This window comes from Molossus molossus, unplaced genomic scaffold (assembly GCF_014108415.1).
Source record: "Molossus molossus isolate mMolMol1 unplaced genomic scaffold, mMolMol1.p scaffold_m16_p_4, whole genome shotgun sequence".
NCBI classification, from domain to species: Eukaryota; Metazoa; Chordata; class Mammalia; order Chiroptera; family Molossidae; genus Molossus; species Molossus molossus.
This window is the reverse complement of record NW_023425377.1, coordinates 109,933,667-110,510,382: the sequence shown is the minus strand read 5'-3', so window position 1 is coordinate 110,510,382 and position 576,716 is coordinate 109,933,667. Positions and strand designations below refer to the sequence as shown.

Below are 576,716 nucleotides of genomic sequence, written 5' to 3'. Positions count from 1 at the left end.
GCTATTTCTGGACTCAAAGGAAGAATTTGGATCTCGGGTCCGCGGTACGTAGTCATTGCCCATCCTGTCCAGAGGAGGCGCTGTGCCTGCACGCCATCCGTGGCTCACACAAAATACAAGATAAACAGTTTCTTTGGCTAGAATGATCTTGTGGATTTGGGAAAACGGCCATTTTAAAGTTAAAAATGATGTAGTATTAATCACGTTAGAGGACAAACACATTTATCCGAAGACCAGCTGTTTCCTGCTGTCATTTAAAATCTTCAGTCCCACGTGTTCTGCTACAGGAAGGAATCAAACTTCCTTTCCACTTCTGCTGAATGTGTCTTTTAAAATTTAATTTGGGATTAAATTAATTCAATATACATTATTAAACACACAGACCAATGTCCAGGGGTCTAGTAACAATATCATTGCTTGGTGGGACTTACCTGCAGCAAATGAACTGCATTCATGACCAATGTTCTTCAGACTTAAGAGATGTGAAGTTGAGAGATTTTATAGTTTTGCTGTAAGATCCCATGAAATTTTGTGCAAGAAAAAAAAAGTTAGAATGCTTTAGAATCTTCCAGTTTCAGGATTTAATTTATTCTGTGTATACTGGGAGGGAAAATCTTGACAACTAGAGACAGAGCCTGTTTTAGGGAAATAACTGACTCCGTGGACTATGCACTTGGGTGGAAGGTGCAGCCCAAGGGCTTGGGTAGCTGGAGACAAAGAAAGAAGTCATAGCTAAACTTCTCTACAGTAAACCCCTGGAAGTGGGGAAAACTGAGTAGACCCGGAATGTATGAAAGCAACTAGTGGAGCAATACAGTGATATATCTTAAAATCTTTCAAGTTGTTGAATATGCAGTGTTCAGCTTCATGAACTTTTCATCTCTGTGATGTAAACCCCACTTTCGCTGTCCCAAATGGTTAGTGAATTTTATGATATACGTAAATGCCTTGTGTGCATACAGAGCGTGTGTGCACATGTGTCCTGTGGAAACCAAGGGGCTGAGGCCTTTGTTTGGGTGAATGCGGTGCAGCATAGGGGCAGTGTGTGCCACATGGCAAGATAATCTATCAATTGGCCAGAAGTACAAATGAGAATGAAAATCCCTTGGGAATTCCCAGAAATGTGAGGGTGAACACTGGACTTTCACTGGAGAAATATGGGAGTTTGAACCATCTTAAAAGTCAAAGAGACTCATCTGACATCTGGATTATGTGTTAATAACTCATATTTCTTTTGAGGCGTATAGTTGTAGATAAGGCATAAGATGTAGACGCTGAAGTTGCTCAGCCCTGAGTAACAACTGGAGCCTTGAGCTGAATGTCTACAAGTTACCCAACTTTTTAATACTTTTTATAAGGTTGGAAGAAGAGGAAAAGCTTTTAGCAAGCTTTATCACCTGGATAAAATTGATTCTAAGTGCATTTCTTTGTATGCATCTTCACCATTTTGCTTCATTGACCATAGATCGCCCAATAATTACTGAACATCATATGCATAGGTATTTTCAGTTATGTTCTGAAGACAAAACTGTGGCGTATGCAATTGGTTCAATACTCAGCAGGGGCTGGGCCCAGCAGAACTGGCCAGGGCCTCCCACAGAGCTGTATTTAACAACTGGTTGATTAAGATAAATAGAATCTTTGATACTATACGAGCATGTTAGAAAATCCTTCTCTCGCCCTGGTCGGTTTGGTTCAGCGGTTAGAGCGTCAGCCTGCGGTCCTGAGAGACCCGGGTTCGGTTCCCGCTAAGGGCGCGTACCTCGGTTGCAGTTTGTCCCCGGCCCTGGTCGGTTGTGCGGGTGGCAGCCACTTGATGTGTCCCTTCACATCGATGTTTCTCTCTCTCTCTCTCTCTCTCTTCCTCTCTCTCCCTCCCACTCTACCTGAACAAAAAACGGAAAAAGGTCCTCGGGTGAGGATAAAAAAAAAAAAAAAAAAATCCTTCCCTAAAGGGTCACATTTGCCTACATATGGAATAATGCCATGAGCCAGAAAAGAACTTTCTGATTACATATGTAGGATTTACTTATGTTTATCGGGAAGGCCACTTTTTCTATCTTCATTCCCACTTTCAGAGAAGATGATTTGTTCTGTACAGGGTATAATCTCAGGAACATTTTTTTCTTTTTTTGCAAGAAGAGGACTAAATTCATTTCAGTTTAAATAGAATTTGAGCTCAGATGAAAGATTATCGGAATAACTCAGAGAACTGAGGATGGTTCTGAGGAACTATAGCAGTTTTGAAGACCTCAATGCCTGGAACCGAGAACTTGTACACTAAAAAGCATACTCTTCTGAATCTCATTTCTGCTTTCTGATGCATATTGGTTTTATTTTATTTTACTGTGGAGGAGAGGCTCTTTCTTTACGGTGGAAAACAGGGTTTTACTCAGTCCTGAGAACAAGAGGCTTCTCTCATCCAATGTTAAGTTATAAAACACTGGAGCAGGACTCTGATTGGCCAGCTTGAACCATGTTTCCAACCCTTGAATGAATTCCTGTGGCTGAATGTAATAAGTACCATGATTGGCTCAGGCTGGTCACAGGTCCATTCTGAAGATTAAGGAGACAGATTCTGTACCCTAAGAAAGAATATGATGAGGTTATTGTGCACCAGGTTATCCGTTTGTGTCATTACCACCTTTTCACTATCTGCCTAACCCTCACAGAGATCATTCAGAGGAAAAGGTCTGCCCAGGAATTCAACTTGGCCCAAAGAAAGAACTTTGAAAGTTTCTTCTGCATCTTATGTAACTAAAGTTGGCAATCAAGGTAGGTGGTTCTGTTGCTTGGTAAGGAAGGCTTTATTTCAGAAGCACAGGTGGGCCTCTGGGAATTGCCTGAAAGTAGGAGAAAAACCCACAAAACTTCTTGGCACAACCTTATAAAGTGCTATTTGTGTGTGTGTGTGCGGGGGGGGGGGGGGCTGGAGAATATAGGCAGATAACTTCACGTTTAGAAAGTTTATCTTTTTAAACATAGATTTAGAGAGTATTATCTCTGAAAGGTATTGACTCTACTAGAAAAGATACGTGGGATGTGTTTAGTCCAACAGCTGTCTCCCAGGAAAACTGTAAGAATGATGAGGATGCATAGTTTCACATGGGATTGGCATGGAAACTTCAAGAGAGATTGGGCTTGCAGGACAAAGCTCACCTTGGCTGTCTGCTAAGCCTCCCCATGAAAACAATGCCCTGCTATGGCTACTGTGTCCTTGAGTTATACAGGTGGAGGCCCAGGGACAAGACTGGGGTTCATACGGTGGTGGCAAGGATCTGCATTTGGAGGACTAAAGAACTAAGCCACTAAGCCATTTTATTTTTTTTTATTATTATTTTTTTTAATCCTCACCCGAGGACATTTTTCCATTTTTTGTTCAGGTAGAGTGGGAGGGAGAGAGAGGAACAGAGAGAGAGAAACATCGATGTGAAGGGACACATCGAGTGGTTGCCACCCGCACAACCGACCAGGGCCGGGGACAAACTGCAACCGAGGTACGTGCCCTTAGCGGGAACCGAACCCGGGTCTCTCAGGACCGCAGGCCGACGCTCTAACCACTGAGCCAAACCGGCCAGGGCAAGAACTAAGCCATTTTAGAAGGGGCAAGAGAAGCTAGACTTCAAGCAAGGGAGCAAAGTTAGAAACTAGGATGTTTCCACAAGCGATACCTATAAAGGACTTATAATAATTTTACCCTTTGGGCTGTGAGAATTGTCTTATTTGTAATTTAATTTTAGGTTTTCTCCTTCTATACAGGGGTTGGCAAAAGTGGGTGTACAGTTGTGAGTATGTGAGACACAGAGTTTATTCTTGTATTATTATTTATTAATTATTGTATTATTTTCCATACAGACAACTGTAAGCCTATTGTTGCCCCGCCCTGTACGATAAATCTCCCTGGTTTCCACCAACCCTTTAATTAAGTCTATTAGATACGCACACGCTCTGTGTAGGTGTGGTGGGAAATTAAAGAGAAGAGCACCAAAAGGAAGCATGATCTTATATCCTTCCACGGAGACCGTCATCACGTCATGAGAAAGGGAATCGAGATCATCCAGGTGGGAGCAGGACGGATTATCAGAGCAGAGCTGAGGGTGATGGAGAGGAGCAAGTGACTCAGAAGCAGCTGCAAAGAGGGTGACTCAGGAGCAAATGTGAGGCAAACATCCTTTTTCTGAAACATCTCAGAGGCAGGTGATCCTCAGGGGTTGAGAAATGGGAATGGTGTTGGGGGTGGGGGGAAGGAGCAGGGGAGGTAAACACTCATTTTATTCTCTGCTACTAGATTCCTTTCTCCTCCTTTTTCCTCCCCTCTCTTCCTCAACATTTTTTAAAAATATTTTTTCTTTATTGATTTTAGAGAGAGAGGAAGGGAGAGAAAGAGATAGAAACGTCGATGAGAGAGAACATTGATTGGCCGCCTCCTGCATGCCCCCCACTGAAAATTTGCCCACAACCTGGGCATGTGCCCTGACTGGGAATCAAATCGGAGACCTTTTGGTGCATGGGTTGATGCTCAACCACTGAGCCACTCCGGTCGGGCTCTTCCTCAACATTTATTAAATTAATTTCTCCTTCAAAGGTGACCCAAATATACTTTGCTTATATAAGTATTATAGAGCTCATTTTATTCTACCTTGTATTTTTATTAGTTAGTTACATGTTTGTTTGCCCCACTAGACAGTGACTGTGACCTGCTCACGGGGAAATACCTGAGATAGTGCTTTGCATCCTGTAGGTGTTTAATAAATGCTTTTAAATTGACTTGGAATGGTTACTTAGTTGATTTCCTTTTTAACAAGAGCCAACTAAGTTCCAGTCTAATCCTGTCTGCACCCTTCAATTGCCATATTATCTAGAATATTTTAATAACTTTCATCATTTTGAAATAATACTAAATTAAATTAGTTTCTTACTAAGCTTCTCAAGGACGCAAAATCACAAATCTTGCAGGTGTCATAAAATCAAAGGTACATATTGTTCTTCTGTAAAGGGAAACATTACAATGGAGTATTTGCTTTTTAAGACAATTCCTGCTGCTTTTACGATGATTTCAACTTCCACTTAGGAAGTTAGGCTGCTTTAGGAAGAGAGTCACTGTTGGGTGAAGGGGAGTCTAGTTTTCTTGGATTCCAACCAGAAGGGTCAGCTACTGAGTAATTGATAGTTTAATTTTTTCTGCTTGATAAATAATCTGCAACTCCAGCCTTTTCTTTATGAGTTTATTAATTTCTCGGCTTCATTGAGATATAATTGACATATAATAATGTGTGAGTTTACGGTATAATGTGGCTTGATATATGTATATATTGTGAAATGTTTACCACAGTAAGATTAGTTAACACATCCATCATCTCACATAGTTGCAATCTGTGTATATTGACAACTTTCAAGTATACAAAACAGTATTATTATTAATTATTATTATTTTTAATCCCCACCTGAGAATATTTTTACATTTATTTTCAGACAGAGTGGGAGGGGAGGGAGAGAGAGAGAGAGAAAGAGAGAGAGAGAGAGAGAGAGAGAGAGAGAGAGAGAGAGAGAGAAACATTGATGTGAGAGAGACACTGCTAAGCCAAACCAGCCAGGGCCAAAACAGTATTATTAACAATAGTAACCATGCTCTACATTTACATTCCCAGAACTTACTCATCTTATAACTGGAAATTTGTACCCTTTGGCCACCTTCCCACCCTGCCCCTCACCCCTACTCCAATCTATTCTGTTTTTGAATTTGGTTTTTTTAGATTTCACTTATAAGTGAGGTCATTCAGTATTAGTCTTTCTCTGTCTGACTTATTTTACATAGCATAATGCCCTCAAAGTTCATTCATGGTGTCACAATGACAAGATTTAATTCTTTTTTATGACTGAGTAATATTTCATTGTGTATAGATACCACATTTCCTTTATTTATTCATTCATTCATGGACACTTAGCTTGTTTTCATGCATTGGCTATTATAAATGATGCTGTCACGAACATGGGGGTACAGATACTCTTCAATAGAGTGATTTCTTTTCTTTCAGATATATACTGAGAAGCAGAATTGCTGAATCACATTAGTTCTATTTTTAATATTTTGAGGAACTGCCATATTGTTTTCCATAGTGGTTTCACCAATTTATATTTCTACCAACAATGTACAAGGGTTTCCTTCCCACTACATCTTCACCAGCACTTGTTATCTTTTATTTTATTTTATTTTTATCCTCACCTAAGGACATTCCTTTGCATTTATTTTCAGATAGAGTGGGATGGAGAGAGGGAGGAAGAGAGAGAGAGGGAAACATTGACATGAGAGAGACACATCGAGTGGCTGCCACCCACAGGACCCCAGCGGGGGCCGGGGACAAACTGCAACTGAAATACGTGCCCTTAGTGGGAATTGAACCCGGGTCTCTCTGGATCACAGGCCGACGCTCGCTGAGCCAAACTGGCCAGGGCGCTTTTGTCTTTTTGATAATAGAATCCTATAAGATGTGATGTGATTTCTCATTGTGGTTTTAATTTGCATTTTACTAATTGGTAGTGATGTTGAGAACCTTTTCATGTACCTGTTGGTCATTTGAATATCTATTTTAAGAAATGTCTATTAAGGTCCTTTGTCCATTTTTTATTTGGATTATTTGTTTTTTTGCTATTGGGTTATAGGAGTGTCTTATATATTTTGGATATTAACCCTGTATCAGATATGTGGTTATTTTCTCTCATGCTATAAGTTGCCTTTTTATTTTTTAGATGGTTTCTTTCTGTATGCAGTAGATCTTTTAGTTTGATATAGTACCTTTTTTTTTTTTGCTTTTGTTGCTGATACTTTTGGTGTCATATACAAAATCATTGCCAAAACCAATGTCAAGGAGCTTTTCCTGTGCATTTTCTTCTAGAAGTTTTGTGGTTTCCAATCTTACGTTGCAGCCTTTAATCCATTTTGTAACTCAACAATGAATGACTCTTTTCCTACAACAGACTAACTTCCTAAGTGGAAGTTGAAATCATCCTAAAAGCATCAGGAATTTTCCTAAAGAGCAAATGCCCCATTTTCAAATACTGCCCTCATTTAATTCACACGACTCCTGGTCCGAGGCCCTGCCACTTACAGTAGTTATCAAACATACATCCCTGGCATTGTACCTCCTATACTTCAGCATAATAGTATTCTGAAGTTTTATTATCTTAAAAATTTTTAACATTTTTATACAATAGTTCCAAGCTAAAAAAAAAAAAAGAAAAATCCATATTTCATTATCTCTGAAGCTCCTTTGGGCTCCAAAACATCACCTTTTTATTTCCTACAAAAAAGAAACATTACCATGCCGTGTATTAGTGGTACAGGGTTATGTGGACTTTGCACTGAAGTAGAGCTGTCGGAAGGGGTAGGACTCTCAAGAAAATTGTGAGATAAAAATAATTGAGAACTGTTGACTCATGCAGTATAACTTTAACTCTACATATTTTTGTTTTGTCATTCATCCCCATCCATATTTAGTTTCTAAATTGAATTTGCTTTTCATATTTAAAAATGCAATTAATTATTATATTACAAATTTTATTAGGATCAGAATTCAGTTGCTTTATTAAATATGAATATGAAATTTGAATATGGGTCTGTAGCATCTAGTATTAGAGAATTCACTATTTTTATTATGTTTCTTCATTTTAAACATAGAAGAGTACCTCCTCAAATCCTCACACATTGGTTAACTAAGCCATAAATTGTAGTGTCATCCTTCGGTGCTCTGATAATTCATCTAGTGCCGTCACTTTTACTCCTAATTGCGCCTCCCAATTCCTTTCTCTGGACTTCTCCCTCCTTTGGACTACCACAGTGGATTCCTACAGGTTTCTCCCTGTCTCTGTTCTAAGCCATTCTGTACCCTGCTACCAGAAAGACATTTTCTGAAACACAAACCTGATCGTGTAACTGTCTGACTCACAACTGTTCTAGTGGCTCCCCAGTGGCTTTAGGATATGGACCACATTTTATTTACTTTTATTGACATTTTCCACCTCATTCCTCATCATATCAAACCCTGTGCAGGTTTCCAGAAAAATGTCATGTGCTTGCTTACTTCTGGGCCTTTGTATATGCTGTTCCCTCTCACCTGGCTAACTCCTAGTGTACCCTTAGGTCTAACTTTTTAAAAAATGTTATTTATTGCCCTGGTCGGTTTGGCTCAGTGGTTAGAGCATTGGCCTGCAGTCTGGAGAGACACGGGTTTGGTTCCCGCTAAGGGCATGTACCTCAGTTGCAGTTTGTCCCCGGCCCTGGTTGGGTTGTGCGGGTGGCAGCCACTCGATGTGTCCCTTTCACATCGATGTTTCTCTCTCTTTCTTCCTCCCGCTCTCTCTATCTGAACAAAAAATGTCTTGGGTGAGGATAAAAAAAAAAGAGAAAAAATGTTGTTTATTGATTTTTTTAGAGAGAGAGGAAGGGAGAGGGAGATAGAAGCATCAATGTGAGAGACAAACATTGATCAGCTGCCCCCCCCCCCCATATGCCTCCTACTGGGGATTGACCTCACAACCCAGGCGTGTGCCCTGATGGGGAATTGAACCAGCAACCTCTCAGTGCATGGGATGAGGCTCAATCCACTGAGCCCCACTGCTGGGCTCCTCAGGTCTGACTTTTGCCACCAGTTTAATTGGAAACTTCAACCTGACTCCCCAGAAAAGGAGTTAGTGGCCCTGCCCGTGTGCTTTCCTAGCAATCTGTTCTTAAACCTATCTCAGCGTTGACTTCAGTCTTGCAATTAAGTTGATTTGGCTATCTCTGTAACGATTCTGTAGGGCCCGTGAAAATAGGGGTTGTGTCTTATTTGTTCAATCTTCAGTGCCTGGAAGTAGTCAGGCCAAAGACAGGCACTCAATAAATATTTCTTAGAGAAAGGATGGAAGGATGGAAAGTCCTCAACTTCGCCCTCATCTTTCTTAAGAAGAAGTGATAGGAATATTTATTTACTCTGATGTCAGCCTTTCCTGAGCCCACTGAGCAGCAAAGTGAACAATCCAGGGCCCTCTGACTAACAGAGATGATGGAAGCAATTGCTTGTCCCCACGGCAGGAGCCCATAAATAAGATGAATGAATCATGGTTATGTTCCTGGTATGGATGCCATGAAAATGGTCTCAGGACTCCTGGCAGCGCTCTCAAAATTAAGACAAATTTCAGTGTTGGCTGCTTGAAGTGTTTTCTGGCGCATGTGTTTCCCAGCACCATACCTGGCAGAAAGATAGTGTCATAAAATTGAACTTGATTGTGTTGGACAAGTAAGCTGTGCTTCTGGTAACTTCAGCACAAAAGCTGCATTTATAGTCTCATTCATTGAGGTCTGTCGTGGTGACTAAGGAAGACATATCTGAGACGGGTGTGAGGCCAGGGCAGGGTTAGGGCCTAAATTTGGCTGCTGAATACATGTCCATTGACCTTTTCAGCATCTGGCAAACGATTTTGACAACAGGTTTGATCTTTAAATTATGACTAGAGAAATTGTAGCAGAGTACAGGTTCCCACCCATTGTCCCAGTCCCTAATGAGACAACAATGATCTCTGCCTTTAAAAAATTACAGACTGTCCTTTGAATAGACAGACTCCACATGACAAATCATTTTTTAATTGCCAGAGCCTTCGCTTCAAAGGGGCTGTGTCGGTTAGGAATTGAATTCTGCTGTGAGTACAACAAAACAAAACAAAACGAAACAAACTGAATACATAGAGGCTTAAACAAAACGGGTTTTATTTTTCTCATGCGCTAAGTTCAGAGGTAGGACATTCAGAGCTGGCCCAGAATACTATTAGGACTGTTGTGGGTTGAATCGTGCCCCCCCACCCCCCCCAAAAAAAGATGTTGAAGTCCTAACCCCTAGTATCTCTGAATGCGCCCTTCTTTGGATACCGAGTCTTTACAAATGTAGTCAACTTAAAATGAGATCATTAGGATGGGCCCCGATGCAACATGGCTGTGTCCTAATAAGAAGAGGGAAATGTAGGTGGAGACACAGGAAGACAGCGGAGATCGGAGTAATTCAGCCACAAGCTAGGGGACACCTGGGGCTGCGAGAGCTGGAGGAGGCAAGGAAGGACCCTTCCCTAGAGGCTTCGGAGGAGGATAGTCCTGTGGACACCCTGACCTCAGCCTTCTAGCCTCCAGAACAGAGAGTGGGCTCCTGTTTTTCGAAGCCATTCCGCTGTGGATTGCTCTGTGGTAGCCCAGGAAGGCACGTACTTTTCCGTCCAGCGGTGCTCATGGCCTTGTTTGCCCCGATGGCTGCTCCGCCTCTAGGATGGTGTCCAAGTTCCAGGCACATAGAAGAGAAAGACCAGGGAATAAAAGATACCTGCCGCTTTGAAAGGGCTTTTCTGGAAGCCTCACTCAGCACCTTCTGCCACCGCCCATCATCACGCCGTTGGCGAGGGTCTCTCAAAATGCAGCATCTTAGCTGGACAGTGTGGCATACATTAAAGTCTGTGTGAGGAAGAAAGGAAAATGTATATTGAACGGACTCAAGTAGTGTTTAAAACAGTAATCCCTTGACTAAGTTAGAGTGTCATAAATGATTTTAGGATGGGGCAAAAATGAGAGATTCTCAATTCATAAGATTTCATGTGCTTCTCTCTTAAAAATTATAGATTTATAGAAAGCTAAAGTACACTTAAGGCTGTCCAATCAAACCCTCTAATTTCATCCGTGAAGAGTAGGTATCAGAGATGTATGAGCAGCATGGCCAGAGTTTACAAAGGTATTAGTAGCAGGGCCCTTGACTCTCATATAGGAACTTTTGCCGTTATACTTACTTGAACAACACAGCTGTGCGGGTCACCTTTAGAAGGTGAGATCCTAATACTTTTTTTTTTTACCAAGCTAAATGCTGATACCCTACTAAATGCATGAAAAACACTGACCCAAATAGCTAAGTGTGGCATCTCCTCACTTTGCTTTTTGTTTTATTTCCAAGCTTGAAGCAGAAAAGGAAGGTTTCAGTCCTAAAACATGGGGGCAGCAACTTAGATGATGGCCAATATTGGGTAAAACAAACAAACAAGAAACTCCCAATAGTTTTCATGTAAAATCAGTCTATTCAACTTTGTCTATTCCATGATTAGATTCCTACAACAAGAAATTAAAAATGTGAAAGTTCAGCCTGGCCGGTGTGGCTCTGTGGTTGAGTGTTGACCCATGCACCAAGAGGTCACCGGTTTGATTCCCACTCAGGGCACATGCCCGGGTTGTGGGCCAGGTCCCCAGTGCGGGGCATGCAGGAGGCGGCCAATCGTTCTCTCTCATCGATGTTTCTATCTCTCTTTCCCTCTCCCTTCCTCCCTCTCTAAAATCAATAAAGACAAAAAATAAATAAAAAACAAAAACGAAAACAAAAAACACATGAAAGTTCAGCTGAATTTAGACCCCCCAGAAGGGTGAGGAAAGGGATTTACTCGCACCTTTCCAAAAAAGCTGTTTGTTAAGTGCTAAAGTTTGGAGAGTGTCATGGAAGATATTTTGGATTAATGTATGTCCTTGAAATTGGTCTTTTGAGTGTTAGAAATTTAGAAGACTTTGCAATTAATGTATAAAAAGTGCACAGCAGAGTTAATAGAGTGATCTAAATGGCATGAGTTTTGTATAAAATGTAACATATTTATCATTCAGATAAGATATGATGTGTGCATTGCATTAATAAATGTTACTCCCAATATACACAGTGGTCATATAATGAAATCTGATCTGCTCACCAAGAGTACCAGGATATAAACCTATCATCAGTTAGGTAAGGAAAATAAGTCACCATTCTAAATCAGATGTTAATAGTAGTTTACAGTTCCTTGCAAAGTAAGCACTGTTTTAAACGAATCCAGTGAAACTTGCATGGAAAAATTTGCTTCATAATGATATGAGCTCTAATGCTCAGGGGTACTATTCTCTGAGTCATTCCCATTCTGGCTTATATTCTGCTGAATTAAGCATTGCCTCAGAACGAGGAGTCATGACACAACCTGAGGCCAGCAGGAGATTAGAATAGGGAGACTCAGGGAGAAAATAATTAGCAGTTTGTCTTGGGACTCACTTCAGTACAAGATGTTCCTTCCACACATCTGCCTGGGCAGTTTAACATGTTGTTTAATTGTATTTATTAATAGACAATACATTGCAGAGGTTTGATATTCAAAGATTCCGAAGAGGAGACAGGGAAGAATCTCCCCTATATCTGCTCCCAGCCACCCCTTTCTTTTTTTTATCCTCACCCGAGGACATTTTTTTTCCATTTTTTGTTCAGATAGAGTGGGAGGGAGAGAGAGAGAGAGACATCGACGTGAAAGGGACACATCAAGTGGCTGCCATCCCACATGACCAACCAGGGCCGGGGACAAACTGCAACCGAGGTACGTGCCCTTAGCGGGAACCGAACCTGGGTCTCTCAGGACCGCAGGCCGACGCTCTAACCGCTGAGCCAAACCGGCCAGGGCCTATTAATTTTTAATGTATTGTCTTTATATTGTATTGATATATTTGTGTATTTATCTACTTTTTATTACAAAATTTCTAACATGAATAAAAAGAAATAGAATAGCAAAATGAATAATAGTCATCCATTTATGGTCGTCTTTCATTCCTATACTAGATTATGATAAAGCAAATCCTAGACATCATATTTTAACTATAAATATTTTATCATGTATCTATCAAAAATAAGAATTTGTTTTTAAAAATTTAACTATATATCAATATCTTGTGCCACCAGCTTAACAATAATTCCTTAGTATTATAAAATGGCCAATCATCAAATGAATCAATGTTTACATTTCTCTGATTGTCTTAAATTTTTTTTTCTTTTTCACAGTTGGATCCAAACAGGGTATATACATTGCATTTGATTAATATATGTCTTAGGTATAGGTATAGGTATAGGTTCACTTTACTTTTTTTTTTTTTTTTACTTTGCAATGTATTTATTGAGGAAAGTGGATTTTTCTTGCTGTGGAATTTCTCACATTCTGGATTTAGCTGATTACATTTTTGCTAGGGAATTTTTAAAATTCCAAATATAAAGCAATCACCTGTTTTTTTTTAATTTATGAATTCAACTATTCAATACTTTTTATCTTGCCTAGATAAAAATAATTAATTGGTATCAATAAAAGGTGTAGAGAATTTGCCATTTGACACCAGCCAACATTTTGGAGTTTATCATTTCTTCTTTCCTTCCTTTTGCACCCTACGTCAATTCATCCAAATCCCGTTGGCCTTCCTTTCAAGATATATCCAGGATTCAAATACTTCTCACCACCTCCACTTCTACCATCCTGGCCCCAGCTCTCAACATCTCTCACCTGGACTATGACAATGGCTTCCAAATGCTTCTCCCTGCTTTTCTCTTTGTCCCCTTTAACTTTAGATCCAGAATGACCCTAATAAAAACCAAATCAGATCACATCATTCCTGTGTTCAGAACCCCCAAGTGACTTCTTTTTTACTTAGAGAAAAACTAAAATCTTTACAATGGCCTACAACTTCCTTAGTGATCTGCTCCCTACTTCTCTTTGACCTTATCCACCAATCACTCTCATCCTCTTTGTTTTCCTTAAACACAACAGCCATAATCCTAGCCCACTAGCCGGTTCCTGTGTCTGCAACACTCCCTCACCAGCTATCCGCATGGCTTACTCCTTCCTGGTCTTCAGCTCCTTAATTGTTGCCTTTTAGGTGAGGCCTCCCTGACAACCCTGTTTAAATATTCAACACCCTCCCCGCCAAATCCTGCATTCTTCATGCTTCTTGTCCTATTTTATTTTCTTCATAACACTTGACACCTATGAAAGTACCCGGTGACATATTTGTTTTTTGTCTTCCTCCGTTAGAATGTAATCTCCATGAGTGCAGAGATTTGTGTTTATTTTGTTCTTTGCTTATCCTTAGTGCCCAGAACAATGCTCAAGAAACGTTTGTTAAATAGATCATTTTCAAATACTCAGTGAAATCTTCCTACCCGTGTAATTACTCTGTCCATACTTATTCCTTAGGTAGAAGTAAAGTTGCTTTATTTATTGTGTGAAGTGGATAGTTGCTCTAGGAACAGGACCACTAAGGACCTGTTGTAGATGGTATCGTGTCCCTCAAAGTTCATATGTTGAAGTCCTAACCTCAGAATGTGAACTTATTTGGAAATAGGGTTGTTACAGAAGTAATTAGTTAAGACACAGTCATAGTGGAGTAGGGGGGAGGGTTCCTAACACTATTTGACTCATGTCCTTGTAGAAAAGGAATCTTTGGACATAGACACACATACAAGGAAAATGTCATGTCAAGATGAAGACTGAGATCTACAAGCCAAGGACTGCATGGAACAGAATCTTCTGCCAAAGGAACCAACACTGCTGACACTTTGATCTCAGACTTCTAGCCTTTATAGTTCTGAGAGGATACATTGTTGTTGTTTAACAGTTGTGGTACATTGTTATGGTAGCCCTGGGAAACTAATACAGGACCCATGCAACCATGGCATCTTTGTTTTTGTTTATAAGGGGTTTACACAATTGGTGTAGATTAAGTACTCAACAAGTATATGTTGAATGTGCAATGGAAAAATGTTATGAGTCAGCATCAAAGAGGGCAAGGAAGATGGGAAATAAAATCATCACCAGCTTTAATTCCCGCCAGGGCAGAAACCATGTCATTTAATATTCAGTTCCTAGCACAGAACCTACTCCTCAATACATATTTGTTGAACCGAACTGAGTATCAGGTAGAGCAAGTAGCTTTATGTCAAGCAGGAATCTTAGTGGGAGAGCTTGGGTGGGCTGCTGCTTTCGGTGCATTCATAAACTCAACCAGCTGCCTTATTTCACACTGTCGAGTCCCAGTGCTAAAAGGTCACCATTGTGACTTGAATTCACTTTATTTAGGTATATAGTATGTAATCTTTAAGATATATTTCTAGGACTATTAGTAGGTACAAATTTATTTTATCTTTAATCAGGTGGTTCAACATTCCTTCAAACTCAGATTTGTTATTCTGTTGTTAAATTACTATGTTGCATTTCTTAAAAAAAATCCACTTAAAGGCTCATATGAATACAAAACCATTCTTTCTTTAGAAGGTTGTTTGAAGCTACAGTGGGTATTCCTAATAGATTGCCTTTCTTGGTTGGTTATTTTACATCAGAGGAGAAAATAATGCTGTTGTTGTGGAGTAAAATATCATTTTAAATGTCGTTGCTATTAAATATCAAGGACATAGAAAACCAAAATAGTAGTGGCAAAGATATAGGATAAAAGTAATGGGATCCAATATGATATTGTTGAAATGTGCTTATTCATGTGAGTTCAGAATGAGTGTAATTGTCTGGACAACTCAGGCAAATATTTTCTCCACCTGGAATATTTTTAAAAAAGAAATCATGATTTTTTTAATGCCCCACATATCCAAATGTCTCTATTATCTATCTGTGGCTGACTGAAAAGGGCAAGTATTTCTTGCTGTGCTACTCTTTGAGAGGTGAGATCGGCTTCTCCTCCCCTTGATCCGCTGAGCAGAGTTGCTCTAGCAGGAGACAGGAAGCTTTGGTCTGGTCCTCTGAGTTGTCACAAAAGAAGTTTGACAGCCCTTAGGCTACCATACTATGAGGAGACCCAAGATAGCCATGTGGAGAGAATGTGGGGAGGGAGGGAGGGAGAGAGAGAGAGAGAGAGAGAGAGAGAGAGAGCCAGCTCCTTTTCCCATCTCTTCCAGCTCCCAGCTTTTTGAGACATTCCAGCCGAGGACCCAAACAATGTAGAGCAGAGGCAAGTGTCCCATTGGGTTCTGTCCAAATTCCTGACCCACAGAAGAGTAAGACAATCATAATAAATTGTTGTTTTAAGCCATTGATGTTTGGTATAGTTTGTTATGTATCAGTAGGTAACTGGAACATTGTCTTTCAAGTATAGGTATTTTCAGGTTATGTCTTATAACTTCCTAGGTGTTCTCTTTATGGCATTCAACAATACTTCCAGTCTTCAAAATTAGAATTTCTTCTTTAGTTATCTATATGCCTATCATATACTGATTAATTTCTGTCCACTCATTAATCAGCTGTTCAAACTATTGTGCCATCTACTTGAAGCAAAAGGTGCCAAAGCCTTGTTTTATGCACTTTCTTTGTCTTGTACAATTAGGCTCACTAAATTATTATTATTTTTAATTTGTGTCTCTGCTCATGGAGATTTTTTTTATATTTTTTATTTTCTTTATTTTTTATTTTTTTTCTTTATTGATCTTTAGAGAGAGGAAGGGAGAAGGAGAGAGATAGAAACATCGAGGAGAACATCGATTGGCCTCCTCCTGCATGCCCCCCAACTGAGGATTTGGCCCACAACCTGGGCATGTGCCCTGACCGGGAATCGAACTGGTGACCTCTTGGTGCATGGGTTGATGCTCAATCACTGAGTCACACCAGCTGGGCATGGAGATTTTCTTTAATTGACATTAGGAAAAAGTAGACTTCATGTTAAGACCAACAAAATGTTAAAGACATTGCTGGTGGCTTCCAAGAAATACAATATGTGTTTTTATAATTATGGGTAGTAACTGGACTTGCTAGCCTCCTTTTGTGCCTACCAGGAACTATACAATGTGCCTTGCAATTGTTTGGCACATTTACATTTACAGTAAATACTATTTATTACCACCCTTTCCTTTTTTTGCTGCTATGTGACATGGAAACCGAATGCCCGTTTCAGACCACAGTTTGTTGCACACCTATATTTTAAGCACAGAAAAAGCAACCGTTTTTGTTGCTATTAGTTAGAGAAATTAGAAGTGCAGTGTATTATTGCTAAGGGATTTGAAGGTTCCTCTAGCAATTTGCATTTAAAGGGCTCATAGAAGAAGCTTCCAGGGAAGACAATTCATTTTCCTTTTAAAAGACATGTATTTAGCACATGAAATCAAATTTACTTAAAAAAATTCACTCTCTACCCCCGGAATTATGTCAGACATATGGTAACAGTTGTTTAATTTGCCAACAAACTGGGTGTTTGTTTGCATTGAGTTTAAACAAATTACAAACATCCACAGGAACATGTGAAAACAACCATCCCTTTAGATGAAGTCAATTGTGCTTTGTGTGCTTAAGGGTCCCTTCTATTACATGGTTCTCTTACGCTTTGACAAAACAAAGGGGTGAGGAAATTCTGCACAAGGAAAATTGCTGTATTTCAACTTGAATAAAAGTGGAATGGTAGAAGAATACCCAGTTACTCCACGTCTCTCAAAATGGTTCAATGAATAGCTTCCTTATGCACATAGTCCTGTCTCCGGTGCGTTTTGTGGTCCTGATTTTCAGTTGCATGTATTTTCAATCACAAAACCACTGGAGGCTTCAGCGCAACCCACAACAGCGCATGCTCAAGAGGAAGTGTCAGGTTGGCATACGGCTAAGCTAAGAGGCAGGTATACGTCTTGGCAGCCTCCGTGAGCCTTTCTGTAGTGCGTGACTCAAACGTTGTCACGAGTCACTCCAAGATTCACACTCAAAAATGACTGGGAGACGTTTAGTGGGGATAAAAGGGGCTTAGTGCGAATGTCCACTGGTTCTTGAAGCTTTCCTCACATTTGGTTTTTGCTTTACAAGATCAACTCCATTGAGATGCCGGGGAGGGATGGTTGTAGACACTGCGTCAGGCCTCCAGGACAGAGACTAGCTTTTCACTCACTCCATCACCGATCTGCTAAAGGAAAACTTATGGAGTGTATTTCTTCCCATTTCTGAGATAAAACAATTGGCCCGAGTTCTTTTCTTTTAAATACCTCTTTGACCTGGAGAGAGACAATTCTCATCTACCTATGGGATTGCTCATCCTGTGGTGTGCATTTATATTAGTTCTCTGAAGCAAAGCATCTATAGCTGCAGAGCCATCTACAAAGCGACACAGAAAATCCGATTCACAGTGGGGACAGCTGATATAAATCACTTTTTTCCCCTCATCCTAAAGGCCCTTCATAAAACGGACAGCTTTTGCCAACCTCTCAAATAGTCTTTTAGCCACCACATGGGTTAGTCGCTGTCTCTGCGCCTTGACTGATGGCTTGGCAGCGGCTATGTGGGTGGCTTCAGAGTTGCATTGAGACCTTTTGTGTGTTTTTCTAGGCTGATGGGCTGTTTCAACTGCCTTGTCCCTATGGGTGGCATCTCAAATTTGACTGCCTCTGATGAACACATCTTTAGTCATCCGAGAGAAGCATTTAGTGAACATTCCTTGTGATATAAATACAAATTTGTCTTCTTTTCTCAGCATGGAAAATTTTCTGCCTCAGAAAACTGCAAAAGACTTGGAAGACTTAGATCGTGTCTCATTTTAAGGACTACGAAGCCAACAAAAACATCATCATCCTTACTGCCTTCAAGTCCCTAAAAGTTCTATGAATTAGAAAATAAAAGTAAAAAAGATGACAAGAAATGTATTTGCATCTTCGTGTTACTTGATCATGACTAAGCGCCTAGTTTATCACAGAATGCAGTAGATAATTCAGCCCTGTATGTCAAGAAATTATGTTCTAGGCACTGTGCTCAGTAATCTGTTGTCCAGAAATGGCTAAAATATGTGTTGCAGGTTCTCTAAAGAGCAGAAACTGAGACCGAGTTCAGAGGGCAAACATTTTTTGCTGGAGGGTGACCCCTGTGACAGAAATGGAAGAGGCAGGGCTTAGCAGAGATCATCAGAACGTGGGGAAGACCTGCCGGTGTCTCAGCCAGCGCAGCAGGACATTCCAGAGCAGACAACCCGTTGGAGGAGGCCCACGCCGTGTGCAAAGGGCTGGGCCCTTATTCAGTTATTGGCTGGGGCCACCCCAAGAAAAGTCTGACCTCTTTTACCATTTCCTGCCCAATTACTACCCAGTGTCTTCTCTGAGGAGAGCCTGTCAGCAGCTTGAATGTGGAGGTGAATTCTCCATCAGCTAGCAGGGGACTCTAGGTACCACCCTCCTCCCCGTCAGCAAGGTGGAAGGGAGCAGCACAGCCCCAGGTCCGCCACAGTCCCACCCTTGGGCTGCACACACTACTTCTCCATGGTGTTTGGAAACAGCTCCCCACAGGCTCTGGTGGACCTCACTTCCTGAGGGGAAACTTGGATAGAGGGAGGTTAGTGTGACAAAATAGAGCCCCCATCTCCGCATCGGTCTTGAGGCCACACAGGTTCTCATCATCTCCCTCCTCCACTCTCCACCCTCCATTCCCTTCACCCTCGGCTCCCTTCGATGTCGGTCTCGGCAATCTGTGCGAGGAGTCAGACTTCCTGCCTCTCTGGCCAGGCTTGTTGCATGTATCCATTCATGTGGGCGAAGAGTGCGGAGAAGTTCTCGTGTGCGGGGACCTGAGCAGCACACGTATTCCTCCTTGTCTTTATTGTGTACCAGGAAGCGTCTTTTCATGCTGTTCAGGGTCAGTTACTTCAGACAAGGTGGGAACTCTTCTTCTTGCTGGTTCCTGAAAACAAAGATTCCACCGTGCTCAGGGCCAGCTGCAGCCTGTACTTCAGCGAGACTCTTGCTGTGTCCCTGGTGAGCTCATGGCCGCTTTGGGATCAAGGCCTTCTCATCCTGCAGAGCCCAGAGTTGTGGAGACAAGAATTAACACATTACCCCAGTAAATCACTGGGCTGATAGAAAGTGGGGCCAATTCTACTTCTATCGCTTGGTTTCAGACTCAAGAGTTCTACCTGGTGGGAACACAGTGCCATAGAAAGTCTCTGGTTCAGTAAGGGTATGTGCCCTCGAAGATAGTGCTGTAGTCTCAAAACACATTGCATCTGAGCAGGTGCTTCAGCTGCTCCTTCAGCAGGCTGCTCAGTACCCTAATAAGCCGGCAGCCTCTGGGTAATGTGAGTGAAGCAGTATACGATGTGATGATTGGGGGTGGGTCATGGGCTCACTTTTTTGCTCCTCTATCATGAGAAGGGAGGTTCTCTAGTTGGATGTCATGTTATGTGGAACCCCAGATCTGTAGATCAGGCATCCTGTGAATCCCCACATAGTGGTGTTTCTCTGTGGGCACGAAACACAAACCCACATGAGAAGAGAGAAGAAACTGCTGGAATTTCCAAGGTGGGAGATTTCCAATGAAGTCAGCTTGCTACCAAGTGGCTACTTGGTGTCCTTGAGAAACATTACTACATCAGGGGCTTACTTAGCATTGGTCTCTGGTATGGCAGGTTGGACAGTAGACATTAGACATGATTGGACACTTAGCTAGACTGGCCTTGGTTAGTGGGAGTGTGTGCTGTTGGGCCCATGCATCACCCTGTTTCAGCTGCTCTGGCCCCTTTGTGTACGCATTTTGCCAGCACCGCAGTAGACACAGATAAAGACTAGTTAACATAAACCGGCCAACTTCTTCATCTGCTTGTTTATCTACATACTTCACATGCAATTTCATATACTTATGCCATTCCTTTACCCTAGAATTCCTCACTTTGAAGATTAAATTCCAAGCTTTCAATCTTTTTCCTTCTGGGTCTTCAGCAAGCCAGACAAGCCACTTTCTCCTCCCAGAGTCCATACGTATTCCATCGCAGGCTACTCCTTCTTTCACACAAAGAGAGATGACCAAGTGCGCCACTCCAGTAATAGTACACCCATGGAGAAGTGTTTACCTTTGCAATTACGTCTCAAGGTCACTCTTGAGTGGGATGTAACATGGCCGCCATACAACTTTTGGCTTGCGTACGCTGAACCAATTCATCTGTAAATCAAAGTTGAACATTTTCCTCCTCTTTCATTGATTATACAGGACTCCCCCTCTCTTCCCTGATACAACTAGAGCTATGATCTGGGGGTTAGATGCTGGTGAAACTGTGATGGTCAACATGGGGGTCTGGGCTCCCTGCTCATGCAGCAGGCTGTGCCCTCTGGCCCTGCTGATGCTGAAGCTTGGATGTGTATTTCCATTTTATGATGGATTGCTGCTGAGCTCTCATGACTTTACAGTTTGGCAGGTTCAATAGGCTCCAGCTCATGTTGCTTAGCCATTCCAGCTCTCTATAATGGCTCAGTAGCACTCTAAGGGCCATTTTTCAAAAGGTGTATATGCAATTCTCCATTGCAGATTCGGTGGTATTGTTTCAGAGCTCTGGAGTCTGCGCTGACATTCTCCCACTTAGGCTTGTCATAAACTCTACCCTACATCTCTTCTTCATCACTCTCTCCATCATCATGATGTTTGCCAGATCATATGGGCTGAGCAGCAGAGCACTGCATTCTGGACCTGCTGCAGAACCTTATCTTGCTCTTGATTGCCCTGAACTATGGTAGCATTCTGTGTCACCTTGTTAACAGAATAGAGCCGTGTTCCTAGGCGTGACATATGGTGCTCTGGAACTCAAAGATGCCTAGAAAGTGTTATACTTCCTTCTTCTCAGTAGGAGGTATTAGATACAGCAATTCAGTTCAGAGGGAGTAAATGGGTATTGAAAGCAGGGATGGATTGGCCTTTTGCTAACAAAAATGTTGTAAGCCTACCCAGTCCTGTGCTGTTGGGGCCATTTTCACCCAGAGGCGGAGCCTTCCTCAGCCTTGGCTCTGTTACATCTCGCTTTATTTTTACAAGCCTTGCCCTGTATTGCTAAAAGCTGGGAAACATTTTGAAGAAGGAAATCGCTAGACCTGGGCACAGGCGAATATAAGGAATATGAGAGAGTGAAGAGTCAAAAATAACTCTTGAGTTTTTAAGATTGGTGTTAACCAGTATCACTGAAAGGAAGGGAGGGAGGAAGGGTCCTGTGGTGGGGTTGCATAGTGCCCCCTCCCAAAATTTATATTCACCCAGAATCTCAGAATGTGACCGTTTGGAAAGAGAATCTCAAGATGAGATTATACTGGATTTAGAGTGGACCCTAAGTCCAATGACAGGTATCCTTATAAGGAGAGGGAAGACACACAGAGACACGCAGAGACAAAGGCCATGTAATGGTGGAAGAGGAGGTTGGAGTGATTCATCTACAAGCCAAAAAATGGCAATGTCCTTGGGTAATCAGTGGGAGATAGGGCAGAGAGATGGAACGTATTCTCCCCCAGAACCTTCGGAAGGAACCAGCCCTACCAACACCTTGTTTTCAGGGTTCAGAACTGAACTATGAGAGATAAATTACTATTGTTTTAAGCCACTAGGTTTGCAGTAGTTATGGCAACTGCAGGATTCTAATACAGATAGTTACCTATAGTGTATTAAGCGCTTACTTTGCTTACCCTAGTTGAAGTGTATGAAATTATCAATATTTGACTATTCGATCTAATAGACTACATAACTAACATTTAATTTTCTCTCATTCTCTCTCACACACAAAAAATACTTTTTTTTGTCAACCAATCACAGAAGTAGAAAACGACTGTAAATTGTCAGACTCTAAAGTCCATGTAATCTCCTTCTGGGCTTCTCACATTGTAAGGTGTTGAAAAATAACCTAAGGATCATATTAGAATGTAGACTATGATTCAGTACAACTGGGATAGGGCCTGAGATTTTACATTTCCAAGAAGCTCCCTGATTATGCCAACACTGCTCAGTCACACTTTGAGTATTGAGTATAAGCTTTCTGCCTTTCTTGACATGTTATCATTGATCATGTGCTTTCTTTGGGAGTAGTTATTATGAGTGCTAGTTATATCCAGGTGAAGTCACTGTGCAGATGGTTGAAAATAAGGGGCTGGGCTACTTTGGAGAAATGTGTGTTGGAGGCATAGACTTAAAAGTCATCGGCAAAGTGTAGATGGTGGAGTATGTGTCAATGAGCTCACTGAGAAACAATTTATCTATTAAAAATGTTTATTATTTATTTCTTTTTGATGGGTCTGATTAAAAATAAAAGAAAACCCTCAGTATTCTCTGCATAATGATTTAAAAATATTTTTATTCACAATGTGTATCCTCAAAGCAGCATTTTAAAATGTGTAAACTGGATAAGTTTAAATGCTACAAACTAATGTTGACGCAGGGTGAATTCAATGAACTGACCCATAAGCCTAATTAACATAATTTTTACAACTGAAAGTTTAAGTGGATGCTTTAGTAGTACAGTGATACCTCGGTTCTCGAACATAATTCGTTCCAGGAGGACGGTCAAAAACCAAATTGTTCGAGAACCGAAGCAATGAAACCCAATAGGAAATAATGGAAACTGGATTAATTCGTTCCAAGCCCCAGAAAATGCCTATTTACTGGCCTAATTTGTATATAATATGTAGAAAAACATAAGTCTCAACAAGAAATAAAAGTGCACAGTATGTCTAAGGGTTAAATTCAGTGTAAAGTGTGACTCTCTCCACAAAGCGTGACTCTCTCTCTGCACTCACACTGATGACGCGAGCAAGGCGCGCTGGGCCGAATGAACGCCATTCGGCTCAACTCGGCTCATCTCGGAAGTTCGAGTTCCAAATATTTGTTCGGATTCCGAGACAAAAGTTTCTCGAGTCTCCTGGTCGAATACCGATTTGGTCGAAAACCGAGGCGTTCGAGAACCGAGGTATCACTGTACTTCTTTCACAATAGGATTTGGTTTAATGGAGCAACTGAAGAAACTGGGAAAGGTTAAGGGTATACACATTTTCTATGGCCAAGAAGGTATCTGACCTCAACATTTTTCAGATCTCTGGGATGCCCAAAAGGTACAGTCGCAACACCCCATGCCAAGGAACAAGAAAGTGGAGGGGGAAAGGTGTCTTTAAATTTAAAAAAAAATCTTTTCTTGGGGATTTGCATAGAATTCTGGGATTAGCCTGTCTTATGAATCAGTAATGAAATTCACATTAGACTCAGATCTACTATAAAGGATTTCTTTATGCCATTTGCAATATTTCAAGAGCTAATTTGCAACATCTGCCTAAGTGAACAGAACTTACTTAAAAAGTAGAGAAGCAAAACCATGTGTCTGAAAAATTGCACACAAGTACTTGATAGATTAACTAAATCAAACCCAGATGGACATGTGAATCTGTAGAATCTCAGTAGTTTTCTTGCACACAATTTGAAAAAGCTACACTATTAAAGTCAAGTAGAATCTTCAAGGCCAAGGAATCCTATAATTGAATACATGATTAAGAAAATAATAGATGGTTTCCATTTCATTGGATAAGTACTTGCAGAGGCATTTCTTTTGAGTATCATGACTTACAGGTTCCAGAGGAACCTGGCCATAGTATCCTGACTGACTGACTTAGAATATTGTTACTGTAGCAAGATCTGAATTGTTCATTCGTGAGTAGTTTTTCTTTTATTTTTTATTTATTTTTTAAATTTTATTTTTGTTAGAGATGTTTCTCCTTTTTCACCCCATTGACACCCTCCTCCCCAACACCCCCCCCCCCGTCCCCAGCTTTGATGTCCATGTCCATTGGTTATGCATACATGCATATAAGTTCTGTGGTTTATCTCTTCCCACCCCCACCACCCCCTCTTCTGAGGGTTGTCAGTCTGTACCCTACTTCTATATTTCTGGGTCTACTGTATTCCTCAGACTGTTATATTCATTAAATTCCATATATAAGTGAGATCATGTGGTATTTGTCTTTTTCTGCTTGGCTTGTTTCACTTAGGATAATACTTTCCAGGTCCCTCCATGTCATCTCAAAGGATAAGAGATCTTTTTTTCTTACAGCTGCATAGTACTCCATTGGGTATATGTACCACTGCTTTTTTTATCCATTCGTCTACTGATGGACACTTGGGCTGTTTCCAGATCTTAGCTATTGTAAATAGTGCTGCTATGAACATGGGGGTACATATATTCTTCCTGATTGGTGTTTCAGGATTCTTAGGGTATATTCCTAGAAGTAAGATTACTGGGTCAAATGGAAGTTCAATTTTTAATTTTTTGAGGTAACACCATATTGTTTTTCATAGTGGCTGCACCAGTCTGCATTCCCACCAGCAGTGTACTAGAGTCCCCTTTTCTCCACACCCTGCCAACACTTGTTTGATGATTTGTTGATGGCAGCCATTCTGCCAGGTGTGAGGTGATACCTCATTGTTGTTTTAATTTGCATCTCTCTGATGATTAGTGATGTTGAGCATTTTTTCATATGTCTCTTGGCCATTTGTATGTCCTGTTTAGAGAGTTGTCTATTTAGCTCCTCTGCCCATTTTTTAAATTGGGTTTTTTGTCTTCCTTTTGTTGAGTTGTATGAGTACTCTATATATTTTGGAAATTAACCCCTTATCTGATGTATCTTTGGCAATGATGTTCTCCCATGCAGTGGGTTGCTTTTCCATTTTGATGATTGTTTCTTTTGCTGTGAAGAAGCTTTTTAGTTTGATGTAGTCCCATGTGTTCATTTTTTCCTTTGTTTCTGTTGCCATAGGTGATGTATCAGTGAAAATTCTGCTGCCTATGATGTCCGAAATTTTGATGCCTACATTTTCTTCTAGAATTTTTATGGATTCACAGGTCACATTTAAGTCTTTTATCCATTTTGAGTTTATTCTTGTGCATGGTGTAAGTTGATTGTCTAGTTTCATTTATTTGCATGTAGCTGTCCAATTTTCCCAACACCATTTATTAAAGAGGCTGTCTTTACTCCACTGTATGCTCTTGCCACCTTTGTCAAATATTAATTGAGCATATTGCCTTAGGTCCATTTCTGTGTTCTCTGTTCTGTTCCACTGGTCTATATGCCTGTTCTTGTGCCAGTACCAGGCTGTTTTGATTACAGTGGCTTCATAGTATAACCTGATATCCGGTATTGTGATCCCACTTACTTTGTCCTTCTTTTTCAAAATTGCTGTGGCTATTCGGGGACTTTTTTGGTTTCATATAAACTTTTGAAGTATTTGTTCTAGTTCTGTGAAATATGTCGTTGGTATTTTGATGGGGATTGCATTGAATCTAAAGATTGCTTTGGGTAATATGGACATTTAAATGATGTAAATTCTTCCAATCCATGAACAAGGTATGTGCTTTCACTTTTTTATATCTTCCTCTATTTCTTTTTTCAATGTCCTGTAGCTTTCTGCAAATAGGTCCTTTACTTCTTTGGTTAAGTTTATTCCTAGGTATCTTAATTTTTCTGCTGCGATGGTAAATGGGATTGTTTTTTCAGCTTCTCTTTCTGTGAGTTCAGCATTGGTGTATACGAATGCCGTCGATTTCTTGACGTTAATTTTGTATCCTGCTACTTTGCCAAAGGCATTTATTAAGTCTAGTAGATTTTTGATGAAGTCTTTAGGGTTTTCTAGGTATAATATCATGTCATCTGCAAATAATGACAGTTTCACTTTCTCCTTTTTAATTTGGATCCCTTTTATTTTTTCTTCATGTCTGACTGCTGTGGCTAAGACTTCCAGTACTATGTTAAATAAGAGTGGCGAAAGTGGACATCCCTGTCTTGTTCCTGTTCTTAAGGGAAGTGTTTTTAGTTTCTGTCCATTGAGTATGATGTTGGCTGTAGGTCTTTCATATATGGCCTTTATGATGTCGAGATATGATCCCTCTATTCCCACGTTGCTGAGCGTTTTTATCAGAAATGGATGCTGGATTTTGTCAAATGCTTTTTCAGCATCTATTGATATGATCATGTGTTTTTTATTCTTCATATTGTTTATGTGGTGTATCACATTTATTGATTTGCGAATATTGTACCAGCCTTGCATTCCTGGAATGAATCCCACTTGGTCATGGTGAATAATTTTTTTGATGTATTGCTGGATTCGATTTGCTAGTATTTTGTTCAGGATTTTGGCGTCTACGTTCATCAGGGATATTGGCCTGTAGTTTTCTTCCTCTGTAGTGTCTTTCTCTGGTTTTGGAATTAGAATTATGCTGGCCTCATAGAACAAGTTTGGAAGTCTTTCTTCTTCTTGAAGTTTTTGAAATAGTTTGAGGAGAATGGGTGTTAGGTCTTTTTTGAATGTTCGGTAATACTCCCCCGTGAAGCCATCTGGGCCTGGGCTTTTGTTTGCTGGAAGAGTCTTGATTACATCTTCAATTTCCTTAGTTGTTATTGGTCTGTTCAAGTTTTCTATCTCTTCCCAGTCCAATTTTGGGAGACTGTGTGTTTCTAGAATTTTGTCCATTTCGCTTAGATTGTCGAATTTGTTGCATATAATTGTTCACAGTAGTTGTTAATGATCTTTTGTGTTTCTGTGGTGTCAGTTGTTACTTCTCCTCTTTCATTTCTGATTTTGTGTGTTTGGATTCTCTCTCTTTGTTTCTTGGTGAGTCTAGCTAAGGGTCCATCAATCTTGTTTATCTTTTCAAACAAACAGCTCTTTGTTTCATTGATCGTTTTAAATTTTTTTTGGTCTCTATGTCATTTATTTCTGCTCTGATCTTTACTATTTCCTTCCTTCTACTTCCTCTGGGGTTTTCTCTTTGTTTGCTATTTAATTCTTTAAGTTGTGAGGTTAGACAATCACTTAGAAATTTTTCTTGTTTCTCGAGGTAGGCCTGTAGTGCTATCAACTTCCCTCTCAGAACTACTTTTGCTGCCTCCCATAGATTTTGTGTTGTTGTGTGTTCATTTTCATTGGTTTCCAGGAAATTTTAAATTTCTTCCTTGATTTCCTCGGTAACCCATTCATTGTTTAATAACATGCTATTTAGCCTCCATGTGTTGAAATGTCTTTGCATGTTCTTGTTGCAATTGATTTCTAGTTTCATGCCATTGTGATCTGAGAAGATGCTTGATATTATTTCAATGTTCTTGAACTTGTAGAGATTTAGTTTGTGTCCTATCATGTGGTCTATCTTTGAGAATGTCCCATGTGTACTTGAGAAGAATGTGAATTCTGTAGTTTTGGGGTGTAATTCTCTGTAGATATCTATTAAATCCATTTGGTCTAGTGCTTCATTTAGAGTCTCTGTTTTCTTGCGAATTTTTTGTCTAGAGTATCTATCCAGTGTTGTCAACGGGATGTTGAAGTCCCCTACTATGATTGTATTGCTGTCGATTTCTCCTTTGAAGTCCTCCAGAAAAATTTTAATATATTTTGGTGTTCCTATATTGGGTGCGTATATGTTTATCAAGGTTATATCTTCCTGTTGGATAGATCCTTTGAATATTATGTCGTGGCCTTCTTTGTCTCTAGTTATGGCCTTTATTTTTAAATCTATTTTATCAGATATGAGTATTGCTACCCCAGCTATTTTTTGCTTTTCGTTTGCTTGGAAAAAATTTTTCCATCCCTTCTCTTTCAACCTTGTGTGAGGCTCTTGTTGTGAGGCGGGTCTCTTGTAAACAACATATAGATGAGTCCAGCTTTCTTATCCAATCAGCTATTCTGTGTCTTTTTATGGGAGCATTCAATCCATTTACATTTAAGTTGATTATTGATATGTACTTATTTATTGCCATTTTTGTTTAGTTTGGTTCTATTTTTCTTCCTATTTCTTCTACTAATTACAGCAGTCCCTTTAACATTTCTTGCAGTGCTGGTTTGGTGCTAATGTATTCCCTTAGCCTTTTTTGTCTGGGAAGCTCTTTATTTGACCTTCTATTTTGAATGATAGCCTTGCTGGGTAGAGTAGTCTTGGATTCAGATCCTTGTTTTTCATGACCTTGATTACTCCATGCCATTCCCTTCTGGCCTTTAGTGTTTCTTGTGAGAAGTCAGCTGAGAGCCTTATGGGGTTTCCTTTGCAGGTAACCTGTTGCTTATCTCTTGCTGCTTTTAGGATTCTCTCTTTGTCTTTAATTTTTGGATTTTTAATAACTATGTGTCTTGGAGTGGGCCTGTTTGGGTTCTTCTTACTTGGGGCTCTCTGTGCTTCTTGAACTTGAATGCCTTCTTCTTTCACCAAATTAGGGAAGTTTTCTGTCACTATTTGTTTGAATACATTCTCTAACCCTTGCTCATTTTCTTCTTCTTCGGGGATGCCTATGATGCGAATGTTATTACGTTTCCAGTTGTCCCACAGTTCTCTTAAGCTGTTTTCCTGTTTTTTAATTGTTTTTATCTTTTGGTTTTCTGATTGATTGATTTTTTCTACCCTGTCTTCTAATTCACTGATCCAGTCCTCAGCTTCCTCTACTCTGTTCTTTAGACCTTCCAATGTGTTCTTTATTTCTGATATGTCACTCTCAATCTCTTCTTGGTAGTTTTTAATTTCCAATTGGTTTATTTTCAGCATCTCTATGTCCTTACTCATGCTGTTGAGCTTCCTCAAGATCTTGACTGTGAATTCTAGCTCTGTTAACTTGCCTAACTGCTCCACATTGATCTCATCTTTGGTGGAGGTCTCTTGTTCTTTCATTTGGCTTTTGTTTCTGTGTTTCACCATTTTGGCTATCACAGTGGGTTTTGGACTCTGTCACATTTTCCCTGTGGGTGTTGGTGTTCTGCTGTTTGTGGCTCCCTCTCCTGGGTTTAGATGAACAAGGGAGGACCCACGTTAAACACCACTGTCAAGTCTTACTTTCCTGGTTAAAGTTGCTAGCCCAGGAAAGGCACTATTATCCTCTAGTTTTTGCCTGGAGGCTAGCAGTCGAGGTTACTTGAAGAGTTTTGGGTTGTCAGTTGATTGAAAAACTCCCTCAGGTGCTCAGCGTAAGGGGATTTCCCAAAGGTGGGGCAGATGCTGGTTGTTAGTGAGCCCCAATTAGCACTTTAATGGCCCACAGGGTGGGGTTGAATCTCTGAGGGAGGGGCTGCTGCCTCTCCCCAGGGCCCTGGGAGGGAGTAAGACGACCACTGTCCTGCATGGCTGCAACTCTGCAAAAGCTCTGAGCGCCCTCCAAATCTCAAGTGTCCTCACACAGCTCCAGTCCAGTCTGCCCTCCCTCTGCTGGATCCCAAGGTGAGTGGCTGTGGCTGTTTTAGCCTCTGTCCTGGCTCTGCGCTGTGGGGCCTCCTGGGACTTTAACCTGAGGGCGCTGCTCCCAGCTAAGGCCGCTGCAGAGCTGCCGACTGTGGGCTCCCAGCCCCCCTCTCACGCCTTTGCAAGCCTACCAGGATCGAGTCAGTGTCCCTGGTTATATGGTCCTCACAAGCTGCTTTTCTGTTACCTTTTCCCGTCGATTTGTCTGTGTTATAGTTGTAATTCCAGTTTGGTCCTGGGAGACGGTCTGTGTAGCTTCTGTTCACTCTGCCGCCATTTTGGAATCCTCTGAGTAGTTTTTCTTAGTGACCTCATGCAAGTATCAAATATTTGAGACCTTTTTAGATCCTGAAATCCATTATCCACCCATTACTACTTGATAGATTTGTTTATAATCTTTAAGGAATATACATTTGTAGCCAAAGATATTTTTTATAGATGATATGTTATATTCTGTTCCATGAATAAGGAGGGAAAATAAATCTGGAGAACCAAGATGAGAATGATTTCTTCATAAAAACTTTAGGGGAACTCCTTCAAGGAGATTTAATCATTGAATTCAAAGAGATCTTGATAGTACCTAAGCAACACTTGGCAAACAGTGGGTTTCACTTTCCTCCTTCTTGGTGTGCTATATTGTAATTATTCAATGATTAAACAAATTATTGTAGAGAATTGTGATCTATTCAGTAAATATATTTGAATGTTTAAGCCTAATGATTCTATACATATAAGGAGAAGCAAGTTGCCCAGAATGAAATGAAGATATCCATTAAAGCCATCCAGGAAGTCATAAAACTAATGTTCTTCCTCTAAAGAGATGATATGTTACTATTTCTTTTTTTTCAACTAAAGTATGTTCTCCTATAATTTAAAAATTCCAATGAAGGAAAAAAGATCAAGAAAGTTCATAATGACTCTAGCAGTTGCATTCTGAAGAAATAGATTGAATTTTTCTAGATGATGGTAAATCTAGAAATTAGAATGATTTATTGACTACCCCAATTTCAAATACATTCCACAGTAAAGTTACAAGGACCATGCTAAGCATAGTCTCTTGATAAAACCTTTTTGATGATTGTTAGAAAAATTATTAAATTCTTAAAATTGAGTAAGCATAAAGCATTCTACACTAAGACATTTTCTTGGCTTTCGGTTACAACTGCATGAAAAATCAAATTAGTTTCCACTTTGGCTAAATACTTCACCATTTGTGGTTGGAGGATGCCAAACATTACTTTAGTTCTTTTCTTTTAGGGATTAAAAGATAAATTGACCCTCTGTGAATATACATGTTATACACAGTATGGTTTTATTTCAATTATTTTTTTATAAAGATTTCACATATTTATTACTGAACCAACATACTAGAGCATAAAATATTAACAGAGAAAAATCGTTATTCCAATAATTTCCCAATAAGGCACTCCCTGCTGTCTAGCTAGCAGTGAACTTTTTAGTGATATAGTAAGGTGCAGGCACCCTGCATACAGCATGAATATGTGAGCCATTTCACATGCACTTTTTTTATAGACCCAGCTTGGTTCTTCTCCAGTGTCTCCTCTTGGAGTTGTATGGGATTGTATTACCAGTTTTCATCCCAATCCACTGGGGAATAGACTGATTTTGCTTTTGTTTTGTTGTCAGGAATCTCTTGATCCTGACATCATATGAGAGGACATGGTAAAGAAGAGTCAACTGCACACACCAAAATGGCAGAAAAGAGGAGCCTTATTTTAATCTTTCAAGTTGACATGCTAAGTAAGGGGATCAAGAAAATGATCTAGACCCTAGGGTGAGTCTTCATTCCCTCTCTATTACGCCCACTCACTCCTCTACTTGGCTAATTTGAGTTGACCCTGTACATTTTGCATTCCATCTTGAATAGCAATCATATGCTTACATGTTTTTCCCTCACCAGAATATAAGTTCAGGATAAGAACCAGGTAGTGGCAGACGCAAAGCATTGCTCAGATCCCTGTTTAAGAAAAGACTCCCTGCAGTTAACTCCTTCAGGATCTAGATCAACATTCAAGTCCAAGTTGTCCTTTTCTTGGGGAAGCTTACCGTGAATGACTGAGCAAAGCAGAATGGCTGAGCTCATACTATCCTCTAGCACCCTGGTTTAAGACCACATAAAGAGGCGGCAGAAGAAACTTGGCCATCCACAAGACTCCTCACAGCTCCACTCCAGGGGTCCCTTTGGGCTGGCAGAGTTTTGTCACATCTGCACTGTGATCTGACACTTACCCTTCCTAATTTTGTGTCTATCCCCTTTCTTTTACAAGCGCTCTTTCCCATAAACCTTTCATTCCTTAACCAAGCTCTCATCTGTTTTCTAGGGAATTCAACCTGTAAATCATTGGTGTCAACAGTGGTCCAAGAAAGCAGGCTGTAAGGTGGCCCACCTGGCTGGTAATGAGGAACCAATACTGGTGTCAGTTAGTGTACAGACAGCTCTGGAACAAGGTGGCAGGCCACCTGGTAAAACGTTCATGGGTAGTGAGCCAGGATGTGTCAGCAGTGGGAAATGCAATGCTCAGTAACATGATTCGGGCATTTGAAATGTGTGTGTGTTTAGGGGATGAGAAATAGAATAACAATGGGATTGGGTGTTTTTTCCTAAATCGAAGTGAAACTACAGATTAATCATAAAAAGCGGAGGGCAATCAACAAATTGAAAACTCAGTGTAAAAGCCAGAGCACCTCTTTGCTAGCTTTCAGAGAAGCTCTCGCCTCATGAACGGGCTCACGGAGAGAGCTGAAGATCAAGTTTGGATGATGTTCTGACTGGGTAAACTTCAAAGATGGTTGGGAAACTCAACCACGCTAGTCACAACACTGGTCGGGCAAACCCGAGTGCCTGACACATACGATGAGGACATCGGGGTGATGGTCCTACAGATTTTGACTCTCCAGGTTGTTCTGAACCTGATGAAGTGCAGAAGTGGCTTGTTTTCCTCATTACGAGCCGGCACGTAAGCGTGTAGACTGAGTGTTGGAATGGCCTGATGGAGGGGCAGCGGAAAGGCCAACGCATAGGCAGTGCTCTGGCCCTATGTCTTTTCCTTCACGCTATCATTATATTTACACCACTTTCTTTGGATGAAATAATAACTTTTTATTTGACATGTTTTGACTGCAATATTGTTTTTTATAGAGCCAAGAAATGTAGTATTTTCTTTCATAATCTATTGGCGTTTTTTTCTTTCTTTCTGCAGTTACTACCTGACTACACACACACACACACACGCACGCACACACACACACACACACACACACACACCCTACTATGGCAAGTATGCACTGGAATGCTTGCCCTACTCATTCCCCATTTACCCGAGTAACAGTATACTGGGGGGAAGGGAATAGCCAGACATTGTGAGGTATTGTTGGACATAGGTTCCAAGTTTACATGGACATCCAGAGACACAAAGTATCATCATGGCCCCCTGGAAAACACACATGAGAGGAGGGCAGATGATAAATGAAGCTCTGGCCAAAGTCTGGCTTCCAGTAGGGTCCTCAGACCTACCAGGTGGTCATTTCTCTGGCCCCCCAGTATTTAATTAGGATTGACATTCTTGGCCGTTGGAGTAACTCCTCCATGGGGTCTTTGGCCTCATTCTCCTTCGAGCAGCTGCGAGTGCCCAGAACTAGTGGTCTTTCTTCATAGTAATCCCACTTTCAAACATTGGGCCCATACCCCAATTTTTCACTATTTTTTTTTTTTTATCCTCTGTGCTACTAAGTGCCTCCAAGTCCTTCGGAGCCTCTCAGAGCATTGGCTTGTTTTTAATCAGGTGCCCCTTTTGTAGGCACTTGAGGCCACAGCTAAGTCAGTAACCACTCTTTGATTTAATTTATGTCTTCTAAAAATTTATTTAACTCTTTCATCACCAGTATCACCCCTTGTGATGTTTTATCTGTATTTGTTCTATAACTTTAAAATCCACTTATTATCATTTTAACAGAGTCTTGGGAGAGAAAAGAAACTCTCCATCTACCATAACTAAGCATCTAGTCTTTTTTTTATGTAGAACAATTAATCTTGTCCTCAGCTTCACCAATTTAAATTTGTATTTTTACGCGTTATTCTATTGGATTGTTCTTGGAATCCACACCACTTAGAAGGCTGAGGTATTTGTAATTAAAACATAATTTTTAAAATTAAGAATTGATATAATTCTGTTGTATGTGTTCAATATGCATGTTAGTTTCCATCTAAAGTAAACATTTTAATTAAAAAATTTTTTCATTTACAAAAAATTAAGTTGGAGAGTGGAATTTAGTTGGAATATAAAGGCCTTCCTATTTTATTCAAACCTTGAAAAATGCATAATGAACAACCACTGACATTTATTGAGAGCTCACTATGTGCCAAACAGTGTGCTAAGTGCTTTATAGCCACTCTGAAGGAGGAGCTAATAGTAGCCCCATTTTACAGATGTGGAGGCAGAGGTTCAGGGAGATTATATAACTTGCCTAATGCTGCACAGCTAATAAATGATGGGGGTAGATTGGAAGGCAGATAGTTTGTCTCTGAAGCCAGTGATCTTAATTATCATGCTATGCTACATTCTAGGGAGGAACCTACATGTCCCCTGGTTGGAGAAACTTCATTGTATGACCCATAATCAGTCATCACATGTGTCATTGGCTGGTATTCTTCCTCCTCTAATAGTCTTCTGAGCTCCATGAGGGTATATACATATATATCTCAGTCTTTTTTCAAAATCACTGCAGTGTGCCCAGCTGGTGTGGCTCAGTGATTGAGCATCAACCCATGCATCAAGAGGTCACCAGTTTGATTCCCGGTCAGGGCATATGCCCAGGTTGTGGGTCAAACCCCCAGTGGAGGGCATGCAGGAGGTGGCCAATCAATGTTCTCTCTCATCTATGTTTCAAACTCTCTCCCCTCTCCCTTCTTCTCTCTCTCTAACAGTAAATAAAGAAAAAGAAATCACTGCTGTGTCATACCCACCACAGAATATGTGTTCACAAAAATGTGTGATAAATAAATATTGGCTACTGATTTCAAACTTTAGGAAGAAGAGCTATTTGAAGGAAAATGTAGTCTGTGGAAATGGGAAATAAAGGGACTTCTTAACTTTATTTTAGTACTTATGGGAAAAGGAGAGGAGAATTTTCTCTAAACTTGTGGAGAAATTTATTCTTAACTTATGATATTCTTAACTGGTACCTTTAAAAAAAATCATCAAAGTCTGGCTGAGTATCAAGAGAATCTTGCTATAACTAGCCATGAACTATGACCAAAAAGGACAGCTTTATATTTAAAAACTGAGGTGGTTGATGGGATGGGTAAGGAGGAGGAAATGGAGGGAAGTGGAGTTTACAGTTTTGTAAATTATACCTTGTGGGCAGGATCATGATGCCAATCTCAGCCAGAGGGCGAGTCAGCCAAGGGACCGTTACTCACACTTTTATAATTAAGGTTGCATTTTTGGTGTACTAAAAAGGCTGACATTTTGGCTTGTATTTCCTTATTAACAGTTATACCAAGAAGCAATTTATTCCAAAGGACAATTGCCAAGAGAGCCCCCCTCATGGGACTATAATGACCCAATTTTAAAGTTGAGGGAGAAAAACAAATAAGAAAAATCCAATTAAGAACTAAAAGCTTTTGAGAAGAGAGAAACCCAGAATTGAACATTGAGATACAAGACCTTCTACCTTTACCTTCACCATGAAGAATTATCTCTTTACCTGTCAATAGCAAAGTTTGGGGGCGACATCAAGAAATCCTCTCTGATCCTTTGACTGTTGGGCCCACAGCAAACTGTAAGATTGCCCTCTCCACAAACTTTTAAGAGTTAGTTATTTCTTAGGGAATGTGGAAATATACAGATTTTTCTGAGAGGTATGTTTCTGACCTGTAAAAGAAAAGCTGAGTAAGTGCTCTTCATTTGGTTATTGACTAAAAGAAGCTCAGTAGATGAATATATACAGGGATGGGCAAAAGTAGACTTACAGGGGCATTGTTACATTCTTTTGAGTTAATAAAGCTGTTGTATTAATCATAACCTGCATGTCTTTTTCCATATGAACAAGTGTAAAAGCTACTCTTGCCCACCCCTGTATAAATCAGTATCTTACCTTTTATCAACTACCCTGGCTTAATGGGGACCCTGGCTATTGATTGGTCAGTCTCTTGGAACTCTGGTAGCCTCTGATGAGTGGCAGTTAGGCCTGTAGAAAATCCTCTGTGAGTTCCTTGAAAGTAGGGCCTATGTGTTGCAACTGATCTGAGTCAATTTTGTCATACACAGTTCCTAGGTTATTTGTGGAAGATAACAGTAGCCACTGAGCAGTTGAGGTACATGAGAGTTAGTTACTCCTCAACCTTTTTTGAGAAAGCAATTCTCAAACCAAATTCTGCCACATATATAAACCTTTATTAACCACACATTGATTAGCAAGCAGGTCCAGGACTGTGCAGTTCTGTAAATGTAATGAGGCCCCAGCTTTCTGTCATCTTAAATGCCCTGAAATGTCCCTTGCCTGCCTAGAGGCTGACACTACCCTCCAGAGCAGGGATCTTTTACTTCTGGGTATTCATCAGGATACCAGAAATTCTCATAACCAATGGCTAGACCTCAGACTATTTAGGGATCAAGCTTTGAGCTCTGCGTCCAAGGGTGAAGGTTAAGCTTTGTTTGCTTCTTACACCCTATTCATGCCAGAGTGGAGAGAGTCTCTAAAATATTTATAACCCATGCACACATCATGAATACTTTTCATTTCATATCAGTGATGTCTGATATCTAACATTCAACATTCATCACGCCAGTCAACAGTGTTAAACACTAGAAGTTTGTTTCTGACATTCCGGATCCTGATTAGCAGAGGGTAGGTTGTTGATCTTGAGATACAGAAAACAGAATCGGCTGTAGTTGCCCCCTCTGGAATGTGGGCTGATCATCCCTGAGCTGATACGTTATTAAGACGCAACAGCTTAACCTAAGATTATTTCACATATGTTGCAGACTATTTTAATACTGTTGTTCAACAAACATAGCACCTGGCCTAGAAGGACCACTCAAAGTTTGCTGAATTGAATAGGATAGTTTGAAGACCTTGTAAATTGAAATATGGCTATGTCAAATGGTTTATTCATTCATAAGCAGTTAGGATTTTTTTTTTTAATCCTCACTGAGGACACTTTTCCATTGCTTTTTTGATGGAGTGGGAGAGAGAGAGAGAGAGAGAGATGCGAGAGATACACATCGATTGGTTGCCTCCTTGCCTCCTGCATGACCCCGACAGGGGCTGGCGATCAAACCTGCAACCAAGGCACATGCCCTGGACCAGGAACCAAACCTGCCACTCTTTGGTCTGCAGGCCAACGCCCTAACTGTTGAGCCAAACCAGCCAGGGCTGCAGTTAGGATTTTAAGATTTGATTATTGCAACTCATGGGTTTATTTTGATTTTCCAGTTCCCTTGAGGACACGCTAGAAACCCTTGGTTGGCTTCAGGCCCCTACCGGTACTTTATACAGTTTTTTCATGGTTTCATTGAGGAGGCCACAGGAAGCCATTCATTAACAGGATCTGTGAACAATGACTTTGAAGCAATGGTTTAAATTGTAAATTAGTGAGAATTGTCCATCTATATGTTTAATTGTTTATACAAGAGTGAGACTTCTTTATTGGGTGGGGGGCAGTATCTACACTGAGAAATAGCTCAAACCATCCCTACTTGACTGTCTTCCCCGAGTTGCTTTGGGAAGTCAGAGGTGGAAGCCATGAAGCTAATGAAAGTGCAACTTCCCGGTGGACTTCGGTGCTTGTCCTTTTCTGAACGATGCCAGGTGAACGAGTGAGCAGAGGCACTCAGACCTCCCACCCCAGCCTCAAGCTTGTCATAGATGTTACACGTGCAGCTCTCTGCAGTGACAAAGACGTGAGCCCGTTCTCTCTGCTGGCTCTGGAGGCCTGGCATGTAGTTCAGAGGAACGGAAGAGGGTAAAGTCACTTAGATATCCTTTTTATTTTTATTAAAAAAATTTTTTTCTTTATTGATTTAAGAGAGATCAGAAGTGAGAGGGAGAGATAGAAACATCGATGAGAGAGGACATTGATTGGCCGCCTCCTGCATGCCCCCCAATGGGGATTGGGTTCACAACCTGGGCATGTGCCCTGACCGGGAATCGAACCAGTGACTTCTTGATGCAGGGGTTGATGCTCAACCACTGAGCCACACCGGCCGGGCACTTAGATATCCTTTTTAAAACGACCTTCTTTGTTTAAAATTACTTTCAACAACTCACAAAGTCATAAATAGCAGTCAGCTGTGATTTCTGAACTCACCTGAGGTTGAAAACCTCACTCTTGGGATGGATGGTAACACCTTTTAAGCAGGCTGCTCGTGATGAGCATCGATTCCATTTGCTCCTCCTCACCCCGGAACACATCTTTTTCTTCCCACACCCTTGTCCCTGGAGAAAAATGTGTGACTGCACCTGTACTGATATGTATCAGTGTCCCCACTAACGAGTGTTTGGTTTGCCAGCTTGGAAAGTACCCGTGCGTTCGGCCCCATCACGGGAGAGAAAACATGCACTCCTACTCCTGGCCTTTGATTTCTGGCAGTCTGCGGCTCCCTGGGCTAGTGTATGTGCTTGCTCATTGTCTTTATTTTGCCAACAAAACACCCACAAGCTCAATGATATTTTCAAGCCCCTGTATCATATCCTGATGTCTATTTATATTGACATCCAGACATTTTAGTTTCACCACTGGCACAGAAATGACATTTTTTGTGCCTAATTATTACTGTGGCAATGTAATGCAATCTCTCTCCAGACAGAACTCCTCGCTGCCAGCCGCAGCTCCAAAATTTGCTTTATGAAGATTTTTCTGATGATTGTCGTTGGCTTCTAAGAAACCATTCATTTAATATTGTGTGGTTTCAGGAGTCTTGAAGAACAGGGGCCATCCATTCCTCTTCACGTGTTTTGTACCAGCCATCAGAAGATATTATTCATGGGAGCAACACGGGACATATATCCTTGGCACTGCTTATTGGTTTATTGTTGGATCATGTCTATTACCATAGAATGTAGAATAAAAGAATATTTATTTGCCTTTGGTCTTAGGAGGGAGGTCAGGATGTGGGTGGGGGAAACAAGCCCACTGAGCTACAATAGAGTAAAACCCCATGATCCACCCAAGATAATACAAATTTGCATATAATCCAGTTCAGTCTTAATTTCCAAATGCAAGCGGGTTGATGTTCTTATGTTCCGGGAAAGAGGCTGAGTCTATAGAGGGGAGCATGAAGTGTCATAGGGAAACGGAAATCCCAGCTGGAGAGCAGAAACCAGAGCATAGGTCTGCAGTATTCCACTGGGCCGGTCTTTCAGGTTAGAACACCTTTCCATTGGGCAGGAGATTCGTGGAGTTACTCTACTGTCCTGGAAGTCTCAGCCAGCATCAGGGCTCACTGATATTTGGCTAGTGGGGGGATGGGAGCAGGAAGGACTCCCACCAAGTGACTCCAAAATGCAACAGAGATCTATCTGGATGAATTTGGATCACACTAAGGATTCCCTAGGATAATTCCGGATGGGCAGGCCAAGTAATTTTTATTTTTTTAGTTTAAATACATTTCATTTTTAGATAACCTACAAAATATGTTGTTGTTGTTTTAAAAAACAAAACAAAACAATGCCACTGCTCCAAATAAATCAAGGGAAAAATAAATGAAGAGATCAAGATAGGATCAGTCCCCTGTGTCCTAGTCCTGGTGTGTGGATGACAAGCAGCAGCCAGTTGTGATGACAGGTGATAGATCCAAATTGCCAAATTTGTAAACATTTTTCTATTTCTAAACCACCCTTAGAGAAAATTATATATGGGGTCACACCCTCCTCACGGGAGTCCAGCAGAGCAACCGTGCCATGTGGATTCATGTTCTCACCAATGAAGAACTGGTAGTTTTCTGAAATTAGCAAGGCTGTGCTTGATTTGTTCCGAAGCCCCTGTCATAAAAGGCTTTACTCTTTCTTGTCTTTGTACTCCAAGTTTCCTTTTGATTGAGTTCATGTGATCTTTGATGTACTTCTTGTAGGCTTCTTTGTGAAGCTGGTATCCTGCAAATGACGGTTTAGGACAATAGCAACACCAGTGGTGACTGTGCTGGTGGTACCTTCGCCCTCCAGGCCTTTAGGGGAGGCATTTCCACCAATAAGTGAGTCATCAATGTTACCCTGTGTCCTACTGACCATCTTCCCCTCTACCTCCAGGCATAGCCCATTTGCAATCTCCCGGATCTTATAGATATTGGAGAATACCTCATCTTGGCTAATGAGTTCCTGGTAGATGATGATGATGATGGTTACCAGAAAGAGATGACAGTGATGCTGGCTTAGCAGGAGGCCAAAGCTCAAGGAAGTGAGGTGCAGCTGAGTGGTGCTCGGGGGGAGAGAGGAGCAGGCGGGGAGGGGGGGAAGCTAAGTAATTTTATTTACCTTGTAGTAATGCAACTAATAAAACTGCCCATGTCGCCCAGTCTATAGTACATCTTTTTGGATTCCCGTCTGTTATATTATGGTGGAATTCTATCATAATTCCCTACTTTCTATCAAAACAGGATTGAGGTTTTTTTTAGCATTATGGAACTAAGGTAAGTGTATCATGACATTAGCTCTTCAGCTCATATATTTTTATTCTCTACTCCTGAAATATATTCTATCAAATATGGTTATGATCATGGTTTGCAGGAAGCATTACTAAACAAAAGCAAAAACTAAGATTCAGATTTTACTAAGCAAAGGCAAAAACTAAGTTTCAGATTTTGCCAGTGGGATATATCAACATCGTGTGTGCGTGCCTGTGTGTGTGTTCATATATTTAAACATGCTGTCATTTTTATTGGTTGAAGGCAAAGACATAGGTGCTTTTAGCTTTGCACTTAATATACAGATATGAGAAGCCAACACATAGGCTGCCAGTGAAAAGTAAACCAACAAAGCATTGGGCATCTGTTGTGGGTACCCTAGACAGAAGTTGGCAGCTGTTTCACTGTATAATAAGTGTAGGGCAGAAAATGCAGTGAAATGGATCATTGTTGTTAGGGGAAGAAACAGTTAAGTGGTCTCCTCTCTTACATAGTACGGTGTGAATAGACTCTATTGTCCTGGTGGGCAGTATCACTTTGAAAAGGCTTTCCTTGTTCTTGGAAGAGTTACTTAAGTGACCTTATTGAGTCACTTAAGTGACCTTACTGAGTCACTTAAGTGTAGGGTGAGCTGGCCGTTATTCTGGGAGAGGAGTGTAACCAGAACTTTGTTTTAAATGTTTTAAATGTCATTAAAATGTTGTGAGGACATCACTGCAGAAAAAGGTGGGAACTTCTTGGCCAAGGACTCCTAGGGTCATGTTGCAGTCTGAGTAGTGACTGTGAACATGAACTGAAAGAGTTTGATCACTAAGAAATTTTTGGGATCGGGAATTTCAGGGAACGAGGGTCCCGTAACGGGGCAAGATGTACAGAACTGTTGTGAAGGACTTGACTTTGGTCAGTAGACGCTGCAGGTATAGAGGATACCGCCTCCAGAGAGCTCTAGCGCTGCGCTTCCAGGGCCTGGGCATCTCTTCATCTTCTTGGGGTCGTCCCAGAGGACTCAACACAAGTGTTCGGAGATACCTCTCACCCAAGATCACTCAGCCTTTAGCACACTGCCTCTCCGGAGCCAGAACTTATGAAACCTTAGCTCTATGAGCAATAGAGAGGTAAAAGGGTTCTAAGCAGACAGGTCTTGATAGCTTGATTGAAAGTCTTCTCCTGTGAGTAATGCTGAACCAGGGGGTCAAGGCCTCCAGGCTCCTTAGCTACTACAAAAATAAAGTACTTTCCCTAGCTCTGTCTTTGACTGTGACTCTCCAAGAGGAGCTTTCACCCAGAAGTCCAGGCCCATATGCCACAGACCTTGGTGTTACTTCAACTTGTCCCTCCTGCTCAAGTCACTCCTGTGCATCATGGACCTTTGAATGCTTCATGCAGAGGAAACATGGATCTCTGGACTTGCAGTTATCGTCATGAGAAAGCTCAGGTATGACATTCAGAGAATGGATGAAGACACATTCATGGTACTCTCTACTGGGCTGAGGGTCACCCCAAGTCCATGTAAGGAGCAGAAGTGGCATGCAGAAAAAGGTCATGGTGCTATGCAATTAAACGGACAGAGTAAGAGACTAAAGCATGCTGAGATACACACACGGTAGTGTATGCATATAGATGTATAGATACTACTCTGGTTACATAAATCTTAGGAAAGTAAGCAGTGAATGTCCAAATGAAATTAAGATTGAAATAAAGAAAAGGCCAAAGAATAATTTTTTTTTTAGGAAGGAGATCCAGAGCAGAGTAAAACAAGTTTAAGCCCATATAAGAAATATATGTCAATAGCAGAAAGAGATGCTGAGAACCGGCCGAATCTTCAGGGTTTCCCTGACTCAAACTTGGCTTTGTTTTTAGAAGAGATCAGTTTAAGTTAAGGTAATGGAAAGTCTATGACCTTTTCTTAACATTAGAGAATCAACCTCTACTCAGAAAATGGTGATTCCTTTCTCTATGATTCACCACCTAGAGGCCTCTGGTTTCCTGGAATTCTTTAAAAAATTCCAATTCTTTCAGAATACCTATCAAACACCACAATTTTGGATAATGTATTTTTCATTCAGAGTATGGAATTAATCCTCTCAGAATTAAAATGAAGCTGTTTGTCTTTTGGTGTCCCCTGGCCCAAATATTTGTGACTCAGATTATTTCAGAATTGCATAAAATGTAATTTAAAAAATGTAGTAATAAATTACATGAAAATGTGATGTTAATTTTATTTTATATGTTATTATTTTTCTTTTTATAAAGTCCTATGTATTATCATTGTTGTCATTGTTATAGCTGTAATCCATTCAATACATATTTATTAAATACCAAGTGCTGAACACTGTGCTATGAGTTAACCACTGATTGTCACCAAACAAGGTGTTTTTAAAAAATTTTTATTCAATTTTTTGAGGTGACATTGGTTAATAGAATTATACAGGTTTCAAGTGTACAATTCTATAACACATCATCTGTACATTGTATTGTGTGTTCACGACCCGCAGTCAAGTCTCCTGTCACCATTTATTCCCCCTTTACCCTCTTCAACATTCTCCACCCCCCTTTCGCTCTGGTAATCATCACACTGTGTCTATGAGCTCATTTTCCCCTTTACTTAATCCCTTCACCCTTTTCACCCAGCCCCACAACCCCCTTCCCCTCTGACAGCTGTCAGTCTTGAACGAGGTATGTCTAATTCTCACAGTATGGAAAAGTGAGGCTTATTCTTCCCATTTTATAGAAGGAAAAGAATTGAAGATCAGAGAGCTTAAGTTACATGCTCAAGTCAGACAGCCAATAAGAGACAAGCACTTTCTAATGATCTGTGTAATACTTTCTGCTAGACAGAACAAATCTTGACAACTTTCCTTTTTTTTCTTTCTGTTAACTTATCAACATTTTTAATTGTTACTCTATAGTGGTTCTCACTGCTGGTAACTGTTCTACTGGTTAATATATAATTTACTTCTATTCCTATTGTACCAATACCCAAGTACCTCACCATTTTTCTAACTCCAGGAAAGTTTCAGGGAAAGCAAACCCAACCTTCAGTGAGAGAACACGGGGTCGAGAACTGGGAAGGGTTGCTCAAGGGAGCCTGGGAAACGAAGAAATTTTAGAATCAGATCTTCCTAGTTAATATTCACTCTAATCTTGTAAATAAATTCAAATAGAATGTATCACTAGACTATCAGCTAGTTCTATCACCAAGTGCCATTCCAGAACATACTTTAAAGTAAAATATAATTTTAAACATGCCATTGTAAGTTACCAATAGATACACTTCATTTAGTGCGATCATCAAGACTTGATGGAACCAGGTGAACGTGTACAGCTCCTTGTAACTCACTGGTATGGTGTAAAAATAGACAAGGCAGTGTTTTTGTTTTGTGTTGTTTTCAAAGAGTGGAAACCTAGAACTCAGAAATACATCTACAAATGGGTTGAATTTTTTGTTGAGGCAGGAAAAATACTTGGTTGGCCAGAGGGTCAGACCTGTAGAATGTGTCATGATACGCAGAGGATCAGAATATGCCCAAAGTATACCATTTGGGCATAAAGATTGTTTTGAGCTGAAGGGAACTGAGAAGAAGCAGATAGAAGAAAAGTTCTCTGCCTTTCCCCTTTTTGCCTAAAAAAGCAGATCATAAATTTGTAAAGGTGTCTCCTACCCTTTTCTACCAGGAAAGACAGAAGTTAATTATCAGAGATAATTCTAGACTCTTATCAGCACTGAGATAGCACCAGAGGAATGTACATAACAAACTTTACTAGGGCAACAGTAAATTTACACTTGTGAGTATGTGAAACATAGAGTTTATTCTTTTATTATTGTTTATTAATTATTGCATTATTGTCCATACAAACTACCATAAACCTACTTTTGCTTTACCCCATTATTACCTTCCCACAGTTTGCCACCCTGTGGCAAATAATTTTCCTTTACCTTGTCCCTTATTTTAAAATGTATTGTTCTTTCATTAAGATGGTATATAAGCGTAAGTTCTAACCACCTCTTTGAGTTACTCATCGCTAAGTATTTTGTGTATATGCATGGATGCACATTAATAAACTTCTGTTTTTCTCTCGTAATCTGCCTTTTATTTGCCTCATTTACATGGCCCCAGGCAGGTACCTATGAAGCACAGGGAAACATTTTTCCTTTCCCAGGGCCATGAATATCATCTGGCATGTGTGTAAAATTAGAAAAAGGCATTGACTTCATTTTTTGGCTCTGTTTTTGGTCACAAGACTTGAATCTTGTTGGGATTCAAGTAAAAGCAATGAGGTAAGTATTGATAGTTGTTGGATCTGGAAGGATAGTCTTCCAGAACACATGATTATCAGCCCTCTTCCATAGTCAAGATGGATAACTCAGCAGGACATTCACATATTAACTTAAAATATTCCTCATGATATTCATGTTCAGGTCAAGCAATAAGTATAAGAAAGGTTTTCTTGCCTTGTGTTATTTATGAGATGTAAGACCCCATTTATTTTGGATTCCATCTTCCAAGTTATGTTTGGGTTGTTTTTACATATCTGATACAGACATTATGTTTCTCACTATTATCCTAATTTGTGATTCTATAGATCTAAGAGTTCTAAGCCAAAGAATACTAGTTAGTGACATTCAGTGTAGTTTGGCTGGGAACCAGATAAACTCATGGTGGGTGAGCTCATACAAACCTGACAAGAGCTGTGTGTTACTTATGTTTGCATTTCCAGCATTTCTCACAGGATCTATTATATAGCAGTCCTTCACCAATGCTGTTAAATATTAAAATATTGATGGCAGCAGTAGTATGGATGCCTTCCTTCTCTTAGAGAGGTGCTCTTGCTAACACCTTCCCGTTCAACCCACGCAGGCAAACACAGACCTCATCTGAAGGGTTATCCTGAGAGCTTCTCCTGGTTGCTGTGGGCATACCTGGTCTTGCTCAGCAAAACCCATGTTCTATTTGTAGAATCTGCTCACATTTTCCCTCTTTCTCCCTCCACCCTTTTCTTTTATTGATTGAAATGTTGAAAACTTGTTTAGATACTCAGGCCTCAGGCCCAGTAAGATTCTTTCCTGTGTGAAGTTTAACTTCACCCTTGAGTTTTGTCTGGGTGCTGTGTTAGGGGTTGGGGGACATTCAGCTTTGGACTCATGATGTAGGAGTCATCTTACCTCATTGTCTCAGAAATTCTTTCTGTGGAGAGTCAGAGTGTGCATTCTTCACCATTGTCTTTGAGGATTAAGTCAGGGGAAGGTGGGGGAGATTTAGATGTCTATTTTTTGTCTTGCTACCAAAGATAAGTCATTGAATACTTCTTGATGCATAATTGACTCACTGACCACCATTGAGCCAAGTAAGGAGCGTCTGCCATTTATTCCCAAGGGCCATTCCCTTTGGCTTTTGATACAAGGACTCTGCTTTGGGGCCAGCTTCGTGCCTTCTTTAGTTCTTTGCTTAAATGTTGTCTACTCAGTGAGGTCCTACTAGATTACATGGTTTAATGTCTCTATTGCCCCTCCCAGGAATCCCTGACCCTCATCTCTACTTTACTCCTCTCCATAATACTCATCATCATCTGAGCTGCTAGAAATGTAATTTACCTGCCTTCTTTACTGTTTCTCTTTCCATGGGACAATACAAATTCCATGAAGGCAGGGATTTGGGGTTTCTTGCTCCTCCCTGTAGTCACAGTGACTAAAACAGTGTCTGGTTCAACACTATCTGTGGAAGGAAGGAAGGGAAGGAAGAAAGTAGGTAGAGAGGAGGGGGGTGGGGAAAATGCAAAGGGTTCTGGAAAGGGAGTACAGGGCAGGGAGCTGATAGCCTCAGAGAGGCACTAATGGAAAAGAAAATTGTTTTCGGTCTTCTCTGAAAGTTTGAGTCTGTGCTTAAGAGAGATATTAATAGACATGTGGATAACAACCTAGGAGTTTTTAGGACAAACCAGACCTTAGAAACAGCCACAGAAACTGCTTTTATACATAAGTGCTCAAACACATGCTTCAATCTGTGCTTGACATGTATCTGTGCATTTGTGTCCTTTCCTAGATGTTTCTTCATGGAGAGGTAAGGAACACGCTATGTATTTATATACAGAACATGATGTTGATGAAGTCATGAGTGCAGGCTCAGTCCTCAGACCAATTATGTAGATCTTGTCTAATTGCCCAGAATGTACCCCTAAGTCCAGCTATTGCCTCAAAAATGATTTTAATTAACCACCAGCACAGTGGTGATGGGTCAGATGTGAGTGCAGGAATGTGCAGGATGGGTGCAATTCCATTACTGCTCTGGGAAAAGCAGCTCAAAATTCCTGACTCACTGCTGTTGGGTCAAGAGATCAGCCGATCTTTACCCGCAAGGGCTAGTACATCATGCCCAACTTTCTCTCCAGGTTGAGAACTGCAACTAGTTTTTCAAAACAGCCGCCTGAATGCAGAAGTCAATCCAGAATAAATGACAAACCTGGTCAACTTCTTTCCGATAAAGACAAAACTCTGGGATCTTTTCTTCTAAGCAGATCTTTTACTTGAGAAACAGATGAAAGCGCATGAAAATAAGATGCCAGTGAGATAGTCCCTTCTGCCTCAGGCACTGTTGGCTAAAAGTTAACAACCTTGGGATAGCCAGGGTTTGTTTTTTCCTATTAATATTACTCACTTAGTTCATAAACTTTTTTGATAATTTACTATTTATAAGATATAGGACTAGCCTTGTTCAATGTCACAAATGAATCAGAGATAGACATTGCCTTTAAGGATCTTCTGCACTTGTAGGAGAAATAAGACAATAATGTCTTGTCAACATCCTGTTGTTTAGCTATATTTACTATGTGATCAAAAGCAATTAGAACAATTATAAATGATTCTGTCTTTGCTTTCTCACTCAACATGCACAAATATGCTGCTAGTTCTTTGAACAAAGAAGAGCTGGGAGCATGCCCATGCAAACTACTGTAAGTTTCCCCAGTCGAGTCCTAACACCCCTATGCAACACCCTCCGAAGTCTAAATTCTTGCAGCGGTTGCACGGCAGTGAAAGCTGTGAGCTCACAACTGTCCCCGAAGAGCCGGAATGAGGCGTCGCGAGGAAGAATTCTAGCCCTAATCCCAATCTCGGTTTTCTCAGTTAAACGTAAAGTCGAACATACCTGATGTGAAGAACAGAAGTGGCTAGCTGTGCTGGAACAGGCTGGGTCTCTTGCAGAATATTTATCAGATTACCAGCTGGGAGAGTCAGTAGTAGGAGAGGAAAAGGTGGTGTTGATTTTATTTTTAAGAAGTTATTCTTTGCCCCAGCCGGCGTGGCTCGGTTTGGTTGGAGTGCCATCATGTGCACTAAAAAGGCTGTAGGTTTGATTCCCGGTCAGGGTCATACCCAGGTTGCAGGTTCCATCCTTGGCCTGGGAGGCAACCGATCGATGCTTCTCATATTGATGTTCCTCTCCTTCTCTAAATATCAATAAAAAACATACCCTAGGGTGAGCATTAAAAAAAAGTTCCTCTGGTATAAAGGCACACTGCTAAACAAGTAAAAGCAGATTCTTCATTGGGGCTCTCCTGATGGCTTCTGCAAGCATGGAAATGTCTGTCTATGCCCCTCACTTTAGGTCAATGCTTCCTCCAACCGCTCTGAACACTTACTGGTGATTTGAGAAATGGGGAGTGGCAGAGATTTCATGGGTCAGGACAACACACACACACACACACACAAACACGTGCACGTATACACACACGCACACACACAAGCATGTGCACGCATACACACACGCACACACACAAGCACGTGCACGCATACACACACACACACATGCACACACACAAGCACATGCACACATACACACACATACACACACACACACACAGAGTTCTTCAAGGTCTATAAAACTCAGCAGGAGCCCAGGCCCCCCGAGCCTGGTCATCCTGGTTGCAGAGCCCGCAGAAGGCAAGCCCGCAGCTCTCCGTCCCTGGGGAGACTCAGGAGGGGCATCAGCAAGTGTAGCCACCTCTCTCTCCATACTTTTCCATTCAGCGTTCACCGTCAGCCCTCTGGGCCTTTTCCTGGCGTGTGTTCTTCTGGGCCCAAATGGTCAGAGTATAGAGACAGCTCTATACCTCCGCTGTCCTAGAGAGCAGACTCCCTTGTCTTCATAACCTTAACATTTGCTCTTGATGTTGCCACTGTAGCTTAATACCCTAGGAGCTTTGGACATAGTTGTAATGTCTTTTGTTTAATTTAAATATTCACTGCTTGGCCTTTCAAGTGACCCAAAATTCTTGTTAAAAAAAAATTGATATTTGTGTCTTAGAAGAACAAATAAAGTGACCGTGAATGTGACTGGTGTGCTGGCATGTTTATAATCCCATAATTGATGATTGGTAAATTATTGCTCCATAATTGATGATTGGGAAAGTCACTGTGTGCCCTCCAGCTGAACCTGTTTAGTGAAAATAACCTCAGTAAATTGGAATACTCCCTGAACCAAGAAATTGTTGGGAGCCGGCTACGTGTCTGACAGAGTCCACAGAGCCTGGAGGTCTTGAGTCAGAAACTTGACCTTCCCCACAATCTCAAGGAATTACGCTTGCACTGTGTCTGTGCAGCTGGGGGCTAAGTGTGACCCACCTTGAAATGCCTGGGTGTTCCTGGGTGTGCCTGTTATCTGCAAGGCAAACTAATTCTATACAGCATTGTTGTAGCCCTGGGCATTGTATCAAGAAGATCCTATTTTCTTATATCATTAAACTTTTGCTGTAAGGTATAAAAGGCATGTAATAAAGCATATTGGGACTGGTTCCAGAGACTCTGTCACAGGGGTGTTCAGAATCAGACGCCGGCCAGCTAATAAATGGCTCTTATTTGAACTTCAATTCTCTATGGTCTTTCTTTGACTCTGTTGCGCCACAATATTGGGAAAAATAATAACAGACAGACGTCTTGCCAGATGAGTCAGCTTGGCAGACGACAGTGTTTAGATTTTTCTGAAGATAATAATCTTTCTTTTTGTATGTATATGTATGTGAATGTGTATGTATATGTGTTTGTGTATGTGTATATGTAAACCCTCCCAACTCTTTCCTCTTCAACCCAAGACACACACATCTAAATGTTTTCAAGTTCTTATAACTTGTTCAGTTCAACAGAATGTATTGTCAACAACTGGGGATACAAGACTAAGATGTGTTCATCTCTGTCACTCATCCTTTGGAGTTCATGCCTGGTCCTCCCAAGTTCATTAAACACCACCTAGTGTTTCCCACTTCCACGTGTCTGCACCCGTGGTTTCCCTCCGCTAGAACACCCTTCCTGCTCTGTGCGCCCCTGCACCTCTGTCCCTTTTGAAGAGCTCTGAAGGCAGGAAACAGCCTTTCTCCCCTTCCCCAGCGGTCGGCCATGTAGCCTTGTAGCACATACAACAGGCTGGCAAGTATGGCACAAGTGCTTTGCCACTGGCGTCTTGTACACCCAGGAAAGCCCACTGTGAAAACCACACACCACAGAGGCACACCCCCACCCCCACCCCAAGAGCTATAGTCTTCCTTGGCCAAACCCATTTTTCTCTGCTCTAAGGAGAAGAGGAAAGTACTCTTGTAATTCCCCACCAGCACAGTCCAAGCAACTAAGACACATTCAATAAAAATGTCTACTTAGTGCCCTGGCCAGTTTGGCTCAGCGGAGGAGCATCTGCCTGCGGTCCTGAGAGACCTGGGTACAGTTCCAGCTAAGGTCAAGTACCTTGGTTGCAGTTTGTCCCCGGCCCTGGTTGGTGGTGTGGGTGGCAGCCACTCGATGTGTCCCTTTCACGTCGATGTTTCTCTCTCTCTCTCTCTCTCTCTCTCCCTCCCTCCCTCCCATTCTAGCTGAACAAAAGAAAATGGAAAAATGTCCTCGGGTGAGGATAAAAAAAAATGTCTACTTAGCTCCACAAGGTCATTATCATCAACTTAGCTACTTTTGAGTGTTGGTATTTTATCTTATGCATATTCTGGTTGAGACACTGGTCAGGTGTGGAGGGCCAAGTCCATTTGGCTGAAAAGCTGGGTAAGTAAAGATGTGACCTCTGCTAAGACATGACATTCCTAAGAAATAATGCATATTATGTACAGTAGTCACCCTCTTATCTCTAGTTTTTGTAGCTTTGGTCAATCAGGTCCAAAAATATTAGATAGAAAATTCCAGAAATAAACAATTCATACGTTTTAAATTGCATACCATTCTGAATAGCGTCAAAAAATCTCACGCTATGTCCTGCCCAGGATGTGAATCATCTCTTGTCTAGCATATCCATATATCCGTGATGTGTACACCTCCCCCTGTTAGTCACATGGTAACATCTCAAATGACTGTCCTGGGATCACAGTGCTTGTGTTCAAGTCACCCTTGTTTTACACAATAATGCCAACATTCACACAACTTATATTCCAGTATAATGTCATAATTGTTCTATTTTATTACTAGTTATAGTTAACTTATAACTGTACATAATTTATTGATTAAACTTTATCTTAGGTATGTATGTATAGGAAAAGACAGTATATATAGAGTTTAGTACTATCTGCAGTTTCAGGCATCTACTGGGGGTCTTGTAATGTATCCCCCATGGATAAGAGGGGAGTACAATACAAATACTAATTTTTTTATTGTGGTAAAAACATAATATAAAATTTACCATCTTAATGATATCTAAGTACACAGTTAATGGTAGTAACTATATTCACATTGTTGTGCAACCAATGTCCAGAATGTTTTCGTCTTGCAAAACTGAAACTGTACCTATTAAACAACAACTCCCCTTTTCCTGGTCCTCCATCCCCTGGCAACCACCAGTCTCCTTTCTGTCTCTATGAATTTGACTACTCTAGACACCTCATATAGTAGAATCATACAGTATTTGTCTTTTTATTGCTGGCTTATTTCACTTAGCATAGTGTCTGTAGGGTTCATCCATGTAGTGGCATGTCCAAATTTCCTTGCTTTTTAAGGCTGAACATGACATTGTTCCATTGGATGTATATACCCCTTGTTTATTCATTTATCTGTCAGCGGACACTTGGGTCACTTCACCTCTTAACTATTATAAATAGTGTTGCTATGAACTTAGATGTGAAAATTGCTTTGAGACCCTGATTTTTCAGAAGTGAAATTGCTGAATCATATGACAATTCTATTTTTCATTTTTGAGGAACCACAATACTGTTTTTCATAGTGGCTGCATCATTTACATTCCTACCAACATTGCACAAGAGTTCCAGTTACTCCACATCCTCATCAACACTTGATCTTTTCTGTGTTTTTTTTAATAGTAGCCATTCTAATGGGTGTAAGATGATATATCATTGTGGTTTGGATTTGCATTTTCCTAATGACTAATGATATTGAGCATCTTTTTGTATACTTATTGGCCATTTGTATGTCATCTTTGGAGGAATGTCTACTCAAGCTTTTTGCCCATTAAAAAAATTGGATTAATCGTTTTTATATTGTTGGGTTTCAAGAGTTATTTATATATTCTGGATATTAACTCCTTATCATATATATAATTTACAAATATTTTCTTTATGTCAGATATTGACTTTTAATACAATTATAATAAGGGAATATCAGGGTATAGGATGTGTGTGTGTGTGTGTGTGTGTGTGTGTGTGTGTGTGTGTGACAACATGGATGGATCTTGAGAATATCATGCTAAGTGAAATAAGTCAGACAGAAAAAGTCAAGAACCATATAATTTCACTCAAATGTGGGATATAAAACTGAAAACAACAAATGAATAAATAAGACAAACAAACAAGAACTCATAAACACAGACAACAATATCAACAATATAGTGGTTACCAGCAGGACGGGTGGTGGGGGGAGGTAGTAAAGGATAAAGGGGGTCAAATATTTGGAGACAGAAGGAGATTTGACTTTGGGTGGTAACACACAATGTCATATACAGATGGTGTATTATTTTTTTTTTAAAGGTCTGGGATTCTAAATTTCCTGAATATCATTAAAAACAGATTTATTTCTTATACAAACAAGTCTGTTTCTGAATTTCCTAAAAACTATGGCACAATGAAATTAGGAGATTGGTTGTCAGGGTTTGGAAATTTTCAACATATGTAAAACACAGTCCACTTATCTTCATAAAGAGCATGGTTTTGCCTTGGCTGGTTTGGCTCAGTGGTTGGAGCCTCGGCCTGTGGACCAGAGAGTCCCAGGTTCGGTTCCTGCTAGGAGTACATACCAAAAAAATGAAGAAAAAAAAGGAGAGAGAGTATGGTTTTGCCTGATAAGAGAGAAGTGGTATATAAAATATGTAAGATAAACAAGCAGGTACAGATCCTGGGCAGGTGGCTACCTAATATAACAAAGGGTATGCAGAACCAACCATATAAATACTGTTATATAAAAATCAGGATTCTAGTCTGGAAACCTAAGGCAAGAGGGGCCCTAATGAACTTGCACAAAATCATGAAGAATAAGGACACGAGAACAGCAGCAACATAAACTGGTTCAACTTATAAATTGGATCAAGTAATTCATGCTTACAGATCACAGTAAGGTGAAGCAAGGATGTTTAGGGTATAGTGCCATTAAGACTGATAGAAAACACTAGGCTTCTGAATGACCGCTTTGTGGCTCCTAGGCAATTAATGACAGCAAAATATCATAGAAAAAAGAGACCACGCATTTATTTTATATTTCAAAATCTGAGCTCGTAAAACAAAACTTCACTTAAAAATCGAAACCTCAGAGCATGGCGAACTGGGCTCCTTCTGGATTCTCGATCGCCAGGCCCAGCACATACCCCCTGGCAAAGAATCCTGCCCAGAATACGCTGGACTTCAGCTGGAGGGTGAGTCTGGAGCCTCAGGCGACCCTGGCCGTGCAACAGGAAGATGGAAAGCTCAGGGTATTCTGACCCTGTTTGCCACTACCTAAGTCAACGGCAGGTGCCAGAGCAAACAGAGACATCAGATATTGATTTTGGAAACTTCTCCCAGAAAACTGACTGGGCCAAAGGGAGCTTAGCATTCTGGATATGAATGAGGAAGGCAGAAACCTGCCAGAGGACTGCGGACTGTCCGGCCAGCCAGCCAGCTGAGTCAGGGAGACTTGAGAAGGGAGACCTCCAAACTGGCAGGGCCAGGCCCGGCACACCTGGTGGACAGTGACTGAATCTCTGCTGAACAGAGTAAGGCACAAGAAGAAACTGACTTAAGAGTTCTGTTAATCTTCACACTGATTAAAAAAAAAAAAAAGCCAGTGTCAACAAATAAAAAGGAGTACCTTCCACAGGCTGTGCTGTGTGGGGGAATAAGGAAGTAGAAGCCACCTAACTTTCCATGGTGAAACATTCCTAGAAACACACATAAAAATAGATCATTATAGGGCAGACTGTACTTTCCTGTAGGAATGAGATTATAATTCGAGGTTGACTTCCTGATTCAGGGTATGACTAGCAATAAATTGTAAGGCAAAGCTTCATATATAAATGTGAATACTTTAAAAATAATAAGTGTGCTCCAAGTTCTTATAACATGGACTTTACATATTTATTATATAGAAGCCCAATGAACTATAAACTATCTATGAAGTACATAAAAGTACTACTTTATTTCAAATCTATATATTTAGCAAACTATGCTACCATAATGTAGATAACAATTGCCTGCATTTATTGAGCACTTACTAAATACTACCACATGCTTTACCTATCTTACGTTATTTAATCCTATGAGGGGACTGAGGCTTAAAATGGTAGTATCACTTGTTCAAATACAATTATTTAATAAGGGACTGAACTGGGATTTAAGCCCAGGGTGTCTAATTCTAGTGCTGGCATTCTAAAGAGAAATGTCACATGCTCAGAGGATGGGAGAGGGAAAATTGGAGAAAAATCTAGGTTTTGATGATGTTGTCAAGTTGCTGCATTAACCAATCTGGAGAATATTCCCAACCTCCGTACTTCTTATTACATGAGATAATTCAGTTCTTCATTGTTTAAGCCATTTCAGGCTGCGTTTTCTGTTATTTTCAGTCATAGCTACCTGATACCCTGTAAAAGAATTAATTCTGGCTCCAAAATATAGAGTTAGTGCTTTGCTTGGCGTGGCCTCAGGCCAGAGCCACAAAGCATTCGGTAATTCGGAATCTACAACGAGTAACACGGACTCACAGGACTTTTCAGAACACAAGGGGAAGAATGCGATTCCCCATTCGGTCAGGACAGCACCTTCCCCAGCGTTTATTTTCCATCGTTTTCTGACCGTCCCCGGCAACTTAAAGTTTGGGTAAAGGGAAGGAAGGAAAGGAGGGTAAACGTTTGCCCTACGTGTATTCCTCTGCGCTCTCTGTACCTGTCCTCTAAGCGTTCTTCTCCTCTAACTGCTAAATCTTACTTCCTTTTCGAGTCTTTTCAAGTCACATCTTGTTCAAGAAACTTGAGAGCCCTGCAGTTCATTCCACTTTGATCTGTAATTCCTCCGGAATCACAGTAACACATTTGCTAACCACCTGGAGACATCTCTTAGGTTATATATTCCATCTTGTTTACTTCTTAACTTCTGGAGTACATTCTAAACTTCCCTGAGATCAGAGACTCCACTGCATTCTTTTCTTATTGATTCTTCGAGAGAGAGAGAGAGAGATCGATTTGTTGTTCCACTTATTTATGCATTCATTGGTTGATTCTTGTATGTGCCCTGATTGGGGATTGAACCCACAACCTTGGTGTATTGAAATGATGCTCTGGACAACTGAGCTACCTGGCCAAGGCTCCAGTGCACTCGTTAGAAATTCTTATGGTGCCTACCTGCCTATGGCGGACATATGCAGTTGTCCATCTATAACTAGGTCTTCATATACTGATGTAAAAGATCAGTGAAAATATGGAGGGTAGAGAAAAGAGGAAAATCTAGGAATGTGTATAATCTTGATTTGGCCTATATTAGAATTTACAAAGTAAGGGTCTGAATGCAGTGTGTTTGGGATGCTTTAGGATCCCAAACACGATCATGGGATCTTCTCCATCATTCCTGCACCCGGATGGGGGGGTAGGGGGAGCGGAACTGATCCATAGACGTAGATTTGCTGGGCTTTCAGACTGAGCCCATGTTCTCCAGTTTTCTGCAGTCCCGTACACTCTGAGTCACGGCCTGCTTTGCTCAAATGTATTTTCAGCCTGGCCTGAGGAAGCACTGTGCTTCCAACTACTGCTCCTCAGGGTACAAAATAACAGCAAAAGCAGTTGGTACCACTGTAATTTTTGTCAAGAAATGTTCAAGCAGCTTCCAAATGGTGAATTCCTATAACAGAACACAAGGTCATTTCCAGGCACAGTAGCTTCTGCTGGCTGTTGCTCTAGCCCTAAAAAAATACCATTTATCCTATAGGCCTCTGCCAAATGCAGGACTGCTCCCTAGAGTAATATAAATTTATCTCCAAGGTTGTGGCTGTACATTCCATGTTTTCAGTCATCCCCACCAAAGCCTAGAAGGGGGAATGTCTCAATAGAAATGTGTTTAGTGCATCAGGGGACTCCTTTCTAAAATGTTTCCTTTGTGACCCAGATTTCCAGCTCAAACCACCATTTACCCAGGCTGCAGGAAGATGCTTTCGATTCAATCAGAAGTCTTGGGGTTGTTTCCTTCTATACAAAGGGAAAAAAAAAACTGATGGAAAACTATTTAATGAAAACACAGATCACGGTTCTTTCTGGACCATTGCTGATAGTGGTGCATGTCAAAACCAAGACAATCTCAGAGCAAAGAGATGTCCTTTTTTGATCTCTCATTTTTTCCTAATCTTTATCCTCTTTTGCTTTTCTCATGTTATAGTTTCTTTCAGCTCCTTTGAAAAACAGTCTCTGCTCCCTCCTCTTGTCCTTTGTTTTCTTAGCTGTATTACTCCCCACTGATGAGCCAGTGAAGAGATGTCCTAACAAGTAACATGCCCCTTGCTTAGTCTCTCCCCCAGCCAGGCATGGTTGGAAGAGCATATACATTTTCTGATGTTTCTTCAAAATACTGTGTCAGGACAATGCTTTCATTATCTTTCTTTATGAGCCGTCATCTTCTCCCAAATGACTTCAGTGGTGAGTGAGTCTTTGAGCCTCACTGTCTCCCTGTCTATCTGTGATATCCATTGTGTCTTTACTCTAGCTCACAACTTAGAACAGGCTGAACATTTCTGTCCCACAGCTTTGATTTGATTAACGAACAAACAGAAACAACAGACTAAATGGGCTCAAGGCTGGGTTGAAGGGCTTTTCCCACATCCTACCTCTCTGATTCCCAAAGGAGTGGGATCCCATCACTACTAATGTCTACAGCTGCCTGATCAGGATCCTGGCTGACCCTCCTCTCAAGCTACAAGAAATTACTGTTCTTCTGAAAGGTGTCCGTGTAAACTCCTAAATAACCGAACTTGACATCTGAATTCAAAAACAGCCATCACTTTCAAAAGAAACAATTGCTGCTTCCTGTCAGCAGCGACTCTTAGCTTGTGCTGGAATCATCTGGGGGTGCTTGGCACAATGCAAATTCCTGTGTCCCACCTGAGACCACTGAAACAGACTTGAAAAGTGATTCTCAGCAGCCATCCTGGAGTTCAAGGTCTCCGGGCTCATCCTCGGGGCCAGCACACGAGGCGAGTCCCCAGAGAGGAACGTGCTGTGCCCTGGATCTCAGGGAAACCGTTAAGGAAGTTCCAAGAATGGATTCTAGCTCATGCTGCTAACACCGTTGTCTTTTTAATCTTCTCTTTCTCACAGAGTTCTCTTGCCTCTATCAAGCCAACTGTTATTCTCCCTCCGGATAAAGAGAAATAGGACAGAACCACTTTCTGAAATCCGAGGAGAGCCAGGCTTATTTGTTCACTCTGACCACTGTCCTGCACCTGCCTCGTCAGGGGCCAGGTCAGTTATAACGTTGTCCATCTTCTGGCTCTGTCTCCAGTTTAGGCTACGTGCACAGATTACCCACACAGGGCACTCAAATTATCCTTTCAACTATACCTACAAATATATACCTACATATACACATATGTATATAAATCTTCCTGAAAATGGAAAGGCAACCCACTGTATGGGAGAGCATAATTGCCAATGATACATCAGATAAGGGGTTAATTTCCAATATATATAGAGTGCTCATACAGCTCAACAATAGGAAGACAAAGAACCCAATTAAAAAATGGGCAGAGGAACTAAATAGATACCTCTCCAAACAGGACATACAGATGGCCAAGAGACATATGAAGAAATGCTCAACATCACTAATCATCAGAGAGATGCCAATTAAAACAACAATGAGGTATCACCTCACACCTGTCACAATGGCCACCATCAACAAATCATCAAACAAGTGTTGGTGAGGGTGTGGAGAAAAGGGGACTCTAGTACACTGCTGGTGGGAATGCAGACTGGTGCAGCCACTATGGAAAACAATATGGTGTTACCTCAAAAAATTAAAAATTGAACTTCCATTTGACCCAGTGATCCCACTTCTAGGAATATACCCTAAGAAGCCTAAAACACCAATCAGAAAGAATATATGTACCCCCATGTTTGTAGCAGCACTATTTACAATAGCTAAGATCTGGAAACAGCCCAAGTGCCCCTCAGTAGACGAATGGATAAAAAAGTTGTAGTACATACACACAATGGAGTACTATGCAGCTGTAAGAAAGAAAGATCTCTTATCCTTTGAGATGACATGGAGGGACCTGGAAAGTATTATCCTAAGTGAAACAAGCCAAGCAGAGAAAGACAAATATCACATGATCTCACTTATTTGTGGAATATAATGAACATAACAGTCTGGGGAATTGAGTAGTCCCAGAGACATGGAAGTAGGGTGCAGACTGACAACCCTCAGAAGAGGGGGTGATGGGGGAGGGAAGAGATAAACCACAGAACTTACATGCATGTATGCATAACCGATGAACACGGACAACAAAGCTGGGTATTGGACAGGGGGTTGGGGAGGAAGGGGCCAATGGGGAAAAAAAGGAGAAACATCTGTAACAAAAATAAATTAATAATAATAAAAAAAAACTGCCTGAAAAGATAAAACAAACCCTCCTTTTTCTTGGCAGATGTAGGACCACCATGTAGCTCGTGTGTCATTTCCGTCCTTGACCTCTCTGTGATGTGGCCTGGTGGCCACCCTCAGACCTAAGGACATTGCTGCTGCTCCCCTCTCTCCTCCTTTCCACCCATGTAGATTGAAGAGGGTGGAGATGGGGGAGGAGGAAAGGGAATGAAGGAACACATGGAAAATGGCTGGGACAACTGCCTAACGGAAACGGAGCGACAGAGGAGCACAGTCGAAGAGCGTACAACTGGACCCTCAGATGCCACAAACAAACTGCCCCCACTTCTCCGCTCAGCCAAGGGCCAGCTGCTGCACTGAAGAGTTATTCCCTTAAAGAAGTGAGGCAGAAGGCTGGCCAGGATGGCAAGTAAAGTCTTCAAGCTTTAAAGTTAAACATACTTTTGTATTGAGTTTTATTTCTTAAAAGAGGCGTTGCTTGGCCTAATTTTAATGTGGTTTTTTTTTTTTTTTAATTGTTTGTTTAAGGGCAGTAAAATTCTTATCATTATCTTTAATTCTACTACTGCTATAGAACCAAAAACGACTCTCTCTTTCATTGTACACCACTCACTATCTCTTGCAAAGGGGAAGGAACAGGATTTTAAAGCGCAGAGATTTCACAACATTTAATGCTTCTGTAAAGTAGTGTTAAAACTGCCAAATGATGCATGAATAAAGAAACAGATTTCCATCTTCTTCCCACATCTCACGTTCATCGGGATTGTGTGCATGTGAGTGGAAGGGGGGGGCAGGGTGGGAAGGGAGAGCTGAAGGGCCAGGAGCTCTGAGGCTATAAATGCACAACGCAACCCACCGAAGGTCGAAGCCAACATTGAGAGCCACTGAACTCCAGGTTGAGGGGCAGATCTTGGAATGCTTGAAGTTTCTGTTTAGACATGCTTCTTTCCTCCTCTCTCTCCCTCCCCTTCATCCTAGCCAGCAATTAGATCCTTCAAACCATTTCCAGCTAGGAAAGTTCAAGAAATTCCACTAGCTCCTGGTTTGGAGCAGGTTAGAAAAAGCAGGAAAGAGAGAAGAAGAAGGGTCCTCTAGAATGCAGAGCTCTAGACCTGTGAAATAAAACCAAGAAATGTGGAATCATAACCCTTAGCTCTTCTTCAAAGGACACAGCAAACATGAACTGAATAAGCTTCGCTGCAGTGCTGTGGAGATATGTAAATATTGTCATCTTCATTTTCTGGAGGAGCCAAGAGCGAGGCCATGCACAACCTGCAGAGGCCACCCAGGAGATCTGGAAGGTGGTCTCCATGGGCTTCGCTGGGTCTGCCTTTTTCCTTGGTCACCTGGACATTACTGTTAGCTTAACGGTGTTAGGAATTCCCAGTTTAACAGCACTGACAGGCTCCCTAGTATATTGCTCACCATGTGGCAGAGGCAGAACTTGGCAGCGTATGAGGGAATTGGGGATGGGAAAGAGACAGGGGCCTGGGTTAGAATCCCAGCTCTCCCATTTGCTCTGGGACCTTGGCTAAGAGTGTTTCCTCATCAGTAACATGGTGAGTCATTACAACTGCCTTCCCTCTTAGCCATGAAAACCAGGGACTGTCCTTCCATATTTCAGCCGTCCCCAAAGTTTTTCAGGTCCCCACCTTCTCCATTCCCCTTTTTAATTTTTATTTTCATTTATTTTTCTTTATTGATTTGAGAGAGAGAGAAAAGGAAAGGGAGAGAGAGAGACGAGCATCAATGAAAGAGAAAATCAGTTGGCCACCTCCTGCATGCCCCCCACTGGGGATTTGGTCCACAACCCGGGCATGTGCCCTGACCGGGAATCGAACCAGCTCAGTCTCCCCAAGTTATATGATCATGGGTAAAATACTCACTTTCTCCTCAGTTTTCATTCCTTTATGTAAAGATACTAATAATACCTTTCTATATGTTGTAAGGCTTAAATGTATGTAAAAACATTCTACAAACTCTAAATATTATGAAATGTAAAATATTGTATTCTACTTCACAATAAGTTTTGGAAGTGAGCGATTTTAGAGGCAAAGAAACTGAGGCCCAACAAAGGCTGTGAGGGCAGAGCCTGGACTAGACCTCAGGGCACCTGTCCATCCTAGCCCAGCCTGCAGCCTGACTTTGTCTGTTACTCTGTGTTCTTAAGAAAGCAAAACGAGCCCAGCCAGTGTGGCTCAGTGGTTGAGCATCGACCCATGCACCAAGAGGTTTCCGGTTCGATTCCCAGTCAGGGTACATGCCCAGGTGTGGGCCAAATCCCCAGTGGAGGGCATGCAGGAGGTGGCCAATTGATGTTCTCTCTCATTGATGTTTCTATCTCTCTCTCCCTCTCCTTTCCTCTCTCTGTAAAAAAAGAAAAAAAGAAAAGAAAGCAAAACGAAGTGAAGCTGTCCCTAAGCAGGGTAATGGCACCACTCACTTCTGCAAGTTCTTCTCGAGTTGGCAGTGCCAGGAATGTGATGATAGAAACCTGAGAAGAACAAACACTTAATGGGGACCCTTGGAAATACCTGTCCTCTTGTCTCCCTGGATCTTCGTTTATTCCATCAATTACATCTTTCATCCTCTCTAAGTGACCTCAGTTCACTTCATTACTCATCCCGAAGAATGTTCTTACTGCCTTGGCTCCTAAAGATCAAGGGAAGCCCTGTCCGTGCTGAGGTTGGTCGGAGGGAAGGGCTAAGTGTGACCTGTCACCTGTCACTCTGTGGCTGGAACAGTCTCCAAGGGGCTGAGAGACTTAGGTGCAGCTTTGCACCTGCCCGACCTCCTTATCCCCAGGGCAGTCCGAGCCAAGTTGTGTTCAATGTGCCAAGGTCAGGAGCAGGACTGAATTCCCAAGGAGCAGGACAGGGGCCGTGAGACACAGCTCGATGTGTGTGACGCCCTCCTGAGCAGCTGCAACAAGGAACCGCTAAACGTGTACAGAACAGGAGTCACTTTCTAAAACAGACCCCGAGTCCACTTCGTGGAATCTCTAACTGGACCCACACTAGAGATGTCAGTCCCTTTTCCTAGTGCCGAGTCTGCCCGGGTGACGGCCCCAGCCAGTCTGCTTCAAGGCCTCGCAGATCCGAGGCCCAGCCAGGAGAGCCAGCCAAACCCGCTGGAAGCTGGCCCCGCCACAGACGCAGCCGGAGGTGGGATCACTGCTGCTGGAATGTTCTCTTTCTGAACGCCTGGAATGCAGTGGGGATAAGACGTCCCGGAGAAAAGGCAGGTCGCCCACAGCCTGGGTGAGCCCTAAACTGCAGTCATCGCTTTCATCGTCCTGGTGGCGACATTGTCACTGGAGATATGAGCAGTGGTGACATAGGAGACACTTACCGGTTGATGCTGCCAACAAAAAAATAAACAATCGACAACAACAGATAGATGGCTCTCTCGCTGAATGGCTGCAGCCCTCGCCGTTTATTTTGGTTTGCGGTATGTGTGGCATGGACAAGTGGAGCTCAGCAGGGAAGCATGGCATTTCGCTCTCGTCCCCGTGGGCCCAATTGATACACGGCGCTGTGTCAGGGGCAACCCAAACAATGCGGACAGACCAAATCCATAGAGTCGAAAGAGTGCAGTTGCTCCTTCCTCTAGGATCTCTGATGCAGACACCGCGCCTAGGAAAGATCTGAAGAAGAAAATATTTCAGAAGGCCGTTTCCACGGATGGGTAGACAGGTATGTGGTCAGTCAAGTTCGGAAATTTATTTTATCCCTGTAGTCAGCTGAAGTAATAACATGCTAAATCCTGTTCATTCTCCTCGAGTCTTGCTTCAATTTCTATTTTTACCTCACTAGTTTTACAAACTCACTTTGAATCTGTTTTAATTTTTTTTACATTAAAATCGAGTCATTGGCTCACATAGAACATTCACTAACACAGACCACGTATTTGGTTCTATATGAAAATAAAAAATACAATGTATCAAAATTTGTGAGATGCGGTGAAGACAATAATTAGAGGGAAATATATAGCATCCAATGCCTATGTAGGAAAAGAGATCTAAAAGCAATAGTCTGCGCTTCCAGCTTAAAACACTAAAGGAAGAAGAGCAAGTTAAGCCAGCAGAAGAAAAATAGTAAAAATTAAGGCAGGAATCAAATAATGAAAATAAAACAGGAAATCAATAGAGCAATAAAAAAGCTGGCTCTTTGAAAAGATTAACAAAATGAATAAGCTTCTAGCTAGGCTAAGGAAAAAAAAAGAGGACACAATTCATGAACATCAGAAATGAGAGAAGGACCATCACGGCGGATCCTGTGGACATTAAAATGATAATTAAGGAATATTATTAATAACTCCATGCTCAGAAATTGGATCACTTAGATGAAATGTACTAATTCCTTGAAAGACACCAACTATCAAAATCAACCCAGGGAGAAAGGGATCATCTGAAAAAGCCTATGTATTAGTCATGGTTCTTCAGAAAAACAGAACAAACAGGATGTGTGTATGTATAATTTACATAAATATGATTTATTATAAGGTAGCGGCATAGATCATTATGGAGGCTGAAAAGTCCAAAATCCGCAGGGTGGGCCAGCAGGCTGCGGACCCTGGAGAGCTGATGCCCCAGTTCTCGCCCCAGGCTGTCTGCTGTAGAACCAGGAAGTGCCAGTGTTGCAGCTGAGGTCTGAAGGCCACCTGCTGGAGAACTGTCCCTTGCTCAGGGGAGCCAGTCTTGTTGTTGTTGTTGTTGTTGTTGTTGTTGTTGTTGTTTATCCTCACCGGAGGACATTTTTCCATTCTTTGTTCAGATAGAGCGGGAGGGAGAGAGAGGAAGAGAGAGAGAGAAACATCGATGTGAAGGGACACATCGAGTGGCTGCCACCCGCACGACCAACCAGGCCGGGGACAAACTGCAACCGAGGTACATGCCCTTAGCGGGAACCGAACCCGGGTCTCTCTATACCGCAGGCCGACGCTCCAACCGCTGAGCCAAACTGGCCAGGGCGGGCCAGTCTTTTTGTTATAGACAGGCCTTCGACCTGATTGAATGAGGCCCACCCACATTGTGGAAGACAATCTGTTTTTCTCAAAGTCCACAGTTTGAAATGGTAATCTCATCTAGAAACACCAGAATAATGTCTGAATATCTGAGCACTACCATGGCCCAGCCAAACTGACACACAAAATTAACCATCACAGTCTAAATGCGGAAGAAATGGAAACGATAACCGATAATGTTGAAAAAAAGAAAGCACCAGCTCCAGACAGTTTTACTAGTTAATTCTACCAAACATTTAAGGAAGAATTCCCTACAATCATTTCCAGAAAATAGAAATGAAGGGAATACTTCTTAACTCATCCCAGGAAGCCAGCATTATCCTTATCAGATAAAGACATTACAAGAAGAAAAACGATATCTCTCATGAACACAGATGCAAACGTCCTCAATAAAATATTAGTAAATCACATCCAACAATGTATAAAGAGAGTTATACATCACAAACCACTGGGAGTTATGCCAGGTATACAAGGCTGGCTCAATATTTAAAAATAAACTAATTAAACTAATCTCATCAATAGGCTGAAGAAGAAAAGTCATATGCTCATATCAATTGATACAGAAAAAGCACCTGTCAACATCCAACATCCATTCAAGATAGAAACTCTCAGCAAACTAAGAATAGAGGGGATTTCCTCAAATTGATAAAGGATATCTACCAAAAAATTACAACTATTATCATACTTAATGATGAGAATCATATGATCTCACTCCAAGATCAGATCAAGATAAGAATGTCCTCTCTCCTATTCAACATCATACTAGATGTTCTATATAGTGCATTAACGCAAGAAGAGGAAGTGAAAGGAATGTAGATTGGGAAAGGAGAAATCAAACTGTTTGTCTGCAGATGACATGATTGTTTATGCAGAAAATCCCAAGGAAATGAAGAACAACAACAAAAATACTAGAGCTAATAAATAATTACAGCAAGTTTGCAGGATACCAGGTTAACATAGAAAAGTCAGTTGCTTTCTTACATACCAACAACAAAATTTAAAAAATTTTGAACTTAAAAATACATTACCATTGCCCTGGCTGGTTTGGCTCAGTGGTTAGAAGGTCAATCCACAGAACAGAGTCATGGGTTCAGTTTTGGTCAAGGGCACATACCTTGTTTGTGGTTCAGTCCCAGGCCCTGGTTGGAGCCCTGGTTGGGGTCGTGCGGCTGGCAACCAATTGATGTGTCTCTCTCAAATCGATGTTTCTATCTCTCTCCCCCTCCCTCATTTCCAAACTAAATAAAAAGTCAGTTGAAAAATATCCTCGGATGAGGATTTAAAAAAAAAATCAAACACATTACCATTTATATTAGTTCCCCTAAAATGCAATACTCAGATATAAATCTAACAAAAAAATAGCTCTAGAAACTATATGAGAAAAACTAAAAACTTTTATGACACAATTAAAGATCTAAATAAATGGCGAAAGATGCCATGTTCACTGATAGGAAGACTCAATATATTGTCAAGGTATCAGTTCTTCCCAACTTGATCTATAGATTAGATGCAATTCCAATGAAAATGACAGCGAAGTATTTTGTGGATATTGACAAACTGATTCTAAAGTTTGTATAGCAAACACAATATTGGGAAAGAAGAATAAAGTCAAGAACTGACATATTATCCAACTTTAAGACTTACTATATAGCTACAGTAATCAAGGAAACATGGTAAAGGCAAAAGAATGGACAAAATGGAGAACCCAGAAACACACACAAATATAGTCAACTAATCTTTGTCAAAGGAGTAAAGGCAGTTCAACGGAGAAAGGATAGTTTTTCAACAAATGGTGATAAAACAACTGAACATTCCTATTAAAAATAAATCTACACCCAGCAGGTGTGGCTCAGTGGTTGAGCATTGACCCAAGCACCAAGAGGTCGCCAGTTCGATTCCCAGTCAGGGCACATGCCCAGGTTGTGGGCCAGATCCCCGGGGGGGGGGGAGGGGCATGCAGGAAGCAGTCAGTCGATGTTCTCTCTCATCGATGTTTCTATCTCTCTCTCCTCCCTTCCTCTCTCTCTAAAAATCAATAAAGAAAAAAATTTTAAAAAATCTACATAGAGAACTTACACCTTTCCCAAAGATTAATTAAAATGCATCATAGACATAAATGTAAATTACAAAACTAGAACTTATGTACATATATAGTTTATATTGCACTACAACTGCTCCCATGTGAGCCAACAAACAGACACAGTGAATCTGTCATTTTGCCAATTCCATAAGTAGGCCTTCTTACCTCCCTATAAGTGAAGTTTTCGAACATCAACTGTGAGCCCAAAGAATGTCAGAGGATAGGGGGAACACAGACAGGTCAATGTGTTCTCCTGAATCAAAAGACAGGAATAATTAGGTTATTCTCATATTCCTTTATGCAGTCCCTGCATTTATTTCAGTAAGGCCTGGAAGAGTTAAATCGTCCTTTCATATCGTAGAAAACCCACCTAATTAGTGTTATTCTTTCATAAAAAAACTGAAGATCAGAAGCCAAAATATGTGAAGTGCTCTGATTTCACAAAAGGAAAGTATTAAATTATCACACTGGAGTTTTAATGTTTAGTTTTCTTTCTCTGAGAAATTGGATTGATCTTGCTTTCTCCCTAAGTTTCAGATCCATTAGCCTTGACCATAGGATGGGCACTCATAGGTATATTTATTACTATTTTTCCTTAAACATAGGGCAAGAATCTAAAGAAAGATTGGAGCTTCTAAAGTCTTTTGAGTTTGCTTGATTGTGGATGAGTTGAAATTGTAGCCCTAAAATCCAGTCTGGGACCTGAAAAAAAATTAGGGCAAATAAAAAATAATTCAGGTAGCAATTGAAATGATGCATTTTACTGCCTTTGACCATACTTTGAGTCAAACTGTCCGTGAGCATAACTGCTTTGTACCTTTAATGTGGGCTGAGTTGGTGGGAATTCTTATATACTAGTGAATTATTCATAGGAGTTTGGGTTATTTTAATATATTAGCAAACTTTACCTTCTTTTGAAGCAATGAAATGTTAATTAATACTTCACAATTATATTCTAATGTTTTGTCAAAGACCTTTCCAACGCTTTAAAAACATTCTGCACCTGGAATGTTCTTAAATGCAGTTCTCACAGCTGGCTTTATACACATAAGGACAAGGAAGCAGAAGGATCGGCCAGGGTCAGAGAGAGAGTGCGTAGCACTGAAACCAAGTCCTGGATCCACATCCGGGTGTCGCGTTACCAAACAGGGGGAGATAAAGATGGATACTCGATCCAGGCTGAGCTGGAAGGTGCCGTCCCCGTGATTGGGGAAGAAATTGAGTTTGCAAAAATGAAAGTAACATAAGAGGGAAGAAACAAGATAGAGGAAACTCAGTTTTCATCCTGCAGAGGTGAGAACACTTGGAGGGCATTTGAATGTGTTCTCTTAATGTCTTTAAGAAAACACCAATCTCAATAAGGACAGTAAAACCATTAAGAGGTAGATCTCTATTTGAGAAGTCAGTATGTAAAGAAAAGATAAATAAAAATTCTTATTTAACAACTGAAGATTTAGCTTTGTCAGACAGATTTCAGTTATGCCATTGGCTAGCTGTGCGATCGTGGGTAGATTTCTTAACCACTCTAAAACTCACGTGCTAAGAGGACCACATGTAGGGAAAGCGTTTATCGTCCTGCATGGCACATAGCACACATTCAATGAAAGGTAGCTGCTGCCTCTACTGCTGTTAGTATCATCCCCCTTTATTTCACCATGTCCCTACTTGCCTGTTTGTATTTTCATTCCTCACATTTTATTCAACTACATTATAATCCAGTGGAACAGTGGAGTCAGAAAACTGACACACTCAATTTTCAGATCAGAAGGTTCAATTCCCTCAAAACCTGGAGTTCATGTTTTCCATGATGTGGTTCTTATAAAAAAAGAAAAAATGGTTCACTGGAAATGACCTCATCCTTACTTTTCTGAAATGATGAAGCTTATCTGAACATCTAGTGTGACCTTTATCCCTTGACATGGATTAGTTTTTTAGTTTCTACAATTATCTTTTATCCTTTTTATCTCTCAGAGACAATAGGTATTCTTCTTCCTCCTCTAAAGTTACTTTTCCCCAGGATTCCATTATTCTTGAAAACATTACTCCCTCATTTTCCCTATTATTCTTTCTAATTACTGTAAAAACATCACAAGATGTCTTTAACATTTTTTTAAAAAAGTGATACATGCAAATATCCAAGTAGAAAAAGAGTAAAAAGTCACCCAAAATCCTACCACCTAGAATCGCTATTATTGACACATGTGACCACTACTTCAGATGACTTTCTATTTACGCATTGAAAAAACAACAAATAGAAATAATTCCTAGAAAATCAAGCTACTAAGTTTATTTTTATATTTATTATTTTTAAATGTTTTTATTGATTTTTAGAGAGAGAGGAAGGGAGAAGGAGAGAGAGATGGAAACATCGATGAGAGAGAAACATCAATCAGCTGCCTCCTGCACGCCCCCCACTGGGGATGGAGCCCTGACTGGTGGAACCAGTGACCTCTTAGTGATGGGTCATTGCTCAACCACTGAGCCATGCCTGCTAGGCTACTAAGCTTATTTTTACTTGATAACCATAGAAATAGAAAAATGAAGCTGAAGAAATTGAGGAACTTTAGCTAGATGTTTCCTAACCAACATAAATACTATTTAAAAACAAACAAACAAACAAACAAACAAACAAAAAACCCTCTACAATTTTGAAGGGGAAAGAAAGAGAAGTCTGAGACTTTTATTTCTAGTCCATTTGCAATAACAGGGACTTGATTTATCCTCTTGCCTTAACGAAGTGAAGAACTGAATGCAATCAATGCAACAATAGCTTCTAGGCATTGGACCACAGTAGTGCAGAGGAGTGATTTCTGAGACAAAGAAAACAAGTAAGGGAGGCCCTGTGAGTGTCCCATCTCACTTCCTAGAGGGTCCCCAGTTCTCAGAAACGGAGTGTGCATATGAACAGAGCCCAGTAGCTTCTCTGAGATGAGATGTCAGAGTTCATAGCATAGGGAGGCCAAGGTTTGTAGATCATGAGACAGAGTCCCAAAGGAGAGAAATCTTCAGCGTGAAAGACCTCTACCAGGAATTCCCTTGAATCTTTACCTAAGTACTGATCAACTCATGTGTTGAGGAAACTATCATGTCAGGGAAAGAGCTGATAGAAAAAGGAGCAGATAGAAAAATTCTTGAAGATCACACAGATTTGGGAGTAATTCATCTTCCCACCAGCCAGAGTGTAAAGACCTAACACTTGAGACAATCTGCTTGAGCTGTCCGAAGATTGCTGGCTCAGTAATGGGGCCAAGTTAGCTGGACCTCCAGGTGATTTGAAAATTTTTTTTCTGAAGGTCTGAAAATTTTTTGTTATATATGAATTGATTCAATATTGTATTTTATATGTAAAATTTGGTTCAGGTACTGTGTACCTTATATTCGTGTCTTCTATTTTAGGAAAATTGTTCTTTAAAAAAATTTTTTTCTTTATTGATTTTTAGAGAGAAAGGAAGGGAGAGGGAGAGAGAGAGAGAAACATCAATGAGAGAGAACATTGACTGGCCGCCTCTTGCATGCCCCGCACTGGGGATTGGGCTCACAACCTGGGCATGTGCCCTGACTGGGAATCGAACTGGTGACCTCATGATACATGGGTCGATGCTAAACCACTAAGTCACACCAGTCAGGGCAGGACACTTTTCTGTATTATATTGTGTAACATCTGTGTTTATCTGTAGATTCTCTACTTCAGGACATATCTTTGTTTTTTTTTTCATCCTTACCAGAGGACATTTTTATCTTCAGATAGAGCAGGAGGGAGAGAGGGAGTAAGAGAGAGAGAGAAACATTGATGTGAAAGAGACACTTCGAGTGGTTGCCACCCACACAGCCCCAATAGGAGCTGGTGACAAACTGCAACCAAGGTACGTGCCCTTAGCAGAAACCAAACCAGGGACTCTCTGGTCAGTGGGCCGGCGCTCTGACCACTGAGCCAAACCGGCCAGGGCAGGAGATATCTTTATAATGGATCATCTTTGCCTGTCTTCAATATCTATTATCTACTATATATAATTTTTTAATTCTTTAAAAATTTGTTGTGCCTCTGCATTCATAGAATTATCATAAATCTTTTCTGTATTTTAGCCATATCTATGCTATTTCTTTAAGTGACTAGTTTATTGATATTGAAATGGAGTTATTGTTTACTTCAGTTTTTTTCTTAACTCTTTAATCTCCACTTTCGATTTTTCTTGTGTTTATAATCTGGATCTTGTATTCTTGTTGTATTTATTCATGTTCTTACAAGGCGTTTCTCCATCACGAAATACCTGTGGAGAATTACTTTCTGTTTCATGTAGGTTATGTTCTTATGCAGACTGGTTATTCCTTCCTTCCTGTGGAATATCTGCAGGGTTGCGGTGCTGTTTATTTTTTTATTTTGTTTTGTTTTGTTTATCTTGTTTCTACATAAATTGGGGAGCTTTCCCCAGACCTCTTATTTATTCTGGTGGTGAGTTCTACTTTATTCTTTTTGTGCTTAACATGGGAATTGTTTGTCTTCCTTTAGCTTCCATCAAGCACACTTCAGAAAACTCAAGGGAAGGAAGGTCTATCATACTTAACCATATTTTCACTCTTCTTTCTTGTTTTTGTTTTAAGAACTTCTTTTAGAATAGGCCAGCTGGTGACAAATTTTCTTTTTCCTTCATCGAAGGATGTCTTGACTTTCCTTTATTCCTCGAGTATATTGTGTTAGACAAGGAATTCCGAATTGGTAGTTCTCTTCTTTCAGCAGCTAAAAAATGGATTTCACTACATGGTTTCTCATGAGAAATCTGTGGTCATTCAAACTGCTGTTCCCCTAGAGGTGAGGTATAGTGCCTTACTTGCTGATTTCAAGATTTTTTTTCTTTAGTTTTAGTTTACAGAAATCGGATTATAGTTTGTTTAAAAGATACTATTTATCATGTCCTTACAGTACCTGATCTACATGACCCGTCAACATACCTTTTTATGTATTAATTCATGTATTAGGCCTCACAGCACTCTGAGATCAATGCTATTGCTATTACCTCTTTACTACAGAACTAAAGATGTGCAGGTAGGATGTGGCACAACTATAATTTGAAGTCAGAGCTACACTATATTGCCTCTGTGCTGTGAGCAACCTGCCAATACCCAGTTTATGAAGAATTTTCTTAATTCAAATAATAACCACAAAGGAACCACATTGAACCTATGGAATAATACTTATTTTTTTATATTAATTTGTTTTTGTTACAGATGTTTCTCCTTTTTCCCCCATTGACACCCTCCTCCCCATCCCCCCCACCCCCTCCCCCTCCCCACCCCATCCCCAGCTTTGTTGTCTATGTCCATTGGTCATGCATACATGCATGTAAGTTCTGTGGTTTATCTCTCCCCCCCAACCCCCTCCTCTGAGGCTTGTCAGTCTGGACCCCACCTCTATGTCTCTGGGTCAGTCTTGTTCATCAGTTTGTTTGGGAATAATACTTTTAAAAAATGTTGAAGGAGTAGGAAAAACAAATGGCAAAAAAAAAAAAAAAAAAAAAAAGAATATACCCCAGAATGATTTTGCTATAAACCAGATGAAAATTATTACCAAATACATTGCCATAAATTAAAAACTTTTAATGAAGGAAATGCCTATATAAAACAAGAGCTTAAAGTAGACCTATAAGAATTTAGGAAGACAGAAGAAAAAAGAAAGATGAGTGGCATACCATAGTATAATCTTCTTATAAATAAGGGTCACCTTAGAATAAAGAGGAATAGTAACCACTAAAATCATGGGATATGGAGAAGATTGAGAAAGTTAAATAAAATTGATTAAAGAAAGATGATAAATGTGGAGATAAAAATTAAGATTAACCCTGGAGAAAATAAACAAATAATCGAACAGAAGCTGGCCTCGTTTAAAAAAAGTTCCCAGAAATAAAATAAGACATGAATCAAAAGACTGAAAAGTCATTTTGTACCTTAGGAAAAATCAACAGAGATGACCAATAACAATTACATCTTTGGTAAAGTCTCTAGCCCTCAAATCTAGAAAAAGAAATTTTGATTTCTAGGTTAAAGTATTGGATGGTATATTAGTTCAGGTTCTTCAAGAAACAGATGCCTGCCCTGGCCAGTTTGGCTCAGCGGTTGGAGCGTCGGCCTGCGGTCCAGAGAGACCCGGGTTCGGTTCCCACTAAGGGCACGTACTTCGGTTGCAGTTTGTCCCCGGCCCTGGTTGGTCGTGTGGGTGGCAGCCACTCGATTGTCCCTTTCACATCGATGTTTCTCTCTTTCTCTCTCTTCCTCTCTCTCCCTCCCACTCTATCTGTACAAAAATTGGAAAAATGTCCTCGGGTGAAGATAAAAAAATAAAAAAAAAGAAACAGATGCCAATACAGGATTCAATGTGCCAGAGATTTGCTGGGTGGGTTGGGGTACACCCGTGGGAGAAAAAGAGGAGGAAGCCAGAGGAGGTTGGATGAGCCCTCTGACCACCTGCAGTTATGATCCCTGTGAAGGAGGGAGTGAGGGAGGGGAAGAGAGTCTTAAGGAAGTCAGGCCTTAGACTGTAATGCACTTCTAAGAAAGTTTTGGCAAGACTGATGGGCGTCCTCCAGCCAACACTGTCTACTAGAGGAGCCTCTCATCTCCACGGAATGTGCGTGCCTCCGTATCACTGCCACACGCTGTCATTGACTGGGAGCAGCTAATGGGAAGCATGGCCCCTCAGACAGTATTGGTATTCAGAGCAGATCCGCTGGGGCCTTCAGTCAGTGGCACTCCCTGCAGTAGGACAGCTGAGATGTGCTTTTCCGTGGCTGCCACAGATGGAATTGCACCTTTATCTCCGCTTCCTCTCAAACTTCCCCAAAAGGATGGCAAGTTCTAAAAGGGCAAAACCCCACGGAAACAAAGAGAATGGGAGGAAAAGATGATTTATGTCAACCACGTTTTGGAACTGGAAAACCAGATGATAACTGACCTCGTGGACCAGAGAAAGCTGAAACGTGGCCCAGTATGTGTGTGAAGCTCATAGGAAACAAAGAATTGCTCTCGTGGAAACTCGGATGTTAAAGGCAACAGGTAGCCTTGAAGACAGAAGTGCAGGGTGGATTGAAAACAGGAAAAGTGATCATAAATGTTTAAAAAGAACAGTTAAATCCTTCTACCCATTCCTTATCCCAAATAGTCCCGAGACTCCCTCTTCTGAGCCTCAGCAGAGGCTGGAAATCACCTGCTGGAAACCTGAACCAGACAGACTGACCGACTGGACTTGGGGTCGTCAAGAATGCCCTGAGAGTCCATTTACTGAGAGGAGAGATGCGCCCTCCAACTTTTGATCCTCAGATCCCAGAATCCTAGCAACCACACTTACTCTTTGCCCACTCCCAACTCGCAACTGGGGAACTTCTTTCAGAGGAAAGTGACTTACCAGAGAAGAGACCCCCGAAGAAAGAACTAAGTCTCTTCTAAAATGACTCCCCAGTGAAGCTCACCAATTTCCCAGCCCCATCAGTGCACATCAGGTTCCAGTCCACTTCTCAGGGCCTTACTCTGAAATATGAACCAAACGCAAAAGATCATTACACACTTGAAAAAAATCTCTAGTATGTAACACAGAGAAGGAAACAAACCAAAACAACCGTGCAAATGAAAACGAAAGGAACAGAAGGAAACCTTCAGAGTTAGTAACTCAGAGAAATAAGAGAATACATTACGTCCCTGAAACAAGAACACATACATGTCTATATTTATGCAGGGACCATTCAGAGAACAACAAAGAACTCCTTCAAAGGGTCAGATAGCAGAAACGAACATTTCCAAAAGAAGAAATAAAAGAATATTGAAGAAAATTTTCTCAAAAGGGAAAAAAATAAAACATGGGAAAGAAAATTAATAGATTGTTAGGTGTTCACACCTAAATATTTAGATTTCCAGTAAATAAGGAAAGAGTAAATGGAAGAGAGGGAATTATTAAATGACAAATCTTTTTTTTCCCCATTAGTGAAGCACAAGGTTTTCCAGATTGAAAGGGCCCAGCACGTGCTGGCACACTACAGGGAAAATGACGTCTCCTGAGGCTGCAAATACCCAGAATGTCAGGGATACAGAAGTTTCCAAAGGTCCACAGAGAACATACTAATGCTTAAGGATCGAGTAGCACGACTTGACATTAGCACTAGAAGACAATGAAGACATTTCTTGACATTTTTGATGTAATTATTTTCTACTCAGAATTCCATATTCAGCCAAATGATACATTGTGAGGGTAAAATAAAGAGAGTTTGAGAATGCAAGGTCTGAACATGTTTCCTCCCGAGCATACCTTTTCAGAAGGCTAACCGGAGATGTGACCTGACAGCATGAGGACAAAATCAAGAAGCAAGAAACCGTGCAGGTAAAAAGGGCCCCAGACAGGAAAGAAACTCCCAGAATGGATGGGGAAGCCCTACACTGAGGGCCAAGCAGATCCTGGGATGCACACAGTCCAGGATGGAGCAGAAAGACACAAGAATATGGGAGAGACATCCTCGTGAAGGATATGAACTGTATAGGATACTTGATATGTTTAAATATATTTTAATGAAATTTGCAGTTCAGTAAAGGTATGGGACTACTACATAAAAAATTATACAGAAGGGAAACACATTGTAACTCCAGAAAATCAAACAGAAGAAAAGACCAAAAAAAAAAAAAAAAATGTTGTTCAAGAGAGAAAATATAATCATTGTAAACAATACAGCTCAGCTGTGAAAGTTACCTAGTCACAATATGACCCTGATTGACCCTGAATATCAACGGAACTCCAAATGGTGAGGAAGGGGAAAGGAGGGAAAGTGTACTGTTGTAGGTCATATGTACACACGGATGACGTGGGTTGGAGCTGGGTTGTAAAAGAGTTGAACCCTCCATATAATAAACCAGTGCATAATATCTACATCTGAAAAATTATGAAATGGAATCACTTTAAAACAGAGATGCATACAAAAAATTTTGAGAGGCTTGAAAGTTGCTGCCTCAGGGTAATGGGAATTGGGATTAGATGGGGCAGATAAAAATTAACATTTGAAAAAAGTGATGAGTTTGAGTATTTAGTCAAAATATATGTCACCCACAAAAAGAACCCAACAGATGACTTCAAACCTCTCTGAGTCAACATTTAGTACTAAAAGGAAGTAGAGTAGTGCTTACCAAATGTTTAAGAAAGAAACTGCTATCTAAAATTTTATTCCCAGTTAAACTGTCTTTCAAATATAAAAGCAACAGACAAATTTTCTCTTTAGTTTATTGGGGTGACATTGGTTGAGAAAATTATATAAGTTTCAAGCGCACAATTCTGTAATACATCATCTGTATATTGTATTACGTGCTCATCACCCAAAGTCTCCTTCCATTATTTGACCCCTAACCTCTTCAAGCTTCCCCCACCTCCTTCTCTTCTGATCACCACCATACTGTTGTCTGTGTCAGTGAAGAATTTTGTTTGTTTGTATGTTTTCTTTGTTCATTTGTTGGTTTCTGTTTTACATCTCAACACATATGAGTGAAATCATGATTTTTGCCCTTTTGCCAGACAAATATTTTTGAACATATAAAAACTCAAGGAATAAAGATCCCATGATTCACTTGAGGAGTTCGAACTTCAGCCCATCAAATGACAAATGAAAACACTACAGTAAACAGATTGAGAGAAAACACTCAATCCATCTAATTGGTAAAATGAAGGCAAACTGTGAGGATAAAGGTCCAGAGCAGACTGTAAATGTCATCAATCATGACAAAGTATCAATGAATTAACTAAAAAGATTGGAGGAAAGGGGGAGTTATGATGAAAGAGAAATATGCAGATGGCCCTCTCTTTTATGACCAGCAATAAAAAGATAAATCAAATAATTCATGTATAATTTTACTTCAAGGTGTAACAACAAACACTAAGAAAAATAACACAATCACTTTCTCCTTTGACCAAACTTGAATCAGGCTCCTCTTTCTGACTAGTTCCTGATCTTGACTACGACTGTGGCCCATTTAGTCCAGTTTCAGCAAGAATCCTGTTGGGTCAGTTTGGGGAAAATTTTGCACCCTGATATCTGATCAAATTCTTCATCCCCCATGCTTGGTATCTTATCACCTGGCCTACCTTCAGCAAGAATCCTGTTGAGTTGGTCAAGCAAGAATCCCCCTAACCTTAATCTTTCCTCCTAGTAATTTTCTGTACACTGACCCTTCACCCCGCTCCTTGGCTATCGATTCCTGTTTTGTCTTATATGCAGAGTTGAGCCTCAGTTCTCTCCCTACCTCAAACCCTATTGTAGTAGTCCCTCTGAATAAAGTCAGCCTTACTGTCCTTCACAAGTGTCATAAATCATTTTTTCTTTACCAGTCGGAGGTAAGGAAGGAGAAATAGGATATATGCTAATTTTGCCATTACTGCTAGTGGCTTCAAGCCAATTTTTTAAAAGTTGTCTAACAAACTGGCCTTAGAGCAAATTGACTTTCAGTGAATTGGTATAGTGAATTAGCTTTGGACAAATTGTCATTTAATGAATTGGCCAACTTCTGCTAGAGTAGGAAGCTAGTAAATATACGTGAAGAAATACAGAATTCAATAATATACATATATATAATTTAATTCTCTGTGTGTGTGTGTATAAATACATATATAAATTTTTACACAAAATTATAGTACATAAAGATAACCACTAAAACAAACACATAAACCTTCCAAATAATCAGAAATATCACACACATATACACACATAAGAATAGGAAATAATGAAAAACAAATTGTTTTCCTTTATTGATATTAGAGAGAGAGGAAGTGAGAGGGAGAGAGAGATAGAAACATGGATGAGAGAGAACATTGATTGACTGCCTCCCACATGCCCCCCACTGGGGATTGGGTCCACAACCTGGGCATGTGTCCTGACCAGGAATCCAACCAGTGACTTCTTAATGCATGGATCAACGCTCAGCCACTGAGCCACACAGGCCGAACAAAGACAATTTTTACTTACTTACTTACTTACTTAATTAATTAATTAATTTTTGTTACAGATGTTTCCCCCTGCCACTGATTCCCCCTTCCCCTCCCTCCCCACCCTGTCCCCAGCTTTGTTGTCCATGTCCATTGTTCATGCACACATGCATATAAGTTCTGTGGTTTCTCTTTCCCCCACCACCCCCTCTTCTGGGGATTGTCAGTCTGTACCCCACTTCCACATCTCTGGGACTACCCCATTCATCAAACTGCTATGTTCATTATATTCCTCAAATAAGTGAGATCATATGATACTTGTCTTTCTCTGTTTGGCTTGTTTCGCTTAGGATAATACTTTCCAGGTCCCTCCATGTTGTCTCAAAGGATAAGATATCTTTCTTTCTTACAGCTGCATAGTACTCCATTGTGTATATACACCACTGCTTTTTTATCCATTTGTCTACTGATAGACATTTGGGCTGTTTCCAGATCTTAGCTATTGTAAATAGTGCTGCTACGAACATGGGGGTACATATATCCTCTCTGATTGGTGTTTCAGGCTTCTTAGGGTATATTCCTAGAAGTGGGATCACTGGGTCAAATGGAAGTTCAATTTTTAATTTTTTGAGGTAACACCATATTGTTTTCCATAGTGGCTGCACCAGTCTGCATTCCCACCAGCAGTGTACCAGAGTCCCCTTTTCTCCACACCCTCGCCAACACTTGTTGTTTGATGATTTGTTGATGGCGGCCATTCTGACAGGTGTGAGGTGATACCTCATTGTTGTTTTAATTGGCATCTCTCTGATGATTAGTGATGTTGAACATTTCTTCATATGTCTCTTAGCCATTTGTATGTCCTGTTTGGAGAGGTGTCTTTTTAGTTCCTCTGCCCATTTTTTAATTGGGTTCTTTGTCTTCCTTTTGTTGAGTTGTATGAGCACTCTATATGTATTGGAAATTAACCCCTTATCTGATATATCATTGGCAATGATGCTCTCCCATACAGTGGGTTGCCTTTCCATTTTGATGATTGTATCTTTTGTTGTGCAGAAGCTTTTTAGTTTGATGTAGTCCCATGTGTTCATTTTCTCCTTTGTTTCTGTTGCCTTGGGTGATGTATCAGTGAAAATTCTGTTGTGTATGATGTATGAAATTTTGCTGCCTACAGTTTCTTCTAAGATTTTTATGGATTCATGAGTCACACTTAAGTCTTTTATCCATTTTGAGTTTATTCTTGTGTATGGTGTAAGTTGATGGTCTAGTTTCATTTTTTTTGCATGTAGCTGTCCAATTTTCCCAGCACCATTTATTAAAGAGGCTGCCTCTACTCCACTGTATGCTCTTGCCGCCTTTGTCAAATATGAATTGAGCATATTGTTTTGGGTCCATTTCTGGGTTCTCTGTTCTGTTCCACTGGTCTATGCCTGTTCTTGTGCCAGTACCAAGTTGTTTTGATTACAGTGGCTTTGTAGTCTAACCTGAAATCTGGAAATGTGATCCCTCCTACTTTGTTCTTCTTTTTAAAGATTGCTGTGGCTATTCAAGGTCTTTTTTGGTTCCATATGAACTTTTGAAGTATTTGTTTTAGTTATGTGAAGTATGTCTTTGGTATTTTGATGGGGATTGCAAAGTAATATGGACATTTTAATGATGTTAATTCTTCCAATCCATGAACAAGGTATGTGATTCCACTTTTTAATATATTCCTCTATTTCTTTTTTCAATGACCTGTAGTTTTCTGTGAATAGGTCCTTTATTGCTTTGGTTAAGTTTATTCCTAGGTATCTTTATTTTTTTTGCTGAGATGGTAAATGGGATTGTTTTTTTTAGTTTCTCTTTCTATGAGTTCATCATTGGTGTATAAGAATGCCATCAATTTCTTGACATTAATTTTGTATCCCGCTACTTTTCCAAATTCATTTATTAAGTCTAGTAAATTTTTTTTTTTTTATCCTCACCCGAGGACATTTTTCCATTTTTTGTTCAGATAGAGCGGGAGGGAGAGAGAGGAAGAGAGAGAGAGAGAGAAACATCGATGTGAAGGGACACATCGAGTGGCTGCTACCCGCACGACCAACCAGGGCCGGGGACAAACTGCAACCAAGGTACGTGCCCTTAGCGGGAACCGAACCCAGGTCTCTCTGTACCGCCGGCCGACGCTCCAACCGCTGAGCCAAACCAGCCAGGGCAAGTCTAGTAAATTTTTGATGGAGTCTTTGGGGTTTTCTACGTATAGTATCATGTCATCTGCGAATAATGACAGTTTCACTTCCTCCTTTCCCATTTTGATCCCTTTTATTTTTTCTTCCTGTCTGATTGCTGTGGCTAAGACTTCCAGTACTATGTTAAATAAGAGTGGCGAAAGTGGGCATCCTTGCCTTGTTCCTGTTCTAAAGGGAAATGCTTTTAATTTTTGCCCATTGAGTATGATGTTGGCTGTAGGTTTTTCATATATGGCCTTTATTATGTCAAGATATGATCCCTCTATCCCCAGATTGCTGAGCGTTTTTATCAGAAATGGGCTGGATTTTGTCTAATGCTTTTTCAGTGTCTATTGATATAATCATATGATTTTACCTTTCATTTTGTTTATATGGTGTATCACATTTATTGATTTGCGAATATTGTACCAGCCTTGCATCCCTGGGATGAATCCCACTTGGTCATGGTGAATAATTTTTTTGATGTATTGCCGGATTCGATTTGCTAGTATTTTGTTCAGGATTTTGGTGTTCATTAAATGTTCATTAGGAATATTGGTCTGTAGTTTTCTTTCTTTGTAGTGTCTTTTTCTGGTTTTGGAATTAGAATTATGCTGGCCTCATAAAACGAGTTTGGAAGCCTTCCTTCTTCTTGAAGTTTTTAAAATAGTTTGAGGAGAATGGGTATTAGTTCTTCTTTGAGTGTTTGGTAAAATTCCCCAGTGAAGCCCTCAGGGCCTGGGCTTTTGTTTGCTGGGAGAGTCTTGATTACATCTTCAATTTCTTTTGTTGTTATTGGTCTGTTCAAGTTTTCTATCTCTTCCCGGTTCAGTTTTGGGAGACTATGTGTTTCTAGAAATTCGTCCATTTCGCTTAGATTGTCACATTTGTTGCCGTGTAATTGTTCATAATATCTGTTAACAATCCTTTGTATTTCTGTGGTGTCAGTTATTATTTCTCCTCTTCCCTTTCTGATTTTGTGTATTTGGGTTCTCTCTCTGTTTCTTGGTGAGTCTAGCTAAGGGTCCATCAATCTTGTTTATCTTTTCATAGAACCAGCTCTTTGTTTCATTGATCCTTTGAATTGTTGTTTTGGTCTCCATGTCATTTATTTCTGCTCTGATCTTTACTATTTCCTTCCTTCTATTTGCTCTTGGGTTTTCTTTCTGTTTGCTTTCTAGTTCTTTAAGTTGTGAGGTTAGATAGTCAATTAGAAATTTTTCTTGCTTCTTGAGGTAGGCCTGTAGTGCTATGAACTTTCATCTCAGAACTACTTTTGCTGCATCCCACAGATTTTGTGTTGTTGTGTGTTCATTTTCATTGGTTTCCAGGAAGTTTTTAATCTCTTCCTTGATCTCCATGGTAACACATTCATTGTTCAATAGCATGGTATTTAGCCTCCATGTTTTTAAATGTCTTTGCATGTTCTTGTTGCGATTGATTTCTAGTTTCATGCCATTGTGATCTGAAAAGATGCTTGATATGATTTCAATCTTCTTGAACTTATAGAGATTTAGTTTGTGCCCTAACATGTGGTCTATCTTTGAGAATGCCTCATGTGCCCTTGAGAAAAATGTGAATTCTGTGGTTTTGGGGTGTAATTCTCTGTAGATATCTGTGAAATCCATTTGATCTAGAGCTTCATTTAGAGTCTGTGTTTCCTTGTTAATTTTTGTCTAGAAGATCTATTCAGTGATGTCAGCGAGGTGTTGAAGTCCCCTGCTATGATTGTATTGCTGTTGATGTCTCCTTTGAAGTCCTTCAAAAGATTTTTAATATATGTTGGTGCTCCTAAATTGGGTGAATATATGTTTACCAAGGTTATATCTTCCTGTTGGATAGATCCTTTGAATATTATGTAGTGGCCTTCTTTGTCTCTAGTTATGACCTTCATTTTGAAATCTATTTTATCAGATATGAGTATTGCTACACCAGCTTTTTTTGCTTTCTGTTTGCTTGAAAGATTTTTTCCATCCCTTCACTGTCAACATATGTGAGTCTTTTGTTGTGAGGTGGGTTTCTTATAAACAACATATAGATGAGTCATGCTTTCTTATGCAGCCAGCTACTCTGTGTCTTTTCATTGGAGCATTCAGTCCATTTAGCCTCCATTTAAGGTGATAATTGATATGTACTTATTTATTGCCATTTTTGTTTAATGTGGTTCTATTTTTCTTCCTATTTCTTCTACTAATTACAGCAGTCTTTATGCATATTTTGCAGTGCTGGTTTGGTGTTAATATATTCACTTAGCCTTTTTTTTTGGTCTGGAAAGCTCTTTATTTGACCTTCTATTATGAATGATAGCCTTGATAGATAGAGTAGTCTTGGATTCAGATCCTTGTTTTTCATGACCTTGATGACTTCATGCCACTCACTTCTGGCCTGTAGTGTTTCTGTTGAGAAGTCACCTGAGAGCCTTATGGGGTTTCCTTTGTAGGTAACCTGTTGCTTATCTCTTGCTGCTTTTAGGATTCTCTCTGTGTCTTTAATTTTTGGCATTTTAATTACTATGTGTCTTGGTGCGGGCCTGTTTGAGTTCTTCTTACTTGGGGCTCTCTGTGTTTCTTGAACTTGAATGCCTTCTTCCTTTACTATGTTAGGAAAGTTTTCTGTCACTATTTCTTCAAATATATTCTCTAACCCTTGCTCATTTTCTTCCTCTTTGGGGACTCCTATGATGCGAATGTTATTATGTTTCCAGTTGTCCCACAGTTCTCTTAAGCTGTCCTCCTGTTTTTTAATTGTTTTTTCCTTTTGGTTTTCTGATTGGTTGATTTTTTCTACCCTGTCTTATAATTCACTGATCTGGTCCTCAGCTTCCTCTACTCTGTTGGTTAGTCCTTCCAATGTGTTCTTAATTTGTGCTATGTCATTCTTCATTTCCCCTTGGTTGGTTTTCAATGATTCTACATCTTTACTCATGGTGCTGATGTCCTTACTCGTGCTGTTGAGCTTCCTCAAGATCATGGCTCTGAACTCTACTTCTGATAATTTGCATTAGCTGCATTTCATTGATGTCATCTTCGATAGAGTTCTCTTATTCTTTCATTTGGGATTTATTTCTTTTTTGCACCATTTTGGCTATCTCAGTGTGTTTTGGAGCCTGCCAAATTTTCCCTGTGGGTGTTGGTGTTCTGCTGTTTGTGGATCCTTCTGCTGGGTTTGGATGAACCTGGGTGGGCCCACGTTAAACACCACTTACTTAAGTCAAGTCTTACTTTCCTGGGTAGACTTGCAAGCCCAGGAAAGGTTCAGTTATCCTCTAGCTTTTTCCTGGTGGCTAGTAATCTCAGTTACTCAGTGCCTTGGAATGTAGCCCTGGTGTTCTGCATAAGAGGATTTCCAGAGGGTGGGATAGATGCTGGTTATAAATGAGCCTCAATTTGCATTCCTTTGCCTCACCTGAGAAAGGCTGAATCTCCGGGGGTGGGGGGTGGTGCGGCTGCTTTTCCCCACAGCTTGGGGAAGGAGCACACTGGCCACCATTTTTTGTGGCCACAACTCAGCAAAAACTCTGAGTGCCCTCCAAATCCCAGGTGTCCCCACAGAGTTCCAGCCCATTCTGCCCTCCCTCTGCCATAGCCCCCAGGTGAGTGGCTGTGGCTATTTTAGCATCTGTCCCTGCTCTCTGTGCTGTGAAGTGGGCTTGGTCTTTATTCCCCAAGGGTGCTGCTCACAGCTAAGACTGCTGCTGTCCGTGGGCTCCCAGCCCACCACCCTCTTGTGCCTCCACAGATCCTACCAGTGTCCCTGGTTATATGGTCCTGTCCTGCTGCTTTTCTGTTGATTTTTTCCTAGGATTTGTCTTTATTTTAGTTGTAATTCCTGTCTGGTCCTGGGAGATCCTCTGCGTAGCTTCTATTCACTCCGCCTCCATTTTTCACATTGTCTATGCCTATCTTGTGAGCATCTGGGTTGCACAGGCCTTCCTGGTTCCCCTGCACCCTGCAGGTCTGGTGGGTAACTGGATCACACAGTTGCTTTGGGGACCTGGCTCTATACCTATGTTATGGGCTGCTGGGTCGCACAGGCCTCTCTGGTGCGTCAGCACCCCGCAGGTCCCGTGGGTAACTGGATGGCACAGTCTATGCTGGGTCACGCAGGCCTCTCTGGTGCTTCAGCACCCCACAGGCCCCGTGGGTAAGTAGATCGCGCAGTCCCTGCTGGGTCGCACAGGCCTCTTTGGTGCCCCAGCACCCCGCAGGACCCACGGGCAGCTGGATTGCACCAGTTTCTCCTGAGCTCCCCTTCCCACTGCTCTAGTGTGTCTACTGGACCACACAGGCCTCTGTGGAGCCCCAGGTCCCTCTGCTGGTGGCTGGGGAGTGCTGTTGCCCCATGGGGCTCAACTCCTGCTCAGCTTTTGCTGTAGTTTTTGGGGATGGGTCTCAGCTGCTGGTCTGTGCTTCTGTTGCCTGGGGATGGATGTCTGCTCCCCAGCCTCTGTTGCTGGGGGTGTATCTCGACTCTGATCAGGCTGCTACTATGGGGGATGGTGCTGGGCTCTGAGCTGTCCAGAGCTTCCACCGCCGGCACCTTGGGAGCTCCACTACTGTGCACAGGTCTGTGTTGACACAGAGTGTCCACTGGTCCGATGGTGCCAGGTGTGCTGGTGGGCTCAGGTTGCTGGGCCCTAGCTGCTCCCACTGCCTCCTCCCAGGGAAGACCCGGGATCTTCCAAAATGTTGGGACCTCCCCGTGGGCAGGGAGAAGGCCCTGAACGGCCGCTCACAGCGGAAGCCGGCTGCTCCATCCATCTGCTCCGTGACTCCGCACTGCTCGGGTTTGGTTGTCCACCTTCACGTCCACTCACACTCTCTACACACTCGCTCACTCTCTCACACTCACCCTCCCTCTGGCCCTGCCGCCGCCATCTCCAAAAAAAATTTTTTAAGCAATGAAACAGGAAGCATAAAAAATGACAAAAGTAAACCCAAATATATCTGTCATAGCAGGAAGTACATAGAAATGGGCTAAAATCACTCATTTAAAAGAATATGATAGGATTATAAAACCAAAACTGCAACTGCACCCTGGTTACAAGGAATTATAAAGAAGAGTTTAACAGTTGTGGAACCAAGTTGCTTAGGTTTAATTCTATGTCATTTGGGGCAACTTACTTCGTTTCTCGGTGCCTCAGTTTCCTCCTTGATAAAAGGGGGTATTAATTAAAGTTAACTCTGAAGATTTAGCAAGTTAGTATATGGAAAGCACCTAGAATGGTGCCTGTCACAGTAGAAGCTCAATAAATATTGGGTCACTATTACAACCCGAGACTCATCTAAAACCAAACAATTTAAAAGGGTTAAAAATAAGAGGGTGGTCAGAGTCCTACTGATGAAATGCCAACACAAAGAAAACAGTGGTTTGGAACTTACTACCGGAAAAGATCAAAGTAAAGACAAATAAGGGTACATTATAATGATAATAAGTGCAACATTAATATTCACAAATAAAAAGTACAGAAATATAAAGAGAAATTGGAAAGAATCAACAGGGGTAGAACCACTAGGTCAGGATGGTTTCACTCAGGAATCCTACCAAATTTTAAAAATAGACAGTTCTAAGCCAGTTAAGCTGTTCCAGCGCAAGGGGAAAAAAAGTTTTTGAAACCAAAATAAATTCCAGATGAAGCAAAGATTAGTGCTCTAGAAGAAAAAAAGAAAAATTTTAAATTAATATCAAAGTATGGGAGCAGGGCAAAACCCAGTAGCCCTTAAACAAGAGTGATTATTTCAACTTCATAAATATATTATTATAATTTCTACATAGCAGTCTGGCCGGTGTGGCTCAGTGTGAGTGTTGACCCATGCATCAAGAGGTTACTGATCCAATTCCCGGTCAGGGCACATGCCCAGGTTGTGAGCCTGATCCCCAGTGGGGGGCATGCAGGAGGCGGCCAATCGATGTTCTCTCTCATCGATGTTTCTCTCTCTCCCGCTCCCTTCCTCTCTCTCTAAAATCAATAAAGAAAAAAAAAATTTTTGTTTAATTTTTACATAGCAAAAGTCAATAAAACAGGTGAAAAGATAAACAATTTATTGAGGGAAATATTTGCAATACTTATTCTAGATAAAGGAACCATTTCCTTACTATGTAAAGCACTTCTACAAGTCATAAAGAAAATGAAAATACATTTTTAAAAAAACTGACAGTTGTACAAAAGATTTGAATAGATAGTCACAGGGGAGGAAACACAATTGTTTGTTAACATATGAAATGATGCCTGACAATAGCTACCTTTGACCCAGAACTTCTGTATGTAAAAATGACATATTAACAAGAATATATTTATTCTATCACTGTTTTTAAAAATAAAAAATTAGAAATAACATAAATGTCAATCAATAGGGCCTATAATAAGCAGACTAATGCCCCTCACCCCCTACCCCGTAAGATGTCCACAGATCTAGGCATATCCCAAGCCCCAGAATCTTTGAATATGTTGCGAGGCAAAAAGGAATTCAGGTTGCAGATGGAATGAAGGTTGTTAATTAGCTGACCTTGAGATGGAGAGAATATCCGGGCTTATCCATGTGGCCCAGTGTCCTTGAAAGTCCTTGACAGCTCCTAGGAAGTGAGAGAGGTAATATAACTGATTTCCCTCTAAAGCCTCCAGAAAAGAACAGTCCTTATGCCACTTTGATTTCAGCCTAGTGAGACCTGTGTCAGACTTCTGACCTCTAGAACTGTACTATAAGTAACTCTGTTGTTTTCAGCCACTAAATGTGTGGCAACTTGTTACAGCAGCAATAGGAAACTAAAACCGGAGCGAATGAAAAGTCATGGCAAGCCACACAGTGGAACGGCATGCAGCCTGTACAGGAGGACGAGAACGTTCTGTATCATAGAACCACCTCTGGAATACAGAAGATACAGAAGTGAGAAATGGAACAGAACGTACAAGGAACTGGGAGGATTGGTTGCTTTCAAGCAGAGAGACCGGAGGTGGGGAACAGAGGTAGCAGCCAGGAAAACATTTTTCACTACATATCCTTTTGTAAGTTTAAAATATAGATTTTATTTAAAAATAAAAAAAATATGGTTTTATCAATGAAGCTGTCCTTGACTCCTCAGAAAGGGCCAGCCTTTTGTATGATATATCTGAAAACTTTCTGTATTCTCCTTTGTAACCAGACACTATTATAACCTTAACTTCATACTTTGTAACCACATGACATACTAAAACAAGTCATTGTTGGTCCCAGGTTTTCATTTAATATGTGTCTTACCCAGTACACCGTAAGTTCCACGAAGACAGGGACCAGTTTGCCTTTTAATAGTACCTAGGACAGTTTCTAGCACTTAATAGGACTTTAATAAATATTTACTGAATGAATGGATGAATTAATTCATACATGCAGTCAAGTAAAAGAGTAAGAAAGCTTATAATTTAATCAACCATAATTTCCAAAAATAAACATAATTCATTCTAAAATGTAAAATTAAAAAACAAAAGCATACAGTAAAGACTATTATTCAGATATGAATGTCCTTCTTATATTGAATTCTATTGAATCACAATTAAATCTAGTTCTCTAGCTTTTTTTATCCAGAGAAAAAAGTTTCAACTATTTTTCAACTCGTGGTGTTAAGATCCCTGGCCGGTGTTCACAGATTGAAGCCATTTAACACACGGTTTGCCTTTTTACAGCTGTCTGCAGTTTCAGCTGTCAGTTGAGAGGCCTGTAATTCACAGGCTTCCCTGTTCGCTCTCTCTGCCTCACTGTGTCCGTTTCTTACAGCTTCTGCTTCTCGCTACAGCTCTTAGCTTTCTTCTTCCCTTTCATGACCAGAACGTGGAAGCTGAGAGAGGGAGAGAGCACACTCTCCTGTAGGCCTTGCGACCCCGTGACTGCCTACAATCGGGAAAATTGTACCACAGTAATCATTGTTCAGAGAAACTGCTGTTTGGCCACCAACATCATTTTTTCCCTCCTGGGCATCCAGCGAGTCTCTGTTTCTCAGGCTCCTTTGCTGTTGGGTGGAGCCAGATAACCGAGTTCTGGCCAATGAAACATGGGGCAGGCCTGGGTCTAGGGGCTGGATGCAGAGGCCTGGTGAACCCCAGGACCCTGGAGGATGGTGAAGCCACTAAGTTGGAAGCAGCCTGGGTTCCCGGGCGGCCATGTAGAAGAAAGCCACCTGGGACATCCGTCCAACCACGGACACCTGTGTTGGACAATTCCAGGTCAAAAAATACTTTTTTATTATTTTAAACCCCCAAAATGTTGGTGTCTGTTACAACTCAGAGACTGGTTTCTTGAAGTGGGGTGCTGCCATAGCAGAAACCTAAAGTGAGTGAGGGGGGTGGTGAGTGGTGGGAAAACTGAGGGTAGTCGCTGGGATGATGGGGACTGTGCTATAAAGTGGCAGTGTCACATGCTTTGAAAAATTGTCACCTGCAGCATCTTGAAGGAAGACCGTGTGCTTACTGAACCAGAGCTGTAGGGGGAAGTGGAGGGAATAATCGGAGTGCTGTTGCGTATTGGCTACTATTACCCAGCTGTCTCTGGTAATATTTTATAGGAAAGAACTGGCTGGTGTTCAAGCTGATACGAAAAGTAATTAAAAGTCAAGAAATTTGGGATGTTGAAATATTAGAATAGATGATACCTTTTAGATTCCCAAATAGTCAGAGATAAGTCTTTGAGCTTTGAAGCCAGTGATACGCCTCTCCCTTGATCTCCCAGAAACCTCTCTCCCCTGCTCTGTTTTTTCTGTTTGTCTTTGTATGATTTCCACTGGCTCTGGGGATAGAGTCAGCCTTCCTTACGTGGCCTCCAGTGCCCTGCAGGCGCTGGTGGCTCACTCACAGAAGCGGTCCACCCCAGGTATTACAGGATTTTAATTTTTTCCCGTAAATTTTAAACCCTTGAGAAAGACTAATTTTAGAAGTGCATTTTCTTTTTTAATTGCACATGAAATGTAGAAAAATTAGAAATACAAATGAGCAAAAATTAAATATATATTAAACTAAAACCAAGCATAAACACCTAGAAAAAAAATCGCTGTTAACATTTTAGTGCATATCCTTTCAGATTTCTACCCAAGCAAATGTCCCTATATATATATTCTGGTACATGCCCCCAGCGGAAACCGAACCCAGGACTCTCTGGTTTGCAGGTCGATACTCCAACCGCTGAGCCAAACTGGCCAGGGCACAAATGTCCATATTTTTAAAAATAAGATTATAAACCATATTCTCTTATAATTAAAAAAATTTTTTTTATTGATTCTAGAGAGAGAGAGGAAGGGAGAGGGAGAGAGATAGAAACATCGATGAGAGAGAACATTGATTGACCACCTCCTGCACGCCCCCCACTGGGGATCTGGCCCACAACCTGGGCATGTGCCCTGACCAGGAATAGAACTGGTGACCTCTTGGTGCATGGGTCAGTGCTCAACCATGGAGCCACACCAGCTGGGCTCTCTTATAATTTTTATATCATTTAATATGTCATGGAAAATTCAGCAGTATCACTAAGAGTAGAGACACAATATCACTTACAATGGCCATATATTATTCCACTGTATGGATACACCATAATTTAACTAATCCTCTACTGTTAGACTTTTGAAGTGTTTCCATTTGTTGTTATATTTAATTGTAGGTATCAACTTGATTGAACCATGAGGTTCCCAGATGAAACATTATTTCTAGGTGTGTGTTTGAGAGTGTTACCAAATGAGATTAGCATTTGAATTGATAACTCAGTCAAATAGATTGCCTTCCCCAGTGGGGGTGGGAATCATGCAATCTGTTGATAGCCTGAAGAGAACAAAAAGCAGAGGAAGAAGGAATTTGTCCCCTTTCTCTGTGTGTCTGTCTGCTTGGGCTGGTACATCTCATCTTCTTCTGTCCTTGAACTGAGATTTACACCATCGTCTCCTCTGGTTCTCAGACCTTTGGGCTGAACTACACCATCAGCTTTCCTGGGCTGCCAACTTACATATAAAATACTATATATCATATTATATTATTGTATATATCCTATTGTCCTACTGGTTCTGTTTTTATGGAGAAACCCCTTCTAATAAAATTATTGTTACTCTTGCTGTAGATATTGCTATTTTAGACAAATAAATTGTCTAGTACATATATTTCTTCCCACCTTATCTGATTGTCTCTTTAGATGAATTCTTAATTCAAGGGACAGGAATGTTTTCAAGATTTTGCTTAATATTGTCTAATTGACTCCAAGACATAAAAAATGAAACAACTCTTAAGTAAAGATATATCAAAGTGACATCTACATTTCTGGCCAATGTTTCTCAAACTGTCGTATCCAATTGTTTGGTTTTCTCGAAACTGTGATTTCTTAGGATTGGCATCTTGCCCAGCCAGGTGGAAAGCTAGGGATTCATTAGGGGGAAGTTCCCCTGTCATTCTTCCAGTTTTCTGACAGGAGCAGCCCCTACATAAATAGTGCCCAGCATCTCACTAATATCCCCAGGGCGCTTCCAGTATTCCCAGCTCTGTTTTGATTAGTCATCTATTTCCTTGAAATGGTATGAAGTCAAAGCAGGGCTACCAGGCTGCCAACAGAGTGACAATAAGTGAAGTCACCAAAGCTTAGACTCTAGAGCTGAAAGAGAATCCAAGAAGCCATTTGGCCCAATGCTCTGGTTGCAGGCAGATAAGAGATTCCATTAGCAGAAGGGTTTCAGATCTAGACTGCTTTTGGCAAGGAATGGTGTCTCTCTAATTGTGTTAAGATAAAACAGAAAAACACTACAAGGAAAACAAATTGCAATAAAATTAAAGTGTTATATGCCTGTGAAGGAACAGCTGTTGGAGTAGTAACCACATCTGCACAAGACTGCCCTATTTATGACCTGTTTGCCTCCGGGAGCACATTTTTCCCTCCATTAACAGGAATAGTGATTGCCATCCATTCACTTAGTATCAAGTGTCCTGACTATTACCAGGTGTTAATTAAAAAACATTTTTTTTCCTCTACAAAAAAATGTTTAAAAAGCTCCTTTTCTATTGTTTTGAAACAACCACCTTTATCATCGTGGTGCATTTTGATCTTTTTAGAGTATATGACCAAAAACAATTAGTTTTAATCATAATATACCTATATAGTACTTTAGATTGCCTTTTCCCCTTAATATTGGTTCATAGCAAGGTTCATGTGGTTAGTATCTATAAAATCATACTTTTTAAAAATGACTGCAGAATACCATTATTTGCCCAACCATACCATAATGTACCCAACCTTTTCCAATTTTTCATTATAAATAACAGTGGTGAAGATTTTCATGCATAGAACACCTGCCGTATTTCGGATTATTTTTAAAAGATAGATTACTAGAAATTAAATGTCTTGTTCAGTGTACGTGAATGGTTAAATAGTATACAACGAAGGTACTGTTGTGGGGATTTTTCCAAAAGATTTCATTTTAGGACATCGAAGGGCAGAAGTGGACTGGGACTTTGAAATTGTAGAAACAGAAGAATGGATAAACTTCCTGAATGATATGTCTTATTTGTAAGTAGGTGTAATCACATTCTTCTTAATTTGCTGTAGCCTTAGGGGCTGACTTAGTCCCTTTCAGTCGGTGGGAGGGAGTTTGGGGCAGGTATCGCTATTCCTTCTTAATCTTTTTTTTTCCAGATTATGTGACGTATAGCACCAGCTGGTACTTAGTGAGTGATAAATAAGGTTCTGTTAAATGGGTGAATGAAAGAACGCATATGGGCTTTGAACCAGAGCAGAGAGGGGTTCCGATCCTGTTTCTGTCTCCTTACGAGCTGATGTACTTGTACAGATAAACACAATAAAAGCTGTGCTCTGGATAAATTCCAGAAGTCGGTGCCAAGCCCTTTTGTGGTTTTCCTATGTGAAACCTTACATTAAATCCTTAAGTCGAAAGAGCAGTGCCCCAAACATATCTCAACACGAAATCTAAAGGCTATGATGTGATACAGTAAGAGACTCTTTATGGTAGGAAACCACTGCTTGTGAGAACGATTTTTGAGAGTCAGCTTTTATTTCCTTTAATTGTTGCCAACACTTGCAACTGCTGACCCTTTAAATGCCAAGTCACTTAATGACCTCATCTTCTGAGGAAGGCAGTAGGGACTGTGGAATGGACACCATGCTTGGGTTTTGATAAGATGAATTACCTTGGCTGGGCGAATAACTGCTGACCTGTGGCATTTCTTTCTTTCTAATATTTCTATAGTGTCAGCACTTTCAGGCACCTTACAGGTGTAGCAAACAAAGGCAACAGCCTTGCTCCAACTCCATTTTAATAAGGTGAGTCTTTAAAGGGAGGGGGGGGGTGTCGTAGGGAGCAAGCATAGGAAACCACAAATGACAAGTTATTTCTGGATTCTAAGGTTATTATTAATGAGCCAGTGAAATGGAGCTCCGAGGGTTAGTTCACCTGCTATAAGGAAGATTTTCAAAGGGAAGAAACTTTATAGACCTTTCTTGGCCTCCACCCAGGATAACTTCAGTTTTGTTGAGAAAACATTTGATCTTAGGAACAAACAGGGGAGCGGAGTGAGGATGAGGCAGATAGACTGTACACCCGAGTGAAGTCCAGCCTAGGGGCCCATTGGCAGACTGCCCACCCATCCTCCCTCACGAGTCCGCAGATGGAGGTGAGAGAGGGTGTCTTTAGGAGCCTGAGCAGAGCATGGGAACGGCGCTTCGGTCAGGGTCAGATGGCATCTCTGGACGCCTGTTGGAAGTAAAAGGAGTCTATTTGCCTCCCAGCCTAAGAAGCTTTGTCGCTCTACCAGAACAGGGAGCTCACTTATCTTGCATCTCTGCCTTCTCTGCTAAGGCAGGAACATATGTTGTAGGTGTGACATTCTTCTCCCTCATGACCATCAAGCTCCCCCCACCCCCTCTCCTTCCTCTTCCCTGCTGTTAAGACTGGAAGAGAGAAGTTTGTAAGATGGTGTAACACTCAGGGTTCCTACATTTGTAGGACAGGCCAGCAGAAACTCTTTGTCAGGAGCAAGCTGACCCTGGTCTTAAGGCGGAAGTTCTGTTTTCTCGGAGAACCTCAGTCTTGCTCTTTAGGTCTTGCAGTTCAATAGATGAGGTCCAGCCTGATTATCAAAGATAATCTCCTTTACTTAAAGTCAACTGATTGAACCGCATCTACGAAACACCCTCGCAACAGCACCTAGATTAGTCATTAAATAACTGGGTACTGTGGCCTTGCCAACTGGACACACATAACTGGCCATCATGAACAGTCTCAGGAATATACATTAAAAAAAATTTATTTATTTATTTATTTATCCTCACCCGAGGATTTTTTTTTTTTTTTTTTCATTTTTAGTTCAGATAGAGTGGGAAGGAGAGAGAGGAAGAGAGAGAAAGAAACATCGACATGGAAGGGACACATCAAGTGGCTGCCACTTGCTCGACCCAATCAGGACAGGGGACAAACTGCAACTGAGATACGTGCCCTTCGCAGGAACCAAACCTGGGTCTCTCTGGACCACAGGCGGACGCTTTAACCACTGAGCCAAACCAGCCAGGGCAGAATATACATTTTTAATTGAGCTATGAGAAACACACTAAATGGGCTAATGCTCCTTTTTTAAAATTTTAATCCCATTATATTATTTAAAGAAGATAAAGTTAATAAAAGTAATTCGTGCCAAAATATAATTGGCCAATGCCTCCTGGAATCTATCAGAGAAAATTACAAATTAAAAGAGTTAAGCTTAGCCTGGCCGGTGTGGCTCAGTGGTTGAGCATCAACCCATGCACCAAGAGGTCGCCGGTTTGATTCCCGGTCAGGGCACATGCCCAGGTTGTGGGCCCAATCCCCAATGGGGGGCATGCAGGAGGCGGCCAATCGATGTTCTCTCTTGTTGATGTTTCTATCTCTTACCCTCCCGCTTCCTCTCTTTCTAAAATCAATAAAGAAAAAAACTATTTAAAAAAAGAGGTAAGCTTATTTAATCAAATGAATATTTGATTATTGAAGAACTTCAAGTGGTGTGATGAACCAAAGGATTTCATCTGTGTCACCCACCAGCTCTTCCTATATTATGGGACTTTGGGATTCATTAAAGCATCTTAATTCTCCTATAAATATTGAGCTCATTCACTGAATTCCTTGAACCCAAATTAGTTTCTTCAAGGTACTTCTTAGTGGACTTTCCCCAGACTTCAGTATGCCGAAGAATGCCCTTGAAAAATGTTAAAAGTGTTGATTTCAGGCTCCATTCCTAGATATTCAGGGTCAGCAAACCTGGATATGGCCAAGAATCTTTATTCTTTAAAAAAAGTCCACCCTAGTTGACTCATCCTTTGAGAAACACTGTTCTAGGGCAAAATACAGATAATCCCTAGAGACCCAACTAAAGGGAAGCTATCTCCAGTCCCAGCTCCTCTGTGAACCTCCCTAAGGAACTATGGTAGGATCAAAGAAACAGCTATCAGTCACCCCTCCCCCCAGGTATGTCAAGTATGAAGTTGACAGATGGTAGGTAAAAACGAGATGCATTGTCTAATATTTCTCACGCAGCAAGGTTCGCTTTGTTTAGGCATAGGTGCAGCCTGAAGAGCGGCTGCCTCTTACTTCATTTACAATGCCCGCGGCAAAAACAAGCTGTAGAACTCCTATGGCTTACATGTGGTTTACCCACAGGTGCCGTTTTTGCACAGGCCTGCTAAAATGTAGCCAGAAGGCCCTGGCTGGTTTGGCTTAGTGGTGTTAGAGCGCCGGCCCACAGACTGAAGGGTCACAGGTTCGATTCCAGTCAAGGGCATGTACCTGAGTTGTGGTTTGATCCCCGGTTCTGGTTGGGAGGCAACCAATCAGTGTGTCTCTTTCACATTGATGTTTCTCTCTCTCTCCCTCCCTCCCTCCCACTCTTTCTGAAAATCAATGGAAAAATATCCACTGGTGAGGATTTAAAATCAAATCAAATAAAATGTAGCCAGAGGATATTAGGCCTTCCTAATAGGCAATGGGGATGCATGTATCTCATTTCCATACCCTGTCCCTGCACGACCATTAATTCCAACCATTCCTGCAGGTTGCATTATGAAACTTGCTCATTCAAAGAACTGACTTGTTAGACAGGTGACTTCTATGTTTGGGGGGGGGGGGGTGTATAGAAACCTTCTTAAGAACCTGAATTGTATTGTCTTTACTCTTATCCCCAGTGCCCAGCACAGTGCCAGGGATAGAATAGGAGTTCAGAAAACTGTCAATGCCTTCGTCTTTAGGTGAGGAAGACAATGAAGGAGCATTTGCTTTCTGCCAGGGGAACATCTGGAAAGGCCTCTGATGCCAACAGCACAGGCTGATGGGAAGCAGAAATTACATCACACTTCGTGGTGTAAATCAGTAGGAAGAAATTGGCTGCCTGCTCGCTCTTCCTAGAGATACAAGAATCTGGGTTTCGTCGTTTCTGGTTAATTGCAATATGTTGAAAAACTGTATTTACTCGTATTTTAAAATGTGAGGAGACTTGCCTTGGAAAAAACACACGCATTATTTTCAGCTATATCCGTGAAGCATGTGACCGCAGACTTGTAAAGTCCCATTTGCTTCTAACCATGCCAACGCTTCCTCTCTCAGTCACAAATGTGGAATTTTCACACCGAGGCCTCTAGGAATAAAGACATATATTTTGCCAACATGCCCCTATGTTGGTATTTGGAGGAAGGGAATCAGATCTATCGTTGTGAGGAATGGGGCATCTTTATATTTTGTGAAGGAGCTGCCTCAGCAAGTTCTACAATTCCCAACGTGTCCATCTTTAGCTGGGCAGGAGAATCCGATGGAATATATGAGTTCTTTGATGAAAAGGTGACAGGCCACATTTAGAGCATTTCCTCAGTCACAAAAGGGGCTCCCAGGACACACAGCTGCTCAAGACAGCATATGTTTAGAGAACAGTGAGGACATTATTCTTACTAATAAAAAGTTTCTTCCTTTCTCAGATGCCAAGAAATAGTCAAATGTTTTGGGCCAATTCCAGCTCCTTTGGTCAGCCCTCTCTCACCCCTTGTGGATGTTCTTTTAGCAGCAACGCAAAACAAAACAAAACACATGTGGACGGGGAGATGCACCCTCCAGGAGGAAGAGGGAGTGAACAGAACATACCAACAGTTCCTCGGCTAGGTGTGGAGGCAGCTGTTGAGCCTCAGATACATAAATAAAGGCAAATTTAAAGATCAAGAACACAGATAGCAACGTATCATGTTCCCCCAACTGCATCCAGAATCTCATATCTTATTCAATATCATTTTACTGGTTTTTCTTAGAATAAATGTAAAATTGTCTTGAACTTCACATGACTATTCTAGAGCAGGTCCTGGTCGCTGTCTTTTAGATTCATGGAGGAAATACTTTTATTCTTCTTCCAATCTTCAAGCATAACACTTGCGTTTCCAAGATCCTCAGGAGTGAAAGTGTTATGCTTTGATCACCACAAAACAAAGTTAGGCAAAGTTAACTTTGTTAAGTGATCTATAAGTATTTATACATGTAATTTTACGTGTTGACAATGATGCAATAATGGGGAAATGTCTTAATAATAAAGTAGATTTAAAATAGAGAAAAGAATGATGAATTTTCACAAATAGTATGATGTCTTCTGGAAATGTGGAGCTTTTGTAATAGAAGGAGATCCAAACCACTCCCTCGGGGTTTATGGGTGAAATTCCATGCTTAGCCATGTTGTCAAGAGCATCAGGATACCCGGCAGAGGCAGGACCAGACCATACAGAAAGGGAATCAATGGCCTCACACTCGATGTGATGATATGAAGGACCGTCTTACCTCAGGCTGTCAAAATACCTGGAGTTCCACCTTCAGAACCCTAGTATGACCTTCAGAAAGACCAACTGACATGCAAGTATTTTACCTGGGAGAGGTGTTACATTGACTTATTAATTCCACGCTTGGCATGAATAAGATGAGCGAATTGCACTGTATCCTGAGAAATGGCTCAATGTGAAAGGAGATTTTGAAGCTGAGTAGGGGACCCTGCTTGAGTTGAGGGAGAGACGGGAGACTGGTAGATCAAGGGACAAGTGTAGAGACCCTGAACCAGGGTAGGTAGAAGTTCAAGATGGACAAGGGTGACGTGTCAGGATGCTGGCACAGTACTGTCTAGATCATTTGGTGGTAAGTTCTACCAAGTGAGGGCAGAAGGTTTTAGGATCTGGAAACCGGGAAGGCATTTTACTGTTTGGTTGGGTGAGGCTGAAACAAAAAATTCATCTTAGGGTGCAGGGACAGTTTCTTTACGAGAAGGGCGGCTCTGACACAAGGTAAGGGGTAAGGGTTGGTGGAGTATCTCAAGTCTCTTTGCTTACAAGTTCAAGAACAGTGTTTTCCACATGGTAGAATCTACTTCACTCTGGAACTGAATGGATATTTTATTTTAATAATTATATGTTTAATAACTATTAGAAAATACAAGTAGCATATCAAACCTATGACTTCATGAATATTACAACTTATAAAGAAGCTAAAATAAACAGAAACAGTTAATTTAAAAGAAAACATTGAGCAGGTAAAAAAAAATCACAAAAGCATAAGAATGAAGTATGTAAAACACTGTTTTAGAAATATTTAGAAATAAATGTACCACTGGTCTACTTAAGAATTGGTATATTGATGAGCAAACTGAGAGATTCATTTATCTTAATTGTAAATGACTGGGTGCGAAATGGAATCTTCAAATGATAGCATGAAGTCATCACTAGGCAGCCCTTCAAGGCAGTATTACAAGGTGTGGTCTTGGGTCAGGGTCCAATTTAGACTTCACCAAATATTAGGAGTGTGAACTTGGATAAGAAACTGCATCTCTCTGAGTCTCAGTTTGCTCATTTGTAAAATGGAAATAATATCTCATTCTAGGGATTGTATAAGGGTTAAATGAGATGATGAATGTGAAGTACTTTGCATACCTGAAAAATAGTAAGATCTCAAAAATGTCAAACATAGTTGTTTTGATAGTCTTATCTCTTTCTTGCTTGGGCCTTTTTACTTTTTAAAGTACTTTAAACTGTCCTTTATCACATCTTTATAGACATGTTATCTACTACTGCATACTTTGGTTTTAAATATTATCATATTACTGTAAAAGATCAAGAAAAAGTAGAGATTACTTCCAAAGGAACTCCTGATTGCCCCCCTGGATAATTTAAGCATGACTGTTCTTTGCTTTTTATGCATCTTTAACTGTTTTGTTCTACTTGTAGAGGATCCCAAATAATCTCCCTCCTTCTACTGCCAAAATTCCAGAAAGGCTTCATGAGGATACTTTACCCATTTGATACTTCCATAACAGCGAATCAACCTTGTAACTATGTGACACATTCTTTAATTTGTGGGTCATCCGCCTCTTTTGGAAAGACATGTGAAACACAGTCCTCTGTTTATCTAGATAAAGTGTGCTGATTGCTGGGGCCACCTAATACTAGGAGACGGTCAAAGGAGACATTCCTGAAACAATTCTTTCTAGTGCCAAATTGTCCAGCCTTAGCTTTCTAGAGCCGAATCATAACACTCACTGTTTAATGTATTTGTCTAACCAAACAGTAGCCTGCGTTACCAGATAACTAAGGCAAGGCTGTTCTATGGTATTTTGAAACAGCCTTTAGAAACCCCTGCAGTGTCTTTATAAAATTCTTTCTTTCTTTTCTTTTTTGGTTAATCCTTACCGGAGGATATTTTTGCATTGATTTTTAGAGTGGAAGGGAGGCAGGGAGGAAGAGAGAGAGCAAGTGAGAGAGAGAAATATCGATGTTAGAGAGACATATCGATTGGTTGCCTACCACACAACCCTGACCAGGGCTGGGGATCGAGCCTGGAACCCAGGTACATGCCCTTGACCAGGAATCAAACCTGCCACTCTCCGGTCCACAGGCTGATGCTCTAACCACTGAGCAAAACCAGCCAGGGCTGTAATATACTTTCTTTTTTTTTTTTTTCTTAAGTGAAATTGACTTTATTTTATTGTGAAATTGTTTTTTCTTTAACTTTTTTTTATTAATTAATTTTTGTTACAGATGTTTCTCCTTTTTCCCCCCACTGATTCCCCCTCCCCCTTCCTCCCTGCCCTTTCCCCAGTTTGTTGTCCATGTCCACTGTTCATGCATACATGCATATAAGTTTTGTGGTTTATCTCTCCCCCACCACCTCCCTCTTTAGGGGATTGTCAGTCTGTACCCCACTTCCTCATCTCTGGGACTATCCCATTCCTGAGACTGTTATGTTCATTATATTCCACAAATAAGTGAGATCATATGAAACTTGTCTTTCTGTTTGGCTTGTTTCACTTAGGATGATACTTTCCAGGTCCCTTCATGTGGTCTCAAAAGATAAGAGATCTTTCTTACAGCTGCATAGTACTCCATTGTGTATATGTACCACAGCTTTTTTATCCATTCGTCTACTGATGGACACTTGGGCTGTTTCCAGATCTTAGCTATTGTAAATAGTGCTGCTACAAACATGGGGGTACATTGTAATATACTTTCAATAGCAAAGACATGCATTGTCATCATGATGCTGCTGATCACCACTGTCACCATGGTTTGGTTGTCTTTGTTGACAGCAATCTCACTGTGTGACTTGTAGCCTGCTTCTCAGTTCCCCCAACTGTAAAATGGGAAGCAAATGTAAAATGCTTGGGTGAGTGTCTTTGTGGTGACCCACAGGAATGGCGTGGACTCCCATGCAAAACTGAATACAAATGCCAAGTCTGATGATGCTACACACATACAAGAAGGTGTGAAAAGGCTTACGATAATGAGGCTTTTTGGAGAGAGCATGGCGGGCCTCCCAAGCTGGTCAAAAGATGTCTTCAGAGAACAGGACACTGGTGGGACAGGCTGAGAGCAGGGCCTTTTGTGGCTTGAATCTTCCACTGGTGCCAAGGTAGGGGAGACTGGTTTCCTTACCATTTTACCCAGATGTGGGGCAAAAGGAGCTACCCATTGCATATTCATCTTCCACAAGTCCCTAAAGTTTTCCTAAGTATGATACTCTAGGAGTTTTGACCTAGTAATGAGACAAAGCATTTAGAATCCATATATAGATTTACTCTGTGATAAAAGGTTCTTCCACTTAAACCTCACATGGTTACACTAGATTTTGGGGTCCCTGGGCACCATTTATTGTCATGTAGAGCACAATCCTAAATGTATTCATGTTGCCGCTCAAAGACCAGATCAGTGTGCCTTCATTGGCACTTCATTAGCAATGGGAAACGCCAAGGAACACCCAGGGCCACTAGAAGCTGGAAGAGACAAGGAAGGATTCTCCCCTAGAGACTTCGGAGGGGCCACAGCCCTGTGGACACCTGGGTTTTAGACATCTGGCCTCCAGGACTGTGAAATGATAAATGTCTGTTTATTTTTTAAGCCACCTACATAGTGGTAGCTTGTATGGCAGCCCTACGAAGTGAATATAGTACTATTATTCTTATTTTGCAGATAGTCAAACGGGGTGCCAGAGAGATCAAGTAACTTTCAAGGTTCCACAGCCATTCATCACACTCGATTAAAAAAAAAAAAAAAAAATCATCTAGCCCAGGCCGGTTTGGCTCAGTGGTTAGAGCGTTGGCCTGCAGTCCTGAGAGACCCGGGTTTGGTTCCCGCTAAGGGCATGTACCTCGGTTGCAGTTTGTCCCCGGCCCTGGTCGGTTGTGCAGGTGGCAACCACTCGATGTGTCCCTTCACATCGATGTTTCTCTCTCTCTGTTCCTCTCTCTCCCTCCCACTCTACCTGAACAAAAAATGGAAAAATGTCCTCGGGTGAGGATAAAAAAAAAAAGAAAAAAATCTAAACCTGCTGTGATTAATCCTGACTCGCATCCCACCTGATACATGCTATGTATTATGGACACTGCAGAAGAGGACACTGGTCTCCTTTCTCATGATCTTAGAATCGTTGAAACACCATTGCTAAAAATATAGAAATTGGGTGTATAGCACAAAAACCAACTGACAACCTCCTGATTACCCAAAGCTGTATTACCCAACTGCCCCTTGATTTTCTCTTTCCAATTGGGCTATTTTTTCTTTTGTTTTGTTGTTTGGAATCCTCTGCTTCTCTAACATGCTAATTCAGAGAGGAAACGTTGTTTGTTACTTGCACAGAATGTTGAGTAGAAGCAAAGGAAGACTGGCCAGAACAAAATGTACTTAACTTTTGTTAAGCAAAAAGAAAGGATGGTACTGAGAGGAGGATTTGAAATCTCCAGCTATAATTGTGCAGTCATTATTTCTCTTTTCCGTTCTATCGGGTTTTGTTTCATGTACTTTAAAACTCAGTTATTCGAGCCCGTCGGTGTGGCTCAGTGGTTAAGCATCGACGCACTTGATTCCCGGCCAGGGCACACGCCCAGGTTGTGGGCCAAATCCCCAGTGAGGGGCATGCAGGAGGCGGTCAATAGATGTTCTCGCTCATCAATGTTTCTATCTCTCTTTCCCACTCCCTTCCTCTCTCTCTAAAATCAATAAAGAAAGAAAAAATTAAAAATAAATAAATAAAACTCAGTTAATAGATACATAAATATTTAGGACTTTTAAGTCCTGATGAATTATCTTTATGAAGTGACTCTTTTGATCCCTGGTGATTTTCTTTATTCTGTAATCTACTTTGATATTAATTAGAACCACTGAGCTTTTATAAAATGTATTTTAGCATGGTATGTATTTTTCTCTCCTTTAACTCATGTGTCTTTCCATTTAAAGTGGGTCTCCTGAGGACAGCTTATAGTTGGGTCTTACTTTTCATCCCATCTGAGAATCTCTGCCTTTTATATTGGGTGTTTAGCCCAGTTACACTTAATTATCAAATGATTGGTTTTAGATCTACCTTTCTCTAACAAAATACCACAGACTGGTGGCTTATAAACTACAGGAATTTATTTCTCACACTTCTGGAGTCTGGGAAATCCAACACAAAAATGTCTAGTGAGGACCCGCTTCCTGGTCCGTAGACTGCTGTCTTTTCACTGTGTCCTCACACGTGGAACAGGGCAAGGAAACTTCCTCGGGCCTTCTTTTAAAGGGGGCCAATCACATTTACAATGGCTCTACCCTCATACTCTAATTAATTACCTCCCACAAGTCCCATTTCCAAATACCATCACATAGAGGATTAAGTTTTAACATATGAATTTGGGGAGAACACAGTCGATATATAATAATCATCTTCCTATTTGTTTTTGTTTTTTTTCATCTGTCCTTTGTTACCCATTTCTTCTGTTCCTGCCTTCTTTTGGATTGTGTTTTTTATGATTTTATGTTACGTCTATTGTTAGCTTTTTGGTTTTCTTCCCCCTCTCCCCACCCATTTTTGTGTGTGACTCCTCTTGAGTTTACAGTGTATATGTTTCACTTATTACAGTTTATCAAGTTACATGCCAATTTTATATATAATATCAGAGCCTTATTGCAGTATATGTCCATTCCACACCTTAACTTCTGTGCTATTGCTGTCATACATTCACTTTTACGTTATAAACCCCATAATACATTATTACTTTTAATAATCAATTATATTCTAAAGAGAAAAAATCTAATATATTTATACTCATGTTACCATACTTGGTGCTCTATATTCATTAGTCAGATCCATATGTCCACATTTTTTCCTTCTGCCTAAAGGATTTCCTTTTTTATGTCTTGTAGTGGTAGTTTGCTGGTAATAAATTCTCTCAGATTTTATATATATGAAAAGTATTTTGAAAGGTCTTTTCGGTAAGCTTACATTTTTTTCTTTTGAATACTTTAAGATTCATTCTATTGTGTTCTAACTTACATTTTTGTGTGTAAGAAGGCTACTATTATTCTTATTTTTGCTATAGATACTGAATTATGTCTTCCCCCAAATTTCATATGTTGAGGCCAAATGTGACTGTATTTGGAGATAGAACTTTTAGGAGGTGATTAAGGTTAAATGAGATCATGAGGTTGAGGTCCTAATCCTATAGGATTGCTGGCCTTATAAGAAGAGGAAGATTCTCTCTCTCCCCTCTCTCCCTACCCCTCTGCCCCTCATTCTCTCTTTTTTCCATGTACATGAACAGAGGAAAGACCATGTGAGTGAGCAACCAGACAGCTGCCATCTGAAAGCCAGGAAGAGATAGCTTATCATAGCAACCCTTCTGGCCCATGATCTTAAACTTCAGCCTCCAAAACTGAGAAAAAATAAATTTCCATGGTTTAAGCCACCCAATCTATGACATTTTGTTATGGAAGCTAGAGCTGACATATCCTATTCCCCGATATGTAACATTTTTGTTTTCTCTCTATTACTAGTTTCCAGAAATGTGATAATGGTATGCCTTAATATGGTTTCCTTCATATTTTCTGCTTGGGGTTTGTTGAGCTTCTCAGATTTGTGAGTTTATAGTTTTCACTAAATTTAGAAAATTGTGGCCATTTTTTCAAATAACTTTTCTGTTCCCTTCCCTGACCTACCTTTTCTGGAACTCCAATTACAAAACAGTAGGCTGATGACCTTGTTCTACAGCTTACTGATGCCACTTACTGATGTTCACTTTTTTTCAGTCTTTTTTTTTCTCTCTCTCTCTGTTTTATTTCAATAGTTTCTATTGCTAGGTCTTCAAGTTCATTTGTTTCTTCTGCAGTGTCTAATCTGCTGTTAATTTTATACGATGTGTTTTTTTTGTTGTTTGTTTTTGCCTTGGATATTATATATTTTATCTCTAAAAGTTATATTTGGGTCTTTTTTCTATCTTTCATTTCTTGCCTCATCACATTTATGCTTTTGTCTACTTTTTAAAAATACATGTAGTATTGCTATAAATGATTTAATGCCCTATTCTACAAACTCTGTAATCCATATAATTATATTTTGCAATTATATTTTGTCTAGTTTTATATTTGTTTAAGGTGGGAAAAGAACTTGTTGTTCTTTTGTGTTTAGAAGCTGAGGTCTTTAATGTTGTTGCGAAAACTGTTGAAGAGAGCTAGTTGCCTTATGTCCTCTGGAACTCCAATTACAAAACAGGGTGTGGGCAATGCTTAACCAACTAGGAAAATATTAAAACTCATTATTGAGTTTATTCCAACTTGGTGAAAACTGATGTTGAATGTAATTGGGCAAAAGCCATGATTATATTATTATAACACAGAAACTGACTATGTCTTGAGGGGTCTAAATTTTTGTCTTAAATACTGTAAAACATTTTTATATTGCCAGTTTTTCTTATTTTATACACCATGACAGTTACTAAATTCTCATAAGGTTGATGACATTCCTTATACTTGAACTCCTGCATGCCACAGAAATATGCCTACACTGCTGGAAGAAGTTTTAATGTTAGCTGCTAGGTGTTCACATTTTCATTTGCAAATTCCTGGCATAGTTCCCTACTAAAATCCCACAGATAGCATTTCCTGACTCTGGTTAGTATCTAGCAAATGCATAATATTTCTAAGCATATCCCCAAATTAATAAATGAAAAAGGAGCTGTAAAAATCTTCCCCTTTTGTACAAAGCTCTATTACTTGTTTACTTGAGATGAAAGTACTTGCTTATTGTTTGCTGTTTGGTAATTTCTTTAGGGGAAGGAGTGTGTCTTGTACATAATGTATCCACAGAGAACATTCTGGGTACATAGTGAGTGCTGTGAATATTAGTATAAATAAATGAATAGACTGCTGTTTATGCTCAAAGAAGTACCTTGATTAATTTGCCAGTATCCCTGAGAGTATACACACCTGTTGATTCCTACATTTTCTGAGCAGCCAAAAAATTGAAAGGCAAAAAAAGTGATAAAGTACAACCTCAGATGCTAAAGTTTAGATAGCTAAAATGTGTTGAGTACGGTCCCATCTGCAGTGGCCTGTTAAAATCTCAATGCAAAATCTAAAAAGTCTTGGTTGAAAGCATCAGATTGGATTCCCAGAGGTGAATTCTTATCTTTAAACATAAAACTTGATTCTAATAGCATTTTCATGGTAGTATAAAAATTTAGCATACTTTCATTAAGTTCACATTCCATAATGAAGAGTCTTTCTTATGCATTTTGTGATGTATGTATTTCATCATTAAATGTTACAGAGGAAGAGGAAGTACACATTTTGGCACAGAGTTAAAATATTTGCTGAACTTTGCTTGTCAGCAGCTGGTTGTTGCTGTGTACTTTGTGTCCTTTTAACCTAGCCCTTATTTGAAAGAAAATAACAGATGTTCAGTTAATTATTTTTCCCTGTGTGCATGCATGTGTGTGCGTGTGTGTTCTGGCTACCTTCCAAAGACATCAAACATAGACATCACTCATTGAGGGTCATCTTGTTTGGTTCCAGACTAATCCACTGGCAAAAATGAAATGAATCCTACATAGGGCATTTGGAAAATTGTATACAGGAAAGAGTTTCAGTAGCAATGTTGATCAGGAACTAGACCACGCTTTGTTAAGTGTGCTTTGGGAATAAGCAATGAAGTTATGTAGCTGTATGAGTTTTAAATGATTAACATTAATATACTATATGACTTGGAAAATTGGCCAACTGGTCTTTCATTTTTTTTCTTATTAATTAATTTTTGTTACAGATGTTTCTCCTTTTTCCCCCCACTGATTCCCCCCTCCCCCTCCCTCCCTGCCCTGTCCCCAGCTTTGTTGTCCCTGTCCATTGTTCATGCATACATGCATATAAGTTCTGTGGCTTATCTCTCCCCCACCACCCCCTCTTCTGGGGATTGTCAGTCTGTACCCCACTTCCACATCTCTGGGACTACCCCATTCCTCACACTGTTATGTTCATTATATTCCACAAATAAGTGAGATCATGGTCTTTCACTTTTGCAAGTTTGGTTCCAGTAGGCATTCTAGGTCATAGGTATAAATGAGCAGAATGAATTTTGTATTCAATTTATTATAAATTGTCTGTTATGTGTATGACTCAGTTCTATATTGGAAACTTTATTTTTGAAAAAGTTGTATATTTTACTTAAGATATATAGCTTCTTCCCCTGAGTGGGATAAATATTTTTGTAAATGTTGTAGTTATCTATGCAGATCTTCCAAATTACAGCCTTTTTGACAACACTCATTTGATTAATGCCAGGATAACATTACTGCCCCCCCCACCCCCCCGCATGGCTTATTTCAGATACTGGTTAAAGGAAAGCCTTTGCCATCAAAACATTTCATTACTATCTTGAAGCTCATTGAAAATTGAATTGAAGCCCTGGCCAGTTTTGGCTCAGCGGTTGGAGCGTCGGCCTGCGGACCAGAGTCCCGGGTTCAGTTCCTGCTAGGGGCACATACCAAAAAAGAAAGAAAGAAAGAAAATTGAATTGAAAACCAAAAAAAGCTGTTTAAATTTGTAGTTTTTCAAAAAACACTGAGGTGCTATAATCAACAAGAAATGTGATATATCACTTTTTAAAATGGGAGAAAGATAGGTCAGAGGGAAGTACTATTTGTCTATAGTCACACAGCAACTAAAACCAGGAACAAAAACCAGGCATCTTGACACTCAGCCTCTTCCTTGTCTAGTAACAATAGATCTGTTAATTGCTCTTACAATTAACTCTATTTATAAACCCAGCTAAATTAGTTAGAATAACTATATAACAGTTATTTCTTCTGTTTCAATGTTAGAAAGTTGCATTAGTGAAAAACCTGTAACATCTAAACAAGCACAGAGTACCTACGTAACAAAATTTCATTTCAAATTAGTATTCGGAGATAACTAACCAGCTAATACTCAACAATACACTCAATTATAATATTTATATAGGCAAACCTACTTGAGAAGAAGTTTAAATGTTTTGCCACCCTTGAATCACGGCTTGATACAGAGCAGAATCAAGGCTAAATGAACTATGACTATGATAGAATGAGTCTGATATATTTCAAGTAAGCATCAGATTTTACTAAAATTCATGTTTGCCACTTCAAAGTAGGCACCATGAAAGACTACACACTTTTTTCAATTGATGCCATCATTGTTTGATGAATTTTTGGCACTTCTTTTGAAATTATCTTTGAAAACTAAAACAAAAAAATACAACAAAACAAAAACCCCCACCAGGATCAATATTACCATCTCACTTGTATCCCACATGTAATTAATTACCTAGATTAGTCACTCATGTATTTCATGTGTTTGCTTTAATCATATTCATATTAAAATTTTGCCATCATTGAGCACATTAAAAAGAATGAACTATAGATTCCAAAGACATTTCTATTTAAAAAATTTGAGCACAGACAGCATAATTGTCTTCTATAGAGAACCTCCCCACTCCCATGCCACACCCACCCCCCCCCCACACACACACACATCTTGGATATTTATGTTATAGTATTTTTTAAAGTCATATCTTACATACCAATCAATTAGCAAATATTTATTAACTATACTAGAAAAATAATATGACATAGTGAAAAGACCTTTTGAGACAGATTAATCTGCTTTGCCACTGATTCTGTTATCTTGATAAATTATTTAACTTTTGAGTTTCAGTTTCTTAATTTGCAAATTGGGGATGATAATGACTACTTTGCAAGGTTGTCATAAAGATTAATAAAGATGAATTACGCCCAAACATCTAGAACTCAAAATGCATTATAGGACAGTTGCTTTAAGAAGGCCTCTCATTTTGGCCTTAAAACAACCCTTCCTAGGTCAGAACTATTATCTCCATTTTGTAGACAATGAAACTGGGTGTCAGAAAGACTAAATAACTTGTTCAATTTTCCACAGCCATCAATCAAACAATCTATCGTGTTTAATCACTACATGTACCCCACCTGATACATCCCGGAGAAGGAAAAGGCACTGGTTTCCCTTATGATGCTTAGGATCTTTAACACCATTCCTGAACACGGTTTGCTGCACAAAGACAGAATGACAGCCTCCTAATTATCCAAAGCTGTATTATCCAATCGTCCCTTGATTTTCTCTTTTTAATTAAACTATTTTCTCCTTTGTTTTTGATGTTCATTAGCATCTCTACATGCCATAGTAAAGAAGAAATTTAGTTTCATTTCTTGTACAAAAATCTGGGTGGAAGGAAAGGAAGATTGCCCACCGTGAAGTGTATTGAGCTTGTTAAGCAAGAAGAGATTGTCATCATAATCACATTAGACTAGGCAACCAGATAGAGCATCATATTCAAGCAGTCCCTCTGGAAGTCCTTGCCACTGGACAGGTTAATGAAACTGACATGGAGCAATTTTCTCTTACTATATCTGTGAATTACTATAGCCCCTGAAATTGTGTACAGCATAGACTTAATTTTTATTGCCTTGCATGGAAAAAAAAAAAACAGTTTTATTGACTTATGATTGACATACAATAAATGGCATCTATTTAGAGTGTGAAGTTTAAGCCCGGCTGGTGTGGCTCAGTGGTTCAGCGTTGACCCATGCACAAGGAGGTCACCAGTTCGATTCCCGGACAGGGCACGTGCCCAAGTTGCGGGTTCAATCCCCAGTGGAGGGCATGCGGGAGGCAACCAATCACATCAACGTTTCTCTCTCTCCTTTCCTCTCTCTCAAAAAAATCAATAACAACATATTTTAAAAAACAGAATGTGAAGTTTAAGTTTTTACATATAGGAACACCTGTGGCACCATTAGCACAGTCAAGACTTATGAACATATCCATCACCATGGAAAGCTTCTTCCTCCTTCTTTCCTAGTTCCTCCCTGCTGCCCCCGTCTGCTCTCTCCCTTTTCCCAAGCACCCCCGGGTCCGCTTTCTGTCACTCTAGATTACTTTACATCCTTCGGAATTCTATACATATAGATTATGTATGTTGTGTATATTTTGGGGGTGGAGGTTTATTCTTGTCATTGCATGTGTCACGTTTATTCCTTTTGGTTGCAGAGTAGTGTTCTATTGCACGATCGTACCATGCTTTGTTTATCTGTTCCTTTTTTTAGACATTGTGGTCTTTTCAGTTTGGGGCCATTACAAATAGAGCTGCTATGACTATTTCTATACAAGTGGACAGAATGCTTTTATTTCAGAATGTCTACTCATTTCTACTGAACGTTTGCTTTTATTTCTCTGGGATAAATACTCAAGAGTCCTTCCCTAGGACTTTTTCACTTGGAGCTGGGGGAAAGGAGTCTTATCTCTAGTGTACGACACCCGGGAGACTGTCAAATGTTGCTGCTTGGAAATCATCTTCCCTGATATTTGCAGAAAGCGGGGCTGTGTAAGGAATACTAAAAATAAAGGCCTCTCACGAGCCCAGATTGGAACATATGCCACCCATTCGCCCAGGGAAAGCAGGGTACTGTGTTACTTTTTCACAAAGTATTTTTTTTTTTTTTTTGCATTAACATTTGTCATTTATAAAAACTGCAGAAGTTTTAGACAAGTAGAAAAAAGAGAATATAAGTGTTTCACCATCCATGGAGAGACAGTATTAATCTTTTGGAACATTTTCTTCCTTTTTATAAATTTATCTTGGAAAATGGAGGTGGGGTCAGCAGCATCAGCAAGTTATTTAGCACGATATTTCAGTTTCTATTTGTGAATGCTTGGTTTCATTCTTTCTGGGAAGGTTAGATGGAATTAAAATCCAATTATACCATTTAATTTGCCTGTAAACATGATAAGGTTATGTTTTAGCTAAGGTTTAGGAAATAAAGAAAGAGAAAAAGGATTCTACCTCTTTGCCTATAAATACTGTCTCTTTAAGAAACCCAGAAACTATTTTGTTCCCATTGCCGGGCTCAACTCACCTGTGTTGAGAAACACCTGTATACCTTCAGGGTAGTCTCGTTTGAACACTTGTATAAATTAAAATTTGCTTTTAGGGATTCCAAAGTTCTGTGCCAAGGTTGCATTAGAGCAGAGTCTCCACAAATCAGCTCTGGCCTGTTCTCAAGTGGCAGAGGCCTGGGATAAGGGTTTCAGATCAACCCTTCTCTTTCCTCGGGACAAGCCACTCACCAGTGTTTACTAAATACCTACTTTGGGCATAACACTATACCTGTGTCTTTGGGGGGCATAAACAAAGTGGACACACGATCCCCACTCTCAAAAAGCCAGCTACCCGTTTAGCTGAAGAGGCAGGTAAATTGGAATGATCAGTTTTATTCTTGGAGGTAGACTCAGGATGTTAAAGCCACAAACCCCAGTTTGACAAACATTCAGTTCAACAAACTTGTATTTTATTGTTTATCACTATGTCATTCACTGTACCTGTTACTGAGGGTCAAAATATGAATGGCACAGCCCTGTCTGGCTTGGCTCAGCGGTTAAAGCTTCAGCCCACAGACCAAAGAGTTGTGATTGGATTCTGGTCAAGGGCGTGTACCTGGGTTGCAGGTTTCATCCCTGGCCCCAGTCAGGGTTATGTAGGAGGCAGCCAATCAATGTGTCTCTCACATTGATATTTCTCTCTCTCTCTCTGTCTCTGTCTCTCTCTCTCTCCCTCCTTCCCTCCATTCTATCTAAAAATCAATGGCCCGGCCAGTGTGGCTCAGTGGTTGAGCGTCGACCCATGTACCAAGTGGTCGCTGGTTCAATTCCCAGTCAGGGCACATGCCCAGTTTGTGGGTCAAATCCCCAGTGGGGGGCATGCAGGAGGTGGCCAATCGATGTTCTCTCTCATCGATGTTTCTATCTCTCTCTCTCCCTCTCCCTTCCTCTCTCTCTAAAATCAGCAAAGGAAAAAAAATAAATAAAAGAATAGCACAGTATCTCTCCTCACTGGACTGCTGCTAGAACATAAAGTTCCCTTCAACAGAGGAGATGGAAATCCATCCAAATCCCTCTGGGCGGGGTTTACAAAAATATGTCCCCTTTTGACTGGCCAATTAGAAAAAGGCACCCTCTCTGGCCAGACTAATGAGAAAAATGTCCCTCTTCTATAGCCCTGGGCTGTGCAGAGAAGGGGCTGGGATTTGGATACTGTTTGCACCCCAGGGACATAATCTACATGAGGAACCAGCAATTTATCTTTATTCTTTGCCCCTACTATTTTTGAATACTAAGTAGTTTTAATTCTTTGAGTCAGGTAAATAGAGATGCTCTCATAGATTTGGAGTTCCCCTGCCTCGAGTTGTTGCTATGACTTTTGTTAACCTCTTGGACTTCCTTCAGACTCCCCAGTGCTGCTGCTCTGCTTATTATTTCAAGAGAAAAAGGTATCTCTGTGTTTTCCACATATTGTTAGATATGATGGCAGAAGATCTGAAGGACTTGTCATGAGAAGCCCTGGGCAGCTGGAGTAGTTTTTGCCAATTCATGCATTTCAATGCTATGACTTATGGGCAAAGACAAGAGGGTTAGAGTACCTTTGAGCAAATGCACAATTCTCCAGTGACCCCTCTGGCAATACATCAGAGGTTCAGCAATACAGCCCCAGGCAACGAACTGAGGCCAGCCAGAACGGATGGGGGAGGCTCTGCTGTACTCAGCTTTTAAAAATACCTGCACTATGGTGGATGACTACTGGCTTCTGCTTAAGTGCATTTGATGATTCCAGACTGGGCCTGATCGATACTTAGCCTTGACCTGTCCTCAGGAGTGCTTCTGGGAGATCACTATTAACTTGCAAAACTTTCTTTTGGCTCAGGGTTGTCTCCGGGTATAGCCAGAGTGTTCTCATAATTGACTTCAAATAAATGGAACCATCAGCCTTTTGACAAGCCTTGTTTATAAATTACCTAGGATTTGTCAGGACTACCAATTTTACTAAGCTTGTATCTTGAAAATAAACTTTGTTTTGCAGTCTTATTCTCCTTGGTTAGAAAATACTTGGATTTCTAGCCTTCTTTCAGAGCTGCTCTCCAGTAGTTACTCGGAAAGCGTGAGATTTGCCCCTTTCTCATGTGCACAGTCATGCGCCACGGGGATGTGTTCTGAGAAGTGCGTCATCAGGCAACACTTGTTGTGGTGTGACCGTCACAGAGTGCACTTATACAACCCAGATGGCATAGCCCACTGCACAGCTAGGCTCTATGGTGTGGCCTGTTCTGCTAGACACCCTGTACAGCACGTAACTGTACGAAATATTCCAAATGTAACACAATGGTATGCATTTGTGTATCTAAACATAGAAAAGGTACAGTAAAAATGCAGTATGAAAGATAACAATGGTGTATGTGTACAGGGCATTTACCATGAACAGAGCTTTCAGGACAGGAGGTTGCTCTGCGGAGTCCTGAGTGAGTGACGAGTGAATGTGCAGGCCTAGGACTACACCCTGTAGACTTTATAAACACTACACTTGGGTTACACTCAGTTTATAAAACCACATGAGATTAAATCAAGTACAAGAGACCATGATGCGAATAAGTCACGGTAAATGCGAGACGGATGAGGCTGTTGCTGGTGTAACACAGCAAACACTTTTTTGTAATTAGAAAGAATGCACTCTAAAATAATGATTCAAAGTATGTAGCATCGTCTTTTATCATGATCACCGAGTATGATGTACTGTACTTGCTGTACTTTTATATGGCCAGCAGCGCAGCAGGGTTGCTTACACCAGCGTCACAACAAGCATGTGAGGAATGCACCGTGCTCTGACCTTAGGATGCTATTATGAATTGTTCAGCTTTGTTATAATCTTATGGGCCCACTGTGATAGTTGTTGACTGAAATGTCATTATGCAACACATGATTATGCTTGTTTACTCGACTCATCCTTCACTCCGTAAATAATAATCTCACCAAATGAGAAGGATAATTTAGGCTCTTAAAAGAGAATTAGGTTGTTTGTTGCAGCAGTGTTTGTAGTAGTGGGAAGTTGGAGGTAACCTGAGCATCTATTGCTGGAGAGCGAATGCACACCAAGGAATACTGTGCCGTGGTGAGAAACAAGGACGAAAACGTACACACAGCAACACGGGTGGACCTGAGACACATAGTGCTTCATGGAAAACATAAGATTTTATATATATATATATATATTACAAACATTAAAATGGTTAACGGTTGCCGATGAGGACATGAGGGCAAATAGCATAAGAGTGGGACTCACATAGACCAGAGATTAAATGGATCTTCCGTCTCTGAGGGTCAACAGCAACAATAACAACACAAGGAGATGTCCACTTTTCTCCTCTGGAAGAGATGTTAGGATTCCAGGAAGCTATATTCAACAAGCATTATCATTAAGTCTTATGATAGGAAAAGTTTGAGAAACATTGCTTTAAAGTCTAGAGCCATGATCAGACCATGTGATGAGACCCTTGTATGAAAGGAGAGAATGCTGTAGGGCATAGGGACACACACAGAGTAATATCTGGCTCCTGTCCTCAGTGAGCTGAGCACACACCGGGAATAAAAGGATGAGTACGCAGAAAGAAGCTCATTCTAACTAGAAGGGCGATTTGGAGACGGGAGCCTAGGGGTGCACTAGAACGTTTGGGGAAAGCCTCAACCAGGTCCTGGAGGTCTAATGCTCTTTGTAGGATGAAGGGTATGACCAGTTCAAAGGGGACGATTTTGGCATTCTCGGGGAAAGAAGGTTGAGCTAAGCTTGAGCAGTGGAACTGGCACCGTGTGGACAGTATGGATGAGACATCGACATGCATTTCTGGATTGGCATGCGAAATGCAGGTGAACAGAAGAGCTGAGGAAAGATGATGAAGGATTTAAAAAGCCCAGGTGTGGGGGGATGCTTAGACTGGGCCCAGGAGAACAATCCTTAGAGATCATGAAGAAAGAAATCCAAGGAGGGCGTTTGAGGAAGTGTAGCCAGAAATAGGAGGAAAACTCAGAGGAGGGCATGTCAAGAAGGCGGGTCAACTATTTGGAATGCTGCTGACATGTTGATTGGGAGGAACAAGTTCACCTGGATTACCCATAAATCATATAAAGATGCAGAGGACTGAAACGCAGACCAGGTAGAAGCTGCAGCTTTATTTTAAAGTAAAGAAATAGGTTGTGATCACTTAATTTTAAGTGGAAAAGTTTGCCTTCCAGAGATCCCATTGTAATGCGGTATACTTCAAACAATGGACATTTTACACACTACATCGAACCAGTTGCTGAATTTGATCTATTTTTCTGCCCATGGGCACATGGAAGTGTGTTAAAATAAAAAACACAATGTTACTTACTTATCCAAAATAGTTGATGAAGAATTAATAAAAACAATGTGGAAACATGTACAAAATTAAACAGCAAATTCAATAAATCAACCAGACAACAGATGTTCTTCCATTCTTATAGATGCCACACCAGATGTGACAAATACTAATCGGATGGTGATTATTGTGTGACCCAGTTATGATGGTCTATTTGTAACTAAGTGCTATTTGTAACTTTTTTGAAAATCATCTTTCCGTTATTTAATTCAACAAAGTGAAGTTCTGGACAATTACAACCTGTCATTGAACAACAGCCACTGTCAATCTTAGGACAATACTCCTGTTGTGCAATTGAAGACAAAGAAGTGTGAGCCCGACTTAAAATGTTAATATGTTTGCATTATGTGTAAGGCTCATTTCTTTAATCTCATTTGTGTTTTTCAGTTATATGTCTTTCCAGTTTGCCCCAAAGATGGACCATTTTAAACATGTAGGCTGTCATGGGCTGAATTGTAGCCCCCTAAAAGTCATATGTTGTCATTCCTAATTCTCAATACTTCAGAATGGGCTGTATTTACTGATAGGGCCTTTACAGAGGTGATTAAGTTAAAATGAGGCTGTTAGAGTGGGTGCTAATCCAATTAGACTAGTGTCCTTATAGGAAAAGGAGACACACACAGGAGGGTCACGTGAAGACACAGGGAGAAGACGTCTGTCTACAAACCAAGGAGAGAAGAAGTCTCATTAGAAACTAACCCTGCCAACACATGGGTCTTGGGCTCCAGATATTGAGAAAATAAATTTCTGTTTAAGCTACGTCCTCTATAGGACAGGGTGGGGGGAAAGTGGGTTTACAGTTATTCATATGGAATATAATACAACAGTTAATAACTAATAATACAGAAATAAACTGTTTCCTGTACTCACAGCTGTAAGCCTACTTTTGCCCTGCCCTGTATTTTGTTATGGTAACCCTAGCGAACTAGTGTACATGAAAACTTGATTTTTCTTTAAAGAAATTAAATGTATCTCAATGGTCTGCCTCCTATAAGCCTGTTCAGTCTTTCATTTTAAGAATAATCTACATTTTTAAATATGTGGAAGAGAACCCCAAATTCAAATACATTTTCCCTTTTGAAAATGTTTATTCAAACCACTGATACAGCCAATGATGTCATTTTAACTACAATTTGTACAGACATCTGGAATATTAAAAATGCCTGATTTGAACATATGTGAAGGGTATTTTCTTTTGTCATCTATAGAAGTATACATTCAACCACAGAATGAAAATTACTACAATGGGAAAGTGATAAAGATGATTGATGAAATCAATAAGAATTATTTTGACATAAAGCAAATGGTAATAAAAATATCTTTAGGTCATACCGAAAATCCTAACTCATTAAGAAAAATAGATCCATTTCCAACAGAAATAATGAATAGGCAATTTGATGGTTTCCAATCTAATTAATGAAGAAAATTATGCATAAAAACATGGAGAAAACCATAAATTCATTGCTGATTTGACAAAATTCTGATATAATCCAAGATAGCATAAAATTTTGTAATGTTCTGCTAAACAAGTACATGAGCTTTCCATAACAAACTACTTATTGAGTGTTACCAATTGAAATACTACTTAAAATTTGCCCCAAATTAGAATACTTTAAATGCCCTGAACTCTTATAGCCCATACATGAAAGAAACTAGATTGAGATTTTCCCAAATTAGACAACAATCCTAAAAATTTGTGAGACAATATCAATAATGAAATGACAAATAAAATCCACATACACTTAGAAATTAAAAAGACTGCTAAATCATGGTTAAAATCAAAATTAAATTTTAAAACAATTAGAAATGAATGAAACTTGAACATATCAAACCTTGTGGAATAAGGTGAAAATGGAACTTTAAGAAAATGTAGTAGAAAAAAATATTAATGTACTAAATGTATAATCACTTAGAAAAAAAAGAATAATATAAGCCTGCAGGAAGGAGATAATAAAGATAAGAACAGAAATTAACATATTAGAAAACAATTACAGAAAAGAAAATCAACAAAACCAAAGTTGGCTCTTCAAAAATATTTATTAAAAGATCAGTCTCTTGTAAAATTGATCAAGAAATTAATCAAGAAAAAGAGAGACAGAGACAGACCAAGTGATCAATACTAGGATAAAAAGGGAAGCATAACATTTCTATTGTATCCATGGTTGTAATAGTAAGAGTACTATGAAGAGCCCTGGCCAGTTTGGCTCAGCGGTTAGAGCATTGGCCCACGGACTAGAGAGTCCTGGCTTCAGTTCTCGCTAAGGGCATGTATCTTGGTTGTGGTTTGTCCCTGTTCCCAGTTGGGGTCACGTGGGTGGCAACCATTCGATGTGTCTCTCTCACATCGATGTTTCTCTCTCCCTTTCTCTCTCCCTCGCTCCCACTCTTTCTGAAGATGAATGCAAAAATGTCCTCAGGTGAGGATTAAAAAAAAAAAGTACTATGAACAAGTTTATGTCAATGTAAACTTGAAAATAAAGACAACATGAATAAATTCTTTAAAAATGTACTCCAAAACTGACTCAAATGAAATATGTGTCTATTATAAATATGTAATAGGCAAATTTTACCACTTAGGAATTCTCTGAGACATTTTAACTGATACTAAAATTAGAAACAAAGTAATACAAGAAAAGAAAATTACAGGTCAATGTAAATTTAGGAACATAATGCAAAATCTATAAGTAAAATATTAGCAAACTGAATCTAGCATGTACAGAAAAACAAAATATGCCATAACTAAATTGTGTGTTTATCCCAAGAATGCAAGAGTGGTTTAATATTAGAAAATCTGTATATGCCACATAAATATATTAAAGGGGAAAACCATGTGATCATTTCGACAGATGTAAAATAAAAATAGTGTAAATATGTCACTCATTTTGAATTTTAAAAATTCCTATTAAATTAGAAACAGAAGAGAATTTTCTCACCCTGATAAAGGATAACTACCAAAACTCTACATAAACTATCATTTTACATGGGGAACACTGGAAATATTCCCTTTAAAATCAGGAACCATACAAAGTTATACCTGCTATTTAACATTGTACTAAGTATCCTAAGCCAATGTAATATGTCAAGAAAAAGAAATAAGAAATGAAAGGATGGAAAAAAAAAAGAACAAAAGCAGTCATTTTCCATAGATGATGTACATATATATGATACCGGACACAATGGATCTGAGGCCACCTGTCACTACTTGAGCCAAATTAAGCAGAGACAGGCTTGAATCATATATGAGTGTTTATTCCAATAATGCTGGCAGTGGAGAGAGCAGTGGGTCATCTTCAAATTCTGCTCTGAGACATTTCATTTCAAACAAACTCTTATATAGGGTTAGTGGTGGGAAAAATCTAAAGTTAGAGAGTTCCCAGGGCATGCCTTCTTTCATTATCTTTGCAAAGATTAGCCCTGGAATGCTGCCTCCCTTCAGATAGGTTCTGTCCTTAATCTGGGCTCTGGGCTGCTTCATCTTCAGGGCCTATTCTTCTTGTAACATGTACTTCAGTTTCCTATGGTCTGCAAGAAAACCTCTTTTTTATAGTGAGTAGCTATTAAATAACTGTGATTCTATTATGTGCCCCTCCCCTATCACATAGAAAACCCAAAAGAATCTATGGATGGATTATTGGAATTATGAGTTTGACAAGGAGGCTGGCCAAAAGATCAATACACAACAATCAACTGCATCTATATATGCCAGCCAAAAGAACAAATGCACTCTAAAAATCCATTTACAATGGCAGCAACAACAAAAAAGATACTTAAGAACAAATCTCACAAGAAATGTGCAAGACTGTTATGGATAAACTATAAAATATTATTGAAAAACATTAAAGGAGAAATGAATAAGTGAAGAAGATCCCATATTCATTAACAGAAAGACTCAATATTCTAAATATATCACCCAGCCGGTGTGGCTCAGTGGATTGAGCAGAGGTCCTGGTTCAATTCCCAGTCAGGGCACATGATGGGTTTCAGGCTCGATCTCAGTAGGGTGCATGCAAGAGGCAGCCAAACTGTATGTTTCTCTCACATTGATGTTTCTCTCTCTCTCTCTCTTCCTCTCTCTAAAAAAATCAATAAAAACATATTTTAAAAAATATTCTAAATATGCCATCACTCCCTAAGTTGGTCTACAGTTTCAATGCAGCACAATGAAAATTCCTACATTGCTTTTGGTGTAACTTGGCAAACTGTTTCTGAAATGCATACAGAAGCACTGGGGCCAGAACCACCGTGCTCCTCACGAAAAGGAACGCACTTGCCCACCAGACACTAAAACATTATGAACCCTAATACTTCAGACAGTATTGTCTCGGTGCAAGAAGAGACAAATTGATCAGTGGAACAGAAGAGAGAGCTCAGAAATAGGACATTTGGTATATGGCAGAGGTTGGACTGCAATTCTGTGGGGAAAAGATGAGACTGTCAATAAACATGTTAGGATAATGGTTATCTATAAACGAAGTTAGATCCCTACTGTATTTGTCTGCTAGGGTTGCCATAAAAAGTACCACAGACTGGATGGCTTAAACAACAGAAATTGATTGTCCCCATAGCTCTGGAGGCTGAAGCCCAAGATCGAGGTGTCAGTAGGGTTGGTTTCTGATGAGACCTCTTCCTTGGTTTCCAGATGGTGCCTTCACTCTGGTCCTCACATGGCCTTTCCTTTGTGTGTGCCTGCCCTCCTGGTATCTCTTCATCTTCTTATAAGGACATCAATCCTATTGGATTAGGGCCCCAACTTAAGACCTCATTTAACCTTAATTCCTCTTTAAAGGCTTCATCTCCAAATACAGGCACATTGGGGGTTAGTGCTTCAACATATGAATCTGGAGGGGACACAATTCAGTGTTACTTTTCTTTAAAAAAAAATCTATTCCAGATTGACTGAGGACTTCAACATGAAAGACAAAACTTTACAACTTACTAAGAGTGAACACAAATACAAAGCAACAGTTTTCAGGCATTTGGACATCAAGCAGTACAGGTCAGCAATCCCTGAGAGAATGGAAACTAACGAAGTGAGCCCTGGAATTACCCCAATTTAGTGCTTAAAGAAAGTTTCCAGGCTGCAGTACAGGGAGGAAGAACCCAAACAGAGCCTGGTGGCTCCCACAGTCAAGAAGAAAGAATTGGGAAGTCAGAGAGGCCGAGGCAGCTAGAATTGCAGGGCAGAGGACCAGAAAGACCGCTGCGAAGAGAGGAGAGAACTATGTAAACAGAGCTCTGAAGATTTGCACAGGTTTCCCCTTGAATCTTCAGCTGGTGCTGCAGATTGATCAGTTCGGGCATGTGCTGAGAGCCAGGGAAAGAATCATCAGAAAGGAGCAGTTGGAATAATCTCCGGAGATCACACAGGGCTGATGTAGCCAGAATGGAAAAATCTCGTACTACACAAGGCAACAGAGAACTCATTCGGAAAGGTATTGCTTCAGAATGGGGCCAAATTAACCCTAGACGAAAGGTTGCTCTGGTCCCACCTAAACAAGTTTGAAAGTTAGCTTTGAGAAGATCAAACTATTTCCAAGTAGCTTAACTGCATCCCAGAACAAAGCTCAAGAATACCTAAAGGAGCCCTGGCCGGTTTGGCTCAGCGGTTGGAGCGTCGGCCTGCGGTACAGAGAGACCCGGGTTCGGTTCCCGCTAAGGGCATGTACCTCGGTTGCAGTTTGTCCCCGGCCCTGGTTGGTCGTGCGGGTGGCAGCCACTCGATGTGTCCCTTCACGTCGATGTTTCTCTCTCTCTCTCTCCCTTCCTCTCTCTCCCTCCCACTCTATCTGAACAAAAAATGGAAAAATATCCTCGGGTGAGGATAAAAAAAAAAAAAAAAGAATACCTAAAGGAATAAAGATATACCCCATGTGCACAGTGTGAAATTGACCATGTCTGGCCTCCAGTCGAAATTTCCAGGCATTCAAAGGAGAAGAGAAATATGCCAAAGAAGAAGGAAAATAGGATCTATAATGAAGAGGAAAATCAATCAATAAAAACAGACCTAATGAAATAAATTATAGAATTAGTGGATAAAGATGTTAAAAACAGCTGTCATAAATACACTCCAGATGTTTTAGAAAGTAGAGGAGAGCATGAGCATGTTAGGAGACTTGAAAGAGATTAAGAAAAAAAAAAGACCCAGGTACAAAGGCTACCGATAAAAACACAATATTTGAGATGAGCAGTACACTGGATGGGACTAACAGGGAGTAGACCCTGTTTTAAGGAAAGGTTAGTAATTTTGAAGACAGCGATAGAAACTATCCAAAATGAAACACACAGAGCAGAGGCGCGAGAAAGGGCAGCGTCTGGGTGTGGGGCAACAGGTCCAGCAGGCGAGGAGCAAGCAGGGAAAGGGGAACACTGAAAGGATTTGAAGAAATAGAGGCTGAAATTGTTCCAGATTTTATGCAATATATTGGAAATGTATTCCCGATTTAATGAAAACTACCTACAATGTAAGAAACTCGCTAAGTATCCATCAAAGGATAGAGAAAATATAATGTATGTGTACACACACACACACACACACACACACACACAGGAATATTATTCAGCCACAAAAAAATAAGGAAATTTCACCATTTCTGACAATGTGGATGAACCTTGATGGCATTATGCTAAGTGAAATAAGATGGAGAAATACCTATACTGTATGATCTCACTTATATGTGGAATCTAAAGAAACAAGGCAAAACCCTGGACTCTCAGGTACAGAGAAGAGATTGGTGGTTGCTCGGGGTGTGGGTGTGAAAGGTGGTGAGATGGGTGAAGGAGGTCAAAAGGTATAAGCGTACAGTCATGGGGAAAATGAGCCGTGGGGATGCAATGTGCAGCATGGGACTATAGTACTACTTCTGTATTGTACTGTAGTGTAGTGTAGTGTAGTGTAGTGTAGTGTAGTGTATTGTACTGTACTGTATTGTATTGTATTGTAAATTGCTGAGAGAGTAAATCTTAAAAATTCTTATCACAAGAAAAATATTTGTAACTGTGATGAATAACTAGACTTGTGGTGATCATTTTGCAGTATATTCAAATATCAAATCATTATGTTGTACATCTGAAATGTATATAATGTTATATGTCAGTTTAACATGAAAAAAAATCAACAAAATTTTTAAAAATCAATTTTAAAAAATCAACAAAAGTTCCAGTGGGGATTTTTTTAAAGCCCTCCAAGGCAGTTATCAGGAGCTGCAAGCACAGAGGACCTGATTTTTAGTGTGCTCATGAAAGGAAAGCAATTTGTATTTAAGTAAGAGAGAGGGAGAGGGCAAGGGAGAGAGAGGAGAGAGGAGAGGAGGGAAGGAGGGAGAGAGGAGAGAGAGAGAGGACAGGGAGAGAGGAGAGAGGAGAGAGAGAGTAGAGATGGGGAAGAGGTACACAAAAGATTGGAGGTGGCATGTTTCCTACTTATTCCGAATAGATTTCAGGTGATTTAATTCCAAATCACTGATGATTTTAGAACTGGGACAACCCCCAGAGATCATCTACTTCGTCTGTTTATAAATGCAAGAACTGGGAACGGAAGAGTTAGCCAAGGTAACCGACTTGTCCAGGGTGACATAAGATGCTAGTTACAAAGTTATCACTAGCATTGAAGTTCCTGGATTTCTAGTCTAGAGAGCTTTCCAGCAAATCAGAAATCCCTGTACCCTGGCAAATCAGAGGGCACTCCCAACAAACAAAATGAGTTACCAAGATACTTACCCAGGAGAAGAGCCGGGAAAACGTAGACATGTTGAGGGGATAAAGAACAGTCTGGTTTCATGGGTGTGTGAGGTTTGGTTGAGGACAGCGAGAGAGAAGGTTATAGCAATGCTTTTCAGTGCGTGGTCTGGGGACCTGGGACCCTTACAAAGGATCTGTGAGGGCAAAGCTCTTCCCCTTTCACACTCCTTCTCTGCAAGTACATGATGGAATTTTCCAGAGGTTACATGACCTGTGGTGTCACAGCAGACTGAATGCAGGAGCACACGGGAGAAGACAGCTGTCTTCCCTGTAAGCCAGACACTCGAGAGATTTACCGCAACAAAACCATGCCATTCTCCTCACTAATATTTTTTGTTTTAGAAAATAGTTTTTTTTCCCCCATAAAATGCAAGATTTATTTATTAACTGATTAATGGGTTTGTTATTTTAAAATATATCGGTAAATATTTAAAAGTTGTATTCTGTCATGACTTCTACTACAGTAGGGATAAATACAGCCCCAATAAATGACAGGTCTTTGGGGGGAGTGACTTTGAAGAGTGAGAGTCGCTGTTACAGAGGATTCCTGAACTGAGCTGAAGAACGTGTCCCTCACGCAGCGCCTAGTCACCGAGAGCTTGGGGCAGAGAGGTGCAAGGTTAGAGTCCAGGTTTGGGGAAGAGTTATCTGCAATGTGGGGTCGCTAGGCGATGAAGGGGCATGGAGGTAGAAGAGTCAGAGGATGGAGGGTGCGGGCAGAAGCTGTGAGTTGGTGGGACCAGATAGAAGCAGGCAAAGGCCATAGCTGTGGAATTTAGGAGACAGACAATGGATGGGACTCCCCGGGCACCGGAGAGAAAAATGACCAGTATGGTGCCTAGTTGACAGAGAGGGGTCCTCCCATGAACAGAAAGACAGAAGTCAGGATGAGAGCGTGTTTTTAGCAGGTGTGACTTTAGGCGTTGACATGTTAACCTGCAGGTGAAATGGTGAATCTGACCTGCAGACAGTTGGAAATGCAGGCTGGGGGTTTGAGAGAGGTTAGCCCTTGGCGGGCTGGTGGAGTTGAGTGACGTTTGAGGTGGCAGGAGGTGAAGACATTCCTTGAGGAGAGATGGGGGGAGATGGAGGTCAGGAGGGCCCAGTCGGGGAGGGAGGCTCCAGTCCGAGAGAGGGAGGGAGAACTCAGATTCTGTGGTGTCTCAGAAGCCAGCAGGGAGGGCTTCTGCATGGAAGGAGAGTAAGTGGTGCCCCGAAGCCCATGCGGTGGGAGGCCGAGAGAATTCCAGTGATTTCAAGATGTCTCCGGAACCTCCCAATGCAATTTTACTGGAGGGGTGACTGTGAGTCAGGTCACGAGGGGCTGAGGCCTGAGTGGGTTGAGAAAGTCTAAAGAGAAGTTTGGTGGCAAGAGAACAGAGTGAGAGAAGGTGGTAGCCGCCCAGAGGAGGGCCAAGTCCCCAGGACCAGACATCAGAGAAACAGCAGACTTCCCGGATAAACTCGCTGCTGGGAGTCGGGAAGAGGAAGCCTGGGAAAGAAGCAAAGGATTGGTTGGTGTCTAGAAGATGGGAGTGGCTAGAATGAATAGGGGGCGGGGAGAATGGGTAACTGTCAAAGACAGCAGAAGTGAGGGACACCTGGACGCGGAGACTGGGTCACAGCGAATGGCAGGATTCCAGTCCTGCCCCAAACAAACACAAAACACAAAGCTTCTACGTGTGGAAACCTCCTGCAGGTTTTACAATAGTCAACCTTTAAGAACAATTTCCTCCGAAAAGTAGAACTGAGGGAGATTTTATTTCTATGTGTTCCTCTGTATGATTGGAAAATTTTTCATTTTTAATCATGGGTCTGTAATTTTTAGAGTTAAAAAATATTTGTCGTTTTTAACAATCTGTGTCAAGACCACCGTTTTGAACAATCTATCCCTGAGAACAAGGACGGAAAGAAGGTATCTCTCACGTACTACTCTATATATTCATATTTCAGAATTTCTTAATGTGTATAAACTTCTCTCATAATTTAAGAAATTGAAGAATTTCAGAATATGGTCACAAAGAGGGAAAACGGTTGCTGTTGTCATCTGTGGTGTTCGAAGTCTAGTGCTGGGCGTGGGGATACCATGTGCCTGCCCTCGGGAGGAGAGTTGGGACACAATGCAAAATAGCTTCTAAATTCCAGCTGCACAGAGTAGAAACATCATGGGACAGGTTATAAGGTCACTGGAACTGATAAGAAAAAAGTAATTTGAAACTTTTTTTAAAAAATCTTCACTCGAGGATATTTTTCTATTTATCTTTAGATAGAGAGAGAGGGAGAGAAAGGAGAGAGAGAGAGAAACATCGACATGAGAGGGACACATCGACTGGTTGCCTCCTACACAACCCCGACTAGGTTCGGGGAACAAACCACAACTGAGGTACATGCCCTTGACTGGAATCGAACCCACGACTCATTGGTTTGCAGGCCATCACTCTACCGCTGAGCCAAACTGGCCAGGGCAGCAATTTGAAACTTTCAACAACAGTGTCAGTGGGCTACTGGAGACATCAGATTCAAAAGTTCAGGAAAGACTGGGTGCTGACGAAGTAAAAACCACTCATCTGAAACCCCTGTGGGGACCAAGAGCACGCTGTGGAAAAGCAGTTGGAGTGTGTGCTCTGGAACCTGAGGGTTTGGGTAGGAGGCTGGCTGCACCTCTTCTGTGCTGTGTAGTCGAGGACAAATCATTTAACCTCTTGTGGGGCTAACCATAGTATTTGCCACACACAGTTTCATGGGAGCTAAAAACATTCAGAAGGGTGCCAGGCATATGGTCAGCACTCAATAAATTATTATTCATCAACTTACATTTATATCTACTATATTTAAAAATACAAATGTAGTAACCATGGACCTCTAAGAAGTTAATGAATATTTGCAGCCTACTCTGCATTGTGTATGCTAACGGTAAAATAACATAGCATGAACACATCAATTCATTACCAATAAACATGTCCTGAGAACACAATGCTTGCACATGAGCCAGAAAATGAATGCGATATTATTTTTTCCTTAGATGCTAACAGGCAAACAAAACATAAAAAGATACATAACAATGCAGGTCAGCGTATGACACATTCCAAATCTGTGATCCAGACCAAAGTGGTTCTGGAATTTGAAGGTTGGGGAAATCACGGAGGGCAGAAACAATTAGGAAAGATATTGCAGATATGAGATTTTAATGGACTCGAAGAATAGGTAGGCCTGGTCAATGTGGCTCAGTGGTTGAACATCGACCCACGCACCAAAATGTCACCAGTTTGGTTCCCAGTCAGGACACATGCCCAGGTTGTGGGCCAAATCCCCAGTGGGGGGCAGGAGGCGGCCAATCAGTGTTCTTTCTCATCCATGTTTCTATCTCTTTCCCTCTTCCTTTCCCTCTCTCTAAAAATCAAAAAAGGGGGGGGGGGGAGAACAGGTAGGACTTATGTAAGTCAGGAGAGGAAAAGGGATCCTAAGGAGGAAAATGTGATGAGCAGAGACCAGAAACAAACAAAAACAAACAAACAAACAAAAATTGTGTCTCCTGGATCAGTCAATGGACATTAGTAGGAAAACCGGTGTTTAGTTAACACTGATGTTATTGATGTTGTTTTTCTAATTTTTTTTTTAATCCTTACCTGAGGATATTTTTCCATTTATTTTTAGATAGAGTGGAAGGGGAGAGAGAGACAGAGAAACATCGACGTGAGAGAGACACATTGACTGGTTGCCTCCAGCACAACCCCATCCAGGGCCAGGACCCAACCAAGGTACATGCCCTTGACTGGAATCAAACCTGTGTCTCTTTGGTCCGAAGGCCAACGCCCTAACCACTGAGCAAACCCGGCCAGGGCAATGTTGTTTTTCTTAATTTTGACAAATATGCCACGATAAGGAGAGAGGTTCATGTTAGGAGAAACTAGTTGGCGGTGTACAGGAACTCTGTACTATCTTCACAGGTTTTCTGTAGATCTAAAGTGATTCAGAATTAAAGTTTATCTTTAAAAATGTGCATGATGAATTCATGCAATAGCGAGTAAACAGATATAACCACAGCTTAGAAGTTGGTTAGGAAAACAGCATAAATGAAGATGAACGGGCAGGTGAGGCCTGGGTTGTGGAAGACTGAGAGCCCCGCTAAAGATTTGGGACTTGATTCTGCGGTCCACGTAGGGTCATTGAAAGCAGAAGAAGGAGGAGGTGTTTGAAGGAGAAAGGAGCAGAGCTGAGCCTTCAGATGGGTGCTCTGTCCTCAGAGAGTCTTCACTGTTGTCATCATCATTGGTTTGTATCTGCTCAACACCACATTCCCTACAAAGCAACACATACAACACACTAACATTTGCCCCAGTTATTAAAATACGAATGCTTGGTAAAACTATTAGATGTTAGCGCGAAGGCACAAATGATCTGAGTAACTACCAGCCTCCCCAGCCCATGAGCATTCAAGTCCTGGATGAGAATTACGACTTGGCCTCAGGCAAACGCGTGGTCCTGGAAGCAGACCTTTCTTTGGGAGAAGTTAGCGCTGGAATGGGGTGCCACTTTCACGCTACAGCCGGGAACCATCCCTCGGAGATGCTTCCTCATCCTAGAGAATCATTTCAAACACCCTCCAAGTTATGAACAGTTAAGCCGAACAGGCAATCCTTGCCTGTAAAAGTTTGTGTGTGGGCATAGGTGTGCAAAACAAGCGGGCGGGTGTTTGTTGGTTAGCCACATCTGCCTCATCCCTTTCCGTGCCACAGGAAGGTCCCTTGTGGGGATGCAGCGAGGTGGTCCGATGGCAGGGAAGATGCCACGTGCACTGGACCAGGCTTCGTGGGGAAGCCTCCCTCCAGTGTGACAGGAGGCTGGGGCTGGGTCCTTCCGTAGCTAAGGCCCACTTGGCACTGTTCTGAGCACTAGACAAATGGCTGAGCTTGGGAGTGTGATCTACAAGGGATATGGCTCCAAGCTCGGGGGACGCTGCTGGGCTGGTGGGAGAAAAGAGCTGAATCAATAGGAGTAGCGTAGCAACCACAAACAAATTTCCTGACATCAGATCGTGTAGGATCCACCTGCAAAGTCCTGTGGCAGGGATCCAAGCCGCAGAGCTAGTGAACTGGTCACACTTCCTGCCTTGCTCTCTCTTCATGGCGTTTTGCCACAGGACCGTTGACCTTTGAATGGAATAAGTCCCTAGTGTTCCTGCCCAAGTTAAGGGGTTCAGGAGAGGCCTTGGGAAGTCAGTTGTATCAGTAAAAGTGAGGCGGTTCTGTTTGTACTCCAAGCTGGTAACACGGATTATTCCAAATACCCTATTGCCATGGATTTCTGCAAAGTGAGTCATTTCCCTCATGGCTTTCTTAAAATCCCTTCAATGTATTCCCACAACACCTGCAGTTAGCCCAACGCTTCTGGGAACACGAGAAGCAAAGCACGCAGGCTATCTGTGAGAAAAATGGACCGTCTTTATGTGTACCACAACGAGAGCTTTGCGAAGAGGAAATCCGTGTGCACTAGCTGGTTCCTTATGCTTCCTGTTCCTCACACGCGAGCACGCTGCGGGTTCGAAGTCATCTCGCAGGACCTCTGCAGGAGTGACGAGGTTGGCCATCCCGCGAGAGCAAGAATTCTGCATTGCTTCCTGACGTGTACGAGGGCCGGGTAGATGTTCAGTAAACATTCATTGAACAAACAAATGAATCTAGCACACCGTGGGCATGACAGTATTCAAACACTACAATGTAGGGGTGAAGATTGATGAGGGTTCACTGAGAACACAATTAGGGAGGGAGACGTTTCCTGGGAGAGGCTTGGAGAGAGGAAGGAACACATTAATACACACACACTGGGGAGAAAGCGTGTGTGATGAAGGCCTTCGCTCTAGGACCCTTTAAGCTACATTGAGCCAAAGAACATTTGCTTACTGATGGGGATCCCTGCCTAGAGAAAACTGAGCCCTTCAAAGAAGGGGAAGTAAATCTCAGTTTTCTGGGCCCGATGCTGGATATTGCAGCACATTAAAAGTGACCGGCAAAGGAGACTTTTTTCCCTTTTCATTGAATTTATTGGGGTGACATTGGTTAATAAAATTATATAGGTTTCATGTGTACAGTTTTATAATACATCATCTGCAGATGGTGTTGTGTGTTCACTACAGCAAATCAGGTCTCCTTCCAAGGGAGAGAACACTTTATGACCTATTTCAGATTGTATGTTTTTTTCCCTCGTGGGTTAGTTGACTTTGTGTGATGTGTGTCTCGGAGTACAGCAGGTGCTCAAAAACATCATTGCGTTATAATGTTGATGAGAAAGAAATTTTTGATTCCTGTCTGTGGGAGTGTGCACGTTCTCCCTGGTCTGCGTGGGTTTTCTCTGGGGGCTACGGTTTCATCCCACCTCCCAGAGATGCGCAGGTGAGGTGAACGGGGTGTCTACTTTATCCCAGTCTGAGCGAGTGTGGTGTGGGTGTGGGTGCACCTTGGATGGAAGGGCATCCTGCCAGGTTGAGGGCCACCTTGCGCCCTGAGCTGGAGTAGGTAGCTTGCAAAATAATTCTCTTACTTGTTTTTATTCATCTTTCTTAAATGTATGCATAGCTCACATTTATTTCCATGTTTAATATTAGAAGTGTTTGGGGTTTTCCTTTAGAAGTTTGGTGATGTTTTTGTGCATAGTATGCCACGGAAACTCAACTCTTGTTTATATCCATTAGTCTGCGGTAAAACTGGTTTTGTTATGTGCCACTTAAAGTCACAGTTTCCAAGAACCTATCGAAGATGCTGAGTGAGGACTTACTGTAACAGAGAATGTGGGGAAAGGAGTTTTCTCCTGTCCTCTCAATAGCTTTAGGGGCCACACTGTCAGAAAGGCTTGAGATCTAAGTCGTGTTGTGGTGTCAGGACTAAGTGAGCAAAGGCTACAGAAAACCCATGAAGATGGTACAGTTCATTTTCTGCCTCTCACCTACTTTCTCCTTATGTGAGCCTCTTTCACTATCATGGTACCTTTGCCAACGTTAAGTTGGTTCCTGAGTTTTCTGAAATAACTCCAGTAGCACATGCTAGCTTTCTAGCCTTCTGGTATGACAAGATGATCCACGGTAATCTTATGCATTGGTTGCTCCGGGTCTGGTTTGTTATTTCTCCAAAAGGTCTGGTTTCTTTTCATGGGGAATGGTATTTACAGACCACAGCCTGGGTGTTGAAGGTGCTCATTGCTGTTGCTTTAGTAACTGGTTCGAGGGCTCTTCTCTCCAAAGAGCCAGGGAACACATATTTTTAGATAAAATACACCATGAGTTCACACTGATATTCCCAATTCAAAATTAAGAGTAAAGCATCTTTAGTTAAATTAGCATTTTTATTGTTTGTTTGTTTGTTTCTGAAAATCGTGGTTTGCAGCAAAGTTAAAACAATTACTTTTATTATATGTTTTAGTGGTGATTTCAGAGTAAAAATGCTAAACACTACTAATAATAGGAAATACTGAAAATAGTTTAAGATGTATTTAATTGTTCGTCCTTAAATTATATCTCAGTAGGAATTTGCAGTCAGATCAGTGTATTTTTAAAGTCATTTGGAATAATTCCTCTGTGTGTGTGTGTCTTGATTTACAGTTAGATTCACTTGTTTCACTTTGATTTTACTTTTTATTGATTCTTTAAAAAAATTACTTTTGTTTTATAATTAGGTAAAACATTCCCATGGTTCCAAAGTCAAATCTACAAAAATGGTATATTCAGAGAAATATAGCTCCATCCCTAGTTTCTCCACCTTATTCTCTCTCTTCCTGTGTATGTAACTTTTTTTTACGTTTTGGTTTATTCTTCCATTATTATTTTGTTATAAATAAATAGATCACATACTTAATTTCTTCTCCTTTTTTTATTTAACAAAATATCCTAGAGATTACTCTATGCAGCATACGAAAATAGTCCTGTTTCCTTATTACAGCTCCAAAGTACCCCATTATGTTAATTCACCCAGTCCTCTAGTAAGGGATATTTGTTTCCGGTCTTTCACACAGCTGAAGTTGTAGGGGTTTTTTTGGTTTTGTTTTTTGTTTTTGTTAATCCTTACCTAAGGATATTTTTTCATTGATTTTTTTAGATAGAATGAAAGGGAGGAGGGAGGGAGAGAGAGAGAAAGAGAGAGAGAGAGAGAGAGAGAGAGAGAGAGGAACATCAATGTGAGAGAGACACATCAATTGGTTGCCTCTCGCACAACCCTGACCAGGGCTGGTGATCAAGCCTGCAACCCAGGTACATGCCCTTGATCAGGAATCAAACCCATGACCCTTTGGTCCTCAGGCCGATGCTCTAACCACTGAGTCAACCAGCCAGGGCAGAAGCTGAAGTTTTTGAAAAGTGAAGGAATGACTGGTAGTGTCCAATGAATCTAAGCCATCCAATAGAAGACAGAAGTGCTCATTGGCTTTGGCCATATCAAGGTCAGTGAAATTGTACCCAGGGCTAAGTTGTATAAACCCAGCCTGGCCAGCAGTATGCAGTGGCCCTAGCATAGCCAGAATCCCCCCACTGTCCTGACACAAACCGAAATCAGATCACAGTCAGTCACAGGGTGAATGTGACATTACAAAATAGAGACAGCAGGAAGTATGAAATGCTCTTTCAGGAAGTGTGGGTGAGAAGAGACAGAGAACTCTAACTAGAGAAATTTGGGAACAAGAGGAGTTTTATTTCTATGGCTCTGTTTTATGTGTTTATGAATGTGTAGATGTGTTTTTAGGATGGAAGATATTAGAGCATGTGTATCGTTTGGGGCAAGGAGCTATAAAGAGAAAAAGTTAAAATGAGAGGAAAAGAAGGTGTTGCTGGCAGAGAAATTCTGTGATTCTTCATTTTTGAAGAGAAGGTGTTTGAAGTTTTTGAAAGTATGGTTGGAAAATATAAACGTGGGACAAGTCTCTTTAAAAAAAACACGTCATGCCCTGGCCGGTTTGGCTCAGCGGTTAGAGCGTCGGCCTGTGGTCCTGAGAGACCCGGGTTCGGTTCCCGCTAAGGGCACGTACCTCGGTTGCAGTTTGTCCCCGGCCCTGGTCGGTCGTGCGGGTGGCAGCCACTCGATGTGTCCCTTTCACATCGATGTTTCTCTCTCTCTCTCTGTTCCTCTCTCTCCCTCCCACTCTGTCTGTACAAAAAATGGAAAAATGTCCTCGGGTGAGGATAAAAAAAACAAAAACAAAAACACGTCATGAAATTTACAGGCACCCAAGTCACCACCAACAGGCAGCTTTCGCTTGGTTCTTGTCCTCTTGGAGCTTGTGTGGAAGAAGCGTTTGTCACGTACCCTCACTGCCGCACTCTGTTCTGCTTGGTCTGCCTCCATCGCTGACCTCCGGTCCAAGCCACAGGCTTCTCTCGTGACTACTGTGGAGTATGCTTTCAACTGGCCCACCTGCTTCCACTCCTGAACCTTCTGTAGCTCCCACAGAGAAGCCAGGGCAATGTAGCTCAAATCCTATCTTTCTCCTGCTTTAAATCATTCAATGACATCCCACTGAAGTTAGAAAAACTCCAAAGTCCTTGTGAAGGTCTAAAATGAAAGTATAGTTGTCCACATCTCAGCTCCAAGTTCTTTCCTCAGAGAGGCTGCCTCTGGCCACCCTGTCTAAAACGGAGCCCTGCCCATTCCCTGGAGTCATGATCTACCGCAGAGCCCTGTTTTATTGTCCTCACAGCTTAAAAGATCACATCTCAGCTCCACGTGTGTTCGTTTGTTCATTGTTTGTCTCCCCAACGAACAGATGTGCTAACTGAAAGCGAAAGTAGTAACCCCAGTGCCTTCCTCTGTGCCCAGCATACAGAAGGGACTCCGTATACATTTGCTGACAGAATTAACATTGTTCTTTGGCTTTTCCAGGACCTCCTACAGTAATCTTCCTATATTTTTACCTATTATTTCCTCTCCTCAAAGCATTTCAATGTATGGCTTTGGGTGGGAGTGGGGGTTCAATAATACTGCAGAAAACTTTGAAATGGACAACATTTGAGTTTGAGCTCCTTAAAAGCAAAATGCAAACTTTAGGGAGCTGTATTTAGGCAAAGTGGAGTATCCCTGGGTTAACTGGAAAAAAACCTGATCACCTTGTCTCAAGTGGAAAAGTGCAACATTAGCCTTTCTTCTGAAAGATGAGCTAACTCAGGGCATGTGCTGATGGGGAGCAGAAGAATCCTTCAGGGAACCAGAAGAAGGGCATTCTCTGAGTGTACCAGGAAAGTGCGGCCGGAGTCCGGCCCGCTGTGCTGCTGCCTGAGAATTTCTAATTTGGAGGTAAAATGTTGGCAAGCCAATTTGGCCACAGATCTAAAGGCTAATGTCCCAACCCATTTTATAGATCATAAAGATCATATTTGGAGTTCCATCTGTCTGATTTCTGGGTTTGGTTCTTTCTCTCCATACTCAGGAGAGGAAGCAGGTGTTATTTATTGACAATCCTCCAAAAAATCCTGAACAGAGACTGTGCTCAAATGTGGTTGCTTCAGTAGGATACACGAGCCCTATAGATTGATAGCTATTTGATCGTTGTTTTTCTTTTCAAATAAGATTGTTCATCTCAGCTGCTCCCATTGGATAACATTAGCTAATGTATATTGTACAAAGCAAGATTTTTAAAAGAAAAATCTTTTGGAACGTAAAGGATTTACTATCTTTATTTACACAATGGACTTAAAAAATGACCATGTTTTTTTAAAAAAAAGATATCATCCAAAGAAATTTTTAAAACTAAAGGAAAGCTTAATGCAAAATTGCAAAGGCTTCTTTTTGTCAGTCTTGTCTGTTTATCACAAAAGAAAAAGAAAATATAAGGTACATTATCCAACTCCAATTTATATGAGAATTTGTTTCTGGTGCTCATTTCTAAGTGTCCTGAGTTCTATTTTGGAAGCAAAACTTCTTAGGTGGATCATGTAAACAAGCCCATGAGATTTACTTCTTGGTTTCTGGTTCAGCTCCTGAAATCATTCTCCTTCTTCTCCTTTTTTTGGCCGGGAGGGGAGGGGGGGGTTGCCAAACAGTGTTTATTGAATGTATATTGTTACAGATGTCCGTCTCCCCACGTTTTGCCTACTTTAAAAAAAAAAATGTTGTTATTGATTTTTTTAGAGAGAGACGAAGAAAGAGAGAGATAGAAATATCAATATGAAAGAGAAACATCTATCAGCTGCCTCCTGCGTGCCCCCTACTGGTGGTCAAGCCCACAACCATGGCATGCACCCTGACCAGGAATCGAACCGGGACCTCTCAGATGCTCAATCCACTGAACCACACCAGCTGGGCATTGCCTACCTTCTTACTGCCTCCCTTCAAACCAAAGGGAAGATGTTCTTTGTCCCTATCAGTGCTGTGTTTTAAAGTACCTGTTTGTGTTCAAAAGAAAAAGTAAGAAGACTTACCTAAGGCCTCTCCTCCTTATAAGTGAAAACCCATTGATTCCTCCTTTACAACCAGGAGGAAATAATGTTCTACTTTCCTCGTTTTCCAGGAATAAATTTTAGAAGAAGAGATGAGTTGAGAGGATTTTTCATACCTCGGGCAAGTTATCATTTAACTTAGAAAAGCTGGTCTAAGAGCAGCTTCATATTATAGCTGCGTCAAACGAAATGCAGCGGCTGTTTCTGCACGGCGGAACACTTTACAGTCGTTTCGTGACATCCCTAACTGAATGCCAAAAAACAGCTTGTGGAGAGGAAGAAGTCATGGACACTAAAACCTAATATAAATACTAAGACCTAACATCTTTATGGAATAAAGAGAGGGGGATTATTAATTTGCCAATTCTTCATAAGATTACCTGCCTCAGTGTTCCTAAGTCTCAAGCATTATGGTCAGAGACAAATGACAAATATAACAAGGAAAACAGAAAGACTCTGCGACAGGGACTCGGGGTTACCTATCCAGTATTCAGTGGTGTGCTGCTGTTGAACAACTGTTTTTTTTGTTGTTGTTGTTTTTTAAGGCCTTAATGTGCGGTGTTTGCCAATTTTTGTGGCGTAAACACTCCCGCTGTGATCAATTTCAGACTACCAGTATGTTTAACAACCACCTTGTAAAAAACCTAAAAATTTAACCATCAGCTCTCCCAAGCCAGAGTGAGCTATTTGGAGCACACCACTGCGTTCATCCTCCCCTTCTTCTTCTTCATTAGCAGGGATTCCATTCTGTTGCATTGGCAATTTTCTAAGATTAAAAAAACATAACATTTTCCATCTATCCTTGCAAATAGGAGAGGCCATGTGACAGTGTTTAATGATCAGCAGTAGGCAGATGTCCTGGTAGTGGTGATGGCCTGTCACGGGTCACAGATAGTGGTGGTAGTGCTGTGTTCCTTAAAGGGGCGTCTGACCCAGTTCGCTCCTTTGTCCTTATCCTCTTTTCCCTGCCTTGGAATGCAGACACGATGACTGGAGCTGTGGCAGCTATTTTATAGTCAACAATGAGGGAGAGGCCCGGGAAATCACAGAGAGACCTTGGCCTTGACATCTTTGAGTTGCCTCACCATTCCTGGAATTCCTATTTTTGATCTCTTTTTTCAAGAGATAAAATAAATTCCTATTTTATTTAAGCCACTGTCATTTAGGTTTTGTGCTAAAGGCAGCCAAAGCCAGCTTTTCAACTTGGGCAAGCTTGCCAATGGGTGTGGGTCTAGGGAATAGAAATTGCTACCACAAGCAAAATAGTTTAAAAATATTTTTAAATTGATCTGAGAGAAAGAAAGAGAGTAACATCAGTTTCTTGTTCACTTATTTATGTATTCATTGGTCAGTTCTTTTATGTGTCCTGACTGGGGATTGAACCCACAACTTTGCCATATCCAGGGGCTGCTCTAGCCAGTTGAGCTACCTGGCCAGGGCTAAGAATTTTTTTCTGGAAGTTACATAAACTTTAAAACATTTACATAAAGAAGTTTTCTATTAAAAATTTAAAAAACTGAACAGTCCACTAAATATTTTGTCAGTGTGAGTCTACCTAAATATTTGGGTTTGGAGGCAGAAATTGTCTTCTTAGCACAGCACTGTGAACAGTCAGTGAAAAGAATTTTGGCAACTTTTATTGAACACGTACAGTATACCAGGTACCATGTCAAGCATTTTAGAGGCATCGGCATACTTGCTGTGTGACCTTGGGAAGGTTACTAAACATCTTGTTGCTTCAGCTTCCCCGTTTATAAAATAGAGATAATATAACTATACCATTGGGTTGTTTTGAAGGATCAAGTCGTGCTCAAAACAATGCCTGGCAAATAGTAGGCGCTAAATAAATGTTAGCCATTATCCTCATCATTATTATTATTCCCCACGAACCCTATTCACTAGGCACTGATGTTACTAGCAGATGAGGATGGTGGCATCTATCTCATAGGGAGATTTTGAGACCAGAAAGAAATGCTAAGTGTTTAGCATTATACCAGGTAAACTCTAGCTATTGTGAGCTTGATACGTATTATGAGCTTGATCCATAACAGCACTCCAACGAGGCTCTTTAAGGGAGATCTGTGCCAAAATGGTGTGTCAGTGAGGAGGAAAAAAAAAATGAACTTTTGGGGGGAGGGAAGGCTAGTCATTATTTACCCATCTTCACAATGTGCTTATAGGGTTTGATAATATATAATCAGTGGGTCAAGTGATAAGTGATATGTGATGTGCCATAGGTCCCAACACAATGTAGAGGGTACAGCAAGAGGAAGGGAGCAGAAAAGGCCTCAGGGATGAGTCTTTAGGGTACAGAAGACAGAACTCTGGATTCTGAGACCTGGGATTGGACCTGATTCTTAGGAGTTTTTTTACTTTGAGAAAATTACTTAACTTTTCTAGACCTCATTTCCCTCATGTTAAAATGAGAATTTTGAGTTCAATAAACTCATACATCCCAGCCTTAAAAAGTATTTTTGTTTATTTCTTTAATATCTAGGAGATGATGTTGGGCCTTAAAGAATAGATAGACTTTTGAAAATTGGAGAGGCCAGGATCCTATACCAAATATGAACAAAGGATGCAATATTTAAATACTTTTAAAAGTATATATTTTTAAATGATGATTAGAGAGAAAGGAAGGGAGAAGGGGAGGGAAAGAGAAACACTGATGTGAGAGGGAAACATCGACTGGCCCCACACTTGGGGGATTGACCCTGAAACCCCAGCATGTGCCCTGACCAGCAACTGAACCAGCAACCTTTTGGCGCACAGAATGACACCATCCAACTGAGCCACACTGGCCACGTGTTTTGGGGGAATATTGTTGCGAGTTTACCAGTGTTTGTGTGAAAGTATGAGGGAGACCAGACAAAAATGTGGGTTGAGTTATACTTTGAGGAACCTTGGGTACCAGGATCTTGTTCGCTATCTACCTCAGCCATCCAACTTCCTCTGGTCACACCACTAGATCGTGGTGTTATCCCAAACTGTTCCAGCTCCATAATTTCCATTTCAAGCATCCTATTCTCAGTCTGCTCCTCAGTTTTTGGGAGTGGTCCCCAAAGCCAGCAATCTTGGACCCTACCGAGACCTTCAGTCCATGGATCCGATCACCTTTCCATTGTCCTCCACCCCTTTATGTCCTCACCTCTCTCCTTATCACAGCTCCCCACAGTCACTCCCTTCTTACTCCCTCTCTGCCCCTCTTTTTCTCTATCACACCCTCCTGCAAAACCTAGCCCTGGCTAAACCCAGCTCTGTCCCTGATGGCTGAGGAGTCTGGAGAAAAATCCACAACTATGCTGACTGGTCTTGCTTTAAATTCATGACCACTAACCTCAAATAGGCATTTAAAAGCACTGCCTGGCAATCTGACCACGTTTCCAAAGTTCGTTTGCTCTCAAACTCTCCCAGAAGATAACTGTTTCGTATCTGCTCCTCGCTCTTCCAACCTCCAACATCTCTTCCTCCCTCACCTTTCTCGGGGGTCCAGGGTGATGTCACCAAGATAAGAGAAGCGGAAAGAAGAGAACGTCCCTGTGTTCCCAGCTCCGCAGTCACCAGCCGAGTGTACTTGGACCCACACACTCTGCCTTCTGTCCTGTAGCTGGCTCCCCACTATGGGTGAAGGAGAGTCAGAGCCAGGGTCTCTACCCTTGCTCTTCCCTCTGCTTGGGAGGTTGGCAAACCTCATTCCAGAGGTCCTTCCTTCAGGACCTCTTATCAATAAGGTCTTCCCTGCCCCTATAGAAATATCAACCTCTCCCATCCCAGTCCCTCTAATCCTGCTGCTTCCATCCTGTGTACCACCACCTAGCATATCTGTGTACCGTCACACGCCGCTTAATGACAGGGATACTTTCTGAGAAATGCACCCTCAGGCGATTTCCTCATTGTGCAAACATCATGGAACACAGGTACACAGACCTAGATGCTACACACCTTGGCGCTCTGGTCCAGCCTATTGCCCCGAGGCTACAAGCCTGTACAGCATGTTACTATACAACACAAGATTAAATCAAGCATAGGAGAAAATGGTGCAATCAAGAGACACACTAAACATGAGCTGTATGAGGCTGCCGCCGCAGTCACACGGCACACTGCTCCATGGCAAACTTTTAAGTGTTTTGTAAGTGGAAAAGCGCTCTCTAAAACAACAACAGAAAGTATATCATGGCAAATGCAAAAAGCAGTAACTTAGTTGTCTATTATCATCATCAGGTATTATGGACTGCACGTGACTGTATGTGCTGTACTTTTATACAACAAACAGTGCAGCTGGTTGGTTTACATGTGAATAAGACATTGTGCTATGACATCACTAGGCAGTAGGGATTTTTCAGTTCCATTATAATCTTTATTTTTATTTATTTTCCTCACTCAAGATAAGTTTTTATTGATTTTTAGAGAGAGAGGAAGGGGGGCGAGAGAGAGAGAGAGAGAGAGAAATATCGATGGGTTGCTTTCCATATACTCCCTGATGGGGATCAGCAGCATGTGCCCTGACTGGGGATCAAACCGGCAACATTTTGGTCTACAGGATGATGCTCCAACCAACTGAGTCACCCGACCAGGGCTTGGTTCCATTGTAATCTTATGGGACCATCTGCTGTATATTCAGTCCCTTGTTGACTGAAGTGTTTTTATGTGGTACATGACTGTATCTATTCATTATTTGTCTTCCTTGATAAGAGCAGGGATTTTTATCTGGTTTGTTTGCCACCATATCCCCTGTGACTTAAATAGTGCTTGACTCATTCATTCAGCAGGTGCTTGATGAGCTCCTATTAGGTGACACTGCTCTAGGCACTGAGTATCACTGAACAGAACAGACCAAAAATCCTGCTCTTTTGGCTAAGTAGTTAGGTAGTGATGAGTGAAACATCCATGCCAAGCAGGGAAAGAGGATATGAAATGTATGTGTTTGGGAGGGGTATGTGGTGTGTTTGTGTGTTAAATTGTAGATAGAATGGCCAGGGTAGACCTCACTGAGAGAGAAACACTTGAGAGATAAGGCAGAGGGCCATGTGGACATCTATGAGGAAGGCTTTCCAGGGAGGAAACAGCTAGTGCAAAGGTCCTGAGGTAGCAGTGTGTCCAGGTTGTTCCAGGACTTGTGAGACCAAGGTGAGGAAGTAAGCTAGGGGGACAGTTGGAGGCCAGAGCAGAGTGGTAAAGAAGGAAAGATCATATAGGGTCCTGTACACATCATAAGTTATATTTTGAGTGAAATGGGGAGCCAAAAGATTTTGTTGTTTAAATATAGTGATATTAGTATGTAACCTTTTTTCAACAACTGTTCCAATAATATCCTTTTTTTAAAAAAGTCCAATTTGCTCTGGCCAGTTTGGCGCAGCAGTTGGAGCGTCGGCCTGCGGTACAGAGAGACCCGGGTTCGGTTCCCCCTAAGGGCAGGTACCTCGGTTAGGGTTTGTCCCCAGCCCTGGTTGGTCGTGCGGGTGGCAGCCACTCGATGTGTCCCTTCACATCGATGTTTCTCTCTCTCTCTCTTCCTCTCTCTTCCTCCCGCTCTATCTGAACAAAAAATGGAAAAATGTCCTCAGGTGAGGATTAAAAAAAAAAAAAAAGTCCAATTTTTTATTACTATTTAGAGAAATAAGTTGCTCAGGGGATAAAATCAAATTTCATAGCATTTGTAGTATTAAAATTATCATTTGGGGCTACTAGGACTGTACTAAGAAAGATCATCTATTGGTTTATAAAAGTAACAGTTTTATAATGTCATTTTATAGTTTTCCCCCCAATTCAGGATCCACTCAAGGATCAAACAGTGCATTTAGATGCCATGACTTAAAGAAAAATAGCTTTACTGGCCTGTGTGGCTCAGTGGATTGAGTGTTGTCTCATGGACTGAGAGGTCCGGGTTCAATTCCGGGTCAGGGCACATGCCCAGGTTGTGGGCTCGATCCCCAGTGGGAGGTGTGCAGGAGGCAGCTGATTGATGTATCTCTCTCCCACATCAGTGTTTCTATCTCTTTCTCCCTTCCTCTCTAAAAAATCAATAAAAACGTATTTTAAAAAATAGCTTTATTGAACTAAAATTCACATACCATATAATTCACCCATGTAAAGTGTACGATTCAATGACTTTTAGTATATCCACAGAATTGTGCAACCATCATTACAAACTAATTTTAGAACATTTTTCTCATCCTCAAAAAGAAACTCCATAACCTTTAGCTATCACCATCTAAATTTTCCCATTCCCCCAAACATAGGCAACCACCGATTCCTTCTGTCTATATAGATTTGCCTATTCTGGATATTGTATATACAGTAAGTCGAAGCATACAATTTCTGGCATCTTTCAGTATAACGTTTTTAAGGTTTATACAGGTAGCACGTATCAGTACGTCATTCCTTTTAATGACTGAATAATGTTCCATTGTATGGAGATAGCACCTTCTATTTATCAAGGGAGGATTTTGAGCAGAGGCGTGGCATTTAACAAGGCTCACACCAGCTATTGTTCTAAGGGGCACAGGTTGATGAACTGTATCAAATGCTGTTTTTAGGAAAAATACGTTGAAGCCCAAGAATTGACTTAAGTGCTCAAATAGTTTGACGAAGGAACTAACAGAAATATTCTGACCTATAATTTATAAACTGCATTTTGTGTTTTACGGGATTTGTTACATTTTCTTTGGATAATTAAATATGGAATGCAGAAATAATAAAGTAGCTAAAAATAAGAATTTCAAATGGGATGTGGGCATAGAAATGCATGTGAACAACTGGAGAGTACATTAATTTACAGAGGTCTTTGATATTTTCTTTATTTGGGTGGTAACTATTTTTGTGGTTCATGTGAAATTTATTCCTCAGAATAAGTCTTCGTCTCTAAACATAACTCAACATCATGGTAATTATCCAAGATTTCGTGCCAGCTTCCAGAGAGCTGGCCAAGAGAAAAATTAATTCTTAACAAAAAAGTATTTTCAGTGTCTATGCGGATCAGGTAGATGAGAGTTAGTTTTTAATGGGGGTGGGGGCGTGTCATCTAAAAGACTAGAAAGCGGATAAAAATTTAGAGCGCTATTGTGGCATCTGGCATCATCTGGAGGAACGAGGTTACCTACTGGAATCATTAGATCCTGAATTGGCACAAAACGCATGTATTGATTCAGGGTTCTGTATAAGCACATGCAATAGTTACTAAGCAGTCCAATTCTGGGTACGTGCAACTTCTGGGGCTTGCAGATTATTGGGGAATAGGTGAGGGACAATGAAAACTAGACATAAAAAGGCGACTCTGGAGAGAGAATGGTCACAATGCACTCCACGTTTATAGGACGTCCCGGTGGGCGCGGTGGACCTGTGGATGAGCATTTCAGAAAATAAACACTAACAAAGAACTTCACTTGCAGATAATGCGCCAAGTCGGCTCACCGGGACCAAAGGAGGTAGGGGGAGGGAAGGCAGAACGCGCCCAGTAGGTTTTAATCCTGGGAATCAATGGGGCGGGGGCGGGGCGGGGGCGGGGGCCGCTCCCCTGCGGTCGGCGCTCGGGCCGGCGGGGCCGGGAATTTGGAGAGGATCCCTGGTCGCGCGGCGGCGGCGGCGCGCGGGTGCGCGTGTGAGCAAGCGGGCGGGCGAGTGCGCCGGGTATTGGCAGCCGAGGAGTGGAGGCTGGGCGGCTCCGACTCCCTGACGCCAGCGCGACCAGATCAATCCAGGCTCCGGGAGCGAGCGGGCGGGCGGGAGGAGGAAGGAGAGGCTGAGCGGCTCAGCCCGGGCCGAAGCGCGGGGAGGGACCCTAGAGCGCAGCGCGGCGCAGCGCCCGGCCGCCGGGACCCGGGCCGCGGGACCCCGCTCGCCCGGCCATTCGTGCGCCCGCACGGACGGGCGCGCCGCCAACCCGGTAAAACGAAACAGACCCAAACCCAACTTTCTCCTCTGCCGCGTCCCCGCCCTCTCCCCTCGGCGCCCCGGGCTTTCCAGCGCCGCCGCCGCCGCCTCAGCTGGGGCGGGCGCGGGCCCGCAGGGCTGCCGCGGTCCCCGGGGCCGGGCGCGGGCCGCGGCGGGGCGGGGGCTCTTCCTCGCGTGGGGCGGATCGGGGACCCCCCCCCATAATGGCGCCTCCCGGCCGCTCGGAGGACCGAACCTGCCACCTTCTCCTCCGCTTGCCCCAACCAGCTGGGCAGGGCTCGGCCGGGATTCCCCTCGCGTCTTTGTTGGGTCTGCGGTGGAGAAGCCGCGATCCTCGGCCCGAGCCTCGCCCCCAGCCCTGCCCGCGGCGGGACCTCCCGGGCCGCCCTCCCCCCCGCCCGCTCCCCGTTTCTCTTTCCCTTTCTGCACCCCGGCGAGGCCCGTGGCGCGGCCCACGGGCCCATTGTGCCCCGCGCCGGCCCGGGCACCCTCGCGGGAGCTGGAGGGCGGCCGCCGACGCTGCCCTTTACGCTCTCGGAGCCGGTCTCGCGCTGGGGGGACACCGGCGCCCTGGGCCCCCGCGTCCCCGACGGGTTCCCTTCTCTGCCCTAAAGAGCCTCTTGGGGGTCGAGGTCAAGGAAAGTTCGTACCGAAATTCCCTCTAATTTATTCAAAGGTTTGGCGGCGGCGCGTAATTTTTTTTTTTTTTCCCTTCCGCCTACACCCCCTGCGCCTCCAAGTGTCGTCTCATTCCTTTCCCTTGACCGGATTCGATTGCCTCACTGCAAGTGTATTTGTGAGTTCGCTGTTAACAACTGCTCATTTACTGTGCTGCCGGGCTTTGGGAGGGTTTCGCGGGGTTGTTTCTGTGAAGGTGGGGGTGGTGGGGTGAGACCGCGCCGTGGGCTTGTTTTTCGAGTCGCTCCGTAAAGATGAAGGCTTAAAGGGAGAGCGTTCCCGAGATATCCCCGGGAAGGGAGGAGGGACAGACGCCTGCCGGATCTCCCGACTGCAGTAGCTGCGGCTTTTGTTTATTTGGAGGCGCATAGGTTTTTAAATACACAGCGAGATAACCGGGAAGGTGTCTCCCTTCTGAAAATAAGACGCGTCTCAGCACCATCTCCCCAGAAAGCATCGTTCTCGTGAGTGCTGTGGCGACCGGCCTTTTTCTTCCTCCCAGTGGTCTCTGCTTTCCTTTGTATCGGAAGTTTCAAAGTAGGTGAAATGGGGAAGAAGTTGCACGATTTCTGTATGTCTGTCCTGTGGCCGACAAATGACAGAATGCCTTTATTTCAGAACATTTCTCGCTCTGCCTGCCTGCCTGTTGTGGATAACATGCCTACATTCAGCAACCCAGCGAGAAAACTGTTCTCTCTCCATGTTGATTTTTCACCTTGTTGATAATTACCACTTTACGTTTTATTGGAGGTGGGTGAACTGTGGTGGAACCACTACCGAAAGAGAATCCAGGCAGAAGCAGTGTTCACTGCCCCAGCCTTTTCAATTAGTACAAATATTTTGCATCAGTCTTACTGTGATGTAGGTGCCAGGCCTAAATATGCTGTACTGATTTAAGGGTTTGTCCTCCCCTCTCCAACCCCCTTTCCCATTTGCAGTTATTTGATATTTCTGTGCAGGTGGTGTACATTTGTGTAATATTGCAATTCTTAGGAAACTGTAACCAGGGTCGTGAGAGATGATTTTCTAGAGGTGGGTGATGCCAGAGCCTCTGGGGGATCCATGCTGGATCGGGTTTCTTCTGAGGGTGGAGATTTGTCCTTGCTTTAGTTTTGACCCCTCTAACCAGAGATATGTAACCAAATCCATTTTTCTTTTTTGTGGTATCCTTTGGTTTTATACCCTTGAAGAGCTGATGACCTTTGCATTAGAGAAATGACAGTTTTAGGCAGTTAAAAATGTTAACCTCTTACACCTCTTGAAATATAATTGTTTTTTTGGGGGGGGATGAGGGCTAAGTTCATTACAGCATTAGGAGGAAGCAAGTCTCATTTTCCCAAATACATTTATTAGTGAAAAACTAAATTTCAGATTGTAATTTTGATTTCTAGTAATTCTGGGTTAAAGATAAAACTCAATAACTTGGTTAGATTGGGAAAAAGAATAAACTTGAGTGTAATTAGACGAGTATATTTAAGCTGCAGTCGCCTACATAATCAGGGCCAACTTGTGTGTGTATAAAAGATCTCATTTGTGTAGTCTTACAAGGCTAATGGAGGCATCATTGAGGCTTTATAAATAATGTAAGTTGTGTATAATGTAGAGTCTCCAGAGGCAGCAGAGAAAGCATCATTACCAGCCTTTTCAACCTGCTTGAGATCTTAAATTGATTTACAGCACTGAACTGGTGCAAAATGATACATCAGGATGACATGGGGTCAGCCTGTAAAAGTCTATGATGTCAGCCTATTAGTTCAGTCATCATAATTAAACCATATTACAGGGGCAGCTAAGCAGGAGTCTGGCGTTATACTTCAGATATGGGTGGTACAGAGATTTTGTTTATAGTGGAAAGGCTGAACTGGCCAGAAATGCTGGTGGTTTTGAAAGAGGGGAAGGCCTTCAGAACCGAATTTCTGAAAAAAATTGAAGATAAGTGCAAGGGTGTTCAGTCTGCATTGTTTTAAGTAGCTTTCCGTTTGGTAGTGGAGAAACAGATGCTTTGGAGTTGCTGATGTTAGGACCTTTGCAGCTCTGATCCCTTACTGAATCATGCTTCATGTGTGCTTGAATTTAACTTGACCTTTGGGATCTTCTAAAATATCAGAGGACCACAGACTTCTTATCTCTGATCCTTTTATTAGCACTGAGTTGCCCTGTATTGATGTATCAGCTGACATGTTATTTCTTTAACTAGTCATAGTTTGGACCAGGTCTCCACCGAAAACAGATACTTGAATTGAACATATGAACAATTCAGGAAAAGACCCTAGTTTTTTGCTTGGGTTTCTGGCAATCCTTATTCAGTTTATGGGCCATCTGGGGCTGTGCTTCCCAATAAGGTAACCTTAGCCATATGTGGGTATTTAAATTGAAATTAATTAAATCAATTAAAATTAAATAATAAAAATTCATCTTCTCAGTAGCACATTATTTCAAGTGCTCAGTAGCCACATGTGGCCAGTGGCTGCCATATTGGATAATATTCTACAAAGAATATCTCCATCGTGGCAGTAGGTTCCATTGGACGGTGATGCTCTGGGACTTTTCTCTTCTTCCTCTTCTACTCATCTTTCAACTACTTCTGTGCTTGTTATCTCTACCCATGAGTTTGTGGGGTCAAAAAGAGAAAGCGATATATCAACTTTTGCTGCTTGTTTGGATGTGCCAGTTGAAGCTACTGGATAACATGAGGGTGACTTTTCTGTGGATTATATTTATCATTGGCATCATGAATTCTCATTTGATTTAGAGCTCTGGGCAGGAGAAATAATTATAATTAATTTTTTCTGAGTTTTTACTGTTTCCTTGTTTTTAAAACTCCTATCTTATTTAAGCCTCAAAACTTAACTGAGTACTGTTGTAATGTCATATTTTACAAGTAAAGAAACTGAGTTCAGAGTGATTCACTGTCTTGCCTCAGGCTCCATAGCTAGTGATTATGATGAGGTGGTCTGACCAGGGCCTCACTCTTAACTAGATTTGTTGTTGTTTTCTTGACTAGAACACCCAAATAATCGTCGTTCTGCTGGACTTTATTACTCTAGTATAGACATGACTTTGCTTTTATTTTTCAGGCCTTTAGACAAATTTTGTGGTATTGTGCTTTTCTTGGCTATCTCCTAAGTGTTTGGAAGAAAGGAAACGTAATTTTTTTTGTTTTTTGTATTCTTTTCAATCCTCTCCCAAGGATATTTTTCTGTTTATCATCAGATAGAGCGGGAGGGAGGGAAAAGGAAGGAGAGAGAAACATCGATGTAAGAGAGACACATCGACTGGTTGCCTCCCGTACCACTGACCAGGGCCCGGGGACAAACCGCAAATGAGGTACGTGCCCTTGACTGGAATCGAACCCGAGACTCATAGGTCCTCGGGCTGACACTCTAACCGCCATGGCAGGAAAGATAATGTTGATCCGTATGGAAGCAGAACATAATTGGAAAAGTAAATCTGGTGTAAAAGCCAAGTTAGTTTTATCACTGCTTTTCTGGATAATTCCTGCCACTTTCCCTTGTGTTTTTCTTGTATAATCACAAGCTGATGGTACTGAAGAAGAAAGTCCTTATAGTTCAGTTTACCTCATTTATATTTTTCTTCTCTTAGCTAGTAAACACTGTACCTTGAGATACAGGTAATTCATTGCTAACTTCTTTGAAAAACAATTTTTTTCTTTACATTTAATGTATACTTTTGTGTAGTCTTATAATTCAGTTGTTCTTATCTTTTTTTTTTCTGTTGGGACTGTTTAAGAATCTAATAAAATTAGGGATCTTATACTTTTTCACTACTTCCATCCTCCAGTCCAAAAATGCTTACGTGCCCTGTTAAGCTTGTGTGTACATTTAAGTACACAAATTGCATGATATTTCAGGTGAAGGACATCATGGGATTGCCTTGTCAAGTGCATTCATAGACATTTAGATTTGTAATTTCCTTTACACAGACTAGAACTATGTAGTGTTAAAAGTTGCTTTGAGATTTTCAAATTCAGTTGGTTCATATCTAGTTGAGCAACCTGAGGCCCAAAGAAGATCGCTGACTTGCTTAAAAGTCACCTATCTAGTGACTGGAAGGAAAGCCAGGACCTGGATCACCCTTCTTACTGCTGAGTTCTCGTTTGTCTGCTGGTGTTTCCCTACGACACTCGCAGTGTTCCTGAAGCTTTGGTCTGAGTATGTGCAGTCTAGGGTAATTTGGGGAGGGGAAAAAAATTTCTTTTGGTATGATTTTGACTTTTTATACCTAACATTAATTGAGCTGAGTAGGAATCAAGTCTGACAACCTTAGAGAAATGTTTTATTTTATTTTTTTCATTTTCAAGATGGGAAAGTCCTGATTTAATGAATGGGACCTTAGCAGAAAAAGGGTGATTCAAGATTGTACGAAGTTCATGTTCCATCAGGCAGTTCATCCGAATCTCCTGTCTTGACTCTTAAAACCAAATCATATCAAAAGCTAAAATTTGGGATATTTAAGGGAGGAGCTGTGGGGTGCTAAAGAGAGAATTGGGAAGATCTGAGGAGAAAAAGGATAATTTAAATACAGCAAAGTAGAAAAGTTTGATACTAAATTATAAAATGACATTGAGGCTGAAGAAGTAGTCTCTGTAATTGTACTTTTATATGTGGTTTTTCTTTTCTTCTTCTCATTTTTTTGAACTTACTATTGCTGGTTTATTATAGAGGACACAATTCGGGAATCGCCGGATGGAAGACGTGTAGGGCAGGTCTGGGGCAAGGGGTGCAGACCTTCCGTATCCTCGCTCCAGGTACGCCACTCTCACCACACCTGGATGTGTTCAACAACCTGGAAGACCTGCTTTTACTTTCTGGTCCCAAGATTAGCAAGCAGGGTGTGCTTTGACAACAAAGGGAGGCATCTCCATTTTGCCCCAAACTGAAATCTCTTGACTCTCTTATTATTTTCCTGCTCTTAATGGTAGGGCAGCTATTCAGTCTAATCTGGTGATCTGTCATCTAATTTGTCACCAAAACACCTGAAGTATTTTTAACATTTCTTCTGGACTAATTTCTTTAAAAAAAAAAAAAAAAAAGCTAAGCTAGGTAGTGTGAAAGTACTTACTTAAAATCTAAATTAAAATCTTCATTTTGGTGTACATGATTAAGGTGGTATATAACTAGTCCCATAGGCAAAAACATAACATTTACAGCTCCCGCTTGATGACTTGCAGAATGAGCAGGCTCTGCAGAAGAGTCGTGTGCGTAAGGGAAGCTGTCTTTCAGATGGGAAGAGCCAGAACTTTCGTAAACAGTTCAACTCCAGTGACTACATCAGATTTTTTAGGAAGATACTGGAAGCTGCACTATTTGAGCAGCTTAATGCCTTTGTAATACTTGTTATAAGCTAAAATCAGAACTTCAGGGAAGATTCTCTCTTGAAAATAAAGCATCAAACCCTCTACAGTTCACAGGAATCCTTACATGGTGATTCTGCCAAATCTCCTCTGCTTAATTTCTCGTGTTCAGATACGGAGCCTTAGTCCCTTGTGAGAACCCAGGTGTATGGTGTGGTGGATTGGTTCCTTAACAATTTTCTTGACAACAAGCCTAAATTTATGGGAACACGCACACACAACAGTTAATTATGCATCTGTATGCTTTTGAGCTCAAAATGCAAATTAATACTATGTCATGTTTGGGAAAAGAAGGATAGAGGCATCTGGCTTTTGACTAAAAAATTTATATACATAATTTTTAATGCTTATTTGTAGTTTCCCCTTAATTTTAGGGAGCTGTACTGGAGATATTTTTTTTTCCCCCTACAATCTCAGATAGTTAGGATATAAAGTTACTCAAACTATTCATTCATTTTCCTCTCTTGTCTATCTTTTGTGGTTTCTCTGCAGTGTTCTTTTGTAAAGTGGAAGTATTTCAGACTTTTATAGCTTTTTTCTTTCAGTTTCAAATGCCATAAGAAAAAAAGGAACTAATTGTCTTTTAAGTATTATAATTAGGTATTAAATTAAATCATTATTTAGTTAGCTAAATGAAAGATCTTTTGTTTGTTTAGATAGAAAGAATGTCATTTTAATGGAAGAGCTGTTTTAAATATGCTCTTATTTACTAATTTTGATGCAGTATTTAATAAGTATCTACTTCATTATTCAGTGAATATTTATTAATTCTGAGTGGCTCAGTTATTGGTGAAAAGACACACAAAAATGAAAAATGGAACAGCCTTGCAGGAGTTGTTACAAGCTAATATAGAGGTTAAGCTGTCCAGACAACTCAGTGAGGACCACAGCCACTAGCCACAGGTGGCTGTTGAGCACTTAAAACGTGGCTGGTGAAACTGAGAACTGCATTTAAAATTTTAATGCACTCACGTTTAAATAGCCACCCGTGGCTGTCCTATTGGACAGCACAGATCTGGTGGCTGGTGAGCAAATCTGCCTGACCACAGTAGGTATTCCTGATGGGGCCCAGTGTGGTGAGGTAGGAGAGAGAGTCAGAAAAAATAAATTGGGGTGAGAATTTTGGGGCCCTAGAGTGCCAGAATAAGGTGCGTGGGAAGTCACTGCAGGTGTTGGAACATGCTGTTTGGATTGGAGGGTGGTAGAGTCCATATGCCAGGAGACTGATTAATAAGAAAGCTATTTGAGTTATCTAGTGAGGTGGGTTTTGTGAGCGAAAATACTCTTGGTGTTTATTGGGCTACAGAGTAATGGGAGAGAGAGGAGGCAGAGATTATTCTTAAGTATCCAACCTGAGTGGCTGTAAACTTAATAAAGCCTTTACTTAAGCATAGGGAAGAACTACTTGTAGAAGGAACACAGTTTGTGTGAATGATACATTGGAGTTGACGGTTGAATTTAAGGTGGGGTATCCAAGTATTCTACAAGCAGTTTGGCGATACCGACTACGCCGAAGCTTAGGGAAGGGCTCCGAGCAAAGTATACATTCCCGGTGGCGAGTGACTTTGGAAATGATGGTTGAACTAAGAATGAGTGTGTATTTTGAGAGAATCATGAACAGAGAAACAAAGAGCTGGTAGGTTGACTGTCCCATTGAGGCCCACAAGTAGGAATTAGGAGAAAGGAGTAGTGTGTTTGAAGTAGACAAAAGAAGGAACTAGAAGAAAGGTGTGGGGTCAGAGGAGCAGTTAAACCAGGAAGTCACGGGAAGACAGATCCGAGAACTAGGGGAAGCGCATGGTTCACGGGGAAGGAGAAAAGGTCGTAATCAAGTGAACGCAGTTGAGGTGGATAGAGTTAGTACACTAAGAAATGAGAACTAGATTCTGAAAATTCCCTCGAGTGACTTATGTTTCAAAATAGATGAGTCCTCTTAATATTTGAAGGTTGAGGGAAAGAAGTTAATGGACAGAAAACAAAGATTGCTGGAGGTAGGGATGTTGAGCACAGGGGACGGAATCTCAGCCATGGTCAGGAGGGAGAGCTGTCTGAGGGAGAAGCAGAACAGGGTCTGAGTCAGAGAGGAAAGCAGATGGCAGGCTCGGGCCAGCTTGTGCCGATCCCCAGCAGTGTGGGAGGCATGTCCCGTCCCTGGGATGGTGAGGGGGCGGCTCAGAGGATGGTATTGGAAGCTTAGAACAATGGAGAAGCTCTGGAAGAACCACTGTGGGTGCTGTGCCGGAAGATCTATGGAGGATTGAGTCTCAACAGTGGGGGGACCTGGGGTGAAGACAGATGCAGCTGTAGAGAAAACTAGGTAATTTTTACTTCTCAGATAACTTGGTGGCTCGATAGTATGATGGGAGGGAAATGTTGGTAGAGATGATTCTAGGGGATAGCAAATCAATTAAGAAATGAGGCTCTGGACCCTGGATGTTTAGGTAAGGCCAAGCCCCGATACTTGGTTTTTGTAACTTTGGGAAAGTTACCTGCCATTAATGGTTGGACCTCACTTTTCCTTGTCTGAAAAAGAGAAGAAATAGTACCAGCCTCAGGATTGATTGCAAATGAAATGAGTCATACTTCCATATTTTATGTAATCTAAGATGCTGCCAATTGTGAGACATTATTTCATGTACTACTGAGGAAAAAACGGTCAATTAGACATGATTATAAGTTCCCTGGTTTTGAGGTGAAAATGGGAGGAGCATCTAACAGTCATGGAAATACAGAGTACCCAAAGGACGTAGTATAGGTCCTGGCACATAATAAGCACTCAGAAAATGTTAGCTATGTATAAAAATCAATGTGATTTTAGAGTCTAGAATGTTAACGAGAGCAGTATCGAATCCAGTCTAGATCAGGGGTCACAGGTTATAAGGAGTCTAATGGACTACATGAATCAGGAAGAGTTAAGCAATGGGAATGCCAGTAATGAAATTTCGAAATACCAAGTTTGGGAATTTCTAGATGGAGCATTTCCCTGACAATTGTAGATAAAGGTTTCTAAGAAAAGTATAGAAATTGAACTGAGAGAAGAATGCCCGTTAGTGATTTTTAAAAGTTATTTAAATTGCCGAGAGCTTTAAAAAGTAAGTATTCTGAATTTATCAATGGCTTTTCTTATAGCATTCATTAGTGTTAAATTTTTTTTCACTGGAGTAAAATATGCTCAGTGCAGAGGTTCTGGCATGGATTCTTGTCATAACGTCAGAAGGTGAGTGGGGGGTTGATTTGTGCCATTTCGGTAGGTGGGAGGTATTATAGCCCCTGTAGAGTCTTTCTGGACATGGCTCCTGAGACAGAAACCATAGAGGAAAGGGTACAGATTTGACAGCATGTATGTGACCACGAACACAGTCACAGACACAAACTTTCAGGTAACAAATTTGCAGCATTTTACCGTGCTTTGTAAGAAACTTTTTAAATCAATGGGAAACACCACTCCTATAGAAAAATTGGTAAAGGACATGAACAAGCAATTCACAAACAAACAAAATGCAAGCTACCAGCGAATAACCATAAAATGTTCTGCTGGATGAGGATGAAGTCTTCTCTTTCATTTTCTTGCATTACTCTTTGTGGACCAGGAAGTTCCAGTCTGGGAAAACTGGGCTTTTCTCATTCAAGGAAAGGAAGCCAAAATGTCTCTGCCTCCCTGGAGAAGTTGGCGTTGCAAGGAGGTGCACTTCAGGGCCTGTCAGTTTCTTACTCAGCTGGCACGAACCATGCACCTGGAAGACACCAGGGCTTGATGGAGCACAGGTAGAAATGGGCCTCGTTCTCGCCTGCCTGGGTTGCAGTATTGGCCTTTCTTTATAGCGACATCTCCTTATTCATATGAGACACAGTGATGGTCTGAGAATATGGATTTGATCATTGAGATGGACTAGTTTATAAGGAATTCAAGTGCGAAGAGTTCTCCCATGTAGTAAAACCTCTTATAAAATGAAAAAAAAAATTAAAGGTAGGCATCAGCATTTAATTTGCTAGATTTTCTTTTAAGAATAATGGTTAGAGTTGTGGGCTTAAAAAAGGCCTGACATATGTTGCATTAAGCAGCCTGCTGGTCGTTGGGGTCCTTACCTAGGTTCAGTCCACTCGGCCTTCCCCCAGCATTGGGTTCCAGCCTAGGCACTGGGCAGAATCAGCTTTGCCAGCATCTTGTGCCTCACCAAATGATGTGCAAACATTTCAAAGTTGACGAGGGAGAGCTTTTAAATCTCACCTACAGGCTCAGCACTTGACCTGTTCCTCCCAGCCCCAATTATTAAGTCCTTTCTGAATGATTGACTGGAGTAGAACCCCTAAACTGGGATGCACTGGTCAGACCTGTCCCTCAGACTCTTTAAGCTGAGTTGGAGAGAGAGGATGAACACGGAGAAAGGGAATAATAATGATTCAGTGAGTGTTGCTTTAGAAAGTATACACTTAGCCCTGTTGCATCTCGGGATGGTTGATTGTATACAGCTTGCTGTCTCCTCTCTACAGCTTCCTGTTTTGCTTGTCCGTTGCCGGCTTTGCTGTCTGGCATAATTAATAACAACCTCTTTATTTTCCCTGTGCTCATGTTTGTGTGCTCAGGACTTCTATTAAGTTTTTTCAAGCTTGAGGGAATGTTTGATTGGTTTAAATGTTTTTCTGTTAACTGTGAACAAAATTAACGTATTTAAATGATTGCCACCCAAGCTGTATTTATTTACAGCATGTATTTGCATTTAAACACCAAAGACTTTTGTCTTATCACATTGCACAGGCCAAAACGTTGCTTTGTATTGCCAGAAAGCCTCCTTTTGAAAAGGTGCATCCCCACCGTGGGGGCGCTGCTTTTTGTTAGGCTGATGTGAATCAGTTCAGCAAGTGTTCATGCCTTCCTACTGTGCTCCCAGCACTGCGCTGTTTGGGAGGGACAGAGAAGCGTACGTCAGTTTCCGCCCTGAAGAAGCGCTCCTACTCATAAGGGGAGACTGTGATGATATGAAAGTTATAGGACAAGCCATTGTTATTAATGTTATATCATCTCAGCTAGAAGGTGTTTCTCTTATAATTGGGATAGTCTTTCACTATCAAGGAATTGGGAAAGAAATCTGATGCCGTTGATAGAGCTTTTGCTTCCTGCTCATTTCTACCTTAGTTTACTTTAGTTGATTTTTTAAAAAAATATGTTTTTATTGATTTTTTTTTTTGAGAGAGAGAGGAAGGGAGAGAGAGATAGAAACATCAATGTGAGAGAGAAACATAGATCGGCTGCCTCCTGCACACCCCCTACTGGGGGTGGAGCCCACAACTCCGACATGTGCCCTGACCTGGAATCGAACCGAGACCTCTCAGTCCATGGGACAATGGTCAGGCCACTGAGCCACACTGTCTGGGCCCTTAGTTGATTCTTTCAGCAAGTTTTTGAGTGTCTGCATTTATAATTATACTTCTGTTCGCAGTGTATCTCTTACACTTGGTAAAGCCGGAATAAAGGGCCATACATAAGGGGACTTGCACTGAGGATCTTGTAACTTTGAGGAACGATACAAATCTGCTTGTCTTGTCCAGCGTCAGTTTTAGTAGCTTTTATTACAGTTATCTTTTGGACTGAGTTCCTTGAAAGTATATGGACAGTGTGTTTACGATCTTTGTGTTAGCGTAGTGGTCCTCACCTGTCGACACAAAGAATTATATGAACAAACCACTGCAGAAATGCCTGGGTCGGTCTCTAGGGGCCCTATTCAAGGGTTATGGTGGGGAGCTTTTAAAAAAGTACCATAGGGGGAAGGCTTATGTATAACCGTATTAAGAACTATTGGCCTGACACACAGTAGGTACTCGCGTGAACTTGTCTCGTTGTGATGTTTTTTAGAACATGTCAGGAAGTCTGACCTGTGGTCCGTTGTAAGTTCTCTGTGGGTATGCTCTGTGCCTCTTACGCCCAGCAGCACACGGCGTGGGACAGCTGCTGTAGGTGCCTCAGACATGCCAGTGACATCTGAGGGTTAACTGTTTTGCTCCCCCTTCTTTTTTCTTGAAGGAGAAAAGAGAGAGGAAGAACAGGTTTGTGTGTTGGACATGTTTTCCTTTTTGTAGAGATCAGCAGTTGCTCGTGCCCTGGAGGCTAGAAGTGGAGCTAAGGAAAGCTCCCGAGGCCCGAGGCACTTAGATTACAAGGGGAAGGAGAAAGGGCAGTAGGATAGAGCAGTGGTCCATCCGGTAGTGCGGAATTTGTGGTCATCACCGTGGGGGGGGGGGGCGGTGCCGAGCTTGAGAAACCCTGGAACAGAGGAGACTGAAGTGGCTTGTAGCTGACCTGTTCCTCCCACACCAGTATGCCCAAACCCCCTAGAGTTGAGAGGACTATTTTTTTTTGCCATTATCTATAGATAGCATTGAGACTACCCAGCTGTGTAGGAGCCATTAAAACGAATATTTAAATATTTTGCCTATAATAAAATTTGATACTTGAAAGAGTTCTTTAACTTTTCTCCATGTCTACATTTGCTTGGATGGAAAAGTATTGCCTAAAGAAAAACAAAATGAGCCAGTCATTTTTGTTTCATTTTATGTTTTCAGTAAGGGACCCTAGGAATAATTGGTGGGAATATAAGGAAAATGAATTTCTTAAAAGGAGTTTGATTTTAACATTCCATGAGTCATCACAACAAAAGAATATTAAGAGTTGAACACATTGGGGAAAGCAGAAGGGGGTGGGAGCAGGGAGGAGGGGATCATTGGGGGGAAAATGGGAGACATCTGTAATAAAAAAAGAAGAAAGAGTCGAACACAAACCTGGGCTGATGGTGTGAAGTAATGGTGTTAGTTTCCTTATGTCTGTTGATATATAGCTTAATACTTATCCATATTCTAGGCATTTTAGATTCAAATGAACTTAATTTTGTCATTGCTGCCTTGGTAAAACTCTTGGTTTTGCTATGTTCCAGGAAAGTGGGAATACATTAAAAACAAAGAAAAACAAAAAACAAAACATATTTGGAAGGGAAAGACTTGGATGGATTAAAATAAAGCCATAAGCCCTGGCGGGGTAAGCTCAGTTGGTTAGAGCCTCATCCTAATACTCTTCAGGTTGCTGGTTCAGTCCTCGGGGCACTTACAAGAATCACGCGATGAATGTATGAATAAATGGAACAATAAATCCGTGTTTCTCTCTCAAAAAAAATATCCATAAATAAAATTGAAAAAATAAAACCATAAGCAAATCCTTGTTTGTCATCCCTCTGCTTTATGCTTGAGACAAAGGGGAGGAGGGTATTTAGGGGAAGCAGAGTGGTCGAGGGGTTACCTTGGCAAGCTCCTTAGCCTTTCTGCACCTCAGTTCCATCATCTCTGAAACAGTCTACCTACCTCTTAGGATTCTTGTAAGGATTAAGAGAGTTAATAGGTACAAAATGCTCAGAACAGAACCTGGTGCTCGTGGTGCTGGTGGTGATATGGGAATGATACTTGATTCTCTCTGAATACTTGAGCTGTGTTGAAAATTGTTGGAGACCAACGGTGCGCTCTTACGTGATGTCTCCCATAGAAGCACCTGCATGATCGCTCTCTCCCTTTGAAGTTGGTGATGGTGATGAAAGTTTATTGTGTCCTTAAACTGGGATGTTTCCGATGTTATTTTTTTATCCTCACCCGAGGATATTTTTCTTTTCTTTTTGCATTTATCTTCAGATAGTGAGGGATGGAGAGAGAGAAACATTGATGTGAGAGAGACACATTGAGTGGCCACCACCCACACGACCCCAACCCGGGCTGGGGACAAACTGCAACCGAGATACGTGCCCTTAGCAGGAACCGAACCTGGGTCTCTCTGGTCCGTGGGCCGAAGCTCTAACCGCCGAGCCAAACCGGCCAGGGCTCCGGTGTTCTGTAAAGGCTTTTTTTTTGTTTTTTTGCCTATAGTATGAATTTTTATAGTATAGGGGAGGAAGATCGTGTGATTTATATGATAAAATATGTTTGTAGGTTTTTATAATACAATAAAATCGTGAGTGTTAGCTGTCACCCACTTACAGATTTTCCACAGAACTATTGGAGTCTCAAACAGGTTTTTATTTATTTATTTATTTTTAGAATTTATTGTGTTCTTGGGGTATATAATAGTTTCATTATTAGTGTTAGAAAAATGTGATAAGGAATCGAAAGTTTTCTCTGATAAAGCAACATATGTTCCAAAAGCAGTGGCAAATTTTTATTAGGGCTGCTGTGGATTATCCATTCCATAGTTCATCCCCTTTGATGCCACTGGCCGCGAGCTGAACTCATTTGGATTTCCATCGCACAGCGGGTATCTCAAAGCCGGGGTGCGTGGGAGGTGTAGCTGTGGCAGAGAAAATGGCACAGGTTGTTGGCCACTCCCCGTGAATGTATGTTCCTTCTTAAACAGCCTGAACATGTCACGTGGCTCTTAGCACGGTTGATCTGATTCTCCCATCCCTCCCCCACACCCTGTAACTGTGACCGTGGTGGTGCTGGGAACTATCACACTCGTTTTCTTTCCACTGCACCTTTATGTTAAAGAATTCTTCAATTAAATAGTGAGTCAGTGGATACTAAAGCTGTCTTAGTAGCTGAACATGTAACGGAGGACTTGCATTCTGGAGCCTTCTAAGAGCACTGTTAAGGTTTTCCATTCTGGTTGGTAAGTCAGTCACTGTGGGGGGGTAAATGGAGAGCACTGGACTGGACAAGTGATCTGAGGCAGCAAAGGTCTGGATTTGTGGAGCAGGTCTCACTGGATTCTGTAGGTGACGCTCGTATCCACAGCAGTATTTTTCTAACCCAATGCAAGACGTCGCTTTGGCTGGAGGGGCTCTTGCGGTCCTGGGAGAGGGCTGCGGCCCTTTGTCTGCCTCTCCTCCGAGGGGGCCATGCGAGCGTGTGTCGGTCAGTCCAGTTTTTGGCAGATTGAAAACAGGATGTCATTGATTGTCATGTGGAGGCGAGTGAAATCTGGCTGATCTCAGTGTTTGTTTCAGTGATTATGTAAACTCTGATTTTTAGACGCTAAATGACAGATTTCTCTACTCGGAAAGGGACGGGACCAAACTGCTCTTCAGATATTTGAATAGTACAGAACGTTTTTTGGGTAAAATTCATGCACTGAAAAATTTGAAGGACATTTGAATTTTTCATGGAAAGGGGACTAGGGAACTAGAAAGGGAAGGAAGCTTACTTATTGTTATGTCACGGCATTGTGTAAAATCGAGTTTTATCATCATGTGCCTGAATTGCTTATTAAAAAAGTGTATTCCCAGTCATATTTACCCAGAATTAGATAATTTATTCCAAACCTGTAGTAAAATTTCTCTGAAAGTTCCAGTTTAGTGGTATTTCATTCTGTACAGAAACACTTTGTTACTTTTTTCTTTATAAAAAGGTAAGTCTTGCTACCTCTTAGTCATAATACTGTCTTCTGCCATATAGACAGGCTCTCTCACCTACGTTTAGCTTTTGCTTATTTTTATTATTGCAGTTTTAAAAGGGAAAACTACTTGATTACTTAAAAAAGCGGTCTGCTCCCTTGCAGGCCTCTCCCAGCTCACTCCTGCAGAAAGGTAAGCACTTGTCCAGTTCTGGCTGTTTCCTTCCGGGCCTTTGAAGGTGCACATATATTGTACCAGGTTTTGTTTCTGTTTGTGTTTTTAAAATGAGCTCGCACTGTCTGGCCAGTGTGGTTCAGTGGTTGAGCGTCGACTCATGCACCAAGAGGTCGCCAGTTCCATTCCCAGTCAGGGCGCATGCCCAGGTTGTGGGCCCGATCCCCAGTGGGGGGCATGCAGGAGACGGCCAGTCAGTGTTCTCTCCCATCGATGTTTCTATCTCTCTCAAATCAATAAAAGGAAAAATAATAATAAAAAAATAAAATGAGCTTGCACTATATATGTTGTTATGCAATTTTTAAAAACTGAATAATTGTGGTATGGTTTTGTTGCCATGTTAGACATGAAAATCTGTCTTCTTTTTTGTTTTTTAACAGTTACATCGTTGTTGGCTATACCATAATTTACTTAATCATTCCATTGTTGTTTTCTGGACCGTGAACAATCTTGAGCATAGATGAAGCTGACCTGAGGATGCTGTTTCCTGGTAGCTCTCTTAGGTCCTGGCCATTTTCTTCTCACCTCAGACTGTGGGGCCTGGAGGTGTGGGATCCTCTTCATTGCCACCCCAAACCAGCCTCCTGCGTCTCCATGAAAACATCCCGCTCTGAAGAGCAGTTCGCTTACACCACTCACTTCCCTTCACGGCCTGCCTCACTCCCCATCATTCACCCTCAGTCCTACAAGTTTTTAGCTTCTAGTTGTTCCTCCTTCCACGTACCTCCTGTGATCATTCCTGCTTTCCTTCTCCAGTGGCCTTTGATCCCACCTCAGATACTCAGTCCCTTAGTCCCATAATGTGGGATTTTACACTTCTAAATATGAAACAGATTTCTCCAAGTTTATGGTTAATTATTTTGTTTATTTACTTAAGCAGGAAAGTGTATTTGTTCATGGCTCTGCCTTCAGAATGTATCCAGCATCTGACCCCTTCTGCCATACTAATCCATCTCGATCATCTCAAACTGTAACAGTTGCCGTAGCTTCCTAACTGGCCTCCCTGCTGCTTCCTACTTCCATCCTTTCTGTCTTTTCTCAACCCAGCAAGCCCTGGTCGTCCTGTTCAGCTGTCTGTCACGTGATGGCTTACATCTCTACTCATCTTCCAGGGGGTCCCATCTCAGTTTAGGGTGAAAGCTGACAGGTCTCTGTGGGTTCCTGTGTCTGCTCCCCTGACCTCCCCGACCTCATCTCCCACTCCTCTCTCACTCCATCCCTGCCCCATGGACTCCTTGCTGTTTGAACATGTCGGCCATGTTGTTGCCTCAGGGCCTTAGCACTTGCACTCCTCTCTACCTGCCGGGTGTTTCCCCAGATATCCGTGAGGCCCAGCCCCTCACCTTTTCAGGCATCTATTCAAATATCACCTTAGTGAGGCATTCCATAACCACGCGCATGTAGGTCTCACGGAGGCCTGGACTTTCTAAAAACGACTGTTTTTGTCTCTTGATCAACGCTATGTCCTCAGTGCTTACAGAAGTGGACAGTATAGGTAGGGGTTTGTCAAATGCATGGAATGACTTGTAGTGCTTATCGGTTTTTCTTTTTATTATTTTTAAAAATAAAGTTAGAACTTCACTGAACAGATACAAACTAGGACAGAAACTTAAAATTAGCTTTCTTATTTGTGAAACTGCTCTCAATAAAATACGTCACATTTTTCAAATTACTGTCACATATTTATCTTTAATCTTCATAACAACCCAGCGGAGTAGGTAGTGGAATCAGAATTTTGTGGAAAAGCAAATTGAGGCTCTGAGAAGCGTTTTGCTCGTAGTATAGCTACTTGGTGGAAGGCTGCCATTCAGACCTACCTCTTATTCCAAGAGAAGGGCTCTTGTTTTCTCATTTAGGAACATCTTAAAATGACATAAAAATTGTAGGGGTTTTATTTTGAAAGCCTGGAGAATGTGCCCTGATTTCTTATTCCGGATTTAGCCTGCCTTTTGTTTCCATTTTGAAAGTTCATAAAATGGTTAACTTTAAAATTCCTGACAATGACAGATCAACAAGTTTTATTTCTCTCACCTGTGGAGGAAGTGGCCTCCACCCAGTTTTACTGAATTAGGAGGGAAGTGATTTTTTCAAGTGATAAAAAGAAATAAAATTCCATGCTCTTCCCACAGGAGTTCAACAATTGGGAGAATGGTGTGAGACCATATGTTGGTTTGTAAAAGGATATAACTTGTAAAGATGTTTCCTTTGATGCCTGTGATGAATATGGATGTGTTTCCCTTCTAGAGGGTCCAGATTAAATTATTCAATTAGCCCTGAGCTGAAGGATCTAAATATAGGGAGAGGGTTCAGGCTGTCCTGCCTTGTGAATGTTAGCTCGCCCCTACAGATGTGCATGTTTGTGGCCGTAAACAGCACCTGTGAGATCAGTGGAGCAAGAGAAAAATGTTCCAAAAAATGAAATAGAGCAGGATTTTTTTTTTTTTTTTTTTAATAAAAAGGGTAGGTTTTTTTTTTCCCCTCCTCTAGCCTATTCTGTGAATTTGTCATTTGAAATTTTTTTTAAACCTGATTAATAGGCTCTATTATCTGTTCTGGTTTAAAATGTAGACCTACCATTTGCTAGAATACAGTCTTGAGAAAGTTCCTGAACCTCTGATCCTCAGGTTTATTTAGTAAAATTGAGATAACGATACATACCTTGAAGAACTTCTATAAGGAGTCAGTAAGATGTTTGTAAAAACAACGAATATAATGCTTGCATAGGTAATAGCTCAGTTAAACTAATTTCATTCGTTAATGATGAGTTATTCATGACTAGCCACTTAATGGAAATTTACCACATTTAGCATTCTTGGCAATCTCTAAAATTACTGGTCTACGTTAATGGTGACTCAGAATTCTTTTTTCAAAGAGAGAACTACCATAGACTTCTCTCTCCTCTTCTGTAGTCAATAAAATTAAAATTTAAATGCCGCTGGTCTTTAGTGCCCTGTGCTTGAGGAGTGAGCAGTTACAGGTCAGTGACTCTGTCCAGTTTTTGAGTTGAGATGACTACAGATGAACTTTAAAGGCTACCGTGTGCTAAAGGACAGTTTTCCCTGACAAGCATGGATTTAAGAACGGGATTCAGTGGGATTAGAGAAAACGTCCACCTTTTAGAAGGCGTGGCAAGGAGATGTAGAAGGAAGCCAGGTGTGCTTGTTGAAAGTGAGGGCGGTAAGAAAGCCTAAGGCCTTCATTCTCCATAACTACACACATGGTTTTCCAATGAAACAGGACAGAACTGACCCTTGCTGTTTTCTGTGGACCCTCTGGGACTAAGAAAAATTGACCAGCTACCCTGTACGCAACCCAGATTTGTCAGGACGAAAGGACAGACTTGTGTACGCAGAGCAGGACCTGAAAGAATTCTTGTCGCACAGAATTTCCTGACACGACGAGGATGTGTTGAATAGCATGCTTGGCACACCTAAGTCTGTAAACTACATACAGTTCTGTCCTCGGAGACCAGGTAATTGTGACATCTGTAAATGCCTTACATGGTTTTCATCAAGGGGGTGCCGCTTTTGAAATCATTCGACTGAAATGTCACAGCATGCGATGAACTTAACAAGTGGTAAGCTAGATTCAGAGTGTCCTTTCTTTTCCATCCCTGAGATTCCCACTCACTTAACACTCTGTTGAGAGACCCCATCGCACTCCTGCTAACATGCCACTTAAGTCACACCTGAGAGACGGACTGGGCGGCAGCGCCTGCCTAATTGCATTACCACAGAGGCTCCCCAGAGCTTGCTTCTCCCACCGGCAACCCCTTCGATCTGAATTTCTCCAGATTGGGGAGATTCCTCTCTGGAAAATAATGTTAATGCGAACATGGCAAACTAGCTGTTGTGTCATCAATCACATGTTTAGAAAGTTGGGAGTTTAGAAAGTTGGGAAATGTGTGGAAGTAACCAAAGCAACAAGGCTGACTAATAAGAGGTTCAGGTGAATTTGGCTTCCAGGTGTTGGTGACAGCGACAGCGGGACCTTGCTGTTGCTTTGATTTGAGGCCGGGCAGAATTCTGTGATCCCCAGCAGTTCTTCATACCGCTTTCTTGCATAGGAATTTTGTTTAAATATAATTTCTTTTTCCTGAGGACTCCATCGAAGTAGAGTTTCTTTTAGCCCAACTCCCAAGCAATGAAGTATTTTCAAAAGTGCTTTAGCACCTGTAAAAGAAATGGAGAGAGATTTTATCTAGTCTTACTTTTTTCTTCTAAGACACCCCCACCTGTATTTGGTTGTTGGTGGGCTTCATTTGGTTATTTGGGCCTACATTTCACCCATTCCAGATTTGGGAAATTTAAACTCTGAAAAAGAAAAGTTGATGAGATTTCACCCATTTGAAATTAAATGTTGAAAGTCAGGAGCTAACTGCTGTTTAAAACAGGAAGAAGAAATGCAGAGGCAAGTCACCTACTTTCTCTTACAAGACAGATATTTCAGAACCAAGTTAGTTGCTAATTGGAATGACGGGAAAAGAAACATTTGAACAGATTATTTGTTGAAACCAAACTAGAGAACATTGTTTACTACGGGGTGTTTTCTGAGCCCAAAATAGCTAGAGAAAACACACCTTTGTTTTTATGTTGTAAAACATAAAAATGCCATTGTAATGGCATTATACTACTGTAGCAAATTTTAACTTTTTTTCCCGTCTGTCCTAAGTGTGAATATGTATAATTTCCCGTAAGTATCTGTACAATACATAATCGTTCATGCTTTTATTAGGACCTGTTTAGAGTTGGTACCACTTACAGTTGTATTCTGCTTCTTCCAGAGTATTGTCCCTTCTTGTCTTCATTATAGTGGTCCCATAATCCCCCTTTATGTGTGGGGAATACATTCTGAGATTCTCCCCCCACCACCATGGTTACCTGAAACCTCAGATAGTATCAAACCCTATATATACTATATTTTTCCCTGTACATACATGCCTGTGGTTTAGTGTATAGTTAGGCACAGTAAGAGATTAGCAACAATAACTAATGGAATAGACCGATTATAACAATATACTGTTATTGTTAACAGTATTGTTACATATAAAAGTTGTGTAAATGGAGTCTCAAAATGTTTTCTTGCACTGTACTTACCTTTTCACTTAAAGGAAGCACTTCCTAGCTTCTCTTTGACATATCCTGATTGCCAGCGTCTCTACCCTTGTGCTTTGGGGCCATTATTAAGTAAAGTAAGGGTTGCTTGAACACAAGCACTTGGATGCCTCCATAGTTAACCAGGACGGCTGCTAAGTGACTAACGTAGGGAGCATTTGGCACTTAGAGACTCTGATCAAAGGGATGACTCATTGCCTAGGTAGGATGAAGCAGGAACAGTGCAAAATTTCATTGCACTACTCACAACAGTGCGCAACTTAAAACCTATGGATTGTGTATTTCTGGAATTTTCCACTTAATATTTTTGGGCCACAGCTGACCATGAATAACTGTAACCGTGGATGGGGGACTTCTGTACTGGTTTTCATGGGTACTGCACATAGGATTGTTTCTCCATCTGGCAATGTGAATGAACTTGCTGCCTCTGCTTTAGACATCCTGCTAAACCAGTGTTGGGATGGCTACTGTTCCACTTGTAAGTAATAGGATTTTTACATGTATCAAAAGTTTGGAAGTTCCCTGGTCTTCTGGACTTTGGATTCATTCCATAGTCTAATTTTATTTAGGCCTAATGAATATGGTTATAATCCTTACCCTCCATTTTATGAATTCTCAATGTAACTCTTACCAGTAAAGTGCATTATAATTCTTGGCTTGATGAACTGCTCTTTATGTTTTATAGTACTTACTGACATTGACTATCTGGAGTGTGTTTCTTTGAGGCCTTCATCTTTTTAAGCATTTAAAAAAAACCTAATCAGGAATTTTTAGGGTATCTTTGTTTTATCATCCTTGAGAATCATGATCTGCTTTGACTATTCTACCTTTGGGAGAGTCAACCTTAAAAATTAAACAGCAGAGGTTATCAAGCAGCAGAGGATTACGGTTCTGGACAAGCAAACTGGTGAGCCATGGGCAAGTCTGGAGAACAAAGGAGAGGAGTGTGCTTTTATACAGGCAGGGAGGAAGTTGGGAGGGACAGTTTTAAATAGAGTTAATTGGAGGAGAACAAGAGTTTGGGGTTGTGGCGGCTTCTCATTGGCTGAGTTGTTGCTGGGCAAGAACACCTTCTTCTTGCTGGAGTATTTAAAGTAAGCGTTTCCCTGATGGATATGTAAAATAAGTAAGGATGAGTGCCTGAGAGCCCTCCCTTCATCTTTAATCAGCATTTCCTTTATTTTTCACAGTAGGAGTAGAAAGAGTTGAAATCAAGTAAGTTAAAAAAAAAAATAGCTCACTTTGGAATAATGAAAAATTACATTAGAGATCTCCGGGCATGTTCATCTTTTGACGCTTTGTAATATTTTCATTTACCTGTGCATCTCAGAGGAGGCAAGAGCTCTCAACAGGCCTTGAATCCTATCTGAAATTGGATGTTAGGGTAGATGACACACACCTCTTCGTAATACTCATTAATATTGACCCCAGTCACTTTGCACTTTGTACAACACCTCCTGGGGTCTTTTACATCTTGTTGGCATTCTCTCCGTTGATGTGTTGTAGATACAAAAATATTGAACTACGGAAATCATAATTTGCTTATGATTTCTCTGAATTCCTGTTGTAGCTCTTCTTTGGAAGCTCAAGTCTTACTTTTTCTGTCTTTTCACAAGGTCATTTGTTTCAGAAGAAAGCTAGCGGTGTAAGTCAGGAAATGTGCACACAGTTTGTTTACTTACTTGGAAATACTTGTTTCCCCCCAAAAAGGATCAGACCTTTTTTTTGGAAGATCATTTTTATAAAGCTTTCATTTTTTTTCTTAAATAGCTCATCCAACTGTTAACCATTTTCAAAGTAAAGTTAATCAATACCCTGTGATTTTAGTTCCTTGGTTCTTTTGATCTTTATGCTTTGATGTTTTACCATTAGAGTTAAGATAGAGTAATGAACCAAAGAACAAGAATTGAATTTTAAAAAGTGAGTTGCTGGCTTCATTGAAAATAGATCATTTATCTTCTGTCAGTTACTTTTTTTCATGTACTAGGATTCTGATTTTTATTCCCCCAGTCATTTTTTGGAGCCTATATTTTATGTGTATTTTTTATTGAATAATTTAATTATTCTCTCAATATTTAATGAGATCATTTATTTTTGTCTATCTCTCTGAATTCTCTGCCAGTGCAAGATTCGTAAAATGGCACTAGTCTGAAGCTACAGAGGGCATTTGGTCACTATCGGTCTCCTCTCCTCATCCTTTTATTAAAGAACTAATACTTGGTGGCTACCCTCCCCCGCCTTGTTAAAAAATGTATCTTCAGATACAAATTAGAATAATGTCCTTTTAAAACTTTCTGTGGGAAATTGGGATCTGAAAGGTATGGAATGGCAGAGAGTGTATTTTGTTGATGTTCACACAGTCGGATAATTATATGCTTCTTCACTAAATGAGGCCAAGATGTCGTACAGTTGGCTGATTAGGCTTGCTTTAAATAAAGCGAGTTACGCAGCAGTTAAAGGTATTTTAATTTTTTTTTTTTTTTGCTTTATTCCTTTTAACATTAAGGAATACCACATAAGTTGCAAAATTAAATATCCAAATCAAAAGGCATGTTTTTCTCGTTTGGCTTCTGATAGTGCTCATAGAAACCCTTACCAGGGACGAGATTCCACAGGGAAGGGTTCTGAGAACCCTGTTTTAAACTACATTATTATTACTTCTGTAATCGAATCACACTATACGTCCAACCTGCCATATAAGTCAAGTTTGTGTGTGACTTGAGCTCATGAAATCGAGTTTTATTGTTTTGTAATTAGCAAATTACATATACAGGCTTTAAAAAAATTTTTTTTTAGTTACAGTTTTTCATTAAAGAGTGTTTAGAAAGTTTTGAAAAGTAGGAGAGAGATATTACTAACCTTCCAAACCCAGCCACTTTCAACATTTTGGTGTATTTATATAGTTGTTTATGCTCTATATATCACTTTGTGTACTGCTTAAGAGTTTTTCCCAGTAATGTAGTTTTTATAAACATAATTTTTAAAGGGTTATATAACAGTCTATTGAGTGACGTGTACTATAGCTTATATAACTATTTTCCAATTATTAGATAGTTCTTTTTTCCCTGTATAATAAATGACGCTCTGATGAAAATCTTTATACAAAAACTTTTTACCTTTTCGAGTTCAGAATATTTCAGACTAAGTTTCTAAAAGTGAAGTTACTGAAACAAAGATCTCAATATTTTTAAGGCTTCTGGGGGGTTCTTTACTAGATAAATGCTTTTTTTTTTTTTTTTGTCAGTGCGAAATGTTTGTATTTGGAGAAGAGGGAAGGAAATCTCTGTTTGCTAACTCATGTTTTTATTTTGTACTTTAAACTGATAAGGCCACTTAACTTTTGACATAAACTAAAGCAGGAAGTACAAAGAGGGACAGAAAAAAATGAGTTTTCTTGCCGTGGCCATAGTATCATGGACTCATTTCAATTCCTAATGGGAGGTAGATGATTTGTTTGACTTGTATATTAAAAAAACAAAATGCTTAACTCAATAAGGCAAAAATTAGTGATCAGTCTGCATTTTGTTTCATCTCTGCATTTATATGCAAAGGGTTGTGATCTTATCACTTCAGTTTTTGTGAGTGGCATCAAGATATTCACCCCCTAACTGGCCCCTGTAGTATTTCCAGGCAGTATCTTTTGTTTTTGTTTTTTCTCTGTATGGAGATTTCCTATATTGAGAGTATCACCTTAACTGTCTTTCCACAACATAGATCTGATCATGTCGATGCTCTGATTTAAAACTTGTCTACAGGACGAGATGTCACAGGCCCTTCACCGTCTTGCCCCTGCCCTTCTTATCAGCCTTGTATTGTCTCCCTCCACCTTGAACCTTAACATTTGTATTATGTGTCTGTTACAACTAGCAATTTAGAAAAGTGGTTAGCCCTGGCCTGTTTCGCTCAGCGGTTAGAGCATCGGCCTGTGGACCACTGAGTTGCAGGTTTAATTCTGGTCAAGTGCATGTACCTCAGTTGCATTTTGTCCCTGGCCCTGGTTGGCATTGTGTTGGAGGCAGCCACTCCATGTATCCCTTTCACGTGGATGCCCCCCCCCCACTTTATCTGAATAAAAATGGGGGGGAAATGTCCTCAGGTGAGGATTTAAAAAAAAACACAAAAACTGGTTAAAAAAAAAATTGAGGCTTTAGAGCCAGGCATCATGGGTTCAAACCCTGGCTCTGCCATACAGCCGGGTATGTAAACTTTGGGCAGGTTACTCAGCTTTTCTACATTTCACTTTCCTTACCTATAAAATAAGAATATGGCAGTATGCACTTTGGAGAGTTTGTTGCAAAGATTAAACCAGTTAGTAGATGTAAAGAACTTGGAACAATGTCTGTCAAGTAGTGATCACTCAAAATGTTAGCTCTGTTGTTTCATAAAATTCTGCGTATCCTTGAAGGCCTGTCTGATCCTTCCTTGTGAAGAGAACTTCCTGAGATCCGGGGGATTAATTGTTCTCTTTTTTCTGCTTTTCTTTATTGTTTGTACCTGTTTTAGAGTTATAATTGTACAGTATTATAGTTACGCACTGACTCCTGCATTGGAATGTGAGCTCTTTCACATGTAGACTCTGCGACTCTGTCCTCTGTGTTGCACGGTGCCAGGTATTAGCAGGCGCTTAGTATGGTTTTGTTGAGTGAATGTCAATTTGAATAGTTAAAACACAGGTCTGAAATGGTGGTTCTCAATCTCTTACCACTCACTCCTTGACACACTTATTAGTATGTCAAACCCATCAGCGAGTCCTGGCCAGTTTGGCTCAGCCCGAGGACTGAAGGGTCGTGGGTTTGATTCCCGGTCATGGGCACATACCTGGGTTGTAGGTTCAATCACTAGCCCCATTTGGTGTCATGAGGGGGCCACCAATTGATATGTCTCTCTCACATCATTGTTTCTCTGTCTCCCTCCCTCCCTTCCCCTATCTAACAAAATCAATGGAAAAATATCTTTGGTTGAGAATTAAAAAATAATAATAATAAAATAAATTTTTAAAAAATCCCATCAATGATAGAGTTTGAAGTAGTCCCAGGTGATTTTGATATACACTCACCCCCTCTATTTGAAAATCATTGGCTAAAATATAAAGAAGCAGTTTTTAGAATAGAGGAAAATGATATATAGAATAAGAAGAAATATAATCCTTCATAAGTGGTGACTGGAGGACTACATAGAGGGATTTTGTTGTTGTTGTTCTTTTGCAAAACTAACCTTTAGCAAATGATCATTTCAATAGGTACACTCTGACCAAGTGTGACTTTTGATAATAGCATCATTTTGTTTCCTGTTAAATGAAAATAATACCAGCTTGAAAAGAACTGGTAAATTTGGGTAACACTCTTATCTTTAAAAAAGGGGAACTATTGCCTGGCTCGTGGGCTCAGTGGTTGAGCGTCGACCCATGCCCCAGGAGGTCACCGGTTCGCCCCAATAGGTCACCAGTTCAATTCCCGGTCAGGGCACATGCCTAGGTTGTGGGCCAGATCCCTAGTGGGGGGCATGCAGGAGACGGCCAGTTGTTCTCTCTCATCAATATTTCTCTCTCTCTCTTCCTCTCCCATCTTTTCTCTCTAAAAATCAGTAAAAAAAACTATCGACTCCCTGCAGCCTATATTGAGTAATATTTATATTTGATCATATTTATTCATACTTAATATTGAATAAAGTTGAAGCCCACACTTGGCATTCTGATTTCTTCAGGGAGCTGAATCACTCACTAAACATTTATTGAGAATCTGCTATATGCCAGGCACAGTGTTGGACTCCAAAGATAGCAGGACAGAAGATTTATTAATTCCTTCTTTTTTTTTTCTTTATTGATTTTTTAGAGAGAGGGGAAGGGATAGGGAGAGAGAAAAATATAGATGTGAGAGAACATTGATTGGCCACCTCCTGCATGCCCCCCACTGGGGATCAGGCCCACAACCTGGGCATGTGCCCTGACCGGGTATCGAACTGATGACCTCTTGGTGGATGCTCAGCCACTGATCCACACTGGCTGGGCGAATTCCTTATTTTCTTATAATGAGGAAGATGTGTCACTGACCACAGAGCAGCTATAGACATGCACAGTATGTTGTGACAGCTGTTCATAATCATCTTTTTTTTGAAATCCTCACCTGAGGATATTATTCCATTTATTTTCAGACAAAGTAGAAAGGAAGAAGGGAGGGAGAGAGAGAGAAACATCAATACGAAAGACACACATCAACTGGTTGCCTCCCACAGTACCCCGTCCAGGGCCAGGGACTGAACTGCAAATGAGGTACATGCCCTTGACGAGAATAAAACCCACAATTCCCTGGTCCTCGGGCACATGCTTAACCGCTAAGCCAAACTGGCCAGAGCATCTTTTTTAATTTCTGAGGATCAGTAATGATTTCCCTCTTTTATTTGTTATTGGTAATGTGGGCCTTTTATTAACTAGTTTTTCTAGAGGTTTATCTAATTTTAATACTATTTTCAAAGAACCAACTTTGATTTCATAGGTTTTTCTCTTACACTTTTAAAAAATGTTTCTGCTGGCATTTCCTTCTTTCTTTGGATTTAACCTGATGTTTCTTATTTTTTTCTATTGTGGTGGATACATAGAACATTAGTTTTCAGCTTTTTTTCCTTTTCCAATATATGCATTTAAGAGTATACATTTCCCTTTAAGCATGACTTGAGCCACATTTGACAGATTTTGATTTGGCATTTGTTTTTGTTTTTTTTTAATTTTTCTTCATTGATTTTTTGAGAGGAAGGGAGAGGGAAAGAAAGATAGAAACGCCGATGAGAGAGAACATCTATTGGCTGCCTCCTGCATGCCCCCCACTGGGGGCCCAAAACCTGGTCAGGTTCCCTGACCAGGAATCGAACCAGTGACCTCTTGGTGCGTGGGTCAACACTCAACCACTGAGCCACACCGGCCGGGCAATTTGTCATATTTTATCATCAGTGAGTTAAAACGTATTCTAATTTCCACTGTGGTTTCTTCTTTGGTCCATGCGTTATTTAAAAGTATAATTATTTTCAATAACAATATTTTTGTTACTGATTTCTTTGATCATATACTATGATCAAAGAATATTCTGTATGGTTTTGCTATGTATGGAGATTTATTTTATGGCTCATATGGTCATTTTGGGTAAATATTCCATGTGTATTTGAAAGTATTGTACATTCTACAGTCGTTGGGTACAGTGGTATAGGTACATGAATTGGATCAAGTTTCTAAAGATGTTAATCTTCTATATCTATTGATTTTTGTTTGCTTATGTTATCAGTTTCAGCGTTAATCTATTGTTGGTTTCTCTGTTATTTTAATTCTATCAGTTTCTGCTTTATGTATTTTGAGACTTACGTGCATAAAAATTTGACATATTCATGGTGGGGATTGTGATATATTCATGGTAGATTAGCTCTTTTAACATTATGAAATTCCCATCCTGGCCAGTTTGGCTCAGCGATAGAGCATAAGCCCATGGACCAATGATTCGCTGGTCAGATTTCAGCCAAGGCCATGTACCTCGGTTGCAGTTCATCCCCGGCCCTGATCGGGGTCATGCAGGAGGCAACCAGTCGATGTGTCCCTCTCATGTTGATGTTTCTCTCTCTCTCCCCCTCCCACTCTATCTGAAAATAAATAAAAAAATATCCTCGGGTGAGGATTAAAAACATAAATAACATTATGAAATGTCCCCTTTTATCTCTGATGATGCTTCTTATTTTAAAGTCTATTTTGTCTGATTGGATAGCTTTGCCGTTTTTTGGTTAGAATACGCATAGGTATCTTTTTCCATCTTTTTTCTACCAACCTCTCTCTGTCCTTATATTTAATCTATGTCTCTGGCAAGTACACTGTAGTTAAGTGGTACTCCTCATCCTCACTCATCTTTTACTTACATATTTAATCTGTTTATATTTAAGTAATTGCTGATACTTTGGGGATTAGATCTAAATTGTTTTGTTGTTTATTTGTCCCATCCATTATTTGCTCCTTTTTTTCTTTTCTTATATTCTTTGTATTAGTCATATTTTTCAAAATAATTCTTTATTTTTACACTACTATTACTTTTTTATAGTTTTTAAGTTATTCTTCCAGTGGTTACTTTATTATGACATGACTTCAAAATTTATGTCAATAACGATTTAACTCTTTAGCATAGCCTGGATAATAAAACAGGGAACTTAGAACACCAGCTTCATTTGGCCCTTTCTACATTTTTTTGTCCTGCATTTTAATTGTATGTTTTAAACACTAAAGAGATTCCTATTACCGTTTTTGTAAAGTCAGTATTCATTCAGACTTACCCTATTTACCTGTCTGGAACTCTTCATTCTTTCCTGCAGTTCCTTGCTTCTTTCTAGGTTCTTTTTCCTTATGTTTCATGAATTCCTGCTGGAAGCCAGTTTTCTCAGGTTTTATTTGTTGGAAAGTATCTTTATTTCATAATCATTTCTTGGCATGATTTTTCTATTAAGTACAGAATTCTGTACTACCAGCTATTTACATTGGGCATGCTAGGATGTTGTTTCATTGTCTTGTTGTTTCCATTGTCTCTGGTGAAATGTCAGCTGTCAGTCATATTGTACTTACATGAGAGTAATGTCTTTGAAGAATTTTGTCATAGGTTTTCAGCAATTTAATTGCGATATGACACATCAAAACTTGTAGATTTCTTTGTATTTATCCTTCTTGGAATTTATAGGGCATCTGAATCTGTGGCTAGATAGCTCTTATCAGTTTTGGAAAAGCCTTGGCCAGTACCTACAAACATTGCCTCTGTCATTTTTTCTCCTCTTCTCCCATTATCTTGATTCAGCTTAGTATTGAGATGATTTTAGACTGTGTTTCAGTATAAAAATTGGTCCATGTCATTTTTGCCCTTATGGATCTGAACTTAGTGTATTTACCAGGGCCTCCTTCTCAGCAGGCCCTCCACTCCAATTTTTTTTTTTTTTGTCTGCTTAACACTATGAGACTACTAAAATCTCAGCTTGGTTCCTTAGCCTCTTTCAGCATGGCTACTAGGCCTTTTGCTACTCATAGCATAGGTTTTGCGAATGCCTTGAGAAGAAAAGCACTGAAGAATTCTCAGCTCACTTCATTATTTTTCCTTCTCTCCAGCATCTTGGCCCCTTTAGTCCTGACTACCTTGGTTGCTCTTCGATGCCTTTAAAAAGCTATCCCCCTGCCCTGGCCGGTTTGGCTCAGCGGTTAGAGCGTCGGCCCGTGGACCAGAGAGTCCTGGGTTCGGTTCCCACATGCCTTGGTTGCAGTTTGTCCCCGGCCCCAGTTGGGGTAGTGTGGGTGGTGGCCACTCCATGTGCCTCTCTCACATCAATGTTCCTCTCCCTCTCTCTCCCTCCTTTTCTCCCTCCTGCTCTATCTGAAGATAAATGGAAAAAAAAAATGTCCTCGGGTGAGAAAAAATAAAAGCTATCCCCCCACCAGTGTGTTTGTATTTTATTCAGCCTTTGTAGTTATTTTGGGGAGGAGGTACACACTACATCTCAGCTAGAGTTTGTGTAAAGGTGTGCTCTTCAGTCTTTCTCCCCTCTTGTGCTTGCATCTGGTGAAGAGTGAGTAGAAGGTTTAAGTGAGACAGCTTGACTAACGAATTTGGTAAAGGATGTGTTCATGTGTATCATTTTGCTCATCTCCATAAAAGGCAAATTTGAAAAAGTGTGAAATAAATGTCTACCTTACATGTCCTGTGGCCCACAGGCATAGACTTGTTCACTGAATACATACCCTACAATGTTGCTACATGTATGTGGTAGAAATATAACTTACTCTCCTTTTAGCATAAGAAATATGTGAGGAAGAAACAAAAACATGGTATTTTTTTTCCAGTAGCTTTCAGTTTTTGTTGATTCAGGCATGTCTTAAAATACATTTTTAGTGCTATAAATGAATCTAAATAGAAAACATCATAATATCTGGTGAGAACTTGAACGTTTTTGTACTAAGGTGTCTATTGATTCTGTCCCAGAAACCATGTAACCAGTAACATACTACTTTTTAAACTGTGTCTTAATTTATTCATCTATAAAGTAACCATGCTTTTATTACCTAGTTGAAAGGATTTTTAAAATGATTCAATATTGTGTATTAGTCGGCTAGGGCTGCCATAAAAGAAGGCAGCAGGCCCTTGAATAACATCATTTTATTCAGTGTATTGCCATAATGTTGAAGACATGCTATAGGAACTCTTGTTTGCATCAGTTAGTCTATAGTAAATTGGATTCCTTATACATTGTTTTGCTTAAAGTCGCAGAACCTGTCGAAAACGTTACGTGAAGACTTACTGTATCACATATTGTGTGCTTTAAACAACAGAAATTTATTTGTCACGGTTCTGGAATATAGGAAGTCCAAGATCAAGGTTCCAGCCAGTTTGGTATCTGGTTTTCTCTTCTGGGCTTGCAGACAGCTGCCTTCTTTCTCCATGTGTCCTCTCGTGGCCTTTCTGCAGTGCGTGGGGCTCGAGAGAGAGCTGTCCTTTCTGAGAAAGCCACCAGTCCTATCAGCGTATGTCCCCACCCTCACGACCTCATTTAACCATAATTACTTCCTTAGAGGCTCCATCTCCGAATATGGTGACATTGGGGGTTAGGGTTTCAACATGAGTTTTAGGGGGGCATAGTTCAGTCCGTATCACACTATAACACATAAAAGCACTTAAAATCGTACCTAGTCCATAGTAATTCTTTAATAAATTGTGGCATTGTGGTAGAGATGACTTTAACCTTTTTTTTCTTTTTTCTCTTCCAGGTGCTAACTTTGGATCACTTTTGAAACACTAGGAATGGTCATTTCTGTTTTTCAGCACCCAAGACTAAGAAGCTAAGGAGAATCCTATGTAAATAAAGGGAAATCTCTTCTGTTTCCTTTTGCATTTGGAGACTCCTTGATTTGACCGTAAACAGGGAGTATATAACTTGTGCCATCACCATGAACGTGACAAGTTTATTTTCCTTCACAAGTCCAGCTGTGAAGAGACTTCTTGGGTGGAAACAGGGCGATGAAGAAGAAAAATGGGCAGAGAAAGCGGTCGATGCTTTGGTGAAAAAACTGAAGAAAAAGAAAGGGGCCATGGAGGAACTGGAAAAGGCCTTGAGCTGCCCGGGGCAGCCCAGTAACTGTGTCACCATTCCCCGCTCCCTGGATGGCCGGCTGCAAGTTTCCCACCGGAAGGGACTGCCTCATGTCATTTACTGCCGAGTGTGGCGCTGGCCCGATCTTCAGAGCCACCATGAACTGAAACCACTGGAATGCTGCGAGTTTCCCTTTGGTTCCAAGCAGAAGGAGGTGTGCATCAATCCCTACCACTATAAGAGAGTAGAAAGCCCTGGTAAGTGAGTCTTTTTGTCCTGATGTGCTCGATGGATTTGTGTTGTTGAAAACTATTTTTAAAAATTCCTCTTCCACGTTTTTAGTTGTGATTTTTAAATATAAGGAGAAAATACATGTTCGTCAGCCCTTGACTGTTTCATGCATTCAGACAACTTAGTCCTCACTAGTTAACTTTCGTAGGAGCAGGGGGATGAGGTTATAGCAGCACTAATACCTGGAACTTTTTTTTTTTAATCCTCACCTGAGGATACACTTACTGATTTTAGAGAGAGGGACAGAGAGACGGAGAAACATCGATGTGAGAGAGAACATCCATTGGTTGCCCTCCTTTCATGCCCCCACTGGGGATTGAACCTGCAACTTAGGTACATGTCTGTCCAGGAATCAAACCTGCAACCTTTTGCTGTACAGGCCAACACTCCAACCAACTGAGCCACACTGGCTAGGGCTACCTGGAACTGTTAATAAATTATTTTATTTGGTTCTCTGCATTTTTCTAGACATATTTAGCTCTGATTTTATTACAAGGAAAGACAGTTGGGAAAGGAAAGAAGCCCGATGTTGCTGTCTACACACTCGAGGGAAGTACATCTTGAGGACAGTTGCCAGTGTGTCTTTAAGAATAGCACCTTTTATCATCTTCAGTGGAATTTTGCTATGACATTTTCCCTGTAGTGTAGAGGATGTCAACAAATTATGTTCTGCTTTGGAATCATTTGATACTGTTACTTTATAAGATATTTCTAGTTTTTACATGTATGACTTTTGGGGGGGACATACTAAAAGATACACTACTTTAAAATTTGTATGATTTTGCTCTCAAATTGGAATCCACGTTATAGACATTTATGTCAATTGGGAAGTGATTAGTCAATCTTCTTTTTAATTAATTTTTTTTGTTAATCCTCACCTGAGGATATTTTTCCGTTGACTTTTTTAGATAGAGTGGAGGGAGAGGGAAGTGGGAAAGAGAGAGAAACATCATTGTGAGAGAAACACATCGACTGGTTGCCTGCCGCATGACCCTGTTGGGCCAGGGACAAACCAGAAACCCAGGTATGTGCCCTTGACCAGGAATTGAACCTGAGACCCTTTGGTTTTCGGACTGATGCTCCAACAGATGAGCCAGACCGGCCAGGGCTGGTTCGTCCATCTTAAGCACTTACATATCTCATTGTCAGATTGGAACCAATTTTGTTGATGGAGTGGTTATTAATAGCTGGTGCCTTCCAACAGTTCCCAAATGAGGCTGTGCATTAGAATCCCATGACCCACGTGCCAGAAAGTCTGCTTCTGGCCGAACTCTCATAATCCGTGTTTTTAACAAGGTGGTGCTGGTGTAGCTATTAGATTGTGGTTGCTAGATCATGTGATAACATGGTTCTCAAAGAAAAGGCATTCAGATTTTTCTTTTTATGAAATATTTAAGACATTCAAATAGAGTTTAAAGACCAGGGAATAATATAATAAACATCGTTGTATCCATCACTCAGTTTAAGAAATAAGAGATTATAAATAAAACAGAAACTCTCTGACCCCATTCCCTGTAGTAACTACTCTGAATTTGATGGTTAGAATATGGTGTTTATCTTTCCTATGCATGCTTTTATACTGTAAGTACTTATGAGTCCAGTGTTGGTATCTAACATTATTTTGTACACTTAAGAGTATTATGTAATGATATTGGAGGATCCTTCTACAATTTGTTATATTCATTCACCATTATGTTTTTGTGACTTCTGTATTACACACTTTGGGATTAATTACCCTGTTGAATTCTGTGAAAAATCCCCTGGAGATTTTATTGGAATTTCATTGATTTCATTTGGGACGGGACTAACATAGCTGCACCCTTGTGCATAATGTTTTCCTAAATTTACTTAGGTCTTTTCTTTAAATTTTCTCCATAAAGTTCTTGTACATCTTTTTTTTTTTTTAGATTTATTTCTAGATAACTGTTTGTATTTTATCGTATCCTTTTTATGAGTTACATTTTGTTATCATTGCTCTTGTGGAAATTGCACTTGCTTTTTTCCAACAACCTTGCTGAATTCCCCTTATTCTAATATAGACATACTATTGCTGCTTGTTCTATCTGCTGTGATGTTAATTTAAACAACAAAAACAACACAGCTCAACCCAAAGATACATGGTCTTTTAGCCAGAAATTGAGATGGAGATAAGAGTTTTGGAGAGTAAAAGATAATGTATAGCCCTGGCCAGTTTGGGTCAGTGGTTAGAGCGTCGGCCTGTGGCCCAGAGACACCCGGGTTCAGTTCCCGCTAAGGGGACATGCCTCAGTTGCAGTTTGTCCCCGGCCCTGGTTGGTTCGTGCAGGAGGCAGCCACTCGATGTGTCCCTTTCACGTCGATGTCTCTCTCTCTCTCTCTCTGTCCCTCCCTCTCTCTTGTCCCTCCCTCCCTCTCTTCCTCTCTCCCCCACCACTGTATCTGAACAAAAAATGGAAAAATGTCCTCAGGTGAGGATTAAAAAAAAATTAGTGTATAAGCAATATGGTCTTGTGCCACATGACGTTTTGGTCAACAGCGGACCGCGTGTATGACAGTGGTCCCATGAGGTTATAGTGGAGCTGCAAACTCCCTGCCGCCCAGTGGACACTGCTGTCATGCGTCATGGTGCAGCACGTTACTCTCGTGTTTGTGGTGATGCTGTTGTGAAGAAGCCTGCACTGCTGGCTTGTAAAAGTGAAACACGTACCCTTAGGTACAGGCTGTGGTGTTCGATAATGCTGGTAAACAACTATGTGTCTGGTTTACATTTACTATACTATAATTCTTACTGTCATTTGAAGAGTGTCCTCTTTCTGCTTTGCCGTGTTACACCAGCTGCAGCCTCATACATCTCATGTGGACGAGTCTCGTGATCGCATCATTTTCTCCTGTGCTTGATCTAGTTTGTATTGTTGTGTTCGCCATGGTCCCTAAGTGTACAGAATCCACTGCTAATGTTGCCAGTCAGAGGCCACGTCAAGTGATTGACCTGAAAATGAAAAGTGATGAAGGACAACGAAGGCGGAAAATCAGTGATGTTACTGCTCGCCAGCCAGGCATGTTCTCCCCACCACAGCTGCAGCCTTGAAGAACAGGAACACGGTGAAGGAAGCTGATAAAGGATCTGCTTTGTTGAAGGCAACGAGGCCACCAAATATTCAGCAAGGGCCTGTGTCAGACCTGGAGAAACTTGTAATGGCCTGGGTGGAAGACCAGACGTGGAAGCGTATTTCTGTCGGCACTGTGACGATCATGACCGACACAGAAAGTTTGTAATGTTGAAAGACAAAGCTGGACCTGACTACCATGTTGAATTTACCACCAACTCTGGATGGTTTAAAGGACTTAAGAATCGTTATTCATTCCATAATGTGCAAGTGAGTGCTGTGTCTGAGTGCCGATGTGAAGGCAGCCGAAGAATTTTGAAAACTCTAGATAAGCTGATTTTGGAGGAAAATTACTTGCCAGAGCAAATACTCAGTATGGTTGAAATCTCCCTCTTCTGGAAATGGATGTCCAGAAGGGCTTTTGACCATAAAGAAGGCCAAGTCATTGCCCAAGTTTCAAGGCTTTTAAGGAAAGGATACTAGTCATGTGTGGAGGCAGTGTGACAGGCTACACATGGAAACCCTTTGTGGTCTGACAGTGAGACCCTCCACCCCCAGGGCCTTCAAGCATATCAGTAAGCACACACTGCTAGTGTACGACAGGAGCAAGAAGAAAGCATGGATGACCCAGCACCTCTTTGAAGATGGCCTCCTAATTGCTCTGCTAGCATATGTTGTTTAGAGAACAACATACCTTTCAAGGTTTTTCTTATTGTTGATAATGTTCCTGGACATTCTCCTTTTCTTGGTGATCTTCATCTCACTATCAGACTGGTTTGTCTCCCTCCAAATATCACCTCTTTGATTTAGCCATTGGATCAAGGAGGAGTTACAGAAGCTTTTAAGGCCTACGACCTAAGGAGGACCTTTGTCTGGGCTTCTGCTGCAACCGAGGGAAACACTAAGAAGACACTGATGCAATCCTGGAGAGATTACATCTATGATGTTCAAGCTTCTGCACTAAGAACCTTGCTTGGGTTTAGGGTGATGTCACTAAGAACTATATGAATGGCACCTGGAAGAAGACACTCAAGAGATTCATTCATGATTTCAGAGGATCTGCCAAGGATGAGGAGGTTGCAGAAATCAACAAGGCTGTGGTTGAGATGGCAAACGACCCGAATGTGGGTGTGGACGAGGATGATGTTGAGTAACTCCTACAGGTGGCTCCTGAGGAATCGGCTAATGAGGAGTTGTTGGAAGTGAAAAAGGAATGCATAGCTGAAGAAGAGGATAGAGAAAAGAAAACTTCAGGAGAAGGAGAGATTCCCCCAAGAAAATGCACAGTGAAGGGTTTGGCAGAAGCTTTTGCAGACTTCAGCAAGCACCTTAAAAAGTTTCAAAACATGGATCCACAACACTGAAAGGTTTGGATGGTTATCTGGTTACCAAAAAATCTATGATGAAGAAAAGAAACAAGTCAGACCACCATCTACGTATTTCTGGAGAGAGTGACACCTCCACAGAAGAGCCTCAGGCAGGTCCTTCGGGAGGTGCTTCAGAAGAAGGGTTATCATAGGAGCTGACAGCTCCGTGCATGTTGTTGTCCCTGAAGACCTTCTAGTGCAGCGGTTCTCAACCTTCCTAATGCCGCAACCTTTCAGTACCGTTCCTCATGTGGTGGTGACCCCCCACCCATAAAATAATTTTCATTGCTACTTCATAGCTATAATTTTGCTGCTGTTATGTCTTAGGCGACCCCTGTGAAAGGATCGTTTGACCCCCAAACAGGTCACGACCCACAGGTTGAGAACCGCTGTTCTTTCTGGTGGGACAAGATGTGAAGGTAGAAGACAGTGATATTGGTGATCCTGACTCTGTATAGACATAGGCTTATGTTTGTGTTTGTGTCTTTGTTTTTAACTACAACATTTAGAAAGTTGAAAAATAAAATAAAAAATTTAAAAATAGAGAAAAGCTTATAGGATAAAGACAAAATATTTTTGCACAGCTGTACAATGCGTTTTGTTTTAAGCTAAATGTTACAAGAGTTGGAAAGTTTAAAAAATTAAAAATGTTTATAAAGTAAAAAAGTTACAGTAAGCTGTGTTTAATTTATTGAAAAAAGAAAAGTTTAAAAAGTAAACTTAGTGCAGCCTTAGTGCACAGTGTTTATAACGTCTCTGGTAGGGTACAGTAATGTCCTAGGTCTTAAATTCACTCACACTCACTCACTGACTCACCCAGAGCAACTTCCAGCCCTGCAAGCTCCATTCATGTGTTTTTACTGTACCTTTCCTGTGTTTAGATATGTTTAGATGCCAGAATACTTACCGGTGTGTTACAGTTGCCCAGAGTTTACAGTAACATGACGTAAAGAGTTATAGCCTAGGAGCAGTGGGCTAGACCACATAGCCTACACGCGTAGTGGGCTGTCCCATCTAGGTCTGTGTAAGTGCACTCCTGATGGTCACACGACGATGACATTGCCTAATGATGCATTTCTCAGACCGTATCTCTGTCATTAAGTGAGGCACAACCGTATGTGCAAATAAGATTATTTAGGTGCATGATGTTAAGACTTTCTCTTTCTGCAAGTGTGTGGACAGTTACAGGAAAGAGAAAGTTCATGCAGTTTCTGAAGACTGTGACCCTGCTGATGATGTAAGAGGTGACTGTTGACTTGGACTTGTAGTAGCCTTTAGAATCAAGGCTGCTTATTAGTGGTTGGGTTAAATGCGGGTTTTCTTTTTCTTTACCAAAGGAAATGCTGACAGCGATAAAGGAAGTCATCTGGCCATGGTCTTGAGAAGCCCATTCTTGCTCTCTGCCGCTGTTAAAATGGCTTCACGGAGACTTCCTGTCATTTGGCTTTATTTTATTTTTATTTTTTAACGTTTTTCCACATGGTTCTTGAAAATTATCTTCTGTACTTTGAACTTCATCAACTTGAAAGGCCATATTGAACCTGAAGCTTGAAATTCTGATTTCGATCTTTCAGGTAACACCCTGCAGTTAGCTTCCAGGTGTGTCCTTTCAGCATAATGGCTCCCAGCTGTTTAAAATGAAATGCACCTAAAAGCCTCTTCACCTGTTGGCTGAATGCAGGTTTCTGGCTCTGGCTGCTTCAGTCACCGTGTCATTCGTCACTTGGTAAATTTTACCTTGAAAAGGAAATCTTCAAATGATAGAAACAGAGAACAGGTTGGTGGTCGCCAGGGCTGAGGAGGGGGTGGATGTGCTGTAAGGGGCACCAGGAGAGGTCCTCGGGTTGGTGGGAATACTCCGTGTCTTGGTCGAAGTCAGTGTCGGTATTCTGATCACGATGTTGTATAGTTTTGCAAGATGTTGCATTTAGAAGAAGCTGGGTGAAGGGTAGGCAGGATGTCTCTGTACTGTTTCTTACCTCTGCATGTGACTCTACAGTCATTATCTCAGTTTGAAAAGGAATGAGTCGGGAAGAAGTGGCTAGTTTAGCTTGCAACTCCAGCAGTCACAGCCGTGCTTTTCCTCTCGGGTTGTACCAGGACGTGCAGCGGGGTGCTCTGGGCATGCTTCGTAGTTTGTCACACAGACTGTTAAAAATGTTACATACTCAAGGATCGAGATTTAGTAACATTAACATTTACTTTTTAAAAATCGGTATTTAAAAAAAATGTATTTCTTTATATTGTGAATGTTTTCACTTGAACCAGTGGTGACAGAAACATCTATCTAATTCAGGTTGTTGGGTGTGTTTTTTATTGTTTTAAGTCTTGTGTTAGTATATCCATGTGGAAAAGTATTAGTTTATACGAGTGGTGATATCTAAGAGTCTGATAACTGAAGTTGTAATCCAGATACCAAGATATGATCACTAGAAGTGTCTTGAAGATTTGGAATTAATGAGGAACAATTTTAACTATAAAAATTAAAAAAGCATTATGGCGTGTTATCAGTCAGGATTCTCCAGAGGAACAGAATCAATAGGATATAGATACAGAGACAGATAGAGATGTTGGAGAAGGTTCATTGTGGGATTCGGCTCCCACGAGTACGGAGGCTGAGAAGTCCCAGTATGTGCTGTCTGCAAGCTGGAGACCAGGAAGGCTGGTGGGGTAAGTTCCACTCCTACTCCAAAGGCTGGAGACCCAGGAGCCACCCCCGTGTGCAGGTGGGAGAAGACGGATGTCTTAGCTCAAGCAAAGGGAAAAAAAGCAGACTTGCCCTTTCTTTTTCTTTGTGTTCTCTTCAGCTGCTCAGCAGGTTGCGTGATGCCCACCTGCATTAATGAGGACAGCCTCTTGACCCAGTCTACAATCAAAGACCCCTCAGACACATTCAGAAATAACGTGTACCCTCTCGCTGGCATCCCTCAGCTCAGTGAGGTGACATATAGTTAACCATCACTCTGTGTTCGCCTACATCGAAATTTCTCTTCAAACATTTATGGCACATATACAACTCCTCAGGAACTGGGTCTGTCTAAGACCGACTGGCATGTAATTACAACACAGTGTGCCAAGTTGCATAATAGAAGCTAACTCTTATAAGCCTGAGAGTGACCACAGAAAAGCTCACTCCACTGTCACACATCTGGACATTGTGTTCCAGTCTATGTGGTGGTGCAGATGTACATGTACATTTCATTGTTCAGAGGATTTAAATCAGCTTATAAGAAGACACACAATAAAGTAGGAAGTACTACTAATAAAGTAGACCAGGGAAAACAAATTAAAATGGGAGGTCAAAGCTAAGAGGAAAAGGAGCACATATGTGTTCCATAAGTTACTGTGATACAGATATACTGCTGTGTGTAGTTACTATACGTTTCTAGTCCTAGTCTGGATGGTTCTGTGATACTTTTGGTGTAGGAGATGTGTGTGACATTGTGTACGAGATGAAGGAGGAATGTTTTCAAAGCTCTAAGAGGACCAGATCCACGCATGGTACCTGGAGGTGGGTGGGGGGAAGAGCCACTGTGGCAGAGGGATGCCTTGGGGTGAGGAGAGCACCCTCCCGTGTACCTACTCTTCATGGTCCATCAGGGCTCCATTCTCTGTCCATGTAGAAGTTCTGTTTTGAAAAAGCATTTAATAACTACTGCTGTCCAAGCTCAATATACAGCCAAGAAGACATGGAGTTAGGTGATGAACTCTTCTCCTAGATACTATCATTGGTATTTGGCTGGTGTTTGGTAATTTCATCATTGTCATTTACCATAATATTAGAGCAGATGAAGTAATATGATTACACATAGGATTTTATACCCAATTTTTTTTTAAGTAGATTCCTTATTCTTAAATCCAATGCAGAATGTGAAGTTTAGTGTGATTTTTTTAGTGCATTATTTGGGGCATTGGTTTGCTGTGTTTTATTAATTGATGAACATATGGAAAGTTTCAGCAGTTACTATATGTTACTTTTCCATAAATTACATCCATGAAAGCAGACTTCTCGACAATTATGTGATTTGTTCCTGGGTCAAATTTTTCTTTTGCTAAATCTACTTCAATTTGAAATTTTAAGACTGGATGCTACAGATATACAAAAAGCATCTTTCTCCTACTTTTTGTTTCCTGAGCATTATCCCCCACTTCATTCTTTTTCCATCTCTGCAACATTCGATGGGCCAGAGAAGCTCTTCCCAGACCGTGCGGGTCTGTTTCAAGTCCAGCACTCTGGTGTCCACTGCTGGTTTACAGGGCCGAAGGAGCCCGAGGCAGCGAGCGACAGAAACAACGTAACAAAACTGATAAGAAACAACAATTCTGAAAAGCATAGAAAAATACTTGTCATAATAAATGAAAGAAATTGTGTCTATACCAATGGCACTTCTGTGAAAAGAAAGAAAAAAACCTGTTTAATACTTCCAAGTCTAGCTTTGGGTGAAATAATATTGAAACCTGTAAATTGTGCTGCTTGGCTTATTTTGCCCACAGGCGGATCGTCCTCAGACAGTGATTGCTTGTAGGGTTGGGAGTATTTCATGGGGTTGGAGTGAAGGAGTCAGGCGACTTGCCCTGTGTGCCCAGCATGCTGTGCCTCCTGGTGCACACTTGCCAGAGCGAGAGGAGTGGAAGGCAGGGTGGGCTTTGCAGTGATCTCAGGCGGACGGCTCAGTGTTACTTCCAGCCCCCCTGGTACTAGATATCAAAAGGCTCCAGAGAAGACTGGAGACGTCTTTCCCTGAAATGTACATCCACACACACCCCCTTTTTTGTGTTTTTTTTTTTTTTTTCATTTCGGAATGCATATGTTCTCTTAAAAGACTCAGCATCATGCCTAATAACCATGAATTAACCAAATCAGGTCTCTGCCCTGATATCTGGGAGAATCAGATTAGTTTGGGGAGGAGACAGGGAAGCAAAGAGAGGATATTTATCTTAAAGAGCTGAGCTATGGTTGCAGTTTGTCCCTGGCCCCTATTGGGGTTGTGTGGGTGGCAACCACTCGATGTGTCTCTCTTACATCAATGTTTCTCTCTCTTCCTCCCTCTCTCCCTCCTGCTCCATCTGAAGATAAATGCAAAAATGTCCTCGGGTGAGGATTAAAAAAAGAGCTGAGCTAAGTGACTGGGGCAGCTGGAGGCTCCCCTGCGCGCTGCATTAACAACCTCGAAGGGCCTGAAGGGCGGGAGAGCTAAAAAGCCCAAATTTTGCTAATTTGCCAGTTTGCTGGTTTTAGGATTAGTTTGAAAAGCTGCAGTCTCCTGTTTCCCCTGCGTTTAGTCTGTCTGGGCTTCCTTTGTGTCAACAGCGGCTCTTCCCCGTGTGCGGGAGATGGGGATAGAAGCACTTAGCTTGTGCTTCACCCAGTCCACTGTGATCGGTGCCCGCAGCAGGCTTCTCCATCCCTGACCTTCAGCACTGTAGCCTGCTGGTGTCCCTCTGCTGCAGACCCGCTTATCACCCCGCTGGGGCTGCCGTGGGCTATGCAACCAGAAGTAAGTCACTTCCCTGGTCAAAGAGCTGGAGTCTGGAAACACAGACTTTGTATGTAATAAGAGCTAGGTCAACAAAAGACTGTCTGGCAATCCCCCCACCACCACCACCACCATTTTTATGCTCCGGAATCTTAGCAGACCTTCCAATGGGAGATTGAGTTTACATTCTACCATGTCACTGCCTTGTTCTAAAACGGCTCTCTAGGAGATGCTGTTGTTTCTGGTTCTTCGCTCTTTCACACGAAAAAGCTGTTTCTTGTCTAGGGAGTGGTCTGGCTCATGTAGTCACATCACTGCACCTGACCCCTGCCTGCTTGCCTGTCTGGAATCATCAGTCACAGTAAAGCAGGAGGAGAGCCTGTGGTTTCTAAAAGTGATATTTGGGCAGCTTCTTGTAAACTAAAAGTAAACATACATGTGACAACAAAGTGGAATTGCCTTGTATGGTTTTTCCTTTATGTTTCCCTGAAATTTCCCTAATTTACATCTAGTGAGCTCTGTAGCAGATTCAGCAATATTTTTTTTTTCTGTGACTGTATCTTTCTTTGAGCATCTAAAAAGTTTATCCAGGGTCTAGTAGTGTACCAGACAAGTATTTAAGTAAGATCAAATTAGGAGACAGCCGTGGGTAAATGCTATTGAAATATATAAACTAGCTTTTAATTAGGAAAAAGAACAGCTAATTTTAAAATGAGTTGTTTTTATTAAAAAAAAAAAAAAAAAAAAACAGCAACAACACTGATGGGAGCATGTCATAAGGACACGGGTCCACAGGTCCGCGGGTCCGCTTGAAGGGGTGGCCCCTGGCTAAATCATACAGCTGATCAACACAATAGTTAAGGACAGAAATGAATTATAAACTATTGGGAGATAACAACAGGAATCCATGCTGGTAATAAATAAATGGGGGTGGGATGGGCGGGCAGACTCTTGCTCACAGTAGAATGCTGGTTCTGCTGGTAGATGTGGAGTTTTTAGGAAATTCGGGATAAATAAAATCATTTAAAGATATATATTTCTCTTTAGTTGTAAATTAAATTATGGTCTGGGAGAATCTCAGGTCAGGTCAGATGGCCTGGATTAAAATTTTGGCACTTGATATTTTGACCTTGGGCCAGTTTCTTACCCTCTTTGAGCTTGTGTTTGTTAACCTGTGACATGGGGAGTGAACATATCTACTGTTCAGGGTTGTGGCAAGGATTACATTAAATAAATAATGCATGTGAAAGGACTTGATGCATTCTTGAAACACATTGTGGCTGAAACGGTAAAATTGGGAATATGACTTCCATACACATCTTCTTTAGAATAAAGACAAAATTTCTAATGTTAAGTAAGTTTTCACTAAACACATCTTCAGAAAACTAAGGATAATAGTTACAATAAAAATGATAGTAACAATAAAAATTAAAATTGCAACTTTCTATGCTAACCAAGTGCCAGGCACTGTGCTTGTCACTTTCCATGTATTCTCATTTAATCCTGACCACACCTGTAAGAGGTAGAGGTCCCCACAGGACCACTGAGATGCACCTGAGTGGTTGTCACACAGCTTGTAACTGGAGAGCCAGAATTCAAGTTTAAGTCTGACTTCAGAACCTATGCTCCTAACCCCCATACCATGCCGCTTACCAAAATCAGCAACTTTCCTCCCTTTTAATCAATTTTTTCTCTTTCACAAAGGGAAAAGGTAGCCAGCATTTTTAGTAGTAGAGCATGTGATCTGAAATGCATGGATTTGGGGGTTGGTAATGGTAAATTGAGAGTCCACACCTGAGCTTCAAGTTTTTATGGAGGCTTTATTTATTTCCCTGGTTAGACTTCATCATTGATAACCAGTGTCTGTTCATGGAATATATATAACGGAATCAAATTTGAACTCTGAATGGGAACTAATTATTTTCAACTGCTATTAGAAATTAAGCCACGATGCCAGGTGTGACACCTGGGGATGATCATTTACATATCAGTGGTATCTGATAGTTGATAAGTCACCCTAGGTAGTGGTTCTCAACCTTCCTAATGCCATGACCCTTTAATACAGTTCCTCATGCTGTGGTGACCCCCAACCATAGAATTATTTTTGTTGCTACTTCATAACTAATTTTGCTACTGTTATGTCTTAGGCGACCCCTGTGAAAGGGTCGTTGGACCACCAAAGGGGTCGCGACCCACAGGTTGTTCGAGAACCACTGCCCTAGACCTTAGTATAATAGTAACTATCCCTGTGTGCTTACCATAGCCCAGGAACTTGTTAAAACTAGCCTGTGTGACATCGGGAGAGACACCACAGCACAGTGGTTAAGCACCTGGGTTCTGAAGCCAGACTCCTGTTTCCACTGAGAGCCTGTACGTAGGTGAGTCACTTTATCTCAGTGCCTCAGCATCCGCTTTTATGAAATGGAGGTAACGATAGTGCCTGCATCAGAGTTGTTAGGAGGATTAAATGAGTTAATATTTGTTACAGCACTAGGCATCTAAAAGCTCTATATAAATGTTAATTTAAAAAAATCTGAGAAAAGTACTATTATTTCCATTTTACTAGTAAGAAGTGAGGTTTAAAGCATAAATTGAAAATATGGCCAAGTGAGCAAAGGGTATCGCATATGAAACTAGCAGGTGAAAACTGCAAGAAGCTTGGGAGGGCTGGGTGAAGAGTGGGGAGCAGGAACTGGACAGGTCGTGGAGTCAGAAAATGGACTGTGGGCACGTAGCTCAGAGACGAGCCATTTCAAGGAAGTCATCAGTGCTGCGGGCAGAGGAGCCTCTGGCCTGGAGTGACCCAAGAGGCAGGGTTCTCAGAAGTTGAGTTCGATTAGGCTCTTTCAGTAAATGTCATGGTTTTTCTAAAGCCTCAGGATACTGTTACTGCGTACAGTTCATTTATCTGCTTATATTCAAATTGTGTTCACATGATTGTCTTCTATTAATGTGTTTGTGCTCACGAGTAATTGATATATTCCTAGGGGGAGAATACAATAAATTGCTACCTTGAGGCAAAACTTTATTAACTTTTAAAAATATGCCCCCTTGCCCAGCTGGTGCAGCTCAGTGGACTGAGCGTCGTCCCACAGACTGAGAGGCTCCAGTCGATTCCCACTCAGGGCACATGCCCGGGTTGCGGGCTCCATCCCCAGAAGGGGGCGTGCAGGAGGCAGCTGATCAGTGTTTCCCTCTCACATCGATGTTTCTCTCTCTCCCTTCCTCTCTCACTCTAAAAAATCAACAAAAACATATTTTAAAAATAAAAATATGCCCCCTCCCCCAAATGGCAGAGAATGTTATAAACAACTTCCACAATCTCTTTTCAGTTGTGTAGCTGAATAGTGTAGTCTGGTGGTTACTACCTTGATTCAAACCCTGGCCCTCAGTTTTAGCAGCTGTGCCACCCTGGATGAGTTACTGAGCTCGGCTGAGTCTGCTTCCTCCTGTGCTGTGAGGATCCGGCCGTCTGTGGGAATGTCCCCACGGGGAGGGCAGTGGCTGTCCCCACCGGGGGGGGGGGGGCACCTGCCTGCCCTGCACAGTGCCGCGCCCGTCGTCAGCACTCTGGGCGTGTGCGTGTTGCACTCAGGGATCAGTACCTAATACCACTTCAGGTCCTCCCTACCTTCGCCTCGCTACCAATATGCAAACAAAAAGATAAAGTGACACCACTCAGGGATTTTGTTTCTTTATATACATGACTTTAATGTAACCTCTATTAAAGGTTCTGAGAATCCTTTTCTAGTGTCAAGTTTTTCTGACATCCTGAGACAGGAGTTTTCCTTCATACATGCATGTACTATTAACTTCTAAGTGGTCCTGTCCTCTCCACCACCTTCTCCTTGAAACATTTCAGTGCAGGTCACTGGACACATACCGTCTGGGGCCATCTCTCTGGTAGGAAGTATGACGCTGGCCATAGCCACTTGGCCAGCTTGGCCCCTCTCCCCTTCCACCTTCTTCAAATGAGAACTGCTGTAGCTGGACTGGCTACAGAGCCATTCTTTTTTTTTTTTTTTTTTTTAAACAAATTGCTTTTATTTATTTTATTTTTCTTTTAATCCTCACCCTAGGGTATTTTTCCATTTATCATCAGATAGAGTGGGAGGGAGGGAGAGAGAGAAATAAACATTGATGTTAGAGAGACACATGGACTGGCTGCCTCCCACTCGACCCCTGGGGGATGAACTGAAACCAAGGTACATGCCCCTGACTGGAATCGAACCTGCGACTCAATTGGTCCACGGGCCGATGCGCTTACTGCTGAGCCAAACCCCAGGGCTGTGGAGCCATTCTTGATTAGTCAGGGCCACCTTTCCACTCAGGGGCCTCAGTGACATGTCCTGGGACCCAGCAGAGACGCGGTTGCACTGAACCGTGGGCAGTAAAGTTGCAGGTGCCGGCCGGGGGGCCGCACTACTGGCAGCCGGGGGACTTGTGCAGCCCACAGCAGGAAGGCCCCCTGGAGTGCATTCCCTGGCTTTTTAGTGTGACAAAGTTAAGTGATTTGTGCAGAGTCACAAAGTAGCTATTATCACAGCCAGGGCCGGAACTTGGAACTCGGGTGTCTCGACCCCTTACCCGATGCCCTTTCCTTGTCTTCAGAGCTGAGAAGCACTGGTGTGCCCCTGGGTCGCAGCTAGCTCTTTGCCATTCTCTCTGTCGACAGACGCGGGCAAGAGCGTGGCAGTTTTGCCATAGAACTCTCTTCTGTGTTTTAAAAGCTTGTCCACGAACATTTGGCGGGTCACAGCCCAGGTGGGGACTTGTGCGTGTTGGTCTGGTTACGAGCTGACTTTGCCACAGACAACTTGGCGATCGAATTTCAAACAGTACTTCCAAATCTCAGAAAGCTCCCTGATCTAGAGAGCGAACGGATGCCTTCCAGAGCTCAGCCCCTTTCCAATTTTAGCTGTTTCTTTTTCATTCCTTCTCCGTGTGCCTTGGCAACGCAGACCAGCCGAGTCCAGCAGCAGAATCACAAATGTCTCCTGAAACTCGCTTCCTGCAACGAAATATCTGCTGAAACTTTGTTTGTTTCTTTCTAACCAAAAAGGGAGTTTTTTAAACCAAAAGAGATACATAAATGCTTTGAAAAGCAGAGGTGCATCACTAAGAAAAGGCAGAAATCTGGTTTCGTTCCCTCTTGAGAGGTCGGAAAGGAAGGAAGTTGCTTTCCCTCCTTTGAAAGGCATACAGCAGTTGGAGGTCTTCGCGTGACTGGAGGGAGTGTGGTGACGTCCCCGAGGAGGAGCCTGGTTTTCCTTTCCAGCATCCATCGGAGAAGGGAGTGTGAAACCAGCTTAGGGTGCACCAGAATCTAGGACTCCTCGAATCTAGGAACGATACAACCGTATGATTATTAAATGATTCAAATCAAAAAGTAATGTATGGGTGTAAAGAAAGTGTTTTAATATTGGCCTCCTCTATCTAAGGAGATTCTTTGACTTCAGGTTAACCAATAGGAGCAACCCTCCAAGGGAAGCCGCACACGGCCGTCGGTCTCTGAGGTTGCCAAGTACAGAGGAGCGACCTTGTTCAGTGCACCGAGAACAGTCCCTGGACGCCCAGTGCTCCCATAGTTCTGTTTCCATAAACTAGAAGCAGCCTGGCACATGGGAAGGGGAGATGAAGAGGAAGGCAATCCTCACTCTCTCTTCTTTCCTGTTTCTGACCTGAGTTAGGCCGAGAGCTTGCAAGTCTTCATTCTTTTTTTTTTTTATAGTTATTACACTATTATTAACTATATTCCCTATGCTGTACTGTGCCAGACCCTTGCTTTGTTTGTCGACACAGGCTTAATGGAAAATAGCGAGCTGCTGTCCCGTGGTACCTAAATCCTCATTCTTTAAGCTGAGTAGTCACCCTCTGCCTCAAGAAAGAAAAATCGTACGTAGGTGTGTTTAACATTGGTGATGAGTCTGGATGTTTTTTCTTTCCTTGTCCACATGTAAAAAACAGACATCTTAATCGTCGCTTCCCTGAAATACTGCAGAAGTGAAAGGAACAGGAGCTGGGCAGGGGTGGGGGGGATGTCTGGAAAGCAGCTGCAGTGCCCTGTGGGGTGCCCCACGGGTGAGAGGAGCCGGGCCTCGTGATTTTAGAGCGGCCTGTGTGGGGCGCTTAGCCCTGCCCCACTAGGTTCCGTTGTCTCTTCCCATGAACGCTTCTTTCTAGGGCTGGCAGCTGCTTTAGACCCCAGACCCCTCCCTTTCCTCCTCTGAGATTAGTTAGTTATTGTTTGTAGTTTGGATGAGCAATATAATTTATTGTTCAAACCAAGGCACTTTTGAGAATGACAAGGGTCACTTATTAATAATTCCTTCAGACACCAGGGACTGTCCCCGGCAAGCCAGACACCCTACTTACAAGTTGTCAAGTGAGAAGTCAGTTTTGATCAAGATTCATTTATTATCCATCATCAGGGAATTAGGTACTTCTCATACTTGAGCTTATTTAAAATAGTTATCTCCTTTAAATTGAGTGACTGTTAATTCTGGAATGTGCTCTGTTCATCCATTGCTTAAGTAAGCTACATGGAACATAATTCCTAGACACTTGGAGTCTTTGAGGCATTAGGACATCATGGTTGAGGGTGTGCATTGCCTTCCCAACTCTTTGTACTTTCTGGGTGACTTCAGAGAAGTTACCTCTGGGCACTCTTATTTGCAAACTCGTGTCATGCGTTAAGCATGGTTCCAGGCGTATAGCAAGTGTCTGTCATCATGTTGATGTGAATTTTGTGGAATAAGGGATCACCTAAAATCAATGGGATAGGTTTTTCCTTGCTTCCACATAAATCCTCTTGGTTCTAGAGTCTAGCTTGATATCTGTTGCCCTCCATGCTGTCACCAGCCACTTTTTACTGTAATTTTCTGAGAAATTAATAACTTGCTAGAATTGTGACACTGTAAATAGGAAATCCAGACATTCCAACTAGAGTTGTTTTACCACCCACCCCAACACAGTGCACACTCAAAGCCACAGGTCACCTGGGCCAGCTTCCTCAAGTGTCGATTTTACTTGATTGTAAGATATGTGAAATATTTTTGCATTTGGAAAGTAGAGAAGAGTCGAACATAAAATGTGTGAATTTGGTGAGGTAGAGCAACATTTCAGTGTAGTTTCATATTCCAGCGGAGCTGCAGGACCCCTAAGAGGTGTCTGCTCCTCTGTTATTGATGTTTACTTTGGTGGAAAATGTTGAGAAATACTGGGGGGTGTCTCTCAGAAAGATTGTGTATCTTGCTTTTCTGTTGATTAACTTTTTTTTCCAGTCCTCACCTGAGGCTATTTTTCTGTTTATCTTCAGATAGAGTAGAAGGGGGAGAGAGGGAGAGAAAGGGAGAGAGAGAGAGAGAAACATCAACGTGAGAGGGACACATCAACTGGTTGTCTCCTGCACGACCCCAACCAGAGCTGGGGACCAACCGCAACCGAGGTACGTGCCCTTGACCAGAATCGAACCCACGATTCATTGGTCTGTGGGCAGACACTCTACCACTGAGCCAAATCAACCAGGGCCTGTTGATTAATTTTTAACAGCCCATACAAAACATTGTATGTCTTAAATGTCTACTTGAACATGAGGCTTTCTATAGCTCTTCACCTTCAGTATCTTCAGTTGCTTTCACTGAAGAGCTGATGTATCCTTGGTCGTGAACTGGAATTTCTTTCCTGGATGCAGATTCTGAGTTGGGAGACGTACATTTAGAGCCCCCAAAGTAGAGCTAATAGGACAAAACTGTTTTAGTCGGGAATGTACTATTGAGCACTCAGAGTGATGGTTCCCAAACCTTGAAGATGGGCTTGGAAAAGAAATATATAAAAGAACATTTTAGCCATTTAAAAAAAAAAAATGGTAAAGGACAGTTCTAAATTACCTCCTCACATTTCTTTTTTGAAGATTTTATTGAGGAATGATGGGCATAGGATGAACTGCCATGTGTAAAATGTCCACTGTGGTTACTTTGATGTGTACCTCTGAAAGCATCCCCGTCATCGAGATAATGAACGTGCTCTTCACCCACTCAAGTCTACTCTGGCACCTTCACAGTCTCTCCCTCTAGCCCAGCCTCATCTGCTGGAGCCGCCCATCTGCAGCACCATCCAGCGGTTTGCAGGCGCCTGGAATCTTACGGTTCGCGCCACGGGTCAGCCTTCTCTCAGCATATTACTCGGAGCTTCATTCATGTTGTGTGAATCGCTATTTCATCCTTTTTGTCGCTGAGTAGTATTCTGTTGAATGCATATATAATGGTATCACGAGTTGACACTTCCTTAAACACACACACACACACACACACACACACCCCTTAGTCCTAAAGTCAGCTGCTTTTGTTAAACTTTTTTATGGAACTTACTGCGGTGACCTTGTAATAGGTTTCAGGTAAACAGTTCTATAATACATCATATGTATATTTTATGTATGTTCACCACCCCAAGTCTCCTTCCATCACCATTTCTCCCCCCTATTAAAGTCAGCTTCTTAATAGGGAGACAGTGAGGGCATCGCCACCAGGGTTAAGAGTAAGTCAAGGAAGTTAACTATCTTCACTGCTTCTTAACATTATGTTGGCAGTGTTAGCCAATGCAATTAGACAAGAAAAAGCAAATGAAGAGGGAAAATTTAAACTATACCTATTTTTTTGGTGACATGGTCACTTACCTGGAGAACTCTATAATGAATTGGTGGTAAAACTAACTCAGACAACAAAAGAAGCCAGGTAGTAGGATACAAAATTAACATAGAAAGAAATAAAACAAAACAATATGTATATATAATCATTATCTGTTAGAAGAAATAATGGAAGCGAAAACGTCTTTTAAAATAGCAACATAAGCCCTGGCTGGTTTGGCTCAGCGGTTAGAGCGTTGGCCTACGGTCCTGAGAGACCCAGATTTGGGCATGTACCCGCTAAGGGCATGTACCTCGGTTGCAGTTTCTCCCCGGCCCTGCTTGGGTCATGCGGGTGGCAGCCACTTGATGTGTCCCTTTCACATCGATGTTTCTCTCTCTCTCTCTTTTCCTCTCTTTCCCTCCCACTCTATCTGAACAAAAAAATGGAAAAATGTCCTCAGGTGAGGATAAAAAATAAAAATTAAAAATAGCAACATAAAAGATAAATTTAACAAGAAATTTTAAACCTATATTCAGTGTTATAAATTGACTTGTGACCCCCCCCCCCCAAATTTTATATAGTGAAGCCCCAATCACAAGTACCTCAGAATATGACTGTATTTGGAGATAGGACCTTTAAAAAGTTAAAATGAGGCCATTGGAGTGAGCCCTGATTCAATCTGACTAGTGACCTTATAAGAAGACGAAATGGGACATACAGAAAGTCCTTAGGGAAAAAAGCTATGTGAGGACACAGCAAGGAAGTAGTCATCTGTAAGCCAAGAGGAGAGGCCTCACGAGAAACCTTGATCTTGGCATTTCAGCCACCAGAACTCTGAGTAAATACATTTCTGTCGTTTAAGCACCCAGTGTGTGGTATTTTGCTACGGCCACCCTCGAAAACTCACATGGACCCGAGCTCCGGAACACTCCTGAGATACACAGATGTAGAACTGAGCAGACCTTCCTAGTTCTTGACTAGGCACTTCAACATAATCAGGATAGTAATTCTTACTAAGTTAATGTATAAATATAATGTGTTCCCAATTAAAGTACCAATACTGCTTTTTTCCTGGAGGTAGACAAGGTGATAAGTCAAGTTCATGTGGAAAAATATCAGGCAGCATTGAAGAAGAATGTGAGGGGGAATAGCCCTATCTATGATAAAACATACTGTGAAGCCTCTATAATTAAAACAGAGTGGTGCTGGACACAGACTAGAATAGAATGGAATGGAATGTCCAAAAATAGACCCTAACATGTATGGAACTTTATGAGAAAGGTGGTATCTCCAGTCACTGCGACAGAGATGGTCTTTTTAGTGGTGTCGGGGCAACTGGCTAACCATTTGGAAAAAGATGAAATTAGATCTGTTCCTCCTCTACTATAAATAAAACTGAACTCCAAATGGATCAGAGCTCTAAATAAAATCAGAAACTTTATATGCACTCCAAGAATACATGGATGAATTCCTCCTTACAATTTGGGTGCAGGAGAAAGCTTTCTATGAATCAAAATTCATTTACAGTCAAAGAACTTCCCGATAAACTTGACAACCAAAAAATAAACTTTTGCACATAAGCGAACTCAAGACATTGTGATAAAATATTTGTAACATATAAATGTATCATGGGTTCAGATCTCTAATAATTCATTTTTAAATGAAAATGAAAAGACCAAAAATGGGCAAAAGACACAGCAGACAATTCACATACACAAAGATATTAAAATATCCTCTGAAATACATGAAAAGATGATCAACTTTCACCATATTAAGAGAAATGTAAATTAAAATTGCACCAAAATACCATTTCTCACCCATCAGAGTGTCCAAAAAAAAAGGCTTGACAACATAGTCTGTTCTGGAAGCTGCGAAAGTCACTCTCCAACGTTGCTGGTGGCAACACACAATGGTACAGCCCTAAGGGGTACTCAGTAGTAACAAAATGATATCTGCATTCACCCTTTCACCCAGGGTTTCTGCTCTGTTTACCCTGGAGAGACACCTTTAACAGCGCAATATATATGCCCTGGCTTATTCATCGCGGTGTCGCATGTGATGGTAGAATATTGTAAACTGCCTAGGTGCCCACACATGACAGAGTGGTTGAATAAATGATGGTGCTGTTAACTGTGAAAACAAACGAAGATCTCATAAACTAAAGTGAAGTTCAGTGTTTAGGTGCTTAGCTTTTCAAAAAGAGACACATGAAGGATAAACTAGAAAAAAAAAAGTAGTTACCCTGAGGAGGATGGCGGGGGACTGGGCAGATAATTGTAATGTACACATATACTAAGGCGCTGCACACAGCCTACTGCTGAACCAAAGAAGCTTGACACGAATCTGCAGTTCTGTTTATGTGAAGATTTGTGCATTTAGTGTAGATGTGGGATACCTCCATACATTTTTCAAGTGTATTAAAAGATACCTTAAGCCCTGGCTGGTTTGGCTCAGCGGTTGGAGCGTTGGCCTGCAGTCCAGAGAGACCCGGGTTCGGTTCCCGCTAAGGGCACGTACCTCGGTTGCAGTTTGTCCCCGGCCCTGGTTGGTCGTGTGGGTGGCAGCCACTCGATGTGTCCCTTCACATCGATGTTTCTCTCTCTCTCTCTTCCTCTCTCTCCCTCCCGCTCTGTCTGAACAAAAAATGGAAAAATGTCCTCGGGTGAGGATAAAAAAAAAAAAAAAAAAAGATACCTTAAGTGGCAAAATCATCTTATGAGTTAGAGATGAAGAAACAAGTTATTTTTCTTGTCAAGTTCACCTGTAGGATGCTGATGTGTTGTGGCTGGTGGCTCACTTCTCCCAGGGCAGTGCACTGACGACAGCCAGCCCACTGCACTCCGCACAACAGTCACTGCAGGAACGCTGCAGAGTGTCAGCCCCGTCCCTCCCGCACGGGGAAGAGCTTCCCACTGCTGAAAATGGGGTACAGTAAGGAAGCAGAGGGCGGGATTGTGTGGGTGTGTTTTGGAAGGGTTAGGGATCCTCTGAAGGGTTAAGAGGGAGGATTGATTCACATTGCTGTCTGGTGCTGCCTTTGGGGGGAGGGGTACACAGGCCAACATTTGCCCCCTTTTAAAGGTACCAATCAGAATTGAGGCTAATTGCTACATGACAAAAAAAAAAGGCACGTTGTAAAGTGGTAAACTAAGCCACAGCAACTAACAGAAAAAGAGAATGTTTGATTGCATAAGTAATTTAAAGGCATTGAACTATTTCATAGCATGAGTTTAGATTTCTGTTGGGGCAGGGGGAGCCTTTATGACTATTGGAAATTTTTGTTCAGCAGAAGAAAGTCAATTATACTCTAGGTGGCTATTGAATGGTACAAGGAGGAATTTTGGGGGGTTTTTTTTTGATGACTTGATTTGGGCAGATTACATCATTGTGCTGAAAGGAAAATATATTTACTTATTATACTAAAAAGATTTGTTTCTAAGGGGTCAAATAGTAGGGAAATCATAGTGCTACAGGGTTATGTCAAATTTAAGACACAGCGTATGAGAAATTTTAACATTTTTCAGCTCATGAATAAGTGGTAATCCAAGTTCTAAGAGCACTTTTTTCCTGTAGAAATGTTGGAAATTATGGATAAATTCCCTGGAAGCCTTGAAAATCTATTTAATTCCTAGTGTCACTAAATATTGTTTCATTGGGCCTGGCTGTTGTGGCTCAGTGGTTGAGCATTGACCTGTGCACCAAGAGGTCGCTGGTTCAGTTCCTGGTCAGAGCACATGACTTGGTCATGGGCCAAATTCCCAGTGCAGGGCATGCAGGAGGCGGTCAATAGATGTTCTCTCTCATCAATGTTTCTGTCTCTCTCTCCCTCTTCCTTCCTCACTCTCTAAAAGTCAATAAAGAAAAGTAAATAAATAAAAGTAAATATTGTATCATTGGGAAAATAAATTCTGAATCCTAACTCCCAGGAACAAGAACAGATTTTAAATATCTTTCTCTCTCCTCCCATATAATTTACCAGAAGGGTTGTTTTTGTTTTCCTCGCTAAGGCCACAAGAGCAGTAGGGATCCCAAGGGCCTTTCTTATTGGGGACAGCCACCCAGTGACCCGGCAGGAAGCGTAGGCTCTAACCCTAGTCGGGCTCTGTCAGCTGGCCCTTCCCTTGGGCTCACGTTGCAGTTGTAGTGGCTTTGCCTCTGCAGAGCTCTGACCACGCTAATGAAAATTCCTTAGGTTCCTACCTCGTACAGCTTGTAGGGATGACCTGAATTGCTGTCTTTCCTTCTCTGCTGCTGTAAACATTATTGGCCTTAAGTATTCACTTAGCAAAATGTGGATTGTATGACCTGTTTCTTTTTTTTTTTTTTTACCTGTCAGGTAGTAATAAGGATGACTGAAAAGGGAGCAAATATATTAAGATCCTTAGAGAAAAGATGTTCATAAGATAGTCATGCACCACATAACAGCTTTTCGGTCAACGATGGACCACGTATATGTTGGTGGTCCCATAAGATTATAATGGAGATAAAAACTTCCCATCACTCAGTGATGTCATAGTGGTGGTAATGTCATAGCACAACGCATTAGTCACGAGTTTGTGATGACACTGGTGTCAACACACCCTACTGGGCTGCCGGTTGTATAACGTACAGCACACACATTACATGGGGAGTGTACCACATTGTCTGAATGAGTGTACTCTGGTGTTACCACGGCCGCAAAGTTGCATCAGTGCATTTACTTCCCTATTTCTCGGAGTATACCCCTGTCATTGAGCGGTGTGTGACGGTGTGACTTGTAGGACACAACATAAAGTCTCCCACAAAACATCACTTCTAGTTAACTGTCTTCGTCAGCATTTGGATTTATACTGTCTGCCATACTGACCCTCTCACCTTTACTGACTATGCTTCCATTTAGTTTAAAGTGAGTTGTGTAAATTTAAAACATTTATGGTGAATAATTCACATCATTCAATAAATGTTATTAATCAAATGTGAAATCTTATCAGCCAGGGATGTAAAGTGGACTCGTCAATGATGACATATGTTCTTGGTTTTTTTTTATCCTCACCCGAGGACACTTTTCCATTTTTTATTCAGACAGAGCGGGAGGGAGAGAGAGAAACATCGACGTGAAAGGGACACATCGAGTGGCTGCCACCCGCACGACCCAAGCAGGGCCGGGGACAAACTGCAACCAAAGTACATGCCCTTAGCGGGAACCGAACCCGGGTCTCTGGACCACAGGCCGACGCTCTAACCACTGAGCAAAACCGGCCAGGGCATGACATGGGTTCTTAATTGTGCTTTGGTTTTTAGTAAATGAAAACATAGGGGAGCCATAACAGTTTAACCTAAAATAATGTATTTTGTAGACTTTCGCCGGACAGTTTGTCAGTGCCGCTCACCCCAGGCATAAGTCATCAGTGATTCTAAGGAGACGGTAGTTTTTACTGCATTTGCCCCTGGGTGAAAAACGGCCTTTCATTTGAATGACGCTTTTGAGTTGGCAGCAGGGCAGGGTTCAGATAATTTGTTACTTACAGATTATGTTTCAACTTTATTGCAATGTTGTTACAGATTTTTGTCATTCTCATTTCTGTCTTGTTCTTTTCTTTTTGTCCAGTTCTTCCTCCAGTGCTGGTCCCAAGACACAGCGAATATAATCCTCAGCACAGCCTCTTGGCTCAGTTCCGCAACTTAGGACAAAACGAGCCTCACATGCCACTCAACGCCACTTTTCCGGATTCTTTCCAGCAGCCCAACAGCCATCCGTTCCCACATTCTCCCAATAGCAGCTACCCAAACTCCCCCGGAAGCAGCAGCAGCACCTATCCTCATTCTCCTACCAGCTCAGACCCAGGAAGCCCCTTCCAGATGCCAGGTAGGTTGGACTATTGGGGATGTTCTGTGGTCAGATCAGATGGTGTTTGCACAGTGTCAGGAGAGGCTGGTGCACCAGGGGATGGGGAGCTTTTCCGCTCTGGCACATGGCACTGTGCTCTAGGACTCGGGACTCCACTGTGGGTGAAAGGAGACCTCGTAGCTAAGTAATAAGCACGCATCCTGTTTTATTCGTTAGGCACAGATGCTTAAATAAGTTTTATTTTTTATTTTGAAGGTTTCGAAACAGCTGCATCCTTCTGGGAGTGGCACCATGGTTACAGTCTTTGCTCTTGATAAAAGAGAAAGAGGAAAATAGTGTGTTGCACACATTTGCTTTAGGAGAAACAGCCTCCATCAGCATCATTTCATACATGGAGGAAAAGAAACTGTAAGGGCAGCCTCAGAAAAAATACTTCCTGAGGGATCACAGTCCCCTACTTAATTAAATTCATTTAAGTGGTGATGTAATCCCAAGAAACATATACTTTAACAACAAAGGAATTGCAACTGAAGTACTGGAGACCATCTGCTTGTTCAGTTTAGCAAAGACAGAAAATAATTATCCTTCTCTTTTAGACTTAACCGATGGTGTAATATTTATCAGAATAAATGATTAATTAGGACAATTTGTTTTTCAAGTTAATAGGTTAATAAGCCAGCACCTCAGAGAACAAATGATGAGTACCAAATTTCTTGCCAGTAGACCTCAAGAAACAAACTGTAAATGAAGATGTAGTTGGCATCTGTATACTTGACCTCTGTATAAGTGAGTGGGCCTGTTCATTGGGCCACTCACTAAAACCTTTTTTTAAGTAAATTTGTATTCAAAATCAGTCTGGTATGTCCTCAAAAATTAAAAAGAGGTCCATACTTGATATTGCTATCTTTTGTTTATATATCTATTGCTTCTTTCCTTTCCTTTTTTTTTTTAATCCTCACCTGAGGACATTTTTCCATTTTTTGTTCAGATACCGTGGAGGGGGGGGGGGGGACATCGCCGTGAAAGGGACACATCAAGTGGTTGTCACCCACACGGCCCAACCAGGACCGGGGACAAACTGCAACCGAGGCACGTGCCCTTAGCGGGAACTGCACCTGGGTCTCTCTGGACACAGGCTGATGCTCTAACCGCTGAGCCAAACTGGCCAGGGCGTGCTTCCTTTTCTTTTAAGTCTGGTTATTTTGCATTGCTTTGTTTGTTTTTTAATCCAAAACTATTTAGGATGATGGTGGGAGATTGATTCGTTTAAAAATCAAACTAATAGCATCTGTTCATTTCCAGTCCACCCTTAATGCACTGCCTCCCAGGCCAGTTGGGTCTGATGGCAAAATCGGGTGAGCCCAAGAGGGGTGGAAGATTATTGCTTGAATTTACACTTCTTCCCGGCTGCCAGGGACGAAGGCATAGGCCAAATTGGGGAACTACAGAGAAGAGAAAGTTGCTGGGGTGGGGGGCAGTACCTGTGGGAATGGTGGACACCACCGGTGTACCTGGTCCACCTCAGGGGTGCTGACGCTGTAGGTTGCCCATGAAATGCTCACCTGCGTGTTTGCAGAGAGATGTTGAGTCTGGTCTCAGAGGCAACCCCTTGTCTCTCTTCCTGGCTGGGAGTAAAGCCAAGTCCGTGTTCCAGCTGCAGGGAAGAAGTCGAATTCAGTGAAGCTGGAGAAGAGGTGAAAAGGGCATCCAGATCAGGTGCCCACTGTCCTGTCCGTGCTCCGAGCAAGGACAGCGGGACCACGGGGGTCCCTGGGTGGTGTGATTCGGGCAGTCACTGAGGGACTCTGGTGGGGCCTCCGTATCTGCATTGGCTTGGCTGCCCGAGCGGTCTGGAGGGCAAACCTAAGTTATCTGTGCTTCCCTGAGGTGAGACTCCCCTGCTCGGCCTTGTGCTCCATGGACTCACGCAAGCCAGTGAGGAACTTGTGTTTGGGAAGCCTATATCCTTTCTTTTGTTTAAGAAAACAGAAGACTTGTGTTAACATTCTGTGTTTCGAAATCAGTGAAATATTGTTTGCCTCTTACTTGCCCGCTGGCTGTGACTTTCCAGAAGAAACATCTCTGTGAATTCTGAGAGAGAAGGTAGCTGCAGTAGCCCGATGTGTTTCCTATTATTCTGGCGCTAGGGATTTTTTTTCCTTTTTTTTTAAATATATCTTTATTGATTTTTCAGAGAGAGAGGAAGGAAGAGATAGAAACATTGGTGTGAGAGAGAAACATCAATCGGCCGCCTCCTGCACGCCCCCTACAGGGGATCGAGCCCACAACCCAGGCACGTGCCCTGACCAGGAATCGAACCGGGACCTCTCAGTCCACAGGACAACGCTCAATCCACTGAGCCACACCGGCTGGGCAACTAGGGATTTTAAAGAAGTGATTATTTAAGAGGGTAGGGAAATGGCAGTCCTAACAGATTACCTGAACAGACTTAAGAGGTTAAGTCAGGACGTTGAACTGTAATGGATCTTAGTCGGTGATTCCCAGGGTTTACTGTCAGAGACCCTGAGCCCCTCTTGTGAAGAAGTCCTGTAGCTTTCAAAGGTCTCCACCTCCAGTGCCGGACATGCAGGCGTCCTCTCGGGGCTGTGAGAAGGTGGTGTGAGTGCTCCTCTGATGGTTTGGCATGGTCCAGACAGGCAGACGACTTCAGGAACTGGCATTGGTGCTTGTCGTCTCGCTGGGTTTTCATTGACGTCGGATGAGACACGAGCGGCTGGAATCTTCAGAAAGCGCACAGTGAGCCCGGCGCCTGCAGCCTCCAAGCTGGGGGCGAGGCGGTTGAGATGGCAACCTAGTCTCTCAAGAATTTCAGCACAGAAGAGAATGGGCATGTTTGCAGTGTGTATGTCTATTAAGGATTAAAAATCTTTTTTTTTTTTTTTTTTACGGTAGCTGATACGCCCCCACCTGCTTACTTGCCTCCTGAAGACCCCATGACCCAGGACGGCACGCAGCCAATGGACACCAACATGATGGCACCTTCACTGCCCTCTGAAATCAGCAGAGGAGGTAACATGGGTTGCTGCTCATTCCCTTCTAGAGTCTCAAGTTCATCTGTCCAAATGTTCCTTTCTCTCACAAAATTTTATTAGTCTTTACAAGAGACAGCTGTTTGAGAAAGAGCACAATAAGAGAAGCTCTGTTGAAACAGTCCTTGGGATAACGGAGAAGTCTTATATACAAAGAACAAACACTGATTCAACTAATGAAGGCCTATGTGTCACTGAACAGTCAACTGTTTAGCACGTCAGTATCTAGTAGTTTTGAATTGGTGATAACAGAGTATTTTTAAGTAAAGGACAAAGAGGTATAGAGACATGATGAGCATAACAATACCGAAGGGGAGTTTCCACTGATGGTTTCCAAAACTAGAAGTTCATGTAACATGGCTTTCCAGAAGGTTCTTTTGTAGTTAGGGTAGATATTCATAACAAACCCATCCATGTTCTAGCCCTCCTCCACGTAGAGCTGCCTCTGGAGCAAACTGATAGCGTTTCTTCCTTTCTTGCTGTTTGTATTTGTTTCTAACTTTGCTGCAAAAAGGGCTTGAGGCCCATGTTGTTCCTGTTCTCACCTGGAAGAACGTCACCCAGAACAGACGTGTCTCTCCCTCGCCGGTGGAGGGTGGGTCTGTTTGCCATCATTCCTGCAGGGCTGCAGGGAGCAGGGAGCCCAGGTGAATACGCGCTGGGGAAACCTCGGAGCGTCGGTAAGGAGTCATGGCCGCACTGTTGACTAAACCTCTCGTGGAGGAAGGAGCTTCACCGATACTCTCAGAACATGGCCTGGATCACTGAATTTGTGTAAACTCTGTACATTGAAGTTAAAATGCAGTTCGATTACTAGGGATGCCTTATGTCATTCCCATCAACTTCTTAAAATTAAAATTGGAGATACCTCACACTTTGTCAGACTTGCTTGTATTTTTGAAGTTCTTAAAATTTGATGATGAATTCAAAGAACCTTTCTTAGATGTTCAGTGTAATAAACTGGAATGTACACCTTTTTAATCTATAATAAACTGGAATGTACACCTTTCGTCTTTTCTGTTGGCTTTGATGATCTCTAGAACATCCTCTCAAACATATAATCATGAGCCAACAAAGATTTTGGTTGGAGAAAAGAGCTGTCTCGCGAGTCTTTAGGATTTTAATTGGAGAACCGGGTCGCAGGAAAGAACACGCATACACAGTTAAGAGCACGTGGACCTGTAGCTATTGTTGTTAAGCCTAAAATGTCTGATTTCAGGAAATTGACCTTAAAATTGTTTTAACTTTTTTTTTTTTAAACAGCTGTAAAATTTTTTCCCGTTAGTAAGTTTACACTTAATATTTTCATGAGGAAAGAACCATTGGCCTTTTTGTTGTTACTGTTTTATTTTGGGTGTTTTTCCTAGAGCAGGGGTCAGCAAACTACAGCCTGCAGGCTAATTTGGACTCTTCCTGTTTTTATAAATAAAGCTTTATTGGAACACACTGAATTCATTCATTACATATTACCTGTGCTGCTGCTGTACTACTAGGGTACAGCTGAATAGTTACAATAGAGGCCACATGGTTTACAACACCTTTCTGGCCTTTTATAGAAAAATATTTGTCAGCCTCCGACCTAGATGAATAATATTTTGAACAACCCTGGTAGCTGGTAAAAGCCTTCTGTTGATGACATTGCAGCCTTCTTGAAGATCTGACACTTGTAAATCACTAAAACTTTGCTCTTTGAAATACAGCAAATTGACAAGGGACAGCTGCTCAGCAAACAGGGTGGTGGTGTATGTTTTCAGCTCACCTGCTTCAGCGCGTAGAGTAGCTAGAGTTTGGTGGTTTTCTTTTCTTTTTTATTAAATGTATTGGGATGACATCGGTTAATAAGATTATGTAGATTTCAAGTATACATTTTTAAGGTACATGGTCTGTCTATAGCACTGTGTGCCCACAACCCAAAGTCACCATATGTTTGACCCCCTTCACCCCTTACTACCCTCTCTCCCCCTTCCCTCTGGTAACCACCATAATGTTGTCTGTGCTATGCATTTTTGTTTGTTTTTCTTGTTCATATATCGCTTTCAGTTTTATGTCTCACACAAGTGAAACCGTGCTGCTCAGCTTTTTCTGTCTGACGTTTCATTTAGCATGAGTCTCAAGGTCCATTCATGTTACTGCAAATGGCAGTCTTTCGTCTTTTCTGTGGCCATGTGGTTTCTTAATGATCATTTTCCTTGTTTTCTGTACCGAGTTCTAAAGTCAAGTCTATTTTAATATTTATGGAGGTTGATATCAAGAACACAGAAGTTCTTGCCTCCAATGTGGATTTTCATTCCTTTTGTTACGATTATACACTCAAGATTTCATAAACCTCAGATCGTTAGGTATTGGCATACTGGCTATATATGGTTTGTATTCCTGGAATCTCACGCAGTGGTATAAGAGGTTTTACTACAGAAGGAACTTATCTTTAGAACCTTTTAGTTGCAAATATTTAGAAGCATGTTCTGTTTGGAGATTTGTTAGTCTTAAGAGATTTGACTTAACAAGCTGCATCCTGTCAGTAAAGTTGGGTAATTTCCATTGTTGGCCCATTCTGGGAATGGAGAGACAAAACACACCTGCTCTGCATGACTTAAAGCAAATATAAGGAAGTTAGCATGAAATCTGGATGAGGGAGATATGATTCATTCTGTACAAATTGGCCAGCTGGCAAGATTTCTTCCTGAGTTTGAGGACTGAAGCAGAGCTGTAGCTGTGATAGTTATTGGCAACTTAATGTGAAGTAAAGGAACTTCTTATCAATAATTAGAAACTGATTTTCATTGCTTTGAAAAAGCATCGGCATACTAAGGCTTTGTTGAAAGTAACTCCTTCTTGTGCCAGCACCTTTGGCATATTTCCCATCCTCTATTGTTCTCTTCCCCCTTGTTTCTCATTGCACTTACCACTTGTTCCCTTTCTTTAGATGATGAGCCAAGGTCTGTGATGGGGGTAATTTCCACTTTGGCATATCACAGAGCATGTTGTGAGTGTCAGCAAACACTGGGTACGCTTTCTTAGATGGCATTTTGGTCCTCCAACAGTAATTAGAGAAAATTATTTTCCAGCGAAAGGAGGCGAATGTCACACTTAGCACGGAATGAACACCTGCTGTAGACATCACAGATAAACTCGACGTTACAATAGCAGTTTTTCCCGTATCTTCATTCCATGATCCCGAGCCAGTGTGACAACACAGTTTCAGTTTTGGGAGCCCAAGGCACTCACCGTGGTTGACTGTAATCTTTTCTTTCTTACAGATGTTCAGGCAGTTGCTTATGAGGAACCGAAACACTGGTGCTCTATTGTCTACTATGAGCTCAATAATCGCGTGGGAGAAGCGTTCCATGCCTCCTCCACAAGTGTGTTGGTGGATGGTTTCACCGATCCTTCCAACAATAAGAACCGCTTCTGCCTTGGGCTGCTCTCCAATGTTAATCGGAATTCCACGATCGAAAACACGAGGCGGCACATTGGCAAAGGTGAGTTTTCACTTGAACCTCTTTTGCATGTTTGTCTCTTGTGTCCCTGTTTCCCCAGAGCTGCTTAGTCTTTCCTGTGGCAAACTACTGTAGCAACGCCAGATAACATATACTTGCTACAGTTTGTAAGTATTTTTCCAATGTGTATTACCAGGAAGTTCACCTTCCAATCAGCGATTTTTGTGGTGTTCTACCAGCACATAATAATTAGTAGTAATTAGCAGAAATAGGGATTTGCTATTCCGGAGCACTGATCTGTCTCATGTTTCCCTGCAGAATAGCATTACTGTTAAAAATGACTTCCAACCTAAAACTAAAAGCAAATTAAAATAAGTAAACCTAATGTATTTCAAACTCACTGAGGAAAAAAAGAATGAACTAAGCCAAAACAACACATGAATATAGTATTTAACTATATTTCCTCAGTCTAGGCCAGGTAGGGTAGAGTGATTGTAAACAAACCCTGAACTGTTTGTAGTAGACTGATTATTTAGTAGCAGTGTGAATGAAACAGTTCTGAGACATTTCGGTTCTATTATAAGATTAATACCGAATGTGCGGTGTTGGGAGCCTGAGTTTTCCCTGTGACATAAGACATACATGTGTGGGGGAGGGCAAAGAAATAAATCCTGTGGAAGTGTCAGTTTGAAATCGTGATTTTAATATGTGTACATGCATGTTTATCATCTCACGTATATGTGTGTGTGTGCGCGCATGTGTAGATCATCTGTACTTGCAGATAGTTTCTGATCTGTCTGCTGAGACATCTCAGGCAAAGATACCCAGTAGCAATAAGCCCATCTAGGCAGACACCTCTAACACCCTTCCCACTAAGAACCAGGACTTCTTGGAGAATGGGCTGACCGTAAGGCTGGGACAGGCAGTCACAAGTGAGCCTGGAACATTCTGTGGTGTCAGAAAGTAAAGAAATTCTTGTGAAAATGATGGGGGCATGTCACAGGAGCCCACTTGGAGGGACGTTCACTGGCCAACTCTAGGATGATTTGAACACCAAGATAAAGTAAGTGTAGTAATGAATTTTAAACCGTGGAAAAGCAATAGTAATTTAGAAGTCCGAGCCAGTAATGACTCGATGACTAGATGAGGGGAAGGCTGATTGTAAATGTAGAGTGAGTGCTAGAGAGGGAAGGTCACCATCTCGTTGCCAGCAGGCAACAGTGATCAGTGGATGCTAAAAATAGAAAGAGAATTTTAAAAATGAGAATCAGGATATGTGCATGGTCTTAAAGTGTTTAATAGATGGCCTGTTAGTTTCAAGGGAGAATAAAGATCAGTAATTATTCAGGGAAGGAATTGGACAACATCTTGACTGGGAGATCAAAATTATCATCACCAGTAAGAGACAGATGGATGTGATATACCTCCAGATGTGATACCCTGCGAAGGAAATAGCATCACCTACGCAGAGTTCCAGCTGAGAATGCAGATCTGCATCTAATAATCTGGAAACCTCAAGACTAATCCAAAATAAGGAGCATTCTCTTAAAAAGGGTGAGGAGGAACTGTATTCTCCCAAAATATCAATGTCAAAAGACAAAGGTGTGAGAATGTTCCAAATTAAAACAGGTTAAAGAGAGAGAACAGCTCTGTTATAACCTGACCCTGGTTATGATCCTGTACCAGCCAGGGAAAAGGCATTTTAAAGACATTATTGGGGTCAACAGGCAAAATTAGAATATGAGTGATAAAGTATCATATCAATGTTAAATGTACTGGCATTGCTGATATACTGTGCCTGTGTAAGAGAATATCCCTATTCTTAGGAAATACACACTTAAGTATTTAGGGGTAAAGGGCCATGATGAAATAAATAGTTTAGGAAGAAATTTTATTTACACACACACAATGGGGTGGGGCAAAAGTTGCTTTACAGTGGTAATACAAATAAATAATACAGTAATCAATCAGTAATAATTTTAAGAATAAACTTGTTTTGCATACTCACAATAAGATAGGATAAACCTACTTTTGCCCCATCCTGTGTGTGTGTGTGTGTGTGTGTGTGTGTGTAATGTACATATATATATACACACACACACACACACGTATAAAAAAAGTCCTGCTTTAGAATATATATATGCATGCGTGCGTGTGTGTGTGTGTATGTATATATATATATATATAAAACAGTCCTGCTTTAGAACATATATATATGCATGCATGTGTGTGTGTAGAATAGAGGGGAGGGAGGTGCAAATAATAAAGCATGTGGAGTAAATGATCACAATAGATGAAACTGGATGATGGTTATATGGCTGTTCTTTGATCTGTTTTTCTATTTCTATAATTTGAGGAGTAAAAGTTGTTTTTTTTAATAACCTATGAAATTTAGAACAGTGGACCAAATTAAAAGGTTATTTAATAGATGCTTAAAAGATACTTTAAATAAGGTTTAACCTTTAATCCAGGGCGTTGGGGGGGCTCTTAAAGCAGGAATTGATAAATAGTTCCTTAACATGATTAAGAGGGAGGGGGGCAACCTGAGTTGCACATGTAATGATGAAATGCTAGGACTTAGGTTTGTAATATACAAATATCTTTCTATAGTCTGTAAAGCCTTGAAATTGTAGATAAACACGATCTTGCATACATTTGGGACAGAGGGACATATTTTTCATTACATTCTAAAGTTGGACATTGCCCCAAAGTAGTAAAAAGCCATCTCTGGGACATTCCTATTAAAAATTAGGAAGATAAGAATTTTGGGAATGCTATTATTTAAAATTGTTCCAGATGCTTTGACTGTTGTATAATTACAGATAATGGAAATAAGCCAAAATGATCATTATTTGCAGATGATATGATTAATTGATTGCTAATATTCTTGGGATAGATTTCGGGGCAGGGCGGGGGATAGATTCTAACTTGTGAAATATTTTGGTAAATTACTTTCCAGGAAGCTTTTATTAATTTCCACTTGTACCAGCAGTTTATAAGTGCCTTTTCTCCTTCACCCGTATGTCAGTATTACTTACGGTCATTGTGTCGATTCGAATGATACGATTGTTTATCTGGAAACCTCCAATGAATCTATTTTTAGAAATTATATGTCAGTTTCTTTCCTGACCATAACCAGTTAGAAAATATACTAGAGGAGAAAATTATCTTCCCAAAAGCAACAGAAAACAACATTTTTTGAAATAGTCTGAACCAGCAATATATGAGATTTATGTAAAGAAAACCAAATTTTACTGCAAGAGGAAGAAAATTTGAATAAATAAATAGGCAATCTGTGTTCTTTAAAGAGAAGGCCTATAATATTGTGAGAACATTTTGAGGATATTTATTCTTCCTAATTTAATTTATAGTTTAAAGCAATCCACATCAGAATCACAAAGGAATGGTTTTTGAAAGTTGAAAAATGTTTTCTGAATATTATAAACAAGTGAAAATATCTAAAAAAAATTTTTTAATGGGAGAGTAAAGAAAATATACTTGATATTAGGATAAATAAAACATTATGAAACTACAATTAAATCAATGTGTAGACAAAGCGGTAGAATAAATTAAACTCAGACTATACTGTATTTTAAAATTTAATGGATATGAAGTGAAGCCTAACAGAGTGGAGCCTTCTTCTAATGGTCCTGCAGTAACCAATAGCTTTGGGTGAGGCTGCAGGGAGAAACCTGACCTCATTCCGCATATGCAGATAGATTGAGTTGAACTTTTTTTTTTTTTAAAGGCAAGCTATTAAGAAGTTAGAAGAAAATGTATTTGACCAGAGAGAGAGAAATTTTGTAAGCATGTAAAGCAACAGAAAAGATCACAAGGGATTTGACTACTTAAAAGACGTCAAACTTCTGTAGATTAAAAAAATACATATACATAGACAAAATGAAAAGACAAAGGACGAAGGGGGAAACAGATAAATTGTATGTGCAGTTCATAAAAAATAACAATGCTAGAACCCGGGCAGGATGAGTAGGAAAGGAACATGAACAGTAAATTCATCAGAGAAGCACAGGTGGCTAATAAATAAATGAAATCATCATATCAGCCTCACGTGCAAATTAAAACAGTGTTGTTTTTCAGCTCTTAATTAGGGAAGTTTTGTTTTTGTTTTAAACTCAGACTCAGTACTGGCACAGATGACATGAGAAAGGTACCACACACTGCTGGGGCGGAGGGTGTGAATTGATAGGCGCATTCTGGAAAGTCATTTGGCAAAATGAATCAGAAGTGTTCGATCCAGTGATTTAACTTCCAGGAATCTCTCCTGAGGGTATTATCAAAAATGACCCAGAGACATTTATCATAGCATTGTTATAATAGCAGAACATTAGTGTAAACACAATGGTCCAGTCATTAGAGAATCATTAAATAAACGGTTATATCCATACAGAAGTTTGCAAAGAAGGTTTAGTGATCCTCAAAATCAAATACAGTGTGTCAAACTGTTAACAATTCTTACCTCTAGGTCACTAAAGAAATGAAAATATCTCCTGCTTTATATTTTGTTTTACTTTATAAATTTTCTAAAATGAAAATGTCTCATTTTTATAATCAAGAAAAAAAGTAAAAAACAAATGCACAGAACATGTACTCTTAAATTGTTTTCGATGCATCAGACAGAAAAATGGGCTTTTGCTCCAGCAGCTATTGAATCTTTACAGAAGTCTCAGCCACTGTGTGCACATGTTACACGTGATGTTTTGTATGAGACGATAGTTTTAGCATTGAATAAACCATGCAAGAGTTACCTGCAAGGTACAATAGATCATTCAAGCCACATGGGATGTGACTGTTTGCTGGGTGGCCTGTAAAAACAATCTCCCTGAATGGTGTGGGGCTTTGTTGGGATGGTTTTTCTTCCCCTTTCCTTTTTTAAAGTCTGGGTAAGATCAGTTTCCTACACTCCTGGCACTCTGGATCTCACAGGAAGAAGTTTGGAGCAGATGGCAGTTCAGTGAGATCAGATTCCACACAGTTTGAATTATTTTTCTAGTTTTTTTTTTTCCCCTGGACCTTACATCTGACAGCTCTCAGCAATACTTCCTCCACCTGTGGTTTCCTAGTTCTTTTACATCTCTGGATCCTCCCTTCTCCTACCCTAAAAATTTTCAAACAGCTTTGCTGCAAAATAACTGCAAGTGAGCTGTGTGATGAATAGGTGCAGGATCCCATAAAAAAGTCCAGCTTTTTGTTGTTGTTAATCCTCACCCGAGGATATTTTTCTACTGATTTTTAGATAGAAGGGAGAGAGAGAAACATTGATGTGAGAGAGACACATTGATTGGTTGCCTCCTGCACAACCCCAACCTGGGCCGGGGATTGAACCTGCAACCCAGGTACATGTCCTTGACCAGGAATGGAACCTGCAGCCCTTCAGTCCGAGGGCCAGTGCTCTAACCGCTGAGCCAAACTGGCCAGGGCTAAAGTCCAGCTTTACTGTGCTGTATTTTTACGGTGGGAATATGCTTTCAATCCGTGGCCAAACAGAGCATTAAACACTTACCAGCATGAAATTGCTGTACTTTGTTACTGATTTTTAAGAGCCTTGGTTAAATTATTTCCTAGAAACCTAGACGTGTATGTTGTACTAGTTAATTAACTAGTACAGTTAATTAAGACTATCAGTTGTGCAAAACTTAAAGAATATTTATTTGTCTAATTAGGTGAAGTTTAAGCCCATGTAAATTCATATAATGAAGTTACACATGCTTCCCAGCTGTAAACAATGATGACTAATCCTCTGCTTTGTCTTCCCACAGGAGTCCATCTTTATTATGTTGGCGGGGAGGTGTATGCCGAATGCCTCAGCGACAGTAGCATCTTTGTGCAAAGTCGGAACTGCAACTACCATCACGGATTTCATCCCACTACTGTTTGCAAGATCCCGAGTGGGTGTAGTTTGAAAATTTTTAATAACCAGGAATTTGCGCAGTTGTTGGCACAGTCTGTGAACCATGGCTTCGAGACCGTATATGAGCTCACAAAAATGTGTACAATACGCATGAGCTTTGTGAAGGTGAGTAAGCATTGATTCCTGGGGAGGGGCTAACACATCTGTGCCGTGCTTTCTCCCAGTATATACATCTGTCTCTTCTTAGTACGTGTCCACAGAAGCCAACTTATTATCTAGGCATTTTTAAGCTTGAACAAGGATGTCAGTTATTAGGAGAATGCAGCAGGCCCTCAAATAATGTTTCATTCAACATCATTTTGTTATGACATTGACAAGATACCATAAGAACTTAACTCTTCTTTATATCAATTATTCTGTGATAAAATTGGTTTTGTTGTACACCATTTCACTTAAAGTGGCAGAACATGAAGTGAGGACTTACTGTATCGTTAGAATAGAGAGTATGTATGTTACATGCCAAGAGTAGCTTTAATACCTTTCCCTTATTTGAGCTATTGTAGTACCATTACAGTGTGTTACGTTATATACTTAACATACATAGTTTAAATGCTTGGTTGTCTTATGAGATCAATTCATAAACACACCCACCTTCCTTTTCTTTTCATTCTGTGTTTTTTAGTACTTTTATGATGGCAACCCCTCTTGCTTTTGTTTCAACAATAAGCAAGTAATGGTTTTGTAAAAATAAAAGTTTATCACACTGGTATGTGTTTTCGATTAGTCAGTTTTTTAGTGGTTCCAGTAAACCCTATGACTTTCTTATAATTCAAACGTTAATGAGTTCTTGGCCCAAAGATAAAGAGATGCCTTAGCTCTAAGATACAGTAAGGTCTGTAAGATTTGAGGAGGGGGGAGGTTAAAGACATTGCTCACAATAATTGATCTCTTTGCTCCCTCCTCTTTTACCTGGAAACATAAAACAATTTAGGATGCCATTGAAATGTTAAAAAATGTAAATATCTGATTAAATTTCATGAGTCAGTAATGTACTGTAGTGACTGACTGCCTTGTCTGAATTCTCAGAAGTAAATTTTTATCCTCTGTTACCTTGAGAAACAAAATTAATGATATATTTGGGTGAGGCAACCACCTTTCATGTCCCTCTTCAGAAGCTCACCCAACTTGTTGTTAAACCTGTTCTGTGATGTATTCATTACAGAGGGCAGTTTGGGAGCCCGACTGTGTTAATCATCCTGGAGATCACAGATATCCTTCCTTGAATATCTTTTTTTTTTTTACTTCTTCTAGTCCTATTAGCAGATTATCAGTGTTCTCTTAGCATTGTTTTTCTTGCAACATAATTCTACAGCTCTTCATTGCTGAGTCTGGTACCTTTTCAGTATTAAAGGTTTGGTTTTTTTTACCTTTTGAAGAAGTTTACCTGTATGCTTTGTACCTATGAGACTACAGAGACCTTTCTCATCCACTGTTAACATTTATGTTTCATTTTTGACTTAGCATTTTGGCTAAAATGAATTTTAAAATGAGGACAGCGACTGGCCAGCGTGTTTTTCGTTTGCTGTTTTTATTGATAAGGAGGAGAGAATCCCTCCTGAGGGAAGAGATCCAAGTTTTAGCTCTGACGGCCACTCGAATGCGTCAGACACAGAGTTTTCTTCTGATCCTCATGGTCCTCATCTTTACAATGGGTGCATGGGCCCTGGCTGGTTTGGCTCACCAGTTAGTGTCGGTTTGCGGTCCGGGGAGACTCAGATTCGGTTCCCGCTAGGGGCACGTACCTCGGTTGCAGTTTGTCCCCGGCCCTGGTTGGGTCGTGTGGGTGGCAGCCACTCAATGTGTCCTTTTCACGTCGATGTTTCTCTCTCTCTCTCTCTCTCTCTCTCTCTCTCCCCCCCCCCCCTCCACTCTATCTGAACAAAATATCGAAAAATGTCCTCGGGTGAGGAAATAAATAAATAAATAAATAAATAAATAAATAAATAAATAAATAAGAAAAAATGGGTGCATGGAGTCGGGAGAGGCAGTCACCGCTGACGTCCCTGGATGAGGCTGTTACTGAAGGACCACTCTAGAAGCATTTATGACTCCTGTTCAGTTGGTGTTTTCCTCAGACTCATTTCATGTTGAGTACTCAGTCACTTTTGTTTTACTTTTGCACATTTTTAACTCTTTACTTTTACACAGGTAAAAACAACCTTTACACCAATATAAAGTGTTTCTAACGCAAGGATATGCATTAAAAATATATTAGATTTTATTCATTCAGCCAATACTTTAAGCACCATTCCAGAGAATTAATACAAAGATGAAAAGCACCTAACATCTCTGACTCCAAGATACTTTTGGTCTAGTATACGTTTAATTATAATATGGAAAGTGCTGGAATGGAGAGTTATACAAGATATAATGGACATGGCTGGGAAGCTGGATTTGGAGAGTTCAAGATAAATAAATCTTGTTTCTTAAAACTCCTGCTGACATGATACAGGACAGCTACTTATCATACACGAGCAACAAAAAACTTGCACAGCATTGTTCTTTATCATTGTAAGGACAGCATACTTTGCCCTCTCACACTTAATGTCTTAGGGAAGCAGTATAGAACATTGTACTAATACATAGCCAGTCTTGTACTATTTTTAAGATGATCATTTTTGGACTTTAACACAAAACATATATTTTATAAATTATTTGCACAGTAAACCCCCCCCAATCTGAAAAATCCAAGTCAGTTCAGATGAACACGTGTTTCTCTAGAGCTGCTGCTTTGTGCCAATCCCTGGAAGTGCCTGCCCCGTTGAATGTGCGTCTGTGCGCCCACACATCCGTCCTGTGGAAAGCATCCGTATCCCTATGTCTGATTATGGGAACTCTTTACTTAATAAGTTTAACCACTGAGTTGAGCAAGTTAAATGACCTCCAACATGTTGTTTCTAGGGTTGGGGAGCCGAATACCACCGCCAAGATGTTACCAGCACCCCCTGCTGGATTGAGATCCACCTGCATGGCCCCCTCCAGTGGCTGGATAAAGTTCTCACTCAGATGGGTTCACCTCACAACCCTATTTCATCTGTGTCTTAAAGGACCTCAGGCTCCTGCCTCTCGAACTGTTGAGCCTTGCATGTACTTGAAGGATGGATGACTCAAACGCGACTGAGCTGACAAAGGAGCCTTGATAATACTTGACCTCTGTGACCAACTGTGGGATTCAGAAATTTTTTTAAAAGCCTTGGTAACATACTGTCGATATCAAGAATCTGTTTAGTTTACATTGTAACATTCTGTTGTAAAAAGTCACCTAAAATGCATACTTTTAGCAGGACTTTGTGTATAGTTAAAGGAGAGATGGCCGAGCCAGGGACAAACTATCAATCAGAAAACCGGTCCTGGGAGATTCTTTTGTGTTTGGCACTTTAAGGTCATCGTGCGGCAGAAGTTTAGCATTAATAGTCTTTCTGAAGTGTGTTTTTATCTGGTTTAGAGCCCGTACGGAGTCTTCTTTTCATGGGTTTTCATAATATTTTAAAACTATTTGTTTAGTCAGGTTTTTGTTTTTTTAAGAAAAGGTTAATCTTGATGATATACATAGTAATCTTTCTAAAATTGTATGCTGACCATACTGCTGTCAGAATAATGTTAGGCATATGCTCTTTGCTAAATATATATGTACAGAATATTTGGAAGCTAAGAACTGATTAGACTAGTGGATTTAGGTGTACTGGAGGGGGTGGGCACGAGGGACATGACAACTACAGATGTAGAATATACTGTAAAAAATTCAGGTGGTTGCTTTAAAGAAACTGATGTCTGAATTTTGCTGTGTTTCAGTTTTTTAGAGATTTTATCCTACTTTTTTTTTTTTTTTTTTTTTGGCATCTGTTTCATTCGCTCCACAAAAAAACAAAACAAAAAACAGTTATGCAGCTGGTTAATTCATATAACTGTGAGAGCAAAATGAACAATTCCTGCTATTCTGAAATTGACTGCAAAAATGTTTCAATACCAATTATATGGAGGGCTTGAATTTAATGAGCAGTTTTTATGGAGTTTACAGTACAGAAATAGGCTTTAATTTTCAAGTGAATTGTTTGCCAAACCTAGTAACTCTGTTCAATATTTGGAGGATTTAAAGAACATCCCTGTTTAAATCCATTTCAGACTTTTATAATTTTTTTTGTACTATGTTTGGTTTTATTTTTCTTCTGCTAATCTTTTATATTCACTTATGCTCTCGTACATTTGAGTACTTTTATTCCGAAACTAGTGGGTTTTCTCTACTGGAAATTTTAAATAAACCTGTCATTATTGCTTACTTTGATTAAAAATTTGTTGTTTCCTTTCTTTACACACTAGATTTTACGCTTCATAAGATTCAGTACTTTTTAGAGGGATTTTTCTCGCGTATTCTTTGACAAACGTAACAAACTAAATTACTAACACAGAGACAGAGATACTGAATCATGAAAAGAGCAGAGTTGCTTTAAATCAGAAAAGAAAGGACAGGGGGAATGTTTAAAGTTAAGAAAGATGATTAGCAAAATCTGGAATTCCTGATCTTAATGTATAAACTATTTTTATGTGAGGAACTATAGCAGCAGCAATTATTGGTGAAGCCATTCAGTCAACCAAGAGTGCCCCCGAGCAAAAAGGAGGGACATCTGTATACTTTCAACAATAAAGATAAATTTAAAAATGAACAAAACCAAAAGTACCCCGATTTCTAAACTTCAGATGAGATGCAGAGGTGACTGTGAGGACATAATGTTGGGAGAAGGACTAAAACTGTAGCATGGCAAAGTGATAACAGCAGATCCTCAAATAACACAGTCACTTTGTTACCACGTAGATGCCTAGAAACTTAGCTGCTGGTAAAGTTGGGTTCATTATGTGCCAGTTCACTTGAAGTCACAGGACTTAACTGCCATTAAGTGAGGACTTGTTCTTTTGCACCTACTCAACCTGGGATCCTGTCTCTCCCATCCCCCACTCCACCCGCCTAAACAAAGTTTGCACATGAAGGATGCAGATTGGATGAGACTTAAGAGTCCTCTTTGGCCAAATAGATGCCACTCTTTCTCCTTTACATTTTTATGCCTCTTTCCCAGAGTTATTCCCAGCCCCATTTATTCCCCAAGCTGACTCAGCAGAAATGTCTATTGCATCTTGTCTATTGTCTCCCAAAACACCAAGGTGCAAATGGAGAAAACCCCGAATAGAAGACCTGCGTAATAGCACAAATGCATGTGTGTGCTTGCTGGGGCACTCAGCTCCTTGAACCTCTGTTTCCTCATCTGTAAAGCGGAGATCATGCTGGGTCCTTACCACAAAGCTGACATGAGGATCTACTGGAAGAAAAATGTGTGTGAAAATCCCCTGGAAACAGCTGCCAGATAAGGACAGGGGTCACCGTTTTCTTGAACCCTCCCCTGTACTCTGTTTTCCGCCTTGTGAAGTCATCCTGGCACAGGTGACACGGTTTGATGATGGTGATTGGTGAGATATTATAAAAGAAGATCAATAAATTAAAACTAATGGACTTCAACAATGAGGGGTAACTGGAAATTCTCTAAAAATAAAGAGCTCAGGTTAGAATTTCTTACCCTTTTCCTAGTGAACAGCTATTTCCCTGTCCCTCATGGGACAGTTGTGCCAGTTAATTGCATGTGGTCATGCTGGTAGCTTGGAAGTCTACCCCATAAAACCCCAAGATCATCCAGTAGATTGAAACATACTAGACTAGGCCTTAGGAGCTTGCAATATGCATAAATCAGCCCTTTATGCTCAAGTGCAATGGTTTGTACGTTTGGTAAAATCTTAGTGAAGACCATTGTCATCAGCCATAAGGAGGCCAGTAAGTCTCCTGGAAGTTTTCAATTAAAGGAATGAAAAAGAGCAACTATTTGTTTGGATTATTAGAAAAGAAGATAAACAAAACAAAGCAATGTGTACTGTTTCATATAGGATGTATTATTAGCCACTAAGAAACAACAGGATAACTAGCAGTGGAGGGTTCTGGAGCTACCATGCCCTCACTCCGTCACTTAGTAGTAGTTGACCTCCAGGGACTTCCGTAACTTTTTTGCACCTGTTTCCTCATCTGTAAAAGCAGAGGCAATAAAGCCTATCTCATGAGATAACCCCATATAGGCCATTTCTATAGCTAACTTCCTTTTAATCAAAACAGTACTTGCTTACTAAAGATTTTTAAAGTCCAAGAAAATGGGAAGACATTCAAAAGCACCTGTACTAACCTTTGATAATTAAGTTAGTGTGTCCTTGAACTAGGTGATTATGATGACAGGATATACAGATATTCAGCATGCTGTAGGAAATGCAAGTCTAAAGGTTAGTCTTGGTAACTCCATTTGTTAAGCAGTTGTTGGCACCAATCCTGTGCCAGCCACTGTGCAAGGTGATAAAAGTGAGAGATGCTCAGACCCGCCCTCGAGGAGCCTGCGCTCCAATGAGAATAGAAAATGTCACACGGCTCTGTCTGCAAGGGCACAGAAGGGAACATAGACTGGACCAGAAGAGTAAGGGAAGACTTCTCAGAGGAGGCGCTCCCTGAGAGCTAAGTGTTACTGTGCTAACCAGGAATTTCACAGGCAAGGGATGGGAAGGGGAAGATGTGTCCCAGGCGGAGCGTGGGAGAGCCTGGCACATTTGGGGACAGTAACGCCATATACCTGGAGTGTTGGACAACTAACAATGATGGTAAATGAAAGAATGGACAGATAAGGGCTGTCATTAAAGACCTTGTGTAGATTATACTAAGGAATGTTTTTTTTTCTTCTTCTAGGATTTGGGGTCCTAAAGATAACCTAGAAATGGTTGCGCTCCCCCAGGGATCATGCAGGGTCCGGGAGAGAATGGGCAGTAAGCATACGTAGGAGCAAAGAGCAGCCAACAGACAGGAAAGAATCCTGGAAGCCAAAGGGAGAATTTCCACAAGGAAGACTTGACCAACAAGGTGAACAGTACGTGCTTGAAAAGGATAGAACTTGGAGAAGGTTTGCACTGGTCATCAGGAAGTCTTTGGTGACTTTAGAAGTTCTGGGGGCAGGTGCTTAAAGCCACACTGTAACAGTTAGAGTCTGGACTGACAGAGTAGAGGCAAGGAGCACTTGATTCTAGAAGTTCACTGGTGAGGAGGAGCTAGAGAGGGGACATGGGCTGTGGCGGCTGGAGAGAGAAGTGGGTATGAAGGCAGGTTCTCAGAACAAAGATGATGTGTTCCTTCATGGTGAGGTCATCCACTGAAAGGGGGCTGAGGCTGGGCTGAAGGGCAATGGAAAGGTCAAAGCTGATGCCCTGAGGAGAGGAGTCAACTAGCAGCAAGATGGAGCATTGTGGAGAGCATCAGTGAGTCAGCTGCGGTTGGGTGACGTGCGTGGCCTTGAAGTAGGATCTAAGTGTTTCTTAATGGCTTTTTAATGGCTCTGGACTTTGGGGTCAGGATCAGAGAAAAAGAAAGTAAAGGGCACGGATAACCTTTGGAATGAAGATCTATGTGGTCCAGGCGAAGAAGCAAACCAAGGACAAGAAGCCAAGAGAGTTGCAGGGAAGCTGAGAGGAGAAAAAAGAGACAGTCGGTGTGCATGACCCCAGCCTTCTCTCGATACTTCGCAAAGAGAAATTCTGAGTTCTCAAAGACAGTAAATCCTGAAACAAGGCCCTCCATGAAGGTGCTGATAGGGTATAGAGGTGTGAAGGTCATTGGTGGAGAGAAAATCAAGGAACCAAGACGTAGGCTGAAAGGAGTTGTGGGTTTGCTCACCATTACGTCACCAGATAGTGCTTAACCCACAGCAGGCACTCCGTAAATAACGAACGGATGAAGGAATGAGCGAGTGAATGACACAGAGCTGTTCGGGGTGACGCAGAAGACACTGATAGGTTACGGTGGAATTAGGGCAAGGGAGGAGCAGAGGCACGGTGGGGAAGAAGCAAACCGTCAAGAACCCAGAACCGAACGTGGCTCTGAAAAGGAAGACACGTGGAAAAGACAGCCAGAGAGAATCAGGAAAATCTATCAGTCCGTCCTGGAGTCAGGAAGGAGCAATGTGAAGGGGGGAGAGTTTCCTTCTCCCAGCGCTTGGCAGAGGCTGGTATCGTACTAGTGCTCTCTGCTTTTCATAGATGTTCATCTCATGCTATCCGTGTCCTAAAGATTTTCTATGCCTAGGGTTCTGGAAGAATTTCTGAGGACTTTCCAGCTCAGTGCATAGTGCTTGTGATGCAGTTAAATAGAGGAACTCCGGAAGGACACAGGCACGGGGAGAAGGAAGAGAAGGAGGTTGGTGAAGCACACTGAACAGAATTCCCAGACCCCCGAGAGTTTTCTTTTTTGTATTTCAGGTTATGCACCAGTTGCTTTCCCAGGTCCTACCATGTCAATAATAATGTCCATACTGACGGTTACAAAATAGTCACAGGAAGACAAAGTACAGCATAGGGAATAGTCTCAGGAATATTATCATAACTATGTATGATGCCAGGTGGGAGCAAGACTTAACTGGGGGATTGTTTATAAATTATATAGATGTTTAATTACTATGTCGTACACCTGAAATTAATATACTAGTGAATGTCAGTTGTTATTGAAAAATAAAATTAGAGTCCGGCTGGTGTGGCTCAGTGGTTGATCATTGACCCGTGTACCAAGAGGTTGCCGGTTCGATTCCTGGTCAGACCACATGCCCAAGTTGTGGGCCCATTCCCCAGTGGGGGGCATGTAGGAGGCAGCCAATCAATGTTCTCTCTCACTGATGTTTCTCTCTCTCCCTCTCACTTTCTCCCTCTCTAAAGGAAAAAAATTAGAAAAAAACAATGTGCATACTAAGGACATACCCAGCAAGCACAATGCATGGAAGGCAGTGACAGTCCCAGAGTGAACAGCAGGACACGAACATGCTCATCCTAGCTGCGCCAGGAGGTGGGGCAGACTCCTCCTCTTCCCAGAGCACACGGGATTCTAGCAGCAGATGAAGAATTGCAAATCACTATAAAGCTGCATGCCCACTGCCCGCCCTAGGGACATCTGAGAGTTTTCTGGGTTGACACAGTACCAGCTGAGCCCCTGAGAACAGCAGGTATTTCTTAACAGAGTATATTTAACTTACAGCCTGCACTGGGTCCGCAGCCTTTGCTTACACTAGAAAAAGAAATAATTCGCCAAGCGCTTCACAAGTTATTGTACCAGATTTACATTTTATTACTACGAGGTTTCCCCCGACATAGAAGATGGACTGTTGACCACAATGTCCATTGGTTTTCTTGTTACAAATACATTTCTTGTTTGGGGAGAATTGGGGATTGTACAAATTATAGGCAGTTTACTGAACAGTCTATTTTTTTTTTCATTGAGTCTGGTGATTGTGAAACAGGTACAGTTTTATAATTTAAGTTTTATCATTTTAAGGCAGCTGTCCCCAAAGAGGGTGCTACAGGGAAACCTCAGTTTTCTGCCCGAAACGGAGAAACTTGGACGGATCTGAAAGCTTAGGGCTGGCAACTGAGAGGCCATAACCCACCCTGGTCTAAATGTAGCATGACAGGCCCTGGCCAGGCTGGCTCAGAGGTTAGTGTCGGACCGAGGACCAACGAGTCGCGGGTTTGATTGTGGTCAAGGACACGTACCTCGGTTGCAGTTTGTCCCCGGCCCTGGTTAAGTTGTGGGGGAGGCAACCAGTCAATGTGTCTCTCTCACATCGATGTTTCTCTCTCTCTCTCTCCCCCTGTCCCTCCCACTCTAAAAATAAATAAATAAAAATAAATGTAGCATGATAGTTAAAAGTCAGGGCCCTGTTATATTTAAAAGCTTGAGAGTGAGTTCTCTAAGGAATACTTTGTAAAAATCTGACAATTTTTAAGTCCTCCCTCCCCCTTGATCCAAAAAGAAATAAATCAAAGTAACACAGCCCCCTTTATCCCTAAATGAAGAGTAACGGCTCAAAGGGAAAAATAAAGAAAAGAAAAACTGCAAATTGGGCTGCTGGGACCCTTTAGGACTAGACACTCCATGAGAACACTTTCTTCTTACCTTTGGTCTTGAACCAGGTGGAGACTAGAGACTAGTGACGTCTACGTTTTCACACCCTGCAGATGTGATGGTTGGGAGGCTGAGTACATGGCATCGGGCTTGTTTTATATGCTGGGTCATCACTTTCTAGCTGTGTCATCTGAGGCAGGTGGATTAATGTCGGAGCCTCAGTCTCACTATCTGTAAAGCGGGGAAAGACGTCTGCTCACGCCCTCCGAGGTGTGTGACAGTGTGATGGTCACTAAGTCCTTGGCACAGAGCCAGGCACGCAGTACGCACTAACAGTGGCGTGCCTACCATGATGGTGACTGAGAGGGCTTCATAAATACAGGCCTAGGGAGCTCTCATTAAATGGAGGTGGTAGGGTTCTCAGTATCTTTGGGATATGGTAGATGATTTGAAACCCAATAAGAACGTCTTAAATCCCCACAACAACATACGCAGTATAGTAAAGAAAAGTGCCCGGAGTTATGGGAAGGAAAAACAAACAAACAGAAAAAACAGTGCCCAGTGTGCAGCCCGGTGAATGTTAATAAAACATGAATCTTGTCCATTTCCCCCTGCTGCTTCCAAAGAGTCCCATCTGGGGCTTCTTGACTGAAGCATCTTGGTGTGACTCTACTGCAAGCTTTTTCCTATTGGCTAAGTAATTGTGCTTTGTGGGGTGCTTAGAAATATAGATTTTCATTTAAATGACTCCCTAAGCCACCTCCAATGTATAGTTTCAACTGCTCTTACTCTTGTGGTTCCCAGTCTTAAAATAATTTCTTCATTCCTGGTTGCACCCTGGGTTCCTCTAACCTGGATGTTCGCCACACCTGAGGCCAGACCCGGACGAGCGCGGACCCCAGTCCCAGCTGCCACCCCCAGAGGGCCCAGCTCGTGGGTTCTCACTTCCAGGCCTCCTGACTTCATCCGCGACAGGACACCCGCGGGCAGGTCGAGGCCGTGTCCCCGCGTCGCCCTTGTCTTTCTGAGTCCCCGTCCGAGTCCCTGCTCCCCCCTCTGCGGGCGAGGCTTCAGGTGGCGGTGGGTGTCGTGTCTGTCCCCTGGTCGGGGCACGGCCGTGTGCGATGTCTCACTGGGTGGCCCGAGAGGCGCTCCGGCCGGCAGATTCGCCCTGACCAGTCGCATACACAGCCGCTCACTGTGTCGGGCAGAAGCATGGACGCAGTCAGTCCCCCCGGTGTCCCACCCTGCACGCGCCGGGACGCATGTAGGGACGCATGTAGGGACACATGTAGGGACGCATGTAGGGACACATGTAGGGACGCATGTAGGGACACATGTAGGGACACATGTAGGGACGCATGTAGGGACCGCAATCAGCGCGGGTCCTTCCGAGAGGGGGGCGACAGGGACGCCGCGACCTTCCTGGGACTCGGAATGCCACTGGGCCCCAGGCCTTCCCGGCGCCGAGAAGGGCTCCGAGCCGACCACAGACCGAGAGGCGCCGAAGGAGTCCAGCCGCCGAAGCCAGTCCGACTCGGCCCTAGATGGGCCCAGAGCGGGTCATGCGAAGTGAAATAGAAAAAGACACAACTTCACTTACGTGGGGGATTTAAGGAACAATATAAACAAACAAAACAGAAACGGATTCATAGACCCAGCGAACATGACGGTTGCAGCGGGGAGGCAGGTCGGGGCCCGGGTGAAAAGGGGGGGCCTGGAAGTACAGTTGGGTCGCTGCAAGGTCGGCCGGGGTGGAAAGTGCAGCACCGGGAATGCAGGCAGTAACCCTGGTAACTGTGCACAGTGCCGGGGTACTGGAAACATGGGGGGTGGGGGGGTCACTTTGTAAAGTAGGTGATCGTCTGACCCCTATGTTGTACACCTGAAACTAATACAGAAGAAGACTAACCGAAAGAGAAAATAAAACAAAACATCCCAGTGCGTTGGGACCCTCCTCCAGCCTTGAGGCGGGTGGAGGGTTCCCACAGTCCAGAGCTCCTGTCTCAGGACCCTGGGGCAGGAAGGAAGGGAGGCAGACTCGAGGGGGACACTCGCATCCAAATTCCAGGCCCTGACCTCCCTCCCCGCTGACCTCTGTGACATCTCTAGACCCCGAGGCTGGATTTTCTCTCTGTAAAGTGGGAGACATACTCTTCAGGGATGTTGTGAGATTAGGAACTGTTATGTAAAGTGCTCCTTGTCATACCCCTCGTCTAAGTTGGTGGCCAATAAATAGTACTTGCTATTCTTATGTTTGGCTAAGCTGGCAGGGTGATTTAATTTTTAATTTATAAATTATTATAATTTACAAATTATAATAATTTATAAATTTTATAATAAATTTAAAAATATATTAATTTACAAATTTTTCAATTTATTTCTGTTTGAAAATTCACTGTAACTGTCTTCACATTCAAAGCCATTGTATGGTGTGAAAGTTATAGCTCACGAACGCTTTTAAAAAGAAAATATTTTTTAAAATTTAGAAAATGAAATCTATCCAATTTACTTAGAACACACAAAAGTGATTTTCAAGCTAAAAAATCTCATGCCTATTCTGAATGTGACCAATAAATACTGATTACTGGCCTTCATCTGTGATTTTCATGAGAACACTGTGTGGCCTGTCCTCAATCCAAACATTAGTTACTACTTTTGTGTCGTAAGATTGTCATGATAACCAGACGCTATGCATTGGGAAATAATTTGAAATTCATAAAAAAGTACATCCTCGTGTTTTGATTAGTTCCAAAATTTGGGTTCAGAAGCCAAAACCAGTGTCATCATCAATCATTAAATATTCCCATTAAAGTGAATGTAAAAACGTCAGTGTTCCTCTTAATGGAGTAAGTCCTCGGGTGTCGCCGGATGGTGCTGGAAGCCCCCAGGCTCTCTCCCACTGCCCTGCCTTCCCAGGTGACCTCCATTCCCCACTGCATGGAATGAGAGAATGCATACGGTGAGGCCAGGGGAAGCATCTTGGTGATAACATGTCAGTAACACTCATAATTCTAGAACATACGAAACTGTCGCGTCCTGCGTCATGAAGCACAGTGTGCAGATATTTGAACCACTGTGGTGGCATGAGGGGCCCCCGTACTCACCATTTCAGAGACTGCAGGTTTGCGTTGACTGGAACCAACATTCGCAATATTTGACGAGCTCTTCTTTTCCAATTAGGAGTGGCATTTCTTAGTTAAAATCCATTTGTGGGCATTGGGGCGGTGCACCAGCTCATAGAAGTGATACCTTGCTCAAACTGGGGTTAAAAATAAAAATCGTAATGAAAAGTTCAATGACCCCCCAGCAGATATTGGTTACTAAAAAGCAAATCATTTGCATCAAAAATTGGCCTTATAAGCATAGCACTTAGGTGAGTAAAATTTTTACCGACCGAGAGATGTGTAAAGGGTGTGAATTAACCTGCCTCCCTCTTCCCTCACCTCTAATGCGTCCTCTACACCCTCTTTCTAAAATCTCATCATATTTCTCTACGCTGAAGAAGATCCCTTGGTCAATCCTGAGCTTACATGACATGTGTACCCATCTCCTGGTGTCTCCCCAAGCTCCAGTCACACTGGAAAACCTGTCATCCTTACCCATGGCAACCGCTTGCCCTCACATAGCCTCTGTCTGCGAGACCCTTCGCCTGCTGCCTGGAAAATTCTAAGTCATCATCGAAAATATCTGAGGCACCCCCTTTCCTGGGGAGCCTCCTGATGTCTGTCTCAGGCAGCATGGGTGTCCCCTTCATTATGCTTCCTCAGCACTCTCTACATATCCCCATTTTAAGCCATAAACATTTCTAGTCTAATTCTCTCGTTCTGCGCCCCCGCTGAGCCAGCTGCTGTGTCTTACAGGATCCCCAGGACTGCCCGCTGACTTGGGATGTGACAGGCACCCAGTGACACGCTTGTCTGAATGAAGGAATGAATGGACCCACAGCTTCCCAACCCTTCCTGCTGGAGTAAGCTGCTATCCCAGAAACTGCTATTTCAAATACCATTTTTATTCTTGGAGAGGTGGACACGACTCCCTTTTGCCATAGGGAAGGCTCGCTCTGAGTCGGAATGTGAGGTCTGGGCTTCTTTCCTTCGTTCCACCTCTTCAGAATATTGTTCGGTAAAAACACAGGAGACGCATGAAGACGGGACATTACATACGTTAAATGCAACAAGATTGTTCAAGGGTGTCTGTGACCATAACGCTACAATGGGGTTTCCAAGAGGGGAGGATGTGGCCCAGCAGAAGAGAGCTTAGGGACCAGGGAGATCACGTGGCCCACAGGCCCTCAGATGTGTGGACTTTGGGGTGGGGGGTCAGCCCCTGAAACTGCACATAAAATGTTTGGTGTAGGTACTGAGGTGTGTCTTGCCCTGGGTATGGATGGGCCCAGAGCTTTCATTCAAGTCTGAAAACCATCTGAGACCATGAAAGGGCAAGATGTAGCCGGGTGGCACCCCCTCCCCCTCTCGGTTCATGAAGGAAACAGGCCTGAGCCGCCTGAGCCGTGGGGTGGCTTCCCCAAGGCCAGCGCCTGGGGGCGTAGCTGCGTCCCGCACCCAGCTTGCAGGGGTCTGTCCACTGCTTGGCGGTGCTGCCCTCCCGTCTGAGAAGCCTGCTGCTTCTGGCGGTTCCCTCAGAAAGGTTCTGAAACCCAGGGCAGTGTTCCCTACGTCCTGAATTAAATACATCAGAGATGCCGCTTTGGGACTGGGGCAAGCGACAGGCTCCTGCGTTTGAGCTGTTTGACATCAGGTTATGTAACCGCTAGGGTAAGAGCTATTGGCTGCTTTTCACTTCTTTCTTCACACACTCTTCGGAGACACCTTTCAATTTCGTTTAAATGTGTACTCCAGGTCAGAATGCAAATTTGATCATAAAATGCCTGAGCTGTGCTGGAGCTTTTAAAATTCCAGTTTCGTCGGTCCTTTGTTTCTAAATGACTCTATTTCTACACCAGCCAAGTTACTGAACTCTTTCAAAGGGACCATGGACTCTGTTACTTTGTTTCCTCTGTCGGAAATGACAGTTCCCTGGGAAATTCTTGTTTCTGCTCCATTCCTATGCCTTTCCAAAGAGAGGCATCCGAGCTCTTGGGTTTGAATCGGGAAGAAGAGGTTCTGTTTCTGTTTCTCACAAGCCACATCCTTCCCGTCGCTGCCCCGCTGCGTCGCTGACAGCTGGACAGGACCGGCCTGTCACTGAGCGTCGTGGTCGTGGCTCTTAGGTAATACTGAAGGTAACAGGAGGTTCTTCCCAGGCCGTATCACTGCCTAGGTGATTCCACTTCGAGCTGGAATTACTGCTGGAAAAGTCTCACTCGGAGTGTTCGGTGGGGGTGGGGAAGGGGGGAGAAAAGGCTCCCAAGTGCAGGAGAACTCAATGACATGTATCACTATCAACACGAGACTGCTGGCTTGGGGTCAGGGAGGGGGAGGGAAGGGGGGAGGAGACCTGTCCTGCCTCTCTAAGATTTCCTAAAAAAGACTAGACAGTACAGAGGAAGAGAGGCCAGAAGGAACATGATAGGCACATTATGTAAATTCGGAGAAATAAAGCATTGGCCTTGTGTACATAGGAGGGACATTGTGTACATGGAAAATGCAGAACAGAACTGGAGGAGCAGGAGGGGGCGTGAAGGAGGCATGGAAACCCAGGCCCAGAGCAAAGCAACAGTGGGCAGGAGAGGGGCAGGAGAGGTCAGAACAGGAAGGCGGGGAGGAGTGGCCAGCTCCCTGCAGTCTGCCCCCCACTCCCGCCCCCTCCCTGAAGCCTCCACAGCATCTCCCTGCACCTGCAGATACCAGCGGTACCTGCGTGCTGCCGACGGTCTCCAAGCTCCACTTGGAAGCTTATTCCCTCAGCTTCTAATGGTTCATTCATGTGTGTGAGCATTTATTCAGCAAACGTCTTTTGAGGATGACTTCTGGCAAGAGTCATGATTTAATCTATATGGCTTTGGAGCAGGGCTGCCAGGAAATGGCGATGAGGAAGTCAAACCTGGGACAGTTCCAACAGCCTTAATCACCTGCAGTGTGTGGTTGCATTCTAATAGAACTGGGGTCACTGGCCAAATGGTCCCCTTTCCCCAGGTTCCTTCACATGGTTGTCAAGTCTCTATTTCATCTGAACTGACTGTATGTGTGAGTGGACAAAAGACAAATGGCTGAGCCACTGGGCAATTTGAGAAATGCCCTGTGATATTGATGAGGAGTCACTTGTTATGTTATTACATTATACTTGACCTGTTCTCTACTATTCTTCCGCAGTCTCCAAGCCAGCCATGTGCACTACCATGCTAACGTTGGCCCTCAAACCCCAACCTTGAAGGGCTTCGCTGAGAACATAGGCAGAACATTGGGTGGTAATCCTGGATTCCTATGTAAATAATATGATTCTCGCAGTGCTCTCTGGTCTAGCTTTCATCTTGTACGTATCTCACATGGCCCTTTTTGTTTGTTTGTTTTTTGTTAATCCTCATTTAAGGATATTGTTCCATTGATTTTTTTAGATAGAGTGGAAGGGAGGAAGGGAGAGAGAGAAAGAGAGAGAGGAACATCGATGTGAGAGAGATACACCATTGGTTGCCTCCTGCACAACCCCAACCCAGGCCGGGGATCGAACCTGCAACCCAGGTACATGCCCTTGACCAGGAATGGAACCTGAGACATCTTGGTCTGTGGGCTGACACTCTAACTGCTGAGCCAAACTGGCCAGGGCAGCCCTTTGTTTTTAAGATTTTTGTTTGCAAGTACAATTGTTTAAATTACTTATGAAGATAACATGTACATAATTAATACAGCTGTAAACAACAAGCTTCAACTTCTGTTTTTTGATTTATCAATTTTAGACCTCTTTTGTTGACTCCCTGCTGTGATGGAGGGTTGGGCTAATTTATATGGCTCCCACATACCCTGCCCGCCTCTGCCCAGTGATTCTTGTTTCCGTCAGTTTGCCCTAAACTTCTCCCAATCTTGTAACCTGAACTTCTATTTGTCTAATGTCAAAGTTGATGGCATTTACCCTGTACTCCTCAGAGTCACGTCTCCTGTCATTGGCCCACAGGTTGATTTTATTTTTTATTTGATCTGATTTGATTTTGTATTAATTTATTTTTGTTACAGATGTTTCTCCTTTTTTCCCCATTGACACCCTTCTCCCCATCTCCCCTACCCTGTCCCCAGCTTTGTTGTCCATGTCCATCGGTTATGCGTACATGCATATAAGTTCTGTGGTTTATCTCTACCCCCGCTCTTCTGCGGGTTGTCAGTCTGTACCCTACTTTCACATCTCTGGGTCTACCTTGTTCCTCAGACTGTTTTGTTCATTATATTCCATATAAGTGAGATCATGTGATATTTGTCTTTCTCTGCTTGGCTTGTTTCGCGTAGGATGATACTATCCAGGTATCTCCATGTTGTCTCAAAGTATAAGAGCTATTTCTTTCTTACAGCTGCATAGTACTCCATTGTGTATATGTACCACTGCTTTTTTATCCATTCATCTACTGATGGACACTTGGGATGTTTCCAGATCTTAGCTATTGTAAATAGTGCTGCTATGAACATGGGGGTACATATATTCTTTCTGATTGGTGTTTCCGGCTTCTTAGGATATATTTCTAGAAGTGGGATAACTGGGTCAAATGGAAATACAATTTTTAATTTTTTGAGGTAACACCATATTGTTTTTCATAGTGGCTGCCCCAGTCTGCATTCCCACCAGCAGTGTACCAGAGTCCCCTTTTCTCCACACCCTCGCCAACACTTGTTGTTTGATGATTTGTTGATGGCGGCCATTCTGACAGGTGTAAGGTGATACCTCATTGTTGTTTAAATTTGCATCTCTCTGATGATTAGTGACATTGAGCATTTCTTCATATGTCTCTTGGCCATTTGTATGTCCTGTTTGGAGAGGTGTCTATTCAGCTCCTCTGCCCATTTTTTAATTGGGTTCTTTGTCTTCCTTTTGTTGAGTTGTATGAGTACTCTATATATTTTGGAAATTAACCCCTTATCTGATGTATCATTGGCAATGATGTTCTCCCATACAGTGGGCTCCCTTTCCATTTTGATGGTTGTTTCTTTTGCTGTGCAGAAGCTTTTTAGTTTGATGTAGTCCCATGTGTTCATTTTTTCCTTTGTTTCTGTTGCCTTAGGTGATGTGTCAGTGAAAATTCTGCTGTGTATGATGTCCGAAATTTTGTTGCCTACATTTTCTCATAGTATTTATATGGATTCGCGAGTCACTTTTAAGTCTTTTATCCATTTTGAGTTTATTCTTGTGTATGGTGTAAGTTGATGGTCTAGTTTCATTTTTTTTTTGCATGTTGCTGTCCAATTTTCCCAACACCATTTATTAAAGAGGCTGTCTTGACTCCATTGTATACTCTTGCCACCTTTGTCAAATATTAATTGAGCATAATGTCTTGGGTCAATTTCTGGGTTCTCTGTTCTGTTCCACTGATCTATATGCCTGTTCTTGTGCCAGTACCAGGCTGTTTTGATTATAGTAGCTTTGTAATATGACCTGATATCCGGTATTGTGATCCCACCTACTTTGTCCTTCTTTTTCAAGATTGCTGTGGCTATTCGGGGTCTTTTTTGGTTCCATATGAACTTTTGAAGTATTTGTTCTAGTTCTGTGAAATATGTCATTGGTATTTTGATGGGGATTGCATTGAATCTATAGATTACTTTGGGTAATATGGACATTTTAATGATGTTAATTCTTCCAATCTATGAACAAGGTATGCGCTTCCACTTTTTTATATCTTCCTCTATTTCTTTTTTCAATGTCCTGCAGTTTTCTGCAAATAGGTCCTTTACTTCTTTGGTTAAATGTATTCTTAGGTATCTTAATTGTTTTTGGCGCGATGGTAAATGGGATTGTCTTTTTAGTTTCTCTTTCTGTGAGTTCATCATTGGTGTATAAAAATGCCATCGATTTCTTGACATTAATTTTGTATCCTGCTACTTTGCCAAAATCATTTAAGTCTAGTAGATTTTTGATGGAGTCTTTAGGGTTTTCTATGTATAATATCATGTCATCTGCAAATAATGACAGTTTCACTTCCTCCTTTCCAATGTGAATCTCTTTTATTTTTTCTTCATGTCTGAGTACTGTGGCTAAGATTTCCAGTACTATGTTAAATAAGAGTGGCAAAAGTGGGTATCCCTGTCTTGTTCCCATTCTTAAGGGAAATGCTTTTAGTTTTTGCCCATTGAGTATGATGTTGGCTGTAGGTCTTTCATATATGCCCTTTATTATGTTGAAATATGATCCCTCTATTCCCACATTGCTGAGCGTTTTTATCAGAAATGGGTGCTGGATTTTGTTGAATGCTTTTATAGCGTCTATTGATATGATCATGTGGTTTTTATCTTTCATTTTGTTTATGTGGTGTATCACATTTATTGACGTATAAATATTGTACCAGCCTTGCATCCCTGGGATGAATCCCACTTCGTCATGGTGAATTATTTTTTCAATGTATTGCTGGATCCGATTTGCTAGTATTTTGTTCAGGATTTTGGCATCTATGTTCATTAGGGATATTGGCCTGTAGTTTTCTTTCTTTGTAGTGTCTTTTTCTGGTTTTGGAATTAGAATTATGCTAGCCTCATAAAACGAGTTTGAAAGTTTTCCTTCTTCTTACGTTTTTTGAAATAGTTTGAGGAGAATGGGTGTTAGTTCTTCTTTGAATATTTGGTAAAACTCCCCCGAGAAGTCGTCCGGGCCTGGGTTTTTGTTTGCTGGGAGAGAATGATTACCTCTTCAATTTCTTTAGTTTTATTGGTCTGTTCAAGTTTTCTATCTCTTCCTGGTCCAGTTTTGGGAGACTATGTGTTTCTAGAAATTTGTCCATTTTGCATAGATTGTCAAATTTGTTGCTATACAATTGTTCATAGTATTTGTTGACGATCCTTTGTATTTCTATGGTGTCAGTTACTTCTCTTTCATTTCTGATTTTGTGTATTTCATTTCTGATTTGTGGGTTCTCTCTCTGTTTCTTGGTGAGTCTAGCTAAGGGTCCATCAATCTTGCTTACCTTTTCAAAAAACCAGCTCTTTGTTTCGTTGATCCTTTGAATTGTTTTTTTTTTTGGTCTCTATGTTATTTATTTTTGCTCTGATCTTTATAATTTTTTTCCTTCTTCTTGCTCTGGGGTTTTTTGTTTGCTTTCTAATTCTTTAAGTTGTGAGGTTATATAGTCTATTAGAATTTTTCCTTGTTTCTTGAGGTAGGCCTGTAGTGCTATGAACTTCCCTCTGAGAACTGCTTTCGCCGCATCCCATAGATGTTGTGTTGTTATGTCTTCATTTTCATTGGTTTCCAAGAAGTTTTTAATCTCTTCCTTGATCTCCTCGGTAACCCATTCATTGTTTAATACCACAGATTGATTTTAAATATTCCAAGTCAATATACACAATTTACATGATCATAAATATGAAAATAGTATCCATGGAGAACCAACTGGTGAGCTCGGGTCACCCATTCTCCTCTGTGGTTCCACTATCACAACTGTGCCCCTCAGTGGAAGATGATTCTAGAGTCAAGTTCAAATGGATTCTCCTATTGTGTGTTCTACCATGCAATCAAAATAACATTTAATTTTTAGTTTGCTTTTTATTTGGACCATAACTTCCTAATAATGAAATTTTGTTGTTGTTGTTGTTGTTGTTTGGTTTTTTATTCTTGTAGTTTCTGATTCCTTTTCTTTTGCCTACATGTAACAAGTTTTTTTGATGTATCATCCTGCTAGGCTAGAGTCCTGTTCCTAAACTCTAATCTAGGTGTTGCTGTAAAGGGATTTTGATTTTTTTTTTTAACTTATCTTTATTGTTGAATGTATTACATACATTCCTCATTTTCCCCCTATTGACCCCCTCCTCCCCACTCCCTCCCTCCTCCTGCCTTTCCCCACACTGTTATCTGTGTCCATTGGTTATGCATATATGCATATCATTTCTTTGTTTTATTTCTTCTCACCCCCCACTCCCCCTTCCCTTTGAAGTTTGTCAGTCTAACAACCACTTGTACTTTTTAATCCCTTCACCTTTTTCACCCATTCCCCCAACCCCACTCCCATCTGGCAACCAACAAAATTTCTCTGTTATCTATGAGAATGTTTCTGTTCTGCTTGTTCATTTTGTTTGTAGAATCAATTGTCGATAGATATGTATTCATTGCTATTTTGTTTGTTCATACTTTTTTATCTTTTTCTTGAAGAAGACCCTTCAACATTTCATATAATAACAGTTTGGTGGTGATGAACTCCTTTAGCTTTTCCCAGTCTGGGAAACTATATGGCCATCGATTCTAAATGACATCTTTGCAGGATAGAGTAATCTTGGTTGTAGGATCTTGGTTTTCATCACTCTGAATATTTCTTGCCACTTCTTTCTGGCCTGCAAAGTTTCTTTTGAGAAATCAGCTGACAGCCTTATGGGAACTCCCTTGTATGTAACTAACTGCTTCTCTCTTGCTACTTTTAAGATTCTCTCTTTGTCTTGAACCTTTTGCATTTTGATGATGATGTGTCTTGGTGTGGGCCTCTTGGGGTTCATCTTGTTTGGGAGTCTCTGTGCTTCCTGGACTTGCATGTCTGTTTCCTTCACCAGGTTAGAACAGTTTCTGCCATTATTGTTTAAAATAGGTTTCCAATTTCTTGTTCTCTCTCTTCTCCTTCTGGCACCCCCAAGATGTGAATGTTGGCATGCTTGAAGTTGTCTCAGAGGCTCCTTACACTATCATAATTATTTTGGATTCTTTTTTCTTTTTGCTGTTCTGACTGGGTGTTTTTTGCTTCCTTATATTCCAAATTGATGGTTTGCTTCTTGGCTTTACCTACTCTACTATTGAATCTGTATAAATTATTCTTTATTTTAGTTAGTGCCTCCTTCATTTTTGACTGGTCCTTTTTTATGCTCTTGAGTCCCTCACTAAGTTCACTGAGGTTCTCACTAAGTTCATTGAGCATCCTTATAAGCAGTGTTTTGAACTCTGCATCTGTTAGGTTGCTTATGTCCATTTTGCTTAGTTCTTTTCCTAGAGTTTTGTTCTGTTCTTTCATTTGGGACCTGTTTCTTTGTCACCTCATTTTGGCTGCCTCCTTGTTTGTTTCTGTGTATTACCTAATGAGAAGTATGGGGCTAGCTGAGACCCGATGCTGCTTGTTTGAAAAAATTTAGGAAAACCTGAAGCAGGAACAAGACAGGCCAATCCTATGGTAAAGCAACTGGCAACAGCTTGGGTGGACTTGAAAGTTGGGTGGGGCAGGGCCTCAGAGAATCACCAGGGCAGGGCTACCAGTGTGAGCCAAGTTGCTGGAGTCCCAGATATGGCCGCTGTCTGCTGCCCCAGGGAAGGGCTCGCCAAAGGGACAAATGCCTCTGACAGCACGTCTGTCCAGGAGAAAGCTGCCTTTCCAGCCATCGCTCTAATGCAAAACAACTTAGTTCTTCTCCGTATGTCTCTGGTGCCTTTCAAGCTGCCTCCCCCACGCTGGAGTCTGGTGGGTGCGAGTCCGATAAGTCCGTGCGCGGGCCCTTTAAGAGGAGCTGCATGGGGCTCCAGCTGCCTCAGCCTCCCTGAGCCTCAGTTCCCGCTGGTTTTCCAGCCAGAAGTGATGGGGATTCTCTTCCTGGCACTGGAACCCTGAGCGGGGCACCTGGTGTGGGACGGGGACCCCTCAGTCCTCAGGGAGGACCTGCCCAGCCGAGGTATCCTCCTGATTTTTATCCCCACACGTGGGTGTGGGCCTAGCCCGTCCCCTCCGCCCTCCTACCAGTCTCGGTGTGGCTGCTGCTTTAATTCCGTAGTTGTAGGACTTCATTCAGCTTGATTTCAGGCGGTTCTGAATGATGGTTGTTCTGTAGTTTAGTTGTAACTTTGATGTGGTTGTGGGAGGACGCGATACCGCGTTTACCTCCCCGCCATCTTGACCGGAAGTCCGGATTTTGAAGATTTGATTAAAGCCCCTAATCAGCTGATTCTAAAGAAGGCAGATTAAAGTGGGTGAGCTGAAGTTTCCCTAAAGGAAAAGAAGAAATTCCACCTGCAGGTTACAGCTTCAGCCTGTGCCTATGGGTTCAAGCCTGCCATGATCTTCCCTTTCTGATAACCTCGCCTATGGATTTCGGCCTTGCAGAGTCAGCCCCCATAATCATGTGAGCCGATTCCTTGTAACAAGGTAGTCATTCTGTCTGTCATTCTGTCTGTCTGTCTGTCTACCTACCTACCTACCTACCTATTTCTATCATCTCTAACTGGTTCTGATTTTCTCCTTCAACCCTTCTGTTCCTTTATCATAGCTTCAACTTTTACCAATGTTTTCTTCATACTATTTAGTCTATCAAATCCCCCTTTTTTCCTGGAGCCCTCCCTCATGGGCTGTTCCCCTCCCCCTCCAATCTACAGAAGTCACTCTCTAGGCCTGAACACACTCCCAGGACTTTACCTTCACTGCTCTTGTAGGTTGAACTCATGTTTCCTGGGTTCCATATCATCCTCTTTGTTGAGTTAGGTCCTCATTTTTCTGAAGTGCAACTACAAGTTACCTCCTTTTTAAAAAATGAAGGTTATACTTACCTGGCAGGGGAGATACCATGATCACGAAGGTGGTTTTCCCAGGGTGAGGCTTATTCATTTTATTCATTGTACTCCAGTAATTTCCTGTAATTTCCCCAATTTGTGGTAGTGGGGGACTGCATTTGCACTCTCCCCTGCAAAAAAAATTTTAAATAAAGTTTAACGTTGAGAAAATGTTTTACATTTTGCTGTCCTCCTTGATGGACAGTTTGGGGACAGAATCCCAGGTTGAGTATAGTTTGCCCCAAGAACTTTGAAGGCACCGACTGAGTTTCTTTGCCAACTAGGATAGCTGGGGAGAAACTGATGCCAGTCTGATGACCAGTCTTTTAAAAATGACCTGCTGTTTTCTTCCACCGAAAGCTGTTGGGATCTCTTCTTTGTCAGGAAGACTCATTTTGCACTTCTGACCTCCAGAACTGTCGGATGATGAATTTGTGTTGTTTCAAGCCACTACATTTGTGGTAACTTGTTACAGAAGCAATAGGAAACCGGTACAGATTTTTCCGTGAGCTTTATTCATCTGTATCACCCACCCCTTCGGTTGAAGGCTTCATTTCAGATATGTTTCCATTGCCAAGAACTATTTTTTCCTGGTTGTTTTTTTCTTATCAGATTTAACTCTTATTTTATGGATATACTATCTTCTTTCAGATACTCTATCTCAGAGTGTCCAGTTTATTTGTTGTTAACAAAGGCCCTCTCTGGGAAAAACACATGATGCGTTCTCTAAGTGATTTGACAAATTGAAAGGGGAAACATACATGTGATCCCTAAGCCAACACAGATGTTAGAATTTTGCTAGCTCTGTTTCTCAAAGTGTGTCATCTCGAATCCTTTGTTTTCCAGTTGGTGCTTATTCTCGTCCTCGCTTAGAAATGCTTGTGGTTTCGAAATAGTGAGATCTCTAAGTGACTCAGTAGCCTATGTATTTCAAAATTAAAATTTACACTTAATCTTTAATTTCATAGTATCCTTGATGCTATTCATAACTTTAATTCCTACTTTGAAATAAACACTCTCGCCTTCAGGACCTTTGAGTCGGTGACCCACTTGGTCCTCAACTTAAGGGAGTTGATTTTCCCGGAGGAGCCGAGTGGGGACTCATGAGTAGTTTAGCTAAACTGGCAGGAATGTTGCTCTACTTTGGGTGACTCTGAGGGGTGGGGGGAGCCTCACTGGGGTCACTGAGAAAGGCTGGAGGAGAAACGTCTCCCTTTCACCAACACATTCTTTCCTCCCCGAGAAACAGTGGTTCTGCCAGCAGCCCTCAACTCCTTTTGATCTCCGAGGGCCTTTGATATAGGAACCTAATTACAAATAGGGTTTGGGGAGGCACATGGAAATACTTAGATAGCATCATCTGTGGAAAAGAGTGGTGTTCTCTACAGATTTCAATTAAAAGCCAAAGTCATTTCTTGGAAGAAGGTCTGTGCTTTCTGCGTTGTCTGTGTTACACTTTGCGTTTCAGTTGGTCACCACCACCTATAGTCCAGGGTGCACAAGGAGACGACAATCGATGTATAAATAAACACACCTGAGCGGCTAACAGGTGTCTCATTGTTCAGGATTCGTCTAGGCACTCTATGTATTACAGGCAAGTGTGTTAGTGACACACAGCCTTGATGAGCTGCGGCTGCATCGAGTGTCCAAATGCAGCTGTGGAGGGACCAGGACGGGCTGGCCAAATCCTTTTTTTAAAAAAATGCTTTGAAGAGCAACACAGAAGAGACAAAATGTGTGAAAGCATCGGTGTATTTCCTGAACCTGCAAAGTCTATGCCAATAGTTCAGGACTGCATTTTAATATTATACATGCATGTTTACAAACTTGGAATTTATAGCCACTAAAAGTTACATTGTGGATGAATATTTATTGGCATGGGGAAAAGTTTGTGGTAGACAACTTAAAAATAGATTTTAAAAAATATGTACTGAGTGGTCTCTTTGTAGTAAATAAATGTGCATATATTTATAATAAGAAGAGAGCTGACTTGATATCTAGAAGTTGTTAGCAGTGATTGCTCTTAGACAGGGGGATCACGGGTTCTTTAGTTCACTCTTTTGTCTGATCTGTACTTTCCAATTTTTCTTCAATAAGATTGCATTTCTTTTCTAGGAAGAAAAACCAGTAAGTGTTACTTTAAGCAGACTATATAACAAAAAGTCTTAAGATCGTTTGGCAGTAACTGAGGCACTGAAAACCTGCAGTGATCACATAAAATGTGTGTGAGAAGCAAAAATTAATAATATAAGGGTTCCTTTAATTCTGATACCCTTTCCAATGTGTGCGGCTTTCCCCACCACCGAGCAATCCTCAGACACCAGCTGGGTGTCCTGTACCCTAACTGCATGCTGACACTACCTGGAGAGGGCATCCGATCCCACAGGTTAAGGGCTCAGTCCCGCAAGACTGTCCCCCACCATCAGCTCCCTGGTAAATGCTATCTCACTTTCTGTCTCTATGAAGATGATCATTCTAGGTAATTCATATAAATGGACTCATACAATATTTGTTCTTTTGTACCAGGCTTATTTCACTTGGCATAATGTTTTCCAGGTTCATCTAAAACAAAGCAGTTTTCAGTTAATAATAATTATTAATACTCCCTATCAGTGAAAGGGATGATCCTGTTTGTAATCTTTCACCAAAGTTTCTGTAACCCTCTAAGAGACAGACAGCTTGAGACGCAGGTCAAAGCCCACAGCTGGTCAGTTTTTTTCCTTACTTGATTTCTGCTGAAGCAGAAAGTCCTAATCATGATTGTGGGTCGTCAGGATTGGCAGAGTTGTTCAGGACTCTGTCTGATGATTCTAAATATATGGCTAAAATATGTACCCAGTTCTGTCTCAGCACTAAGTCAGGCACTAGGATTATACATGTATCTCACAGTATGTGGAATGTTCTGTTTCAACTTCAGAGATGATGGTAAATAGGGTCCTACTCCACTTGGCTCTGGAAAGTGTTACTTCAGTTTTGGGGGCAGCGTTTAGATTTATTTCTTCTATTGTATTTATTTTTTTTGGAACATGACATATAAGTACATTTCATAATGTCTGGGATATCTCCAATGAATGAAAAAATCAAGTGTTTAAAATCAAACTTTTTGGTTAAAATATTTATAGCATAATTTGGTCTTAAGAAATCCTAATAGCCACAATATTTAAAATAAAATTTACACTCTGCCATGATAGATAGAGGCTAATAAAATATAGCATGTATCATTGAAATATGCTACTTGAAAAAACTACTTTTTAAAAGAATGGGCATTACTAGTGTCATGCAGAAATGCCTTTTTTTTTTTTTTTTTTTTTTAACCTCATCCCTAATTTTCAAAGCTTGTTTTAACACTTTCACCTCGATAAACAATTTACTTCTGTGTGGACTAGAAGACTTACTCTCCCAATTCCTTCACAAAGCACGCTTAAAAGATAAACACTCACTTGACCACGATTTGAACGTATTAACTACTTTCACCAACAATGTTCTGGGTAAACAATGGGTAAAGGGACAATTTTTTCCAAATAAGTCAGCACTTCCTCATTGACAGCATTAACGTTGCTGTCGGTCTTGCCAGCCTACATCCTGGCTCACAAAATAATTGCTAACCACATGAAAACTCTCCTCCAGCATGGGGGTAGAGCCATTGACTACCCAATCAGTAACTGAGCATTTCCCTTTCATACGTATGTGCGCATTTCTGTCAAGTGTTGACTGACACTGTGCACACCTGTGATTCTTCCCAAATGTAAGCCAAATGTCTGCTAGCGTGCACTCATGATGGACATTGCCCTTCAGTGCCGTCTGCCGTTAATACTATAGGATGCACAACAGTCCACACAGATTATGAAACTCCTAGCAGCTGAAGTGTTTTCCTGAACATGGTAATTATTCACTAACCTTTAGCTGGATTTCTAAACTTTTAGCAATAGTATGACTTCTGTGTGTGTGTGTGTGCACATGCGTGTGCAAAACTTTGAATAATGTTTCTATAGTTTTGGTCTCTTCTCCACCTTTAAATGACAAAATTTATCAATTTCATATTAGGAAGCATTATTTTGTGCTTGTTCAGGAAAAACTCAATTGGTTTATCAGAAAGGTCACGGTGCTTTGAAAGCCATGCAAAAGCTTCTGTGGCTGCTTGCCATTCTTTAACAAAATTTGGTAAGAGACAATGCAATAGAAACTGGAGGCAAATTGATTGCTGGTCTGATAAAATCCAATTTTCACATATTCATCACAATGCACTCGGTCTAGCACATACAGCTTCACATTCGCTCTCCACACTGGACCCCTGTTCACCGTTTACATTCAGTGTTGATCTGTGGTAGTCACATGACCGTTTTATACTTAACTACCTCTAAGCACCCGATTTATCTCTGTGCATTGGCTATTATAACACACAATAAAAAATGTGAAATTAACAGATGTAAATGGTATTTCAATATATAAAATTCAATAGTCAAGGCCAAGTGCACCATTAACTGAATGTCATAATGCTGAGATGAACAACTCCTAGGAGCACAGTGATTTTTAAAGATGCAACTAGATTTCTACAAAATATAATAGATTAATCTTAACTTTCAAATTACAAAATGCACATGAACTTAACCTGTTTCCTTGCTCTTTCCTGCTACTGACAGCCTGGGAAACACCAATGACCCATGGTCTGTCTGTGAGCAGCGCGCCCCATGGGGTGTGATTTCGGGATGCTGGGATGGCTGCCTGTGGTCCAAAATAGCTCCTTATCCAACTAGCCTGCTATTCAAAGTCCCCAAGTCATTAGTTATTCCTCCTATGACTTCAAGGTAGCTCTGGCTCATAAAATGCAATGTGAGTTTTATTAAATATCACGAAGTCCACAGCATTAAGGTAGGCTGTAGATAGTGTCTATGTATAAAACAGACACAGTCCTTGTCCTGCAGAGCTCAGGATTGAGACCTTAAATAAACAAACACAAACAAACTGCAAACTACCAGTTGTGGAAATGCTGAAGGAAAGCAAAGACAAGAGAGAATAATGAAGTGGTGGGTGGGGCTGGGGAGGTCCATTTATATTGGTGGGTCAAAGACAAGGGCTTTGTGAGCAATTTCCGTTGCTATCCTTAAAAAGGGGAATACTCCATTGGTTCTTAGGGAGACCTGGAGACAACATCCGTTTTTTAAAAAATATGTTTTTATTGATTTTTTTTTTTTTTTTAGAGAGAGTGGATGGGAGTGTGTGTGTGTGTGTGTGAGAGAGAGAGAGAGAGAGAGAGAAAGAGAGAGATGAGAGAGAAATATTGATTGGTTGCCTCCAGCATCCCAACCAGGGACTGAACCCATAACCTGGACATGTGCCCTGACTGGGAATTGAACTGGTGACCTTTCAGTGCACGGAAGGAAGTCCAACCAACTGAGCTACACTGACCATGACTAGACAACATCAATTTTTTTCATTCTATTATTGTTAATGCTTACTATGTTATAGGCACTGTTCTAGGCTCCGGAGTACAGTCGTGAATGAGACAAGAGTTCTGTTCGCATGCAGCTCTAGTTCAGAGTTGAAATGCTCCTCCAAATAAGAAACGAGAAAAATATAGCTAAAAACTATTTGAAAAGCTTATGCAGCATCATTTCATCAATAATGCAAGAGCCCCATGGGGGTAAGAAATGCACCTTTGCCCAACAACACTTGACTGTAATCAGATTGAGTGTTTTATGTTGGGGGATGGGGGAGCATGTATCAGTCACAACTGGTAATCAGCATTGTAGAAGATATAAAAGCCCAACATGGAGCTGGGTATAGATTGATGACACCAACCATTAGTATCATCTCTTCTGATTGAAATTTGGCCTTTAATGGAAATTTGCCTATAGAGAGAATTATTGATAAGTATATGTTATATTTTTATAACCAATCAATAAATTGGTGTCTGGTCACACATTTGTCTCCAAGGGTGTGTTTAACATGAGCCGTTTACCTGAGAGGTTATGAATGAAGCCTGTGAGGCCGAAGGCTCTGGACGGAGCAGTCAGCCCCAATACCCCTATCAGGGTGACCAGCAGGCTTCCCCCGCGAAACCATGGGCATTCGGGTAAGTTCTCTTTCCAATCAGCAATTTTCATTAAGTAATAATGATGAGGTATTTGGGAGACACCTCTTCAACTCTCCCTAGGGAGAAAATAATGATTTAGGATGTCAAGCAAAAAATGGTTATTTCAAGGTTTATAATCAATTATTTTCAAAAAATTTGCTGATATTCCCAAGAGCTGTTAAAATAGGCTAGAAAATGTAGGAGCAATTGACCCACAACTACTGATTCTATCATAGGGACACAGGCTGACACAGGCAATGGAGTTCTTCCACTTAAATAAATAGACATTTCTCATTTATCCTAACAAATAGGGCCTAAGATTTAAAAAAAAAGGGCAACATTCAGCAGTTCAGTCTTGTCTCTCTTTCTTGTGAAACTGAAAAGAAACAAAATAAACAAATATATTTGAAATTGATGTGAAAAGGACTAAGAATATCTATCATAAACAGTTGAATATTGAGCCCAAAGCTACTCTTTCCAAGTTCAGCAGAAATACACAAGGAGTTTGATAAATACTGAATTATGCTCCAAGGCAACTGCTCATACTTTAATATCGGTTCCTTTTCCTAAAATGTCTTTCCTTCTATTCTAAAATAAAAGTCCATCACCAAATTCAATTCTAAAAAAATACACTGCATAGCTTTTCATCTCAGCTTAGGGAAGAGCTTTTGCTTGCTTTTATACCGTCATCCTTAGCAATTTTTCTCCTGAATGAGAGGAAAGAAAGCTTGAACATTACCAAAGAAACAGAGCAAAAAAAACAGGGTACCTCTAAAGTAATCATGTCAGATATTTTGCATATATTACTGTCAAGTTAAGACAGAGTGTTTAGCCCGGCTGGTGTGGCTCAGTGGTTGAGTGTGGACCCCTGCAACAAGAGGTCACTGGTTCTACTCTCGGTCAGGGCACATGCCCAGGTTGTGGGCCCAATCCCCAGTGGGGGGCATGCAGGAGGCGGCCAATCCACGTTCTTTCTCATCGATGTTTCTATCTCTCTCTCCCTCTCCTTTCCTCTCTAAAATCAATAGAGAAAAAAAAAATTTTTTAAAAAGTGTGTTTGGAGACATCATATTAGATTATGGTAATTATTATGGAAATTTGATTTTTCATTTTATGGAGCTCTGTGTAACCTGGAGAATATTTAACTACCTAAAAATATTGATCTTTTTTCCCAAACTTTGACCTCACATTCGGATCACATGGTTGGGACAGGAATGGATAGTGGACAGAGTGGGGGAAGGTCAATTTAAAAATATTGATGCTGGTTCCTACCCGAGATTTTAGCTTCCTAGTTGATTGTAATCTGCCATCAAAGTTAAGAACCACTGTCCTAAAAAATAACTGTGGTAATGTAACCATCAAAATTCTAGACATTCAAAATGCATTTAGTTTTAGGTTAGGTTGGCAGACCAAACAGAGGCTGCCTAGTTAAATTTGAGTTTTGTATAAACAACAAACACATTTTCTATAGGAGTAAAATGGCTCCTTATGGAAAATTTGAAAACATCATCTGCAATATAAAGAAATGGGGGAAAAGGTGCCTATAATCCCATCACTTCAAGGCAGCTGCTGTTAACTAGTTTTGCTTGTTTCCTTCTTTTTTTTTCTAGAATTGTTTTTACACAATTAAGATCAATTTTCTATTCTGATTTTTTCTCCATTATATTATAGGCATTTTCCATTATTAAAACTACACATCACAATCATGTTTAAATGCCTAATAACATTCCTTTCCTTTAGAATATAATTTATATTGTTAATAATACTTTGAGCCCTGGCCGGTTTGGCTCAGCGGTTAGAGTGTCCGCCTGCGGTCCAGAGAGACCAGGGTTCAGTTCCCGCTAAGGGCATGTACCTTGGTTGCAGTCTGTCCCCGGCCCTGGTCGGTTGTGCGGGTGGCAGCCACTCGATGTGTTCCTTTCACATTGATGTTTCTCTCTCTCTCTCTCTCTGTTCCTCTCTCTCCCTCCCACTCTACCTGAACAAAAAATGGAAAAATGTCCTCCGGTGAGGATAAAAAAATAAATAAATAAATAAATAAATAAATAATAATAATAATACTTTGATAAATTTCTTTTTCTTTTTAAAAAATATCCTCACCCCAGGATATTTTATTTATCTTCAGATAGAGTGGGAGGGAGGGAGAGGGAGTGAGAAAGAGAGAGAGAGAGAGAGAGAGAGAGAGAGAGAGAGAGAGAGAGAGAGAGAGAAACACAATGGTTGCCTCCTACCTCCTGCAGGACCCTGTTGGGGTCAGGGACTGAACCACAACCGAGGTACATGCCCTTGACCAGAATCGAACCCGAGACTCTTTGGTCCTTGGGCCAACGCTCTAACCACTGAGAAAAACTGACCAGGGCTCTTTTCTTTCTTGAGTAATACAATGGACTTCAAACTTTCAGGTGCAGCTGAAGGGCCCCATGCCCAGAATTTCTGATTCAGTTGGGGGGAGTGGAGTATAAATCTGCATTTCTAACAACTTCAAGTGATGCTGATGGTCCAGGGACCACATTTTGGGAATCCGTCCCTGAAATCATTGTAATTAACACAATGTGTTAAGAATTTGCTTCATTAAATTTCTGAAAAACAATGTTTCTTCTTTACATAGTAGGTTATACCTGTGATAATGCAGAGAAAAGAAATGGTAAGGTTTATTCTGGTTTGAAAAGAAGTAGTGATGTCTTTTTAAAGGTTCTCTATGCTCTTTCAGTCACTGGCTTTTGCTAACCCACTTGTACTTATCATGGAATCTTACTGGAACGCTTAGCCATTCGACCTTGGAACTATATCACTATGCAGCTGGTCTCTCTCTTGCTCTTGTTTTTTTTTTGTAAGTCACCTGCTCTCATTTAATTCATTTCCTTTGGTGTTTTCCTTCCTGTGGGAAGTCTCTGACATCTGTCCCACATACTTCTTTATGAATACAAAGGCTCATCTTTTATCTTTTTATTTTTAACTTTTATGAGTCAATTACCCTTCCCCTTTTTGTAGTTGTGATCTTTTCATTCTTTATGTTTTAAAACGACCCTCTGGACTATAATTCTTTATGGCTGCTTAAAAAAAAAAAATCTTATTTTTTAACACCTCTAATTACATTCTGTTGACATTCATATTTAGGTTTGAGCCTAATGTCAAATACTAGAAGCACATGGCTTCTCACCTCATTGGCACCATCATGTGGTGAAATTGTGTATCACATTGGAAAATTGCTGCATATTTAAGGCAGGCTGCCTAATATATCTCATTTTATACTTCAGAGATTAACACTGAAATTTGAGAGGTCGTAAAGAGTTGGGGAATCCAAAATAATTTGGTTACTCTAGTAAATGCACAGCAAAATGGGAGCTTGTAAACACCAGTGATTAAATATGTGGACACTGGTGTTTAATTACATGAATTAACTCAAACCCTGGCTCTCCCACTTACTTATATGAGCTTAGGCACATTGGTTAATCTCCTTGAGCCCAGGTTCCTCATAAATACGAGGATACCAGAAACATCTCCATGAGAGGAACGATTAATATTACGATAACAACAAATGGCCATCAAATAATTCCATGATATTAGCCATGATTAAGTGTTAACAAATCATACTTACTTTTCCCTTTATGTTCAAACCCAGAGTAGAAAGAGTATCAGGAAAGACTTTGCCTGTGATTTTAGAAAATTATATCGAAATGATGAAATATTTTCAGGATGATCAGAAGCAACATGAAGTAAAAAACTGCAAAATGTAGATATTGGGGGTGGGGTGCGGAGGACAACACTTAAAATGCTTTTTCATTTTTTAGAAAAAGAAGAAACTTCTGGAAAGAATGGTCTTCTAAACTCTACTTACAAAGTGAAATTTGAAAATTCTCTGGCTAAACTAACCATAATTGACAGTCAAATAAGTAATTATGGGAGAGAGTAACTTAAAATCCTTTTCAAGAGTTTAAAAGCTTTTTAATATTAAAAATGTCTTATAGTGCCAACTCATTTCAAATGTCTATTAAAGAGCAAAGTATACATTTATAAATCCTTAAAAGAGTTACACTTAGGACAAATTTGGATGTTAGAAATTTTTGTATTTGAAAATGAATTTTAATGATTTTCTTAGAAACATAAGATGAAAACATATTTAAAATCAGTGGGAACGAAGCATGTGGGGTTATTTCGCCCCCCTCTAAAACCATGCGTCTTCATTAAATAGAATGGGTAACCTTGCCAGAACCGGAATCTTACGTTCAGTTTCCAAACTGTGGTTTCCCGTTAGCATCGTTCAATGAATTTTTGTTATGCCATTATGCAAATGTAGCCTGTGCTCATTATCTTTCTACTTATTAAATTCATCAAAAGCTGTCCAGGAACAGATTTTCTGTTTTGTCAACTACACCCACAGTCTTGTTCCCATATTTTTCATCATTATTTTCAGACTGTGATGGAAAAAAAAAACACACACGCAAGAAATGAGAATGATCTCATGAATTTCAAATATGCTGGAACTGTTGCAGTGTGATATTCAAGTACTTAAGAGCCATCTGTGGTTGTGCCCAGTATACCCCAGTCTCGGGCAGTGCCAGGTCAGTGCAGTTGGTTAGAATGTGGCGTTAACACGGGCATGATCCTTTCCTATGTGATTCAACTGGCTGTGTAGGGAAGGAAAACGTCTTCTGTCAACCTGAACTTCTCAGGCCAGCCATCTAAACAATCTATGCCCTAGATTATTGAGATTTGGGGATTTTCCAGAAATCTCTTATTGACTTTTATTTAAATTTCACCGTGGCTAGAGAACATATTTTGTATGATTTGAATCCTTATAGACTAGCCCAGAATATGGTCTTTCTAGGTACACGTTCTGTGTGCATGAATGTGGTCTCTCTCTCCATTTATTTAGATCTTTCATTTCAGCAATGTTTTGCAGTTTCTGAGTACAGCTCCTGCATGTCTTTCATTAAATTTATTCTTAAGTAGTTATAATACTATTATAAATGGTATATTTTTAAATTTCACTTTCTAATTGTTGCTTGCTAACACACAAAATATTGATTTTTTTTTTATCCTCACCCGAGGACATTTTTTTGTTCAGATAGAGCGGGAGGGAGGAGAGAGAGAGAGAGAGAGAAACATTGATATGAAAGGTACATACACATCGAGTGGCTGCCACCCGCACGACCAACCAGGGCCAGGGACAAACTGCAACCGAGGTACATGCCCTTAGTGGGAACCGAACCTGGGTCTCTCTGGACCGCAGGCCGCCGATGCTCTAACCGCTGAGCCAAACCGGCCAGGGCCAAAATATTGATTTTTATATACTGATCTTTTATCCTGTGAGCTCACTGATTTCAAGGATTAATTCTAGTGGGTTTAAAAGATTTTCTACTTGGACAATCTATTAATCTAAAGACACTCTATATGAATCTAAAGACAAAACGTTAATAAAACAGACTTTCTACCTAGACAACTATGAATTGTTTCACTTTCACTTTCTAATCTTCACACCTTTTCATTAATCTTTGCCTACTGCACTATCCAGTGGTTCTCAACCTGTGGGTCGCGACCCATTTGGGGGTCAAATGACCCTTTTACAGGGGTCGCCTAAGACATAACAGTTGCAAAATTAGTTATGAAGTAGCAACGAAAATAATCTTATGGTTGGGGGTCACCACAACATGAGGAACTGTATTAAAGGGTGGCAGCATTAGGAAGGTTGAGAACCACTGAATTCTAGACCCTCTGATACAGAGTTGAATGGAAGTGGTGAGAGCAGACATTCTCCCTTCATTCCTTACCCTAGGATTGAGTATTTCACCAGAGTAGCTATTGGCCTTTTGTAGATGTCCTTTATAAAATGAAGTTAGTTTCATTTCTAATTTTGTGATCATTTTCATCACGAACTGGCAAAAAATGTGTCAAATGCTTTTTTCTGAATTTACTGAGATAATGACTTTTTCTCCTTTATTAATGTGGTAAATTCTATTGTTTGATTTATTAATTGTTGGGCAAGCCTTGCCTTTTGGGGAAAACCCCAACTGGCCATTGCATTTTGTCCTTTTTCTACATTGCTGTGTTCATTTGGCTAGTATTTTGTCTTTTTCCCTCTCTATTCATAAATGATATTGGTCTGTGATTTTTTTCCTAATGTCTTTATCAGATATTTCTAGTAGGGCTATGCTGTTATAAAATCAGTTGAATAATATTCTCTCCTCCTTGATTTTCTCAGTTTCTGTAAGATTAACATTGTGTGTTCTTTAAATGTTGATGGAACTCACCAGTGAAGTCATCTGGGCCTGGACTTTGTAAAGTGGTTTTTCATTATAAATTCAAATTGTGTAACAGATATACAACTATTCAGATTTCCTACTTCTTCTTTAGTTAGTTTTGGTAATTTTTGTTTTCCAAAGAACTTGTTCATTTCTCCTAAATTATCAAATTTTATTGACCTAAATTTATAATATTTTCCTTTTAGGTTTTAATTAGAATCTTTCAACTTCAGAACTACTGATATTTGGGGCCAGAACTGCTGTGGGGGACTGTCTTGTGCACTGTAGAACAATGTGTACCAGCATCCTGGCCTCTTCCCACTAGATGCTGATAACAGCCTCCCCAATCTTGACAAACCAAAAATGTCTCTAGAGGTTGCCAAATGTTCCTTGGGGGACATAATGCCTCTGGTTGGGAACCACTATTTTAATGTCTGTAGGGTCTTTAGTGATCTTTCATTGTAGATACTGGTACTTTGTCTATTTTTTTACTTGGTTTCACTAAGAGCTTTGCAGAGTACACAAAAGCAAGCTGTTCCCCAGATGTGGCCCGTGGATCATCTTGCTGACTTAAGTCATTGATTAACTCTTCTTTTCTAATAAAGGAATGAAAAAGCTATACATTCTCCTCTAAGAATACTTTATCTGTATCCCATAAATTTTGAAATGCTGTGTATTAATGGATATTAGCCAATTAATGGCTATGGAGGGCATTGTTTATCTATGGAGATAACAAATGAGTATTATTGTTCTTCCAACAGAATTGCTACCAAATGGATTTTTGGTTCTGTGAGAGGCAAGCAATGAAGAACAATATTGATGTAACTATGTAATAAAATGTAGTCACATAAATTAAACACACTCTCCCAACTAGTTAATAAATTGATATAAATTCCTACAATCTGGCAGTAGTATTCTTTTTCTCTTCTAGCTAAGAAAAGTCACAATCTGTAACCTGCACGTTTACCAGGACAAGAAAATTACTTTACTGCACCTTATGGAGTATTGGTTTGCTGCCACCTGCTGGGAAGCAGAAATGGGTTTCTAGGGTCCTTCAAGGGCAAGAATGATGACCTTAGAAGCTGTAGAACTTTGCCTAGCCCATGAATCAAAACATAATATAGGTACCTTTGGGCCTGAAAGTATTAAATATGTGTTAACTGACTGTTTATGTTACCAGTAAGGCTTCTGGTCAATAGTAGGCTATTAGTATTTAGGTTTTTGGAGAGTCAAAAGTTACACTGGGATTTTCAACTATGCAGGGGTTCAGCACCCCTAACCCCTGCATTGTTCAAGGGCCAACTATATTATTTACCCAGATCCCTAGAACCAAAATTAACGTAGTGCCATATTTTCTCTACATACACTTTCTGTTTTTGGCCTGGACTATCTGAAAGCATTCTTCTAGAAACTACAATATCATTATCATATCTGAGGAATTTGTTGCCTATATATCTGCTTTCATGTTCAAATTTCTCCAACTGTCCACAACACGTACTGAAAAATCCATAATCCTATACAGTTCACAGTTGCCTTAACAGAGATCAGTCTTATCTTTGTTGTTGTCTTCCCATGATACTGACATTATTGAAAAGTCCAAACAAACCACATTCTAAATTTATCTGAGCTTCCTTACAGATTCAGGCTAACTGTATTTGGCAAAAATGCTACATAGGTGTACTTCCAATAATCTCACAGCAACAGGTTTGTGTTTTCCCCAATACTGATGCAAGAAATTTTTTCCATGGAACACCTATTGACATTTTGCAAAGGATATAGTTTAGGGAACACCTGTACAAGAAAAAAAGGGAAATGCACTGAAGTGTTTAAGCGTTCGTAGACTAACCCTGGCCAGTTTGGCTCAGCGGTTACAGCATTCAACCAAGGGGATCTCAGGTTCAATTCTCAGTCAAGGGCACTTACCTGGGTTGCAGGTTCAATCCCCTGGTCATGCAGGAGACAACTAACTGATGTGTGTCTCTCACATTGATGTTTCTTTCTCACACATTGATCTCTCTCTCTCCCCCTCCCTCCCTCCCTTCCACTCTATCTAAAAATCAATGGAAAAGTATCCTCAGGTGAGTATTAAACAAACAAACAAAAAGTTTGTCAACTACAAAGCAGGTGTGGATTAAAAATTGTTTTAAAATTAACAAAGTTCCTCATTTTCTTAGGTAATATAAACTGAGCTTTCATAAAATGTAACACCTACCCCCCCAAAACAAACAAAAAACCCCACCACCAACTCTATTGCACAGATAACCCCAACTTAAGGAAATTAACTACTCCCAGATTCTGTCCTTAACTGTATGTACTGTGTTCGGGAGCTGAGATGTGAAACCAGGTCTGACTGCTTCCACGCTCTTTCCACTAGACCCTCTGCTTCAATGGGACTTGTTTAATTTTTTGCAATTGACTATTCTTGGCTCTACAATTACTCTGGGGTAAAAGTGATCTTTTAGTCTAAATAATAATGAAGATGCTACTAAATTTTTTTGGTCTATATTCAATAACAATCAACCTATAACAAGTAGTTGAGGAAGGACTAACCCCTCACGAACGTGTGCAATGATTCAAATCATATGTGGGGCCTGGGGTCTTGGTTCCGGATGCTAATTATAATATAACCCGCATTTATGACTTTTTCTATTCGTCATAGCTTGTTCCTTGCTATTACACCAAGCATTGTGGAGACTTCAGTTTTTCCTGAAAATCCTAGAACTCGGGTTTTACTACTTATTGCATAATCTAACAGGTTTTCAGAGTATCAGCTACCGTTCTGCCCCGAAGGGAGAAGGGAGGTAGCCAACTATTTAAGCAAGTTCGTTTTCCTCTCCATTGCAGGCGATAGCCCAGGTGACTTTTCGAAGGTGATGAGCGCGGGTCCTTGCTTCTGGTGCAAGAGATTTTAATCTATACGGATGGGTGACTTAAAAGAAAATCCTGCGAGACTTTCAGCCTTTAAAACCACGCCATGGTTTAAAAACTTGAGCTGTTATTTCTGCCGAACGTCGAGCATTTATTCCAACAGGCTCGACACTGCTTAGCGGAGCCCGAGTCTTCGCAAGCCCGCCAGCTTGTCCAAGTCCCAGGTCTCGCCCTCCACCCCGCACTCATCCCGGGAGCGGAGGGAGGTCTGCGGAGCCCGCGGCTGGGCTCTGGCTCCTTCTCCCGGGCACCGCGGAGCGCCCAGGGCGGGAGGGCACGGACGTGACCACCCTCGAGCTCCGCAGGAGCGAGATCGAGCTGGACCCACAGAGGAGCAAAAGCCACCCGAAAGGCCGCGAGCCGCCCTCCGCCGCTCCACTTCGCGACACTGCTCGGCGCCCGCCGCAGCCCCGCAGGCTGTCACGTTCACGCGCTTCCCGCCACACGCCGGAACCCCGCGGCCACGTCCGCCGGGACCCTGGCCACGCCCCGCGTCGCCACTCGGCCCCCACGCGCCCGGCAGTGGGCGCTGCGCCTGCGCGCCGCGACGAGCGCGGGGCGGGGCGGACTCGGCCGGCGGAAGGGGCGGAAGGGGCGGGGCTGCACTTCCGTGGCCCCGGCGGGTGAGTATGGGGCGGGGGTTGCGCGCGGCGTCCGGAGCCGCGCTAGGCTCCCGCCTCGGGCCGCCGGGGTGGGGCCCAGTCGGCTTCGGGGGCGCCCCCTGGAGGATCTGGGGTGGGGGAAGGAAGAGAAGAATATTGCACTGGGTGACCCTGGGTGTGCGGGATGTGCGGACGGACAGGCGTCGGCAAAATGGGCTCAAAGGGCAGCTTCGTTTGTTTCTCCTTATAAAGGACATGCTCTGAAAACAGTGTTTGGAAAGTTTCATCATTTTGGGCAGGTTTGTGAGCTTATGTGCGCCACACGGTAAGGCCGCTGCCAAACCCGCGAATGGTTAACCGAAGCGCGGGCCCGTGAGAAGCACCCTAGTCCGGTGCAGCGACTGCCCAAGAGGGAAATTAGAGCTCGTCTTGTATGGAATAAAATCCAGGATATAATGGGGTTCAGACAGTACCCAGGTTTGTCAAACACTGTGCGCGGGCATGAGCTAAGCCTTCCAGCAAACGTACCGTATTCAGATCATTTGTATTTCTCATTAGAAATGGAAAGAGAGCCTAAACCAAATGATACTTCTTATTTTATTTTCTTTCTTCAGAGGTGTGCCCTAGTACGTATACTGTGGAAAACAAAAACAAAAAGGCTATAACTTTCCCAAGTTGATAGAGACCCAAAAGTTTCCTGAAGGTCTGTGCCGATTGTAAATTATTTCGGGGTTGTCCAGGAAACCCAGAATATTTCCTTTTATACAGTAAACACTTCACATTGTTTTTTTGTTCATCATAATAAGAATTAAAAAGGACAAACAATTCAGTTCTTCGAAGGCCTGTATTCTATTAGAGACAACATAAACGTGAAAAGTTACATAACCATAGGAAGTGGAAGTCAAGGTTTGAGATATTAAAAGATGTCTAAAGAAAACCTGTATTTGCCATGGAAAGTGCTGTGAGTGCTTGAAACATTTACCTCTCAGCTGATTGTTGCCACGTGGGAACAATCTCCAACACAGGTTGAAAAATCTATATTTCGTATGTGATTTTAAAACTTTTTAACGATATTGGCAATCGATTTACTCACACATCTTCTGTGAGCCAGGAACAGGTAGTTTGTGACTTCTGCAGATTATCACCAGAGTATTCAGAAATAATTGAAAGAAAAAACATTTCTGGAAACTGATGGTCAGGTAAGGAATTAAAACCGGACTTAAGCTTGGTCAGATAGGAGTGGTGTCTTGGAGGGGGGAGGACATAACAGATGAGTAAAATCTCAGTTGGGAAAGTAAGCAGAGATGAACTTGCCTTAGAATAGGTCTGAGGAAGCAAGTGCAGTAAGTGGAAGAAAACTGGTTTGGGAAACCCTACAATGCTAGACTAGATTTTATTCTAGGTCAGTGGTTCTTAAACTCGAACATACATCAGAATCATATGGAAAGCTTATGAAAAGAGATTGCTGCCCACCCCACTCCACCCCCTCCAGAATTTGAGAAGGTCTGGGATGGGGCCTGAGAATTTTCCTTTCTCATTAGTTCTCAGTGGATGGTCTGGGACCACACTTTGAGAACCACTGTTATAGGATGTGGGGAACTGTTGGAGGAATTGAGGTGGATGGTAAGATTGATCACATTTGTGGTTCAATATGAATTTTACTGTGAAGTCCAAGAATGGAGACTGAGAGAGAAAGAATAAGGTTCTTTACAGTTAATTAGCACCTGCTTGATGCCAGGCCCTCCACCAGGCTTTCTTATGCATACTATTTCATTTTATACTCACTGTGACCTTGATGTGTTGGTCTTAATATTTTCACATGGAGAGTAGTAGAGATTGCCCAGGTCTCATCGCTAGGCTAATCTCAGAGCTCCCTAAAACTAGTCAGATTTGGACTAGCGTAGTAGCAGTAGAAACGAAAACATTTAATGGTGATGGAATTTAGGAAAATAAGGACTTCCCACAAAGATTGAAACCTAAAAGTAAAAACTGAGAAATCTGAGCCTTAATTGGAAACGTGATAAAAGGTAAAAGTGGACAGGGAACTTGAGAGTGTTCCCTACATGAATTCAGTGTGTGTTCTGTATTACTCTTATATAACAATGACCTATTTTAAAGTTGCTTGTTTAAAAAGTCATCCTGCTCTCCCAAACTTTCCTGGAAATTATTTGAAAAGGAGAAAGTAAAGCCTTCTATGGGGGTGGTGGGAGATTCCAAATAGATTAATGGCATCTGACAGCTTATCTTCAAATCAAAAGTGATTAGCATTAAGAAATGGAAACACATAGTATAACACTGCATTGACTGTAGGAGCTGTGTTGCACCGTGGACACTGACCTAATGGATTGATTTTGGAGATCCTGTATGCTTTTTCTTGCCAGTGTAGTTATTGAAATTGAAAATATTCTTTGGACCCATTTCAAGACAAATATCCCAAGTCAGACTAGCTGCTGCTGAGCAAATTTTTAATGAAGGAAAACATCTATATATTGAAATCAGACTTTAAAAAGAAAGTCTTTAGAATAAATATATATTTACTTTAAAATCTAGAAAAATGGATGTTTTCAAACATTGATTAACTAAAATAATCTGCATAATGGAGTTATTGACCCATACAAAATTACAGCATACATTCATTCATTTATTCAGTGAGCAATAAAGTTTGATGCGGATACAAAGATAACTCATGCAAGATGTCCAGGCAAGACTCACATTTTTTAAAAAATCACAAAACAGTGTGATCATTACTATAATAGATGTGACCAGTACGCAGTGACAGGAGGTAGGAGTAACAACTGAAGGGGCATGGAATGGAGTTCAGGGAACCGTTATAGAGGAGCAGACGTGAGTTGATTCTTGAAAGCTGAGGAGGAATTTGTGAGACGATTAAAGGAGAGAAGGGCATTCCAATCAGAAGGAACATTACGGGACAATGGCCAAGATGTATAAAATAGTTTGGCTTGCTTTTTCCAGGGCCTGTGTGCAGATCAGAATAGTTACAACAGTACGGTAAAAGTGGAGGAGGGGAATGAGCAAGTTGGAGGGGTGGATAAGAGTATTAAAAAGAGGATGCAATATTTATGTAATGACTGTCTTGGTTGGATTGTAAACTTCATGATGTTAGGAGCCATATTGGACAAAGGTATTCCAAGGCCTAGCACTGTGCCTAGCATATAGTTTGTTCTCAGTAAATAGTTGCTGAGTGAGTGAATGGCAGAATCACAGAAGAACATTATTACAGGTAAGGCAGAAGGAACTTTTCAAATACTTTAAGCAGAGGAGTAATAGTCAGTTACATTTTATGACGATAAGTGCTAGTATGGAAGATGAATCAATAATGGGCATAGAGATGGCTGTAATAGGTTGAGGTTTGTCATTAAGGCTGTGCCCATTGGTAGGTTGCAATCTACACTGAAAAAATAGAGTAGAAAAAAGACAGGGTTAGAGTATGTCATATGTAATAGGGGTAGGTGAAGTTTTGTGAAACTTGTTTTGTTTATATGCCTGTGTGTTAGCTGATATGAGTGTATTTCTTGCTGTGGACTGCGGTCAAAGCTTAAAAGCCATTATAATAGAGAAATGTGGGAATGAGGTTGGAGAGAAGGGAATGGATATAAAAGATATTTGAGGACGGGGAACAAATGTGAATCTTAAAATGCTGCTGTCTGAACCTTCTTGCAAGGGAGGGGATGCATTTACCAACCCATTTCAGTATTTTTCCCCACTTGATGTTTTCCATTGTATTAAGACATTGACATTTTGGTTTATTAGGAGTGGCAGGGCTTTAAGGTATCTTAGTGATTTCTCTTGTATTTTGGTAGTGCTCAACTTAAAATCACAGGATGAAGCTATACTCCCAGGAATAATGGGAATTCATTGAAAAGTTTGATTTGATAACAGGCAAAGTTCTTTGTATTCTTCCCATAAGAAGGCAGGAAAAGATGCTTAGTTACATAAGCAGGTGGGAAGTCCTTCTCCCTACCTTTATGATTTGCTATTCCAGTGGACTTAGTCTGTTGTGCTTGTGACATATACACAAGGAAAGAAAATTGCTCGTATAGGCTGAGTTATATTGGCTTTTAAAAAATGTGTAGACTGGTTGATTGGTTAAATTAATTGGTTTAAATATGTTGTGCTCTTAGTTATCAGGTGTGAATTATTCTCTGTGGAGCAAAAAAACATTAAACATTTTTTAGAAATTTGGTCTCTTCTGTCACCTACTGATACTGTTTGCACAGAAACAAAGTAAATTTTCATTTGGCCCAAGCAAAAACAAAAAAAGAAAGAAGGAAAGAAAAGAAAAGGAAGGAAATAAAAAGATAAAGAAAATGAAGATAAACAGCCTGCTGTCATTTCATATTTAAATGTAAAGAGTTATTTGGTGTTCCTTTGATATGACAGGACACCACTCCTCTTTTTATACAATAATCTGGAGTTGAAACCCATAGTTTTTCCCAAGTTCTGCCACTAGTAAGGGGCCTTGGTAAATCAATGTGACCTTCCTGCGCCTCCCCTGTAAAACAGAATCTCATCTGTGTTGTGAGGCTTAGCTGAGAAAATACATGCACAATATCTCACACATAATAGATGTTCAGTAAAAGGTAGCAGCTGCTGCTCTGCCATTCAAATGGTTCACAGGGTTTGGGGGGCATCAAAGAAATCATCCCCCAGGGAGAGATTTGAAGGTGTAAAAACCTAGGATTATGTACATCTGGATAGCTTTTGGGTTTTAGCAAAAGAATGGAGTAAGCCCTGGCTGGTTTTGCTCAGTGGTTAGAGTGTTGGCCCTCAGATTGAAGGGTTGAGGGTTCTCTTCCAGTCAAGGGCATGTACCTGGGTTGCAGGTTTGATCTACCTTGTTTGTGCAACTTTGCTTATAGTCTTAAATTAAACTTAGCTTCTGAACAAGTTATGCATGTTCTTTTGATACTTTATTTTGAAGTTTGAAGTCAAGAACGTTTCGTTTTCCTGTGTAGAAATATCAAATAATATGGTTATAGCAGCAACCTTGAGTTCCTAATTAATGGGGCTGGTTTGTTTTACACACTTGGATAAAAGCTGTGTAATTTCATTCTGAGATGACTACCTTAGTTTTGCTCCTCAGTTTCCTCATCAGTAAAGTGAGGACAACAAAATGCATTCATCTTGAAGAGTTCCTAAGTATTAAGTGAATTATTATATACAAACAGCTAAAGGGAGGGCTTGGCTCACCACAGTGCCCTTTTTCTGGTCGTGTGGGAGGCAACCAATTATTGTGTCTCTCTTACAATGATGTTTGATTTTTCTCTCTCTCCCTCCCTCCCTTCTACTCTAAAAAAAAAATCAGTGGAAAAGTATCCTTGGATGAGAATTTTTAAAAAAAGAATGGAATAAAATGGTATCATCCTCAAAGAAGATTTGCATGGCCCCTGCGCATGACATGCAAATTCATGAAGTGTTCCATATTTTTAGGACTGTACTATTAAACTTTTAAAAAAATATGGTATCATCCTTTTCCTGTCTTTTTCTTTTTACTTAATGACATGAGAATTTCAGAATCCCAAACTGATAAACCCTGCAGTGTAAACCATAAACTTGTCAGATGGTTGACATGGATTTTTCTGAGAAAGATTTTTCTGCAATTAAATTGTAAGAAATCACTATTTTAAATGTTAGCGGTCTGTTTACCATTTATTAGATGATTTTTATTACTCTCATTTGTTTAGGTAATATTTGCCTGCATTATTATAAGTGGGCATATTTTCATCTAGCAAAGCTCTTGTTACTGGGTTTTGATTCCTTACAAACTTATCTGTCTGTTTTAGAAAAAGAGTTAGGTGTTAAAGGTGCCTTGATTCAAAACAGGGATCTTAGATGGTAGAATGTTTTTAGTCATGATTCTCAGACAGGTTAAGATTATTACTCAAACTTTTCTTTATAGTAGGTCAGCATAAAGTAGGTAGAGTACCCATTCATGAGCTTCTAACAAAAATTTTAACAGGTTACTATGTGCCAAGCATTGTGCTGCTAGCTTCTGAGGAAATCAAGAATAAGATATTGTCCTTTTTCTGCGAGGATTGTCAACTGGAATAAGGGATGAGACTTGTTGGGAGAAGTCTATAAATAGATAAATTAGAACATAAGGGGACAAATACTCTTCCCGACAGGTGAATAAAGGCTTTGGAGCATTGAGGAGCGAACATTTGACTGCGTGGGTAAGGTGTGGGAAGCTGTGTCTTAGAAGAGGTGGTGTTTGAACTAAGTAGGAGTTTGTCAGGCAAAAAAGTGGAAGATACGCATTTCGGACAGCCAGTTTTTATTGTAGTATGTAGATGCTTTTTAAAAAATCTACCATGCTTTGAAATGGTTACTAGCCATTAAGATGATGATTCTGATAGAATCTCTGTGCGTAGAAGCATAGCTAAAACATGGTTATCACTTTTTTCACCTTGCACATAGTTCTTTTTATTAGGTTTTTGAACATATAGGCTAACTTTATATCTAATTTAGAAAATGTCATATAAATATACATTGATTGTAATACTGATGGTCACAATAACTGGTTGAATTAGGGACTCATCAAGTTTGATTCTCATATAATGAAGAAATCTAAATGCAGAATGAAGTAAGTCATAGGTGATGGCAAAGATAAAAATTAAATCACAAATAGTAATTAGATGTTTCTCATTAAAGTGACAAATTTAGCCCTGGCCGGTTTAACTCAGCAGTTAGAGTGTTGGCCTGCGGTCCAGAGAGGCTGGGGTTCGGTTCCCACTAGGGGCACGTGCCTCGGTTGCAGTTTGTCCCCGGACCTGGTTGAGTCGTGCGGGTGGCAGCCACTCAATGTGTCCCTTTCATGTTGCTGTTTCTCTCTCTCTCTCACCCTCCCACTCTATCTGAATAACAACAACAAAAAAATACAAATTAAAAAATTTTTCTTAAAGAGATTTTTTTTTTAACATAGCAACTATATTTTGTTTGCTTTAAATGTCTTTTTGAGGGTTTGGGTCAAGGGTAGTCAATGGATGTTTTAAAATTGTTTTTAGAAACATTTTTACACATTTTTTATACATTGTCCTTTTAGAATAAGACTAATTTTGTACAAATAGAAGTCATTACTTTCCACACAAAACAGAAAAATGATGAGCAGTTTTTGTTCTATAAACAAACTTAAAACCTTTTTTTCCCTAATAGAATCTTATTTAGCTAAAATTGATTTTGTGTTGATTGGTCTTGAAATATAATTCAGAGGAACGTTGGAACAATAAAGTAATTTATTTCATTGTGCCACGGGGTACTTGAAAACCAAAATTCTCAAATAATCATGAACACAAACTTGGTAGGCTGTATGTATTGTTTATGAATTTTTGTTTGCCACTGGAAACTAGGTCTATGACTAAATTTTACTAAAGTTTTATAAATTGGTATAATAATAATAAAAGCTAACATTTATTGAGTTCTTACTTTGTGCCACGCACTGTTCCAAGCTTTTTACATGAACTCATTTCATTATCATAGTCATCCTATTCTCTTATCCATTCTCTTAAGAGGAAGTTGAGGCACAGAGTGGTTGAGTATGATGCCCAAGGTCATGACAGCTTAATTGGCAGAGACTCAGAATCATGGAGGCTTAGAACCTCCATACTTTCCTGACTCTCAGCATACTTAGCTTTCATTGTCTAATATAGTTTGAAGTGGAGAAGGTCAGTAAATCTAAGTAAATGATCCTCAACTAATTCCATAGAGGTCTAAACTTGAATGTGCTTACCTGCAGAGATTCGGATTCGTAGGGCTGACAACATGCATTCTTTTTTTTTTTATCCTCACCGGAGGACATTTTCCATTCTTTGTTCAGATACAGTGGGAGGGAGAGAGAGGAAGAGAGAGAGAGAGAAACATCGATGTGAAAGGGACACATCAAGTGGTTGCCACCCGCACAACCCAACCAGGACCAGGGACAAACTGCAACCAAGGTACATGCCCTTAGCGGGAACCGAACCCCGGTCTCCCCGGACCTCAGGCCGACGCTCTAACCGCTGAGCCAAACTGGCTAGGGCCAACATGCATTTTTAATAAGCATCCAGGCGGTTCTGACCCTAGGTGAGATACACTCGTCTGGTTGAAATACAGTCCCACAGCTCACTTCACATGAAGGCTGTCGTCGTTTGTTAGGCATCCCTTTCGTGCATCTGTGTTCCAGGGTGAGTCTGTTGAATACATACTGTATCTGAACTTGTTCCTCAATAGCCTGCATGACTAATCACATATCTGGTGTAGAGAAGGAATACAAGGCCAGCATCAGAGGGATTTAAAAAAATGTTTTTTGAATGAGCGTCAGATAGGGTATGTTTGATCGGAGAAAACAGTTATGATGCATATAAGGTCTATAGACAGGAGAAAATAAGCATGACATAAAATTTCTACCCTAATGGGTTTTGTGTGTGTGTGTGTGAATTTGTTTTCTGTTTAGGAGGAAATATGTATGTATATTGCCCTTCACTGTAGAGCAATAGTTTCATAATTTGGATTATTCTGAGTATTACCTGTAGGCAAAGAAGGGTCTTTCTTCTCTCTTAAGTTTGGTAAGAAACTTTCGCCCATTTATACTACCAAGAACCCTGATTATGTGTGTTTTAGAATATAGCAAAAACACTAAAGCTTGTAGTTTTACTACTTCAGTATTTTAGTTGTCTATTGAACTGGCAAAACTTTTTTTCTTTTTTTTAGGGAGTTAAAAATCACATTGAGCCCGAACCTGTGCTTTCTTCAGCTACAAACAAAATGAATATCCCCGTGCTGCTGCAGCATCCTCCCCGGAGGTTCCTAAAAGGCCTTTTGAGAACACCCTTCCGATGTTACCACTTCATCTTTCACTCAAGTATGGGTCTCGGATCAGGAAGCCCGGGTACTCGGCCAGTTGATTCTCTTGGACTCCGTTGTTCAAAGTTGATGGTGCTGTCAGATGGTTTAAAGAGACAGTTATGTGTACAAACAACTTTAAAGGAACAGACAGAAGGACTTTCTGATAAAGAACAAAGATTTGTGGATAAACTTTATACTGGTTTAATCCAAGGGCACAGGGCCCGCTTAGCAGAGGCCATAACTCTTGTAGAATCAACTCACCACAGGAAAAAAGAGTTAGCCCAGGTGCTTCTTCAGAAAGTGTTGGTCTACCACAGAGAACAAGAAAAATTAAATGAAGGAAAACCGAGGGCATTTCGAGTGGGTCAGTCTTTTTCTTTTTTCCTTAGTCTGTCCAGGAAATATTTTTCTTAATTCTCTGTCTTTAAAAAAAAAAAGTCTAAATAATTTGCATTCTAATGGGGGTTTTTGTTCTTTTCAGAATTTTGTTAGGCATTTTAATGCTTTTTCACTGTAAATATTAGTCTTGGTATGTTGGAAAAGGTATCTGACCATTTGAACCAAGGCTTTGTATTTTAAAAGAATAACATAAGAGACCTGGCTGGTTTGGCTCAGCAGTTAGAGTGTCAGCCTGTGGTCCAGAGAGACCTGGGTTCGGTTCCCGCTAAGGGCATGTACCTTGGTTGCAGTTTGTCCCCGGCCCTGGATGGGTCGTGCGGGTGGCAGCCACTCGATGTGTCCCTTTCACGTCAATGTTTCTCTCTCTCTCTCTTCCTCCCACTCTATCTGAACAAAAGGTGGAGAAATGTCCTCGGGTGAGGATAAAAAAAAAAAGAAAGAAAGAATAATATAAGGCCCTGGCTGGGTGGCTCGGTTGGAGCATCATCCTGTACACTGAAAGGTCTCGGGTTCAATTCCTGGTCAGGACACATATCCAGGTTGTGGGTTCAACCCATCGAAATTTCTCTCTCACATTGGTGTTCCTCTTTCTCTCTCTCCACTTCTTGGGTGTTTCGTTAGTCTTTCTATGGGTAAGTCTCACTTCTCTCAGATACTTTCGTTAGAGTTTCTGGTAGTGGTTTAGCTCTGAGCACAGCCATCTCATTACCAAAATGTGTTTTAAAGGGGAGGCCATATTCATTTACTATATAACAGTATTGGATGTTCACTTGCTTTCTCAGTTGACTTGTTTCTGTGATTGCACGTAAGCTGTTGTATTTTTGAAATTGTGCATTTTAAAACAATTTAGATATGTTTGACCGTCAGGAATTAAGCAAGTCAGTTTGGGGTGGCATGGGAGCTATCATGATGGCACACCAAGTAATTCCAACCAGCTGCTCACTAAACACAACTTGAGGTAGTGGGCACAGTGCAGAAATTTTGTGAGGAATGAGCATATACCCTTAAAAATTGACTGGCATTACATTAGACTTTTATATCTCAGTTTATTGGTGATACGGGAACTAAAACCTTTTAGTTTTTGGGGTAATGGGGCATAAATGCTTTAAAGGTAGTTTAAAAACCGTTACTTTTCATACATCTTCTGCCCTCACTGAGGGAGCTCTCATTCTGAGAGTACTACACAGGGTGTTAGTAAACAAACTAGTAAACTCCCAAAAAGAAATTGTAATGGAGACATAGTATTTACCTATTAGACTTTAGCGAGTTTTTGGAGAAAATGTAACCCACCATGACCAGCAGCTCACCATTTCGCAGTGCTCTTCTGGTTCTTCCATCTTGTTCTCACGAGGCCTGGTAAACCCATGCCTTGGTTGCAGTCACTTTATAAAAGCAACAGATGTTTATTGAGAACACACGAAGAGGTTTAAGACAGAGACCTGCCCTGAACCAAGCACACTATATATGCCATACATACTTTTGAATATAGCTACAATTAAATGCTTATGTTTTATATACTTTATTGACCATACACTTACATATCTTTTACTTTGTGTCGTGTGCTGTTCTAAACATATTGCCAATATTAACTCATCTAATTTTTATAACAACCTGAAGAGATAGGTGTTATTATATCCATTTTATTGCAGCATATACGCAGTACAGAAAGGTTAAGAAACTTACCCAAGATTACACAGCTCATCCAAGGCAGAACTAGAAATAGAACTGGCCGAGTGGCTCCCGAGTTTCTGCTCTTACCTGCCACGCTCTAACTCTCCAAGTAGAGGACCTCCCTCCCTCCCTCCCTCCCTCCCTCCCTCCCTCCCTCCCTCCCTCCCTCCCTCCCTCCCTTCCTTCCTTCCTTCCTCCCTCCCTTCCTTCCTTCCTTCCTTCCTTCCTTCCTTCCAGTAAATATATTTCTTATTTAAGTGTAGTTGGTTTATAATCTTATAGTGGTTATATTAGTTTCAGGTATCCAATATAGTGATTCTACATTTTTATACCTTACAGTGTGATCACCCTACTAATTCTAGTAATCTGTTACTGTGCAAACTTACCACAATTTTGACTGTATTCTCCTTTACCCTTTTTACTCATACGCCCCTCCCCTAACCTCTGGTAACCATCCTTTTGGTCTCTGTTTCTATGAGTCTGCTTTTGTTGTGCTTTTGTTTAGATTCCACATATAAGTGAACAATATGATGTTTGTCTTTCTCTGCCTGACTTATTTCACTTAGCCTAATACCCTCTACTTTTCTTAAGATAAATGATTTTTTTCAGGATTTAGTTTATATTATATTCTTTGAGTTATGAGTGAGATGAAGAAATGTCTTTTATAAATAGAAAATTATTTTTTCAATCACTAGCAATTTCTAGAGTAATGAGTCGTTTTTCCAGTGGGAAGACGACATGTACAGAACTGCGGTGAGTGGAATAACTACCGACCAGGAAGAGGGGTGCGCAGGTGTTGTAGAGATTCTCCACGTTAACAGCTAGGCAGTGAAGTCCATCCCAAAGATATGCATCATGGTAAAAAAAAAGGGAAATCGCATTTAAAAAATTTCTAAAGTGAATTTGGTGAACATGTAGAACTCAGAATGGCTTTTGTTCTATGTCTCTATTACTCAGGAACTAGATAGATAAATGGATTATCATGTATTGCTTTCGGAAATGTTAAAATAAAGTAATGAGGGTTTTAATAAATTAGGAGAAACAGAAGGAAGTCTGATATTTTAATAGCACTCATCATTTATTTCATTAAATTCGAAGATCTCTTTCACTATAGGATTGTCTGGGCCCCCCGGTGCTGGAAAATCAACTTTTATAGAATATTTTGGGAAAATGCTTACTGAGAGAGGGCACAAGTTGTCTGTGCTGGCTGTGGACCCTTCTTCTTGTACCAGTGGTGGTGAGTATTGCTGATTCTTCTTACACTGCAGAGCAGGGGCTGGGGGCGGGGGCGGGGCAGGGCGGAGGCTGTCTGTTACAGTTTAGTGGGAGGACACAGCCAGGTGATTTCTAACCTCTAGCTGAGTTTGGTCTCACTGTAGGCAGTTTGGAGGGAGGTGGGGTGGTGGTTTGGGGCATTGGGCTCTACAGACACAGTCAACCCAGGAGTGGCCTGGGTACTTCGAGAACTAGGACACTCCCAGAAGTTGAAGATAATTAAAAGCAAATGTCAGGCCTGTGTCTGTCACATCTCAGGCTAGTCCCCTCTTCTCTCCTGTTTTTCCCGGCTGCATCAGCCCTTACACAATTCAGAAAATGGGTCCTTCCTCATTTGTTATATTATTTCCCTCTTATTGTAACATCTCTTAAGCTTAAAAAAACAACCATATGAACTTTATAATTTGTCACCTGTTTACATTACATTTCAGTTGAACAGAAAGCTCTTAGAGGGCCCGTGTAATACACGCTGTTCCCCCTAGCATAGTGCATTGCACACGGAGCGCAGCCATTATGTGCTGATTCCAGGTCACACAGCCACTCGGTTTAATTTGCCACTCATCAGAGATAAAATGAGTAAATGTAGTTCCCCAAAGGATCATTTAAGGAAAACATAAAGCATTCCATACAAATAGGAAAGGTTTTTCTTCTTTGTCCCTCTTTATGATTTAAGCTTCTCGCATTACAGTCATCCACTTAACAAGTGTTTCAGTGCCTGCTGTAGGTGAGGGGTGCGAGGAGGGTGCTGTCTTGTCCAGTGGTGAATGAGACACAGCCTGCATGGCCTACGGAGCTTTATATCACGGGAGGGAACACACACCGCTACAATGTCGTGTGTGTTTGAAGGGGAAGATACAGTGTGCTTTGTGGACGTGTTTGCTTTATACACTGTGGGTTTTAAGCTAAAAAAGAAAAATGATATAATCATATTTCTGGGGCATTAGGTTAAGAGAGAGGTGGGCAACAATTCCTGTTAACACCCACTGAGAAATTTGGCTGAGAACATGCACAATTTTCATTTCACTGTAGTAAAAGGTTAACTGTGAAATAAGATTTATATTCACAAGGTTCAATATTAAATTCATATCAACATAGTGCCTTATTTACAATCTAAGAACTTTGTTACCAGAACAAAGAATTTTTTTACAGTGGTCCTCGTTTCCATACAGGGGAGAAGCCCTCCCCCCACCTTGATAATATTCAAGAATACTTGCAATAGCAAAAGAAAATACTAGCTTGAGGTAATACTAACAGAAGTGGTGACATAAGGTAGTCTGATTCCAGTTGCAAAGCTGTGTGGTTCCTGACCTTTCTCAAACCAAATATAAGGGTCTCTTTCCCAGGTGAAGCATAATATAGACTTTGAAAGAAAAGAATACACAGGGATAAACAGGACACTATAAGTATAGATTTCTACCTCATCACTGCAACCATGTGTACATTTGGAAAACAGCATTGCATTAAGGTTTGAGCACATTACTTGCTTTGCATTCACAGACCCCCTGCAGTAGCTTTGAGACCTCCCTACAGGCCAGCACCCGACTGTTTTGGATTCACTGCAAAGACAATTACATGGGAGAGTAATTTCATAATGTGGAGTTCAATATGCTAGGATCTATAGGATAATAATTTCAAGTATAGCTTTGGCAGATTGTTGACTTACACAGAGAGGATTTCATGCAGAAAATTACTTTAGACAGAAGTTTCATGTGCAGTAAATAAGATAGTTGAGATATGTAGTGGGGCTGTGCTCCAGAATTAGAACCTATGAGAACTCTGCACTGGGATCATAAGGGAAAAGATCATGTCTTGAAGGATCTTCTCGATGTCTGGTACCAACTTTATGTGGAAAGTTAGCTCTTAGGCAGAGTGAAACTAAAATTCAGGTTAGAACAGCACTGCTAACGTCGCAAATGGTGGTATGTGGCTAAGGGAAAGACGTTCAGGGTGATTTCAGTAGTTCGGGGCTTTTGTCCTCTAGAATTTGCAGATGTTGATGTTTGGCAAAATACCGCAGTAAGCCCTGAAACATCACCATAGGTATTGCATTGATTGCCTGCTGTGAACCGGCATTCACCATTCAAACTATACAAGACATTGGCCTCTAGGGAAGGCATTTACATTACAGCAGGGCTTCTCCACCTTGGCCCGGATGACATTCCTGTTGTTGGCAGCTGTCCTGCACGTGGAAGGATGCTTAACAATGCCCTGGCCTCTACCGACCAGGTGCCACTAGCACCCTGTCCCCCAGCTGTGACAAGTAAAAACTTCTCTAGATATTGCCAAATGTCCTCTGGGGCAAAATCACCCCAGTTGAGAAGCATAAACACAATAATGTTAAGATGACAGTAAAGAAACCACACTGGCTGGAATGCAAGATTGGTTTGGGGACTAGTGGGAGCTGAAATTGGACAGGCCAGGTAGGACCGAAGAATCTAGATTTGAACCTCTAGTCACTGGGAAGCCCTTACAGGTTTTGAGAGGCTTGAAATGCTGAAAAGGTGAATTTGGCAGCATTGTGTACACTGTGTGGGAGAAAAGCTCCATAGTATAAAATACCATTTGAGATTTTGGGAGAAAGGTCATAAAACACTTCCCCTAGGGATTGGCTATTTGGTAATTGGCTCTTATAGGTGTTACATGATTATGAAATGTAACTCTGTGTTTTAGGATCACTCCTGGGGGATAAAACCCGAATGACCGAGTTATCCAGAGATATGAATGCATACATCAGGCCGTCTCCCACTAGGGGAACTTTAGGAGGTGTGACAAGGACCACAAATGAAGCCATTCTGTTGTGTGAAGGAGGGGGATATGACATCATTCTCATCGAAACTGTAGGTGAGTGTGATTTCCTACTTCCTAACAAAAGACTGTTCTAGTGAATTCTATATAAAGATGAAGGACAGCTCATTTTATTCGTTCTCAGCAGATATTTACTAAGGGCATAATTAAATGAAAGATATCTCAGACTGTCTAGGACAGTGGTTCTCAACCTGGAATGACCCTTTCACAGGGGTCGCCTATGGCCATTGGAAGACACATATTTCCGATGGCGATTCATAACAGTAGCAAAATTACAGTTATGAAGTAGCAACGAAAATAATTTTATGGTTGGGGGTCACCACACCATGAGGAACTGTATTAAAGGGTCGTGGCATTAGGAAGGTTGAGAACCACTGTCTAGGAGATGTGCACATATAGGCTATAGTCCTGCCCTTAAAGAACAAAAATAAGCCCTGTGTCTGGATAACTGTTTCCCAGGTGATATGTTATGAGCACCAGGAGACCTGTGAAACAGTGCTTTCCCATGACACCTATTTTGTGTCATTTCATATGTCTGCAAAGTTCACTAAGAAAATCATCGTAGTTGGGTATCTCTTGAACACAGGGCTGTGGTTATTTCATTTTTATATTCCTATTGCATATTTACATGTGATGAAAATACTGAAATGGAAACCTAAGAAAATCACATTGTTATGGAGAGACAATGATAAATGTTTGTGATACAACCTGACTCAGATTTGGGGTATCAAGAAAGACTTCTGGCAGGAGGTGACAGTTGAACTCAGTCTCGAAGGGAGAATTGGAATTACATAAAGTGTGGGCTGAAGGGCATTTGCAGAGACACAGAGTGAGGGAACATGGCCCATTCAGGGAACGGAAGTGTGCTCAGGATGCTTAGAACAGCAAGTGAGAAGGCAGGGTGTAGAGAGAGAAGGAGCTGGAGCTGGAGGCTGGAAACTCCACCATCTGAGGCTGAATGGAGGGGAAGAGACCCTCGTGGTAACAGGAAAATCCAGGGAGAAGAGAGCCATAAAACCCCAGTGTCTGACCTAGAAGTTGCATTTGGCTACTTGTCCCAGAGACTCAAAATAACTGTGATTCAAATAAGAAAGGGGCTTATTTTTTTGTAAATAAAAGAAGCTTAGATGGGCATGGGGGTTCTAGCATGCCTTCAGTGCCCCAGACTTCTGTCTCTGCTGTCCGTTCTTAGCACTCAGTTTCCAGGGTTGCTTATGGTTGAAAGACAGCTGATGAAGCACCACCTGTCACATCCGTGTTCCAGGTAGAAGGAGGGAGAAGGGGGAGCGAAGAAGGGAGAAGGGGCGGGCAGAAGAGTGTACCTCCTGGCTGGGTTACCCTCTTTAAAGAAAACCCCTTTCCTGGAAACCCCGTCTGATGACTTGCTTTCACTCGTCAGTCATCGGTAGTGGAAAGGTGTCTGGTAAATACGGTCTTTCACCTGGTGCATTGATGCTCCTAAGAACACTGGGGTCAGGAAGTCGGGAAGAATAAATATCGAATGGGCAACTAGAAGTTTGTTCCACACCGAGGGAGGAGAGAGTTTTAGGGGTTTTAGTGAAGCGGGGATGTGAAAGCGAGATTTAAGTGGATTGAGATGAATGTGAAGTAGTCGAATGAAGACGAGCACGTATTGCTCTTTTCTAGAAACTTAGATAAAAAGCGAAAGTGAGAAATCATGATAATTGGAGGAGGTTGTGAGTTTTTGTCTTGTTTTTTACTTGTTTGTCTTGTTTGGTTGTCAGATGAGAAAGACTTGAGTGCAGTGCATGTGACGTGCTGAGGAGCAGGAGCCTGTAGGCACAGGCGAGGTCAGAGGCAGAGAGCGGGCCCAGGGGGCAGGCAAGGGGCTCATCTTCAGCCAGTGGGTAGGGGTTGCAGCAAGGAAGCGGAAGGTACTGACAGGCACAGTCCAGGACGAGAGTCACAGGGCCCAAGCTACTCACTGATGAAGGGGAAGGCGAGAGAGAGCTGCAGTGAGGCGTGAGTGGGGGCCTCGAGGTCCCCCTTCATTTACAGACAGACTAATGGGAAGAAGGACAGAGAGAAGCGGGAATGATAACAGGTGTTCTCGCAGGGTAAGACAGTGGGGTGTTTAAAGTGGGGTCAGGTTGAGTGGCCGACCGAATGAATGAATGGAATGGAATGGAAAGGATGGTCAGTGTCGTTGAGAAAGTCCAGTTACTGTGAACGTTTTATATATGGTTGTGATTTAAAATTTCAGGTGTGGGTCAGTCAGAGTTTGCTGTTGCTGATATGGTTGACATGTTTGTTTTACTACTGCCACCAGCAGGAGGGGATGAATTGCAGGTAACTCTTTTGACTTTTTCCTCCCCAAAACACAAAGTATACACCTCTGAAAGTACAAGTTTCAAATGTTTTGTTTTTGTAAATTAAGTTGCTATTAGCATAGGGAAAGAACAGCAGCATCCATATCGGCTAAAATACTTGTCAAAGGCAGATTCTGTATATTTTCCTCAATTTACAGTAGTAGAATTTATGACCTTGAGCTAATGATACAACTTAGATTTTTCCACGTGGAACATGCAAGTGGTGGACCACATGGGCAGGCAGCTCCAGCAGGAGGGGGCACTGCCACATGGACACTTATAGTACAGTTGGTTCCAAAGTTCCTCGTAAGATGCCACTTGATTTTTCCTTGGGATCCCACTGTCATGGTTTATGTATTGTAAATAGGACTCTTGCTCCGCTCCTGCAGTGCGAGCCTGGCATCGGCTACCTGGAGTTACAGCCTTCCCAGCGGAGGGCACTCTGCTCCACAAGACTGTCCTCACTCTAGACACCAGCAGCAGGCTCGGGGGGTTCCCAGGCCACCCATGGCTCTGACCAGCTGGCCACAAATGTGGGAGTTCCCACAGGTTTCAGAATGAACTAGAATGACTCACAGAGCTCAGGAAAGCACTGTGTTACAGTTCTATGCTGCAAATCAGGAGCAGCCCAATAAAGAGACACATAGGGAAAGGCCTGGACAGGTCCCAGACTTGAAGCTTCTCTGTCCTCAGGACACATCCCCCTCCTGGCACATCGATGTGTATCACCTACCAGGGATTCACCTGAGCATCAGTGTCTGGAGTTCTTATACAGACAGGATTCACTGATCACTGTCCACATGACTGAACCCAGTCCTCACCCCCATCCCACCCCAGCCTTCCCCAGAGGCCAGGCTCAAGGGTCCCACCCTCCAATCACATGGTTGGTCTTTCTGGTGTGGTCAGCACCCATTCTGAACTCAGTTATAGTCCAGGCACCCTTGGTGAATAACAAAGACACTCCTGTGTCACTCGGGAAATTCCAAGGATTTAGAGGTTACTTCCCAGGAACCTTGGACAGAGAACAGACAAATTCTTTATTATACAATACCTCCCTTCCAATTGTATAATTCTAAAAAGAATAGTGACAGAAGACTATGGATGGTACAATTTAGAATCATGATCTGTTAGAATTTAATTATTGAAAATTATGTTTAAAAATATTTGAAAATAAATCTTAATCTCAGATGGAAAAATCTACATTTTCCAAATAAGGTTCGGCCTCAGGATTTCTAGTGTTCATATGCATCCTAATTTAAATCAAGGTTGAGGCAGTTTTAAATTAAAAAAAAGTTTTAATTGATTTTAGAGAGAGAGGAATGGAGAGGGAGAGAGAGAGAGAAACATCGATGAGATATCCTATACACCCCCAACTGGGGATTTGGCCCACAACCTGGGCATGTTCCTGACCTGGAATTGAACAGGTGACCTTTTGGTGCATGGGTCGACGCTCAACCACAGAGCCACACCGGCCGGGCAAGATTGAGGCATTTTTTAGCCTTCAGGTTATTTTTCCTCAACAGCAAATTAGAAAAAAAATAAAATTGCTGTATACCTTTAAGGAACTCTTCAAAGACTTTGTTTCTGGAAATGCAGTTATGGTGATAGGTGTTTCTGTTCAAGTGCCTCAGTGATGGGTGGTTTTGCATCTTGTGTTGTTAGCTCACGAGAAGCAGAATCCGTCATGAGACATGTGACTGTCTCCTGCCACTCAGTCATGTGTCTTGATGCTATATTTACTCTTAATTCTGAATGTACTTCAGCACTTAAGGCTCTAAATTTAGAAGACATGCTACAGATGACTTTCATATCCCAAGAGGCAATGCTTTTGAGTAATTTCTGTCGAGTAATTGTGTGTGATTTCTGGTACCCAGGGCTTGGGAAGATGCAGAGAAAACAGTATTTAATGAAGTGCAAGACTTTCAAAACCTTAGAGTTCACTGTTGTCCCATTTGTTTGCTGCAATTAAATTGTTTCTGAAAAGTCACTTTCTTCTCTTTTTCTCTTTAGGGTATCAAAAGAGGTATAATTGAGATGGCAGACCTGGTAGCGATAACTAAGTCCGACGGAGACCTGGTCGTGCCAGCTCGGAGGATACAGGCAGAGTATGTGAGTGCCCTGAAATTGCTCCGCAGGCGCTCGGAAGTCTGGAGGCCCCAGGTGCGCATGCGCCCCATTCCGCCCCATTCCGCCCCATTCCACAGTTTCACCCTGAGCGCGCTGGGCATGTCAGGATGGCAGCCCCAAGCTAGACATATAATCAATCTGTGCTTGTATGTGAGATTACAATGTGAAACATTATGACAAAGCCAGAGTATGTAGTCAGGATTTTAAATACAACCCTTCAGCCGCTAGATGCCAAAAACTAGATGTGAGGTGATAGATGAGATTGCTTAATGTTTGAGTGGAGCCATTTGGAGGTGATAGCAGATCCATTCCGAAAGGAACCGTCCTTAAGATTATGGAGCAATTAATGGTTTGATTATCTATAATAAAGTTTGCGTATGAGAGAAAAGTGATAGCTTCTCATTGCTTGTTGGATGCTGGTTTGTTTTCAGTAAGGGAAAAGAAAAAGAATCCTGTGATAAGTAATGCAGTGATACTGATGTGGGCGGCTTTATCCGTAGAGCACTGTTACTAAAGACTCTGCTGGCCCTGGCCAGGTGGCTCAGTTGGTTGGAGCGTCATCCCATATAACAAAAGGTCGCAGGTTCGACCCCTGGCTAGAGCATGTATAAGAGGCAACTGGCAACCAGTCGATGTTTCTCTCTCCCCCTAAAAAATCAATGAAAACATTTCCTCAGGTGAGGATTAAAAAAAAATGACTAAGCTGTGATCGCTGTAATGAGAACAGTGATGGCATAGCTCACCTGTAGCTCCCGGGCTCCCCGGCACGTGTGCGTCGGGTCTGAAGCAGCCTTGCACAGGCAGGTGCAGATGTTCTCTCCGCACTCGCCCAATCAGGCAACTCGGACAGTTTCTCAACTTAGCTTCATTTCCTGGCGCTCAGGCCTCGGGAAACCTGCCTGCAAGGCCCTTCTCCTCCTCGTGACCCTCTCGCAGTTCCTCCAGGGTGCCTCTCAAGGCCTCTGACCAGGCCTAAAGCCACATACATCTCTGGGCTAAAAATCTCGACCTGGAATCAGTAATTCCTTTCTGCCGTGTACTTAGGAATCCTAGTGAGGTACCTCAGTGTATTTCCCAGTATATTAACTTTGACACAGCAATAAAACGGCTCGTGTTTGCTGTTGCTAGCTCAGACTGTAAGAATGAATTGGCAAGTATCAGGGTCCCCATGAAAATGTTTTATTATTTTAAGTAACACAACTCTGGTTTTTCCCTTTTCAATAGGTAGTTCGTATTTCCTCCAGAAGTGGCGAGGGCATCACCGAGATGTGGGATAAAATGAGAGAGTTCCAGGACCTCATGCTGGCCAGCGGCGAGCTGACGGCCAAACGGCAGAAGCAGCAGAAAATCTGGATGTGGAATCTCATTCAGGAAAGTGTGTTGGAGCATTTCCGGACCCACCCCACCGTCCGGGGACAGATCCCTCTCCTGGAAAGAAAGGTTCTCAGTGGGGCCCTCTCCCCAGGACTAGCAGCAGACTTGTTGTTGAAAGCTTTTAAAGCCGAGACTAAAGAGCTATAGCCTGTACAATAATTTTACATGTCGTTTCATAAAGTATTTAAATATTAAAAGTTACTCGAATGCTTATATTTTCAGTAATTTTTTTGTGGTGGCTTTGGCCTCCTTATTTGTGAACCGGGCTTGAAAACTTGAAGAATATTAGATATGGATGGCCAAGGTCAGGCGGTCAGGCAGTATTTATAAGGTACCTGTTGTATGTTACTGATCTTTATTTTTTTCTGTTTCTATTCTTATCTCCTGGCACTGTGGCCTGTAGAGTAGTTTCTTCTCATCAGTCAGCAGCACAGAAAGTTGAGGACAATGAAAGATCGTGGACGTACCTTAAAATGCCTTCTTTGATCCTGTGTTCTCTGGGTTTCGAGAGAACATGTAAGCAAGGGTCACCGCCTGTCTGAGCCCAGATGATACACGGTGGCTTTCCCAGGGCTGCTCCAGGAGTTTCTGAACTGGCCACGCACATGAGTAACAGAACAGCTGGAAAGTCTAGTGATGTGAACATAACTTTCAAATTCCCTTATCTGTAAAATTAGGATTAAAAAAACTCCTTTACAGGGTTGTTGGAATAACTATATGAAATTGTAAAATGCTTAGCTCTCAATAATTGGTAGGTGTTGTTAGAAATATGGCACACAGGCACTCATGACTGGCATTTAATTTAATTTTTTTATTTTTTAAAATACATGGTTTTTTTTTAGGGAGAAAGAGAAATAGAAACATCGATGTGAGAGAGAAACATCTATCAGCTGCCTCCTGCACGCCCCCCACTGGGGATCAGGCCTGCAACCTGGACACGTGCCTGACCAGGAATTGAACAGGGACCTCTCAGTCCATGGGACAATCCTCAGTCCACTGAGCCACAACGGCAAGGCTGACACCATTTAATTTTAGTTTGGGCATACTATCTAATCTCTTTGTGGCTCACTTTCCTCTTTGGGGATGACAGTAGTGTCCACCCAGGTTGTTGAAAGGACTGTTTTATTTGGCATACCTACAGTGCCTGGACATAGTAAGTGCTAAATAAATATTTACCAGTAGTCGCTACCTCTCAGGGTGGTTGTGAGGATTAAATGAATTAGTCTCCCCCTACCTTAGAAGGATAATTCTTTTCTGAAAAAACCTCATAGATTGACTTGGCCTTTGTCAAAAGCATAATTACCATTAATTTATGTAGGTACAAATGTGCTATGTTCCAAACTGAACTCCAAAATTGCCAGGCATTTTGCTGAAACAATACCAAACTTCATTAAAATAACTATCATTACTTGTACAGTTACAGCTACAGGTAACATTAGCTGTCAGGATACATACAACCTGGCAAGGAATTTTCTCTTCCTAATCACTCTATAACATAGCTCCCTAACCTCCTCCCCCAAACTCGTGTAGCTATTGCCCAGTGTACCCTGAAGACAAAAGCTGGTGAACTCACAGTGGCTGGCACCAGTGTTGGTGAGCCTTGTCATTCAAGGAAGACTAAGACAATGATGAACAACCGAAATTTTTTTTAAAAAGAACAATCTGAAAGAAATTTTAGCCTATTTTTTTGCTCTCACTATAGTACTTTGGTTAATTGGTTACTAAATTTATGAACTTCTTTAACCCATTTGACATAAATACTTGGTGATAATTCCTGTCCCATGAGGTTTATATAAGTGTATGTTTTTGTCATTAGTGGTATGTTTGACAAAATATTAGGGTGGCACAAAAGCAGTTCCAAAATATTGAGGTTTTTTTTAAGAAAAAAATTAACTTTGTACTGTAAAGTGTAGATGATGCTAGTGTGAGTCAGAGTACATTAATATTTACCTGGAAATTTGATGCATATGGTAATCTTGGGGCATTTCATTTTGCTTAGTGACCTCGGCTTCTTGATGGAATGAGGTGCAGGCACATGTACGAGAGTAAACTGTTCTACTCTTAGCAAGTCTAAACACTCAATCTTAGATGTTGCTTTTAACTAACACAGAGGACATCATGTGACCTCATTCTCAGAGCGCTGGCCAATCTTAGAATTCTCTTAGATTTCTCTTATGACACAACTATTTATTAGGTTCATACTTAGGTACCAAATCTTGTTACGTGTGGAACCCAACTATTTCAAGAATCATCCACAACACTCTCTTCTTATGGATAAAATCCCATTAGCTTTTATACCCACATTTTGCCGCCCGGAATTCCATCACATCATGCAGGATCTCAGTCCCCTGAAAAATCCTCTCCCCAAGCAGTTTTGGAAGTTCCAGAGGCTCCTCGCTGATTCACAGACCAGCTCACACTCTTGGGTGCAGCTTTGCCCTGCCAGGTTGTGCCGCCTCCGCTGACGTAGCTGCTGCTGCTCCTGCGGAGAGCGTGCCCTGCTGAGGTGTGCCCGCACTGTGGTCTGCAGGTGTCCGAGGGCTGCTGTGTTCCCAGACACGGGATCCTTGCTCTCGTAGGGACTAGTCCATTGGGCTGGGGTAGAACCAACTACCATACCATCTCTCATCATGCTTAGCTCTCCGGTCTCTTCCCCCAGGACCTCAACACACCGTCTCTGCAGAAAACTACCCCTCTCCCCCGAAGCTCCCCTTTCAGAATGCCTATCAGCTCCTGCAAACGATGCCCAGGTAGTTAGCATTCCCTCTTTTTTTGGCACATCAACTGTAGGTTGAGCCATGTTCTCCCAGCTTCACATAGGTGGGTGGGCAAAAGTAGGCTTACAGGTGTAATACACGTAAATAATATAATAATTAATAAACAATAATACAAGAATAAACTCTGTTTCACATACTCACAACTGTAAGCCTACTTGTGCCCTGTATATTCACTGCTAATTGTTAACACCCTCCGGAGAGGCATCACTTCCCTTTACAGAAGGAGAAATTGAGCAAAAGGAATATTGAGAAATTTATCTAAATTCACACACAAGTCACGAGGGCTTTTCTAGCTCCAATTTTGTCTCATTTTACTGTTCTAGTTCCCACTTTAACACTTCATAGTTTCTTGGTCCCCAGTTCCAAATTCCCACAGAAATAGGATTGGCCCGCTCATCCTTTGGGGGCAGTGGCTCTCACTGAGGGACATCTGTAGGTGGGTGGCCTACCTCGATCTGCGTTTCGGGGGTATAGTATGAAGTATAAATCTGGTTCCTTATTCAGCAGGAACAGTTTGTAAGGCACTGTGTTTTTTGGGTTATGGGTGGGGCAGGCAGTGATGTATACGTGCTCCACAGAACAAATTATTGGGTAGATAAAATGGGTTCCAGAGGGTGGGGTGATTTGCTTAAGCAGCCAGGATGACTCGGACTCAAACCTACCCCTCCTGACTGCTCAGTGATCTCTCTATTACATAGGTTAGAAACCAGCTCTTAAGAAAAATGTGTTGCCTGTTGACCATAATCTTTTCGATCATTCCTGCTATTCCTTAGAAGGTTACCAGTCTGTTTAATTCTAGAAATGTCATTGTTTACTAGAGATCTGCTGCCCACACTGCCTCTTTATTTGGGATAAGAACTTGAGAAGGCACACCACCATAATGTTTGCTGGTCCCAGAAACTTGCTTCCCGCCAGCTCCAGTGACTTGGGCTCTTGGAATGCTAGATGGCACAGACCTTCTCCACTCTGGACTGCAGAGCACCATCATTGTTATGGGTTGAATCAGGTCCACCTCAAAGACATTCAAGTCCTAATCCCCAGGATCTCAGAATGTGATCTTATTTGGCAGTAAGATTGTTGGAGATATGGTTAGCTAGGATGAGGTCATGCTGGAGTTGGGTGGGCCCTGCTCCAACGTGACTGATGCCCTTATAAGAAGACAGTTATGAAGACACAGACCCAGGGAGACCCTGGGATGGCGAAGACAGACTGGAGTGACGCCGCCGCCAGCCCGGGAATGCCAGCGGGCACCACCGGACTCTGGGAAGAGGGGAGGACCCTGCGTTCCACAGGGAGCACGGGCCCTGCCAACACCTTGATTTCAGGCAGCTGGACTCCAGAGCGGCGACACAGCACATGTCTGTTGCTTTAAGCCACCCAGTTTGTGGTACTTGGTTGCAGCAGCCCTAGGAAACCAGTGTCAACCCCCTGAGCCTAACTCAAAGAGGGAAATTCTACAAAGATTTTATTACGCTCCTCCCCACCTCAAATAAAAATAAATTTTTTGACCTCCCAATTCTGCCTTTCCCTCAGGGCCTTGAAAACCCATGAAACAAAAGGGACACAAGAGGTTCCTTATGTTTCTTTTGACAAGTACCTTGCTTCTGTTGATACTCCACACTTCGGTATTGGGCTTTGACTGTCCCAAAGGACCTGCGTTGCACACGTCTGGGAGGTTGGGTTTCTTAGGAGGGACTCAGGAAATTACAAAGACATTCTTAGGCAATTAGCCATGAGCAGCAGAGAAGCCGTCCTGAAATGTGTGGCCACTGCAGGCTTTTCTACCTTGAGAGAATGTCTGATGCACCAGAGAGTGAAAGAAGGGGTAGCGTGTATAAAACATCACTGCCCTTTTAAAACTCAGGCTGATTCACTCAACTTGGTAACGTGTACTAGCTTCTTCAGCATCAAGCCCTGTCACATGGTATTTGTAGTAGGATTTTGTATCTCAAAACAGCAACAAAAGATACTTCACTGTACGTGGTATGACTACTTTGCAATTTTTGGAAAATGTACCCAATTAGATTTGTATTCTGTGTATGCTGCCTTTTTACACACGTCCCTACTTAAAAAGCTCTTGATTGGTGAATGAATCCGAATGAGGGTGGCAGGAAAAATTCCATAGGAATAACATATATGATTGTATTTGTTGGGAGTAGACCAATTTGGCCCAGAATAATAAATGGTGTTGTTCAGTGACCCAGAGTAGATGCACAACAAATATTTAGGGATGAATGGATGAAGGAACAAATTCTGAGCAAAGCTTACACACAGCCACAGAGACAAAGCTGCATCCTGACCAATCGCTAACAAAGAATGGCAAATCCAAGGGCTGAAGTATATGAAACTAATCTAGTCCTCCAGAGTACCCTAAAATTGCATCTGTCAGGATACCCACATTTCTGTAGGACAAAACACTGTGTATCCCTCTAAGCTGAAAGCATCCCTCGTTGTTACCCCAGAAACAGACCCATAAACACTTGTGCAGGTTGTAAATCTGCCACCATGCAGAGGCATCTGAAGGACATGGGCGGATAGGGTAGTCTGTTCCCAGGTCACGCACATTCCTCCTGTGCAACCCTAAACCTGTGGACAAGATTCAGCAATAGAAAAGGAAGTCAAACTCGGATTTATATCTGACTAAGCCAACAACATAGGAAACAAACTCCCCTTGTTGACTAGGGAGCGAGGGAAGGGTCGGTCTGTCAGTTCAGTCCTACGAGAACATACCTTCTGGTCTTTGTTCAACTCACATTCATTAACTGATCATTTTAGCAACTTTATTTTGTACCTGCCCCCTCCCCCTGCTATGACTTTCCAAAGGTAGGATTCAGCTGTTGAAAGCTCTGAGGAGTTCATCTACCTATTGTTTGTCTCCAAGCATTTAGAAACTGTAATCCGCTAAGATTAATTCCTTTTTTAATGAAGAATTTTTTTAGAATCCCAGTTATAAAATATGCATGAGTGTTAACTTCTTAGAATCTTCTTAGCTTGGAAAATTCCTGGGGTTGTGAGGGTTTCGCATGTTAATATTTAATTGGTGGCTCTTGATGTATGGTTCTCAAAGAATCTTCAAAGTGTTAAATGATGTGCATCACAGAAGGCCATGCACCTTTTTCCTTATAATCAAATCTATGGACCGCAGCTTGGGTCCATAGACTTGTTTATAAATGAAATGAATATTTCATTTAAAAAATGAATATTATAATTCCTTGGCCTATCTGTGCATGGCACATTTATGAAGTCATCCGTTAGAACCTTCTTTAACTAAATTCATTAGTGTACAGTTGTTGGGGATGCTTTTGGACTAGACGGATGGGAAGGAGGAGACAGCGTGTGCGGGACCAGACAAAGGGAAGAGGGGCACTGGCAGACTTCGGTGGAGATGACAGATAAGGAGAATACAGCAAGTGAGAGACGGAGCTTCAAGGAGCCGAGAGTCCAGACTCTGCAGTTATACTGTCTGAGTTTCAACTCCAGTTCTACCACTTCTTAGTAGTGTGACATTGGGCAAACTTTCTGTGGATCAGTTTCCTCATCTGAAAAATGGGGATAATAACAGTACCTTCCTCATAGGGTTGTGAGGATTAAATAAATTAATGCATGTGAAGGGCTTAGAAAGTGTCTAGAATATACAAGTATTTGCTTCTATTGTCTATTGTCTATTATTATTATTATTATTATTATTATTATTATTTACATGGGATCCTCACAAGGCTCAGGTTACTTAAGCAAGAATAGAACTTTGACGTACCCTTTAGGATGTTCTTTCTCGATGAGTTTTAATTATCCTGCTAATGTGTTCTGTGTAACACATTATCAGTGTTGTGCGGCAGAGTCGTATCGTGACGGCTGGTTTGATAGTGCTGAGTCTGCTTTCCCATCATCGTCCTCGGTGACCTGGAGAAATCAGCTCTCAGTGTGCTTTTATTCCAGGAGCTTCCACTGTGAAGTTCAGAAAGCCTCGGCCATTCTTAGTACTCATTTTTTTAGTTTCAGTTATTACGAGTCTTTTTGTCTGTTTGCATGTTTGTTTGTGAAACAATTTGTGGGTTACCTCCTCGTGGGTAGCTATGAATAGACAGGGTTTCCTTGGGAAACAGCAGCCATTAACTCAGGTTTCCTCACATTGGGGTTCACTCTATACCTGATCTGTTTCTGTTTCCCTGTTCCCTGTTCCCCACCCAACACACACACCTTCAAAAGAATGACGCGACTTGCTTTTCTCCCTACCTCTGATAACTGTACCCAGGACTAGGAGAAAGTTTAAGAAGCATCATATTTGATTGAATTGGTTCCAGTGCCTTTGTTCTAGTGTTTTATTTGTCTGTTTTGATTTGTTTTTTAAGGCCTAGACTCTAGAGAAGTGGAAGAGAAAATAATTGTAAATCTAAAAGAGAGTCTTTGCAAGATTACATGCATTATAAAATGTTTAGAAAATAAAGAAATGAATGTAAAATAGAAAAATCACATGTAAGATCATATAATCTGTAATAAAGAATTAACTTTTTTAATGGAAAGGCAACCCACTGTATGGGAGAACATCATTGCCAATGATATATCAGATAAGGGGTTAATTTCCAATATATATAGAGTGCTCATACAACTCAACAAAAGGACGACAAAGAACCCAATTAAAAAGTGGGCAGAGGAGCTAAATAGACACCTCTCCAAACAGGACATACAAATGGCCAAGAGACATATGAAGAAATGCTCAACATCACTAATCATCAGAGAGATGCCAATTAAAACAACAATGAGGTATCACCTCACACCTGTCACAATGGCCGCCATCAACAAATCATCAAACAAGTGTTGGTGAGGGTGTAGAGAAAAGGGGACTCTAGTATACTGCTGGTGGGAATACAGACTGGTGCAGCCACTATGGAAAACAATATGGTGTTACCTCGAAAAATTAAAAATTGAACTTCCATTTGACCCAGTGATCCCACTTCTAGGAATATACCCTAAGAAGCCTGAAACACCAATCAGAAAGAATATATGTACCCCCATGTTCATAGCAGCACTATTTACAATAGCTAAGATCTGGAAACAGCCCAAGTGTCCTTCAGTAGAAGAATGGATAAAAAAGCGGTGGTGCATATACACAATGGAGTACTAGCAGCGGTAAGAAAGAAAGATCTCTCATCCTTTGAGACGACATGGAGGGACCTGGAAAGTATTATCCTAAGTGAAATAAGCCAAGCAGAAAAAGACAAATACCACATGATCTCACTTATATACGGACTATAATGAACATAACAGTCTGAGGAATATGGTAGACCCAGAAACATGGAAGTAGGGCACAGAATGACATCCCTCAGAAGAGAAGGTTGGGGGTGGGAGGAGCTAAACCACAGAACTTATATGCATGTATGCATGACCAATAGACATGGACAACAAGCCGGGGGCGAGGCGGGGGTGGGGTGGGAAGGGGGATGCCAATGGGGTAAAAAAGGAGAAACATCTGTAACAAAAAAATAAATAAATTTTTTTTAAAAAAGAATTAACTTTTGTATATATAGCCCACTAGGCCCTTATAAATATGTATACACATATACTTTTAAACAAAATTGGGACCACAGTGTACACACTGTTTGAAATCAATTTCAGGTTTCAAACAGTAAAAATAACCAAAAAATAAATTTCAAAGAAGAAAAGGAAACTGTCCTTCCTTTCAGGCTTCTCACCAATTTCATCAATTTCCCTTTCCTGCTCCTTTGCACGTTTACCGTCTTTCACTCCTGCCTGGTCCTCTTGCGCCGGCTCCATGTTTCTCGTGTCCTTTGGACCATGTGCCACATAGTTTTTGATAAGTGACTGAAAATTTCCAAGTGACACAGTTGGTAAGCATGGTGAAATTATTTCAAGATCAAGGACAGAGAATTAATATTATTATAACTGACAGACTTGAACAGTTACTAACTCTAACACATTCTGTATGCTCATTCAGCTGTTGGCCACACTTCCCCAAATATCAGCATTTGGCGCCTTATGGGAAGCTGCAGCTTCATATGGGATCTTTTTTCTGAAGGGAATTCTGCTTTTCTTGGACTTTGTTTTCCTCCCAGGCTTCATCTTGGAATGGCATTGGGAAGTTCCTGCCTTCAGAGGACACAGACTGACCTTCTAGTCTGTGGTGCTAGAAATCGAAGTAGTGTTACCTCTGTGTGTGTGTGTGTGTACATGGGTATGTGTTGTTTTGACTGGAAAGGGACCAGAGTGATACATCTGAGTGGTAGTTACATGGATGTACACACGTACTCAGTGTACTTGTGTGCTTTCCTGTTTGATGTTATGTCTCAGTTATTTTTTTTAAATACTGCTTGATTCACCCTCTTGCCAGGCTGTCAGTGATTGGGGCTGGAGATCCAGTCAAGATCAAGGAAATTCCGGAGACGACAGACCAACCCTTGTCTTAGCAGTAGAAACCTCTAGCCTTTTCAGTTCCTGGACTGTTCCATAGAACAGCAATACCCCGAGATGCTCCCCGCACCCCCGAAAGGAGTCTGTGGTCAAGTAAGTGCAGGAAATGCTGCATTATCTAAGTCTCTTTGCAAGAGTCAAAATGCACATTGAAATATTAAAGGTTCTAAGTCCTACAGCAAAGAAACATGTTTATCCCAACTGTCCAAAACTTACTTGACCCTGAAACTTGTTTAATTAGTGTCAACTAACACCTTATTAAAATAATCATGTGCTTAGACAGAAACCTGGTCAAGGCCTGCCCCCTCCTCCCAATCTGGTGATATGTACGCCACCTGCTGGTTTTATTGGGTATGAGGTCGCTCAGGAAGCTTCTATTTTCACTAAATCACACTCACAATCCAGACTTCGTTGTCAACGTGCTCTTGATTCATTCCCCCCCACACACACACATTTAATGTACCAGGGACTGAGCAACATAATTTGCCTTAATTCAGTTACAAAAGGAAGTTTTTAGTGCAGACTCTCAACCTAGAAGTCAGATCACATGAATCGGCAGTGAATACCAGTGTCCAAGGCAGGGAAGTGAAGCATCTGATCGAATGAGAACCAAGATGAGCGCAAAGGCCTTTGGAATTCTAGGCCTTTCTAGAGTAAATACTTGATAATAAATTGAGTTAGTCTGTTCTACTTCTCTAATTGGAAGTCCAACTTATTTTAACAGACTTGTATAATATTTAATAAACTGATGAGCAGAGCTATATAATTCCATCTACACCCAATATTTGACATTTTCACTTAAATTGTTAGTTTTACTACTCTTGTTCCTGAGGTTATAATTGTTAAAATGATATCACAGTTTATTTGGAGAGAAGAAATAAAAGTAATATAAAGGACTAAAAATATGGTAAAGTACAATTATACCATACTTTATTTTTTATAGAGCTTATTATATTGCATGTTTTTATAGGCTACCTATAAGAAGAAAGTTATAAAATATTTTCTACAAATAATCTTACACAGTATGTTCTATTTATCTTCCTATCTCAAAACAATATATATTGCTAGCAGAGATTTCTTTAAAACCACCATTTTTTGCCAGAATGGCTAAAGATTTAAGCATGTAAGTAGTTGATACCTGACACTGGGTGGGCTAAAAAAGGTTGGGCAGTCGCGTTTTTGTCCCCCTCTTTCACTTTTTTATTTTGAGAGAGAGGAAGGGAGAGGGAGAAACATCACATTGATAGGCGGCCTCCTGCACGCCCTCTACTGGGGATCGAGCCCACAACCTGGGCATGTGCCCTTACTGGAAATCAAACCAGCGACCGACACTCAACCAACTGAGCCACACCGGCCAGGGCTCACTTTTATCTTCATCTCATCATATCTAGATGTCTCCAAGAGATCTCTGAAGAAACCTCTCTGCCTTCAACTCCATGAGCAAAAGCAGCTGGGTCTGCAAACATCTGCCTAATCCTTTTAGGGCAAAGGTGCTGGGGCCCAAATTTCAAAATTTTAAGGAAAGAAACTCTTAGTTTTAAATACAATTATTTACAAATAATGCTATTCTCCAAGAAGCATACCCTATCGTGTGCTGGCCTCCTTTTCAAAGACTGTCAGAGTCAACAGCTCCTGGAGCAGTATTCCAGTCTTCCTGGCATTCAGAGATCAGTTACATCACAATCAAGTAACAGTATAAAGACGCTGACTTCTGGGTTTTTCCTCAGACCTACAGTTTGTGAAGGTAGGGCTCAGTCCTCTGCATCTTTAACGTGCCCCATAGGTGCTGATCCAATCACCTGTGGAGATTCTTTTTTCTTTTTTAAATGTTTTTATTGATTTTGGAGAGAGGAAGGGGGGAGAGAGAAACATCAACATCAACATCAACTGGCTGCCTGCTGCAGGCCCCCTACTGGGGATCGAGCACACAACCTGGGCATGTGTCCTGACCGGGAATCGAACCAGTGACCTCTTGGTGCATGGGACGATGCTCGACTACTGAGCCACACTGGCCGGGCAAGAATGTTTGAATGCTGATGGTGGATCCACTCACAGAGTGGGGCTGATCAAGGTGAGGCATGACATCTGTATTTATAAAGAATTCCACAGGCTATGGGAGTAGGCACAAGGGTTGTGAGCTATGCTCCAAGAGATGATTACAGAAAGGAGGAATGTTGATTTCCATTCGCCAAAGGATTGTGAATGTGGAGAAAGACAGGCAAACATATTAATCAGATTCAGAGTCATTATTAGTGACGGATACAGAAAATGATGTGAATTAAAGATTGAATGCTGTGACTTCTCAACCTAAAAAAGGTTCACAGGGACATTTCGATGACCTTAATTCTTAACCCTGCTGCTCTTTAGAATCCTTCAGGAGTGAGCTTTTTTAAAATACCAGGGCCTGGGCCCTACTCCAGACCAATGCGATCAGACTCTCCGGGGCTGGGGCAGGGGTGGGGCCGGGGTGGAGGGGTGGGGCCTGAGCTGCTGCTTATTTGCATAGCCCTGGGCCCAGCGTGTGCAGCCAGCCCAGGCACCTTTGCTCTGTGACATAGATGGTCTGAGACACCTGCTATTGTTACATCACAAGCAGCTCCCGTGGGCCTCCAGACCCCCGGTGGCCACTCTTTAGAGCCTATTATCCCTTGTTCCTATCTCTTAAACCACCATCATCAGGATTGGCTATTTTATTTATAAAAACGGGTTGCTACCTGCTTTCTGGCCATAATTTGTAGCAGTATATGTTTTTTAGAACGAAGGCCAGAAAGTTTTATAACTTACAAATTTGCCAGTTAAAACTGGGGAGCATGAGGGTGGTGGTATCTGGAATTTTGTGATCTGTTGCTTGGCAACTTTTGATGAGCCCGGTCAATTACTTCCTGCTCCTAAAAGCCGATTCATTCTTCATTATGCAGAGGGCTTGAAAAGTCACCAGAGCAGGCCATTCCTGGCCATGGCACACTTCTTCTACTTGACTCCTCAGATCCTTCTGCCCTTTAGCCCTCTTACGCCTCAGGAGTTTGATCTGATCAGACGCAAGGCCGGGGCATCTTGGCGGAACGAAACAAGATGGTCAGACTCTTCTCTAACCACATACTCGGGCAGTTACCGGAAAAAAGAACGGGATAAATCCACCTGTGGCCGATTTCCTTTGGAAGCAGGACAACACCGGCCAGAGTGTCACCAGTAAGGTTTCTTTGTAATTTGCACCTGGATATGTCGCTATAAATAGACCAGAATGTGATCAGAGAAAGAGGGTATTGTAAACGCGGAGAGACTTCCTGGACTTAACTCTGCATCTTTTCCTCTTGTAAATGTCAGTGGGGAGAAGAGCTAAATGTCAGTTACCAGCTGAAATGATGATTCTATTTAGTGCTCGTAAAATTATAACTACGTGCTCCTGAAAACATAAAAATACGAATGTCTGATTGAACTGTAGATATTGTGTGTTCTCTGCTCAGCAAAGAGGGGCTCTTGGGCCTTTTTCTTTGTGTCTTTTCTAGTTTGTCCACTTTTAGCTGAAAAATCTTCCCGGAGCAGGAAGTTGACTAAATTCTCCTCTGCTCTCCACTTTGTAATGTCTACCGAAAAATACAGTATTGGGGGCCCGAAAGACAGATTCCGAATGTTTACTGTTAGGCCCACACATAAAAAAATGTAATTTCAGTTTAATATGATAACTGCAACCACAGAAATAAGTAGTCAGCACATGGGAGGGAGATGCTGTCAGCGTCTGGGGAGGGGTGGCCTGTTGTGAGAAAGATCTCAGTGAGGCAGGTCTCCTCTGCGCTGTCTGGGGAGGTGGGAAACCACGCTTTGGAGGAGGGGAGGGGTGCACACAGGGAAAGAAGCGTTTAATCCCCAGTATTATCAGAGAACTGCAGAAACTGCTCATGGAGGTGTGGAAAAATATGAGGACTCATGAAGAAAGATGTCCCTCCGTGTGTTCGTTGTCAACGATCTCGTCTATATTCTGGAAATCTATTTGAAAATCAATGGTCTTATTGGCTCCAACTTGAGATGTGAAGACACTCAAACAATACCCTAGTAAATATTAGTTATATTGCTTTCCAGGGCTTTCCAGATTATCAAAACAATGCTTAAAGCTCTGATGTCTCAGAAGTACTTTCCGATTGGATGCCTTGTCTGGTTAATTTGGACAAGCTGCAGTCTCTGCATCTTTAATAGCGCTCAAATATGTTAGAACGCCAGTTAATTTGGGATGTTCCTTTGCTAATTCTGTGAATTTCAAGACATCTCTTGGCCAGATCGGGGAATCTCCAAGTTCTACTGAAGAGGTCCTCTCTGAAAATAAATAGTTTGAAAGCTGATATCTGAACATATCCACTCATCAGAGTAGAAAAAAATAGTCAATAACTAGAAAAATGCAGAACTGTGATGTCTGGTGACGATGAACAGAACTTTGAACTTGTTTCCTATTGGGAGTATGATCATTATGTGACTCACAAGGTACCCTGTGACATTGCAAACCACTAAAGAGCACAGGCTTGTGAGGTTCATCTGCTTTTTGGGACCTCAGAAATGTAAATATATCCTTTGCAGAACGACTGTTTGTGTTGTTATAGGCTAAGAAGCAGCAAGGGTTAGACCTGAAGATGGAGGGCAGACTCTACTCATTTTGAAAGTACTGGTTATATTCCAAATTTGCTTTTGTTTTTAATCTTGCTCTTGGTTAATTTTAGCCCCAAGGACAAATGTCTTAAGTTAGGAGCAAAAGCTGTTTGATTAAAAATTTGAAAGGCTATAAAGAGACGTTTTTTACACTGCTATAAAATCTAAAATAGTCCGAGGGGGATTACGGAATAAAATATGAATGACTGATCATTTAAAATGTGTCAAGTCAGGAAATTATTAAAGTATACGAAACATAATACTTTTTATTCACCATATACATTGAATACCCATATTGTGCAAGACGGAGGAAAGTTGGTCATTTGGTTCTGAATCCGTGTTAACAGCAATTATGTAAAATTCATACACGTGCTGAGAAAAAGCTCCTGCTTCAGGAGAATGGAGGCGAGTGTGGTCCCACCCTTAAGCTCTCATGGAATGTGGGTATCGATTCCAGCTCTCATGGAATATGGGTATCGACTCCAGCTCTCATGGAATGTGGGTATCGATTCCAGCTCTCATGGAATATGGATATCGATTCCAGCTCTCATGGAATATGGGTATCGATTCAAGGTTAAAATAAGGGAAGAGTTGCATTTTGGAATTCCTAAGACAAAAAGTATGGCACGGGTATCAGTTTTTAAGCCTTGATGCTTTGTTTATTCATTAAATCATTCACTTATTCATTCATTAATCAAATATTTTTAGGATCCTGCTTTGTGTAAGGTCTTTTAGGCTAGATACTGGGGCCACGGGAGTGATGAAAACATATATAGCCTTGTCTTCATGGAGCTTACAGTCTGGGGAGGGAGGCACCTGCCAGGTAAACAAGCCATGTGTGCTTTGAAGGAACAAATAGAGAACTTGGTTTAAAATGAAGAGGGGTGCCCTGGCTGGTGTGGCTCGGATGGCTAAGCGTCAATGAATGGTGGCTGGTTCGATTCCTGGCCCGGACGCATGCCTAGGTTGTGGGATTTATCCTGGGTAAGGGGCATACAGGAGGCAGCTGATTGATGTTTCGCTCTCACATCAATGCTCCTCTCTCTCCCTCTCCTTTCCTCTCTTTGAAATTAATAGAAACATATTAAAAACAAAACCAAAAGCACCAGGTAGATTAATTCTCTATGAATTAAAGAGCTAAGTGTGAAAGGCAAAACAATACAACCATAAGATTATAATATGTAGACTATCTTGATGATCCTGAGGTTGGCAAAGATTTCTTAAATAGAACCTAAAAAGCACTATCTACAAATAAAAATGAGATGAGTTGTACTACCTTGATATTAAATAGTTTTGTTTGATGAAATGTCCATTAAAAGTATGAAGAGATGAGCCACCAAAATAAGAAGATATTTTCAACTCAGTGGCTAACAAAGGGCTTGGAATCATCACAGTCTAAAGAACTCCTACAAATTAGTACAACAAAGACAACCCACTAGAAAAATCAGAGAGACTGTAAACAATGAAATGCATAAACGAAGATATTCAAGTGACCATTAAACTTATTAAAAGATACTTAGCCATATCAGTAATCCAGAAATGCTTAACTAATCACAATGAGCTTACATATAAGTAATCCTCCAGAAAGGTTAAAATGAAAAAGACCATTAATACTAAGTATTGGTGAGGGTGTAAGACAATGAGATCTCTCATAAACAGATAGTGGGGATGTACATTGATAGACATCTTTAGAAAACTAGTTTGGTCTTCTAAAGTGGACACTGTGGATACCCTAAGACTTAGCAGTTCTACGTCTAAGTATATACCCAGTGGAAATGCATTTTTCACAAATACACCAAGAATCATGTACAAGTATGTTCAGAGCAGCATTTTTCTTAATAACCAAAAAACTGAAAACAAGCCAAATGTAGAGTAAGTAGCATTCAACTACAGCAGCATGGCTAGGCAGCAGAACGTTCCTACAACGTCAATGAATATGAGCTAACTGTGGCCCCACCCAAGTAATGTCACAAACATGATGTTGAGCATTTTAAGCCAGATGTAATACATATTGTACAATCCATTTGCATAAATGTGTTTGGGTATGTCTGCATAGTTGATACAAAATATAAAGAGAAGCAAAGATGTGATTCCCGCCCTGGCTGGTTTGGCTCAGCGGTTAGAGCGTCGGCCTGCGGTCCGGAGAGACCCGGGTTCGGTTCCCGCTAAGGGCACGTACCTCGGTTGCAGTTTGTCCCCGGCCGTGGTTGGTCGTGCGGGTGGCAGCCACTCGATGTGTCTCTTTCACGTCGATGTTTCTCTCTCTCCTCCTCTCTCTCCCTCCCACTCTATCTGAGCAAAAAACGAAAAAGTGTCCTCGGGTGAGGATAAAAAAAAAAAAAGATGTGATTCCCATAGAAGTTAGGAAACCACTCTACTTACTACCTAGATCATACCACCTGCCCCAAACCTACTGAAAAATGATTACTAGGGTCGGGCTCGGAAATCTCATTTTAAAATGGATGCCCTCGGGATTCAAAGGCTGCTGCAGGTTAGGAGAAGAAGATGCAGGTTGGGCCCCCAACCCCTGTCTCAGGGATGACGAAGGCTAATTTGTTGGCTGAACACATGGATAGGAGCATCTTGGTACCCTTGAGGCTGACATGAATTCCAGGCCATGCCCACCTCACACCCACAGCTCCAGGTCCTGGAGCTTGGAGACTCTTTTTCCCAGTCAGAGGCCCTGAAACAGTGGCCACGGTGAGTTGCACTTGAGAATCTATGACTGTCCGTTTCACAAAGTAACCTGCGCTTCCCACCAAGCCCTGGCTTACCTAAAAAGTGTGCCCTGTCTGGATTCAGGGAGACTGAGGAACAGATGTGTTTTGAAGGACAGGCACACATCTGTGTGTCCCCAAGTTACTCCACTACTATTAAGTTCTAAGTTGTATTGGGAAACCAACACAAACACTGTAATATTTTCTGTTCCATTCATAGCACTTACTTTGAAAACAACTTCTTAGAGAAACACTCACAAATCCTCTTAAAACAGTTATGAACTTAATGTTTGAGTTTTTCATGTACAAAAGTTGAACATTTTACCGTTGTATAACACATCAGGGAACAAACAAGTCACTGAAGACAGCAAGTCCAACTTGGGTTGGTTTAAGGAGAGTGCGAGATTGGAGTTGGGAGTTGGAAAGGGGAAGAGAGGAAGCAAAAATTTCAGAAATTAAATGAAAAGATAAGTGAAAATCCCTCTAAGTACCATAGGCTGTGACTTATAGACCCATACACTTACAACTTGTTTCTTCTGTTTGCTCTCTTCAGGATGTCATCACCAAAGGGCTCTGCCTACAACCCCACACTCAGCAAGGCTGGTCCCCAAGGTACCCCAGGCGTCAAAGGTAGGTGCAGCATCATCAGCTCTGAGCAGGGCCCTTCTGGTGAGGTTGCTTTCATTTAACTTCTAGGTTCTTGATTGAAGTCCATATGGTTTCCATTTGCCTACTATTGGCAAAGTGTCCTTAGCAATAAAACATATTCTACTCTGGGTCTGTCATTCTTAAAAATGGCAGTTATTTTAGGGCCAAAATTCCCTTCTTCAATTAGTCCCCAAATGTAACTCTGCCTGAGCTTGGAGCTCTAGGTAATGTAACCTGAGCTTTACTGGGTACATCAAAGAACGGAGAAGGAAGCCAAAGCTATAGACCACCAGCCAGGAAGTGATATCGGCTCATCTGTAACCACCTCTACCCGCTGCAGTTACTGGGATAACTCCGGCTGCTATAAGAGAGAAACCTCGGAATTCCAGGCGCTTAACATGAGAAAAGGTCTTTTTTCTTCATTTAAAGGCCAAGGTGGGGGTTTTGCAGGTAGACCTCCCAGGGGTGATTTAAGGGCGCAGGCTTCCTTCATCCTGGGGTCCCACACGCAGTCGCCAGGTCCCATCAGATGCCAAGGAGTTCAGACGGGCTCCTCGCTGGGTACCGCCTGCACCTGCGGGGAAGAAATCGCCGGCCATCCTGCCACACTGATTCTGCGGACGGAACAACAGGCTTTTCCTGTCATTTCCTTCTCTCAGGGCTCAGCCTTTGAAGGTTTAATAAGACTAACGCCATCTCAAATTAGAATTATTGAGCACTCTATGAAATGTCCCGGTAAGATTTTTTGCTGTCGTATTTAAAGGTTTAGGAGATCGCGCGTTTCAGGACGGGGTTGCTGAGGGGAAAGAGCTGTCCTGCGGCCCTGTGGGGTTTTCCTAAATGATGGAGACAAAGGTTTCGAACAGCTGCCTGGGAAGAGCACTGTGCTGCTGGCTTTCCCAAGGACACCGGACTCTAGGGGAGGCGTTCCTCTGAGATGGGTTTTGCGCGTCCTCTGTGGTTCGTTGAGGCAGAAGGACAGGACAGCTACCCATTTGCGCAGCCGTTAGAATCAGGCAAGACTCACTTTCTCTCCTTCGCGGTAATGAACATAAAACTGAAACACACTCCGTAGTTGGGAGACAAGACCGAGCGGGGGTACGAGAAATTAAACAGCTGATCACGTCATTCGGTGTCAGCTAAGGGGACAGCGCATCTGATCTGAGTAGCACAGAGTCGCTCCCATTACATTTAAATTCTATCTGTGCCCTTCAGAATTCTGATGAACCCGCGCTCACCTTGCCCTGGGGCGCTGAGAGCCCAGCAGTCCCGCAGTCGGAGGGGGGCAGTATTCAAGGGTAGTGGCATGAGCAGCAAAAGCAATAATTAACCACTGTGTGACAGGTGCGACTTTGTTTCCCTCTCCGGCGCTTATGGCGAAGTACTGTAGGAGGAAATGACGGAAGTGTCTGTATCCATAATGATGACTTCTTAATAGATTTTGCCCCTGTGGCTTTTGTCACTGTCCTCAAACGGTCAGTTTAATGGATAGCTGCAGCAGGTCCTCAGACAGCGCTGTTCTGGTCAGTGTCGTTCCCTTATGACGTGACGAGACGCTGTGGAAATGAACTCTTGTTTATATCACTCAGCCGTCAGCAAAATCGGTTTCGTTCTACATCATTTCATTTAAAGGCACGAAACCTATACCCACAGAGTGAAGTGAGGACCTACTGTACTGGCTTCATTTAGAGGTGACAGTGCATGAAGGCAGAATTATGTCATTTGGCCAAAGGGTAGCTTCTCCTTGTGCTTCTTTTTCAGTTCCCATGTTTAATGTTTGGATGATGCTAGAAGCCCCTAATGAGTTAAAACCTGAAGGCAGGGGTCAAATGATCAATCCAGGCCAACTTTATAACTTTGTTAACCACTGGCGGACATGGGTCTGTTGATTGTCTCTTTGTGGAGATGTGTCCATTCGTACAGATATGCAAATCAGATGGGCCGGGCTTATGTGTGATTCACAGTCATCACAGCAAAAAAGTTCTCCAATTCCTTCTCACAGCTGCCTTTCAGGGGGTCCAGCTGTCCTTGTTGTGCCTACATGGAAGTGGGTTTCCTTCTGCAGTACATCAGTTTCTTCCCAGTGGTTTGATTTGGTTGTGGCTCCCCGCTCCCATGGCCCCCTCGTAGGCTCATCTCCTATATTCAAAGAACGAAGCGACAGCTAATGAAAATACAAGTCAAGTATCATAAAAGTCGAGTACAACAACGAGAAATTGACAAGCAGTTCAACTTCCCATTTACACGCTGACAAAACAGATCCTAGCAAGTTCTGTTCGCTTTTAAAGCTGCTCTGCAGCAGAAGCATTGATGAGGAGCGAGGTGGGGTGCAGACCGGGCAGACCGGGGCAGCGCTCACTGGCCACCCCGCCTCTTCTCTGGCTCTTAGCCCTGTCTCTGTGTCCCACACCTGCACCCCTAAGGGTACACTGGCCTCTTTTAGTCTTGCTGTTCCGGGAGATGTAAGATGTACCAGGGAAGAGGCTTTAAATCGTCTGACCATGTCACAGCCCAGCTAGGACAACATGTGTGAGGTCTCCTTGGGAGAGTCCCTAACCACAGGTAACAAGTTCCAAGTATCTGAAGCAGCTACCTGGAACTGTTTCTATGCTATACATCCTTTTACAAGATGACAGTGTTTTGGAGAATATTGATAAGGACCGAATAACACTCTGAGGGCAACATCAGGATGGTTTGTCATGTCGCTTCAAGAGTGTTTGTGTCCATTGTTGACATCTCTTTTCTTCTATTCCTTTATTCCAACTTTCATTTCTCTGCGAAGCCTTCTCCAAACCTTGAAAAACTTTTAAAAGCAAAAAGGACTCACCAGACTACCCCACAAATGATGTCTTCACACAGGGAAGTCTTAAAGCAGAAACAAGTTGATGCCACTTCAGTTTCCTGTTGCACTTGCAATAAAACTTAATTCCTCATCAAGGCTTTTTAGGTCTTGCATGAATGTGACCCTGCCTGTCTTCCCAGGCTTGTTTTGTGCCTTTTCTCCCTTTTGTTCACTCTGCTCCAGTTCCAGTAGTTTCTTAAAAAAAAAAAAAAACCAAACAAACAAAAAAACCACATTTTTTTCTTTATTGATTTTTTAGAGAGAGAGAAGGGAGACGGAGAGAGAGAGAGAGAGGAAGGTAGAGGGAGAGAGAGATAGAAACATCAATGAGAGAGAACATCGATTAGCTGCCTCCTGCATGCCCCCCACTGGGGTTTGGGCCCACAACCTGGGCATGTGCCCTGACATGGAATTGAACTGGCGACTTCTTGGTGCATGGGTTGACACTCAACCACTGAGCCACACCAGCCAGGCAGTAGTTTCTTTTAATAACTTGAAAACGGTAAGCCATCCCTGCCTCAGGACCTTTGCACATACACTCTCTTTGCTGGAATGCAATTGTCCTGGCTCTCTGAGTTGTAACCTCAACCTGAATTTAAATGTCACCTCTAAAGAGAGGTTATCCCTGGACACCATATTTAAAGACAGTTCTTCACACTCTACCACCCCCCCCCAAATTTCTATTTGAGTGCCTAGTGTGCTTTCCTTGTAATGTCGTATTTGTTTACTTGCTTACTATCTCCTAGAGCATAAGCTTCCTGAGAGCAGGAGCTTGTCTGTCTTGTTTGTCCCTGTGGCTCTAGCACCTGGGACAGGACTCACCCAAACCAGAGGCCTTACAACTGTGTGCCGAACAACGGTTACTATGGGCCTTCCAGTGTTGACTGTTTCTTCCTCACAGCATACTTCCTTAGAGAGGCAGTTTCTTATCTATAATTTGTCTCAGAAAGGGAGTGTATGAAATACTGTACTTTTTAAAATTGGCATGCAGTTGTTATGGAAGCAGTCTTTCAAGCACGTGTGTTTCCAATGGCAGTCTTTAGACTCCTCTGCGACAGCACACAGAATCCTAACACTTGAAGAAGCGGAAGGACAGACAGCATATGGCACTGTCGCATATTCACAGGGTTGAGTTATACTCCTCCCCTCCCCGCCAGGTTCTGTGGTGGGCTGAAGGAGGTCCAGCCAGCCGACCCGAGTCTGAAACACGCACGTGTAGTAGCCCAGACAAGTGTTGGCAAGCGTGACGGGGGTGATAGGGAGGGAGCAGGGAGGCAGGAGGGTGCCCGGTGCCCGTCCGCCCAGGGCAGGGGAGAGAGGCAGGAGGGTGCCCGGTGCCTGTCCGCCCAGGGCAGGGGGGACAGAGGCAGGAGGGTGCCCGGTGCCCGTCCACCCAGCAGGGGGGAGAGAGGCAGGAGGGTGCCCGGTGCCCGTCCACCCAGCAGGGGGGAGAGAGGCAGGAGGGTGCCCGGTGCCCGTCCACCCAGGGCAGGGGAGAGAGGCAGGAGGGTGCCCGGTGCCTGTCCGCCCAGGGCAGGGGGGACAGAGGCAGGAGGGTGCCCGGTGCCCATCCACCCAGGGCAGGGGGGACAGAGGCAGGAGGGTGCCTGGTGCCCGTCCGCCCAGGGCAGGGGGGCAGAGGCAGGAGGGTGCCCGGTGCCCGTCCGCCCAGCAGGGGGGAGAGAGGCAGGAGGGTGCCCGGTGCCCATCCACCCAGGGCAGGGGACAGAGGCAGGAGGGTGCCCGGTGCCCGTCCGCCCAGGGCAGGGGGGACAGAGGCAGGAGGGTGCCCGGTGCCCGTCTGCCCAGGGCAGGGAGTGCTCTCCGGTTTTTAGTCACGTGACCCTCGTGGCTCCCAAGCTTCGCTGACCTTGCTTCCACTGTATCGCAGGGATGTGCCATCTTGCATTGTTTGGGGATCATGTCCAAAGTTTATGGGGCTCCAGAATGGAGTTGGAACAGAGGGGGCTCCCCACAGGTTTTCTAGTGTGTGGAATAATAAAGGGGTGACCCTGTCCAGTGTTGCTAAGTGGTTAGAGCATCGGCCTGCGCACGGAAGGGTCTTGGGTTTGATTCCAGTCAAGGGCACATACTTGGGTTGCAAGTTCGATTCCCAGCCCTGGTCGGGGAGCATGTGGAAGGCAACTAATCCATGTGTCTCTCTTACATTGATATCTCTCTCTCTCCCTCCCTCCCTTCCACTCTTTCTACAACTCAGTGGGAAAAGGTCCCCTGGTGAGGATTAAATAAACAGAGGGGTGAAGGGCAGCCCAACCAGGCGCCCTGCCCCCAGCTTTCCCGGGGGAGCCTCCTGGCTCCCCGTGGAGGCTCCTGCACACCGGGCCAGCTTTTCCCAGGCAGGAGCACCGGGGGCCTTCCCTTCTCCAAGGCGTCCTCTGTTCTGCAGTCGAGGTGGGGCCACAGCAAGCAGGAGAGACCCTGGATGGAAGCTTCCCCCCAACAGAAACCCAGCTCTCAACTGTGTCCTCCCGTCTGACTCCATACAGCCCTGTGCCGGCAGCTGCGTGTCTCCACCTAAGGTCCCACACTCTCCACTCCACCGTGTGCCCGGAGATTTCCTTGCACTTTCTCTGCCAACTGCCTGACTTTACCACTCTGTCTGGTCCGGGCCCTTCCAGTCCACCCTGGTGAGGGCAGAAGAGGACTCCTCGGGCTTCGGCACGTGTGTCTTCATCGTCCGCCCCCAGGGCCACACTGGTTTGCCTTCCACAGTTCACAAAGGAAAACTGCCCCTGTGGGATGGTTGTGGATGAGGGGCGCTCCCTCACCTCAGCAGCATCCTCCCCTCCTCCCTCCCCCTCCTCCCTCCTTCTCTTACTGTGGAGCTTTGCAGCCAGGGACCCAGGTGACAGAACAAGCCGCACTGGCCACCGGGTTCCCACATTCACTCCTGTGGGCTGTCTCAGCAGAGGGACTTCGAAGGCTGGCTTCGCGTTGTTTTCTGGCTACTTTGCATGCGGTGGAAAGTGCACACATTTCCTATAAACGACAGAAAGAAACAAAGCTCCCGTTGGCCACCAGTCCACCTAGAAAGCCTGATAGGCGGTTAGCCCGGGACTGAGGTTCTCGCCCCGTTCAAAGCGACAGATACGTTGGGTGATGGCCAGCACACTCCAGAGAATTCCAGAACCCGCCGACTCGGGAATACAACCGCCCTTTCAGGGGTTGGGAACTTGGTTTTGCAATCTCTATTTTGAATTAGGAAACCATCAAATAAATGGTTAAATATGTTTGCTAGAAAATATTCAAGTCTAAGGCAACAGTTTCCAAATTCCCCGCTGAGGTTAGACACAAGGGGACATTGGCAGCCAAGCCTGTTATTAGGAAGGTCACAAGATGCCATCTGTTACCGTGTGCGCTTTACTGTTCAAGCGTAACTTCCTCTAGGAGGGGGCTGCGTTTGCTTTGCCCATGAGCTTAAAGGCAGCACTGTCGTGGGCAGTTCAGTGACCTCGGTGGCCTGTGTGAACAAACCACGAGTCTGCCGGCAGGGTGGGCTGGGGGGAGGTGGGGGAAGCCGAGAAGAAGGCAAAGCATCGTTTTGAGGTCTGTCCTTGGTTATGGCTCAAATGTGATTGGGGGCGGCTGCTGGCTGGTTCCCCTAATCTTCTGCCTTGCTTTAGCCATCTATAAACTATGATAGCAGCACTCCTTCTTTACCTGTAATTGTGAACTTAAAGCAGATGAATGAACGAATGCCTTATTCTTTTATCACAATTTAACAATTGTTTTAATCCATGGAGAAGTTGAAGGAATCATGCAGTGTCCACCTTCTTTCACCTCGATTTATCAGTTGTGAACATTCTGCCACATTTGTTATTGGTAGTTTTATCTCTGTCTCTCTCTGCTGATACTCGTATAGACTCCTTCCCTGAACTATTGAGAATAAATTACAGACATTGTAACAGTATGTCCTTCAGTACTTCAGTAGGTGCCTCCTATGAGTAAGACAGTTAGTTTTCTTACAGAACAATGATACTATTATCACACTTAAGAAGCTCCATATTGATAAAATAACTTTTTAAAATCCTATTATACAGATCATTAAACGCCTTACTCTTAAAAATCTATTAGGAAAAGATTTTCTCTATCTCTTCCAGTAGTTAGCAACTCTATCTTTAAGAGACCTCCTATTTTTTAGGCAGTTTAAAAAAATCTGGTGGAAGCTCTGGGCCCTTATCTTCAGAACAAAATCCACAAAGACACTACTGCAAGCCAACAGCACGCGCGTCTTGGGTCCCTCTGGGTGTCCATGGACTCTAGGTTAGGTGTTGTTAATCTTTGATCTAAAGTCTCCTCTTTTGTGTACACGCAATAAAACCACAGTACTCAGGAAGATTAAGAATAGTTTGTCTTCACTTTCCAACATTATGTTATGTGTTTATGAGTCTTCCTTTGAAGAAACTCATGGTTTTAAGGAACTCGGATATGGGGAGGTAGGAGAGCATATCGACCCCAGTCGGTGAAAAGGAAAGTAGATCTCAGATGCAGCTAAGAGCTGTTCCGCGACAGATACCAGTAGGTAGACCGAATGATCGGAAGACCTAGGAGAATACTTCCAGACTTGAGCTTCTCTGATTTTCTGATGCTCACCAACCCACTCCTGCTTTCTTGAAAACTTACTTTTAAAAAGCAAATACCTGTAGCATTCCATCGGGGTTGCCACAACAGTTAAGGATCTAGTAATACCTGAAGATGGAATATGTTGGCAGTTTCTAACTGTTGTTTTCATCAACAAAATTGCCTTTGGTTACAGTTTTAGGATAAGGAGGTGGAAGCTGGGAGGTGGATACACACTAGCGAACCAGGATAACATTTAATGTCCTTAATTAAAAGGGTCAGCTGAAACTCCCAAGGTCAAGTTGGACTCCGGGTTCTATTTTGTCAACAGTGAACACGCAAGGAAAAAAATCATTAGCTAACCGTACTTCAACATATGTATTGCTGGTGTTCCTTCCTCTCCGTAAACAGACTAAAGAAAACAAGAGACATTGCTAGCTCAGTCAGAGAAATGACCGAGTTTGGCCAAAAAGATGGACATAATTGTGTCAATCCCTCATGCAATGGTTTAGCAAAAATTCTAATGCCTCTTTCCCCTCCATAGTCTACCAAATGCCTCAATATTACTTTCTGTAAAACTTTAATATTATAGTATAATTTCATTTACTAATTAGTGATTATCTCATATAATTCTTGAACAGGTGGGTGACAAAAAACTAGTTAAGTCTCTGGCAGGCCAATGGGATTATAAAGTCTGGTAGTGCTTTGAAAGGCTTCGGCTTCATGGCCAATGGAATAATCAGAGCTAACTATGCAAGAGAAAGTTCTTATCCACCTGCTTCTACTATAGGTGTGCAAAAGCGGGTCTTTCTTGAACTTAGCTAAATAATTGTTGACCTCTTTATTTGACTTTAGCCTATGATACCTTGTTTTAAAAAGTATCAGTGTAAAATAGCACAAATAACAATGAGTATTTGACAAATACTATTCCTTTCCCTTGACTCATCCCTAAACTCATCATATGCCAATAAGACACTCTTGTTCTCTGATCAGTTTTTATTTATTTTAATCAAATTGGAATTTTGAGAGAACTCAACATGATTAGTCATTAGGGAAATGCAAATGAAAACCACAGTGAAAATACCACTTCACAACCATAAGCATGGCTATTATCCCAAAGACAGTAAAAAAAATGGTGAGGAAGTGGAGACACGAACCTTCATTCATGGGTGGTGGGGATGTAAAATTGTGCAGCCATTTTGGGAAACATGTTGACATTTTCTTTAAAAGTGAAATCTAAATTTACTGTAGGATCCAACAATTGTACATGTAGGTATTGATCCAAGAAAGATGAAAACATATGTTCATGCTACCACACGAGTGCTCACTGTGGCATTATCCACAATAGCCCAGATCAGAAATAACCTTTATGTCCACCGACTGGTAAGTGGATAACAAAATGTGCTCTATTCATACAACGGAATTCCACTCATCAATAAAAAGGAACAAAATACTAAAAGAGCTGCAATGTGGATGGACCTCAAAAACATGTCGAGTAAAAGAAGCCAGACATGAAAGACCCCATAATGTATGATTCCATTGATATGAAATGTCCAATAAAGGCAAAACTACAGAGAAAGAAAGTGGGTTAGTGGTTTTCTGGGGCTGGAGAGAGTAAAGGAGATTAGCCATAAATGGGCTTGAGAGATCTTATTGGGATAATGAAAATGCTCTAATGCTAGTTTATGGTATTATGGTGATAGTTGCGGAACTTAATACATTTACTAAAAATCATTGAACTGTACACTTAAAATGGGTGAATTTTATGGTATATAAGTTATACACCTCAATAAAATTGTTAAAATATATATCAGAGTGGCTTTAGACCTTGAGAAAAATGTATAGCCCTAGAATTTCAGCATGGTCTTGGTTCCCTCTGATTCTATGAGTATAAGCTGGATATTGCAGAAGAATGTTCCAGGCAGGAAAATCTTCACCCAAACTTCTGGTCCTCGGCAACTCTTCTTGGATCCTTAAGAGAGGTGTAGACACAGGGCAAACCGATGCTCCCAAGATTGGAGAGACAGACGTGCAAACAGAACCACAGCTCACTGGAGTAGAGACTCACCAGTGGAAACCACCATAGCTACCAGCCAGGGGGGAACATCTGAACTGTAATTGATGAACTGCTGGAGGCAACCTGGACAGGCCTGGAAGTTAAAAACTCCAAAGGGACCTAGGCACAGGGGAGTCCCTACAGTATTGTAAGACGTACCTCCAGGAACTCGACCAGGATCCCAGAGTAAACATCAGAGAAAAATGCCCTTTCTGTAGGGAAAAGGATCCATTTTGAACAATAGTGTGGGGAAGGCAAGAAGGGGTGGGGTTGGGGAGGAGGGGGTCGATGGGGAAAAAAAGGGGGAACATCTGTAATATTTTCAACAATAAAGATGAGTTAAAAATATTTCAAGAACAGAGAACCCAGAAATTGACCCAAAACATTATGCTCAATTAATATTCGACAAAGGTGGCAAGAACACACAATGGAGTAAAGACAGCCTCTTTAATAAATGGTATTGGGAAAATTGGACAGCTACATGCAAAAAAAAAAATTAAACTAGACCATCAACTTACATCATACACAAGAATAAACTCAAAATGGATAAAGGACTTAAATGTGACTCGTGAATCCATAAAAGTCCTAGCAGAATTATCAATAATACATCACCTAAGGCAACAGAAACAAAGGAAAAAATGAACACATGGGACTACATCAAACTCAAAAGCTTCTGCACAGCAAAAGAAACAACCATCAAAATGGAAAGGCAACCCACTGTATGGGAGAGCATCATTGCCAATGATACATCAGATAAGGGGTTGATTTCCAAAATATATAAAGTGCTCATACAGCTCAACAAAAGGAAGACAAAGACCCAATTAAAAGGAAGACCCAATTGAAAAAGGGACAGAGAAGCTAAATAGATACCTTTCCAAACAGGACATACAAATGGCCAAGAGACATATGAAGAAATGCTCAACATCACTAATCATCAGAGAAATACAAATTAAAACAACCATGAGGTATCACCTCACACCTGTCAGAATGGCCGCCATCAACAAATCATCAAACAACAAGTGTTGGCCGAGGGTGTGGAGAAAAGGGGACTCTAGTACACTGCTGGTAGCAATGCAGACTGGTGCAGCCACTGTGGAAAACAATATGGTGTTACCTCAAAAAATTAAAAATTGTATTGCCATTTGACCCAATGATCCCACTTCTAGGAATATACCCTAAGAAGCCTGAAATACCAATCAGAAAGAATATATGTACCCCCATGTTCATAGCAGCACTATTTACAATAGCTAAGGTCTGGAAACAGCCCAAGTGTCCATCAGTAGACGAATGGATAAAAAAGCAATGGTACATATACACAATGGAGTACTATGCAGCTGTAAGAAATAAAGATCTCTTATCCTTTGAGATGACATGGAGGGACCTGGAAAGTATTATCCTAAGTGAAACAAGCCAAGCAGAGAAAGACAAATATATGATCTCACTTATTTGTGGAATATAATGAACATAACAGTCTGAGGAACAAGGTAGACCCAGAGACGTGGAAGTAGGGTACAGACTGACAATTCCCAGAAGAGGGGTGGGGGGGAGATAAATCACAGAATTTGTATGCTTATACGCATAACCAATGGACACAGACAACAAAGCTGGGGACAGGGAGGGCAGGGAGGGGGAGGGTGGTGGCAGTGGGGGAAAAAGGAGAAACATCTGTAACAAAAAAGAGTAAGTAAAGAAAGAAAGAGAGAGAGAAAGAAAGAAAAGAGAAAGAGAGAGAGAGAGAGTGAAAGAAAGAAAGAAAGAAAGAAAGAAAGAAAGAAAGAAAGAAAGAAAGAAAGAGAGAAAGAAAGAGAGAGAGAAAGAGAGAAAGAAATTTTAGGCACCGTGTTCTTAACAAGCTCTGCCCTCAGAGAAAATAGTCAACCAGAACTCTATCTGCCAGGGTGTTATCATAGCATAACTCACCAGGGAAGGGAAATACCCAACTCTCCCTAACCAGCCTTCCACGTGGGGAAAGGGAAATACCTACCCCTCGCCCACTCTAGCTATCCTGTTCTGCCGGGGGGGAGGGGAAACCCGAGAGACACTGGTGAAGTTCCCATTTCTGAGGCTCACCGAGACTGAGACCTAATCCTAGGCTTACTTCAGGAAAACCTCAGAGAGAAAGCTGAAGGGCATGTAAACCTGAATTACTCTGGTAAGGTTTTTTTATTATAGTTTCATAATTTCAATGTCTCTTTAGCTGTTATTAGGACCATTTTCATTTTAAAATAAAGTTGAAATGGGTACCATATAGCACTGGCTGGGTAGCCTCCTTGGTTACAGCGTTGTCCCGATACACCAAGGTTGTGGGTTTGAGCCCGGTCAGGGCACATACGGGAACGAACCAGTGAATGTGTAAATAAGTGGAACAACAAATCCATGTCTGTCTGTCTGTCTCTCTCAGAACCAATAAATACATTTAAAAAAAAATTTTTAAATGCATACCATACAAAAATATGTTTTACCCCTGCCCCCAAAGCTCCAGAATGCTTACTGTGAATCAACTCTTAGTAACAATTTCGTCTTACCTGGCTGACTTCCTTTTCTCCTGGTCAGACCCCAAAGGGAAATAAGTGATGTGTGTGCAATTTGTTGAGAGTGGAAGAAATTTTGTGGTAACACCGAGTTTAAGCCTGGTTTTCCCCCTTCGTTTACATGCAGGACTATTCCCTCACATAACCAGTTCCTTTGAAAAGCCCCTTAGTGTCAAGCACAGAGTGGTAAGTCCATTTCTCAATGATCGCTCACCTGTGGAGGGCTTAAGTGACTGCACACCCCGGAGGGGGCAGGGCGGGTTCCCGGGAGCCTCTGCGCACACATTGCATTAACCGGTCAGTCCGCACATTTGTTTGATGTGTGCTTCTGTTTGCAGACACCTCATTTAATATATATTGTTGATTCATTGACACTGAACTTACAGCCAACAGCACTATAACTCACGCGTAAATGAAGATCATCTAACACATGTGCTTTCTTAGTGAGGATAAGACCGCACTCGGCAACACACTGTGGCAGGGGGCGGCGGGGTATTTTCAACAATGAAATCGCTAACAAAAAGCCCAAAAATGCAGAAAGGGGGGCCCTAAGTAGATCACAGAAAGGGCACTTGTTTACAGTGTGAGAGATGAAACAAGAAGGGAAGGTGTGTCCTCAAGTCCGACCTTGACTGAGAAGGTGCCTGTCAGGTGACTCCGAGCATTTGCCACTCTGTGCGTGTCCTTGGAAGACCTCAAGGGTGCTTCGGGGATTGACTCGGGGTTACACATACATTTTAATAAGTAGGCAAAGTCACAAATATGAAATCCATGAATAATAAGCATGGGTGGTATTCATTTCCTTTGCCCATTTTCCTATTAGAGGGTTTAGTTTTTCTTATTGATTTGTATAAGCTATTTGCATATTAGGATAGTACTCTTCTGCCCAGTCCTGTTTTATAAATAATTTCCCCAATTTTGTCTTTGATTTACTGTTGGCATCTAGAGTGCCAGAATGCCTTTTGAAGGGGGAGGACATGCTGGAAAGGAACATTGTTACATTTCTATGGTTGTGAGCGTGGGCGCTGATGTATTTTTATCTCTCTCTGCAGGCACACCAAATTCTGTTTGGTGATTTTTCTCCTGCGCCTCCAAATTATGGAAGTCCATGTAAGTCCTACCCGAGACTGTCACTTTGTGTCCCTGTCTTGCCTTTATTTGAATTATGATCTTATTTGATATTTTCATCCCTTTCCGAGTCTGAGGCCGCTTAAGGCCTTTTGCATTTCTGCCTCCTTCCTTCTGTCACCACTTTGTGACTTCGTCGTCCCTCTCCTGACAGTGGGGACTGTAGGAGGCAGAAACAGGAGGGAGAAATCCCAGAGACGTGCCAGCAGCAGCTCTGGACAAGAGAAACCGCGAGGAGGTTGTAGCGGTGGCAGAGGGGTGGGGGAGTGTCTGGGAGGGTTCAGAACTACTGACGGAAAATGGGTTAGGCCCTGGCCGGCGTTGCTCAGTGGTTAGAGCGTCAGCCTGGTCTTAGGTTTGATTCCGGTTAAGGGCACATACCTGGGTTGCAGGTTCGATCCCTAGCCCTGGTCCGGGTGCGTGTGGGGGAGGCAACCAATCAATGTGTCTCTCTCTAGCATCGATGTTTCTCTCTCTCTCCTTGCTTTCTATCCACCACCTCCTTCCTTTCTACTGTCTCTAAAAAAAAATCAGTGGAAAAATTATCCTCTGGTGAGGATTAACAACAAAAAAAAGGGGTTTGGGAAGTAAATGTGTCCATATTACTGTAGATTCTGTTTATTTACCGCAAGCACTTACACGCTGGCTGGCTGTCTCTTCACGCTAGATGGGAGAACTAGGAGGCCAACATTCCAGAGCCTGCTGAGTTACAATCAGAAAAGGGAAGACTTCTGGAAGCATGTAAGAATCTTTTAACTTGTCACCCGAAAGTGGATCCCCAGGGTGGCGCCAGTGGGTGTGCCTGTCGGTGTTGGCCGTGCACGGTGGTGTGTATGTTTAGAGTTGGTGCGAAGGCGATCCCTAACTCAGTGTTCTGAGAAGCGGTCTTCTCCAAAGCATTGTGCACATTTCTTGTCCAGAGCGCTCCAGTTGTTCGGGAAACAAGCCATGAAGGGGATTGGAGTTTTTCCTTTACTGTCCCAATTTCCATCAGTGATGCCCGTGATTTTTTGGGTCCTGCCTCTTGCGAAAAAGGCATTAGGTTCTCCGCCTGTCCTTCCTTCTGGGTGCCTCGCATCCTGGGCACACTCTCTTCGTGTGGCTGCCTGGCACCCGACATCTACTGTCCCTGCTCCCCTGACATGGCCCTCCAAGCAGGGGCTGTCCCGCCCGATCAGACTTTCCCAAAGCCCAGTCATCTTTAGCAGTGTGTTAAAATGGATTCTTTCGCTGTCTTAGAGCTCTGGCAGGGATTCCTGGGGAATGGGTTGACAGGGAAACACTGTTTCTGCAAGTACCCTACTGACTTCACCTCATTTAACACAAACCTTACAACTATTTTTGCTATCCTATTGCTTTGGTTTATTAAGATATCTCTAAACTGACTTAAAACAGCAACAACTCAGCCTGATCCTGAGGAATTATACAGGGGTGGACAGAAGCACGTTGACAGGTGTTTGTATGGAAAATAACCCAATGATTCAATACTGCAAGAATAACCTCTGTTTCACATCCTTGCAACTGTAAACCTACTTTTGCCCCACCCTGTATGGCGATACCATGGCTTGGGTATGCTAGTTATGTGGATTAGAAAAAAAGAAAACGTGACCATTAAAATGAAAACTGTTATTCAGTACCACCTGGCATATCACAAGAACCACTAGTTCTATGGAGATATCACTCTGGAAAATGTATCTATGGGCACCAACTAGCTACTCTGATAAAGTTAGCTAATGGGACAGGGGTTGGATGACCCACCTTGGTTCCCAGGTCCAGTTAATGGTGGCCTTCCAGAAATACTACATTTTTCTTGATTTTTCTGCTGCCGGGCCTGGGAACTCTCCTATGGAACAGTGCAGGTTTGGGGAGGCGGTGAGGTGGCGGCTGTGGAGGGAGTCGTTCAGGGGCATTTGATGCTGGGCAGCCACTGAAAACGAGAGTATCCAGCAGCCAGGGACCTCCCTTCACGCGAGGGTTGGTACAGGCTTCGAGGAAGGGTACACGATTTCCTGAAAGTATATTTACTGCTCCGCGGCCTCCTGGGAGTTGCTTGAGAATCATTAACCATCGTTAAATAAATAAATCGCTCTTGCTGCATGGCATTGTACCAGCGCCAAGCACGGCCATGCCAGCGCCCACAGCTGTTCTGGGCAACAGTTGCCTTTCTCTTTGAGGTGCTTCCCCGACCCCCTCCCCTAAAGTGAATTCTGTGTATCACAGTAGCCTCTTTTAAGTCAACAATTCCCGAAGAATTAGTGACATCACACCCTGCCCTTCTTTGCACAGTGCACCAGCAAACTAAAAGTACACACACACACACACACACACACTCCCTACACAACACAGTTCATATGGGACACGTGTTTGGGAAACATTGGGCCTACAGTTCTGACCAAAAAATAAATCATGCCTTTTTATTTACTAGATAAGGCAAAATCTTCATTTTTAAATAGGTGCTATGCTTTGAGATGTCAAATGGACAAATTCTTGCGTCAGCAACGAGTAGAATGATGTTTTCAACCATCATTAACAGTATTCTCGCTTTAAAAAGTATTTGCCCGGTGTCTAATGCCCGTGGTAGCCAACTTCTAAATATTTATATTTCTGAGCCCAGTCTTCAAGAAGTTCACGACGTGAAGGCGAAAACAGAGAAATGCGTCATACCCAGCAATGGGCAGACTGCAGGAACGGTGGGGAGGGCGGGCGGCCGAGGAGCCGTGGGTTAGTGACGCCAGGACTTCTTGCATCCTTCTTTCTAGTCTTTTCCTCTTGTTGAGCTGGCCTTCCTGACAAAGACAGGATAGATGAACTAGGGAGGTTAAAAGAGCTGGAAGAAAAAGCAGAAACAACCCCAACTCCGGCTCATGAATGATGTCTGGCAATTTCATTCCCAATTTCGCGCACAAAGTAACCTTTGCGGTTGGGCGAGCGCTGACAAGCGGACCATTTTTCAACAGCCTCCGGAACTGCGCAGCTCTGCGAGCAAGTCTGGCTCGTCCGAAAACTCGGATGCTGATCAATACTACGTTTACGGTCTGGGAGGGCCGCTGTGGCCATCCAGCTGAGTCGGAAAACCAAGTCACTAGGCTGCTGGCCCGGAGTTTGCGTAATAAACGACTTTGAGGTATGAGAGGGCCTTGGAACACGTGGACTCGGCAGGCTGGCTTTCTTGGACCCTTCCTGGGCTTCCAACGCCTTCACCCCTCAATTTTTTTTTTTTCTCTTTATTGGAAGAGGGGACAAAAGTTATCGTTACTATTATTAAATTTTCCTTTGAAATAAATATCGGCACCCCCACGTCTCTGCAAGAACCAAGCAAAGGTGTCGGGGCTCCTCCAGCCGCGGGCTCCTGCGACAAGAGCCGGTCTGTCCCCCTGGGAGCCGGCGCAGGGGCGTGAGCAGGGCGCGTTTGTGTGCAGAGCGGTGGCCCTAAGCCGCAGCCCTGGGCGGCCAGGTCGTCCCCTGCGCGGGGCACCGGGGAGACGCACCGTGGCTCCAGCTGTGCGGCGGGCGGGGGCAACCTGAGTCCGGTCGGTCGGGCGCCCTCGAAGCCCACCCGGCCGCCAGCCCCACTCGCGGCTCCGCCCCCTGCCAGGATCTTCCTTCCCAGCTCCTCTCCTCTGTTCAGCCCCCTCCCCCAGGTCCTCCTCCTCCTTCCGCGATCCTCCTCCCCGCATCCAGGACCTGCCTCCCCTCCCTCCCCCTTCAACCATGCTTCCCTCCCTGCGTGCCCCCCACTACCCGATCCACCCCCAGGCCCTGCGCAGCCGCTGGAGGGAGGGCCCTGGCCCGGGACGTGCACGCTGCGCACTGGAAGGACCCGGGCCGCAGCTGCTGCCCTAGGAGGGGAGGCAGACCGTGTGTTCTCCAAAGTCACTGCCTCCTGCTCCTTCTTCCTCCCACCGGCCCGCCCCTCTGCCCCTGCTTCATTGACTCCCACTTACCCAGACCTTCTCTTGTATTATTTCTGTTTAATCGAAACGGTAATTAACAGTCAAACCTTCACCGCCCCACCCCACCCACCCCCCAAACGCCTGCTAGTGGTTACTTTTGTTCTCTTGCCCAGGTTAGGCAAAATACATTCCTGGCCCGCCATCTGGTCTCGTTCCCCGGGTCCCTTCGTATGGTTTCCATTAAGCTCGCCAAACCTTGCATTGAAAATGCAGCCCGGAGCCACTCGGAACCTCCAGGATTTGCGCTCTGGCCAGGGGCAGTCAGAGATTCTCAGGCCTCTGTTTAAGTTCCGAGGCTAGTCCCTCACCGTCCTGTCTTACCTGTAATTAATATGCTTTACTACTCCAAGAAAGTCACTTCTCTGTGTTAATGGTTATTATTCATTCATTCAATATTGTTTTTAACTGCATGTAAGGCATAGTTTATTAGAATTCTGTCTTCATTCTGAAAAGCTATGTTAAGAGCCTTGCAGATGATTTTACAAAACAACCTGGCCACAGAAATTCATTTTGACCAGCAACATTTGTATAGCTTGGTCTGCACCGTGGCTCTTGCTGCCCTCCCCCCATTTTCTTATAACCCCCGAAAGACAAAACCCCCAAGCAAATGTTAGCTTGTGGAAATGTATTCCTTTACACAGGTGTTGGGGTTTGTGGCCCAAGAAGAGAGGGAATGGGCCTGTCACAGAACCATAGAGTGCAGTAACGGGGAAGTTCCTTAACATTTACCAAAAATGAGTTGCTTCGTTTACTGAGGAGACTGAGAAAGTGCGGGGCTTAGGGAAGGTCACGTGGCTTATGAGTAAAGTACTAACTGAGAACTGCGGCCTAATTTGGGAAGGAGACCTGGACATCAGTGTTTGGTCATGTGCAGCAGAAAGGACTTGATCGCACAGTTCGGTTGTAGCACATCCTCTGTCTCTGGCCCTTCACCCCGGAGCTTCCTGCCTGCCTGCTCTCGGTCTTACCTCCTTGGGGGGCGGGGGGCAGCCCTTTCTTTCTTCCCCTCACCTAGGCTCTGCTCCCTTTCTTTCTTTCTCTTTCCTTCCTACCCCCCACCCCACCGGAGCCCTGACCATGAGATTTTATTTGGCTTTTTAAAATGAAACCAGGTGCCGCATAAAACAAAAGCAGAGTAATAACAAGGAAAGACTGTTCAACGCCTGAGGAATGTGCTGAGTTCTGTGACTCAGGCTGTCCTGGCAAAGAACTCTGACTTACATGGAGAGGTGGGTGGCACGGAGCGCAGACCATACATGGTAGCCTGGCCTCCCCAGATAGGTTGGTCAGGGCAGCCTGTGACTCATTTAGCAAAACCAGAGACTCTGTTCCTTGTGGAACAAGACTACCCGGAGGCTAGAGCCAAAGGATCATCAACGTTTCCCAACGGGGCCAGTTCAGCCTGACATAGCAGGGGCCACCCTGAGGTTTGGAGGGGAAGGGAGCCTGGGCAGAAGGCCATCCCTGGGAAGGAAACAGGCTTGATGGACCTGGGCAAGGGCTTTTGGTGCATTTAAGAGATGAATAACATGTAAGCCGCGAGGGGACATAAGAATTACCGTGTATTGTAGTGGAGACAATGGCTTGCGAGCCCCAGGTGGCAGGGTTTTCACGGTGCCTTGGAGGAGGGGCGTGTGGCCGTGCTGCCGAGGTCCCTGAGGTGTTTGCTCCTTGCAGGGGTGCGTGGTGAAGAGTGTAGGAAAAGCGGGTCTGACTCTGGCGAGGCTTTTGGGGTACCATCACTAATGCCTCAGGAGGGGTAACTAAGAACAAGGGTAGTGGCCTTTACATAAACACCCCGAGAGACACACAGGCACACATTCTCACATTCTGAGGATTCTTTTCAAATGAGCACAGGGATGGGGTGAGGTGTACATTTTTTTCTGTTACTAAGAGACAGGCCGAGAGAGCTGGGAACGCTAAGGAGAAGGTCTCTCCAGCAGAGGTGGTGGGAGGGGTCTGTACTTGGGCGACAAGGATCTGTTTGTGCCTCTTCATCGCACAGGCCTGGGCTGGCCGGGACTCTGGTTCCTGCCACTCTAGGGAAGGCTGTCAGTGCCCGAATGAGAATGCGCCTTGGCTGGTGTCAATGAGATCCCCAACAGCAGCCTCGTGGAACAGGGCCCCATTTCTCTCTTCTTTCCCTTCCACGGACTCCCCACTGAAAGGCTACGGTGACTATTCCTTAATTGCAGGAAGAGCTCGGCTTCACTTTCTTTTTAAGTCTACTTACCTGGAAAAATAAAGTCTTTTAAGGACCATGACTTCATAAATATTTATAGCGCACACAGGCGTCACTCTGGTTCTGCAGGAGAATGGGCTCATTCAGTTTTATTTATGCTGTGACACTTGGGTGAGTGACATCCGTCATCTGGGTTGGCCCTACACGCTGTTCCACTGAAGCATGTTTATGGAGTGATTATGCCTGCAAACAGTTGCTATATTTAGTCCCTCTCCTTCCCTCACCCCCTCTTAGCCCCTTTAACTCCCCAAATCAGCGAAAAGCCAAGTTTATGGTCTAGGGAAGATTTGGACCCTAATGACCAGGCCGGGGCTTGAACAACTGCTGCAGAGCGGGTGACGAGTTGGAGGCAATTAGATGGGGAGTGAAGACTGTTATTACAGCGTCTGTACTCGCGGGTGGTTTCGCTGGGCCTGCGTGTAGCAGGTGAGGGCTCTCAGATGGGCATGAGGGGTCATGACAGATGATGGGCGCAGCCTGAGTGACGAATGCAAATGGATATTTATGAAATTTTCCTTCCCAGGGAGTTTTCTCTGGACAAGATCTCAGATCTGTCACTGTGCACCCCAGGGCTCTGGGGGCAGAGGCTGGTGGAAGCTGTTGCCTCAGCCGGGTCAAGGTTTCTGATGTAACCCAAGGCTGTCCGCCCTCAGCCACACCTGGCCCCGGCTGGGGTCCGCAGCTGCCCTCCACCAGCAGCGAGGGCGGACGGCCACCTCTGGCTTCTAGCATTACGGTCGCTCGTGCCCTGACCTGGGCACCCAGGCTGGACTAGGCCCACATCAGGGCTCAACGCTCGCCTCTGATCAGCTCGGCCACCTATTGTTTATCCTCAGAAGGTCCAGGTCTTGGCACAGGGGCCTGAAGGGTTGCCAGCATTTTATTTTTAGAGACAGGAAAATGTTTGTTTTTTGGCACACACTAGGATGGTGTCACAAAGTTCAAGCAAGAGATTCCAAGCCCCGAATCCATGGCGAAAGTCATGAGCAATAATACCATGAGCCTCTCACCAGACCTCTGAGGCGCCTGCGCAGAGCGGGTCCCCCTGCTGCACCCCCGGCACAGACTCAGCCTGGGCGTCAGTGAGCCAGCTGGTCCGTTCTGTGGTGCTAACCTCCACTCACCTCCTCTGCCAGTTCATGGCCTAGCCCTACCTGGTACCAGAGTAAGAAAAACACTCAGTTTGCTGAATCGGAAGCTCATCCCCCGACCACGGTCATTGTCATGGTGCTGGCTGGTGCAAGGCAGCCGGCGTCCACGCGGGAGGTGCATTGCTGCACGTGGGAATGCATTCCCAAGTTTTATCGGAACGCCTACTTGTCCCCAGAATGGTCCCTCTTAAAACTTATTTTTGCAGGTCCTGAGATTTTGGCTACTGACAGTTCATCTGAAAGCATTTTGTAAATTGCAGTGACATTATGCAAAAGTAAAATGGAAATGAAAGTAAAGAATCAAATTGTTTCCTACCTTCCTTTCTCCCTAACCTTTTCAAAAATTACTTTTTAATCATAAAAATAAAACACAAATACATTCTCCTTTGCCTCTTGATTACTTCTTGGATTCATTTTTCTTCTTGCTGGAGTACGTCCTCTGGTAGGATTTCTTCTGTTCTCCCTCCTGTCTGCCCCGGAGAGTGTCTGTGGATCATGTATTTTCCTCTGGTCCGCAGGCCGACGCTCCAGCCGCTGAGCCAAACCGGCCAGGGCGATCACACATTTTTCTGAGGGCTTCTGTGTCTGAGCCCTTACTCAGATCTCTCTCTTGAGTATTAGTTTGGCTTGTTGCAGAACTCCAAGTTCAAATGTATTTTTCCCAAACATTTCTAAGCTTGTTCCATTATTTTCTTGCAACTGTTATGGTCGATGTGAATCTCACTCCTTTGTAGGTAATCTGTCTGTGTGCATCGCCCCTCTCAGGACTCTTTTTCGCCTCGGTGTCCTGGAGTTTTAGTACGCTATCTCTATGTGTGAGTTTATTTTTAAAGTTTTCCTGCTTGGCACTGAAAGGCTCTTTCAATCCGCAAGCCCAGGTCTTCCTTGAGTTGTAGGATGTGGGGCGGCAAGTTGAAAATCAGAAAGGGCGCCCTGGCCAGTTTGGCTCAGCGGTTAGAGCGTCGGCCTGCGGTCCGGAGAGACCCGGGTTCGGTTCCCGCTAAGGGCACGTACTTCGGTTGCAGTTTGTCCCCGGCCCTGGTTGGTCGAGCGGGTGGCAGCCACTCGATGTGTCCCTTCACGTCAATGTTTCTCTCTCTCTCTCCCTTCCTCTCTCTCCCTCCCACTCTATCTGTACAAAAAATGGAAAAATATCCTCGGGTGAGGATAAAAAAAAAAAGAAAATCAGAAAGGGTAACTTGATCTATACAGTCACGTGCTAAGGAGGCGAGAAAGGGGTCTTGTGGCAGGTGCTGGGAGGAGTTGTTAGGGGCCTAGAGCGAGGGAGAAGAGAGAGGATCGGAGGACTTCATTGCCAGCGAAGTAAGGAAAATGCCCTCAGAAGATTAAGGTCTTGGATGTACGTCAAGAATGTACTCCCTCTTTGCTGTTTCATGGATGGGGGAGGGGGGATAAGACTTGAATTGCTGTTAATTACATTTTTTCGATGAGACTGTTTTTCTTCTGTGATTTGATGCTGAGACAAACACAGGACTGTCTGGGGTTGATAGGAGTTATAGAAGCAATTAGTATTATTTTTAATTATTAAGCAAATATCTTTCTTCCACTCTGTCTCTCTCTCTTCTCTTACCTTCCCCCTCCCAGTCCAGGCCTTGGTTTCCTCTTTTCTGTGGTGAGGAAATACCACCAGATGCTCCGCAACCCTGCCATTTCTCTGTCTCTCTCAGTCTCTCTCTCGCTCGTCTTCCATCTCCCTACCTCAGTCTTGTTTTTTGTGGCTGATAGCTTGCAAGAAGAATAGACGAGTAGTTCACTCGTTTCTGGAAGTTGTCACCCTGTGCGTTGTCATGAGATTCGGCCGGAGAAGAGAGCGGTGACCGCGCCTGTGGCAGGCCAGGACCTTGCTTAGGGCGTGGCGGGCGGAACTCTGCCACCTCCCTGCAGGAATCACACTGAGGAATCACACGGATGCCCGCGCCGCTGGGGAAGCTCAACCCCCATAGCAGCTCCGAGCAAATAAAGGCAGAAGATGCAAATCAAATGAAGTTGTTTGTCTTGAAGCCTAATCATCGAGTTTGTTTTTATTTTATCATGTGCCTTACCTCTTAAAAAGAACAAAACATAGCCCTGGCTGGTTTGGCTCAGCGGTTAGAGCATTGACTTGCAGACCAGAGAGACCCGGGTTCGGTTCCCGCTAAGGGCACGTACCTCGGTTGCAGTTTGTCCCCGGCCCCGGTTGGGGTTGTGTGTGGGTGGCAGCCACTTGATGTGTCCCTTTCACATCTATGTTTCTCTCTCTCTCTCTTTGCCCCTCTCTGCCTCCCGCTCTATCTGAAGATAAATGCAAAAATGTCCTCGGGTGAGAATTAAAAAAAAAAAAAAAAAAAATAGTCATTGAACTGTCAAAAGTATGAGGAATATAGAAGTAACCACCTAGGGTCCAGATTCTCCTAGGAGATTCAGATCGCATGTGTACTGGCTGTTTCTTCCACTTCTCCTGTACCTGCTCCAGTGTCTGATGTGAAGAGGCCGTGGACACACGCAGCCTGTGTGGTCTGAATTACTCTCCTACTCTCTCCCTCTCCCGAGTCAACGGCAGTTAGGGTCTGAGCAGCTGCAGCCCCAGCACCCCTGACAGGGACCCAGCTCCTAGGTGACAGTTGCTGCCATTCTCACTAGACTGGGAGACACGCCTGAGCAAGTCGTGTGTCATATCAGTGCCATTTTTCATGTGTAACGTGGCCCTTTTCAGAGGACTCCATGCACAGCGACTGGACCAGGGCAGGTGGATGCCGGATGGGCTTGGACAGGGCCAAGGTGGGAATGAGCTCTCGAGTGCTTAAAGCCTGTGAGGTCCAGCTCTGCCGCCCTGCCCTTGTCTGCACGGAGGCGTTTGTTCCATAGAACCTCTACCCCCACCCATTGGAGTTGACGTGACAAAGAGGAGAGAGATCTGGGAAAGGTTCAAACGCAGAACTGATATTCATCCCACAGTTACATCTCTGGGCAAACAGAGGCAGAAAGTACAAACAAAATGAAGCCCAGGAGTTCTCCGAAAACGTCGGGCAGCCGAGTGAGCACGGTTCCCCTGGGGCCTCAAGGAGGCCGACCGGGCATTCCTTCGAGTTGTTTCAGTGTGTCTTCTTCCCCGGTTGCACGTCTTCCTCCACTTGGGATGTAACCGGCGCCCCATCCACCTCCAGAGGGGGATGTGCTTCCCAAATTATATACCCGCATCCCCGCCTTTCTGCAAAAACTGTGACAATGTCGGGTTTTTAAATCTGCATTTTATTTTATTTTTAAAAAAGAACCACGCATTTGCCTTATAATTTCAAGATGCTGTATTTTCAATTTTGGGTTAATCTAGAATACCCAAATTAAGATCGCGGATCCTAACTCTTTAGATTTCCTACATTCTCCTTCGTCTTCCCTCCAAAGCTCATCTGAAGCAGCGAATGCTCCGTAAGTCTGTCCGTCAGTACCCTTGTGGACGTTGGTGTCCAGGCAAAGAATCTATTTGGAAAGGGAGAGATTCTGAAGTAATAACCACCCCGGTTTTGAAGTTTTCGGTTTTCATATAACAGCACTTGTCAGTGCGGGCCCTCCCCCTCCCTAGGGAAACATGTGACAAGTGTCTGGCAGATGCGTCGCTGCAAAGGACCCCCCCGCGCCCCCGGTTCTCACTGCCCGGACGTGCTGCGCTCGTGGAGGGACCCGGCGTGGCCACGCGCTCGCTCTGCTTCTCGAAGTGTGGTCTGCGGGGCCCTGCCAGATGGTCTCCTGCGGAACGAATGCCTTCAGTGTGATAATATTTACATTTGTGTTTCTGGCATGAATTAATACCTTTCTCATGCTACTTAATAAAAAACAGATGATTTCATTTCTAGCTCATAAAACCCAGTACCTTTCTTTCCATTCTGTCTGAGGAGGGTCATTTTCTTTCCTGCTGGTGAGGTGGCAGCGAGCGTGGGCAGGACGACGGGGCTGTCGCAGCCTCTCCCGGCGGCACGGCTGTGCCCCGAGAAGGGTTTGGGGGCCACGGCTCGGCTCGAAGGCTGGGTTTGTCATCATCAGAAAGGGACAGTCAGGGGAGCCCGGGACCGTCCTCCAACATAAACAACCCTTTTTAAGCTTCCCAGTTTACCCCCTAGGTCTAATATTCTGGAATTTGGTGCCTGGGTCTGTGCTCTCTGGCCATGTCCATCATGTTTTTAAAAGAGATTTATCATCCTGGCTGGTGTCGCTCAGTGGTTAGAGCATTGACCCCCACATGAAAGGGTTGAGGGTTTGATTGCAGGTCAAGGGCATGTACCTGGGTTGCAGGTTCATCCCTGGCCCAGGTTCGGGTCATGTGGAGGGGCAACCAATCGATGTGTGTCTCTCCCATTGATGTTTCTCTCCTTCTCTCTCTCTCCCCTTCCCTCTCTAAAAATCAATGGAAAAATATTTTCAGGTGAGGATTAACCAAAAGTAATAATAAGTAAATAAAAGACATCGATTGTACTCCCTTCAAATCCTTTATCTTTCTACACTGCAGTCCTGTTTTTATAATTTGGGCCACAGGGTAAAGGTGGTGGGGGCGACTCCATTCCTTGACATTTTCCTTCCCAGTCCTCTAGATGCTTGTACTTGGGAGAAGGGCCACTGCACCTTACCCGCGCAGGGTATCTTTGGCTAAGGAAGCTGGACCAAGCAGACAGCGGTAGCGGCAATGGCGTGAAGACAGGCTGAGGCTCTGCAGGGATGAGTTATACCCAAAGGAATACGGACATTGGTCGGAGCGTGGCTGGGCGTTGTCATGCCGGCAGCGTTGGCTCGTCTTAGAAGGATGTGAAGTAGGACTGGGGGGAGGTTGGCTTTCCCTGAGAAAGAAGGGAATTTGGCATCCTTTGACAAGCGCTAGATCGGCATGATTGTGTTTCCTCGCACTACCAAACTGAATACAAGGGTTGACTTTTCTCCTTGTCCCCAGCTCCTCACCATCAATCGTTCTGTTGCCATTTGATTTCCACCCCAACCTGTCGCTGAAACTGCATCCTTAAAGCTCACCCAGGACCATCGAATTGGTAGGAAGGCTCTCGATCCAACCTCACCACTGCCCCTCTGTACGGTTTCCTACCACAGTCTCTAACCTGCCTCTCCGAACCGTGTGGTACTTGTCTGCGGCGTTTCTGATTATTTCTGCTCAGTCTCCAGTGTTGCCTCCTCCTCTTCTCCATTAAAGTTGGCATCTCCCAGGTGCTGTCTCCTGTGCCTTTGCTGTTCTCATTGTTGCTGTTGCTCCCGCAGTGTTATCTCCCTCTCTGCTGGCTCCAAACACCATCTTTGTGTCCACAGGTCTGATCAGGAACTTCCTTCTGATCTCTGGAATGACTTCTTCCATCGTTCTACACAGGAATGTCCTATTCATATAGGAAACGATTGCGAGACACCTGGCAAGGATGCAGAGGACCTGCACCAGGATGTTACGAATCTACCTTTTTTTAAAAAAATCTATCCTTATTGTTGAAAGTATTACAGTTGCCCCTGCCCCCCCCTTGACACCTTCCTCCCTGCTCCCACTCCCTCCCTGCTGTGAATCTATCTTGATTCATAAAATACATTGCAGGTGAAATAAACAGGACTCTGATGGATTAGCTGTCCACGGAAAGGGGGGGAGAGAAAGGAGGAGGAGAAATAGAGGGGGGCAGAATTGACCCCACATTTTGTCACTTGGGTAACTTGGGAGACGGGTGTGTTTTGTTGGGCCAAGGAATACGTGGTTAAGAGGCAGTTCCGGGGAAGACGACAGCTTCGGGTCAGGACATTTTGCACACACCACAGCTCCGCTTTTCTGTCTTTCGAGTCTTGGTTTTGTAGTGCTGCTAGAATGGTCTTCCTAAAACACAGGTCAGATCATGCCCTTCTCCGCCACAAACTTTTTTCTTAGCTCTTATTAACTGCAGAGCCGTGTAGACGTTCAGGCTCCTTCACCAGGGATGCGAAGCCCTACACAAGATGGCTTTGTTTGGTTTCGGGATAATCTTCCAGCACAACAGAACCCTACCGTGCGATTTCTCACCATTTTGTCTTTCCCCAAGCTGTTCTCTCAATCTGGAGAGCCCTCCCCACTCTTCCTGCCTAGGAAAACCCCACTCACCCCTGAGGCTGCAATTTGCATGCTAACCCCCCCCCCCCAAAGTCTCCTCTCACCTTCTTGGAATTAGTAGCTCTTTAGTCAATATTTCTACAGCAATTTATGTGTATTTCTCCTGGTATCATAATGCATTTATTTAAACGTGTTGCCTCTATTGGCTGGCAAACTCCTTAAACCTCGGAAATGTGTCTTATTTATCACCATTTCTTATCAGCTGCTAGCATATGACTTTCCACATATTTGTTGCTCATTATATAATGAAAGAAAAGCAGAGAGAGGAACTGGTCAAGGTCAGAGTGGATGGGGAGCCTGGGGGCGGGGGAAGACGTGATTGGTGGAGAGCCTTTACCTGCTTCTCATTGGCTTGGACTTGCTTTAGAATATGGCCAACCGGGATGAAAACTTTGGGTTGTGAAGATCAGGTATAGAGAATAGTAATGAGGGGGGCACTGGACTATGGATAATGTGAGGGACTCTAGCTAAAGAGAGGATCCTGTGACACAAAATCTTGCATGTGTACAACGTAGCCTTTTCGCAGGCAGATCAGGCCAATTGTAAAGCCCTTCATCAGCAGGAAATTTAATTATTCTGCCCATTTAAGAAGATACATGGCCTCTTTGTGTCATCCAGACTGCTGCCTAGTTAGCTGTTGCTGCTGGTGTGTTTATTGTCTGATGCCGTAACGAGATGGGAGTCTGACTGATAGTACGGTGATGACCCATGGCTGTGCCCATTTATTTAATTGTAGGAAAGATGGGCAAGGGGATATTGATTAATGAGATTTCCTTGACCCTTAATTATTCTTTTCATATGTTGCTCCTTTATCAACCTGTATTTTCAGCAGCACAAACGAAAAATGAAAAATATTATCTTTTAATATTGTGTCTCCCAGAATAATAAAATTCATGGTCCTCCTTCTGGATGCCCTCACCCAAATACGTCTGTTAAGTTTGCATCTTTATTATGTGTGTCCTCTATGCATCCTTTAGGTATATGTTAGATGTATCTATTTAACCATCCTTCAGTCCATGCTTAGTCCTATCTTCCATTAGTGAAACGGTTGCTAGTTGTGAGTACAGATGGAAAGAAACATAGATAACTTATATCCTGAATATTTCAATTTTCAATCAGCTGTTTTCCATGAGGACAGATACCGTCTTGTCCAGCCCTGGGTTCCGTGGGGGACATATATCTACAAAGAAAATGTCAGACAAATGTAGACTTATTTCTAGCTGAGGTCTGGCTGCCAACCCATGTTGGACCCCATGTCAACCCTCTCCGGTTCATGGGGAAGGTCTCTAATGACAGAACTTTAAAATTGATTTTAAAGGATTATTGTTTTAACGTAGTGTGCTTTTTATCTCTCTTTCTTTTTGGTCTCAGTTTCATTCTCTGGTACCTTTCTTCAAATGAACTATTACTTGTATTTGAATAGATTATTTAGCTTTCAAAACATACCCCCCCCCCCCCAATTAAAATCTCGTAGTTGCCAAACTTCATTAAGATAAATGGAAGTGTTCATCTGTCCCCCCGCCCCTCCCACCTCCAGCCTCGCTGGCTGTGGGGTCAATAAAAGTGATGTTAAGCAAGAGAGGGTAAGGCTGGTGAACACTGTCATTATTTTTTTAATCCTCATCTGAGTATATTTTTCCATTATTTTTATTTTTATTTTTTAGATAGAGTGGGGGGAGATAGATAGATAGATAGATAGATAGATAGATAGATAGATAGATAGAGAGAGAAACATGGATGTGAGAGAGACACATCAATTGATTGGTTGCCTCCTGCACAACCTGACCGGGGATGGGGATCGAACCCGAAACCAAGGTATGTGCCCTTGACTGGGAATCAAATCCTTGACTCTCTGGTTTGGGGCCAACGCTGTAACTGCTGAGCCAAACTGGCCAGGGCAGGCTGGTGCACACTTTTAAATGTCACTAAGTACTTTCAGGAAGGAGCTGGCCTGCGATTGTGTTGAATGATGGGTATGCTTTCAACCTAATGGCCGTGACTGGCTGACCCAACAACAGTTTGCATTATAAGCATGGCTGTTCAAACACCTGCATTTTGCAAGTTATAACCAGTAGTGAGTACTTCTTAAACTTTAAAAAAATACACTGAAAAGTAAAAATCAGAACAATGCAAGACAAACCAAACCCTGAGACTGACAAGTAGTCAAGGATGGCACCCAAGAAAGAAAAAGAAACAAGAGTATAGCCAACCTTTTTTTTTTTTTAATTAGAGTATATTATATTTCCAAACTGGATACACTAGAAATTGGCAATGCAACATAAGATGCAAAGGAATATACCAGTTACTGTCAAAATGACCCTGTACAGCCTTGTAATGCAAAAAGCTTTTATACAATACAAATTTTCAGTAATGTACACAAACCTTGATAGTATGATCATCTGAACATAACATGAGGGGTTAAAAAAAGGACAGAAGGAAAGTGCTGAGAACACTAACTGCATTACTATGGAAAAATAAGCTAGCTTTCATTGAAGAATGCATAGTGAAAACAACTGAAGTTAGTTGGCAGGTGAATTTCTCAAAGACGTTAGTGTTTTACATGGAAAGGAATACATCCTTCCCTGAGTATCAAACTGCAAACCAAATTCAGGGCTACGCATTATCTCAGTGGAGTCTGAAAAATGCTGTAGATTTTTTTCTTTATTAATAACAATAATAATAATAATAATATAAAAAGTCAAACAAACTCCAAACACACCTTTTCTCACTCAGAAAACTTTTATAATTTACCAGAAAGATTGATGACTCTTTCCAAAGTGCTAAAAAAGTTGCCCAATTACATTAAGCATAACGAAGTCATTCAAATACAAGTTCAGTGGCAAGCAGGGAAATGCATGGCATTTGAACAGTAAACGTCTCCTTCCAACACCCCTTGCGGTCTTGCACGCTGCAGCCTAGGGCCTCATATTGCACACGCGGCATGCTGTGAAGGCTGCAGTCCTCGTGGCTGGGCCACCCTCGCAGGTTTTCAACCTGCCGGCGCTGGCGTGTGAGTCACCTTTCCTGCCAGCCTCTGTGGGATCACCGTGGCCCTCTTTCCTGTCATCACTGAACTTGTAATTTTGAAAGCACATTATTAGCCAAGTGGCACATTCTCCATTATATGGGGATAAAGACATAACTTTAAAAAAAAAAAACAACAACAGAAAAAACAAACAACCCACCCATTAGCCCAGTATTCTTGGAGTGTATTATAATTGTCTGTAGTGTCTTTAACTGAGACATTGACATGGTGAGGTCGATCGGCGTTTCACACGTGGCCAAGAACAAACGTCCGCAGGAGGGTGATCCCGCCCCAGCCGGCTCAGCCTCCCTGCCCCCGGGGGCATCTCCTTAGTGTAAACAGGTTTGCCAGAGCCAGTGACTGGCAAAGGGGAGTGGAGCAGACCTGCTAGGTCTGGGGGAAGAAGGGTGGGTGTGTGGGTGGTGGGGGAACCATAGTGTGGACAGTCGGTACAGTCTTCTGTCTTCCTTACAACTGTACCAATTCAAGGGGGCTCTCAGTGAAGCAAGCTGACTAGGAAGAGAATCAGGGATGCTTTGACTTTCCCCTGGTGAAACAGATGTAAAAACAAAAACCAACTCGAGGGTAACACCTGGTGGAAAACAGCAGCGCAGTAAGAAGCCTTCCTCCTGTACACGGGTTCTTCAATAGATAAATACTATATAAACTTTGATATCCCACACGTCCCATTATTATACACAGCACATTGCTTCCTGCTCTTTCAGCCCGTTTCATAAAGGAAATTCTGTTGTCTTAAAAATACAGCCTATAACATATTCAGCCAAAGATTCGTTTCCTTTTCTTCTTTTTAAGTCACCCATTATTTTCAAAGATTAGCAGAGGGCCGTGCTACCAATCACGTCTGCTTCTTGCTGCAATAAAGTGCCGCACCTGTTGCCATTTCAATGACCACAAAATAAGAGCTTTAAATAAGTATCAAGTTAGCCTCCTACCAGGTTATAGCTACCAGGCGTTAACAACATGGAACACAGAATGATTACGAACATGGAGAATATGCTTGAGCCAGCTGACCTGCAGACACACTGGATACTTCTCAGGGGTATCAACGGAACCGTAGGACTGAACAGCACCTTGTTTTGGGGTGGTTATATGTCAACGAGGTTGTGACAGAATTTTCAAACATCGTCTGCTCGTTCCATATAAAAGGTACATTTTCTTTAATTTTTTTGTTTTTTTGCAGATGAGAAACAAAAACGAGTGCAAGACCAAAGCACTGTGCAAAACTGCCATTTCCTTTTTTTTTTTTTTTAGTCTGAGCATTTATACCCAGAATTGATCCAAACCCCTTTTAATCTCCTTGGCTGGATTTATCAACCATAAATTTTTTTTACTCACACTATTTTTTTTTCCTGCAAACAAATGGTAACCACTGAATTAATACATGATATATATATATAGATATATAGATATATCTATATATATATAAAATCTGCCCTTAAAAAATGACGCACTGCATGTGTCCCCACACACTGTGTCCGTACGGACACACAGCACTCGGTTTTGTGATGTTGGCCACAGTGCTGCGGGACATGTCTTCCAGATGGGGCTCTTGCTGCCTCGTCTTCACAACCAGAGGAGATCGGAGCGCAAGGTCTCCAGCTCTGTTGGAAATCTCCAGCAGCACCACGGCGTCTACCATTCCTTCACCGCCACTCACCAGGCCCCACCCCTCTGTAGCCGAGCTCCAGGGGAAGGTGAGGAAGGAGCTGGGGGGACTGCAGTGGATGAACCACCCCGGAGGGAAAAGCACGCTCATCGCTGGGAAAGAAGCCAGTACGAAGAATGTGCAATAGAAATCTCATGGCACACGACACACCGCTTTCTCTTCCAGAACCCGCAAACGCCCACACACCCCATTCACCCGACAGAAAACAAAAATGCACCAGTAGGGAAGCTTACAAGTGCTGGTTGCGATTAAGGACACTCTCTTTAGGGTTTAACAAGACAAAACTCCTTTCAGACAAAAAGTATGGAGAAGTGCTGAGTGGCGTGGGTGGCCGGGGAGGCTTGCCCCTGACGGGAGATGGAGCAGGAGGTCACCTCTCTGAAGACTGGATAAAGCAGCGTCCAGGTCAATGCAATAGGTATACGCACAGAGCCAATTCCCTATTCCTCACTAAAGATATACAGTACGCGTGGTTCAGGCCCGCGGCGGGGCCTGTAGGTTTTGCAGCAACATACACCTGCTGGGGTTGTATTTAAGTTTTGTGGGTTTTGTGTGTGTGTGTTTTTTCCTCTGTCACTTTGTTTTTGGTACAGAGCATGGCTGCCCTCAGACAGTCTCTGCTCTCTCTCTCAGTCCGAGATAGGCGAGGAAGGAGTGTTTGGGCGAGGGGATGCTGGGAGGTGCAGTCTGAGGTCGGGGCGGGTGGAATGTGAGATCCAAGTGGTTCTTGGGGTATAACATTGTCAAGGGAATGAGATGGGCAAAATCCGAGTTCCGGTACTTGTCAAAGCGCAAAGGGGAGCCGTTGAAGGCCAGAGCCTTGAGTGCCAGGTTGGGCTCTGAGCTGCTGCCGTGGGCAGCCGACAAGGCCACGGTCTGCAGAGCCTGGGAGGCGGACATGACCGACAGGGGCGACAGGAGGTTCCGGGGGCTCCCGACCACGAGGAGCGGGGCCCCGGGGCCGGCCGGTTTCTTGGGGGCGGGACACAGGCCCTTCCTGTCCTCCTCGGGGCAGTCCCCACTCTGGTGCTTCTTGACGTGGCGGCTGAAGACGAAAGGGTGTGTGGTCTTGAACAGGCACTCTTCGCAGCTGAAGGTCTGGCGCGGGGCGTGCTTCAGCTTCTTGTGCAGGTTGAGATTGTCCTTGCGTTTGCAGCTGTAGCTGCACTGGTCACAGTGGAAGGGCCGCTCCCCGGTGTGCACGCGCACGTGCTCGATGAGCTTGTTGGCGGTCTTGGACAGGTAGCCGCACTGGTCGCACTTGTAGTGGTTGCCGAGGCGATGCTCCCGGGTGTGCGTCTCCAGCTCCAGCTGGTTGGCCTTCACCGTCTGGCAGATCCGGCACTTGTACTCCATCTTGTAGTGGGTCTTGAGGTGGCACTCCATGGCAGCAGGGCGGTTGGTGGAATAGATGCAGAGTGGGCACCTGCCGGGGAAGCAGTGACAGGGAGGGTCAGCCGGCCAGGTTCTGCCGTGGGCCCGCGTCTACCCTCCTCACCAGCCACCCTGCAGACCCTGAGGCCTGGCTGCCCCTGCCCGGCCCTGCTGCCTCTCGGGCTAACATGACCCTCCTGGGCTCTTGGCGGGCAGGAGCCGTCCCCCCGAGGAGGAGCTCTGAGGAGGTGGCTCAGCCTACTCTGGTCTCCTGGTGGGAGCAGCGGACACCACCCCTCAGGGAGGGTAGCAGAGAAAGGGGGAGAATTAGCCGAGGCTCCCCGCCATCCTCCCCGCCCCCCTCCGAGCCCGCCCCACCCCCACCGGACATAGCAGAGGTCTAAGCCTCAGACCTCCCCTCTAGATGGGAGCAACACAAAGAATCGACGTTTCATGCACCACACCAAGCACACGCAGAAAGGCTAAGAGTTTTAAAGAACAGCTTACAGGGGAAAGCTACCTCCAGCAAACAGAAAGTCGTAGGGTCAGAGTCGTGCTTATGAAAGGCTGTTAGGATGAGAAGGCCTGTGTGTGTCTGTGTGAGTGTGTGTACATAGACCTGTACTCACAGCACCTGTCTCCTACAGCTGCTTCTGCACCAGGGAAGGACGGTGAGGACCAGGACAGGGGCATGGGAGGACGCCCACGCCAGCCGTCTACTAGTGAGGGACAAGGAGGGCGGGTGACACCTGCTCTCTGGAGCTCGAGGACATTATCGGACATTATTGCATCATGAGAATAATAATAATCCAACAGGATCATAATTCTCAGTGGGCAGGACCGTATCTTACATTTCTTCTGCATTCTGTACAGTGCTTGGCACGTGCTCAGCACAGGGCAGGCAGTGCCATGTCTGGTCTCTACACATAGTTTAGGCAGATTCTGGTCCCAGCCCCGTCACCTTACTGGGTTCTAGCTGGATGTGCCCTGGGCCAAAGCCTGGGCCTCTCCGTGGCCTGGTTTCTCCACCCTCTGCAGGAGGCTGCGCTGCCCCCCGCCTCCCGGCTGTCCAGAGGGGCTGCAGGGGCAGTGCGGGCATGTTGACAAATCTGCTCTTTGAGAAGCTGCCAGGCTGAGTCAGTGGCTGATCTGATAGCTGCTGTAGCGTGTTTGCTCTCTTACAAACAGAATGCAAATGCAAAAGTGGCTGCCTCCGCTGGGGCCGGGCCGCAGGGCAGGGCCCGGGAGTGAGGTGTGCTCTGAGGGTTTGCAGAGGTGTTCAGCAGAGCCCAACACGACCAAGTGCACCGTGCCCTGCTCCTCAGCGCCAAGCTCGCCGTTAGCCTTTGAACCTCAGCTCACAGAAGAGTGCACACGAGAGAAATAAAAGCCCATTCCCAGGTCAGGTGCACACACAACCCCTACGCCAAGCTGGGCCTTACCTAGAGGAGTCTGAAACTCACCACTGTCCTGAGCTACGGCAAAAGAAAAATAATAGTATAATCTTATTTGATCTGCATTATGAACAGGATATAGAGTACAAGCAGTTCCATCACAGAAAAGCAATTTAGACATCGGCAGTCTGTCCCACTTGAAGGACATTTCTGTGACACCCACAGCTCAGTCTGTCTCTCGCTGCTCAGGGAAAGTGCTAAGGGCGCAGCGGGGTCCCGTTATTTATCGTCACGGCACTCTCTCAGGCAAATTAATTCTCTGATATGGCAAAGGGAAAACAAAACCAAACCAAACAAAACAAAACAAAGACTCACTGTATAGCCAGAAGGCATTATGAATTTTTTCAAAGTATTCTTCTACGGGGTCATCCTAGAACATAAACTATTACACAGGGGACCGTTAGCACCGCATGGGAAGTGTCTGTTTCGGCAAAGCATCAGCATCACTGTGCATTCTCCCCAGTGGCTCGGAGGCCCGGGACCCCTCGGTCCCCGAGGCAAGGCTAACGGGCGGGGCTGCTACTGGCCAGGCCGCAGCTGACGGCTGACGGGACGATCGGGAAGGGCAGTGAGCACTAGTCCAACCACAGAAATACATGGCTTTTCTTTATAAATAAGACTGCGCAGGTTTTAGAAAGGGACAGTGGGAACAAACCAAATCAAATTCCCGTGTACTGGTTGTCTTGAATTATAACTGCCCCTCCCCCATCCCGTGAGACCTCCCCTCCCCCTCCCACCTAAGCACCCCAAGACTGAACAAAATGGAATTTCACAGTAGGTGCTGTTTCCCGACTCTGCTGTTTGGGCGGGGTTTTGACGAGGGTCTTCCTGACCAGGCAGGAGCTGGGGTGGGCAGGGCGGACAAGCCCGTGCTGCCCCCAGCACTGGCCTCCCAGGGCGCTGGGTCTCTCCATCCCAGACCCGCTCAAGAGGTCATGCCACCCCCTGGTAAGTTGTGAGTTTCAAAGGTCAAAGTGTTTTAAGACAAGGTATTTATCCCGTTGTATTAAGTAAAATGCAATTTTTCATTCATTTAAATTACATGATCATTTCAGCTAAACATGAGCAATCCTGCCTTGAAAATTATGTCTCCTGTGCCCAGCGACTAGGCGTCTTTCTCTCTCCTAGACCGTAAGTGCCTTGTGAACAGGGACCCTGATTACAGAATCACAGGAAGATTAAATTCTGGTCATGGTAGGACATCAACTTCCTGAGGGTGGAAATTAGGTTTTATTCCTTGTTTGCCCTCTAGTACCTCATCAAGCCAGACGCACAGTGCATTTGATAATAACTGATTAGACTCACTTCAGACCAGAGGGCTTCCTGCAAATACTGGTTAATGACGATGCTAACTGTCTAGGTCTTTGGGGGAGGAATCTGAGTACGTGACTGACAATGTCAGCTCTCGGGCAGGGAGACCCCAGTTCTGGCTCCTGGGAAGGCACGAGGCACATCTGCAGGGACCCGAGAGGCACATCTGCAGGGACCCGAGGGCACATGGGTCTTGCGTGGAAAATGCCACCTCCCGCCTGTGCAGACTTGAGGTGGGGTGTGGATGAAGTGGTTGTAATGCTTATTTAAAAGATAGATGGCAAATCACCTAAAAAAAACCAGAGATGGTGACGTGCAGTGACAGAATGATGATTGATACTTGGGGACACTAACCCCAGTCCATTAATATCAAGTCTGAACAAACTCCCGCGGCCCCCTGCGTGCTGAGAGGATCCATGTGCCTTCCTGCTGGCTCCGAGTCCTGTACAGTGGCTTCTCCTGCTGATGTCTGCCAACCCTTCGGGGACAGGTCTCCTTCCCATCCAGCTCAAGGCAGCAGAGGTGCCTCACTCCCCACCTACCACACTCTCCCTCTCCAGTACCCCAAAACTTCAGGGGAGGGGGCGGGGAAGGACGGGGAAAGGGTGTGTAATAACAACACAGTAAAAGGTTCTGTACTTGCTTTCCTTACTTGAGCCCACCGGTGGGGACAGTGTGGCATTTCTTGTGCTCCAGCAGCTGTTCGGGGGTCTTCATGAACTTGTGGCACACGTCACACTCAAACATCCGGGTGATGAGGTGTATCTGCAGGTGGCGCTCGAACATGTTCTTCGTCTTGCAGACAAAGTTGCAAAAAACGCATTCGAACCCTGGAAGGACCGAAGCTGGGTGTACAGGTGCGTGGGGCAGAGGGGCAGGAGGGCAGGAGCAGGCCAAGATCCCCTTCCTCCACCCTCTCCCCATTTACACCCTTCCAGACGCTGTTCCCTGCATCTCTGTGCTAAACGAAGTTCCAGGTTTGGCATCAATGGCACACTGTCCCCGCCCCCACATTGGGTGCAAATCTAGCCAAAGGGAATGTTCCTGAATCTACTGTCTATTTCCGACATCACTGCTGACCGGCGGTCACCCTCCGGAGTGGGGAGGGCCAAGCAGGCCAGCCCCCCACCCCCCTCACCTTTCTCTGGCTTTTCCTCGCTATTCAGGGGGGGCTGGCTCCCCGGCACGACTGAGATGACCAGCAGGTTGTTCCCACTCTTGTTTTTCTGGGAACTGTCCGAATCGTCTTTGCTGTTAGCTGAATCACTCAGCGCGGAGAGGGAGGATGATGAGGGGCTATTTGATTCACTCGGGGTCTTCCTGTCTTCCCCTGAAAAATAAAATAAAAATAGTCTGTGAGGAGACGTAAACCCTAGAATAACAGCAGTTGGGAGGTGTGGGCTGTGTCTCATGGCGACCTCATCATGCAGGGAGCACGAGCTGAGGTCCCAGCTCCTCCAGTGCACCCACTGGGGTCCCAGGTCCGTCATTTCTGGTGATGACACTCGTACTTGGGGCCAAGAGCAGGTCCTCATTCATCGGACGAGTGTTCATGCAATAATTAGAACAAAATGACAATAATAGCTAAGATGTACTGTAAGTGTTGTACCAAGTTCCAGAAACTGGGACATGCTTTAAATGCTTTGTCTCATGTTATTCTGCCTCCCCAAAACTGCTGAGGCACAACTATTATCACCCCCATTTTACAGATGAGGGAAGGGAGGCTCAGTGTTAGTCAGCTGGTCTGACTACAGCATCCGTGTCCTTCATCAGTGCACTGGATTCTCCCTCAAAGTCAGGAGTAAACAGTCAATAGACCACTAAATCTAGTGGCTTTCATTCAAGACAGTGTATCAGAGACAGAATTTACCACTGCTACTGAAACAACAGAAAGAAACCCAGACACAACATATCAAACAACAGTTTTCACACGATCAGACGTCAGGAGATGCAGAAGAATGATCCCTGGGAGGTAGAAAGAAAAGAGCCGGGCCCTGCACCCCCCTGTGAGACTTTCCAGGCTGCAGTGTGGGAGGCAGTATGGAGGTGGAGCCTGACGGACCTGCTGGTTTGAGGGGACAGAGTTGAGGGTCTGGCAGATCGACATGGCTGGGTCTTGCAGGACAGAGGATCAGAGAGGAAGAACTAAGAGACCTGCAGAGGGTCTCCTGGGAGTATGCAGCAGAATATGGATCAGAGCTTGTGTTCGAGGGGAAAAAGCCATCCGAAAGGCTTAGAGAACAGTGCCTGTTTCCACTGGCCAGATTGGAAAAAAATCATAATTCCTAGGGCACTGGATAGAAAACTGAGGAAGTTCTTTTGGTAGTGGGTAATAATTAGCCTCGGACGGAGCACTGCTCCAGACCTGTCTGACAAGTCATAAAAGTTTCCGAGTAATTAACTGGTCAAGAATATTTATAGGAATATAAAATATCCAGCACCTAATAAGGTAAATCACAATGTCTGACACCTAAATAAAGATTCTCAGGCATGCAAAGAAACAAGAAAACATAACCCAAATGGGGAGAATATCAACCAATGAAAACAAACCCAGTTGTTAGAATTTGCAGACAAGGACATAAGAACAGCAATATAACTGGATTCCATATCTTCAAAAAGTTAAGTAGAGAGATGGAAGATATAGAAAAGACCCAAATCAAATTTCTAGAGATGAAAAGCACAATGTCTGTGATGAAAAATATGCTGGATGAGATCACTAGCAGTTGATACAGCAGAGGAAAAGATTAGTGAACTAATTGCAATAGAAATAATCTGAAATGAAACAGAGAGAAAAGATTCACAAAAATAAAAAGAACATCAGTGAACTGTGGGATGCCTTCATCAGCTTAGTGTAAGTTTAACGGAAGTCCCTGATGGGGTTAGGAGGGCAGAAACAATATTTGAAAAGCCCCAAAACTTTCCAAGTTTGAGGAACACCATACACCCACAGATCCAAGAAGTGCAATGAGTCCCAAGCAGAAGAAAGATAAAGAAATCTATACAAGGCACATCATAATCAAATTGCTCAAAACCAGTGATAAATAAAAAGTCCTAAAAAGAGCCAGATGAAAAAGGACACGTTATGTGCAGAGAGGGAAAAGTAAGGATGACAGCAGATTTCTCACTGGGAACAATGCAAGTGAGAGCAATAGAACAACATCTTTAAAGTACTGAAACAACTATGAAAACTTCCTTCACAAACAAAAGCAAAAACAAAACAAACTGGAATAAAAACTCTGAGAAAATCAACCACCAGCAGACCTGAATTACAAGAAATGTTTAAAGCAATTCTTCAGGCAGAAGGAAAATGACACCAAATGTAAAATTGGATCTACATAAAAAAATGAAAAGCACCAGAAATGACAACTACATGGGCCCATATATGAGTTTTTCTTATTACGTGAATCTCTTTAAAAGGTAATAAAACTAATTTTGTTTAAAAATACCAGCAATACTGTAAGGTTTATAACACATACATATATGAGAACAATACCATAGCGGCTGGAGGCAGAGAAATGGAAGTATGCTATTGTGGGGTCTTATACTACACTGATAAGTTTTTTTTTTTTTAATATGTTTTTATTGATTTTTTTTCTTAGAAGGGGGAATGAGAGAGAGAAAGAAACATGGATGTGAGAGAGATACATTGATTGACTGCTTCCTGCACGCCCCCTACCGAGGATCGAGCCCACAACCCAGGCATGTGCCCTGACTGGGAATCGAATCGGGACCTCTCAGTCCATGGGCTGTTGCTCAGTCCACTGAGCCACACCAGCCAGGCTACACGGTGATAAACTGGAGATGTACTTTATAAACCTCACATAACCGGAGAGTTATATATTATGCATGGTTCAGGAGATTATATTGTCAAGATGTCGATTCTCCCCAAACCAATTCAACACAAACTCACAGTTTTACGTTAAGGTAGAAAATATAGGGGGAGACTGTGCTGTAGATCCAAAGAGTGGACTTGCCCTACTGGATTAAATATTTCCTTGAAAGTAAACCGTAAGTTAAAATTAATATTCTGCTGGTTGGTTTTCTTCCCTACAGATAAATCCCCAGAAGTGGGATTACTGGTCACAGACCACTACATTTTCAAGCTCTCGGTATATACGACCAAACGGTTCCCCTAACTTCTGTTGCTTGGGCCGTAGGCACAGAGTGCCAGCAGAAGCCGGCGACACTGGGCGACACTATTAAATGTGCTCCTAACTCAACAGGTTAACAGAAGCCCCTCCTGAGCTTTCCTTGACTGCTTAGTGAGGCTGCACATTTCTCCTTATGTGAAGCAATGAGCTTTTATTTCTGTTACTGTGCATCGACTGTTAATGTTCTTTCTAAATTCTTCAATTAGAGACCTGGAGTGTTTCTTTGCAGTTTATATGAACTTTCTACATAAATGTATTAGCTTTTCGTCATTTTTACAAACACATTTTCAGAATGTGGGTTTTTTGTTTTGTTTTTCCCTCTCACTGTGTTTGATGAATATTCCACTGTTTTCTTCAAGCCCTTCTAGGGTAGATTGTAAACAAGGATTGTGTAAGTTATTCTGGTGTCAGTGAGGTAAGGTATTGATGGCTGTATTTTCCAAATTGTTATTCAAATTCCTGCCATTATTACAGCATTTAAAAACTGCCGCAGGCCCTGGCCGGTTTGGCTCAGTGGTTAGAGCGTCGGCCTGTGGTCCTGAGAGACCCGGGTTTGGTTCCCGCTAAGGGCGCGTACCTCGGTTGCAGTTTGTCCCCGGCCCTGGTCGGTTGTGCGGGTGGCAGCCACTCTATGTGTTCCTTTCACATCGATGTTTCTCTCTCTCTCTCTCTCTCTCCCTCCCACTCTACCTGAACAAAAAATGGAAAAATGTCCTCGGGTGAGGATAAAAAATAAAAAATAAAAAATAAAAACTGCCGCAGAATTTGCAGAGAAAGTCAGGAGCACCGGCAGGGATATTTCCCCCTTGCTGATGTTTTCTGCAGGGACAAGGAGCTGGGAGGGGGAGAAAGAGAGTGAGGGAGGGGTCTCTGCAGAAACACCCACACCGAGGACACCCTTCAGATGGCCGCTCCCACCCCATTCGCAAGCATGCCTCAGGTAAGAGTGGCCAGCAGGGACATAGGACAAGGCACAAGGGCTCGGTGGAAGCCCATAGAAAAATGTTCTGTATCGATTAAAACTCATCCTGGAGATCACAACCTCGGGTGGGTAACCAGACAGCGCTGCAGGTTTCCTCGGGCACCTGCGTAAATGGTGCCCGTTCCCGTGACAGGTGAATCAAATGAGCGAACAAGGCTCACAAAACCAGAGATTTGAAGTCCAACTTCTTTCCAGCCATTGTGGTTGCTGTGGTTTGGTTGAGGGGGGCAGTGGTGGAGGGGCTGTGTGGTGGGAGGGAGGAGGAAGGTTCTGGGTTGGGTTTGGGCATACTTTGGGGAGGAGAAGTTTAGAAGAACGGGGAGTATAACAGAAAAGAGAGAGGGGAAAAGAATATCTGAACACCAGTGGAAATGGGAGAGGCTGGCCTCTCCCCCCATTAGCCACTCCAGAACTGCGGAATGGAATGTGTCTTTAAGCCGGGTTTCCCGGCTCACCTGCTGCCCATGGTGCTAATGTGGTTATGGTCAGACAACCCACTGTAAAAACGGCACCTTCTCACTCAGCAGAACTGCTGTCTGCAGGCCTCCAAGTCAGAGCCGCTCAACTTACTGACAAAAACAAACTTTTATTGCTGTTGGCACCCCAGAGCCAAAGCGACCAGGAAAGCAACGAGAGATCCTTCTGGGCCGTGCACATCATCAGCACAGTCAGGGGAATTTCCCTCCCCGAATCCTTCACGTGCTGACGATGGGAGGGGCTGGCCCACACCCAGGCCTGCAGTGGGCGACCTCAGCTGTGAGCTCTCATTCTCACACAGCCCCCCCCCCCCCCCCCGTGTCATTTGTAACCATCACTTGCGAGAGGATAATTGCACAGCGGGTGGAGTCAAAATGTTAACATCATTAAGTGGAAGAAGTTAACCAGAATGGCCAGAGTCTGAAATGAAAGGCAAGCACTGGCTGTCTTGGCCGTGGCCCAGGAAGTGGCTCGGTTGACCCAGGAGCATCTGGGTTTCTGTGCCCCTGAACAGACCTGCCACGCCGTCACGGAGTGTGTCGGGCCCCAGTGTCATGAGGGGCACGGAGCCCGCAGAGGTAGGTGCACAGCGCCCTGGCCCAGCAACACAGAGAGGTCCAACCCTTGCCAAGGGTTCTGTGGGGCCGTCAGAACAGCAGCGATACAGAGAGAAGGCTCTAGAATGAAAACTGTTCTGGTCTGAGTTTCTTGAGTCATGTCTGATTGTTGACCTGGGGCAGAATAGCTCACCTCCATTAGGCCTGTTCTTAGCCTCTATAGTGTGATAACAGCTGTACTGACCTCAGAGGGTCGTTAGGAGGCTGACATAGGACCCAGGGTGCAAAGGTGCAAGCCTGGGGCATCGGGAGAGCCTAATGGCTGCTACTAGGATGATGATGATGACAAGCAAACAGCTCAGCACCTCCCAAACGTCCCAACGTGTGAGGGTTTCAGACCAGCAGGTGCACAAGCCGTGCCTGGCCACAGCATTGTGGCCACAGGGCAGTGTGGCTCTGCTACCCTGGGGACGGAAAGGGCAGCGTCCCATGAGGATGAGGAGGCTCCGCCCGGTGGGCAGGCAGGCTGGGGCGCGGGGGATGGAGACGAGGACAGGCAGAATGGTCACCTGTGTGCTTGGTGCCAATGTGAGCCTTTATCTCTGCTTCCTCCATGGTGACGAAGTCGCAGGCGGTACAGCAGATGGAAAACATCCACTGCTCCTTGTCCACGTGGAGCGACATGTGGCTGACAAACTGGACGTTGAGCTCGGTCTCAAATCCACACACGTGGCAGCTACAGGAGGGGGTGAAGGCAGAGGGGGGAGAGAGGGGTGATATTCTAAATGCAGGCCACCCACTCACACCCTGTACACCCAGAAAACGGGCTCGGACACACTTCCCTCCCCGCCGAGAGGTTTCGCATTAGGAAATTCTTCTGCTGTCGAAGTGGTCACCGTGCTGAACGGATTTAGTGCCAGCGTAATGAAACAGTCCCATGCATGCGATAATGATGCTAAGTAATCATAGAGTTAATTAAAAAGTACAGATTCCAGATGCTGCACGTCTCCTAACAGGTTCCGCTGGGCTAAGGGGTGCAGTGCAGCCCTGCCAAGATGTGAGCGGGGCTGGTAGGCGGAGCGGCTCGGGCACCCCGCGCCGCGCCTCCGCCGCCTCCGCGTGGGAAGGAGCGCACACCGGTCCTGCCTGCGACAGCTCCCGACGGAAGCCACCCATCCATGCAGACATTTCATGCAAAAGCAAGTTTCTACCAATCCGTACGGCCTCTCTCGTGGGCAAGATTGGGTAGAAAGCCTGAAACTTGGGGTTTTAAGGCGAACCAAACCAAATACTGATTGATGGTTAGAATGGGAGAAAACCGTAAGATTCCGGGTGCTCAAGGACAAAACACGACTCAGGGAAAATAATCTATACCTTCCCGGCTACTTCCTCAGGGTTCTCAGGTTTACTTTTCCTAGTCTGTTTTCCTTAGGACGGATTCTCAGGAAGCAGCAAGGTGCTCGGTTGCAAAGGTGGGAGCTGGCCAGCTGCTCAGACCTGAAAGCTAATTATCCCCAGAGCCCCGCCGCTTTGGGGGCTCCACCCCTGAGAGGCACCTCAAGGCCACTTCCCTTTCAGTTCATTCTACCAGGGCACCCAAGCCAGGAGAGGAGTCATGGCAACTGCAGGTTCCTCTAAGCAAAGCAACTATGAGAACGCAGGTCAGCGCGTCCGCTGAGCAGAGGTGCCGTGTCCCGCCTGCCGCGCAGACGGGCAGGGAGTGTTGGGAAGGCTGGCCTAGCGGGTTCCAGCCGCAGCTCACCTGTAATAATAAGGGTGCTTCTTCCCGTCACTGCCTTCAGAGGTGACGGCGCTGACAATGTCCTCAGTGTCCGTACTCACCAGCTTCACCGAGTGGACGGTCAGGTGCTGGTTCAGGTTCGCACGGCACTTAGCAGCGTAGGGGCACAGGTGGCATTTGTATTTTCTTTCCTCTGGGGAAGAGAGAGCAGGAAAAACCCCAGATGCCCTCAGAAATGAAATCCCAACCCCTTGCACGAGACCACTTAAGGGTCTCAAGGAAAGGCAGGGGGAGGGAGGGTGTTCAAGTCTTGTTTCATGTGTGGACAAAGGGAACACCTTGAATTGTAAATATCTAGAAAGTCTTCACCCAGGAGGTCACTCCTGCATTAATAGTTCCAAAGATAAAAGAGAGTCCCAGGGAAATTGGACCTCCTGCTTTTTCCTGAACACCCACAGGCTAAGACGAGCTAAAAGCACATTATGGTCTGTGTGTGTGTGTGTGTGTGTGTGTGTGAGGCATGGGTGGGCTCTCAGCCAGTGAAGGCAAAGCACAGTGTTCACAGCACTGGTGTGTGAACAAAGCCCCAGCATTTCCTTAAGCTCCAGGTCTGGGTCGGTCACGAAATAAAAAACTAACAAAATTAAAGGAGGGGAAAAAAAAAAAGACTCGTGTGAAATAATGTAATTGGAAATTTACATTTTGCACAAATAAAATACAAAATTTCAATTAATTTCCTAATGGAAACTCTTTCCGAAAACTGAGTGTTTAGGGCTGTTTCCAGAGTGGCCGCTGGAATTCATCTGGTTAATCAAGCAAATGAAAGTCAGAGGAGCAGCCTTTGCTTTCACTGTGCAGACAGAGGGAACAGACGGCGGCGGCAGACAAGAACTACTTCGCTTTCTGTCCTTAGTGCTCTTACGTTGTAACACTGAGCTCGCCTCCAAAAAGAGAAATTCCCGTTTTATCTCCTTCACAGGGAAGGATGCCGAAAAGTCTCTACAACAAAATGTAAGGCATCATTACTATTATAGGTGGTCCCCAATGTCTGAGGGGTTGGTGGCTCAGCGGGGCTACAGATAAGGGGCCCTAATGTGCCAGTGAAACAGAGTCCTTTCTTCAGAATTTTTGCCTTTGCATTAGTAAGCAGGGTTGTTAATTTTGGTATTAAAGGGAACTGTTGAATTTTCTTTTTCTATTGTTTGGAAAAGGTGAATGATACTGGAATTTCCTAGTCTCAGGTTAGAAAGAGCCCACCTGGACCGGACCCCTTTATCAACAACAGTGTCTCCTTCATCATCTCTCTAAATTTCCCCTTGAAAACTGATTTACTTAAGTTTTTTTCCTCCCCCTTGAGTCAATTTTGGAAATTTTGATTAAATAAGCCTTTTTTTCAGCCTTTTTTTTTCTTTTTGCCATAAAGTCGCCCTTGTTCTCCAATAATTCTTTTTTTAATCCTCACCCGAGAATAGTTTTCCATTTATCATCAGATAGAGTCAGAGGGAAGGGGAGAGGGAGAGGGGGAGGGGGAGGGGGAGGGGGAGGGGGAGGGGGAGAGGGAGAGGGAGGGGGAGAGGGAGAGGGAGAGGGAGAGGGAGAGACATCGATGTAAGAGAGACACATTGACTGGTTGTCTTCTGCACGACCTGATCAGGGCTGGAGATGAATTACAACTGAGGTACATGCCCTTGACCAGAAATGAACCCTTGACTCATGGGACAAGGGCTGAGGCTCTAACCACTGAGATAACCAGCCAGGGCTCCAATAATTCTTTAACAGCATCTGCATTAAAGATTAGGCTTCCTTTTTCATTCCTTTCTTAATCAGGGTTAAAGAAATTAATCTATTTTATGGCCCTTTTCTTCCTAGATTTTGTTTTTCTTTACTAATTCTTTAAGATGAATGTGCTAAGTTCCTTTTTTTGTCTTTCTTCTAATTAAAACATTGAAGTCTATGAATTTTCCTCTGAGCAGAGCTATAGCTGTTCATTCCAGGTCTAGGTATGACATGTCCCCTTTTTGTTCCATCTAGATGTCTATAATTTACATTTTGATTTTCTTCCTTTTCTTTGACTTGATTAGGTAGGGCATTTTATTGATCTTTGGTTATTTCAAATTTCATTTAAGTATGTACAGAGCATGTAGACTATAAAACCTCCACTTTTTTTATTTTTAACATGTCGAGTTTTCTTTGTGGCTAAATATAAGACTAAATTTTGTCTAGTGGTTTAATATTTAAGATTAAAAATACTAAAAATATATATAAAAAAGAAAATTAATCTTGTTATATTAATACTGTCCATCCTGCCTTCTTTTTTATTTCATGTTTTATACAAAAACCCCTACTTATTTTCTTTATCATTTTGTTTGGCATTTCCTATGAACATCTGTTTTTTGTTTTGTTTTGTTTTTTATCCTCACCCGAGGACATTTTTTTCTATTTTTTGTTCAGATAGAGTGTGGGAGGGAGAGAGAGAGAGAGAAACATCGACGTGAAAGGGACATGTCGAGTGGTTGCCAGCCACACGACCCAACCAGGGCCGGGGACAAACTGCAACTGAGGTACGTGCCCTTAGCGGGAACCGAACCCGGGTCTCTCAGGACCGCAGGCCGACGCTCTAACCGCTGAGCCAAACCGGCCAGGGCTCCTATGAACATCTGAACTTTTAAAAAAAGTCTGATCTTCAGTGTAAAAACTGAAATATTCATTTTATTATTTCCGCCTTGCTTTATGTTTACCATGGATTTTACTGTATTTTTTTGTCTTCATTTTTGCTGCATTGATTGGGTTAATATGTGTCCCTCCTTTACTCCTTAACTGCTTCCCCTTTCCCAACACAGAATCAACCAGATTTCTCTACCGCTGCATGTAAGGACAGTAACTGTTCCTCCTCCCAGGTGCTGTGGCCCTGCTGCTCCCACCTGCATTAAGATGAGCCCGATAAGATGGGATGCAGCCCATCCCCGTGCCAACAAGAGCCATACATTCCTTACAGTTGAGGAACTTTACCCAAATATGCTTAAATGTGCATCTTTTCTCATCAATCCTCCTTGAACTCTATGAGTCCTTCCAATACAAAATAAAAGCAAAACAAAACCAAAAAAATCCCTTTCCAGAGCCTTATTTGAACATGCCCAGTAAAATGGCTTGAAAAAGGTGAGGCTAACATTCCCACCGCTTCCTGTTGTAATGCTCTTAGAGACACTCAGCTCGATAACAGAGAAACTGGGCTCCAGACCCGGGAGGCCACAGCAGCGAGGCCCTACTCACCTGTGTGCAGCGAGAGATGCCGGGACAACGTCTGCTGTCGGCCAAACACTTTCCCACACACGTCGCAGGGAAAAAGCTGGTCATTGAATTTCCAGGATGGCAATCCATTGCCTGCCTCTAGTACTAGCTTTTCTGTTTCTGGACCAAAAGAACAAAGCATCATGAGGAATAAACAAGGCAACACGACAAATTTCAGTTGAGTCAACATTCAGGGTTTAAGCAGAGGCTTCCTTCTAAGAGTGTGGCTGGTAACCTCTGGTCTTCATGCTCATCAGCTGTCTCTGAGAAGGGCTAGTCTTGAGAGGTGTGGTGGCGAATGAACTCCCGTTGCGGCCAAGTCTCCAGTCTTTTCTCCTTTTCATCACTAAAGGTCAGCCAACCCAAACCTCTAGTGGGCCGGTAGCGTGGTTTAGCAGTGTGTCCACTATACAATCAGTACTCCATAAAAAACTGTTGAATGAGTGAACGGCTGAATTGAACGTTAAAATTCCAGAAACGCAGACTTTAGCCACAAGATCGTAAATCAAGAATGCTGAGTCTCAGATTCTGATGTGAAAACCGATGGTTCGATCCCTTGCAACACACCAGCACTGCCCTTTATAAGGAAAAGCTCTGCCCTATGTTCAAAAGGGCTGCACAGAATCTTTAATGAGGAACTTGTTACAGAGACTCAGTGATGACAACTGCAAGCCGCCTGCTATGGTCTGAGTGTGCGCGCCCCCCCACCCCCCATACGTCACAATCCTAATCCCCAAGGTGATGGTATCAGGAGGTGGGGCTTCTGGGAGGTGCTTAGGTCACGAGGACGGAGCCCCCTTGAAGGGGATTAGTGCCCTTAGGAAAGAACCCCCACAGAGTTCCTCACTCCTTCCACGGTGTGAGGACACCGAAAAGTCTGCGACCCAGAAGAGGGCCCTCACCTGCCCACACTGGTACCCTGACCTTAGCCATCCAGTCTCCGGACTGTGAGAAACACATTTACGTTGTTTGTGAGCCGCCCCGTGGGTGGTATTTTGTTATAGCAGTGTGAACGGACGAGAACATTCTTCCACAAAAACTCCCTAATGCAAGGGTGCTCACCCCGAATTTCCCTAGAGGTCTCATCAGACTTGGGGAAACAGTGAGTGCCCCAAGTTTATCTGCACATAATTCTCAGCCATAAATTAAATCAATGGACATTAATACCTTCCCTGTCATCTTCGAAATATTTTATTTTCTCATCATCCTCTAGGATTACCTTTACTTTCCTCCACCTTTCTTCGTCTCACTGAACGTTGGCAGATGACACAAACATCCCTTTCATAGTAATGTAAGAGGATGAGTGACAGAGAAATCACCAAAAAACGGAAGAGGACGCCTCCATGACAGGTGCCTGGGTCCCTAGAGGCCTGCAGGCCTTACTTTGAAGAAGACAAATAATTTACGGGGTTATATCTTGTCCTTTACCTCGGTAAATTACTGTGAACCCTTTCAACGCATAGTACTGCTGTACAGAGCTGGGTACCACGTGGCGATGACGACCCAGGGGAAAGACTTTTCGTGAGATCCCAGCAGATGAAATTCTCAGACCACCAGTCAGAGACAACATGGGAACAAAGCACTTTATTTCATTCAATTTGGTTAGAACGGCAACCGGACCAATTTTCATTTGAGTGCAGACTTGCCAGAGAGTCTGATCCAAGGACAGGAGAAACAGCTCGGTGTGTGTGTGGAAGGGACGACGCACGGTGCTGGGACCGCTCCGCTGGTCGCTGGGACCTCTCTGCTGTTTGCTGGGACCTCTCTGCTGTTTGCTGGGACCGCTCCGCTGATCGCTGGGACCGCTCTGCTGTTTGCTGGGACCTCACTGCTGATCGCTGGGACCTCTCTGCTGTTTGCTGGGACCTCTCTGCTGTTTGCTGGGACCGCTCTGCTGATCGCTGGGACCGCTCTGCTGTTTGCTGGGACCGCTCTGCTGGTCGCTGGGACCGCTCTGCTGATCGCTGGGACCGCTCTGCTGTTTGCTGGGACCGCTCTGCTGGTCGCTGGGACCTCTCTGCTGGTCGCTGGGACCTCTCTGCTGTTTGCTGGGACCGCTCTGCTGATCGCTGGGACCGCTCTGCTGTTTGCTGGGACCGCTCTGCTGGTCGCTGGGACCTCTCTGCTGTTTGCTGGGACCTCTCTGCTGTTTGCTGGGACCGCTCTGCTGATCGCTGGGACCGCTCTGCTGTTTGCTGGGACCGCTCTGCTGGTCGCTGGGACCGCTCTGCTGTTTGCTGGGACCGCTCTGCTGATTGCTGGGACCGCTCTGCTGTTTGCTGGGACCGCTCTGCTGGTCGCTGGGACCGCTCCGCTGGTCGCTGGGACCTCTCTGCTGTTTGCTGGGACCTCTCTGCTGTTTGCTGGGACCTCTCTGCTGTTTGCTGGGACCTCTCTGCTGTTTGCTGGGACCGCTCTGCTGATCGCTGGGACCGCTCTGCTGTTTGCTGGGACCGCTCTGCTGATTGCTGGGACCTCTCTGCTGTTTGCTGGGACCGCTCCGCTGGTCGCTGGGACCTCTCTGCTGTTTGCTGGGACCTCTCTGCTGTTTGCTGGGACCTCTCTGCTGTTTGCTGGGACCGCTCCGCTGGTCGCTGGGACCTCTCTGCTGTTTGCTGGGACCTCTCTGCTGTTTGCTGGGACCGCTCTGCTGATCGCTGGGACCGCTCTGCTGTTTGCTGGGACCGCTCCGCTGGTCGCTGGGACCGCTCCGCTGGTCGCTGGGACTGCTCTGCTGTTTGCTGGGACCTCTCTGCTGTTTGCTGGGACCGCTCTGCTGATCGCTGGGACCTCTCTGCTGTTTGCTGGGACCGCTCTGCTGATTGCTGGGACCTCTCTGCTGTTTGCTGGGACCGCTCCGCTGGTCGCTGGGACCGCTCCGCTGGTCGCTGGGACTGCTCTGCTGTTTGCTGGGACCTCTCTGCTGTTTGCTGGGACCGCTCTGCTGATCGCTGGGACCGCTCTGCTGTTTGCTGGGACCGCTCCGCTGGTCGCTGGGACCGCGTGTACCTGCCTGCAGTGCCCACAGCGACAAGGCGCTGTTCTTCATCTGTCTGTGTTTAAAACAGTGCTCTTCGGGCCTCAGAGACAAGAGCTCATCTTATTCAAGTTGGAATGTGTGACCAAAAAGGGGCAGGATGGTGGGGAAAAGAAGGCGGAAAAGAGCCCAGTGACCTGCTGAGGACAAGGACCACTCTTGCGATGACCGTCCTTGAGCCCATGCCAATGGCACTGCAGCCCCATAGCGACGAGAGGGCATTTCAGAAGTTCCTTTCAAGTGTGTTATCAAAACAGCGCTGTGAACCAGGATGGTGGTACTAATTACAAGGAGAGGTCAAGAGGGTACAGGGTCTTCCAATACATTCACGACGAGAATGATGGATCGAGTCACATACCAAACAAGTAGATGCAATTAAAAATAAAGAAGTCTCTTAATTCTTTCAAGTATTAGTCATGCACTTGAGAAGTTGAAGCATCATGGAAAGTCTAATCCCCTCCACTGGCCTTAAAAAACTATTAAAACTATGAAGTCTGTGCTTCAGCGAAGCAGAAAGAACAGCGTGCAGTGGTGGTGAGCAGGCCTGAGCCACCAGGAGGGCGTCCATGGCCAATCGGCCACCTCCTGCACCTGAACCCTGAGCCTGGTGTGGGGGTCAGCTCTCTCCCCGCTTGCTGTCTGCATTCTCTGCAGCTACGTACTCTCATTTTGCATGCTCCGAGGCAACCACAGGCCATTTGGAGCTTTGTCCCAAACATGAACTTGAAACCACAGCTGGATGAGGCGGTGGGGATGGAGGCTCGGGAAGCGTCATGCTGATGAAACGAGTCCGACAGAGGCCCACTCCTCAGCAGGTGCCACACTCCTCCACAGCTCTTGTGATCGGTACCACCAAATGCCATGTGAGAAACCGCAGACACTTTTTGGATTCCTCCCTCTCAGTCTTTGAACGATGCATCCAATCATTCACCAGGAGCTGTGGCTCTTATTTCAGGACTTTTTTGATTCTTTCCCCTCTCTGTCTTTCAACACGTGCAATCAGCCACCCAAAGCTGTCTTCAGTTCTCGAGTGAGACCTTCCTGTGACGGGCACCCAGCAAGGACGGCTTCTGAATGTCGACAGTCTGCCTTTCTGCACAGGACGGGCCCACACTGTCACTGAGAGCCGCCGGCCGTGGCCGAGGGTCCTCCAGAGGCATTTCAGGAAAGAGGAGCACGTTCTGTCCCCAGTTCTTGATGATCAGAAGTTGTCAAGAATATTTTCAAATACTTAAACTGTGAACCTGCTGGTGAAGACACACTGATGAAAGCTGGTACGCAGGCCTGCTCCGGTCTCTGCATCAGTGACACTGACGGAGACCCTATGTGAAGGGGACTGCTGCGGGATGGTGGCGAGGGTCCCGTGGACGCACAGGGTGAAGCTCAGTCCCTAGACACTGGCGCCATGCTCCACCCCCATCACGGTGCACTGGATGACCCCGCCTGGATACCACCAGGATCCGCACCACAGGTTTAACAAAAAGATATCACCTCTCAGTTTTGTGTGTGTGTGTGGACAACAATGTGGAAGCTATGATTTTAGAGGGAGAGGAAGGGAGAGAGAGATGGAAACATCCATGAGAGAGAACATCGACCGCCCGCCTCCTGCACGCCCCTCACTGGGGATCAGGCCCACAACCTGGGCATGTGTCCTGACCCAGAATCGAACCAGCAACCTCTTGGTACAGGGGTTGACACTCAACCACTGAGCCACACCGGCTGGGCTAAAATGGACATATTTTTATGTAAAGTTTTCTATTCTTTGATTTTTAGTACATTTCCACAACCGAGAAAAACAAATAAAAAGGAGCCCAGTGCCTTAACCGAGCCATCGTCTCTCAGCAGGATCTCCGCACAAGCCTCCCCGACAGCCTGTTACCAGCCTCACTCCCCTCCAGGACCCCTCCTCACGGGCTCCGGAATGATCTTTCTGAGCCACCAATCTGACCAAGACTTGTCCTGTGTCCCAAGGGCTCTCCAAGGCCCAGCTCCTTCATGTGGCTTCTGAGGTTCTCTGCCACCTGGCTGCAGCCACCGCCACGGTCCGCCCCTCGTCACCTCCCACCCGCAGAGGCTCCGCAGAGGGAGCTACTCGCCCTCTGGGGAGCAGACTGGTCTTTGAAGCTGCCAGTTCTTTCGGGTCGACTGTGACTCCACCAGAAGCTAGTCCGCACCCCAGCACTTCTGCACAGCAAAGTCTGGCTCATTTTCAAGCCCTGTCTCAGATTTCACCGCCTTGGTAAAGCCTTCCCAACTCCCCGGGCACAGTGAGTCATTTCCCCTTCTCTGGCCCAGAGCACTTTTATGAATATTTGTATTGCACCACTCTACCTATTATATTACTTGTTTACACAGCACATATATCATATATACATCTTTTTAATACAGAGCTCCCGCCATCGTCCAACACGCGGCAGCGTTCAATAAATATGCCCCCGGCCTCCCTGCCTATCAGGATGCAAGTCGGCGGGGAAGGGGCTTCTGGGTTATTTATTTGTGTATCCTCAGCATTAACATGGTGCCTGAGACATAGTAGGTACATAGTATATAGTTGTTGAATAAATGAATGAATGAATGGAAGGATCCAAGTGAGGCAGGGAATAAACATTATTCTTATTTTATAGTGGGGAAGACTGAGGCCTAGAAGTAGCATTAGTTAAGGTTTACGGCCAATTCAGGGTGAAAAATAAGGCTATTTGCCTTCTGAATAGGTGTTTAAACTCAACACAAGAACGGTGATTTAATGATTTTATTAGAGGAAATGTTTACAGTCATGAGCCTTACCCCCAAAGGTTTCATATCCTTACTTCTTCCTGATAACAACAAGCCGCAAGATTATTCTCTTCAACACAAACTCTCCGGCAGACACTTTATTGGTTAACCCAACAATTATTCTCAGCTTTCCTTCTCCTCTGCTCATTCCCACTACAGAGTCGAGATTTCCTTCTTTTTTATGGTGGAATAATATTCCATTAAATATATATAAATATATACACACAATCCATTCATCTACTGATGGACACTTAGGTTGTTTCCATGTCTTGGCTGTTGTAAATAATGCTGCAGTGAACACGGGGGTGCAGATATCTTTTTGAGTTCGTGTTTTCATTTTCTTTGGATAAATACCGGGACGTATAATTGCTGGATCATTTGGTAATCTATTTTTAATTTTTTGAGGAAGCTCCATACTATTTTTCCTGGTGGCTGCACCAATTTCTATACCAACCAACAGAGCACCAAGGTTCTATTTTCTCCACACCCTCACCAACTCTTGTTATTTCTTGTCTTTTTGATAAAAGCCATTCTGACAGGTGTGAGGTGATATCTCACTGTGGTTTTGATTTGCATTTCCCTGATGATCAGTGACATTGAGCATCTTTTCATGTCTATTGGTCATCTGTGTGTCCTCTTTGGAGAAGCATCTATTCGGGTCTTCTAACCATTTTTTAATTGGATTGATTTCCCGGGATGGGGTTGCTCTTGAGTTGTACAAGTTCCTTAGGTATTTTGGATATTAGCCCCTTACCAGATATATGATTTGCAAATATTTTCTCTTGTTCAGTAGGTTGGCTTTTCACTTTGTTGGTGGTTTTCTTGCTGTACATTCTTCATTTCTTTGTAACACAATCCTTTCCTAACGCTAATATAGGGGTGGGCAAAAGTAGGCTTAGAGTTGTGAGTACGTGAAACAGTTTATTCTTGTATTATTATTTATTAATTATTGTACTGTTTTTCATATGAACACTTGTAAACCTGCTTTGACCACCCGTGTATATTCTTTTATACAGAGTCTCAGGATTTTGTCTCTTATAAGCATCTTATTTCTCTTCATACTCTTATACTCCGATTCCCGGCTACTTGGAACTATCTGAACAGGTGTCTTTCTCTCCATTTTTCCAACTATAGTCTTTGCCTTGAATGTCATTTGGGGATTTTCCTATTCCTTAAACATATTTTTGTTAAGTGAGGTCAGTGGGTTCACAGGACCAAGCACTTTTCTCCCCATTTTACAGCTGGGGAAACAGAACAGAGCATAAGGAAAGTCACTCAGTACGAGGCGTATTGGCAGCCCCAATACAAGGCTCTTAGCTCTTCCAGTTTATAGTAAACCAAGGCCCCTCACTCGTAATGATGAGGCTTAATAACCAAGAGACAGTATTTTAAATTCTGCCTGCTATGACATAGTGACCCAAGGGGATAAGCCTCATTTCATGCACAGGTTCTGGGAAGATGAAACCCATCAAGTATTTCTCCAGAATTTTCCATGAAATAGACCATCTGGTAGAATCTGGGTGGGAGCTTGACAGACTTGACAGAACATTCGATCAAGTATTCTTGTAACCCAGCTCTTTCATTTTCTTGAGGATGGACCCGAGGCATTAAATTCCCAGGGCACCCCAAAATGTGTTCAGGGTTGAGTAACAGAATCAGGGTTTCCACAGTAACTAAGTCACCATCCTTCCCCAAACCCTAGTTCAGGGAGGAACCTTCAGCATCACCTTGCTCAGGGTTCCTTTTACATGAGAAAACTGAGGCCCAGTGGATGCAGTACTTGCCTCAGGGAGCCCGGCTCGTGACTCTGGGACGGCAGAGGCTTGACCCACAGGCTCCCTGAAGCTCCTCCACGCCCTATGGGATCAACGCCAAAGTCTACAACAGACCAGGAAAGGATTTTTCTTCTCCTCCTGTTCTTTGGCTCGGAGTTTAATATTCTTGGTTATAAGTGGACATGTGCAGATTTAGCAACAATTCACAGACACTCGGATTTCTTTCCGTCTCTCTTCTCGAAAGTGTCAGCCTAGAATATTTCCAGCCACAGAGAAGTTAGAAACTGCAATATGGTAAAAATCAGACTATACAAGGAACAAGAGGAAGATCAAATGGGGGAATCCTAAAAGCCAAGCCCCTCCGAAGCAAACCGGTTATTACTGCAGAAAGTTGTCTTGGACCTTTCATTGATATTTGGAGAGCTTTTTTGGTAAAAACAAACAAACAAACAAAACAGAAAAACAAACGAACAACAGGACCCCCCAAAAACAAAACAAAACAAACCAAAAAGACAAAAGTGGCAAAGGAAGGAACTGTAGTTTGCCTCTTTTCCATTTCGACATCACTTAGCCCCCTGAGAGGTGTATCATTTGGCGTTGTTGCTGTGTGAGAAGATCCCCGTATCTTCTGCCAAAACAATCCTCTCAAAGCACCATCTCTCAACCTGACTTTGGCAAGAGAAATGCAGAGAAAAGGCTTTATTTGGTTAAAGCCGTAAGCAGAAGATGGGCCAAAGTGTGACCTCAGCACACAGCTAACTGTCCAGATTGACTAAATCCGCATCGGCTGCTCATTGAGGAAGAGGCTTTGAGGCCGCCTGGGTTTTCCTTTGTGACAGATGGTATTTTTTTTTCTTTATTGATTTTAGAGAGAGAGGAAGGGAGAGGGAGAGGGAGAGAAACATCGATGAGAGAGAACATCTATTGGCCGCCTCCTGCATGCCCCCCACTGGGGATTGGGCCCACAACCTGGGCATGTGCCCTGACCAGAAACTGAACTAGCGACCTCTCGGTGCATGGGTCAGCGCTCAACCACTGAGCCACACTGGCCAGGCGTGACAGATGGTATTCTGATCATTTCTTTCATCAGCAAGCCTGGAGAGTTTCAAGGCGTATCGCAACTGACATCCTGAAATCCTCTGCATTTAGACTTGGTACCCCGAAGAGGTTAAAACCTATCAGGCCAGTTCTAGGCAGAGCATGCGGTTTTCTGGTGAGACCCCGTCCTTCGGTTTTGTGGGCTCTGCAGGGCCTCTGCTCCAAACAAGCTGCTATGTTCTGAGCACTGCTTGTGAATGGAGGAGTCAACTGTGGTGAAGGACTCTTTGGGGTTAACATCCTTGCTCTGCTGCTTGTCGTTCTCATATGCTTACTTTTTTTTTTCTTCTTAAAGGCCACTTCGACTTCGGGTAGCTTGGTGGGCCCTAATAGATCTATTATTAGGTTCCTTAGGACCACCTCTCTGTAGGTCTTGGGGTAACCAGATCCCCATGAAAGACCATTTCAAACATTCTCCCAAAGCATGGGATTTTCTGCAGGTCATGATGCCAATTCAAAGAACAGCTGACACAGAATTTAGCAATGGTTTTGGTGAATCTGCGCCCAATTAAAAACACTGGGTGGAGATTCTGAGACATAAAAGAGTTCATAGCCTTGATCTTCTTTGGGCTCATTTCAAACTTTAATGCTTAACAAACTTAGCAAAGTCCATGCACAGGACCTGGGAAGATGAAACCCATCAAGCATTTCTCCAATAATTTTCGTAAAATAAACCCATCTGGTAGAATTTGGGAGGGAGCTCTACTGAACCCTGTTTGACAGAGCATTAGACCAAGATCAGATTTCTGGGAATCCAACTCCTTCATATCCATGAGGCTGGAACCAAGGCATAAAAATCCAGGCCCCTCGCCCCAGCGCACCCCATAGCGTACACAGGGCTGAGTAACAGAAAAGCTCCCACAGTAACTAAGTCTTCATTCTGCTCCAAACCTTAGTAGTTCAGGGAGGAGCCTTAAGGATGCTCTTGTTAAATATTCTCTTCTTACATAAAGGGAAACGGAGGCCCAGAGAACCTCAGTTCTTGTCCCACTGTCTCATTAAAGCTCCGCTTTGCCATGAGAAATGAATGCCGAAGTCTACAGCCAAATGGGTGTTTGCTTAGTGCTGGGCTCAAGGAATCCGTGCCCATTGGCTTGTAATCTTTAAACTGGTAAAGAACCATAAACACTTTCCACATCTGATTTTATACACAGGTCATTTCAATTCAATGGGAGAAAACCAGCATCCCTTTAGAAAACGGCTAGGACCTGGCAGCCCTGATTCGAGTGAGGCTGATTACAGAGAACTTGAGGACCTCAGGGAACTTCCCTAAGCTTCCAAACACAAGGCATCGCTGCCAGAATCGAGGCCGACTGATGGGTGTCACCTCTTCGTAACTTCACCTTCAAAAAAACCCACAGGGCCCGGCAAGTGTGGCTCAGTGTTTGAGCATCGACCCACGCACCAAGAGGTCGCTGGCTGGATTCCCGGTCAGGGCACATGCCCAGGTTGTGGGCCAAATCCCAGTGGGGGGCATGCAGGAGGCAGCTAATCGATGTTCCCTCTCATCAGTGTTTCTACATCTCTCTCCCTCTCCCTTCCTCTCTCTTTAAGATCAATAAAGGAAAAAAATTTTTAAAAACAACAACAACCCATTTGCATTTTGGAGGTTGCTTCTACATTTTCCCCCTGCTTGTGTTTCTAAGATCAGTGGATCCTCAACAAAAGCTCACTGAAGAAATGAGACAGTAGCATCACCAAGACCATGACTGTTGAACTAAATGGTAACCTGATTTTACACTGCAACGCAGAAGTACCTGACAGTCGAGATTCAGAAGTCCCACCTGAAGGGCTCCGGTTATTATCTTGCCAGTTACGTAGACCAATGATATTGGTAGGACTTAAAGTCTTAGCAAATGCCTTCAGAATGTCCCCATGCTGAGGACATTTATGAATCTTTGCTAGAAAACCATCAGGCTGGGTACTTCTCGTGGCTTTGTGGCGGACACAGCTGGTGGTTTACTCAATACCCAACGGAGCTACAATTATTACTGTTTTTTTTAGGGTGGCAATGTGCCCAGTTAAAAACATGCGCACGTCTTCTTAGCTCTCACTGGTATTGAGGGCGGGCAATGACACATAGTTCTGGCCACTAAGGGACAGGTGAGTGTTCCTGGGGACGGAGTCTCTGACACTCCCCCACTTCCTGAAAAAAGGAGTTTTGAACAAAAGTCTTTCTCCTGGGCTCTTCTTCCTGCTCCGTCTGGAGGTGCAGCAGCCCTCTTCCAACCGTGAAGATGGAAGCCATATGAGGGTGGTAGAGCAGAAACTGGGAGGAGGCTGGGCCCCTCCATTGCTGCACCAGCCCTGTGCTATCTACCCTGAATTCCTTGCTCTGGGGAAGAAAAAGGGCCCCATTTGGTTAAGTCACTGTGGTTGAGCTGAACGTAATTCTAACAGATAAAGGCTTAAAGTGTGTAACTAGTTTCACCCTATACTGGCGGTTTATCTCCATTATGCAAAAAAAAAAAAAGGGCAGTCTGTTAAGAGTATATTAAGGAGATAATACATAATTAAAACAATAGCTTATGTTTATGGGGGATTTACCATTGTGCTAGGCCCTGTATTACACAGTTCACATACATTATATTTAACCTTATAACAGCACTCTGCATTAGATACTATTATTACCATTCCCATTTTACAAAAAAAAACAAAAACCCACAAAAAAGTATCAGGCTCAGGGAGGTTGAACATTGAATGAAAGGTCATCCAGCTGGTAAGTAACAGCCTGTCCCAAACCCAAGTCTGTCTGGCTCCAAAGCTTAACTATTCATTACGTTGTACTATTACACTATAAAATCAAAGAAGAAACTCCAAAAGTTCTGACTTATTTCACCGGAGATAAATCTGTCTGCTACAATCTTGATTTGTCCGACTCTAAATTTCCCTGTATTCGCCAACCACAACGAAGAAGCGTCTCTGCTCACATACATTTAAAGTGGGCTTTACCGGGGCGCCCACATGCTTCTCCCAGGACCTGGCTGGAGGGAGGAAGGTGAACTGGGAGCCTCCCCCTCATTTCTGCTCTCCAGGTGGTCTTCTGGGGCTTTACTCTGCTGGGTGCTGCACATCAAACGCCTGAGCACTGATTATGTACATTTTAATCACAAAAACTACTTTCAGATGAGCTTTCCTTGCTCCAGGACCAGATCCAATGATGCCTGTTCTTTCAACTTTTCCCAGGGAAGAAAAAGAACAGGCATTCCAGTGCGGAGCTATCCAGTGGCTGTATGACGAGACGGGAAATCTTTCAACCCAAAGAATTTCCTTCTACCGTTTATTATAAAGTATGAGCACAAATGAGAACATCTTGAGGGAAAACAATACCATCATTTGGGCAAATGGGAGAATTACCCTTTTTTCCTTGTTTATTGCTGAACTAAGTGCTCAGTATACGTATGGAATAAATGAGGAAATGAATACATGAAAAGAATATAGCAAATCACCATTGTTAGAGAATTTAAGCTTTTAAAAAATACTCTAAAATATAAAAATCCTGACTGTCTAAAATACTAAAATTTTAATGCCCATTTACTCCTGAAATTATATGATGTGCTATGCATCATACCTATAGAGTATTTTAAAAATACTGAATGTTTCTTTTAAAATTCAAGCCACAATCATTTCCAAATATTATTCAAGTACGCCCTTAGGGCTTCTATCGTTTTCTTCACTAAAATTGGAATCCACTGGTATTCTCAATTATTCTAGTCCTCTTTTCTTATAGACAAGCCTTGATCATATCACCCATCCCTTTAAAGATTTCTACATTTCCTTAAAGCCCTTATCAGCTCCGGGACACTGCAACATTCCTGTGTGACTACATCCAGTTTCAAATTTTCAGTTTTCTTCTCTCTGCTCCTAATCTATTGAATTCTGCACCAACAGAAACTAACTCTTCTATTTTGCTTTTCTCTTGACCTTGGGGTTTAGCATATTATAAAATGTATGTTAGTTGATGGCAGATTTAACAAGTTAAGGTAACACTGATCAAAACATATTTTTCCCTGTGACTCAGAAATACTATTTGATTAAGCAGTTATAAGTTTTCGTATGGTGGAGATTTCTCTCTGTTGGTTCATTTAATTATTTTCCCCCAGGCAGGGAGCACAGACACAGGATTGGGAAATAGCTTGTTAGCTCGTAGAAGAGGGAAGGGATTATTAGTATTTTCCTAGGAAAGTGTCAGAACGATGGGCAGCATTGGTCATTGGTTACCAATAATAAGTAACACATTTTATTTTTAAATAAATAAAATAGGCAATCTCCATAATAATATCACTGTCAATAACCTGAATAGCCACACATCTTTTTAACGGCGGGGGGGGGGGGGAGCGGAGGGGGCTAAAAGGGGAATTTTACGTGTGACCAGCTAAGACTGACTCAGCCCGTTTTGTCCCAGGCCATGTGGAGGCTAAGACCTTCATTTACTCTTCACAACAACATGTTAAGGTTGGTCTTATTAAAAAAATTTTTTTTTTCTTTATTGATTTGAGGGAGAGGGAAAGAGAGGTGGAAACATCCATGAGAGAGAACACTGATTGGCCGCTTCCTGCATGCCCCCCACTGGGGATTGGGCCCACAACCCGGGCATGTGCCCTGACCAGGAATCAAACCGCCCACCTCTTGGTGCATGGGTCGATGCTCAACCACTGAGCCACACCAGCCAGGATAGGTTGGTCTCATTTTTATCTTCATTTTGTAGTGGAGGAAATTGGAGCTCAGAGTGATTAAGAAACTAACCTGGTCTCTCAGCTGGTAGAGTGAGAACTGATCCGAACCCAGAATATGCACCTGGAAGAGTATGCCCTCCAGGGTCCCTTGGAGGGCACTTAGCTCTAGGTTGTGAAGGACCTTTGATTTCTGTGTCAAGGTAGCAAAAAGCCATAGTTGCTGGTTTGGAATTTTTGTAGGCTGATGACCTTCCCTTGGACTGGGTCCTAAGGAGGCCAAGGTCATGTGCTAATTTTCTCTTTCCTAGGCAGCAAGTGCCACTGCATTTTATGGCCACAGAAGAAAATACACGGTGGGGCAAAAGCAGATTTACAGTTGTGAATATGGGAAACAGTTTATTCTCGTATTATTTATAAATTATTGTATTGTTTTCCATACAAGCAATCGTAAACCTATTTTGCCCCACCCTGTACAACCTTGAACAAAACATCCTTGTTGAAGAACAGAATGAAGTTAACAGTGTGAAAGGTTTAATGTAAACTTAATACTACTCCAAACACATATCCTATCAAGAAGGGACCTGAAGAATCAAACTTGTATCCAAAAGTCAGGGCATTCCCAGTATCAAAATAACTAAATTAAAAATCTAAACCACTTCTATTTAATCATTTAAGGACTGAAAGAGTCAAAAATGGATTTTCAGCTCACACATCAGAAATGTAAATATTCAACAGTCTAAAGATACATTAAAAAAACAGATCATGTTCAGCGATATGACTCTGAAGTAGCTGAACAAAAGGAGGAGAAATAAAAAAGAAAATCTTCCTTCCATTTCAAATTGAAAAATAAATCAAATAAGTTAAATATAGAAATATCAATGCAATATTTTGGTTACAAATTGAACTCTAGAAAAATCAAATAACAGATTCAGAAATATGGAGGCATTATCTTACTCCACAGTGGAAATGCAATATATTCCACTTGTCTGTCCTGTATTACTATCAGTTGTGTGTAGGTATTTTTCTCATACTTTCTGATTTGATCATCTTTGAAAGCACCTCTTCCTAAACTCTCTCTTTACACAGACCTTAAATATATTGGGCAATAAATATTCGTTGGTTTGATTAAATTTCACTAATTATAGGCAAAGGAGAGAAACATGCATTGATATATGCTATATGTAAACCAGTGCAGATCACATGCAAGTAGACAGGCCGATTGGTTCTAGTCTGTCCCCGCTGCACCACTTGCTACCCCATAACATAAAGTCACTACCTCTACCTTTGATGATGGAGGTGCAGCATTCTTTGGAGACTTCATCTCAGCAGAATCTGTAACTCCCCTTCTGCGAACTAGGGCGAAGGCACATTACTGCTTCTCACTGACAGAACCTGAGGTGTGGGTCAGCAAAGTGCTTGCCTAAAGTCATACAGTTGAACCCAGACTGGGAGTGAACCAGTCTTAGCTCAAAGCCCTCTTCACCCCCCGGGCCCCCCCAGGTCTCCCCCTACCCCATGCTGAAGTTCAGGTTCTTAACACCACATACTGGAGGCTTTGCATGATTAATCAGTCTTCAAACTGTACACTGTATTTATAAAACATGTTATGTAGTGGGGAACAGATGTCACCATGAGAATCATATTTTCTGCTATTGCCCAATTTTGGCATGTGGACATTTGTAACCTTAATGATGCATGAAGCAGGATTCTTGCATTTAATATTAATATGGGAACTCACAAATGCGCCTCGATTTGGAATGCTGCCACATTCTGACTTCCACGGCGCATGGCTGGCTGCCTTTTCAGGCTATAGATTTGCCGCAAAGTCCTGTTGGTACCTCCTGAGCTGGAAAGGTGGTCACATTCTAACTTTACAGGAGATGTGTCAGGTGAAACTTCTAGAGGTATCTATGTTTCTCACTTAAAAAGCAGACGCGTACCCAATGCCAGGGAGGCCCATGGAAAAGCTCTTTACTTGTCAGGACCCCATTCACAGAGTTATGGGGCAACCAGAGCGCCCGCAGCGGGCCGAGCACTGAATAACACCAGGTGCCAAGGGCCAGTCTGGCAGGTGGAGCCACGGGTAGAAAGTGAGTTTCTGACAGCAGGGCTTTCAAATGGACTGGCACACCCATTTCTTCTTCCCCAGTGAAGGTTGAACCAAAATGCAAACCACGATGCCCAGCCCGGGTCTGTTAACCAGAGACGCCACCAAACAGTGTCCGAAACGCCGTCAGCTGCGTGCGGGGAGCGTCCGCATCTTCGCTCGCTGCATTATCGATACATCGCAGTTCCACGTTACCACGCAACATCAAAGTCACACGCGTGCCCTTTAACCCAAGCCCTTTGGCTGTGAGTGGAGCGGGGAAGAGCTAGGTCACGATTCGACCAGGCTCCTGTGTGCGGGGCAAAGGGAATGTTCGAGGGAGGGAGAGGGACCAGCTCGTTCTTCTGACCTTCTTTGGCCGATCTGCTCAGCTACACTGTCTTAGACCCACGGCTCCTCAACGGAGGCTTCCGATTCCCTTTCCACTTAATGTGGAGCATCAGCTGATAAAGTGTATAAAAACATGTACAAGAGAACTGGTGTTGATTCTGGGCGCCCGTGTTCGGCCCCCGCAGCTGGATGACCACGGAGGTGAATGGCTCACTGAATGCGGTAGGAAGCTCACGGTGCCACCGAATGCTGCTCCGGCCTCAGAGTCTGCCCTGGCAAAAGGGTGCACATGTCCTTCATCTGTACCACTGTGACGTGGACGGGATGTGACCATGTGACTCCACAGGGCGGATTCGTCTGCCATTTGCAAGTGTGAAGGGAAGAGACTCCACACCATTTCCTCATTTCAATGATCAGCTTGGAGGACGTTCCTTATTCTTTCAAGTGGGGAGCTGATGAAGATACATGTTCCCAAAATATTGATATATACAGACATTTTCCCACTTGTCTGTGCACACGCTATCTCCGGCAGGATGCCCGTGAAACTGGTAATACTGGGTCAGTGGAGGGAAGCAAGGGCAGGGGGCAGTGAATGGTGGGAGAAGGGTGGGAGGGACACCTAATTTCATCACTAGCAAATCAAATTTCTGGAAATTTGGTGTCATTTATCCTTTTACCTACTTAACACCTACGCAGGAAATACAGCGAGCACTCCAGTAATAAAGTTCACGAAGAGCTAACGATGCACCAGGCGCTCAGTAAAATGCCCGACACACATTATATCATTTGCTCCTCCTAACTATCAGTATGGTAGTGCTGTCCCTTTTCATAGACGGTGAACCGAACCACACACACTGACCAGAGGTGCACATCCTGGGGTGTCCTCCCAAGGGTCGAGCGAAGTCAGAGACAAAGTCAAAGGCACTGAGGTTTTTGTAAAGAAATTTGGTCTCTTAGGGCCCAGGCCCCCAAGGGAGTCCCAGAATTGGGACTCCCTTTGCAATAATTATTAATCAACAGAACCCTAGTATAATATCCCAAAACAAAAATTAGAGGTCGTGAAGAGTCTCCCACAAACAAATCCTACCTCAATGTCAAGAGTGTGAGTTTCAAGTTAGAGTATGAGTTTCTCTGTGTTGCACAATAGATGCTATAGAGTAAAGTTCAGACCCTGCTCTTAGAGGTAAACTCTGTATTTTAGAAAGCTTCACCCTGACCTTTTCAGGCTCACTCTGCTGCTCTTACATAATAGTCGGAGGATTATCTTCCTATCAAGTTACAACTGCTCACCTGGTCACTCACATGAGTCTTACGTCGTGTTCTAGTTGGCCAAGGAGAGGTTTGTGAAGTCCTTGAACTTTAAGAGATTATCAATAGCCCCTCCCCTCTCCTCCCCAAATTCTGCCTTCCAGATAAAGGACTTTGCCCCTTTTTCTTTAGGGCTTGTTAAGTAATGTGGGGGTACCAGCCCCCCATTCTGTTTGCCCCTTCGATGCCTTACTGTTTTCTGTCTTCACCTATTTTTTTTTTAAAGAAAAAGAGTGGAATCCTTCTTTTTTTGTTTGGAGGAACCAACAGGCAAAAACCTGTTTCTTCAAGGCCTGAACAGTTTTAAAGCATTGTATTGTAACATGTTGAGTTTTAAGAGATCGAATCTTCTGTGGTAGAAATGAAACTTTCTTCTGGACATTCCCATTGTATTGTTGTTAAACCCACACGCCCGCTAAGTGCTTACAGTTTCAGCCTAGTAAATATTCTGACACAGGCCAGTCTAAATAATTTTCATTTCCATACAATTGGGTGATATTGTTTTCTTTACCATTTTCTGATGATAAAAATAAGAATCACTATAATGGGCCAGCATCATTCTCCCTCACTGAATTTAAGATGAAGTGAACTTAGAATCATCCTATTACATTTTATGTTCTGAGGACCAAAGGGAATTAGAGAAGAAAATCAAGTCGAAGGTCTGAACACTGCAGTCCGGCTGCCCCCACTAACTATATTCACAGCCGAGTATTTATAGCCTAATGAAAATCCTGCTTTCTATTCCACAATATACGTGGTTTGCATTTCAATCACTTCACATAGAGGAAAAGTATTGACCTGCTTTCAGAATTTACACCAGTAAAAGTATAAAAGGACCTAACAATTCACGTGTGTGTTAGTGGCCAATATGTTCTTGAATACACACATGCACATGCGTATGTTTGCAGCTGTGAAGATGTTCTAACCTTATTTTTAGTCATTTGCTTATTAGAGCTGAGGAGGCAGAATGTCAGGGAAGGATGGACATCTGCTACAAGACGTTGGAATCTGAAATATTGGAGAAAGTAAGACCACTAATGCCATTGGTAGGTCTGAGTGGTAATGTTTTCACCACGAGTTCTTAAATTATTCGAGTTTAGTGAATTTGTTGGATCAAAGCAGAAATCTCTGCCATCAGCTGAGAAATCAACAAATGTGACAAGGCGGGCGTCAGGGGTCTACACTGAATTTCTAGCTTCTTCACCAATGAGGCTCGGATCTAAGACGCTGCCGATCCGCTGATTCATGAGTTGGCTCAAGTTCACATCAACCCCAATTTAGGGCTGCAAATCCTAACTGCAAATCCCACTGTGAATCAAATTCCACCTTCTGATATTTTATTGGTGGTAGGGGTGAGGGCTATACCCCAACATTAAATCAACACAATGATTTGTTTACTGAGATTTAAAAATTTTTTTTAATTGATTTTAGAGAAAGAGGAAGGGAGAGAGAGAGAGAAACACTGATGACAGAGGATATTGACTGGCCTTCTCCTGTATGCCCCACACTAAGAATCGGGCCCACAACCTGGGCATGTGCCCTGACTGGGAATTGAACCAGATACCTCTTGGTGCATGGGTCAATGCTCAACCAGTGAGCCACACCAGCTGGGCTATTTATTGAAATTTTAAAACCAAATAAAATTAACAGACATTTTTTCATAATGAATTAAGCTCAAATGAGCAGACATCAAACCAGCTGGTCAGATGCAGGACTCCCCATAATAACAACAGTGTTTCGAGCCCTTAGGAGTGCCCACTGTGAGGCACTGTTCTGAGTGTTCCACCTGCATCATTACTTCACTAACCTTCCCCAAACCCTAGGACTTAGGTAGGCACCACTGTCATCAGCACTTGACAGCGGAGAAAATCCAGGCACAGCGAGTGGCAGTGAACTTGCTGGCAAGTGGCAGAGCTAAGGTTTGAACCTGGTGGTTGGCACCTGAGCCCCTGCTGCCTCTCAGGTGAGTTAGGAGTAAAGTCACAGAGGGAAATAACAGGCCAATGCAGACACTGGCACAGCCCGGATCTCCGTTCTGAACAAAAGCTATCTGGGACTATTAAGCAGTCTTTGGGTCCCTTGACCTTGAATTAACCTAAGACAAGATATCCGAGGTAGAGACTGCTAGCTGTCCCCCAAGCTTTTCTTCTTCCTTTACTAAAGGGACCCTGGAGGTGTAGTTGGGCTCATGGCTGCCCAGCAAAACACTGTCAGTCTCCAGAACAGGTGGGTGTGGCCACGTGACTAAGTTCTAGCCCACAGGTGAGCAGAAGTGATGTGCTGCAGCTCCAAGTTATGCCTTTAAAAGGGGGCCACGCCCTTGACTTCCTGCTGTACAAGATGTGGGTGCAATGGTGGGAGTCGGAGCAGTCACACTGAGCCGTGAAATGAAAGCCATATGCCAAGACCGGCAGGACAATGAGAGAGAAGGAGCCTGGGCACCTTGGAGTCACCACTCTGCCGCCATATGGCGGGGAAATAAACTTCTACCTTCCTCAGGCCACTGTTATTTAGGCTTTTTGTTTTACAGCTGTCCAGCCATAGAAGCTATAACTTAACTAATACATGTAATTGTTTTTAAAGTATGCTGGCCCTGGCCGGCTAGCTCAGTTGGTTTGAGTATCGTTCCAATACACCAAGGCTGGTAGTTCGGTCCCCAGTCAGGACACAACCAGTGAATGCATAAGTAAGCGGAACAGCAAATCGATGTTTCTCTCTCTCTCTTTCCCTTCCTCTCTCTCTAAAATCAATAAAGAAATTTTAAAAAACAGCACGTTCAGTTAGTCTATGGGGAGTACAATGCATATTCTCCGTTTCCTGAGATTATAATAATTCCTGAGCGAGATTCTGTCATGTTCGACGCTTGTTTTGCAGGCACTGCCATGCTGAAACAGTGTCTCAACCACCCAGCTGTTTATCATGAATCAAGTGCAAGTGTTAACAGAGCTATTATATAAACAAACTGTACCTTAAAAACTTGAAAAATGTCCAGAAGTACATGTGTCTACAGAGTTGAAGAATTGCCACTTAATTTGTGTATCTGGTCCTCAGGCAGGGTTCTCAACATCAGCACTGCTGACACTGTGCACTGTGGACCAGATCCTTCTTTGTCCTAGGGCCCGACCTGTGCCTCCGCGGACGCTTAATAGCATCTCTGGCTTCTACTTATTGGATGCCAGTAGTACCTGTACCCCAGTCATGATGACTGACAAGATCACCAGACACTGCTAAATGCCCCCGGGGGGCAAACCCCCTCCCTCTCATTGAGAACCATTTATCTCTTACATCCTAGTTTGCAGATTTTGAGAAAGCAGAGGCTACACTATTTAAATTCTAGTAGGGTACAGACAGGTAGGTCCTTCATATACGCTCCATGATAGTGGTGCCCTGGTGATTACTAGGGGCAAGGAACATAAGCCGATTCTTATTTTTTAAATTAAGGAGTTCACTGAGCTTTCAATAAGAAAATTCACAGAGTAGTAAAAAAGTCACAGGCATAATTCCAAGCGCATTTAACTATTAGCCCCACTTCCTCTAGCCAAGGTTCAGATGGAAATAATTGCCTATATGAAGTAAAAAAAAATTCCTCCATGTATGAATAGAATTCTTTTATAGAAACTGTAATGATAGAAGAAAATCTGACCCTCTCAGAATCGAGAGGAACTTCCAATTCCTTTAGCCTTTTTATGTTGCTAGCACCATATTTTCAGACATTTAGATGTTATATCAGTGAGAATTCTTTGTGGGCATTTTCTAACATGTAAGCTTTTCCAGCCCCACCTGTCAAGTTCTTCTACCTCGGCATCCCCCATAATACTTAGTACTTGATGTATCTGATGACGAAGACTTTCCTATGTTCCACAGGATCAGCTCACTCAAAGCAAATAATATCTTCAAAATCTCTTTCCTATTAGAAGGAGTGGGGAAGACGTGTACTGGAAAAAGATGTCAGGCCCGTCACCTGTCCTGAAATGGGACTCGGGGTGAGACGAGGAAAGAGCTGTCACCTCGCATTTCCTTCCGATCCCTGCACTGAATTAGAAGGTCCCCAGCACCTCTGGCATAATTAACGATTGTCAGAGTGTGGGAAGCCAATCAATTTGATGTTCACTTTCATCAATATAGCAGAGGTAATGCCCCTAGGGCGGGATAGAAATTACTTTATATTTTAATTGAGAGAGTTCGCTCTTTGCTGATTTCTGGAGTGGGTGAAATCCAAGACGTATCTTCTTTTCCCTTTGAATACTGATTGCTGCAATCCATCGTTGCCACAACTGAAAAACGCCACAATTTCAATCTGTACATTTTACCATTCATGGGGGAGCGGGGGGGGGGGGGGCAGAAGCAGCAAAGGGGGTCTGCTATTCATAGAAAGGGCTTATTTTCAAAAATTAAAATTAAAGGCAACATACTGGGGAGAGGAGGTCACTTACCCATTATCTGGCACACTGAATAAGAACGAAGGCGGGCGCTGTCATAGTTACCTATACCCGAGAAGGGCAAAACCCAAGACCAGTTTCCGATACTAAGGACCCTAAGAGTTCAATTAATGGCTAAATGCTGAATTTAAAAAAATGTCTTCTTTTTCTTCCCACTTAATTTCACTCTGCCATTACTTGAATACGATTTTGAGAAGCAATTCAGAGACATTTGTTTTCAACTGAGATTCACTCAAATGTAAAAACATCATGACTTTCTCTTTCCTACTGAGATCCAAAGCCGAATATTACCAGCCCACACCGAGAAAGGGTTCGGCTCCAATTGTTTTGTTTGTTTTTAGTACTGTGGGCACAGCTTCAAAGGTCTTGTTCCGGAGTGATCTGATCATCTCAATAAGGGTGGAAATTTGGATCCATAGAGTGTTTGGCACCAACCAGCCTGTTGGGTCAAAAGCAAAGCAGCTGATACCAAGGTGGCAGTCTGTGTTTGCCAAAAGGTAACTCAAAGGTGGGACAGGGCCCTGGCTGGTTTGGCTCAGCGGTTAGAGCATCAGCCTGCGGTCCTGAGAGACTCAGGTTCGGTCCCCGCTAAGGGCACGTACCTTGGTTGCGGTTTATCCCGGGCCCAGGTTGGGTCGTGCAGGTGGCAGCCACTTGATGTGTCCCTTTCACATCGATGTTTCTCTCTCTCTCTTCCTCTCTCTCCCTCCCACTCTACCTGAACAAAAAATGGAAAAAAAATGTCTTTGGGTGAGGATAAAAAACAAAAAGGTGGGACAGGACTTAGCCCACTGGTGTTCACTTTTCTGGTTGTGACCCACTGGCACCTCATGAAATAAACTTAGTGGGTTTCAACCAGCATTTAGAAAAAAAAGTGAAATAAAATAGGACAGATTAGGAAATATCAGATATGGTACACGGGTGAAGATCGTTTCCCTTACCTCTATCTCTATCATTACCTCTAGTCTATCTACCTACCTACCTGTTTATTAACCAACCTATTTATTTTACATTGTCATTTCTCTCTCTCTCTCTTTCTCTCTCTCTGTCTCTCTCTCTCTCTCTCTCTCTCTCTCACACACACACACACACACACACACACACATACACATACATAAACACATGGAATTTATTCTGGGTTTTTGCCAAAAATTAGAAAGCCAGCAACTCAGTACATCATTCCACCTACTTTGTTATGATAAAGTATCTTGAATCCAAGTCTATTAGAACCAATACACAAAACAACAAATATCCTCTTCCTAGTACAGATTTTAAATTCCTCCTTTTAAAAATCTCTTTAATCTCAACCAAACTCAGCAACTTGAACCAAATGAGCCCACGCTGGTTACCACCTTCGGGAGGGTAAGAAAAGCATTTCTCCGCTAGCGAACTGGAGCGGGATCACTCCGAGTTCTTCGATTGCACAGACAGAGGCAGCCCTGTCGGAATCCAGCAGCTGGCAAAGGATTCAGAACGTGTCACGGATAGAGTTTAGGAGGAGTTAACATCGTCATCTTGAGACCATCAACCACACAATCTGACCCGTGAGACGTCTTCTCTGCCTGCATTCTGAGCAGAGTGAAGTTTTCCCAGCTGATCAAAGGATTCCTTACGAATCAGTTTATATGACTCCCCAAGACTCGAAGAACATCACAGTCAGTGATATCATTTAGCTGGAGCCAGAAATGATTTCCCAAAGGGCTAACTCCAGATTTATGCCTGCTCCCCAATAAAACAAAAATGATATGAAGTCATTCAGCATGCTAAGCACCCAGGAACACCTTAGTTGGGTTATTTACGTATAAAAAAATTTGTTTCTCAAGATGGATGCAGTTTTCCTTAAGTCCATTTCTTTTTGGTATAACTTGTTCTAATATATGGTGTGTCACCCTGAAGACAAGGCACCATGGCTAGGGAACCATTAATTAGTCAACTAAAAACTTTCTTTTTTGTAAAACTATAAAATGTCTTAAGTGGAAATTTCTATTTAAAATAGCAAAGCCCTTTTTAGCGATTTTGACCAGTGTGCTCTCACATGCCAAAAGGAAATGAACACACACGCGCGTGCACACACCAGTACAAATGGGTGTAAAGGGCCCACTTGTGAAGGCTCCTCCTCTCTCCAGCCCCCCCCCCCCCCCCCCGTGAACCCTGGGGCTGGCGTGGCGCTGGAGGAAACTGGGACTCAGCCTCGCTCGCTGGCTCTGTCTTAAGCGGCCAGCCTCACAGCTTGCCAGCGAGGAGCGGACTGCTTATTTTATCACTAAAACATATTATCTCACTCCCGTCTCAGCCAACTGCCTCTGAACAGCTTGGCTAACGAATGGTATGGTAACAAGTCTAGACTAGATAATCAACTATTCTCTTCTGGTGGCTAAAAATCACTTGAAACAAAAATTTAGCCGAACAATGTATTTATATAATGCAAGCCTTGAAAAGTCTACGGAGAATCTACATTTCCTCAGTGATTATGGATAATAAGATATTTTTTAAAGGTTACTCCAACATCTGAGGGTTACTGGAGATAGACGGGAAGGGATATGTATGGCTGAGAAGGGGCCTTGACCCTGAGCCTTCTTTTAAGGATGGGAGACAAAGAAATCCCTCATGAAGTACTATTTCCATGAACGCGGCAAAGGCAAACCCCCTCCTCCAAAAGATTCATTATATGTACTAGCAAACTTGAACTTTTCTGACTGTCGGTAATGCATGTACGCAACACATATTTAGGCATTCTGTTGTCAATAACCAGATGTTACTGTCTTACGCAATATAATTTGGTAGAACATTTGTAAAATGCCACTGTTCGTGGTTTTGAGATTGTCAGTCACCTCTTCAGTGGCAGTACTAGCTAAACACCCACATACAATAGCCTCTAGGATGGCTTTGTAAGCACTAATTGGAGTAATTCGCAGATTTACTGATGAAGTCATAGCCCCTGACACAGCTCCTTGCACATACTGCTGGAGCACTCTGTCCTGGTGCGCAGCAGGTCACCCTTCTTATGAAGACACCCCCTTTCCTCCAGTGGAACCTAAAGAATGGCTTTGCCTTGTCACTATTTTTAAAATTCTGACTTCAAGTTCTATAAGTTCCTGAGTCTTTTTTGTTACTGAGATAAATTTTGGAGACTTTTCCCCCGAAATATTCAGTTAGATATCCAGATGGTCATTTTTAACTGATTAAGAAAACCCCCACAATTTTAATTAAACATAATAAAGTAAAACTATAACTCTTTTTTTATAACTTAATAGTAAAAAAAAAAATTACACTCACCATCAATAATTGATTATTAAAGGGATATGCACCGATTCCATCCACTATAAAAGTAATACCTAGAAAATTAAATTAACTTTCTTTGCTTCTTTTTTTTTTTTTATCCTCACCCGAGGACATTTTTCCATTTATTATTTTTTTTGTTCAGATAGAGTGGGAGGGAGAGAGAGAGAGAAACATCGATGTGAAAGGGACACATCAAGTGGCTGCCACCCGCATGACCCAACCAGGGCCGGCGACAAACTGCAACCGAGGTACATGCCCTCAGCGGGAACCGAACCCAGATCTCCCAGATCACAGGCCAATGCTCTAACCGCTGAGCCAAACCGGCCAGGGCTGCTTCTCTTATCTTTATGCAGGGCCTCTCTGTTTCCATTAAGCCTTTCAGGAAACTTTATTAGGGCTTTAAAAATTAAAGAAGAAAGAGTCCGATTAACTTTTAAAAATGAAAGTGAGATCATGTCACTTCTCTACTCAAAACATCCCAGTGGTCTCCGGCACACCTACAGGGAAAGCCCACGCGTGGGGCCCTGTCCGCTCTCCTCCCCCTTCCTCTCTGGCCTCACCGCCTTCCCGCAGTCACTTCCCGAGAAACCAAGCTCATCCTCACCCCAGGGCCCGGCAGTTACCGCTCCCTTGACTCAGGACATTCTGCCTCACACACCCTGACATGACTTGCTTTGTCTCGCTCCAGGTACCTGCTTGAATTGAAAACTTTCTCTGACCCTACCTTAAATGTCCCCTTCCCGACTCCTCTGCTTACCTTGCTTAGTTTTTTCAAGATATTATATACATATATCTGTGCGCATATAAAATTACATATTATATAAAAATATGTATTATATATATTTTATAATGTTATGGGGCTATATATATTATATGCACACGAATTAGTTGTTTATTGTCTGCCTCTCTCCCTAGGTGTAAACCCCATTAGGACAGGAACTTCATTGCTGTTCCCCAGAACCTAAAAAGTACCTGGCATATAGTAGCTGCTCAATAAGTAACTGTTGAAGGAATGAATGAACTTCCTTTTCACCCCAGTGGTGCATACAGCTCACAATATAACTTTTCACACTGCTCCTCTAATACATAATGACATTCAGATCCTTTTATATTTTAGTTTCGTTTCATAACATCACGGTACCCTCTGACACTGATGGAGAACACTGAAGATAACCCGAGGGAAAAGTCAATGAGCCTGTCTAGAGCCATGGAGATCATTTTCCAACTGACCTCTTCCATTAGGAACCTAAATAGATGCAACAGAAATGTGAACGCTCATTAGATTTCTCTTTTTTTGTTAATCCTCACCAGAGGATATTTTTTCCATTGATTTCATAGAGAGTGAAAAGGAAGCAGGGAGGGGAAGAGGGGGAGAAAGAGAGAGACATCGATGTGAGAGAGAGAGAGAGAGAGAGAGAAACATTGACGAGAGAGAGATATAATGATTGGTTGTCTCCCGTACACAACCCGACCAGGACTAGGGATTGAACCTGCAAACCAGGGATGTGTCCTTGACCAGAAATTGAACCCTGACTCTTGGTTGTGCGAGCTGATGCTCTAACTACTAAGCAACACCAGCCAGGGCACTCATTAGATTTCTTAATAAAACTACTGAAATTATCCTCCGCCAGCAGCTATGACTTTACTAATTATCCCCACGTACATGATACTTATGAGACCAATAGTGCAATGCAACAGGACAGCGGACTATTCCAATAAACACTATTTTCAACAACCACGTTAAGTAAGGCGGTGTGAAGTTCCTTTCTAACAGCTGGCGCCAACAGAAGTTAAATTCATTCATCTTCTCTGTAAGGTTAAAAAGAAGTCACTCTCTTCAAGTGGGCTTAGTAAGTACCCAAACTGAAATACATATTTAAACAACTGTGGTCATATTTTTCATATGAGGATTTCACAACTCTTTGTTAATAACTTACAGGATATGTAACTTAATTTTTTTTAAACAACTCTGCCAATATTTATTCTTTGTAACAAGATGTTTAGGAACCTTGGACAAAGGCCTCGTGTGTGGCCACATAATTATTATAGTATAACTCAAAGCACCATGGATCTTATCTTTGTTCCTTAACACCTTATGCCATCTAATAAATTTGAGTTTTTCTGTATAAAGTGTCCCATGCTCATTATAGAAAATTGCGAGAGCATTGAAAAGTGAGGGGGAAAAACCCCAAAACCACAACCACAGTTCCCATCATCATCCAAAGATAACTTGCCTTGAGCATTTTGGTGAACTTCCATTTTATTCCTTTTTCACGTCCAAATGCTTAAAAAAAATTAATTACTATGAAAGGCTTGTAATCCAAGGCAAGTCTTAGTATGACACCAGTGATGGTATTTTTAAAATACCACATTTCGAGTGATAAAAGTAACAGTTGGGAGATAGACCGGAGAGCTTTAAAAATTAACATTTTTCATAAAAATGAAAAACAATTTGGCCAAAAATAGTGTCAAAAATAACTCTCACATACTGAAAGCATGCCTACATGTTAAAAGCATTCGCAAGAGTACACACTTTCTTTTTCCTGAGTAGATTTTTCCTCTGCTTTTCTTTTGGCAAATACCTAACAACACATAAAAATTAGTGAGCAAAAAAGATAATTTATACGAGTCATCCTGCCTTTAAGACAAAATCATTTCCTAAAATCCACATAACCAAGTATTTCCTGCCTCCATACTCGAGCGAGGACGGACAACCAGAATTTGGACCTGGTCTTTTTCTGTAAATCATTCTACCTCTGGGCTATCGGACTCCCAAACTGTTCTGTTTCCTGTAACCCAGCTGATTTCCCCAATAACCTCACCACTGCCTTCCCTGGGATCCACCCATTCATGAGTCTTTCAACTGAACCTCCTTGAGCTTAATTCCATTCAAGTTAAGAGAGAAGAAAGTGATCTGAGTGACTCATTCCTGGATACACAGTGCAGGGAACTAGATTTGGCAGATGGATGAGTCATTCTGACTGGATGAGAAAAAGGTACCTACGGGCACATGTAACAGGGTGGAGAAATCGTGATGGTCTAAGTGCCAATAAACACAAGACATTAAAACAGCCAGTAACTCTTAGTCTGAAGTACTTTGATAGCTTAAGATAGATTCTACTTTCTTACAAGCCCCCCCCTCCACATATCTGGCTGAAAATATCTCCATTCGCTTTTGTTGCTTTTAGGTCTACCATTTTTTCTGGGATCACATTTAAAGGTGCTTTGGTGGAAGCTGATCTCCTTGTCCAAAGCTCCACGCATATCCTCATGATAGAAACTTCCAGAGAGAGCTGAAGCTGATCTCCTTGTCCAAAGCTCCACGCATATCCTCATGATAGAAACTTCCAGAGAGAGCTGGTGTCAAGCATTCAGTACCAGGATACATAAGACAGTTTCTCCTTTGATCAGAATGAAACTAGCATATTAATGCCTTCTGAATATAAAAATAATACAGGGTTATTTTACAAATGGAAATCCATAAAATATAGGTAAAAATCAGTTGAAATCCTAATCGAACTGAGATCACAGTGAACATTTCTCCATCCACCCTTCCTGATTTTCTTCCTATATGAGCACATTTTTACAAACCACGGGATCATAGCATTCACACAGCTTTAGAACCACTTTATATTCTCATGAATTGTATGAAAAACTCATTTCACTCTGGCATCTAGGCTGAAGAAACTCACTGAAGGAAGATGGCTTTGCTTTATCTATGTTTCTAGTAGTTCACTTAATTTAGAGGTATTCATTAAGGCTCCAAGTCATCATAGATACAAATGATAGATTAAAGGAAAAGTGATTTGGCCCAGCCGGTGTGGCTCAGTTATTGAGTGTTGAGACATGCACCAAGAGGTCGCTGGTTTGATTCCTGGTCAGGACATATGCCCAAGTTGTGGGCCCGATCCCCAGTGGGGGGCATGCAGGAGGCAGCCAATCAATGTTCTCTCTCATCGATGTTTCTCGCTCTCTCCCCCTCTTCCTTCCTCTCTTGCTAACATCAATAAAGAAAAAAAAAGTTTTTTAAATAAATAAAATTGCACATTTATCGTGTTCTATTTAAAAAAAGTGATTTGAACACATATATATTCCACTGTACTTTAAAAAAAACTTTTAACCATTATAAAAGTAATGTAAATTAATGGTAAAGAAAATAGTACAAAGGACATAAACTAAAACATGAAAGAATAACTCATTTACTATTCCTCTCCGCCCATCCCAATCTTTACACCTCAGTGGTAATCACTGTTCACAGTTTACCTGTGAGAAATTGTCTTTGTACACGCAAGCCTACTTTGGGTTTGTAAAATGTATCACCTCTTTATTAACATAAATGGGGTCATGTCACACATGCTGTCTGCAGTCAGTTTTTTGTTCATGTTTTTTAAAAAGCTAACAATACATCTGAAACATCTTTTCAAATAAATTAAATACTTTTCAAATACATTAAAAATATTAACTTCCTTAACAGCTGTGGGAGTTTCCATAGACTGTCCCATGGTTCATTTCACCGGCTCCTTACCTGATTGGTTTTCAGATTTTTGGCCACAACGCGCATCCTTGTCCATACACCGCAGCGTGACTTGCTCAAGGCTATTTGCACTAACTTCCCAGAATGGGACACCAGCAGCCAAGCACCCAGAACACGGAGGAGCACTGTCTCTCTCTAACTTAGAGAGCTCACTTCCTATCCACGTGTTTAGCAGAGTATTTAATGTAAGTCCTGCCTCATGTAAGCCCCTCGGTGGCTCACACAGAAAAAGGGGAGAACAGTGGGATGAGCCAGAATGCAAAACACTCGGGAGAACCTGCAGGACACCGGGGGTGTCCGAGGCCAGCAGGGCCTGTCTGCCGTTTCGGACGGAGGCTGAGGAGAAGGGGCAGACAGACAGGTGAGCGGCCTGGCGGCTGCAGAAAACCATCTCAATCCACGTGTAAGACAATTGAGGACTCGGTGGAAGGTCTGCGGGACTTATTTCCCACACAGGAGGAAAAGGCCACATACAACTTTTAAATAATTTTAAAGAAAAATTCCCATTTCATGGGCTTCCTGAATTTCAGAAACAGTCACATCTGAATCCAGATCTGCCTCCTACACAGTTTCTCATGAGCACTTATGAGAGATTCCTATGTGAACTTTTGCCCTATTTGGGTCAAAATATAACACTGCCCCTCAATAAAATAATTTACTTTTGGGGGGTCTTTTTTAAAACATATTTTTTATTGATTTTTAGAGAGGGGAAGGGAGAGGGAGAGAGAGAAACATCGATGTGGGAGACCTATACATCGATCGCTGCCTCCTGCACGCCCCCTACCAGGCTTCAAGCCCCCAACCCAGGCATGTGCCCTGGCCGGGAATCCTGGTACACGGGGCGATGTCCAACCAACTGAGCCGCATCAGCCAGGGCTAAAATAATTTACTTTAAAATAGAAGCTCATTTGATAAAGCGATTGGCTCACAGATGGGAAAAAGTTCTATTTGAAATAATTCCAAGCTTTTAAATATGAGCCTAATGTGAGAATTTTGTGCCTGGGAAGTTTATTATTACATGTGAAAATCAGGATTGTGCTTTCACATTAATTCAAGTATTGGACTTTCACATCAAATCATCCAAAGGCTTCTCACGCCTCCATCTCCCACTACCTACCTTCAGAAACACTGCCCTAGACTTTCCCTGGAGGTTGGCAGTCAGAGCTGGATTTAAGGTGAAATATGCAAACACACCAGTCCTCCGATCTTTCTCCTATCAAGATAAACCATTTAATTCTAAAAAGAGAGTTCCGCCATGGTAGTGAGACCAGATCTATTTGGAAAGGGTTTTACTGCACACCTTATATTTATAGACGGATCCATTTTAAGCTGCAGTCAAAAGCTATGTTTTTTACTGTTTTATGATCAAAGTCTCATCAGATCTCTCCTTAAAACATTTAACGTTAGTCCCACAAGCCACATCGGTTTTCAACAACATACTTTCACCACGAGCAACTACATTCGGGAGCTTCTGGGTAACATCACCATCAACGAGCCGGTCTGTGCCCACCATGGAGCTTGCTTGCAGCTAAATGAGACGGCTGATGAGGAAACAGGAGATTCTAACTATCCAAGGACATAAAGGAAGGGCACCTCATCCAGTTTTAAAGTGGCAGGCAATGATTTCCAAAGAAAGCGGAGACTAAAAAACCAACCAAAAAAAGGTAGGTTAGAGGGACAGAGTACATGAACGGGTCACAGGTCAGACTCCCGCCGGAGGGCAGTGGGAAGCCACCAGCCCTGACAGTGGCAGCATGAGAGCTGCTTCTAGAAAGATTCATCAGGCAGCAGGACGGTGAAGGAATGGGGGTTGTGGATGACACTGAGACAGAGACCAACCAGAGGCCACTGTGGTAATCCAGAGGACACGATGGAGACTGGCATAAAGTCCTTGGCAGTGGGATAAGAAGAAAAGGACGCGCGGAGGAGAGACTAGGAGGATGCATCAGTGTGGGAGGCCTTGGCGCCTGAATGGAAGTGGGGGGTGAAGAGGAGACACTAATGAGAGATGATGCAGCAGGCACTGCGGTCTGCCCTCCCCTGTCAGCTGTCCTCTTGCCTTCACCACTTCAACACCTGCCTTCCCGCTGCCAGAACCCAGCTGTGCCCACCTGTGCAGTGGACCGGAGCGCTGGGGCATCCAGACCCTGGCCCTCCCATCCCGGGGAGAAAACTCGCAGGTGTGTGTCCTACATGGCTGTCAGAGCTCCCCAGGGAAACCCATCTCCAGTTGTCCACAGTCGGTGACCTGTTCGATAACAGACCCTTTCCTGGCTGCCTTCCTTTCCCTGGCTCGTTCCCCTATCCTTCTCCCAGCATTTCCTGGTCTCACTTCCTAAAACAACTGCTTGCACGTAAACCTCTGTCTCGGGGTCTGCTTCGGGGGAACCTATACAAATGGTGCCCGACCTCGCGGTCTGCGCCACGGTGGGTGCTGGTGATGACGCTATCCACTGAGACAGAAAAAGAATCAGGATCGAGAGGAGGTTTGATTAGTTAATTTTGGAGGGAGGTGGGGACAGTGGGAGGTGGTGCACATGACACGTTTAGCTAGGGACCTGCTGAATAAGAGCTGGAGGGACCTCTGTATGGGACTCTCACTAGAACACCAGTGGCCAACGGGATGAACCTGACATCACTAAGCAAATGCAAAGGCTGCCCTTCCTTCAGTGCTTCTAGTTAACCTCTTTCTTTTCTGGGTGATAAATTGAGAACAGAAATGATAAGTACTTTGCTCAGGGAAACACACCGCATGAGGATGAACAGCCAAAAAACGAAGCCCCTGACCTTCACTCCAGTAACTTCATCAAGAGAGGGCTGTGCAGTGGGGGGGTGCCTTTCCCCACGAGAGGAACCCGCTCGGCCTCGTGTGGGACACAGATGGACTAGTCTGAAGGAAAATAGGTCTAGTTTGCAAATGGAATGGCTTTTTTTCCCTCCCCTGGTTGCCGGAGGGCGGTTGCCCTGAAAAGGAATAAACACAAAGAAGAAACTGCATGCAATGAAAATAAGTATTTCTGATAGCAAAGGAACGGAGAACATACTGTGCATGCAGAGGAAGGCCTTGCAGAATGAAGGACCCAGGGCCACACGGAGCCGGCTCGCTCACTGCCGTTTCCACAGACACCTCCAGCACCCATTGGGCTGCCTGCGGAGCCGGGCCGTTGGCAGCACCGGTCCTCCAGGCACCCAGCTCCGTCTCTGCGTCTCTGCCAGAGCAGCGGCCGGCCACAGGCACTCCTGAGGCTTGTAAATGCTGTGCACAACATTTCCTGGGACCACCCACACCTCTGCTCGGCTCCCAGGAAGTCCCCGGGCCAGGGCGAAGGTGTCCGCAGTGGGGGGGGGGGGGGCAGGCTGCACCTGAGAAACAAAGCCCTCAAGCTGGGTTTGTTTGTTTGTTTTTAATTTTCACCCGAGGACATTTTTGCATTTGTCTTCAGATAGAGTGGGAGGGAGAGAGGGAGGAAGAGAGAGAGAGAAAAATATCGATGTGAGAGAGACACTTCGAAGGGTTGCCACCCATACAACCCCAACCGGGGCAGAGGATGAACCGCAACCGTCAAGCTGGGTTTTAAAAAGGCCTTTTGGATGTTACCATTTCCCCACAAAGTGCAGTCGTGAAAGTGTTGATGATTATCTTCAACACCAAGTGACTCAACCCCTGGGCCATCTGAGTGGAGACAGAGAGGCTTGGCCAACGGCCACAGTCCTCCACTCTGTCTGTGGTTTTCTATAGATAGCTCAGGTGATGCTTCTGAACTAGACAGAAATTTCTCCTTTGGAAGGAGTACCGCCCATAACTAAACATGTGCCTGGATTTCAGTGCGTGAGCCCCGTGGCCGCTGGGCTGCAGAGACCCGGTTAGTTACGTTTCTGAGAGGACTGAATTGGACGCAAAGCTGACACTACGTCATGCGAGACCTTTCTCTACAAAGTGTGAATGGCATCAATGGGCTCCTTTGGAATTCACCTGCACTCAGACCAGATGGGGCTAGTTGCGAGCACATCATTTTTATTTTTGTTTTTTGTTAATCTTCCCGCGAGAATATTTTTCCATTGATTTTTTTAGATAGAGTGGAAGGGAGGGAGAGAGAGAGAAACATCAATGTGAGAGAGACACATTTATTGGTTGCCTCCCCCGTGACCCCGAGCAGGGCCAGGGATCAAACCTGCAACCCAGGTACATGCCCTTGACTGAGAATGGAACCCACGACACTTGGTCCAACGACCGACACTCTAACAACCGAGCAAAACCGGCCAGGGTGTGAGCACATCATTTTTAGCCTCAAATAACATCGTCTGGACCAGGAAAATACGTAGCAACGAAGACTTGTTCTAGTAAACAGCTGGACAGACTAGAGCTCACCCACTGCAGGTACATCAAAGAAACGCCATAAACAGGGCAGAACCGTGTCTCAATTTGGAGCACACCAGGTCTCAGACAGATCAACCTGCATGTCACTTGGTTCAGGCAGTAGGTTCGTGAGACCAATGGAAATGGCCCTGCAAACGGAGTCTTATAACTGAAAGACTGTCATCACCATCACTGACATGGTCTCTGAATGCACACTGGTCACTGATGGCCTGGAGGCGGCCACTGGGCACCTCGACCCACCTGTCTGTGAAAGAGCCAAGGAGCCCTAACGAGTGCAGATGTTACCATAAGCACACAGAATATTACCATAAGCACACAGCCTCACGCATCTTCACAAAATTCCTTTCGCGTGGAATCAGTCGCCAGATGAGGACATAGAACATCCCAGCTTCCCGGAGGCCTTCTTGTACCCCCTTCCCAGCCACTTCCACTCCTCCCAATACTGTGTCTTTCAGGAATTACTTATGTTGACTTGCTCCTCCCCCAACTCTTAGAATTTCAGGGGAAAGTGCCAAGACTCGCCTCTGATCTCCCTCCGTACCGGCGGATGGTTCTGGCCGAGCAAAGGAAATGAAGGAACCAGGGCTGAAGCAACAGTCGTGTTACGGACGGCAGTTTTTGAAGGCCAGGGAATGTGGAAGAAGCTCAGACAGCTTCCATTCTCTTTCTACTGGGAGCCGGGCCAGGACTGCTCCGGGGTTCTCCCGATTCCCAGTCGAGAACGTTCCCCTCGGCACTGCTGACCAGACCACCGCTCACTTCCGTCTGACTTGTTTTATTTAACCCGACGGCATTTAGACAGTTTCACAAAACTATTTCTATGGCCCAACCGATCCACGAAAGATTACCGAAAAGAAACATAAACTAGTTCTTTTAACTTTCACAACTGAAAGAAACATTCCAAGTGGCCATGATCACCAGATAACAAAGTATTGAAGGAAGAAAGGAAAAACAGAAATGGAAACGAACAGAATTAGAATGATGTTAGTACACAGTACATTCTTACCGTGTAGTTCTTTGACACGTCTTATTTAAAGGACTACTTTTGACTCCTGTCTAAAAGAAGGCCTTCCCCTATGCTCCCAATTCCTACGGGCAGTGAGGAAGGCTGATGGGGAAGAACGGACTCATCTGAAACGTGGTGTTGGAGGGAGCGCCACAGAAGGCCTGGCCCGCCATGGTCCTCCAGCAAATCAAGCCTGAAACATCACCGGAGGCAAAAGTGACCAACTGGAAGCTGTCTCCTTCCGGCAGGTCATGGGAAAGTGGGCTCTGTGGAAAAGACAGTCATGCCGGGAAAAACAGGAGGCAGCAGGAGAAGAGGAAGACCAGATATGAGGTGGACTGACTCCACAGAAGAAGCCGAAGGCATGTGCCTACAGGAGCTGAGCAGGGCTGTTGAAGACAGGACACTGTGAACGTCACTCAGTCACAGGGTCGCCAGGAGTCAGAGCTGACTCGACGGCACGCGGCACATGCACTCAAGAAGGCAATTCACCAGTAATACTTCAAATGCCAATTGTGGGTGCATGTGGGCAAACACCGGGGAGATGTGCTCCCCACTGCTGACGTCTCCTCTGACTTCGTGGGCACCGCCACAGGGCAGAAAGAGACCAGAGGTACTCTGCAGTCTGAGTTTGAATTCCTGGGCGGCCATTCACCGACTGTGTGACTTTGAACAAATTATTCAATCTCTCTGCAAAAGGTACAAACTTCTGCTTATAAGGCAAGTCCTTCCCAGCCAGTGTGGCTCAGTGGCTGAGGGTTGATCCATGCGCCAAGAGGTCGCTGGTTCGATTCCAGGTCAGGACACATGCCCAGATTGTGGGCCCAATCCCCAGGGGGGACATGCAGGAGGCGGCCAATCGATGTTCTTGCTTATCAATGTTTCTATCTCTCTCTCTAAAATCAATAAAGGAAAAAAAATTTTTTTCAAAGGTAAGTGAGTCCTGGGAATCTAACACACAGCATGGTGACTCAAGTTCACAATACTGTAATGTGTATTTGAAAGTTGCTAAAGTAGATCTTAAAAGTTCTCATCACAAGAAAAAAAATTATAACTATCTTGGAGGATGAATGTTAACTAAACTTATTGTGATCATTTTGCAATACAGACATCAAATTATATTATGTACCTTGAACTAATACAATGTTATATGTCAATTATATATCAATAAACTAGAAAAAAGTTAAGTCTCTCTGAACCTCTATTTAGTCATCTATAAATTGAGCATAATTTCTGTGTCTCAATGAACTGTTCTCAGAATTAAATGAGATGACATAGGTCTTGTGCCTGACAATTTAAAGGGTCCTTGATAAATATCAGCTTCCTTCTCTGTGCAGAATAAATCTGCTTAATCAAAAAGGAGCTTAAGCTACAAAATGATACACACCAACAACACCAATGCTCTATTGTTTACCCGTGACTTAGTCTGAATGTAAAAAGAATCTGGTGTATTTGAAAAAGGATGGAAGAAAACACTTTTCTGTAATCCAGGACACCTCTGCATGTCTCTCCCTTGTGGTATGAGTTGGGAAGTCTTACCATAAAGGTGTGACATGCACATTTTTTAAGCCACTGTCTGCAGGAGGTCATTCATATCCGGCCGGCAGCATGGCTGGCTGTGTAAGTTGCGAGTGGCACTCCAATGCAAGGCATCGTTTATTTAGATTTCAGAAAAGGACATGACATGGTGCCCCTTGTATTAGATTGATGGGCAGAACAGAGAGAGGAAAATGGATCAAGAATTGGCCTGAGGAAAAAAGAATTGGACTGGGGACAAGGCAGACCGTTCCACACTAGCTTTTTATTTGATATCAGATACCGCTTGGCATCTCAGGTCCTATAAGGAACTAAATTTCCCCTTGTTCTTTGCTCCTTGTTTGCATGGTACAAACAACAACAATAAAAAGAGGGATTTTAAAAAGAAGTTAGCAAATAATGGGGGCAGGGATTTACAAATATAACAGCTGGTATGTTCTACACTGTCTAACTCTCAGCCCTGCTCAAACTACCAGCAGAAGCGCCGGTGATTCCGAACGCTGGGAAGGATTTCCACGCAGACCCACATTTTCCTGCACACCCGCTCAGGCTGTGTTATTATTTTTTGGCTTAATACAGACCAAACAGACGGTGACTCCAACAATCTTGATAAAACAGAACGGGAGCTCCACACCGTCAGAAGCCGTGCTGAGACAGAAACCCTTCTCTTCCCACGGACACAGACGGCCACGGGCGCAGTGGCACCCGGTCTGCTTTTCACCCTGAAGCACCGCCCCGCATGCCCACAGGCGCCTGAACTCAGAACCTTTCTCCGACTCACACAAGTCTGTTACAGAGCCAAGCGACTGTCCAGTAGACAAAGTGCGTGGAGCCATACATGGTCTGTAATTCTATCTCCCACGTAACGGGAAAGTTCTTTTCTTTCTTTTGTAAAATCACCACCAGCAGCACCACCACCCAGGGTGCGTCAGTCATCTGTTCACAGCTTGAAGGGTAATCTGTCCCCACGTCCCTCCAGCAGAAGGTGACAGCGGCGTCTAAATCATCGTGTCATTAAGGATCCCTGGTGTTACCTCTGTCTAAGACACCCGCGGCAAGCGAAGGCGTGAGGTCTGGGCTCTCGAGCATTCTTTGGATCGCAGCAAAGTCAGTCTAGAAATAGTGGCAACAGCAGAGGCCAAGGCACCGTGAAACTCTGTGTTTATTCTGTTTCTCTGGGATGGTGGCAGCTGTGTGTCTCAGATACCATCTGCCGAAGGCAAATGCCTAGTTAACTGCGCTATCCTCCACGTCTCCACAGCCCACGGTCCTACCCACCTCGCCCCACTTAGCTGCCCCCCATGCTGCCGCTTCGTTCTCAACACACTGGCCCCAGATGAGCCTCCCGTGTGGGACACCCGCACCTGCCCCACGCTCTCACTCCAAGATGTTTGAGAAGAATTTCTTCCCGTGGATAGAAGGGATATAAACACGGGCCAATATGTTATTGAATGAATGCCATGCATTTTCAGCAGTTGCAAGGGATTTCTTAGATTGAAACTAGGCCCATGAAATCTCATTAATTATGGCCTCTACTCATTGGGAATCTGAGATGATTCTCTGGATTGACATTTATCTTTGCATTATCTGTGGGAAGACGTTTGCAAGGTAAATAAAGAATAAAAATAACATTTTAATAGTGACATTGAACACACCCAACAGATTTTTGAGGACTCGGAGGCTTTTGTTGATATACTAGCCACAAGTTATTTTCTGCTTAGTCACTAAAGCCAGCTGCCTTCTTCCCGGCTTCCTCATTTCTGCACAGTCACCGTCATTCCTTAATTCAACCTGCTAGGGCAAAGCTAACCAGCCTCCCAGACCGGTCGGCCACCCTGTCCGCCTGGCCCATCCTCCCCAGCTCTCGCCAAGCCAGGCCCTCATTACTTATGCCACCCCAGCGCTGCGGCGTCCCCCCGAACTCTTTCCCGTCACGTCTTCTCCAGTGAGTCAGCAATCTGCTGCCCACGGGGCTTTCCAAGTTTTCTGTACGAGTTCATGACTCTTACACTGCAGAACCTAAGACCCTCAACCGCAGCTTCGCGCGTCCTTGTTCCCAGCACGGCACAGACACATGAAGGCCCACAACACCCGAGCCCCCCGAGCCCAGTGTAGTTTGGGATGCATACTTTTTCTGATTTCAAGGTGATAATATGATGCAATATATATATATATATATATATATATTTACTTATTTATTTTTAATCCCCATCCAAGGATATTTTTTCCATTGATTTTCAGACAGAGTAGGAGAGAGGGAAGGAGAAAGAGAGAGAGAGAGAGAGAGAGAAACATCGATGTGAGAGAGACACATCGATTGGTTGCCTCCCGCATGACCCCAACCAGGGCCAGTGATCGAACTGCACCCGAGGTACGTGCCCTTGACACGAATCGAACCCGAGATTCTTTGGTCCTCAGGCCAACACTCTGACCGCTGAGCCAAACCAGTCGGGGCCACAAAGCATAATTTGTGCAGTACCCCAGTGGGCCTTTTTAATCAAGTGCGTAGATATTTCTGCAATAAAACGCATGAATCTCACCCTTGGCCTAATACACAGAGGCTGTAACTAGACCCCCACTGGTTTGTATCACCAAGTAACTTACTCCCGAAGTTGTGGTTGGTAGAGCTTTGGGTTTCTGAATTGAGGGAAAGGGGTTGGGGCGTGTTAATTTAGTAGGTACTCCACGTCCAGTCACCACTGTCCAGACTTGAAAGAATTATTTACTTAAAAAGTCTCCATACTTCAGTATTTTGTTAATCCAGCTAGGTCTTCTCCACAATTAGTTCAAATTTGGGGGCTTTCCTTACAAAACATGTCTTCAGATTGCAGGAACTACATGCTCACAAGGTTGTCCTCATCACTTTTAATTTTTGTTTTAAATATGTCTTTTTAAAAAATATTTAGTTTAGAGAGAGAGGAAGGGAAAGGGAGAGAGAGAGAGAAACATCGTTAAGAGCACAACATCGATCAGCCGCCTCCTACACGCCCCTACCAGGAATCGCGCCCACACCCCGGGCATGTGCCCTGACGGGGAATCGAACCACCAACATTTTGGTGCATGGGACAACACCCAACCAACTGAGCCACACCGGCCAGGGCCATTCTTAATTTTCTAATTTTAACTCCACTTGTAAAGCAGTGTCACCTTGCTTGTTTTTTAAAAGCCCCCTTCCACTGTGTGGTGCAGTGAAATGTAAAGGCATTTGCTCAGCCCCTGCCTGAAGAATCGCTTTCTGAGGTCCAGAGGTTGGTCCTCCCTCAGAATGGCAGCTTTTCATTTCTAAAATCCCCGTGATGCTGACTCTCCCCTCAAAATACGTTAACTATTTACGTGTGAGTTTATCTCACTTGTAATGTAAGTCTTCCAAGCAAATCACAGAAACGCCACCTGGGCAGTTAGACATATACTGGTGTCACTCTGAGGTTGAGTTGTAACTTGACCAGTAAACCCTTCTTAAAATATAGCTAAGCCAACGTTAAAGCCAGTGATGCAGGGTTGGTACATACATCACGGAATGCTGGCTGTATGGGTCACAGCACTCCGACTTGCCATTCCTAGGCAGTTATTTTGACATTAGAAAGTCACAATCCATCAACTTCACAGCAGGGCAATAATTTGGGGACCAGGGAGATAGCCATTCAAAAGGACACCGTGAGAAGTAAACAGTAGTTCAAATAGCACGTCTGAGAATGAAGACATCGACTACGCAGAATTTCTTTCCACCTCTAGAACCAAGTGTCATGTAATGTGTTTTGGGGTATGTGTATTATTTATGGTGATTGAACTGAAAAGTCCTGCAGAGCTAAAAAGCATGCAGGAACCTGGCCTCTTCGGAGATGAGAAGGAAAGTAACTGCCATCACAAGCCTGAAAAATGACAAAGAGCTGCCTTTTCCCAACGGTTTGTTCCAAACCTTTTCCAATGAGTTGTGATGCCCAAACCAACATTTCGTAAGATGCAATTTGGCTCTTTCTGAATTACACAATACCCAGATCTCCAGCTGTCTGTGACACTGGGCTCCTCGGGCATGTGGAGGACACCAGGACTTTATTTTTGCAGGGGTCCTCAGCCAACAACCCTGCTGTGACACTCTCCTGCACATGCATGGAGCCATGGCCTCCCACCACTCTCCCGGACCAATGAATGGGTGTGGAGGCCACCGAGAACTTCTGAAATTCTCCCCATGGCCGGGAAGGAAGGTAACCGCAGCCGGAAGTTTCCTGGCTGCTGGATTGGTGCTGGGGTGGGGTGGGGGGATGAGTAAGGAGTACAGCCTGCAGTGCAGTGGTTCTCAAATGTCCTCATTTCATAATAACTCTGAGGACACACACAGGAGCCCTGAGGGACAGTCATGCTGCTGATAAGGGGACAGCACACACATCTTTCTTTTTACTCTGGAAAAAAAAAAAAAGGAAGAGTAGATAAGAAATTATATACTGATGCTCAGATGGCATAAAGGAGCACTTGATGGCAGACACGCGAAGAGGGTGAAACCCGCGTGGCGAGACTGTCTTAGGGAGCTGCGCTGCCTCCGTGGAAACCGAAGTGGTCTTTGTGGTGGCCCACACCCCACCAGGGTCCTGACCGGTCCTGCCCTGGCCACCACCCTCCCCTACCTTCCTGGCTGCCTATCTGAAGTACTGACAATACGAAAAGCAAATTATTTTCAGGTTATGCTTCGCTCCTTCAAAGAATAAGAATTTCACCACGTGAATGAAACGCCAATGGGTACCGACAATGAGCCCCCACAGCACAAGAGCTTTCTCGCTGTCCGCGTCTCCCCTCAACACACTTCTGTGGCTGCTGAAATCGAGTTTCTCCCTCTTTTTAAAAACCCGGCTTCTTCATCTGAATAACGTCAACACATGCGCTGAAAGCATCTGAAAATCCGCACATTTCAGAGAAGTGATTTTTAAGCGATCAACAGTAGAAGCAAAGCCAACGGTGTTCCGTACCTGGAGCTGATAGTCGTCCGTGAAGCACAGAGTCGCTGGGCAGCAGGTCTTTTGAATTGGAGGAGAATGGTGATTGTCTAAACGTGTCTTCTGAAAAGAAAGGGCTGGGGGTGGGGGGGAGTGAAGTTTAGTAAATTAAAGTCATTTAAGGCACCCAGAGCATCTGGCCCCAAATACACACACACACACACACACACACGCGCGCGCGCGCGCTGGACATCTTTTTCTAATGGTGTTAAGAGACTATAAGAAGATTGTGCTTAAAACAGAAAGAGAAAACGTATTACATCAGACAAGTGCATATGCACATTCTGCTATTGGTTTTATACATAAGGTGAATATATAAAATAACGTCTTTTTTAAAAAAATGTTTTTATTGATTCTTTTGAGAGAGAGAGGAAGGGAGAGATAGAAACATCGATTGGCTACCTTCTGCATGCCCCCTACTGGGGATCCAGCTGCAACCTGAGCTTGTGCCCCTACGGGGAATCGAACGGGGACTTCTCAGTCCAAGGGACTGACGCTCAATCCACTGAGCTGCACCAACCAGGCTGAAATATCACCTTTGAAAGCCGGTCAAGCCCACAGTCAGGACGGCTGAGCACGACATTTTACTGCTGCATTGTATGTTCTGCAAGTGTGCTATGCGCAAATGAAGACCAACCATCTGGGTCAGAGTCAGAAAGGCCTGTCTGAGGTTCTCCCCAGAGTGCGGCAGATTTGCCCTGGCTTACCCACATTCTGGACCCTGACCCCGTGGGCACCAACAACGTGCCTTAGGAGGGCAGATACAGCTGGAGTAGGGGGCCATTCCACTGAAGGAGACACCACTGGTCCCCACAGATACGCGACTGCATCCTACATTCAGGAGTTAAAGCCATCTAACGGAGCCACCAGGAAGGACACCGGAGCACCTTCATTTTCCACGCAACGGAGGCTCTGACCTGAGGGATTCTAAGTATGCCTAGTGACTCAGCTAGAACCGGAACCAGGGACACCAAACACCCAGCCAGGATTTCCACTGACACCACAGCCAGAGTAAACACAAAGGCTTTCGGTGCTTTTAACCAGAGGGCTTTCACCCAATCATATCATCTGTCTTCCATGCCTCTAAAGTAAACTGTAGATCAGTACTGTGATCCCAGGTGAGCACACTGAAGTATCTAGCAGCGTCCAACCTGGAGAACTGCAAAGACCTATTTATAACAGGTAAATTTAACCAAGGGAACTGAGTACATAGGTTGTGGAGAGTTGTACACAGTTGTATACGGGCAGTAAAGCAGCCAGAGATAGGAAAAACAGAAGGCCACCACCACCCTGAGGCTGGAGGGACAAAAGGACATACATGAAGTCCAGGGGCTGGGGCCACAGGGAAGATGCACCTGCTTTAGGAGAGGGGGGAGAAATACCTTAGCTCTTCCTTAAGCCCCATCCCCATCTCCCATCAGGGCCTCTGATTGGCTGACCCTTCCCAAAAGCCGGACAAACACAGCCTGCAGGGATCAGGCCCCTTGCAGACCCTCAGATCACAGGAAGGAAAAGATCTGAGGGTGCACCAGCCTAGGACTCCCATGATAGGTGTTGCTTTCTAAACATGCTGCATGGCTATGGTGACTATTATTAATTATTATAAAGGAAGTAGTAAGCTAAAATGAAAGACATAAATATTTCAAAAAAGTAAAACACACATTAAAAGACAATATAGTTTTACATGACTGTTAGGCTAGGTTTAATGCAACGTTGTGTCGCATGCTTTTTAGTGGTATCTTAAACATAAACTGATTTAAAGAGGCTTAGCAATGAACTGGCTATAGGCCAGCAGGCAGTGGGCTGTGGGGACATGTGTCAAACATGTCATCACCTGCTAACGATACAAATGCTTGCAGGACTAAGGCGGTGGTGCATGGTGTTTAAGAACAGGAGCTTGAGAGGAGGCGGTTCTGGGTTCAAGTTCCACACTTAGGGCTGTGTGACCAGGCACAAATAAGTACCTCTCGAGTATGAAATGGTATACTCTCATCTATGAAACGGCATGGTAACATTATCCATATCTCACAGAGGAGCTGTGAGGAGCGAATAAGACAATCCATGGAATACGCTTTTCGCAGTGCCTGGCAAATAGTAAGTGCTCAATAAATCTGAGCTATTTTTTATTTGTATCTCTGTCTAGCCCAAAGGGGAGCTTAAATGAATTGACAATTTCCTCAAAAGTTGGAAAAAAATTGTAGTTTCCTTGGATAAAATGAATGAAGAAAAGGGTGCTCAGATTTGGAAGGGTCAGCTGACTGCTGGAATGATTAGGTTAATTTTCAACATTTCCATGAAGAAAATGGCTCAGAAACAAAGCATGTTTTTGTTTTTATCCTCACCCGAGGACATTTTTCCATTTTTTGTTCAGATAGAGCGGGAGGGAGAGAGACAGAGAAACATCGATGTGAAGGGACACATCGAGTGGCTGCCACCCGCACGACCAACCAGGGCCGGGGACAAACTGCAACCGAGGTACGTGCCCTTAGCGGGAACCAAACCCGGGTCTCTCTGGACCACAGGCCGACGCTCCAACCGCTGAACCAAACCGGCCAGGGCGAAACAAAGCATGTTTAAGGATGAAGAGACAGAGGATTGTTGGTCAAACCCAGAGTATACATTTCTCAATTCCCACCTCCTCAGCTCTGAAGCTTCCACAGGAGGTGACAGTGACATCTTCCGTCTGCCTGGACAGTCCCCGGGGAAACCCCACGGGTTGGCCCTGGGCACAGGGTAAGGAGCAGGCAATGGCTGCCTGTTACTGTCACTCTGGCCATAGCAGTTCCCTTGAAATCTTAGAGTTCTGGGGAGCCCCTGGGACTGTCTGGTCTGAAATGTGGAGACTACCCTTTGAGGACACCAAGTGTCCCCAGACAGCCCCCCGAAGGGTTTCTAGAACAGCACCCTTCTGGCCACAGAGCAATGTGTGCGCTGCCCTCATTCCCTGGGGTTTACACCGCCAGGCCTGGGAACAGAACCATCGGCAAAACTGGCTACGGATGCAGATCTCAGGGCGCACGGAGGCTCTGTGCGCAGGTGAACGGGGACGCCGCGTGACTGGTGCTGTGGAGGGGACTGTGCAGTGACACCGTGGGGCTGGCCTGGCCAGGAAGGGCTGCCCGGAAGCCACACCTCACCTGAGCCCTGAGTGGCGAGCAGGGCTGTGCAGTGCCCCAAGGCTAGTGCCCCTGCAGCAGGAGCACAGCCAGCCTGCAGCGCTGGAGGAAGGCCCACGGGAGGGCGGGCGATGAGGATGGTGCGGCACGTGCGCTCACTGTGTGCAGGGCTTTGTCCTAACAGTCCTGGGGAGCCCTGCTGTGCTTTAAGTAAGGAGGTGATGGTTGGAATAGAACTGCAGGACCAGGAAGCTCTGCCTGGGGGTGGGGTGGGGACTTGCAGAGGACAAGGCAGGTGGCCAGTGGCCGTCCATATCACATGTGGGGATGCTGGTGACCAGTGCTGCAAACCGGCAGACACTCGCGGGCTGGAAAACAGTGCACAGGATCGGGCAGGTGAAGGCCACAGGTGCCTGTACAACTAACGCTAAGGTCTCCAGGTGAACCGGGCCAGGCCGCCACGCCGCGGGCGGGGGACAGCCTCCCGCGTCGTGTACGCAGTGAACTGGGCTCGCTCTGCGTTCACGTGTTCTCTTCAACAGCAGAGACTCCCCCTGATGTGGGCTTGGAGCCCTGCCATCCCCAGCCGCTCCCCGAAATTGAGCCAAAGCGGGACAATCGCTGAGGGGAACAGCATTCCAAATAAATTTCTACCCTGTATGTCAGCTTCACCCTGCGTAGCAAAGAAAAGATTTCTTCCGAGGGGGCAAAGAATTGGCAGGGAGTCCTGCTGAATGCCAAAATGGCACAAAAAGTTCTGGCGCCGTAACCAGGCGAAGAATCGACAGAGAAATATTCACCAGTCAAGGCATCTTGAGCCTGGTGTAAGGTTCATCTATAGAGAGAAGACATTAGGTTAACAGAGCAACAGTGTCCAATACACCGTGGCAACGCAGTTTGTCTCCACCCAGGCGGGGAGGTGGGAGCGCAGCAAGTTACACGAAGTTTGGAATGAGGAGGATCTGAGGCTGAATTCCGAACTGGCCACTTCGGAGTTAAGTGACCTTCGTCAAATCAACACCCTCTCTAGCCTGTTTCATAACTGGGAAGAGATTAAAAAATCTGTAAGGGTGCCACAAGGCTTAAATAAGATATCCCAGGTTCAAGTTCTTAGCACATAGTAACTGCACAGTAAAACAGTAACGGACACATATTACTTACTAAGTGTCTGGCACTGTTCTAAGGTGCTTTGCGTGTATTGGTGTCACTGAATCCTCACAAGGACCCTTTGGTGTAGCTACTATTATTATCATTATCTGTATTTCGTGTAGATGGAGAGACTCAGGCACAGAGAAGTCACATAACTGCCCTTGCTGGGAACTGGGCCAGGACTTGAATCCCGGCAGGCTGGCACCCCAGTGTGCACTCTTCCCCACTAAACTCCACTGCCTCTGTGTGGTCTCTCAGCATCCAGCCAACTCATGGACAACACAGAACCATGACTCCTTGGAATGGACAGAACAGAAGGAAGAGGTGGAGGGAGGAGGGGAGGCAGCCATTTCAGTGTACAGGATCCTGGGTCCCTGAAGGAAGGCTCTATCAACTGAGACACTGAGCAAGTGAAAATAATTTTAGTCTTCGCTTCTCTCTAGAAGTTAAGATATGCTCCCCTTTTCTCCTACTTCCACAACACAGGGGATGGAGCAATTTGCAATCCTAACCTTCTCCAAGGCCTGTACCCACGGCTCCTGGGGGCAAGCTCGTCACTAGCATAGAAGCCCAGATGAGAAGGGAAAGGTAACCAGGCCATTGGGGGTTGGTAAGCCTCTATCTCAGTGCAGATATGAAGCTCGTGGTGGCACTGCGGCCACCTGGGTTGGAGGGGACACCAAACTTGGAGCATGCCCATAGAGAATGTGCTTGCTCCACGGATGAGACCTCCAGTTGGTCATCTGTGACTCTGCCCACATTCTGAGGACAGGAGGCTACACTTTGAACTTTGTGTCGAGCGCTGTAACTTTAGTGTTGAGAAGGTGTTCCTCAAGCTCCTTTTCTTGTCCCGTGCAGGCCACCCGCTCTCAGCAGTTGTCTAGCTTTGCGGTGACCAAAGCCGGCACCTGTTCAGGCGGCAGGGACTGCGGGGTGGGAGAGGGTGGAGGACAGGGGAGGTCCAGGAGGTGCCCAACACAGGAGGAACTGCGTCTGCATCTTCCCGGGGAGAAATGCAACGCATGAAACACAGACTTCACGACGTCCACTCCGAGGCGTGTCTGCACTGTCCTTCAAGCGGTAACTTAGTGACCAGTTCTTCCACAAAAGGAGCCAACCTGTCAATGTTGCAAGCTCTCACTTCCTGACTCTCCAGGTACCTGAACTTCAGTCATTTTACTATGAAAAAGCCTCTCCATCAGAAAGTGAGCAAAGGAAGTGGAAAAAGGCAAAACTTGTTTACAAATTTATTTCTGATCAATATTTTTGGTTTAAAAGTTGGTGGAGCAGGTTGAAACTCACAGTTCATGGGGGAGGGCACTGTCACTTAGGGAACAAAATCACCATCTACCACAACATATTCCCTTTGGCCCTGCATAGCAGCGGGTTACCTGGAAGATTCAGCTAATTCGTAAATAATAAATATTCAGAAGTCGCATCTAGAAGCTGCTGGTGCAGACTCAGGACTGCCCAACACCCACTACTTTCCCTGCCTTTTGTTCCTTAGAAGAAACAAAAGTTTTAGCTATTCGTCTTTCTTTTCCAGGTAAAAAGGAAATAGACATTAAATGTGCATTTTTGTCTTTCTCCTGTAGAAAAATCTAAGGGTTAACAACTGTGACTGGACAACTGCAGGCAGCCCGAGCTGTAGGTCAGCAGCATGGGGCTGCAGAAAGAGAAGATTTACAATAAATAATAAAACAGTCCATAAAAGATTATGGCTCTAAATAGTGATACATTTGGCTAAGTGCCGACTATGGCACAAGTATCTGCACCTTTAACATCTGAGGGCCAACTGGCAGTCCGTGCCCGGAGAACAGAACCCCCCCCCCCCCCCCGAGTGCCACCACGAAAACCAAGTGTCACAGGGATTCTCAGTTTGACAGCTGCAGCGAAACAGAACAAAAAAGAGGAGAAGATGGACATGGTATGTAGGAGAAAGTTAAAGAAAGAACACTTTCTCTTTAGCAAGGACAATAATTTTCAAGGAATGACAGAGAAGAAATTTTTTTCCTTCTAAAAGACACTGCTGATAACTCTGAGGAGTGAACTTGAGGATGGCAAATTGAAAAGACAGATGAAACAAAGACAAAAAAAAAAGATTTTGCTCTCTAATGAGCTTTTTCTCAGAACACGTAAGGATCTCCATGTTTCAGGATGGAATGAAATCCTTTGCAATGGAAGAGTTGCTGGCACACCATCCTCACGTGATAGTCTGACTTCAATCTGCACATGGGCAAAATTTTTCTTAAATGAATTTAAAAAGGGGGGTATTTTCAAGTGAAAGTACTTGAGCCTCCATCCAGCCTCCAGGTTTTTTCTAAGAGGTAGGTCACATATGTGTAAAAGAACTGGAGTTGATTTTTATATTGCTCTGTTTTATTTTAAGAACATTTGAAGAATAAATGATCGGACTCGGAGAGATCGGAGAAGCTATCGACTGTCCAAGGAGAACCAGAGCCCCGTTCTGAGCTGGAGAAGTTCTGTGGGAGCCAGTGTTTTCCTCTCTGGCTGCTGCTACCTGCTCCCTCTGGGCCACCTCGCCAGATGGCTGTTGATCCCTCCTGTTACCGGGGTCTTTCTCGATCTTCACTTAGCCCCAGCTCTTCATCCCAGGCACTGAAATACTAGTTTTCTGTATTGATGGATCAAAAGCACTGAAATCCCATACACTGATCTAAAACCACTGTGGTGGGAATTTTGAAACTCGGACCTCTGAACCACGTACACCGAGACAGACTCAAGAGTGACACACGGCCACACTCTGCAGTGCACAGGGCACACTAGCTCAGGACCATCTCCCACGCCTCCGGGAGCCTCAAGGAGAGAGGGCGACAGACCAAAGTTATTCCAAGAATAAATCTTACTTCAGTCCACAGACTCTCTGAATACATGGAATACGACTGACTGACGGAAATGGATACAGTGACTTCCATTTGGAATCTCCATGTATATATAACGAAATGAAAGGAAATGACAACAGACCGGAAATGTTTTCTTTGAACAAAACCCAGACCTTGCTAACAATAACAGCATGCAGTCCTTGCCAAAATCCAAAAAAGGGGTGTGTTTTTTTTTTTAAAAAAGCTTTCCCAACATATCAATGAAAAAGATGATGATTAGAAGATAAGGAATAGGGGAAATATTTGGATTAGTTATAACTACTTTCTCAACATTTCCTCAAGCACTTGAAGGTCAGAAGAAACTTTCTGAGTCAGAGGAACAGCCTGTATGAAAATATACCAACAACAGAAACAGTGCCACTTTTTCTTTTTCTATAAAAGATCTTCATGTTTCAAAAAGAGCAAATAAGATGATTTCACTTTCACCTTAATTTTTATGGTAAATGCAACTTCCTTCATTTTTAGGTAGTGCTTCTTTTGTCTCAAATGTTACTGTCCTTGATTAATCTATTTGGTAATAATTTATAATAAAATAACAGATGCATTATATTTTTGATATGTTTCTATATCTAATATGTTGTAACGTATTTATCAATAACTATATTTGAAATACATTAAATGCTGAGTTTCACGGATTTGTAAAAAAATTTTTTTATTGACTGACTCTTTAGAGAGAGATCGAAATATGTGAGAGAGAAACATCAATCGGCTGCCTCTGCACACCCTGCTGGGGATGGAGCCCACAACCAGGCATGTGCGCTGACCGGGAATCGAATGGGGACCTCTCAGTCCATGGGATGACGCTCAGTCCACTGAGCCACACAGGCCGGGCAGTTCCACAGATTTTTTTTTTAAAGAATTTTGGGCTCTTAAAAAACCCTGGTGAGGTCATTAAGCTCGGGCACAGCAATCCCTAAATGCTACCTTGCTTGGACTGTATGTGGTCCTCTGAGCTTCCACCTTGGGCCCTCGGTTTCATTTTGGATGAGAGATGGTGTGGCTTCATTTCTTTAGAAATGGGCCCAGACATTAACATCTTAGGTAGAAAAGTCAGTGCCCATTTTCCTATGGACATTCTTGTACTCAGTTAAAAAGGTAATCTATCATGAAAGAAAACAGTTTTAATAGTGCTCATGAACAGTGTCCTTCCCTCTTCAATACCACAGAAATGGGGACCCCTATTCCTGAATGCTTTTATTTACTTACTTATTTTAATCAAAGAACCCAGGATACAGGCCTGTAGACATGGGGGTGGAGAAGAGTATTCAAGATTAAAAATGACTGAGGGGAGGGTCTCTGACCAGACGACAACTCTGACCATCAGAAACAGTGAATTCTCTATTCAAGCTTAAAAGGGTCACAGCCAAGACGACCTCCTGTGACCCCAGTGGGCCAGGTTCAGAAGCCCAGTCATTGATCAAGTTGGGTGCACACATTTTCAAAGAAAGAAGGACTGTAGCGAATAAACTTGAATTAATGGCTATACATTGGCAAGTTTCTGCCGGGGCATTTGTCCACATGTTGAGGCTGGCAGTGCAGATCCAGCGGGTTCTAAATGGAGCTTGTGGGCAGAAGGAGAGCCAGGGTCACTCCATCACTCTACTATCCCATAGGCACCAGATTTTCTTCTTTAATTTTTGAGGTGACAAGAGAGCTAAGATGTGTTTCTTTCTCCAAGTCCGTTGACAGGGCTGTGCACTTGGCTGGTGCCAACCAATAGAGCCTTCTCAGCAATTTATTATTTTTATTTATTTATTTTTAATCCTCACCCAAGGATATTTCTGCATTTATCTTCAGATAGAGCGGAAGGGAGAGAGGGAGAAAGAGAGAGAGAGAGAAACATCGATGCGAGAGAGACACATCGAGTGGCTGCCACCCACACAACCCCAACCAGGTCCGGGGACAAACTGCAAACAGAGTTACAAGCCCTTAGCGGGAACCGAACCCAGGACTCTCTGGTCTGCAGACCAGTGCTCTAACCACTGAGCAACCGGCCAGGGCCTTCTCAGCAATTTAAAACCCAGTCAAATATACTGTTAATTTTGTAAGGCATGCAATGGTATTGCAGAACATAGCCTTACTTTTTAGAGATGTATATCAAAGAATCTGGGAGTGAATGTCATGATGTCTGGGTTATGATGTAAAATATGGGGGAAAGGGTTGGTGAAGAAGGCATGGCAAATGTTTGTTCATCTGGATGGTGGGGATACGGTGATTATTACATGATTCCTTCTACTTTGTTTTGAAATTTTACATGATTAAAAAAAATCAATAGCAACAATCACACAAAAAGTTCAATCCACACAAAGTCAAATAAAATAATGACAGTAAAAGAAATTACGCAAAATAACAAATACAAATGCCTCCCCCTAAACAAAATGCTTGATGACAGACACTAAGAATTGATGATAAAGCACAGAGATCCTTGAACTATTCTCTCTATCATTAGCTTATGGTCAAATTGTAGATTCGACCTTGCTGAAAGTCAACTAGACAATTCATAACAAAAGACTGAAAACTGTGAATGCTTTTGTGAGTCAGTTTATTCCTGTACCACTTATATTAGCAACAACTTGGGAAAACAAAACCCTTCATATCCAATAACAGGAGACTGATCAAATCTATTACGACACATGTAAACACCGAATACTATGCAAACATGAAAAGAATAATATTGAGTTATGTTTATTGACATGAAAAGAAATCCTTAATATATTGCTAGGTAAAAAGAGAATATTACAAAACTCTCTATATAGTAGTAGCTGATTTTTATAGAAAAATATACGCATATAAACAAAAAAATTCAGCCAACTTAGTAGTGGTTGTCTGGGTAGCAGGACTGATTATTAATGATTCTTTTTTTTTTCTTTATGTTCTCCTGGAAATAGAAGTTCTTTTTAAAACTTAGAAATGTTCCTGTATACTGGAAACCAATATAATATTGAGTGTCAACTGTCACTGAAAAGAATAAAGTTTTTTTAAAAAGATTAAGTTTTATGATCTAGGATCCTTTATTTCTGTTTTAAAAGAGTCACCCAAGGGATGAGGTGATTGAAGGCAGCTGTAAAGACACAGGCTGGGACAACTGCATCTAAAATATGACTCCACCAGGGTCAGTCCATTTCAGCTGCAGAAAGCCAGGCGCTATCGAAGGAAGACGCCGTTTCAAGTATCAGAACAATAGAGGATTTTAGGGGAAAAAAAATATTGGTGATTTTTTTATTTTTTTTATTTTCTTCTCTGAAAAGTACAAATGCCTTCTATTTAGGGCTGTCTTAGAGGCGGGCCAACCCGTACAACCTAACACCCAGTTTTCAAGGAACAATTCCTGTGGCAGCGGCTGGAGCCAGGAAACTCCTCAGGACAAGGAGCACAATGCCCGGCTTGTGGAGGGCGCTGCGGCCCGGGGGCCAGACCCCGAGAGCCCGAGCCAACCGCAGGCCACGGAAGCGAACCTGCTCGTCCGGCTCCGCGAAATGTCAGCCGGTGGAGGGACCTGGATCTCCCGCAGGAATCTGACTTTCTGCATAAACAAGGACAGCGGGCTCTGCTCAGGTGAGCGGAGAACAGATGAACTCAGTCTTCCTGCAGTCAAGCTGTGGGGGGTGCCAGTGAAATGTGGGTGCCCCCTGGCCCGTGGCAACATCCATGAGGGCTTTTCAGTCCTCAACAGAGGTCAGTCTTGGAATATTTGATATCTTTCTAGTAACAACGATGGAGACACTCCCGAGAGCAAATCCCAGGTAAGAACAGGAGTGAGGCCGGCACCAAAGCCACCAGACCTTTGGTCATGTCTCCTCTCCACCACCTGTCAGAGGTGACTAGGGGAGAAGAGGGGTTCTGGGTGTCTACTTACAGAGACCTACAGATTCACACTCTGTTCCTGATGCCCTGAGTTACACAACAAGAGGGGATACTGTTGCAAGCCAGAAGTAAAGGTGGGAGAGCCCATGGAAATCGAAGAAAAGAAAGGCCCAGCCCTCTCCCGACCCTGAAAAGGAGATTCAAAGTGGCCTCTTCCCAGAAACACAAACCTAAACGGTTCTGGCAGCTACTGTTTCAACTATAACAGCTCAATATAGATGTCACAGATGGAAGGGAAATGGCACAGGGCGATACCTGCAGGACAAGGGAGTATAGGAATAGATAAAAGTGCTGAGAAAGGTTTGGTGAAATAAGAACAAGGAACCCGCCAACGGCCGCAGTCCACAAAGCAGTTTCGGGCGACTGTTATTTTTACAAACCGACCCACTGTTTTCCAATATTAGTTTTAACTCCTTTGAAAAGTGAAAACTCAGAGAGCAGTTCAAAAGCACGGATGGCCCATGAAAAGGCTCTCAAGTCAACATCCTCGCCACGGCGGCCGCAGACAGTGGAGCGGGCTGGGCACTGCACTGAGCTGCCAGGCTTAGGGGCACATGGACCACCACAGGCCTCACAGGCTCACACAGTTACTGGGACAGCTTCCAGTAGGTGGCAGTGTCTTGAGGAAGGGGACTTGAAAAACATTTGCAATGGCCCACCATCAGCCTTGACCTCACTAAAAAAGCACTGAATGTCCCAACGAAAAGGATGCCATGAAATCAGCAGTAATTTCCTTTCTTTCTTTTTCTTTTTAGAAATAGAATTCTCAGTGCATTTAATCTTAAAGTCATAAAATATAAAGGGTTAAGAGAATATACGGAGAGCGGCTCAAAAAAGCACCAGTTTCATTTGCTCTCTTTCCTGTTTTCTTAATTGCCTCTGTCTAATGCAGAGTTCTTTGTACATCATCTTTTACTTTTTAAGGTAATGGAGTATTGTTCTCGTCTGCCTTTCAAGAAATGAAAAGGGAAAATTGCACAAATTGAGGCAGCACATTATACTTTTACAAATTTGTGCAATTTCTATTACTGAATCATAAATATTTAAGGACATTCATCCAAACCATCACACGGGAAAATTCTATATTGAACACTTCCAAGTGCATACGTTTTTCAGTAAATACTGTAAGTGCCATTATCTAAATCATAGAAAAATTGCCCGCATTTCAAATTTTCAAAATTGGGCAAATTAAATGTTGGTCAGCACAGCATGATATAAATCTACTTTTCTCTGATTTTCCCCGCTTCTGCTTTTTTGTCCAGTGATGAAGAAAAAGGACAATTCAGGTAAACACTTCCTCGCTTTTGGAATAAAGCAAGCCAGGTGTGAGAAGTTCTTCTTATAGGCGTGCAATCTTATACCCCCATGGACACTGAATTATTAATGGGGAAAAGAGAACAAATAACCAAGAGAGGGTTCTTGGCAGCCATTGTTTGAAGTTCATGGTGTTACACAACATTGAGCATGTTCAATTCACCTGCCAGGAGCTATCTGATTCTGACTCTAGGGTTCCATTTTCCTATTTCGATCTTATCCTGCACCTGGCTGGGTGATGGTCCATGTCAGAAGATGGAGATCTTCTTTTTATTCCATTAAACTTTGGGATCTGGTTATGATATCATGCTTCATGTATTTTCATCAACAAACGATCAGAGTAACTGGTTATCTGGTCCCTGCAGAACCTAGGCTTGTGCCGAGGAAGGAAACAGAAAAATCCGGATTTTATTAGTCTCTTAAGTGTTCAGTCCTGTTCTCACGGGGTCTGGCTGGACTGTCTCCTCATCTCATCTGTCAGGTGGAGTGGCATTAAGAACACTCTGTCCACACACTGTCTCAAAGGAGCCACACGGGCTTCTTTACACTTGGATTGAATTTTCTAGACTCTAAGGTTAAACAGGCCAAGGAACGGCTGCCTTAGCATTTACGGTGACGTCCCAACTAGAGGACGGATTCACTGAGGGGCCGCGGGGGGCACAAACAAGGGTGGAAGGGGTGAGGCTGAGGCACCGGAGGGCAGGACCGTGAGCCAATCATTCCGGCTGCTAAGTTGATTGATTTTTCTTCCTGCCTACATGGTGCACTTCGGTGATTGTTTTTTCCTTTACTTTTGGGAAGATGATCCCACTTTAAGCAGCTGAGTCTAAGTTTTTAGGGTTTTTTTTTTTTTAAAAAAGGCATTCTCAAACCAGTTCTTAAAATGTCTGGGATTTGCTTCAGAATGATCTAGGGGGAGGAAGGAGGAACAAAAGGAAAAGATAGATGAAACATATGAGTCATGAGTTGATAACTGTACAAACTGAATGATAGGTACATTCCGTATTTTTGAAATTTTTCATTGTAAGAGTTAAAAAAAAAAAATGAGGCAGAGAACCAATGATCCAGAACTTGCTAGTTATTCGTTTCAACCTTTAGCTTCACCTAAGTCTCTTTTAAACCCTGCTAACAAGGAATGCTGTCTACCATCATTTTCTCTCCCCATATCTCCCTACCTCATAACTGAAGTATTAACAAACCGCAGACCTGCCAACAGACAGCTGTGACGAGGGGGGGTTTGATGAGGAGGGAGGTACAACCACCGGCCCGTGTGGGATGGAGAGTTCGCTGTACACACAGCCACTGGCTTCGTGTTCTCTTGGCGCCCAGGCAGGGACATATGCACCTCCCGTCTCATTGGTAAGCACACACTGAAATGCCAAGCTGCAGAGTGTTTCATCCTGGGTTGCTACGCTTTTCCTTAGATCTTGTGGTTGGAATGAAAGTCAAGATCAATAATGATGAACAACTGTGGGGGAAGTGGTGGGTTCATGAAGCACAGGGAGAGTCGGCTGCTCTCTTCACGCACGTCTTGTCCCTCCCCCCGTCCCCCTGGACATCAGGCCCCACGAGCAGGAGATCTCACTGAATGGAGGAGCTCTTTCTGAATACTTCCTGGGGCCAGCATCCCAGGGCTGCCCTTCTCCATTATAGGTCACGGTTAAATTATGCTCTCTCTTAAATATACCCAGCAACTCGAAAACACGGGAGATTCTGAGCTTGATTCCAATCATGAGCCATTGTTCTGCACAGTCAGCGACTTCTGGGAAATCAAACAGGAGAAATCCGATAACTAACCAAACATCCTACTAAGCACTTACAAATCTGGAGATACGGAAAATTTGGAGATGATATAGATCTTTTTGAAAAGTATCCTAAATCATACCTTAAAACATAACTCATAAGCTGACCTTGTGCATACAAAATAAACCAGGACTCACAAAGGGGGAGAGACAGTTGGCATGTTTTCCCATCCCTGCTATCAGTTAACTCACATTGAAGAGGATTTCTTGGCCCTGGCCGGTTTGGCTCAGTGGTTGGAGCCTCGGCCCGAGGGCCAAAGAGTCAAAGGTTCGATTCTGGTCAAGAGCATGTACCTCAGTTGCGGTTCGGTCTCTGGCCCTGCTTGGGGTCGTGCAGGAGGCAACCAGTCAATGTGTCTCTCTCACATCGATGTTTCTCTCCCCCCCCCCCCACCTCACTCTATCTAAAGATAAATGGATTCTATTCCACCTGAAGTAATGAGGTGAGGAGGTAAAAAAAAAAGAGATCTATTTGAGGGGAGGCCAATTGAGTAAGCTGCCTATTCAAAGGAAAAATAAACACATACTGAGGATTTTGTAGAAGAATAGTGAAGCAAGAATTCGGTAATACTGATTTCTGAACACTACATCACGGGGTGGGGTGGGGATTGGGGGCTTATAGGAAGCACCTCTTCCTTTGCTTTGGGCAAGATCTGATTTCTTCTTACTCCCAGCAAGAGGATAATTTAAGGATTACTTCATTTTTGCCAAATGGCTAAAATAATTTTCTCTTCTATCCTGTAATTATGCTCAAGCTCCAGCCAAAGCAATTAAGGCTACAAGGTGCATTTCACTTGTCTGGGGCTAGTTCAAACCTCCTTTTCCCTCTTCCCAGAGAACACCTGAAAAGCATAAAATAACATGGTCTTGCCGCATACCTTTCTGTTACGTAAATATTGGCATGTAATCTTATAGAGCAGCAGAGCACTCCATGGGAGATGCTGCTGGGGTCCCCCCAGACCCCCCAGTGCACTCTCCAGAGTCACTGGGAATGTCTGCAGCTCAGTGAGAGCTGCCCACATGGCCGGTGCCCCCTCACCTGGGAGGTCACACAGGCTCTGCTGAGGTCGGTAAATACTACCGGGATGCAAGGAGCGGCCCTGTTCCTCGAGGCAAGATTAACTCTGATGCAGTTCATGGGCCAGGATTCACTGCAGGACAGAGCCGAGGCTCGAATCCGGCTAAAACCACATGCCGGCTCAGTAACCCTGCCTTCCCCTCCTGCCCTGTCACTTCCCCACAGGTTCCTCTGAGAACACTCCTCAATAAAGCCCCTCCAAGACACCCCCCTCTCCAGCTCTGCTGCTAAGGAACCTGGCCTGCGACACTTCGAGAAGCTGATGGAAGCCAATTAAAATGAACATTTATTATTTTCAGTGTGCCAATATGGCAGTGTCATGGGTTTAACCCACAGACACAAGCACATGCGTGAAATAGCCTCAAGACTACAGGTAGGAGGCAGTCTGGAGCCTACAGTAGCCTCTGTTTCCTATCTGAGCATCCCACTTCATAGATGAAATAGACTCCCCCCGCCAGACCCATTTCCCAACGCAACGCACAGACCAGATCACAAGACTCCATCTCCACTGGTGTCCTTATCCGTGGAGACAAGGCTGACACCACTCTTCTGTCCTATTACAGGGAGGTTCCTTTCCCTAATATGACTCTGTGTGAAGCAAGCTGGCTCTGTTTTAATTACTACTCATGTGTGATCTTCTTCAATTCCAATTCATAGAATTAAAAAGCAAACACAACTCAGGTAAGATTCGACTGAGCACCGCCCAAGTGCCTGGCGACACTCTGAGGTCTCTCCAGACGACATCAAAGAGAAACACATTATTTGTCTTTTGTTGCAAGAATTGAAAGCACAGAACTAATCAATGCTCCCATCAGGGAGCACCTAAGTTTGCTCAGGGAAGCAAAGTTCCTTGACTTAACGCCTTGGAAGGGGGAGGTCGCATCTCCCCAGAGCACCTGATCTGCAGTGGCGGGTCTGAGCTTGCTGGCGCTCACCTCCAACAGCTCAGTGTTGGATGACTGGCTGCCCCCTTTTATTCGGCAGACCAATGGGGAGCCCACCCTGGCCGACCTCCTCAAACTGCCTTTAGCCAATGGACAGTTTCCTTACCCACCGTTGTTAGCTATTATCGGCTTTCCCGTAATTTTTTAAAGCACCATCTTTCTTCCGCTTTGTATGTTTCACCCTCCTACTAATGCGGTGAGATAAAACGTTGGGATTTGCTTGGTGATGAGGTACAGCCCAGAGCCGCAGAGCTACTTAGAGGAGCGGCTGCAGTGAGCGCCCTGGTTTCCCCGAGTGTGGCTGTCCCGAGACACAGACCCAGCTCCCAGTCACAGCCGTGCCACCCATTCAACTCAAAGGTCCAGAAACTTCTGTGAAGAGGATCAGGAGATCTACTTCACAAGATTACTGTCAGGAGTAGGAAACAAGAGCACATGGAAACTCCCCGGCACAGGAACACCTCTTAGATGTGTGATCAATATTAACGGTCCCCCCTCCTTGGTGTCCTCGCTTCCTCTGTTGTTTCCACCAACCAAGTTCTCATACAGAATGGTCGGCAGGGGCGGGAGGCCTCTGGACACAGCGGGAGAAAGCGCTTTGGGGAACAAGGTGGCACGTGGGTGATCTGAGGGGCCCCACAGAGAGCGCCTACCTGGTGGTCGTGCGGACGGTGTTTTCCTTTGTGTGATTGTGCTCTTTGCTCACTTTTTCTGTAAGGAGAGAGAACGGAACATACCTTTTAGGTCATTCACTCAACTTGTGTCTTTAAGGCTTCAGCAGAAACAGCCTCAACATTTCTTCTCTTGTGGTTTTCTTTTTGGTTCCTCTTTTTAAACAGCCAAACCCTCCCTGTCTTGCTAGTAAAGACCATCCTCAGAAGACACAGATAGCGTCCACAAAAATATGTGATTAAAGACCAATCCAAGGGAAACAGTTACTAACAAGTTTCAAGCATGTTGTGTGGTTTGAATCAGGCCAGAGTAGGTACATGTACACATGCTCGCGCACAAGCACAACGATAGCTATTTCTCCTGCATCTTCCCCCAGCTGAAAATTTCTGCTTTCCTCTGATTCAGCATGAAAACTGCCGCTGTTGCAACTGTTCCGCTCCTGACTTTGATGACAACCTTTAAGCGTTCTGTATTGTCAGGCCCCTTTGTGAGAGGGATATAAAAACAGCCAGAAGACCTCTGGGTGCTGCAGTCACCCTGTGCTTATTCTGATAAATGTCACAGGGGACACCAAATATCATTAGACAAGGAGAGGTAAACCCTCCCTTACTCTATCTTGAGGTCTGTATCTACCAGCTGTCAGGAATTATTTAATTAGCTCTCAAGAACACAAAAGTTGAACTCTGGCCTCCTCAATGCAGTTCCAATGTGAGGGTTCTGCCCCAACTGTCACAGCTCTCAATGGCTTCTTTTAAGTGTCCAGAGAAAACCCGGCCAACTCGACCAGGGTTTCAGGTTTCAACGGCAGGGCAAGTGAAAAAAAAAAAACAAAACTTTTAATCTTAACGGATTTCGGGGGAAATTTCAACAAAAGATTTACAACATCTGTCCCATGCTCGGTTACAGAGTCTGGGCTGCTGCTTGCCAGTTTGCGTGGACAATCCCTTTCTGTCCACTCGCCAGTGACAATGAGGGTGCATTTAGATTCCCAGGCAGTATTCTTTTAGAAAGCAGGAAATTGGGGCTAAATGACTTGCCTGAGGTCACCCAGGCAGTTGTGACAGCGCCAGGGCGAGAACTCGCAGACACAAAGTTTGGAGCTGATAGCAGACTGTGATAATGTGCTTCTCAGAGACACAGACTCTGAAAAGAACCTCCCAGCCTCACTTTGCCAATTTTCACTGCTAAATCGTCTTCAAAGTTATACTGTGTTTAGATATGTTTTCAGTCTATTTAAAAAAAAAAAAAAAAAACACACAAAAAAGCACCTGCACGTTTGGGAGCTTCTCGGAGTTTGTAAAGATCTATGTGTCCTGTGAAGTGGACAGAATTAGCTATTTCCACCCCGGCAGAGACTGCACACAGTCCTTGTTTGAGAACCCGGGGGCCTCCATTTTCGGCACCAACCACAGTGTCACAGGCATGGCGTGTGTGGCTGGGCCAGTGGAAGGTGGACTATCACGGTGCACGGATTCTAGCTTCTTTTCTCTTTCCTGGTATTTTTCTTGGCGGGGAAAACAAGGTAATACTTAAATAACGAGGCATCTAGTGGGTGCTTTCAATTTGCTACCCCTAACAAAAGAGCTTATCCAACATTAGTACCCGGCTTGACTGGTGTGTGAGCTTCAACAGGTAGACTTGACTATGGACAAGGGAGGTGTGTCTCTATGCAAATCTAACTCTTATGCGTGTTTGTATCATCAGCCTCGATCGTGTTCAGACAATCTGTTGAGGACAAAAGGCATGCAGGAGTTAACAAAAGGGCAAAATGTAGGCCCTAGAACCCTCAATTATTCTATCATGACACTCTGAGCTACTGATGATCGCACATTTGAATTCCAAGTGTTCCAAGTAGACACAGTTGCTTTACAGAAAATGTTCTTCTAGGCTAGAGCCAGAAAAATCCCCTCTCTTCATCTTTTGCTTTTCCCTTTCCTTACTTTTTATTGTATTTTTTGAGATACAGTAAAATCGCATTAATTCGGACCACACTAATTTGGAGTTCATGGCAATTCAGTCACTGTTGGAGTAAACTGACGTTTATCTTTTTGCACATTAGAAAACAAAACAAAAAAGGCTGTTCATCAGATCAACTGCCTAAACAAAACTGGAGGTGAGACCCGTAGCCTGGTCAACAGGGGTCATTCGCACTGAATTGAACAGAGTTCTCATTTCAAACGATGCTTAACTGTTTATTAAAGGAAGTTTGGCAGGAGTGCAACTTGGCAACATTTTAGCCACTGAGTTTGAGCAGCAGTTCAAGTAACAGAATCGATTTCTGTTGGGGGAAAAAATCCTATCAGGTGGGGGTTTCACTCTGAGTGGCCTTCCTTGCAATCATTCCCAATTGTCGACCTTTTCCTGCCCGCACACCTACCTGACAGTTGAAACAGGAGCTCGGAAGCCATCTTCACAGAGATATCCTGACTGAAGAGGTTCCTCTCTGGGGGCACTCTGCCCTCTGGCATCTTCTGTAAGGGTTCGGCTTTCTCTCGCCCCATTAAAGTGCCATAGCCAACATTCCGGCTGGGTGACATCGAGACATGCGAGTCCTGGATGTCGACCTCCATGGGTTCTTCTTTAATCTTCACCATCTGGGCTTCCTTGTAGCTTTCCGCTGCAAGCAGGTGCATGAAGAGAAACAAAACACCAGAGTTTCTTAATTCTGACCCAAACCCAGTGTCTCATCACAGACGTGCAGGAGAGAGCGCAGCACGCTGAGACTCAGCTGGAAAAGCTACTGGTTTGGTCCATTTGGTTTCCTGAAAAAAGTAGGAACTGAAACCTACAAAACGGAGTGACTTGCCCAAGGCCACACAAATGGCAGCAGAACCAGGCCTAGGTCTCCCAATTTAGAACTCGGGGTTCTTGACCTGGGGTTCTTGGCCACTCCCAGGAACCCCCCTTCTTCTCTGCCACGTCGCTTCCAGAACATACAGAGAAGATGGTATATGTCTGTCTTTGTTTCATAACTCAATTTCGATGGCTCAAACTAGAGCTGGCATATTAACATAACGATTTTCTCCCTCTATTTTTAAAGCTCTGATGGTTTTTTTTTCTTTCTCTTCTAGGGCATCTAAATTAATAAAGGATAAATAGAGTTGATTCAACTAAAACGTTTACGTCTTGCTGGGAGGTAGTAATCCGCAAGACCACCTAGGAAGTTAATTGCAGCCCAAGGATTAACACTTAGAAAAACAGCAATCTTACAGCTTATAATAACGATTCCATTTACAGACTGTTCTTGCTTTAGGTGTGACTACTGGATGTTGGTCCCCTGTCTGAAACGTGCATTCAGGAGTGCCTCTGTGCCCAAGCGTGCCTTACAGCTGATGGCAGAACATCTCTGAAACAAGGTGAGGCAATTAGCCCAGCCATTAATTTGGGTCACTTTAAAATAAGGCCACCCTTTCAAATCAATAAACATTTGTTAGTAGCTACTGTGTACTCAGCATCCCAGAAAACAGAAAACAAAAAGGACACGGAGAGACAGATGGATAGAGAGAGACAGACAGAGTAGTGAACTGCATGGTGACCCCCCCAAAAGATATATCTATGTCCTAACACCAGGAACCTGCAAACGTAACCTTATTTTGAAAAAAGGTATTTGCAGATGTGGTTAAGTTAAAGATCTCACAATGAGATCGTCCTGATTATCCTGTAGGCCCTAAATCCAATGACAAGTGTCCTCATTATAGACAGAAAGGGACAAGACACAGACACAGGGGAAAAGGCCATGTGAAGACAGACACAGTGCTATAGATTGGAAGTCTGTGTCCCACTCAAACGAATATGTTGGAGCCTAATCCCCCACGAGATGGTATTTAAAGGGGGCCTTTGGGAGGTGTTTGGGTCACAAGGGTGAAGCCCTCGTGAACGGGATAAGTGCCCTTACGAAGAAGACCCCAGGGAGCTCCCGAGCCACTTCTGCCGCGTGAGGACGTAGCAGAATGACTGCTTTCTATGAACAGGAAGTGGGTTCTCACCAGATACCAAGTATTAAGACTCTTTGACCTCGGACTTCCCAGCCTCCAAAACTACGAGGAAGAAATTTCTGTTGTTTATAAGCCACCCGGTCCATGGTGTCCTATCACAGCAGCTCACAGACACTAAGACAGAGACTGAAGTCCTGCCTCACAAGCCAAGGGTTGCCCGGAGCCACCAGAAAGTGGAAGAGGGAGGGAAAGATTCTCCCCTAGAGCTGTCAGATTTCAGACTTCTGGCCCTTAGGCCAGGGGGAGAATACATTTCTGTTGTTTTAAGCTACAAAGTTTGTGGCAATTGGGGATGGATGGATGGATGGATGGATGGATGGATGGATGGATGGATAGGTAGATACACAGAACGAACATTAAGAAAAAATATAAAGCAGATGCTGATCTGCGGAGCAGTCAGAGATGTGAAGGGGGAAATCTCATTGCCGTAACCCGGGTGGTCAGAGAAAACGATGCTTCCCTGCTAAGTATGAGACAGGTGAAAGTCAAGGACCTGTACAGTTCATTGATTTGCAGTAAAGAAGCTAGAAGAGCATTTTTAATTAAATGATCAAAATTAATATGGTGCTATCAATAAGCTCTTCAGTAAGAAGTGTGCTAATTGTTCTTTTTTTCCTCTTGACATGTTACACATGCTTCTCAGGAAAGCAACTTGTTTTTTGTCAGCAACTAAACTGCAGGCAACTGTTCCAGTTAATGTGGATCCCCTCCCCCACCCCGAACTCTGCCAAGCTGTTTTTTCTCTGTATGTCTGTGAAGCCACATTTCTGATTCAATCATGCTAAAAAGAAAGGACACGAAGCCTTGCAAGTTATATGTTTAGCTGCCTTTACTTCCGGTCCATCTACTTCTTCCTTGAGTCCTGACCACACCCCCTGCCCCTCAGGACTTGGTGACTTCAGCTGGGTCACTCGTGGGAGCAGTCACAGCACACGGTTCCCTCTTCATGTTCCCTCAAACATTTGGGAAATAAACAGTGGGGTCAGTGTCACAGGTGCATAGTGATGTCTCTGAACCCTGCAAGTCTTTCCCAAAGCTGAAGACAATCACAAAGGAATACTAAAAAGAGATTCATTTAGTTGAAAAAAAAAAAAAAAAAATCTCAACACACAGAGCAAAGCTAGAAGCTCCATTATCCCCTACCCTGACGCACGCTCGCGCTCTCTCTCTCTCTCTCTCTCTCACCTTTCCCCAGCTTTGTCCCTGGATCAAAACCACTTGGCTATCTGCACCACTGAATTTAATGAAACCGTTTTTAAAAGCTACTTGGGATAATTTCAAGTACGATTTCCATGAAGTGCCTTCTGCTCTTTCTTACGACAACCCTTGACCTTTCAAAAATGCACAAAACACTGGCCACCGATAACGTCCTTTAGCATTCTGAATCTACCCGATGGACTCCAGACTCACGGAGAAGAGCTTTCAAACTGACATCTCAATGGGCAAGTGAGACGTGGTGCAGTAAGTGTTTTGTAGCCCCGGCTCTTCCAGCTATGCTTGCTGTCCTTCCTCAAGCAGCGTTTCTCAGCCTCTGCACTGGTTTGTGGTGGGAGGTTGTAGGGTGCTCTGTAGATGTTTAGTAACAACCCTGGTCTCCACCCACTACACGCCAGTGTCACCATGCATGTCCCTTAGCTGTGACATCACAAATAACTCCAGGCACTGCCAATGTTCTCTGGGGAGCACAGTCACCCCAAAGGAAAGCCACTGCTGTAAAGGTTTTGTCACACTCTAGTTTTCAAACCCCTCCTCCCAAATTAATCAGCACCCATGGCTTTAAGGAAGAAAGAAAATGCTCCTCGAAGGTTGTAGCCTATTATTTTTGTTTTTTTATTGAATCTATTAGGGTGACATTAGTTAATAAAATTATATAGGTTTCAGGTGTACAATTCTATAATACATTTTCTGTATAGCGTATTGTGTGTTCGCCACCCCATGTCAAATCGCCATTTATCCCCCCTTTACCCTCTCCTACCTCCCCCAGCCCCTTGCTCTAAAATTGTAGCTTAGGCTGCCCTGTGTATTCATCACCACCACAGCCAGAAGCGGGGACAGGCTGGCCTAGGGTGCAGGAAGCAGGCTGACCTGGGAATAGGATATCTGGTACAGATCCCACTTGGTCCCCAGGCCAGCTCTCTCCCTTTGGCCTGGGGCGTCCAAACATAACAATGGTTGGATGAATCATTTCACTGACTTAGCTTTGACTCCTACACCCAGGGACAGGTCTACCCATGCAGGATTTTATTCTTTCCCATCATCTTCCCCCTCCACGCACATGATAAATCCTTCTAGAATCCCCTCCTTAGATAACAGGACGAATAGTAATGTTACACCAAGGGGCCTATACTGACGGCTCTTCCGAGAAAGAAACTGGCACATGGAGGAGGCGAGAGAGCGTGCTGACTGTAGGCTGTGCCTGAGAGGTCGGTTGCAGGTCACTGTTTACTGCAATGCTGATTAGTATTTTGTAACTTCTCTAAAAAAAAACATGGCCATGTTGTCATTTACCTACATTTTTAAAAAACGAGAAACATGTCCTGGCTGGTATGGCTCAGTGGTTAGAGTGTCAGCTCACTCACTAAAGGATTGAGGGTTTGATTCCTGGTCAAGGGCACATACCTCAGTTGCAGGTGCAGTCTCCGGCCCCAGTCGGGGTGCATGTGGGAGGTAACCAATGGATGTGTCTCTCTCACACTGATGTTTCTCTCTCTCTCTCTCTGTCTCCCTCCACCCCTCCCACTCTCTCTAAAAATCAATGGAGAAAATATTCTCAGGTGAGGATTAAAGAAAAAGAAAAACTTTAAAAGAACAACAATGATATACACCCATAAAGAAAGATGGTGTGTCCTCCTGAGAGGCTTTAGAACAATGTGTTCTGGCAGCATCCGAAGGCTTGACCTGCAAATCAGGTTAGCCTGTCCAAGCTCTGTGTGGCAATGGGGTCTTTCCTACCTTCCTGCGCATCCTACCAACCACCTATCAAACGGTATCATTTCATTCATCAGTCATTTGATCCTTCTACAATGTCTATGTGCTAAGTACTATAATATACGGCGTTGGGACACAGAGGTAAATAAGACAACTTCTTTCCCTCAAGCGGTTTCTAAATGAATGATCGGGCAAGTACAAACAGCCCTCTAACGCAAGAGGTAAAATTAAAAGACAGTGTGGGAAGAGGAGTCGAGGAAGACTGTGAACCAAAGCACAGAGCGGAACTGTACTCCTCCCGGGGTGTTCGGGGAATATCGCCTTGTCTGGTTTGGCTGGAGGGCCAATGCTGAGAGGGAGAACTGGAACCTTGAATAAGCAGGACTCACAGGGTGTCGACATAAAAGCAACTCTATGCTTTGTCGTCCATGGTCTCTTTAAACCTGCCAGGTAGGAAGGGTTCCTCCCCTCTCCCTGGGGGAAAGCTCGGGCAGGCCCATACCTGATCATTCTTAGATGATACAAAGCCTTAAAACCCCTTCAAACAGCAAAACAGTCTTGGTTCAGAATCCAGAAGGCCCAATCCCATGTGTTAATTCACAGTTCAACCTTCCTTTGAAGTCACATCCTCCCTGCTGTCTGGAAGAGTCTGCTGGGCACCTGTTATAGGGGGAGGGGAGGGCGTGGTGGCCTTTCTCCCTTCCTGGTGCCTTCTACCCAACACAGCAGCTGCCCTTTCAGCCCCCCCCCCCCCCCGGAGGGCTAGGAGGAAGGGGAGGGAGGAGGAGAAGAGAGGTGATGAGAACGGTCCTACTTCACTCCCCTGTTCTAGAACGGTCTTACCTTCTTCTCCAGCAGGCCCTTGTGGGATCTGGGCCTTCAGTGACCTTGAACTTCAGTCTCTCCCTGCAGTGGCCTTCACCTTGCTGAACTCCCCCTTGTCAGGGGCCACTCATTCTCTCCACTGCCCCTAGGAGCCCACCTGTTCACTCCTATCACCCACTGTGTTGGGGGCCACTGGGCCTCTAGCAGCCCCACTGGACAGCATATAAATCAACACCACAAAGCCAACCCTGTGGCGGGAATCTGGTCTCTGTGAGGGACACAGGGAACAGTGCCTTTCATGTGCTCAGACGGACAGCAAGTTCAGGCCCCGACGGACAGCAAGTTCAGGCCCCGCGCAGCACACTCGGCCACCAAAACGGCTGGCCACCCCGCTTCTCACCCTCTGGTTTCCCAGGCAGAGGCCAAGGCGGTGTCCCTTACCATGCTCTCGAGACCTTCCTCCATCCCCTCTGCCCTGCAGGGGGCTCACAGCACACTTCTCTCCCCAATCCCCTGGCCCCAATAACCTCTCACTTTTATATGCTCTCAACCTGACCAAGAGGTTCAAGAGTTGGTGCCGTGTTGGGGGGCAGGAGGGTAAAAGATACATAACATGGGATTGTCATTTGAGCCATTTTCCAGTGTGCTGTTCACGGCATTAGGTGCTGTGCGGCCCTCGCCACCAGCCCCCTCGAGAAGGCTGGGTCTTGCCCTGGCCAGTTTGGCTCAGCGGTTAGAGCATCGGCTTCAGGTCCAGACAGAGAAGGCTGGGTCTTCTCGCTGAAAATACCCACTGAACACACCTCCCTGCTCCCTTCCCACCACCCCCGCGCCCATTGTCTCCTTCCCAACTCTCTGCCGAGTGCTTTCTGTTTAAATTCTTCCCGCTGTACCCTTGGTGCCCACGCCTATCTTCCATCTGACATACTGTCTACCAAAGTGTGTCGGGTATATTCCAGAGAAATAAAATTCGAGAGGAAATTACGGGTAGAATGCGGGCTCCTCGGTCCTGGGCCCAGAGCAGGGAGCAGGGGGCGCAGGGGGCGCAGGGGGCACGGGGGTCGCAGGGGCAGAGGCACGGAGAAGCAAGGGGAGCAGCGGACTGTCGCCACCCAAGCGCGGAGGCGATGAAGGCCTGACGAGAGAAAAAGTTCAGCAGACAGCAGGGGCTGAACGGGGAGGAACTGGTGGCGACTGACCAGGACTCTGAAAGAAGGATGAAGAGACCCAAGGAGGAGAAATGACGGAGAAACTGTACATGGCCTGGATAACGGGGAGTGTGGTTAAGAAAGGTAATTCTCTGACCTTGAAGCCTTGAGACTTGGAAGATGGAATTAACAGGAGTAGGAATACAAAAAAGTAAAGTTGGGGAAGAACACAAAGGAAGGTTTCAGTTCTGCTTTGGCGAAGTGTTTGGTTCCTGCAGGAAGCGGCGGTCCAGGTGAATCACGGGGCAGACGACTGCAGTGACACACGCGGGCACTGGGTGAGGGCCTCGAGGGGAGGCGGCGGGGCACAGGCAGGGTGAAGTGTTACCATCTACTCTTAAGAGGAGGAGGAAAGAAGCAAAGAGGTGGAGAGGGGTGGTCCATGATGTGTGCCAAGGAAGCCAGGGAAAAGGGACGAAGCGTCACAGGCAGCCCCACCACAGCCTCCTGCTTCCTGCCTCCCCCAGACCACTCCCCGGACCACTCCATTCCCACCCTAGGGTTGTGGTCCCCTTACTATGGCTCCTTCCCTTTCTGTCCCACAGAAGCCCCGGCCCCCCGGCCCCCTGCACCAGCTCTCAGCTCTCCTCCGCGCCTTCATGCTCCACGTACTGAAATGCCCCCCTGCTGGATGTGCCACGCGGCTGCTCGCCCTATTCCCTTCTTAAATACCCAGCGACACCCCGTGAGCAGCATTTCCTTATCTGCCTGACCGGCACTCTCCCTCGATCCCATCTCTGCGGTGTACGGACTGTAGTCTCTGCAATTATTGTTTACAGGTTTGTCTCCCTCCGGACTGAACTCTCGGGGCAGAGCTGGATGCTTATTCATCTCGCATTCCCAAGACTTTGCACGGGGCCTGTGGGCACATTCGATATGCTTAACGCACATTGGTCACTTGCAGGACCGCTCAGCAGGCGTGTGATGCGCCCTCCCCGGACCCGCGGTCGGCCACGGACACGCTAAAGGACGGAACACCGCGTTGGCATGGAAACAAACAATACCGCGTGACCACGCTCTCTAGACTGCCGGCTGCCGTGGTCCTGAACGAGGAGTGTTCTAGAATAAGGAGAAGCTTCAACGAGCCTCTAGAAGCCAACTAGGCCATGTGGGAACAACCCACTTTCTAGAAGCCTGTTCCTGTCGATCAGAAAAGTTCATCTTTCATCTCCAACGTGCCGTCCTCAAAGGCACAAAGTTCTTGGTTGGGCATAAAAACACCGTCCCGGCCTCGAACTTGATTCCTGTAGGTGGCGGGTTCATGCCGTGAGCAGCAGGCCGCAGGGCAGCGAAGTGGAACAGAGACCGGGGACAGGAAACGAGATGACCCCAGCACCGGGTCGCAGGGCCTGCACCCACCGGCATCTGGCGAGGAGAGCGGCCTTTGCCCACATCGAAATGGAAGGAAGAGCTTCCTTGGTGGCCGAGGGCGCAGCAAAGCCCAGACCTGCCGGAGCCGGGCAAGGATGCAGGCGGAGGTGGACGTGCCCCTCCGCGCGGCTGGACACGGCACAGGTGGGAGCGGAGCCGCCTCGGGCCGCAGCCTTCCCTCGGCCTCCGCCAGGAGCGGGGTCCCAGGGCGGTGGACATCATGGAGCTCCATCCTTGTGATGAGAACTAAGAACCGGAGGCGGAGATGTCAGCCGGCGCCCTCCCCGCCCTCTTTCTGATCCCACCCGGCTCTCGCCTCCTCCAGCTCTCGCACAGGCCAGCAGCACCCGAGACCAGGGTCCTGCTCTCGGAAGAACGGGATGGTTGCTCGCTGCTCCACGAGCTCCGTAGGGAATGTCGTCCTTCTCCACGGCGAGGCCTTGGCTCATCTGCACCTGCTCCGAGCCAGTGGCCGCCGTGGGGAAAGGCCCCCAGTCTGCTCTCAGGAGCGAGACCCGAAGCTGAGCCTTTCCCACGGGTGCTGACAGGCGCTGGTCAATCACTTTCCCTGCTGGGCACACTGGTCGTCTGTTCCCAGGGCGAAGGAGGGAAAACTCTCTCCAAGAAAGAAGACCAGGGATGCGCAGATTTCTCTCTGCTCTCCTAACGTACAAGAACCTTCCAGAAGAGCATTTTTCCAGCCCTCTTCTTGGAACAGTGGAAGGGGAGCTTAATTCTCTGGGATGGACAAAACCCATGGTCTACATGGTAACAGGCACAGTGGGCAGGGTGCTAAATGGTGTGAGGTAGGGAAGAGAACTTTTTTTTTTCTCCCTCAATTAAAAAAAAAGAAAAGTGTTTTTCAACAGAAGAGCCCAACAATGACCTCCAGTACACACACACACACCCCACATTTCACCCAGAACTGAGCGAACCATGAGACCACGTCAAAGACTATAAGAAAGACAAGCAAATATCTGCACAAAATTAAATAATGCATTAATCAATTGATTAAATTAAAGAATCTTTCCAGGTGGTAAAACCAGTCTTCACCGTGATCTAAACATTAGGAGAATTTTGTTTAAAATAATAGAGCTAGGTTTTTGTATGCCTGCCTCTTCCCTTTTACATACACACACACACCACATTTTTTATTCTTGAAACAATTTCAAAGATATTTTATCAGAATTGACCTTTTGAATTGGACCACCCAAACTATAAATTAACCAGCATTTGCACTCTAGATCAGTATACTAGCTGGTACCTTAAGAAGGAGAATGAACCAACTTCTGAAAGTTTTAGCTTTGCACGCTAGAATCCACAGACAGAAGTAAGTAGGGGGTCAACTTAGAATCCAGATTTTAAAAGCACACAGTGAGCAGCCCTAGGTGTTCCATTTCACTAATTGTTCCGAATTTGTAAAGAACCAATATGCCCTAAAAAAATGGAACTTGAACTTTAAAGGCAATAAAGAATGAGTGGGATCTGGAAGTTCTCTTCCAGTGGTCCAAGAAAAATATCGTTTTCCATCAGAGCAAAGTACTCGATGCTTCTTTCTTCTGTGGATGTTTAAATCAGTCTTCACATCCCTGTACCAGCAAGCAATGCCCCAGGTCCTTGGCTGAGGTGACTGGGCATTGGCTAATGTTTTCAGACTGGCTGCAAAACTGGGCCCAAGGCTGTAGCACAGGTTTTGGACTTGATTCCGGGGAAGTAATGTCTAGCGTGAAGCTCCATGGGAGTTTCCCGTGACATAAACCATGGGGAAGATCATCACAAGTCAGAGTGTGTCCATTACATTTGGCTGTTTGTCCAGGTCATTATTTTTTTTTCATTTCACTTTTGTCTGAATGACAGTCAAGAGTACTGGGGGCCCTGGGAGATCGGCTTCTGCCACCAGCAATGATGTGCAATGGCTCAGTCATTAGCTGTTGAACTCTGAGTGTCCCGGTGTTAATGCAAAACCTCTCCCAATCATCTTGTTTTCTTTTCATTTGATGATTTCACTGGAAATTAGCTAAAGAGCTGCATTTAAACTGTATGTCTGCCATTTGGTATCATTCCAAATGATCTCATTTTTTAAAAATTAACCTATTTTTCATCTAATGTCCAGAATATACTTTTCTTGTCTCACATTAAAAAAAAGAAAGAGAAAAAGAAATAGGGTCAATTAAAGTATCAGATCTAACCTTAAAGCTATTTAACATCATTATCCCTTGCCATTTAATAAATCTAAGCCCTGTTCACCTCATTTGCTGTGACTGATAGACCTTTCTATATCTTTCCATGAAATTGAATGCTGGGGTGGGGAGGTGGGGGGTGTGCACATGTCGGTTTTAAACAGAATTCCTGAAAGATTCAGTAGAATTCCTGCTGAGATAAAAATAAAAAAAATAATTACCAAAACGCAAGGTCCATCGCTACACAGCAGGGTGTGGGGGGAGAAGGACAGAGGGGATCCTTAATGCCCAAAGAGAGGAAGGAACAAGCAAAGAGTTTAATTTCAATGACTCAGAGTTTTACAGAACTTTTCAAGTATTTTCCACTAATGGATGGGAAAAGGGATTTAGTACATGCAGACAAGTTTAAAGTGCTTTTCTTGGGTGCTAAGTATTACTGAACCATGTCACAAGGGCATCTCTGACTAGTCTCTCCTGGTTGATGTTTCTAGCAGGCGGCGAAGGGCTGGTAAGCAGGTGCAGGGAGCAGAACATCACAGAACAGCAGAGACTGTCTAGAGAAATGGGTTCCGGCAGATGGGATGGGGCAAGAACGGAGGCTCATGCAGCCGTGGGCGCTGTCATGTTCGCCTCCGCATCCCTTGTGCTCAGAATGAGGCTTGGAAAACAGTAAGAGCTCAATAAATATGTGTTGAGTGAATGAATAAGCGGGGAAACAACAACAACAACAAAAAAGAAGGAAGACCATAGAAAACAAATGGAAAGATAGAAAGAAAAGTAGAAGAAAGGTAAAGTATAGGGTTCATTTCAACCCCAACAAATCTTTGCATATTTTTGCCAAAAACCAAGGCCCTAACAGCCAATGATAAATGACCTTTGCCTTTGATAGGGCCCCATCCCCAGTCCCAGGCTTGTGGGAATCCCTGGACTGAGGGGAGGACCATCAGATGGTGGAAAATGATCTCTCTGGGTTCCTAATTTTACCCCGTGATTCTTGGAGACACAGAGTACAGAAATACCCTCACAAAGTATTTTGGCTGGGTTTCAACCTTCTTTTACAATTTTTTTTTTACACATCAAAGCTACTTACAAGTAGCATAAGTGGCTCATTTTAATTCTCCTTCCCCTCTCTGTGTCTTCACTGGAGCAGGTGATGAAGAGCAAGAAAACAGAGGAAGAGGTCACCCCCCCTTAACGGACACCCAGGCCCTAACACTTGAACACACTGTCGCACACAGGATGAGTACTTCAGGCTTTGGGTGTCTCCAAGGATGTGGAGATTCAGTCAGACAGAAAGAGCTTTTTACCGCGAACACTGTTTTAGGAGAAAATATTTTCAACAGTATTCGGATGGGATAAACAAGGTGCAAAAGATTTTATTTAGCACAAGTAACTGAAAGCAGATAACCATCTGCCTTGAGCAAACGATCCTCCTGGTCCCCAGTTTTCTTCTTCATTCCCTAACAGCTCTTTAAAGAAAAAGGCAGAAGAAAAACATGGACTATCTACATATTACCAGTCTGCTGACTAAATAAGCATTGGTGTGCCTACCAATACTCTAAGACACAGAGCCAGGGGTGAGGATTCCACTCTCTGAATAAGACCCCCAAACACTGTAATTTCACAATTAGGCCTCATTAACCTACAGCTCTGATGAGGGTCCCTCTTCCCTCAGTGACAGGGGCTATTAAGTGAACACTTGACAAGCATGTGGACCACAGGAGGCCTGTCCCCATGAATGTCCCAACTCCAAAACAGAATTTCTGGGAGTGACAAAGGTAGTGGTGTATATGCTTAGGTGTTTATGGGGGAAAGGATGGTAGCAGCAGGAAGTAAGCAAACAAGTTGGTGACTTATTCACTAAACAGGTGCCCTCACCACCTGATTTCGGACCTCAGATAAAACGTGGGTCACATGTATCGTCTGTCACCTCCCCTATTCCTCCAGCTGTGGAGGTAAATGATACAAGAATGTGGCAAACCATGGGAAACCAGGAAAAGTTTTGAATCCTGCTGCTATCCCATATTTAGGAAACAGGAAGTAAATCCACACCCAGCACAAACTCAGGATGGTTTAAACATGGGGGAAGCTATACACGGGTGGAGTAAAGGGGAGAATTATTGGGAGGGATGACCAAGACCCTTCAGAGAGAATGCCACAGGTCCTGACGCTCTGATAAAGAGAAAATATCACTTTTCAATCCATTGTCTTCATATAAGAATAACAGAGGCCATAAGGGAGAAATAGTTCCTTTCATGAAAGTGTTCCATTCTCGGGCTAATAGGCACAGGCCCTGCCCTGTGGACAGGAACGGTCCCATCATTCTCAGGTGCTTGCATCCTGCGTGGGACGTGGCCAAAGCAAACAGCTACCTGACAGTGGGGACAGGAGTCCCCTCTCCAGAAGTAGGCCGGTGATGCCAGCCTGTACCCAGATGGGCACAGAATCCATGGGGTTTAATTATACATGCAAATGTTCCCCTTCTTTGACACAAGTAAGTGAAAGGTGAAAGGTTAATTAAGAAGAAAAACCACTACGGAATGAAAATGTTTCGGATCTCTCCCTGAGAAATAGAACGGTCGTGCCCCCCCAACAAGGCCACAGCTGTGGTGACATTATAGCCCAAAAGCCGGGGCAAGACCCAGAAAAAGCCAGAGTAGTGTAGATGATTCAAATGCGTGGACTAGGTACCCAGCTTCTGCCTGGCAGGGACATTCAGCCTGAGTGAAAAACAGAACAGCATGTCTGACTGGTTACTCAAATTTTTGCATCCACACTAAATTGGATCCCTCAGAAAACAAAGCTTCTTCTTAGAGTTGTCATCGTCAAACAGTATTTACGAATGGCCTGTTTGGGCCACAGTTTATCTAGTGAATAAGATAACACCTGTAGTCCTTTACACGAGAAAACAGAAAACCAGCAGAAATACAGGTGGAGGGCGCCGTCCCCACCTGCACACACATCTCCTGGGTCATTCTTCTTGGCCAATGTTGCGAAGGAGCATCTGGAACCCCCTGCACCCCCGCCCCTCCCCTCCCCCTCACAGCTGTGCACAAACCCTCCCTCCCCATCCAGCCAAACAGAAAGGACCCCTAGAAGGTGGAGGTGGGAACACAAGCCATACAGATTCTCGGGGCCATATTCACATACGCAGCTACGTCACAGCGAGAAGATGATGAAACAACAGCCCTTTGAGTCGCCTTTCTGAGCCCCAGGCCTGGGAGGGGGCGGCGGCAAGATAGCAGAAGGGTGGCCTGAAGGCTGAGGGCTCTGACGGGGAAAGGGGTGCAGGGTCACTGGCCCTGGGGGGTGAGCTGGCCGAGCTCCCACCTGGAGAGGGGGAGCAGCAACAGCCATTCAGGTGTGTGGGTTTGAGGATCCGTTACAGAATAAACAGAAGGTGCTTACTAGTCAAAGAGAGGGGCTCGACTGTGGGGGGAGGAGAGCCCGAGAGCCCCGGGGCTCCTCCTGCTGGCACTGCTGGGAAAGAAGGGCCCTTCAGAGCTGTCCCGACTCCGTCCCCCAAACGGGCAGGTGACTAACCCCACTGTGCGTCCTCTCAGCTCATCAAGGTCCAGCCTTTCCCGAGGAGAATTCTCTGGGTAGATACATGTCATATTTTTATCTGATTAAAGTGAGTGATTCCTTGTTTTTGTGCTCCAAACAGGGTCCATTCTCACTGTTTTCAAGTGCTTTTTAAAAGAGTCTAGCCCTGGTCGGTTTGGCTCAGCAGTTAGAGCGTCGGCCTGCGGACCGGAGAGACCCGGGTTCGGTTCCCGCTAAGGGCATGTACCTTGGTTGAAGTTTGTCCCCGGCCCCTGTTGGGGTTGTGTGGGTGGCAACTAGTTGATGTGTCTCTCTCCCATCCACGTTTCTCTCTCTCTCTCTTCCTCCCTCTCTCCCTCCCGCTCTATCTGAAGATAAATGCAAAAAAAAAAAAAATGTCCTCGGGTGAGGATAAAAAAAAAATTTAAAAAGAGTCTAATTTCTTACTTAGATTCAATTCTCTCTGATATCCCGAGAGTTGCTTAGGATATATATGGCAATGAGGACAGTCATCTGGCCAATTAGTTGTAAGCCCTTTGCTGGTCACATTCATTATAAGTCATTTAAAAAAACCGACATACAAATATTCTTTGCCATCAGCTGAAGCTCAGAATGTTACAGCAAATTTGTGTGTTAAAGGGGTCAACTCTGCAATAGACTTATTCATTCAATAAATTAGGTTTTGTAGTTTTTATATACGAAAATGAAATACTTGTTAATATAAGTAAAGACAGGCTTTCACTTTAATATTAATCAAGTCTCCATTTTTACCTAATTTTTGGAATTATGGAAAATGTAATAATCCATAATTATCAAAAGCAACAAAATAAAAGAGATAAACTGGACTATATCAAAATTAAAATTTGTATGTGTGTGTTTGCTGCATATAATACCATCAAGAAAATGAAAAGATAATCAGCAGAACATGAAAAAATTGCAAGTTATCTATCTGATAAGGAACTCATATGTAGAATACATAAAGAATTTTTACAGCTCAAGAATAAAAATACAACTCAATTAAAAAGTGGAAAAAAGACTTGAATAAACATTGCTACAAAGAAGATATACAAATGGCCAATAAGCATATGCAAGTATGCTCAACATCATTAATCATCAATCAAATGCAAATCAAAACCACAATGAAATACTAGTTCACACCCAGTATGATGGCCATCATAAAAAGACAGACAATAACAAGTTTTGGCAAGAATGTGAAAGAAATTGGAACTTTTATACATTGCTGGTGGGGATATAAAATGGTGCAGCTGCTTTGGAAAAAAGCTTGGCAGTTACTCAAAATGTTAAACATAGAGTTACCATTTGACCCAACAATTCCACTTTTTGCTATCTAGCCATGAAAAACGAAACATATGGCCACAAAAATACTTGACAAATGTTCATAGCAGCAAAAGTTGGGCAACAACCCAAACTGTGTTCATCAAGAAATGACTCGATGAACAAAATGTGGTAGATCCATTTCACACCACATATAAAATTAATATTATATTATTGTTGCAGCCATTGCAATAATACCCAATGGAATATTATTCAGCCATAGAAAGGAATAAAGTATTGATACATGTTACAGCATGGATGAATCCTAAAAACACTGTGCTAAGTGAAAGAAGCCAGCTACAAAAGACCACATATTGTGTGACTTAATTTATATGAAAGGTGCAGAACAGTCAAATCTATAGAGATAGAGAGTAGATTAGTGGTTGCCTAGGCCTGGGAGAGGGGGGTAAGAAATGACCGCTAATGGGTATGGAGTTTCTTCCTGGGATGTTGAAAATATTCTGTAACTGGATGTAGTGATAGTTGCACAACTCTGTGAACGTACTAAAAACCATTGACGTGTACGCCTTAAGTGGGTAAATTGTGTGATGTGAATTAGACATCAATAAAGATGCTTTTAAAAGTGAGAAGGTTCTTAAAAATCAGTCTAGAAGTCCCCTCTCAAACATAACAATCTAAAATATTTAAATTCTTAGAAAACTAGAGTATTGGGTTCAATAAACTTCTCCAGGTGCTCAAAAAAAGTTGAAGTGGGAGGAATTTTCCCATTTCAGATCGATTAGACGATGCTACTTTGACAGTCTCAAGCTCTCAACTTCTTTAGTGCCCGGTACTTGACAATGTGATAAAAAGACAATATTAATAAAACAAATAAACTAAATACTTGCTACTGATACTTCTAAACCACTCTAACTCTTCCACATAGCTTCACTAACATGTCACCTGTTCACTGGAGGAGTGAGCTTTACTTTTGGCTGCACCTAAGCAAGGAGAATCTCAAGGAACCATGGTAGATGCAACTGGACCCGCCATGTTTTTAATTAAGTAACATAAGTTTGAAGGAGGCTAATGTGAGATGACATTAATATAAAACTGAAACGGCTGTTTTCCATCCTTGTAGATTATTACTGAAGTCCTACTGCTTATAAACTTTGATAGATTACAATTTTCCAATTGGTATGGAGACATACCAAATGGAACAGTGAACAATTTTGACCCTGAGAACTTATTTAGCTAAAATTTCTAATCTCAAGGGATTCTTTAGAATAGAAGGGTCCCCAACATGGTCTTTGATTTGTTGGGGGTGGGTGGAAGCTTTTCCTCCAAAAATAATGCCAACATCACCCAGGAATAATCATGGAACTTAATGGCAAAGAACATTGAAAAGAGTAGTATTATCTTTGGCTCATAATCAACACTCTTTGAATGTATTAGGTTACATGTGTCCTTCTAGAAAAGGTTCCCAGATACCATTATTTCCTAATAAATTAAGAAAAATCTCCACTCAAGAGAGATGGTTCTTTTTGAAAAGTAAAATGTACATTCAGTAGAGCTTTGCTCTCAGTCAGCTCCAACCTAAGGCACCCTTTTCAGATGGACAACACGTATTTCTCCAGTTAACCATTTCCTCAGCTCAGTGCTTCTCAAAACTCAGCAGTCAGAATCACTGGCAGGGCTTGTAAGAACCACGGGGGTTCAGCCAGGTCCAGAGCAGGGCTCAGGAAGTTGCATTTCTAACACTTCCCCACCCTCCCAACCGGTGCCGACCCTGCGGTTGGCGACCCTGCGGTTGGCGGGCCACCCTTGGAGAAGCGTGGCCTCTCACAGGCAGAGCTAGGGCCGCCTGGGCAAAGTCCTGGCTGGGCAGGTCTCCTCTGGTCTTTCCAGAAGGGAAACATCACCCAAAGGCCAAAACACACATGCAATTAATATTTAAATAACAGCAATTACCATCATCTCCTCACCGTCCGAGGTTCATACATATCGTTCATCTTCCTGGTCTCCCACCGCCCTCACGCTTGCCCACCCAACATGCACTTCTGGGGATTCTTCTCCTCCCATCGCTCCTCCATGATGGTGCCCATGTCTGCCCACCGCGCCCTTATCCTGGGACACAGAAGTGTCCACTGGTGGGCCAATCGCAGTGAGGCAATCATCTGAAATTGGGACTAAGAAATGTCTGTCTAGTTGCTCTTTTGAACCCCATGTGGTTGGGTGACAGAAAAAGGCCATCTGTACATGCAGAGAGGAGGAGAGATGATGTGGAGGGTGAGGCCACCTGGGTCCCACAGGTTCCTCCAGCCCCTGGCTTCTGTGGAGGACTCAGTCCCTACCCTTGGGTTCCCCCCATAGTAACTCGAAACCTCCGTCTTCTATGAAATTCCCTTTCTTGCCCAAACCGGCTGAAGGAGATTTGTTATTTACAACCAAAAGGGCCTTCGCTAGCGGCTGTTACTAAAGTCAGTCTCCAGGTACTTCTCGCTGCTTCAGTTCACCGAGATCACACGCACCTGAGATCACACGCACCTGCCACCCACGTTCACCTGCTCCGAAAGCCGTCCTGGCTGCAGCCCTGGCTTACTCAGCGAAGTCCTGAACCCTGGTCACTGTGTATTCCAAATCCAGGGTTCTTCTGCAAGAGGCAACTCTCATTTCCACTTCTCTCCGAGACTAGGCTGGCATGATGGATATGCATCAGAAATGAACATAAATCCATTCGGTGTCCTTTTTTTGAGCACAGACACAAGAACGCCAATGGACGGATTGCGAATTAAGGTCTGGATGTGAAGCTTTACTTACCACGTTGGATACGTTTAAATGTTTGGTTTTTCAATACATGTTTCTGAATGACACCGGCTTTCCAGCTACTTATTTTTGTGGAATTTGTACTTTTAAATCATTGTTAACCACTACTCCCAGGTACAACCATTTTCAAGGCATGTTTTATATACCCATCCCCGTGTAAACCTGTGGCTGCCCAGAGGGAGAAGAGGTCACTTCCTGACCTCTCTGAGTCTAGCTGCTTCCCCTCAAGCCCAGCAGAGACGAAGCAGGCAGGACTGTGTGTCCCTTCGGCACTAAGTCACACCTGCAGTAACACAGCTATTGCATACGTCTGCAAGGTCACCAGACACTGGAAAACCAGAGCTGAACAGTGCGACTCGACTCTCAGTCTGTCGAATGTTTCATATTCTCTATACTGAACTTCCACATTCTGGCCTCCTTAATTCAAAACTTCTGGAAACTACCTTTGGCAACTCCACGCCTAGCAGAAAAGTCTGATTATTTTGGCTGCCTCTGTCACATAACAACAGGTAGTCACAGGCGTCCGGTGGTGTCCTTGGAGTGGCTGGCTTTCTTTACGGTAATCAATTTATCTGGCCTAGCTGTCAGGCACTCGACTGCCCAATTAACAACTGACAAAGAACTTGAGCCACAGGAAGGAAGAAAACTCAGATTTCCCCAAACACGCAGCTAATGAAAAATTTAGTCTGGTCTCGAACGCATCTGTGTTTTCCCCATAAAATGTAGATGTCAATTTGGAAAACAATATACCTACAGAGGTTTCTCCACACAGGAAAGTTTCACATGATATTTGACTGGGCCCTGTGCCCAACAGCCATTAGGCGTTATCATAAATTAAAACTGCAATTGAGGCAGCCAAAATTATTGACCAGCTTCCTCTTATTAATGCAACGAAGAGACGAACAGGGCCTCAACTCCTACAGATCACAGCCTCTAGTCTCCAGGAAAGAAGTAACAGGGAAGAAAAATCCTTTCACTCTACATCTTAGTTGTTCCTTGAGAAATGGAAAGGAAGGGAAAAATGTATGATCATGCCCAGGGCACCCTTTTCTACCCAGCTCTTGCTGACCGGAAGGATGCTCCCCAGCGTGCACCCAGAGCAGCCCTGACTACCCTCCATAGGTGCTCTGGGAACTGATTTACTACCCTTGTCTACAGAGAGACAGGAGGCATCCTGGGAAGGGGGGTCCGAAGACACTGACAAGTCCTGCACTTGGATGTCTTTCAGGCCACAAACACTGAAATTGCTCAAGTTACAACCTGAAGGAAGACAGAGCAGCACACTTTTTCCTAACAGCTTCCTCCTTCCAAGAGCACCCATCTACCCGTGCTCAGAAACTTTAACGTCCACTTTAAACCTAACAAAGGGTGAGTTCTCTTTATCTTGCAGCTTCAGAATGTGACATTTGTTTTTAAGTCACATGCCCATATTTGGGGCTAACCTGGACATTTCTTTGCAGTTTCCCTGACCACAGTCGGGACGCATGAAGTTCCAAGTGCCGGTCACTGACTGGGTGAGCTCCCTTACCCTGGACTTCTCCTGACCAGATAAGCATCTGGAGGGTAGGGACCGGAATGGGTTTTTTGTTTTAACTAGGTCTCTTGCATTTAGAATTCTGGGAAATTTTTTCAGGGAAAAAAATAGTTCTCTTAGTCTTCAAACATGTTTTACTTCCATACCCCAAAGCAGGGCAAATGGCCTTTGGAAATGCGACTGTGTTGTCCACTCAACTACTGTTTAACCCACAGCACATGGACTCAGTAAAACTCAACACAAACATTGGAAAAGACCACTGCTGTCCACAAATATCATCAAATGTTCGTGGCTGCATAGCCGTATTCCATTTGAGAGACCTCATTATTTAAGAGTGATTTCCTGCTTCATTGTCTCAAATCTCATCCTCCAAAAGGATTCAGATAAAATGTTTTCCTGGAAGAACATCTTTCTTGCAATCTCCTATGTACATGTTATCGCTGGTGGCTCCCAGCTCTCTCTGCTCACACTGGTGGCTGCATGGCAAACTCTGAAAGGGAAACACTACACACTAGACTCTTACCATCAGCGGGGCACCAGAGTCACTGTTAGAAGAGCTAACGTCACTGTGATGTGAAAGGCTGATATGGGAAAGAATCAGAGAGCCGCATGGCCTCTCTGAATTGACTGAGAAACAACACACAGATTAATCTATGTCACAAGACCTTTCGACACCGAAGGGAGGGTTCAACCCTATAAAAATATGTTGGCTTGAATATCATTTTCTTAAACTTTCAGCTTTCACCAATCAGCACAATCTGGCTAGACCTCCCGCTTTTTGTTTTTTGTTTTAATCCTCATCTGAGGATTTTGTTTTAAATTGTTTTTAGTGACAGGGGAGGGGGGAGGGACTGAGAGAGAGAGAGAGACATCCATGTGATCAATGTGAGAGATAAACATCAACGGTTGCCTCCCATACACGCCCTGACCAGAGACTGAACCCGAAACCTAGGTATGTGCCCTGACCAGGAATCAAACCCGCAACCTTTTGGTGTATGGGACAATGCTCCAACCCGCTGAGCCACCCTGCCAGGGCAGCCAGACCTCCCATTTATAGAAGCTGCTCTACCACCACTGCAAAGTTTAGAAACGTGAAGCTACAATAAAATGTAGTCATTCTTTTATGCTTTAATCTAGAACAAATCATGCTTCCCTGAAGTTCCAGCACATTCTGAATTAACACCAAAGGAAAGAATTCTTAACCCCACCAACTGGCAAATACAGGAATTTCAACTGTTCTGATGCAATGACTCTAAGTGGATCACTATTAATGTCTTACCTTCGAAGCTACTGGTCAACTAGAAGCACAATCACAACTGCTTATGAAATTACAGCCCCTACTGTACATCTTGCGTTCAGCTTCCACCCACAACAGGTTACACCCCGGAAACAGCTTTTGGTTCATATTAGCATTTTGAATATTGTTCAAGCAGCAGTGAAGTAAGGCTGGGGTATGACTGGGTAAGTACTGACATAATTTTATTGATATGACTTTTTTTCCCCATGTTCTGAAAGCCATACGTTTGAATTTAAAAGACACCAAATGTTCACCTGTTCCAAAGGGGATAGGGCAGATAGGAGACTAGGTACATACATTTTGAGTTATAACCCATTTTGCCAACATTTGATAGGCTGGGACTGCACTGAGTTACTAATAAATAAATAAAAAGTCACTCATCTTAAGGACTGAGATTAATTATGGCAATATCCCATTATGAAATTTTCTATTCCTAAAATCTCATTGCTACTGTATGGGTAATTACTTCAAGTGCCTTCTCAACTGCTTATTAGGTTAAGAAAAATATTTTCAATGGTTCTTAAAGAATATAAAGTATAAATACACCAAAAAGATGCAAGGTCCTCTATTAGGAAAAAATAGATATTCTGATCAATTAGCAGAAGTGCTTTGAATGTCATTAGAAACCATTTAAAATTATAACCTCCATCATCTTAGAAAGCAGCAGTGTTTTCCAACCATTTGCAGTTATATTGTGAAGAAGAAGGCCGTCTTTAATAGGGCAGATATACAGCTAACATCTGAAAATAAACTCATACACACAACACAGGATTTAAGCCACGCAATCCAATTATTCCCAAATTCACCGACATCATGTGACATCGCTGCCATTGGGCTATTTATAACCCACGCAGGAAGCAGCCCTGTGGGCGTGCAAGTGAAATGATCAGAATGTAAACATTTTAGAATAAATCGAGTACCTGATAGTTTCATGAGAAGTTCAGAAGCTGCTTTGACTGACATATCCCGCCTCAGCACACTGCCCTTCCCTTCCTGGGGCTGGAGCGTGTCCTCAGAGATGCCAGGGGCTGACCCTTCCGATTCTGGGCTGAACACATAGCTGGACCGAGGCAAGGAGGCGCTGAGGGCCTCCTCTTCCTTGGGCTCCTCTTTGACTTTAAAGTTAAGATTCATGGGCTCCTTCTGATTTGCAGCTGTCAAGAGAAGAAAGGGATTATGTATCTATACAGATATAAAAGGCCACTCCCCTCTTAGCTGCCCCGAGCTTAATGAAGTATGGATACACAATCACACTGTGCTGACAGCAGGAGGGACCACAACCTAATCAAAATCGGCTGAGCCCTGGGCACGAAAATACAATGCACTCCACGAGCGCGTGGGCTTCTGAATCTTTCGAGCCTGTCCTATTTGAAAAAGCGCTGCCTCTACAAAGTGTTCGGGCATTTTCTCTTTGGTTTCCCTCAACGTCTTCTCTCCTGTCGGCTGCCTCCCTGGCCTCTGCACTCTTGCCACGTAATCCTGTTATAGAATCATGCCTTCAGGCGGTTATTCTGCCATAACACACTGAATATAAACATGAGTCAGAGGCAATGCCCACGGCGAAAACCTGGGGTGGGGTGTAAGGTGAGGATGGAGAATTTTCCAGAAAGAAAAGCTCAGGCCAGAGAAATATCACTTTTGCTTTATTACAAGCTGACACCACTGACCCACAAACAGTGGGACACGCACTTCACATTGGTTTTGGGGTCCATGTCTGTAGTCCAAGGCATCTCCGAGTCCATAAGGGGCATTTCTAAAGAAAACTCATTTTGGAATCGTTTCAGATTCATAGAGAAGTTGTAAAGATGGTTCGAAGAGTTCCCATAAAGCCTTTACCCAGCATTCCTGATGTTAACATCTTTCCTAACCACGATGCATTTGTCAGAACTAAGAAATTCACATTACTATGATCTAAACTCCAGATTTTATTCAAATTTCACCAGCGTTTCCACTTATGTCCTTTTTCCATTTTTAGCGAGGTTGGTTGGTATGGAGTGTGCGGTCAGGGCAGAGCTAACTGACCTATTATGGGATGGGTTCTGTGGCTTGGCTACAACATACCACTAAGCTACGTACTACCTGGAAAAAGACCAAGGAGGAAGACAAGCATCCTCTACCACCACTGATGACTTTCAGAGGCATCTCTCCTGCTCCCCTTTATGCTGGTTATACTGGGTATGTTGTTGTTGTTTTTTATCCTCACCCGAGGACATTTTTCAATTTTTTGTTCAGATAGAGTGGGAGGGAGAGAGAGAGAAACATCGACGTGAAAGGGACACATCAAGTGGTTGCCACCCGCATGACCAACCAGGGCCGGGGACAAATTGCAACAGCAGTACGTGCCCTTAGTGGGAACGGAACCCGGGTCTCTCTGGACCACAGACCGAAGCTCTAACTGCTGAGCCAAACTGGCCAGGGCTAGGTTTGTCTTTTGAGAATGAAGATCTCGTCCTGATACAGTGTTCTTAGTAACACTTATTACAATGAGCCTTAAGTCCATTCCTGCTTAACAAATAAAAGAAAGAAAATATATCCCCAAAGCGAACACCTATTAACCCTTGCACATCATGCCCCCACCAATAAACAGACACAGGTCCTTTCTTTCTACCTTAGGCCCCTCTAAGAATGTACATTCTGGAATCACAAGTTAAACAGACCAGTGCATTTGGAAACTGGAGCCCAGAGGGCCAACACGACATTTGGAAGTTTTGCTTCCAGAAAGAAGAGCTAGGACTCGAACCTAGTCCATGCGTTGCCCATCCTGTCCCTTACCTACCTCCATTCGTCCACCTCTGCTCCCTGTGTTATAACAACACTAATGGAAGGTGACCTTCAAGTCTTTGCTAAATACACCACCTATCCATGAAGTCTACCCTGTTCAAAATTGCGACCCCCTCCCCAGTACTCCCAATCTCTCTTACCCTGTTTTAATCATCCATTTCCCCAAAATATTTATCATCTGATAACATACTGTTAGAAATAGAATTGTCCCCATTCTCCAAATTCATATGTCTAAGCCCTAAACCCCAGTGTGACTGTATTTGGAGATAGGGAGGTAATTACGGTTATATGAGGCCATCAGGGTAGGGCCCTATTCCAATATGACTGGTGTCCTTATAAGAAGAGACACATGTGAGGACAAAGCGAGAAGGTGGCCGTCTTCAAGCCAGAGAGGCCTCAGGAGAAACCAAACCTGCCAACACCTTGACCTTGGACCTCCAGCCTCCAGAACTGTGAAAAATACATTTCTGTTGCTTCAGCCACTTAGTCGGTAGAATTTTGCTACATCAGCCCAGACAGACTAATCACACACTATAATGTATGGTCTGCTCTTCACGAAGGCAATGATCTTTGATGGATCATGAGTGCCTAGAACAGAGCCTGGTACAGAGTAGGAGCTCAACATATTTATTTGTTGAATGAATAAAAGACACTGACTGCAAATTAGTGACATCAGATGGTGTTCCACTATTACCTGTGGTAAACAGAAACTAAGAATCTCTAAATACTCCACCAACAGCAATCGGAAGTGCTTCCCCTGGACCTGATCTCATCCTCAAACGGATAAGACCTGAGAGAGAAGGTCAGGAGCTCTGCTGCCTACTCCACGTGCTCACTGGGGTGTCTGAGTGCTCACTTGGACTCCGGCATCCCTAGAGGAGGAAGCCAGACATCACGGGAAGGGCCTGAAATCTAGCCCTTTGGGGACAATACCATCAGAATACGACCAAGGGAACGGAGACGGTCTCTGGAGCAATCTGCAACGAGTATGTATTTCTGACCTCTACCAGGAAGGTGGCTCCTAAGAAGACTGTTTACTTAGCACATTTCTCCCCTTTCAACCACTTCCTGGGGGTTCTGCTAACCACTTCCTAAAGCTTCTCTTGCCTTAAGCCTTTCTTCCAGAACCCTTCATAACCCCTTCCCCAAGAGCGTCCTCGTTAGTCACAACAGAGTCATTAAAAGGTGTGTGGTCGCCCTGGCCGGTTTGGCTCAGCGGTTGGAGCGTCGGCCTGCGGTACAGAGAGACCCGGGTTCGGTTCCGCTAAGGGCACGTACCTCGGTTGCAGTTTGTCCCCGACCCTGGTTGGTCGTGCGGGTGGCAACCACTCGATGTGTCCCTTCACATCGATGTTTCTCTCTCTCTCTCTTCCTCTCTCTCCCTCCCGCTCTGTCTGAACAACAAAAAAAAAAAAATGCAAAAATGTCCTCGGGTGAGGATAAAAAAAAAAAAAAAAAAAAGGTGTGTGGTCTATTAAATCTGTGACTTTGACTCTTTGGGAAGGAATAACAGAAAATGAATGGCTAGGTATTTTTTTTAAATGCTTCGGTGCTGTATCTTTTTTTGTTTGTTTTGGTTTTAATCCTCACCAGAGAACATTTTTCCACTTATCTTCAGATAGAGCGGGAGGGAAGGCGGGAGGAAGGGAGAGAGAGAAACACTGACATGAGAGGGACACATCAATTGGTTGCCTCCCTCATGACCCCAACCAGGGCCAGGGACGAGACGCAACCGAGGTACATGCCCTTGGCTGGAATCGAACCTGGGACTCTTTGGTCCTCAGGCCAACGCTTCAACTGCTGAGCCAAATCGGCCACAGCAGTGCCGTCTCTTTTATTTGAAAACCTTTTAAAACTCTAAGGTGAGGCTAGGAAAAAAATAAGAAACTGTTGAGGCCCTAGAAGTAAATCCCAACTTCTAGAGATGGCAGCCTCTCTGTTGAAGCTCTCTGAAGATACAAGTAGCTTCTGGGAGCATTAGTCAGAATACATGCTACACAAGGCTTAAGGGAAAAAAAGATATTTAGCATGGTTAGTACAACCCAGATGTAACAGAACTTCAACAAGACACTTAAAAAAAAACATAGGCAAGCTGGATGATAAATTTACAAGGTAGTTGCTAACCGGTTTTCATTCTGACAATGTCAAGTATAGCATAAACTTGTAATGTGCTGGGGAAAATGTAAATAAAGCTAATGACGTGTCAAAAAGACATGCGGGAGACACTCGTTTGCTTAGGTTTTAATTTCCCAAACATGTGGGCCCAAAATAAAAGATGTCAAAATAGAAATATGAAGGTTATCCTGCTTTCTTTTCATTACTAGAAATATTTGCACTGGGGCTAGTATATAAAGCCTATATTTTAAAATTAATATGGCTGAATAGTTGCTATCATTTTTTTGTTATCCTCAGTTCAAAAAATAACCTATTTTCTTTCCACAGGGAAAGGTGAAATTAAAGGTATTTTCTTTGGGGGACAGGGGACTGCTAATAGAAATGACTCACTGCACTGTCTTGACTTCGTTCTTACCAGCAGAGACATTTGTACACAGTGACCTCGGTTCACACAGGACTCTCACCGCACCTGCCTTGGTTCTATGTGCTTATCTGAAAGCTCCCAGACATTCACTTTTTAAAGATGGTACCTTAATATTTTAATTGTTCATTCTGTCTATGTAGTGTCATGTTATTTTAGGAATTACCTTGTTTTGAGAAAGTTATCAGAATCCATCAGTAACGCAATGCAAGAGAAAAATGCAGAAGGCAAAGAGCTGTTAGGACGTAATCAGTTATCACCTTAAATCTTTGTATCATGTTTCAATTTAAAATGTTTTATGTTTATTTTTCTTCAGATCCTCTGCTTTTAACACAGTGAGGAAACCCCACTGATCAAGAGGCCTCTTCTCTCGCTGTTCAAATGTTTCGGGACCCGAGCCACTCTGATTGAAAATGATGTATATGTTAAGTTCACACACTCAATGGAGTTGGGCTGCCATTAAGAAGAAACAAGTTAGCTTCCTGAACATTTATAGAGGATCTAAGATTAAGGCTAATATGGAAAAGGAGTGGAAGCCACTGGGATGCAATGACTCCAAGTTTCTAATTATAATAGGCAGGCATTAATACGCTATAAAAGAAACCCCTCTTTAAAGTAAGGTGTCATCAGTTCTCATGGAGATTTCTCTCAGGAACCCCCCTTTGAAAAAAATTCCATATAATTTCCTTAAAGGCCATAATTTGTTTTGATAATGCATATAACTAGCATTTGAACAGATACACGGGAATTGATCTGTCAATCACAGAAGATACGGATCATTATTATCTTCATTTCACAGGTGACAAAACTAAGGTCCCAAGAGGTTAACAAACTGATCCCACTTCCCCCCCAAACATCACAGAACTAGAGAGACTCCAGGGCTCCTGGCTGGAAATGCACCCCAGCTCTTTCCTTTCACGCCGACACAGCCAAGCTTCCAGAAAGATGCTACCTACGCTGCTGGACAGTGGGCCTGAGGACCGAGTGACATGCCGGGAACTAAACACTGTTCAGGAGAGGGGGGAGGGGAGGTGGACCCTGAAGTGGCGATGTTTTCTGGTAGGAGAGAGTTTGGGAAGGGTTGACGGAGGGCAGAGGAGAAACTGCATCATGGCAGCGTCTGGAACTGCACGCAGCGACATGAATCCAGACCCACGCTCGGTGCTGCCCGGGCTCTAAGACCCCGCGACCATAACACTAATTTCACCTTCTGTGCGCATCAAATAGCAACCCTTTTCTTACTTGCTTGACATTTTAAGTAACTAAATGTAATAAACGTGAACTTAAAAGATAAAGTTGTATTTAAAAATATGTTATGCCCTGGCCGGTTTGGCTCAGCGGTTGGAGCATCAGCCTGCAGTCCTGAGAGACCCGGGTTCGGTTCCCACTAAGGGCACGTACCTCGGTTGCAGTTTGTCCCCGGCCCTGGTTGGTCGTGTGGGTGGCAGCCACTCAACGTGTCCCTTTCACGTCGATGTTTCTCTCTCTCCCTTCCTTTCTCTCCCTCCCACTCTAGCTGAACAAAAAAATGGAAAAATATCCTCCGGTGAGGATTAAAACTAAATAAAAATGTTATATGGGTTTTATTTTATTTTTTTCATTTTTTAAAATATGTTTTTATTGACTTTTTAGAGAGAGAGGAAGGGAGAGAGAGATATGAACATCGATGTGAAAGAGAAACATCGATCGGTTGCCTCCGGCACGCCCCCTACTGGGGATGGAGCCCACAACCCAGGCACGTGCCCTGATGGGGAATCCAACTGCGACCTCTCCGTGCATTGGCCGTCACTCAGTCCACTGAGCCACACAGGCCGGGCAAGTTGTATGTGTCTTATATGTTGAGTTTGCCCTTAAGACTTTTTTTTTTAACGGGTTTACTGTTTAAAATACCAACCAACCAAATGAAAATCATTACTGTTTTCCACTCCCTTGTTTTACAATAATAAAACATGGGCTCAGAGACTGATTTGGCCTTTTAAAAATCGCATCGTTTGTTAACCACAGAACCAGAATCAGAGCCCACCTCTCCAGATTCCAAACCAAAGCTAGAGCCTGCAAGGGTGTGAACGTATGTATGACCAGGCTGGGCACCTGGGATTTTTAAAAAATCATTTCGTGCATTTTAAGTGAGGGAAAAAAAAAGAAAGAAACTGCCTTTTAAAATCATAAGGAAAGGCAAGACTTAATTAAATAACAACAGTGGAGTATTACTTTTAGATGGTAAGCATATCATATCTAAATAGAATGTTTAAAACATTAGCTAAATATTTTTAAATGTTGCTCTCCAATAAGGTAAACTACTTAATTTGCCATAAGTACTTTCATAATTAGTGTTTAGTGAAGTTTTAAGCATCTCCTATTTCTCATTAATCCCCACCTAGGCTAAGACTTGGCCACATTTCAGGATCTGTATCCCAAACCAAGACAGCACAGGTCCTCAGTGACGGCGACTGCAATTATAGTCACAGAGACAAAGGGGAGAACCAAACAGCCTCTGGAGCAGGGTCAAGGGCAATAACAATGAGCAGTGCCTCAAGAACGTTAGAATAAATAAATAAGGTTTTTCTCTGTGAACTCAACTAAAACCAACCCATAATGAGCAAAAGTAGCTATTTGCAGTAATCCACTTAACAGACAGGATATCTCCCTTGTCAAAAGCAGGAAGGACAAGTCCTGGGAAACCAATCAAGCCGTGAGTAAACGTGAAAGAACGCGGGATGTTAAATCCATACTATTAAATCCAAAGAATGAAATGCACAAACAGCAAGAAATGATTGGAGGTTGGAAAAAAGGAAGCCTGGTAATATGTTTCCAACACCCTGCAGGCAAGTCGGCAACCATTATGCCCCAAATGCATCTCCTCTTGGTTGCTCTACTTGTCATTTTCGGTTACTATGCCGACATCCCGGTCTGTACACCAGTCTTTCCAACGACGTTGGTTCCTGTGGAACACCCAGGGAAGGGAGACTTCGGAGCTCCACAGTGATTCCCTCGCTGAGGGCCCACCCCCTGCCATGAGACTCTGCAGTTCCTCCCATGAAGAGGTGAAGTCCAAGTTTCCACTCTGGATTTGGGCTGGACTTGGGGCTTGCTTTGATCAATAGAAGGTGCTGGAAGTGACCTTGGGCCAGTTCTGAGCCAAGCCTCCAGAAGTCTTGTGCACTCCTGCCCTCTCCTTGAAACCCTGCCCAGCTGGCACGTGAGGGAGCCTGGGCGAGCCCACTGAAGGGTGAGGGAGCCTGGGGAGCAGAGAGAAGCCATCCCCACTGAGGCCATCCTAAACCAGCCACCCCCAGGCAACCTGGCAATGGACTGCAGATGGGTGAGTCAGCCCAGGAGAGACCAGAAGCGGCACCCTGTTGACCCAGGCCCAGATTGCCAATCTACAAAATTGTCAACTAAGAACGCTGTTATTGTTTTGAGCTGCTGAACTGCGGAGCAGTTTGGTACTTAACTAGCTGTGTGACAGATTCCAGGTTGCACACCTGGCCCTAGCAGCTGAGGATCCTGGAACATGAGATAGGAGACCCAGCAAGGTGCTCACGCCCTCCGGGGCCCCTCTGCAGGGCCAGCTTCCTTTCTACAGACCACCACTCTGCTCCACCTTCCTCAGCGTCACGGAGGTGCCTGTGACTCTGCTAATCTGTTTTAAGTGAAGTAGTATCACAACCTCTGAAAGCCTGACTTCCAGAGTGTGAGTAATGGAATATTTTTCTTAGAATCCATCATGGAATGCCTTGTGGATATTACAAAGGTAAAGATGTTATAAAAGAAACATTATCTCCGCCCCTCCCACCCCCCAGCAACGTGAAACAGCTGAAGAAGCAAGACTAATGCAGAGCAGTGGTGTGAACTAGCTGTAGTCCATGCCCCAACCTGGTGGATGAAGACTCTAAGTATCACTGGAATTCACGAGGAAGGCGAGCACTAAATACCAGGATAAAAAGGAAAAGGTTTTATTCAAGAAGTGGGAGCTATTCTTGGAAGGACGGCTAGAGTCTGCAAGGGCCAGGCGGTAGGAATGGGGCCCGAGGTTGCTAGAACTTTTCTATGAACACACACAACCACGGTGGGTCAGAGGTGCATTAAAATAGTTATTTTAACTTTAATCCCATTATTAATTATTTTTAGAAAAAGTCCGCCCTCCCACTTTATCTAACAGGAGAAAGATACATGGAACTCCACAGTTCAAATGACCAGACCCCTGAAACCACAGGAGTAAAGGCAGAGAATTGGAAATGAGAGGGTGAGTCTATGAGCTGCAGGTTCTGAACGTTTCTCTAGAGGAAAGGGGGTGGGGCTACTCAGGAGAAAGGAGCAGGTGGGGCATAAACTGATGCAAGCAGCATTAGAAGGGGGTCCTGGAGAAGGAGGGCCTGGGGTGGGTGGAGGGGGCAGGGGGCGAGCTGGAGGGGCAGGCCCCTTAGGTGTGAGGTGATAGCCAGAATGGGCTGCACGTGAAGACACAGAAAGTTTAACCAGATAAGCGACTGAATTAACATGTAGATGCCATGGTTTGAAGCCAAGGAAAATAAACAGTGAAGCAGACGGAGGTCAAAAGACAGTTTGCTCAACTGAGAAAAAAAATTAGTTAATAGCTAATTACGTGGTCATGAGCCAAGACTTCGCTATCAGGCAGAACTGGATCTTGGTTCTGTCCCTTGGAGCTGAAGCTTTGAAGCCTCAGCTTTCTCATCTACAAAATAGGTTTAATGTGACTGACCCGTAGGGCTGCTGGGAGGGTTAGATGCGAAATCACATGAAGTTGTTGGCATGGTGCCTGGCTCACTATAAACACCATTGATTAGCAATAATGCTTATAATAAGAATGGAAGAATTAGTAACAACAGTAACAACAGCAGTAAGCAGAAGGAAGTGTACTTCCCAGGAAAGGAAGAAAATGAACTGAATTCGGTTTTGCAGAAACACAGACTTTGATAAGTTTTCCCAGGGGTCTATCAAGGTAAAAACATTATTCTGCAGGCAATTCTAGAACGAGGAATACTCTGTCCAGCACAGTGAGGAAAGAGAGATCCGGATTCCAGTCCCGATCCTTTTACAGGATTTACACCCAGTCTTGGTTTCCTCATCTACATACCTGTTGCCAGGCAATGTATTTGGAAATACACCATACGTGAGAAAGCTCTATGGAAATATAAATTGGCCTTTAGTTACTCCTCTCTTTGCATTAAATAATTCCTGAAAAGCCTAGAAGTATGAATGCAACTTCCAATGCCATCAAACATACCACCTCAGAATGGTGCCCGTGCTGGGACCCTGGCCAGCTCTGTAATGACAAAGGACAGAACAGAGCCTCTTTCGGGTTTGCTGCTCCCTTCCTTTGTGTTTTGGGGTACAGGCGGCCTAGGGGACAGAATGCCGGAGCCCAGCTCCTGGATTAGAACCCCAGCTCTGCCACTTATTAACTGTGTAAACTTGGGAAAGTCTCTGAACCTCTCTGTGTCTTAGTTCACCTGTAAAATGGGAACACTGTAGGGTCGTTATGAAGTTCAAATGCATCAATGGAACAGAGCAAACACTGTGTAAGTGACTGTTAAGGGGGGGGAGGACAATGAGTAAACATCACAAAGTTCCCATCTACGACGGGGGGCCCATCCAAGTCCCACTCTGTTGTAATGCTACCTGCTCCTTTCTGGGACTCAGGGCAGCCCTGGTTTCACGGAGGAGCCAGTCACTGAAAAGCAGGAAGTCACACTCTCCCTCTCACAGGAATCCACCAGATTCAACAATAAACCCAGGGCGCCCAGGGGCATGGAGGCAGCCTGCAGGGGAAGGCCCCTGGGCACAGCTTCTGACACCAGGAATGTTAGTCACGCGCTCAGTGAGTGCCCATCATGAGGAAATCGAGGCAGGGTTAAAAAAAAAAAAAGAAAGAAAGAAAAAGAAGGGCCAAAGGAAAGAGGAAAATCTTCTAAAAGAAACCCACTCGGGAGACACTGAGGCGTGGGGCGTGGGAGAGCCCCTGGCCACTGGCAGTGAAGTCTCAGGGTGTGAACGGCCCGAGGATGGCACTGACCTGAAAGAAAGCTCGTGTGTTAAGATGTTTCACAGAAGAGCCAGATGGAGCCACCAGGCAATAAGGCCGCCCCAGCTTCCTGGGCATCTCCCATCCCTTGTCCTCCAGCAGCACAAACAAATGTGTCACAGGACAGGGGGTGGCCGTTCACAGACCGGCCATATTGAATGACAGGTGCACAAAACTGCACCAGGTAGATGGAACTGGCAGACGGGCCTAGGGACACAGACACACTCGCCAGCTCCCATCCCTTACTGTCCGCGGCTGCGCTCCGGACAAACTGAAAACAGTTCAGCGCGTGCCCACCGCTACGCTGAGGCTTTAAAAGTCTGTCTCTCCTGGTTAAAACGCTGCAGCCTTCATTTTATGAAATTAATGGAATCTGGGAGACCGTATTAAAAAAATATTTTGTGCCCATTTCCAAATTAAAAATAGTTGAAATGACTTGTATCTTTTATTTTCGAAAACCAGAGACAAAAAGCCATTCCCAGCCAACAAGTGAGGTGCCAAGTTTCTGTCAACTCCTCGGTTATAATTTGGAGAGCTCGAATTAAATGATCATCTTGAAGAGTATAGTTTTCAGAAAGAGACATGATGTAAGGCCGTAGCAGGCAACTTTTAATCAGGATTCAAGTAATGATACTCCCAGCCCCCCGATGTTCTAGATGAGCCCTGAGACTTTCTAGTTCCAACCGGAGAACATTAAGAAGCTTCTTCTAAGCCGGCCGGAGAAAGACAAGTATCAAATTATCTCACTTATATGTGGAGTCTGAGGAACAAAATAAATAGAAAATAAATGGATCCAGAGACATGGTAGGGAACAAACTGACAAGTCTCAGAGAGATGGTCGAGTGGGGGTGGGGGTCGAGGGGAGATTAACCAAAGAACTTAAGCATAACCCATGGACCTATAGTGTAGTGAAGGTCTGGGTGGGGTGGGAACTGGGTGAAGGGGGGCAGTGGGGGAAAAGGCAGGGGATCTGTAATACTCTCAACAATAAAGATACTTAAAAAAAAAGAGGATGCTTCTCCTAATTCTCCTGTCATGAGGTCCCACGAGGAAAAACACGGGGTTCAGTGACCATGACTCACCCAGGCCTCTCATTCCCGTCAGCCCTGACCTTTGGTGAATGCCTCAGACCCATCTCACAGCACCGTGCCCCTCTCAGGTCGGCGATGCCAAGCAAGGGCAGAGAGCGGTACTGAAAACACGTGCCAGGTCCCAGCTTTCCATTCCACATCAGTGGTCCTCAGTCGTGGTAGCATGTTAGAATCACTTGAGGATTTTAAGGAGAAAACCAGTGACTAGTCCCTATCCTAGATCAACTAAATCCTAATTTCTGGGAGTTGGGCTAGACCCTGGCATTAAACAAACAAACAAACAAACAAAACCTCTAAAGTTAGAACTGCTGTTGGATGCTGGGCCATGCGGAGAAGGCGCAGAAGAGCAGGGACTCAGTGCTCTGGGTCCGGTGAGCACCCCTCCCCTGCACCCTGGGGCCGGGTGAGCCCCGGGTCCCTTGCCCTGACAGGCAACAGCTTGCATATGTCTTCTGGCTCCCAAGAGAGATCTATGCAGACACGAAGGGCAGCAGCCTCAAAGATCTGCCTTCTAGGCCAAAACCCTGAGCAAAGTTTACAAAATTATTTTTTTCTTAGCCCATACGGCCCATTCTCTTCCCTGAATCAATTATGGTGCTGAGCCTGGAAAGCCTCGGCCCCAGGGAGCAGCAATAATCTTGAAGGACCGAGGAATGTTAAGTGTGGGCTCAGGCAGAAGAAGAGTCAGTTGATGATTCGGAGAAGGTATTTGATTTCACAATCACATACGCTGGGAAACGTCAAAATCAGGGCGGGAGTGGGAGGAGGATTTAGAGTCCGATTAAAACAGCATTCCACCCATGATTTTTAATCCCACTGGGTTCCCTTAAGTCATCTTTATGCCCAGTTTTAGTTGAAGGAGCCAGAAAGACTCCCCTTAACAACCAAGCAAGAAAGAATCGAGTGTTTTCCATCTCTCTTTTGGAAACAAGTAGGTATGTACATGCTTGAATTTGTCACTGTGCTCCAGTTCTTCAGACAGTGGTGTGGCTGGCACAGGGACCCACAAACTCGGTGCCCACAAACAGCTGCACCCTCCAGGCCCAGCAGGTGCACGCACAGAGCCCAGCTAAAATTCGTCGCAGGAACAATGGTGCCCTTATGACGCCAAGGGACAAGGCCCCATGTTAACGGCGAATGCACAACATTTGATGAGGGAAAGAGCTAGAAACTCAGCCGCAGTTCTCTGGGCTTTGGCCTTTCGGTCCCGGGATCATAGCCACAGAAACAGCCAGGCACAGCACCAGAGTGACAGCAGCTATCAATTCTAGGGCTGGACCAACCAAAGAGTTAGTAAAATAAAATTTAAAAATCCCTCCAGGAAGTGTATTCCCCTCCTTTTAACATATCTTCTCCTCCTGGGGGCCGCATTGCCACAGTCACCAAGTTTGCATTCACATCCAAATATGCACACACACACAAAATTACCCATGCAGCTCACTCCCTGGTGACTTTGTAACAGGTTGCTAGGTAACAGTGCACACAAGTCAGGTTTCAGGACCTCTAGTAAGCCACCATAAAATAGCTGCATGGGCCTTTTGCATAAATAGTGTGCATTTGTTATCTGTTTTCCTCTGCCGATTGATCAGTCAGTAAATACTGTGACTGCCAAACCGTAAACAAGTCCCCATCAATAGCTAGCTGAGGAAACAGATCACAATGTGAGGCTTTGGTGCCGTTTTTTTATCCCAACCTAGCCACTGGCTTCTCCGCTGGTGAGGCTGCTGTTTGCAATTCTGGTTTTCAGCGGCCACAGGCCTTATGTTAAGCTCCCTGAGATTGGTTCCGGAGCTAGTTTCAGCCGGATGTGGGGCACCCAGGGCCGAGCGGAGCAGGAGCGCTGTCTCATACACCACGTGTTTTACCCCATCCCCTCCTTCATCCCTCTCGCCTTTGTGCAGGTGTGAAAACTTCCTGGGGTGGTGGAGCAAAGGGACTAACCCCTCCCTAAAAGTTATCCCCACTTAGCTGTCCCCCGTCTGCTAGTGAGGCGATGTCTGTCCCCCCAAGCTATGCTCAGTGCATTCCCTTTTTTGCACTAAAGAGCCCAGGAAAGGAGCCCCCGTGCTCTACTGTCGGCGGGAGAGACCACGAGGAAGAACCAAAGATGCTCCGGAGGGAGACTTAGTGTCAGCAGCAAAAGGAACACTAGAAGCTGCACTTTCCCCGTTTTCTTTTTTTTTTTTATCCTCATCCGAGGATATTTTTCCATTTTTTGTACAGATAGAGTAAGAGGGAGAGAGAGAGAGAGAAACATCGACGTGAAGGGACACATCGAGTGGCTGCCACCCGCACGACCAACCAGGGCCGGGGACAAACTGCAACCGAAGTACGTGCCCTTAGCGGGAACCGAACCCGGGTCTCTCCGGACCGCAGGCTGACGCTCTAACCGCTGAGCCAAACTGGCCAGGGCGATTTTCCCTGTTTTCAAAAGCACTTCACTATAAAACCCAAGCTCTCTAAAAGCTCGGTATCCCCTAGATGAGCTGGAAGAGAAGGGTGGGGAGAGGGAAGCAGAGCCCCTGTCCACCTGTGCCACAGTCAGGCGCCTTGTCGTCCTGGGACTGGACCGTTCCCAGCGCAGGGCTGCCTCCCTCGCGCCGTAGGTCTGGGTGACCCACTGGAACATTCTCTGCTCCCTCCTCTTCCACAGCTCATTTCTGCGATGCCCCATTTCCATCCCCTACCTTTTCTCGTTTCTTCCAACTAGTGTTGTGTACTCTTATGGGGCAGAGATCTGGGGTGACGGGGACACTCCAAAGACCTGACTGTGGTGTCACTGAGCACGGGGTCTTCAGAGGGAAGCTGAACCTCTAATCCACCTGGTGATGACATTTAGTGAGCCTCACCTCACAGTCCACTTGAAGGAAGGCGGTGACCAATTATTCTCCATTTAAAAGGGTATTGTCAATCTCCAAAGAGCTGAATGGCATTTGGGAACCGTTGTGGGGACGGCTGCCGTCACCGCAAGACAGAGCCCCTTCTCAGCCGACCTTTCCCCACCCTCCACGTTGCCTTTAAAATTTAAAACCATGCTTTGAAAAAAATGGAATGAGTAGCAGCACAATCCCAGGACACGTTTGATCATTCCCAAAGAGAGTCAGGAAAAACAGCCTCCCTCAATGTCTCAAGGCCCCCCCGTTCAACGCCACAGCTTAATCAAAGAAATTGGAAAATAAATGAATAGAGAAACAAAAGAAACATCACACATTATTTGACGGTTAAAGGATATCAATTAATAAGTATAATGTTTTACGTGTACTCCACATTCTTTCCAAATGGCATTGGGGGCGGTTGGAAAATAATTTTTGTTTTTAATTCTAATTCCACTTTAGCTGAGGTACCGAGAATAGTCCAATTCATAGAGACAGAAAGCGGAAGATTGGTCACCAGGAGTTGAGGGAAGGGAAGAATAGGGAGTTGTTGTTTAACGGAAAGATGAAAAACTTCTGGAGCTGAATGGTGGTGATGGTCATACCACAATGCAAATGTTCTAAGGCCACTGAACTGCACGCTTAAAAATGGTTGACTTCATGTTGGGTGTATTTTACCATAATAAAAAGGTTTCTCCTGGAAAAAAATTTTTAAGATAATCTTTATCATTTAATCAAATTTTAAAAGTCTCTAATTTCTGCCCTGGCCGGTTTGACTCAGAGTTAGAGCGTCGGCCTGCAGTCCAGAGAGACCCGGGTTCGGTTCCCGCTAAGGGCGCGTACCTCGGTTGCAGTTTGTCCCCGGCCCTGGTTGGGTTGTGCGGGTGGCAGCCACTTGATGTGTCCCTTTCACGTCGATGTTTCTTTCTCTCTCTCTCTCTCTAAATGCCCTCGGGTGAGGATAAAAATAAATAAATAAAGTCTCTATCTCTGTATACATGTCCTTTAAAAAAAATCTTTCAGATTAAAAACAAAGAACTTGAATAATGCAAAATGAGATGTTCCACACAAGCACTGCAAAGAACCCAAGGCAGAGACAAGTCAAATAGGGGCCAAGGTCGCACACAGAACTCCGCCAGCCTGGCTCATCATGTGACCCCCAAGACAAGAGCCAATAAAGGAGGAGAACCAGAAGGACATCAGCGATCTCTGCTGCTTCTAGACCCAAGCCACAGCAATGCCTGCTTCCAAAGGACTGAAAAAAAAGTCAAGGAGAAAATATATGAAGGTGTTGAGTTAGAATTCACAGGGACCTTGCAATCACCTAGTCCTACCAGTTGGTTTTACAGATGAGAAAACTGGTAGAGAAGGCGAGAGGGGGAGAGAGAGAGAGAGAGAGAATACAACCCTATTCAAGTACCTGACAGCTTCATGAGAAAATCAGACGCCATCTTAACAGAGATGTCCTGGCTGAACAATGCTGACGCACTGTTGGCCACATACTCGGAGGGGTCTTTCAGCTTTGTGTGGTTGGCCGGCCTGTCGACAGCATTCAGGGTAAAGGAGGCTGGCAGGCCGTTATCTTCCTTGGGTTCCTCCTTCACCAGCAAAGGCGAGACGCCAGCCCCACCCTGGCTAGTCCTCTCTGGAGTGTTGGCCGTCATCATGGTCCCCACTAGCTCTGTCCCTCCTCCTTCCCTTTGCTGCCCCAGGCAGGCACTGTCACTGAGGTGGGGAGATCCCTTGACTTCTGGGTCTGGGATCTCCTCCTTCACCTTGGCCTCTGTCCTCAGGAAGTGCTGGTGGCAGCGCATGTGCAGCTTCAGGCTGAAGTGGCGTGAGGAGGTGAACGGGCACAGCTGGCACTGAAAGGTCTCTCCCCGGTCCTGGTGCTGATGAACCTGATGGAGAAGAAGAACAGTGAGCGGCCCACGGACTGCGTCCACACGAGCCATCCAGTGTCCCCCCAGGACAAAGGGCTGGCCCCGGAAACGACATGACCAAGGGGAGCACCCCATTACCGTGCTCCCGGTGATGAGGTCGTCCTGAAACACAGAGCGGGTCCACCTGGGTTAACAGTTCGTTATCAGAGCCACGCTCACGACGGAGGTGCTGTCGGCCAGGGGAGGCCATCTGGGGTAGAACCCCCTTAATAGTCTAGTCATCTGATCTCAGTCGATGTCTTCAAAGAAAATATTATAAACCCAGCAGAATGCAAACTTACCTAATTACAAGTCAGGGGTCAAAAGAGCTCACCTGTCAAATAATTCCTCCCTTAATAATAACACTTTGCATGTTCCCAATGACTGTCACCCAGGGAATTAATGATGTTTTGCAAACAATCTCAATTTGCAAAAAGCTTCTCTAGGTAATTAAGAATGTGGAGAATAACGTCTTCGGGGTATTCCCATTTCATAGACAGGGAAATTGAGACCCTGGAGTGAGTGGCTTGAGCAAAATCACGTGAAGAAAGTAGAGTTGGGGGCGGGGGACCATGGTCTGATTCCCACCAAGGATTCTCAGCGGGATGAACCAGTGTTTCCCAACGTGGTGATACTATGCTCAGATTCTGACGTCTGCAATGCAAGAATGCAGACTTTGAAATCCAGTTCCAGGCTTGCATGCACGGTATACACCTGTGAAAATTGAGAGGCGCTTTTTTCCCTTCCTTTCACTACCAAATTCAGTGCTAGAAAAAGTGAGGAAATCATTGCATTGGCCTGAGCCAGGCTCCGAGCTGGCAGGTGCTCGTGAGCTTGTTAACTCCGCCTTGCAGCCCTGCCAACGCACTTCAGCGCCGACCTGCAGCACCCTGCTATTGCAGGGCTGGCCTTCCCTCGCGTGAAAACTGCCAATTGTGTAGATTTGGGCCAAATGATTTGGGGAGTTGTGTGATCTGGACAAACAAGTCAGTGACTGGAATTCAAAACCAAAACAAATCTGACACCCCATCTGTCAGGGGTGACCTGAGTGGGATTTGAACCCAGCTCTCACGAAGGTTAAAGGCTGGTTCGTTAATCCACTGCACCACCTGGCCCCTCGGCGGAGGCTTCCTTTCCAAGAAAGCAAGTGTTACTACAGCTGTTTATGCATTCTGAATGCAATCCAAAAGTATTATTCACCAGCCAAAACATACTTTTAAATAATGTTAAGTGACCAACAAAAGCAAAGAAATTAAACGTTAATGGTGAGATCCTGTCGCTACAGCACCCCACCGTGGCTTTTTGAAAAAAACAACAAAAGAGGTTCTGGATCCCCCAAAGCAGGAATTTCTCAACAGAAATCACCATATAAACTTAAATTCAGTGGCAGCAAAGCCTTACTCATTAAAGCCTTTCCCTGCCAGGTCTTGATGGTGGAGGGGGCGGGAGGGAGGCTGGGCTGGGACACCACACTGACACTGGCTGAGCATCGCCCCTCTCTGTTCTTTTGAAACAAAGGGGTTTCAGGCTGGAGCTCATCGGTACATCTGTTTTCTCACAGAATCAGGAGATTTCCTTACCACTTCTCCACCCAATTCGCGCAGAAGCAGGCCCCTCGGGGGCCTCAGGTCACAGCCCCAGGAGACCCTGCCAGACGCTGCCCAAAGCCTGCCCTGGGACCAGGCGTCAAGGTCACAAGGCAGAAGCTCCCGTCGTCCCTGAGAGAATTCCATTTCAGAAGTGTCCTTACATCTACTGACCCAGGACAGGAGAGGGGCTCATCCAAGAACAGAAGCTCCCGAAGCAGCTTCTGGAAGAAGGAAGAGCGCAGAGAACCAGCCCAAGTTCTGCAGCCGAAAGGGAGCCCTGGACGGGAAAGTGTCTGCGTGCGAGTGTTTTACGTGGCGGCTTTTCCACGAGAGCCTGGCCTTGCTATATTTAGCTGTGGGAAACACTAGTGATTGTTTTAAGGAAAAGCAGTGGCTGTTGTTGGCTTTCTCAGTTAAAATTGTATTTCAGCTACACCTTCCCGACGGGGCTACGTACCACACCGGGCCTTGGAGAGAAGTTTTAGCCTCATCCTCTAGTTGCAATGTCTCCCCTTCCCTCCTGACCGAAATTCACTTTCTGTTACCATTTTTATTCTCTTTAGCTTAACCTTGACTCCAAAATCCCTCTTACTCTGCTCATGAGAAAACACGCTTGCCTAAAGCGTATCAATTCTCTCCAGGTGGTGCATTTACTGACTGGTCATTTTGCACCAAAAGCACATCCCCCACCCCAAGGGGTGGAAGTGAAGGTGCTATTGCACCATTAGGTCCATCTTCTCAGTAGGATGAACACCAGGAAACCTTGGGAAACATCCACTCCACTGCCTTAGGGGACCCGGCCCCGCAGGGAGGGGCTTAGCCTAGAGTCCCGGCTCCCCAGGTGGCAGGCCCATGATGAGCAGAAGGCAGCGCCCTGACTCCTGTCCACTTTCTTGCCACGACTTCGCCCACGGTCTTTATCTCGGCAGTCCTCCTCACCTTTTCTGTTCAATTTCAGCTTATGAATTTCCTATTTAATTCCTGTATGCTCACTCATCCAGGAAAGTTGTAAAAGACTTAATGGAAATCTAAGATAACCCTGAGGAAGCTGGAGGCATTTATATCTCCTTCCGCTGCTGCTCATAAAAACATTGCACAGTATTTTAAGAAGGAAAGGCAGGCTTCGAAACAGCCAGTGCCTCGCACCCAGTAGGAACGCTGTGAATGCCAGATTTGTCGAACAAATACGGTGGAAACCGATTTTTTCCTTAAATAAATCTATATAATCAACATAGGAAGAGAGACATTAGAATGACACCAAGGGTTACTTCTGTGTGATGAGATGAAGGGGCAACTTTATATTCTTTTTATTGGTTTTTCCAAGTTCTCAACACTAAAGATACATCCTACAAAGAGAAGCGCAATAAAATTTATCTCAGAGAAATGTTTTAGGCCATGTCACTAACTTATTTCTAACAATAATCATTTCGGACAATGATTACTATAGTAGCTACATTTATGTTAGTGTTTCTCCACACTGGGCCAGCGTTCAGGGGCTTGCGTCATTATCTCTCGAAACTGTTACCACTCCATGGGCTAGATCGCCTGCCTATCATCTCCAGGGCCAGAAACGGAAGCTTGGAGAGGTTAAATGATTTGCCCAAAGTCTCCTGGAACTGAGATTCTAACTAAGGTTCTTCTGACTGCACAGTTTGAGATCTTAATCTATGGGCTATGCTGCCCCCACCTTCTCAGGCAGAAATTGTTTTAGAAAATCCATCCGTCTTTGTCGTCTCTAGTGAAGGTGGCTGAGGACGTGTACTCCTAAAACCACAGCCACAGTATTTCCATGTGGCCTGTATTTGCAAAATTCAAGGACGTCTAATGAACATAAAACCATGAATTCTTCGATTAAAGATTTTTTTTTAAAAAAAGGCCCATAAGTGAGGTGTAGAGCAGAGAAAAGAAACAGCACACCGTTTGATAAAATTAAACTTGTATGAGTCCTTCTCACACTTCCCTTATCAAAAGCTCAGTCGGAGCTCAACAGGTTAGGACACAATGAGTCTGAATAAAGCAGTAATTTCACACGCTGCTTTATTGTACTGGTTATTGATTTGTTCTGAAAGCATTCTGAGACCCCACGACCCGCAAAGGCCTCGCCGCTCTCATCAGTAACACTGTCATGGCCGACTGTCTGTATCATCAAGGCACCCGACTCATCTCTCTGCAGTTTCGGGGTCAGTAGTTCCTGCTCTTGAAAACCCAGCTTTTTTTTTTCCACAGGTTTATAAATAGGTTGTTTTAAGTGACCCTGAGCTGAAACCAAGCTTACAAGGTGTCAGGCGAGATGCAAGTTTTCTGCTCACTGAAGCTTTAAATTTGCCAGACCTGGTTTCTGAACACAGCGTAGGACACAGCAACAAAAACAAATTTCAGTTTTCAAGGCATTTCTTTTGAAGTCTCATCCTGCTAACGACATCCACTTTGCAGGTGTAAAATATGAGATTTTACTTTGGGAAGAGGTGACGGGGGATGAGGAGGGTTAAAGTACCGACTAACCAGACTCACTGAAACCCAACCAGCCAGAACTCCTGGTTAAATGGGTTCTGAAGATGAAGGGCAGCTACTCCCGGGAGGAAAAGGCAAATGATAGAAAACAAATTACATCACGGATTTCATTTTTAAAAATCTTCTAAGCGATTTCCGAAAGTCAACAGAGGTTCTGTCTGATCACAATTTTTTACAGCTATAATTCTGAACAGTGATTACTGACATATTTAGAAGGATTAGACAAGATTTAGAAAAAAGCAAATACCTTAATTACGTACATATAGTCTACTTCTTACGGCAGGAAAGTAAAAACTGTATAAACAATGTCAACAGCCACACCACATTAAAAATGTCTGTTGTTATTATTAAGGTGTTAGACGATAGTTGTTGAAATTACATTAATTTTTTGTTGTTGTTAATCCTCACCCGAGGATATTCTTCCATTGATTTTTAGAGACAGTGGAAAGAAGGGAAGGGAAGGAGAGAGAAAGGGAAACATCAATGTGAGAGAGACACATTGATTGGTTGCCTCCCACATGACCCTGACCCGGGCCAGGGATCAAACCTGCAACCCAGGCATGTGCCCTTGACCGGGAATTGAACCCAAGATCTTTTGACCTGTGGGTTGACGCTTTAACTGTTGAGCCACACCAGTCAGGGCTAAGTTATATAACTATTAAAGAACACCTCTGGGTCAGAAACTTTACTAATATCATCTCCTTAAATACCAATGACAGCTCTTCTCAACATTATTGTTCCCGTTTAACAGATGAGAAAATTAAGTCTAAAGGCCCATTTGCTCAAGGCCACTTAGCTAGTAAACTGCACAATAAGATTTAAATGTGGGTCTATCGTATTCAAAAGCACGTGCTCTTTTGATCTCACGAGTTTCCTCCTTGAATTTCAGACAAAACCCTTAATGGAGTTTGCTAAAAAGAATTCCAGATAACTAAGTCTCCCCCATCTCACTTAAGAGTGACAGAGACTCCATTCAATGTTCTGTGTGTCAATATTCTGTATGTCTAGTGCAGGCACAAGCCCAACTGTTTTCAGTAGGACATCGAAAATGATGTCCAGTAAGTGTGATCCTGAGAATTACAGCAGCTTCAACACTGACAGCGGCAGGGAGGCCTCAGTCCAGTCAGGAATGGCCCCACGCCCCCCACAGAGCTAACGCTAAAGCCCCAGGCTCTCAGTGTCCTCCCACCTCTAGATGGTGTTTCTGGGGGTTCCTCTGGGTTTATAAGCAGAAGGGCAGTCTCTCCAGAAAAGGGTGCAGGTCCAAGTACCCTCTCTTTGGGGCACAGGTCCAGCTGTCCTCCTGTACTCTTTCTGCCCCTACAAGCACCCCAGAAATGCATTACCATTCAAGGCCAGGTTGGGCTGCTTGCTCCCCAAAGAGGGATGGCTCTCCACTGCATATACCGTTTGGATATTGAAGCTTCTCTGTCTTTAAGTTCTTGGCTGAAAACTGGAAAGGAAGACCTTCCCAAGGAAACGCTTTCCAAGGTGCTTGGTTGCACTCTGCCTGGCGACCTGGAGCACTGTGACCCCCCGACGTGATCTCCCGCTTACCTTCATGTGGGATTTGAGATTGTCCTTGCGAGCACAGCGGAATGGGCAGAGCGGACACTGGTGGCTCTTTAAACCCGTGTGGATCACCATGTGCCGCTTCCAGTAACTCTTCCTTTTTATGACCAGACCACATATCGGACACTGGAAGGGCTTCCCGCTTTCCTCTTCGGAGGCTTGGAAGGAGAAAGAAAGGAATGTTAAGGAAAACAGAAAGGTACCCCACACCTGGCACTAATTCACACCCAAGGCTGGGTAAAGAACACTAAAAAGGATCTGGCGTTTTTCTTGCCAATCCCAAGACCTTATCCACGATGAAATTTTATAGCTGCTTTTCTTCGGGTAGAAAGCCACATTCATCTCGTGATTTCTAACTGGGTTCCCATTTTCCAACTCTGATCGCCCTGCCTGGTGACAGCCTTACTCCCCAAGGCCGTCCCACGCGTAGAGAGACATCTGCAAAGGGGCTACCCCTGGCCTGGCCCTGCTCTGCCGAGTGGCCTCGATTCGGGGGGCTTTGTTTCCTGCAGAAAACCGCCAGACTCGAGTCCATCTATGGATTCCTGAACTTGGAAAAATGGCAAGAAATAAGGACAAATCAAACGAGACAGAGAAAAAGGCCTGCAGCACAGCAGAAACCCACGGGCCGCCGTCACCTCTCACGTGACTCCAAGAAGACAGATGTTAGGACCCCTACTGCTGACTCCTTTAGTGACGGCGGGAGCAGATGCTGCTGCCAACTTACTGTTGGGGGGTCTTAAGTTCAGGGTTTTCACCCTCTTACTTCTGGCCCTCTGGCTGCCACCGACAAGATGTGCTGCTCCCTCCCCGCTGCGATGGGCCGCCGCCCAGTTTGGGAAAAGCCACGAGCCGAGCAGTCACACCTGCTTCAGTTTGTCAGCAAGGCAAACAGACCAACTAGTTCCTCTAAGGGAAGCAAAGCTGGCTCTCTCCTCCACCATCTCCACGGGAGGGTCCCTGCTGTGACACTGAGCTGCCACCTGTGTGCTCTGGCAGTGGTCGGTCAGGGCCACGTCAGCCTCGGCAGTTGGGGAACAGAGACCATCCCAACAGGTAAGAGCTCAGGTCTCAAACTTCCCTTTCTTAATCATGAGGAATCAGGAATATTATTTGCAAACTATTACATACATTTGTAATACACTCATAAAATAAAATCCATGCAGTTATATTTTATTTTATTTTATTTATTTATTTTTTTATCCTCCCTCGAGGACATTTTTCCAATTTTTGTTCAGGTAGAGTAGGAGGGGGAGAGAGGAACAGAGAGAGAGAGAAACATCGACGTGAAGGGACACATCGAGTGGCTGCCACCCGCACGACTGACCAGAGCCGGGGACAAACTGCAACTGAGGTACATGCCCTTAGCGGGAACCGAACCCAGGTCTCTCGGGACCGCAGGCCGACGCTCTAACCGCTGAGCCAAACCGGCCAGGGCCATGCAGTTATATTTTAAAAATGAGATATGAGCCCAGCTGGTGTGGCTCAGTGGTTGAGCGTCAACCCATGCACCAAGAGGTCACTGGTTCGATTCCCAGTCAGGGCACATGCCCAGGTTGTGGGCCCGATCCCCAGTGGGGGGCATGCAGGAGGTGGCCAATCGATGTTCTCTTTCATCGATGTTCCTATCTTTCTCTCCCTCTCCCTTTCTCTCTCGAAAATCAATAAAGAAAAAAAATTTTTTAAGAATAAAATAAAAATGAGATATGTCTCTAGAAGCTAATACAGAAACATATCCAAGATATTAAAGACTTCGTGGATAAAGCAAGACATGAAACTATGGCTAGGATGTTTCTATTTTTCTTTTCTGGAAAATGGGAATCAATGGCTGTTTAAACCATATGTCAAGGGCTGACAGGGAACTTTCTAGAGGACAGGTCAAGCTGACAGCACACAGAACCACCGAGTAATCTTAACAGCACCAAAGAGGAACCAGACACTGTGCGCCTTCTGGTCAGCCACCCATGAGACAGTCTCACAAACACTGGGTCAGGCCTCCATCTAGCTAGCAGCTCCCTGGAAATACAGGTGATTAAAACAACAATATGTCGAACACACAAAGGAGACAAAGTCAGCCAAGCTTAGAATGTGGGAAAAATCTGCAGGACAAATGACCCAGTTTCTTCAACACGGAAATGATATTTTAAAAAGGGCAGGGGCGCCCTGGCCAGTTTGGCTCAGCGGTTAGAGCATCGGCCTGCGGTCCAGAGAGACCCGGGTTCAGTTCCTGCTAAGGGCACGTACCTCGGTTGCAGTTTGTCCCCGGCCCTGGTCGGTTGTGTGGGTGGCAGCCACTCGATGTGTCCCTTTCACGTCAATGTCTCTCTCTCTCTCTCTCTCCCTCTCTCTCCCTCCCACTCTATCTGAACAAAAAAATGGAAAAATGTCCTCGGGTGAGGATAAAAAATAAAATTAAATTAAAAAAAGGGCAGGGGTTATGGATGAAAAGACACTTAAGACACACACACAAATGCAAGGTGTAAAGCCTATTTTGATCCTGACCATAAAATGGTAACATGACACTCCTGAGATAAACTGAGGAAATGCTGGTTATAGCCATAACACCGCGTAACAATTGTCGATCCTGTTAGATGTGATAATGGTTAAGGTGCTTATTTTTGAAAGTCCTTATCTGTTGGAAATACATATGGAAATATTTACAAGCAAATGGATATGTTGTCTGCAATTTGCTTTAAAATACTTGAGCACAAAGAGAGGGGGAGTGGGAAGAATGGGAGGCAGAAATGAAACCCAAAAAAAGAGATCCTTTTATTTGTATACAAGTTGTCTGAACGCATACCCAAGAAGCCATTGAGCAGTTAATTTTGAAAGATTGTGGATTAAAAGACAGGGGGTCAGGGAGGGAGACTTTCATTTTCATTTCATATTCCTCTGTACTATTTGAATTTTTAATGCATGTTACACTTTTATCATTTTAAAGGGAAATATTCCCAAGTGTGAACTTTAAAATCATTGCATTTTTTCATTGAGTCAACCGAGTTTCCACATGCAAAGAATCACTTAAAACAGATGGAACCAGAAGGGTTCTGGGAAAAAGTTAGGGCATTCCAAAAATGCTGCTTCACTGACACAGGTATGGGCAATATTGGTTAGCTTAACCACGGAACCTGAAAAAAAATCCTCTGTCTAAAAATATACCCTTCAAGCCTGGAAATTCTACTTGTGCTCTGTTCCAGCGCGAGTATTTCCTCCTCCGGCTGGGGCTCGGGCGGGAGTGGGGCTCCCTTCCACTCTCGGAGAAGCACACTTCTGGAGGCCCGCAGATTCCCTTTTCTATGAACCCACCAGGGCTCTCCTGCCGTCTGTTCCCTGTGGAATGCCTCTGCTGACCTGGAGTCCTCCCCCTATTTGGGCCTCTCATTTTCCATCCTTCACTCCGGTATCTTGATCCCAAACAGCACATGTTGAACAACAGGTGGGAGAGAAAGGACTGAATCGGGCCTGCAGGTGAGATTAATGTCATACCCGGGGCGGGGGAGGGGGCGATAAGGATGTCTGTTTGGGATCCTAGGAGAACATCAAAGTGGTAAGAAAGAGGCGCACAAACAGGCTGCCACCAATCCCCATCTTCAGGAAGGATTTCCCTCTATAGAAACCCTGAACTGCCTAACTTTACAGGATTGCCCGGGAGAGAAACACTGCGATGTTCTCCACCGACCTGCGAGTTCGTGGATCATCACAGGACGGCAATAAAAAGGCCTGAGCGGACCAAAGGAACATGGAGGACACCCTGCTTTGCCCAATGTGACCCCCAGCCCCTACCTCCTCACCTCTTCTGTACTGTGAACGCAGTCCAGAGTACACTACATAAACCCTGCATATTACTATTTCACATACATCTATTGTATTTTGGAGCTATGCTTCCTTTGTTTCAATTAATACCAAAACATACATGAACCGTGTACAAATGACGGTGTCCTTGGATGGACGGGGGGAAAAACTAGAACACTCACAACGAAAAGAAACTAACCGCAAGTTATGTGGTCAACCAGCTAAGTTACTACAACTATTTGAAATGTTCAAATGGCAGGAAGGGTAGAAAACAATCCAAACGACCCAAGTAACCAGACTACAATAATCAGTTTTCAAAGTTGGCCAGCAATCTCCCCTGATAACATCTACGTTTTTATTTATTCAAGAAAAAATGTTTCAGAGTTTAGTCGCATGTCCTGCATGTGTATATGACGTGCGCTGCTTTGAGAAGGGAGGAAGTAAGGATGTCTTCGATTTTCTATGCCAAGCTGTTTCCAAGGAACGGACAGCTGTTTCACTCAAGTGCACAGCCTGAGAAAATAGGACCACCTCCTCAGAATGACCCACACCTTCTTGAGGCAACAGGATTGAAATGTTCATGAATGTACCTTGTTTACAACTGTCTGACAAACAATGTCCCCCAAATATATCACTCGCTAATTATTATCACAGCAAACAAAACGAAAACCCATCTGATGCTAATCAACCTAGTGGAATGGAGAGCTGCTAATTTGTTACTTTGAAGAAAACGTGTTCTTTATAGGCAATAATATTATTGGAATAAAAGAGATAATAAATGTGTGTGAAATGCCCATCATGCAGTAAAGGGAAGCTATTGGGAGCAACTGTAATAGTAATAGTAGCGACAATAAACTCTGGTCATGCCCTTCAAAGCAGAAATCTCACCATTAGGCAGATGTAAATTTAAACAACTGGCATCACATAATAAATACAGAGCTCAGGGCCTGGCCTGACGTGGTCGTTTATCATTGGAGCCGAGAGGAGATAAAAGAGCAAGAGTCCATTGTGCCGCTCAGGTAGGGTCTAGCTCAGCCCAGACAGAATTCTGACGGCCCAATTCTGCTTGGCAGGAAGAGAGAGAGATGGAGAAGACAGAAAGGGAGAAGAGGGGAAACTGGCTGGGGCAAGGAGGACTTCCACCTCTTTGTGTCTCCAGTACCCAAAACAGTGCAGACATACAATTCAGTAACTGTTCGACTATAATAAGATTAGGTGGAAAGGGCTGGGTCAAGAGTATGGAAAAGTGAAATGAACACTGAACATGGAAGTAAACGATGCAGGAAGCTGCCAGTAAGTCCCAGTGGAAGTGGGGTTAGCCCAAGAGTGCATGCCTTTCACACTGGAGCCAATACACCTCTTGAATGAATGGTGTGTAAACAGAGGATGGATCTTTGTGTACTCACACCTGACCTATTTCCCAAATGAACCTGGAGCAGCTTATACGAAAAATGCAAACAGTGCAACTACATCATCAATAAAGTACAATGATATATGTTTAAACTATTTGCAATGCACCAGATCTGCCCAAGACAGAGATGATCTTAAAGGAGGTTTGAGCGTGAATTTTAAGGAGGAACATGTTTAATTTGAGAAAATTTAAAAAAATTTTTTTAGTTGAGAGAGTTAAAAATAAACTGAAGTTAAACCAAGGACTTTTTCAGCAGGAAGGACTCTTGATGATCGCTCCCAGACAGCAGTTTAGTGAGGAGCAGACTAAGTGCCGGAGGCTTCACGCCCTCTGCTAGTGCAGGGCAGGGGGTAGGGCCAATCTCTGCACTTCTGTGCGGTGCTCTGCCCTGTTGTCTGTCTATAAACTCATGAAGCAATACCACCAAAACTTCACTGGGCTAAAAAAGTAAAAAAAAAAAAAAATCATTTTAACTTACTTGCTGTAACTCAAGGAAGGTATTTTTAAAAAATAAATGTAATTATTTTGTGGGCTTTCAAATCAAACTTTCTCTTGTTAGATCCTATGTAACAATTTGCAGAAAAACAAGGTAATTTGCAAGTGGGCAGTTTTTGCATCTAGACCTTACCATATACATAGGAGTTCAAGATGCCAGGTGACTCAGGGTGTGCCTACTCCGTGCATCACCACCTCCACTCCAGGTCTGCCAACCCTCTGGTGCACACCTGGGTAAGAGGACCCACCCTCCTTCCTAACAACAACATACGCACCTATTTAATATCTCTTAGTAGAATTTCTTGGGCATGTCTCTCAAGTGCTATTTTAGGGAAACAAAAAAACTATGTGAGCAATGGATATCACTGGGTTTATCTGTTGTTATTAACATTGATATTATCAATGCATATAGTGTTTTTTTAAATCCTCACCCAAGGATATTTTTCTATTTATCTTTAGATGGGGGCGGGGGACCAGGTAGAGAGAGAAACACCAATGTGAGAGAGACACATCGACTGGTTGCCTCCCAAACAACCCCGACCAGGGCCGGGGACTGAACTACGACCAAGGTACATGCCCTTGACCGGAATCAAACTATGACTCATTGGTCCAAGGGCCGATGCTCTAACTGCTGAGCCAAGCCAGCCAGGGTTCAATGCATATTTTAATAACTGTAAGTGTCCAATAAAACTAAGAAGTCTGACATCTAGAGGCAGTCTCAATTTGAGTTGCTGGGGAAATTGAGATCGGCAACAGATAGTTTTGAATCTTGATGAAAAAGTGAATTTTCTAAGCAAGTTCCTGAATGTGATCCTTCCCAGATTACAGCCAGAATAACCATGGACCTAACGGGAGTGTCAGGAGAGGTTCCCTCACTTTCTGGAGTTTCTGTGCTTTTGCAACAATGTTAATGACATCATGTCAATATGACAGAAAACAGCAGCCAGACACCCGCTATCTATGGGCCCAGGAAATAGTCTTAGACCTCAGATGGAGGAGACCAGCTTGCTTCTAAGCATATTTAAATCTTATCCAGGAAAAGAAGATGTTTGGGAGATGCTCTCGCTGAAACTCTCCTTGTTATTTCACCAGGAGCCTGGCATCCTGAGAATCTTGTTGGCCTTCCACAAAAAAAAAACACTTTGTCTTTAAAATAAAAACCATTTATTTTTTTCTGAGCTGCAACAGAACAGTAGCTTCAAAGAGAATGGAGTCAATGCGTGACATTTATCTTTATAGCAAACGGACATGATCTTCCTTCCATCGTGCCCCTTCCAGATGCCGGTGCAGCATGTGCCCGGGCTCAGGTCACATGAAAGAAACGTCCTCCTCAACGGTCACGTCTCTCTTGCAGGAAGAAAAGCTACCAAGTCGTGGACTCTTTAAGGAATTAAATACACCATGACCTGGCAATAACTGAATCCTATTTTGAAAAAAAGGAGTAAGGCCAGACCTAAAAGACACTTATTTTTTTCATGCTCTGGACTTCCCTTGACCTAAAGAAGGTCAAAGAAATGCCTGAGTCTAAATTACTCAATGCATTGGCTTTTCCAGCACATACCTCTTTGCAACCCTAGAATCAACTTGATATGCCCTTTTTGCAATAGTTTGAGAAATAGCTTGAAAATGGAAGCCCTGCCTGCAGTCGGGATGGTGTGTAGTTTATTTTTGTGGAGTCCTTTGGGTTATTATTTGTTTATGTAAGTTATTAAGCAACAGAATCGGAATTCCTTTCTCTGCTGTGAGAAACCAGTCCACCTATCTAGTGTGAACTAAACTAAGACTTCTTTCTAAGGTAAAGGGGAAAAAATAAAACTATGAAATGTTTAGAAACGTGGGCGACATCTCTCACCACATCCCCACAAATGCTTTTTAGGAAAAGCCAGGTGACCTCCGGATCCAGAGCCCAGGTTGCCCAATAGTAGTACAGCGTGTAAAGGGGAGGGGAGGGGGCAGGTGAAGAAGACACACCTTGCCTTCCACTCCTCAGATTCAAACATCAGTGATCCACGTAGCACCAACCAAATCACCTCTCTAGGATATAAAGGGGAACAACTGAATCAGCTGTTCTATCAACTCCTCTTAGCCCATAACCCAGCTGGGATGCTGGGAAGTGAAGGCATCCGCATCAGCTGAAGAGGACACAGAGGTACCCCCTCTGCCACTTCCAATCCACACAATAGCAGACAGAACTTGAATTTAGGATGCGGCCATATGGACCCAGGGGACGTTTTTCGAGTGACCATTTCAAGGGCCCTTGTGTTTTTCTCTGCAGTGACCTTTCCTCTTGTGAGTTTTACAAAACGAGTGACTGTTTAATGCAGTTACTCCATCGGTGGAGCTGCTTCACCAAGTCTCGGAGGGGGAGCACAGGCGCGAAAACAGGGGCACAGGTACCAGTCAACAGCAGGGCCCCGATCCGAGAAGCTCCCCTCTCTCCACTTTCCATTTGAACACTTTAAACATTCATTGATTAAAATATTAAGTGTTTCAGCAATAGAATAAATTCGGTAAAGAAAAAAGAAAATAATGTCTTATAGATCTCCATATTAAATCCTGCTGAGAAACTCGTTCAGATGTGCATGAACTCAGTGCATTTAAACCAAAAAGAGAATACATCTCCCTCGGGTGTCCATCTCACTATGAAACAGGCAGAACGTCCCCCCTGCCCTGGAAGCTCATGACCTCTTCCTCATCTTTACAAGCATCTGGTCACGTGAGTAAAAAAATTATACTTCATAAGTATTGCTGGTTATACTCTGGACACTTTAACATGACAAAGGCACCAGTTTTTCAAGAGGCACAATTTTATCAGTTACCTGTTTCCAATTCTTCAATCAACTAAAGTTTATTAAATTGATATAAGCTTTTCCAAGCAACCAATGTCCCAGTGAATTTACAGTGTAAACACCATAAATACATTTATTCGATAACCAGAGGCGGAAAATACTTCTAAGATTACATTTTACATAGAGCTAGGCCTCTCGTTCTGATTCCATCCTACGTAAAGTTTCCATAAATGAAGAGTGATTTATTCCACAGCAAGACTTCCCTCTCCTCTTCTCTGTTTCCAAATTTCAGCCATTTCTCTCTTTATTTTGCCAGATGGCAGGTAAGAAGTGTGGAGAAATGAAACTCAGAACTGATAAACACTTCAGGATTTTATTGACACTGTAGAAACTCTGGCGTGAATGATTTGGATCGCTTAGAGTCATGAAAGTTCCAGAGATCCATTTTCCTAGTTGCATTCTGCTGTTTACACAAGTTTTCAAGTAATTATAATTAGTGCATATAGCTCACTCAGCAATTTAAATGGAAATTCGTCATAAATGCATCAAATTGATGTTTGCTGCGATCATTCAATTATTTGCCATTCTGAACACTCTTCATCAATGCAGCCACAAATAATCAGAGCTGGCTAGACACACAGTGTTTATACTGATGAGGACACACAGAGCCTACTTCCTGTTCTAGTCTGGCAGGATATCCTCGGGAGACATCTGAAACCCCATTCGTCCACCTCCAGGACCATATAGTTATCATGCACACAACTGAAAAACAAACCCGTCCAAGCAATGATGCCTCCACTGTGAGAACTCAAGTGAGTGAATGTCTCCCTCGGACAAGGAACTCGCGCTATATGACAGCGGCTTCTCCTTAGGAAAGATTGTCCCCATGAGAAACACTTAGGATTCAAATTTTCCACATGCACATCCCTTCGGAATCTGATTGGGCTGGAATAAAATAAAGCACTTGCAGGAAATGCTTTGATTGTGTCTGAATGACAATACTCTTCTCTAATTTCTTGTCATGCAAGAATTCTGAAGAGCAGGATAAGTGGAAAGGGCTTAAATTCCACAAAAAGGTAATAAAAATGCTAACATAAAAGTATAGAGTGTGATAAATTAGGGCAGAGTAGTTACTGATTATACAAAAGTCCATTTGTGATGGAGGCAGCAGGAAGGGTGGGCTCTCCCTTGTCCAGTGTTTCAATAGCAGTTTTTCCCCCTATGTTCAGCGGTGCCACGCACTCCATGACAAAGATGCTTTGATCTTCCCCCATTAAATGTATCTTGTATGGACCTAGCCTGAACCTGATAATGAAAAAAAAAAAATTCATTTCTATGAAAGGGAGGAGAGTCCTGTATATCTCTGAGATTATTCATTACCTTTCAAAAACGAAGCCATTTGTGAAGTCTTTGTATCACACACACATGAAAGACCACTACGCTGCTTATTTAAAGACTTTGCTGTGCTCCTGCTTTTTTATTCCCGCCACAGATCAGATGGGGAACCCAACCGAATGAGGCAGAAAAAAAAAAAAAAATGAAATCAGAAGACTTAGCAATTTACAGTCAAAAGGACGAACATGACGATTGAAATAAAAGATTCCATACCTGAGTTGGAGGGTTTAGAAACCCTTCCCTTAGGAACCGGGAGTAACAATAATTCCAAGGATTGTGGCGGTGGTGGCGGTGGTGGCGGCGGCGGCGGCGGGGTCACCTTTTCTTGCTTCTTCTCTGAAGGCGGTGGCGGTAAGGGGTCCTCGGGCACCAGGGACGACTTCTCAGCCAGAAGACTCCCCGCGGCCCTGGCGGCGACCTCCTTGAGCAGGGCGGCCGAGGAGGTCATGGAAGCCAGGGAAAGGAAAGAGCTGGCCGGGGGGTGTTCCTGGCCAGGAGTCAAGCTTCTCTCACTGACTTTCTTGGACAAAGCTGCCAAGGTGGAACTGGCAGACTGGGAGCTAAAAGGGGAGGAAAAGGACTCAAATCGCATGGTCTCCTCAGTCCTGGAGAGAGACTTGTCCTGCAGAACGGCATTGGCTGCAGCCTTCAGTTTTAGGATGGCTGAGTCGGGGGACAGGCCGCAGGTGGTGGTTGAGTTTGGCAACCACTTACCTTGATTCCATATAAAACGGTTACTTGGAGTGTATTGGTCATTCTGTTCCTGCTTCTCAGCCAACTTCCTGGCCAGAACACTGAGCTGCTGGGCATGGTGGGACGGCGGGGAGAAGGAGAGGTTGGAGCCGACGTTCACCGGGGACTCCACCCTGCCGTTGGCCGTGGCTGTGGCGTCGAGTTTGAGGGACCCGGCCTCCAGCAGCCGCCTCAAGTTGCTGCTCAAGGGTTTCGTGGAGCCTGGGGAGTCATCTTCGCACAAAGAGGACACGCCGGGGGAGAGGTGATCCTGACACTGCAGGGAGTCTCGCAGGACGTCGCCGTCGAGTGCTGCCAGCTCCAACGTGTGGCTGCTGGGAGTGGCGCTTCCCAGGGAGGTGTCGGGGGAAGTGGACTGCTCCTGGATCCGGTCCTCCAGGGACAACTTATAGTTCTCCTGCACTTCGCCATAGGATGCTTCTGACGGCGTCTCTGAGGAGTTCCCATACCAGTGCTCGCCTTCACTGAGTTCGCCCTCCGCCTCCTCCTGCCTACTAACATCTGGGGGAATCAAGAAGATCAGGTTTACTCCCAAAGTGAGCAACAGGCAAGTCTGAAGACATTCAAACGGCGTTGCCGACATGCTTCCTCTTCCCTTCCACCCAAGAACCACATGAAAGACAGCGGCGACCCGACGAGAATGTCAGGTGCTGAGTCAGACAGCCTTGGCATCAGCCTGCAAGAAGGTGAAACGCTAAACAGGCAAAGGTAAAAACACACCCACCCGTGACATGTGTTCACCTTCCTATTAATCATCCCGGATCACTTGAAAAGGAAAAGGAGGGAAGAGAAAAATAGATCTTCTACAGAGGTCACCGCTGTTCTCAGTGCCGGGGGGGGGGGTGGGGGGGTGGCGGAAAGAAGCTTGTCCCCTTGTGCAAACCAGCACAGTGTCACGAGTCTCGAGTCAGAACTAGTGCGGCAGCACGTTGGCCGGAGACAAAGTGCGAAGTCACTTCCCCACCGTCTAACTCCGTGGCCTCAGGAAAGTCACTTAGCTGGGTTGCCATAAAGGGCCATTCATTGTTTTTTTACTTAAGTTTATCAAAAAACGTGAATACCTGCTATATAGTATAACCAACTTCACCCAGTTCGTGCGCAGCTTAAATCATAATAAACATGTGACATCGTTTTGGAACAGTCAGGTGCTATATAAAAATCGGACCTCGTCAGCAAACCCCATTCACACTACTGATTTCCTAAAGTGACCCTACCCACCACGTTACGCCTGCTGCTTGGTTGAGAGCCCTCCACCTCACCCCAGGCAGACATTAGTAATCCGTTCCCTCGCTCCACTGAGTCCTGTTGAATTACTGTCTATCCGTTCATGTATCCGTCCAGCACACCCACTCTCGGGCCCGGCCCCTCAGCCCCGGTCTGTTGGGACTCCTTGCCATTTCAGAAGCACCGTGCTCAAAATATTCCTTCTACCTGGAATGTCTTTCCCCAGAAAACCTGAATGTCCAATTCTGCTCATCCTTCGACACTCAACCCAAAGGCTTCCTCCTCATGACTCTCCCCGGAACTCTCAGCCAGAACTGATCCCTCCTTCTCATGTGTTCACTCACCGAGTCAACAGTTGTGGACTACCCGCCGCACGCCAGGACTGTTCTGGATTGAACAACAATGAACAAAACAAAGATCCTGCCTTCTTGGAGCTTACATGTCACCGGAAGAAGACAGCTGTTAAAATTATTAAATTGGTAAATCTTAAAGTCAGCCAGAGGGTGACCAGCGCTTTGACAAAAGATATAAAGCAGCACAAGGAGGCTGGTGGGTCATGGGCAGGAGGTGAGTTGCAGTTTTAAATAGGGGGTCAGGGTGAGGCTTCACTGAGGCGGCGGCCTTTGGGCAAAGACTGGAAAGAAGTGAGAAGCTGTTCATGCAGGGCCGCTGGAAGACAGTCCCATGCAGAGGTGTCACTGTGAAGCCCTTGTGCGGGAACATGCTTGGCATGTCCGTGGAACAGCAAGGAAGATCGTGTGGGCAGAGGAGGGTGAGTGGGGGTCAGAGCAGCAGAAGTCCGAGCGAGAGAGAGCTGTGAAGGGGGCTGTGCGTATCAGTGGGACACTGCCAACTACTGAAAAGGCCTTGAGCATCTGGTGAAATTAGGAACCGCTGGAGGTTTGGGGCAGGGAGTCCAGTGACGTGACTTACATGTTCAAAGGTGTTCCGGCTGCTGTGCGTAAAAGAGAATCGGGCATGAGGGCTGGGGCGGGGAGACCAGCTCGCGGGGAGGGCAGTGGGTGAGAAGCCGCTGATTCTGTGCATGTTTTGAATGCAGGGCCAACATTCCTGTGCTTTGTCCGCATTGATTTTATATCACTCTCAAGTACCTGTCTGCTATCGGTCTATCTCCTGAAAGGCAAGTGGTGGTGCTGGAGGCAGGGATCTTATTATCTGCCCCACACTTGCCCAACACAACACCTGGTCCCTAGCAGAGTTCAGAGGATGCTCAAGGATTGAGCCCAAATCCCCCACTGTGCCAAGTTTTGCTCTATAACATGCTGTCTTTTCTGAATAGAAATAGCTAGAACTAGTAATGCATGAACTACAAGCTAATACATTGATCTTCCCATGCTAGTTGGAGAAGACATGTCACAAATGACAAATTCTCTTTCACTGAAGTTGTACAACTCCTTCCTGGGAGCCTTTATTAAGTTATCAAGAAAATGTAAAATATCAAATGGTATTTGTTGAAAAAAAAAGTAGATAAAATTGAATTTTCTCTTTTAACAACAGTCTGGTTCCTTGTGATTTGCCACATTTCCTTCTTCCCACTTGATGTCAGCATTTTTCATCTTTCCTGAAACCGGCAGGACCTTGAACTACTCATCTCCCCAGTGGCTACTCCTGGAGATGCTTTTTCCCAAACACCAAGCAGTCCACATCGATTTCAACAACTGGGCTAATGTTTGGTTCCTCTGGCAAACCACCTTTCTTGATGTCAGATTAAACATCTCATCCTTCAGGAGAGTCACGTGGTTTTAAACATCGTCACAGTGAGAATTAGCTGAATATCTCCTTGAAGACTCTCTTCTTGGATCTTTATTGATACTCACTAAATGAACTAGCACAGGAACACTGATGATTTCGAAGTAAATACTGTTAGATTACATTTTTGTCAAACGAGAGTAGCTCTGGAGAGGCAAGACTGGTCGAGAACCTCGCTGGGAGGATCGACTAACCAGGCATATATGAAAGCAGGTTTTTGAGAACCACAAAAAATTACAGTCACATGTCCAGGCCTGTCATTTTACTGAGACCATTCAGTACTATAAAAGTTACCTGGTTGGATCAAAGATACGCAACTGTCTAGTGCTCATGCCCAACCCAAGAGCTCAAATTGCTCAGCCCTTGGCTCGGCCTCCTCGGAGGGGCCTCAGTGCGCCGCCCACCGGGCGCCCTGCGATGACAACTGCCAGTGAGCTGTGTCTGCACAGCTGCCTTCCCACCAGCCGCCCATCCTTCTACCCTCTTCCGACCGAAAGGAGCAAGAGAATTCTCTTAGATAAGGACAGTATTCACTCTTTATCTTGAGATAAATACCCATTATTCCTATACCCTAATCTCTCCATTCCCTCTCTGCCTCTTCCTTGTTGCAGTCAGTCAAATATTGATTCAAATGCCTAGAGAATCAGCAACATCGGCTGGCAAGGCCCCAAAGGCAAAGCCTCATCTTCGACCCCTCCCCAGACGCCCTCGGTGAGCAGGATTACCCCTTCAAACGTGCTGAAGCGGGTAAGCGTGTCAAAACTGAAGGAGTCGTCGACTCTCCAAGCCTCTCCGGCAGTGATAAGGAGATCCGAACACTCTTGAATGATACAAACAGCTGCTATCTACGTTTACAGCAACCTTCCCAACCTTGCTGAAACACAAGCCCCAAACGAAGCCTTTCTTTTTAAATAATTTTTCTTTACTGGTTTTAGAGAGAGAGGAAGGGAGAGGGAGAGAGAGATAGAAACATCGATGAGAAAGAACATTGACTGGTTGCCTCCTGCATGCCCCCCATTGGGGATCGGGCCCACAACCTGGGCATGTGCCCTGACTGGGAATCGAACCAGTGACCTCTTGGTGCAGAGGTTGATACTCAACCACTGAGCCACACCAGCTGGGCTTAAAAATCCTTTTTTTTAAACCTCACCTGACGACACTTTTCCATTTTTGTGCAGGTAGAGTGGGAGGGGGAGGGAGAGAGAGAGAGAGAGAGAGAGAGAGAGAGAGAGAGAGAGAGAGAGAAACATCAACGTGAAAGGGACACATCAAATGGCCGCCTCCCGCACAACTCTAATCAGGGCCGGGGATGAATCACAACCGAGGTACCTGCCTGTGATCGGAATCGAACCCATGATTCATTGGTCCATGGGCTGATGCTCTAACTGCTGAGCCAAACCGGTCAGGGCAACAAAGCCTTTCTTAAGCAGACCGGTTTATGTCCTCTACAGTACCCGGACAGTTCCCCAACCATCCATTCTTCCATTCTTTGTGAACATGAACACAAGAGATACACTCTCTTACAAACTGCATGCAAACTTCAGATACGTAAAGAAAATTTTAAAACTCATAGTACTCTATTAATCGCTCTTCCGAAGATGCTGCTATTGAAATTGAGGTTATTCAAGTAATAAACCACCAAATAATTACAATGCATGGCCTAGAAAGAGCCAGGCCAGGAACCTGCGGAGAAACAGATCTGAAATTATTCTGGCATCACCTGAGGTCAAGCGAAAGGTGGGGGAAGCTCTCCGAGAAATGCATGCAGGAGACGTGGGCACTTGCAGAGGTTAGAGCAAAGTCGTAAGCGGCTCAAACAAATATGCTTGCAGATCACAAAACAGCAGCAACGAGGATTTTCTCCCACAAACACTCATTTCCCCCTCTGCGGGGCTGCTCTCCATTTTCACATTCAGTGTCATCAAGGAGGCGTTCTGGAAGTCTGCACGGGTCCATCTGTGAGGGGCACGCCTTCGGCAAGGTCCGCAGGACCCCCAGCACCTTGGACAAAACATCGTGAGAAATGGTTTTCTCATCTGGGAGCTCAGAACAAAGCATTCCTGCAATCCAGGAGATTCATTTGTTGGCCACCACCAACTCTCGAAAGAGCAAGGCTTTACTTTTCAGTTTCTTTCACAATCTGTGAAGCCCCTGGGCTTGAGCAAGACAGCTCCCTTTTCCTGTCACCAGCAGGGAACGGTGGCACGTGATCACAGAGCACTGGAAACGCGTCCTGCGCAAATCCACCCACCGTGGATCCGACAGCTCTCCTAACCAAGGCTCCCAGGGAAGCCTCTCAACAGCCGATGTAAATAACTTCCTCCTAAATACATTATTTTTAACCTTCAGAATAGGAAGCGATTTCCGTGGCTAAATTTGCAACAACCTATGTGTCTCACAGCCAGGTTCACACTCATTCCTGTCAACTTACACAACAGTCTGTCTTTGTGTCTTTCACTTGGAATCAGGAGCCCAGAGAATTAAGAATAGACACGGTGCAATTACAGAATGAAAATACGCTGAATAAATTTTGTTTCCATGTGGCGACAATTTCTCCTTTGGGGGAGACAAAACAAAATTCCACTACCTAACACATTTATTTATAATTCAGTTCCCAAGTAGAAACTCAGTAACTCGATATCTACAACGCTTGCTGCATTTTTTTCAACTCACTTCCTTTTCAGTGTGAGAGTTGTAATCAGAGGCATTTAATTGGACCAATACTCATCTAAGATCCTGGTGCAGAAAGATCAGACAGGAGAAAAACGTATAAGAAAGACATCTATTAATTTACATAACCATTCCCAGCAGCCGGCCCACATGAATCTAACCAGCAAGTTTGAAGAGAACAGGCTCAGCCTCCTGGGACTCACCTGGACGGAGTTGACTCGGTTTATTTTCTGGCAACCAACACCCTCTTCTCATGACCACAGGTGTGTTTACATGGTAACTACAAACTCACCTTCTGGTTCATCTTCATCTAAAAATCTTCCAAGTTTTGCCTTTCCACCGAGTACATATATAGAGCAAAACACCTATACCTATCTTTTCAGGCTATGCTTCTCTATCGGTATCATTGCTTTTACCTCTAATACCTCCCTCAAATCATACCAGCAACATATATATTTTTTTTATCCTCACCTGAGGACATTTTTCCATTTTTTGTTCAGATAGAACGGGAAGGAGAGAGAGGAGGAGAGAGAGAGAGAAACATCGATGTGAAGGGACACATCGAGTGGCTGCCACCTGCACGACCAACCAGGGCCGGGGACAAACTGCAACCGAGGTACGTGCCCTTAGCGGAAACCGAACCCGGGTCTCTCTGTACCGCAGGCCGATGCTCCAACCGCTGAGCCAAACCGGCCAGGGCGATACCAGCAATATTTTGATGCAGCTTTATATAGCATTTATCGGTTTGTAAAGTTTAAGGAGCTGTATATAAAACTTATTAGCAAAACCAATGCTAATAATTGATTTAATTAAACAGCCATTTACTGAGCATTTACTATGTTCAAGGAACTGCCCTCTGCAGCAAGGGGACTCAGAGGTGCAGCAGGCTCAGGCCCAGACGTTTATAATCCAGAGTGTGAGGCCTGCCCAAGCCTAGGAAGCACAAAGGAACTGAGCAAGGGTTGTGTGTGCACAAAAGAGGGAGCGATTAGTCCCAGTGGTACAGGTGGCTATGGAAACAGACCTTGAAGGATGAAGATTTTAACAGATGATATCGGAAATTCACTAAGAAGTGGACTTGCTCCTCTGCAAATGATCAAACGGGAAATAGCCCAACCATGGAGCAAGCTAATATCCAGGTGATAATTGTTGGATAAATCAACGTAATGAAAACATTTTTATATTCTTAATTCCTCACATTTTAAAAAGACACTATGTATTGGTTTGTTAAGGGTAGATTTTTCCAATCGTCTTACCATACTTACTAGGAGTTGGTGGTTTTTACAGTCCTGCTCAGCGCCCTGCCCACAGCAGGGGTACTAGGACTCCTGCGGTTGTAATGACTGCCCGGACAGCAGGGAGCCATAGCTCATGCTCTCAGCCCTGTACCAAACACCGAGGAGCACAAAGAGCTACAGGCAGCCGCAGGGTGTCAAAGCATGCTCAGGGCACTCTCTCATTGGTTCTGAGTCTCTTCCATCAGAGGTCAGCCCCATCCTCTCGGGCTGCCTTTCCCAGGAGGCTGACAACCAGGCTGCACAGGTTCTGGGCTTTCGCTCTCAGTGACTTACCACTCCGGAAAGGTCCCTCCCTTCTGATTGGCCTGTGAGAGGTCATGTTCCGCCCCCGGGCCCTATCACTGAAGCCAGAGGGTGGGTTCTACAATTGGCTCCATGTGGGTCACAGAAGAAAGGAGAGGGAAAGAGAGGCCAGGGAGACTAAAGCTGTGACCTCTCTATGCTTAATAAAGGTCGAGTATGCCGCACATCAGGACCCATTTTATAATTTTAAGCATAAAACATATCCTCATTTAGGCTGGTTTCACCTGCCAATTTTAAAATCACCCCTTTGTAGCTTGAAAGCCTTAGCACATTCCCCCCACACCAGTTCTGCTGGAACCTAAGAGACCGCTCAGGGGCTCGGGGCTCCAAGTCCCCAGTCTGAGTTCAACGCACGGGATGGTAATCGGCTCCGCAGGACAAAGCCTCAGAGATCAGTTATTGAAACATCGATGCCCAGGGCTTTCAGCGTGGCCAGGAAGAAAATTTAAGAACTGCTAGTTATTTAAAACTCCCAGGGTGGAGAAGACAACCAGATTCCTGTCACCAGTCCAGCTGGGGAAAAGGTGCCCTGAGGGCATGGGGGAATGGCAGGGAGTCTGGGAGGACGAGTCCACAGGCTGAGCAGGGAGGGCTCGGGGTCAGGATGAACATTCTGCACACGGCAATATTTTCAAATTATTGTTTTAAATGTCCATGAGTAAAAGAGAGGTAACAAAAATTAACATACCACTCTTTATCTTCAACGTGAGTTCCAAATAGTACCTAAGCCATTTTTTATATTCTTATATAAAGTTGCTTATTAGTCAGATCTTCCAGTGGCCGAGGGACTACTCAAGCTCCTCCATCAAACTGCCCATCTCAACATCAAGGGCAACTCCTCCATCCGTACAAGTGCTTAAGCCAAAATCCCTGCAGCAGCCTTGACTCTGCTTTCTGTTATGCCCCACATCTAGTTCGACTGCAGATCTGCTTGATTCTACCTTCAATACACACTACAAATCTTGACACTTTTCACCATTTCTACACCACTACGACCCTGGTATAAAGCACTGCCACCCTCACCTAGACCGTGGCAATAACCCTCCTTATTCATGATTCTCAGTCAGCAGCCAAAGTAAAGTTTTAAAAAATATTTTATCAAATTCCACTACTCTCATCAATGGTTTCCATGTTTCTCAGAATAAAACCTGACACCCTTACTTTGACCTCAAGGCCCTATATAATCTGACCTCAAGTCCTAAATAAAGCAGACTCTTGCCTCAGGACCTTTGCACTTGCTGTTTCCTTTGCCTGAAATCTCTTGTTGTTGTTGTTGTTGTTGTTAATCCTCACCCAAGGATATTTTTCCATTAATTTTTAAAAATAGAGTGGAAGGGAGGGAAGGAGAGAGATAGGGAGAGAAACATCAATGTGAGAGAGACACAACAATTGGTGGCCTCCTGCATGACCCCAACCAGGCCCGGGGACAAACCTGCAACCCTGGTATATGCCCCTGACTGGGAATTGAACCCAAGAGCCTTCAGTCCGAGGGTTGACGCTCTAACCGCTGAGCCAAACTGGCCAGGGCCTGACATCTTTTTTTTTACCCCCCAAATAGCCACGTGGTTGATTCCCTTTCTTCCTCAGGTATCCCCTCAAACATCACTGTTTATTAAAGTAAAAGCTCCACGAGAGAGAGGGTTTTGTACTGTTTGCTGCTGTACCCTTAGCACTTAGAATGGTACCAAACACAGCTGATGCTCAGTTATTATTTAAATGTATATGAATAAGAAGAATGGGCTTAATCATCAGAAGGGTAGCACTTAGTTCTGAAACCGAGAACTGTTTTCGAAGTTACAAATGATAATTCTGTTTTTCTCACGTAGGTCAAACATGAAAGAGAGAAAGAGTCTGTTCTGCCAACTTTCCTACCAAAGGCTCCTTGGTGACCAATAAAAGTGAACTTCCCCCTAAGGGAAGTAGGGACTGAAGCTGAAGCCCCCTCCAGGAAGCCCCAAATTCATTGGAGTTTTAGCTTAACATTTCCAGTTACTTCTGCGCTCTGTACTCCAGCTGTGCTTGTCCTTACCTAATAAACCGAGGCGTTTCCCACAACCATCCGGGAAAAGTATTCCCCAGGACGATGCGCCACGTTTCTCTGGATACCCACCTGCTTTGGAGAAACATATACCCTATTTAGAGAAGCAAGAATGAGTGAGAAGTACTCAGCACAGTGTCAAAGTTCAATAAAGGGTGGTGATCACTGTTACTATTATCACTATCAGAAAACAGGTAGTACGAGTCCTATTCCCCCACTTCAGAGAGAAGAGTTAAAGCACAGAGGATAACTTCCCAGGGCTGTACAACTGATCTGCAGGATATCAAGAACCACAGTCCTATCTGTTGAATTTGAAGTTCATTCTACGAATCACTTTACAGATGGAAATGCCTTGGAGCGCTGGTCCATATGGTTTATCTCCAGACAGAGGCTGAGGGAGGGCCAGTGATCTGCCCACGGTCTCACAGCTGATACACAGGACTGGAGCTCAGATGTCCCAATCCAAAGGCCAGTGCTTCTACTACTAAATCAGGACGTAATCATCATTAAGTGAATGAATGAATTCTAAAACAAGGCTGGACCATAACAGGCTCCCAATAAACATTTGTGGAATAAATGAACAATTCTACATAAAGCACTGGAAACAGATCTGTTACTACGTCGGATATTTTCATAGACATCAGCAAGGTTGATCCTCACAACAATTTTATGTGCTAGACCGAAATCTCCTTGTTTTACAGACCAGGAAACCAAGGTTCCAAAAGGTTAAGGGCTTGCCTACCATAAACATTTAGTGAGTGACAAAGCAAGATTCGAAACCAAATCTTCAGAACATCTAAGAGAACATGAGTAGCTTCACAGAAAAAGTAATTTTCAAACAGCCAAAAAGTACCAAAGCTGTCAACATGTTAAAATTGCATTTGGATGGGATTAAAAAATGCAGACACTCTCAAACACGATGTGTTAAACATGATTATCATGTTTGTAATACATAGATGTGTCTCAGAGGCCACCGGGACTTTTTAGCAGCTTGCCCCCATATTAAATGGCCCCAGGCTGCTGCATTTTAAATTACTATTCCTACTTTCACAGTTCTTTTGAATTCTTTTTCTCTATTATGCCCTGCACAGAGCCCCTTCCTTCTAAATGTGTGGCTTTCTGTTTGCCATAGCCGAGATAGCAATTCCAAGGCTTATTGAAACTGTGTGCAAACCAAAGATGAAAACCTAGTGTCATGAGTTGACTTGTATCCCTCCAAAAGATGTTGACATCCAAACCCCAGCAACCTGTGAATCTGCACTTGTCTGGAAACAGGGTCTTTGCAGATGTTCAAGTTAAGATGAGGTCATTAGGGTGAGCTTGAATCCAGGGTAAGTGGTGTCCTCATAAAGGGGACATCTGGACACAGAGACAGACAGACAGACACATGGGAACAATGTGATGGGAAGCCTGGAGTTCTGCTGCCTCGAGCCAAGGAACTACCCGCAGCAGGGACAGAGGCCACAGGTCCTTCCCTGGTGTCTTCAGAGGGAGCACGGACCTGCTGAGACCTTGGTCTTGGACTCCTGGCCTCCAGAACGGGGAGACAGTAAACTTCTGAACCTCCTAGTCTGTAGCGCTTGGTCATAGCCGCCCCAGAAAACAAACACACTTAAGTTTATTAAATAAAGGCGTGAGACATTTTTCTGGGTTTGTTCACCTCTGGATTCTAAACTATACATAGTGTTAGGGTTCACAGGTTGCTGTGGTTTTTGTGTAAGCTGGGTATGACTGTACAAAACTGGCTACACTGCTGCTCGGAGCGAGGTCCTCTGCGGCTAGAAGGATTGGGAGCAGACCAAAAGGTTGTTTTTGCCCACCTCTCAACATTTGCCAAATTTCTTTCAAATAAAAGACTGAAAAAGATGTTAAGCAAGAGGAGTATTCTATTACTAGAGCTACTTAAAAATCTCCAAGCAAACAAACAAAATATATATGTACTCAGCACCACATAGATTGTAGCAAATTAATAAGAAAGGGACAGTTTAAAATACAGCACAAATCCACTGGCCCAAATCTAGTGACCACAGTCCCGGTGAACCCACAGATTGGCCACTCGCTCCTTCCCCTTTCATGCACCTCCATGTGACAAAAAGCATACAGAATCTGTCCCCTCAAGCAATCACAAGTAAATTTACCATGGCTACCATGGCGTTATCAGAAAAATTGTCTGCTAAGGCTGATAAATCGGTCGATTATCTGCTTCCTTGACTTTTATTTCCTCTTGTATAAATGTTTTCATCCCACCATTACCAATACCTGTTATAAGATGAACAATAAATTACCAAGCTACTGAAATCACCAGGAAATGCTTAATAGATCAAAAAAGAACAACAACAAAAAAGCCCTAATAACATAATAATGCATCTGTAGTCTAGGAACAGCACTCTGTAGAGAGAAAAATGGCTACTTGTTGAAAGCTAAGCCTATGCATAAAATGAGACATTCCTTCCTGGGCACATTTCGCAAGCACCGACATCATGCACCTTGTAATGAAACACTTCGTGGTCATCGTCATTCTGCGCGCCAATGGAAAATTTCACACAGTGAGTCCTTTATTTACTAAAATTAGGTGTGTGTCTAGAAGGAAAAGTGCCCTGGGGGATAAGAGATTTAGCAAGGGAGAGGAGGTGAAATTGCTTTTTATTTAGTGATTAAATACATATCGAACAAAAGCTGCAGAGGAAGCCGCTCCCCACCCCCTGCACATTCGGGAAAGGACACTGGTGCTTTGGAATTGTGACATTTTTTTGTTTTGTTTTGTACAAGAATCTGTGACACCAAAGGACACCGGTGACTAGAACTACCTTAATTCAAAGTTGACTTCAAACACTGATTTAGGCCAACAATGTTGACCTTACCTCTGACCAGGCTTCATGCCAGGGCTACTATCACGTGGTCGAATACATTCCGACTCGTCTCCTTCCAAGGGCCAGGATACCCTGAAATCTGGCTCTGTTTTCTAGTGGTCTGTCGTCCAGAGTGATGCTCTAGAGGAGAAGCTGTTCCACTTCCCAACAGCTCGATGCTTCTGGAAATGCACCGCGTGCTAAGGATGAGGGTAAGGAATCCACTCGACAGCCGCTTCAGCGCATGTCTCAACCCCCAGGTAAATGCTCAAAACACAACAATCCCTCTGGCACTGCATATGTATGGCCCCAAAGTGACCAGAGCCATGTCCTGGCAGTGACCTCTTACATTACTCTTACATCAGTTCCTCTTCTTCTTAACCCCTGGGGGGTCTATGAAATGCCCTGGTTCTGTGCTGGCACAAACACACCGCTTCCTTTCCCTCTTCGAGGGCTCCAGTCCTCCGGTCGTGTCTGCCCGCAGTGGACGAACAGAGCTCACTAGCCTGTCCTCCACCAAAACCTGCTCCTGGGGAAGGAGGATGACAACATTCTGGGCCCTGGCCTGCGTGGCTCAGCTGGCTGGGTGCCGTCTCGAGCACCGACAGGTCGCCAGCTTGATTCCCAATCTGGGCACATGCCCAGGTCGCAGGCTCGATCCCCAGTAGGGGGGTGCAGGAGGCAGCCGATCGATGTTTCTCTCTCCCTCTCCTTCCTCTCTCTCTAAAAGTCAACTTTTAAAAATCTTAAAAAAAAAAAAAAAAATGCTTTGGGCAATTTAAAGAAGTTCATTTGCAGAATATGAGTTTGAAAAGCTTTTTGATATAAATATGCTCCGTTTCTCAGGCTCCTGTGTGTTCTGAAGTTCTTGGAGAGAGCCAAGTCCTTCTGGTGTTCCCATGGCTCTCGCAGCAGACGCGTACCCTGTAAAGCAGGGTCGGCAGTCTTTTCCACGAACAGCCAGATAGTAAATATTTTAGGCTTGTGGGGCACATATGGTCTCTGCCCCATATTCTTTGTTCTCTGGTTGTTGTTTTTGTTCCTTATATTTTTAAACAACCTTTGGAAAATGTAAAAACCATTCTTAGCTCAAGGGGCTGCACAAAAATAGGTCACAGTTTGCTGACCCCTGCTCTAAAGAATAGGTGCTTTTTCTCTGTAATAAAAGCGGAATGGGGCGCTAACGCACTATGGGAAATTCAGAGGTCCGGCAACCAGTTCCATCACCACCTTCTTAATCCAGCCACTTGTTTGAGTCACTAAGCCTCTCTGTGCCTCTGTTTCTTGACCTACACAATGAAAAGTTGGAACAGATCAGAGATTTACAGGCCATACCTCAGGGGCCCTGGGACTCCAGGGAAAGGCGTGGCCCTCCGGATCCATCCCTACCTCCCACCTCATCAGCACAGTGGTTCTGATCTTGTCTACACAGTGGAGCTCTCTGTGAAGGCAAGGTTCCCGCTATTTCTTTTGGCTTAGTTTAAATTTTGAAAAGCACTGTATTAGATGACTGCACTAATCTTCCTGGTGCTAATCCTCGATGAACCCAGTATTGGACTATTGATCTCTTTGCAGTCATTTTATTGGGAAGTGTCAGGGAAATAGGAAATAATTTAAAATCCTATGCTGAAATATTTAAAGGAAGAGAAACAAAAGCAAGCAAAACGTTTCTCTAAGGGGCCGCGCAGATGTGGAAATCCACCAGGTCGCCACGTCAGAGGCTTCCCGAGCCCCACCCCTGCTAAGGACGGTTCATTCTCGCCTTTCTCTGGTCAGAGCTTTGAGGGAAGCAGGACGGTCTGGCAGCGGAAGGAGCCCTACGCTGACACTTGTAGACCTGGGTTCTAGCCTGGATTGGGAACTTACTAATTACATTAATTCCTGATGTTTATTTAACAAAAACCAGTGAGCCCACTAAATACTAACCCCCAGACTGGGTGTAAGGAATCCAGTGACGAACCAGACAGATGTGGAACACTCTGCCCACATTACTCCAAACCCTAATCCATAAAGCAGGGTCAGGTCATGACACCTGCTCCTTCTCCCATCCACAGGTAGTCCTGCAGAGATGGCAGAACATTTGCAAACTGCAAAGTACAGACCTCATAAACCAGGAAACTAGATTCTTCTCTTTTTAAGTACAAGAAATATATGCAACTTCAAGAACTTCCCAAATTGGTCAAATAAGACCACAAGCTTTGGCACCTGATACTCCCACCCGAACTGGGCTCTGCCTCCAAATAGACCCACCTGACATCCCCATGCCCATTCTCTTATTTGTGGAATAGGATACTGATACCTGCAATTTCACAGGGTAATTGTGAAGGGAAAATCAGAATTAGGTAAGCAAAGCACCTCACAGAGTTAACACTTAGTAAATAGGTTCCCCTTCCCCTCCCTCCTAGGCACCTAGAAATCTCAGATGAAAGAATATTTTAAGTGGAAGGGCTTACCTCAAAATTGTTGCTATTGCTACCCAGCTCTATATCATAATCACCTCAACCAGCGAGGACAGGAAACTTCTAGTTGTTACGGCCATGGAATCCAGATGTGGAATATGCCCAGTCATCAGGAAAATCTTACAGTCTTGGCACAGTTTGAGGACAGAGAGAAAGCAATAGCCAATAGCTGAGGGGAAACTCTCCAGTCTGGAATGTGCCACAGGCTTGCAACCACAGTTCTCTCTCGCACTGAGCCTGTGGCTCCCCCTGTGGTGAAGGGCCATGGCCTCTGCTCTTCTCGGCCAGTCTCCTCCAGGAGCACGTGACTTTTTCCAGTCATCTCTAGGCCACATCCAAGTGCATGATCACCCCTACCCAGCCCAGTTGTACAAGTTAGGCAAACCATTTTCTCATTTCTTTTTTTTCTTTGGTACATGCCCCTAGCGGGAACCAAACCTAGGACTCTCTGGTCCACAGGCTGACGCTCCAACCACTGAGCCAAACCGGCCAGGGCCCATTTTCTCATTTCTGACAGAGGAAGACAGCAGGAGATGTTCTCCAAAGTCCTTTCTAACCCTAAAACCCTTTGATTCTGTGACCCATTTTTAACTTCATTCATTCATTCATTCATTCAACAGTGTTTAGGGAATACCTCCTATGATTCTGCAACTCATTCTTAATTTCATTCATTTGTTTATTCAACAATGTTTATGGAACACCTCTTTGAATCTGTGATCTGTTCCTAACGTCTCCTTTCATTTATTTAGCAATAGTTACTGACCACCTATTATACACCAGGTACCATTATGTGCAAGAATGTACAAAACTGAATAAGAAATACCCCACACCCTTAGGAAGTTCACGGCCAATAAGGACACAGGTGAATGAATAATCATAATGCAGCATGGAGGTATCACGAGCGACCCCTAGGAACCAGGGGAGGGGACAGCTAATGCTGCCCAGTCAGTAGTAGGCGAGGAGGCGAGCAAGAAGGCTTTTCAGAGAACTGAGTGTTGAAGGGTAAGAAGGTTAACAGGCAAATCAGATGGGTTGAAGACATCCCAGGAATAGAGAAAAGAATATGCCAAAATAAAGAGATATAGGCATGATGGTCTGTAAAACAGATAGTTCAATACGAATGAAATAAAGAATGTATAGAAGGGGGGAAGAAAGGAGGTTCAGATGAAGTATCTTCGATACTTTACTAAGAATAGCACACTTTATCCTTTTAAGGAATGCCTAAAAGATCCTAAATAAGGATTATCTGGATTATATAAGTGTTTTGGAAAGACTACTGTGAAGACGGGATTATAGAGGCGGGGTGGAGAAAAGTAGGGGTGAGACTGCAGGGGAAAAAAAGGTCTCAATTCTTCTGGGAGGAAAGCGGTGTTAGGAATGGGCACAGTGAGTTCTGGAGATATCCTGCAAGTGGAATCCAACAGACTTGGTGATCAGTTGGATGTGGGAGGAAAGGAAGAGGATGGCATCTAGGATTATACCAGAACTCTGTCTTGGGCAGGTGGGTTAACGGTTGGTGAGAACAGCAAGCAACCCGGGAAGAGAACACAGAGGACCAGGAGCCCTCTTGGCTCTCCAGGCCTGAAAGCTGCAACCACTCTTACATGCAACCAGGCCCTCTCAGGATGAACCGTGCTGCACGCGTGGTGCCCACTGGCACTCTCCTCTAACGGGTACTGGGAGGTCAGAGGATAAACAAGGCGCATCTTCATAGACCAACGATGCTACACATATTTGTGGAGAAGAAAAGTAATTTAACTAATGGGGTTATTTTAAAACAGACGTATTATAGAGTAAAATGCATGTTTTCATCCTAATTTACAAACAGAAAGAAAGACTTCAAAGATTCTTCAAAGAAACCTCACAGAAGCTGAGAACCCTGGTGAGGTTAAGGGTTTCCTGTCTTCAGAGTTCTCTCCGCCTTTTGGGATCTTCAGAGAAAAGGTTCACAAAATGTGGCATTATAATATTATCAAGTAAGACGGAAGAAACACAAACACAGACACTTGGCATTTCCATGCCTATGGTAGACACGTTAGCGTAGTGGTTCTCAAAGTGTGCTCTGTGAACCCCTGTGGGATCCACAGGAAGTCTCCAGATCAAAACATATTAACATTAAGATGTTATCTGTCCTTCTCACTCTGTTGACAATTGCACGGATGATGCAAAAGCAATGGTGAGTAAAATGTTGACACCTTAGCTCCAATCAAGGTGGTTGCACCAAGTCATACTGGTAATTGCTGTGTTCTTCACCCCCACAAACTCACAGTAAACACACAAGACAAAACAAAGAAAATAACCTGGCCTCTTTCACTTAACAATGTCTTTGAGGAAGCAACAGTAAAAGTTATTAATTTTATTAAGGACTGACCCTTGAGTAAACAGCTTTTGAATATTATCTGATGTGGTGAAATGCGTGCACAAAGCATGCTCCCGTGACTGAAGCGCAGCGGTTGTCTCAAGAAAAAGAACATGAGTGATTGAGCTGAGAGCAGACCTAGCCACTTTTTTCATGAAATTTCACTTCTCATTGAAAGAATAACTGACAAACTTTGGTCATTCAAATTTGGGTATTTAGCAGACTGTTTCTGGAAAATGAAGTATGGCTGAAAGTTGAACAAAAAATTGACAGTATTTGTAGCCAATGACAAAATTCAATCTTTCGGGCATGAATTAAATCTTGAAAAACCCGTATCCTACACTGGGAACTTGACAGCTTCCCCACACAGACTTTTCAAATTAGATCAGTATTGATGTTGATGGGTTTTTTACATTGTGTAATGAAATACGTCAACGTTTGGTAGATCTACTAACTCAGTGGACCAGTATTATTTCAAATGACCAGTGCTTGATGTGACATGTATGACAATCCATTCAAAGTCAAGCTACAGACCAGCAGTTTTTAATGTCATAGAAGACCCCAAGTTCATTGAAATGTTTTCAAATTTCTTATCACAACTAACCTATAAGAAGCTACCTCTGTTTTGAGTCTTGGCACAGTGGGATAGTATCAAAGACTATACATAATTACCAGAAAAGGCTATTACATATCTGTTTGAAGCTGGATTTTCTTCAGAGACCCCATCCAAAACAACAAGTCACAACTGACTGAATGCAGTAGCGCAGATGAGATCTAGCTGTCCCCTTAAGCTAGACATTAAAGAAATTTGCAAAAATATAAAATGCCACACTTCTTACTAAATGTTTTTTTGAAAAAGGTATTTTTAATATAAAAAAATATGCTATTTATAGTGAACACAAAATGGCTTATAATAATTATTTTAATAATAAAAAAAATGTAATGTCTTAGTCATATAAGCTCTCTGGAGTCCTCAGTAACCTTTAGAAGGTCCTAAGACCAAGATGTTTGAGAACCAGTGTTACGAGAAATTTACCCTCAGGCCAAAGTGAGACAAACATGCATGTTCATAACAACACTGTTCCTAGCAGCAGAAAGGGGGGAATGAACCACACACCCAGTGTGCTATATTTCCACAATGCAATGTTAGAGAGCAATGAAAATGAATGTGCCATAGCCACATGCATCAACATGGGCACATCTCAGAAAGACAACAGCTGAATGAAAAACCAAGGCGCCGAATGTGTGCTGTATGCTAGCATTTTTATAAATTTCAAAGACAAGCCAAACTAAATACAGGAAAGCTATTGAGAAAAAGCAAGAGAAACAATAAAGAGAAACTTTAAGAAAATGGGAACAGGAGTACAGGAGGTTTGTGTTGGCACATTTACAGATGTTGGTTTTACCATTATGCTTCATTCTATATGTATAAATGTTAGATATATTATTTTGGTAAATAACACATCCTTTACAACCTTCAAAGGGAGGTACTGCATTAAAGCTGTCCTTGCCAAAGGAAAGCAAAGAAGGAAGGAAGGGTGGAAAGGGGGTGGGGCAAGCCTGGCAGAGGGTCTGCAGCCCTGACCTCCGAGAAGTCCATCACTCGGGCAGGGCTCTTCCAGACACCTTCAGAGGCTGTATCCACTGCCATAATCTGGTTTGGTTTTTCAACAGCCCTCCCTACTTAAAAATGCCGTTTCTCCCTTCATCCTCTATCTCCATTGTTATCGCAGCGAAACTACCACATTTCACAGCTGATCTGTGTCATATGCAAACCACTAAATTTAGCAATCATATACTCTTATCATCTGGGCCAGCTCCACTATATTTTTCTTACCTACTCTCCTTACATCATTAACATGACCCCACTGGTTCCATAAAGTTTCTCTCTTAGTATCTCTTGCACACTTTTGGTCTATTTCAACCTCCTTTGGCTAATGCCATTTCTTCTGTTTGCAACGTTCTCCCGCCTCTTCTCAGGATCTAAATCCATCACTTCCTTGGGGATGCCTGAAACATCCCTCCTCTCCAAGCATCTTTTACCCTTCACTCTTAACTCCGAGTTGCCGCGAACATTTACACATCTGATCCCTATTACATTGTCTCGTACTTGTTGGCATACTGATTTGTACTTATCCTCTTGTGATTGTTTTGTGTCAACATCTGAAAGGACAGTCAGTAGAGACTGCATTCTATCTATGTAAGTTCTGTGAACCAGGTAAATGCTCAACTTTTTCTTAATGAACACGCAGCAAATAAAGCTACAACTCTCAGCGGTCAAATCCTCACTGCTCTACCGTGACACCATGTGTTGACATATACCCTTATTCTCAAAAGGCTTTCAATTCATTTTACTGAAATGTGTTTTCCCCTGCTGTAGGAACCGATTTCCCATTTTATAATAAAACCCAAGAAAAGCAACATTTACTTTATAAAATTCTTTTTCATAATATTAAAAGACTTTAAATTCACCATTTCTCCTCCCCATCCCACCTCTCATAACTTGAAGTCCTTAGAAAATCACCCTTGGCGGGTGGCTGAACCAGCTTCTTAATGAACACAAGATGTTTCATTTGCGGGCAGTTTTTTTTATTCGACAGGCCCTTGACTTAAAAAATCAAAGTTATCTTTCCTGTAACTTCTCCTGTATTGGTCCTATTCTGTTTTCTGCTCAGCATTCATAAATCTATGAAAATGCTTTTCAAGCCGATTTTTAGGTATTTGTTTCTCTCTTTTTCTACCCACTTGTCTCTGATCTCCTTGGAGCAGCTCTCTGGATCCCCCGTCCCTGGCTCAGAAATGCTCAGTTCCTGCTGTATTCAATGAATCAATGAGTCAATGAATCAATGAATCAGTCAAGTGTCAGTCATCGGACACAAGCTGAGAATTTAGGATGAACAACCATTCAGAGTAAGTTTACTCCCTTTTTCACTTGATAGAATTTCACATATTTGAATGTAGTTAACATGCATGGTTTTCCTCCACCCTCACTCTTGTCTTCAGATTAAGCACTCTCAATTGCCTCGGTAATTAATACCTCATATGATGATCTCAAGAGCCCACACATTCTAGTTGCCTCCCTTCTGGTGAGGAGGTTTTCAGTTTCCCCCTTTAAATCAAGACAGCTAGTCTGGGATTCAATATGACACGCAATCTAATCCGTTTACGAGACTAATGTCGCTGCTCTAGTTTCGAATTCAGCGCTGAAATTAACTCAGCCAACTCTGCTGAAATGCATCCATTCTTCAAATAAAAGCTGAATGTTAAATGTTGCCTGATGATGCATAGTGGTTATCTCTGGGGTACTTCTCATTTTACTTTAAACGTTCCTACATAGCTTTCATTATCTATATTAAGCAGGTACTACTTTTGTCATTGAAAAGCCAATATAAATTTTTTAAACCAATAAACAGAATTAAATCTGTGATTTCTATGGTTTCAGTCTTATGAAATACACTTAACTCATATTTTAACTACTTATATTTATTTCTTTTCTTTTGTATATATTTCCTCACCTGTCACCAAGTATTCCAGTAGCCTTTGGTATATAACATGTCTAACTGTGAGCAAGTAGTCTAGCCAGTCCAAACCCTACTTTTTGATTATGAAATTTCTCTCTTCCCATCAGTGTCAGAAAGCAGTTCACTATAATTTGATTTTCCTCTTTTTTTTTTTTTATCCTAACCCGAGGACATTTTGCATTTATCTTCAGATAGAGTGGGAGGGAGAGAGGGAGAAAGAGAGAGAGAGAAACATCAGTGTGAGAGAGACACATCGAGTGGTTGCCACCCACACGACACCAACTGGGGCCGGGGACAAACTGCAACCGAGGTACGTGCACTTAGCAGGAACCGAACCCAGGACTCTCTGGTCCGCGGGCTGATGCTCTAACCGCTGAGCCATACTGGCCAGGGCTGATTTTCCTCTTTCTGAAAGTCAAATTAAAACCCAGTAAGTTATTATTTAAGGTCTGCTTTCCCCAGAAAGGGAGAAATCATAATGCACATTTCAGGAATATCTCCTAAAGCACAGGGTGTCCCACACTTTGCCTCCTCCCAAATACTGCTCCTTCCTGGTCTGGAGGACTGTTGTGTTAACAAGTAGGGCCGAACCAGAAAGCAACTCATAGTTCTACACCATTACTCAAAAGCAGTGCTCTCCATATGGAGCATGTAATTCAGATCGCAGACAGTGTCACTGCACGTGACTCTATTCTATCACCTTCTGCTCAGTCTGAAGTCAAATTAAGTCTTTGAGAAAGAAATGTCACTGATGACACAAGTTTTCATGAATCACACAGCAATGTGTTCCATTAGCACCTAAGGGGTCCTCCCGTACTGGAGGGTCTCCAAGAGGAGGTGCGGTTGGGAAAGGCATGTTCTTCAGGTTGCGGGACCCCATGAAGATTCCCCAGGCCTCAGAGGTGCAGGGGGCCTCAAGAGACCAGCAGATGACCCATCTAGTCCTTCATATGCTGACACTGGTGACCACAAGCTCCTTCTTTCCTCTCTGTGACTCAGTTTTTACTTCTGTCCAATTGGTTGGAGGAGCCCTTCCCTGGCTGCCTCACAAATGATATGAGTGAAAATGCTTTGTGAACAATGAAGCATAATGTAAATACAAAATCTGGTTAATGTACTATTATCCCTTTTACAAGATGGCACTACAGAAGCACAGAGAGGTTAAGTGACTTGCCCAAGGTCACAAAGCTACTGAGAAACCCTGAAGTTCGTGGTGGGTGAGGGGAACTGACAACACTGGAAGCTATATCTCCTGCCTCATGCAGGTCCTTCTCTGAGCCTATGGTTTGCAACCTGGAGGACCTGGAGTCCGTGAGCTATTTTTAGGATTTTAAGAGTCTAACAAAGTATTGTCCCCAAGCTGCCCAGGCTCAACCTCACATCTTTATTTTTGGCTGAAATGGCATCAACCCAGTGTGGGCAGTCGGGGAGTCCTCTGACCTGTGTGCAGGAGTCCTCAACCCTGACTGCCCATGAGGATCACCCAGGTCGCTTTATAAGAATGCCCACACCTAGGCTCCACTCTGGGTCAATTAAATTAAATCTCTGGGGGTGTATGCATTTTCCAAATCTCCCAGGTGATTCTAATGTACGGTCAAGGTAGAGAGCCACTGGGTTGGCTGACGGTGATCAGAAACTGATAGGAAGCAATAGTTGTCTGTGATTAATTATCCAATGCCATTAAAGCAATCCTAGTGCTTTTCTTAGTTGAAATGAATTCACACCTCATGTGTACCACCGTGGCCGGAATTTGCAGTGCACATGCTATGTACCAGGCACGAGTCTAAATATAAATATCCATATGTATGAACTCACTTAGTTCCCATACAACCTACAATGCTTCCCCATTTTACAGATGAGAAACAGGCAGCGAAACCGAAGTGATTTGCCAAGGTCAGGGCCAAAATGTGGCACAGCCAGGATGTAACTCATGCACCTGGTGCCAGGACCTTGATCCCATATGCTGCTTCTTGACAGTGCCACAGGATGGTTTACAATGCCTGAGCCTTAGTGATGAACTGAAAGACCTCAGAACATTGGGGAACATGGAACAGTTTCTAATCCAAATGCCCGCAGAGGCCGGAAGGTAAGACACACAAGGGAGGTGGGCAGGTGAATGTGCAGACGGGGCTATGGTGGCAGAGTGGCAGGAACTGTGGCAGACTGATGAGCACATGCCCAGGGACGGGAGACAGCCGCCACCAACTACAGCAGATTGCTGCCATGTGGAGAGGTGGCCCAGTGCTGCTGGCTCTTCCAAGTTTTCAAAAGAAGTTAAAAAATTTTTATTTTTATGTGAAACTGCCCATTTCCAAATGTTGTCTTGAGTTTTTCAACATGCTGTGTGGGGCAGAATACATCAGTAGGCCAGGCATTTGTGACCGCTGATATGATCAGTCTCACACATACACACACACAACACACACACCTCAATCCTTCATTGACAATTCATTCGATGCGTTCCCTCGGATTGGTTTTCTGCAGTTAGAAACAGCACACCCCCGCCTTTTTCTCTGTCACGCAAAATCTCAACTGTTATCTATGTAACCCATGGAAAAACCAATATAAATTTCCCTTGGGTATTTTTAATCAGAGGACTGACTGTTGAATAAACAAATAAATAAACACATTTAAACACTTATTCTCTCATTTGAATCTCCCTGCCAGTCTATGAACATGGATTTACTATCCTCACTTTACAGGAAAACCCAGTCATAATTCACATGATTATTATACAATTTAGATATAATTCAGGTCACATCATATGCACACAGGAACACGTTCCCATAGTAAAAGTCTAATGTAATACTATTGGCCTATGAAACAAGTATTAGTCATGCCCTATTATAACAGCCTTATAAAAAAATGTTACCATATCATATTATTTCTCATCATCCTAATTAGATTTTAAAACCCAGAAATCACCAAAAAGGTTTGGGTCAGAAATGCCTGTATTCTAGTCACAATCTAAGCCAATGGAAACCTATTTCAAACAATTAATAACAGCTAATTCTTCTTGAGCTCTTTCAATGCAGCAGGTTTGTGTGCATGTAATATTGATATTTATATATGTATTCAATCAATCCTTACAATAACCCTATGCTATAGAACTATTGCCACTATTGAACAATGAGGAAAACAGAGGACAGAGAAGTTATTTGCCCAAGGTCACACAGCTAGTTAGTGGCAGAGCTGGGATCTGAACAGCCTGGCTCCAAAGTCTGTCCACTGGACCACTCCACTATGAACTTAAAAAGCATGTGCATCTCTGGTTTTACTTAAGTCGGACCATATACAACAGACATAGTGAAAAGCGGGCAGTCACATGGTATTTTCCCTCTTGTGGCAGAACAAAAGCTATTTAAAAGCCACCACCAGACGACCTAGGACACAAGTGCTTTATAACTTTAGAAAAATCTCTCGCCTTCCACAAATACAGTAGCTTGTTTTGAAAGCTCAGATAAGCGGAGTGCTGCTGGCCATGAACGAGTCCATTTCCCCCCGGCCTTCTCCAGTCCCCTCTGGAGGACAGCAGGTTCCAGAGCACTCAAAACAGTTCAGCCTGAGATCACACCTCTCTCTCTCGCCCCTTGCCTTTTCCCCTTCACTCCACACTTCTAATGGGTCCTAACCACTTTTCTGACCCACGTAGAAAGAGAGGTACATCATTTTAGGGTCAGCCTTTTCAGGCTCAGGCCTCAGAGAAGGTCCATATATTCCTTCCTTTCTGGTAAAGAACACTGGGTTGAATTGGGACTTTCTTCAAAAACAGAAGCAAAGAGTACCTAAGTCTTAGTCATTTAAAAACTCTAGAAACAGAACATCAGTGGTGGAGTGTGCTTTTTCATAAGAAGGGGATGGACGGCTGGAAACAATATCCTTTTTAGGCACACAGAATCTGCTGCATTTAACATAACCCTGGGTCAGCCTGTGAAAAGCGGAGTTGCTACAGGCCACATGCTGATCTCACATTGTGGGCGTGTATCATTGTGCACTTTATAAAATTAGCTACAGTGCAGCCTCTGTGTGTGTCTGTGTGTATATGCAGTGAAGCTGACTTTGATCGAATAAACAGCCATATGCACCCATGCAGCCAAGGTCTGATTTTAATTTATGAAACCACCTTGTAACTACAGCAATCCTGTCCCAAGGTAGGTCCTTGGGGAATGATAAGAGTCATCTGAGAGGCCCCTGCTTCAGCACCCAGTCATACACTATTCTCTAATATCATAAAAATGTAATTTACAGACAGAGGATAGAAATACAAAACTTGCTCCTAAATAGAAGGGAGAAGGCAGCTAGAAACTTCAGCCCATCACATACTCTTAGCAATTTCTAAGGGCTGTGCTTTGCACATTAGTTTCTTATGAAACATGACAAAAGACATTTTCAGCTACCACGAACCATAAAGTATTTGTACACTTGGCTCTAGATGGTATGAATTACTGAGCTATGCCTAGCAAAGGAGGAAACAGGAAAGAATGCATCAAAACAGGACCCAGCACCTTCATTTACAATCTATATCTCTAAAATGTGACTCTATAGCACCTTAATGAAGCCAGAACAGTAATGAAATCTGATGAAAAAAACAACTCACATGTCCTTACCATAATAACTAGGCCTGATCTGGACTTCTTTGCAATAAGAGAAAACTCAAAATCTATTCTTCAACACAAAGCCCATGGTCTTGTAAAACGTTACACTAGAAAGCCTTTAACGCCCCCAAAAGTCCTATTTTGTAGGTCACACTCTCATTATCTTGTTCTGCGATCAGTCTGATTAAATTATGGAAAATGACTAACACATCACTCAGAATGGAGAGATCAGCTCCAGCCTGTTGTCTGTGTTTCTGTCCTCCTATCTTAATACACCAGCAGGGATTTCTAAAGAACGGAGGCGGGACCAGGCAACTTCAGCAAGCAAGGCTGGGAGGCACTGAATTAACTTACCCTCAGGAAGGCGCTGTCCTTTCTTTAGCTTTCACAGATGCAGTACTGACCAGTCACAGAAACCAAGGGAGCTTTGTACACCCTGGCAATTTGGGCTCCACCATCATTTCCTTCACACCTTGTCATCCTTGAGTCCAAAGACACCACTTTGCACACTAAATGACCAGAGTCAGTGATGCTGGATGCGTTTTTCTCTTTGGTGAAACTAAACTCATTCATGATCTGAGCCCAAACTACTGGGATTAGTAAATAAACTAGTTTAGCAACCCAGCTGGGCACCATACATTTCTAATCCAATCTTTCCTACGAGAACATTTTTGACATTAACAGGACTCCTTGTATTTTAAACCAACTTTTGACCCCGGGAGAAGCCTGCCTGGTCACTCCAACAGAACGCCATCCCTCGGGTGTTTCCACGGCCTTTCTCCATCTAATTTTATAAGCCTCGAAAGACAGAGATTTTCCACACCTCTCTTGGAAGTCTCCTAATAGAGGCCATTCAAAGACTCTAAAACTCCAAATGCACAGCGAGCTCTAACCCTGGCCGAAAGCTGTCCAGTTTCTATTTCTTCAGCATGATTTATTAACACTTTGTGCGGGAGGCTTGTCAACGCACAGCAGCCGTGTCATCCCCAGGGCGAGATGGCAGCACGTAGATAAATTAAAAATCAATTTTTTTATTAGAAACTATTTTGAAGCATTAGAAGGAATGTGATTTTGAGCTATCTTTCTTATTTTAACAGGAAAGCTCAGTGGACCCTACTTACTGTATTAGGAATATATGGATTTCTTTTTAGGAGAACAAATAGCCATTATTGCCTAGTATCAACCTAGACTGCTACGAGGTACTTCGGAGTCATTAGCTCTAGCTGACAGGGGCAGTGAAATATTTTACTACTTCAGACTCGAAATTTTTCCCTGTGGTTCCTGTCATGGTCAGGAGGTATGGCCTTGACATGAAAAAATGAATAAGAATAAGTAGAGAAAAGAATTAAGTTTTCCACCTTTCTCTTTCAGCAGACATATAAAGACTTCTCAAAACATAAAAATAAGGGATCCGGTTGCTTGCCAGTCATTTTGCTTCCCAATTGTACTAAAAGCAAGAGAGAATTTTTAAAGTTTTGCTAATGAAGAGCACAACAACCTGTTCTGGTCTTGAACCACAACTGAGTCAACAATGAAAATACTAGACTAACAAAACAACTGTTTTATGAACTTTTCCTTTGTGAGCCCCTTGAACAGGCCTCAGGCGGATTTCCAGCGATAAATACAACAGGATGTAAACTCACACGTTTCTGGTAAAGTAAAGCCAATGAAAGAAAACTTAAAAGTGCTAGTGGCACCAATGGAAAAAGGATTTGCAGGTGCAACAAATACAGGAGAGAGCCCTTCCTTACTCTTTCCCTCTTCAGTGTGTGATCCCCAATGTAATGTGCTGAGCCCCAGCCTGGCCAACAGTCACAGACAGTATCAGTTTCCCTCTCTTCCTCTTTCTTAGGTTGACATGTTTAAGCTATGCAGTTCGGGATTCTGCGAAAGATAAGCACATGGTATAGCTCCAAGGACCTCTAGGATATTTTTCGGACGTGGTATTGGATCTCGTGAATCGAAAGAACTTTTGTAAAAGAGCCATCAACAGCAGCAGAGTCACAATTAAATTCCAAAATAATAATGACTGCTCTAGGCGAAGAAATAAAGGCTTCTGAAAGCCATGTCTCAAAAATAATTTAGGTTTAACAACCGTTTGTTGGGGGTCACCTCCAAAAGCTAGTATAGAACTTCTTTTTTATTTGTAGCCAGCAGGATCACCATTCAACTCTATAGGACAGGACTTTTTTTTTTCCTGCATATCTATGAGGCCCATATAAGTCTCTCTCTCTCTCTCTCTCTCTCTCTCTCTCCCCCCACCCCTCTCCCTCTCCCTCTCTCTCTCTTCAGAGGCCCAGGAGGAAATGACTGTGTAGAATTTTAAATCAGAAATCTAACGCTTAGGTTAGTAGTGTCAGGTTAAAGGCTCGCCCATCCCCAAAGCTAATTCAGTTCTGAACAGTCCCATGGGTGTCCAGTTGAACAGAAGGAGCTAGGAAACCTTAGCAGGCCGAAGCCCAGCCTGGGGAATTGCTGGGACTCGGTGCCAGGGGCTGAGGCTCACCCCAGACTTGGTATCAGATAATACCAAGTGCTAGTCTGGACTTCCAGGACTAATCTACTCGAGGGTGGAACTTCCAGGTTCCCTGGTGTCTGTGCTGAAGAGTAGGAGGACAGTGGCCTTTGTGCAGCCACACTGCGCCTGGCTAGTGTGGATTTTGGATTTTGTAACAGGAAAATAGATTCAACACAGAGAAAGAGTCTATTAGTAGCAGTTGTTTATGGGAGGTGCAGAGACAGGCCAGGGACCTAGACAAAGTGAAAAGCATTCCAGATTTTCTATAGATTCAGTTTTCACAAGTTTCTTTCTTTTTTTTTAAATTCTAACTTGAACTTCTTAAATGTGTGTTTATAGGTTCCCTAGATTCTTAAAACCTTATATCAACAGTGGCTGTTAACTACTTTTGTATTTCCTCAGAAGCACTCTTAGGTTTCAAAAGTAATTTTCCCCACCTCATCCCCCCGCCCTCCCCCACTCTCCAAATTACACACACATCACTCCTTTTAGGGTCAAATTTTAAATCTGCCCTTAGATAACTCCTTAAAACCCTGGCATGGCTTCTGTCAGGACAACTTTAATCCCCAGACTAACTAAATGTTAACTGATACAAAACAGTTCTTTAGGGAAAGAAAAATCCTCTTCCACATACATAAATAAGCAAACAATAAAGAATTTAGCATTAAAATGAGGATTTTAGGACTATAATTATTTTCTACATTAAATACCAATTAACACTATTCACCAAAGTCAATATTTGTTACGTTTCTTCAAGACTCACTCAGCACTTAGCAAGCCTTGGGTTACTGTACGAATTGCAAAACACACCATTTGCCCAGAAATTTGTCTTATTCCCGATGCAAATTGCTTATAAAATGTGTAAACCATGCTTCGAACAGGCAGCACACATCCACAAAAATCCATTCAATGCAAAGGAAAGTGGAAAAGCATCTCAAATTAGGCTTCCCTTTAAAAACTGGAGGGACATTTACAGTGTTTCCAAAGGTAATTGCTTCTTACTTCTGTAAAAATGGCTTTATGTGACTAGAAGAGAGAGTTGATTTTTTTTAAGTGAGTGCCTAACAGTATTAAATTAGAGAACAGGGTGAGAGAGCCCACTCTCAAAATATAACTTAATCACCAGGCACCAGCGCGCAGAAGAGGTCCACCAAGCACACGAGCTAAAATGGAGCCTGAATTTCCTCTCAGACGGAGAGGGTAGTCGCACGAGGTCAGGGTCAAGGTCACCAGCAGGGCAGGCTGCAGCTGCCCGACAGCACTGCACACCACGGTGGGAAGGCGGTCCATCTCCGTCACAGCCGAAACAGATAACCCCCTTCTCCTCTCCTACCCTGCCTCTGACCCCGCCAACGTTTTTCTTAAAGCAGGGGGGAACGAGAAAAAGGGAAAATGACCAAATAACCTCACCGCCCTGGTTTTTCGCACACAAGATCATCAGCTCCCAAAGTTGCCATCTAAGGGCAAGTTCGCAGAGAACACTGAAGCCCATTTTGTCCGAGCAGGGCAGGCCTCCCCCCGACCCCGCCGGGAGTCCTGCCTCCTCTCCCTCCCCCCACACCCCCCCGAAAAGAGCTGGGAACTGTGGCCGGCCGGCCATGTGCACGCACTCTCTCTGCCACCAACTGCTGCGAGTTTTCTGTGAATCGCAGCGCGGAGCCTCCCAATTCGCCCTCCCCGACTCCACCGCCTTCTCTTCCCTCGCACAAAATTTCCCTACACACGCAGCCGCCTGCGAGTGATTTTATGTGCATATATATCACATATGTGATATTATCCTCAGAACCTCTAGCGGGCAGGCAAAGAAAGGACTGCACAGGGGCATTTTTTTTTTTTTTTTTTAAGGAAAAGGAAAAAAAGCACAACCCAAGCTCAGTGCGTCGACTCCTGCGTACCGGGAAGGGAAAAGAAAGAGGAATGTTTGCGGAAAGGGCTGCCTGCAAGTGCCCTTGCTCGCCACTTCGGCCGCGGCCCGGGGGACACGGAGCCGCGGGGGCGCCCGGCCCGCGCCGCACGCGCCCCCTGCCCGTCCCCCGGGCAAGCACCGCCACGGATATTTCGCGAGGGGAAGATCGATCGCGCCGCCTGTCTGCAGCGGAAACGCACACGCTCACACACAACCCGAGCCCTAGATACCATAACCTTAACCCTTCCCCCACCCTCCGTGAACTTCAGGTGACCGACCACGTCGGCCTGACACTCGGGCTGGCGGGCGCTCCGGCTCCGCTCCCGCCCCCAGCCCGGGTTTTGCAGGCTCGGGCTCCGAGCAGCGCCAAACCGCCGAGAGAGGGGAGCCGCGCGGGGGGAGAGAAGAGAAATTGACCCTCCGTCTCCCCGGACCCCTCCCTCCGGCGCCTCCGGAGTCCCCTCCTCCCCGTCACCCCGCCCCACGCCTGCTCCCCTGCCCCCCCTCCTCCCTGCATTCAAGGAGCCGGGCGGCCCCGGGGGATATTTTTAGTCGCTTCTTTCTCCTTCACTTTTAGCTTTAGCAGCATCTCAGAACACTCTAAGCGGAGAAAGATGGGAGGCGGGGGGCGGCTGGAGAGGGAGTGGGGGAAAAGTTAGGAGTCTCGCAAAGAAAAGCCGGAGGGAGGGCGGAGAGGGACCGGGGGTGCGGGTGGAGGAGGGGAAGGGGACCGGGCCGTGCCGGCGGGTGTGAGTCTCCAGTTGGTGTGTGTGGCTGCAGCCGGGGAGGGCTGTGATGCACTTTAGTCCTGGACTCTGCTCAGCTCGCCGGGAAGGGGGGTCTGAGCGCCCGAGTCTCGCCCGGCTCCGTCTGCTCCGACTGACCCCGCATTTTATTGCGGCCAGGAGCCCTGCTCCTCCCCTCCCCTCAGCTCTGCAGGGACCTCGCGCGCCGCGAGCCGCCCTGCCTCCTGCCTCCGCCTCGGCGCAGCTCCCGCACCCCACATCCGCCCGCCGCTGCCCGGCCTCGCCCCCCGCCCAGCCACCCCACGCCCCGGCTCGCCCCCTCGCCGTGGGACCAGGCGCCCCGCGGCGCGTGTGTACCGTGTGTTTGTGTGCGGTGCCCCCACACCCTCCCCAGCCGCTCCCGCCTCGCCCGCCCCCGACTCCCCTCCTCCGCCGCCGCCTCCTCCACCTCCGCCTCCTCTTGCTCCTGCCCCAGCCGCCGCCGCCGCCGGCGGCTCCGGGGCCGACCAACCCCGGCGCAACCTTTAGCCGGAGACGGACCTCTCCCTGGATCCTTGTACCCGGCGGGCGGCCGCGCGCCCTCGCCTCGACACCCCCAAACGCCATGTCATGGCCCCCGGCCCTCCGCGCGCCCCGACCCCGCACCCTCAGGCGCTGGGATCCACAAGGAATTTTTTTTAAAGATTCCAACCTCTCCCACCTCCCCCCCACCCCCCGATTAAAAATAAATAATAAAAAAAAAACCCGGCATCCACACTACTCCCCTCCTCCCTCCTCTTGCCCCCTCCCCCCAGCAACCCGGAGTGAGGAGGGGGAGGGGAGGGAAAGGGGGGAAAAGCTCGATCTCAAGGAAAAAAAGAGGGGGGCTGAGAGAAAGAAAGAAAAAGAGAGCGAGAGAGAGAATAGAAAGGGCACGGGGCTGATCATCACCAACATGGCTGCCTCAGCATAGACCTAAACGAGGAGTAACCCGGGCTGTGTCTTTGTCAGTTTCACCTCTGTAACCCTAAACTAATGCAGAAAACAACGGAGGAGGCTGCGGAGGGGAAAGAGGAGAGGGAGGGCGAGAAAATGGCACGAGAGGAGGTGGGGAAGGGATGACTTACGTGAGGGAAGGCGCTTGGGCTGCTCCTGCTTCCTCCTGGGCATTTTCCCCCTTTTCTCACATTCTCCTCCTTGGTTAATGTGAGATCAAATAAACCCCCGTGGGGGCAGAGAGGCAGACACTGGCAGGAGCGGGGAGGTAGTTGGGGGGCGGGCGGGCGGGCAGGGGGAAACCCCTTCTCTCCGGTGTGTACAATGGGTTGAAGCTTGTTTCCTGGAGCCAGAAGAGGGGTTTTCTTCTTTCCTTTCCTTTCTTTTTTTTTTTTTTTCTTTTTTTTTTTTTTTTTTTTTTAATTTTTTGGTCGTGCACCTGGCTTGTCCCCCGAGCGCAATATTCTTCAATGGAAACGGAGCTAATAGGTGTGAGTGTGTGTGTGTCCTGTGCTCGCGCGTGTGATGGGAGGTATAAATAAATGAGTGCCGGTGCGGCGGTGTCTATGGCCGCGCTCTGTGTCTCCGAGCCCCTAACACTAATGCCGGGATCAAAGGGCAGCGGCGGCGGCAGCACAGCTCCCAGCTCGCTCTCGCTCTCTCCCCCTCGCTCTCGCTCTCTCCGGCTCGCTCTCCTCTCGCGCTCTCTCTCTGTGTCACACACACTCACACACACACGGAGGCACAGACTGAGGGAAAGAGCGAGAGCTAGACACACACACACACACACACACACACACACACACAGCGCAAAGAGGAAGGTGCCCTAAGGCTCCCAGGGCGGACTCGGCCAGGGATTTGCAGCCGCTCTCTGTGGAAAGAATGGGGGACGCGCGTGCGGGGGTGGGATGGAGTTCTAATTTATCCCGCTATTCGCCAAATCGAGGTGGGGGAAAGTTTTTTCCCACTCTTGAAACAACGTTTACTTTATGATTCTCACCGATTTTGAAAAGGAAATTGATTTGCCTCTTAACGTTCTTTTGTTTATTAAACTACATTTTCTTCTGCATAGAATTATGCAGGGTGTTGTCCCTAAAACAAGGACTCTCTCACCCCATCACCTTAAGCGCGTGGAGGTGACAGTCTCTCTCACACACTCTTTCAAAAATATTCTAATGAAAATAATTTTTAAAAATTAAAAATAAAAAGATAACATATGGGGAAATCAATAAGTAGGTTGATGGAGTAAGTGCCCAGTTTTGGAGTGTCCAGTGGAGTTAAAACTGAAAAATGCTGCCTAAATGAAAATTACAGCTTCTTGACAAAGGGGGGGAAATAAGATTAGGTCACCCCTGATGGTTGATTTAACTGCTACATGATACTCCTACAGTGCACACAGCAATCTTGACTTCTGAAATTTACTTTTTTCCCTGATATAACTCAGGTATATGAAGCTTACACTGAAGGAATTCTAGTTTTCATTATGAGCCCAATATAGCAGTTTTCATTAATTGATACATATTTTCATTACTTTACAAATCACACATCTTTCTTCAAAGAGAGACATAAAGGGGAAAAATAGAATAGGATGGGTCTCACTCCAGCACAAAAGGTACTTGGTGAAAGAGGACTGTTCTCTTTGTGACTTGGAGTCATTTGGATAAAAGTTCACTCAGAGGTTGTTAATTATTTAAACTCCAAAACCTGCTACTGTAATTGAAATAAAAATGGTCTGAAGAAGAGTTGTTTAATAAAACTCTCTTTGTAAGAGGAAACTTTGAACTTAAGCAGAATACATTATATGTCATGAGTCAGATGTAGCTAAAAAATAAAAAGGTGCATTATTTAAGTACATCTTCCTCTTTTCGCTTTTTAAAAACTCTGACTCAGCATCTTATTATGTTAAATATTTTCTTACCAATTTTAAAATAGATTTTTTCATCAAAGAAGGTGGGGGCATGGCGAAGACACAAAACATTAAAATGACACGTATAAGCTTACATGGATAGCTAATGCCTCTTTGAGGTCGTGACTTAATTCTCACAACCCAAGTGGTACTAAAGACAGCCATGGGGGTTAAAGCCCTACATACTCCTTCAAAAATAACAGCAAGGCTTTATATTGCGTGCTTTTATTACAGAAGCTTACAAAGTGTTCTATCTCCCAAAAGATATTTTTCATTGATAATAAAATCTCAGGATGACACCCTCCCTGGCAACTCCCTTAAAAGATCTAGCTTCCCAATGACAAGTAATGCCATCTGAAGCGAATTTTGAAACACCTGCTTGAATTCAATCTAAAACCAAAGCAGAGAGCAGTCAAGTTTAAAATGCAGCATCATCCTTAAACCAATGCTTCCTTGAATCTTGGCTTAAGTAAACCGGTAGTTAAGTCTCCCCTGTGTTTCAACTTGAAAATTGTAACTATGTTTCAACTCAGATCAAACTCAACTTGCCATGACTTTGACTATTGTCAAAATAGTGTTGGACTTGAAATTAAAGTATGAATGATAAATTGGAGACCATCCATTCCAAGCAGACTCATTGCCCTAAGTGTGTAGGATCTTTAAACCTAACAGAGTAAACAGAATGGTCACAACACTTTACCATGCTGCCTCGGAACCTTTGCCTAGGATATGGAGGACTATTATTCTCATAGACAAACCACCACCTTTTCCTGAATTGCTATGACTCTACAATGCTTAGTACGCTGTAACTGAAAACACACTTTAGGCCTTTCCTCAAAGTAGAGTACATTTCCTGCGACCTTTTAAAGGCATGCAGGCAAACGCTGTCAACTTTTAATTATATAGGTGTTCTATCAACAGCCAAAAGCATTACTAAATTGAATGTACTCATACCTCTACCTCTTTCCAAAAATCATTTGAAATAGTACACAACAATAGAAAATGGAAATAAGGACAGAACAATTTCTGTTTAAATCTCAGCTTGGTATCATCTCTCCACTACAAAGCACACTTCAAGGGCACTGGCGCCTCACCCTCAATTGCTATATGTTCAGAGAACACAAACTGATTTTAATGTTAGACTAACCTAAAATATTAGGAAGATAAATAGCTGGCAGTTACTACAACGAATTTCAAAATTGAATGAATAAATAATTTTGGGAACGTGTGCTTTTTGCATGCACGTACCCATGAACCATTAACTTGGATTATTGTTGACTGTAGTCATCACACTGGAATATTCTGTTTGATTCATCCCCACTGCCCAAGCTTTTAAGAGCAAATTTTATCTTAATGACTGTAGTTCTCTTCACCTCCATTTTCATCACCTCTCAAATGTGAGATTAAAATAGATTTTCTCAAAATTGTGCATTCTAAGATGCTTCATAAACGCTCACTCACAGGAGTAAATTCCATCCTAGCCCAAGTATTGCTAGAGGTAGGTGGATGGTGGGAGCGCTTCTCCTAGAATGGCATGTGGTCTGCAGAGGGTCCTTGAGGTCAAGACTATTTTCATAATAGCATTAAGATGTTATTTGCCCTTTTATTTGTATCGACATTTACACGGATAATGCAAAAGCAATGGAAATAAAACGCTGCACCTTAGCTCCAATTAAGGCAGTGGCACCAAAATATATTGCATACACTTAGCATTTGTGCATGCCAGGGGTGGGGATTATTTAAGAATGTCCTACCCTGGCCGGGTCCCTCGGTTGGAGTGTCATCTCATACACCAAAGGGTGGTGGTGGGTTCTATTCCCCATCAGGGCACATAGCTAGGTTTCGAGTTTGATCCCTGGTAGGAATGTGTATGGGAGGCAACCAAATGATGTTCCCTCCTCTCTCTCTAACAACAACAAAAATCAATAGAAACATATCCTGGTGTGAAGATTGGGGGGGAAAATGTCCTTGATGGAGCAGTAAAAATTATTAATTTTATTAAATCTTGACCCTTGAGTACAAGACTTTGAAAAGTTATTTGTAACAACATGGTAGAAACATATATAAAGTATTTCTGCTGCATACTGAAGTCCATCAGTTGTCGCAAGGAAAATCTTTTTGAGATTGTTTGATATAGCTGCTTTTTCAATGGGATATTATTTTTATTTGCAAGATTGGCTGGCAAACTGTGGTTTCTCAAAAAATGAATGAAGTGAGCCTGCAACGTCAAGAAAAACAATTCATGGTATTTTTTGGCAATGATAATATTTGTAGTTACAAATGAAAACGAGAATTTTAGATAACTCATATCCATCACTTTGAGCTTAACAGCTTCCTAAGACTAAAAGACTTTCCTGATGAGACTCATGGTGATGTTAATGAATGTGACTTTCTAATACTGTGTGAATGCTTTGGAAAAACTGCAAAACTCAGGGAACCAATCTTTTCCAAATGACCAATGCATGATGTTACAAAATCATGCCGTTAGGACAGGATCCATTCAAAGTACAAAGCTGACTAATGGATTTTAATGTAAGAGTATTAGAAGTTCATAGATGTGGTTTCAGTTTCCACTTGTCAGTAACTTTTAAGAAACTCCCACTCATCAAGTTTTGGGGTAGTGTCAAAGAAGAGTATCCACAATTATTTGAAAGGGCTTTAAAATACTCCTCCCTTCCTTCAACTACATATGTATGTGTGGCTTGATTTTTTTTCAGGTAAATCTTTTAAAAAAAATTTTTTTTTCCTTTGTTGATTTTAGAGAGAGGAAGAGAGAGATAGAAACATCAATGAGAGAGAACATCAGTTGGCCGCTTCCTGCATGCCCACAGCCTGGGCATGTGTCCTGACCAGGAATCAAACTGGTGACCTATTGGTGCATGGGTCAACGCTCAACCACTGAGCTACACCAGCCGGACTTCATGTAAATCTTTAACCAAAGCAACATATCACAACAAATTGAATGCAGAAACAGATATGAGAATATCTGTCTCCTAGTAATCCAAACATTATAGAGATTTTCAGAAATGTGAGACAAGGCTACTCTTCTCACTAGATATTTTGTGTAGAAAAATACAGTTATTTTTCATAAGAATAGATTAGCATGTATTGTGTTTATTATTGTTACTTATATATGAATTAGCAAATAAGTATTTTTTTAAATCCCACAGTCTTAATATGGGATAACCCACATAAATGAAAGTTCTTTGAGGCTCTCAATAACTTTTAAGAGTATAAAGGCATACTGATTCAAAAGGTTTGAGAACTACTGCCCTAGAAATTAATTAAGATGCAGTTAATAAGATAAAAAGAACATCCATGGGTGTTTTACTAGAAGCCTTGCAATCCAATTGTAAATATGATTACACTTCTTATAAAATCAAGCCCATTTAGTGCCAGGAACTGAGAACTGGTTTCATGTGCTCCAAGTTTGGCTTCTCTGATGAGATTGCTTATGAGATGCAGAGTGGATGTGTTAGTCAGGATTCTCCAGAGGGAATGCGTTTTCCAGAACCAATATATATTTTATTAAGTAATTATAGGGATTTGTTCATGAGGTTATGGAGGCCAAGAATTCCCATGATCTTCCTTCTGCAAGATAGAGCACCAGGAAATCAGTGGTGTGATTCATTCCAAGTCCAAAGGCCTGACAATTTGGGGGCCAATGGTGTGAGACCTGGTGTGTGACAGAAAGCCCGAGAACCAGGAACTCTGCTGTCTAAGGGCAGAAGAAGGTGAATATTTCAGCTCAACCAGAGAGAGTGAATTTGCCCTTCCTTGGCCTTTTTGTTTTATATAGACCTTCCCTGGATTGGGTGATGCCCACCCTCATTGGTAAGGTGATCTTTACTTAGCCCATGGAAACCAAAAGCTAATCTCTTCTGGAAGCACCCTCACAAACACATCCAGAAATAAGATTTTACCAGCTCTCTAGGTATCCCTTAGCACAGTCCGGTTGACACCTAAAGTGAACCATCACAGAGGAGAAGCAGGCGTTCACCAAGTCCTGTTGGTACAGGTGGTCTAGCCATGGCCGAGAGGTGGTTACTCTGGACAGAAGACCCAGGCCTCGTCCAGCCTCAGACCCTTCAGGAAAGTAAAACCAGCGAGGGTCTCTCTCTTTCCCAGGGTCTGAGCTACTGCCTCACGTGTTAAGATGGGGATAGATACCCTTTCCCCCAAAGCGCTCCAAGTCTGACGTTTTAAATAATGAGTGCCTGTCCCAAAGCAGAGATATGGGTCTGGTGTCCCTCTGGGCCTGGACCTCACGTGTTGTAAATCAGTATCTGGTGACGATGACCAGCCATCATTTACAGAGGGGGAGGTTTGTGCTGTAATCTGTACTGGAGTTCTTAGGAGGTGAGGGCCCGGCAGGAATCACCAGGTTTTGTTACAATTTGGATAAATCATGCTTTCAAAAGTGGTGAACATGCAAACACATGACCAGACAGAGAGCCTGGCAAAGGAAACACTCCTGGCATTTTGGGTGTCTTTCACCCAAGTTCATGTGCTTGGGTCTTTCCTTTAAACATCTACCCACTAGGCTGGTTTGGCTCAGCGGTTGGAGCATGGGCCCGCGGACCAATGAGTCGCAAGTTGGATTCCGGTCAAGGGCACACACCTCGGTTGCAATTGTCCCTGGCCCTGGCTGGGGTCATGCGGGAGGCAGCCACTCGATGTATTCCTTTCACGTCGATGTTTCTCTCTCTCTCTCTCTCTCTCTCTCCTCTCTCCCACTCTATCTGAATAAAAAATGGAAAAATATCCTCAGGTGAGGATAAAAAATAAATAAACATCTTCCCACTAGTTCTTCAACTCAACACCATCTCAGAATACAAGTTGTATTTACATTAGGTGAATTCCCGGTCTCTGTGGTCCACCTTTCCCTCACCTGGTCCTTCTTGTCTGCTCTAATGATCGCACCACTCGTCCTTCCTTACTTATTCCAAACTCAAACCCCACCTGAGACTAAACTCTTGTCTCCCAAGCCTCATTTGCTAGAATTTTTCGCATCTCTATCAATTTAGCTTTCCTGGGCCTTTTAAAAAATCTGCATGGATGGAACTCCCCTGAGCAGCTGCTCCCTACTTTATGCATTTTTCCAGCTGATTTGTCTGGTCGCTTAATGTACTTTTTTGCTGTCTGACCTAGTCACCTTCTGACCTACCTCAAATCACACTGCTGTCTCCCACCAGTCCCCTCGAGCATTGTGGCTTCTCTCACAACCCCTCCCTGGAGCTGCAACCAGCTCTGAATCAGGTTCTCTACAGTGTCTCTCTTCCCCTTTGTCAAATCTGCTTCTCACCCTCTTCCCTCACTTCGGGGCACCCACCCGGGGCAGCGTGGCAAAGTTGTTTACCCAACTCACATGTCAAGCAGCTCTTCCTTAGATTGCAGCATTGTGTGGCATAATTGAAGAATAACGAAAAACAAACTGATCACACACCAAGAATCATGATTTTTGTTGATCGGCAAATAAAATGGGAGCGGAAACCAATCAAAAAGCTTCCTGTGGGTTTTCCTTATACTCTGTCCTCTGCGATTCCTATCTCTGCCATCTGTAGTTATGCCAGTTTACTCCCAGCCATCTTTGCCAGATCTGATGTACTTGGATATCTCATGAAAGGTCAGACCAAGTTACCTTGAGCTCCAACTGTGTCTTTTGAGTTCTCGAGGCGTTGGCTATGCCTTTAATTGGATTAAAGGTCCTTTCATATACAACAGTCAATTATAATTCTATGGGCGTTAATTATTCTATGTTCACTCTCTTCCATCACTTAATTTCATACTTTAATATTTTTAATAAGGAAGGAAAACAGAGTTTCAAGTGAAAATCATAGAACTTTATGACCAGAGGGTGCCTCCCCGACCACTTTGTTTAGCCCTGGTATTTCACCGTTGGGAACTGAAGGACCTGAAACAGTCAGTGTCCTAGATGAGTTCTGATGAGTGAGTCTGCTAGTTCAGAAAATTAGAGCTTAAACATAGGATGATGTGGAGACATATTTGTGCATCCTAATGGATTTAAGCAAACCAATTTTGCAAACCAAAACTTAGAAGCATTTGCTATAGCAACACACAAAATTAAGGAATTGAGTGCTTTCAAATACTATACATGACAAATTCAGCATAGATCTTATATTATTTTACTAGCTGCTAGAAAATTATTTTGAATGGGAATAAAGGGTAACTATGAGGCTAGAGAAAATGTTAAATGTTAAATTTTTTGAAAATCACAAACTATAGAGATAAACTCTGTGCTAAGAATATAGATACTATCACTTAAACATTGGAAAACCCTTCCCAAAAAAAAGTAGTGGAGATGAGGTGTTGCATCTTCTGAGCAGAAACCTTGCAGACATTTCAAAATAAACTGTTTACACCTCATGAAAAGAGTGGTTGTGAAGCCCAACTTCAGTTCCATCTCAGTGTCAGTCCCTGGTACACTCAGCCTTGGCCAACTGTCTTACCAAAGTCTTTCAGTGGGGTTCGTAGTTACCTTGGAAGGATGTCAATGTATCAGTGCAAATCTATTACCTTTACAGCACAAACCATGAGCCAACCAACCCCGTTCCCCAGCAGCAGGCCAACAGGGTCATCTTCACATTGGAAGGATGGGCGCTCACTCTTACAGCAGCAGCTTCTGAGCCTTCATCCTCCTCTGCGTGCAGTCAGGAGTCCCCACGTGGGGGACAAAGGTAAAAATGGAACTCCATAGAATGTTCAGGACAAACAACAAGAAACCCACTAATTGTTCAAAACAGTAGGGAGGAGCAGAATGGATACACTGTGCTACACATACTTGTCCTGGGATCTGAACACAACTGGTTCAGCAAGTGTCCTTCCAGTAAATAGCCCCTGGTGAATGGATTAACCAGTCAAAGAGGAGTGGCACTCTGACCAAGGAACCACACCACGGACACTGTGTTGTGTGAGGGCCTCGCAGACCAAGGCTCCTTGGGCACCATCCGTGTTCCCACAGAGCACAAAAGACTGGCCGCCCTATACTTCCTACTAAAGATGTCCTGGGAAACAGACAACCAGCATCGCAGGAATGACAATTTCTAAAGGTCATGCCTCTAGAAATTTGCACCCCAGGTGGTTCAAGCTCTATTTGTGCCAGGTTGTTTGTTGTTTTAGAGAAAGGTTAGATGGCTGGCTGCTTTTTTACATAATCCAACTCCTCGGAGAGTTTGCTGCTTTGTAGGGTGTCCACAGGAAGCTTTGTTGTGACTTTTGCATAATATAAGTGTTTTTGTTCAGCACTATTTCTGTCTGAGTGTCAACATAGTTACATATGGGGAGAGGAGAGAACATACCGTATCAGCCAGGGTTAATTCATTTTCCCATCAACTGGGAACCATTTGTTTCTTCACTTTATGGCTGGGGAAACTGAGGCCTGACCCAGGCAAGAGATTGCTCCAGGTGGTGTCATTAGACCACTTTCACTTGGGGCTATAGACATGTTAATTCCATGACTAATATTCCCCTTCATCCCTAGTCAGCTCCCTGCACCAATCACGCACAGGCTCTTGGAACAGATGGGCTATGGATCATGCCCTAGAGGCCAAGAGACTCCAGCTTTGTCTCATAGGGAAAGAGTAAACCCAGATGTCCCGAACTCTCCCCAGGAAATGTTGCTTCCAGTTCCCCAAGAGACAAAGATGAGCTCCCACGTAGATATCAGTTGTTACGTTATTAAGGAGGGCCGAGTAATCTCTAAAAGTAACCAGAACAGTAGACAAGCAGACCCAGAGGCTGCATTTCCTGAGCTCTGTTGGAGTTGCACTGTGCAGGTTCTTCAGCCTTGGGCTCTCCGGTTGCCCTCCCTCCTCTGTGCCCCAGGAGTTGACCTCCAGTGACCGCATCACCCAAGCTCCCTGGCTGGCTTGACATACAGATGGGTTCAGCCAACAGGAACTATTGTAGGAGGGAAAGAGTGGGAGGGGAGGGGGTAGAGATAGTTCTTTCCTCCCTCCTGCTTTGATGCATGTGTCTGGCTGTAACTCTCCCTCCAAGAACACAGCTTCTGAGCACAGCTCAGTCTTCTTGGACTCAGGGTTCACAACGTCCTCCCCTTGTTCCTTCAGCCCCAGAGGTGGTAATGACCTTCCACCCTGGAAGGGTGCCTCATCAGTCCCCATTTCTTCCCAGAACCTTACCCATAAGTAAGTAGTCCCTTCATTAAAGGCTCTGCATTTGAATCATCTGAGGTAAATTCTGTTCACTGCCTGAACCTAGACTGATCCAAGCTCTTTTCACTCATTCACCAAATATTTAATGAGCGCTGTTCTATGCCAGACACTGCACAAGCCACTGGGGATGCCATGGTTGAGCAAATAGAGATCTTATCCCTGACTCTGTAGAGTTCCCAGAACTCCGGGGCTTGTTTTAGTTAACCCTTCTTTGTTATTTCCCATAAAACTAAAATGTTTGGTTTCTTTTTAACCTTTAAAGTACAGAAATTCTCCAGGCCAACCGAGAACTCTTGGAACAGGAATGAGGCTATGTGAGAAGTAATAATAGGCCCCAGCCCAATACTAGACACATAATTAGTAGATGCTATGAACTGAATTGTATCTGCCCAAATTTCATATGTTGAAGCCCTACCACCCCCAAAATGTGATGGTATTTGGAGGTGGAGCCTTGGGGCGGTAATTAGGTTTACATGAAGTTATGAGGGTGGGGTCCTTATGATGGGACACACACACACACACACACACACACCTAGATGGTACAGCTTACTACACACCTAGGCTACACGGTATACCACTGTCATATGTGCAACATGCAGGCTGTCATTGACTAAAATGTTAAGCAGTGCATTACTGTGTATCTACCTATATACATCTGAGAGAAGATCATGTGAGGACACAGTGAGACTCGCCATCTGCAAGCCAGGAGGAGAACCCTCTCCAGCACCTGACCATGCTGGCATCCCGAGCTCACACTTCTAGCCTCCAAATCTGGGAGATAATGAATTTCTGTTGTTTAAACCGCCCAGCCTATGGCATTTCATTATGGTAGACCCAGTTACTTAATAGAGCGGGTGATAAAACCAAACCAGAAAAGACCAAGCGGAATCAGTTGCCGAAAGGAGAGTGTTGTTCCCCCAGGATCTAGGACCATGTTCTGAACAAACGAGTGACCTAAGCAAAACCGCCAAGTGGGCAGTGGCTTTCTCAGAGGCCGCTTCTCCTCTCCCCTCTGTGCCCTCCCAACCCACCTGCGGGGTTCGGTGCCTGTCCGCAGTCTCTGCAGCACCCAGAAATGGCCTCTGTGCTGCCCACGAGCCTGCCCTCTCGGAACATCACCGCCCCTCCCCCTGCTTTCCCATGACTGCCTTGTGCTTTTATTCCCCCAATGACAGCAATGGGAAATGAGAGCTGTTCTCTCCCCCCTTTATTGTCCGCATTTTTAAATATATTGCTATAATTTTTTTAATTAAAAAAATGTTAAAACAATAAGTAGATTAGCTACTCTATGCCCTTGTCTTCAGCAGTACATGTCTTCCTGTTTTGTTTTTGTGTTTTTTCCAATAGGGATACACACACACACACACACATATATATAAATATATATAAAGAAGCCAGAAAATACAAGATGTCATAGGACAAACTTGGCTGTCTTTCTGGAATGTTCCTTTGATGCAAATATTTGTTGGGGGAATGTTGAGTAATTTAACTTTTAAATAATGTTTTTTTCTTTATTGATTTTAGAGAGAGAGGAAAGGAGAGGGAGAGAGAGAGAAACATCAGTGAGAGAGAACATCGACTGACCGCCTCCTGCATGCCCCCCACTGGGGTTTGGGCCCACAACCTGGGCATGTGCCCTGACTGGGAATTGAAATGGCAACCTCTTGGTGCATGGGTCCACGCTCAACCACTGAGCCACACCAGCGGGGACCTTTCAAATAATTTAAAACATACCTTTATGGAGATAGGTTTGGATGTACCAAATACCTTGGTTTTTCTCCTGGAAAATGAGAGTGACGATAGCATTGTTCTTACCCTGCAAGACTGACCTGGGATTTCAGAGATTCTGGCGTGTGAGGCCCCAAGCACAGCAACTGTTCCTGATGGCACGGACTGTGCCCTGAGGTCCAAACTCTGCATGCATTTTAAGTCACAGTGCAAGGTCTCAAAGAAAGTTTGCCCGGAAACCTTTTCTGGCTCCAACCGTAGATTCCCAGAGGAAGAGTTTTCATTTTCTTTGGCTACTAGAGGAAAAGTTTGAATATATTACCTCTGTTTTCTGGATTCCCCATACTTTACCCCAGAGCAGTGACTTTAATAGCAGAAATTTTAGGCATTGCGGCATTCATTCAGTTATAAATTTCACTTATAAAACATTTATTGAGGTTTTCATGATTTGATTTGTTTTAAACCAACCTATTCTCCCTCCTCTGCCCCCACCGTTGTGCCTGAAACAAAATAAATGACCCTGCATTATTTGGCATTCATCTGACATAAATCATAACCCACATTGGATTACTTCCACCTCTATGTTAGCGTCCTACAGAAAAGCATGGCTCGGAATGAGGACTGCTCTTTCCCTTTTAACGCCTCTCTGTGTCTAAAACAGATAGGCATGCAAAATTAAAAAAACAAAACATGGATAACAGCATTTCGTTTATAAACCTAGACTTTCTCTGAGTTCAGAAGAGGATTTTTATACCAAAAAAAAAAAAGAAAGAAAAGTCCAACAAAAATAAACAAACCAAACCCAAACAAAACAAAACAAAGCCCACATATATACATTTTGATAATGTTTAACCAAATCTTAGGTTGGAATCTTACCCTTGAAGGAACTGAAGTCACAAGACAAGTCTAGTTGTCTCGATACACTGCGAATGAATGAATGCTTTTAATTATAGTTTTAAGAGCCTGCGTCACTCTGTTAGTTACTGTGGTTGAAGACTGCATTCAACTCACCACAAAGCGTACTCAATACACAATAATAGCATTGCATGCATGATGATGGGCAATATCTCACATCACCTATGCTTTGGGTGTGCAGTGTGAAAAAAGTCCATGGTTCCTACTGTCATGGAACAAATATCTTAATGACAAGTCATGATGCTTTTTGTAAAAGGCTCTACTGAGAGTACTTTAGACTTTACCCATTACTTTTGTTTAAAAATTAATAAAACAAAATAGTTGAATATATGAACATTGGAAAAAATGATACATGTGATCAAGTCTCTTGTTTCAGATGCTTTGGTCAAAGAGCTTGCCTCTGATTGAAAGCTCTTGAAGTATATAAGTCACCTAATTTCACCATTATTTATAATTGAGTCTCATGTCTACATGGACAACAGGGGCTGGGGTAGGACAGTGAGCTCTCCTCCTGTTTCTTAGTCCAGGGACTGTGGACCCTTGGTTGCATGCCTTCCCATCTTTCAAGAGAAGCAGGAAATCAAAATGTTATTGGGAAATCTCTAAGTCATGGGACATATATACCAAAGGAAATACATCTGTAGGTCAGATCTGTGGATCACCAGTTCAGAATGTCCCAATAAATTATTGTAACACGTAAACTGTTCTCATCTTACATACATTGGATCAAAAAATAAGTAAGGCCCTCAAATGCCATTATGTGCCACAGATTCATAGACTCTCAATTTTGGAAGTGGGTTATCACTTCAGTCTAGTTTTCACTTGATTGTCCCTAGTAATGAGGCAGACTGTGACTGGACAGAACTTATGGTGAGCTAGTTCTTTCCTAGCTTTAGTCAAAATCTACCACTTCCTTTTACACCCATTCAGATGGCTATTATCAAACAAACAGAAAATGACAAGTGTTGGTGAGGATGGCGAAATTGGAACCTGGGTGCATCGCTGATGGGAATGTAAAATAGTACTGCCAGGGAAAACAGTCGGTGTAAAATAGTGCTGCCACTGTGGAAAACAATATGGTGATTCCTCAGATAATTAAGATAGAATTAACATATGATCCAGCAATCCCACTTCTGGATATATATCCGAACCATTGAAAGTAGTGATTATAAACACCTAGGTTCATAGCAGCATGATTCACACTGGCCAAAAAAGTAGAAGCAATCCAGATGTCCATTGATGATTGAATGGTGGCGTATACAGAGAGTAGAATGTTATTCAGCCTTAAAAAGGAAGGAAATTCTGCCCAGCCCGTGTGGCTCAGAGGTTGAGCGTCAACCCATGCACCAAGAAAACACCAGTTCGATTCCCAGTCAGGGCACATGCCCAGGTTGTGGGCCAGATCCCCAGTGGGGGGCATGCAGGAGGTAGTCCTCTCTCATCGATGTTTCCATCTCTTTCTCCTCCTCCCTTCCTCTCTCTCTAAAATCAATAAAGAAAAAACATTAAAAAGGAAGGAAATTCTGACATACGCTATAACATGAATGAAACTTAAAGACATTATGCTGAGCTAAATAAGCCAGAGACCCAAGGACAAATAGTATATGAATGATTCCACTCACATGAGGTACCTAGTCCAATTCACAGAGACAGAAAGTGGAATGATGAATGCCAGGAACTGTGGGGAGGAGGGGATGGGGAGTTAGAGTTTAATGGATACAACATTGCAGTTGGGGAAGATGAAAAATTTCCAGTGATGGACGGTGGTGATGGCTGCACAACGGTGTGAATGTGCTTCGTGCCACTGAACTGTACGCTCAGAATTGATGAAGATGGTAAATGTTACGCTATGTATATTTTACTACAATAAAAAATGGAAAAAGAAATCTGGCCTTTCCACTCTGCTCTTTCTTTTGCCCTCTGAAGCCATACCGCACAGGTCTGCTCTTTGACATGACTATCCTCCAAGTATTGGCACAGAGCAGCCCTGGTACCTTCCTGTCTCCCTTTTAGAATCTTCGCTGCTCTCCTCTGAGCCCTCCCAGTCCCTCTGGGCCTGCACTCAGGCCAGAGCATAGCATGCATGCCAGGGGGGCAGAAGATTACCTCCTTGCTCTCAACACAGACTTTCAGCAGACTGCCTCCGATGGCATGACTCAAGTGTTTTAGGTTTTATCCACTTTCTTCTGTGTCTACAGCATCATTAGTGTGGCTCACTTATTTGCAAATGACAGAGAACCTCGAAGGAAAGAGGCAGAGGAAAGAAGACATCCAGGACTGTTATTCCCTCATCAGACATCTTCAACGCCAGTCTATAAGCACTACTTCAGTTTCTTCCCGAGTTCTGGAACTGCAGCGTGGATAGATCTGAATTTCCACTGAAATTAACCGGCACTTTAAAAAGGCCCCAAAGGGGCTGTCTGGTTCATCATGGGCTTTTCCATCTGTCAGAAAGGAGGAGAGACTCTGAAAGACGCTAAAACAAAACCTTTTTTTCTCTGCACCTTGCCCTCACCTTTCCTGACACTTTTACTACTGAAAAGTAAATGTAGTCTTCCAAGTTCAAAAGTTAAATTTCCAATAAGGGCTCCTCCTACCCTTAGGTATCAATAAAGCCAATCTGTCCTCTTTCCCGTAAAACCCTCCCTAACCCTAAAATACAGGGACCCTTTTATATTATTCCCAATTCGGTATTTGCCCATCCCGGAGAATGCAATAAAAAGTGACTTCCTAAAGAAGCTCTGACAAGATCCGTGAGCCCTTTTGACCTCACAGACTTAAGGCATCCCAACTTATTTTCTTCTAAGAAGAGAGGCAGACAAAAAAAAAAAAAAAAAAAGGCTTCCTTGCTCAAATAGCTGGCTTTGCAAAGGACCTTGTAAGGTTTGGGGGATGCTGGAGTTCCCAGCTTGCCAGCTCCGGCTCCAGTTCCACCAGGTCATGTTAAATACGAGAGAGCACACAAGAGAAGGCAGGTGACCTCAATTGTCTCAACAGGCTGTAGGACAGCAAAGGGGCGCTGCAGCGAGTGGCCCAGGCCTTCGCGATTAAGAGCTTTAAATATCACTGGTATTAGTAAATGAGCAGTTACAAGCAGTGTCACACACTTTATGAGTTCACAGCACAGCGTGACAAAGCCCTCTTGAAATATTGGCTGTGGCTGAGGGATTCCTGAGTGTGCTGAGCGTGGACACAAGTCGAGCCAGTCAGAAAGGTTGTCAGTCTCTCAGCCAATGCCCATCCCTGGGCAGGAGCGGTATTACTTCTCATTATTAACTGCAACGACAACAATGCAGGTGTCTGTGGCATTTGAATACTGCAAAGTGCTTCAACATCCTTCTCAGTTACTCTGCCCCACAGTGGAGCAGGTAGAAGGTCAGAAGGAAAACACCGAGCTGAGATGCCACAGAGGCTGATCCCAAGGCGGGGCTGGAGCTGGTACCACGAGAAGTCATTCATTTATATTGTTGAGAAGTTAAAAAGTCAACAGGAGCATCTTGCTTGAAATGGCCAGAAATGTGCAGTGTTCCCGTTGCAGATTTCGAAGTAGCAAACATTCTGAGCATTTGGGTTTTTTCTTTGCTCCCCCTTTTCCTTTTAGCTACTCACCCCCCAACTCCAAACGCTAAGCCAGGCCCTGAGGCTTTCCCTGGGCCTGGGATAGTTCTTCTGTGCTTCAAAGCCTTCATATCTAATATGTAAAGAAAACGACAAGTGTGCATGAAGGAAGAAGCACAATTCATTCTTGCTTACATATCCGATTTTACGGAGGACCTTGGAAATGCCCAGCCATGCAGGGGGCCTCTAGCTCCTCCCTCCAGGCCCCTTCTCTGGGTTTTCCATCACTTGTTGCCTTTTCTGTTCTAGTGCACACCACCATGTTCTGTAATAATACAAGGTTTCTGAGACTGGGGCTTTGCATCCCTCATGCCTTCTTTTTCATTTATTTTTTAAAATTTCTTCTAAAACGCTTAACATGACATCTACCCTCTTAATAACTCTAAATATACAACATAGTACTGTTATCTATAGTCACAGCAGATCTCTAGAACGTATTCACCTTCCTTAACTGAAACTTGATGCCCGCTCATTAGCATTTCTCCCCTCCATTTCCCCCAGCACCTGGCCACCACCATGCCATTTTGGGAGTTTATAAATCTTCCTATTTTAAATACCTCATATAAGTAGAGTCATGCAGTGTTTGTCCTTCTGTGACCGGCTTATTTCACTCAGCACAACAGCCTCAAGGTTTATCCATGTTGTCATGTATTGTAGTGTTCCTTTCTTTTTTAAGGCTGAATAATATTCCCTTGTACATATATACATACCACATTTTCTTTATGCATTCATCTGTTGATGGACATTTATTTATGTTGTTTCTTGGTTATTGTGAATAATCCTGTAGTGAACATGGGTGTGTTGAGATCTCTTCCAGATCCTGATTTTAATTCTTTTGGATAAATACCCAGCAGTGGGATTGCTGGATTGTATGGTAGTTTTATTTTTAATTTTTTGAGGACCTTTCCAGCTGTTTTCCATCGCGGCTACACCATTTTACATTCCCCCAGCTGTGTGCAAAGACTCCAATTTCTCCACATCCTCGCCACCACTTGTTATTTTTTTTATATATATTCGTAGTAATAACCATGCTAACAGGTATGAGGCACTACATCATTGTGGTTTTGATTTGCATTTCCCTGATAATTAGTGACATTGAGAATCTTGTCATATATCTGTCGGTCATTTGTATGTCTTCTTTGTCTATTTAAGTCTTTAGCTTATTTTTAATTTAATAATTAGTTATTTTTTTTACTTTTGAGTTGTTAAAGTTCTTTGCATATTTTGGACGTCAAGCCCTTACCAGACAGTTGGCAAATATTTTCTCTCAGTTGCCTTTTCCTCTGTGGCGTGTTTCCTTTGCTCTGCACCTCCCAGCTTCCAAATGCACGCACCGAGCTCTCCACAAGTTGTTGCTGAATCGAAAGTGACTGAATAGGAAGAAGAGAAAGATACAAAAGATTCTGTAAAAGTGTAAAGAGCTTATGCTCCAACAACAGATGGCACGGAATTCATGGGGAAGGCTTCAACAAAACGGGGAGCCCTTACCAGGGAACACTGTTAGGGAGCAGGAGAGAATCCTTTCAGTGAGCAAAAGGAGAGCTTATAAATACAGCAGCCCTCTGGTGTAGCAGGTGTGACTCTCTTGATTGCAACATTCTCTCTTCAGGAAACAGAGACCTAATAACTCTTTGAAAGCCCAGGGACGGGCGTGCTCCAGGCCTCCCAGGCTCATGGCTCCCGGGCACCACTGGGCTGGGCCCTTCTCTCCTCTCTGGTGCCTTCCCTGAGGCCTCCACACGGTAGCAACACGAAAGCACAGCTCTAACTTCTCTGCAATCCAGCATGGAAGAAAGAGGTTCTCTTTCCCAGAAGTATCTGCTGTGCCTCACTGAATTTTATTGGCTTTGATTCCGTCATTCACTTACTGCTGGCCCGGTGACAGTACCTCGGAAGGCGGGGATGATGCACTGACTCTCTGAGGCTCAGGTCACCTAGTAGGATGACTCGTGGTGTGGGGGACAGTGGGATACCCCAGCCACAGGGAGCGAGGACGTGGGGAGCGAGGCTCCCCTGACCACAGTTACAGGAAGTAGGGGATATGGACGCTGAGTGGCCAAAAAATAAATGTCCACTACTCTTGGCTCCAGAAAGAAAATGTAATGGATTGGTTTGGCATCAAAGGCCTGGATTTGAACTAAGAGGTTGCAGGGAAGTATGCTAAGTATTGGATTCCCTAAGGACAATAAGAAAAGATCATTAGCAAATGTGGAGGAAAATTAGATTCTCTTCCTCACAATTCTCGTGTCCTGTTATGTAAGCAATTTCTATGATCTGAGCAATGCTGGGGGCGGGGGTCCATTTTATTGCAACATTAAAAAAGGAAAAGAGGCAGGGCATTCATTTTGTTTTAACGCAGCTTTGGCCTGGAGCCTGGGGCGTGGGTGTGGGTGGAGAGAATTACCTTGCTCCATGAAAGGGAAGGGAGCTTTCCCCAGGGAAGATACTGTATGGAGGGAGTAAGTGTTTTTTCTCCAGCTGTTCTGACCGGATTATCTTAAGCAAGTCATTTCTGTGCCTCAGAGATGTTGAGTAAATGCCAGGTGACTTCCTTCCTGGGTCTACGTGTTAGAAAGCTTGGTAGAGGGCTCATTTCACTGCATCTTATTTTATTTAGTACAAAGAGGAGAGGATGCTCCTCCAGCCCCACTGGTAGCCAGAGCCCACTCACAAGAGCGGACTTACCTTCCTCCAGGCTATGGGGTTGGGGTCAGAGAAGAGAGAATGTCCGTGTCCCTGAAAAGGCCACACGGGATCGAGACGTCTGCTCACCTCCCCACCTGCTCTAAGTCAGAACCCACTCAAGACCAGATCAAGCAGACGAATGGTCCCCTGTCCTTTTCTTCGACACTGAAGGGCTGGTCCCCTTGAGTAACAAGTTCCATTGAGCCGTAATTGGACTATTTTGCTTCTTCGGAGGAAAAAAGAAAAAAAAAACCACAAAACAAAATAAATAAAATAGTTAATTCGGTTTAGATCTCAACTATCCTATTTCATTGCCATACTCTTTCTAATGGGAAAAATCTGCTTACTGTCCCATATTTAAAATATCATTGTAAAAGCAACAAAAATTAAAATTCAGTGTGTTCCTTTTAGAGAGTGGAGGTGTGTGTGGGGGGGTATCAGGTTAGAGGCTGTGCTCTCTGCTGAAAAAAAACAAAAACAACCTTAAAATGATGCTAGCTAGTTCTGTTTTGTTCTGACCAACTAAAATGTCACAAAATGTCCTACTTCCTATGCTTCTTTCTTCACTTGAAAGAGAGATCAGGCATCTAATTAATTGACTAGATTTATAGATGAAGTAGTGATTTCCTCCCCCTTGGGGGAAAATGGTGCTTAGAATTAAAAAAAAATTTTTTTTTCTATATTGGTTTTAAAGAGAGACAAAGGGAGAGGGAGAGACAGAAACCTTGATTAGCTGCCTCCTGCATGCTCCCCACTGGGGATCGGGCCCACAACCTGGGCATGTGCCCTGATCGGGAATCGAACCGGCGACCTCTTGGTGCATGGGTCGATGCTCACTGAGCCACACTGGCCGGCCTATGCTTAGAATTTTAGATGTGGACTTCTAGTCTGATACCATGACTTGAGCATCTGTTATTAAGCTCAGTGAGTCTTCTCTGAGACAAACCTTTCTTGCCTTTCACTTTCACTTTCTTTCTCTCCTTGTCATGCCCTAACCTTTACCCCACCCTCAATATCACTTACAGGAGACAAAGTGATGGCTTCAGATACAGAAGCCACAGGATGTAAAACCTTGACACCAAAAAAAAAAAAAAGGCAACAACAAAAAAAATTAAGCCCTGGCCGGTTTGGCTCAGCGGTTAGAGCGTCGGCCTGCGGTCCCGAGAGACCCGGGTTCGGTTCCTGCTAAGGGCACGTACCTCGGTTGCAGTTTGTCCCTGGCCCTGGTTAGTCGTGCGGGTGGCAGCCACTCGATGTGTCCCTTCACGTCGATGTTTCTCTCTCTCTCTCCCTCCCACTCTATCTGAACAAAAAATGTCCTCGGGTGAGGATAAAAAAAAAAAAGGCAACAAATCTTGACACCAATCTGGATAATTCAGTTACCATCCATTCCCCGACTCCCCTTGAATGAATAAATGCAAGTATGAAGGCTATTCCATCCAACATGTTAATATTCAGCCTCCTCCAGCCTGATAGCCCTCTGGTGCTGCCCTAGACAGACCTTTCCCAGGGAGTCTCCATTCCCACGTCCACGAGCAGGCTTTCACTATGACCTTTTACCCAACTGCATCCTTCCACCATCTGCCTTTTGCCACGGGGACTCCTTCCATCCCATTTTACATTTTTAATTTGGTCCCTTATTTCATCAGTGAAACCTGAATTTCTGTCCTGATGCAAGTCTCATACCCACCTTCTCCAACCGAGGCCACTCTTCTTGCTCATGAGCTGAGAAGTGGAGATTCCCTCCGTGAACTCTGCTAACTGCAAGCAACACTTCCGCCACCTTCCCTTCCAAAGTTTCCCATTCACCTCTGCCAGCCTCTTTTCATTCTCGCCTCCACTTCTCACCTTGCGAACTTCCATGTTGGCCAGTGACTTCAGATCTGGGTTCCATATACTGGCAACATCTGCTGGTGTTCTGGTATTCACATTATTGATACCAGAGCCCTTCAAGGGTCTCTTGACCTCTTAGCAAGACCACGGGCAGGAGATGTTCCGGAACTCAGTCCTCCAGGGCCCCTGGGGGGGCACAGAATTTACTCCCTGAGCCCTCCCCCAGCTTGAAACTCGTGCTGGCCCTGCAGCTAGAAGCTTCGGTTTGAGTCCTCTCTGCCACACATGGCCTGTCTGAGCACTGGTGAGTCACCTCACTTCTCAGAAATGTAAAAGTGGGAAAACAATCACACCTGTTTTCTAGACCGATTGTGAGAATTCAGAGAAAACTATGCACACGCAAACATTCTACTAAAAATCCATACGAATGTTATATCGGTTTGCCTCTATTACACAACGTGGCATTTTGGAGAGCTAGGGCTGAAAGTGTAGAGCTGCAGAGGAGTGGGTCAGGACGAAGGGGGAGGGGCGAGGCTCGGACTTGGGAAAGGGCACCACCTTTCCTGAGATAAAAGGGAGGAAAGAAAGGCACTATGAAGAGACATCTTAAGCTGGGGAGGGTTAACTGGGGGCCTGTGTAAATCTGATCACTTTGAACTTCTCAGGAAGAAGGGTTGAGATAACTTTCTTTTATTGACACGGGTGTGGTGGCAGGTGGCAGTAGGGGCCTGGGGCTGCTTGTGAGACAAGTGATAAGGGAGATCCCCACAGGAAGTCCCAAGGAGCTGAGCAGCGGAGCAGAGTCTGGGAGGCAAAGCCATGACTAAGTATGATCGTTTTCTTCTTTCTTTCTTTTCCCCATCTTTCTCAGGTCCCCATCTTTCTCAGGTCTCTTTCCTCTCCCGTAACTGACCATAATACAGCCAGTTTAAAAACATAAGTTTTACGACTTGTATTTACCGAATTCAACATTACTTTAAAAGCTTAGAAAGTTGAATGCTTTGTCTTCCTTTCTCTCTAGACAATGAAATTCACAGTGAACGTGTTTTCATTTCCATGTGGCCAATAATAATTCTTTTTAAAAGTGGATCCTTTATTACTCGTGTAGGGGGAAAAAAACAATCTCCTCAATCTAAGACTGTTTCTATAGCTCTTAAAATAGGGGGCATTAAAGGCTTTTCTTCAACATTCGTTTACTACATAGTGTGTCATTTTCAACTTTTCTTTCCCAAGCAACTTTCTTTCTGGAGAGTCAGAATCTCTGTTCAGATCACCTTCCCCTTAATACTAAGGACAAACAATAGTTAGATCCTCCCAAAGGTCACCTAGTAGCCTGTCCCATAACCAGTAGCATCCCATGAAGAGGAGGAGTTAGGTTGAAGAGCGGTCAAGCCCTACTGCCCCCCCTCTTAGTATGCTTTGAGTGCCTGTGATTATTCTCATCAATAATGGAGTTTCTTGAGTTATTGCTTTGGCCCTCGTGTTGTAAGTGAATCCCTATTCTCATGACCAGACCCTCACTCTGTTTGTTATGATTACCTTCGCGCACACACACACTTTTCCACGCGCTTTCTGGAACAGTCGGGGCCACCTCTCTAGCTCTGGCCTGCAGCAGGGGAAAGATGAACCCTCTGCCATTTCTGTTTATTGAAGTCTGAGCCAAGAGATCATTTCTGAAGTTGAGCTTACTTATTTGGCTTTGCTGTTTGAGGCGAGTTTATGACATGCTCAACTAATTTGTAATCTTCCTTACTAGCCCACAATGCTTTAATTGTGCAGAGGCAAGAAAATTGTATGTAAATATAGAATGGTCTCAGACTTCCAAATGTTCTATTTATCTTCTTTCCTATGGCTTTAAATATCAACCCTCAAGTCAATAAGCCACTATTGGGCATTATTGTTCAATATGCAAATATGTCTTCATCTATCTGGCATTTTTTATTGAGCTATTGGGTTATGTGTTGAATTCCACATCGACACAGGAAACAGTTTGAGGCATTAATGATATGAAGTTTTGAAATAGCCAAGCTCAGATATTTAGAGAAATCCAATCCATGATTTTCTATTAATTTGTATTCCTTAGGCGTCTCATGTGGTATCACAATGAATGACTGAGTCTTAGAAAGTTCGACTAAACTTTTCTCATTGTGGTGCCTTTGTCTACTACAGAAAAAGAAAACAAAAAACTTTCTCCTTAGAATTTGATTAATTTATGCTCCACCTCTCCTCATCGTCATTTGTTGCAATCTTCTAAACTCCAAGTGACTCTCCTGCTTTTGTAGAGCAGTTGAAATTTGGATTCGCTATCTTCTGTATCTTCTGCTTCATCCCATCTCCTGCCATCAGTGTTATTTCAGTGTCCATGTGAGGACCCATTAAACACCCTTCCTCACAGTTCCTTAATCTCTTGAAGGCCAGTGACCTTGGTCTCTGTCTCCCCAAACCTCCACCAAGACCAGACCCTCAACTTCGTTATCATCAAGAATCACCCCACCTCTGAAATGCCACTGTTCTTCTCTTGGACTACGGGCTCCTGTCCTTTCAACTTATTCTTTTACTTTGTGACTTACCAGGCTCTTTTCTCAGTCTTCTTCACTCAGGTACCTCCTTTACTTCTTGATATGCCTGTGGTTTCCTGGAGCTTGGTTCCCTTCTCATCTTGCTCTACATTCTCTCCTTGAGTGAACTCATCGACTCCACTGGCTCCCACTACCATCTCTGTGTTTACAACTCTCATTTCTTTTCTGTAACCCTTAGCACTCTTCCAAGAATTACAAAAACATTTCTAGCTTCTTAATCATAAAAATAAATAACATTTATAGAGGCATTACTATGAAATAGGCAGTGTTTTAAATGCTTTAAGTGTGTTGGCTCATTTATAACCCTGTGAGGTAGGTTATTCTTAAGTACTGGATTTCACTCAATCTAAAATGCTATTACTATGTGATCCAGCAATTCCAGTCCTGAGTGTTTTAAAAACAGGGACTCAAATAGATATTTTGAACACAGTATTCACAAAAGCTGAAAGGTGGAAACAAGAAAGTGTCCATAGATGGATGAATGGGTAAACAAAATAGGGTGTATACCGTACAATGAAATATTATTCAGCCTAAAAAAATAAGGAAATTCTGACACATGCTATAGTGTGGGTGGACCGTGACGATATTATGCTAAGTGAAATAAAGCAGTCACGAAAGGACAAATATTACATGGTCCCACTATAGTAGTCAAATTCATAGAGACAGAAAGTAGAATGGTGGCCGCCAGGAATTTAGGGAGGAGAAATGAAAAATCGTTGGTTAGTAGGTCCAGAGTTTCAGTTTGGGAAGATGAAGCGGTTCTGGAGATGAAAAGAGAGGATGGCTGTACAATGACAGAAGTGCATTTAAAGCCATTATTTTTTAAATTCTCCCCCTGGGGATGTGTTTTTATTGATTAGAGAGAGAGGAAGGGAGAGAGAGGGAGAAACATCAATGTGAGAGAGAAACATTGATAGTTTGCCTCCCATGCACACCCTGACTGGGGATCGAACCCGCAACCTGGGTGTGTACCCTGACTGGGAATCAGTGTACGGGATGATGCTCCAACTAATTGTGCACTTAAAAATGGTTAAGATGGTAGAATTTATGCTATGTTTATTTTTCAAAGTTAAAAAATTATTTTTTTTTATTTTAAGAATATAAATTGCAATAAAAAGTGGTTTAAATAGTTGTTTAAAAGTTTGTTTTGATTGTAAACTACATCCTTATTTTATGTACCTTTAGGGAAAATGACATTTATTAAAAAAAAAAAAATAGCACAACAATTTCTTATTATTTAGAAAAATTTTATTTTATATTTATTGAAAAGAGTTATTCTAGACTTATTTAGGCATACTTTTTGTTACATATCACTCTATGTATATGTAAATAAAGGAACGTAATCTCAACAAGTGTCTGCATTTTATGAATCACTTTTCAGAGTATCTGATACCCATGATTTCCCACACAAAGTTGTCCTCTGTGTACCCACAGTGTTGGTGATAAGGTATTTTTATAAGAGCACCACCATTATCTCTGTATTTTCTTCCAAGACACTGACACCCATCCTGTAAGTTTTGATGTTGACACTTTATTGATCTGACCAGAAAGTATCAATGGAAGGTTTTTGACAACTCTAAGGGTTCATATTTCTTCCTCAAATGGTCTTTAAATGATTTGTTGACTGAAATGTCAAGGAGATGTCATTGTCTAGTCAAGACACCAGAAACAAAAATCACATCACCAGGCTTTCTAACAAGCTTGTCTTCAACTGTTAATAGACACGTCCGTGAAAGCATTCAGAACTAATATGTTGGGTGAGCTGTGTGGGGTCCAGAGAGGACTATTCCAGATGACACTTTTCACTTCCTTCTTTCCCTGTGTTCTGGGGGACTTCCTTTGGCCCAGGAGGAATCCTCTTCCCTTCAGCTTTCTTTGAAAGGACCTCTTATGTTTGTGAATTCCTGTCCCCTACAGGCTAAACCTGTGCTTAAGCAATGTATCAAATCCAATTAAAATGATGTCATATAAATAGCTATGATCACATGTACACATACAGAGATTGACACAACTGTGTTGTGACTGCAATCTGACCAATAACAGGTGAGCTCCCAACTTTAGAGAGGTTCAAATGTGTATCTTAAGACTTCTGTTTCTAGGGGCATGGAGTAGACTAGGCATACTTTTCTCTATTCCTCCTGCTAAGTATAACTGAAAATCCTGGACACTATGAGCAAACACAGCTAAAGCAAACCTACCCTAAAAGAATGGCTAAAGGAATTTCTCTAAACAGAAAGGCAGTAATAAAAGACAAGACCTTGAATGTAAGAAAGAGCATCGTAAGCAAAAATACAGGTACATATAGAAGGCTTTCCTTTTCTCCTTGAGTTTTCTAAATTATGTTCAATGGTTGAAACAAGAATTATAACTGTCTCTGAGGTGACTCTAAATGTATGTAGAGGAGATTTTAAGACAATTATATTATAAACAGTGGAGGGTAAAGGGAGCTAAAGAGAGTTAAGGTTTTTATACTTTACTTGAACCGGTAAAATGATGACATCAGGAGACTGATAAGTTATGTATATATAGTGCAGTACCAACAGCAACCTCTAAAAAGACTTTACAAAGAGATACACTCTAAACACTTCAGATAAATCAAAGTGGAATTCTAAAAACATGTTTCAGTAATCCACAGGAAGGCAACTAAAAGAAGAGAAATTAAGAACAGAGAGAATAAGTAGAAAACAAAAAAATAAAATGCCAGACTACATGTGTTTGCATGTTTGCATGCATGTTTGTACATATACACATTCTGCAGCTCTGCCCACTGAGAGTGCCCAGAACAGCGACACTCCCATAATATCAGCACTAGCTCCCAGAATGTGATTTCTAAACAATATTTTCCATGAAATGCAACCAAGGCTCCTTAAAGAAGTGACTGACTTCAGGGCTGATAAAGTACAAAATGGGCCTGGAATATCTTCCTTATAGCAGGAAGCAAGGAAGAGTTCAAAGAATGATAGGAGTATGTCAAAGGAACCCAGAAACCAGCCAGAAGGGGTTCCCACTGGCCAAATCTGGGACAGTTTAAGCACATGAATAATGATAGTAATGGATTATAATCGACTGAACAGAGAAAACATGAATCCATTCTGAGATAAACTAATGAAAGGAAAAAATGGAAAGTTTGATGAGGAACAAGCAAATTTACTTTTTAATTACATAAGAAAAAAGAGTAACTTTAAAGTGAAGAAAACCGGCAAATAACCACTTTAATCAAGGGATCAAAGCAAACATCATCAGTAGTGGGATAAACTGAGATCACGCACCACCTGATATGATACAACAAGAACACAGAATCTCTTCTTTGATTTTCCTGCCCAAGATACATAACCTGAATTTCATCATGAGGAAACATCAGACAAACCCAAATTGAAGACATGCAACGAAATAACTGACCTGTAATCGTAAGAGACAAGAACAGGAAAGGCAAGGAAAGACAGAAGCAGATGAGGGGCCCTGACCACGGGGCGGAGCCCCTGATTCTGAACAGGGTTTTTCTGCTAACAGTGATTGGGGGACTTTTGGGAAAACTTGATTAGATGGTAGTAACGTAGCAAGTTAATTTCCTAATTTTGCGGTTATCTCCTGTCTATACGGGAGGATGTCTGTGTCTGTAGGGGGGCCCAGCTGTGTGGCTCAGTGGTTGAGCATCACCCCAGGCACCAAGAGGTCACTGGTTAGATTCCTGGCCAGGGCACATGCCCAGGTTGTGGGTCAAATCTCCAGTGTGGGGTACACAGGAAACGGCTGGTCGATGTTCTCTCTCATCGATGTTTCTATCGCTTTCTCCCTCTTCCTTCCTCTCTCTCTAAAATCAATAAAGAAAAAAAAATTTTTTTTAAAGAATTAGGGGGACGTCAGGTCAGCAGCTTAGACATAGTAGGGTTTAGGGAGTAAAAAGGTTTATTTTCCTTTGTACTTAGAGCTTTTCTGTAAGTTTGGGATGCTTCAAAATTTAAAGAAAAAAAATATTGCCACCTGGTTAAATCCCAGGTACTTAAAATTTAGTATATCTCAAACAGAAACGATCACCCTTCCAATTGGCACTTTTTCTGAGTCTCAATTTTGGTAAGTAGTGTAGACATATATATATGTGTGTGTGTGTGTGTGTGTGTGTACACATATATATACATATGTGTATATATGTGTGTACATATATATATACATATATATATATATTTTTTTTTCCTATTTATCTTCAGATAAAGTAGGAGGGAGAGAAAGGGAGAGAGAGAGAAATATCAACGTGAGAGGGACACATTGACTGGTTGCCTCCCACCTGACGCGGACCAGAGCCCAGGATGAACCACAACTGAGGTATGTGCCCTTGGCCAGAATCAAACCTGCATCTCATTGGTCCACAGGCCAACGCTGTAACTGCTGACCCAAACCGGCCAGGGCAAGTAGTGTTTTTATCTAAGCACGTATTAAAGCTGGAAATCTTAGGATCGTTCTTAATGTTTCCCTCTCTCCTATTTCCATATCTAAGCTTTATCTATTCTGTCTCAGAAATATTTCTCAAGTTTAACCCATCTTCTCCATCCCCATGGCCCCTGTCTTGGCCTCTTTCCTCGTCTTTGATTCACCAACCAGCCTTCCTGCTTCTGAACTCTGTCCTCTGCAGTCTTGCTGGCAACGATCTTACCAAAAGCGAATCATTTCAAGTCATCCCTCTGCTTGGAGACATCGTCTGGCTTGGTAGGGCGTTTAGGATCAAGTCTAACATAGGAGAGTAGCTTTCAAAGTCTTTCTTAGTCATCTTATCTCCTGCCCCTCCTGAAAAACTACAACCTTCTCAACTTTCCTCAGACACACTGAAGCTGTTGTGTGTGTTGCCCGCCTGCCTGAGATGCCTTCTGAGCCACCTGTAAAGCAGGGAACACACACGGAAGGCCCACAGACAGGACTGGCTGACACAGGTTTCTGAAAGGGTGAGTGTGCACCCTTCGGTGGCGCTTCTCTCTGCAGCTCGTCCTGAAGCCCTCCGCATCTGGGGCAACTTCACACGCTCATTTGAGTCAGATCTTTCAACACTCATCTCTCTTGACGTCTTTCATGATGTCTCGCTCGTCAGGGCTCCTTTCATAGCCCTGAACTAGTGCGTGTCACGTTAGGGTGAGGCCTCTGCCCCTGTTGCTCAACTCCGTGAGCTTCTCCGCAGGAACTGGACCCCACCTAAGTGCAACCCAGGGAAGTGTGGGCTCAGAAGAGCACTCCTTACTTGGAACATTTATCAGCTCTGTGGGGGTTCAGACGCAGGCACCCCAAGATGTGCCTCTGATATGCAGATTGTTTTGAGCTAAAGGAACCGAAGCTGCGGGGCGGGGGGGGGGTACTTCACCCCTCCCTTCACTACTTAGAAGAACCTGAATTAGAGGCCTTGCGGGTAATAAGAGATTATCAGAGATAACCCCTTTTAACCTACCTATAGGGCAGGACAAACTACTAATTGCTAAACATATGCCCTCCTTGCTTGGCCGTCGGGAAGCCCCAACGTGCCTTACCTCATCCCAGCTCAGAGTGTCCCAGCTGCCCACATTCCCTTCCTGTCTCAGAACCTCTCCTGCATGTGGGGTCTCTGACTCTCTCATGTATGCAGGGTTTCCGCACGTATGCATGTATTAAATTTCACTATGTTCTCTTGTTAACCCGTCTCATGTCTATTTGGTTATCAGACCAGCCGAAAGAACCTTGAGGGTAGGGAAAGTTTCTTCCTCCCCACAGGTCCAAACGTATAATCTGGGCACTTGTTTTCATATGCTCCCAGATCATACTTCTAGAGGAAAGTTCCAGGAGGAAAAGTACTCTGATAGTTGATTTCATCTCCTCTGGGCGCGTGGTGATCCTGAAGGTGATCCTGGACTGCATATTTGTCTGGTTATGCTTTTTGGTGGGTTTGTAAGGCAAAATGTAAGCTTTTTCTTAACGTTGGTGCTGGCTGATTCCCTTTCTGTTTCAGGTCTTTGGACAGAGAGCAAGCAGATGAAGAAGCACTATCACCATAGCTAGCTAGTTAGAGAGTATATGTTAATATATGGGTATATAATATATTATAATAACATATATTATTATATAAATAAAATAATGCATAACATTATTATATAGATACAATAATTATAATATATTACATAGGTACAATAATATATGATGTATAGATAAAATAATGTATATTATATAAATGTGATAATATACACATTATATAGGTAATGTAATATATTATATACTTTATATATTATATATTAATATATATCATTTATATAATGTATATTATATATATTTATATATATGTTATTCCAATCCAGCAGGGCAGAAAACATATTTCCATTACAATAATTTAAAATTTTTCTGGTTATGTGAGTAAACATCAAACTTTGGCTCAAACAGAAACAAGCAAAAGGCTTTGCATGATTCCATCAATACTGTATGAATGGCCCTGGTCGGTTTGGCTCAGCGGTTAGAGCGTCGGCCTGCGGTCCTGAGAGACCCGGGTTCGGTTCCCGCTAAGGGCATGTACCTCGGTTGCAGTTTGTCCCCGGCCCTGGTCGGTTGTGCGGGTGGCAACCACTCGATGTGTTCCTTTCACATCGATGTTTCTCTCTCTCTCTCTTCCTGTCTCTCCCTCTCACTCTACCTGAACAAAAAATGAAAAAATGTCCTCGGGTGAGGATTTAAAAAAAAAAACAATAATAATAATAATACTGTATGAATGTATACTTATCTATTTCTGGATTTCAATGACGTCCTCTCACTACACATTTTTAGAGGGTTTGAGAAATGAAGAAGCACCACAAGCCGACGAACAGCAAGGAAGAAACAACGAAGGTGCACACCAGGTGGAGTTCCGGAGCACATCCACTGTTTCCTTTGCTCTCATCAGAAATTAGAACTCATGGAAGCCGGTTACCGCAAGGACGGCAGACAGATGCCAGACCGTGTGGTTCCGGTTAAGGATGATCTTCTGTGAGGTGCTCTCTGTGCCTCTGACAGTCCTCGCGGTGTCCAGCTCCTGGATCCCTCGGGTTAAAGCATGCTCCTCGAGTCCAGCCTGCACTGGGAAAGGGAAGTGGGGCGTGAGAGGGTGCTGCTTTTGTGTTAATCAGATCCCTTGTCTGTCTAAGGAGAAAGCTACACATTTCTAAGTCAAATTCTGATGATTATCAAAGTTAGAAAACTTTACTTCTTCATCTTACTGTTTTCTCTTCGATAGAGCTGGTACTGGTGAACAGTTTTAATTTCTCAAAGCCGGAAAAAATGATTTAAAAATTTTTCTTAGGGCATTAGGGATGGTGGTGATTTAGTTGGGACAAATTGTATTGACTTTTTGGTGACAAATGGGTTTATCAGCTTGAAGATATTGAGCTCAAATAAATATAAGAAACATTGTCTCTCCATTCGGTTCTTTAAAAATACCTGGCAATTTGGGATATAAACTCTGGTTATCTCTGCTTAGAAGCACACACTAGGAGCCCTATTACCTGGGAGCATGGATGACCAACCTGGCTTCCCTCATTTATCTTCTATAGTATCTGGTTCTAAGATGTCTGGCATGTAAAATACACTATCATCTGATAACTTTTCAAGAGGAAAGATCTCCCCTCCCCCATTACATTTAATGTGCATATTGACTATATGATAAATCCTGATTTTAAAAATTTTGTAAAGTGGCAGAAAGGAACAGGAAGAAGTGCCTCTTAAAACTGGGGTAGAAAGATGAATACTTGGAAAGAATTTGTTTTCATCAAATTGGTTCAACTAAAAAATGGCATTTGTCTTAAAGACATAGCAAGATCTAGAACCCAGTGGCAGGACATAGAGGAAGAATTCACAAGAACCAGGCCATCACCAGGACAAGGACTTCAAGAGCTACTGCTGTCTTCTCTCTGTGTTTCTCTCCAGTTCCACTTCCTGCACACCTCCCCAGTCACCACTCAACTTCTGCTCCCTATCATTTCAGCATTGACTTTCAGATGTCAAATTTAGACCCAATTTGACTGTTTCCTCCTGCACGGTTATTCTTAAAGTGTGCCAACCACAAAAATTCATTAGGAGGAATCTGATTGGCTCAGTTTGGGTTAGGTATTCCCTCTTTGTCCAATCAGGTTTGGCCATGGTGTTTGGGTCATCTAATGGAAACATGGGCACATAAGCACACTTCATCGGGGTATGGGTGGGGCTTGGGTCTCTGAAAACGAGAGGGGAAATGATTGTTCCCGCATGAAAATTAGGGATGTGTAGGGAATTTTTCAAATCCATAGATTTTGGAGTTAAATGAAAAGTGATTATAAGTTCTTTGGCTTATATGGGGAAATGACCAAAATAATTATATCTACTGCTCACGTAACTTGTGCCCATTGTTCTAGGGAGGTTCTAGTAGGTATAAGCTAGTTCATCTGCCATTTAAAATGTCAGATATTTGAAGATACAGGGCATTGGGGTCAATGATATACTGAAGATTTTAATTTAATGCCACGCATACAGTGAAGCGGGTTTTTCTTACATTGTTTGTGGGAGTGCCAATTGTCAGAATCCCTTTAGAAAGCAATTTGGAAATGTGTATCAAGAACTTTAGTTCATCCATGAGTTCATTTTGAATTCGGTTTGAGGCTTATTTGAACTGGTTACATAGCTAGTGCTCACTGAAAGCTTATTGAGGGATTAATTTATATTTTATTTGCTTTTTACATCATGTCCTTTCTTGCTCTCCCGTTTAACTTGCCTCACTATGTATGGCATATCAAGCTCATGTTTGAGAGAACAGAACAACACGTGTGAGAGCAGGTTGTACAACTGAATATAGATGGCATGAAAACGCAGCTTTGTGTCCAAATTGGCCTGTGAATACAGGTTTATAATGTGAGCTTTAGCATGTGATGACTGAAGGCAAACTTGGGGGAAGGGCACTGATGAGTGGTTGAGGTTTTATGTCCACTCCTGGGTGAAATTCTGTCCCAGAATTTTATTGGTCTGGTTCAACTCAGCATCATCCGCAGCCAGAACTCATCACCTACTGGACACGCAAGAGGCCCGTGTCTTTCCATCAACACCGGCTCTTTGGCAGCAGTTGGAGAGAAGGCTGGGTAGTATAATATTTCTTTAATGCCATAGGCTTAAGAACACCTCTTCCTCACTCATATTTTATTGTATTCTACCTATACCAAGCTATTCCTACGGAATTTTCATTTACAGAGACTTCCAAGAGTGAGATCACACGTCGGCCCTTCCGGGGCTCCTAAGCCAGGAGATGTTTTTCCTTTCCCAGTTTTATTGAGACATAAGTGACATATAATATCGTATTCGGTTTTAGTATGCGACATGATGACATATGCATCTATTGCCAAATGATCATCACAATAAGTCTAGTTAACGTACATTGCCTCACATAGTTACACATTTTCTTTCTTGTGGTGAGAACTTTGAAGATCTACTTTCTTAGCAACTTTCAAATACATAATAGGGTGTAATTAACTATAGTCACCACACTGTATATTACATCCCCATGATTTATTTATCGTACAGGATGTTGGATGTTTGCACCTCTTGCCCACATTCACTAATCCCGCCCCGCACCTTTGGCAACCACCAATCTGTTGGCAGGAGGTCTTACAGCAAGATTCTGGGTGTCATTTTACAGAATGACACAACAGTGGTCCTTGAACCTGGAGAGAATTTGTCGTCACACATTCCCGCTGTACACATCGAGGTGTAGCTCATTCCTCATTTACGTTAGGGCTGCTGTTCCCAAGGCCACGATTCTGCTTCCTCCCTGTAGATAAGCTCAGGTAGCCCGCCAGCTTCACCTGTGGTTTGTCAGGAACTAGACAAATCTACACTGAAATCCCCACACTCTGAGGCTGTGCAGACACATCCATATGCATGGCAACAGCATTTTTATTTGACGTGTCGAATTTAGACACTTTTAACACCATGTGGAAATTCATCGCTAAGTAGAAGAACTCAGCATTTGACTGTGACATTACTTAAAATAACTTAAAAATGCAGTATTAACTAAGCTCAAAGTTTTTATTAGGTTTCTGAGATTCCAACAAAATCTTTAACAACATCTGTTCAGGTGCCGGCTGCTTTAGCAGGTTTGCGTGATCCAAACGAGAGTGTCTTTCACCAGATGCCGCTACAGATCCCACACACGCCCCTCTTTTCTCATCAAGATTCCCATACCGCTGTGTTCCCCCAAAGCAAGTTTGACTGAGTCCGGGGGGTTGAGAAGAATTTGTGAGGAGGAGCAAGAAAAAGAAGGTAATGATTTTGACTCTCTTGGTTTCTAAATCAGCTTCTGTCAAAAATCATCGTAAAGGTGGTTTCTTGTAGTTGAGTCTATACTCAGTGTTTCAATGGTAACTCTAACTCGTTTTCCAGAATTTCCTGCTACAATTTGAATTTTCTAAGAATTAATGATCGAGCGATAAGATGGCACTTTTGATCTCCAGTTAGTTCTAGGCCTTAGTGTGCAGAGTTCTTTTCTCCCAAGGCTAAGGGGTAATTGTAGCTTATCTCCCCAATCCAGACCCAGTAGGGTTCCGGGAAGCCTTGGCCTTTGAGTCCCTTTGTCCATGAGCTCACACAGAACTGCAGACAGATCTGGCTACTGGGTCACGATGCAGCCTGTGAGCTTGCCAGGATGGCAGGGAGACTTCCTATGACCCACCTGTTTTTGTTGTCAGTTCCTAAATTCAACAACAAAGGGGAACTTCTGCCCTGTCCCTGGACCACACTCCTTCCTGGAAGTGGGAAAGCTGTTACACTCCTACACACATTCACAACCAGAGCAGCTGGCTTTCCTTAGGCCTATGATAACCGAGGGTATCGAAGGTGACCGCAGAGCTCTCCCGGGGAATCACTCTGAGGCACTGAGGCTGCTTTGAAATTAGTCCCTTTTTGTTCAAGGTCAAGAGAAGAAGAGATATCTAATGCTATTGCAAGATGCTCATGTCAGGTAGCCTCAACCCTACATTCTGCATGAAGAGTTACATGGAAACAAACCAGAGCCTCATATTCAGTCTGCCAGGCTTTTCAGTCTCGCTCAAGTAAATGGTTTTGGAAAAGGTAAATGTTTCTTCTTTGTGGTGGATGCAGCAGGAGACAAAGGAAGTGCCAGTGTTCAGCCTGAGCAGTTGTTAAACATCTGTAATGTCGTTACTGTCACCATGCAAAGCCCTAACAGAGAACTGTGGATTTTTTCTTTAACTGCTTGGTAAGCCACATCAACAATTAAACTTTAAATAAAGGTCTATTAATGTATACAGCTAAAGGGGGTTGCTTATTTGTTATCTGTTTATTTGTTTACTTGTTTGACTAGCCATTTTTTTTTTATATAATAGTTTATATGTGGATATAAAAACACCTTTTTTTTGGGGGGGGGGTGAAAGTACTTAATTTCTGGAAATTTTTTAATTAACGCTTTCCTGAGTTTTATATTCTTAACCTTTTTTTTTTTTTAGTTTTATATTTTCCTCAGCAGAGGAGAATTCAACAAAGTTCTGCAAAGCATTTCTTTAACTAGCAGTGGGCTGTGATTGTGTTTACAATGCTTGCTTACTGGTCAGTTAGAGGCATTAAGTGCTATTGTCTCAATGGCCCTTGCTGTGCCAAACTGTTATTTCTGGCATTTCAACATAATCAGGAGGTCAAGGAGAATAGAGAACACCAAATAAATTTCTCAGCAGGAATTCCAGCTTCCTTTCTCCTATATGTTCTTACTTCTGATTTCCAAGAGAAAAAGAAGAAATCTTATAGGCAGATAAGATTGTCTGAATTTTGCTATTATCTTTGATCATGGCTTTAAGAACACTAAAAGTGTGGTATTCTGTAACGCAGTGGATACTTCTGCATAGTAGATGCTGACTATAAATCTTGGCTTATACAAAGAGAATAATCTTAAAATAAATTATATTTCAAGTCCTGAACTTATCCTCTCTCCGAATCCTTCCTTATATAATTCTCTTACAGGAAAATAAACTGCCGTGACATCTCATTCCCAGAGCTCTCATTGACTACTGGTGCTTCCCAGACTTTGATGTCTGAACGTCTTTAAAAATGTTTAATCATCATAATGCATAAAACAATGTCTGACATTGTTTGTCTTTGTGTGGTTGAAAAAAATACCAAAATAAATTGTTTGTATAGGGCTGAAAATGGAGGTTGGGATTAAATTGACCTAAGGTTAATGATAGGACGAAGATCAACTGTCAAGTAGCAAGAAAATGCTATAGCCTTGGCAATAATTAATGTTGAACAATGACTGGAGTTCAGATTATTGTAATGAGAGATGAGACGCTGTTCTGACTGTCCAAAGGTCAATGTTACTTGGTTTCCTACGGTTAGGGGTAAATAAGGAGGACTTCCTAGTAAAAACAATGTAACTGGATACAATGAGCCTGCAGTGACCCAAGGTTCGTGGGAGACATTGTTAGTATGTATAAAGAGTTTATAAAATATGCAGCAACCAATGTTTTATGAAATTTGGTACCTGAGTGGTGGCGTGGAGGGCCTGTGGAGCTAGGGAGGGATTTATCTAACTGTAGAAAACAGACCAAGATTATGGTTCACAGAGTCCCATATGTTGACTATTTTCCTGTAATTCTACTGAATCTTTGATTGAATCCTTCATTTTCTGAATGGTACCATTGTCCCCATAATAGCTGATCAGTTGTCCTTGCTCTGATAATGTAGTACATTAATATATCATTAAAGCAACAGATGTATGAGAGTCATACATTATCAGAGCAAAGCACTCTGGTGGTGATGTAGTTCACAGTAGATGGCTCCATCTTGGGCAGAACAGTCCAGAAGCAGAGTCAGTTCGACAGTATGAAATGTGAGTCTATGGCAAGTACTTGTCGGCCCCTGCATTTGGCTCTGGTCGAAGGTTGTGACCGAGGCGAATGCACATTCCCGTTTCTGTTGGACCAGTGACTCTTCGTCAGAATCCTTGCATATGGTGAATCTTGGTTCTGAAAAAGAAATTGAGTAGAATGAAAGCCTTCGATGACAGAAGACCGTTTGCAGGCAGTGAATTGTACAACACTGTTTTGTTTCTCAGCCCGCAAGTTCACTTGGGAGCGTAAACCTGAATCACACTGGTCAGGCTGGCATTGGCTGGCACGGAAAGCAGCTGTGTTTGCTTCTCCCGCCGCCCCACTAAAACAGCATCATTTTCTCTCGGCACTTGACCATGTCCTGGAACCTGGGACCGGTGCTTTCAAAATCAAACATCTGATCTCTAAGTGAAGAGAGCAACTTCTAAAGATGCTCAATGCCCTGGCCAGTTTGGCTCAGCGGTTGGAGCGTCGGCCTGCGGTCCAGAGAGACCTGGGTTTGATTCCCGCTAAGGGCACGTACCTTGGTTGCAGTTTGTCCCCGGCCCTGGTTGGGTCGTGCGGGTGGCAACCACTCAATGTGTCCCTTTCATGTCGATGTTTCTCTCTCTCTCTCCCTCCCACTCCATCTGAACAAAATATGGAGAAATGTCCTCAGGTGAGGATTAAAAAAATAAAAATAAAGATGCACAATACCTTCAGAAAAACAGAATTAAAAAAAAAAGTTAAAGAGAGAAAACCAATATACTTCATCTAAGATGATCATATGTGTTTTATCCCCCCTACAAAATACTTGAAGAATGTTGTTGTTTCCATTTGGTCCAAGGCATGGGAGAGGGCTTGAGGGTGTTTAAAAGGATGCTTAGATGGCAAACTTCAGAGGAGGGGGCGGTGGGCGAGCAGGGAAGAGATAAACCAAAGAACTTATGCATATAAGCATGACCAATGGACGCAGACGACAATGCTGTGGGAGGGCGGGAACGGGAGGAGGGTGCCAATGGGGGAAAAAGGAGAAACGTCTGTAACAAAAATAAATTAATTAAATAAAAAGGAAAAACAATAGATGTACTTTCTTAGGCCTTACAAGTAAGGGTCTCTGATGGGGGAGTTGGTGCATTCTTATAAAGATAAAGGTATTTGAGATGCAGAAGGATGAAAGGACAAAACTAGGTTTTAATTTTTCATGACATTTTATTTCTTGAGTCGGTTTTGGTAATTTGCTTGTTTCTAGGAATTTGTCTATTTCATGTAGCGTATCTAATTAGCTACTCTAAATTATTTGGCAATAAAGCTTATTTTTGATGGAAAAAAAAAAAGAAAGAAAAGGATGCTTAGTGGTTGCAGGGAGAGGCTCAGGCAGAAACCAGACACTAGGCTGATGCAGAGAGGCCCCCTCTGGGCCACAAGGCGCCTAGTTGTGCTTGAGGGTGAGCGTTTCTTCCTTCCTTCCTTCCTTCCTTCCTTCCTTCCTTCTTTCTTTCTTTCTTGTTTAAGCAAGGGAATAGTTTAAATTATTTTATTTTATTTGTATTTATTGATTTTGAGAGAGAGAGATTTATTATTTATGCCTTTATTGGTTGATTCTTGTGTGCCCTGATTGGGGATTGAACCCAAGGTCCCACAACCTTGGCATAGGGGGACCATTCTAACCAACTGATCTACCTAGTCAGGGTAGAGAGTGAGCCTTTCAAAGAGACACTCACCCAGTACAGCCTGTGGAAGTTAGTCAGGTGGTTGCCCTGAAGATAAGTATCTTCTTGATGAGTTTCACCTCCTCATCCCGAAAGTGGTTCCCCAGAACTCAGGGCATGTAGATACAAACGGCCCTGGTTTAGGTTCTTCTCCCAGGCCTCGGCGGCTTCTACGGCATCCTGAGTTTCACTCCACTCATCTTGGGAAGTCTTCTGTATGTTGTGGAAGAGGGTGCATCTGCTGCTTTGGCTTTGCATTTTCAAGAGATGGTTGGGGCCCTTGTGCTTCTCCTCCGCCAACTCCAAGAAGAAGCGGCCATGCCCTCCAGAGCCACGTCACTGAGGCTGGAAGAGAAGTGCAGAGAGAGGTAGGTGTAGGAGGCCCGCAGATGTGGGTTGACCAGGTGGTTGATGGCAGCCTCCACTTTGGTGGAATAATTCTGATGAATTTGGGAGCTCACGTTTACTTGGTGATAAGGAGTTATGTTAAAGAAACAGAGTTGGCTGGTCTCAGGGGCCGAGCGTGGCTGAGATGGTTCTGAAGGCTGAGACTGGAAAAGAGGTTGGAGGGTCACCGGCGGCTGGAAGAAGGGTGTCTCTATGTCTGTTGCATCCAAACACTGTTGAAGCAAGAGACAGCTCTGGGGCGAGGATGGTCGTGTGTTAGTTCTGCCTCAATTAGCCCAGAGAAATGGTGCCCACAGAGGAGCGAATCTGGAGGACTTCAGTACTTGCTTAGTGCACTTTCGGATGAAGAGGGATTTTTCTTTAACGGTATGTTTATTATCATCTTCATTCTTTTGATAATTAGTTTATGAATTCAGGATATGGGGAGGGCTGGACCTGCAGGGCACTCAGATCCGGTGTTGACATGTTTACATGCAGATTGGGCCATGGTCAGTGCCATGATCAGTGTTGGGATTTTTATGACAAAACTCCAAAGACATTATTGCCATCACTGTGCAGTAATCAGAGTTTTTATTCACTTCCACCCTTTACAGCCTACCCTGCAAAAAGTCCAAGGAAAGGAACAGCATGTTTATAATCCTGTAACCCAAAGGCAGACTGGCTAGAATTAGCAATTGATGGAAAGATTTCCATTCATCAGGGTGTGAATGGGGGGGTGTAATACTTTCCAGGTCGGGACTTCTTTGATCTGAATGAGCTGGAGAGAAAGGGTTAAGGATTTAAATTCCTTCTCTTTTAGAGCCTCTCACAGCAGGGAAGCTGTCCAGCCCCACCCCCTCCCCACTGCAGTAGGAGAAAGCAATAATCACCTTTTAGTAAGAGCCTGCAGCAGCCAACACCTTGAGAAAATATCCCTAATTTAGAGAATGGCATTCATAGGGGGTTTCCTTTGGCACTTGAAGGAATGATTTGGGAGTGCCCAAAGGGAGAAGCATATATACTTGCTAATGTGATTTTATAATAATTGTTGTGAATCTTTGTCACATGATTTTTTTTCCTAGACTGTTGGTATGAGGTGTTTGTTAACTGGCCATTTTCTTTTTATCCTCACTTGAGGACATCTTTGCATTTATCTTCAGATAGAGTGGGAGGGAGAGAGGAAGGAAAAGAGAGAGAGAGAAACATCAACGTGAGAGAGACACATCGACTGGTTGCCACCCACACGACCCCAACAGAGGCCAGGGACACACTGCACCCGAGGCATGTGCCCTTAGCGGGAACCAAACCCGGGACTCTCTGGTCTGCGGGCTGATGCTCCAACTGCCTAGCCAAACCGGCCAGGGCTAACTGGACATTTTCTAAGTGGATGACTTAGATGAACAGACGGATCTATCCATTAATGGGTTGACAGTCTTTTCAGGGAATGCCAAATATCCCAGAAGAAAGAGATGCAGGGAGAGAACTGCTATTGTCTTACTAATGCTAGTTTCTTGCCTGGAAATTACAGAGCAAAGGTTTATGCCTGAAGGGGAAAGAACTTTGAGCAAGACTCATTGCAAAATGCTAACATAACAACCTTAAAGAGAATTCATAGAAACAGGTTTGTCAGAACAGACAATTATCTCCCACATGAACTTGGGTCCTGTTGAATTTGCATTTACCAATGACCTTGCCACTGACACTCGGTACTGGATGATATGAGAAATAATTGAGTGCCATCTTTTTTGTTATTTGTTGTTAATCCTCACCTGAGGATATTTTTCCATTGAATTTTAGAGAGAGTGAAAGGGAGGGAGAGAGAGAGAAACATTTATGTGAAAGAGGCACATCGATTGGTTGCCTCCTACACAACCTCGACGGGGGCTGGGGATCAAACCTGCAAGCCAGGTACATGGCCCTGACCAGGAATCAAACCCGAGAGCCTTTGATCCATGGGCCGCTGCTCTGACTGCTGAGTCAAACCAGCCAGGGCAAGTGTGCCATCTTTCACATTACACCAGAATAGGCTCAGTCCTCACAAGACCTGACACATCCAGTCCCGGAGGTATTATAGATTAATTCATTGAATTTAAATATTTTATAAAATGCACCCATCAGAAGGCTAGAAGCATATATCTGTCAATTAAAAATTAAACAATCAGGACAAAACAACACATACACACATGCAGACTCACACACACATACACATGAACGCAACCGTGCCATCCATTACCATGAATAAGCCATCAACAGGAGACCAAGGAAAGACAAATCACTTACATCAGGCCTACAAGTAAAATACATTTATCAGCCTACTTAATAAATGCTTTTTGACATTTAAGAGCCTGTTTCTATGTGGTCCTGTACCAAGAGAGATTTACACATACACACTGTGTGCATTCTCAGAGTTTCCCGTATAAGAAAGACAACTGAACAGAGTCCACTGAGGACTCCCAGGCATGCTATACTAACAGAAAGGTATTTTTAAAATACAACAAATAATTACGGGTGTCTTTGGGGTTTTCTCTTATATCACAACCCGAATTTGGAAGACGGACGAATTAGAGGGCTCACATCATATGAGCGCAGTGACTGGCAGATCTTTCTGAGGGGAGCGCAGACTGCTCCCAGCTTCCTAGGGCAATCTGGCAATGCCGACTCAAAGCCTGGACGGTCTTCTTTCCCTCTGGCTCAGAGATTCTACTCACAGGACTTGATTTTAAAGAGATAGTCACCGAGATCGCCAAAATTTAGCAGCGAGATGATTCATGTCAGTATTGTTCACAAAAGCCCAAATTGGTAAACAGTCTCCGTTTTCAAAAATGCAGGATTAGTTCAACCTAGTATGGAGCCGTCATATCCTAAAAACCAATCAAGTTCCTAACAGAATAATGAGGAATAGCTAATGACATTTTAAGATAAAAGAAGTATGCTGCAGAACAATATTGCTGAATCATCCCTTTTTGGTTAAAAAAATGTACACACGCACGAACATACATACATATTCTAATTAGCACAAGACTGCAAGGAAAAACATGCAAATATAATAATTATTTCTGTGTGATAATCTTATGGGTGATTTACATTTTATTTTTGCTTAGTTACATTATCTTCATTTCTAAATTGATATTTTAAACTAATAAAAATGTAGTACATGGGTGAACACAAGGGTCAATATGGCTGGGGATCAAATATATGGTGACAGGAACCTAGACTTTGGGTGGTGCGTACACAATGATGTATACAGCTATTGTATTATAAAGCTGTACACCTGAAATGTATATAATGTTATTAACCAATGTTGCCTCAATACATTTAATTAAAATAAAATATAAACAAAGAAACAAGTCATTTTGTTCATATACGGCACACTTTATGAAAGATTCATAAAATTGAACTAGTGCTTTGTAAAAACATGGACAATCTTACTTTATATTCAAAATTAATTTAAATCCCCTTCCTCCCTCAATTAAAAACACCTTCATTGCCCAGCCAGTGTGGCTCAGTGGTTGAGCTTGGACCCTGCACCAAGAGGTCGCCAGTTCCATTCCTGGTCAGGGCACATGCCCAGGTTGTAGGCTGACCCCCAGTGGGGGTCATGCAGGAGGCAGCCAATTGATGTTTCCATCTCTCTCTACTTCTCCCTTCCTCTCTCTCTAAAGTCAATAAAGAAAAATAATTTTTTAAAAAATCAACAAGCCCTGGCCGGTTTGGCTCAGCGGTTAGAGCATCAGCCTGCGGTCTGGAGAGACCCGGGTTCGGTTCCCGCTAAGGGCATGTACTTTGGTTGCAGTTTGTCCCCGGCCCTGGTTGGTCGTGCGGTGGCAGCCACTCGATGTGTCCCTTCACGTCGATGTTTCTCTCTCTCTGTCTCTTCCTCTCTCTCCCTCCCACTCTATCTGTACAAAAAATGGAAAAATGTCCTCGGGTGAGGATAAAAAAAATTTAAAAAATCAACAAAAAAACCCCACCTTCATCAAGACCCATACGCTCTCAGAGCCGGTGGGCTGAATACAACCACACGGCAACACCCTTTCGCCACCTCTGCCCTTTGTAAGTGCCTGGTGAACCACAGCTGGTTACCTGTGTGACAATGGCTGTGGAGACCTGTTGGCTTCTCCTCTGTTATTTTAACACTTGCTGCCATTATCGTTTAAAATCCCCTTTATATTTTATCGATAATCCTGTAACAAGCTCACCCCGGAGTCTGCTAAGTGGCATAGCTGTAAGACGAAGGCACTTTGGAACAGAGCTCCAGATGGGCTAACTCTCGACTGAGAAGGCCAAACAACCAACAGGATGCTCTCTATTAATTCAAGAGAGAGCACTTCAAAATATTAGAGAAAATACAGGGAAAATAAAAAGCAGTCTTAGAGCAAATATACCTTACAACATTTGCAGATTTATGCACTCTGAGATTGCATTCCCCTCCTGCACACACTTTATATCTGGTCCTCTGGGGAAAGCGGGCTTGAATTATGTAGGTTTTGAATTATGTGAGGTCTCCAGGAATACATTCTTTGCATAAAATGTAACCGTCTTGTCCAGGGGGGACAGGGCGCGGTGAGGGTGGTGGTGGCAGGATGGAGGGCAGAGGGGGTGTGACTAGAAGGCGAAATGAGTATGGGTTTTAGAACCCTACTCAGCTGGGAAGTGAACTGGAGGGAAGAGACGCTGGGATCTGGGAGACAACTGGAAAGGGCAAGAAGGAATTCTGAGTGGCTTTGCATGGGTCACGGGGCCTGACTTGCATGACCTGCAAGACATCATTTCTTCTCCATGAGAGGAGAAAAACAATGGAGACTTGTGTCGAAAGACTCTTATTTATCTGTTGCTTTTCCATCTTCTGATTGTTCCCAAATGAAAATTTTAATTATAAAAGCAACGCATGCTTAAAAAAGAAAAGTTCAAATAATAAGGAAGTCTTTAAAATAGAAAGTGGAAGTCCATCATCCAACCGCTTCCCTGCCTCCCACTATTAAATTCTGCTCCTCAGAGAGAGAACCACTCTCAACCGTTTAGTTAGGACCTTCTAGACACTGGCACACATATAAAAGGTCATTCTGTTCTGAAACTTTGTCCCCCTTCCCCCATTCAATCATATGTTGTGGCTACTAAGACATAAACCACCTTATCCTTTAAAAAAATTAATAGACTTTATTTTTTTGGAGGAGTTTGTGGTTCACAGGAAAACAGAGCAGAAAGGACAGCAAGTTCCCATATAGCCCCTGTCAGGCATGTGACGCCGCCGGCAGGACAGTCTGAGTCCTGCCCTGGGGGTTCCGAGTCCACCGGAGAGACCGGGCTCTGGAACTGCAGCCCCAGCACGACCAGCAGGTGGGTCTTCTGCGTGAAAACTGTCCGGCGCTGTGGTTTCCGGTCCTGCGTGTAAGGGTCTTGGAGGTCAACACTGCATCCTGACAACAGGTGCAAAGCTCAACAGACTGAAAAATCAACCACTCTTCTTAGATCTGTAAGAGAGGGGAGGATACAGGGCGAACCGCTGTCCCCGAGACTGGAGAGTCCGACGAGCACGTACAGGGAATCACAGTTTGCTGGAGCAGAGACTCACCCGTGAGCAGAAACCTCAGTGGGAACCCGCGTCGAGATTGGAAAACCTGAACTGTGGATGATGAATTTGTGGAAGCTGACAACTCTGGACAACTCCGAAAGTCAAAAATGCCAGGGGACACAGTCATAGGGAGACCCCCCAAATGTTTGTGAGTTTTACCTCCCAAACTCAACCAGATCCGTATAGTAAATATCAGAGAAAAACAATCTCATTCTTCCTACAAAGGGAGGGGAAAGAAATGGCTTTGAAATATGCCAGAGCACTCTGTTCTTTTAAAAAAATTAAATGTAGCCCTGGCCGGTTTGGCTCAGCGGTTCGAGTGTCAGCCTGCGGTCCTGAGAGACCTGGGTTCGGTTCCTGCTAAGCGCATGTACCTTGGTTGCGGTTTGTCCCCGGCCCTGGTCGGTCGTGCGAGTGGCAGCCACTCGATGTGTCCCTTTCACATCGATGTTTCTCTCTCTCTCTCTCTCTGTTCCTCTCTCTCCCTCCCACTCTACCTGAACAAAAAATGGAAAAATGTCCTCCGGTGAGGATGAAAAAAAAAAAAATTAAATGTATTGGGCTGACATTGGTTAATAATATTATATGAGTTTCAGGTGTACAATTCTATAAAACATCATCTGTATCTTGCATTGTGTGCTCATCACCCAAAGTCTAGTCTCCTTCTGTCGCCACATATTTGACCCCCTTTACCCTCTTCAACCCCCCTCAACTCCTTTCCCCTCTGGTAACCACCAAACTGAGTCTATGAGTTTAGTTTGTTCATTTGTTGCTTTCTGTTTTATATCCCACATAGGAATGAAATTATATGGTTCTTGTCTTTTTCCTTCTGACTTATTTCACTCAGCATGATACTCTTAAGATACTACTCAGACATAAGAAAAGATGAAATGCTGTCATTTGGGACGACATAGATGGCTCTGGAAAGCATGCTGTGGTTCCTCTTCTTCCTCTCTCCTCCTCTTCCTCTTACTTCTTCTTCACTCTGTTCTTCTAAATACAACCTGCCCTTAGGATAAACTGGTTATCCAGAGCCTAAAGGGCTAGGATATTCTATCTGGAGGGAGGGAAATGCCCCAATCCAACTGACTCAGAGCAACCTGACACACCTGAGAGGGGACAGAGAAAAAAACTAACATTTGAGAAATTCCCACTCTAGAGGCACAGGCTCACTAAAGACTGAGAACTAATCACAGGACTAGAGAATGCTTCTATGTGTATCTCTATCTTTAAATTGGGTTCTTACAGACAACATATAGTTGGGTCTTACTTTTTGACCTGCTCTGACAATTTCTGTCTTTTAATTGGTACATTGAGACCATTGACGTTCAAAATGATTATAAGTTGGATTAATATCTATCATATTATTACTGTTTTCTATTTGTTGCCCTTGTTCTTGGTTTCTATTTTTGTTTAATATGTTTTTCTGCCTTTTGTAGTTTTAATTGACCATTTTATATAATATTATTTCTCTCCTTTCTTAGCATATTAGTTACACGTCCTTTTTAAAAACATTTTTTAGTGGTTGCCCTAGAGTTTGCAATAAACATTTACAATTGATCCAAGTGCACTTTCAAATAACACTACACCATTTTATGAGAAGTGTAAGTACCTTATAATAACAAAATAATTCTAATCCTCTCTCTTGCCCCTTGCATTATTTCTGCCATTCATTTCACTTATATATAAGCATACGTAAGCACATATATATGCATAAGACATATACCTAAGCATACAAAATCAAATACAGCATGGCTTTTATTTTGAAGAAACTGTTTTCTGTTAGATCAATTAAAAATAAGAAAAATAAAAGTTTTATTTTTACCTTCTTTTATTTCTTCTCTGATGTTCTTCCTTTCTTTATATAGATCCAAGTCTCTGACTGTGTCATTTCTCTTCTGCCTAAAAAACGATTAACATTTCTTGCAAGTCAGGTCTACTTGTAACAAACTCTCTCAATTTCTGTTTATCCAAGGAAGTCTTTATTTCTCCTTTATTTTTGAAAAATAGTTTTGCAGGGTACAGAATTCTAGGTAGGTGCAACTTCTCACTCAACTTTTAAAATATTTCATTCAACTCCCTTATTGTTTGCATGGCTTCTGAGAAGTTGAATGTAAGGTTTCTTTCCTGTGGCTACTTTCAAGACTTTTGATCTTTGGTTTTATGACATGCCTAGGTGTAGCATGTTTGTTTTTCCATATATCCTTCTTGGTGTTCCGTGAGCATCCCGGATCTGTGGTTTGGTGTCGGACATCAATTTGGAAGGAAATTCTCCATCATTATTGTTTCAAATATTGCTTCTTTTCCTTTCTTTTCTATCTGGTATTCCTACTCCACACGTTACATGTTTTGTGGTCATCTCACAGTTCTTGGATAGGGTGTTCTTTGTTGTTTTTTCTCTTTGTTTTTCAGTGTTGAAAGCGTCTGTTATCGTATCAAGCTCAGAGATTCTTTCTGCAACCATGTCCAGTCTCTTAATAAGCCCTTCAAAGGCATTCTTCACTTCCACTACAGTGTTTATCTCTAGTACTTTTTCATTCTTTCTTAGAATTTCCATATCTTTGCAAAAGTTTTTTGCTTTCCAATAAAAGGGACAAGCACAAGAGGAGAGCTTCAGGGATTGCGTCTTCCTGTTACTTCCTGTCTTGAACATGGATGGACTCAATGCTGGAGCTAATGAAGTCATCGGTGTCACGAGGAAATCAGCAAGAAGGAAGGCAGAGCAGACAGACAGAAAGAGCCTGGATCCTAACGGCAACCAGGAGATCCTGAGCCAGAACCGATAACCATGCACCCCTAAGTTTCCATATACATTAAGAAATAGGAACCTCTCTCTCTATTTTATATATAACATTATTATAATATAATATAATATAATATAATATAATATAATATAATATAATATAATATAATATAAGTATGATATATCATATTATCATATTAATATTATTATATTATAATAGATCATATAATATAATATATGATAAGTATATGTATAAAATGGACTCTTATTTGTTTAAACCGAGGGCTGACAAATTATGACCCTGGATCTGGTTACCTGTTTTTTCCTGTTGTTCGCAGTGAAAACATTCTCAACTGCAATGTGACGGGAGGATCACCTGTTCTGGGAGCTCCCCCCACTCCTTCATGCTATTGCTGTCTCATGTACACCTGTGCATTGTTTTTTTGCACTGATCCCACAGGGCTAGCTGATTCTTGGCCCCCTTCTAGGCTTTGAGCCCGTGGAGGGGAGGGCCTGTGTGTTATTCGACCTAAATATTTAGTGCCACTCCCACCCCAGGCTCAGTTCCCAGAAAACGATTGTTGAATGAACGAAAGACAGTCTCCTGTCTGAGGTGGACACTGAGCATCGCTTCCCCCACAGCCCATGGGGCCGCAGCACCCTTTCTAACCTGGCGTGGCCATGCTCCCCACTCCTGTATGCCCAGCACCATGACCATCAGGCCACGTACAGCGAGGGTTTGAAGGTAATGGGTACAGATTTAGCACAGCTCAGAAGAGGAGCCAACTTATAATGAAGGTCAATATGGGATATCACTGACTGAAATTCATCAGTGACCTGTACTATGGAGAATCTCACATTGGTTGTCTTTCGTTGATCTCTCTCCTTTGCCCAGAGACCCCCCTTTTTTCCCTTTCCCCCCATTTCAGAGCTTGCTACCTGTATTTCCCCAACTCATTACATAAATGTTAACCAATTTAAATCTCATCAGTGGCAACTAGCTCAACAAAAGTGTAATCTATCTCTAATAGGCAGACGTTTTATATTTAATTGTCTTCTGCTTCTGCGGGGTCAGCTTCTCAGGCAGGGTTTTCTGTACCCCGTAATCTGTGCATTAGGAGTGGAATGTAGGTGGAGTGTTTTTTCCCCTTTTTATTGAATTTATTGGGGTGACATTGGTTGTGGAGTGGTTCTTATTCTTGGTACAGATGCAGGGGAGGGGGGAAGAGATTATTTATCCTAGAAAAGACAAAACAAAGAAATAATTTAAAAGGCTTCAAATGAAAATTTTATTAGTGTCTTGAGAGAGGAGAGTGGTAGCTCAGATAATCCTAAACTTATGAACAATATTGAAATGAGTGTCTGCCCAGTTGACGTGGCTAATTTTATAACGAGTTTGCATTCTCCTGTGTGTTGAGAATATACTAGCTGAGTCTGAAAAGGAGGTGGTGCTGTGTAATGTGTGGCATGGCAGGGAACTTAACCTAGGATTTTTTTTTTTTAATTCCAGGAAGTGGATAATTAAGAGCTAACTGTCCATGAAGAGATATACTATAACCATTCTTCAACCTCAGGAAAGACAGTGGGGTGAGGGAAGAGGAGAGGATGGGATGAACCAGCCGTTCTACGTTTTCACACTGTGGGCTCCAGTTTTCTGCCATTGCGGGGAAGGGTCTTTCCTGTCCTTTTCAGCAAACTCAGTCTTTCCAAGCCAGTTAGTCACATCTCCGTTCACTCTGCTGAAACTATGTATCTAGAAGCGGGCAGCTCCGTCTAGATGTGCATGGCCTTCTGCAGCCAAGGCCAGTGTTCCCTGAAATGGCTTCCGCTGAGCTTCTGAGAACTAAACAGAGACCAAGTTACTGTGTGCTCGACTTTCCCCTTATCTGCTCCCATATGATGCTCTCCTGTGGAGGGCATCATGTGAACCTACACCTGGAGGAAAAGAAGGGCAAGAAGAATGAATGGCATTGATAAATCCCCTATGAAAAGAATGACAGTGATAAAAATCCCAGGTTGTAGGGCCATCCAAGACCCTATTTCGTGCAACATACTCAGTGCCCCCACCCCAGGTGTCTGCCTGGTTCAGGAATGTGGTCCAGGCTGTATCCAAAGTTCAGCTTAGCGTGGGCCTGAATGCTACTCCATCCAAGGCAGCAGCATTTCTGCGTTCTACCAGAATTCAAGAGACGAAATGAAAGTTGCCTTGAGGGAAGGGGGCAAGAGGAGTAAGTAGGTGGGTGGAGAGAAGAGAGTGTGGAAACCATTGTAACAAAGAGGGACACATTGTGATAAAGGCCATTGTCAAGGTCCTTGCTTTGGTGAAAGGTGATGGGTTCCTAGGTGCTTATGATATTATTAAAAATAATTAATTAACTCAATCAGCAAAAGCAGGTTATGCACGAACCTACAATGATGAGAGTGTGTCACAAATCAAGGGTAAGATCAATCCAATGCTGAGATCTTGCAAATAAGAGAGCAGAAAAGAACGATGCTCATTCTCTCCTGTGGCACTGTTGAGTTCCTGACCCACATTTTATTTATTTATTTTTTTATATCCTCACCTGAGGACATTTTTGGTTGTTGTTGTTCAGATAGAGTTGGAGGGAGAGAGAGAGAAAGAGAAACATCGACGTGAAAGGGACACATCAAGTGGCTGCCTCCCGCACGACCCAACCAAGGCTGGGAAAAAACTGCAACTGAGGCACGTGCCCTTAGCGGGAACCGAACCTGGGTCTCTCTGGACCACAGGCTGACGCTCTAACCGCTGAGCCAAACCAGCCAGGGCTTGACCCCCATTTTAAAACTTGAAAACACTGAAAGGCATTCAGGAGGAAAGAAAGCACCAAAAGAAAGCACCATTGATTGTGGTAGGTGACACCATGAGTCTGAAGGATATGCAAATAATGCAGTCTCACTCAATCTTCAGAAAGTTTGTGGATTTGCTGTTATACCCATTTCACAGATGAGAGGGCTGAGGCTCACAGAGTTAGATGTGCTCAAGGTCTCAGAGTAGGAAATGGGGTCATCAAGTGTGTAACCTGGGTCTGACTCCCCAAGCCTGGCTCTCCTCTGCAGCCCACTGCAGGCCAGTGTGCCGGTGGGGACCGAGTCCCAGGGGGCAGGGGATCCGTCGCTCTGCTCCTCAGGGTCCCAGCCAGGTTTGTGGGCAGTGTCTGTACTTTTATAACGATCCTTTAATGGGGTGAAGCACAGTAATAAGAATAATCCTGTTCCACACTGAGGACAGGCTCAACATGCCCCGTTTCCCTGGAATCTTTGCTTTTCATAACTAAAATGCTTTTCCTAGGAACCAAGTTTGATACATTTTTAATATTAAACAATCTTCAAACCATGCTACATTCTCATCTGTTAGCCAAAACGTCAACAACAACAGCAGCAGCAGCAGCGACAGCAAAGGCCCGCAGGTGGCATGAAGCACTCTCAGGACTTGTACGAAGAAAATGCAGAGACAAACCCAATGCAAGGTCTGCGCAGGACCACAGGGTGTCTTTTAAAATAGTCCTGAGCCATTATTGGGTTTCAAAATAAATTTAGATGATCTCAGCTAGTTTTTTTTTTTAAAGAATAGAAGAGAAAACAGAATTAATCAATAGAGTAAGGGTATGTATTGTTTTAGAAGGCTTTTGTCACAGTCGTATAGGTGTGTGTGTGTGTCCTTGCTCCTGTGGGCCTGTGCACAGGCAGGTGCATTGAGCTGTGGGTTTCTTACTGTGGGTGGTGGTCAAGGCAGCTTGAAGACTCTTCTGCGTGACCCCTCAGAACATCAGTGAAAACCTCTGAGGTCTAAATGAAAAGGTGGTTTGAGGTGGGAATGTGGAGAGGAGAATAACATTCATAGCCACCGAGGGCCAACCCTGCCCATGGCCTGGAATAACAGGTGTCCTTGCCCAAGGTGCCTTTCCCCTTCGAGTTGTTCTTAGATGGAGCCTGTGAGCCTGTCCTGCGTCCCCAGGAAGGCAGGATAAGTCAGACTTGTTCCTGGCCTTAGCGCAGAGCTTAACAGACTCTGGAGATGGGAACAGACTGCATGAACTTGCTCTCTCTGCTCTCCCGTTTCCTTCCTGCCTGGTATGCGACCCTGCTTCAAACTGGCCATTATTCCTGCAGCTGTGTTACTATCTTCCATCAGCTTACGATGTTGACTTTGATGCCATGATGACTTTGCTCATCTCCGCGCTGTACAATACATATTGACTGTGTTGTTTAACTCTTGGAGGACAATTTAATTTTCCTTCATTCCCAATGCCAAGGTCTTTAGGGATACATTTTCCTACAGCTGTCAAGTGCTTACCATCATTCCCATTCTATAGTCACTGCAGAGCAGAGTCAAAGTTAAGACCAAGGTCATGGGGAAGAAGTTACTGGGTGTACTGGTTGAACCACTCCTGTTAGACAGAACTCATCGGAGAAATCCAAATCTTTATAAAATTCTGTATCTATTTATACCTCTCTCTGCAGTCATCTTGCCCAAGAGAGGAAATTGTTTCCAATTTACACATGGTAAAGGGCACCTTTGGAACATTTCCTCTGGGGTCCAGAATTTAATCTCACCACTGGGTTAATACCTTTATTTGGGTGGCTCCTGAACCTAATAAGGGTGGAATTACTTCCTCCAGCATCACTTTCATAATTGCTGTGAAAAGTGGCTCTGGAGGGGTTGCCGCAGAAACCCAGTGAAGTTAGACGCTGCTGCTCGAAAACAGAGACGCCCAGTCCCACCCACTCCGGCTCCAGCCATTAGATCTGGGCACCAAGGAGCTGCTGGGGCAAAGGCTGATTTCTCTTTGCCTTTTTCTCCCACTTCTTGTTCTTCCACTGCCTGCATTACCTTCCCACAGCTAACCCGGGCTTTCCCCTTCCTTTTCTTCTCTCTTTTCATGTTCTCAACAGACAGGCTGACTTTCAAAGCTTTCTTGCCTCACTCCATCCACATCCCCTCAGCTACTCAAATGCATAAGGTTCTCCCTCCGTCTGAGAAGACAGTGCAGTTTTCGCAGCTGAGACCGGAGGCCAGGAAGCCAGACTTCCTGGGACTGAATCCCAGATGCCTGGGAGAATTATTTCATCTCTGGGTGCCTCAGTTTCCACATCTGTACAGTGGGGATGATGCTAATAGTCCTTACTCCATAGGACTATTAGTAATAGTCCTTACTCCTTATAGAATCAAAGGAGTTAATACATGAGAAATGCTTAGAAATGTTGCTTAGGACGTGTTTGCTAGAAAAAAAACAAAAAAACAAAATGTCACAGGTGGATAAGAATGAATAGGAAAGTGAATTGGATCGGATTCCACACTCCATTCCTTTGGCTGAAAGTGGGGGCTGCATCCTTGTTTTTCTGTGTAGAACCCCCCTATTCCAGCCCTGGGTCTGCTCTTTTTATGTAAGCTGAACTCAATCCAGATGTATTCGCTCATTTTCTTGTGTCCATTTGCTCAGATTTGCTACCATTTTCTTTTTGCACAGTGAAAACTCTGGTTTCTTTTGTGAAGAGAGATGTCTGGCCAGTTTTTAAACAGTGTTTATATTAACGACTATTTGTTTATGCCCACGAGATGTATAAGCTAGATGACTGCCCTTGTGTTATATAATTCAAGTCCCAAGGTATGGGGAGAAAAACGCCAGAATAGCATGAGAGAGAAAAAAGTAAACATCACCAACCCACCAGTAAAATCCCCCTCCTCCCATATTCACTCTTTAATTACAGAACTGTATTTATGCACACATTTAGATAATTACATGTTTAGACGTCTTGTCTCCTCTAGATCATAAGCTAGTGTCTGTTCCATATTATGCCTTCTTGGTGCTCAGAACAGAGCTGCTGTACTTACCTTGGGTTGTATAAGTACAATTTGCTGACAAACTGAGGTTGTTTACACAAATCAATATAAATATACCATATATTAAGCTAGTTTTATAAATATAGAGTCTATCAAATTTACGCGTTTTAAATGACAAAAATTAAAGAAAAGAATGAAAGAAAATGAGAGTGGATTGCATTTTTCTAATTACATTTTCTGCAGAAAGATCTGAGAAACAATCTTAAGCCTACTTTTGTTTTCATATGCATGTGGAAGAGATAGATATATGTATATATACATATATGACACATATATGATATGCATGCATGTATAATTTATGCACACATTTATGCATATATACATACATGTGTGTGTATATTCCTGTCTAACATGTGAATTAAACTATTGTCAGTTTGCCCACAAGGAGAAAATCATGTATAACCAAAATTACCTTAGGAAATTGCATACATCACTTGGGGCTTCATGTTTAGAAACTTAAAACTAAGGTTTAGCTTCTTTTGTTTCTATTTACATTCTGTCTGTGGTCTTGCTCTCTTCAGAGCACTGGAATCTAAAGTCTAGTTTGAAAAAGGGGTCCAGGTAATGGGATAAAAAAATGTTTTTCCTTTTTTTTATGAACTGAGATTCATGAAAAGTAAATGCTTTAAATGCAACTTCACAGTATTGGTATACGTGTGTAATATATATGTATGTGTACAGACACATGTGGTATATTATCATTTTAACACTTTTATTTTTAATATTTTGTTTAATTCTTACAACAAACCTGTAAAACAAGATTTCCATTAACAGAGCAGGAAGCTAAGAACTGGGGAGGGATGTGCTCACAGTGGGTGAGTGGGTGGTTGAGCCCTGGATGGGAACTGGGGACAGACGCTTAGGGCTTGAAGCTTCTCCACCAACACTGCCTCCCCCAAAGCTCATCACAAACCAAGACAGCAAAGGAACTTTTGACTCTATGGATCTATAATGTCTCTTTTACAGCATCATGGGATCATAGGACTGAAAGTGCCTTAATTAAATTCTCCTATTTACGGAGGGGAAACTGAAGCTGGGATATGCCAAGAAACTTGCCCGATGCCACACTTTGTTGGTGGGAGGATGCTGTGCCCTCCCAGCATCCCCCCATCTCCTGCCCCCACCAAGGGGCCAGGTCTCAGATGTGGAAGGAAAATCTTGCCTGGATGGACAATAAGACTATAATGCTAAGAAGAAATATTAACGGTTTCTTGGAAGATGACAAAGACATGCATAAATAATTTAAAACTTTAAAGGAAGATACTTAAAAAAAAAGTTTGACTTACCTTGTCAATTAAGAAATGCAAATGAAGAGAAAAACCATTTTGACCCACTTGGCAAAGACTTTTTTGTAATGTTAATGCTCATGTTTTGAGGAATGGACACTGTGTGATGGACACTCTCTTAGTTGGTGGTAGTAAAACTTCCAGTCTTTCAAGAAAGCAATGGAGTATTGTGTATCTAGAACAATAAAAACATTCAAGGTTTTGTGTGTGTGTGTGTGTTGATTTTTAAAAAATGTAATTTAACTTATTTTTTATTTAAAATTTTCTTCTAAATTACAGTTTATATTTAATATTATCTTGTATTGGTTTCAGGTGTACAGCATAGTAGTTAGACAATCATATACTTTACAAAATGTTCCCCCTGATATTTCCAGTACCCACCTGGCACCATACACAGTTATTACAATATTACTGGCTGTATTCCCTATGCTGTACTTTACATCCCAGGACTATTCTGTAACTACCCATCTGTACTTCTCGATCACTTCCGCCTTTTCACCCAGCCCCCCAATATCCCTCCCCTCCAGCAACCATCAGTCTGTTCTCTGTGTCTATGAGTCTGTTTCTGTTTTGAAAATCTTTCAAGGCTTTCGATCTAGCAGTCTGTAGCCTAAGAACAATTCTCCAAAGATAATCAGATATGTGGTCAAAGAATATTTACGACTTGCAGTATTATTACTTATAACAATAAAAATGGATAACTATGTATGTTCTCAAGTAAGAGAACGGTTTAACGTATTTGTATAAATTCATGTGATGTGGTATTATGCAGCTGTTAAAATCATAGCTTGGAATATTGTTTTATAGCTTGGGGAAAGGTTTAGGATACATTAAGTGAAAAAGAGAATCCAAAGCTGTATATAATCTGATTTCTATTTTATTATTAAAAATGCATTGGAAAAAAGGTCTGGGAAGAAGTGAAGTAGAGGCTACCATTCCTAGACCGTGAGCCTTGGGACATGCCTTGCGTATCGGAAGCTGCACCATTGTGTATATTTGTTGCTCAAATAAGAAAATGAATGAATTGTGGGATTACGAATAATTTAAGTTTCCTTCTCCATGCTTTTTTGAACTTTTCAGATCTTATACAATGAGAATAATATATTCTTTTTATTACCATAAAAATTTACCATTATAGGGAAGTTATAATGTGATAACACTGAGCAAGACAGGGAAAACTAAGTATTTTTTTTTAATCATTTTCGTTCAATATCCTTCATTTGTATTGTTTTCCAAAAGTTCAGAATACTGGGACTCAATATTGGATCAGTGCCCTTTTCATGGAGAGGCTGGGTGAATCCCTCCAAAGATTAGTTTGCTCTCTATCCCTACTCAGTGGTCCTGATTGATAGAATTTCTTCACTCAAGACCCTCTGCTGTAGAGCACCCTTGTACGAGTCAGGGTTCCCCAGAGAAACAGAACCAACAGGAGATACAAAGATTTATTATAAGGAATTGGCTCCCATGATGAATGAGAGGGAGGAGTCACAGTCTGTTGTCTGCAAGCTGGGGGCTCAGGAGAGCCAGCGGTATAGTTCCAATTCAAACCAGAGGCCCAAGAATGGGAAGGGGGAACTGGATGAGGCTGGGTGCTAGTTTAAGTCTCAGACTGAGTCTAAAGATCTGACAGCCAGGAGCACTGATGGGTGTCCCAGGGCAGGAGAAGATGGGTGTCCCAGCTCAAGCCAAGAGCCAATTCGCTGTTTCTCTGACTGTGCTATTCAGGCCCTTGACAGACTGGTGCCCAACCCTATTGGTGAGGGTGATCTTCTTTACTCAGTCTACTGATTCAAATGCTAATCTTTTCTGGAAACACCCTTACGGACACATCCCCAAAACAATGCCTTACCAGCTACCTGGGCATCCCTTAGCCCAGTCCAGTTGACACATAAAATTAATTATTACAACCATCAAAGTTAAAATCATTATTCATGAAGCTCTTTCTGATTTTGCAGAGATTTTTGTTTTGCTGCATGACTCTCAGACATGCCCGAGGCTTGTACCGTTTCCGTATGAGCAGAGACATGTGCATTCCAAAGGGCAGACTGTAGTTAGGACTGTGTCTATGTTATGGTGTCTCTGAATTGGCCTGCCTGGGAACCGGAATTATGATCTCAGTCTCAGTGACATCATACATTAGCCAAGTGACTTTATATGTGCTAGAGGTCATGGTGGGAGCGGTCTGTGTAGGGTTATGGATGGCTCAGCTCAACCCATTTCTTGTTTCTGAAAAACAATTCTAAGCTCAAAACCTATAGCTACAAGCCAATTTAGGTTATATTCACACAAGGGCAGCCCAATTTTCTTCTGTTACCATTTCTTTAGAAACTCAAAAATAAGTTGCTAGGCATCATCACCAAGCAGGAGCAAATTGGTGTGGAAAAGTATAAAAGAACATCTCTCTTTCGCAAGACCTTACCGCCCACTTATTTTTCATAATTTGGTCATTTTTGATAATCTTTCATAATTTAGTAGGGTCGAAATTGCCCCCCAAAATCACTATCAAATTATCACTGACTTTCTTGCAAAGGCAAATGGAAAATTTCAATTTTTTACTAGACATGGAGTTACAAATGGGGAAATTACTGAGGATCCTAGGGAAACCTATGTACCCGTTCCAAGCAGAGAGATGATAATAAAATAATCTGACATTTAAAAAAGAGAGAAAGAATCAGTTACATGGCTGAAGTAAAACAAAGCAAGATTCCACCTGCTTCCTACTCTCAAGTTGTCCATTCGAGTCCGCTATATATATTTTATAAGTAATCGAGCTATGAAGATTATTTTGAACAGTGAAGTTACCTGTGATGGCAGGTTATTAAAAAATAAATATTTATATATAAATTAAATAAATGTGATGTTAAATTTGGCTTTTAAAAACATATGGGTAAGAGTCAGGCTGAGAACAATATGGAACGTTGGTCCTGCACCAATTTAATATGGAAACACACGGGAAGGAGATAGGTATCTCCAAGCCACAGACAATAACTAAAAATGTTACTGCTTTATTTCTGAGCAGAAATCAGCCGTCTTCCATGTATACAGTGACCTGTGAGCTCACAGGATGAACAAAAGAACCCTCACTGATGGAAAGAGCACTCACTCTGGGCAAGACAGTGCTGCGTGGTTTACCTCAATGACTTGCCAAATATTGAAACTGCCCGCTGTGATCATCAGTCCTAAGGGCCTTCCAGACACTGACTCATTTTCTCTTCATTTCCAAATAAATATGTGTTGAGCATCTTCTGGGTGCTAAGTGCTCTGGGAGAGAAATGATTCAGAAGAAAATGACTCAGGCGCTGATCCTGTCTGCAGGGTGCTTTCTCTGCAGTCTATAGGAGGACCACATACCTGATTAAGCCATTATAATCTAAGAAGGAAGCGCTAAGTGTCTGTTGACAGAGGTTACACAACGATGATCTTTCAGTTGCAGTGCTGTGGGAGTTCAAAGGGAGGAGAGATCATATTTTAATTGACTTAAAGCATTAAGTCATCAAGGTGGATCACCCGATTGACAGGGGTAAGATTATTTTATAGGTAAGCTGTTACCACCCCCTATTATCTTTAGCAATGGTTTTCTAAATATTTTTGATTGTACAGGCCTATAGTAAATACCATTCTGAGTAGCAACTCCCAAGTATGTATATTTATATTTTGTTCAATACTTGTATTGCTGTATTAATACATTATGTACATCATAACACAAAAAAAAATACATATATATATTTTTTTAAGCCTCACCTGAGGACATATTTATTGATTTTAGACAGAGGAAGGGAGAGACAGAGAAACATCAATGTGATAGAGAAACATTGATCAGTTGCTTCCCATATACACCCTGAGCGGGGATTGAACCTGAAACCTAGGTATGTGCCCTGCCTGGAATTGAGCCTGCAACCTTTTGATGCGTGGGACGACACTTCAACCAACTGAGCCACTGGGCCAGAGCCAAAAAATACATATTTTCAAAGGATGAGCTAAGTTTGAAATAAATACTATTTGAAAATATTCATTCATTTTTATTCAAGAAATAAAAATTGTTTTTCTTGAAAATGCTCATTTTAATCAGTGCATTGTGTCCAAATGTGTTTCATTATCTTTGAAAATTGTAGTTTAGCATCTTGTGATGCAGAGATTCAAAGGTCTCCTAAGTTCAGCTTTTTTTTGCCATTAGTTTTAATGGCTGCATGGGTGACAAAAGACATTCACAGACAGTATAAACTCGACAGGTACACTTCGAGTGACATTTAGGGGATCTGGTGGCAGACACACTTCTGAATTTCTGGTAGTCGTCTTGGTATATTCGGTTTGGTAGGAACAGCTTCCTACTGGATCCTAGTAGATGGCTCTGGGTACCAAGCAATGTGGCTGCAGAAACCTTGTTCTGGAAAGAGAGAGATCAGCCTGGCCATTACCTTGCTCCATTTTGCTTGCCTTAGTCAGAACTTCCATCTGCAGGGCATTTTTTTTATTTTTTTTTACCCTATAACCTTTTAAAGTCATTTGTATATTTTGTGAGGGCTGGTTTACATAAAATTAGATACTATGACCTACAAATCCACTTAAGCTGGTGTGAATAAATGGCTGCATATTGTCAGGCCCTGGAAGAACTTGAAGAGGTGGGCTGCCCGAGTCACCCCCTTCCGCCCCCACGTGTGAGTCCCTGCTCCTCCACAGCAATGGCCCCGAAGGTCAGGGAGGTGACCATCTGACATCTCCACCCAGTGTTGGTGTTGCTGCCTGTCAGTGGGTATAGCGAATATTCGTAATGCATAGCTCCCTTATTTGTAAGAGAATCCATTTGTATATGTTCTAATATTCTCTTCTCACACCCCCATGATTGCATTGAGAATCCCACGAGGTGCACGTCACATCCCACTTTGGAGACCTTCAAACTAGAAGACAGGCTCTCCCCTCCCCAAGAGAGGCAGGGAACAGAGGAGAAACTGGATATTGCTGATGGAGCCCTGAAGTGTTGCTCTTTCCCCGGCAAATACAATTCCAGGTGCCTACAAAGCCAGACAACCATCATGTTGCAACGACAGCACTGTTTGTTTTGTGGTTTTGTTTTGTTTTTTCCTTTTCTTGTGGGACCTTTTTGACAAAATAATCAGATTTACTCTGCCCTATTCTCCAAGTCTCTTTAAGTCTTCTTAAACCTGTGCGGATAGATTCGTTGGACTGATGGATTAGAGCCCTCCTCCCTCCACAAATCAAAAAGCGCAACACAGAACAGGAGGCTCCTACTTGTTCATCGCCAGCATTAGGAGCTTGATAAACAGTTTTAATACTAAATGCCAAATATCTGCATTTGCAGATGTGTCAAAACAGATGGTCCACGTTGTTCTTTTCTTATGTCTCAGACTCAAAATGAAACACTGCCATCCCTAGGATTTCCCTCATTCTGAGGACAGCCCCCGGGGCTCAGTCTCTAGGGGCTTGGTAGTAGGGTACCTACTAGTTATTGCTCTTGCATGGGCCGGGGAGCTGCTGCCTTGGCCATTTAATGCTCGTCTTCCACCAGCCCTTAGACTCTAGCTGTGTCCTCAGCTCTCTTATACTCCATTAGGTGGAACGTCTAGAATTTCTATTGGCCTGAAAATATCTGTGTGAACCAAAACTCCCAATTCAGCTCTGAGTTCGGTTAGATTAGTTGTTTGGCATCTTCCAAATGAGCACGACACCTAGCTCCATTATTAACCTTTTGGGAGCCATCAACTCCTTCAAGGATCTATGGAACGTTTAATGAGAAAAAGGGCTCAAACATAAATTATGTATAATTCTCAAAGGGGGTTAGTTTATATCCCTCCTTCAACTGGACTTTTTAGAAAACTAAATTGACTACATTCATGTCCTTCAAACAAACTCATAGTGGAACTGATTGTTTTATGTTTCTAATTTTTATTGCCGTTTTTAAAATTGGGTTAGCTTTGAACAGTTATACAATGTTTATGGTATGTCTATTTATACTTCTTTAAACAGTTAAGGACTGACTATTCATTATGGCACAATGTTTATCCTTAAAGACAGAGTTATAAAGGCCCCTGCTTTATAATTTTGTTGTCACTGAAGTCTGTGGCCTCTCTCCTTGTCTTCCTCACTAAGAGAACCCTGATTTTGTTGGGCGTGGCGATGTGTCCAGCTGAAAATCTACATTTCCTTTCCTCCCTTGTGGACAGAGGTAGCCATGTGTCTAGATTATTGCCAATGCTGATTTAAGGCATGCTCCTTGAAAGAGGCTGACTCAGCTGGGATGTGCTGTTTTGCCTCCCCTCTCCCACCCTGTTCTTTCTTTTCCTTGCCCAGAATACAGATGTGATGGCTGGAGCTCCTGTAGCCGTGTTATAGCCATGAGGAAACCTTGACAACAGAAGTCATGATCTCTGCAGTTGGCAGAATAGAGAGTGAGGAGACTGAGAAAGGTTTATAACCTTGAAGCTTCTAACTAACTAGCCCCGGGTCTCCTTCCTTTGGACCTCTGGTCTTCAAGTTGCATGATAGAAAAAGAAATCCTGATCTTTTCCAAATAAATAAAGAAGTAAGTGCGCACACACACACACACACACACACACACACACACAACCTCTCTCTCTCAACATATTTCTTAACTAATACAAACCTCTTCTATATGTATTTTAAAGCCTATGAACGTTAAATAGCAAATTCTTTCTCCTAAAAAAACCTGGTAATTTCAGCAAATTCAGCAGTCCTTTGAAAATAAGTAATTAAACAACCTATTTGTAAACGATTATAAAATATGTATTGATGTTTAGCAAACAATAATACATTCTTGCGAAAATTCCCAGCTTAGAAGGCTTGGTGTCCCTTGATGTCTCCTCCCACTTCCCTCTTCCCTAAAACCTACTTCCCAAGAATAAACACTGGCATCAGCTTCCTATTGCTGTTGTAAAAATTACTGTAAAGGCAGTGGCTTAAAAAAACAGCAACTCCACACATTTATTATCTTCATTTCTGGAGGTTGGAATTCCACAATGGGTCTCACTGTGCGGGCGCCAGGTTGCTGCCAGGGCCGAGTTCCTTTCTGGAGGTTCCAGGGGAGAATGCATTTCCCTGCCTGCTCCAGCGCAGAGGCTGCCTGCATTCCTGGGCTCCGTTCTGTCTTCAAAGCCAGCGATGGCTGGTTGAGTCTCTTCATATCTCCTGACCCTGACAGTGACTCTCCTGCCTCCTTCTATCACTTAGGAGGACCCTGTGATTACATTGGGATCACTTGCATACTTCAGAATAATCTCCCTATCTCAAGATCCTTAATTGAATCATATCTGCCAAGTTCATTTTGTCATGTAAGGTCATATATTTGCAGGTTTGGGAATGTTTCTATAGGAAAATATAAACAAAAAGAAATGAAATGGAAGATAATAGGCATCCCTTCTAAGGCTAACTGAATTGAAACATGGAAGTGGGAATTTCAAGAGAAACAGTCTCATCTATTTCCATGTTGTTGGTGGATGGGATATTTTTACAACGTGGTTGATATCCAGTCATGTTCATTTTAGCTCTGTTGGAAACACTGGAATCTCTCTGCAGTGGCCATTCGTGGTGATTTTACTGTTTCGCATCCATTCCTCTTACCAACAGCATCTGAATTCCCTTTGTAGAATTACCTCTTCCCAATGGGTAGTTTGTTGGGATTAAAACCCATGCGCTGCCCACCTCTTGGCTAAGGGTGGCTATGGGACCCAAGCTAGGCCAATTAAATGCTCCCTCTCCAAAATCTAAATGTTGATTCATGTTATGGACTAAATGTTTATTCCCCCCAATTCATATGTTGAAGCCCCAACCCTCCATGGAATGGTCTTCGGAGGTGGAGCCTCTGGGAGGTGATTAGTTTTAGACCAGGTTGTGACGGTGGGGTCCTCATGAGGGATTAGTGACATTATAAAAAGAAGGAGAGAGATCCCCTGGTCCCAGTGAGAAGGGCACAGTGAGAAGGCACAGTGAGGAGGTGGCCATCTATAAGCCGGAAAGAATGCCCTCACCAGGAACAGAATTCGCCAGCACCTTGATCTTGGATTTCCCAATCCCCAGAACTGTAAGACACACACCTTTGCTGTTTAAACCACCCCGTCTGTGGTATTTCGTTATGGAAGCCAGGGCAGCCTAAGACACAGAGTGACGAGTCAACGGAAATGGCCAAGGTTCCTGTATCACTGCAGCAACTCCACAGAGGTTCAAAATGGGAGTATTCGGTGGAATCTAAAACAAAACCTGAAATACCTACATTAAAGCAAAGTGTCCAGAATTGTATCCAAAACACCAAAAAAGTTAAGATTTGTGAGTCCTGCAGTGTGAGATAAGAACTATTTGCCGAGCCCTGGCCGGTTTGGCTCAGCGCTTAGAGCGTGGGCCCGCGGACCAGAGAGTCCTGGGTTCGGTTCCTGCTAAGGGCACGTACCTCGGTTGCAGTTTGTCTCTGGCCCCGGTTGGGATCGTGTGGTGGCGAGCACTCGATGTGTCTCTCTCACGTTGATGTTTCTCTCTCTCTCTTCCTCCCTCTCTCCCTCCCGCTCTATCTGAAGATAAATGCAAAAATGTCCTTGGTTGAGGATAAAAAAAAACCACCTATTTGCTGAGATATTACAGTTTAGGGTGATATGTTCACTTATGAACCCGAAGGGTGGTGCTCACCTACCCCAGTAATCTGTAATGGGGCCAGTGGTGGGTAGCAAATGACGTTAGTCAATATCAGTGCTTTTACAACTCTTTGATACAACACACAAACAAAAAGTAAATGCAGTACACCCCTCAGAGCTCTTGGTTGGAAATATCAGAAACTCCACTTGGCTTGCCTTGAGCACGGAAGCGGAATAATGTGAAAAATATTAGGGGACCTTGCAGAACAGAGGGACCAGGGGTGCCACAAGCCCCAGGAGACAGTGGAGGCCAGGAGAGCGGGACCTCAGACACTGGAGTCAAGGACTTGACGTTTGTACCACCGATCTCTGCATCCTAGCTTCATTCTGTGAGAGCAGCTTTCCCCAGTTACAAGCCTGTCCCCCCAAAAGAAAGGGCTCTCCCCTCAGCCCTAGCTCCCCCTGGAAAGTCCCGGAAAAGGCCTCTGATTGGCTTCATGTTCATGGCCTCTTGGAGCCACCATGAAAGACAGGACATAATACGTGAAGATTAACCACAGTCCAGCCCCTATGACATGATCAGAGAAGTCAGGTCTTTATGAGAAGGTCGCACGAGAACCACGTGGTTGAAATGGAGAAAGGACAGTTCCCTCCAAAGAGTGGGGAACTTGTTATCAGAAGAAGTGATAAGCAGTAGAACTAGGTAGACAAAAACCATCGAGGTTCAACTAAGCCTGCAACAGGGGGCAGTACATCTGGGTATTCAACAAACTTGTCAGAGGGAAGAATCCAGACACCATTTGCTTTCAGGAACTAACATCCCATCCAAAGCAAAGACAAATGAAACAAGGTTTATTCAACAGATATTGATATACTTTGCAATGAACAAAGATACTTTCTTCCCGGGTTTTGACGACTCTCTGGCTTTCTCAAGACTCCGACATTTTCTTCCTCCGTGAATGTGGAGGCCCCTTGTCAAGCTGGCTTCATGGCACCCCTCTGGAGGGCTTTCCCGCGTGTGCAGCGGAGAGAGGAGGAGCTGTGCACACGCCCCCAGCGTGGCTGGGAGCTGCCTGCTGGAGGGACCCGGGCTTGCGTTACCAGTCACAGCCTACGGGTCTGCCGCAGAGCCCCGCTTTGAAATGTTTCAAACACAAAGCGGTGTGTGTGCGCGTGTGTGTGAAAACTCTGTAAAATGAAAATAGAAATGGGGGCCGAGTAACCTAATGGCTCAACAATTTTTAAAGGAAGAAAGTGTACTCATTAAATCTGACTTACAACGTTGATCTCTCCTGCATCAGGAAAATGTTGATTTCATTAATCATAGTAGTTGGCCAGTGATAGCAATTTCAAAAGAATCCCTTGATAGTTGACAGCCCTGCCAACTATTTCTATAGTTATTAAAATACTCCTCTTCTTATGGTATAAGTCTATATTACTGCATTTTTTCAAAGTTTAATTTCCTCGCTCTTTATAAACTAGAGAAAGTAACTTTTTTTTTTTTTTTTACTGTTCTTCACATTTTTGCTGTTACTACAACTATATATTACTTAGGTCTGTTCACTAACATTGATTATTTTTCTCAACAAGATTATTTTTGTAGTAAATAACAAATGAGTATAGGTAGATGCACTTAAAATTAAAAGTTACCATCTTTGAGTTCCCCCCAAAGTCGGCCCTGAGGTAAGGATGGACTGGGGTAGTTTATGTGGGGATCCCAGGAAGTCCGTGAGATGGAGTGGGCGAAGGGAGAAGGAAAGGAGAAGAGTCCAAAAGGTCGTGTTCCTGAGCAGGTTACGCTTAGCACGAGTGGGGCCCGTGTGCACTGTGGGGCTTCTGAGAAGCCATGTGATACATGGCCCAGAGCTAGTCACCGAAGGGGAGAGAAGTGGGAGCTCCTCTCTTCTTACTCTTGAACCTCTTGGTTAAAGGTTGACCTCGAAGGCCCTGATCCCAGCACCTGTGGGCTGCACTGTGGGCCGGGATGGGCCTTAGGGAATGAAGCAGAGTTATTGCACCCCAGGGAGGAAGCTGTCAGTGTGCCTGGAAATGTCTGCTACCACCAGGGGAACTGAGGGGTGAACTGGGGACAGGAGCAGAGTATCAGGAGTGACTATCCTGTTCGCCCACTGATCAGATCCTCTCACGCCCGCCTTGATTTTCTTGTGTTACTGACAGTTCAAGATTGTGACTGGTTGTGATTTTCAAAAAAAGACTGAAAATAGCAATTAGTAGGGCAAGCCACAGTCTTCACTGCTACAGCTGGTCCCAAGGTCATCATCGATACTCATCACCTCTCTCCTCTCCCACCTATTCTAGATGTCACCTACTCTTGGCCAGAACTCACACTAGTCTAAGTCGGTTGCTCAGTAGGACGACTAGGTCTTCATCTCTGAGCAGTTGAACCCTGATTACCTTGCCCGTGTTAGGCCCTGGTTGCATAAACCATTATCACCAGGCACTAAAGGGTACTCCAGGGAACTCCCCCTCCCCCCCCCTCCCCGGCCAAGTTTCAGACAACGTCCTCTCTGCCTCTATTATGCAGCAGTAACTCCAACTCTTCAGGGTAATCAGAGTCCGTTATCCCCACCAGTATAGTGATTCCCATTTTTGCCTGCTGATTTATCAACACAAGGATTCCAACATCATTTGGTGGCAGTCATTGGTTTAGATGCAGTAGAACCACTACTATGTCCCTAGTGCAAATGTCCCCCTCTCTACACACATATCCTGAGACCTAGGCCTTGATCAGGAAGAACCTGAAGCTATAAGGATTAAAACTACAATTTCCACTAATAGGTCACTGGGAGTGTGGTGCCTGGGGCTGATCCTACATGCATGCTTTACCGTTCCTATGTGTTCTCGATACTGGGGACACAGCACACCTAGTGACTACATGTAGCGATCATTGGTTTAACATATATGCCTCATCTTTGAGAACAATGACCCAACCATGAAATGAGTCATCCCCAAACTGATCCTCAGCTGAGCCTTTGGGGGCTATTCATATACTCTCCCAGGCCCCCTCAAAACGAACAGCTTCTAATAAATGGATCAGAATTAGTATCGTCAGGATACCATTTCTTTACCTCAACAATCCAAAGCAGCTCACCAAGTGCTGTGCCTCTTTCTTACAGGTAATAGATGCAATGCATCCTTTTCAATGATATGTCCCCGATCTTTGGGTCCCTATAACATTCCCTGATGTGGTAGGCTGTACAGTCTTTGTAGGGTTTATCTCTCATTCTCCAGTGTGACGTATGTTACTAAAGCAACCAGCATACTTGCTCCTTTTTTGTTGTCAATCCTCACCTGAGGATATTTTTTTCCATTGATTTTTTTTTTTAAAGAGAGAGTAGAAGGGAGGGAGGGAGGGGGAAAGAAGAAGGTTGGGGGGGGCATCAATGTGAGAGAAACACATCGATTACACATCGATTGGTTGCCTCCTGCATGACCCCAACCAGGGCTAGGGATTGAAACTGCAACCCAGGCACATATCCTTGATAGGAATCAAACCCGCAACCCTTTGGTAAGCAAGCTGACGGTCTAACCACTGAGCAAACTGGCCATTGGTTAGATGGTCTTAAAAATCAAATCCAGTTATCATATTCTCATTAATATCATGGGCCAGTATGATGTTTTCCAGAATGTTGAAATGATCAGGTCCCTGCAGACCTGGTAACAGAAAGGAGGAGCATTAACATAGCCTTGGGACCAGGTGGTGAATGATGAATGGAGCCCATTTGCTCTAACAAGGGCCTTTGGCACTTAGCAGGAGGCTATCACTAAAGCAGTTCCGTATGTATTCATGAGAGAGATAGCAGTGTGCACTCACTACCAGCATCTTATTCCTGAGCCTTGGCTTTCTTACAGCATGGTGGCCTCAGGGTGGTTGGCCTCCTTACGTGGTGGCTCTAGCCTACAAGGACAAATATCCCTATGAACAAGGCAGAAGCAGCGTTACCTTTTGGGACTCAGCCTTGGAAATCACACAGCATCACTTCTGAGGGTCAAGCAGGTCAAGTCCAGCCCAGATTGTAGCAGAAGTAAATTAGACTCCATCTCTTGATAGGAGAATGAGAAGGTTTCACTGTAGAAGAGCCGCTGGGATGAGGGATATCACTGCAGCCATCTGCAGAAAAGAAAATCTGTCACATCTCTCACAGCATGGATAACTCAGGCTATGCTAGGACTTGTCCCTAGTTTTTGGGATCGAGGCAGCGAGGGGCGGTAAGGACAGACTTTGAGGCATCTACTTCAGAGGAGAATTTTGTAGGGTTTCTAAGCAATGGGAAACTGTTCTCTTCAATTAATACGGTGAACGAGACTTCTGTTAGCCTGGATGGTTCAGGGAAATCTGGGTGTTCAAGGTTCTCCACCCACGAGCCCTCAGGGCCCAGTTCCTCCCTGCCAGGGCTTTGGCTTTTGCATAAGATGCCCGCCTGGCCTGTACCTCCAATCAACTGTGCACTTCTGTCAGCCTTACAAGTGACTCCTGGCATGATTTTTCAGAAGTCTGCCCCCTGGCTTCAGGAAATGGACATCTCCAAGGAGGCTCTCTGGCTTTCGTTCCCATGTTCTAAAGTGATGGTTCGATGATGTAAACCTATCATTCGCTTTCCCCAGTGCTTCTGGCCACTGAACAAAAGCCAGGGACCTCTTCAACTCCTATGACCGCACACCCCTATATCTTTCAGACATAGCACTATTGCATAATCCAAGCTTCTCCTTCCTCCTTCACCTCACCCAGCACACCAGAGGTTGGCAGCTGTGATCTACAAAGTGCCAGGGTTGAGCACCACCCAACTTACCATCACCCACGATGTCTGTGCTGCCTCCGTACCATTGAGAATATACTTCTTAGGGCTACTTCTACTTCCAGGTGTCCTAGCCGGAGTTCCTCCAAAACCAGAGCTTAAGATGAGGTCTTGGGTATGCACATGGCATTTATTTTGGAGGCTATTCCGGGAAGCATAAGTGACAGAGTATAGAAAGTGAGAGAGGAAAAGGAGAAAATCCAATCGATGAATGGGTTTCTCCTGTGGGGACATCCTGTGGGCAGGGTGCGTCATCATAGCTCCACCATGTCATGGGAAGTTGGCTCTTCATCCACTGATTTCCGTTCTTCATGGTGAGAGGTGCTAACCCCCCAGAGATTGCAGACCCTTCTTGTGTGCACTGCTGGAGGAAATCCTCAGTCAGGAGAGCGGAACGATGCAAGTATTTGAGTGGGAAGCTGCTAGCACACTGAGGAAATGCTCACTGCAGCCACAGAGGGGGTCAAGCGGACATGAGCCGGGGTACCAAGAGTGTCTGCTATGCCTACTTTTCAGTAGTTTATGTGAGAATGTCAGGAAGAACTCGCCATTAAACATGGTGGATTGAATGCGTGCATTTACCACACCTTCATCCTGACACCTCTCTCAAATGACTGAAAAATAATTTAAAATGTTTTATAAAACCTGAAGAATAAAGAGAAAGGAAGCCGCAGCAGACAAGAGCTAACAACAAAATGTTGGAAGACAGAGGGCAGATGGATGCGTGCTAACAAGGTTAATAGAACAGCAAGAAAGTTTGCTGTGGAAATGATCAAAAGCATGTGGAAACCTTGGGAAGGCTCAGAAACTGGAGTAGTTGTTATCTCTAAAAAAAACCCTGGAATTGGACCCTCAGAATCCCTCTAATGTCCTGTGTGGGTACCCATTCAGCTGGAACAGGGAGTCTAATGTCTGGGAAAATGGAACCAGAAAGTCTTCTGATCGAATGATACCAGGTTTGGTAGAGATGGGAGTAACTGAAAAGAAGGACTTAAGTCAAGCCTACATGCCACATACTGAAACAAACACACCAATGAACAGAGGTAAAGTAACTTGGAGAAAACAAACACAATGCAGAGAAAAGAAGAACATTTAAACAAACCTATTAATGACCTTAGAAATAGAAGATGAAATCTATTGCATGGATAAAATCAAAACTTGATGTTAACATTTAGGGATGTAGATGAGTGGATAAAAAAGCTGTGGTACATGTACACAGTGGAATATTATGCAGCTCTAACAAAGAGAGATCTCTTACCCTTTCAGATGACATGGAGGGACCTGGAGAGTATTATGCTGAGAGAAATAAGCCACTCAGAGAATGATCTCACTTATCTGTGGAATATAATGAACAAAATAAGCTGATGAACAAAGTAAGTGCAGAGACATGAAAGTAGGAAACAGACTAACAAACCTCAGAGAGAAGGGGGTGGGGTGGTAAGAAGAGACAAACCAAACACCTGATATGCATATATGTATAACGAGTGGACACAGACACTAGTGTGCTGAGGCAGGAGGAGTGGTGGTGGGAGCAGGCTGGAGAGTGTCAATGGGGAGACAAAGGAGAGAGCTCTGTAATACTTTCAACAATAAAGATAAATAAAAAAGTAAAAGAGGCCCTGTTGGTTCGACCTTCAGAAGGTATTCAGATTCCAATCATTCCTCATCAGCTTCACGCCACTATCATCCTAGTGCAGACCATCATCATTTCTTGCTTTCAATAGCTAGTTTCCTCCTAGCTAGTTTCCATTCTTCCCCCCTCTCCCCTCTCCAGTCTGTTCTTATTACAGAAACTAGAGGGATTATTTAAAAATGTAAGTCAGATACTCCTCTTCTATGTAACCCTCTCCAGAGCTCACTGTCATGCAGAATAAAATCAAACTCTTTTTTTTAAAGTACATTTTTATTAATTTTTGAGAGAGAGAGAGGGAGGGAGAGAGAGATAGAAACATTGACGTGAGAGAGAAACATCAATTGGCTGCCTCCTGCACACCCCTTACTGGGGATTGAGCCCCAAACCCAGGCATGTGCCCTGACCGAGAATCGAACCAGGATCTTTTCAGTCCATGGGACGACACTCAATCTACTGAGCCACACTGGCTGGGCAAACTCAGACTCGTTCAATGGCCTTCAAGGTCCTGCATATTCTAGCCTTTATGTTGGTTTGACCTTCAGAAGGTATTCAGATTCCAATCGTGTTTTGGTGTTTCTTTCTTTTTTTTTTTTTTTCTTTTTATCCTCACCCGAGGATACTTTTCCATTTTTTGTACAGATAGAGTGGGAGGGAGAGAGAGGAAGGGAGAGAGAGAGAGAAACATCGACATGAAGGGACACATCGAGTGGCTGCCACCTGCACGATCAACCAGGGCTGGGGACAAACTGCAACCGAAGTACGTGCCCTTAGTGGGAACCGAACCTGGGTCTCTCCGGACCGCAGGCCGACGCTCTAACTGCTGAGCCAAACTGGCCAGGGTTGGTGTTTCTTTAATATCAGATGAGAGCACTTTGCGTCTCTGAGGACCTCAAGATTAGGTGATGCCCAATACATTTGACTCCAGCTAAACCAGCACGATCCCTATAAATTTCCCATTACTTTCTCCTTCATGTACATGCTTCTGGCCATACCGGCCTCCCCGTTCTTCCTTGTCCACTCCAGGCATGTTCCCACCGAGGGCTCTGCCCGGAGGCCTCTTCACCCACATGTGTACATGGGTTACTCCCTTACGTCCTTCAAGTCTTTGCTCAGATCTTATCTTCTTAGTGAAGCCTTAGTGAAGACCCATCTCTCTATTCGAATTTGTGATTCACCCCCTCCACATATACTCATAACTAATGTCCCTTGCTCTGCTTTATTTTTCCCCATAGCACTTACTTTAACACAGTGTGACTTATGCATTGTATTTATTAATTATTCTCTGTCTCTTCCCCCTCACTCTGTCCCAGAATGGTCAACAGACGGCAAGAGAAGTTTCTGCTCATGTTTTATTTCTATGAGCGGACTTGCCCAAGGTTCCTTACATCTGTTTCCTTCTGAATACACTTTTCTTAATGCTAATGAGAACCTTTCATTTTAGCTGGGCTTCCCTTCCCAGCAAGATAATGTGCTTCACTCAAAGATATAAAGTGCTGAAGGTTTGGTGTTTCTTTAATATCAGATGAGAGCACTTTGCATCTCTGAGGACCAAGATTAGGTGATGCCCAATACATTTGACTCCAGCTAAACCAGCACGATCCCTATAGATATCTCTTCACAGAAACTTACATAAAATATGTTTCCCTGTAGAATTTGCTTCCTATTTTAAAAGACCATAGATGCCTAACTACTGGGTATTTATTAATAAAGTATTTCAGCAAATTAAATAGTATGAGGCAATTCTTCATAGTATGCCTGGCACATGGTAGGTGCTTTATAACTATGTTTTAGATACTCCCATTCTCTTCCTTAAAATGTGCTCATTTAATCTGACATCTTTCTCCTAAGAGCTCTTGGCTCAGCTGACCTCAGGCGAGTTTAAAGCTATTACTCCATTAATTCAACGTGTGAAGTAAAGAGTTACCAACTGCCGTTACCCTCATTTTGTGGAAAGGGAGATGGAGTTACATGGAAGTCAAAGTGATTTGCCTTAACTTTTATGTGTCATTATCACAGCTTTTTGTTCCATCCATTCTTGGTACCTTAAAGCCAATATTTGGTTGCAGTTTCATGAGAGCCTTTAAGTGAAACTAGCTGTGAGAAATCAGCCTCGCAAAAATACTTGATATTTATTACGCTTCCCTGGGACCCTGGAGTATTCTGCCTCTCCGTGCTCAAGAAACGAGCAGTAAATTCTGAGGTCCATTTCATGCTGAGTGAAATGATTGAAGTCAACAGTCATTAAAGGTGATGAAAGTGATAAATTCTGCTCCATATTTCAACTGTTTTTCATCCCTGCTGATGCTCATCAATCAGCAAATTAGAAGATAGTGCCTATATTGACATCACTCTTCCTTCCAATCGTTTATTTACCCACTCTCACGGACTTTTAATATAGCAGAAGAGAGATTTTTCAAATTCCACCAAATTTATAAAGAAGGTAAGTGTCAATCCAATCCAACACATTAGCAGCCTCCCAAATTACCTTACATCTAAGAATTCTAAATGAAAACTATGACTATCAGCTCAATCAGTAGTTCCCAAACCTGGTTGCCTCTGAATCATCTGGGTAGATTTAAAAATAATAATAATAATTAGGAGAAAGCATGCACCCAAACCCCAAACATTCTAGATTCAGTAGGGTTGAGTTAGTGGCTCAGAAATTAGTATTTGAAAAACATCTCCCCACTGAATCAAGACATAAACAGACTTTTAGGATGAAAAGAGTCAGCTTGAAACTTCTCACCGGTTGGCTGATTATTAATGGACCCAAGGCGGACAAACCAAATTCACTGGAAAGTCTTCATCCGGAATGTCAAGCAGATAACTTAGCATATTAGATTTCCTTTACAAACTCTGACCTGTGCCATGGAGGGGCAAGGTGGCAACTCTGGCAAATACACAGGGGAGAGACTGTATGAGATCTATCTCTGCCAACGCTGCCGTCCCTCATGTGTGCTCCCTGCCTACAAGCTCACAAATACCCTAGATTTTGCTTTGCTTCCCTACTAGCCTCTTAGTGCCTCCCATATCCCCTAACCCCAACATTACCTTGCTCCAAAACCTCCTCCCACTGGGGAAGTATGGAGGATGTGTGTGAAGTAACAGGCCTACAGTACCGGATTTATTTTGATAGAGTCTTTTTAAATAATCACCCCACGTAAATTCCTATTTCTCTTTGCTATATTACTCCTTAATCCTTTCCCTCTACTTAATTTGTCCATGGAATCATTACTGTCTTTTGATAGCCATTCTATATTTATCATTATTAAACTTATTTTATTGATCTCATTCTCTGCTCCAATTTGTCATGATTTTATGAATTTTAATTCAATTCTCTTTGCCTTTGTGATCCTTCCCGCATCAAAGCATCTCTACATATTTATTAATGTGGTCTCCAGTCTATCTTCTAAGCTGCTAGTGTTATTATTATGTGATGTTAATGAGACTATTTAAAAATATTACGCTGCTGCAGCACCTATTGGAAAAAATGTCTTACCTTGACAGTAAGCCATTAATATTAACTTTTATGTGTAATTTTTTAAAACAATTTGACATCCATTTAACAGCAGAGTTGCTTGATTTACGTGTCTCTGGTTTTCCTCTGAGTGCTATATAAAGGCAAATGCTTTCCTAAAACAGTGAAATAATACCACGAGATGCCCACTTGAACACTGTATTTCCTTTATGTACAGACCTTCTTAGTCCATCAAACAGATAAATTATCAGCTTTACTTCACCTCCATTAGCTAAGGTAAAAAACAAAATTCAGGGCAACGTTAAAATAATAGAAAGCCTTTGACATAAAACTACAAATCCTAGACGTTTATAGGTAATGCTGATGCTACATCCTAAATTCATTCTACAGAATCTAAGTTCTAGTCAATACAGGATTTTTAAATTTCCCCAAAGAGCTGCTCATCATAGGTACTTACTGTACATAAAAGAAGTGGGTGAAGATAAATGAGTGGATTAAGATCTAGATATCCCAGAGCTTTCTGGCAATTTCAGTCAAAATATTATAAATCTACATAAAGATGATAAACCACAGTTGTGACATCCTGTACTTGTTTGTACTTTCTGGTCACAAATTTTGGCTCTTTCCAAGAATCATTACATTTCAGAACACTGGAGACACAATGTTAAGGAAGGTTGCTCTATATTTCCATATTGATACGCAGGAGACTGAGGAGGGTTTCTATGTCCCTGGATTTTTAAGCCCGGGGGTCTTCCCATTTCTGGCTCCGACACTGGCGCCCAGTTTTTTCTGCACCGCCCTCTCCTTGGTAACCTCAGGCTTACTTCCAAACGGGGCCTCCCACAGGACGATGACCAGTGTTCAGGTTGAAGGACTCATCATTGCCACTTGCCCAGTTAAGACCTTTTCATTCCGGATGGCTTAAAATTTACAATTCAAAATTTCTCTCTAACTGGGCTTGTCAGCTCCTCCTGGTAATCGCATTTGCGAGTCCAGCCCCTAAGGCGTTCTGTCTCAGCAGGACTTGGGGTCTGGCACCCGGCTGTGTTTACTCTAGATCCTTCTGGAAAATACAGATGGCGTCCACGCAACCACAGCCTAATTGGCCTGAAATGAAAAATGTGGTTATTTCAAATCAACAAGTTTTGTCTGGTTAGCTAAACCATATGGTCCTGCCCTCATGCGTAGGGGGTCTTAACACAGCGTCTTCCACACCTGTGAATGGAACAAAATGGCATTTGTGTGTGTGTGTGGTATGCATTTGGTTTTCCTGAGCAGAAAGGCCTAAACTATCATTGAACTAAAAGAGACTTCAAAAGTCAATTGGTCTAATGTTTTCAATTACGGGAGAGACTGTATGGTGCAGACTTCCAAAGATGGTCTCTTGAATTCTTTCTAGTCTTATCACATATTAAGGGCAGGAGAGAGAGATCTCAAAGCACATATAATTGCCTTTTTCATTTCACAGAATCAAAAACATAAATCACAGACAAACTAAGTAAATTTTCAAGAGCTTGAACTGGAAAGCAGATTTTCAGTCCTGAGCTGATCTCTTTATTATTCTGCTTGATCTTAGTGTGAAAATGTTCCTACTTCTCCAAAGTGTAGTAAAATGAGACCATGATGCATTACTAAGAAAATACAAGAATGATACGGAAGATAACCTAAGATATATTGGAAATTTCTAGAATGCTTTATGAATTGCACCCTATTGTGAAATCAGAATGTGGCACTTTAAAACAGGAAGGAATACATCATTCCCTCTCCTCCGGCCTGCGTTAGAAGGCAGTGGACATGCCTGGTACCTATTAGCATAGAGTTCACTAACCAGCAGACTGTTCTTAATTCCAGCCAAAGAAGTTGCTACCAATAAACGTTTCCTGTTGTATATCATTAACATTTATTTGAAATAATTTTGTAACATGCATTGTTTATTTGGAAAATATTGGCTTACTAAATTATGCAGATCTTACGAAAGCTGACATACCTCGCCATACGATATCAGAACCACATTCATGAATGTCACCAAACTCATTTAACACTTTTTTAAGTATTAGGAAGCTGTCCAGGTCACAGAGGCAAGTATAGATTTTCAAAAATTCTAATTTCCACTGGAACGCTCAAGTTTTATCACCGGCAACACAAACTCTTCATTGTTTTCCTTCAAGTGACAGGATCATTCCATCCATTTTTAAAAAGAAATATATCGTTCTGGCCGGTTTGGCACAGCGGTTGGAGCATCGGCCTGCAGACCAGAGAGTCCTGGGTTCGGTTCCCACTAAGGGCACGTACCTTGATTGCAGTTTGTCCCCGGCCCCGGTTGGGGTCATGTGGTGGTGACCACTCGATGTGTCTCTCTCACATCTGTGTCTCTCTCTCTCTCTTCCTCCCTCTCTCCCTCCTGCTCTATCTGAAGATAAATGTAAAAATGTCCTCGGGTGAGGATGAAAAAAAAAAGTGCTTACCTGAGACAACAGTGGGAAAAACTAGTTTCTCCGAGAGTCATTTTTTCCGGTCAAAATAGTATTTTCTGAAAAGGCGACTAGCTCAGCCGCGTTCAAACGGCCACTGCCACGTTCCTGGAGCCTCCCCTGCACTGTCGCCCGAGCAGAAGGGCGTTTGCGGACTTGCCACGTCTTCGCTTACGATATTGAAAAAACCGGTATCCAAGGGTCTAGATTTAATAAAATTAATCATTTTTGCTGCTTCATCAAGGGCCTTCTTAAGTGAAACTGGCATTTCCCCCTCCCTGTGAGCGGGAGGTGGGGAAGAACCCAGTGGGGACCGGTACAGTCTGGGGTCACTGCCTTAGTTCCCGCTGAGCCCCCAACGGCTGTCCCTGCCAAGCTGGCCACTGTTTCTGCGCCATCAGTGAATATAGCCACACAGTGAAAAAGGCAAGTGCTGTGCTAGTATCATCACAAAACCAGTTTCGGCCTCATAGGCCCCCAAAAGTTCCTGGGGCCGGGGGGAGCACGGACCACAATGGGAGGGCTGCGGGCGGAGTCAATGCGAGCCTCAGCCAGCCCAGATGAGAGGCTTGCCACACCCCCGATTGCAGAAGCAGGTGGAACCAGGCTGTCCCCTTCGTTTACACTCTTCTATTATCATTTTATCTGAATAAAGAGGAACTTGTCCTGCTTTCTTGCAAAATCCTTTTCTAGTTCACTCTAGGAATAGGCCAAATAGGATTTTAAAGGCTGAAATATCTGGGTACTGAGCACCTTGCGACCACACTTATTCTGCCACTTTGACCTCTCCCACTGTGGTGGGCTGTGCCACAAAGTGTCACTAAACTCATTTCGAGGAGTGAGGCCGGCGTGTCAGGGAGGGTTAATTGGCTGGAGCTCCTGGAATGATCCGTGGCCATGTGGGTTTAGCTAGCAGAGATCCCGGGAGGTGGCATCCGTGAAACCTCTCCCGAAATCCAGCCTTCGTGGGTTTTGGCCCCTTAATTAAACGCTTTGAACGTTCAGTGAAATAAGGGGCAATTGTAAAGGTAAAGGTGAGAATTTTCCATGAGCCAGCTGGAGATGGCACCCCAGAAGGGTCCTGGTGCTAGATCACACGGGTTGATAGTCACAAGGAGGACCTGGAGGAAGAGTGCTCTTACCAGTAATAGTTTATTAGCAGAGAGCCATTTACAAGTCCACCCTCTTTCTTACTGCCCATTGGATTTTAATTCCTGAGTGTCGAGAAACTACTTTTTCTCCAGAGAAAACGGGTTAAAATTGTTTTTGCCAGGACCATATCTGATAAAGGCTGCTGGTGAAAAAAAAAAAGAATTCCAGTTTGAAAGGAAAAGTTAATTAGATAACAAGTAGAGTTACTTACAGTTTAAAACATCCTCACTTAAAAATGTGTGATAAAAATTCGAATGAGACAAATACCACATGATCTCATGTATTTGTGGAATATAATGAACAAAAAAAGCTGATGAACAAAATAGACCCAGAGACATAGAAAAGAGTATGGTTCAGACAGGCAGACCTCAGAGGAGGGGGTGGGGGGGGGGGAGAGACAGGGAGAGGGATGAGATAAACCAAAGAACTTATATGCATGTATGCGTAACCAATGGACACAGATAACAATGGTTGGGGTGGGGGTGGGGGGGTAGAGGGAATGTCTGGGGGGAAAAAAGAGAAATATCTGTAACAAAAATAATTAATTAAAAAAATTCTAATGACATATAGCTGGTAGCCCAATATCTATCAAGTTATGAGATTTGTTATTTTTATTTTAAAGAAATTAAATACCTCTTGCACCGTTTACCTAAAATTGCATGTCATTCTGCAGTTAAATTTCTGCATGTCTTGACTTAAGATTTAATTATAAGAATCAGAGTCTTTGGCCTGGCACAATGCCAAGGTTAGGGGCAGGCCAAGTACTAGTGAGGTTTGGAGGTCATGAGACCTATCTTTATGGCTGGTGGGGTGGCAATCAGTCTGATATGGGAAGCAACTTGGCAGTATCATCTGAAGATGCAAACGCATTAGGACCCCCAAACTCCACTTCTAGAAACATCTTCCAGAGAAACCCTCACACGTGTGCACAAGAGGACATGCAGAAAAAATAATTACAGAATTTTTTATAATAGCAACATTTTAAAAATCTAAATAGCCACAATGATTGAAATGAAGAAATAAAGTGTGGAATAATTTAAACAATACAATAATAGTTGAAAAGAGTAAACTAAGGCTACATAAAATGGACCAATCAACATGAATAAATTGTGCAAATATAATTGTGAGTATAAAAGCCAAGCTACAAAAAGTATATGTTAATCATGATACCATCAATGTAAGAGAGTAAAGTAAGCAGGATTTCTTAGGGATGCATTCATAAGAACCAAATGTATATGAAAACATGGATGGGAAGGATGCAGTGAATTTCAGGCTGGTGGTTGATTTTCGAGAAGGAAGCAGGATGGCAACCGGAGAGGTGACTTCATTTTGTCAAACACAATTTATTTGTAAGTTAAAAGGATTAGAGGTAAATATGGCAAAAGGATAACATCTATTAAATGAGTGGCAAGTATGTGGAAAATTGATACCTCATTCCTATTTTCATGTTTACAATTTTCATAATGAAACATAAACCAAAGAAATATCTAAAAGGAAGAGGATTTGAGGGTTAGAGAAATCTAGGTCCCAGCTTAGTTCCCATTATTTTCTATCTGTAGGTCCATGTGCAAGTTATTTAATTCACTAAACTGCTTTCCCCCATCTGTGTCTACCTCAACTGTGAATATTGAGATATTGTGAAACTTAATGGAGCTTATATAAAGCACTTGGCACACAGCATACAAAACAATGCTAGCTCCCTGTCTTGCAGAGAGTCCTGTTCAGTAACATCGGTTCAAACTCCATGCTTTTTTGTGAATTAGACAAAGGATCTGGGTGGGGCTAGGGATGCAACAGGAAAACATATTCTTCCTATTAGCTTTATCCTGGCCTTCCTTTCCTTTTTAACCTCTACCTTTTCTCAGGTGTGTAAGTGTACATCTGCATACATGCACACATAGGCAATAATGCACATGTGCTTTGGAGTAGAGGCTAAGCTCTTGGAGGGAGGGAAAGCTGTCTGTTTAATTGCAGGTGCACATGAAGCCTCTTGACATATGGGCTCCAAAGGATTATATCCCAGTGAAACTGGAAAGCAGTTAAACTTTTCATGTTAAGCAAAGTGCTTGCTGGTTGAATTCTCATGGTGCATGCATTCATTTTTATGTAGGCTTTTACAGCAATATATAAGGACAGTTTTGTATGGCCAACTTTCAATTATCCTTGCTATGGAGATATCCAAGGGCTCGGGCAAATCCAGAAATCTTATCTGAGTCAATAGTGCCATTTTTTTTAATTGCCATTTGAACTCTCAAAAAAGGTAGTAGATTCAAGCACTTACTCCTTTTTATTCTTTTCTTTTCATGCTGGAGAGTTTATTAAGGAAAATGGGAAAGTCAAAAATATCAGCAGCAATAAAGGTAATAAAGGCGACTGAACAATTAGAAGGTTTCTGTTACTTTGGAGATCTTGTAAAATGCCTCCTGAAAATCAAGCTGATTGACATGGTGGCTTTCAACTCTATGCTGTATATCTCTAGACTGAAGCTCAGAGCTTCTCAGGACTAAGCTTAGTCCGCAGAGGAGGAAGAGGTGGAGAGAACAGGGGGAAAGGTCACCAGGGAAGGGCCTGTGTGTTGTGCACAACCGCAGAGGACTCCATCCACATGAACAACCATGTGTCCATGTGGATCCTGAAAGGAGATGCCAAAGTCAGGAACAGCAAAGGCTTCTAATGACACAGAAGATTGATTCCCTAGTCTCTGAAAATGCCCCACAATCCAACTCTAGTGGGTGAAGCTCATTGTCACCTCACTACAAAAGTAAGTGACAGATTGTGAAAAAAAAATCAAAGAAGTCCATAGTGTAGATAATACAGAAGACTGTTCAGTGAGACACCTCCCAAGACCATGGGACTAAAGAGAATGAAACTAATAAGAACCAACACATAACGAATAAGGTTACACGTCTGTGAAAGTTATCCAAAAGATTGAAATTAAATAGCAAATAGATATGATAAACAGCCAAATATAGTTAAAAAATAAATCAGACCCTGATGTATGTTGGGCAGTTTCCTGTATTTATAAAGATAAGACAATTAATAATCAGTATTGGGAAGAAAACAGGTATTTAGTGAAGAACCTCATCCTTCCATTAGTAGACACATCTGCGGAGTACAGTCTATACACTTTGTGCAGCTCTGAGAAGCTTACTAAGTGTGTAGAGAAAAACAACACTGGACAGTTCTGATGAGGATCTTGAGTTGCATTGCTTTGTTGGAAATATGAAGTGAGTGAACCTCAACAGTCCTTCTATTTATGTATGAGGTCAAAGATAAATTCAGAGTTCTTTTTATTTTATTATTTTTTTTAACATTTTATTTTATTTTTAATTTTGTTACAGATGTTTCAGAGTTCTTCTTAGCTTTAAGTGTCTGTGATTCTATTAGCAATGATGGACGACACCTGAGGAAGAAGAGCAGGGAGAAATCATTTCTTTCCATGGATTGCTGCCGTTGTCCTTTATCACTGCATTTGTGTGCAAGTCAACTCTTTAATTTTGGTAAAACACTAAACACATCCAAATGCCACGCTCCAAATTTGAATAGAGGGCCTTTGATGTAAACAATGTAGGGCAGTTGTTTAAAAATGTGATTTGGAGATCAAGTTCTCAACCTAATATGGTCAAGGTCTATTTTGAACTCTTTTATTTGGAAGTAGCAACAACAGATTAAAGACCAGTTTATACTACAAATTGAAAGAAGAAAAGTCTATTTGACCAATATTTAAGTTCTTGTTCTTTTTAAAAAAAATTTTTTTTTTCTTTATTGATTTTAGAGAGAGAGGAAGGAAGAGGGAGAGATAGATAGAACCATCGATGACAGAGAACATCGATTGGCTGCCTCCTACATGCCCCCCACTGGGGATTGGGCCCACAGCCTGGACATGTGCCCTGACTGGGAATCAATCGGGTGACCTCTTGGTACATGGGTCAATGCTCAACACTCAACTACTGAGCCATACCGACCGGGCTAAGTTCTTGCTCTTTAAGATTCAAAGTTGGTTAGTCTTTCGAGGTTGAGTATTAAGATTATATTACTGTCTTATGCAGAAAAATATTTCTAGTCTATACTATGGAATGGTAAGCATTCAGAGAGGTCCATCACTTGTTTTCATGGCACATTGATGGCTACTGGCTTGTGACCCATTAGCAGGTCAAGTTCATTGTCAGTAATCACCATATTATCCTAACCTCTTCTGCTGACCACAGAACAAATGAACCAGAAGATAAGGTTCTTTCCCAGATCATTACATTCTTCCATTTTAGTAAATTTATATCTTTCCTCATGTAGCAAAGGAGCATTAAGCATTGTAATATTGAGAGCTGAACCAGAGGTGTTACGGAAAGAAGCCAGATGGCTACCAACACAGTGGAGGTGTTTCCGTGAGGTCCCCACTGTCCCGAGTCTGTACGCAGACTTTCAGGTATAGAATTAATTCTGTTTGCACATTTTGATTTGATTGGATTCAAGAGTAACAGCAAATAACCAAACTCACAAGGGATTAATGTAAATAAATACTAACATTTCAATTTCTTCTTTACAGTGGCAAATATTACTATATCATGAACAGATTATTTATGTTCCATATTCAGGGACCACTCTTTTATTTTTATTTTTTATTTTTTTAATTAATTAATTAATTTTTTTATCCTTACCCAAGGACATTTTTCCATTTTTGTTGTTGTTGTTGTTGTTCAGATAGAGTGGAAGGGAAAGAGAGGAAGGGAGAGAAAAACATTGATGTAAAAGGGACACATCAAGTGGCTGCCACCTGCATAACCCAACCGGGGCCGGGGGCAAACTGCAACTGAGGTGCGTGCCCTTAGCGGGAACCAAACCCGGGTCTCTCGGGACCGCAGGCCGACGCTCTAACCACTGATCAAACCGGCCAGGGCTAGGGACCACTCTTTCAAAGACCTCTTGGTTCTGGAAAGTTGAGTGAAATGCACTGTGATGCTTGCTGCATCAGCCAGCGTCCAATCAAGAGAAAGCAAAACCACACAGTAATTCAAACAGAACATTTAATATAAAGAATTATTTACTATAACAGAGCAGTGGAGGTACAAGGAATTAGCTATTAGGAAATATGAATAACTCTAGGGCATATGGGGACAGCAGAAGTAAGGAGCAGCCACTATCCCTAAGACTGAGATGGAGCACCCAAGGAAGAAACAGACCTCGTGGGAGAGGGTGTGGCCATGGCTCCCTGGAGGTCTTGCCAGTGGAACTTACTGGAAACCCAGTCTCTGCAATGCCAGACAGCCATCCACAGAGAGACACCACACCTTGGAATTGACTATGAAGCTGAATTGACTGGCTGCCGTTGGTCGTTGTATGCTGTAGGAGGCTGGAGGTGGGGAGGTCAAGTGAGCAGACCAGAACAAGGAAGACAAACCTCTCCTTCCTCTGGGGTCCCTCCTGTCCCCTCTATTGCATGCTTAACATCATGCCAGCTGGAAAAGGAAAAATATTTACAGGGTCCCACTCCATTCTTGTAGAGTAAGTAATGAAGGGTGGATTTGGAACTGAGAGGCAATAAATTGACAACGGATACACTGACTGGCCAAGTCAATTAGCATGAAATTAGTCAATAGAAAGGTAGACAGTTTTGAAAAAACAAATAAACTCTCCCCATTCTGAGACAGATCATACCTCTCTGTTCAAGGAAAATGCCTACAGCTTCAGACTCATTACTCTTGGGTAGTTCTGGATAAACATGATCCAATTCTTGCCTTGTTTTCTAAGTCCTGCGATGACCATTTTCTTGCTGTTTGTACAGGGGATAATACAATCAACCTGGTTTTAATTTTCTTAGATTTGTATCACTTACATGGCCTGTCTCCCTAAGGTGGCCCCACTACTTTGATTAGTCTTGGGTGTTTCCTCCTATCTTCAGCCAGCATATGTTACAATCTGTGGGTGACAGCTTCGGACGGACGGCTTCCCAGGCCAGAGATGACTTTAGCTCCGAGGTACAAACTAGGTCTCACTGTAGCCTCCTTTATGCCTATAGAAGGAGCTCTAATTCTCTCCAACCCGACCTGAGAGAGGTAAAATCATTTAACTTATTTAAATATTGTTTTTAATCCTCACTCGAGGATACGTTTTTATTGATTTTAGAGAGAGAGAAAGGAAGAGGAAGAGAGAAACATTGATGTGAGAGAGAAACATTGGTCAGTTTTCTTCCATATACACCTCACCTGGGGATCAAACTCTCAGCCCAGGGATGTGCCCTATTGGGAATGGAACCTGCTGCCTTTCAGTGATTGGGACGATGCTCCGACCAACTGAGCCACACTGGCCAGGGCAAATCATTTATCTTTTTAGGCCAGTAGTGTTTGATTTCACAGAGTATTAGAAAACTTAGTATCCTTTCTAAAAACCTTTTTTTTTTTTTTTTTTTAATTTCCTGGGAATGAGCTTTGCAAAGGGGATTAATAAAATAAAAGGAACACATGCTCAGACAAAAATAAGTATTTGCTGGCTGTGTGACTTTGGGCACTACCTGCGCTTTCTATTTTTTTCCGAGAAAGCAAAATGTAGACACTAATAGCAATCATTTCATTGGGTTATTGTGAAAATCTACTGAGTCAGTACACGCTACACACGTATGCTAGTGCTTAGTACATAGTAATCAATTGTTAAGTGGCATATGTGATCTAATGTGAAACCTAAGAGATGACTAAGAGAAATTAAGCCCTTTTGAAAGAAGACAATCAATAAGAATAAAGAATCATAATACATTTTTGAAATAAAAAGAAGCTATTGAAAGCCATTGGGACTAGGCTAAGTTTACTTCCATGGGCTATTGTTAGACATGCTCTATTTATTAAGTATAGTGGGAACTTGTGAAGATTTAGATTGGTCCCTCAAGGGCCTAAAAAACTTGAGGGAATCACTGTCTCCAATGGGTTTATGAATTGCCATGCTCGTTGCGACATTCAGTGTCACTAGATGGCGCTGTAGAGCAATTAAGCTTTGTGTTTGTTAAGTGGTTTTCAACATTTTAAAATGAGATTATTTTTATACAAACATTTTGCAGACACAGGGAGTTATATGGACTGAAAATAGTGTGAGTATGTTCATCAGGTTTTAAAATCTCAAATAGCTAGTGTGGCAAGTCTGAGAGAACTTAAGAGCAAGGGGCCTAGGAGGAATAGTAGACATTTAGGAAGATAACAGGACCCAAGGTCAGATTCTGTCTCTAGCTGGGATCACTAAATGATGACAGAGAAACTAGGCTCAAGGTCAAAGTGCTAAAGCTGAACTGGCATCACCAGAGTGAAATGTGAGCTAAGTATACCCTTAAAAAATAGTGCATTAAAAAGAATGACTTAATATCATTATTTATATGCGAAGCCCCAACAACAGACCTGCTGCTTCACTGCCTAGTTCATGTAAGTAGTGCTAACTTGTTTTATTTTTTTCCCTAGTCTTACTGTGGATTCGGATTTTCACTTTGTAAAGGGCATGCTTTAAGGGGTGTAAGCGATGATACAAGAAAATGGTGTTTAAGATAGAGCGGAGTATTTTCTAAGAAGGTAGTGGGTGACGTAGCGAGGCATAAAGTCAAGCAAGATAGGAGTTGATTTTATATACAGATGTGAAGAGAGGCTATAAAGAAAGAAAAGAAAGTGCAGGCCATGTTTAGACGTTGGACTTGCACGGTAGGGCAGTAAAACGACTCGATTCAGCTCGTTGCTTTCCATCTCAGTCCGCACAGCCCTGCCCATTTTTAAACCAGACAGCAGAGAGCAAGAAGGACTGCACGCGGTGTTGCAATCCATTTACTGCACTACACAGAGCGATCGCTGGGCTCCTGCGACGCCATCACATCAAAAAGGAGCAGCTTGCCCTTAACCTATAGATTAATGGCTTCTGATGGGGACTTAGATGGAGATAAGGGAAGTCAGCTGCCACGGCTCACACAGGAGAAGTGGCGGGAAAAGGAAACAATCGAACAACTTTGGAATAGAGAACAAATGGAGATAAGAGATTTACAAGGCCAAGAAATGAAGAGGAAATACAAAGAAACTTAAAAGGAAATGATTCCCTGGCTTCAGGAAATTAACTGCTGATTCTTGCCTTGTAAATTGGAGCCTTGAGTCGTTGGAGATGTCTGGGACGCATGGAGAAGAACACCTGTGAGATCCTGTTGTGACTCAGGACCCTCGATGCCCAAATGTAGACCGTCTCAGGCATCTGGACCTTGGGACCTCGGCTGGTTTTAGTGTCATAATCTCAGTCTCTACAAAGTTCACTGTAGTTGAGTATTGACACCTCATTATCTTCTTCTTATTAGACTTTAAGTTTGAGTTACAGAATTTGTACTTAAGATATCTTCTTAAAATTAACCAAGGGCAAACGTGTAATTCTTAGGTATTGATTGCCTCTATAGCTCAGCCTCAGGAGATAACATGGGTAACAACAAAGTCAGTTACTGAGTGTGCTGACAGAGGCAATGCTGTTTCTGTTGCAGCTGGTATGAGAAGCGCAACTTTGAGGAGGTTCTGCTGAGCAGGGACTAGACTGCTCATCCCAGGGGTTCTCGATGGTGGGGGGAGATGCTGGTGACATAGTGAAGCAACGCTCATTTTAGCCTCTCCTGTGGTTCATCAAATCTTCCAGCACATTACTCAACACATGGTATGCTTGGTGTGTACAGACCCAGGGCTTTGGGAAAACCCCTGCAGGGACTGGGCCTTGTGTCAGGCTGGCATGTTTGAACTTCGGGGTGGAGATAGAAGCAAGACCTGTGAGAAAGGATGATTACAACATTCATTCACTGCAGTGGTTTCAAGCTGACCCCGGGTCACCCAGCTAGAAAGCAGCAGACCCACCACAGCACACTTACGCTGACAGTGTAACAAGTCAACTCTTGTGCAATGAAATGAATGACCACGGATGTTTCTTCTTTTTGAAGGCTGAGTAGTATTCCATTGTATCGATATGTCATATTTTAGTTACCCATTCATCTTTTGATGGCTATTTGAGTTGTTTATACATCTTGACTATTATAAATAATGCTGCTGTCCATGTGGGGGGTGGATATGTCTTTGAGAGCCTGTGCAGCTACCTGACTGAACTTTGAGGACATGCTGCTAAGTGAGCCAGTCACAGAAAGACTGACACTGCATGCTTCCACTTTGAGGTACCTAGAAGTCACAGTCGTAGAATCAGAGTGGAATGGCAGTTGGCAGGGGCTAGGGAAGGGGGTAGACAGGGAGTTACTAATCAAAGGGCATAAAATATGACTTAAATAATATGAGTAAGTTCTAGAAATCTGCGGTACAAAATTGAACCTATAGCCAATAACCCTGTATTGTACACTTAAAAATTTAAGAGGGTAGATCCCATGTAAAGTGTTGCTGCCACAAGAAAAGAAAAGAAAGAAAAAGAATGAAACAGAGAAGAGCGAGGCAGGCCCCCCATCACAGCCCAGTCCTCGTTATGTATGTGCGGCTCTATGGCAGCTGGGACTGCTCTGTCCCTTGAAGGGCTGGGTGAACTGACTAACGGAGAAGTTACCCCCTCATTTTCCTTATCTGTGAAATGAAGACTTAATAGGGCCTCCCCCATTAGATGTGGTGATAGTCAATATAAAGTTCTTAGGCGACTGCCTGCCATGTGGTTGCATATAGCATAAATGTTTGTGGCCATTATCACTAATAAATGAACAGGGGAATTATAATTCAAAGAGTATAAGGTCTCAGATATGCACCAGATGAGCCAGTTCTAGAGAGATGCTGCATAACAGTGACTGCAGTGAGCAACACTGGACTGTGCCCATCAGCATTTGTTAAGAGGGTAGGTCTCATGTTAACTGTTCTCACCACAGGGGTGGGGGACCAAGGGACACAAAGAAACTCGGGGAGGTGTTGGATAGGACTATCACCGTGATTGTGGAGATGGTATCAGGGGTGTTTGCATATGTCCAAACTTCCCAGATTGTACATTAAGTATGTGCAGTGTTTTGTATATGAATTATATCTCAGTAAAGCTGTTGTATTTTTTTTTTAAGACCTTGTTTACTATCCTCTGCAGTAGCAACAAATGAAGAAAACACTGTCTGTGTTCAGTGCTTAAACGTTCCTCAGCCTGTGCTTTACTGCCATGGTCTCTGAGCCCCCAGCAAAACTAATGAGTTGGGAGAAAACCTTGGTTCTCTGATGTGGGAAAGACCCCGAGGCCTTAAATCTGCACGGTCCACCTCCCGGCTGCAGGCACCGTGGCCAAATGGCAAGCGTGAAAATAGCCCGAACAAGGTGAAGTCTGGAGCCAGAGCAGAAAGAAATCATAAGGGGAAACATAATCATTTTAATGATGCCCAGTTACAATTAAGTAACACAGAACTCAAACTGAACATTTTTTTGGTTACACTCTGTATGAGTAATGTTTGTACTTTGGAACTTTTAAAATATTTAAGACAAGAAGAAATGAAACGCATGGCAACCAGTTAAGGTCATACATTTAGGACAAAAATGATGAAATATTAAAATGAAAGAAAGAAATGTTCTAACTGAAATACTGAGATTCTGTGGAGATGAATTATTCAAAGTAGGAGACCCATGTGACCTCCAATCCATTATATAACAGGGGGAAAGAGCAGTAAAGATCAAGTGCTGAGCAACGCCAAGGAACGGGGGGCTGACGGCAGGTGCCACTTAATAATATTCTAACTTATGCTTAGATTCAAGGGAAAGGTCTTCAGAGAAAGAACAGGTATGGCTGGCTAGTGTAAAACGGGGCCTCGGAAATGGCGTTTTCAATCAGGACCCTGAAGTAGTCAGGATAGACGAGGTTATGCTGCTGTAACAAGCAAGCCCACACCTGCAGGCCTCAAGCAACACGGTTGTATTTCGTGCTCACGGTAGACGTCTGTCGCCAGCTGGTGAAGATGTCTGTTCAGCAGACACTTAAGGAGTGAGGTGTCTGATGGTATGGCCATCGTCCTGAGCTTTGCCGATCTCTGTTCTTGAGCCACACGGGAGCCCTGGCTTCTAGATCATAGAAAATGCTAACATCCAGACTGGGCATGGCGCGTCTGCTCACAACCCCCTAAATAAGACCACTTCAAGAAGGTCAGAAAGTACCATCTTACCTTGTTCCCAGAAGTGAGGGAGGGACAAAGGGATTTGGAGGACAGTCCCAGGGATTTCCATGCAGCTCATCATAGCTCTTTTGAAAGAAAAAACTGTTTGCTTGGTTGGAGTCTTCACACACATTCTGTGTTCATGCGAAAACAGCTCCTGACGCCACCACTGAACACGAGCAGAACATGTGTGGCTAAGATGTTCGTAAACTCAAGATGATGACTTTAGAGAAAGGATTTTAGCTTTAATTTTAGTACTAATCGCCGTAAACATAATGGAAATCCAATAGACTATGGGAACAGGCAAGGGCTTTAACAATTATCCAGCCTCAGGGACTTGAACTCAAATGGCTACAAGGTCAAGGCAGGCAGTGTGGATGAGCAGGGAGGATGAGGAGTCACACAAGCGGGAGGCAGGTAGGACACGTCCTGTCTAAAGGGAGCCGCTGTTCTCAGCCCCAGCTACTTGTCATCATGATGGATTGGGAGGTGAATGCTGACAGATTTTCGAATCTTTTTAAGAGAGGTCAGAAACACAGGTGTTTTTGTTTATGTTTCTCTTAAATTTATAAATGTGAATGTTTTTATTTTTAAAGATTGGTTTCAAATTCCAGTATTTTACAACATGATTTGGAACCAAGAAAAGATGCCTAGAGCCCATGGCCTACCAGTGTGTGACAAATAATTTAGCCAGTGTTTTTCACAACCTTTCCTCCAACCTCCCCCCACCTCCAACCAACCCCCATGCAGCGGTTGGATTTTTATTTGATCAAAATAGACCTCAAAAACCCCGTCTGTAGAGCAGAGGATCTGGGGAACTGGTCTGGTTGAAGCAGAGTGAGGGGTTGGACCCAACATTCAGCTCTCTCTTTTTTTCTTCTTTGGGCAGGGCAAGGGTAGGTGTGGAATACCAACCTTTTCATTTTTGTTTCAATTACAGTTTACTTTCAATATTTTTTTGTTTTGCTTTCAGGTGTACAGCGTAGTGGTTAGACAATCATATGCTTTCCAAAGTGTGTCCCACCCCTGATATTTCTAGTACCCACCTGGCCCCAAACATACTTATTGCAATATTATTGACTATATTCCCTATGACATACTTTATATCCCCGTGACTATTTGTAGCTGCCAATTTGTATTTCTCAATCCCTTCACCTCTTCCACCCCATCCCCCAAACCCCTTCCCCCTGGCAACTACCAGTCCTCTCTCTGTGTCTATGAGTCTGTTTCTGTTATATTTGTTCATTTATTTTCTTCTTTAGATTCCACATATAAGTGAAATCATATGGTATTTGTCTTTCTCTAATTGGCTTATTTCATTGAGTGTAATACCCTCTAGGTCCATCCATGTTGTCATAAATGGTAAGATTTCATTTTTTTTTTTTTTTATGGCTGAGTAATATTTCATTGTATGTATGTACCTAACAGCTTTTTTTTTCTCTACCTGTCTATTGATGGGCTCTTGGGTTGCTTCCATATCTTGGCTATTGTAAATAACATTGCAGTGAACATAAAGGTGTATATATTCTTTTGAATTACTGTATTAAAATAAATCCCCAGAAGTGGAATTGCTGGGTCTTAGGCAGTTCTGTTTTTAATTTTCTGAGGAAACTTCATACTGTTTTCCATGGTGGCTGCAACAGTCTGCATTCCCACCAACAGTGCACAAGGGTTCCCCTTTCTCTGTTGTTTATTGATTTATTGATGATAACCATTCTGACAGATGTGAGGTGATATCTCATTCTGGTTTTAATTTGCATTTCTCTGATGATTAGTGACATTGAGCATCTTTTCATATGTCTATTGGTCTCTGTATGTCCTCTTTGGAGAACCGCCTATTCAGGTCCTCTGCCCATTTTTTAATTGGCTTGTTTGAGGGTTTTTTGTTTTTTTTTTTTTGGTGTTGAGTAGCATGAATTCTTTATCAATTTTGGGTATTAACCCCTTATTGGATGTCTCAGTGGTGAGTATCTTCTTCCATTCAGTAGGTTGTCTTTTCGTGTTGCTGATGGTTTTCTTTGCTGTGTAAACCCTTTTTAATTTGATGTAGTCCCATTTGCTCATTTTTTCTTTTGTTTCCCTTGCCCGAGGAGCTGTATCAGAGAAAATATTTCTAAGAGAAATGTCAGAGATTTTACTGTCTATGTTTTCTTCTAGGAATTTTATGGATTCAAGTTCACATGTAAGTCTTTAATCCATTTTGAGTTTATTCTTGTATATGGTGTAAGAAGATGGTCTAGTTTTGTTTTTTGCATATTCAGCTCTTTTTTATCACTCTTCTCCCAGAACTCAAGAAGCACGGTTTTAAAACAAACAAATCTTCTGCAGGAGACTCTCGACCCGGTCTTCCTTCCGGAATATCGGCAGACCATTCAGAGAGTGCGCATCAAATGTGCTGACAACAATGGCCACTGAAGCTCTCCATTAATTTAGAGGTTCTCTGGGATGGACATGATCTCAACTGACAAGGTCATCGCCACCTTCGCCATCATAAAATGAGCCCCGTAAAGACTCTTGTGTAGGACCCTGTGCTGGCAACAGGTGAGGTAAATGCTCTAGATGTCGCCTTCTCCAAGGACCATTTTCTTGGAGGTGCATTTTCATCTGGGCAAGCTCAGCAGCCAACACCCAGGCACTGTCCTCCAGAGAAGTTAAATTGGTAAATTAGGAGGAATAACATCTCAGGGAGCATTAGGACAGGCGTTTTTGTCCAGGGAGAGAGGAAAAGAGTGGTATGACACACTTGGTGGCAGGGTGGGAAGGAGTTACGTGAAATCATGGGTGTATGAGAATTTGAACAACTTTAAACATCATTACTTTGCAAATTATCCCATGTATCTGCACCCAGACTATATTAGGTATATGTGAGTATACATATCTTTACATACGTATAATTCTCCAGTGAGTTTTATTTTAAAATAAAACTTATACAAGTTATTTTTTTAAATTCATATATGAATATTCACACAGATAAAAAGAAACCTCACCAATCATCCAATCCAGTGATCAGCAAATTATAGACTACAGGCAAAATTCAGTTCACTGCCTGTTTTTGTTTGTTTGTTTGTTTGTTTTTTGAAGAATATGTTTTTATTACTTTTTTTTTAGAGAGAGACGAAGGGAGAGGGAGGGAGAGAGAAACATCAATTGGCTGCCTCCTGCACGCCCCCTACTGGGGACTGAGCCCACAACCCAGGTATGTGCCCTGACTGGCAATAGAAATGGGACCTCTCGGTCCATGGGATGATGCTCAATCCACTGAGCCACACCAGCCAGGGCTCACTACCTGTTTTCACATATAAAATTTTACTGGAACAGAGTCATGCCCATTCCCTTATGTACTGCCAATGACGGCTTTATACTATAATGCAACACTAACTGTATGAGCACAAAGTCTAAATATTTATCCTTCTCCCATCCCACCAACCAAAAATCATCATAATTATTATTTGGCATATTGCCTTCTAATTTTTTCTATGTGCACACATACATTGAAAAAAATATATTATTAGTGCCCTCCCACAGATCTTTCTGTAAATAATGGAAATATTGTATCTGCACTGTTCAATATGGTAGCTATTGAATACTTGAAATGTGCCTTGTATAACTGAAGAACTTGATTTTTCATTTTATTTCATTATAATTAATTTAAAAAGTAACCGGCCACATGTGATATAGTAATCCCAATATAGTACATACAATATTGAACAGAGGTTTCTTGAAATACTTTTATTTGCTTAATATTTCACAATCATTTCTACAAATCACTAAATAGTCTTTAGAGAACCCCTTGTTCTGACTGCATAATGTTACAATGTATTAATGTGCCATGATTTACTTTACTTAATCAAGCCCCTATCATTGACATTTAGATTTCCCAATTTTTCATGATTATTATAATCTCATTGTGTGATGAACATTTCTGTGCATATAAATATTTGCACATGTCTTCGATTATGGACTTAGGATAAATTTTTAGATGCAGAACTGCTCGATCCAAGAACACAGATGTTTTTCAAATTCTTGAAACATATCATCAAATCGCTAGAGAGAGCCTTCCTCTCTGCACATCCCACTGCACTGTGGGAGAATGCTTGCTCCCCATCCTCTTCTGTGTATATTTTAAAGAATTGTCTTGAAAGGCTCTTTTCTTTTTCACCTGAACTGAAGTGTCCCTTTGGATGTCAAAGGAATACTTGAGTAGGATGCTGTAGGAGAGTCCAGCAGTGTGTGGAGAGAGGCAGGGGCAGAGTACAGAGTGATTTCCGGGGAAGTTTTCTGTACAGTCAAGGCTTTGGTAACTTGATTAATCTGGGTAATCACTTCTGAATTTAGTGCTGTAGATTAAGTCCTTATTCTGTGCCAGATCCTGACATGGAAATATTCTTGCCTGGGGGCGATTAGAACGTAAATGAACCTGTATGTGGGAAAGTGAAATAGGTATGCAAATGAGGAGGAAGGAACCCGCCTTCCTCCACACCCCATCCCTCCGGTGAGTATGTTAAGATCTAAGAGGGGTGGGAGAATAAGGACATCAGAGGTAAACACGGGGCTCAGACGCCCACTGCAAATGATGTAAACACAGGTAAGAGGTGGAGAAGCAGAGCAGGGTCTTCTGGTCGGAACCACACGGCAGTGAAGCTCACTCTGCCATCATTCATCACGGAACCCGAGTAAGTGGCTTTGTCTCTCTGAGCCTCAGTTTCCTCATGAGAATAATAATAGTACTTTATGTCTAAGGATGATGAAAAATAATCTATGTGAAATATTCAGCACCGGGCCCATATTTATGGTAACTACACGAACAGTCAAGGGCCATTCATGACCCGGGTGGGGCCATCTTCCTGTCACACCTAAGCCTTGGGGCTGCCTGCTACTGGGTTTCGCCGAGTGGTGGTCCCAGCCTGGGCTTATAGGCACCTGCAGTGAGTGTGTGGTTCAGAGAGGAAGGGAACCTCTTGCCATGTGTTCCCCCAAGTGTTCCTGAAAGTCAGACCCATGCCTTCAGGATGGCCTGGACTACTCGTGTCCCTCAGTATTCGAGGTTGAGGGTGGCTGTCCCCTTCCCTGTCTTAATAATAACTTTATTCTCAATCACTGATTGTAATGAGTCAGATCAGACTTGACCAAGGCTGCCTGTGCATTTAGACATTTTCCCACCAATGTTTATTCTCTGTCTTTAAAATACACCATTTTGTATTTTTTACTGATTGATTGATTTTAGAGAGAAGAAGGGAGAGAGAAAGAGAGAGAAAGACATTAATTTGTTGTTCCATTTATTTATGCATTCATTGTTTGATTCTCGTATGTGACCTGACTGGGGACAGAACCTGCCACCTTGGCGTATCAGGATGATGCTCTAACTACATGAAACTACCTGGCCAGAGTGGTTTTTTTTTTTTCCCCTATCAGCCATCACCGATGCTACAAGCAGTACTGTTGGACCACATAGAAAGAGAACACATTCGTACCATGGGTGGGCAGCTATAGTCCTCTCCTGCTTTTATAGACCTTTCCCACCTCCTTCAAAATCCACAGAGGCCGAAAGTCACTGGGAACATGCTTAAAGAGAGGACTAAAGCCCATATGAAAGATAGTCAAAGGCGGCTCACCAGAATGATAACCCAGGGACCCAGCTCCCCCGCCCCCCTCCCCCGCTCCCTCCCCCACTCCCCCAGCACCTGGGCCACCACACAGGTGCTCTCCTTTTTCAGCCTATTCCTCAGCACGGTACTAACAGTTCAGGAAGGGCTTCGGTGACTTTTCTGTAGGAAATAATGCTCAACGCTATCCTTAAACTACATCTCTAGCTGTCACTTGAATCGGTAAGACATTGTATGGGCAGGGACAAGATTATACAATCCGGACAACTTTGCTGTGACCACAGAAAATCTTCTGCCACTCTGTTCAAGGGTCAGAAACTGAGGAAGTCGTGTCGTTCTTTTACCAACTTTACAGGGCTGCAGAAGCACCAGCCAAGTTTTTGAAACAAAGAGGAGACGGCCACGCAGCTCCCATGGAGAGCTACTGTAACTCAAACTGAGTATTACAACAGCTGGTTTAATTACTAACAGGAGAAAGCTGCCTATTCTCCTGTGGAGCCCGGAAAGTGAGTGAAAAGGTTACATTTTTATAAAGATACGTGTGGGCAGGGCATGCAAAATCAGTCCTTGTTGCTTAAAAAGAGACAGAACCTGGGTGTGGATGTGCTTTCAAGTTCAAGGATGGAGAGCAGTGATCGGTGGTCCCAACTACCTGCCCTAATGAAGCCACTCCTGAGTCTGCAGGAGGGGAACAGCCAGCAGCCTTCAGGGAGATTCATTTGTTGTCCTCGTCCACCAAGTCCCCCGCTCTCTCCTCCTCATATATTTCCCAGTGAAGTAATGCAGTCATACATTCACACGTGAAACTCATTATGATAGAATTAAAGCATTGCCTGCTTCTCTCTACAAATTGAATTACTGAGACTCAGATTGAATTCTTTAAAAAAATCTCCTCCCGAGTCATTCCCAGAGGAAAATGAATCGCATGTGTTGTGAAGCTTGTCTCCTTAGGTGGCCACGGTACAGGGTGAACCTGTAGGACAGAAATCAGAAAACGGGAGTAAGAACCTCAGCTGGATATTTCAAATCGCCCCCATTGAGCTCAGAACTCAAGAGAATGTCACAATGAGTGTTGTAGCTGAGATTCAGACAGTCCAAGCCAACCATTTATAAACTGGTTTAGTTAGGGCTCCCTTGAGAAATGGCAATGTCTGTCGTGTCTTGCACATGTTGTGGGTTTCAAATCATGAAATAGGATGTCCAAAGTCTTCTGAATGGCTGTATTTACATCACCCACTTCGACTGGTATGTCAGCGTTCATGTTGCTGGAGAGGTAGCTTTGGGAACCATTGCTCTGAGTAGAAATGAATGTTTGAACACACCAACCCAATAGCACCGTGTATGAACCTCGTGTACTGGCAAGCATTGATAAATTGGTATTGGGCAACACAGTTCAAACTCACTTCATTGGAAATATACATTACATTAAGGTTCCCCACCCCCACAGTCTTTCAGAGCCGTGCGCTTTTATCCAAAATACGTGAAACGCAACAATGACATTCTCCAGGCCCTTCACTCTGTTCTCGTACCTGGTAGATTAGAGGCACCATGGGAGACACGAAATAATCCCCCCCAGACCTCACCTTCGGGGAATTTACAGCCTATTAAGAAAAACATTTTTCTCCAGGAACAGAGGGAATTAAAAAATAGCTAGTTCCCCATTTGTTGTCAAAAATAGATAGACAACCATCCTCTGCTGGAACACTTTATTATTGGCTTAAAAATACATAAACAAATGCCAGCATACGAAACTTCATTTACAGTGTCATGGATTAGAAGTTATTTGTTTATACAGACCCATAAACTGAGTCAAAGGAAGTTTGGATAACTCGCCCAAGGTCACACAGCTATTTGATGGCTCAGATGGCACCAGAAATCAGCTTCTGGACTCTAAGATGAAGACTTATTTGTACCCTGAGAGTACCGGAGGGGTTCTGATCAGGCTCTTTCTGGCTCTAAAATTCTATAACTCTCTGAGGACTCTGTGACCACACTGCCACACACCTGTCGTTCTTTACAATTAATAAAATCACTCAGGTGAACAAAATTAATTGTTTCATTAAGGTGAAGGAAATGCTATATTTAATCACTAAAAATGACATAATGCCTCATTCGCTTTAGGGAAACTTTTATATGTACAATTTTAATGCAGAGAAAGGGTAGAGAACTGCCCAACGAGGAAAGGCGACTCGTCTGTTACTGCACAGTATGTGATGACCTCCGAGCCTTGATGGGGACAATGAGCAGAGAGCAAACGCTACTGCGGCCTCCTTGCTCTACAGCACGCGTACAGCCTGCCCTGGGTGACTGCCATTCTAGTTGTTGCCAGTACTTAACTCCTTTGATTTGGAGTGATGTTTGGTTCTGAGCCTCTGATGTCGACATTGTCACCCACTGAAAAAGTGCTTGGTGAAGACTTCCTGAAAATACGAGGCCAAGTAGACTCTTCCAAATCAGTGCACGGGACTTGATTAGCATGTGCCACGTGCCTGGCCGTAAGCTAGGCTTGTGAGGTGAATAAAGAAAGTTTGTGTCTGTTTTTATCACATGTTGCCTTTGTATCCTCAGCCTACCTCTCAGCCCCTGCCCACGAAGTCCTGGGAAGTCAGTAATTGTGTTAGAAGACAGCAAGCAATAGTGATAAATGTGACATTTGTGTAGATAGTACTCTGAAACTTTGTTTCAATGCACTTTCCCACCCAGTATCTTAATAACCCTAAGGGAGGCAAGAAAAAAATTATTATGAGAAAACCGAGGTTTAGCAAATGTGACCTGCTTGAAGTTGACAAAGGGCAGATCCAGAACTGAAGTCCAGGTGTTTGGAAGCCTGGTATCATTCATTGGTGACAAGGACATATAAGGAGAGGGGACAGCTTCAAGCCACCTTAGATGTGGGAAATAGTTCTGCTCCCACTCACCTCATGACTCCCGGAGAGAGCAGACCTCTGTCTATGGAGTATCCCTGGCTGCTGATGTCTTACCTGGCATGGGTCATAGTCACTTCTTAGCCTACAATGCGCATGTACTTCCTTGGGCTCTGGTCTGTCTTTTTGGTACTTTGATATGTCAATCACGGACTCCTTGCTTCTTCTATTTTTATTTTTAATATTTTAAAATTGATTTTTAGAAAGAGAAGAAGGAAGAAGGAGAGAGAGAGAAACATGAGTGTGAGAGAGACACATCAATAGGCTGTCTCCTGCATGTCCCCTACCTGGGATCGAGCCTGAAACCTGGGCATGTGCCCTGACTAGGAATCGAATCAATGACCTCTTGGTGCACAGGACAATGCCCAACCAAGTGTGCCACACCAGCCAGGGCACTCCTTTTATTTTTATTTTTGAATAAATTGGAGAAAATGGTTAGAAAATTTTGGACTGTAAGACTTTGTGACTGACCCCACCTTCTCAGTCCCAAGCTTTGCCTACACTGCTAAAAAGATCTCATTGGAGTAGAAATACTATCAGTAGCTTTATCAGACACCTAAAGTGGTGGGCATTAAGAACATCGAATGTTCTCAACATCCCTACTGGGTGGAGACAGCAGGGATGAAAACCAGGCAGTTAACTCCCAGAACCCATTCTCTCTCTCTCTTTTTAAAAAAGTTTTCACTCAATATTATTTTGTATTAGTTCAGGTGTACAGCATAGTGGTTAGACAATCATATACTTTATAAAGTGTTCCCCACACTCTCTGATGTGATAGTACCATTGTCTCCCTCTACCATGCAGACAGTCTCCAGCTTCTGATGGTCCTGACTTTATGATTGTGTGACAGTGACACACAGTCAGTACAAACTATACTTCAAATTTTGGATTTGATCTTTTCCCGGGCTAGTGACATGCAGTCTGATACTCCCTCGTGATGCTGGGCCGCGGTGGTGAGCGCAGCTCCCCATTGGCCACCTGAGCAGGAAGCTTCAACACTGACTCTCTGCAGTGTATTCACCGTGTTCGATGGTTTTGCCCGACGGTGGGCTAATGTAAGTGTTCCGAGCACCGTAAGGCAGGCGAGCCTAAGCTATGTGTTTGATAGATGAGGTGTATTAAATGCATTTTTGACGTGGAAACTTACAGTGGGTTTATCGGGATGGAAGTCCATCGTTAAATCGAGGACCATCTGTACTTGCAAGTTCTGTGTAACAGCAGCATTTAGAAATCTCTTAGAAATTATGGGATTCTGGGTTTTCTTCCCCTGCTGTGGCATAAACACAGACTAAGAACATATCTAATGAACAGCTGCAATTGATATTGTCATCTTAATTGGGGATTAAATATCAAAGAAATTGTTCAATTTAGCATGATTTATGGTGTCCTGACTTTTCCAGTAGTTTATGTCGAACAGATTTTTTTTAATAGTAGGAGAAAATAGTACCATGGGAGCTTTTGAAAGTATACGTGGGAAGTCAATGACAAATACTAAGACCACTCACACACGGTTAGCATTTATTTTTAACCCCCAAACAGCAACGTGAGTAAATGCAACTATTCTCTCTTACCTTTTGTTTTTGCTGTACTTTCCTCTTTAATCAGCCTGTTAATAAGGGGGTATGAAAGAAAAATCTAGGTGTCTTGAGACTAATTATATAAAGTTTTTTTTAAAGAAGCAATTTTATCAAGACAAGTTTACATATAAAAAATTACTACAAATGAACATATTAGTGTAGCCACTGGGCAGGTTTTTATTATGCAATAATTTATCCATGGGCAGCCTGTGTTTTACATTCATTTGACAGTTCTTCTTCCCCGTCACTGGGAGTACTCAAGCAGAACTGAGTGAATATTTGTCAATCTGGAGAGTTCCAGAAGGGATTTTGCAGTGGATAGGAAATTGAGTTAGATTTGATTACAATGTGAAGAGCCTATGATTTCCAACTTAGACAACTGAAATAAGGCGAGTGTCCTCACGGACCCCATTTCATAATGTGATAAAAGGCCTTAGTGGTCGGAAGCAGGGCTGGGCTGTTGTAGGCTCTGGGACCAGCCCGCCTCGTTTCACCGTTTGTCCCCCCTTTCTGGAGAAGTTACTTCTCCCTTCCATTCCTCAGTTTGCTCCTCTGTAAAATGGGGGTAATACTGGTTTCTACTTCATAAGGTTGTTGTAGAGAGTAAATAAGTAAATGTAAATAAAGTCTTAGCATGGTCCCTGGCACATGGCACACACTCTATATTCTTAACATGCTGTTGTTTTCTAGGGAAACTGGGTCTATATTGTGCATTTCAACTGGACGGTCTTGTCTGGTCTTCCTTGTGGTCTCTGACAAGAAACAGACTGCAGTTCATTCAGAGGTCAATGAAGGTAGCACTGGGGCTCATATTTTGTCTGAAGTAAGGAAATAA

The 576,716-nt window shown here is 43.2% G+C and overlaps 4 protein-coding genes and 3 pseudogenes across 5 annotated transcripts; 5 read left to right on the top strand and 2 right to left on the bottom strand.

Annotated features, from left to right (window-relative positions):
- Nucleotides 1-39,520: 39,520 nt before the first annotated feature.
- On the bottom strand, nt 39,521-40,311 carry LOC118643987 (annotated as a pseudogene).
- A 99,241-nt stretch (nt 40,312-139,552) lies between these two features.
- On the top strand, nt 139,553-213,048 carry SMAD1 (SMAD family member 1). Of its 2 annotated transcripts, none has more exons than XM_036241417.1 (7): nt 139,553-139,810; nt 171,346-171,925; nt 196,104-196,361; nt 199,257-199,373; nt 202,651-202,872; nt 208,608-208,864; nt 211,661-211,941. In XM_036241417.1, exons 2-7 carry the CDS (start codon nt 171,526-171,528, stop codon nt 211,802-211,804), a joined length of 1,398 nt encoding a protein of 465 aa, XP_036097310.1. In that variant the 5' UTR covers nt 139,553-139,810; nt 171,346-171,525; the 3' UTR covers nt 211,805-211,941. The 2 variants fall into 2 exon arrangements, with proteins under 2 accessions (XP_036097310.1, XP_036097311.1); XM_036241418.1 differs by lacking the exon at nt 139,553-139,810 and adding an exon at nt 145,185-145,264 and having other exon boundaries at nt 211,661-213,048.
- A 19,257-nt stretch (nt 213,049-232,305) lies between these two features.
- LOC118616726 lies at nt 232,306-232,448 on the top strand (annotated as a pseudogene).
- Nucleotides 232,449-253,511: 21,063 nt separating this feature from the next.
- LOC118616630 lies at nt 253,512-253,610 on the top strand (annotated as a pseudogene).
- Nucleotides 253,611-254,303: 693 nt separating this feature from the next.
- On the top strand, nt 254,304-269,255 carry MMAA (metabolism of cobalamin associated A). The gene is made up of 7 exons (XM_036240753.1): nt 254,304-254,355; nt 256,868-257,366; nt 260,187-260,309; nt 263,018-263,188; nt 265,377-265,462; nt 267,493-267,642; nt 268,834-269,255. Exons 2-7 carry the CDS (start codon nt 256,922-256,924, stop codon nt 269,128-269,130), a joined length of 1,272 nt encoding a protein of 423 aa, XP_036096646.1. The 5' UTR covers nt 254,304-254,355; nt 256,868-256,921; the 3' UTR covers nt 269,131-269,255.
- Nucleotides 269,256-281,142: 11,887 nt separating this feature from the next.
- CUNH4orf51 (chromosome unknown C4orf51 homolog) lies at nt 281,143-300,529 on the top strand. Its single transcript, XM_036282285.1, is given in 7 exon segments — nt 281,143-281,375; nt 286,092-286,168; nt 298,324-298,382; nt 299,249-299,306; nt 299,992-300,061; nt 300,245-300,456; nt 300,459-300,529. Coding segments are annotated over 7 exon segments (780 nt in total).
- A 17,528-nt stretch (nt 300,530-318,057) lies between these two features.
- ZNF827 (zinc finger protein 827) lies at nt 318,058-479,290 on the bottom strand. The gene is made up of 15 exons (XM_036241328.1): nt 478,835-479,290; nt 446,933-447,973; nt 436,823-436,995; nt 430,664-431,144; nt 414,837-415,070; nt 393,309-393,548; nt 390,913-390,970; nt 374,063-374,166; nt 332,809-332,946; nt 329,560-329,731; nt 328,367-328,533; nt 322,769-322,960; nt 322,283-322,460; nt 320,308-320,340; nt 318,058-318,917 (listed from the first exon to the last, which is right to left on the bottom strand). Exons 1-14 carry the CDS (start codon nt 478,875-478,877, stop codon nt 320,325-320,327), a joined length of 3,237 nt encoding a protein of 1,078 aa, XP_036097221.1. The 5' UTR covers nt 478,878-479,290; the 3' UTR covers nt 318,058-318,917; nt 320,308-320,324.
- Between the last annotated feature and the right edge of the window lie 97,426 nt (nt 479,291-576,716).

Bases quoted from the DNA above. Each gene is read 5' to 3' on its own strand.
- ZNF827 (XM_036241328.1), bottom strand. From the start codon at position 478,877: ATGCCCAGGAGGAAGCAGGAGCAGCCCAAGCGCCTTCCCTCAC. The intron at 329,732-332,808 runs GTGAGTAGGGCC...TCTCTTCCCCAG, and splicing joins GCATCTCTCGCTGCACACAG to AGGAAAGAAAATACAAATGC. The intron at 322,961-328,366 runs GTGACCATTCTG...TTTATTTTTCAG, and splicing joins CATTGGCACCAAGCACACAG to GGGAAGACAGGAAGACCCCG.
- SMAD1 (XM_036241418.1), top strand. From the start codon at position 171,526: ATGAACGTGACAAGTTTATTTTCCTTCACAAGTCCAGCTGTGAAGAGA. The intron at 196,362-199,256 runs GTAGGTTGGACT...TTTTTACGGTAG, and splicing joins AAGCCCCTTCCAGATGCCAG to CTGATACGCCCCCACCTGCT. The intron at 202,873-208,607 runs GTGAGTTTTCAC...GTCTTCCCACAG, and splicing joins GAGGCGGCACATTGGCAAAG to GAGTCCATCTTTATTATGTT.
- MMAA (XM_036240753.1), top strand. From the start codon at position 256,922: ATGAATATCCCCGTGCTGCTGCAGCATCCTCCCCGGAGGTTCCTAAAA. The intron at 265,463-267,492 runs GTAACTCTTTTG...TTTTCTCTTTAG, and splicing joins CAGGAGGGGATGAATTGCAG to GGTATCAAAAGAGGTATAAT. The intron at 267,643-268,833 runs GTGCGCATGCGC...CCTTTTCAATAG, and splicing joins CGGAAGTCTGGAGGCCCCAG to GTAGTTCGTATTTCCTCCAG.